Source organism: Serinus canaria, chromosome 15, assembly GCF_022539315.1.
Source record: "Serinus canaria isolate serCan28SL12 chromosome 15, serCan2020, whole genome shotgun sequence".
In the NCBI taxonomy this organism is placed as follows: Eukaryota; Metazoa; Chordata; class Aves; order Passeriformes; family Fringillidae; genus Serinus; species Serinus canaria.
Window position 1 is genome coordinate 3548026 of NC_066329.1, and position 563221 is coordinate 4111246.

General features: G+C 46.0%; 21 protein-coding genes, 3 long non-coding RNA genes and 1 other non-coding gene across 38 annotated transcripts; 12 read left to right on the top strand and 13 right to left on the bottom strand.

The window, feature by feature from the left end:
• Positions 1 to 14601: 14601 nt before the first annotated feature.
• POP5 (POP5 homolog, ribonuclease P/MRP subunit) lies at positions 14602 to 16153 on the top strand. The gene is made up of 5 exons (XM_009092287.4): positions 14602 to 14684; positions 14757 to 14899; positions 14974 to 15123; positions 15611 to 15694; positions 15873 to 16153. Exons 1-5 carry the CDS (start codon positions 14665 to 14667, stop codon positions 15974 to 15976), a joined length of 501 nt encoding a protein of 166 aa, XP_009090535.1. The 5' UTR covers positions 14602 to 14664; the 3' UTR covers positions 15977 to 16153.
• Positions 16154 to 16458: 305 nt separating this feature from the next.
• On the bottom strand, positions 16459 to 37131 carry RNF10 (ring finger protein 10). The gene is made up of 17 exons (XM_018916481.3): positions 36972 to 37131; positions 31078 to 31280; positions 28450 to 28649; positions 27343 to 27433; positions 26134 to 26318; positions 25920 to 26056; positions 24336 to 24496; positions 23877 to 24005; positions 23464 to 23722; positions 22696 to 22829; positions 22072 to 22189; positions 21715 to 21816; positions 21101 to 21235; positions 20181 to 20278; positions 19891 to 19951; positions 19581 to 19739; positions 16459 to 18682 (listed from the first exon to the last, which is right to left on the bottom strand). The coding sequence occupies exons 1-17, from the start codon at positions 37129 to 37131 to the stop codon at positions 18606 to 18608; spliced, it is 2409 nt and encodes an 802-aa protein (XP_018772026.3). The 3' UTR covers positions 16459 to 18605.
• A 3309-nt stretch (positions 37132 to 40440) lies between these two features.
• Positions 40441 to 43635, bottom strand: LOC103818037 (dynein light chain 1, cytoplasmic). Its single transcript, XM_009092288.4, has 3 exons — positions 43468 to 43635; positions 42814 to 42951; positions 40441 to 41050 (listed from the first exon to the last, which is right to left on the bottom strand). The coding sequence occupies exons 2-3, from the start codon at positions 42943 to 42945 to the stop codon at positions 40913 to 40915; spliced, it is 270 nt and encodes an 89-aa protein (XP_009090536.1). The 5' UTR covers positions 42946 to 42951; positions 43468 to 43635; the 3' UTR covers positions 40441 to 40912.
• Positions 43636 to 45642: 2007 nt separating this feature from the next.
• Positions 45643 to 50580, top strand: COQ5 (coenzyme Q5, methyltransferase). The gene is made up of 7 exons (XM_009092553.4): positions 45643 to 45805; positions 46188 to 46337; positions 46826 to 47050; positions 47762 to 47868; positions 49461 to 49549; positions 49752 to 49863; positions 49980 to 50580. The coding sequence occupies exons 1-7, from the start codon at positions 45658 to 45660 to the stop codon at positions 50079 to 50081; spliced, it is 933 nt and encodes a 310-aa protein (XP_009090801.1). The 5' UTR covers positions 45643 to 45657; the 3' UTR covers positions 50082 to 50580.
• Positions 50581 to 50707: 127 nt separating this feature from the next.
• Positions 50708 to 53046, bottom strand: LOC103818038 (dynein light chain 1, cytoplasmic). Its single transcript, XM_009092292.4, is given in 4 exon segments — positions 50708 to 51087; positions 52219 to 52356; positions 52863 to 52887; positions 52889 to 53046. Coding segments are annotated over 4 exon segments (444 nt in total). The 5' UTR covers positions 53032 to 53046; the 3' UTR covers positions 50708 to 50949.
• A 3169-nt stretch (positions 53047 to 56215) lies between these two features.
• Positions 56216 to 58743, bottom strand: GATC (glutamyl-tRNA amidotransferase subunit C). 2 transcript variants are annotated; one of them, XM_030233252.2, is made up of 4 exons: positions 58578 to 58743; positions 57543 to 57709; positions 57058 to 57161; positions 56216 to 56680 (listed from the first exon to the last, which is right to left on the bottom strand). In XM_030233252.2, the coding sequence occupies exons 1-4, from the start codon at positions 58692 to 58694 to the stop codon at positions 56622 to 56624; spliced, it is 447 nt and encodes a 148-aa protein (XP_030089112.2). In that variant the 5' UTR covers positions 58695 to 58743; the 3' UTR covers positions 56216 to 56621. The 2 variants fall into 2 exon arrangements, with proteins under 2 accessions (XP_030089112.2, XP_050836357.1); XM_050980400.1 differs by having other exon boundaries at positions 57543 to 57706; positions 58578 to 58737.
• Positions 58744 to 58752: 9 nt separating this feature from the next.
• TRIAP1 (TP53 regulated inhibitor of apoptosis 1) lies at positions 58753 to 60296 on the top strand. Its single transcript, XM_009092295.4, has 2 exons — positions 58753 to 58959; positions 59658 to 60296. Exons 1-2 carry the CDS (start codon positions 58813 to 58815, stop codon positions 59739 to 59741), a joined length of 231 nt encoding a protein of 76 aa, XP_009090543.1. The 5' UTR covers positions 58753 to 58812; the 3' UTR covers positions 59742 to 60296.
• A 1675-nt stretch (positions 60297 to 61971) lies between these two features.
• On the bottom strand, positions 61972 to 63629 carry LOC103818040 (cytochrome c oxidase subunit 6A1, mitochondrial). The gene is made up of 3 exons (XM_030233828.2): positions 63462 to 63629; positions 63062 to 63201; positions 61972 to 62242 (listed from the first exon to the last, which is right to left on the bottom strand). The coding sequence occupies exons 1-3, from the start codon at positions 63565 to 63567 to the stop codon at positions 62162 to 62164; spliced, it is 327 nt and encodes a 108-aa protein (XP_030089688.1). The 5' UTR covers positions 63568 to 63629; the 3' UTR covers positions 61972 to 62161.
• A 3283-nt stretch (positions 63630 to 66912) lies between these two features.
• On the top strand, positions 66913 to 71540 carry LOC127060211 (uncharacterized). Its single transcript, XR_007778949.1, has 3 exons — positions 66913 to 67049; positions 70936 to 71055; positions 71437 to 71540. It is a non-coding gene; the product is annotated as an uncharacterized LOC127060211 (long non-coding RNA).
• A 36525-nt stretch (positions 71541 to 108065) lies between these two features.
• Positions 108066 to 138333, top strand: MSI1 (musashi RNA binding protein 1). Of its 2 annotated transcripts, none has more exons than XM_050980507.1 (15): positions 108066 to 108278; positions 108539 to 108579; positions 108705 to 108786; positions 108900 to 108984; positions 113701 to 113742; positions 115408 to 115500; positions 125600 to 125648; positions 127645 to 127727; positions 128375 to 128492; positions 130062 to 130142; positions 131387 to 131443; positions 134237 to 134305; positions 134410 to 134582; positions 135054 to 135119; positions 136060 to 138333. In XM_050980507.1, exons 1-14 carry the CDS (start codon positions 108220 to 108222, stop codon positions 135093 to 135095), a joined length of 1074 nt encoding a protein of 357 aa, XP_050836464.1. In that variant the 5' UTR covers positions 108066 to 108219; the 3' UTR covers positions 135096 to 135119; positions 136060 to 138333. The 2 variants fall into 2 exon arrangements, with proteins under 2 accessions (XP_050836464.1, XP_050836465.1); XM_050980508.1 differs by having other exon boundaries at positions 108067 to 108278; positions 134428 to 134582.
• A 53-nt stretch (positions 138334 to 138386) lies between these two features.
• On the top strand, positions 138387 to 142746 carry PLA2G1B (phospholipase A2 group IB). Of its 2 annotated transcripts, XM_009092300.4 has the most exons (5): positions 138387 to 139110; positions 140424 to 140638; positions 140714 to 140876; positions 141827 to 141954; positions 142567 to 142746. In XM_009092300.4, exons 2-5 carry the CDS (start codon positions 140605 to 140607, stop codon positions 142686 to 142688), a joined length of 447 nt encoding a protein of 148 aa, XP_009090548.1. In that variant the 5' UTR covers positions 138387 to 139110; positions 140424 to 140604; the 3' UTR covers positions 142689 to 142746. The 2 variants fall into 2 exon arrangements, with proteins under 2 accessions (XP_009090548.1, XP_030088199.2); XM_030232339.2 differs by having other exon boundaries at positions 141827 to 142678.
• Positions 142747 to 147362: 4616 nt separating this feature from the next.
• Positions 147363 to 153471, bottom strand: SIRT4 (sirtuin 4). The gene is made up of 5 exons (XM_018916486.3): positions 153410 to 153471; positions 150724 to 151229; positions 149805 to 150099; positions 148545 to 148748; positions 147363 to 148113 (listed from the first exon to the last, which is right to left on the bottom strand). The coding sequence occupies exons 2-4, from the start codon at positions 151221 to 151223 to the stop codon at positions 148596 to 148598; spliced, it is 948 nt and encodes a 315-aa protein (XP_018772031.1). The 5' UTR covers positions 151224 to 151229; positions 153410 to 153471; the 3' UTR covers positions 147363 to 148113; positions 148545 to 148595.
• A 1325-nt stretch (positions 153472 to 154796) lies between these two features.
• Positions 154797 to 154937, top strand: LOC115484680 (U4 spliceosomal RNA). Its single transcript, XR_003945387.2, has one exon. It is a non-coding gene; the product is annotated as a U4 spliceosomal RNA (small nuclear RNA).
• Positions 154938 to 159167: 4230 nt separating this feature from the next.
• On the top strand, positions 159168 to 204234 carry PXN (paxillin). Its single transcript, XM_030231928.2, has 11 exons — positions 159168 to 159281; positions 183215 to 183441; positions 183899 to 184014; positions 185877 to 186016; positions 186399 to 186600; positions 187072 to 187207; positions 197141 to 197311; positions 197657 to 197830; positions 198366 to 198447; positions 198777 to 198925; positions 200876 to 204234. The coding sequence occupies exons 1-11, from the start codon at positions 159269 to 159271 to the stop codon at positions 201140 to 201142; spliced, it is 1677 nt and encodes a 558-aa protein (XP_030087788.1). The 5' UTR covers positions 159168 to 159268; the 3' UTR covers positions 201143 to 204234.
• A 220-nt stretch (positions 204235 to 204454) lies between these two features.
• On the top strand, positions 204455 to 207962 carry RPLP0 (ribosomal protein lateral stalk subunit P0). Its single transcript, XM_009092303.4, has 8 exons — positions 204455 to 204572; positions 204760 to 204863; positions 205249 to 205424; positions 205522 to 205609; positions 205842 to 205988; positions 206385 to 206570; positions 207221 to 207361; positions 207729 to 207962. The coding sequence occupies exons 1-8, from the start codon at positions 204524 to 204526 to the stop codon at positions 207891 to 207893; spliced, it is 1056 nt and encodes a 351-aa protein (XP_009090551.2). The 5' UTR covers positions 204455 to 204523; the 3' UTR covers positions 207894 to 207962.
• A 322-nt stretch (positions 207963 to 208284) lies between these two features.
• Positions 208285 to 246803, top strand: GCN1 (GCN1 activator of EIF2AK4). 2 transcript variants are annotated; one of them, XM_030230799.2, is made up of 58 exons: positions 208285 to 208353; positions 210025 to 210127; positions 210745 to 210808; positions 211775 to 211906; positions 212464 to 212572; positions 213211 to 213309; positions 213389 to 213523; positions 214072 to 214140; positions 214222 to 214330; positions 214732 to 214806; positions 215069 to 215197; positions 215421 to 215471; positions 215876 to 215974; positions 216245 to 216418; positions 217318 to 217470; positions 218228 to 218320; positions 218949 to 219024; positions 219185 to 219344; positions 219978 to 220167; positions 220283 to 220407; positions 220712 to 220890; positions 221063 to 221156; positions 221626 to 221739; positions 221922 to 222120; positions 222596 to 222751; positions 225222 to 225403; positions 225669 to 225749; positions 226221 to 226364; positions 227002 to 227129; positions 227309 to 227498; positions 227914 to 227984; positions 228702 to 228867; positions 229805 to 229999; positions 230184 to 230430; positions 230893 to 231014; positions 231324 to 231438; positions 231884 to 232063; positions 232395 to 232615; positions 233299 to 233367; positions 233496 to 233634; positions 233743 to 233939; positions 234295 to 234437; positions 235202 to 235319; positions 235481 to 235696; positions 236030 to 236194; positions 236598 to 236759; positions 237211 to 237303; positions 237546 to 237689; positions 238649 to 238918; positions 239031 to 239144; positions 239660 to 239890; positions 240491 to 240684; positions 241259 to 241373; positions 242394 to 242490; positions 243339 to 243487; positions 243943 to 244047; positions 245318 to 245536; positions 246094 to 246803. In XM_030230799.2, the coding sequence occupies exons 1-58, from the start codon at positions 208336 to 208338 to the stop codon at positions 246217 to 246219; spliced, it is 8013 nt and encodes a 2670-aa protein (XP_030086659.1). In that variant the 5' UTR covers positions 208285 to 208335; the 3' UTR covers positions 246220 to 246803. The 2 variants fall into 2 exon arrangements, with proteins under 2 accessions (XP_030086659.1, XP_030086660.1); XM_030230800.2 differs by having other exon boundaries at positions 243342 to 243487.
• Positions 211917 to 250872, bottom strand: LOC108962378 (uncharacterized). 2 transcript variants are annotated; one of them, XR_007778899.1, is made up of 3 exons: positions 250573 to 250872; positions 247920 to 248043; positions 211917 to 212061 (listed from the first exon to the last, which is right to left on the bottom strand). It is a non-coding gene; the product is annotated as an uncharacterized LOC108962378 (long non-coding RNA). The 2 variants fall into 2 exon arrangements; XR_003945098.2 differs by lacking the exon at positions 211917 to 212061 and adding an exon at positions 240584 to 240720.
• Positions 250873 to 251079: 207 nt separating this feature from the next.
• Positions 251080 to 265817, top strand: RAB35 (RAB35, member RAS oncogene family). The gene is made up of 6 exons (XM_030230861.2): positions 251080 to 251183; positions 254839 to 254889; positions 255641 to 255764; positions 262356 to 262480; positions 262568 to 262692; positions 263218 to 265817. Exons 1-6 carry the CDS (start codon positions 251132 to 251134, stop codon positions 263344 to 263346), a joined length of 606 nt encoding a protein of 201 aa, XP_030086721.1. The 5' UTR covers positions 251080 to 251131; the 3' UTR covers positions 263347 to 265817.
• BICDL1 (BICD family like cargo adaptor 1) lies at positions 255771 to 315502 on the bottom strand. 2 transcript variants are annotated; one of them, XM_050980438.1, is made up of 10 exons: positions 315167 to 315487; positions 310340 to 310555; positions 285126 to 285242; positions 282966 to 283112; positions 281828 to 282007; positions 281335 to 281553; positions 280083 to 280226; positions 276865 to 276995; positions 274193 to 274313; positions 255771 to 262101 (listed from the first exon to the last, which is right to left on the bottom strand). In XM_050980438.1, exons 1-10 carry the CDS (start codon positions 315485 to 315487, stop codon positions 262012 to 262014), a joined length of 1686 nt encoding a protein of 561 aa, XP_050836395.1. In that variant the 3' UTR covers positions 255771 to 262011. The 2 variants fall into 2 exon arrangements, with proteins under 2 accessions (XP_050836395.1, XP_050836396.1); XM_050980439.1 differs by lacking the exon at positions 255771 to 262101 and adding an exon at positions 266659 to 270814 and having other exon boundaries at positions 315167 to 315502.
• An 18152-nt stretch (positions 315503 to 333654) lies between these two features.
• On the top strand, positions 333655 to 402988 carry CIT (citron rho-interacting serine/threonine kinase). Of its 7 annotated transcripts, none has more exons than XM_030231048.2 (48): positions 333655 to 333706; positions 334344 to 334469; positions 335241 to 335382; positions 336650 to 336825; positions 337709 to 337810; positions 337999 to 338141; positions 339001 to 339094; positions 340454 to 340657; positions 341195 to 341348; positions 348656 to 348836; positions 355802 to 355907; positions 356781 to 356924; positions 358246 to 358365; positions 361797 to 361967; positions 362207 to 362266; positions 362815 to 362868; positions 364026 to 364166; positions 364508 to 364633; positions 367566 to 367661; positions 369373 to 369489; positions 369926 to 370035; positions 372590 to 372764; positions 373985 to 374182; positions 376392 to 376445; positions 383809 to 384006; positions 384460 to 384653; positions 385150 to 385285; positions 385685 to 385789; positions 387014 to 387154; positions 387323 to 387430; positions 388139 to 388301; positions 388546 to 388710; positions 388807 to 388944; positions 389194 to 389374; positions 389605 to 389696; positions 389988 to 390092; positions 390947 to 391116; positions 392075 to 392155; positions 392347 to 392482; positions 393672 to 393811; positions 394668 to 394760; positions 396022 to 396130; positions 396253 to 396381; positions 397039 to 397119; positions 397735 to 397813; positions 397928 to 398122; positions 398984 to 399287; positions 399759 to 402987. In XM_030231048.2, exons 2-48 carry the CDS (start codon positions 334374 to 334376, stop codon positions 399780 to 399782), a joined length of 6231 nt encoding a protein of 2076 aa, XP_030086908.1. In that variant the 5' UTR covers positions 333655 to 333706; positions 334344 to 334373; the 3' UTR covers positions 399783 to 402987. The 7 variants fall into 7 exon arrangements, with proteins under 7 accessions (XP_030086908.1, XP_050836489.1, XP_018772037.1 ...); XM_050980532.1 differs by lacking the exon at positions 333655 to 333706 and adding an exon at positions 333944 to 334162 and having other exon boundaries at positions 362213 to 362266; positions 398987 to 399287; positions 399759 to 402988; XM_018916492.3 differs by lacking the exon at positions 333655 to 333706 and adding an exon at positions 333945 to 334162.
• Positions 402989 to 404128: 1140 nt separating this feature from the next.
• PRKAB1 (protein kinase AMP-activated non-catalytic subunit beta 1) lies at positions 404129 to 411007 on the bottom strand. Of its 2 annotated transcripts, none has more exons than XM_030233058.2 (8): positions 410955 to 411007; positions 409944 to 410118; positions 409370 to 409536; positions 408364 to 408457; positions 407549 to 407663; positions 406237 to 406370; positions 405684 to 405752; positions 404129 to 405599 (listed from the first exon to the last, which is right to left on the bottom strand). In XM_030233058.2, exons 2-8 carry the CDS (start codon positions 410106 to 410108, stop codon positions 405522 to 405524), a joined length of 822 nt encoding a protein of 273 aa, XP_030088918.1. In that variant the 5' UTR covers positions 410109 to 410118; positions 410955 to 411007; the 3' UTR covers positions 404129 to 405521. The 2 variants fall into 2 exon arrangements, with proteins under 2 accessions (XP_030088918.1, XP_018772046.2); XM_018916501.3 differs by lacking the exon at positions 410955 to 411007 and adding an exon at positions 410691 to 410943.
• Positions 411008 to 416446: 5439 nt separating this feature from the next.
• Positions 416447 to 431883, bottom strand: TMEM233 (transmembrane protein 233). Its single transcript, XM_050980500.1, has 3 exons — positions 431684 to 431883; positions 423919 to 424053; positions 416447 to 418284 (listed from the first exon to the last, which is right to left on the bottom strand). The coding sequence occupies exons 1-3, from the start codon at positions 431870 to 431872 to the stop codon at positions 418273 to 418275; spliced, it is 336 nt and encodes a 111-aa protein (XP_050836457.1). The 5' UTR covers positions 431873 to 431883; the 3' UTR covers positions 416447 to 418272.
• A 2251-nt stretch (positions 431884 to 434134) lies between these two features.
• On the bottom strand, positions 434135 to 440061 carry LOC127060204 (uncharacterized). Its single transcript, XR_007778937.1, has 3 exons — positions 439644 to 440061; positions 434815 to 434894; positions 434135 to 434246 (listed from the first exon to the last, which is right to left on the bottom strand). It is a non-coding gene; the product is annotated as an uncharacterized LOC127060204 (long non-coding RNA).
• Positions 440062 to 504624: 64563 nt separating this feature from the next.
• On the bottom strand, positions 504625 to 508190 carry HSPB8 (heat shock protein family B (small) member 8). Its single transcript, XM_050980544.1, has 3 exons — positions 507358 to 508190; positions 506262 to 506325; positions 504625 to 505352 (listed from the first exon to the last, which is right to left on the bottom strand). Exons 1-3 carry the CDS (start codon positions 507734 to 507736, stop codon positions 505193 to 505195), a joined length of 603 nt encoding a protein of 200 aa, XP_050836501.1. The 5' UTR covers positions 507737 to 508190; the 3' UTR covers positions 504625 to 505192.
• Positions 508191 to 512914: 4724 nt separating this feature from the next.
• Positions 512915 to 556918, bottom strand: SRRM4 (serine/arginine repetitive matrix 4). The gene is made up of 13 exons (XM_018916506.3): positions 556788 to 556918; positions 538206 to 538349; positions 535919 to 535999; positions 534873 to 534944; positions 533248 to 533274; positions 532741 to 532791; positions 530016 to 530108; positions 528870 to 529032; positions 520246 to 520583; positions 518467 to 518679; positions 518122 to 518232; positions 516936 to 517082; positions 512915 to 516344 (listed from the first exon to the last, which is right to left on the bottom strand). The coding sequence occupies exons 1-13, from the start codon at positions 556916 to 556918 to the stop codon at positions 516104 to 516106; spliced, it is 1812 nt and encodes a 603-aa protein (XP_018772051.2). The 3' UTR covers positions 512915 to 516103.
• Positions 556919 to 563221: the final 6303 nt, after the last annotated feature.

Here is a 563221-nt window from a genome sequence, read left to right on the forward strand (position 1 = left end):
CTTGTCCCCATCCTGCTGAAGATGCTGCTGCACTGAACCTGAAAGGTCTGGTTATAAATAACTTTTCCCTGCAGCTCCTCAATGAGCCACTGAGGCGGAATGAGTCATCTTTGCCAGCTCCGTGGCCCCCCCAAAATGTCTGCGTCAGGTTGGGAGCGTGGCTGCCAAACACAGTGGCACACACTGTTCTCTCTCAAAGGGCAGTGGCCTTGGGGGACAGGGACACTAAACAATCCAGATCTACTCATTACTCATAAGCACCCAAAAGCCAGTGGCTTTGTGAATAATGTAACATCCATCAAGAGGGCTTAGAAGTGCACACTGGCACTTCAACCCCCTTTGTCCACACCATGATCCACATCACCCTGGTCTTCACAACTGGAGCTTCTAAGCCATTAATTGGTTTGTTATGGGAATGATTGAGCAGATCTCTGAGTGTAAATCTCCCATGCTGCTTACAAAGAACTTTCTTCTGACCAAGGTTTGGTGACATTGTTCAGCAATTGGGCTCAGCAACAAGCAAGTGAGCTGACAAACTCTCACCTCTAGGTGAGGTGTGCTATTAGGTGCATCTCAGTATTCCCTATGATAAAATAACATGAGGATTTTAACAAGAAAAGTCAGATTTGCTTATTCCATTGTGAGACAAATTAACCCAGCTGACAAACAGCTGTATCTCTTCTAGTTCCATTGCAGGAAAACAGAGTGTGATTGGTGAGATTTCCTGACCTTGCATAGGACACCAGGTGCCCAGAGTAAAGAAATTCTAATGATTATTTGTCTGTTCATGTTGACTTTATTCAGAGACAGATGGAGCCCTCCTGAAACACGTCCTTTCTCAAACCCAAGACAGTAAAGATAGATGTTTCATGAATTTTAGGATAAACACCTATGTAAGTACGTAAGTAAAGCACAAGTCCTAGCCAAGAAAGTCACACTAATTTACTGTGCTGATCAGGGACTCAAGGGGTTGGGCATGAATACTTAACAGTGGGGGAAATAACTTAAACAAATACTGGTTAAAAGGAAGGAAAAGAATATCAGGAAAAGAACACAAGGAGGGTCCTGAAGCCAGTATTACTGTTCTTAAAAAAAAAAAACAAAAAAAAAAAACAAAAACACCAAACCAAAACCAAAACCACCAGAAAGCAAGATTTGGAGACAACATGAGGAAATCTGCTACATTTCTTTCACGTGGAGAGTTTATGACAGTGTGATCAAAATGATTCCTGTATGCTTTCAATAAACTAAGTTTAATGGCTGTATCCTGTTGCTCACTCAAGCATCGTGTGAGAAAGCAAGCTCTGGACAACAGCACACACAATCAACGTAATTGAAAAGCTCAGTTAAAGTCAAACCTTTGCAAGCAGAATCTTGAAAAATAAAATTCACAAATAGCTGTTATTTGAACTGAAAATAAGTAAGGGTGATGAAAATCCACACAAACAGAATAAACAGAGCAATGTATTTCAGTTCTCTCCGTTTGCCAGTGTTCAGTGGTCCTGTCAAGAGCAATATTCCCCAGCCCTGTGGCCCCTGGCAGTGGTGCCCAGCACTGCACTGGTGGTGCCAGGAGGTAAGTCTGCTTTCAGGTCATGCTGTGATGCAAACAATGACAGAGCTTGGCAGACTTTTTGCTACCAGCTGAGTTATACAGTGTTGTCTGAACAGAGGCAGAGGATGATGCAGGTTTACATGAGCTGCCTCTTCATTTTCCCTCCAGTTTATAATTCATCATCAAAGCAACAAGGTATATTCTATTAAAAGTTAATGACTTTGTCCTGATAGAGTTTTAAAACAGACCTACTCTGGAATTTTATAGGTTCATCATGTGCAGCTTCATAATTTTCATATTCATGTCAGGGAATATTTTATCTTCCATGATTTTTTTTCCTAAACAGAAGTGATTCTTCTCTATAGAAGAATCTAAACCTTGAAAAGATTCTAGTTCTGCCTTCTACCACCTTCTTAGCACTTAAAAGTTATTTACTGGTACCTGGCTCTCATAAAAGGACAATTCTCCTTCCTGCTACTTCCTCTAACCTGTCTTCCCTTTCCTCATTATTACCTTTTCCCCGTGTCCTAACAAGGATAAGGAGAATGATACCTGTTTTCTCTTGCAATGTTCCCATATCAGTGAGCAATAACACAAGAGCCTCACTTTCCTACTTGCAGAAACTTAATGCTTTGGTCCTTTCCTGTATTGGAATCTCAGAGCAAGGTATTTTATCTACAGCTGTAGTCCTGTTTCTTGCCACTTGGATGCAGAGAAAGCAGCCAGTACAAGATACAGGACATATCTCAATACATTTTGCTCATTTGCAAAGTACAATTCCAATTACTTCCAGAGGTATGACTAGTATAGCCAGAGGGAGCATCTGTCCTAACAATCCCTGGGAATGCCAATGGCAAAGGCTAAAGTGACAGTTCTATAGCTAAGGGAATGGTAATTCTGATACTAGAGAAGTACAATATATAGTTTTATTAATGAGAAAAAAAAACAATTAATAAAAAGAAAACTAGGAACATGGGAGGCAAGAACCTTGGTAGGGATACAGTTTCTTGCTTTAAATATTTGTGAAGACCAACACATCCCAAAATACCCTGTAGGACATGAAAAAAATCCCAACAAAATAATTCCACCAACACGTGTCCTATTAGCCCCAGGACTCTGAGCCATTCTCTTGTCTTACACAGCAAACTTGGAAATTAAAGGTATGAAACCAACGGGAGTGAAATAGCTACTGCTAGAGAAGGATGAGAATTGTGATAGAGCAGCTGAGCAATCCAGCTGCTGCTGCCTGCAAGGGGCTGCCACTTGCAACCATCAGACAAGAAACAGAGTTCCTTCAGCTGAACTGGTGCTTGCAGGATCCTCTCTATATTTTTTCTTACCTGAGCCCAGGTACCTCTCTAATCTCCAAGTCTGTTGCATCCTCATAGATGTCATTCTTTGGCTACTCTGAACAAGGGGAATTCCAACTCCTAAAGACAAAAAGTGAACAAGCAATTAGCTCAAATCTATCAGTGGGTTCTCTGTCTTTTAGACTAGGATTGTTCAAAGTTTTACAGCCTTTTCCAAGAAAAGCAAGACTTTTTATGTCTTAGAGGCTGTCTGCTAATCTCACCAGAAATTTATACAGACCTTCCTAAACACCCCATGGGAGGATGTTTTCTGTAATGTCTCAGCTTGTGCAGTTTCCCACAAAGAGCAAGGTGAACAGAGATAACCAGGAGTTTTCATAAGCAATGCTCCCTTGCAATAGACAAAAATCCATGCTCATCAAGTTCCAAATTGAACACTACACTTGAAAACTGACCAAGAAAATATTTAAACTGAAAATTTCAAGGAACAGGGAAGCAGTTAAAAAATTCCAACTCAGCCCACAGCAGGTTCAGGTAACAGTAATGCAGGACCCATAATTCAATTCTAATTTCATTCCTGCATTCTTTCACCTCCTAATTTTTTCTCCTTTCTGATCCTCTGAATTCACTTTGCTTTCCCCTCTGCCTATTTTGCTGCATTGAGCAGAGATGTAGTAATTATGCAACAAGATTTTTCTTAAATTGCAAGGTGGAGTGATAAAAATGGGTGTATGAACAGAAGAAAAATGCTCCTGATGGAACTAAAAAGTTAAGCACAGGTAAAAAAGGTGCTGATGCCCAATGTAAATTCAGTTGCTTGGCCATAGTGTACAGGAAATGCCACAGTTGAAGTGCACTCTCATCCAACTCAGCTATAGCAGGACTTCAAATAATGACCAGGACACAGCATTTATATTTGCTGTCATTGTTGTTTAACAGAAAAGTATATTCCTTTTAGCCTGTCTGGACATTTTGGTTTCTCTTAGGATGCCATTTAGAAAAGAAAAAAAAAAAGGTGGAAGAAACTAATTATTCTGCTGTGGGTAGGAATATGGAGGAGGTCACCGTATGTGTAGGATAAATATCCTCCTATTGCAAACTTGTATCAGTCAGTCACCATCATCTGCTCTGTGGGATAAAAATGCCTCAGACACTGTGCACTCAAACATCAGAATTGCCCATCTAATTTACAGTGCTTATTGCTGTTCAGAAGGATCAGCATGAAGCTTAAGGTGATTTCTTGCTCTTTTGCCAATTGCCCTTTCCTTACCTTTATTTTTCTTTTTTTTTTTTTTCTTTTTTTTTTTTTAATAATTGAATGTTCACTGCCTCCCTATCCCCAGTGTTAAAACTCTGAAGAGACACCAACAGAGTCATGGGATTCACAAAGGAACTGATTATGCTTGGGTTAGGAAATCAGATGGCTCTGCAGAATTTTCAGCAGAAGCTCTCCAATACTGCTTTTATACCCATCTTTCATTGACTTTGTTATACAGTATCAAAAGGGCACTGTAGGCCCCCATCTGAACCTAGTGCCAATGCAATGAACAAAAAGTCACTCTGTCCCAAGGGAGAAGAGAAGGAATGGGTAAAGAGGAACAATGTGAGAAAGAGAAAGAAGCACAGGGAAGAAAAGAGGACCAATAAATAGCTGAAGGGGGGAGAATCTTTCTTCTTGCTCTGTGTACCTTCTGTTGTTTCCTTCCCACACTTGAGTCCACCTTGTCTTCTCACCTGAGTAGTGGGTTAAGCTGGTCTGCAGTATGATGGCTTTAAACTGAAACCCAGTCCAAACCTGACTTTTCAATTTCTAAAGCTCTGGAAGGGAACAGGCAGGAGGTAAGAGCATCCCAGAGGAAGCAAGGCTTCTCTGGCAGAGCTGCTGCAGCAGCAAAGCTATTAATAAATGTTTGCAATCTTTTAATCGCTCTTCTAAATTGCCATCGTGTTCTTGCAAACCCCATAGTGTGTCAGTGCAGCTGCCTCCTCCCGCCTGCCTCCCCGTGTTTGTGCATGTGAGTGAGGGGGAACATCAGGAACATGCTCAGATCCAAGGGCTGCTGCAGCATTAGAGAAAATGATTTTGACAAGTGCCTATTTAAATCTTCCCTATTCCAAAGGAACCAGCCCTATTAGTTACATCTGTGAACCATATTTGCACCTGGTTTTCCTTCTCCAGCAAGTCCCACCTCCTCGATTAAGACACTAAACTATTTTTATTAATATATCACATCTGATCAGTCAGGCTTGGGACCTGCCACCCAAGATGCCACATCTTGTGATGTGATAGCACTGCAGTCTCAGTCACCAAGTAATCACTCTGGCTTAAGCCAAGATATTCTTGGCCACCGAATATTTTTGCACACTTTATAAGACCCACTATGGAGCCGATAGTCACCAGGTACAACACAAACATATTGCTCTTCAGGCTTTTCTACAGGGTCAATTAGTCTGAATGTAAGTGGACTGGAGAGCTGTGATCCTATTTGTGGTAAGAGATAACATTTCAGGATGAAAAGGATTAATACTTTTAAATAAATTGTCTATTTGCCTCTTCATGTTTCTAAAGCATATCCATTATTGTCAAAACTAGGATATAGCAGACAAAGCTACCTTCTAACGTCATGGTGGAGATCAGCTTAATCCTTTCCCTGTTCCCTCCCCCAGCTCAAACTCTCATCTTCATCCTAATTATAATAGCATTTGAAATTATCATGGTTTAAAAAAAGATGCCAGCTTATATAATATTCTTATTGCTTATTAATGATTTCAGAAGGGAGAGCAAGTTGCCTTGCATTCTGGGAATTATGCAAACCAAGGCTCAGCCATACCTTGTTGGACTCCACCAGCTTCTTATTTGGAAGCCTGATGCATGAGGATTACCATGTAATAACAGATGTTAAGGCTTTCAGTGAATGACAGGCCTGCTGCACATACTTGAACAAGAAGACATGACAGGCGTCACATTTCACAGTGATTAGCCTTGGGCACTTTTCAAAGGCAGAAGACTCGAGGCAAAGTGACTTTAACCGCCCTGCGAGTGTGACAATCCCCTGAGCACAGCCTGAGGAGTTTGATTGCTGTTCGGCATGGCAGCTTATGAATAATGATCCAGAGAACAGCAGACTGCAACAGTGACACGGTTACTCGGCACTGGCAGCCACAAAGACGGTCTGCTTGCAAATGGAGTTCTTAAGTCCATTACTTAATCTAAAGTTACTTATACCCTGTCCTCAAAACATCACCTCCTCTATAAAGCTGCAATGTGTGAAAGGCATGAAGGAACTGAACTAGAGATTTAGTACCTGTCCTTCAATTTCCTGTCTTTGTCACTGTGGCAGCTTTCTGTTGGAGAATATGGGGTGGAGTAGGAGGGAACATTAACAGGAGCAGGAGCTCTGTATCCATGTTATAAATTGCTGCAATTTTATTTAAAAACAAGCTTCAATATAAGATGACACCATCCGTCTCTGATACTAAGAGACTATTAAAAGACTAATGAAGTTGCTTGCCCCCACACTTACAGAGAAAGACCTGCAACCTGCAAGTCCCAAAAATAAAAGAGCTTTGTATGTATAATTTAAGTAAATTAATTAAATAAAATAATTCTAAAATGATTTTGTTACTGTCTGTGATCTGACTCACAGGTGCTGATCTTACAATTCTGGGTAACATTATAATAATAGAGAAACAACAGAGAGTATATACTCTTTTCCAAGCAATAGGTTTATCAATGTAGCAATATATATAAAAATGTTGAGAGCTGAAGTTGAACATATATTTTATGGGAATCTAACAAATACTCAAAGTCATCATTGTATATTTTTTAAAAATCCTACATCTTATAAAACAAGAACTTAATACGTATTGATTCAATAGCTGTCCCTCTGTGTGCCACAAACAAAGCTAAGAAAATTTTTGGTTTGGCCAAGTGGTTGGGGTGGGAACAGTAAAGTAGAAGAGATACAATGAGTTAAAAGAACCAATGCATCTTCTGGAGACAAACTGTCACATCTAGAAAATTTCCCATGCCAGCATCTTCAGAAATAAATGGGGATGTCCTGCAGACAGTGCTGGACATTAAATTGCATTGCTGTGAGTGTGGTGCTATTGCATCAGCAGGGTCCCTCCCTGGCACTTACCCTGAAAATGGTGTCCCTACAGTGCCAGTTTTGCTCTTGGCAAAGAGAAGCCACACTGCAAAACCACTGGCTTCTACAGGACAAGTCTTCCTACTTCTACACATCCTACACAGAGGGAAAAAGCCCCACACTTAACTGGTTCCAGCTTAGCTTCTTGACCTGTAACCAGGTTCTGGTTTTAAGCTGCACACAGTCCACAAGAATTCCTGATGTGTCTCACATTCTGTCTCTACACCACCTTGTGCCTTGCTGGCTGAAAAGAGAGGTACTTGGCTTGGCATGGACATGTGGGCAGCCCAGGGTGCTGACATACATCAAGCATATGCTGAAATGCAGGGGAAAGTGAGCTCCCTTAGGAAAGATGGAAAATGAAACCAGATGCCACCAATACTGAGAGAGAGAAGAAACCAGATATGATCCTTTAGATGACTTGATGGAAGCTGCTCATGTTCAGAGAGAGTAGGACCAAATTCAGCTCTAATTAAGTCACTAATGTTAGAGGGGGATAAACATAATCTTTTATGCATCACAGGTATGAAACAGGAACACAGAAGGTCACATAGAAACAACTCCTTGAGTTCCAGATGAACACTGTGGAATTTTACTGAGGAGGCCTAAGAGATGTGCCCACAGTCAATTCCCCCCAGTCATCTCACTGTGGCGAAGGCTACCAAGCACTGGGAAAAGGTTCTTATGTGCATCACCAGGAGCTCCAGCTTGGAACCTACCAGCAACAGACAGAAGGCATCTGAAATGTGGCTCAAACCCCTGTGCCCTCAAGGCAACTGGTGGCAACAGCTTTGAAAATCCAGCAAGATTTTTTTTTTGTTTGCTTTTGTCTTCATGGTGCGTATAGATAAAAAAGTGGAAATATTGACACTCTGACTCAGATGCAAGCACATCTTTGGAAAAAAAATGAAGAAAAAAAAAAAATTAAAGCTTCCCAAAGCAAGCTTCCCAAAATAGACCAGATGCTCCCAGTGCTTTTTGTCTTCTCTGATCTGTAACAGCCATTGCTTCTGGAAATCTGTTTGCATTTACTGGTCTTTGTGAGCACCCCCAGTCAGCACAGCAGAAGCAAAATCACTCTTGATTGTCCCCACCAAATCACATCACACACTACACCCTCCTCTGCTTTTGAGGGGCTTTCACGTTCTGTGCTGGGCTCTGGGACACTGCAGCTAAAATTGGATCTAGGCAAGAACAGACGGGTGGGGAGGTCTCTGTCAGAGTGGGTCAGGCAAAGAGCTGAGACCTGTGTGGCCCAGCTAGGCAGTGACTGACACACTCCTTGCACCGAGCTGACACCAGCACAAGCTGAGACCCTGCAGCTGGCAAGGGGTGCCCTGGCTGTACCCCAGCAAGCAGCTCCAGCACAGCTTCCCTTCCCCCCTGCACGTGCTGCTGCTGCCCAGCCAGAGCCAGGAAGCAGGCAGGCGTTATATAAGGTTGCTCCAGGATGCCTGTCCTGTTGCCTCAGCACTGAGTGATGGATACACTGCAAATGTTTTTCATTTGCAGTGCTCTGCGGAAGGCTCTGATCCTACACTGCTCCTAGGCTGCTGGAGTTAAACACAAAGCCACGTAAAGAAAGGATTATTCAATATGCAGCAACATAAGCAGTTACATCTTACTGTAAAATAGGGCCTTGGCTTAATCTGCTCATGGGAATTCAGGGGGAAGGAGAAGCAGAGAGCAAAGATCTGCAAGACGACAGCAGCACCAGACACATGGTTTTTGTTTCAGAGTGGCCCCTACACCAAGGTTACTCAGGGTAGGCCATGTTTATTCCATACGAGTTGCTGTTATCTCATTTATTATATTGCCTAAGTGCATAATAACTCAATAATTTATTTGTAGCAATCCTTGAAGTAGATAAATGTAATTTTCCTCATTTTGCCAATGTGAAACTCAGGCCTGGAGAGCTTAAAGGCCCGATTTTTATGCATAGGAAGGTGCCCAGCTCCTACTGTAATTAAAGGAAGTTATATACCTACATATTTTGACAACAGAAATCAGTGGGGCTGTTAGGAATTTCAGGTTGCACGCAAACCTATCCACTAATTTGATGTAATTGAAAATGCTTTGCTCTTGGAAAAATTCTAGTTTTCCTTTTATTTTTCAGCTAAATTCAAATATCTCAACACAGTCTCCACTCTGTCAGACACCTCTGATGTCTAAGATGTACTGGTTACTAAAGAGTCATGGGTGGTGATTTTTCTTTTTTTCATAAGCTTCCTTCCCAGATAAGCAATGTCTCCCTTTGTTGGGGTTGTTTATTGTTTTCTAATACTTTCCCTTTGGTGGTTATTCCACAGATTTCTGGAAATTTACAGAGGAAAAGTCTTACAGCATCCTCAATAACAACCACCCCTTCAAATTGCACCTCCTGTTTCAGTGCATTCAGCACAGAACAAAACACGAGTCCTGCCTCGCAGGCTGCTCTGAGATCTGCTATGTCTGAAAATCCTGGTTTCAGGTGTGGGCCGCAAAGTGAGTAAGACTCGCTGAGACCGTTCTTAAGTTTATGGCAGTCTTTGCCATAACATTATGGAATGTTGTAAGACTCCCTATAGGCAGCAATAAGTTAAAATCCTGCTAATGCCACTAGATTCTTTGTGAAGTAGCAATTTTTCAATTACACATAATTAATAGTAATTACCCTTTATCTTCAGAGACCAGAACAAAGAATAATTAATCCATCTTAACATCCCTGTTAAGGAGGTATTAAATATGGGGGTTTTACACAGCAGATCACATAGTAAGTTATCTGGTTTACAGCTGAGTCTGTGTTCCCTAATATGGAAAGGAAAGAGAAGAGAATCCTAAACTACCTGAACTAATATTCTAGTTCTTGATTAATTTAATTAACTAGTTTGGAAGCAGCTGTCAGCTTCTTGCAGCAGCTTGCTGCAAATGAAGTGTGCTGCCTACAGATCTCTCCTATAGAGCAGCAGTTTTACTATATGTGATAAATAGTAACATTCAAGTGGACAGTTTACTTTTCTTAAGATGTATCTATGAATAAGGTATTTGCAATTATCCCCATTGCAGAGTTGGAGAAAATGAAACCCAGAATTCTAGGCCCAGCTTCTCACTTGGCACATCACCTTTTTGTACTGCTCTTCTCTCACACAGGTTTTTGCTGCACAAGGACTCTCCTGATTCTGTGTTCATGCCAGACAGCACATGCCAAACTCACAGCCACTTAATGCCCTTTATCAGATCTTAATATTTGATTTCAGTCTTCCAATGTGGCTTCCAATTTCCAATATCTTAATGGAAGCTCACCTTATAAACATGTGGGATGTCTCTCAGAGCCCATCCTGTTCTTGCCTATTAAGAAAAAATCAAAGAAAAGTGAATTTACTATTTTGAACTTAAGCAAGTAGTCCAAGATTGCACTGCCAGCACTGAAAGAGGCTGCAAAGAATTTGCTTCAAACACATGGTTTTGCAAGACAATTACTCCACGTGGCAGGATGACAGCAAAGATGAGGGCAGTGCTGCAGGCAGCACACAGGGCAGCTTATGTGGCAGCTCTGACAGACCAGCAGTCTCTGACCCATGACAGCTTGGGTGCACAGAAAGCTTATGATTAATGATTACATGTTAGGGTGATAAAAAAGGGATAGCTTTTAGCCTTATGTGTATTGATCTGAGGGAACCTGAACTCCAAAGAGAGGAGTAGAGAGACAGAGAAAATGAGGGAGAGCACAAAGGAAGAGACCTAAGGGAGAAGGAGAATGTCCCAAATGTTAAATGAAAGCATCTGCATGAAAAGCTCCAGGCCAGCATGCTCAGAGAATGCACTCTTCTGTCTCAGTGACCTTGTGAAGATAAACTGAACAAAAAGCTTCAGGCAACATCAGACAGGATTTAAGAAGCAGTTTTAATTTTAGCCAGATTGTTTTGTATTTTCAGCACTGAGGTTATCTGGGGATGCAATGTGCACACAGTGGAACAAAATGTAGATGTCTCCCCCTACTCTGCTACCACACCTGATGGCAAATTCTGTTCTGTGCTTCCAGTGAGAAGCAGAAAGCATTATTTTGGCTACACAGGGAAGATATAATTGTGGTATCACAAGGACAGAGTATCACAATGCACTCTAATTTTACTCCAGAATGTAATTACTTGGCTACTTCATGCACAAGCAACACACCAGACCTATACTCCAACACAGTGTGTGCTGATATGCCAGTTCTTTCTACTCACTTTACGTCCTTGATCTCTATCTCCAGACTGGCAGCTATTTGCAATGGAGAACCTGTTTACTCCCACTGTACCTTAGCTTCCTCATCTATAAAATGGATGCATTCTACCTAAAAAGAGTGAAAGGATTCACTAAAATATGTGTGTGTGTTATTGAATACATTTACTAGTAATTTTAATTACAGCAAATACATACAAACCCTAGGAGCTAGCAGCACACAAGAAAACATGCATTCATCACAGTCTATTGCAGATTATTAGCACAATTAATTCCATACAAATGTATTCTGACCTGCAACCTGGAGATACAGATGGTGTGTAAAACCAAAGTGAGGGTCTAGCCCTTCAAGCCTGTAGTAAAATGTCATATAATGAATAAAATGGTAATAAAACCAACCCAGACTGATTGGTACCAGCTCCTCTACAGGCACACTACCACAAATAAGAAACAGCAGTTGAGAACAGGAGACCTCAGTATTCCCACTGCACCTCCCTAGCACCACCACTTTATTGGACGATCACTGATGAAAACTCACCCTGATGGAGAATCCTCTAACAAAGGTTCTTAAACTGCTTTACAAATGGTCTCTAATGTGTATAGACAGTGCATGTTATTTCCCCTGTCCTTGCATGCTCTGTCCTCCATAACCTCTATTTGGTAAGATATCCCAAGGCCATTTTCTCTCCCAGTCTGCAGGAGAGACATCCAGCCTCTCTCTTGGCAGGTCTCTTGACCCATTCTTCCATTTAAATAGCATTTTCTTATTTTTTTCTCACTCAGATCTTTTCTTAGGAGACAGTTCTTTCCCGCCTTGAGTGTATAACTCACCATCACTTGCAATAGTTTCTCAAATCCCTGACACTGGAATCCACACAGCAGAGCTGGCAGAGGATGAGAGTGAGGAGATGGGAAAACAAACGTGAAGATGTTGTAACCTTGTAGTCCTGTGCTGTCAGCTCAGCACACCAGGATGCCTGACTGGACTTGCACATCTTGTACTAACACAGACAGTGACTCTGCAGGGAGCTGTGCAGGTCTGCTCTGGGCATCCTCCAAACCAACATCAGGGAGCTAAGGCAATACCCTAGGTGAAACAAGCAGCACGGGGCTATCTCACAACACTGCTCTCTGCACCATGTCTCTCCTAATCAGCCTTCTGGACCGAAAGCAGAGGCCTGTGCTGTACACAGGGCCCAGCCCATAGTATGCACAGTGCACATGTCCTATTGGATTACAGGGCAGAGTGCACTCACATGCTCTGCTTGTCAGAGCCCAGCAGGCCTCTGCAAGAAGGAGATAAAGGAGGGGATGGATAAAAGCAACCTGAGCAGCACAGGGCAACCCGAGCCCTGTCGGAAGGCAGGATGGGGGATGCCACCATAAACACAGGAGCAGCAGGGAAACATACCTGGTAGGCAAACTGTAAGCCTAAACTGGAACCTCACTCCGCAAAGTAAATCAATGGGAATCTTCATGGACTTTAATATTGTTCAAAAATGTGAGATTAGCTTATCACCTAGGAGCTCATTGTATTGACAAGTGGAACAGATTACAGTTAGATCCCCATTTGGATACTAAAACACAGAGCAATATGGCAAAGATCAATGCAATGCAGCCCACTCATCGAGAAAATGCTTCTATCTGCATTAGCTTCAAAACTGCCCCCAGTCCCTTTGATCATGGCCCAAGAGAAAAGGTCTTTTAGAAGTCCATGCTGGGCTTTGAGCTTTTTTTCTCCCCAGGCAACTCAAATTTTGCAGTTCTTAGAAAAAAACATGACCCGAAAATGTGATCATAGGTGAAGGAGAGAGTTAATAGCCAAGGGGAGAGAGCAGCAGAACAGGCATCTGTTTCAGAGGGCAGAAGTTTATCACCCAGGACAGGATTTCCACTGGGTTTATCATTGTTTTCTGTGTCTAGAATGAAGGTCATTAAAGATGTTTCCACTCTGAATTAGCAATGAGTTCCCACTTAATCTATACTGTCTCAGCACTTCTATGTGACTTGGCTCCAAGAACCTCGGCGAAACTCTTTCTCCCATCTCACATTCAGATATCTACCTGACATATTTTCCCTTATTCTTCTCATTCCCTTCTCCTCAGTTAATTCTCCGACCAGATCTTTTCAAAGAGCCCTCACTGCTTCCTCCAGTGTCACACATCACAGTTTGGGACACCACTACAGAAATAATTATAGAAAGCAGCTCTGTTCCACAATTTCCTTAGCCGTTGTCATTAATTAGCATATCTCCCCAAACCCCCAATACCTGGAGCATGAGGAGCTACGAATACTGGAGCAGTTTTCTGGGGTGGCAAAGACAGAGCCCTTCCAGGAGCACCGCGGAGGCCCTGGACGCTCAGCTGAGGCCTTCGAAGGGCCGGTACTCGCCCGCCTCCTCCGGACCTCCCGCGGCTCCCATCATACGGAGACGTCCCGTCTCCCTCGTTTAGACTTTCTAGGCACAAGACAAGGGGGGCTTAGCCAGGGCGGGTCGGTGCAGCGCAGCGAAAGGGACTAAAGGCGAAGCATCGGACCTTCGGCAGCCCCCGCGCTCCCGCCGCCCCCTCAGCCTCCCCCTCAGGCCGGCCCGCGCGCCGCGCGCGCCCCCTGGCGGAGGGCGGGAGCAGGCGGGGGCGGCGCGCGGGCCCCGGAGCGAAGAGCGCGGCCAGAGGGAACCGGCGTGTGCCGGCAATGGTGCGGGCAGCGGGACCGGGGAACATCGTCCCCCCGGACTCGGCACTGCTGAGACCGCGCCTCAAGGGCTCTGTCCAGTTCTGGGCGCCTCAGTTCAGGAAGGATATTGAGGTGTAATATTCCCCAGCCAGAACGTGCCAGGATTTCCTCCACTAACAGTGCAGTGGGTCCAGAGGAGGGCTGCGGAGCTGGGAAAGGGTCTGGAGCGTATGTGTTTGAGAAGAGCGGCTGAGGGAGTTTGGGGTGTTTAGCCTGGCGGAGGCTCAGGACGGACCTCATCGCTCTCTACAAGTACCTGAAGGGAACCGGAGTCACGTAGAGATCGGGCTTTTCCCCCAGGCAACAAGCGACAGGACAAGAGGACACAGTGTTAAGCTACGCCAAGGGAATTTTAGGTTGGTCATGAGGAGGAACTTCTTCACAATAAGGGTGATCCGACACTGGAATGGGCTACCCAGGGTGATGGAGGTGTTTAAGGAAAGACCGGACGTGGTCTGGCTAACATGGTGGTGACTGGTTATAGCATGGGCCCGATGACCTCAGGTCTTTTCCCCCCTAAGCGGTTCTGGCTCCCTGACCAGCTGGCGGCTCGCGGCAGCACCGCGCACGCGCGGCCCAAGGAGGTAGGGGGGCCGCGCTGTCCTCCCCTTGTCCCCGCCCCTGCACGCCGCCCATTGGCTACAGCGCGCGGAGGCGCCTCCCCATTGGCCGGGACTGCCGTCCGTCCGCGCTGCGCGCCGCCGCCGCCATGGTGCGCTTCAAGAACAGGTGAGGCTGGCGGGAGGCGCCGCCGTCGTGTCCGGGCCGGTGCCGCGCCGCTCACGCCGCGCTGTCCCGCAGGTATGTGCTCTGCGAGGTGGTCTCGGAGGACCCGCGGTGCCGCCAGTGCATCGAGGACCGCGTGCTGGGCCTCGCCGTCAGAGACGCCATCGCACGGGTGCACGGGGACTACGGCCTGGCGTGCTGCTCCATCTCCTTCACAGGTGCGGGCGAGACGGGCGGCCCCGGGGGTGCGGGGTCCCTCCGGGTCCGCTCACCGTGCGTGTGTGTCCCGCAGTGAAGTACCTGAACGCCTACACCGGGACGGTGCTGCTGCGGTGCCGCAAGGACTCGTACCGGCTGCTGTGCTCCGCGCTGCCCTTCGTGCGGTACCTGGAGAGCCGCGGGCAGCGCTACCCCTGCTTCCTCAACACCCTGCACGTCGGAGGTCAGGAGCCCGGGGGGAGGACGGAGCTTTAATCATACCTGCCACGGCGCCGTGGTGCTGCTCTGGGTGCGACAGACATTCCTCGTGTGTTACTAACAGCAACTGCTTTCAGCAGAGCTAAATAAGAAACAGGCACCAGCAATTCTTTTTTTGAAAGCTTCGTTAATTTTGCTTGAAGCTTCATTACATTTATCTCAGAACCAGAACAGCAAATACAACGTTACATTACTTTAAAATATATTTTCAAAATATAGTATCTTCTGTATTGTGAAAATTAACCCCCAGGGGAAGTAACAGGCACTGCACGTTTGGAATTATTACTCCACCACTCAGCAGTGCAGAAGTCTCCAACCCCTTTGTAGCATTTACATTAACAACCTTGTTTCCTGGGGCATTTGTCACTTGATACAATGCTCTTTAGGAAATAGGCAGTTCTGAAGCATTTGGTTGTGTAGATTGTTACATGCTGTTCTTGTAACTTCTACAGGTACCATAAGAACATGTCAGAAATTCCTGATTCAGTATAACAGAACACAGCTGCTGAGGTTGTTGCAAAACTGTACAAATGAAGGTGAGTTTCTCCAGCCACTTTCCTAAAATGTAGCCTCAGTTCCTGGGGTTGTTGTAGGATATGCTGGGCTACTTCTGAATTCTTGGCCTGAGAAATGCTTCTGTCTTTAGAAATGGAGGACAGTCCAGTGTATGTGAAGAGATCAAGTAATAACCCTCTGTTGCTTTCTTTATTGCAGAGGAAAGACAGTGTATACAGAAGTCCTTGTTGAGCTGTTCCCTTACAGAAGAGCAGTCTGAAAGTGGAGATGAGGAGGATGATGATGGCACAGAGACAGACTGAATGTCACTTGTTACTGTTCACCTCTGTTCTGTACTTGCTTACTTAAGATATGACTGGTTATCTTCAGTGTTAAGCAGTGCAGGGGACTGGAAAAGTATTTGTTCGTATTTAGACTTCATTCCCCATTCCAAATGTTTTTAAACAAATTTAAAAAAAATAAAACATTATTTCACTTAAGTAGGCTACTTGCCTATTTCACTCCAGGAGTCAAAACCACTTGCACTCTTCAGGAGTGCAGCAGCTCAACCTGTTCTTCATGCTGAGGTAGAAGGGAGCTTTAGGCAGTTGGCACAGACAAGGAATGTAGTTCTCCTTCAGCATACAAAAAGCATTAACATCTGCACTGTTAGCCACAGGGCTATCCACTGTTCTGAGTGAGAAAAGCACCAGTTGTGTACACAGGAGCAGTGAATACACAGAATGTATGGCAGAGCTGCAAGGCTCCACTCCATCCCCCCCATTATAAAACTCCAAGGTACAAGTACTGCTTAGATATTTATTAAGTTTACACCAATCAGTTACAGGAAAGTAGCATTGCTGGTATTATCTCGAATCCATAGGAAAACAAGATCCAATTGAAGATGCTGCCCCTGTGGAGACAGCCCTGCAGCAGGGACAGCCTGCCTTGCCCACATCACTTCCCTTATCCTAGTGCCTGTGACATGTGGAGGTGAGTTACACCAGCTCCAGCTATTCTCTCTTCCCAATGCAAAGGAAAGTTGACTATAAATGTGCAGAGATAACAGAACACAGCAGATACTGGTTAGACACTTAAGTAGTTACTCCTGTTCCTTAGCTTAAAATGACTTGCTGTGACCACAGTTCACTGCATATTTGAATCTCTCTTAGCTGCTTTCTCTGCCCTCACCAACTGTTTTCCCATATGCATTTACAGTTGACAGCAAGACATGTTACCCCTGTAAGGTAGCCTCTCTTAGTTTCTTTGCAGTCCCCTGACAAGCTGTTCTGTCTTTCATTGAGTGGGGTTAGTTGTGACCAAGCGTGAAGCCAAGCTGCTTTCAAAGAAGGTCTTGCAGGTGTTTCCTCTATCCTCCTACAGCAGTTGAAAGTGTTCTTTACCTCCCCCCTCTCCTGTTCTTTCTGGTTGACAGTCACATGTGATGGACTCTTAGGTACCAGCTTCCCATGAGGCACACGTGGAGCCAGCTGCTCTGAAATCAAGCACCCATGTACTGACATCAGCTTTTTAAACAGAGACAGAGCCACTGAGTGCCAGTGGTGTTGGAATACCTGACTCCATGTGCCTCAGACACACTTCCTGCTCAGATCAGTGTCAGAGGGACAGAGCACACTGAAGCTGGTGCCACTGGGGCTGAAGACAAGAGAAGACAATGTCAGTCTCCCTCCCTAAGTTCAGTGGTACTTTTTACCAGCACCCTGCAATTAACTCTGCCAGCAGGAAGGTAAAATGTGACCCTGTGCAATGTTCCAGGGTTCCACTCTGCTGTGACAGCCCAGCTGCAGCACTGTAAGCATGTGTGCGTTTGATTTATTGCAACTGTTGGCCTTGACTGGTATGTTACACCTAAAACTCATTTTATTCAACAAAATCCACACCACTTAACTCAGTAGCTCAAATCAAAGCACAAGCAGTGCAGAATGTGACCACCCAAAGACAGAGCGGGGAGGGGTCCAGAGAAGACATGTTCATAGCACAGATCGACTTAAATCCCAGAACCAAGCACATACAGGCCCTTATCCCAGTACAAGAGAACCCCAGCTTCTTGCTGGGGTGTAAAAGTCATCTACAGACTTCAGCTATCAGTTGTTCTTCCAACTCAAGAGCAGCCAGTGTCAAACCATCATTCAAAAGGTTATCAGAAGCCCTAAAGGGGAGTGTTTACTCTAGAGATCAGGTTAAAAAGAATGAGTAGCCCATGGTTGGCAAAAAAACAAAAAGTAGCAGCCTCACTCACCTACAACTGAACAACTGAGAGAAGTCAGGAGGTTCCTTCTACCACTAGTGCCATTTTGAAATACAAAAATCATCAAGCCACTTTAAAACCAAGTAGCCAAGTTCTGCTTTACACTCACCTCAGCTTTTTATCTTTCCAAGCCAGGAGAACAGGAGGAATTCTTGCTCTTTAGAAAAAGAACAGATATAGCAGCTAACACTCTAAAGCCAATAAGCTGTTTTGCCTGTATCCAGTGCAGCCAAAACCAGTTTCTCAAGAGAGCAGTTTGACAGCTTTACTGCAACAGCACTACTGTCAGTCAGCTGGACTTCTGCCCATGAATAATTACAGGAAAATAAAGGCTCCCTGCCTTTTCTCTTGAGTAATATTGCAGTACTTTGGCAGTGCTACACACCTGTAAGGACTTTCACACTGCTTATCAGGCCCAAAGGACTGACTCAGCAACTAGAAGCCTTGGCAGATTTGTCTCTGGGTTGTAACTTCCAAAACTCTGTTTTAGTATAAATTCATTAAGCAGTTGGAATCAAAAACATGTTACTTCAACATATACTATCATGGTTTCCTCCTGAAGCCCCTAGAAGTCCTGGAAAAACAAGTTTAGGCTGTTCAAATTTAAATACTTAAACTATAGCAGCAAAACAAAGCAAAAATAAAAGAAAACCAGGAGAGGAAACTTCTCTTGAATAGCAGAATCACTTCGTGTGAACAACAGAGGTGCTGAACAATAACTTCTGCTTCTGTTTCTTTCTTTTCTTGCCTCCCTTTTCATCTGTGAAGAATTAAAATAATACTGTCATTCTTATTATGGAACAGGAACATCACACAGAAATGATAAATTGTTTCCCTGGCTTAAGTGGCTTCTACAGATCCACAACACTTACTATCAATTTACTGAACACCAGGTAGTTTAACAAAAACTTTACTGCAGATGAACTAAAGGAGATTCCATCACACCTGAAACACAATTATAAACATGCCCTAATGATTGTAAAATTGCTGTTGCAACAGCAGATCCTAGGACAGCAGATCCTAGGACTGCAATGTGCAGCAGTTTGCCTTTCCAACAAGGATCACTTTGATACATGTCCAGAAAAACCACAAGTGGAGCAGACACTCCACTGAAACTCCCAGGCCCTCCCATCCAACTCTCTCCATCATCCAGTGCAGTCTCCAGACAGAAGCCAAAGCTAAACATCAGAACTGAGCATTAAAAATAAGTTTCACCAGGTTTAAGTTCACCTCAATTTGTTTTACATTCCCTAATTTGAAATTTCAGCTAACAGTTACCTTGACATTTTGGTCAAACTGAAGTGGTAGTTCAGCAGCTCAGGTATTTCAGTTTAGAAATGTATAACCTGAACTTCCTTAAGATAAAGCTTAATTTAGGTTCCAGTAGAGACATGGCCAACACAATTGTCAAAAGCCATCTTTGTCCTAACAGAATTCTTTGCTAGTTGGAGATCTCAGCTCCTACTAAGAGGCTGCTTTAAGCTGACAGAAGCCCTAGTCAAGCTGTTCAGAAACCACAACCTAACAATTTTCAGAACTGTTCTCTGGCCAATTTTTGGTCCCCAAAATTGCTGCTTTGACTTCTCCCAGAGGAAGAAGGGGAAACACTCAATTTTTTCACTTCAGAAAGCTTTCCTGCCCTTCCCCCTGCCTTTTACCTGATAAATGATCAGCTGTGGATGGTTTGTCCAGTTTCAGGAGGGCTGCCTCAATAGCTTGGCTGAAGGAATTCTGGAAGCTGGGCACAGGTATCCGGTCAGAGCTGTCACTTTCTCCATCACTCTCTCCAGGCACAGGGAGTGCCAGAGTGTTCTCATCTGAAAGAGGGAAGGAGGTGCAGAAGGCTGTATAAAACTTTCACCACACAAATGCCCCTCCACACTCCAGGTCCTTCTTTTGAAGTTACAAGATTTCTCACATTTATGTGCAGGGTAAAGAACCTGAAGTTCTACTGCCAAATTTTCTTACCTCTTGTCTTTGGAGCAGGTTTAGGCCACGTTTCTGGTTTTGCCTTTCCAACTCTCAACATCTATCAAAACAGTTGTAGGATATGATTAAATTCCACATACTTGAACAATGCTGCAGACCCCCCTAAGTGGCAAGAAAATCTAGAAACCCCTTCAAGCACTCAAACCTTACAACATCTCCCTAAGATTTATCCCAGATTGTTTTTGTAGGGGAAGCAATTACAGTCTCAGCCTAATCCCCAACTAAGACACAGGTAATTCTGACAAGATTCACTCTGCTCCATGGTTTACCTGGGCAAAGGAAGGGAAGGGAGACTCTTCTTCCAAGCTTCCACAGAGCAATGGGCTGACCTGGCTGGCAGCAGGTGACAGTGGAGTTGGAATAGACTCTACAGAGAAAGGAACTGGGAATTAAAGCCAGTTAACACTTGGCCAAGGCAGTCATTGTGCTGCTTATCAGGATGTAACAGAAATAAAGTTTTATTATCCTATGTAATTACTCATTTTGATCTCATGGGTTCTATCCATCAGTCACACAGTGGGATCTCTCAAATTTCCTCAGTCTTTTTATTTAAGGAAAATTTAAGTTTGCCCGTGGTTTTCTTTCAGGTTTTTGTTTGCTTGAGGGGTTTTGTTTACTTATTTTGGAGAGCTGGTGGTGGTGGGGCTTTTTGTTAGGTTTATTTTAGTATAATGTGTTGAGAAGATGGAGATGGATAGAAAGAAAAAATACCAGTAGTGTTTTCCTGGCAAACACAATTTTCTTCCCTTTTTGGGTCAACTGTTTCCTTTCTTCTGCCTCATGTAAAAAATGAGGTTAACTACAGTGCAGATCTCATATTGTCAAGGTAGAGGCAGCAAAAAGCAGACAAAGGAACAGAATGTTTCTTAACCATGTCTGCCTTTTGTTTATTAACTCACAGGCAGCTTAGGAAAGAATTACAGAATCACAGAATGGTTTGGGTTGGAAAGGATTTGAAGACCATCTCAATCTACCCCCCTGCCATGGGCAGACACACATTTCACTACACCAGGTTGCTCCAAGCCCCATCCAACTTTGCCTTGAACACTTTCAGGGATGGAGCAGCTGAGCTCCTCAGAAAAGAAGCTGTCTTTGATCAATATTGAGAAAGTTTAGCATGATGACCTGAGCAATAGATCCTAAAAGAAGGATCAAGAGCTAGATGTGATGTGTTTTTCCAGATGCTCACCTGTCTGAAATACAGGGCTTCTGCCAAGAGGAGACTGACAGAAGCCGTGATGATCAACGCTGGTAGTTTCTCCAGGGCAGGAGGTAAAAGCAGGGAACTGCTGCAGATTCTCCAGAGCAATATGGACCTCTGGATCTAGAAAGAGATTTTAAATTAAAGCACTACACAATGTGGGGGAGGACTGTCAATATGCAAGTCATTTCAGGAGTCTAGGAGGTGCCAACTCATTTCTTTCCACCCTCTATTTGGAGACCAGTACAAGTCCTGCTGCTGGATGGAAGCGGTTTCTAGGCCTTTTTTTGCTTCCTTCACTTTTCACTTTACATCATGATTACTATAAAAACAGAGAGCTATGTACACCATGGAGATAACTGTGCCCTTGAATGCCCTCCATCTCTCCCAAAATGCACAAGAATGCAGCAATTGCATAACATCACTTAACATCCTGACTAAAACAGCTTATGTTTTTCATTACACAGACGTTGTTCCTAATACTTTGTAATCTTGTTCTAAGTAGACACTACAAACTACAGGCCTCAGAATTCATCCTATAGCTCAAGAAATCAGCTCAAATATGACTAAAAATCCACCAGTTATGTGCCATCACCACTTACATTTGCCCTGTTTCTTGTTCTCTTCCATCTCAATCCTGCGTTCACGCCGCCGTTCATCGCGAGCTTTCTTCTGCCGCAGGCGTTTCCTCTTCTCAAGGTCATCTAGGAGCAATGCACAATGCTGGATATCAAAACCCACACCAATACTCTGGCAAGGTCTCCTCCACTCTGAGAAAAGCCTTATAACACATTAGTAACAAAACATGCTTACATTCAACATACGCTCTTGCAAGCAGTTGGGATTTTTTATTCTGGGGCTGTTCTGTCTAGCAGCCACCAGACAGGTGGTACAAGAGGAGCAAAGCTCTAATGTATGTTCTTTTTGCTACCATTAAAGGGATAAGAACAACTACAAACCTGAGAACAACTCTAAAGTCTCCTTAGAGATGACAGGTGGCTTCAGAGCCAGTTCACAAATGCTGAACTCACAGGTGAGGGGCAAGTGACAGAGGTAGCGATGACGCTGTCTTATATCCTGATAAAGAGAGAGTGATATATCACCACTAGGACTAGAGGCAGCCATGGTGATGAACAGAAATAGAATGCACAATAGTCATCAAATCAAATGGAAAAAAATAGCACCAGTGACACAATAGTTACTTTAAAAACTACAAACACATGACGGATGCCCTGAGTCAGAATCAAATGTTCCAAGATCTCCACCAGCTACATCATAATCAGACCTAGATGCATTACTCCAGCTTGCTTACTGATTTTCACTCACATCACTGAAATAAAACTCTGCAATACCAGACTTCTAACACAATTATTTTTGTACTGGACCTTCTAGGAAAAAAAATCTATACTGCAGCCTACTTATCAAAAGCAACATAAGGCCCAGCACCTTCCACAGATGCCCTTCATAGATCAGCATCTCTACCATACTTATTGTTTCTTACTACTGAAGCGAATCAAGTCTCCTCTACAATGACCAACCTGCTAAAATAAGGCCCTTAATTAATAAGAAGATAAAATAACTACCTCTGTCATGGAGTAGCCAGTTATCTCCACTACAGCTGCAGTTATCTTCTCTGGACTCTTCTCCAAGCTGCCATATTCACGCACAAGGCATCGAACGTTCACGGGGTGAAGGTACATGCACTGCCCATCCTCCGCTGAAAGGCAACACATCTGTCACATTCATGTTTTCTGAAAAATCCCTCTGCCCAGGATTTTTCTCCTGGGAAGCTGAGAAGCCTCAGAGAAAAACGGAAAACAACAATTATCTCATTTGCTTCTCCTGTGTTTTGCTGCTTTGGAATGTGTTTGGAGATTGTTTCATTGGATTCTGCTGTGAATTATTTTGACTCATTGGCCAACCAGTACCAAGCTGTGTCAGGACTCTGGAGAGAGTCACCAGTTTTCATTATTATCTTTTAGCCTTCTGTAAGTATCCTTTCTGTATTTTTTAGAATAGTTTAGTATAGCATTCTTTAATATAATATAGTACCAAAAATAATAAATGAGCCTTCTGAGAACATGGATTCAGATTTATCATTCCTTCCTGCCACGAGGGCACCCCACAATACAATACACACCACCATCACTCCTTCCTTGCCCGTTCATTTTCAGTACCCTTATCCCCCCCTCAGGACATCCTCCACTAAGAAAATTAAAGCTCCTTTCTGAGTTCCTGTAGGACTTTTATTTCAGAGGGTTTAGCTGCATCTAATGAACTGACACATTCCTCAAGGAGAGCCCAAAGGAGGCATCTCTGCCCCTATGATTCCAGGATTTCATTGCACTGACCTTGATAAAAATAGTAAAAAGGAGAGTTGCCAAGATGTCCACTGCTAACTGTATCTTTAGATTCTTGGCAGCTTGTTTCAGCTGGATTTGGCTCCTCTCCAGTGCTCATAACAGGTTCTCCTACAGTGTCCACCTCAGGTACTTCCTCCTCATCCAGCACTGCCTCTTCTACTTCCACAGGAGGCGAAAAGGAACTTGCCAGGTCAGAGGAAGGCTCCACAAGCTCCTCATCAAATGCAGAGAGATATTCCACATCACACTACCACAGCAGAGAGGACAGAGTTAGTACCATACCACCTACTTCAAAGATTATCATCTCTGCAAAATCTTTGGCACGAGCTCCCCACACACTGCAGTGTGAGGTGGCAGAATTAAGTGTTAATGGGATGTGCCAGAACAGATTTGTCACCCACCTTTTTCTCTTGGGAAACAGCAGGCTCCACAGCTTTGGAGCTTTCTAGGACCAATTCTTCCACAGCTGCACTGATTCCAGCAATGCCATTGTTTTTATCCTGGTCAGCAGACAGTGCTGTCTCTCGCTCCTGGAGATCATCCAAAGGGATCAAGTTTCAATTTGCCCTTTAAGCCAGGAGACCACCCCTATAGTTATTTTTAGCCTTGTCCTGGCATTCCTTTACTGGAATACCATCCCATATAAACCATTCTGCTGTGTTATCCTGAACACCACCATCAGATACCTGGGGGCCAAAGGCTACAGTCTCCTCCAAGGTGTAAAATGCTACCCCAGCAGCAAACAACAGCAATTTGCTAGAGACCAGAATAATCACCCACCACCATCCATGCAGCAGAACAAGGATGCTCAGCACACTCTTAAAAATAAAGCTACTAGAAGGTTCCCAAGAGGTTGTTACCTTCAGCTCCTGGATAGCTGCCTCAATGAAACAGGCTTCTGGGGTGTGTTTTTCTTCCTCATACTGTTTCAGTAATGCTGCTTTCTCCTCCAGGATCACCAGCTGCAAGACCTGCTCCCTGGATGCCAGAAGCAGCTTTGAATACTGACTGTGCTGGTCATCTGCACAGAAGGAGCACCAAATCATTAGTATCTGCATGTGGAGCCACCAGTCTGGAGCACTGCCTCTTCTGAAGGTGTGTTACTGCTCACTTTTGGGAGTTAATCCCTCAGGGCAGACAACACTCCGCAAGAGTTTGATACAGACTCCACAAATTACCATTGTATCACAAGCTGGTGTCACATAGCTGCTCTGACACCTCCCCCACACAGCAGTTCATCTGCCATTTCACCACTGAGTTGCTACACATCAGTAGAAAGGAAGCCTAAACTTCCACACTGTAGCAGCATCACCTTTGAGAAGCCTTGAGGGCGTCAAAGCTTCCTGAAACAATGCAGTCTGCAGCTTCTTCCTGCTGCTGGAAATTTCTGCAAAACTACCCTGGCTTGGCTCAAACTAGTTCATAAACCCATACACATTAAAAAACCCCACAAAACATTATTACAAGGTTTTTACAAGAAGCACAGCAAAAATAGTAAACTAAAGAATTGCTGTTACTTTATAGCAACCACAGCATCCCATATTAACACAATCCCTATATTCACTGCTCCCCAAGAGTCCAACCTTATCTACAGACACCAAATTAATGGTGAATTTCCTGGCTTTAGAGTGTTCTCAAATCCTGTGTTTGTTCTTCTGTTTGTTTTGTGAAAAGACTTAAAGTCCTCTAGTTGCAAATACTGGGAAACACGTGAGACCACAGCCTGCATGCTGGATATCCATCACACATTAGAAGACTCAACTTTTTTCCAGAGAGTTTAAATGCATGCAGCCTTTCCCTAAATGTGACTGCAAAATGAAGTGAGCCAAGACAGCCCACAAAGCAGCAATGTTCAGTAAAATTATTTCTTTAGTCACAAAATTTTTGCGATACTAACAGATAAGATGATGATGAGTTAGTCACACTCTTGACTGGAGAAAACTGAAGATGTCAGGCAACAGATGTTTGGAATAAGGTTTGCAATAATTTTGATTATTTCCCCATAGCATTCACTGACTTCAGTTGATAAGTGAAGATGATGAAAACCTTGTTGAAGATTACAGCCTTGAAATGGTTTAGACACAGAGAGAGTTATTTTTGTGAAGCTGTATAATGAGTCAGGAGGAAAAATGTTAAGGACACTGAAGAGCCAATAAAAGCAGCAAGAGTCACACCAATGACTGCAGGACACAAAGGACACATCAAACTATAAGCAGTGGCTGTGAAGGCAGGAGTCTGCAGTTCAGTCACTTGAAGGGACACAGCACACAAGTTAAAGCCTTTACAGAAAAACTGTGAGTAGAAAGTTTACTGTTAATATGTGGTCATCAAGCTTTCCTGCTGCTAAGCCCCATGTTTTGCAGCCAGGGTCAACTGTCTCAACACAAATCCTGGTCACAGGCAGGAGAACAGGATTCCAACCACCAGGACTGAGACACACTCACCTCTGATGTAAACAGGCTGAACCACATTCATCCACTGGGATTTGGGCAGTGCTACCAGAACACCTTTCTCTCTTCTCATGAGTTGCATTGTAATGGTGTCACCAATTGCATACTGACGCGTTTCCATAGCAACAACACTGCAACGAACGGGGGAGGTTAGCAGTGTAAAAATAACATTGCAAACAGATGCATGATTCCATTAATATCATCTCACCTCTTGAGATCCTTCTTATGAACAGAGCCATAACAAATAGGACACTTACTCCAGGTCTTCTCACTCAAGGAGAGATAGTGAAGGATACATGCCCAGCAGAAGATGTGCCCACAGCGGGTGATCTTGGCAGCAGTTGGTGGGTACAGACAAATGGGGCAAGAGGGCACTTCATGGCTACAGATTCGCTGAAATGGCACATGAGAAGAACAGTACAAGACTCAAAAATCAGTTCCTGGGATCCAGAATAAGCCACCTGTAAGATCTACTCTAATATATTATCTTCCAGCTCCTTAGGCTCTGTTTATTTCCCAAGAAATCATTGCACTGTGAACTAACACCTTCAGACTGCACACAGAATAACCTTCTAAGCAACCCATCTTATTTCTTACATCTTATTTCTACTCTAATGACATTAAAAAGCGAGTCTCCTCATGTTTCCCCTCAGGTATTCATCATCTCTAAGAGTTAGCAGCATCCTCATCATGTGAATGCAGACAGTGGGAAGGCAAGTGAGCTCTGTGGCCTCTCCCACAAGCAGACTTGTGCAGCCCTGTGTAACTGTGAGACTGAACTTACCCACTTCCATGAACATGCTAGGTCTAGTCAGACACTTTGGTAGCTTCTCTGTGTGGCAGAGACATAACTGCCAAGCAAGCACCTCGATTTTTCAGCTCTCTTGTAGTGACAGGTAACAGTAAGCCTACCTCCTCTCCACCTACACCATGCACCAGACTGTCTTGGCAGATATAAATTGCTGCTTGAGGCAACCCAAAACTTCTGACCACAATTCTCAAGAGATTTTCCATTTTGTTGCTAGGCAAGATAGGCCACCTATGCACAGAATAATTCTTCAAAATTCTACACTCTAGTCCTCTTCTGTGGACTCATGCCCAAGTTTTCTGTTAATATCTCGATCACAAGGACTCTGTCTACAGAATGTCAGATACTATTTTTGATGAGCTCCCATCTGCGAAAGCAAGAAGAAGCTGCTAATTTTCCTAATAGATTTTAGCACTTCTCTTTTCCTGTCATGAAAGTATTTCATAATATATTCCATGACAGATCTTTCCCAGTATTGTGGGAGTGACAGAAAAGGCCTCAACTCAAAAACAGATGAGTTTTATGTAACATCACAGAGGGAAAGAGGTAGTTAAAGACAGGTTGAGGTTCTTAAGAAGGAAAAAAAAAATCTAGCCCATCACAACTGACCACTTGCTCCACAAAGTCCCAGTTGACCAAGGTATCTGGATCAGCAAAGTGGACTGTGTAGTCCTGTTCTTCAGAGACAACAAACTGGCAGCTGGGGAAAGGCAAAGAGACAGATGATCCACTCAGTTGTTTCTAAAAACTTTTTGAGAACCATCCTATAGGATTTTCTCAGCTTCTTCTTTGTCCAGCAGCAAACTGCTGGATGCAGTCAGTAACTTCTATCAACAAGAAATCAAGAGTTCAGTTCACAACCAGATTTTTCAGGATACAGGTGTGTCTTATTTCAGTTAGACACAACATCACACAGTAAGGACAGAATGAGCCAGGCAGACTGGTTTTCCAGAAACGTGTAGGAAACAGTCAGCTGCAATGGGGATCTCTTAAAAAACAGGGAATCCACAAGGGGAAAAATCTTGTCACAAAAACTACAGCTATTGGGGTTCCTGCAAATAGACTTCACTACAATATGCCACAAAACATTATGGAGAAATCAGAAGCATCCATGCTGAAAATACTTTTTATCTTTAATATTATCAGAGATAGGATGTCCTGAACACACTTCAAATTCTGGAGAAATTTCCAGTCAAAAAGGAATTCTGCTGATAGGTTACTTTATTGATCATCATTTGGGTTATACTACGTACCCTGGGGCCCACAAAATAATTTGCATTTTAAGAACTAAGACCCATATAAGTAATTACCTTTAGGACTTAAAAATTCAGATTAGCTTTCATCTAGCAACTGCTATCCCTTCTATCTCAACAAACCAACTTCTGGAAAAAACAACCATCAACAACCATCTTCTATAAGGAACTATACAGATATTCCCAAATAGGAGTGTCATGTACCAAAGCTGTGCTTGAAAATTTGAGCAGAGGATTTTTGTTCATATCTAAAGGACTCACTCCAATAGATACCTTTGCAAATAGGTGAAAACAACATCCCTTTAAAATATAGTTATTATCACTAAAAACACTACAGAAAGGCAATTTCATCCTGGAAAAGACAAGACAATTAGTCAAGCCCAAACAGAATTCCCTGGCTTGTCACCCCTTACAGCTCCATGTCTCTGCAGAAGTCTAAGAGCCCTGTGGATCTCCCACTCACTTGGCCTGCAGGAAGAGCTCCTTGTTGAATGGTTTATGTCCCCACTTGTTCCTTTTCCCCCAGTTGCCATGTCCATTCCCATCAAAATGTCCTGCTTGGCCACGGGGTTCAAAGGTGAAGTTCAGTAAGTGGTTCAGATTAATCTTCTTGGGACCAGAGAACTGGGCAGGGCTGAACTCTGCCCGTTGAGCCTCTGCTACCTAAGAGAGAACAGCACTGGTCAGAAATTGCTGGAGTTTACAGCAAAGGTGGACATCCAGGCCCCATCAGTGACAGCACTCAGCACATGCAGCATCTACTCACTCACCTTCTCCCATCCCTGTTCTGCAAATCAAGTAGTGCAGTGTTAGAAATGCATGAGAACCTGAAAGTCAGAACTCAGTGCTCTTACCCCACACTGAGCAAAAGGAGGAGAGAGTTAAAACAACCACAAAGACATATAAAAGCTGGCAAAACACAGTCAAGAAGAAGTTGTTCAAATCCTGACAATACTTTTTTATTAGACAGTAATACAAGCCTGATTACTGTCTGTACAGGCTGTACTTGTTTTGGTTGGTTTTCATGTAATGAAGCAACAAATCAAAATTCAGCAGAGGCAGCAGCTGAATTTTCAGCCAGTGATCTGGGTGAGAAGTGCTGCTCATCCACCAACACTGAAAAACCAGAGTATCAGTTAAAGCCCACAAACACTCTACAGTACATAGCATAAAAGCCTCAATCTGGTTTTACCTTGCTATCAGCAAAGGCAATACAATTACTTTTGCAATGCCATTATCACCTGTAAATTTGTGCCCCTGAGTTGGTTGGACACAATCAATCTCCAGAGGACAAACTTTAGCCTGTTTAGAAGATTGGTTGGCAGAGTCCCTTGGAAGGCAGGGCTGAAGGGCAAAAGAATCCAAAAGACTGGACATACTTCAAGAAATCTTAAAGGCACAGGAACATGCTGTCCTCTTGTACCAAAAAACGAGGGAAGACCAGCCTGGCTCAACAGAGAGTTTTAAATGGAACTCGGGGAAAAAAAGGAATTTATGACCTGAGGAAGAAGGGATGGGAACTCAACAGGACTACAAGGATGTCATGAGGTTGAGCAGGGAAAGAAGTGAAGGGCCACAGCCCGACTAGAACTGCTGTAAAAGACAAAAAGATGCTTCCATAAATACACCAGCTACAAAAAGAGAGCTAAAGAATTTACTGAATGCAGAAGGAAACAGTGGCAAAGGGTAAGGAAAGGCTGAAGTACTTAATGCTTTCTTTCCCTCTGCCTTTAATAGTAAGGCCAGGGTACCCAGCCCCCTGAGCTGGAAGACCAGGACAAGGAGCTGAATGGAGCCCCACACTCCAGAGAAAGTCAGTGCCCTGCTGTGCCACTCAGACACCCCCAAGCCCATGGGGCTGGATGGGATCCACCCACGGGAAGGGAGGGAGCTGGCAGCAGTGATCATCATTTACCAGCAGCCCTGGCAGACTGGGAGGTCCCAGCTGAGCGGGAGTCACCAAAGGTGACACACACCTACAAGAAGGTGTGGAAGGAGGATGTGGGGAATTACAGGCCTGCCAATCTGACCTCTGTAATGGGCAAGGTCATGGAGGAGATTATTCTTCAAGCCATCACACACAGTGTACAGGACAACCAGGGGATCAGGCCAAACCAACATGGATTTATGAAAGGCAGGTTCTGCCTGACTAACCTGATCTCCTCCTATGACAAGGTGACACAGTGCATGAGGGAAAAGCTGTAGATGTTGCCTGCCTGGACCTCAGAAAAGCCTTTGGCACAGTTTCTCAGAGCATTCTCCTGAAGAACCTGGCTGCCCATGCCTTGGATAAGCAAACCACTGCAAGTAAAAAGCCTGTCTGAAAGTCTGGGTCCAGGGAGCAGAGGGACAGGGGGTGACATCCAGCTGGGCCCCCATGAGTGGGGTTCCCCAGAGCTCAGTATTTGGGCCAGTCTTGTTTAATGTCTTTATAAATGATCTGGACAATGGGATTGAGGGCACTCTGTGCACGTTCACAGATGACACCACGCTGGGTGGAAATGTAGATCTGCTGGAGGACAGGAAGGCTCTGCAGAGGGATCTGGACAGGCTGCACTGATGGGTCAAGGCCAATGGTGTGAGGTTCAACAACACCAAGTGCCAGGTCCTACATTTGGGTCACAACAGCCCCTTGGAATGCTCCAGGCCTGGGAAAGAGCAGCTGGAAAAGACCATCAGGAAAAGACCTGGGGGTGCTGTTAAACAGCACAAACCAGGTGCACCCAGGTGGGCAAGGCAGCCAGTGGCACCTGGGCTGTACTAAAAACAGTGTGGCCAGCAGGAAGAGGGCAGTGAAACTGTGTCACTGTATATTTTCACAAAGGACCTGTATCATGTGTACATGGCCTGTCTTGGCACCCATTCCTCAGATGGCATTTTCTCTTGGAGCAGAGCAAAGAGCACTCCTCTTCTGTAATTGCCAAGCTGCTCTGCTCACACTCCCTCTGGCATCTCAACAATGTTAGCACCTCTTATCACTCTCTCCCTCCCCAACCCAGGAACTGAACACAGCAGACCTAGCTAGGCAGGTCAGGGTGATCCTCTCATCCCAAGAAAGGAGGCCTGGGAGTCATGGAATTACACTTCTCACCTCATCTCGTCTTCCACCATTAGAAGAGCTAAAAGTTTTGCCACTTCCGCCGCTGCCTCCCCTTTGAGGGGGCATCTTGTTAAAAGCTTTGCTTTTCTGTGAACTGGAGCGACGGGACTGACTGGAAAAGTTCTCATTTTTGGAATATGAAGTTTCTCTTTTACGATTATAACGTTGTTTGGATCCACTGGCATTCTTTCCATCTGAAAGGAAAACAAAAGAAGAATCAGATCAGCAGCTGCAGAGCTGGCCCCATGCACTGCACCTCAGTTAAATTCACCTCAGAGATGAGCTCACCTCAGTCACTATTCTAAGAGTAGTGTTTATCAGGACATTAAATCCCCCAGCAACCCAAACCACTTCATTCCTATCACTGTCCAAAGAGTTGGTCAAAGAGTTTAAAAGAAAGTATTTGCTATGCTCTGCCTTTTATAAAAAAAAAGTTGAATTTCTTTTTTCCAGATTTGGAATTGCCACCACCAAATATTAGTGTGTGACCTGGTACGTTAAGTTATAAACACTAACATCGCACGCCACATCTTCATACCCCATTACAAGAACTGACAACAACTAGTTCTTTTTTTTTTCATTTAATTTGCCTAAAACACACCATTTATCATATTTATCACATATAAAATACACTGTATAAATACACTGCTGTGTTTTTCTTAAAGGCTTCCATTGCCTGTTTTCAATCACTTCTGCACTTTTTGATTAAAAGATCCCAGCAGATCTAATTCTGTTTTAAAAATACTTTTATGTCATCAGGGCAACAAATGCTAATTGATCTTGAATGACAAACCAAACACTTTGTGGCCTTGCAGGGCACACACCTAAGATCTAAGATCTAAGTCCACCAACCATGCAACAACAACTGTCTGCCAAAAACTGTACTCAGCACACCACTGACCCCAACACAGGACACAGTGGTGAAGCACAAAGCAAAAAACTGCAGGAACAAAGAGCAGAAAAATCAATCCAGCGCTTCAGAGGGGTGTTCTGTGCCTCAACAGCTGCTAAATCAAACTGCTAGAACAGAGTTAATACTCCGAAGGTATTTCCAGTAGTCTTAACACAAGATCAGAGCTGCCCAAGCACAGAACAAGCTGCAGGATGGGTGCTTAACCCAGCACTTCCACCACCTGCTCCAAGTTTTATTTGTAGCAGAGGTATGGTGATAAGCTCAGAAACAAAACTCTTCAGGGCCCACAAGATATCTACCCACAGCAGCCAGCCCCAAAGTCATTCTGGATACTCAGTAAACATTACACAAACAGCAACACCTCACACACAATATCTCGTTGCACTTCATAAAAGCCCATTAGTTTCCTTTTTCCCACTTTGCAGTCTTCCTCCCCACCCCTTAACATAAATCTTACACAGCAGGCAAACACATCACTGTGATTCAGGATCATGTTTCTCATATGGGCAGTTTCATTGCCAGTGCTCCCAGTTTTTCCCTTTCCCAGCGCCACTTCCCATCTACCCAAGCATTTAAAAAAGCTGGAATGGCATCATCCACATAGAGTATATTTTGTTGTTGATGTTATTTTAAGTTTTTTCTTCCACCTGCATCCCCCAGAAAAGGTGAGCTGAGAACAGGATGGTTTGTGTGTTATTGCATATCACTGAGGATTCAACTTCTAAAGAATAAATTGAGCAATAAAAGTGGCTGGACCAGGTTCTGTGCTGGTCTGCTGTTTCTTGCACTTGTCAGACTTAAAACAGGACACTATCACTACTTTCACACGATGTGACAGGCCCATATTGCAAACAAACTTCATCATCAGAATTGGTAATTTACTCTGCTATTCAAAAGGTTGATCCTTTAATTCAGAATTAAACCAACTCTGACAGAACCACAGCTGTGTAACTCAAGCATATGCCTGCAGAGCTGGCAGTGCTTTAATGCATATCAGGCTAAAAGGACACGGCTTGAGTGTTATCAGGAAAAAACATACCAGAAGCTGCCAAGTACTGAGGGTGTGACCAGGGTCTGGCTGAATGATTACAGACCTTTTTTGAGAATGTTTGTAGGGAAGAAGGAATAACTAACACCTCAGAGTCTCTGGTAAAAAATTAAGTAGTTTTGAAGCAGTTTAGACTACTCCTTAAGTTACTCAGGAGCAGAACTTGTCAGCTCAGCCACCCTCTTTATCTGTAATTTCAGCAGATGCACTAGAGGGACACATGCCTGTTGTGCCTGTACCATTCTGCAGTTTCTCTGCCATCTTCAAATGGGGAAAAAAACAACTCAAAAAAGTCAGTCTAAAGTGGGTGTTTACAAGTCCCTGAACAAGGAACACCTCTCCTCTGGAGCTGACATAACAATCTCCTGTCACTTAAAACTTTAACTGAGTTACTCACCACCAGCTTTGTCAGTCAGATGGTTTGCACACATTCCTGTCATACCATGGGTCCTTTTAAGGCACCTCCTCGAGCCTTTGGGAGTCACTTCAGTGCCTCTCACACTTCATAGGGAAGAACTCTCCACTTGTGCCTTTATAAAAGGACCCTACAGCAGTCTAACAATGCTCCACACCTGATTTTACAGATAGGTAGTTTCACCCCCCACCACAAGAATAACTGACCTCAGCAGAAGCCTGGTCCATCAGAGCAGTAATGAAATTGGTCAGCAGACAACCAGGAGCTTGGAGAATGCATCTGTAAATTGGAACAGCTTTTCCCTACCCTGAATCTAAGCAATGCTGTCCCTTGCAACCTTTCCAACATGGCACACGTCAGGGAGCTCTCTGCTTTCTATCATCCATCCCAGCACTTCCACAAAGGGCAGGGCAGGAGAGGCTGCACTCTGGCACAGAGGAAAAAGGAAGATTCTCACTGCCATCCTCTCTTGTGCAATCCCAGTTTTAAGCAGGGTAAGTTTGGATTTGGTAGTTTCTCTTTTACTTCTTTTCTTGGCCAATGAGAAGTTAACAACAGCCAGTGTGCTGGTGAGGTACTTAACTCTTCACTCAGGTCCTCAATTACTCCTTTTGCTGTTTTCATGGCATCTAACCTACATATATTTATATATATACACACATACACAGATTATGAGGATTTATCTACCCATTCATACTCAAAAAATCTTATAAAAAATACTGTCTGTATAATTTAAAAACACTAACAATAAAACTGTTCCTTTTGGAGCAAGCCCTGAGATTTGTGGTTTCTCCTGCTGTTAGAGGACCTGTATCTCCAAAGATCCAGAGAGGGGAGATGAAGCTCACAGCATTAGAAGCAGCTGTAGGTGACTACCTGGGCACTGGAGCTGCAATACTGGCTTGCTGTTGGGGTGAGAACTGCTGTTTCCTTCCACCTTTTTCCCCCTTTTCTGCTGAGCTGTGCTGAAGCCAGCAGCATTGCATAAGGGGTCTGGATCACACTAAAGCCACAGGGTGGTTTCATGAAAACACACTGGGGCCACTGCTGCTGCCAAGGCAAACATCCCAGAGAGCAGGAAGTGACTGAACTCTCACAGCCCAGCCAAGCAGGCTCACACTGGGTGTGATAAGGCCCAGGAAGATTTGTGACAGCTAACACTGTCCATCAGCTCCACAGGACTGCAGAGAACCCCAACAAACCTATTTTGCCTTAGCTACTTCATTCCACTCTAATGGGATATGATTTCTGTTGGCACATTAATACAACACAAAGAAACTTTTCTGTTAGAAACTTTCAGTTTGATTTAGTCTCTGAGGCCAAATCTGAAAGACAGGAGGAACCAAACTTCCACAAATACATGGGAATACAGTACTCTATTTAGCCAATTTCCAGCTGCACTGCAAGAGAAAGAGAAGCTACCATAAGGATTCAGGAATATGCATTCCTTCACTTCCTCAGCTGGACAGCTACAGCAGGTAACTTTGGAAAGTATCAAATGGCAAGTGCTTGACTGGATTTAACCCACTGACCATCTGAGGAAGGTCTGTGCTGCATAGGATTACCTTCCATTTCAGAGGAGATGATTCAGAAGATTTCCAGAACACATCCTATACATATATATATATAAAATAGATATTCCTATTATATATAGCCTATATATATACACCACATCAGCTACAAGGACAGTGATAAGGAACTCCAGAAAAAGATTCCATATGGTGACATGCCAGCATCCTACACCCAAACAGCTATGAAAACATAGCCACAGTTTTACCCAGCTGCATCCTGTGTAGTTGTTTGCCCTAATTTCATCAAGGGAATCTTTTAGTTTCAGTTTTCAGTACCCTCCAGTTAAAATATTCCTAAATAAACAGCTAGTCCTATGAAAAGAGATTCTTATTTTTCCAGCTCTCTTTGATGCCCTGTAAAGGAAGCAACTCATCCCTCTGCCAAACTACTGTAGTTTGGATACAGGTATCACTGAAGTGGAACTGTGCTATGACAAAATTTTCCTCTGTTTTAATAAAAAAAAAGAGGTCTTGAAAAGTTTTGGTAAGTATTTAAATCAAAGTTTTGGAGTAGAAGAGAACAGTCATCAGGATTCCTCTCCCCACTGCTCCTGTGCTACCAGGGCCATTATTTCAAACCTGTGAAAGGTGACATTCCACAAAAATCCCTTAACAATTTTATTCTGGGCTAGAACAATAGCCCTTTTATATCCTTCCTCAGTCCAGATATTGTGTCTTCTACACAAAGGTATACCAGTCACAGCACAAATCATCTTAACCCCTTCCTGAAGGATGTTTGTATTCTGTGAACAATCCCCCACAGAGCATCACACACTGCTACACAAGAAGCAGGAGTGAGGAGGTGTCTCTTGGCAAGACAGGGACAGAAAAAGTTCTTAAAAAGACTTCCAAGTGTTTGAATTATAAGTTAAAATTTCATTGTAATTGCAGTTACACCACAACCTGGGGAGCTGTGGGTGAGTCACCTCCAATGTCCCACTTCTGTCAATCCCGGGGAAGGCCAATTAATACAGGTGAAGAGCAGGTAATACTTGCTTACCCAGGACCTGACCATGCTTAGAAGGTCCAAAAAGGAGTCAACAAACACCCCCAAGATATGTATTTTGTTAACCCTCTGGGGTGCACTGCTGCCTTCTCAGAGGCCTCAAGTAATACAGCTGAAAAAAACCACTGAGGAGGAAGGAAATTAGTACAGCAATGGTGGTGGTAGCAACCTGTTGACACTCTCTCATATACTACCACGACTAAAATCACCAATTTGAATCACTACTGCCCCATTTCTAGGTTTTAGGAGGGGAAAAAAAAAAAAAAAAAAAAAAAAAAAAGGTTGCCAGGAACACTCACACATTCACTCTCTTCCTAAACAAGTTTAGAGAGCTATGGGGGCTTAGGTATTACCTTGAAACTATGACAGGAACCACACTGGCTTCTGACAAACTGCTCTGTCAGCAGAACCAGCTGTTTGCAATCCCAGGTGAGACACTTTGGGTTGAAGGCCAGATGAGTAAACAACAGCCAGCTAACCCTGAGCTCCCCCAAAGCAGGTCACTGAAACACGGGGGCAAGGGGAACGCTGTGTACAGACACCAGACCCCCTCGGTGAGGTGTAATACCACAGGTTCCAGGTAAAGTTAAGGGCTCTATTCACAGGCACTGTGAGTGTATGTTCTTACTTGAGGGCTTTAGCTCTCAAGCTGCTTACTCCAATGCTAATGAAGATAAAGCATTAATCCTTAAAGGAAGAGGAGAGAAGGAATCCCAGCTCGCCAAACAGCGAGCAGAGCCGGAAGAGGAAGGAAAAAGAAACAAAAAACAGGCAGTGACCTGAAACGCCGCCTATTAACCGCGGCTGAGACACAAACAACCCAGCAAGGCGAAGTTCGGCTTCACCGCAGCCCGAGGGGGGCACAAGGCCACCTGTCCCCGCAGCCCCAGCTCACCCCCTCCCTCCCCGCCGAGCTCCCTCCCAGCTCTCACCGCCTTTGGGCTTAGACTCCCCCGCGGCGGGCCCGGCCGAGGCGGAGCGCGGCTGCTGCCCTTTGCTGCCGGCCGAGGATCCGGGCGCACCGGAGCCGCAGGGGCTGCTCTTGTCCATGGCGGGGGCTGTGGGGGTCGCGCCGGGCGGGCTCTGCAGCATCAACGGGCGCCCCGGGCGAGCGGCGGCCCTGGGCGGGGGGGCACGACGGGCGCTGGCGGAGCCGGCGGGGGCCCAGGCTCATGGCCCGCGGGGGCGACCGGCGGGGGCGGCGCAGCGCGGACTCGGCCTCCTTCATGGCGACATCTTCTCGCTGCTCTGCTCGAACCGGGGAAGGCCGCGGGAGGCCGGGCCGGGCCTGCGGGGCTCCGGGCGCGGGGGAGAGAAGAGCTGCTCACGGAGCCCCGCGGGGCCCGGCGCTGCTGCCGCCCGAGGGGTCGGCACCACCCCGGCACCCACCGGCTGCTCGGCGCCGCACCGGCCCCGGCTCGGCCGCCGCTGCCCCGTAATGGCGACGAGTCGCCCGCAGCAGTGGCCGGACCCGGATGCAGCCGGTCCGGGTGGGCCCGCGGGCATGACGGGACTTGTAGTCCTGGGCCGCGCGGGGAGCGCCGGGAGCCGGGGCCGGGCCCAGCCCTGAGCCCGGAGCCCGCCCCTTGCTCCCCGCCCGGCACCGACCGGGATGGAAAATCATTTGGAATAACATCCTTGCCATCGGTTTGTAGCAAATAACCGTAAATTAAAAAAAAAAACCAACCAACCAAACAAACAAACAAACCAAACACTACCTCATAGGCCTACATGAAGTGATGTTTTTTAACTTTTCCCTCAAAGGGAAAAAAACCCACAAGGGCAACTCGGATCCTAAAGACATTTCTTTTAACCCTCGTTGATTTTTGTGAAATGTCACCTTTCACAGGTTTAAAATGCATTCTTGAGTACATCTCCAGATGCCTTTTCCATTATTTTAGGCATGAGAGCTTCAAGTTCTGTGGGAGTGCACTTCCCAGCTTCTTTAAAAAAAGTTCGGGTGGAGCATGTAAGGGCATCTTTACCCCCATAATTCATACCATGATCTGAATGTACAGCCCCCCCAAGCAAAAGCTTCACTGCTAGTTTTATATGCACAGGCCACATGCTCTGTAACACCAGCATGATCAACAAATCCAGGAATATGTGTTTTACACATTTCAAACAAATCCTCTATAAATATTATTTTAAGAAAAGCCTCATAAAGCCTTATTTTAACACCTGATTGTTCCCTATTTAGGTCTATAATTCTTGGACTTAATGACCAAACTGTGAGTGTCGTTAGCACAGAGTTTAGATCTTCTGGATTGGAGGGGGAAAAAACCCTCAAGTTTCTAATGAAGTTGCTCCTCCACATTTGAAAATAAATAAGAAATAGCACATGCAGTACCAGAAAGAGAGTAGAGAGACACAAAACTTTAAAAAGAAAACACAACATTTTTATTAGCAAACCAGCTTGCTGTGGAAAGAAAATAAACACAAGGAAGTCTCCCCCCAATAAAAACAACCACGTAGTTCAAACAGTGCTCAATAGGAAGGTATTAGTAACAAACACTCGCCCTCGTTACATGGGCTGCAGTGCCACACTCAACACTGCAGAGCCCGACTGGCCCCCGGAGAGCTCCATATCCCGTGTCACAACGGTCAGATCACACATAATAAATAGGGCACCTATAATAAAAAAGCATTCAAAGTTGGAGGAGCAGCCCAAGAACCACCCGCCAAGCAGCCCCACAGGTATTGCCACTGCCAGCGCGCTCTCGGGCGCCGCTCCGCGCCACCGCCGTGGCCGGGCAGCGCTGGCCAGTGTGCCGGGCACGGGAAGGGCGAAGGCAGCGCCGGCCGGTGTGCCGGGCACGGGAAGGGCGAAGGCAGCGCCGGCCGGTGTGCCCGGCACGGGAAGGGCGAAGGCAGCGCTGGCCGGTGTGCCGGGCAGGGGAACGCCCCCCGCGCCCCTCACGGCCCAGCCCCGCTCCGCCATCCCCGCCCGGCGGCTCCGCCTCTGCCGCCATTGCCCCGGAGAGCCCCGGCCATGCCCCCTGCGCGCCAGCCATTGGTAACCGCCAGGAGCTTCCCAGGAGCTCATTGGTCAGACGAGGGACAATGGGCGGGGCGTTCCCCAGCCCGGCGTGCCGCGCGCCCGCTGCCATTCCCATGGCGACGGAAACGCCGCCGGTTCCGCGGCCGCTGCGGCCCCGGTAACCAGGGACACCAGGGAGAGCGGCTGCCTAAAACAATTGTAATGCTGTGGACGCTGTCATGAACAGGGAGGGGATCGACTTAATGCCTCCCGCTGCTCCTGAAAGCACCGTTTTCTGTGCAAGAGCCTGGGTCGTTCTATTGGCCTGGCTGGCCATTACCTCTAGTTGCTCAAGGTGCTTTGAGCCCACACTGGGAAGAGTTTCGGAGTTTTTTCTCAGTACGATAGCAGCTATCAGCAGTCTGGGGTTACTGGAAAAACACAGAGGACACCGGGCTTATCTTCAAGGCTCCACATATTTTCCTTCCCTGCAACACATCACCAGGAGTAAGACATGGGACAGACAGATGGTCTTCGACCCAGGCCAAGGGCTACTGTAGCTTCTGCTTGTCCCTGCCAGAGCACAGGCCTGTCGAACCACAGTGCTCCTTGGTGACTTATGTACTTAGCTCAGCTTTCAGGTATTCTGGATTTTGGAAGAGATATCTCTGGAGATTTCTCTGAGGTGACACCAGGCCCCAGGAAAAGTCCAAAGTATCACATGATCACAGTATTTCACTTTTCCAGCTGTTCCCCCTTGATGTCTGGTGTGGATAGTGTTTAATGAAAGTCTATTGCAATCAATCATTTATCCTCTTTGCAATGACTGTGATCTCTTTCAACTTCCCATTTCTCCACAGCCCAAATGGACCCTGCAGAAGCTGCTGCATTTCTTTATCCTGTACCACAGCTGCCTGCTCGTACATGGGTGTTTGTACCAACCAGTGAAGAGGGTCTAGCTGCAGGAGGAACCCCCTGCCAGACCCACCTGCCAGGATTGTCATTCCCAGCGTGCCCTTAGTGCCACCGCTGTCACTGGGCAGCATCAGCCAGGTGTGCCAAGCAGGGGCACAGCTCGAGCAGCAGCTGCTCAAACAGGGGCTCACGTTAAGCAGCATTCTCTGGCTGGGAGCCAGGCCCTGCCACCCACACGGACACAAGCACCGCCCTGGGGCTCCCACTCCCCCTGAGTGCAGCTGTTGTCCTTTGTTGCCAGGCCCGCAGGGGTGGCTCCACTCCATGCCCGGGATCACCCACAGCCCAGGCTGATCCAGATGGAGCCCAGGCCTGTGGGCTGCAATGGGAACACTGCAGCCCCACACAGAGCCCCACACACCCCCTCAGGCACCCCCATGGCCTGCCCAGACCCAGTCATCCACCGTCACCACAACATACAAATCAGCCAGAAATAACAACCTGGCTGGGGTAGAACTTGGCTTTTATTCTCCAGTACACTTCTCCAGAGACAGCAGAAAAAAGAAACAGTTTAGGTTTTCAGACAGCACGTCCAGCAAAACAAGAGGGGGAAAATTATTTTATAAAAGTAAAATCAAAAGAATAAGAGAAGTTTGGAACATAAAGAGCTAAACACTGTCAGTACTTGCATAGCACTAGCAGTAATCAGGAAATACAGTAGATGGCTATAAAACTTGCAAAAGCAAAACTGCTCCAACAGCTCTAGTAGCAAAGGAGGAGCCTTCTAGAAAAAAAAAATAAATACAAGGAAGACTTTTTTGGTACTTTTCCTTTTTATATCCACGATGTAATGTCATCTGTTACAACATAATCCCTGCCATTGCCCTGGAAGATCAAGGCCTGTGTCCTCAGGAAGGCTGCAGTAACTAGTCAGAGAGTCCTGTAACTGGATGCAAGTTTCAGTAACAGTCCATGGTTCTAGCCAGACTTGAAAAGAAGAATAGCAACTTGGCCGAGGTAGAAGTAGATGAAGTGCTTGGTCTCATGAGTCACATAGCTGCCAAAATTCCTTCCCACGATGCAGTGCCAAGTGGGATTGTATTTCTTGTCAAACTCCTGCAAAACAGATCACTACAAATTAAGAACTCTTCTAATAGGTATGTACCTTCTGAGCAAGGCAATTAGAGGAAGAACAGATGCTCTTTAAGTACTAGGATTATTTTATTTACATCTTATTGTTCACCTGCTGCTTAGTCAGACACACAAAAACCCCACAGTGCTTCCTAACTGAGCAGTATTAAGTTTAAAATATTACTTTTGTTGAAGGAAAGTAGTCTTCTATTCCCCCACAATTCATAACATGATTGAATCTAATATTCTCAAGTAAAAGATTCACCATTAGTTTTGTACCCAGAGAAACAAAGCCATAATTTAGACTTCATTTTTATCAGCAGCACAGCTACTAAACAGAAAATTCTCTGCCACCTGCTCTGTAACAACAGTATGATCAATAAATCTAAGCAGTTGTGCTTTACATATTCTCAAACAAATCCTGTATTAATTCCCACTAGTTGCAACAAAGGATATCTGAAAAGTCCTAAACTCTCTTTTCAACTTTCACCGGTACCTTATGGGTCTGGAGAAAAAAAGCCCTTTAGTATTCTGGTCATAGCACACCAGTATTTCTTCAGCAGAAACAATCGTTCTGCATGGATTAATTACTTCTCATGTCAGAGGAGCTTCTCCACCCAAGTATCCCAAATTTTAAAGTCACCTCTACCCCAGGTATCCTGGAGCAGAGTCCCAGGCTTCGAGTGGCACAGCAGCAGAACAGCTCCAGCTGGGTGCCTTCAGAAAGACCCTGAACAAAGAAACTGCCAGGCAATTTCGCCCTCCCAGTTGCAGTTCCCCACCCTTCACAGTTCTGACTAATAACATTAGGGTCTGGGGACTTCTTGTTCTTTATTGGGTTTTTCATGGTCTCTGGACATGTTTTTTTATCCCTCACATTGTGATTTCTGCTGACAGTTATAACTTCATAATTCTCCAGCTTGAAACAGCTCTTGAGGCCCTTTTACACAGTGTTAAGTAAAAGTTAACAAATCTATTTGAAAATTCACAGCTTGCGGCCTAAACCTTTATCAAACTTAGCTCCTCGTGCCAAGCAGTTAACTCCAGACAGTTTCAGTCCAATCGGCCTCAACATGTCAACAGCTCTTCCTCTCAGATCACTTTAACTTCTACTGACGCACTTTCATTTCTCCGTTCCCCTGAGCTGACGAAGCAGGAAATACAATCTGAACTAGATCTTTCTCATGTATTGTTAATCCTACATAAAGGATGACACAGATGTTTCAAACAACAGATAAGCAGTGCCACCAGGATTTTTTTTCTTTTCTGCTTATATCACTACATAAGGAGGGGTGTGATTACAGAGAATTGCAGAAAACCACTTTTCCCCTGCTATTTTTGATCCAGCTGGCAAGAATTGTAAAGAGATCCTTAAGATTAAGTTAAATACAAACGAAACCAAGAAAAACAAGCTATCTCTCAAAGGAAAACCACAGGAGAGCTCAATAGAGTCCCTGTGTTTTGCACCAGCTCATCAGTCAGAGGGACAGTCAGGTGCCACTCTATCCTCACGTGGACAACAGACAGCGGCAAAAAAGGCCGTAAGCAGAAAGCACTGCAAGAAAGAAGCAGCACCTCGAAAGAGCCCGTAAAGGAACACATGGACATCAGCCTAAAGAGAAAGTCTAACTTGATTATCTAGCGTCTCTAGGACTTGTTTTTCTAGCACTACTTGCTTAGCAGCATTCTCCCAATTGATTTTTCATGTGCATAGAGATATCATGAACACATTACAAGCCAACATCTACCTTCTTTATGTGAGCAGCGATGTCCTTCTCGATGTTGTATTTCTCCAAGGCTTGAGTTGCACATTCCACAGCATCTTGCTGCATCTCCTCTGACATGTCCGCATTTTTGATCACTGCCTTTCGATCACTCATGATTGCCTGCTTGGAAGAAAAAAGAAGGAAATTCAAAGTTGCAGGAGCACCTGCCAGAACCACCTGCTGCCAAGCACCCCCACAGGTATCGCCATTCCCAGCGCGCTCCCGGGCGCCGCGCGGTGCCCCCGCCCTGGCCGGGCGTGCCGGACACGGGCACGGCCCGAGCAGCGGCGGCTCAAACACCGGCTCACGTTCGGCACCCGCTCTCCGGCCGGAGCCGCACAAGCACCGCCGCCCTCCCGGCCCTCCCCAGCGCGGCGCTGCTCCGGGATCTCCACGAGTCCAGCCCGATGCCCTTCCCTCCCCCGGAGAGCCCGGCACGCGCGGCCAAGGGGTCGGAGCCCCGCGTGGCTGCCGGGTGCCGCCGGCAGCTGCCGAGGATGCGGCTAAACCGGGTGCAGTCCCGGAGAAGAGCCCAGGCGCGGGAGGCTGCCCAGTCCCAGACTTCCCGAGCCGGACCCGATCCCTCTCGGCAGCTGCCCCTGCCCAATGCTCAAGTCGGCAACGCCTTGCCCTCACCGTCGAGCGGGCGCCGCGGTATCGGCGCGGTGCGGATGCAGAGCTGGTGACGGTGCTGGACGGCGCGGAGCGATACACGCACTCGGCTCCGCCGCCGCGGCTGTTTAACCGACCCGCGCGCGCCGCCGGCGCCTCCGAGCGCCCCCAGCCCCGCCCCCTCAGCACCGGCCATCAGCCATTGGTCACCGCCACAATCACCCCGAGATCTTATTGGCTCCGCTGCAGCGCTCTTGCAGGGTTTTGCCGCAGCAATTTCTTTCATCCCGGCATGCCTTGCGGCCGTTCCCATGGCGACCGGCGGCCGCGGCGATGCGCGGCGGCCGCGGCTTAGGGGCGGCCCCGGGCCCCGCCGGCCCAGCGCGGGACAGGCCGTGACTGGCGGCTCTCAGGCCGTGCGCAGCCCTTCCCCGTCGCTTTGTTTTTTTCTTCACGGCTGAGCTGCTTGAACGCAGGAAGGAAGAAGGGGAAGGAGTAATCCCGAGCACTGGTACAGGTTGGACGCTGACTGGCTGGAAAGCGGCTCTGCAGAGATGGAGCTTGGTGTCGTCGTGGACAACAAACTGTCCCTGAGCCAGCACTGTACCTTGGGGGCCAAGAAAGCCAGTGAAATCCTGGGGAGCATTAGGAAGAGCATTGCCAACAGGTCAGGGAGGTGCTGAGCACACCCTCTGCTCAGCACATCTGGAGTGCTGTGACCAGCTCTGTGCTGCTCAGAACAAGAGAGACACGGAGCTCCTGGAGCAGGTCCAGTGGAGGGCAGCATGGATCATTAAGAGATCAGAGTATCTTTCCTGTGAGGGAAGGCTGAGGAAGCCGGGCCTGTTCAGCCTCAAGAAAAGACAGCTGATAGAGGTCCTCATTAATGTGTACAAATATCTAAAGGCTGGGTGTCAGAGAATGGACCAGGGTCTTCTCAGTGGTGCTGAGAAATACGATAAGAGGCAGACAACAGGCAGAAACCGATGCACAGGAAGTCCCACCTGAGGAAGAAGAATTTCTTCACTGTGCAGGTGACTGTGCACTGGAACAGGTTACCCAGAGAGGTTGTGGAGTCTCCCTCAGTGGAGCTATTCCAGAACCATTTGGACACAATCCTGTGCCATGTGCTCTGGGATGACCCTCCTGGAGCAGGAAGGTTGGACAATATGACCCAAGCTTGACCCATTCTGTGGCTTTGTGAAAGCAGCTGGTCACTGGTGTCCATGCAGTGTCTATGACTACAGCATGGGAGGGACTCTCCCAGTCACTACTCTGGTAGGCAAAGATCATCTGGCACTATAACTCAGGCTGAGAAAAATACCCAACAAAACCAAATATGATGCTTTGGAGGGCATCCTACTGCAAAGATCAGAGTTTAAAAATATTATATGAGGAAAATAGGAGAAAATCGTGGTGTGGTCTGATGATGGTGCTAAAAGTCTCAATATGGCAGGAAGGTCCTGGGTGAGGGAGCCCAGCTCATGCCCTGGGAATGCAGTCCCTGGACTGATTTTAATAGCATGAAGTCATCTCTCCTGAGAATGGGTTAAGTAACTTCTTTGTATCTACAAAGCTGGCAGAACTCCTGGATGATTCAAGTAGTGTGATAAGCAGGGCAGGTTTTGGGAAAGAAGAAAAGGAAAGGAAAAGAAAAAGAAAAGTTAAGTTTCTAATGTGTCGTAATGCTCCTAACCAGAATCAAGGCATCTTTCACTCCTCCTTGCAATCCACCAGAACCCACAAACCCTCCCTCCCGTTCCCCACGAGGCTTCACTAACTTAAGAAAACTGCAAAATTAGAAACCTAAAGAAAAGCTAAATAAAATAAAGTTGAACTATTTGCGAAATTACTCAAGTACACCGTGAGGGTTGCGTTGGGTTTGGGTTTTTTTTTTTTTTTTTTTTTTTTCCCCCCGTCACGTTTGTCCTCACAGCACAGATTACGTCGCAGCAGCGACGGAGCAGCGGTGGCACCGGCGCCGGGGGGTTCGGTGACCGCGTCCGGCGGCGGAGCGCTCTCCCGGGTCGGTCCCGGTAGCAGCGGGCACGGGCGGAGCGCTCTCCCCGGTCGGTCCCGGTAGCAGCGGGCACGGGCGGAGCGCTCTCCCGGGTCTGTCCCCGGTGGGAGCGGGCACGGGCGGAGCGCTGTCCCGGGTCGGTCCCGGTGGCAGCGAGCACGGGCGGAGCGCCGCCCCCGCCCCTGGTGCCGAAGATGGCGGCGGTGCGGCTGTGCCGGTGCCGCTGCCGGGCGCTGCTGTCCCGGTCCGCCGGAGCTCTGCGGGCGCGCCGCGGCCTGGCCGCGGGGCCGGAGATGCATTTCGGCTTCCAGACCGTGACGGAGGAGGAGAGGAGGGAGAAAAGTGAGGGCGGCGGCGGCGGCGGGAGAGGGCGGGCCGGGCCCGGAGCCGAGCTGGGCTCCCGGGCGGCCGGTGGTCGTTGTCCTCAATGCTGGGCAGTGTTTGGGGCTGGGCCCTTGTTTGAGGCGTTACCGGGGGTCATAATATCACTACTATTTCCCTCAGCTCGGGAAGGCTGTGTTTCTCCAGACACCTTTGTCAGGCAGCAGGCTCAGTCGATTCAATCTTTTTTTTTCTTTTTTTTTTTTTTGTAATGAGATTTCTTGTGGTATTTTTCAGCTCCACATAGTGGAGAGACCTCCACAGGGCAATAAAGGACAAGTTTTACTTAGACATAAGCATTTCTAAGTAAATTGCATCTCATTCCCATGTCCTTTCTTTGCAGTTTATCAGGTCTTTGAAAATGTGGCCAAGAAATACGATGTAATGAATGATTCAATGACTCTAGGAATTCATCGGGTGTGGAAGGATATCTTCGTGCATAAAATGAACCCTTGCCCAGGAACACTCCTCCTTGATGTTGCTGGGGGAACAGGTAAATAATTTTGGTGAGTTCCTCATGACAATGCCACAGACTTTTTCAGCTGTTTGAGTCTGTTCAGAATTACGTTTCTTGCTTTTTTTTTTTTCCTCACCCCTAGCTCCCTGTCTTTAAGTCTAGTGAAGCATCTACTTGACTTTCCCAGAGAAGGGTTGGGAGCTGATATCTTTGTGTTTTGTAATACCTTGCTTTAAGGGTCTGAAAGTGTTATAGTCCTGCCATGATTTGTTATGGCAAACTGTGTGAATTTGTAGAATGTCATGGACTCTTTGATTTTAATAAGTTCCCTTTCTGTCTATATACATGTACACACACACTCTCTCTTTCTGTGTCTATTACAGTGTGTCTGAGGGGGTGTTTTTATAAATATATATGACTAAAAAGAACTAGTAAGTCAGTTGGATGTTCAAAGCCTTATGTTTCAACTTCCTGGAGTCAGAAAACATTCCAAAATGTGTGTCTTTCCTTTGAAACAACTGCAGGTGACATTGCCTTTCGATTCATTAATTATGTTCACTCTGTACGACAACGCCAGCTCCAGAGGAAGCTCAAGCACCATCAGAATTTGTCATGGCAGGAAATTTTTGAGAGTTACCAGAAAGACAAATTTAACTCACTAGGGGATTCCCAAGTGGTGGTCTGTGACATCAACAGAGAAATGTTAAAAGTTGGGAAGCAGAAAGCACAGCATCTTGGCTACTCTGAAGGTAAATAATGCATTGTACTGTGGCTGTAATGTTCCTGATAGCAAGAAACTGTAAGGGACAGAGGTTTTTTTGCTGTTTCCCTGTGTACATTCAGGAAGAGTGGGAGCTGTGCATGGGGAAAAGGAGCATGAGTTGCACAGTCACTGATTGTGCATTTTGTCTGCTTGCCAATAGCCTGGACATCCATGTTCCACAGATAGACATGATCCCGATCCTTTGGGGGTCTAGGAAGCAACACAGCTGCAACTGCATCACAAACTGATAGTCCTGACGGAGGGAGTGTGGCTTTTCATGTTCCTCAGCCTGTGGGAGCTTTCTAGCAAAATATGTTAAGTGTTTTGGCCATTGTTGCATGGCAAGATGTTAGTAATTGTCCATAGCTACACTTTGAGCAGAGATTCTCTTTTTACAGCTTTGCCACAAACAAATGGCAGCCAACAGTGCTTTCCACTATGATGCAAGTTTTGGGTATAATCTTTGTGGCACATACACACTGTGTGTATGTGCAGAATGGTGTTTTGGCTGATCTGCAAAATCAACTACTCTGTCTTGAAAGATTTGTGAGTAGAGGCCATTCCTCTAACAAAACTGCAAAATGGAAACATTTGTTTTCAATATCACTTTAAAATAATCAATTCCTTCCAGAATGGATAAGTTCTAGCCTTTCTGGAGCAGTCTGAGCTCAGTTCTATGACTTGTCTTTCACTCCAGGCTTGTCCTGGGTACTTGGGAATGCTGAAGAGTTGCCCTTTGATGATGATAAGTTTGATGTTTACACAATTGCCTTTGGAATCCGAAACGTAACTCGTATTGATCTGGTAAGTTACTATAGTGTATTCTGACATGGGGTCCTTATGATTTTTTATTCTACAAAGGAAACAAAGTAGGAAGATCCTAATCTACTCCTGAAACATTTAAAGTAAGTGACATGTAGTGTGCAACTTGTGTGAATAGAAAATGCAATTAAGTGCCCCACCTTTGTCATAAAAAGATAGATTTATACCAGTTGCACCCAATCCTTCCAGCTTGGCAAGCCACCAGTCTCAGGTTCCTAAGGCAACGGGCTGAATGTTACAGTCATTCCCCACCTTCTCCTGACCTATGGCATGGATGGATCTACACATGCACAGGGCAGTCAGGCTGCATATCTCAAATCTTCCTGCAGCACCTGATCTATATCCATCAGCAGTGGGTCCAGTGCTTCCTGTCCCCTTCTGTTTCCCTGCCTGAGCCAACACAGCTGCCAGAGCAGAGTGGGAAGGAAGCTGCTGCCCCCACTGCTGTTGAACCAGCCTGTTCAGCCCAGTGCTGCTGAGTGTCTTTACACTGGTTTGTGGCAGAGCTCCCTATAAAGAACAAGTATGATTTTAATTAGGATAAGTAGTGCTCTTTGTTCTGAGCTATCTCTGTCCTTTGAGAAGTACTGGCTGTTGTGGGGGTGACACCTGTCTGGAGGCACTCATTGTCTGTTTTGGAGGAGTGTGTTACAACCTTGGCAGAGCTCCTGTGGAAGGTGAAACATGTGGATCTAAACCACCTTGAACCATATTCCTTTGAACTTACTGTGCATGTGGCTTTTCCTGGTGCTTTGTCTGCACCCTTCCAAAGCACAGGCTCTTTGCCTTCATGCATACAGCAGTCTGGTAGCAGAGCTCCCTGGAGACCTGATACAAAACACACCCAAGCTGCCAACTCTTTTGCAGACCTCCTGTGTAGTGTTGATATTTTATCCCATAGGAGCAGGAGAGTTGAAGTCAAGAAAGTGTACAGCCTTCAGAGGTTCTGGAATACAACTCTGCTCTTGTATGTAAAAACATACAGTTTTAAACAGGATTTTGTCTAGATTCTTGTTAGGTATTCTATTTTGATGCAGGATGGAATTTTCAAAGTAGCCAAAGATTTTCTTCTTTCTCTTTCCTTCCTGTTCTTACACATTGCTCATCCAAAACCCAGTATCATTCCTTCTTTGAACCTTTGGGTGTGCCTCACAGTAAAATCTTTTGATTGAAAAAAAATTATCATGCCTGTTTTTGATTTTCAGTTTCTTGTAGCTGAGTCACCTTCTCCCTTTTGTGTTTGGTCTGTAATTATAAGAGCTCTGCCAACAAACTTTCATCAACTGTGTGTAGGGAAAGAAAATTGCAAACCCGACATCACAGTTTTGACACAAAGCCTTGTGAAAATCTATTTATGTAAGAGCAAGAGTATTTGTGCTTTGGGTTTGTGGCATATTTGGGGCTTTTTTTATACTTGTCTTGGGATGCTTCTCTACAATAAATATTGCAGATTGCCAGTCAGGATACTCTTCATTCCCCTCAATTCATCAGAGTTGCATGATAATATCACATGGCATGATAATAGGCAGGTGCTGTTCTACAGAAGCAAACTTATCACACCTGCTTTGTCTCAGGCACTTCAAGAGGCCTATCGTGTGCTGAAACCAGGAGGAAGATTTCTCTGCCTTGAATTTAGTCATGTCAGCAACCCTCTTCTTTCCAGGTAGGAACATAGTGATGCTTTATGCCAGGTCACAAGGCTCTCTTGTTTGTACTCAGAATAAGAGGTGGAGACACTGAGACCACATCTTGGTGCACTTTTAGTCAGCTACAGACTGCACAGCCTAGTGGCACAGAGACCAGCTCGTGTTGGAGAGGGTTTAAATTTGTTTCTGTTAATCTGTATTTACCATCTCTCTGTGCAGGCTCTATGATCTCTACAGTTTCCAGGTTATCCCTGTTCTGGGTGAGGTTATTGCTGGTGACTGGAAGTCTTATCAGTATCTTGTGGAGAGCATCCGACAGTTCCCCCCTCAGGTAAGGCAGGATTTCCCCAAATTCACTAACACACAAAACACAATTCCAGCATAATCTTGTGGCCAGCTGGTTTGTGGGCCTTCAGGTTCTTAATACTTATGGCACTTATTTTTCAGGAGGAACTGAAGGCAATGATAGAAGATGCAGGCTTTTTCAAAGTGGATTATGAGAATTTGAACTTTGGCATTGTTGCCATTCACTCAGGCTTCAAACTGTAAGTCTGGGTACCAAAACACCAAAAGTATAATTTTCATGAAGGATATGAAAGCTGTGGAATTTTAATGGGATCAAAAGGAGTTCTAAGAAGTTGTGCAGCAGATACTTGCTCAGCAGCTGGGCTCAGAAGAAAACAAGTTACCTGTCCCCACCAAGAAACCTGTGGAGTGACTCCAGTGATGTTTCTTACACTTGCATTTCCCTTCAAGTGCAATGTAAAGGATGTGGCCAAAACTGAGCAATGCTGACAAGTGAAGCAAGTTGGCAGTGGGTGTGGATAAAGACACAGACTGATTAGTCTCCAAATAAGATGCCTTTCTTTTTACTAAGCTTTAAAGGAGGATATTATACTTCTGAGAAGCAGCTTGGATTTATGAAGTAGCTATGGACTTTCACGAAGCTGTTATTATCTTTGTCATGTGGAATTTAAGGATTTTTTCCCATGACTCCTTCTTTCAAAGCCAAATGGAAGGATTATGAAATAAAAGGGCTCTGCATCAACTTTTTTCCACTTAAATCAGTCTTGTAAGAAGGTTTCCTAAGAAAGGATGGATTTGGGGTGTGGGAATTGAGGTGGGGATGTTCATCCTTCATTCACATGGCAATAAAGAGGGTAATTCAAGAGGGCAAAGGGATAAACGGTTTTATTAGCAAAGAAGCCATCTTTTGAAAGAAAATAAATACAAGGAAGACATTTTTGCTTTTCTATATAGCCACAATGAAAATACCAGCTGCTAGAGCAAAATCCCTGACCATCAACAATACAATACAAGACCTGAAGATCAAGATGTGTTTCCCCAGGAAGGCTGAAGGTGGGAATCACTGTGCAGTCCTGTGCCCAGGTGCAAGTTTCAGTAACAGTCCATGGTTCTAGCCAGACTTGAAAAGAAGAATAGCAACTTGGCCGAGGTAGAAGTAGATGAAGTGCTTGGTCTCATGAGTCACGTAGCTGCCAAAGTTCCTGCCCACGATGCAGTGCCACGTGGGATTGTATTTCTTGTCAAATTCCTACGGAACAGAGAATTAGAAAATCAGCATTTTCATGGTAATTATAATAATATTGTCTAACAGTTGGGGAGGGTTTTTTGGCAATGATTTGTCACTTGATAACAAGTATCACTTTTGGAAGAAGGCAATTAAGGAGCAGCATATGCTCTTAAGCACAAGGATCATCTGTCACTTTATAACTCATCTGCTGCTTAGTCATACCAAAAAAAAAAAACCAACCAAAAAGCTTCCAAGAAGAGCAGGAATAAGGTTAAAACATATGTTTGGGGAGGTAACTTTTCCCCTACAGTCATGCCATGATCTCAAACCATAACTTCTAAGAATTTGTCTGCTTGTTCTGAATCTCCAATGAAACTGGTATTTTTCTATATTAGCTTCTATTTCTGAAGCTAATGGGATTCATTAGCTTTTTTTTTGCAGTAAGGATGCTGAAAGAACACTTGATGGAAAATTCTTTGCCATATCTCTGACACCTGGTCATGAGATGATGATGTGACACGCTGCTGTCAGGAGCCTGCTACTAATAAACCCCTGTGTACAGGTCTACAGTGAGCAAACCCATGCTCAAATCCAGTCAGTGGATTTATACTGCAGAACATAACAGCTGTCCACTGAAGAGATTTTTGTGAGGACATGGAAGTTTCTGTTCTGCTCAACCAAACCCTTCAGCTCCTTGCAGCTCAGTCAGGTTCCCAGTAGGAGTCAAGAGAGAAAATGTGACAAACTGTAAGCTATGAACCATCTGTTCAGCATTAGCATGAACAGCTTGTCTTACATGTGGTGGGAAAGGCAAAAAACCAAACCCACATATTACATGGTCGGTAAAGCACCACTCTTTAAATAGGCTGCAGAGAGCCCGTGTCTTGTACCAGCTCATCAGTCACAGGGACAGTCAGGTGCCACTCTATCCTCACGTGGACAATGGGACAGTGGCAGAAATGGTGTAATGCATTACAAGAGAAAAGCAGAAGGACCTAGAAAGGTCCACATAAAGGGTGGGGAACAGAACAGAAAGAGAGAAAGTCTAACTTGATTATCTGGTGCCTCTAGAACTCGTTTCTCTAGAGCTACTTGCCCAGCAGCGTTCTCCCCAATTGATTTTTCATGAGCACATTACAAGCCAACATCTACCTTCTTTATGTGAGCAGCGATGTCCTTCTCGATGTTGTATTTCTCCAAGGCTTGAGTTGCACATTCCACCGAGTCTTGCTGCATCTCCTCTGACATGTCCGCATTTTTGATCACTGCCTTTCGATCACTCATGATTGCCTGCTTGGAGGAAAAAAGAAGGAAATTCAAAGTTGCAGGAGCACCTGCCAGAACCACCTGCTGCCAAGTACCCCCACAGGTATCGCCATGCGGTGCCCCCGCCCTGGCCGGGCGTGCCAGGCACGGCCCCGGGGCAGAGCCTGAGCAGCGGCGGCTCAAACGCCGGCTTACGTTCGGCACCCGCTCTCCGGCCGGAGCCGCACAAGCACCGCCGCCCTCCCGGCCCTCCCCAGCCCCGCTCCAGCCCGGCAGCTCCGCGAGAGAGCGCGGCCGCTCCATCGCCCGGCCCGACGCCCTTCCCTCCCCCCAGGGAGGCGAGGAGAGCCCAGCACGCACGGCCAAGGGCTCGGAGCCCCGCGGGGTGCCGCCGGCAGCTGCCGGGGATGCGGGAAAACCGGAGGCGGCGGCCGGGGAAGAGCCCAGGCACGGTGGCGCCGCCGGGACACGCGGGGTCCCCGGTACCGGGATGACGGAGTCTCTGGAGCCGCCCGCGCCCCGTCCCTCACCGTGCGGGCGCTGCGGGACCGGCGCTGCGGAGCGGACGGCGCTGCGCTCTGGTCCGTGCGCGCCTCGCAGCGCCTCTGACCCGCCCCCTGCGCGCCGACCGCCCCCATTGGCCACCGGCCCGCCTCCTGGGCGACGATTGGTCAGCGCTGCCGGCCCCTGAACGCCCATTGGCTGAGGCGCGGCGTCCGGCCGGGTTTTACTGCGGCATTGTCTTGCGGCCCGGGATGCCCCGCGCCGCGTCCGTTCCCATGGCAACCGGCGGGATGCGGGGAGGCAACGGGAGAACGGGGCGCATGTTTTTGGATGGTCACGTGGATTTGGGCTGTGTATGGAAAACTTCCAGTCCTGACTCCCGTGCTACTGATCTGCTGTGCCAGGGGAGGTTTAGGTTGGATATTAGGAGGAATTTCTTCGCAAAACTGGTGATTAGACATTGGAAGGGGCTGCCCAAGGGAGGTTGTGGTGTCACTGTCCCTGGAGGTGTTTAAGGAAAGACAGGACATGACACTGAGAGCCGTGGTCTGGTTGGCATGGTGGTGTTCAGTCACCAATAGGACTTGATGATCTCAGAGGTCATTTCTAATCTAATTCTGTGATTCTGTGCGGCATCATCAGATCCTGGGTAAAAAACTTGTTCCTTAAAGTATGCTCAGTCTCCGAGCATTGGTAATGTGTCCATCAGCTTCTGTAAAACACCTTTCCATAGGTGATATGTAGACCCCAAAAGACATTTTATTACTTGCTATAGTTAAACCAATAACAGACTTTGTTTCTCTTTGCAACAAGCTCTTGTTGGGAGTATCCCTTTTAACAGCATGTGGTATTACTGAAAGAATACTGGGATTACCTGGGGTAGCTGTTTTAGTAATATGGCCTTCACTGGCAGTGAAGCCCACCCACGTCAAAGGAAGGAGATCCTTCCTCATAGCTTGTGAATGGCTCTTGATCACCTGTCCTGTTCGCTTGTCTGTTTTCAGTTGTGTCTTTTCAAGTCACACTAAGTGACCTCTGATAGAAATCTCTAACCCATGTTTACTGGGTATGATCAAGTCAGCTCCAAACTTTGTTACTTTAGTGAACCAAATCAGACTTTTATGCCATTTTTTTCAGACCTATTTCTGCAACTCTTGCATTTTTTTGTTTGTGTTTGGTTTGGGGGTTATTTTGGTGGTTGATTGTGTTGTTTTGGGGTTTTTTTGTGGTTTTTGTTTTTTTTTTTTGTTGTTGTTTAAATGAAGCAAGATGTTTTGGTAGAACCTTGGTGCTCTGTTTTCTTAGTTTCACTCTCCCTGGGGCACTTTCTGCTTACACTCTTGTCAGCAGATAGAACATTGCTGTTGAGTCTTCCACAGCTGATCTGTTAATAACAGGACTCTGAACCACTCTACAGCAAACAGCACAGGATGATTTAAAAGAGGTTGTTAAATACTGGTTGGTAGGACTCCCATTTCCTTGTAGAAATGTTTAAAAAACCCACCTCAAGAGCAGTCATTCACCTCACTTGCCATGTAAATGTTTTGCATATTCATACGTGTAGTTACCTGCTCAGTGTCATTCAGAGCAAAAGCAGCATAACTGCAAGCAACTCTGCTTTTGCAAACACCTCAGAAGAATACACTACCCCAGAAATACTGAAACTGCATCATGTAATACTTTTGTCACTCTAGAATATCTCAGAAATAACTCCTGACTTAGAGGTTTTAACATTCCAAACAGAGATAGAGTTCACAACTTTGCTTGTGTGCTAGAAACATGAAGAAGTTTTGAGTGGTCTTGGGGCCACAGTAAGTAATTAATTTGCAGAACCGTGTTCAGTATCTGCAGCACTTGCAGTAGTTCTTTGAGTTCTGGACAGTTTTGTGCTGACAGAATGGAACCATTTAACAATCTTCCAAGTTCAGCTCCCACTGAACTTCAGAAACACCCATGAATCTCTGAGGAGGTGGTTGTGTTTGGTAGCTGCAGGCACATTTCTCTGCATTTATTAAGAAATGGTTTGCTGAGGGAACAATTGTGATGACGACTGCAGGAAATGGCAGTGTGGGTGAGATACACGTCGGTAATGAGAAACATTAAAGCCTGGGATACATCAGAGCCCTACTTGATAATCAAGAGTATAAAAGTAGAGTTTCCCTCGGGACAGAGCTGCAGGGAAAGGCAGAACAAATAAACACAGGAGATGATAGCTGGGGTAGAGGAGGTGCTGAAGAAATCTGGGTAATGGATAAGGGATCTCATGAGATTGCTCTCCCTGTTTGGGCTGTAAGCACTTTTCATGAGGTGGTTTTTCACTCTGTGTTGCACAACCTATCACTGTACTAACAGAGCTTCTTCCTGGGGCTCCGAGTTAATACCAAAACATAAAATAATAATTATTAGCAATAAAACAACTTCCATCTTCTTTTTCTTTCCACAAAGGCAAAGAAATCTCCACATTGAAATTTTTTTTGTAAACCTGGGATTTATATGCAAGAGCTTCCAATCTAATTTTATATCTACAGTTTTGTGGTGGTGGAAAAATGTCAGCAGCTCTAAGTGAGGTTATCTCCATGGTCTCCAGAGAAACTGGATCCATTTACTGAGTGCTGCAGTGAATGCAGGGGAACCAGCACATGAGGGGTGTCTCTCCCTCTCTCAAAGTGCAGCCAGGGCCCAGTGGGGCTCAGCACCACCAGTGTTAGACCCACTGAGGCACTGACATGCCCTGCCCCACAGGCACTTCTCTTTTTGGTGGTTGCAGGTGTCTGAGTCAAGGTTGTAATCCCCTTATTTCTGGTGAAGTTGCATCAAACCCCTTCATTAGGGAGATGTGTGTTTTCCACTTTAAATGCAGTTTGGGCTGCAGGGAACAAGCATCAGGCAGTCTGTTCTCTCCCTGGAGTGTGTGGGAGCAGCACTGAACTGGCAGTTTTAAGTTTAGCCTGTGCTGCATTGGCAATGTGGGATCATCTTGTCCAAATTGTTGGTTTAGCTGTTGCCTTTAAATAGTTACTTGATGCTATTTTGGGTTAAAAGCTCCTGCAGCCAGTCAGTTCCCTCTCAAATTCCTCTTCCTTTTTCTGTGTAAATAAAATTGTCCCCATTCTCTCTGATGGTCAGAGGAAGAGGCCAAAATGGACAGATCAAGGGGGTACTTCTCAAAGTGGGAATTACCTGATACTATGATTGTGGTATTAATCATATTGATTGATAAATATTTGAAGTCTTTCCTTGTTATGATTTCTATGCACATCTTAAATTACTTACAGGCTGAGCTTGTATATTTGTAAAACTTCAGCTTTGCAGGGTCTGAATCTTGACAAGTCTGAGACTAAAGCAATAATACAGTGTTATAGCTTTGCAGAGGATGGGGTTAGTGGTGTTAAAGACAGGCTTTATTTCAATACCCTTGAAAGAATTCAAGATCATAGTAATTACATGTTTTATATATCTAGGTGAGTATATTATGGATGCTTAAACAAATAATGAGGTAATTGCACAATTAAGAGTGGGACAAGGGTTTGCTCTCACCTCCAGACAGCAAATTCACTTTGCCAAATAAAGAGAATAAAGATGACTCAGGTCATCTGCCATGCTGCTGTCCAGCTTCAGAGACACTGAATATTTCAGCAGCACTACTAAACTTTTACATTTCTTTCTTCTGTCTTGCAAGTGCTTTTCTTCTGACCAAAATACATGCCAGGGTGTTTCAGCTGTGACCGCACAAAACTTCATTTTCCCCAAATAAAATTCTGAAAGGGCATTTGGGCTCTGGGCTGTCACTGAGAGCCCTGCAGAAAAGTCTCTCGTTCTTCCAGCTTTGGTAAAGGGATGTTACCTGAGAGAAAACAAAAAACAGGTTGTGTGAGACCAGCTGTAAGTTACCTTGAGGGCAGGACACCCTGGCATGGAAGTGTTTCTGCAGTTTACTCCATGTACAGGCTGCCTAAATATCCTGAGAAAGTCAGGAAAGTAAGTCCTGCCTGACCTCCTGTAAGGAATTTCTCAAGTGTGCAGTAACTTGAGAATCAGGTCAGCCTCTGTGCTGCTTCTGGACCCTAAATTGCACATTGTTTTACACAGATGGCTACAGTCATTTCTTTTAGTGCTCCCTATTATTGACTAGTATTTCCAAAAGTAAATGCAGCTATGGCAGGTTGTTTTCTTCAGGTTAATTCTAGCAAGATTAAGAGATTTTTGTAAGCAAGTCAATACCTGGTGGAGCCACAAAATACTCCTCTACTTTCTCTCTGGCATTTTCCAGCAGTTCTTTGGTGCAGTTACCTTCTGTCACATCATCTTCTCTGAGATACAGACACCTGAAGGACAAAGGTTACTGGTTGTCTTCAAGCTGTTCTGTGAATATGAGGTAGGAAGGGTGGCTTATCTCTAAATGTGTTGTTGGTCTCTTAAACAAACATTGAAACAAGTACTGGAACATTTGAAGCACCTAAAAATGGCACTGGCAGGCACTGGGGGTGCAGTGTGACAATTAAGACAGATTAAAGAACTGAAGTTCACCTTTGCTTTGCTCACACATAAAAATTACACAGCCAATGACAACTTTCTTCCTCACAGAACCACAGGAAGACATTTTGAGCAAAGGGGCCACATGTATGGTGATTCCCAGGGAAAAAAGGTGCCAGAAGCAAGCAGTTTGATGCATGAACAGATAAAAGGAGGCTGCTGTGACTCATCACCTGTCCTCCAGCACTGAATCCATGGGTTCCACGCCGTTGGTGTTCACCTCATGAAGCTGATCAGCAAACTGGATCGCTTTCTGCAGCCGCTCCACGCCCTCTGCATCCCGGAAATCCACCAGGGCCAGGTGCTCCAGGTGGTCCAGCACTTCCACCGACACTTTCTGCTGTACAAAAGCATCAATACAGACAAAAAAGTCAAAAATTAGCAAGTTTAATTGTGCTACTTTCTTTTAATTAGATACTTGTTGTGGGGGTAACAGTTGTGGGTTTCTCTGGGTCTGGATTGAAGGCACTTGAGAGGGCAGTTCATGTTTGGACTCAGGTGTTTGTTGTTTCTTATCAGTAACACAGTCTCACTGCTGTGAGTTCAGCACCTTTTCATTAGAAGGCACAAAATGGTCAACAATCTCTTGTTACAAGGTCTTTTAAGACTAAACTATCCAATTAAGACATCTAGATTATTTCCCCTTTTAACCCAATAACTGATCCCAAAGAGCTGCAATGCAGACTTGTCTGCCCAATTACAAAATGCCACCCAAACCCAAGAAGGAAGAAGCAGCCTGAAGAAGAAACCCAGGACAACACCCTGTGCCCTCCACCTTGCTTCCATCCACAACACACTAAAAATCCCAAAACCTCAATTTCTCACCAAGTGACACACCGACACTGCTCTCTATAATCTATTTCACACTTTTGTGGGTTCCAGTCTATCTTGAAGTCTGGGAAACTTTCTCCATGAATGAGGGTCAAAGTCAGTGCTGCCCTGGGGGTCAGGGCACCCCAGAGCAGACTGAGAAATATTCCCAGTGCCCTGGGTTTCCACATTTGTTACACGTCAAAAACGGAGTTCACAAAGAATCCTAAAATCGTTAAGGCTGGAAAAGACCTTTAAGGTCACCAACTCCAGGCCACCGGTAGGACCCGCACACTGCTGTCCCTCTCTGGGGAGATTAACGGGTGTTGTATCCCGAGCCCGCTGCCCGCCTCGCGGGGGGCGGAGCGGCGGTGCCCGAGCGGTGTCTGCAGCGTTACCCGGAGCGGTCCCTGCGGCCGGTGCCCGCCGTGCCCCCGGTGCCGGTGGCCGCTCCCCGGTGCCCGCGGGAGGCCCCGCGCGGCGCGGAGCCACGGCCCGAGGAGCAGCGCGCGCATGGCCGCCGCCTCACGGCCCGCGCGTGACGCCCGCGGCGCCCCGGATGTGCGTCAGTGAGCGGCGCGCCCGGCCCGGCCCGGCCCGGCCCGGCCCGGCCCGTCCGGCGCGGCCGCCGCGATGAACAGCGTGGGCGAGGCGTGCACCGAGCTGAAGCGCGAGTACGACCAGTGCTTCAACCGCTGGTTCGCCGAGAAGTTCCTCAAGGGCGACAGCGCCGGCGACCCCTGCGGGCAGCTCTTCAAGCGCTACCAGCTCTGCGTGCAGGTGCGTCCGCCCCGGGCCCCTCCGCTCCCTGCCCCGAGCGTCCTTCCCCGCTCTGACCCTTCCCACCGCCGGCCCGGTACCCCCGGCAGCCTCGGGCCTCAGCAGAGACCCCACATACAGCGCTGGGTTTGTCTCGCCCCGTGTCTGTCGGTCATGACACGGAGTATTTTACAGGCGTCTCCTATTTTTATTGCACACGACTCTTAAGGCGGATCTGTAGAGGCTGCAGCACGTTCCTGTTAGACCGACTGTAGTTCAGTGAGTTCTCCGTACATCCTTCAGCAGCTCTAACATTGAAACTTTATTCAAACCTGCCTCTAAGACTACTTTTTCCAGATCACTTGTGTTTTTAGGTGATTTCTATTCTGGCAACAAGCAAGAGGACAAGAGGTTACAGGCTAAAGCTGCACCTGGGAGGTTTAGGTTGGACATAAGGAGGAGTTTTTTCACAGAAAGGGTGATCAGACATTGGATTGGGTTGCCCAGGGAGGTGTAGTCAGTGTTTAAGGAGAGCCTGGGCATGGCCTTGGTCTGGTTGACGTGGTGCTATCACTCATGGGCCATAGGTTGGACTGGATGATCTCAGAGGTGTTTAACAGCCTCACTGATTCTGTGGTTCCGTGTTTTATACCAAAGATAGCATCATGAAGCCCTATTAAGAAGTGGTGAATTTAATTATTTGGTTTTCTTCTTTCCAGAAAGCAATCAAGGAAAAGGACATACCCATTGAAGGCCTGGAGTTCATGGGCCCAAGTAAAGGAAAAACTGAGAACTCCTCTTGATGTTGGCAGTATGGGTGGAGTCACTAACAGGAGCCTTGGGACTAAGCACCATCACCAGGTGTGCCAAAGGTGCCACCTGGAGAAGACCTTTGTTAACTGCTTTCTAGGAAGTGACAAATGTTCTCTGCTTTTGAAAACAAACAGCTAAAAGAAAAGAAAAAAAAAAAGGACTGGATCATGTGGTAACTGCTGCCTCCTTGCCAGTGAAACTTGGTGGTGGTTCAGCATGACAGCTTAAAAATCCATGTGAACTTCCTTCTGAATGTACTCTGCAATGGGGAATGCTGGCTGGAGTGGGCTGGGATGGGTTCTTTGTGACTGATTTCTCTTGCTTATTTATATAACACTTGAAAGTGTTTAAAAAGAATATGAAGGGGGTTGATGTACTTGCTATCATCTCTATGCTGCTGAATTTTGGTGATGAAATTAGTTTCATGTAATCCTGAAGGGCTTAAGCACTGTTTTGTGTCATCTGCAGAGATGGTGTAAGAGCTCTAGTGGACCTGCAACAGCTTGGCTAAAATAAATACAACCAGGTTACATTTTCTTCAAGTAGGTAACTGTGCAGTAGAGTCTGATTCTGCCCCTAGGAGGGATGGAAGAGCCTGCTCAGCAGCTAAAGAGAAGATTTTTAATACAGAGGTTGCTTCAGCCTTTTCTGAGGTACTGACACATCCATGAACTTGGAATTCTCTCTCCTTTTAGCATTACATATTTCTGTGGTTTGATCCTCACACAGGGATGGAGCAAAGCTTGCCCCTCTCCTTACACCAGCACAGGGGAAAAAGATATTATGGCCTGGGGACAAAAGATAACTTCATAATTCTAGAATTACAGTGAGGAAAAAAGAAAGCTTCATTCTCTGCTTTTAATTAGTACTAATAATTTAAAAGCTTTACTTTTAGAAAAAACCCAGCCAAACTAAAAAGGTGTAGTTCTCCAATGTTATAGCTGGTCTGCACCATAGCCCCCCAGAGCCCAGACCCTGAGTCCTGTGGGCCTTGTGCAGAGGAGCAGGAGCTGCTGCAGCCTGAGGTTGTTGTTCCTGTGCCACTCAGAGCCAGGTGAGCCACACTCCAGTTCTCAGGTGCAGAGAGCTCCTCCAGTGTCAGCACAGGGCTTAAATATAGCACTGAAAAAACAGGCTGTTGGCAAAGGGCAGCAGCTCTAAGGGAAGGATCTATAAATAGCTTTTTGGAGACAGTTGACTCTGTAGCTTTTCTTTTTTAAGGAATAACACACAAACTGTTGTGTTTGCTTTTCTATTATCTTCATGTAGGGCTAAATGTAATGTGACTTTGTCAGCTCTAAAACAACTGTGCCCTTCAGTGCCTTGTACTTTCAACACAGGAAAACCTCTTCCAGCAATCATTTACTGGTAAGCAGACAAAAAAAAATCACATGGAAACACGGGGAAGGGCATCCTGCAGTGCCACTGTGAGATTCTCCCTTGCCATCCATCACTCCTTTCCACAGCAAGGTGCCAAAGCAGCTGCTGTGTTCTGCCTTTTGGGAAGAAGCACATTAATTACACCTGAGATAGAGCTCACACTGTGCAAAAAATACAGAAGTTATAGTAAGAACTGGAAAATGGTTGAGTTGCAGTGAGCAAAACCTTGAAAATCAAAGTTGTACTGGCACAGGCTCAGGCTGCTGGCTCACTAATCCCTTCTGCATGACACAGTACATGTTATACAGACATAAGCAGTAGAACCAAAATTGCGTTTCCTTCTGCAAAACCTGTGTGAGAGACTTTGTACAGGCTGCAGCTTTATGGAAAGCAGAGTGGTGAGCAAGATAAGTGCTGATGTACCTGAAAATTTGAGAGCTGAGGTGAACAGTGTGAAGGCAGAGCTTAGCTCAGCATCTTTGCTGCCACTCCCTGTGCCAGAAGGGACCAAGAAAAAATCACCTTTGTGACTGTTAATAAATACTGCAAGAGCTGATAATGGAGAATGTGCTTCAGTATATATTGAATATTAATCTATGTATCCGTTGTTCTGGCTGTGAGTTTAGAGTGATCAGTCAGTTAAACCAGGCATGAAGAAAATGACATTGTTTCCTGTCCTGTGCATTCCTGTGGTGGTACCAGACACAGGAACGTGAGTTACCATTGAAGCAGTCAAATCCCTTTGCTCCAGCACTCTGTTCTGGGGGAAAGCTTCATGCTTTATGCAAACACTGAACTGAAAAACTCCTAAGGAGTCAGATAAACAAGTCAAATCCCAAATTCACGTTCAGAGTTGTTTATTTAAAGGGCCCCATCACAAGCACACAGGGGGGCCACAACACCACTCAACTTCATTACAGAAGAAACACTGAGTTTCTGAAACTATGACCCCAGAAATGATGGCTCCCACTCAGCATTCTGGTTCAGGATGGGGAGAGCCAAAGTTCTGGCTGTTGGCAGGATCTTGGTTTTAATCTTCATAACCAGTTGGGAGAGGGTTAACGTGGGGGTTGTGAAACAGAGTTTTATTCCCATCACCCCAGGGGAAACGCTGTTGAAAGAAGAAAGAAAATAAGCCAGTGGCAGCTCCTGAACAATCCCTACAAGCACCTGAAACCAAGAACAGTACAGACTCAAACATCAATTCTCCCAGGCAATTAGTGACAGGACAGGAGGAAATAGCCTCAATCTGTGCCAAAAAAGGTTCAGGACAGACTCAGGAGTAATTTCTTCACAAAAAGGGTTGCTAAACATTGGGACAAACTTCCCAGGCTGCTGGGGTCACAATCCCTGGAGGTGTTTAGGTAAAGACTGGATGTAGCACTTGGTGCCTTCATAGGGTTGAGAGGGTGGAGATCAGTCAAATGCTGGTCTCCATCTCAGAAGACTTTGCCAACCTAAATGATTCTATGATCACAGAGCTTGACAGACTGGTGAATTAGGAAGCTGATTCCCAGGATGTAGGAAGCAAGAGCTGGAAAACTCTTGTCTCTCTTAACTGGAAGCCACAGTCTCTAAACAGCACAATCGTTGCTCTCAAACATTGTGATGTATTATGAGGACCCCAGTTTTGAGTATTTGGCATCTCCACTGCTACCTTTTAGATCTGTATTACTTTAGGTACAGCAGCTCTAGGACTGAAACATTTTTGAGCAAGCCATTAGAATCACTCTGGGGTGGGAGAGCCTGTGAATGTCATGGGTACTTCATCAGAGCTGTGACAAACTCTCACTGCCTCAGAAACAGCCGTGAGTTGGTATCACAGCCATCTCAAGTAGCAGTCGAGAGAGGAAAAGGTGCTGTGGCAGTCTCAGAGGAAGCTCTGCAGCCGTGCAGGGGAAGAGGGCTGTAACCCCGCGGGCCTTGGTACCTTGGTCCTGATGCGGAGGTGCGCGTAGGGCACGAACTCGGGCCGCTCGTGCTCGTGCTGCGCCTTCAGGTAGCAGTTCAGCATGCACACGGCCACGCCGGGCAGCGCCACCACGAACGTCAGCGTCTTCCACATGCGGGCTGGGGGACAGCGATCACAACAAGCACGGCTCTCATTAGCGATGCTCACCCGACATGCGTTACCGCAATTAGCGCGTTAACGAGGCGCTAATGAACCCTGCGTCCCACGCCCGAACGCGGGTGCCCTCCCCGTGTGTAACAGGGCCCCATCGAGCGCCTGCCGTGCCCCATTCCCGCAGCGAAGGGCACCGGCTGTCAAGGGCAGCGCCGCGCCGGCCGCGGGCCCCGGCTCCGCCCTCGCCCCGCAGGGACCCCGTTACCTCCGCCCTCCTCGTGTGCCGCGGCCGCCGCCAAGCCGCGCGCCGGCAGGGAGCGCGGGGCGGCGGGGCCGAGCAGCAGGCGGGAAACCCGTCCGAGCGCCGCCATGTCCTCCTGTCCGCACAGCGGGACCGGAACCGGAACCGCGCCGGGCGGAACCGGCGGCGGCAGCGGCCGCGCTGACCTTGAACGGGGCCGCCCGCGCGCACGCGCCGCCCTGCGCCGGAGGGGCGGGGCGGTGACGTCATCGCGGTGCGGGCTGAGGGGCGGCCCGGCGCCATCTTGGTGCTGAGGGCGGAGCGGGCCCGGGGGAGGTCGGTGGGGGGGCGGTGACAGAGACGTGGGGTGACAGGGACGCGGCGTGACAGAGACAGACTCGCTTAGCTCAGAGGTGACCTCGGAGAGCATCGAGTCTGTCCTATGACCGAATGTTACCGTGTCAGCCCGACCATGGCACTCAGTGCCGTGCCCAGTCTTCACTTAAACACCTCCAGGCACGGTGATTGCACCACCTCCCTGAGCAGCCCATTCCAATGTCTGATCACACTTTCTGTGGAGAAATTACTCTTGATGTCCATCCTTAACCTCCCCTGGTGCAGCTGGAGGCCGTTTTCTCCCGTCCTGTTGCTATTGCCTGGGAGAAGAGGCCGATCCTCACCTGCCTACATCCTCCGGTCAGGTAGAGAGTGATAAACAGTTCAGAGAGTGAAAAGTCCTCGGGCCGTGGGGTCAGGGAGAGTGCTGGGGAGGTCCCAGGCATGAGGGGATCAAAGGGCTCCTCAAATGCTGCAGCTCTGTTACCACCAATGTGGTTTTAATTACATGGATTCCTGGCATGATTCTACTGAAATAATAACATAACTTGAATGAACACAAGATCTCCAGGAAAAAAAAAAAATACAAATATCTAGGTTCTCTTTTATTCTCTATTGGGGCCTGGTGGTTGGCTGTTTGACTTTTGGTGTACATGGACAGTACATTTTCCAGCACTTAAAAACCCACAGCAAAATGAGAGGATTCCCATGGTGCATATAGAAACTGTAATAGTAAAAAAACCAAAGAAATTGAGCTTTTGGGAAGGACAACGGTAGGGGCTGGTTTGAGAGGAGTGACATGGAGGAATTGTGTTTTACTCCAAACAAGGTTGCTGTTGGAAGGAGGAGGTTGTTTGGTCATGTGCACACCTCGGTCCCACGGAATTGGTAATTTCTCTGTTGCCAAGAGCAAGGAATGCAGCCTGGTCTGGCTGTAAGATGGTGGGGAGATGTGTTTGCTGCTGGGGAACAGGATTTCTTTACCCATTTTCACTTGGAGCAAGGCTTGTGTCCAATTTACTGTTTGAATGTAAGATGGCTAGGACCTTGGAAATGTGTTGTGAAACACACCTTGGCATAAAAATATTGCTCAGTTATTTGCTTTATCTGAGTACTGTAAACTGTTAAAAGTGCTTTGGTTTCTTTGTTCTTCTCTTTTAAATTACAATTACCTCTTCCAGTACTTTGCTTTTGTATGATTTTATTTAATAAATAGTTTTAAGGACCACTTTGTTTCCATACTGAAAGAAGTTATTCCCAGGTACTGTGTGTACCTGCACAAGTGTTCTGTCATCATGGACAGGATGCATTTTGTACAAAACAGTCCTCAAACCACTGGGGCTTGCCATGTGCACACACACCTCCCCTGCTAAATCCACATTGGAGGGAGATTTTGCCTTTCCACACCTTCATCCTTTGGATTCAGGCTTATGAGATGTCTAACATATTGGACTTTTAATATAAAAAGAATTTGCATGTGGAGTTTTGGGGGAAACAGAAGATCTGAGAATTATTTGGTACAATATTTCAGTGATGAAACTAAGACTAAGTTCTGTATCCTAAAGCAAATTTGTAGCAGGAGCTATATAAACAAAACTACTCTTGTTTGTAGCAAAAAAATCTTTAGGCAAGCAACAGACACTAATGTTTATGAACAAGAGAAAACAAAGAATCAGCAAAATAAGCAAACATCTGTTTTGGATGAGGAAAAATTCTCTCGAAAATAAAACAGGTTTGTGAGCTGTGCTGCTGCTGCAACAGCCTCAAAACACAACCTGCAAGTGTTAAGCAGGAGGTGAGAGCAGCCAAGGTTTGCTTCTCCCAAGTTCTCTCCTTCTCTACCTTTACTCCTCTGACAGTCTGGAAAATGCCCTTTGGAGAAGGCAGTAGTGGCACCTCTTAGCACAGCTGCCCCAGGAGCTCCCCCATGTAGCTCTAAGGGGCTGGTGCAGAGCACCTGGAAATGGGGATGAAGTCTGTCCTGAACCCGAGTTTGGTAGCAGGTTCATTACAGTCTGAGTTACACTGCTTTAAAATGGGTCTGCCTTAGTCTTCATCATCCCAACAGCTGTGATTAATCTCTGTATGAGGTGTATCAGGAGTCTGGTGGGTCTGATTCACATCTTTAAATGTAAATTAGGAGTGACTGCTGGGAGACACAAAAGATTCCACAAGAATAATTTATTTTAGCTGAGGGAAGACAGGCAGGTATTGAAAGAAACCTAGATATTTTAAGAGTATTGTGAATAATGTTTTGATGTAGTTGTATGAAATGTGTTTAACTCTACAATATGTGATAGTTGTTATCACTGTGATGATTGCAGTCCTCCTGACAGCACGTGTTTTTACAAAGCTGTGTGGAAAATGAGGGAACAGTCAGCTCTGGCTCTGCAGCTCTGTCTGAATTATTGACCCATGGCATGGGAAACCCTTTTGTACTCACTACTCTGCCTCGCAGAAAGGGTTCCAGGTGGGGTTTTCCTCCAGCTGATCTATCTGAGGGCCAAGAGATTGATTTAGAAAATAGCTTATCACCTTTAAAAATGGCCTATATCCCATGTTTAGAGAAATTTTAGTCAGGTACATTTTTACAAAAGATCCAGCATCCCAGGAACTTTTTGAGGGTAGAAATGCTACAGAGCTCTGAAAAGGGAGGGGAAGAATATATTTAATATATGTCTGTCTGTCTGTCTGTCTATAAAGTGGCAGTAGCCAGTCACAGAGAGAAGGCTGTTTCAGAGTAGTGGTGGTTCAGGTGGAGGTCAGGCCAGGACTCCTGGAAGCTCACTTGGCTGCCGGGTACCAGTCTCGTGCTGGGTGTGCAGCAGTGACGTGACACTTTGGATCGTGTCACTGTTCTGTTTAGCACAATTTGAACGACTGCAGTGAGCTGGTGGAGGTGGAGTTCAGTAGAGTTGGCACACTACAGTGAAAAGGAATGTTCGTAGTGCAAAAGCAAGCTCGGGTTTACATTTCTGTCCACAGAAATGTTGTGGGAGCGGAAAGCTTTGGCTTTCAGGCAACGGCCCGAAATTTACAGAGTTTAGTGGAAATCCATTCCATTCTGATACCGAATCAAAGGCCACTTGCCAAAGACTCAGACTTTCACCTTCCTTTTCGTTACTTTTCCCAGCTGCAGCGGTTGGTGACAGAGGGGACAGGATCCGGCGTGGGTGAGGATGAGCTGGGAGGGAGCTGCCGCCGGCGCCCGGAGCAATGCCGGCCCAGCCCGCCTGGTGGCAAACTGCTTTCGCTGGAACTGCCTCCGTTCGTCAGGTCTGGGAACAAAAAATGCGCTCTCTGGGACCGCAGGCTGTAATCTCATCCCCGTGCATTTTCGCGTTTTCAGGGCCCTGCTCATCCCTCTCGAATAGCAATATTGCTTCCATCAGATACTGTCCTAACAAACGCAGAGTCCGTGCTGCAGAGATAGCGTCTGTGTCTCAAACTCCGCAGAGTTTCTGTGGGCAAAAGTTTTCTTCTTCTTCTCCCTGTACTTCTGGAACGGCAGAAATCAATATTCTGACATCTGTAAATCCTTTGTTCCCCTTTTCACCAAGGCTTTATCAGCTTTGGGAGGAGGGATGGGGGGGTGTTGAGAAAGCCATTGTCCCTTCTCTCGGGAATGATCTGGAACTACTATGCAAATCTTCATTTGAAGACCCTGGGAACTGGGGGAGGGCTTTAGCTGCGAGCTCAGTGGGAGAGGAGCTCTGAATCCCTGCTCACATACTCCTGCCTAGTGCAAGGAGCTGGGAAGAGTCTTTTGAGCGAGCAGAAGAGACATTTTGTGCTTTGTGCGCTCCTGTGAGGCTTTGCACTCTTTATGTCTCCTGTTTTGTGCCTTTTTTTTCTGGCTACTTCTTCTAAATGTTTGCATAAGAATTGGGGGCGGGGGGGGGGGGTGGTGGGGAGAGATCCAAGCGCTGCGATTAGCAGTGATGAAGTCAGAGGGGTGCAGCACCACTCCTGCATCCCTCTCACACCCTGGGGTCTCCCACCAAGCAGTGGAGCAGCTGCAGTGGTTCTAACACACCTACATCCCGATTGCTGGCATTAGCATATGGCACAGGCACGGATTCAGTAAAGCAAATGATTCAGCTGGTCAGGAGTAGTGGAGTAGAATAATTTGCAGTTCTGAAATTATTGCATAGCAGCCAGGTCTTGTTTTACAGGGGCAAAGACCCACAGAGCAGAACCTGCTTTGTGAAACCCTGTGGGCTGTCCTGGCTTGGCTCCGAGCTCCGTGTCACCTGTTTTGTATTAGGGCAGGGTCACACAAACTGCTAAGTTTCCTGGAAGTTTAGGCCTCATGGAAGGGGAGATATCCTGGCCTGACTTCGGAGCCACATGGATGGACAGGAGAGTGGGGGAGGGACAATTCAGATGCATATCTAGGCATTTTTGTGTTTATAACTACTGTAAAGGTAGTCATAGTCCTTTTGATTTCCTGATCTTCATTTTCAGGTCATCTGTCTCATCGTTATGTTTTCAAACTTTGAGGGGTTTAATGCTCCAGAAAACTAAAGTTTACTTTTGAACAATGACAGCCCTGGAAAATGTTCCACTACTCACTCTCTCCAGGACAGCTGAGACGTGACCACCTAAAAATCTTCCTTTCTGTCAAAACTGTAGGAACACACGGCCTGAGCCCTGTGTTACCTCCCACGTGAAAGCCAAATCAGTGTAAACCACCGGTGTTTGTCCTACAAGTGCTTTACTGCTTTGTGGAGGGAAAGTGCTCCACAAGTTTGGTCTGATGTGCACAGCTGGGTCTGAATCTGCTCTCGTTTTCCGTGTGTAACTCTAGCATGACTCAGCTGACTGGGGTGAACCCCGGGAATTGTGCTAGCTGGAAGCCAGCCTGCACATGCCCTCTGGCTCCTGTAAGTGCCCCCAGCACCTGTGCACGCTCCGTACCCATGCAGATGCTTTTCTGAGTACACTTGTTTGCATGAGGGCTGGTGTGTGAATGCACATTCTTCTCACCCACGCCTCACATACGCATGCAAACACACATCCTCGAGTGCACACAGCCATTCGCTTTCTCTCATACAAGTTTGTGCACATACACAGACCTTTTTGAAAGCTCCTGTTTTCAGAAAGGTTTTATTTATAGGTCCTGCCTGGTTGTGAATGTGAAAGAGAGAAAGCCCCTCAGAGGGTTCCTTTCATGTGTAAATCAGCCTAGGCTGAGAGCATTGGGGTCACTGAGAGGAGGATTTCACTCTTAATTACTCAGAGAGAAGGCAGGCAGGGGACTTTCTCAAACTAATAGGGTTGTTCTCTGCTGGGGAAATCAGCTTGAGACGCCCAAATTTCTCTTGCATCAGACTTCGGGCTGTGATTCACAGGCCTCTTCTGCCAGTAGCAAGAGCTGTCTGTGTGGCACTCGGAACAAACAGTTCAGCTTCCAAAAGAGCTTACTTATTAAAGATGGTTATGCTCATTCTACTAATTGGGTGTTCTTTGGAGACCAATGGAAGAGCTGACCTAGCTTGCTTTGGTTTTATGCTACTTTTATTGACAAAGATATTAGTCTGTGATACATGTATCTGTGACTCCATCCTCAGTATTCTTTCAGACCTGAAAACTCACACTTTTTTGCCAAGTAGAAAAATGCTGTCCAGATTAGTCCAGTGAGCAGGACTCTGAATTTGAACTAGAATGCAGCACTGAATTCCCAGTTCAGCCACTGAATGCCTTTGTATCCTTAGCTGTGGAATGGAGTAATCTCTCTGGAACGGGGCTGTTAAGAACAAAAGTCAATATGTATTGTGATACTCTTGGTAATAAGGCTGTGAATGCCAAGGTAAATAGGTGTGTCTGAAGAGATGTGTCTTTTTCCTGGGATGCAATACAAGCACGGGGATTCCTCTGCTGAAGTAGAATTGTCACCTTTCATCTCTGGTCATAAAACTAAGTCTGGAAATCTCCTGCAGAGGTGAGAACTCCCAGTCACAAGACACTGAGTTGTCTAGAGGGACTTCAGGACCTACTTGGACAACCACACACCAACAGAAAGTGTAGCTGTCAGCAGCTGCAGGGAGGAAAGCTGTGCTGTCAAGTGCATACTCATACAAGCATGTGAGTGTGCACTTATATGTTTTAACTTCACTTGACAAAATTTACACCTTCTCATCTGTACCTCCTTTTCATATATGGCCTCAGCTTTTCTGAGCAGGAAATTAATGCATTGAGGGCTGAACATTCCCAGCCCATGCACAAATAGCCTCCTGGGAGCCTTGATTCAGGATTCTTGGAGCTGTTTTAGTTCAGCTTGCCCTGGAAGGTGGAGGGGTTTGTCTGGGAGCACCTGTTGGAAGATGCTGGCTCATAGTGGTGGGAGCCATGGGCAGATGAGGTCAGCAGTCTGAAGTATCTGCAGAGGTCAGAGGGAAATGAATGGGTCATTTCTCTTGCAAATGAAGAGCTGCAGCCTGGAGCAGCCTTAGCAGAGCTCAGCATGTGGGTCCAGGCTGTTCCTTTTATGACCTGATGGAAATGGGGCCCAAAAGGACTTCCCTGATGGAGTTCTGTCTCCATTAAACAGCCTTTGTTATCTTTCCCTCCTGCAGCATGCACTGGGTATAGAACATGGATTGGGGGTCATCCTGGCTACCAACACACTCAAGAGGATGAAGGTTTTATGGCTGCATAGAAAACCTTGGGCTGCAGGGTATCCTTATTGCCTTTCCAGGAGGAAAGTCTTAATTTAAGATGTAGAACACATGCATATTTCTGCTTTAATGCTCCTTTTTAACCAACCTACACTAAAATTAGTAAATCCAAGGGCTGCTTTGAAATAATGCACATAACTGACTAATGGATTAAAAAGCCTGGATTGTGTTCTTCATTCTGGTGGTAAATTTTCAGTTACTCTGCAAAGCCCTATGAATGCCTATGCCTCACTTTTTCTGCAAAACACTGAAGAGAGATAGTGTTGTTTTTTGGGGTTTTTTTTGTAACATCTTGGGGATTTGGGGTACAGGATGCTTTATATATACAAAATATCACTGTTAGCACTGTCTGTCAGTGAAATCTCTTTTAGTCTACTTTTATGCAATGTTACTTTCTCTGGCTTGTTAATTTAGAATTATTTTTAATGTTATATAAACAATGTCAGTTCTCTCTTGCCATTTGCTATTTTGCTTCTTTGCAGACCACCGGGGAACTCCTTTAGCTGTGACATTGTAATGGGAGGTGGAGACACCTCGAGGAGAAGGTCGAGACAGACAACAGCAATTACAGTCAATAGCATCCTGACTTGCCTCGATTACAGGTTTGTGTGTGATCTGTGCATATCATCTTTCCTATGTACAGGTATTTACAATGAGGCAGGACATGAAAATAACTGTCTCCTTTGTAGGAGCTCGAGGAGCAACTTCCTATTATTATCATTGTCTTTTCACAGCTTCAAATAGAGTAGGGCAAGGTGAGTGTTTTAAGGGAAGGCAACTAAGGTTGGAGTCAGTGTACTCAGGGTTTTCCCCTCACTGCTGTCATGTTACAGCCATGACAAGCAGCTAGAAGTTAGAACAGTCCCAGGACTGCCAGAACTTACAATAAAGGGAAACGTGAACTTATGTTTAAATTTTACTTCTCAAACTCTTCTGAGTGTGAAGGGTTGTTTTTTATGGCTTTCATCTCTATTTTCCTTTAGAAACCTCAGAAGAACTATACACCCTTAAAATCTGTGTTGATGTGTTTTAAATGAATGATATGGAGCACATCCACTCTCAGCAGGTTGCAGGAAGGGGCCATAAAATCATAACACATCTTTGGAGGGGTAAGCTTGTTCTTTATTTCCTAGAACCATCAGCCGGGTTTACACCACTTTATGTAGGAAGAGCTGCAGGACAAGATGAATGTTCCTGAGGTCTCAAAGACAATTTCATGTTTGGGGTAAAGCTGAGGTTAGCTGTGGAGCCTGTGTCCAGGCAGTAATTTGACAGCAGATATGGGCACATGGTAGTGCAGGCTCTGAAAATCACAGAAGCCTGCTGAGTTATTGTGAGCTGGAGGAGCTTTTCTGTTTGTGGGCACATGGGTCTGCCTGCCTCACATTGTGCAGACATAACTGAGACATAAAGGAGGCTGGCAAATTGCAGAACAGAGATGGAAGGGGAACAGGGGGCTGAAGAAGAAAAGTTAAGGGTTGGTAGACAAAGGGCTCAAACTTAGTTGTGAATTCCTAGCAGGTTCTTGGTCTTTAAATGAAAACGTTTGTCAAGTAACATACTGATTTAATGTGGGAATTGGATAGATATCTGCAAAGCTTTTGTGGTTTTTTTATGTGATTACAAGAGATTTAACAGAGAAAGCAGTTTTACTTTATCCCAAGGTATGTATTTGTTCATGTACCAAAACTATATAGGGCAGGCAGTATAGATGACAGCACACAAAGTGAGGCACAGATGATACATATAATGTTTTTTCAGATTTGGACTGATTGCAAATAAGGCATGTAATGTGATTTCCTTCTGGTAGTGTCTGACCATACCATCAACAGCCTTGATGCATTATCCAGGGCCTTGCATCAGCTGCGCTTTGCTACACCTGGCTGCTGGTCTGCATCCCCTGTGCCACAGACCCATTCCTCTTTTACCTGGGCAATGCACCTGGCATTTCCATTCTGAGCAGCACCTTTCTTGGACCCTTCATTATGTCCTGTCACTGCACTGGACCTCAGTGTCATCATGTACTTGGCTGTGCTCAGCAGTGGCTGTGATCAGGCTGCGTGTCTGTGCTGGGCCTGTCACCGAACTGCTGGGACAGATGCATTACACAGAGCACAGCCAGCAGCTCTGTCTGTGCTCTGTGTAACCCCTTTTTTGGTGCCTGTCAGGAATGGTAGGCAGTCTCACTACCACACCTCTAGCTGATGCAGAGGCTTGTAGTATTTTTAGATTGGACCCTCATTTCAAATTTGGTTGTGGTTATTTGTTTTGGTTTTTTAACTTTCAAAAACTTTTTCTTGGACCCTGAACCATTCCTATGCTGGTGCCTTGTGAGTTAGTAAGGACTCACAAGTTTTTGATAGATGTGTGCAGAAAGTAGCCACAGGGTTGGTCATTCCTATAAATCATGGGACTCTTCATAAATTTAATTTTGGGCTTTTCCCTAAAAGCCCTTTCCCAAACTGGACACAAGACAATGGACACCAGCAGGCACAGCTCCCAGTGACTAGGATATTGTCACATATCCAAAAGCCTGGTGGGAGGAGCAGACATTAGGTCTGAATTCATCCTGGCAGGGAGGTTTGGCTGAGAGTGAAGGAAAAGAAGGTCAAAGGCAGCTCCAAGGAAACGGCTTTGGTTTAAAATGTTTCATTAGAGTTTTCACGCTGGAAATATAAAGTATGAGAATACAATTACTTGGCAGAGAAGCCACATTTAGTAACAGTCCTGTATACTTTCAGTGCTCTATACGGAAGGACGCACAATATATCCCTGGCCACCTCAGCAAATTTATGGGTTTCTCTTCATAAATGTGGGTTTTTTCCAAAATATTTTACATAATTTGGAAGGTTTTTTAATCAATATTGATAAAATGTGTTCTTTTTTCAGTAGATCATTGCTCTCTACTGTATCCATGTAAACTTTGCAGGGCAGACTGCAGTGTATCAGTGTCAGTGCAGCTGGGAACACTTTTGGGATGCTCACCTCACGATTTTTCCCTTCTTTGATTTTGAGTGTAACTCAATAAGATAATCACTGACACTCTTTTCCAAAGGGTTAATCTTTCCTTATTGATTCAAGAAGTTGTCTTTTTAAAGACAATTGTTATCTGCCACTTGGGTTTTGTTGCCTCAGGAAGTTTCACCTCTCCCTGCAGTCAGGGTTGGGAGTTAGGGCTGATGTAGATACCTACAAGACCTGCCAGTGCAGGGCAGGAGAGGAGGTAGGAAGTGGGGTAGCAGTATGTCTTGTCTGTGTTCTTCTTTTGGGACACAGTTTCACCAAAGAGCTGAGCAACTGAAATGTCACAGAGGAATATATGGTGTGAGTGACTTTTTTTTTACAGGAAGCCAGGATTAGTTTACATTTGTATTTTTTCTGGTTTAAGTTATAAGGTAAAAATGTGGAAAGGCTTACATCTCAGTGGCAGTTTTCTTTATTTTGGTCTAGAAAGAGGATTTCCCAACAGACTGGCAAAACACAAGCACACATGCAGTGCCCTGCAAAGGTAATTCCTTACCAGACCCTGAAACAGTTGAAGTACAGATTGTTTGTCTTGCACAATGCTAACCTCTGTTGCATATTTGTACCTAGGTTCCTTTGTCAGCACCTGGAATAATTTTTATGTTCTTCCCTGGCTGTGCTGGGCAGTGTGCTGACAGGGCCCTGAGTGCACCAGCTGATTCTGCAACCTCCTACCCCTGTCCTACAGGTTTGGCTGCCTGTGTTTGAGGTCTGTCATGATACAGTGGAATGTAATCTGGGATCAGAGTGCTGTGAGAGGAGCTGTCTGCCAAAGAGCTGGGAGAAGCCAGCTGGGGCCTCCCCAGTTCCACTGGGAGCCATGGCACAGAGCTGCCCTTGTGCTCAGTCCTCATTTGGGGTGGGCTGTAAGGCTCTTTGTGCCTGACTGTGGACCTGGCTGTGGCTGATCCTGACTTGACTTCCTGGCTTTGCTTCAGACCTGGCACATCCCTGTGGGCTCATTGATCTCCTGGCAGTATGTGGTCACTGTCACCAGACCTGATCTGCTCTTCTTGCTTGGTCACTGTGTCTGTGTGCCTCTTTACCCAAGTTCCCTCCTGTCCTCACTGCCAGCCCTGCTCACCTTTGCTCCTCAGGCTCCCCAAACTCCTCTGCAGCTGCTGCTCTGCCCAGCTGCTGGCATGGACCACAGCACTTCCGTGTGCCTGAGACTCCTGGAGGGGACGGGCACTGACATGAGAGACATTATTGCTATGACAATAAGGTACGTGTGGCATTAGCTTTGCCTCCCTTCAGCTACCAAAGTGAAATTCCAAAGTGAAAAGCCAAAGTGAAATTCAGGTCTATCAGCACGAGCCCGGATGCCGGGAGAGCAGCCGGCAGGAGGAGCTCGTGGACACGCCGCTGGATCGTTCCCAGGCAGCCACAGACGCGTTTCAAGGGCATCGCTTTTTTCTTGGGACTTTTTTGCAGACAAGCCACCAACAGCAGAAAGCAGAGGAAACTTCGTGCCATTGCAACCGAGCAGCCGCAGTGATTTATACTGAACGTGTTTTAGACTTCTCTCAGCTTGTTTCTCCCACCATCATGCTTTTACCTGTCCTTGTTTTAGATACTTAAGGTGTTCAGGAAGATCCTGAGGATGCCTTTTAGTCTCTAGAAGTGGCCAAGTGTTTCATTTTCCAAGAAAGCTAGTGTAAGATTTCTTGGACAGCATTTTAACCACGGAGTAAAGAATTCAAAAACAATTTTTCTCTTAGCATAGGAAGATATCCTCCTGGAGTCCTCATGACCTCTGAGGGGACCTGCCAGCAAAAAGCTCTGAAATGTATCTGTACCACTCTGATTATTGGCTTGACAAAGTTATTCAAGCAGTTCTGCCTCCTTGTATACAGTTCACCTTTGTCTTCTGTGAGAAGTGGGCACAGAGGACAGTAGTAGCTCTTTTGCACAGCAGTGTTCTCATTAGTTAGGTGCAAAGTGTCACTCTGCTTCTTAGGGCCAGTCCTGCAGCCCTAAATTTCATAACCCCCGTGGTTGTGCCTCTGCACCACCTTTAAAAATAATTAAGATTTTTTTTTTAAGTTGGTGAGTTATTTGCTTTTGTAAGTCTGTCCCTCATTTAGTTACTAAATGGGAGCTGGGTGCCTTCTGGTCCTGAATGTTGCTGTAATAATTATTTTGATTCTGAATGTGCCAGAAACTATTCTAATGCATATCAGTGTAAATTAAGTCAATAGAGATTCTTCAAATTTATCCTGGTGTTCAAGAGAATGGAATTCATGCACTTCAATTTACAGCTTATTAAGTGATCAGAATTAATGAACTCGCAATGACCTTTTTTGTTCTTGTTTACACGTTTTCTTCCTATTCACTCATAATGTACATGATTTAGAAAAGGCAGAGAGTTGAAAAGGCAGCGTGTGGGTCAGATATGTCCCATGGAGCACAGCATTGTGCTTCAGGCTTTAATCATATTTTCAAAGCTGCACTGTAGAAATGGCACCTCTGTTGATGCTCAGAAACCCAGCTTGATTTTTAGAACCTTCTCTTCATTCTGAAAGCGAGAAAAACATTTGTACTAAGGAACAGGGAAGGTGTTCTTCAGAGTCACTGGAGTTTAATAGATGCTGAACAATTCCTTTTTTTTTTTTTTTTTTTTTTTGAGAATTATTTTTCAGTGTAGTACCATATTTCAGCCTGGAGGTTGGGAATAATACAAACCATTGGATCCATCTTTCCTTTTATTCTGAGATTTGGAAATCACTTGGGATTTCACCAAGAAAACCTCATATAAACCCTCTGTTTCCAAGACCAACTGAACGTTATTGCATTGTGATTCAGCTCAGTGTTTGAATGATGAAAATTTCCCTTTGATTTTCATTATGTCTAAGGCTAAACTTGTGAGGCTGTGTGCTCATCTGGTCATTGTTTCTCTCTGCCTTCATGGTATAAGATAACTTCTAAATGCTTCATCTGATCAACTACTAAAATTTCAGTGACTTTTTTTCATTACTGTGAGAGAGAACACCGCTAATTTGTGGAAATACTAGGAAATCAAAAAGGGAGAATTGTGAAGCAGCAGTGATTTAGGTACCACTGCACTTGAAGGTGTGAAGCAACTGGGTGATAGTTCTTGCATACCAATACCTTTATCTCATCTCTCTCTATTGTTCTAGAAAAGATATGTGAGCAGACAGAAAGATCTATCACCAGATAAATACAGGGCTTGTACCCGAAGTTAGAAAGAAAAAGAAGTCCTGATGTGAGGGAGTCAAGGATGCTCTGCTAGAGGAGTAATGTGAACATGCACAGGAACACTGACAGTGACGTTTAGAGAACCCATTTACTCAGGGAGCGGAGGTAGATGGGGCATTAAAATGCTATTGTAAGAGAGAATAAGGGATTCCTGAAGAGGAAAACGCTGCTATCGCAGCAACGCACACAGCCTGCTCGAGGGCATGCACGTGCCCCAGACATTGCCAGGGGAGCTGAGGAGCTTGGCAAGGTGGCATATGAGGCACATGTACAGGGGGGGTGTGAGGCTTATGGAATAAATCCCTGTATGGGAGAGCAAAATCTTCAAGGGAACGACTGTGAATAATAAACTGCCCACAAGAAATGAGAAATAGAGGGCAGGCAGCCATCTCACCCTGAGCAACTCTGCTAATGGCTGTGGATAGTGAGGAGGACCATGGCAGAGGATGGGAAAGAGGTTTGAAGCCATTGCGAGCTGGTTGTGGCCATGTATGACTTGCTGGAAACCAGATAAACTGGTTAGTAACTCAAACAGGCCAACGTGGAGGCCTGGGCTGGACAGAGCTCCGAGGAGACCCACACAAGTCATCCTGAACACGGTCCCTGCAGGGAGCTGGTGCTGCTCCCCTCTGTGCTGGTGCAGACGTGGTGCATCTCAGGGGCTACCGGGCACTGCCAGCCCTGAGGGTACCATGCAGAGACAGGTAGCCCTGGAAGTTGATGTATTTCTAATTCTTTACCTCTTTTGGCTTATGTACTTGCATACCAATGTTAAAAAATGAGAGAGACCCTCAAAGGCAAGCATAGAGAAGTGGCAGGGTACTCACTGAGGATTTGTAAAAACGGCAGGAGGAGACCCCATCGTTGCATCCAAGGAAGGCAGGGCATGCTGGATTTACAGGACTCAGCTTTAGGTACAACTGACATAAAATTCCAATTGAAACACAAATGTGTCTTTACACGAGTTTCAAGTACTGCTCTTCTTTCTGAATTTGTTAGCTTTTTTCTTCTTCCCTTCTTAGTGCTGAATATTCAAGCCCTCAAGACAATAACGTGATAACAGTGAGTATTTCCAAGTCCTGTTTCTTTAAAAAGTTCATAAAACTTGTCACAGTACCCCAGTAAAGCTCTTTTTGCTATGCTATCTAATCCAAAGTAGTTTGTATCAGATTTATGTTCTGGCAGCTCTGTGATAAATTTGGACTCTACCACACTGCAAACACAAAAGATTACTTAAACTTGTTGTTATTGAATTTGAAGGACTCTTTTGTTTCATGGATCCACACCCTCATACCAAGCCTGTGGCCCCCAATGGCTCTGTTCCTTATACATTTACAAACTTAGGCAAACTGGAATGAAGACATTTCCACCACGGACAATTTATTATTTTGGTAGATTTAGCCTGTTCTTTTTGTTAAAGTTGTGCATGTAAAAAAACACCGAAGGAGATATAAAGTATTGGAGAATTTGGTGAGGTCAGGTATTCTGACCAAAGGGTCCTTGAGATGTGAAACTCAGGTTTTCCCTTTCTGACTTAAGTCTCCTTAAAGCTGATGTCTCAATTCATAAGGCTGCCCTGAAACTTTGGATCAACCTGATCAACCTGACTCTTGATTCCCCTGGTGTGAGGCCTTGCAAACTTGAGCCTGAAAACATAAAAGACTGAAACTGATGTCAGTCACACCCTCAACACAAAGATTATAGGTGTAACCAGAGGAGAAATTCATCACAAAATCTCTCTGATCTGAAGTCAAGCAGAGCTCTGGAAACAGCTGCCAAATACCCAAGGGCCTCTCATCCCAGGGCCAGTTCATCACCTGTGTTATCCGGGGCCCAAAACTTGTTCTATCCCTAGTTTGTGGAAGGAGGAAAGCTTACTGACATCCTTTGCAAAAAATTTGAATGTTTTATTTGTGCATTGTGTTTGGTGGGTTTTTGGGGTTTGGTTTTGGTTTGTTGTTGTTTTTTTTAATGTTAAAATGAGTCAACATTTGGCTGTAGGAATAGTAATTTTTTTACTATGACTCCAGGAGAAAAAGGTATTTACTCTCTCCCCACTTCCAAGTGAGAAATTCACCTTATAACAGCAGATGTACCTTGGGAATGCAACTAACAGTGATTAGCATCTCTAATAGTACAATGGTCTGTACTGTCTGACTGCCCCTGGAGCAAAAAATCAGTTCAATCATTTATAATTCATTTGTAAATTACTTGTCTTGAAAAGGCTGTATGTTACTGGTGTACAACTGTGCAATCTGGTGTCTTGTTTCTCTACTCATCACCATCACTATTTTACTTGTTTGTTGCCTGATTGCACTGACATTTGTAAGACATTAATGAAATTTGGGGGTTTTCTTCTAATGTTATGTCCCAAACTGTACATGACTAGCTCAGTGGGACTCTGGTTGAGGGTCACTCTGCATTACTCTGAGACCTGCTGGAGGCCCAGGTGTGCACAGGCAGCAGGGACAGGCAGAGAACAGGGTAAACTTCTCTGCTGGGTTTTGGTTTCAAGCCCCGTGCTCTGTGCTGTTGTGTTGTGCTGTGAGAATCCTTCAGTTCCTCTTCCCTTTGGGTCTTTAATGCTAGCAGATGGAAATCCAGCTCAACTTTCAAAAACTCTGAATAATTTATTAAGAACAAAATTGTTGGGTCTGAGAGCTGGTTCCTTTCTCTTTTTCTTTCTCCTTTTCTCTCTGAAACTGCCTTTCAAAACCAAAGTTTCTAATTACAGGTCAGGGAGGCAGGTTTAATCACACAGCAGAGCTCTTGATGCAGCATTAGAGAGTGTTATTTATACACCTGAATTAATAGGGATGCAGCATTTCAGTTGAGAAGAATAAGGTGGTTTTCAATTTCACTCTTTTTATGTGAAACAAACCACATCAGATTCACTGAGCTTTTTGACCTAAATTATTGGGATTCTGAGTAACTAGCAAGTAGCTGCTGTGCAGAGCTAGGGAAAAAAAAAAGCAAGAATAGACAGAGAACTGCTTACATGGCAGAGGAACAACAGAAGCAGGATGTATTGGAAAAAGCTGTATTGGCATTGGGAAAACTGAAAGGGTAGAAATGCACATATGCAATTGTCTGTACCAAGGAAAACTTTTGGAGAGCGGTGGCATCCACAGAAACTGAAGGCCAATGTCAGTCTCTTGGCACTCACTTAGATACCTCAGAACATTATGGTACTTTTAGGGCCAAGAATAGAAGAGATGGAGGTGAAGCATGTGAGGGGTCCCTGTTGCAGGGAATGGGATCCCTACCCCCTCACCTCACTTACAGTCCCCATCAGCTTTTGCAAGAGGTATTTGTTCTGTAGTGCTGGAAAGAAGTGGGGAATCCCAAACAGAATTGTTCATACTGTGCTGGGAGCTCCAATGTGACTGTTTTACAGCACAGAGATCCATTTTCCCTGCTGGTTTGGATATGGAACTCACATTCACTGTGGACTTTGATCCAGCTTTATCCCTGTGTCTAACTTGTATATATTGGCTTCCTGCTTGGTTTCTGCTTAGAAAGTCCACAAAAATTTGTAGTGGCTTTCTGGACAATGTTTTCAGGGCAAAAAGTTGGGCTCCTGTGCCTATACATCTGATTCTTTCAGCTGTGGAATACACTGAGATCCTGATTGGCATTGTTTGGGCTCTGAGATAGGTTTGTATCTCCCACTTGGCAGCTGTGTTGGGCCACATGATGGGCAAGGGGGTCCCCAACACCAGGCTTTTCCCTCTGGCAGCAGTTTTCATTGAGGTTCACCTGTGGTGCCTGTGGAACACCTCTCCCACAGCATGCCCTGCGATACAAAAATATCTTCCACATAAAAATCCCGAAGTGACAGAGAGGGAGGGTTGCTATGCTTCGAAATAGCTCAAATGCAGGTTCTGTGGGTATGGAGCTGAGAACAGCAGGAGGATACCAGATCTTATGCTCAGTATGTGAGACTTGGCATGGCCTTGAACTCCTAGAAGCTGCATTTTGCTGTGAGTGGTAGATTCCTAGAAACTGTACCCAGCAGCCTCTAAGCTTAGCTAAGAGACAGATGTATGCAACACAGTCAGTACCTATATGATATATTACTTCAGGAAAAAAAGGTTATCTACTTATGTAAATTTACATTCACTCACAAGATAATTTTTTGTTTGGTATACTTAGACTGTGAACCCTGTCCTCATATAGGTCTGCAAATCATTACCACAGTGCTGGATCAGTGTGTGTAGGGAATAGGAACTGATTCACCAGGTCCAGAGCATCACAGTGCCCTGGCCACTGAATCTCTCAGATTATGTCTCCAGCAGTGTGTCAGGATCCAAAAGTGGGCTGCAGGCTGGGTGGAAACTCAGTTGCAGAAAAGAGGTCAGAAGCCTGAGAGAACAGGCAAAAGGGAAGTGTTCAGCAGAGAAAGATGAAAACACTGTTCCCCTGGACACAGTGGGAGCAGCCAGCTATGCTTCCCAGGCTTTGCATTGCCAACAGGAGGTTTTCTACCAGGCTGCCAGGAGGAAGATGTGAGGTCTGTGTGTGCTCTCCCTGTGGCATCCCTGTTATTACTGTCACTTGCAGGTGGCTGACACCTGCCATGACAGAGGCAACCAAGGGTTTGTTGTGCTGTACACCAAAGACAACTTGTCTCCTGCGACAGTCAGGCTGCCCTGCCTGTGGGAGGAGATTTAGAGAGCACTGCTGCTTTTTGGTATGTATGTGGGTTTTCTTCCCCAAAAATAGCTACCTGTTGAAGTGGGAGTATTTCAGAAGGGGAGAGGATTAACAGTGCTGACATAGATGGTCATATTTCAGGGCAAACACCTGTAAATCAGTCTGAGCCTGTAAGAAGCAACCTATTAAACTGAGTTCACCTCAGCAGCACTCACGCTGTGTCTGCTTGAGAAGCTGGATCCAGTTACCCAGCCCACAGAGTACAGCTGCTGCTCCAAGCTCAGCCTTTCCCCATCTTCTGTACCACTGCAAGTGGAGCAGCTAAGGACGTTAACAGCTGACAAGACAAAACACATTAAAGAGGTGATTACATCTTTTTAATACATCATCTGTATTTCTACTTATCTCTTATCCCATTTCTGGCCCCTCTTGGAGCTCTGAAATGCTTTTCCTTCTTGTTTTGTTTTTATGGGCTTTTTAGTAGAGAAATTCTGTTAACACTAGAGATGTTAGATCAAGTCTTCCTGTGCTGTCCCTTCTGTTCTGCAGAAAAGCTGCCAGCAGGGATGTGTTGCCTGGTTCGCTAGAGGGGAAGCACACAGCTGTTGTATTATCCCACGCCCTTTCCAACCTGCAGGTGTGCAATGAGAAATCAGAATACTAATTTGAATCCTCTGTTATTGCCACTGGTTTCTGGGTTTTCAAAAAGGACTTGACCACGTGGAATTTCTGAATGAACTGCTGCAAACTCCCTTCTAATTAACTGTGCATACCAAAGTGCTAGGAACACTTTTCCTATAGTTATATGGCTTAACCACAAAGTATTGAAAGCTACTTTGTAAACAAACATTCTGTACCTGTAACCTGGAAGTGAAAATGTTACAGGGTCATAGAGCTCAATCCAGTTCTCTCAGCAACTTCCAGAGTGGTTTCTGACATTACAGTATTTTGTTCTTAGGTTCCTCTGGTCCATTATCTTAGAAAATAACAACCACCTCACCAAGGCTCTGAAGACATGTGAGATCTTTGTCTAGTTTGTGTGTGCAACTGAGATTGCATAAGGAAAGTATCCTTGTTTTTTCTGATATTTAAATATTCTGTTAGTCACTCTTCTTTTTGTATCTTATGTGTATGTGTGTGTGTGTGTGTGTATATATATATATATAGATGCACTTTTATATAATTTACTTTATATAACTTATAATCAATGATGAACCTACAAAGTTCTTAGGAGTCACTACTCCTTCAGGTCAGTTGCATCCACCCTTCTCCTAAGAAAATTTAAAATCATTCAAAAAATGTGCATCCAATAATTCAAAGTGAATATCATCTCTTGTTTACAGATTCAGAAAGTAGAATTTCAGTAGGGATTTATATATATGAGAGAAATATAGGAGTCAAATGTCAAATAAGGATGTTTCTGTAAGTATGTGTCCTGTGTTTTCAGTAAGTGTTCAGAGATCCTTCTGGCTTTGGAGTTTGGGAATTACTGAGAACAATTGGTGTGCCTCTGAGATGCTGCATTCATCCCTTCAGGACTGTGCTGATTGTCACTTTCCTTGCTGAAACACCTTGCCCTAGTTTCCTTCCAAGAACAAAGAGTGTTAATTTCTTAAGAAACTTCTGCTAATTTTAACGTAAGCAGTCTGGGGAGAGGGGTAGACTCAGCTGTATCAGAAAGAAGATTCAGTTCTGCTTGTACAGAATAATGAAGATTTGGCTGTGTCAAAACCCTGTTCCCAAATTTTCTCTGGTGTTTTTGGGAAAGACTGCATTGCTGTGGGAAGCACTGTTGGCCTGGGTGAGTTGCTGGCATAAAGCTGTTGATAAAAAATGCACTCAGTGCCATTGCCTGGGTAAAGAACATTTCATTTTCTAGTGGGCATGAGGAGTTGTCAGTGTCATTGAAATTTTGTAGCTCTGAATAGTTGCTGTAAATTTCATCTGGGCAATATCCCCAATTGTGTTAGATATAATTACATTCAAAGTTCTTTTTAATCATTTATTTGGAACATGTCCCAAGATTCAGCAGTTTTGGACTGGGACAGAAATTGAATTATTTATTATCAATTAGAGGTTGTCAGAGCCTTTGACACCACGTTGAGCTGGCATTGTTTGGTATCTGTATTAATGATCGTATAGATAAAAGCATGAAATTACTGGTTGGAAAGCTTTTATTCTAGGCTGAGAAGGCTAGTTTGCATACTTGGCTGGATGCTTCCTTACACTCACTGTCATTATGGCTCTGTTTAATCAAGTCAACGTTGCCTGTGGAATTGCTTGCCCATAAATTGATGAATTGAGTGTAAGAATAATTCCCCCTAGATTGAACCCAGTTGTGACTTCCCTTGCCATCCCAGCCCAGCACATTTCGACTCTTCTGCTTTGGCTGTGGTCTGCTACAGACCTTGGAACAATCTTTGTCACATCTGTTCTTTTCTTAGAAGAGCAATTTATTGATGGCTGCTGGTGCTATGGCAATGCTGGGTGCAGAGCCTTTGTTCCCCCAGGTGAGGGGATGGAGCCCACAACCTCACAGGTGTTCCTGGGCTCTCTCCCAGCCCTCTTGTGCAGCCTTCTCTCATCCATGTCTGTCTTAACAATAATTTTTCTTATTGTGCTTTGGCACTTTGCAAGGAACCTCAGCTTAAGAGGGAGATCACATTACAGAGGAGCATAGTGTGCTCCCAGAAACATCACTACAGAAAGGGAAACTGTCAGAGGAAAGGAGCCTGGAGAAGATGCCGCTTGTCTCCTTGAGTGGCTAAGGCGAGAGGATGCTCATGTGAAATTGTCTCATCCCCATATCTTCTCAATTTTGTTTCCAAGGTTAGTATAGCCTTAGTGGGAAAAAGAAGGGGGGGAAACCCCTTCTGAGGTCATGCTTGTACTATTTTTTGTAGCAAATAAGTTTTTTTTCTGCCTGCACTCTGAGCTGCTGGAAGCTGTGTGCATTAGCCCTGTAGAGAGACTGATCCAGCATATTACAGGATGTGATTTGAGCAAGGTTATAAGAAGTTACATGCTAGATCTGCAGAGAGAGTGGGAACTTTTCATATGATAACAACAAAAATTCATAATTCCCTTACCGGTTCTACTCCCATTGGAGTCAGTTTCCAGTGTCTTCTGAGAATTCCAGTTTCTTGAAATTTATGTAAATTTCTCAGTGGGATCACTGATCTGGGGTTTTTCTTCTTCTGATTTTCTTTTTCCTGCTTCACAACACACTTATCAAAAGCAGGGTTGTCCTACTGTCACAGGGAAATTTTTGCATACACAACTTTTTCACTTATTTCATTGCATTAAAGGAAAATGGGACTAGAGAAGGAGAGGAGTTCTCATTTTACTGGGAAATTTTGAGATTTCAAAACCATTCCAGAGTCTATCACATTTTAGATCAAGCTTTCTTACAAAATTAAACTCTGAAAATGTTGTCTTTTTTAAATCAGAGCAGTTCCTCTGATTTCAGTGTCTTTAAACTGAAAAAAATAGTTATTTTATATAGCTTCATCTAACTTTTTATATAATTGAATTTTTTTGTTGTTGCTTTGGAAAGCTTTCCTCAACTATGTGCAGTACGTCAAAAATGCCAAAACAGGCCTTTTTGACATTATTTCAATACCACATTAATTTTGTAAACAGAGAAATCATATAATTTTGTTAAACAGAGAAATCATAAAGTTTTTCAAAACAGTTCTGCTTCAACAAACAAATTTTTTCCTTTAACATTCATCCACGCACAAACACTCATTATCTAGACAAATATTTTAATACTATGTAACTCTCATTCTTTTCAAATTGGTGACTGTGTGTTAAGAAGTTCCTCTTCCAGTGACCTCACTTGGAAAAGCAGAGAGGCTGCGTGTATCCAACCTCTCAGGTCAGTACTGACTTCCACAAAGGAAAGTATGCAACTGGAATTCCTGGAACAGACCTCTCTTGCAATATGTGCTTTGTATCAAAGACGCTATTGCTCAAGGAAAAAAGAAACCCATACAAAACCCAAGCCAACCAAAGCCCAGCCCATAACAACAAATCAACAAAAGTAAAGCCACTTTTGTTATAAATCAGTTTTTGTCTTGACTTGTAGACGGTGCAATGGCCCCTTCATCTGCTCAAATCCTTCTACTTAGAAAAAAAAAGTGGAAATGGAGAATGTGGCCTGTCCAGCTGTGGTATAATGCGCCTCACACGCTACGAGCAACCTTTCTTTCACAATCTGGTAGTGATGTTTCTGTCTCCCCGCCTCCCTCTCCAGAAGCTGACAAGCAGCAGCAACTCTCAACTGAGGCAGACTTGGGAAATGACTAATTAAACAATGATTGCAGGATTGCTTCCTGCCCTGGGTATCAGACCACAAGGGTGAAGCTTCATAAAGATGGAGTGACTGCAGGAAGCGATGCTGTGCATACTTCCACAATGGGGGCATTATGGAGACATGCCCCGGAGGCTGCCGGAGACCTAGCTGAATGGATCCTGATACCATCGGGGAATGGAGTACCTGCTAGTTCAAAGCGAGCCTGAATGCAGGTTTTAATCCTTTCTGACAATTGTTGAGAGGAAATGGCCTTTCCTCTGACCTTATCGTTGTAAACAACAACTAGTCATCAGGTTTGTCCTGCCGAGGGAATAGTCAAGGTCTATGCAAGGATTTGACTTCATATTTTTTTCTTCTCTCATTACAATGGTTTAATTCTCTAGACCTGAAATGCATTCTCACCCCTTAATATACTGACTTCATGTACATTCTTTCTTAATTATTGAGTCCATACAGCTTGGCCTGGTTCAAATTAGCTAGTTGGAGCTGTGGGCAGACATCCCATGGCCAGTTTCGGTACTCAGCCCTGTGGTTGTTTTTATGATGGGCTGTTGAGAGATGCCTTTTCCATACACCAGTATCCCCAGAACTGGGTGTGAGACAAGCTGACAAACTCCTCTAGCATGACAGAGTTATTTTCTCATTGGCCAAGAGGCAGGATGGGGAATTGCTGCTGGGCACCATTAGTGTGGCAGTTTTAGTATGATAGAGGGATGCAAACACTTCTGGAATTGCAGAGGTGGGTGGATTTGTCTCTGTGGGTTCACATGGCTTTTAGAGCTAAGACAATGCAGATGACAGAGGAAATGAGACAGTGGCTTTTCTGCTCCTGGTGTTCAAGCCAACTGTCTGTAAACAGCTGGACAGAGCGACAATGCAGAAGAGGGCTGACCTGCTGCACTGACAGTTTCAGAGTGATGAAATCCACTTCCCCCCCAAAGTCCTGGGCAGGACTTTGCCTCTGGCAGGGCCCCAGTATTGAGATGCACATCACACATCACGGTGGCCTGTAAGCATCCCCTTCAGGGTTGCTGCTCATCAGGTGCTAAGTGCTGTAACAGATCAGCTGTCAGAGCCTTTCTGAAAGGGAATTTGCAGAGCCATTAGCAAGGTGCTTTCTGTGCCTGGTCATAGACCTTGGCAGGGTATAGGAGGGTACTGATGGCTTTGTATGAATGACTTTTTCATTTCAGTGGAGTTTATGGATAGCACTCACATGTCTGCTCTTTGGTCACCTGTTCTCAGACAGAGAGCAAACCAGAAGAGATTCCTCCCTTGCACTGCATAGCCTGGCTGATCACTGCAAAATGAGGGATAGGCTACATAAGTCAGTGTGCCTAAACTCTCTGCAACTCTCAGTTTTTTTTACTGGAACTAGGGAGCATTCCTTCCCTAGGTAAAGAGGATGAATTGTAATCTTCTTGTTGTCCTGGCTGACCCAGCTTAATATCTGCTCCTCCAGCTTGTAAGGATTCTTGCTACATGTTTGACAACAGAAATGTTGTGTATTTGCAGCAGGCTGGAAGTCACTGTGTGTAGGTACAGATTTCTAGTGAAAATCTTGTAAGAGTCTGCAAATGAGAATAGGTTAAAAGCCACTTTCCTTGGGTTTGTAGGAATGTCTGAGCAGGCTGTGGTAGGCTAAAGGGAAACTGGTGGATTTTCATAGAGAGGATGTTTGGTTTTCACAACTATGAAAACCTGTGGTAACTTTAGGCTGTGTTTTGTGTAATATATTTGTGAGCAAAGAGAAAAGCCTGAACACTGCAAAGAGCAACCTCTGAACTCCAGCGACGTCCTCTGCCAAGTGAATGATCAAGGTCAGGGTCTCAAGTGGTGAAGTAAACAGGGCTGGATCTGCCCTGTGCTTTGTCTCTGGCACCCACATGTGCTGTGGCCAAGAACAGGCTGTACCCAAGACATGGGTTTCTCTGATTTTCAGCAGGATGTGGGGCTGTGGGTGGAAGAGGGTGTTATAGTAAACATTTGCAGTTTGTCCTGTAGCCACGTAAAGTTGTTTTTCTTGCTCCATACCAAAATGAGTTGGAATAATTTTGCTTCCAGTTTTGTTCAGAAAACAACTTTGCAAGGCTGTGGCACATGTGTGCCAGTGGGACTGAGACTTAAATAAATGAGAAGGATCTCAAAAAGATCTGATGTGATATGCCCAAAGGAATTTCCTTTCCCAGGGTTTCACCCCCAGGCAGGGTTGTGTACTTAGTCTGCTGGGAGATCTGGTCACTGGGTATGATGTGTACTCAATAACCTGCCAGAGGCCAGCAGGTTGGTGGGGCAAAAAACACCACCATCACAGGTGTCTTGTGTGTGCTCTCTCCATCACTTGTGCACTGTCTGCATCAGGGTCACATTGTCACAAAACTGAAAGAAAGGCTATTAGAGGAAGTATTCCCCTTTCAGTTGGGATGAGCACAATATTTTCTGAGAGAAATGCTCTCTGTCCATCCTACTCCTTCTCCCCTCTGAGATTTGCTTGTTTATGTGGTTGCAGGAGGTAACTCTTTGCCTTGTTGTGGTATTACCTGTGCTAAGGAGGATCATAAAAAGCTCAAGCACTTATTGATTCAGTAGTGGGAGCTGTGTCAACAGTGATAACATGGAATACCTGTCAGGTTTTCTCTTTCCACCCTGAGGTTCCCTTTAAGACTTTTTGAATTATTTCCTCCGCTTTATAGAGCTGTAACAAAGGATGAGTGGCTGGATCACTGTGCCAGCTTTACCTGAGTAAAAGGGGCCACAGACAGGCTGAAAGGGCTCCTGTCAGCAGGCTACTAATTGCATGTGTCCATCAGCAGGTTGTCCTTCTATCAAAGAATGTTATCTTGAGATGAATCCATAGGCAATACAGAAGGATCTTGTTGAGAGAGGCAGAGCAGGGAGCTGTAGAGTGCTGCTACTTATTGGGATGGTGTCTTCACAGCAGGTGCAGGAGTGAAAGAGCAGCACCAGCTCTGCAAGACCTGCTCTGCCTTGCAGTGATCATGTTAAGAGGGAGTACACTTTGCTTTTCTTCCTCACAAGGGACCACTTGCATTGTGTTTTGCACTGTTTTGCAATATTTCTGGAAGTCTGCAGTAACTGCTTGGAATTCTGTGGGGAATGAATGCTGCTTTTCCTTCTTGTTTTGTTCATGCATGTTACACTGTGCACTGTGTGTAAAGAAGAGCAATCTCTGTTTTGGAACTTAATGAATGCTGTAATGGACTGTCTTGGCAGTTTGCATACCTAAAGATTTTTTTTTTTTTTTAATTGCATAGTAGCAGCCCAATTTGCTGTTGTGCACAATCCCAGTTATGGACTTGTCTAAGTTTTCTTGTACAGTTCAAATGTTACCTGTGGCCTGTCTTGAAAGCCTCTCACTGAGGCCAGGGAAAAGGGCAATCACTTAAAAATAGTTGCACATGGTTCGACTTTTTTTCTGATCTACTGAGAAATAATCACAATCACTTCCAGATTCTTTGACTCGAGGAAGGTGTCACCAGAGCTGACAAGGTCTCATTCTCAATATGTTATATATTGTAATTAGGATGTATATTGCCATCAGCACCCTGAGACCACAGGAGAACATGAGCTGAGGATTTTGCTTGTCTGCCCTTACTGAATGCATGTGATTCTCATGAATATTTTTGAAGAAGGTCAAATACTTGCCATTGCAAATCTACAGAGGCCGTAATGAAAGCAATCCTTTGAGCAGAAGTGAAGGTGAATTTCTCCTTCCTTACAAAAATGCTCAAGGAACACCAGAATAAGTTTGAAGAGGTAGGTGTTTTCTGTGGAGTTAGTTTTTTTCCCTGAAGTTGTGGAGGGGAGGCTCCTATTCATTCATCTGCAGATTGGCACTTAGCGCATGTCTGGGGGCAGTGGAAGAGCCAGGCAGGACTGGGACAACAATGATAAAGTCACTATGGAAATTGAGACGAGACGCTTCCCAAAAGCAAGTTTGCTGATTATATGGCAACAAGCAACTTGGTGTTAAAGGGTAGGGTAGAATCCTCTTTTTAAGTAATTGTAATTATTATTATTTAGAGGCAATTACATTGTTAAATGAACCCACAAACATTATTAGCCATCAAAGCATTACATGTGATGCTGTGGGAAGGTGGGCAAAACAGTGAAAATGAGGCATGATATCCCCTTGATACCTCCACAATGAGGCAGAAGAAACCCCACCACTGCTGAAATTCAGCTTTTGTGAAAATGTTTTGTGGGATTCTCTTTAACCTGCCTACATGGATGTGCCTGAACCCCCAAAGGAGAGGGCTGGGTAGAGAAGCATGGTGTGAGATGCAATTCAGATGGAGTGATGATGGAAGCAGATAAGGCTACACATCCTATACTTATCACTTCAGATCTTGCCTGCCAAAATATCTGGTCCAATACTGGTCCCACTGATTGACTGAGACACAAGACTACTAAAGACTCGAGAGGTCCTGAGCTCAGTGTAAATCCTGGGAATATAAAAAGGTGTTGACAGAAGAACTTGCTGGAACATCTGCCCATGAGGACTGAGAAGCCTGTATTTAGCTATTTGTGTCTTTGGATGTTGAAAGTGGGCAGGAATTTTCCTGTGCTGTTGAACCAAGGCTACATCCATGATTAGGACCAAGGTTCATTCTATTTCCTTGAGCTCATGCTGCCATTCACTGGCTTATACTGCTGGAGCTCATTTTCATGGTTTCATTGCATGGTTTGGTTGCAGCTTGATGCTAACTCTGAGCAAAAGCCTGGTGAGATCCCAGATGTTGCCATGATCATTAAAGAAATTCCCTCCTCCTACGACACATGCAGGATCACTAGTCCTTTTCCTGTACTCAGGGGGCTGGAGCTGAGCTGCTGCAGCCCTGTCTGCTTGGGGATGGAGTTGTTTACAGGAGGGGGAAGCCTGTGTTTTTGTGAAGGTGTGGAGGAGGCAGATTTTCTGCCTCCTGTTCCTCAGCAACCAGGAGGTTTCTCTGTTCTTCAGGGCTACATACATTCAGCTAGACATCTTTTTAAAAAAGAGACCTAATAACCTCTCCTCTGGCCTTGATGGAGGAAAACTTACTCCCAAACTCTCTCTCCTGCTACTTTGCTTGGCGATCCCTTCGAGCCAGGGAGGACCTTTCCTGTAAACTCCTGCACAAGAGGAGGCCTGTTGCTGTGAACTCTTGCATAGTAATTAGAGGAAACAACTTTGGGCTCCCAACGCTGGTTATGCAACAGGACTGGATTGTTTGTCACCACAAAACCCAGCACCAACACGCTGGTGCTTCTGTTCTGACACCCCTCGTTTGCCTCCATCCGTTCTCTAAGCATCTGCTTTGCAGATTGCGGGAGTTTCTGTCCCACAGTCAGCTCCCAGGTAAATCCTGTCTGGGACATTTCGAGGGAAATTGTAGCTCCGCAGCAGAAGTGGCCCCAGTTTCCAAGGCAACTGTCCCCTCACCCTGTTTTGAACTGCCTCGTTCCCATAGAAAGTTGCCCGTTCGTCTGGTCAGCAGCTGCTGCAGGAGCACGCCACCTCCAGAGGAGTTGTCCTTGGCTGGACTCTTTATTCCCGTAATGAGCAGGCAGGGGGCCACGGGTGGCCTGTGCTGCAGCTCCCGAGCGGGGCCCTGGCGGCGCTTGGGCAGGGCAGTGCTACGGAGCTGCTCTTGAGTGGGTGAGGGGGTGCTTGTGCCTTTCTACCTTCCCAGGGAGAAAGTGGTGCTTGGGGCTCCTGGGAGGTGCATTGAGCTGGAGGCTGAGGTACTGATGGGGCTGCTCTTGGGGGTTTTTTGGCAAGTGGGAAGGTGACAAGTGAATAAGAGGGACACGGCATTTTATTTAATTAGAAAAACCAAACTCCCTAAAACTAGCCTCCGAAGGGCCTCCGTTGTCATCAGCCGCACAAAGAGCTGTGACAAATGAAAGGAACTGAGCAGAGAAAAGGCTGCTTTCTCTTTGTGTCTCTTTCCCAGCTTCTGTTTGCTTTGCTGTCTCCCTTGCTCCCATTGATCAGGCATGTGGAAACATTCCTCCTCCTGCACTCCCATTGTGGCCGCCCGGTTGCCAGGCTGCCGTTGGCTTGAATAACTTCACTAAGCCAGGCCTCTCCAAAACCATGCCATCCGGCGTGCTGGATGCGGAGCCAGACACTGCCCTCCCATCTTCCTCCCCTCCCTCCCCCCTCCCCAGCAGCGCAGGGGTGCAGTGAGAAAATGTGCCAAAGAACAAGGGAGGTAACGCGGAGCCCCAGCTGTCCCGATGCGGGGGAGAAGCACAAGCTTGCCCTAAGAAAATAAGGGCACAAGGAGGGGACAATGGCCAGCCTCGGTTGCTGCCTTAAAAAGAAGGTGGGTGGTGGTGGTGAGGGCTGTTAGCCCAAAGTTTCTGAGCAGAGAGGAGACAAAATGGTACGTTTCCCAGGGATACAAGCTAGTAAAGTGCAGTGAGGTAAACCCTCCCCATGGAGAGGTGGAGAGGACAAAACAGAAGGCAGCAGGCAGCCGGCTGGGAGCAATTCATGGCCAACTCTCACTGGCTGTGCCACAAACATGTCCTTACAGCACATGGGGCACCTTGGGCCAAGCTTGCCACTGCTGCTGGGTTGTGCAGCACCTCTTGTTGAGGTGACACGACTGTCTGGTGCAGGTGACAGCTCTAGCACAGAGTGTGGCTGCATTCCCGGAGAGAGTTCAGGGACAGGCTGGGGGCTGTACCCCCAGGACTTGCTCCAGGGATTAGCTTGGGGTTGTTCTGGTGCCAAAGACACTGGACTGGAGCACCTAGCCAGTGGCCCAGGGACCTGGGGGGCTTGTGCTGTTGTTGCAGAGGGGCTGACACCTGCCTGCAGTCCTGCTGCCTACAGCCATTATGCCAAATACAAATCTGGCCTATTGTTCTTAAGGCTATTTTTCATCGGTGAAGTAGCAATAAGCAATCTGTGCTTTCAGACATGCTTTTGACTCAGCATGGCTGGGTTGGATCCTCCGATGGTGTAAAGCAGCCCTGGCCCATCAGCTCACAGCATCACCTGTGACCCCTGTTTAATGGTCCCACTGCTGGCAGTTATGTCCCGGTGCTCTGGGTCAGAGGAACTGTATGACCACGGGCTGAGGCTGTGGCCAGGCAGAGGATCCTCTCCAGGTGCCACCAGGCCTGTCCACAGGGGTGGCCCCTGCATCCCAGGAGTTGGAGGGAGATGTTCTGGGGCAGCTGAAGCCTGAGCCAGGCTGGCTTTGCTTTGCAGAGAGGTCCTGGGTTTGCACCGGGTTTGTGCTTGTTTGAAGGGCAGGGACTGCTGAGCTCAGGTGATTAACATAACAATCCCGGAGCTCTGCCTTCATCCTGCGGCTAAAGCCTGGTTTGCTCAATCCAATTTCCAGCCTCTGCCCTTTCTTTAGCTGGCTAATTACAGCGGCAGGACAGTGGAAATGACCTTCTTAAAGTCACAGTGTCCCTCGTCTACTTACCTGTCAAAACACAGGAGACAGAGCAGTGGTATCATTCAGAGAAATAACGTGTTTAGATACAGTGAGTGAATGTACCAAAGTGCAGAGCTCTTCCCTGAAGCTCCCAGTGGAAACTTGTGTGTTGTCACCAGTAGTGATGTGCATTTGTAAAGCTCTTTCTAAGCAAGGTCCACTGACCACCAGAGCAATGGAGGTGCAGGTTTCTTCAAATTTAAAGAAGAGTAAATGTGCACTATTACACTGATAAATGTGCAAATGCTATCATCTCACACAGAAACCTGTGAGGGCACTGGGCTGGAAAGCTTCTGCAGTGCTGGCTTCTCTCATTAGTCATCCTAGCCTCATTCTGTCTGTAACACAGAGTGCCTGGCTCCAGTGCAGCTCTGGCTTCCTCCTGCACAAACTTGGATGTAGCCTGTGGGTCCAAAGAAGCTGTGAGTGCTCTGGTGGTTGGTCCTGCAGGTACTACAGCCCTGGCATGGGCTGGAGCAGGAGCCTGTGTATGGATCCTGCCTGGGGACTGGAGTTTCAAATGAAGCAGCATGAGAAACTGCAATCTGCAGGAAATCCTTGGGCTCAGCATGATGCTGATGTGGCCCTTGACAGAGCAAAGGATGGGCGCTCCCAGCATCCTTCCAAGGGCTTGTCCATTGGAGCAGAAACAAGTGGTTTTCAAGGATGGCAGGGCTTGTTTTTGTTCGAACATTCTGAGTAGCTTTGTAAAGACCTGTGCTGTATGTGGCCTTCTTATTCTTGAAACTGTCAGCAGCCACAGAAATTGGCTGAGGATATTCACAGAGGATAACAGAAAGTAAAAGTTTGTGCCTGACCAGTAGCTTGGCACGGGATATTTCTGTTGTGGTCCTGTTGAAATTGTCAGTAATACCTTGTTAAAGCAAAGTTTTGCTTAGGATTGGTCTCATTTTGTGGTTTTAGTTTTTGAAAAGAAAGAGGCAATCTCCTGGTTGCAGGAGGACCTGAGAGGTGAAGCCAGTCTAATCGGCAGAGCAGCCGTAGCTAAACTGCTTCTGGAGCTGAAAGGATGGTTTTGCTATCTCTCCTGCCTGGAAAGGAGGAAATATGGTGAGCATCGTGAGGCTTAATGTAATGAAACAGGCCAGGAATAAAATTAACGGGGTAGCTGATACAGGTGTGTCAGTCACACTTTGCCCCAAAGCCACTACTGATTGCTGAGATACCTGTCCCACCAGGCGCTGAGAAGAGGTAGCAAAAAAATTTTCAATTCATGGCAGTCTTGGAGACCTGCTGCACACAGCAAATTCGATGCTGTGATAACTGACACTGTTTGTGACAGACAAATCTGTGGCTTGTGTAGTGAAGCAGTTCAGAAGTGCCTGCTGTCGCATACCAAGAGGTTGTGGAAATGGTACTTGCTAGGAAATATGTTGCAAGAGGATCCCAACTACCAAAGGCATCTACTGAAAACCATAGGAGAGCAATGAGATATTTGAGAGTACTGGGAGATTTTTTTTTCCCCTGTTATTTTTCTTACCAAAGGCATAAATGGTCTGATTCTATTGAGAGCTACAAAATAGGGGATTCTTGAGAAACAAGGTGAAATAATGAAAACTAATACTCCAGAACTGAACTATAAACTAAACATATCTGAAAGAGAAGAAAACAATTATAGGAAAGGCTGTTACTAGCAAACTGCTGGGAGGAGGGCAAATGCTTCCAGGGCAACAAGTCTAGGATAAATATAAAGAACAGTCTTGGAGGCATGACCTTGCCCATCCTTATACAACAGCCTTTTCCTACATTTTGCTGCTGAAAAGATAGTAACAGAAATTGTTCTATCTCTAGTGTGGAATGCAGGGCTGTAGGAAAACAATACAATTGCTCAGTCCTGTGTAGAGTGATGTGGCTTTCCAACAGGGCAGGGATGGTGTTTAGAATTATGCACAATGAGATGGACTCACCCATGTTACTGGGGTTGATGGGGAACAGCTGGTTGCTTCAAGTGAGCCAGATATAATTTGAAATTATGTCTGGAATTATATGAAGTATTTAAAACCCCTAAGAGAAAAACTGAATTAAATCTGTTACCCATAGTGCAGGTGTACTCTGAGAAGAGACAAGCTGAAGCACACAGGAAACATTTATTGAAAAGGGAAAATAATGTCTCTGTAATAGGATTTTTTTGTTGTTGTTTATATTTTCCTATGAGAGCTGTCCAAAGGAGACTTCCTTGTTGGAGGAAAGCCCTGCTGCTGCTGAAGGGCAGGGCTCTCGTGGGTTGTCACTGGTCAAGTGGTGACAGTAGGCAGCTTGGCAGAGTCTGCATGTAGACTTTGGAGTCCTAAAAATCAAGGCAAGTGCTGTTAGCTCTTCTCCACGTGTGGTTAAATGCTTTCTCTGTAGCTGGTGCCAGGCACTGTCGCGGCCCACTGCTCACAAATGCCTTTGCCAGGTGGAGACCACGTCTGCTTTTAGTTGGAGTTAAGGACCAAATGCGACTTTGTTTTCTGTGTCACTTCTAAATGATACTCAGGCTCCTCTTTCAGGTAGGAGGTTTAGAAAATTGAATCCTATGACACTTTCAATGGGGGAATTCACCAATCTCTCTTTTTTCCCCTGTGCTCTGAAATACATGAATAGCCTAAGTGTATGAGAGCTACCCTGTAGCACAGCTATGTCAGTGGAGGATCTTGTGTTTCCATCAGATTTCACAACACAGTAAGTTACTTGGATCAGACAGTCTCTCAGAGAGAAGCCACCATGGGAATGCTGTTTTCAGCATCCCACACCATCCTCGAACAGAAGTCAGAGACCTCCTATTTGAGTTTGTATAGTAATTAGTTACAGTGCCACTGTTTTAGTGCCATGCTGTCTACAAGCAGAGATCGTGCAGTCTAATTTTGTAATGAAGAATTATAATAAAACAGTAGGCAGTGCTCCCTGCAAAAAATATCTCCTGCGTGTGGCTTTTTACAGGATAAACTGTCTGGCTTAAATATAGAAGCAGTGTTCTTCTGTCAGGAACTCTAAAAGAAAATGCATTTGAGTTGGTGTTTGCTGGCAGTGCATTTGGTATGTCATTCACTTACCTATCTAAATTCCAAGTGTAGTAGTTAAATCAACATTAATTCATTTTCCTATGATGTACTGGACTGATGGAAATCATTACACATTTGGGAGATGTGTGTTCCACATCACAACATAGCAGTTGTCTGTCAGGGTCTGGCTCACAGGTTCCCAGGGTCCCTTCTGTACACTAGGCAGAGTCCTGAGCCTCCTGCAGTGTTGGCTGTGCAATCTCCTCAGCTCCTGATTACTCTCTTTTTTTCACTCACAAGGACCTTGAGTCAGCTACATCTGTGGCAGGCTCTTAGTAACAAAACCTGGGTTTGAAAAGTGCTATGTCTGGCCAAACAAGCAGAAGCTCTTGTGAGGTCTTTCCAAGCAGGTTTCTCTCACTGCTGTCATTCCCCTTGCACATGCACCATGCTCCCCATACCCATCCCAGGATTTGCTTGCTTCCTTCTGGTGATTGACTCTGTTATTTTGAAGCACAGGCTTACAGAGCCAGGATAGAGGATCTCCAAGGGAAGTTTTAAGTGTTCAATAAAAGAAGGAATGCAGGGAGAAAAGAAAGCCCTGACTGGAATGGCATCATTCTCTTTCCCTGCATCCCTTTGAGGTTCTCCTGTCTTCCCTGCCTGCCTGTGACCTCCCTCCTCTTCCAACCAGGCTCTTTCTTTTTTCAGTCTTCCTCCTGCCCCTCACCCTCCTCATTCATTGATCTCCCTTTAGGCTTTATTAGTGACTCTCCCTCCCACCCTTTCTCTCCCTCAGTTTTTCTGATTCTCTAACATGAGACAATTGAATGAGGCCAGACTCCTAAGCCGAAGCTGGGGGTGAGAGGGAAGATTTAATGATATTGCCTCTTTAAGGAATCCCTAATTCCTAACATCCATCTCCTCCCCCACCTGAGAACCAATTAAAACTCAATGAATTCAAGTGGAGGCTTTTGTGCATCACATGTGCTTGACTAACAAAGCCTTCTCCATGCTGGAATAAAAGCTTCTATTCAGCAGCCAGTTTGTTCTAATTCAAATCACTTCCACTCCAGCATCCTCTCCTTCCTTGCTGCTCCTGAGTTCCCAGGCCGGGCTGCCACCCGCACAGCCCTGCCCAGAGCTTCATGCTTCACCTTGCGGAGTCCTTCGGTGGCAGTGAAGCAGAGGATGGGAGATGGCCTCCATATGGTTAACTGGGCAGTCCATGCTCATTGTGCCCCTGTTCCCAGGAGCCTCCTAGGCTGGGGATGAGCCCACGTGGTGCCCTGCAGGAGCTCCAGCCCTGGGAGCTGTCTGGAAAGGATCTCTTGCTGTGCCCTTGGGAAACAGCTCCTATGTGCAGAGGCCTCTGTGTGTAGACAGAAAATTTCCTTGTCTATGGTCAGAGCTCAGCCTTCCTTGAAATAAGTGAAAACCCTCTCTTTTTTTCTGTCTCTGTGGGGGTCATGCCAATGTAGTGACACCTGAAATAGCAAGGAAGTCCAAAAGCACACAAAGTCTATCTGAGTCCAAGTAGTTTGTACTTTCATCTTCCTCAGGGTATAAATTGCACTACCTGGGAACCTGAGGTTAACTTCTATCCTTTATTGTGCCCTGAAAATGAGCTTGGATAAGGTCATCTGGGGGATGGAATACATTTCATGCTATTCGGTTTCCAAATTTAAAAAATCTCACATGAAAGCTTTGCAGCTGCAGATCTGGAGCTTGGGTGGCTTTAAGTAGGGAAGTAATTCTCTGTCCAGATGTTAGCCAGGTAATCTTCCAGGTGTAAAACAGGCTCTGCTCAGAGCTTCTGCCTGTCCTTTACTGATCAGGGTTGCCTGAGCTGGTAGCAAAGCTGTGTGCATGACATTAACTGGGTTATCTTTTCTCTGTTCCTGCAGCCTCCTATTTGTAGAGATACTTTTGGATTTTTTTTTGCTCTTGTGAGAAATCTCTGGTAGAAGCAGGTTGAGCGCTTTGCTGTGATTGCAATGAGGTTTTTACTCCCTCTAATCTCTCCTGGGAGTGAGCTCCTACACTGCAGGCCAGCTGCCAAGGAAGCTATCTGCTCTGCTCCAGAGCCTTGTTCTGGTGGATGGCAGTTCCATTGCTCCTGAAACACGTGGTTTTCTCAGGGAGCCAGGAAGGAGATAGCCAGCTCTTGGGTAGCTGAGACCTGTCCCACAAAGAGCTCTGGCAACTGAGATGAGCTCTTGGAAGCTGGTTTCATATTTCTAGAGGCACCAATGCTTAGAGGAGTGGTTTGGGTGTACAGGCAGTTAGGGAACTGTGATGCCTGACAAGAGAAATATTGCATTTTGAACTCATCTGTAGTTTGTGGTGCTGGTAATTCTTCCTGCCACACTGCTTTCAGCTGTCCAGCATGGCAGGGAACAAGTGTTAATGTACCTCAGGGTGTGTTGCAGTCTTCTAGTCAACTTTTATGCAAGAAAGATTTGAATACCCCTTAGAAGTCCTGTTCCTTGCAATAGCTGTGGTCTCTCACATTTACCAACAACCCCAACTCTGGCCATCAACTAGAGCTGAATATATTTTACTGTTTTCAAAAAGTATGTTTGGGTCTATACTTATCTGTCTCACTCATGTGTTATAGATTTGGACATGGAACCTTCTTTTGATGTCAAAAACCTCTTACTATTTTGTAAATTGGCACCAGTTTTTCATCCAGATTTTTTTCCTTTAAGTTGACCTCTTGTTGCAGTGATGTGCAGAGTTATAAGTAAAGAAAATGTGCTGTGGATGGATTATTCCTTTGCAAACCCAGCCCTATGTCTACATAAAAGCAAAAGAACAATGTCTGACAATATGCAAAATGCTTGAGGTGCTCAGACTAAGACATAAATTGTAAAGAACTGTTCAATAAATGACAAGTTAATTTCAGGTAATGCCATGTGGTGTCATGACAGTAGAATCTCTCCATCAGTATGGTGAAGGGGAAGAAGATCAGAATCAAAATCTGGTTTTCTGTTGAAAAAATACTACTTTCCCTTGAGTTAGAGAGGGCTGACTATTTGGAGAAGATAAAAAGTATTTCCCTTTACAGCTTTGAGTTATTTTCTGCAGCATGTTTTCTCTGAAGATCTTGAAACTTTTTTTTTTTCTTGAGGTAGGAAGAAACCCCCTTGGTTTTCAAGTAGTAAAAGAGAATTTTCTTGGCCCAAATCACCTGGCCAATTTGTGAGAAAGAGGTAGGAGCAGCACAAACAACTTATGACTTCACTGAAGAGCTCGTTCCTCTGGAGCCTCCTGTGAAATGGAGCAGCCCTGCAGCAGTGAGCAGTGGTCTGAGGTGGGGCCTGACACTGCTGTTGCCTGCTCAGGGCCTGGCACAGCTTGTTTGGTCCCTAGGCCTGTCTGTAATAAACTCACTTAATTGAAGAGAGCAGGAGATCTGAGCTCCTGTGGTTGTGAGGCTCAGTGGGCAGAACAGCCCCTGCCTTCATGATGCAGCTGAACTCTCCCTGTGTCAAACACTGACCTTCATCTCAGGGGCCCTGCACTTTGTTCCTGTTTCTTGTTAGTGAAATGAGTTTGATGGTCTCAGACTTACTAGTAAATGGTCTCTACTTCAAAACAAAGTGCAGTTGGTTTGGCAGGAGAGTCCCAGGTCTGACCTGAAACTAAATTACAGCTGACCCTGAGACAGTGAGGCCCCTCCAGGTCAGGGACAAGGGCATTGTCAGGACACTTGGAGCTTGCACTGTAATTAGCAGCAAAGGTATCAAATACCTCTGTTTCCAGCATTCCTATTCTTAAAGCAACACAGGCATAAAATCTTAAAATTTTTCCTACTGCAGTCTCACTAAAAACAAACCAAAGGGGAAGTAAGGCTCAACTTATGATTTGCTTTTTCTCTGTAAATCCCTCCCCATTTTACACTGTCTCCCACAATCCCTTGTTCTCCCAGCATCTGGGAGTGACAGACACTGCTTTGCTTTCAAGGCTCCAGAATGACCAACACACTTGAGTGTGCTTTGCCTGACAGCAGGAGTGTGTAAGAGCACCTTTCCTACTTCAAAAACTTGTTTTACTGCAGAGCTGCTCTGCTAGCAGCTGCCTGTTCTATTCCCAGATTTCTTCAAACACCAGAGAGGCCCTTTTAGATTCACCCTTGAAAATGTGATTTAAATACACTTTCTGTTACAGGAACATTGTAGCATTTGAGAGAACAAAACACTCCTACTGGTTTCCTGGGTGTCCAGCCGAGTGCCAGTAAATAGAGGCCAGGATGCATGGCAGTTAAAACCATAGAGAAGGTGTAAATTACTGAGCCTTATGCTTTTGACCTGGTCACCTGTGCCACTAACAATCCCAGACCTGTGTGTGCACCATGAGCTTGTTTTGCAGAAAATGCTGTGGGCTGAGAGCTTTCCCAGGCCTTCCTTGGAAGAGGAATGTTTACTCTTTCCCAGCTTCTTTCAAACATTTAAAATCAGTGGGAAGTTTTGGAAGACGCCTCACTATTTCCATCCATCACAAGTGGGCAGGTTCCAAACCCCAGGGGTGTCTGTGAAGCAGTACACGTGGTTACCTCCAGAAGGGAAAGGCTAGAGCAGGGCAGGACATACTGCACAGGGATTCCAAAACCACCCATATAATCAGATTACAAGTCCAGTGAGTCAAGATGTCTTAAACCAGAGTATGATCCCTCTATTTCACGTGTAACTCATGAGAGTCCTTTCTTCTGATGTCTCTGAAAAGGCACTGATCATTCCTGCAAAAAGGAGTGCAGAATTGCTCATTGAATAATTGGGAATATGGCATGGAGATTGAACTAAAATCTTAAACACATTTTTGTCTGAGCCTTAAGCATTTTTTAATGTTACTATACTAATATTACTTAAATGTTTAATGTTACTATTCTCCATTTTGATTAATGTATCTGACAGAAACTTTGAATTGTAGAGGTTACTGTTTCATTCATACTTTTACTGAAGGGATGGTTTCAGTATAGATTTCACACCTCCACTGTGAGAGAGGTTTCCTGCTGCTCCTCTGTGTCCCTGCTTTTGAAGGAATATCTCCATGTTGTCTTAGTCTTGTGCTAAAAATGCCTTGGCCAGCTACTTGGGAGGGGGCTGGTCCTTAGCACAGTTGCACTGCCTTGGCCACCAGCCAGCTGGGAGCTCTGAGGAATACAGTTTGTGAATCACTGCTTACTCCTGGTGGGAAAAGGGTCAGTGACTCAGTTTACTTCAGCTCATGGAACTGCAGGGGCATGAGGTAGGTGGGGAAATTTCTGCCTGGAACCAAAAAAACCCCAACAAACCAAAAACCCAAAAAAACTCCAAATATCCCCCCCCTCTACCCCCCAAAAAAAACCAACAAACTGCCCCCCTCCCCCCAAAAAAAACAAAACCAAACCAAAAAAACACAGATAAAAAAATGGCATAAGGACCCTAAGGTAGCAAAATCAGCCTTGAGGGAAATCCACAGCAGGCAAAGGCGTGAAAAGATAAATGCTTTAAGGCTGTGAAAAGTGAGAAAAAGATGGGCAAGGATGGACAAGTAGCAGCATGAGCAAAGTATTTCCCACTAGACTTTGAGCAGAGCAGAATGAGAGCTTCTCTTCAGTTAGAGGTCAGCTCACAGGGTGTGTGGGCAGGGGAATCACTGTGTCTTAGGACCAAAGAACAGATTTTGAGCCTTTTCTAGTTCCAAACACATTTAAAAGCTGGTGAAGGTTGCTGAAACTTGAGTATTTAGTAACAGCCATCTCATTTCACATTCCCTGGCCTGGAAGGATTTGGAGCCTGTAAGCCTGAGTAAAGATGTGCCCTGGGGTGAGGGAAGCCCTTCCTCTCTGGGGGACACCACTCCTGCTCCAGAGTATCTGTGCTGGGTGCACTGGTGTAGAAAACCAGTTCTGAGTATAACACACACTGGGTGAGTATGTGCCTGTTCTACAGCAAACAGGAGAATGAGCAGAGATGACTGACCACAAGTGCACCTGGACCCTGGCAGCCTCTCGCCTCCTTTCCCCTTCAGCAGAGAGGAGGCTCAGGGAGCAGTGACGTGTACAGAGCAGCTAAGCCTCTCCTGCAATCTGAGGATGGGAGCTTTGCCTGGGAAGACACTGGTGTCCGTCTTGATTAGGATGTGATGCCTGCTGTAAGTCATGTGACAAGTACAAACAAAATACCTTGGCAAAACCTTGAGGAACCAGGACAGGCTGAGCTGCTTAGGAAGATTTACAGTGTGTATTTCTGTCCTGTATACTTGCCTTGGTCTGAACCTTTCTCATCTCAGGAGCTCCAGCATGCACCCTGGATTTTAAAGATTCTCTTTTCTGTTCTTTCCTCCAAATAATCTGCCAATCTTCTCAATGTTGTGCTGTTAAGTTTAACAGTTACTCAGCCCCAGTTACTTTACACCATCATAGTACCTGGATGCTATAATGTTGTCCTCTGAGAAGTGCCATTGGGATTTGTGGAGCAGAGGTCCCATCATCTTAGATTAGAAAATAAGTCTTGAAGAAACAGGAGAGTTAAAAGCCAGTGTGAGTGCTATAGCAGAGTAGGAAATCGATTATATCCTGAAAGAGAGGGGATGAAGAAACAGCTTCTGCTTGCTCAGCTCCTGTTCATGTGTTGAGCCAAAAGTTCTCTGTTTGCTCCTCTGAGTGCTTCCTTCTGGTGCTGCTCTGGGACAGTGCCAGGACCCAGATTTCTGCCTCCTGCAAGCATCTCAGCAGGGAATCCAGCCCTTCCCTTGAGTCCTGTTCTCCCCTTGTTCCTCTACTCTCTTGGACTCGACCTTCTTTAAGGCAGATTTTAGAGGTCCTTGACATGGTGCTGACTGCAGATCCCCAGATTAATAATTCACACATGCGTCAGACCTGCAGAGAATGTGCAGGTGCAGGATAGTGCAGCATCACTGCCTGAGGAACTGCTGCTGGAGGCCCAGCACACCAGGCAGCCGGGCACCAGCCCTGTCCCTGCAAGGAGACATTGCAAACATGTGCTGGCTGTGGTGGTGTTTGGGGCTCACCCTGCCCCTCTTCCACTTGGATACAGGAATTTATTTTGAATTCAGAACTTTAATACTTTGTTAAAATGTTAATACAGAAATCCCTTTTGTATAAGGTGTCTGGCAGCTCTCAAACCTGACTCAGAACTTTTTCTGTCACTCCTCTTCACCCAGCTTTTTCCCAAATGTCTTCTCAGTCTGGTGGTATTTGGTTAGCCTGGGCCCATGCTGCACTGTGACTTGCCCTGATATGAACCCATGGACCAAAGCCCTTAAATTTCTCTGTTATTCCTCTTCTCTAGGCTCCATCTTGCATGCAATATGCAAGAACAAAACAGGATATAATCACCAAACTGACCTTTATTTAATTTATTCTTCAAAGTTTTAATGAATGGGAATTCTTGGCTTTCCTCTCCCATCTTTAGCCATCCTTATAGTTGCTAGTTTCTCCTGATATCTAACATTTATCTCTTTCTGTGTCAACTAAACCTATTGCCTTACCTTCACTGAGCATTAGAAACAATTTAATCAATCTTCTTTAAAAGAGCCCAGCACATCTGGTGGATTTTGCTTGCACCCATTCACATCTCTTTTCTAATGGTGGGGAAATGAATCCCTGTGTATCCCACCATGGGAAGCTCTGAGCTTCCAGGTGAGGAGGGGAAGAATGGGAAGCAATGTTCTGCTTCTCAGCTGGGGAAGAGCTTCCTAACAGTGGATGCTTTAAGATAGGTCCCTTTTCCATTGGATGTGAAGACTGGGAAGGGGTTAGGTAGGAGAAAGGACACAGCAGAAAGCAGTGCCTGATGGAAGGCTGGGACAAACTCTAAGAGGTTAGAGGGAAGGTGGAGCTCAGGGCACTTTCAAGGAGAGAGGTCTCATTTTTCAAATCTGTTGTTGCTTTCTGTCACTTTAAATGCAGTCTTTGGAGTGTTTAAAATAACAAATGAATGGGAAATGAAAATGTTTCCATCTGCTCCTTGGGGAGGGGGTCCTTTGCAGGCTGCTGCAGAGAGGTGGCACCTGGCTGCTGTGGTGCTGGGCACACTCCATGCATGGAACAGCTCCTGTGTTAAAGCTCAGCAGCCAGAGCTTCCTCCCTCATTTGCTGGACTGATTTAGATAGGATCATGGAGACTAGACGCCACGTAGTAGTTTTTAGTTTGTAGAGAGGGAGAAGAGCAGGCAGGGCTCTCTGATTTTTCCCTTAGCCATCATTTCCAGGACAGCGGGTGGAAGCCTGCAATCTCCTACTGTCCTTCAGAGACCTCTCTGGGTTTGCTATTTTATGCTGAATCCCTACACTGAATTTACTACTCTGCAAGTTCTCTTGATGCTTTATTTTTCATCCCTTGCAGACTTCTTTCCCTTTTTTTCCCCATGAGGCTCCAATTCCTTGCTGCTTTGTAGTAATTGGGGTGGTCTCCTCCTTCCTTCCTCACTCCTTTTCCAGTTATCCCAGTTGTCTCTATTTACTCTTGCTATCCCCTTTATCCTGTTCTTTATTAACACCTATGTTTCTCTTGCATGCCACCCTGTTCCTCTTCTGCATTCCCACCCATCCTGTTCTTCAGTGCTCTGTACCATGTAAACCCCCATGAATCTTGCTCCCTGAGGTTTCTTATATGAATTAAAGAAGTCCTTGGTGCATTTGCAGGTCATTTGTCTCTTCCTTGCTGACTCTGTCCCTCCCCCCACCTGAGTGGAACCTAAATAACTTAATTTCCCTAAATAGCTCCTCTCTGCCTGTGTGCCTGACTCTTGCCCTAAGCCAGCTCCTGCCAGGCAGGTGGTTGCTGGAGCAGTGGGTTCCCTTCGAGGCAGACACCCCTGGCTGCCTCATGCATGGGCTAGCAGGGTTTTGCCATCAGCCTTTCCACAGGGTCAGCATCCTTCCTAAAGCAGGCGTGGGAACCACCAGAAGCCACTGCCAGAGCCAGGCAATGCCCCCAGGCTGCCTATGGAGCCACAGTTAATACCTTCCAGGTTTGCATCTTCAGCACTGTAATGCAAGTGTTACAAAAATCATTTTCAATTCCAGTTCAAATTTGTTTATTACCTGTCCAAAGTAAATGAAAAGCGAAACTTTTCATGGTTCCTGACTGCCAAAACCTCCCAACAAGAGACAGGTTTCCAAGACTATCTCTCCCTAAGCTTTATATGATGAGGGAGGAAAAGAGGCGGCTGCTCTCCCTGACCCTCCCCTAACCTCCACTTTTTGGAACCTCCCTCTCACCATGAATAACTCCAGTGTCTGCCACTGGTGCTGGGCAGAGCTTTGCCAATCATCCTCCTCAGCAGGAAGTGGACATGATTTTGATAGTGTCACTCTACCACACATGAGACACTGAATAGCAGCAAGAAAACTGAGCAGTTTTGTTAATCTCGCTGGTGTTTGGCAACCTCTCAGCAGCAGCCACAGAGGCACTACAGCTGTCTGTCTGCAGCCCCAGGAATACAATGCTGCATTATTTTATATTCCACAGATCATCTTTCCAATCATAAGGTCTGGAATGTTTTATATGTTTACTTCCCTGTGAGGAAAGCTTCCTACTGTCACTAATCAGCAGATTTTTCAAGACCCACTGTCCTGTGCATTACAGAGATAAATGAATTGATACTTACAAAGCGCTTGGGGGTCCTAAGGTGGAAATACAAAATATCATGTGTATATTTTGGAAACAACCTTGGAATAAGTTACATGGTATGTTACTGTGTCATTGCCAGTGATGCAAGTCCAACCACATCCTCCATCCAAATCTTCCCGAAGGCTCATTTTTTTTCCTTTGGTCTTCACAGATGTTAAGTCACATTGATCCTGTTCTCCCCTCTCCAATATTATTTTGGTGGAGAAAAAGTAAATAAAATAATAAACGTTAAAAAAAGACAATGAAGCATTTTAACAGTGTCCCTCAGAGTGTTCAACTTGTACTGTCTTAAAAATAACACATTTAAAATCATAGTAATGCACTGGTAGCAAACTAAGAGATGTTATCTTCTAGCAAGTCCAACACTGAGCTCTTGTTTCTTTTTTTTTTTTCCTCTTGTTCTTAATTAGCATTAGTAGTGTGCCTAGGTTGGGCAATAATGGAATGTAAATCCTGTGCCAGGTGACTTGAAATTTTTAGTTAGTTCCCCCTTTAAAGTAATTGCCCTCCAAATGGGAGAGAGCAGGTGCTGGGAAGGAGCAAAACATCACTGAGTTTGGGCAGCATGGCAGGCAGCTGTGGTGGCTCTGGTAGCCCAGCTTGTCCAGGTTTCTCAGGAAGTGCAAGGGGAGATGGCTGGGGTGCTGCCCCAGCACCGCTGCTTCCACTGGCTCTGCACTCCTGCCTGTCACTGCCAGCTGCAGTACCACCTCTGCATGTCATTATTTATATTTCCCTGCTGCACCAGCCCTGCTGCCTCTCAGGGCACCTCCACCCAAAGTGATTACTTCAGCCCTGTGGAATGAAGAATGGGTTATTCTGGAGAAGCAGCTCAGCCTGGACCAGTGGCAGCAGGAGCTGGGATGCTGCATAGCTCAGTTCCCAGGGGCAGCTACCAAGTCTCTGGTGTTGAGTGTGTTGCTGTGCCCAGACACAGGGCCAGGACTCAGGATAGGATCCTGAACCAGCTCAGGAAATGGGATGGGTGAATGGTGGTTTGGCAGAGCTAATAGGCACGGAGGATGAATTTAACTCAGAGTTGCAGCCCATGTAACAAAAGATACTGTTGCAAAGTATTGTTATAACAAAGGTGTAGTGGTTCCCCTCCAGGAAGGAGAGGATATGTATTGGGACATGGAAGAACAGTCATGAGAGAAGGGGAAGAAAGGTCAAATGAGGATGGCACTGGCCTGAGCTGTCAATACCACGCTTTAGGCAGTGAGAGGGTACAGGGGGACCCATACTGGAAGGAGCAGAGCCAGGGATGCCTGTGGGAAGTATTTGGCATCACAGTAGCACATGCCTGGAATCCAGTGATACCCTCTTGACAGGAGAAGGGGTCACAGCTCAAACCTCTGTGACCAGAGGTTTTGAGCACTGCTCTGTTCTGATATGCCACAGATGCAAACAAGTGCCTTCTCCCAGAGAGATGCTTGGTACAGTCAGACAAAGTTTCAGCTCTCCTCTTGATTCCAACTTTACAGGTATTTCATTTGTTCCTTGCTGAGCTTCTCCAGCCACCCAGGCTAGGTTGCCAAAAGCAGAGGCAGAGTGCACAGACCTGCTCGAGAAGCAGCATGTGAATGAACTTGTGTGGCAGTGGAACTCGAATGAAGCTCGGCACGAGTCTGTCAGCCTGAATGAGTAAGAAACTGCGCGGTGCCTTGGGGACCAGCCTACCCCCTTCCCAGTGAGCCGCGGGCAGAGAAGAGCGGCCGGGCTGTGCATACCTGGTGCTGCGGGGCTCTACGGGGCTCCGCGGTGCCCGGCAGCAGCTCTGCCCCGGATCCTGCAGCCGGCGCACAGCCGTGCGGGGCAGCAAGCGGCGAGGCCGGGAAGCCCCTGACCTCTGCAGGGTCCCCGTGGGCTGCCAGGGAACACGGAGGCACCAGGGCTCCGAGAAGGCGCCTCGACTCCCCGCTGGCCGGTTGGGATCCCGGGGTGAGCAGGGCAATCCCGACCTGGAAGCGCCCTCGGCGGCGGCGAAACACCGGGAGGAACAGGGCCGGGGTCTCCGGGGTCCGCCGCAACGAGCCCGAGCGCACCGGGCCGGGCCTGGCTCCATCGCCCTTTGTCCACCGCCCCGGGGCAGGTGCGGGCAGCGCGGCCAGGGACAAAGAGGCTACGAGCTCCGGGGCTGCTCCTGCCGCCGCCGAGCCCGGAGTCGGGCGCTCTCCCCCAGCGCGGTGCGGGCACGGCTCCCGGCACTCGGCCCCGGTGCCGCCGGCGGGTTTTATGCGCAGGGCGGCCGGCGGGCCGGCGGGGGTGGGAGGAGCCGGGCAGGTTGTGCCCGCCGGGCCCTCCTCCCTCGCTCCCTCCCCGCCCGGCGGAGAGGGGTCGGGGGAGGGGGCAGCATGGCCTGTCCGTCCGGCCCCTTTTCCAGCGCTCATCTGCCCCGGGAGTGCGGCGCCGCTCCTCGCAGGGAGAAGAGGTCCGAATGGAGACAGACGGCAGCCAGCCCGGCCTCGCCTCCCCGGACTCCCCGCACGACCCCTGGTACCTCCGCAGCGGCCGCCACCGGCCACCCCCACCACCCCCCCCGGTCCGGCCACGGCCGCCCCCTCCCCCGGCCCCGGCCGCCCGGCCCGGGCAGGCGCGGCGGCGGCGGAGGCAGCAGCGGCGGCGGTGCCGCTGCCAACATGGCCGATCCGCGCCCTCCCCTCCCCGCGCGGCCCCGCCGCCGCTGCCGCCACCCCCGCGGGGTGCCGCGGCCCCCCGGCGCGGCCCCGCTCACGGCTCTCCCCTTCCTCCCGCAGCAAAATGTTCATCGGGGGATTGAGCTGGCAGACCACGCAAGGTGAGCGTCGCGGGGCCCCGCACCTGCCGCCGCGGCCGGGGGTGGCGGAGCTGGGGCTGAGCCCGGGGGGGGTGCGGCGAGGCCGGGACGGGACGGGACACCCACGGTGGGTGCTGTACTTGCAGAGGGCTTGCGGGAGTACTTCAGCCAGTTCGGCGAGGTGAAGGAGTGCCTGGTGATGCGGGACCCACTGACAAAGAGATCCAGGTGAGAGGCCGGGCCCGCGCCTCCCTTCGCCCCCGCCGCGGCCCGACCGCCACTTTAACCAACTTTCTCTCTTCTCTCCGCATCCCCTCTTCTACCCGGGCTGCGGGGCTCAGGGGCTTCGGGTTCGTCACGTTCATGGACCAGGCTGGCGTCGACAAGGTCCTGGCCCAATCCAGACATGAACTGGACTCCAAGACGGTGAGATGACTTCTCTCATCTCAGGGGTGCATTTACCGGCGGAACGGCTGTGCTCGGAGCAGCCGTCGATTGTAGTGTTTGATTTCCAGTTAGAGGTTGTAAACTATTGATTCCTGATACGGATCGATCGTTCCCTTCTCTGTCTCACTTGCCGGCGGGTAGCCTAGCTGCCGCCCAAACACAGGGCTCACTGTGTGCCGATTCCTGGTGTGGGTCTGTGGATCCTGGTGATGGTTTTCTTCTCGCGTGTTGGTTGTAAGGCCCATCCCAAGGCCTATCCCGGCAGTGACTGTAGCCCTCTCAAAACTGGGACACCTGAACACGTTTGGGATGAGGATTTGCCCCGGGAAATAAGACGTGTCTGCGTTCCGCGAGAGGGAAGCTGCACTGATCCCTCCTCAGGGGTGCTGTTCTCCAGTACTCAGGCCCTGCTTCCCTGGCCGTGGTGGCCTGTGCATCCCCCCTTCCTGACAGAGAGTCCTCATTCTGTGCACCCAGAGACTCTTGTGGTTTCCCCAGGTGAAGTTTTTGAAATGGTCATGGAGGTTCAGGACTTTATTGTCTTCAACTGTGGCCAGTGTCTGCCTGTGTGGGCTACCACCAGCTTCTTGGAGTGACTGCGGCTACAGCCCTCACTTTGCAAGTTTGGGTGATGAGGACCCCCAAGTGGGCCAGCTGAAAGATTTGGTGGCTCACTGGACTAGTGGCATAAGGTGGCAGGTACTGCCTTGTGAATCTGTGGTGCTCAGGAGATGTGCCGACTGTTTTGAGGGGTGGGGGTGAGATGTCTGAGTGGGAGGTCCCTTCTCTTTAGTTTCAGTGACTTGCCTTCCCCTGAATTCCTTTTCCTTATTGCTGCCCTGGGGTGAAGGTGAGGGTAGGGACGGGGGAGTGGCGGGGGGGCTGCAAGGTGATGGCATGGTGAGGGGGCATATTCTGGCTCTAGGCAAGGGCTGCTGAGGAGTCCAACTGTAGAGTTTTATTTCTTGCAGTGCGTGGCCCAGGCATCCTAGTCTTTATCTTGGCAGAAGGAGAGGGCGGGAGAGCGAGACCCTCTTTCTTAGGGTTTACAGCATGAGTTGCAGCAAGATTTATGTCTGTTCCTGTTTAACTGCCTGGATCGCTCCCTTTGATGTGCACAGGTCCTTCCTCCCCACGGGAGCTCCTGGTTAAACCCACCCCAGCCTTCCTGGCTGTGAGGCTTGGTCCCCAGGACTCCTGGCCCTCCTCCTTCCAGGAGTGATGTGAAGATGTGAAGTGAATTTTGCTGGGGGGGGGGGGTTACAGTAATGTCTTTTGAGGAGGGCCCAGGGTTTTCTTTTTCCCCCTTTTTTTTTTTTTTTTTTTTTCCACTAGCCTGTGTAAACACAGTGTCTGATCAGCTAGTCCTGTCATGAGTCTGTGGGCTGGCATAGACCCCTCTTGAAAAGGCAAATGATGGATGTTGGTTGTAGCACTAATCCTGGAAGTGTTTCAGGGCTGGGTGTGAGCTGAAATCCACACTGTCCATTCTCCTCCCCAAGCCGCTGCCGCCGGCTGTGCGAAGGCGCTGCGAGCCCAGGGTGCAGCCCACGCGGGCAGGGAGGGACGGTGGGCGCTGCAGGAGAACAGAAGGGCCTCGTGGCGCGGGGACCGGCCCGCCATTGAAATTCCCTGCTGCATCTGCTCCCACCGGCACTGCACAGAGAATGGGGACAGTTTTGCCAGGCCTTCTTTGTTAGGAACTTTGGTTCTCTTCCCCCTTCGTTCCTGTTTTTTGTTTGGTGCAGTTTTTAGCTGGGTCAGATGTTTTGGGGTGTTTTGCCTCGTGAGAGGCTGATCTTATGGGAGCACATGGGGCCTCCATATGCCTTTTCCCTGCTGAGGTGAAAGGCTTTGCTGTGAGTCATGGGTTAAATGACACAAACTCATCTAAATCTTAATTTAGAGTTTTATGAAACTTAGCAGGAAAAGGCCTGGTGTCCTGTAAGGACAGCCTTCTCATGGGGCTTGGTGTCTCCTGGCAAACAGTATTTGATAGACAGTGTCTGCTCAACTTGTTGCTTCATTGTCTTTTGATTCTTCCTACCCTAATGAAGGCGGTTGGCCCAATTCTTCGAGGCAGCCTTGTTCTTTTCAGACTCCTCTTTGTTTGTAAGCTAGATAGCAGACTACAGGTTTATTTTTGAAAATACTTGATATGAGAATTGGCTTTACAGTCTCAAGGTAAAAGATTTGCGTGACTATGTAAAGCTGCAGCTGGCCGCTGCCTTGAGCTGCTTCTTTCCGCGCTCTGGGAAGAGCACTTGGCAGTGCTGGGTCATCCCGTCGTTTCTTTGTTGCCGTTGTTGAGTTTTTGCTGGGTTTGTCTTTTGTGGTGGAGGGAGTGATCTGCAGCTCCCCTGCAGTGCAGACCAGCAGGGCAGAGGTAGTGACAGAGGTACAATGAGAGAACAAACCCGGACCTGACGTCTGGCAGGTCCTTCCCAGCCTTCCCTGTGCTTTGGGACACTGATACTAGCTAGGCTAACACAGCAGTTACGAGATCTGAGCTATGAAATGGGGCTGTAGGTGGCCTGAAGAGCATTACTAAGGACCTGGCTGGCCTGTTGGTACACTTGCAACTTTAGTGGGATTCCTTATTACCAAAGTCTTGTGGGGTGAACTGGAAGCAGTTTGAGCTCAGGTGACTTCCATTCACTGCAGCCTGATCTGGGGTTTTGTTTTTTGGATACAATCTGAGCAGTTCTGAATGCTCTTAGCAGATTTCTATCTGGGTTTGTAAAAAGGATCCATTACGTCAGTGGGTGACACTGAAACACAACTCCTCCAGGGCTATTTGTTTTAACACCAGAAATGAGGGAATAAGGTACCAGTGCCTTTGCTTTAATTAGGAAAGACTCCAGCAGCCAAGTAGCAGTCCAGTTTGGGTAACTTGAGTCCGGCACCGAACTCGCTCCCCTCTGCGTGTTCCCAGGGCTGTGCCTGCAATCAGTCACTCCAGCCTCCCTCTACCTGCAACAATAGCTGGTTGTGCAGAAGAATTTGTGAAATGACTGCCTGCTCTCTCCAGCCAGGAGGACACGTTATCTCTGCCCAGTTGATCACACTCAGGGTAATGAGAAAATGAGGCTGAGCTTAGCATTGCTGAGTATGAAAGCATCTTATTGGCAGGAGCTGAATGACACTGGCTGAGAAGTAAAAGACAGTAGATTATTGTTTTTGCTTATTATCTGCCATCAACCTCCTGGTCTCCTGCCGTCCCCTGTCCTCAGAATTCGCTGTGGGTGTCTGTACTAGCCAGGAAGCAGTGGGGAGGGGGGGGTGTGCCTGAGGAGAGGAGGGCCTGGATGGTTCCGATGCCCCAGGGAGGCACTGGAGGGTATGCTAATCTGCTGGTGCTTGGAGCTTGGGGAATGAGGTTTATTTTTGAATTTATTTGTACTCTTCAGTTTTGCCTGTGTTTACCTACGTGCTGAGTTTATTTATGTTGTAAGCTGTGAGTCAGGATGGAGGTGGGGAAGGCAGTGAGAGGAGCTGGTGGAAGGGCACAGGGGGGCCAAGCTCCAGGGCTGTGAGACAAGTAAAAGGATGCGGGACGGGAGGGCAGCCAGGCTGGAAAGCTGAACAAAGCAGTGAGAGGAGCTGGAGAAACACAGCTTCCTTTTGGGCTGTTGGAGCTGCTGGGCTGATGGGGCAATGCTCCAGGCTGCCCTTCCAGCTGCAGCCTGTCCAAGCGTGGGGATGAGCCAAACCTGCCTTTACCACAGGTCTTTGTAAGCTGATTTGTAGGTCTGGATCATCCCTGATGTGATGTAACTTTACAGGAGTTACTGTAAAAATAGGCTATAAAGAAAGAAGTGGTGACTGAGGAGGAGAGAAGGCTTTGTGGGTGTTTGGCTTGCAGCTGCATTAGTGTTGTCCCCGCTTTTGTGGTGGTGCTGGTGGTGGTGCGAGGCCGATGTGGGCACGCGCTCATCCATGCTGAGCCCGGCAGAACACGCGGCACCTGGATGGCGGCGCGGGGCCGGCTGCTCCGGGCAGCAGCAGGTTTATAGGGAAGCTGAACAGGCACAATGGAGGCTCAGCCCGCGGAGGGAGGGAGGGGAGGGAGGCATCACGGCTTTGTGTGCAGCGCGGCCTGGGGAGAGGGGCAGAACGATCCCTGTGGCCGCAGCCTCTGCAGCCGCCTGGCCTGGGCTCCTCGGGTTAATTTGTGCCATCCTGTCTGCTCTTTTATTGCTTCTTTTTGTCTGGTCTTCGGTCTGTGTTTGAAGGGATGAAATGTTTGGGGGTTTGTGCACTGCTTCTTTTCTGTCCTTTTACTACCCAGATGAACTCTTGTAGTTGTAGGAAGAGTGAAGGGTGAGAGCAAAAAAGGCAAAAGAAATCACTTTTAGTTTGAGGCTGGTGATGCAAGGCACCCAGGGGCTGGCCAAGCGGGAGGGTGCAGCCCAGCCTGTTAATCCCAGCATGTGATGGGCTCTCAGTGCATCTGCCCAGTGCTCAGCTGGAAATGGACCACGGCATGCTGGGACTTGTAGTCTCCCTGGGTTACACCTTACCAAGAAGGAAAGATGTCTGCAGCCAGCTTCATTTTATGAACCTTAAGTAGATTTTTTGGGTTTTTACCAAGGTGCCACATGAGCAGAGACAGCTGTACACATGGAGGAAACCGTGTGTCTGTAAATAGGCAGGAAAAGTGTGTTCACCTGTTCTTCCCTACATCTCTTTCAGATTGACCCGAAGGTAGCGTTCCCTCGCCGAGCACAGCCCAAGGTAAGCACTGTGGGCAGCCCTTGTGCCACAAGGGGCAAAATTTGTGGTGGTGAACCTTTTCCTTCTGTGCAAGGTGGCAATGCATGTAACGGAGTTGCTCACTGGGGTTTGCTCAGGACTCACCTGGAGTGCAGTGCTGGGAGTTTGCATGGCACTGAAGGAACCAGGAGGCCCCTTGGTTGTACTTCAGGAAGCACTAGACAGAGATGGTGGATTAAATGCCGCCCAGGATGACCTTAGTCCTTCTGAGGTTGCAGACAATGGTTAGAAGTTCCAGGTCCTTGGAGCTATGGAACAGCTCCATGCTGTGATGTGACTCAGGTGGAAGAGTGTTGTGTGTGTGCACCTGTGTGTGATGAATAGGTGTATGGCAGGGAAGGGGAGAAGGATTTCACTTTGAGAAATGCCCATGTGTGCTTCAGCACTGGAAAAGGCAAAAGGAGTTTGGTGTTGGATTTTACCTACAAGAGGCTCTGGCATTAAAATGCACAGTGGCAGGAACTTTTTCCAGGTGTGCAGCTAGAAACTTTTAGCTGAGGAGCCAGCAGCATGCTGGAGATTGCCTTTAGACTTTGGGTCTTTCTTTAACTTGGCTCTTGGATGCGAGTTTTAAAGTTTAGAGTTTGTATTCCAAGTGCTGTTAGGGGTGAAAGAGCTGGGGAGAAGCTGTGTTGAGAAGCAGAGAGGAAAGAGGAGACTGGTGCTGGGAGGGAAGTAAGGGGTTCAGGCACTGAGAACAATTGGTGAGCAGGTATCCCAAGTAACTGGAGCCAGGAAGCACATGGTAGGAATTGGGTTAATTCCATTAAGCAGTTTGGTGACAGAAGGTGCTTTAGTGTTAGAACGGGCTGCTCTCCAAGCCAGGGAATTGCTGCGGATTAGCCCTATGCTCCTTGGGGTAATTAGGACCATGTGTTCCTCTGAGAGCAGGGGTGTAGCCAAGCAGCTAAGGGGAGGATGCAGCTGGAGAGCTGGTTCAAAGGATGTCGGTGTGCCTCAGCCTGGCAGCCATGGCCCCTCTCAGGGTAGTTAGTTTTCTTCCTTGTCCCAGCTGTATCAGTGACAAGTGGCAGAGGGATCTTGTCTTTACTTTCTTGCAGAGGCAAAAGCAATTTACCTGGGTGTTGACTGGGCTCCGTTTAAGTGCCTGGAGAACGGTAGTGAAATGAAGCTTACTCCATTTCAGACTGGAAGGCTGTGCAATTTGTGGGGTGGTAGGGCAAAGCCTGAGGAACCTGCCTGTGATGGCAGGCTTTCTGCCACCCTGGGAGCAGAGCAGGTACCTCTGGGGTTGCCTGGAAGAGGCTAGCTGTGCAAAGTGGCAGGGCTGGGGAAGGGACAGCTGTGCCCCACACATTTGGGGTGGTGTCACAGTGCCAAGGGAGTGGTGGCAGGTTGGTGAGGGAAGAGGCTGGTAATTGTCTGACAGGAGGTGGTGGCCGGGTGCTGGCACGTGTGGTGGGCTCTGTGAAGACAAGAGCATGAATCTGGTGTGGGACAGATCTGTCAGCTGTGTTTCTCCAGAGGGCTTCAAGAAGTTGGAAGCTGAGCTGCAGTGAAGGGAAAAGCTCTTCCCAGCAGCAGAGGGGAGTTAGTTGCCTTTTGAGTCTTGTTCTCTGCTCACTCTGGGTTTATTTGGTGAATTCCTGTCCTTCCCTTTTCCAGATGGTGACCCGAACGAAGAAGATATTTGTGGGTGGTCTGTCTGTGAACACTACTGTGGAGGATGTGAAACAATATTTCGAGCAGTTTGGGAAGGTAAGTCTCTGGAGTGATGTTGGATCAAAGCTGTTGCTTCTGGGGCAAAAGGAGTTTTCTGAACTTTTCTGGGGGTGGGATTAGAAGCTTGAGCCTTTTGCAAGGGTTAAGTAGATTAAAGGTCAGTTACAGATGCTGGCTGGCTGTAATGTCCTTGTAGGGGCTACAGCCAGTGACTCCTGCCCTGTTGTGATTTGAAACAGAGTTTATCCTTGTTCCCAGAGTTGCTAGGACCTCAGCTATGGGAAATTTTTCCCTATCCAGAAGCCTCTTGTGGCTCACAGATTTGCAGTTTGTTCAAATGCTGGAGGAAGGTTTGTAGACACTCCTAACAGTGGCTGCTTTATCAAGCCTCTGATTTTGGCCTGTTTCTAACTCAGAACCTTGTGATTTATTTTTCAATAATCCTTTATTAAAAATAAGTCTTTTGGTCCTGAAACTTCTGCTGAGTCTTGGGCAAGTGGTGGTGTAAGTTTTGTATAGTTGAAGAAAGTTTGGCACTAAGGCTGTCCCTTGTGTTGGTCTGGCTCTTCTGTGGCTGGTGGTGGCTCGGGAAAGGGTTGGCTGCTGTGGCTGGAAGTCGCTCGTGCTATGGTCCATGACAGCCAGGTGTGTGAATTGTGAGACTGGACTGAATCTGAGGATTGAAGGGAGCTCAGTGGTGACCTTTCAGCTGAGGAGGTTGTCACCATCTCTAGGAGTGATATCAGCAGGATTACATTGAAGGATCCCAAGATTTTTAATGGGATTAGGAACTGAAGGGAATCATCATACCCAAGTGCCGGGTGTGGTCACCTCTATGGGCAGGACATTGTGACTGTTTCACTGTTCAGTGGAGTTGTGCATAGGTTTGCTCTTTGGGGCAGGAAGTGTTGGATTCTGCAGCTCTTGGAATCTTCCTGCCCAGTTAGGAGGGAAGAACATGGTTTGGTCGGTGGTCACCCAGCCAGAACGTTGCTGATGGAATCATGGTCTTGGAGGGAAGTACCATGGAAGCCGCAGTGTGGGGATGAAGGCTTGGTATTAATTTTCTTTTGAAATTTCCTGCAAAAGGGTGATGTCATGTTAAGGCACACTAATTAGTGAAAGGAAAGGGAGTTTTGTAACCAGATTTGCAATATTGCTGAAAATTTTGGGCAGAAAGTTTGAGACAAGTTTCAGAAGCTGAACGAAAACCAAATTTGCATGTCCTGGTGTGCAAAGTGGGACTCTGTTCACTTCTAAGAGAAAGTGATCAGATATCCTCATGTTTGCCACTTGGTAGCTCTGTGTGGTTTCATTTTCTATAAGAAATAGGCAAACTCTGTTGTGTCTCCAAGAGCTTTTGCATGGTATCCTCAAGGGTGCCACCACTAAAGGTGATGGTGTTCATGTGTCTGTGCAGTCTGAAGGCTGTTTGATTTGCAAGTTGTCCTGTGCTGCTGATGGATGTGTTTGATAGGAAAACAAATTGTCTTTGGCATAATCCCCTTTTAACCTTGACTGTATCCCTGCTAATTCAAAGAAGCCTGTCACAGGGCACTCAGTTTACAGGCAGTTACAGTTGCTCTAGTCTGAGCAGTCCTTTCCAGCTCTTTTGGGGTGCTGTTATGTTTCTTTTGTTAAATGGTTGTGTGCTGTGAGGTGTTCTGACATCAGGTAACTGGCAAGGAGTGGTTGTGTGAGACTGTTCTCTGGAGTGGGCAGGAGGGAGAGTCCTGCACAGCTATTTATTTCTGAAGAACCAGTGTCCTGGGACAACATCCAGAGCTTCAAGTCTGTGTGAGGCTGGAGCAGTTGTCCCCTTGGCTCTGGGGAGGTTCCATGGGGAGACGTTAGGGCTGGTCAGATTGACTTGCTATTTTCAGAGCAATTTTCTGACTCATCTGTTCACTTCAGCTGAGAGACTCTTCAGAGCTCTTGTGTAAAGCATCGTTCCTGGCCTGTAACCATCTTCCAGACTGAGCCTCAAATAATTCACCCATGGCCAGGAGAATTGTTTCCTGAGAGATTCTCTATAGTAGAGAGCTTGGTATGGCTGATGGGCAGGATCAATGGGAAAGTGCATTTCAGAGAAAAGCCTTGTGGCCTTCACCTCTGGAGTTCTGAACTCTGAATGTGCTGTTGTACAGGTTGTAGGGCTAAGCCTGTTGCCTTCAGTTTCAGCTGTGACTCATGGAAAACATGATTTTGATGCACAATCTCTTTTGGTGACTTTTTCTAATGTTCTGGGGCCTCCCAGATTCCAGAGGTATCCTTGAATCCTGTCTTTACGGGTGTCCCAGACACCATGAGTGGTCTTCATCTCTTTGATTTATGGCATCTTTAAGTGAGAGATGCTGAAGCTCCAGTCATGGTATCTTCATCTCAGAAAATGTTTTTTCATTAAGACTTTCCAAGTAATTTGTGTCCAGGACAGCTTCTGGAATTGTATCAGGACTGTGTGAAAGGAACTGTTGAGGATGCTCTTTGAAAACATTTCTTTAGAGAACTTACCCTATTAGAGCATTGTAACTATTCCCTTCTCTTTGAAGTGGCCCCACAGTTACCTAGGACATGGCAGGACAAAAAATTGCTCCTCTTTTCTCCTGCCTGTCCAGGAAAGGCACAGGAACACTTAGGATCTAGAGAGGAGCAAGCCAAGACCCCCAGGTCATCCTGTCTTGATTTCCTCAAGCTCAAGGTGCCAGGGTCCCAGGGGTGATTTTTTAGTCAATTGTTGAGAATGCAGTGGCAAGCTCAGTTTGGCTGTTGGCTTCAGGGGGAGATCATGCTCTGCTTCTCAGGACAGGGGAGTCCAGGCTGCTGGATGGCTTTTGCATGAAGGTTTGTATGTCACCCTGAGGCCACAAGCCTGAGTGTGTCTCAGATTTGCCACCACTTAAGGTCTTTAAATTAGGATAGATGCATTTGAAAAATACATTTTAGCCCAGACACAAAGCATGTACATGCTGAAGGAATTACAAGAGGAAGTGCTATGGCCTGCAGAACAGATGAGGTCAAATTAGATTATCATAATGTTCTCTCCAGTTCAAATCCATGAACTGCAGCTCACAAGCCGACCAAGGTGGTTGGTGTCAGTGCATCTCAGGTCAGAAGCAGCACACCTCCTACATCCATTAGCAGGAAAAAAAATGGAAGTTTAGTTGGGCTGAAAAGGAAATGGTTTTCTATTTCATTAGACAAAAGTCCCAGATGTGATTTTTCCATTTTGGCATTTCTTCTTATTCTCTTATTTTTGTTTTGTTTTGTTTTCTTTCCTTGCTGTGTCCAAAACCTTCTCTCACCTTTGTAAAATGGAACTGGCAAAAAAAAAAGTGAAAATGTGTGAAAAGGAAATCTGTGAGTATTACTTAGTGATAAAGCAAGAGAGGGAGAGGCTGGCACCCCAGTTCTTCATATCAAAATACTTGGTTTTAACAGGCACAAAAGGTGAAGCTTCAAAGAGGATCCCAAATACAGTGTGTTTCTGCTTCAAAGAGGAATCACTTTGGGGTTTTTTCCCTTCCAAAACTCTGACTAAAATATATGGGCTGCTGTTTTCCTGAGAAAGAAAATACAATGGTGTTAAGTTTTTTTTTTTTTAATATGGAGAAGAGACTGAAAAGTGATCTCAAGCTGGCTGTGGTTTGTCAGCTGCAGCTGTGAGGGCTTTGAGCATAGCAGGATCTCTAGGAAACACCTCTCTGGTTCCAAAACTTGAATCTCTCTGAGATCCAAGCTCAGGCCATGCACATGCTTTCTAAAGAGATTATTATTTCACCTGTAGGACAGAAGTCCTGGTAAGACTTTCATTCACAGTCTGTGTAGCCAAGTACTTTGGCTTAAGTTGGATGGTGTTGAAGATCTTTAGACAGCAAAAGGAATTATTTCAACAGCTTCTCTAGATTCAGGCTACCACCCTCACTGAAACCTTCAACAGAAAGAGAGGAGGAAGGTGTCTTGCAGCTACCACCTCAGGCACAGCTAGTCTTCTGTCTAGTTCAACATGTATGAGAATGCCAGAGGAGCTCAAGTTGCAGCTTCCTCCTTTGCTACCTCGACCTGTGGGAACATGTTGTTCTGTATTATTTTTGGGGAGGAAAAGGAGTTGTCCATCAGAGTAATTTCTTTGGACTGTTTGGTCTCTGATCTTGTAAGCAAGGTTATTTGTTTAAATCAAAACTGAAAAAACTCAGATCATCTTTCTAATGCAAGAGTTGGTCTGATAAAGTTTTGTGGTAGAGAAAGTCATAAAAATTGCAAGATAGGAGGAGGCTTAGAACAAATAAAGTCATTTTATCATGGAGCATATCTAAACTGGGAAATCTCTGCCGCAGGATGTTATTGCTAAAATTTACTTAGGCTCCAAAAGGATTGGGCAAATTCATGGAAGGTCTTTAACATACACAGACACAGAAAATCTCCAAATCTCAAATAGCTTGGATGGGGATGTGGTGTTCTGGGCTCTGTGGTAATATCCTTGCCTTACTCTTATGTACTTCCAAAGTTGTCTGTTGGTTGGTATCTTGGGAGGTTTTGGGCAAGGCAGAGCTCTGCTCTAACTTGATGCAGCTGGTCTTTTGTTTGTCATCAGAAGAGAAGCTGATCTGAACAGAAACTGGAAGTGCAGAGGTCCTGGGAGAAATGGGGGCCTGCACCCAAATCAGGTTTTGGAACTCATGGTTTTGTTGTGTGCTTTTACATTTGGTGAAGCAGCAGTGCAGGAAATACATTCACAGTGACGTCTTTGCATGACTCACTAATCAGTTGCAGCACCAAGGGTGCTTAAAACCAGTCTGCATCTCTCACTGGGCCTGAGGTAATTGTGTGTGGATGAGTCGGTCATGAAAGCTCAGCCTCTCTGTGAGGCAGCTCTTGCCCAGAGAGAGAGAGATCTCCTCTCTAAAAATACCCTGGAAGCAAACAAGAAAAAAGATCTGGTGTCTGAGGATTCTGACCTTTAGGCTGCCATCTAATACTCCATCCAAATTCTGGACCTGAGAGGTCCTGAGGTCTCACTGGGGTGATGGCTGTTACTGTTGCCATGAGGGAAAATCACAGTATCTGAGGTGCTGGATCAGATGAGGGTCTGTAGGTCTGTCACAAATGCCTATTCGTGTACTCCTGACAGAAGAATTGGGTGGTTGACTTAGGTGTATGAAATGAGTTTTCCCTGCTGACTAATGGGAAAACCTTCAGATACTGATGGCAAATGTCTTTAAGGAAGACTTGTTTCTGTGCTTATAGTGGCCATGATTTTCCTCACTTTGGATTGGGAGAATGTTAATTAATTAATCCTTAATCTGCTGCTCTCTGGAAATTTCAGGGATCAAAGCTACTTGTCAACCTGCTGTGGATTTCCAAACTGGATTTTGGATTTTCTTCCACAGATCAGAGGGCAATTTATGTAAATTCTCACACATAACATGGTTGCCATGAACAGATGGGGAGGGGAGGAGAAGGGGAATCTGATCACCTCTCTTGTGGCAGTAGGCAGTTTGGCCTGTGGTAACAATGCCTCTGGAACAAAGGGTTCTCTGTGCTCTGCATCTGGTAGGCACACAGCCAAAACCACTCTAGCAGTAATGGTCATTCAGGTCCTCTGGGGTTCACCTGATATTTGCCAGGTGCCTGTGTGAGTGCGGGCAAGGACACCTGGACAGGCTGTTCTGCTCTCCTGTGGCATGGAGCAGGCTCTGTCCCCTTGGCCAAGTCTCATTCCCAGAGTTCTGCCAGTGGGTCTGCAGAGTGGGGTAAGAAGGGTCTGAATGGCACAGCACACTTGCTCCCTGGAGCCAGCCTCTCTGTCCATGCATCCTCCTTCCTGGAATTGGCCTGTCCTGTGTGTGCAGCTGGGAGAACCTCACAGGGCTGTTCATGCTGTCTGTTTCTTGACAGGATGGCCGAGTGCTTTCTAGATAGTTTGGTTTCTGTTTTCCATATGGAAGCTGTCTCAACAGTTACTATTTTTCTGCCTAACTTTACTACAAATGTGTTGCTGTGATTCCTTCTAGGACCAGCTCAGACATTTTTATTTCCACATCAGGTGGAAGATGTCCATTTCCACAAACCCTCTGCTTGAATATTAACAACTTACAAAATCTACCTTTGAGAAAGTGCATCCAACATTTCCTATCAAACTGGTATTGGAAATTACTATTTTATTAAATCTGCATGAGGATGTCATTGGCTTCCCCATAGCAGATAACTAAGAAACACAAAAATTGAAAGATATTAGAGTGAAATTAGACCTCTGAAAACCCCCAGGTATTTTGGCCAAGGCTGGATGGATCATTTGTGATTATGGCACCATTAAATGAGAGGTGCTGAAGCTTCAGTCATGGTATCCTCAACTGAGAAAATGTTCTTTTCAGGCAGAATTTCTCCTGTAATTTGGGTCTAGTACTACTTCTGGAAATGCATTGGGACTGTGTGAAAAGGAACTGTTTAGGATGCCCTTTTAAATTATTTCTTTAGGGGACTTACCCTCTGAGGAAAGGGCTTTCTCTGAGTGAACTCTGTTCACTCTTCTTCCAAGTGTCCTCTCAGTTTATTAGCACCTGGCAGGACAAAAAATTTTTCCTCTTTTCTCCTGCCTGTCCAGATAAGGCACAGGAACACTTAGGATCTAGAGAGGAGAGAGCTGAGAGCACCAGGTCATCCTGTCTTGATTTCCTCAAGCTCAAGGTGCCAGGGTCCCAGGGGTGATTTTTAGTCAATTGTTGAGAATGCAGTGGCAAGCTCAGTTTGGCTGTTGGCTTCAGGGGGAGATCATGCTCTGCTTCTCAGGACAGGGGAGTCCAGGCTGCTGGATGGCTTTTGCATGAAGGTTTGTATGTCACCCTGAGGCCCCAAGCCTGAGTGTGTCTCAGTTTTGTCTGTCACTTAAATCTCAGTCTTAGACTTGCCACCACTTAAGGTCTTTAAATTAGGATAGATGCATTCGAAAAATACGTTTTAGCCCAGACAGAAAGCATGCAAAAAAATCACTCCTCTTTTTTCCCCTTCTTATTTAGGGAAGGCATAAGAACATCTAGGACCTAGAAAGCAGGGAGCACCAAATCATCCTGTCTTGATTCCTCTAGCTCAAGGCACCAGGTTCCTGGGGGTGATCATTTACAAGAGCATGTTGTGACATGGCAAGGGGGAATGGCTTCAAACCGAAAGAGAGAGAGAGAGTAGGTTTAGATTGGCTCTTAGGAAGAAGTTCCTCCCTGTGAGCCTGGCGAGGCCGTGGCACGGGCTGCCCAGAGAGCTGTGGCTGCCCCACCTAGGGGCAGGTTCAAGGCCAGGAGGGGCTTGCAGCAGCCTGGTGGAAGGTGTCCCTGCACAGAGCCGCGGGGTTGGAACAAGGTGATGAATCCCTGAGGAATGCCGATTGGCCTGTGCTGGGGTGCCGGAGGCCCCCGTTGGGTGCCCTCCCGAAGCCCATCACAGGCCGCGGGCACGGAGCGCTGCGGGGCGGCTTTGTGAGCCGCTAATCCGGGCCCCAGCTGCCATGGCGGCCGCGTTGCCATCGCGACGGCCCCGCCGGCGGCCGCCTTTGTTGGGGCCCGGCGCGGCCCAGCCGGGAAAGGCCCAACGCGGGAGGGGAGAGCGGGGGTGGGGGGACTGCGGTGCTTCACCACCACAATAGCTGCCCACTTAGGGCGGGTGGTAGTTGTAGATCGGTGCAGGCAGAGCTTTGGTGGGTGCTGGATGTGGTCCCTCAGAGTGAGGGTCTGCCCAAGTTATCCACGGTGGGAGACAGATGTATCCCCAGGGTTAGGGGGGATCTGGGCCCTGCTTTACCTCACAGGTGTGTGCTGAGACCACCCAACTCAGCCCACAGGCTGCCTTGAAAGGAGACATAAAGATGGTCATGCATAGGTTTTAATGGCAATAAAATATATCAGTTACAGCCATACACAGAGTTGAAGCCCTGGAGTTGTGTGCATACACATGCACATATATATACACATATGTACTGTGTAAATTTAGTTTCTAGCAGGAAACAGCTTTCAAATAGAGTACATGTGTTACAATAAAATGTCTGTGAGGCAAGTACATTTTGGAGTGCTGGGTACACCTCAAAGCAGAGCCATGTGAAAGAGCACAGAAGGAGGAAGGCAGCAGCCCTCTTCACAGCATACAGCGTGATTTGGGATGAAGTGGTTGCACATCTTCTTTCTCTGAGTGCTTGAGCGCTATGGCAGTGCCCAGCCATTGCCTGAGATGTTGCTGTGCCAGGAGTTTGTGTGGAAGTGCAGTGGGCTCTGCCACTTGCAGTTGCTCTTGCTTCCCAGGCTCTGCAGAGAGGAGTGCTGGTCAGGCAGAGTAAGTCAGCAGTGGGCCTGTGCTCATTGACACTAGTTTGTTTTTTCCTCATGCCCATCTCTCATTGTGATGGGTTTGTGGTCTCCAGCTACCTGAGCTAGGAGTGGCGCTGCCTCAGAGTGCCTTTGACACAGCTTTCTCCCAGTGTTTACTGGAGACGACAACAGCTATTTCTCCAGCCTTTTTGTGAGCTGGATGGGGGAATGGATATAAATTTTAAAATGAGGAAAACCAGACAATAAAACCTGTTGAACTTTTTTTAAGCCACGTCTGGTTTGTCTCCAGCACATCACAGTTGCGCTGTGCCATCAAGGGAAATGCTGCAGATGTGGGAGCAAGTGGCAATGGGGAATGACAGTGTGAGGAGCTGCCCTCAACGCCCATTTCCCTAACTGTGTGTCCTGGGAAGCTGCTGAGGTGTTGCTTCAGGTCTGTGTCAAGGCTTATGTCCCCTGTGGCTCCAGGCTGGATGCTTGGCATGTTTCTCAGGTGTTTGTTTACTTGGCTGAAGGAGGCTGAGCCAGGATGGTTAGTGTGTGAGATGAGAGGAGCCAGGTTGTCTGTTGTCACCTAGAGTGGATGTGTTAGACAATGCCAAGGGCATCAAATATGATCCCTGTCTGCTTATGATGGTACTGGAATTATCAGTAAGGGCTCCTTCCATCCACCTGGCCCTGAGGTGGAGCTGGGTGTCCTGGGGGCCTGAGAGCAGGAGCCTCTCCCTTCCTGACTGGGGCTGTGGGGTCTCCATGAGCAAAGCCCGTGGCTGCCTGTGCCAGGCATGGACAGCACTCTGCCCTGTCCAGTGACCGTTCAGGAGGAGGCAGCAATGCAGATTCTTCCCAGGGTGAGGCAAGGGAGTAATCCTGTAGAGTTGGGGGGCGTGCAGGACTTGCTGCTCAGGGAGGGGCTGTCTCACAAGGAGAAGGAGGAGGGCCAGGGCAGCTGCTGGCCGGAGACTGCTGCCACCTCCCCTGAGCACTTGCACGTCCAGTTTCATAATCGGATTAAGGCAGTGGTATTAGAAGAGGGATGGGTCAGTGGGACAGGTTTACACTGGGGCTTACATGGAGGGGATTGAAGAGTATTTTTTTAACCCTGCTCGGGCTGACCTGAGGAGTGGATGTGGCTCCGCAAGGCAGCACCCGCAGGAAGATGGGGGGAAAAGTGGCACCAGGCAGGGATGTACCGGGGAGGAGAGCAGCCCCAGGCCGGCTGGGGGATGGGATCCGGCTGCCCCTCCCCCCCGGGAAGGCAGCCCTGCTCAGGCCTTGCAGTAAATTTGCTCTAATTACAGCCTCCAGCAGTGGGAAACCTCACTTAGAGGAAAGGCTCCTCATGGGATGGGGGTGGGGGCGCTTCCCAGCTTTCCCAGGCAGGCTCTGTTGTCTGAGGCCTCCGCTTCCCCCCACCGCTGGGAGGCCCCTTATTCCTCTCCCCTCTCCAGCTTTGCTTCTCTGCCCCCCTTTGATTCTCCTCTCCTTTGAGGCCGGGATTTGGGAACAATGCCCTCCCTGCTCCTTGGCCCCTGGCTGGAGCTGCAGGCAAACAATCGGGGTCGCTTGCTGCCAGGGGCTGGGCCGAAAGGGCTCAGCCCAGCAGCACCTGCCCCAGGCTGGTGGGGGGACCAGGACCATGCTGGTTGTGGCTTGAGGAAGTGCCTGGTGTGATAGCTTATGTGTACTGCATATGTGTGCACACCCTGTTTCCTTCTTGGGGACAGGATGTCTCATCTTGATCCCCTCAGGTTTGGGAAAGCCAGGGAAGCTCTGAACAATTGTGTTGCAGCAGTAATAATCTGACTGCAGCCATTCCTTTGCAGGTGGATGATGCGATGCTGATGTTTGACAAGACAACCAACCGACACCGAGGTGAGAGCTGTCTTCTGGCCCTAGGAGAGGTTACTGCAGAGGATTTGCCTCTTGCCTTGCCTAGGGAGGGGTCGGTATCACAGCAGCAGGGGATGCAGGTCGCAGCTGCTATCTTGCCTCCAGTCACCCCATTCTTTTGCATCTGCATCTTTTACCAGTGGCCCTCGCAGCACAGAGAGCTTTTGTCCAGTGCGTTTCCTGTGCTGTAAACTCGTCGAGTTGCAGATATGTGAGAGGAGACGGCCCCCTCCTCTGCATGCTCACCTCCGTGGCTCCAGCCTGCAGTGTGTGTCTTACCTTGTCCCGAGTAATCTGAGCTCTGGGAAAGCTGACACGAGAGCCTGAAGAGTGCCTGCTTCTTGCCCCTTCCTCGGCCTGGAGCCCACTTGTGCTCCCAGGTCACCTTTTCTTACCCGAGTCCTGCTGGTGGAGTCTGGTTACAGGATGGGAGCAAGGCTGTACTATTTGTGCTACATGGACCCAGCGCATCCATGGGCGTCCCTGCCTTCCTGGTCAGTCCTCAGACCAACTACCTGGTGGTGTGGCAGGGCTTGACACTTGCATCCAACTCAGAGATTTAACGGCAACAGCTTGACCTGCAAACTTAGCTTCAGCCTCTTCCCAGTCAGGGTCAGTAACAGCCCTATGCTGGCTGCTTTCCTGTGTGTTGTTTGAAGCACTTCCAAGCACTCCTGCCCCCAGAGCAACGAGGGAACTCTCCATTCTTCTCTTGCTACTCTCTGTGCCCTTCAGATTTTTACTTTTTTCTAAAGCCATTAAATCTACTCTTACTGCCAGGCCTCAGCAGTCCTAGGATGTTGTTCCAGCTTCATCTTGAAAAGGAAGAAGCATTAACCCCTGTTCCTCCATGGGTGCCTGCCAGTCACTGGTCCAATTAGAGCTGTTGGGCATTTTGGGAGGCAGCAGGGAGAGCTGCCAGCCACTGTGTCAACAGTGAGGGGCTCAGCCCAGGGCATAGCAGGCCTGGTGGGAGTCTGATGGGGCTCAGGACTGCTTTTGACATTTTTCTGCTGAATTCCTAAGCTCCTCTGCTTATGGGTGTTGAGGTGAGTGGTTCTAATCTACCTGGGCACAGACAGATGGAGGGGTTTATAGCGAGGTGTTTCTGGCAGTGTGGAGAAAAGGTGGGGTTCTGGGCAGTGGATTCCCATCTGCTTTTGAATGTTATTTTACAGCGCCATGGAATTGGCCAGCTCAGGAAAGCGGAAAGTTCTGCTTAATCCCAGCTTGCTTGCACAGCAAGCTCTAAGACATCCTCCCACCTGCCTCAGTTCTCCGGAAACGGTTGCAGTCAGCTTAGAGGAGTTCAGTCTGCCCACCCGAGCTGGGCTTTGCCAGAACTGTCAGCAAAGGGGTTGGTGAGAGAAAGGAGGTGCGAGCGTGGGCCAGGGGCCAGGAACACGCTGTCCTGTCTTACCCCAGATACAAACCTTACTTTGGTGAAACTTTGCAAATCACTGTGCCTGTATCTGCCTCACTGTGTGCAGCTGCACTGCTGATCTGTGCCTGCTCACACGAGGCTTTATGGCCAGTGCCTGCGAGGGAGCTGCAGGGTGTTCCTGCTGGTGGGGTGCATTTAGTGAGGGTGGTGATGTCCTGGCAAGCAGCTGTTGGTTTCCCCACCGATTCTTTGTGTGAGCATCTGCCCAGATCCTCCCCAGTGTTACCAGCCATGTGATTTGCCTTGCAAATAGCAAAGTTTAAAAAACCCAAAAAACAACAAACCTGGGTTTGAGATCAGCTGGGTTCAGAGTGGGTGGGAAGTACAGGATGAGTAGGAGAGGAGAATCTGTAAGAGGACAGTCCTGTTCTTGTGCATAAAAGTAGAATTTGCTGGAGAGGGAAGATGAGTGACAGCTGTTTTCGAAAGGGCTGATTGTACTCCCCTTTTTTGCCTGCCAATTGAAAGGCTGTGAGTAGAGGGTTCAAACTGTGAGAGGTCTGACCTGATACGGGAGTTTTGCTTTTTCTTCAGGATTTGGGTTTGTCACATTTGAAAGTGAAGACATTGTGGAAAAAGTATGTGAAATCCACTTCCATGAGATCAACAACAAAATGGTGAGTGTCTGGGGCAGAACCTGGGGGACCAGTGACAGAGGTGTGGGAGAGAGCAGGGCAGTGGCACAGAGGCAGGGTGCGAGGCACTTGGGTCCTGATGCATCTTCTCTACAGTGGGGAATCAGATTGAGTCTTTTCCCAAAAATCACAGCATTCAGTCTGGGGAAGAAACTCACTGTATGGGGGTAAGCAAGCATAATACTGAGTTCTCAAGGAGGAGAGCTAAACTAAACAAGGAATTGTGCTGTGCTTGGAGTTTTTGGAGTTTTTGAAGTTAAACAAAACCTTGTAGTGGCCTGGGAGGGGACAGGTTTTACCTTTATTCAGAAATGAGGAAGATTAAGCTTTGAGGCTCTGGTGCTGGGTCAGGTAGAACATCAAGGGGAAGGCCACGAAGAGAAGAGCAGTGTTGGAGCACCCATTGCCTGTGGTGGCTGCAGAGTGAGAGGGAAGGCTGGCACCATGTGGGCTGGGGACAGTGATGCCAGAGAAGGGCAGCGGAGCAGGCTGACAGTGGTGGCTGGGGCTGGGACGTGCTGTCATGCAGGCAGCCCTGACTGACCTGCCTGTGCTCTGTGGCTGTGTCCTGTGACAGTCTGTGATCCAGCCTGTGACAGGCGAGCCTGATCCTTACTTTCCTGTGGCAGGTGGAGTGTAAAAAAGCTCAGCCGAAGGAGGTGATGTCCCCAACGGGCTCTGCACGAGGGCGGTCCCGAGTCATGCCTTACGGGATGGATGCCTTCATGCTGGGGATCGGCATGCTGGGTAAGCCCCCGGTCAGCTCTGCCGCGCTCCCCCCGCTCCCGGCCGTGCCAGGCAGCAGCTTAGAGGTTTATTCCGGGAGCGGCGGGGCGGCCAAGGGCAGCGCTCCGCGTGTGGGGCCGCCGGGACCTGTTCGCGATCGCAACTTGCCCTCTGGTGGCACTTGGAGAAACTGCAGATGCGCCACCGCCGCCCTGCGACAGCCGGGCCGGTCCTGTGACAGCCGGGCCGGCTGGGCTCAGCCCCTGCGGGGCGGCTCTGCCCCATGGCATCTCCTCCACGGTCCCGCAGGGCCGTGGCATGTGGACAGCAATCCCTTCATGTGGAATAGGATGTAACTGCAGAGCTGAGTGTGGAGTAATCTGTACCCAGGCCTCTTCATCCCATACTTGTACAGGCTTTCTGATGAATTAGTTGATTAAAGAGCCTCTAAGCTTCCACTTGAAGCAGTGGTCTGTGTAAATGTCCCCACTGCCATTTAAAGACTGTTAAAATGTCCTTAAAGTTCTAGTTGAGTGTTGTCTCTGTTTCCTCCCTCTCAGGTACAGTAAATACCTGGTATTGCAGGGAAAGTTATACATTTATCATGGGGCTGTCTTGTAAGGAGAAGTTGGTGACAAGCAGGCTGGGTTTCACGTCGACCAACGCTCCCAAGACAAAAGCATTCAGATAAAAATTTAAAAATTAAAAACAAAAGTCATTTGTAGCCCTATCTTTTGTAGGACCACAAAACCTCATGCCTGGATCTGAGAGTCAGCATCATCCTTCCACTGTGGGTGCTGGTACTGGCTTCTCTCTCTTTCATTGGAGCCAGGACTGAGCTGACCTAAGAGCACTGTTTGCTCAGGATCATTGCTGGTGTTGCTGGGCAGGATGTACTCAGCCTGGCTCTCAGTGCTATGCCTGCTGAGTAGCAGTTAGTCACTGAACAAAACCCCCAAAAGGGCATTTTCCACCAATATTTTCACTTGACTTATTGAAAGAAAATAAATCTCCAGCCTGTGGTTTTGGGTTTTGCCTTTTCTAAGCCATATGAATTTTAAAGCAGCAAGATTCAGACTGAGTCACTGGGAAATCCATGGACTCTTGTCTTGGGAGATCTCAAATTAAATATTCATCTGTGAGTCAATGCCCTGCATTCTCACAGGCTTGTTCCTATAGGTGGTCAGCTTCCTGGGGAAGAGCAGGACTTGTGCTCCCACCCACCTGCGCCACGAAGAAATGTTCTTTGTACCTGCATTCACCAACCCTTCTAGTGCAAAAGTGATTCAGCCATTCAAATGCCTCCTCCTCCCTGATCTCCTGTTTGTAAATCCAGCTGATGCATCAGAATGCCTTAGTCTGCAGAGCTGTGAGTCTGAGAAGGAAATCTCCATGTCCTTACATGTTTGGAGGAAGGAAAAATTAAATGGGCCTGCTAAAACTCCTCTGCAGGCTTGCACGTGTTGTGTGCTCTCCTGGGGCTTCTGCTGTTACCCCTCTCTGCTGTCTGATACCAAAGGATGCTCCTGCTGCTCCTGAGCAGCCAGACCTTGCTAGCTTGCAGTAACTGAGTCCTGTTCTCTTCCCCAGGTTATCCAGGCTTCCAAGCTGCCACCTACGCGAGTCGAAGTTACACTGGCATTGCACCTGGTTACACTTACCAGTTCCCTGGTGAGTGGAGCTCCCTGCTCTGTTCTTTGGTCTGCCTTCAGGTGATGGGAGCCCCTGGCATGATCTATAACCCAGGCTCTGCCCCTTTCACCCTTTTCCCTGTTTAGTCTTTATTTATATTGGATATGGATGTGGAAGGGGGATTGGAGAAGCCCTGGAATAGGTGGGAACAGCTTGTCCTTCATTAGGATTATCCTCACACTGCAGTGGCAGGAAAAGCCCAAGGCTGCTCCCATGTCCTTTCTGCTGGCCTCCTCCGCAGGGCTGCTGCTGTGACACAGAAGGGCCCCTCAGCTCTGCCTGTCTCACCACCTTTGTGTGTGTCTGTCTCTCTTTACCAGAGTTGCCACCACTCTGAAAGTAGCACAGAGTGTTAAACCCCATGTGCCAGGGATCTCCTGGGCACACAAAAGGCAGGTGCCTGCAGCACTGCAGTTGTGTTCTGAACAGTGCCTGGACCACTCAAAGCCTTCACAAAGCATCTGCTGGGCCAGGGGGCTGCAGATCCCCTGCAAACTAGGTGGTTTTTAACACTGCCATGTGCTGAGAACATGGATTCAGCGACCAATGGCTGGAACCTGCTGTGCCGCAGCTGCTCAGGGCTGTGGGGCCTCCCCTCCTGTTCTCTGCCAGGCTGGGGAATGAGACAGAGCACACTTAAGGGACACACTGTACTATTGCTATTTTCTAGAGTTGTGGCAACTCTGAGCATCCCTTCCTTACTCCATCCCTCAGTGTGATGGTTGATATATGAAGTTTTGATATTAAGGTCTGGGAATGGGAAGTTTCCTCTTTGTCTGAGGAGAGCCCAGGCTAACTGGCTGAAAGTTGCTGTTGCCTCCTGGCTGTCTGGAAGCTCTCCATGAATCTAGCTGTAGTGGCTTCAAGTCCCTCACTGTAAACCTGTGCCAGGCTGAGCATGGCACATTCTGAGCACCCTCTGGCCTTGCCGCTGGGTGGTCATTGCAGAGCGGTGCTCCAGGGCAGACCTGAGGCTACACAGTGACGCTTGAACTCGCCCTGCCATGGCCGCATTTATTCCAAGGATAAATGGATCCTTTCAGCCTTCAGGGCAGGAGTCCAGCACCTTTCAGCACCAGTTATAAATCAGTTTAAAGAAGACACTGGCCTGGTTGCAGTCTGGTTGCAGACTGCTCCCCCAGCAGACCCCGGCTGCTGTGTCTCTGGGGGTCTCCCTCGGGGCGTTTGATGAGTTCCTAAGCTGTCTTGCATTTCGTTTTTAGAGTTCCGTGTAGAGCGGACCCCTCTCCCGAGTGCCCCCGTCCTCCCTGAGCTCACAGGTCAGTCCCACTCATTTCCTAAACTCACAAGCTGGAAGGGGAGAAGGGGGCTTTGTGCTGTTTCAGTGGTATTGCTGCTCCACAGCCTGGCGCAGTTAGACTGGAAATGTGCCTTGTTTCCTCTTTCATCTGGATAAGCTCCATCCAAAGCTGGGGATGGAAAGATGGAGAGGCAATCAGAGCCATGTGTACTGCCTCTGAAGAGGGCCATGCAGGTCCTTTCCTGCTGCTTGCCTCATTTTTAGCTCCTTGCCTCAGGCTGTATGTAAACCGGATATGGAAGCTGCAGAGAGCAGGGTGACTTCAACAGATTTACGAATGGCTTTAACCTGAGCTGTTGCAAAGATGAAATTTGGAGTGCTGGGAGGAGGGAGAGGATGTGGATGCACTCCTGGTTACTAATCCTATTTCCGTGGGAAGGAGGGGCTGCAGGGAATGCTTTCCCTGCTCTGAGTGGTGCAGTTCCCCGGCTATTCCCACACAGGCTTCCCAGGTAGGAGTGAGTGTGGTGGGACCTTGCAAAGCCCTGCAGTGCTTGTAGGGAGCTGTGGAACAAAATGGAAGCAGAGGATTGTTCTCAGTGTCCTTCCTCAAAGTGCAGATGCCCTCTGGATCCTCAGTCCCTGGGTTGTGTGCAGTGTGTTCTCCCTACGTGATGTTCCTTCTGTCTACTTTCCCTTCCATGGCCATGTTTTCCCCAGCTCTGTCCTGTCCATGGCTTCTGTCATAGAAAAGCAGCTTTGTGTAGCACTCTGCTCCCCATGTGCCATTTCATTTCCATAGTGTTCCTCCTTCCCAGTGCTTCCTTAACCCCACCTGTTTCAGGGTTTGAATCTGTCTGCAAAGGGGTATGGAAAACCTTCCTAGGAAGCCCTTCTGGAATTAGCAGTACAAACAGGCTTGAAAGGGAGTTTATGTGGCACAAAACTATGTTAATCCTCAGGGACTCTCTGTGAGGATGCTGATGTTGGCAGCCCCCAATGAACAAATTTCCCTGAGGGAGGTAGGGGAAAACTAAATCCCATTTCCCTCATAACAAAACCCTTCCCTGATACCATATATGCAACTGCATAAGCACCTTTGAGCCTTCTGCTTGGAAAGCAAAGCAGATGTGTGTCCAGTTGTTTATTTACATGTGTATTTTTCTGCAAAACCCATCACATTTGTAGAGGAACGTTGGTGACTTGGTAGCAGAGTTTCTCCCTTCATGTCCACCCCTGGCTCTCCTGTGCCTTTTCCTAGCAGAGGTGACTCACCCAGGGCCTGGCTGTCACTGGTGGCCGGGGTGCACCAGAGCTCTGCACAAACAGAAGTTATTAATGCTGCTGTCCTGGCTGGGTGCCACATTAGCTTACAGTCCTGAGTGTCTCGCTGAAGTACCAGCTGGGGATCGTGGCATTCTTCCCTCCCCATACGCTTCCCTCCTGTTAAGCAGGCACTGCTAAGCCTTGGCTGGGCCGCGGCTGCGGTTCCGTGTAGGGGCTGCAGTTGGCCCTGCGAGGGCAGAGCCGTGTGCTCGAGGGCCCTTGTGCCTTCGAGTGGCTGCAGCACACATGGGCTGTGCTTCATGGCTCTGGGAGGGGAGCCAAGAGGAGGGGATGGCACAGGCAGGGATGTACACACAGGTGCTTTGTCACCGCAGCACAAACCTGGTGTCTCAGCAGATAAGACTGCAAAGGCAAGAAAGATTTTTCTTTGAAAAAGAGCTGGAGCTTTTGAGATGACCTTGCCTCCTTTCTTAGTAAAACCACATTCGCTCATGTGTTAGGGACTTGCAGCAGGGATGGGGCAGGAGGGTGGCTGCCAGCAGCCTTTCTTTCCCAGAACAGCATCTTTGGGGGTGATGTGAAGCAGGAACATGCCTGCATTGGCCCAGGGCCTGTAATGAGCGGCTAACCCAGATAGAAGCCTCGTATGACGTTTGCTTGAAACAGGCTGGTGCCTGCTACTAAATATTCCCTCCTAAGCTAGTCTGGGTTTCAGCCTTTACGCAATTGATTTGTTCTGACCTCTTTTTATGGTGCTCTAAACAGAATCACAGTGAATTTCACATTCAAGCATGAAATGCTGACCCAGTCATTTTAAGGGCAAAGAGAAACATACTGGCTAGATGCCTCCTGCCCCGAGGGCTGAATGCCTGTGGCTGTAGAGTTGGGAATTAGAACTGCTACATATAAATTAAGACTTACTGCTTTAATTAAGCCATTTCTAGTTCCTGCTCCCTAGATATATGTTTCCTGCTTTTCACAATGAACAATAAGGTTTTGAGCAATCAGGAGCAAAACTCAGTGTGGGGAGAATGGTATGTCTTGAGCAAAGAAATAGGGAGAAAGAGCCTATTAAACTGTTATTCAAGAATATTAACAAGAGACAGAGGAGGGGCTGAGCCTCAGGATGTTAAGCTTCAGCTGCTGTCCCTGAGCTATTGCCATTCTCCACATTTACTGCCAAAATCTGGATCTGTAGCTTCAGATTAACTGCATCTTGCAAGCTTAGTAGTGACAGGGTACATCTGAAATTGCCCACTTCTCATTCAGCTCTTCCACACCATGCCTTTGGCTGCTCTGGGATGTGGGCTTGACAGAGCATGGCTCGTGTATTCCCCTGGTAAAAGAACACTGATAAATTCAGGGCTATTCACTTCCCTGTTGTCATCCTTTAATGTCCTCTGTGGTGCACTAAGCCAATACATATGTGTGAGCCAAGTATTTTGCAGTAGGAAATGCAGGCTCCCTTTGAGGAGTTTCCCATGTAGCCACAGTGCTCCTGAGATGCCTGTTCCTTCTTTTCCAGCGATCCCCCTCACCGCGTATGGACCGATGGCAGCAGCAGCGGCTGCAGCGGCCGTGGTGCGAGGGACAGGTAACTCTGCTTTCCTCCCCAGCACGGGTCCTGTAGGAGGTTTGCCAAGGGGCTGCGGGAGGGGGGTGGGACGGGGTTGCATTTTTGGGATCTTCACTATGTAGTTCTGCTGCCTGCTGTAGGTTCCACCCCCAGTCGCACCGGAGGCTTTCTGGGCACCACCAGTCCCGGGCCGATGGCAGAGCTTTACGGAGCGGCCAACCAGGACTCAGGGGTCAGCAGTTACATCAGCGCTGCCAGTCCAGCCCCGAGCACCGGCTTTGGACACAGCCTAGGGGTGAGTGCTCCCCGTGCCCTCTGTGGAGGGAGGGAGTTGGGGACTGGGCTGTGTCTCCGTGTGGTGAGGGAGGTGAGCAGCAACAGGCAGCCCCCTCAGCCCACAGTCTCTTTCCTGGTGATGAATATCATCTTTCCTGATGATACCACCCACTGCAGCATTGGCTGTGCCACTGCTGAGCCCCAGACCAAGATGGACAGGGCAGAGCCCACATGCTTGGTTTCTGTTGGCTCTCTCTGATCACCACTCAAGGTCCTGATATCCAGTCCTTTCCCTCATCTAGCTTAGGCTTTCCAAGAGCCCATCTTGGCCCTGACACAGCATTCTTCAGGGTGATGTGATCTTTAGACCTGGCTCCTCCAACTGAAAACATTTACTCTGTCATCTGGGCCATGACTGAATTTGTTGTGTTAGCAATTCTTCTTCACTGTTCTTTTGTTTAATAGTGGGTTTTTAACTCTTTCTTCACAGGGTCCCTTGATTGCAACAGCTTTTACCAATGGGTATCACTGAAGCTGGGGACCAAGGAGGCAGGAGGTAAGACAGCTTTGAACAGGAGCAGGTAATGAGAGTGAGGAGTGAGGTTCTGAGCTGGTCCCTTTGCTTGGGCTCTCAGCTGAAGCTGTGGATGTTGCTGTGAGGCTCAATGGCCTGGCCCAGCCTGTGGGAGGAGTCCTGTGGCCAGCCTGGGCTCTCTCCTGAACCAGGAGGCTTGGCAGGTTGGGTTCCTACTGAACGCTCCCCAGGCTGGGAGTGGAGAGTGTCTTAGTGTCTGGCACAAAGAGGAAGAAAATGAAGCACTGACAAAAAAAGAAAACATCTGCAGGGTTGGCCAGAGTCACAACCCAGTGGTGATCTGAGAGACAAGCTTGGCTCTTCTGCAGGGCTGGGGAAGCCTCCACCATACATCTGGTTGCTCCCACTGCTGCTGAGACCAGTCTCTGGGCAGTGAAGTTTATCATCTCCTGCCTGGGAGAAGGGCAGAAGGACAATCTGATCAGTTCTGGTATTGGTCCTTGGATGGGCTAAGAGGGAACTGGTGAATAGTTTTTGTTTGCTTTGCAAATGTGGCTGAAGTTAGCTGGCTTAAAATTTAAAATTAAAAAAAGTAAACAACCAGATTTTGAAAAGGGAGGGCAAAAACTGGAGGGAGCAGTGTCCACAGACAGGAGCCCATGGCAGCCTGGCAGGGCTGGACTGAGTGCTGGGGAAATGGCTGGACCCTGCTATGTCCCAGCCCTCACAGGGACCAGGCCATGTGGTGTGTGGGACCTTGTTCCCCAGGCACATTGCCATTGAAGATGGAAACATCTCTGCTGTGCCCTGTCCCTGTGCCAGCCATGTGCAGAGCGAGACTGTGTTGGGGCAAAGTTTGAGTATTGAGTGTTTCTGTCAGATCACACCAGAAGAAAACCCCAGGAGGAAAGCTGTGACTGTTCTAGACCCTGTCCCTTCCCTCCCCTGCCGTTTCCCGCAGATTCCCCAGTGACCTAACCGAGGACAGCGCGTGGCTGGAAGATCTGGTGAGCCTCGGGGGATGAGCCAAGGTTTCTTTTCTCTTGAATCAAACTGCACACTGCCGGCTGGCTGCCAGGCTCCTGCCGCCCTGCCCGATCTCTCCCTTTGACCAGACCACACTGGACTGAACCCGAGGAGATCATCTCGCTTTCCTACTAACCACCGACGGTTTACGCTTCCCCCTCCCTGCCCCCAGCCCACTGATTCTTCTTTTATTTATTTTATTAGCTGTTAGTTTTATTTTTTTATTTTATTTTTTTATCTTTTTTGGGGGCTGCCCCTTCTTTTTGTTGTTTGCTCTTTCCCGAGCTAGTAGACATATTTTATGAATTGGCTTTGTGATTGTGTTAGGTAGTTTTCATTGAGGAGTATTTTTATTTGGCTTTGAAACTGTTTTGAATATTTTCAACTCTGTTGTTTGTTGTCGTCAGTGTTTTTAAAGCACGGTATGTAACAAGAATGCAGTTCTGAAGGGAAGAAAGAGACAGAGAGAGCAAAGGCTGAGAGGAACTGCTGTATTTCTATTTTTTTTAAAGAAACTGTTTTTAATTGTTTCTGTTTTGTAAATGTGAGGCTTTGAAAAGTGTGAAACTCCAAGGATCCGAAAATGTTGGACATCGCTATGGAACAAAACAAATGTATATTTTGCTAAGTGAAAAACACTATCCTTACAGCTGAAAGATTTTTTTTTTCCTAGGTTTAGTTTTATGTGGGGTTTTCTTTTTCCTCCTGTATAATATGTAAATATCGTGAGCTGAACCTGGCTGCTGCCTGCAGCCTGGCTCCAAGGAGCAGCTCCAGGTCCTGGACTTGGTGCCGCAACGTGAGCAATACTCTCCAGCAGAATCCTGACAGGACTTCGTTCTTTTTTTGTACACCTTTTACTGTAAGATTTTAAGACCTCTGATGAGATGAGATGAAAAGGGGGCGGGGGGGCGGGCGGGGTGAATCGTACCAGCCATCGGCTGTTTTGCTGAGCGGGTTAAAGCTGCTTCCAATTGCTTGATGTACAGACTCCATCCCTGGGCTCCGTAGCACCGGCTCTGGGCTGGCTTAGGGAAAGGGCTTTGCTGCCGTTGCTTGTCTTGGTTACTTTGAAAGGAATTCACTCTCCAAACTTTATCGCTTGCGTCAAGATTTCCTGGGAAAGGGGATCCTCCTCTGGAGGAGAGGGTATCGGAAGGGGTGTCAGCCAGGGGGAGATTTGGGTAGTCGTTCTCCGAAGGGCAGGGCTCTGGGATGGGGATTCATTAACAGGGGAGAAAAGCATTAGGGTGGTGATTTGGGGGCGGGTTAAGGGCTTCTCAGGGATTATAAGAATTCTAGAATTGCAGCTTCCCGTTTGCTTTACTCTGTGTTCTGAAGACTGTGGGAATTAGTCCATTGTCCTGTGTGGGGTGATCTGGTCCCTTCTCCAGAACCTGCTGGGGCTTCCCCTGTTATGGTCCAGGCCTCTGCCAGCCAGCACTCTGCCAGGGGAGACCTCCAGCAGGAATACATGGGGCAGGTTTGGGTCTGGATTTCAGTGAACCAAAGACCTTGTTAAGGGGGGTGATTAAGCCTTTTATTAAGATGCAGCCAAACTCTTTTCCCAGGGAAATAAAAGCTTCATCTTAAGTTTTAAAAATCATTCCCTCTCTTCCCCCAAACTGAGCCCCTGTAAAGGAGATGGGCATTTAGAAAAGGACTGGGAGGGCCACAGTGCCCACAGGGCCCTTTTTCTCTTCTATCTCTCCCCCGTCTGCTGGAACTTGTCCTGACCTGGGCGATGCGTTTGGAGAGTTCTGTTTAGGTAAGAAGGTACTTAACAGATCAGTACTGAAAACACAAAGCAATAATTTTTGTTACTGAGACAAGAGTCTGTATGTCTGTTTTTTTAAATATTTCCTAATTAAAGAAGAGCTGCATTTTATTGGGTTTATTTTTATTCTATATACTTCAAATTTGGGTCTGCGGACAGCGCTTTCCTCCCTCTTGGTGTATGCGCTGAGCTGCTTCTGTGCCCCCTCCAGACATCCCGGGCCAGCTGTGCTGCTGCTGGGCTGTGAGTCACTCTCTGGCCACTGCCTGGAGGCTGGGGCTCTGGTTTCAGGGTGGGCATTTTTTTTAAAAGAAATAAAGCTGTGTTTTTAAGCCAGTAAGTTATTACACTCCAGTGTTTGTTCTCTCCACACCTGTAACCCTTTTTCCAGATTTCAGTTTTAAATTCCTAATAAATTATTTGAAAACTGTCCTTCTCTGTCATTATTTGGGGGTGCAAGGTTTTCCAGTGGGGGAGATTTCAGGACCTGGCAGGAGTTGCATCCTGCCTTGAGGATAAAAGCCCCAGGCAGGTCTCTGACTTCTTGTTCTGCTCCCACACTATGGCAGTGGCCAGTTTATAACGTGAGGCAGATCTGGTTTTAGTAGAGATTGTGTCTCTTTACATTACAGAGGTTTTGTGTAAGTATTTGTAGGTTCAGAAAAGGAGATAATGTGGTGCTTACAGGTTTAGCACATACCCTAGATTCAATTGACTGTGGTGGACCAAGGAAGGTAGATGCAAGGAAGTAAAATGTGGAGATGGGAAGTAAAGTCCTTAACAGACAAAAGAGAGAAAGGAGAATTTTAACAGTGTGAAATAGTAGGGAATTCTGCAATAGGGCTTATAAAAAAGTCTTAAAAATAATTTAAGGCTTAAGCTTATAAATTGGAACCAGTTATAGGTTGAAATGTGCTCACAAGTGTACCAAGGGACCAGTGGCTTTGTAAACAGCACGGGTTGGGGGAAACCAAAAATAGCATTGGTGGATAAATCTTTACTCTGCTGGGATTGTTCTCATGAGGCACTCTTGTAACACTCGTGGTGGTTTTCCCACGCTTGGTGATCTTTTCATTGAACTAAAAACGTAGGAAATTGTTGACTTCTGATTTTAAAAAGGCCAGTTGACTGGAAACTTGTAGGAAACATCAATAATACATCAGATACTGGCGACAGAGGAAAAAGGAACCAAACTCCTAAGTCTCATAGGTAAGAAAACATTTTTTTTTTAATGTTAAAAGCAGAGCAGATAGAGATCTCTTAAGTGGATATTGAAGGGAAAGTTGGCAGATTGATCTATGGACAAAAGACAAAATTATTTTTTCTGAACTAACTGTGATACAGATTGTACTTTACATCAGCCTTTAATGTTTGTTCAATACTTGGTTAGAACACTGAGAACCTTAATTCAGCCCAGCATCTGTTCAGCTGTAGGTAACCCATGAGTGGAGAGCCCCAGAATGGGAGCACTTGAAGCGATCACAAAAGTTGGAACGGATCTGGTTGTTCAGCACCATGTCTAACTTTCCTTAGATGTCCTATGGATATGTCAACATGCAGTGGGTACTGTGGGTGCTCTGGTGTAGTTTCAGACCCTATGAGGAGGAAAGTGTCCTCATCAACCCTTTGGAACCTACTGGTGGGATGTGAGCCCTGAGTTTCCTGCATGAGCACCCTGGTGTACTGGGCTGTTGCAGAAAGGTGGCCTTTGTGTTTCTTTGCTGCTTTGTTTGGTGCTTTGTTTATCAGTGCAGACTTGTCAACCATGTCTAGGAACTGTATCTTGAGTATGTAAAAATGCCAGACCTGTAGCCCTGAAAATGCCAGAGCCTCTGGGATCTAAATATGAGCACACTGTTTTACTTACCCCTGACTGATTCCAGGAAGATTTTTCTTACCCATTTTTTAAACTTTTTTCAAGGTTCCCAACTCTCCTCATCCTATGGCATAGAAAACCAAAGGTTCTTAACTGGGTTCTGCATTGGTGTTGGAGAAAGAGAAATTGCTCTAAGTCACTGAAGTCTGCTATGCATGTTGAAACTTCTAAGCCTGGTTCATTTCCAATGTAGATTGCTTAAGGCCACATAAAACCAGATACTCCTTGTTTAAGCCACCTAAAGGTTTTCCAGGTCACTTGGCTCCTATTTCTTGTCTAGTAGTACCTCCTTCTCCTCTGTGGTTTTAAAGTAAAGAATAGCTTGATTCCTTTTTTCAGCTGAGCTCATGCCAAATGGTCATTTGATGTGAGTGGACAAACCTGTATCTTATTCTCTGAATTATGGCAGGAAAACCCATGGAGAGATACAGGATTAATGAAATGTGGGATACCATAAAAGGAGGATGCAAGTATTAGAGGCAGGTGGTCATTAGTATGCCAGAAACCTCCAACTTAACTACCATACTGCTATTATTTTTTAGTAGAGAGCCCTTAAAAATATCCAGATCTTTCAGGCTGACTTCTAATAGCAATGCTATAAGAATTTAATAGTAAAATTCTAGAAAACAAATATTTGCTTTTCCAGCTTTTATGGATTTAACTCCATTGGCCTTCAACTGGTCACGCCACAACCTCTGATGGAAGAAGTCTGCATTTAGTAACATAAATACTGGCTGTTTTATCTCGTACCCATGAGATAAAAGGTGAGCCTGCTATATAAAGACTCATTTCCCTTAGCATCAGTCTTCGTGTCAAGAGCTGTGAGAATGAAGTTCCTGGCCCTGCTTTTCCTGCTGTCGGGTATGTAGGTGCCCTCACCCTGGTGCAGGTAACCCCAAACCTGAGTCTGATCACTCTCTGTGTGTCTGTCTGCAGTGGGCACAGCCAGTGCCGAGGAGGTCTCGTCCCGGGCCGTGTGGCTGTTCCGTGAGATGATCAAGTGCACCCTGCCCAACAGCCACCCACTGCTGCAATTCAACGGCTACGGCTGCTACTGCGGCTTGGGGGGCGGTGGCACTCCAGTGGACGAGCTTGACAGGTTTACAACTCTGCTTTTACAAACCTCTCTCCTTGTGCTTTCCTGCTTCAGCTTCGGCTCAGCTGGTCCTGCCTGTGAACGTTTACAAAACTCCCTGGCTGTTGTGAAGGAAGCTTTCTTTCACAGATGGATTCAGGGAAAAAAGGATGTGCTCTATCACACCTTGATGCCTTATTACTAAGATAAAATATAATTACAGTTTCTCTTCTCTTCTCTTCTCTTCTCTTCTCTTCTCTTCTCTTCTTCTCTTCTCTTCTCTTCTCTTCTCTTCTCTTCTCTTCCTTCTCTTCTCTTCTCTTCTCTTCTCTTCTCTTCTCTTCTCTTCTCTTCCCTTCCCCTTCCCCTTCCCCTTCCCCTTCCCCTTCCCCTTCCCCTTCCCCTTCCCCTTCCCCTTCCCCTTCCCCTTCCCCTTCCCCTTCCCCTTCCCCTCCCCTCATGCTCATTCCAGCATTTTTTCTTTGCAGCAGTGCTGGGTCAGCAGCCTGGACACAGCTCTGCACACTCTGCCTGGTGCTTGAACATCAACATGTACAGGCTGGGCTGTGAAATGCTAGGAAATGGCATGGGCAATTTAGAGACACACAAATCTGGCAGCCAAGTCTTGGATTGCGTTGGCTGAGAGCTTGCCAGCTACCTGAAGGGAACTGTAGGGCAAACACTGGCTTTGGCTTTCCCTGTGCCCAATAGAAAACTGTGAAGATGCTCCCAATTAGTACTGGTTTTAGTAGAACATTAGTAGTATTTACCAGATACCTCTTGGACCATGAGCTGGCACAACTCTATCCCTTTGAGTTCTTTGTGTCTGCCCTCTTGTTGCTGGGTATCTTTTTTTTTTTTTTTTTTTTTGGTCAAGAGCCCTGTCAAAGCAAATCTAACGTATTTGTGTGTCTTACAGGTCAGTTGAGCCTGTGATTCTGGTATTTTCTAACCTTTTTCTCCTTGTTTCCTAGGTGCTGCCAAGCACATGATAACTGCTACTCAAAGGCACTGAAAATGGAATCCTGCAAATTCCTCCTGGACAACCCCTACACTAAGCTGTACCACTACAGCTGCTCTAATGAGCAGGTCACATGTAGCAGTACGTCCATTTCCACTTCACTCCAGATGTTCTCCAGCCCCTCAGGAAAGAGCAGGGCTGTTTACACTCACACCTCTGTGGCAGGAAGGCACAGTGCAAGTTCTTGCCAGGGGACCTGGTCGTTAGGAAAGAGGGCACCTCAAAGAGGCACTGGAATGAGTATTCTCTATATAGCCCACAATTCAAAGTTTGTGAAGACAAATGGTACAGCAGAAGATAGAGAGGCCTGTCTAGTCTTCAGGGGATTGAGTACTTTTCTGGGAGGCCTTCTAATGGCAGTATGCAAGAGATCAGCATGCTAACTCAGCATTGTTATACATTTTCTGCCAGACACCTCTGATGACCAGTGGAGATTTTAAAGGCCTCTGGAATGTAGGTAAAGAGCAGAGAGGCTGGCAAATTAGGCTGCAGGGAAGAAGGGGCAAGGAGAGAGATGGCTTGGCTGGAACACACACCTTTCGGGGCACTGGGCTAGTGGGCAGAAGCCTGTTTCCCCCTAGAACGATGGCAGCAGTGAAGGGGGTACACCGCGACAGCAGAAATGCCAACCCGAGCCACGGCAGCGCCTGGCGAAGGAGCCGCGGGCTCTGACCGCTCCTCTCTCTCCTCCAGGAGAGAACAAGGACTGCGCCGCGTTCATCTGCAACTGCGACCGCACCGCTGCCATGTGCTTCGCCAGGGCACCCTACAACCCCGAGAACAAGAACCTGGACACCGACAAATACTGCAAATAGCCGCTGTCGTGTGGCTCAGGGCGGCCGAAGGCCAAAATAAACAAATAAATAGCCTAAACCGATACACCGTGCCACCGCTCACTTCCGCGCTGAGGGGACGGGACGGCGAGGGGGGTGTGAGAGGGAAGGAAGCCCCGCCCCCGCCCTTCTGCCCACGGCCCAGTGCGGCGCGTGAGGCGCCCCCGCGTTCTCTGATTGGCCCTTAGAGGCGGCGGGGGCGGGGCGCACCTGCTCGCGGCCTCGCGTGCCCGCCCCCACCCCGCCCCTCAGGTACCCGCGGGCTGGGACTGCTGAGGGTGCGGCTGCGGCTTCCCGCCTCATCCTCCCTCGGGGCGAGCGCCCCTGCCTGCCCTCACCCTCCCCGTGCCCCTCGGAGCGACCGTCCGTGCCTGCCCTTACCTTCCTGGGGCCCTTGGGGACGAGCGCTTCTGCCTGCCTTCACTCTCCCGGGGCTCCTCAGGGCGCCCTTCTCCCTCACCCTCACGGCCGCCCTCACTCTCCCGGGACTCCGGAGGGTGCCCTTCAAGCCTTCCCTCAGTCACCCTCGCCTCGGGCCGCTCACGCTTTAGCCGCAGCGCAGCTGTCCCTCTTCCCCGGGGCATCGCTGCGTGAGGGTCTTGAGCCTTTTGGTGCTCCTTTCTCCTGAGGGTCTCCTCTGTGCTTACCCTGGGGATCCCTTTTCCTGCCCTGTTCGCAGTCAGGAGCTGCAGAGACGGAGGTAATGTCAGCCTGGAAAGCAGGCAGCCCCTCTGAGGGACAGTATCTGCCCCACTTTGGCAGCCCTGCCAAGGTCCTGTGCCAAAGCTGCCCCTCACCCTTGGTACGGGTTTTGCTGACAGGTATTTTTGGAGGGGTGGGTGAACTCTTGGGGCAGGGTCTACACACACCCCCTGCTTGCTGGCAGGGCGTGAGGAGGGCCCTGGTTCATCATCAGAATGAACTGTACCCAAACATGGAGCAGACCCCAAGGATCTGAGAGTGCTCTGGGAAATGAGAAACAAATGGAGAAGGAAGAAGCTGGCTTGGTATGTTATTGGAAGGTACTTGCAATGCCTTCTTTCTGAAAGTAAATGTATCTTTGAGGGCATTAGAATGATGTTGTGAAAGGATAGTGAATTGCATTTAGTTCTTTTCCTTGAAAAGGGGAAGGGATTGTGTCACAGCCAGGCATTCCATTTTATGGTAGATTTAGTCCTGGTTTTGTACCAGTTTTTGTTGCTTATTTTTCCTCAGGTGTTTGTGTATGTGAATTTTCTGGAAACATTGAGTGCTCGGAGTCCTCTACAGAAATCATGAGGATCCTGGATGCAATCCTGTCATTTGGCCAAAATGAATCATTGTTAGGGCTGCAAGAGCAAGATGAGGTCTCTTGTACACACTCCCTAGCTTAGATTCTCTGAAATTATTGTTTGTAGAACAGTAAAGCTCCTAAGTAAATGTTACTAAAATCCCCTTTATGATAAACCTCATTGTAGAGAAAAAAAAGTAAAATATCATCACTATCTGGAAGGAAAACTGCACTTTCAAGCTGTATTATCACAAGTAGGGAAGATTGCTGGGGTGCATTGGAAGCATTTCAGAAACTTAGTATGAATTTATGAATTTTGCCTGTAACAGGAACTCTAGATTTGAGGTGAGCAAGATATCTACTCCTGTCATTCAGCATTTGGAGCATGTTAGCATTCTGTAGATAAACCCCACAGACAGATCAAGGTTCAAATTGATTCCGTATCTGTCTTACTCTGTACAGATTTTATAAGCCTGCACTTATGTTTTGTGCCTTGATAACACTTCTCATTTCCATGCTGCTCTGGTGGTGTGAAAGACCCACCACTAAACCCAAACATTCCCCATCCATAGGGAGTCTTCCCACATAATGCAGTGTCAGGCCCTAATGAACAGCACAGGTGGGGAGGCTGAAGGGGTGTGCAAAGCTGCTCATTAAGGCTTTGAGGCACATTGTGGGAAGAGTAAGAGCAGGGCTGGTGACTGCTTGAACTGCCAGCCTAGGGGAGTACAAGGCGTGTGTGAAGATCTACCATGCTGTACCTCTGTTCCAAAGCAGAAAGGGATTGCCTGGAATGCAATGTATCCCTGTGCTCAGCAAGGGGGAGCTCTGAGACCCTACGCAGCTGGTGCATGGGATGCTGGAGAGAGAGCAGCTCTGTGGGCTCACTGCAGAAGTGAAGTCTCAGTCTCTTATCTTTTCTCTATTGTTGTTTTCTATGCTGAGATTTTTCACTCTCTGCAGGAAGAGCTGAATTACTCTTAACTACATGGGCATTGCACAGATAAAAGAGTGCTCCAGCTGAGGTGAAACATGCAGAGAGCAAACAGTTCTGCTAATGGTAAAGATCCTGTGCCAGTTTCTGTTTGGGCCTGGAGACCAGTTTGAGACACTTGCACTGTTGCTTGTCCTCTTCAGGCTCAGCTTCTCTTTTTCTCTGCCATTGTGTAGTTAGTGGTGTAGAAGGGAAGAAGTGCACTGGGGTACCTTTCCTTGGTGGGAAGGGAGATGACAGGGAGCTGCACACAGAATTGCAGGAACAGTCTGGAACAGTGGTTTTAAAGCCCATCTGGCTTGACTCTGCTGTTTCCCTGCCTACTGCAAAGGCTAGGAAAGGGTGACATCCAAGGCAGTCACAGGGGGAAAAGCACACTCTAGATGGTAGATTTAGTCACCTTCACTCCACTGAACCTCCCAAGTTTTGCATGCCCAGGGTTTTGGGTCATTTTCCAGAAGTAATGAACAAGCAGGTGTATCAATGGGAGCAATCTGACTGTAAGATGTGTGAGGCTGCACTTACACCACGGGCACTAAACCCTTTGGGCCATTTGCATTCTGTACTGCCCTCACTGGAGCTCAGTATGTGAAATACCTTCCTTAGGCTGCTGGACTCAATTACAGATGGCTCTGAGAATTTGTCCAGGAACAAAGACACATTTGCTAAATAGAAAATAACTTTTATTTGCTTTGGGTAACTCTAACCCCATTTTCAGAAGAGCAGAAGAAAAATCCATTATAAGCTACTCTCAGCTCAGCTATCCAAGCTTCAGGAGGAAGCTGTAAGAAAAAGAGAAGAGCAAAAGCTGTTGATTCAGCTAATTTCATGTCATGGCTTTTGGTGTAGGAATTTTAGGCTCTCTCAGGCATTTCTCATGTGAGCAAACTTAATGGTATCTTGGGGAATATGTTAAGAAGTGAAGTGCTCTGATCCTGTTCTAAAAGAGGTCAATTTTAGTAGTGCTGGATCAGCTTGAGAAAAAAGAAGGAACTTCTTCATCTCAGCCTCATACAGTTGTTGTAGATATGCTCATTACCATACAGTAATAAACCATGCAGAGGAAATTTACTGTTATTTTAATTTATTCTGAGTCATTGTCCTGTTGGCTTAAAAGTACAGGTGGGGTAATGACTCATCTGAGAGTGATGCTGAAGGGACACCCTGCCTCCTCTCCCACAGGCTCAGCTGCAGAACTGGAGAGAAGGCAGGGGCAGATGTGGGAGCTGTAGTTACCTGTCACAGAACTCATTCCAAGACTTGTTTTAGACTGTTTGGCAATGCTCCCACACCTTCTCAAAATGCTGGCTCTACTGGCACTGAACCTGCAGCCTCTGGTTTTGACACACCAATGTTGTGTAAGGTTCATGAAGGGGGAGAAGATGATGTGGATAGTGAGAAACTCAGCCCCAGCTCCTTTGCTAAGGAAGCATCACCATCTCTTCTTACAGGGAAAGCCCCTACATGAAAATATGGTGTATGTGGAGACTCTGCTGTGCTTTAGACATGATTTCTGCAACAGCTTTGGTTGGTGGGACAGCTGTACTGTGACAGGACTGCTAAGGATGGAGAGAGATCTGTGAGCTTTGCTCACTGCCAAGCAGCAGAAACCCGAGTCATTGGAAACTCAACACAAGCAGAATGCAGGTGGGAGTCCTGAACTGTTCTTACTTGGCTTCAAAGTGAAGCTGTCTCTCCTCTAACCCAATACAGCCAAATCTTGAAATGCGTTAGGCATCTTAATGCCTCCTGCCTTCTGCAGAAATTGGATGCCTTATGTATCCCTTAGATTGTCTGCTTTATTTGCTCTCTCCTGGCATGGATTTGAATCAACAACAAAGCAAAAATGAACTTTGTATCCTGTGGTCAGTCGTCCTTGCTTTGCTACTTGACCTTTTAGCAGATGACTCTGGCATCCTTGTTTCCAACTGCTTGTTCTTGTAAAAATATTAGTCCAGGGCATATTACTTGGAGTAGGAGGGGGGCACTTGGAAAACCCCAACAATTAAATCCCTCAAAGCTAGGAGAGGGGAGTGGTGTTTGATGAAGAAGGTCAGGTCAAAAAGTTAGTGTTCTATTTTGTGCCAGGTTCTGTATTTTACTCTGTGGGTAGTTTGATAGAGCTTACAATACCATCCTGAGGATCAACAAAAAATCACTACCCAGGAGTGATGGATCTCCTGTTAGGAGTGTGGAAATTGCACCTTTTAACAAAGATTACCTCCTGAGGGAGACCTATTGTACAGATTTAATTGTATTTCTCTCTTAATTCATCAGCTGCTAGTAATTACAACCTGCATTTTTGCAGTGGAAAAAAAAAAATCTAAACTGGCTATGGAAAATGTACTTAAATAAATAATAGGAGGGAGAGAAAATTACAATGCAAATAGTCTCAATCTTCTAAACAATTTTAATTGATTCCTTAGCTATTTATTAATGAAATAACATCTTCAGAAATGCATTCTGGAAAATGTAGTGGCCTCACTGAAAGTAGTGCTGGTCAGATTAGCTCCTCTGGCATCTCAACAATATTTAATTTTTAAAGGGGTTGGATAGGAAGCAGTTTAGCTTGTCATCTGACAGTTAAGAGAAATGCTGACTTCTCCTCCTTGCTGGAAGACATCAGCCCTATAGTTTGTGCTTCCAAATAATCTGTTACAAGAGCAGTGTTCTTGTTCAGCTTCTACTTTGAACCTTTTTTCTTTAAAGTGACCATTGCAGTTCCTCTTGCCTCCTTTTCCTCTTTGCACACTCCACAGTATCCCACCGGTGACACTGGATCCTCCAGCAGGGTCCCACATCGCCCTCCTGTGCTACAGCCTCAAATTACCTGGTCAAAATCCCTGACACCCCCTTCTCCTCTGGGGACAATTAAAAGAAAGGTATTTTGTCCTCAGAGGTGGTAGTCCATTTATCCTGTCCCAGTGAATGCAAGGCACTGTTTAACGGCAAGGTAAGGTAGAAAAGTTCATTTTTTTTCATCCTCATTCTGTTTCCTGCTACGTGGAGATGGTTTCAGTGGAGAGAACTGGTGAGGCTGACTCGTGTGAGGCTTGCTGCCCTCTCCTGGTGCCCTTAGCGGCTGTACACCGCATCTCACAGCTGCCTCTTGGATTGAAGTTTTCCCCTTTCTGAGATAAGTCCTGCACGAGAAGAAGAAAGAAGCTGCTTTATCGGCTGAATTGATTATTTTAAACAGCAGTGTTTGATTAGGATTAGCTGGACCAATTCAATCAGGAACAGCTTTTGAATTGTCAGTTGCAAAGGCAACAGCTGTGATCAGGTTCTGTGGAACTACAGGTGATCCCCTGTAGTTTCCTGATAGTAACAAATGGATTGGAATTCTACACTAAACCCAATTCTCTGGGAGTGCTAGCACTTAGTATGTTTTTTGTTTATGATCATGGGAAACAGTATCATGGTCCATCAGAGAAGACCAATAACAGATTAAAATTTACAGCCACCTTTTGGTGCAGTGAGGGAACATTTTGGCAGCCAGCACATCTCAGTCTCAGCATTTGCCAGGAACCCATAGTCTTACCCTGAAAGGTAACTGACTGGGGAAGGTACTCACCTTGTAAAAATAACTTTAATCCTGATAGCTGCTGAAGCTCAGCTGGTTGGGTCATGTGCAAACAATCAAAGGCAGCAGCTCCCCACAGCGGGAATTCAGCTTCAAGGATGCAAAGTGATCTAACCTGGTGGGCCCAATGTTAAGGACTGCAATTGGCAGCTTCTTCTCCCGGGCAGCAAGAGCAAACCTGTAACCAGAGTACACCTGCAGGAGTACCAGAAAACAAAATTACAGTCAGCTTAGGCAAAAGAAGAATTACAGAAAGGAATAATGGGCAATGGGAAAAGGGCTGTGTTAGGCAGCTGCACTGAGCTCAGGTAGGAAATGTCTTCATTCAGGAGTGCACAGAATAAAACAGCTTTTAACCTCTGTCAGTGAAGGATTTGCAGTTTCATAGAAACTGAAACTTCAGAGAAATATCCTTGTCTTTTAGTAAATCACTGCAGCGGTTTTTATTAGTTATCACAGGTACTTAAACGTTGCACTTTGATGGTTCCTGCATGGCCCAGCTAAGGTAGTACAAGAACACTAAACCTAAGGCATTTCAATCATTCCTGTACAGAGGATTATAAGCTTAAGAAGTGCAAGCTTAAGGAATTTGTATCCAGTATTCTGAAGCCAAGAGAATCACAATCAGGCAGCCTTGGTTTTATCTCCTTCTGGAAGGTGTAAGAGTAAGGGGGTTTTTTTAAGTAATAGAAAAAAATTATCTTACATAAACACCATTACAAAAGCTTCTATGGGTTTAGAAACTGCTGTTGTTTAGCTACCTTACCTTACAGATAAGAGGCTAGTGGAGAAAACACATTGTGATACAAAGGACAATCCCAAGTGGCAGAGATAGTTCAGCTCTCTTATATTGAGAATTTAATAAAGAATGAGATGTCCTAAAGCCTGGTATTTTACAGTGTGCCATGAGGCCTAAAAAGCTACCAAAGGCTAAAAATTTCAGGTAAAAAAAATGTGAGTAATTAATTGTATCAGGTATCTTGCCTTTATGGACAATTGTGACCTGATGGAGGAGGCAGCAGAGAGAGGTCTGAATGGAAGTATTTACAGCAACATGAAGCAGACTGGCAAAGAGTGACAGGTCACCCATAAAGCCAGATTCCAACCACAGTAAAAATAAAATACAAAGAAGCTCTGCAAATGGTGGTCTGATCCACAAGCCATTTGTAGTCCTAAGCTGTGGGACCAAGGATCACTGCAGGCAGAGTAGCAGAGAAGTAGGAATGCAGTTTGGGAGGCAGACCTACTTACCTGCATAGAGGATCCTGCTATCAGCATGGAGTCTGATTCTGCCAGGCGCTGGTGGACAAAACTGACTTTTTCCTGGCTCACTGTGTCTCCAAAGAAGGTCACATCAGGCTTCAGGATCCCACCACACTTACGGCAGGCTGGGACTCGGAAATTGCGCACCTGCTCGTCCGTCAGGAAGACATCCCCATCCGGAGCCACCCCAAACGCTTCAGCTTTCCAAGTAGGATTCAGAGCTTCAAAGTGCTCCTGGAGCTCAGAACGCAAGATTCGGTCTCCACAGGCCAAGCAGAAAACCCTGAAATTCAGAGCAAAGTCTTAATGGAAAGTTTCATGTCAGCCACAGATCTGGAGACTCCAACTTGTTCCTTAGGAGGCCTCTCACATATATTTACCAAATAGTACAGTTAAGGAGATGTCTTTCTACTTTCTACTCTGTTGCTTTGTAGGAATGCTCTATAGGAAGTGCTTTCAACCCTGCCATGCATCCTCTCTCTCAGTTCATGCTGTGCTTTTCCATCTAGAAATTTTAGTGATCCCAGACAGGCTGTGATGGCCCTTCTCCCAGTATATATATCCTACACAATTCTGGCCCTATCCACCCTGCTTAATGTGGATAATCCTTGTATCCTCATGATCCCCTTGTTCTCTTTAGTAAAGAGGACATTTGCTGTACCAAGGAAAGGGGAAATGGATGCAGGTTTCAAGGAAGTGATCCAAATAATGGTTCAAAAAACCGGAGGGGTGGTCATGTTTCTTAAATACCGTGCTGTGAACAGCACTGGGTTGTGATCTTTTTGTCCACCTTTGTGTCTGTCATCTCCAGGAATGCAGCACAGAGGTTTTGCCTCCTTTCTCAGCAGCTGACACTGCAGCTGCATGTCAGTCACCACTGACAGCCCCCCTGTGCCAGCAGCTGTACCTGTGAATGCAGCCGTGCAGCTCTGTCATGCGCTGGCTCCCGGCTTTGGCGTGAAGGGCATCCACGTTCTGGGTCACCAGCCAGTGCAGCTTGCCCAGCTTCTCCCAGTCTCTCAGCACCAGGTGTGCCTTGTTTGGCTGGTGGGAGGAGAACTGGGGCCAGCCCACGAAATTCCTTGCCCAGTAGCGCTGCCGGGCACTGGCGCTGCGGACAAACTCAGCGTGCTGGATGGGCCGTCTGTCTGTCCTGGCGTAGAGCCCCACGCCCTCAGAGCGGTAGTCGGGGATCCCTGACTCAGTGGAGATTCCAGCTCCAGTCATTACAAACAGCCTCTTGGAGTTAGAAACAAAGCGCTGCAGCTCCTCCACTTCTGCAGGATCTGGGGGAAGACAGGCTGGCACGAAAGTCAGGTTTGGAGAGGCTCTGGATACAGAACGGGATTTGCAATGAGGCAGTCTGACAGCTCTGAAAATGCCAGACCCATTCCTGGCAGAGAACATGTTCAGCTAAAAGGCAAGAACAGAACACATGGCAGGTAACAGAAACCAAAAGCATGTCCTTAATGCCATTTGATTGTGATTCTCTGGGAAATTAAGCTGCAAAGTATTCTTTGCTCTCTTTTTAGTAAAGAAACAAATTATTTTGGAAACATGAACTAAAGCCCACCATCCAAGTATGTTCTTTTGGAAGAGGAGAACACTGAGCACAAAGTTAACAACTCTGACTTTCAGGGTGCCTGCTGTTCTACCCTGGTGGGAAGGATGGCTGCCTAAGAGGACTTGTAAAGAGCCCAGAAAGACCTGTGCATGTGAAGTCTTTCCCAGGTATGTGCAGCAGGCCAGAGAGGAAACGGCAGGAAGACCAAGCACCTCACCGCAGAGGCACTGGCTGGTTCCTCCCCAGAAGAGCCCCTTGTTCTGCACTTTTAACATTCTGCATGCTCCAAATCAGTCTTTTATATTTACCTCATCCTTAACACATGTTGTAGGAAGGGAGAGAAAAACACCATCAAAATGGTTTTTTTGTCCCTAACAAAGGCCTTGACAGGAGTTACTCCTGTGTGGCATGTTTTGGTTATTTTTTTGTTTTTGTTTTTCACAAAGGCCTGGTGCAGAACAGGCCTTGAAATGGGACTGAAGATGATTAGGGAACTGTCTAAATGCCTCTGGCACCTCCTCTTCTGTGGGTGCCACCTCCCCAGAGTCAGTGGGCAGATGGATGGACACTGCTTTGCTTCTCCAGCAGACACAGGGGCTTTCTGTGAGAGAAGGGATCCTCCAGTGTTTGGGGCAGAAGGAACTGCCTGGCAGGTAGGAATGGGAGGGAGACCCTGCTTTAAGGGAGGAATGACATGCCCTGCTGGGGGACAGGCAGGATGGACGGTGTTGCTGACTGAGTAGCCTGGAATTGTGTGCAGGACCTGTCGAGACACGAGTGGTGGGTTTGGACTTTGATTTTGCTTAGGCTTTCCAACAGTCTGCAGTTCTTTCTCCATTTCACTGTTTTAAAGCTATTTTTTCTGAGCCTCGCTATGGTTTTGCAAACAGTGTGCAAAAAGCTTTGAAAGCAACAGTCCTGAGAATTGACTGTCTGGTATTTCTGCCTCCTTAAATCTCCCTAAGCAGGGGGGGTTGTACAAGATGTGGAAGACAGAGGAAGAACTTTATTTACTGCTAAAAGGGGATGATCTCCTGAACACCTAAACTTCAGACGTATTTAAATATTTCTCCATTTACTGTAAGACCTAGTACTGGTGGGTAACTGAGGGCTTACATACAGCTGAAGTTGAGGTGTTCAGCTCCAAGCACTGATACTAAATTGTTGCTAGTGGCAAAGGGTAGATTTGGCTCAGTTAGTCTTCAGTTCTCAAGGCTTTTTGTCATCATCAGCTGAAATGCAGGGAAGATTGGACAGACTCCATAGTCTGAATTGCTTTTTGCATCTAAGCAGTGATTCTATTTGCAATGATTTTTGCTTTGTTTTGCTGTTTAGCAGGAGTCGTGTTGGGCATTCCCTCTAAAGAGGTTTAATTTCCCATATGAATTCATTAGAAGGGACAAAGTCTCCCAATAAACTAATTTGCTTTGAGAGTAACTTGTGTCATGATGCTCCCCAAAGGCTGTTAAGCCAGCTTGATGGTAATTAAATTGCTTTAACTGATGAAAACTCTTTATTCCTGCCCCTTATCATCAAAAGATCTTTCAGAAGGAAATGAAATAGAAATATAATAGGGGTTAGCCCACAAGAGAGAGAAAGCAAAAATTACAGAGACATTTAGATACATTTGAAAGCTGCTGTGGACCAGGTAAGGGCTATGGAAGAGAAAATATTAAAGGATGGAATATTTCTTGTCAAATACAAAGCTGCTTTTAAAATGAAAGTGCTGAGATTAAAAAACAAAACAAAACCAAAAAAACCCCAAAACTACTTTACGTAACAAGTGAAACTCCTTAAACGTACCTACAGAGCACACCCAAGATGCTCCGCAGGAAAAGATCAGGCAAGGTTAAGGTAGGAGAAAGGGGATCCTACAAACGGCTACAGGCCACAAATCCAAAGGGACCCCCGCGCCATAGGGACCCCCAGGAGTCTCTGGTGCTGTGCTACCGGCGGGGACAGGCTGACAGCCGAACCGAAGGCGGCTAATGAAAGCAGAGCGATGAGGTGAAGAACGCCGCAAACTCACCTTTCATGGTGCTGCCGCCGGCCGCGGAAGAACGGGGCTGGCTACCGGAAGGGGAGCCCTCTGGGAAATGTAGTTCACGGGAAAAAATAACCCCTAAGCACAGAGACTACAACTCCCATGCGTCAAAAGGAGGGCGAAAGGTGATTCCAACATCCCAACACCTGAGACAGTTTGAGAACGCTGAGAACTTCATAGCAGCCCCAGGGAAACGTGTGAGGTTGAAATCTGAATTCATTTGATACAAATGCATGTGATAGCTTTCTAAAATGCATTGTAGATGCTTGTCATTATAAAGGATATGTTTTCTTCTAACCAATACTTTAACGTGTTTTAGAGTTAAAATGTGACTAAATAAATTACTGAAGAAAAGTCCACTGAGGGCTGTTAAAGATATGTCTAGCTTGGAAATTAGCCAACCTGTCTGCTGTTGACTCTGTGCACCTTGGCAGGAACCCATTTTTTGCATCCCTCCTTGGTGCAGGTTTCAGTCTCAATAATCCCCTGATAATTTGTTTAGTTTGCCTGGCAATAAAGAGTTGGCATTCGATTTTTTTTCCCTTCTTTTTTGTTTTGTTTTGGTTTTGTGTTTTGCTTTTTCTTCAAATGAGGCTTATTTTTCTGAGGAACAAATAATATGAGGAAGGCCAGACTGCTGTATGGTAGCAACCTGGTGCACTGGATGCCCAGCACTCTTACAGACAATGGGCTCTTTCTAAAGATTTGGACTGCTTTTCAAATGCATTCACCAAGAGCTCTTGCTAAACAGTTCAAAACATTGCAGAAAGTTTTAATTTTTTTTTTTTTATCTCTTACAGTTATTTAATAAACCAGGTGAGCCCGAGTGTCTGTGTAGCAGTGTGTAATTTCGTGATGACAAGAAAGAAGAGCACCCTGCAGTGCCTCCCTGCCTGTCCCTCTGCCCCTGGGCTTAGCTGTGGAGTACAGCCTTGTTTTTGGCAGTGCCGTGAGTCTAAACGACTTTCAGTGATTTATACTTTAGGAGTTTAAATGTGTTTTAAACTGTTGGGTGATGACTTTGCTTAGTGGCACCGGACAGATGCCGTTTCTCCCCGGAGCTCCTCTAGAGTGCCCCCGCCCCATTCCGTGCGCTCCCTCCCGGGATGGAAAACGTCGACTTTTGGCCAATGCCCCCGGCTCGAGCAGCGCTCATTACCATAGTGCCCTCCCAGCAACCTCCGCGGGTCCCTGCGGTGCCACCGGCCCCCGGTGCATCCCTCCGTGGCCTCCCGGTCCATCCCCGGCCGCCGCAGCGCGGCGCGGGCTGCGGGCGGGAGCGGAGGGCGGGGGGCAGCGGGACCGTCCGCACCCGCTCTGAGCGCGGCGGGGGCGCGGCGGCCCCGGGCACGGGAGGGCTCGGAGCAATGGCAGCCTTGCGCAGTGGCAGTATCGTAGCCGATGAGGGTAATCCGAGGCGCGATTATTGCTAATTGAAAACTTTTCCCAATACCCCGCCATGACGACTTGAAATATAGTCGGCATTGGCAATTTTTGACAGTCTCTACGGAGACTGAATCTCCTGGTGAAAAACAGATCGAAAGCATTCTAAGTAATTAATACGAGGTGTGCATGCTAGGTGGTTGTTTAGCTCGCGACTGCAGAGGTCTTTATAGAAGATCACACGGCTGTTGTTCTTACAGCGCTGCCAGGGTTTACTGCCGCTAAAACCGCGGTTTAATAAAACGAGGGCGCTGTTACATGAAAAGCTCGTTTCTTTTTCTCTCAAAATTACTGAAAAATGAATCGGTCAGCGAAAACGGAAGTGGAGGGGCTTAGGTGCTGGAGAAAGGTTTCTGGAATAGCTCTTGTTGAGCAGGATCCTTAGAAGAGCTCAGCGTCTCAGCAGGCACGGAGGAATCTAGGGGGAGTGAAAGTCTGAATCGTGCTTCCCCAGCTGCACAAGTCCTCTAAAACCCATTAGGGAACACTTACTGTAAACTCCATGTTGTGATTTTGTGTGCAGCTCTTTATTGACATCACTTGCTTTAAGAAAAAAAAAATAGGAAAAGGCTCCTTATTGTCAAAGAAATCACAAAACTTTACTCTGGAAAAAGCAGCTGCTGGTGCCAACTCCTATTATATAAAGTATATATATATATATATATATATATATATATATATATATATAAATATATATATATATATATAAATAATAGGATACATATATATGTATATACTGCACACCAGCTCCACTGGGGCTCCACAGCAGCTGCCCTCCATCACTCTGTGAGAGTGAAATGAACCTTCTGCTGCTGCCAGCTTGCCTCTGACGTGCTCTGTACAGGCAGAGAATCAGATCCATGTGTGCCATCTGGATGCTCCTGCCCAGCTCGTTAGACCCTGAGCTGGGCAGCTACTTGAAACTTTGGCAGAGTAGAAAACTTAGTAGTGAACATCAGTGTTTCCTCTTAAAAATTACTATTTTTTTTTAAAATAACATCCAGTCATGCTGGGGTATTCTACACAACAGTGACCAAGGGTGACAGTGAAACCTCATGGATTGCCTTTGTCCCCCCCCATTTGTTCCTATTGCCAGCAATATCAATTGAAATCAAACCCTGAAGCACAGGGATGCCATTCCCTTTGGCAGAATAAGCCAAAATAAATAGCAAAGACATATGTAATTTGCAGTGAGTCATACACTTCAGGTAATTTCTTTCTTATAAACTGTGTTGATAAGTATCGGATTTATCATTTGATTGTTTCTCATCTTTGCTGCCAGAATTGTCTGTGATAATGCCTTGGTGTGGTGCTTTCAATCTGCATTGCAAAGTCATGTCCTACATCTTATACCAGAAACCAAGTTTGTTAATTTTGCTGTAATCGATCCTTTCAATAAGTGTGAAGCTGGACCTCAAATGTGAATTGCATGTTGTGATTTACTGCTATTGCCTGAAGCCTAAAGCTCTGACTGAATTTTTTTCCTTGCATTGACCTGAAGAAAGAGCAAAATCCTCTTGCATGATGTTTATGTGGCACAGCACAGAGGGCACACGCTGCAATGAAGATGCTGTCATTGCTCTGCAGTTTCAAGTCTCTCTCTGGAAAGTGCACAGGTAAGTTCTAAACATGCCTCACAGTGTAGCTTCATTTCTCTTCTCTGACACAGATCACAAATAATGCTGCTTTTCTTTGGTGGTATTATGAAATGAGCTTGGATCACTCCTCTGTTTTCCAGCCAGTCTGAAATGACAGGGCACAGGTGGACAGCTAATCCATCAACTCTGAGGGTCTTGTGTGTGGTCAGTGGGTTAAGCTGCCCTTTGAGGGACTTGGTCTGTAACTGGTAAATAAATGACTCTTCAGCAAGAGGGAAAGATGCCTTGAGCAAGTACTCTGGCTACAGATTGTGTGGAGTCAGGAATACTCTGAACACGGATTGTGTGGAGACAGGAAGCCCTAAAGTTCAACATTTCGTTAATGTTAACTCACTGTCTAACTTAATTTCCAGTTCCCAGCCCTGTTTCCCATCTGCAAATTGGGGTAGTAACTTCTCGTTACACCGTCTGTGAAAGACAAGGGTAAATCAAAATGTCTCAGCCACAGGGCACAGCCTGTGTATTTCTAGCAGCAAACAGGTGTTTGTCAGTCAGGGGGAGCCTGAGGCAAAGGGCAGGTAGATGATGAGGAAACAGGAGTTCAAGGCATTGAGAAGGACAGGACTTGAGCCCATACCACTGAGAAGTTGCCTTGGCAGCTGGGGTTTTAACCTGCCCCTACTCCTTCAGCTCTCATGGGAGGGCTAGGGACTGGCAATTTTAAGTAAGAAATGTCAATGTGTGAAGAATTCAGTTATGAACAGCACCTGGCTGTGAGCAGGTTGGTTTTAAAAACAGTATGCCTAGAGGATAGTGTCACTCATGGAACAGCCCTGCCTCCCACCCCACCAGCCCTTTCAATGCAGTGCTGAAGCCATAGGCAAAGCTTTAGAAACAATGACTTTATTTTTTGTTTTTAACACTGAGCATCTTGGACACAATCCATCTTGTGGGTGCAACCCTAACTGGTTCTATGACAGCCTAATTTCAGCCCTGAGACACAATAGAAACTGCTTTCTTGATTTACATTCACTTCCAGACTCCCAAAGGACGCCATAGGAAGCTGAAAATAAAAACTGCATACCAGGCTACAATATGAACAGAGCACACTAGGCACTTTATTTATGCAGAGGTAAAAATACAACCCGAGTTGAGGCACATGCTTGTCACATGTTGGTGGAGGAAACATACAGACCCCAGGAAAGGACACGTTTCTAATGACTTTTAGGTCTGCTCTGTGACCAGTCAGTGCTAGTGGTTTATGCTGCTCCACCTGGGGGACATGCAGTCTGAAGTTGTCATTGTACACCCAGTGATGGATATTGAGAAAATTTAACAGTCCCTCCAAATTTTGTTTTACATTTTGCGGAGGGAGACCAGCAAGGGGGATGTCAGGTGAGATCTTTGGCATGGATGGTGAAGCATGCAATGAAAGTATTTAGTTACATTTGTGTTGTACTTAGAGCTCAGTAAGGATACTATTTTCTGACAACTCCTGTATTTGGAGTAAAAGCTGGAATGAATTTCTTGGAGGTTTTTGACTATTCGTAAGCAATGGCTGGGATGAGGGAGTAGATATGGAGATATTTCCCTGCCCCCCTAGCGATAATTCCCATTAAAGCATGACTTAACGCAGGAAATAGTGATGTCTGACTTGTGCTAGCAGGGGAAACTGGGCATGTTTGTGCCTAGAGAGTGAAAAATACAGCACTGGAGATTGCTCACAGCTGACCTCACGGTCTCTGTTTAATGGAAATACAATTCCGTAATCTCAGCTCAACAACAGGACATGTGCTGTTCAGTTCTGGGAACATTCTCTGACTTGGTAGTAATTTTGTAAGGAAACGAGCTGCAAGAGTCATGTTTCCTGGATCCTCGGCAGTTCCCACACTGATATTTTTTGGTGTATCTCTCATCAGATTAAGTGAACATTTGGGCTGAGCAACTGCCTTTACTGCCATGTCAGCTTGGCTGGAGCACAGTGGGAAGCAGTAGCTCTGATGAGGGTTGAGCTGTGCTGTGGCTCAAAGAGAGGACTTTGGTACCTTGGAGTGTTGTTTTATAGAGGTTTGAAAGGAAAAGCATATGGGAAATTATGGTTCAAGATAATCACATGAGAAATCCAGGTGGGCTGTTACAGTCTTTAAACACAGCAAAGGAGAAGTAACTTGTGACTTTCCTTTATGGTGGCCAAGGAAAATTGCTCAGGAAAGGTTTCTGCTGGGTTTCATCCCAGCTTCCCTGGGATGGGGTAAATCAGCTGAGGTCTGAAATGTTTGTTTGAAGGTTTAGGGGCACAGCCCTACCGCAGCACCCAAAAAGCCCAGTGCGGCTGCATCAGTGCCCGGGAGGACAATTCCTCTGGGAAAGGCTCCTGCTCCTGCAGGGAACAGTGCGGGGCTCGTGTCGCGTTCCCGCTCAGTCTCGGACGCGCGAGGGGCCGCGGGCGAGCGGGACGGCTCCTGTGCGGCAGGACAAGCTTCGCTCCGGACAGAGCCCGCGGGTGACGGCTCTGGGCGCTGCCGCCTCGCCCGGCACGTCCCGGGGCCCTTTCCCAGCCCGGGGCTGCGCGGCGGGGCCGGAACGGGGCCGGGCCCCGACCCCGCTGCCCTCCTCGCGCCGGGCTGGCGCTCCCGCGGCGGCCGGCAGGGGGCGGCGCGGGGCGCGCGCGGCGGGGGCGCGCGGGCGGGCGGGCGCGCGCGGGGGCGGGCTGGGAAAGTTGCGGGCGCTGGGGCGGCGGCGGTACCGGCGGGGCGAGAGCGGCTCTGGGCGCGGCGGCACCGGCACCAAGCACGGCGGCACCATGGACGACTTGGGTGAGTTCCGAGCTCCGCGGGCTTCCCGCGGCGGGGGCCGCCTCCCCGCCGCGCCCCGGGCGGCGGCGGCCGCGGCCCGGCCGGCCACGCTGCGCCCCTCGGCGCCGCGGGGCTCGGGCCGCGCCTGTCGGCTCCGGGGACGTGTCGCTCCCCGCGCACCGCGCCGGCCAGCCCGGCTCCCTGCCCAGCCCGCGGCCGGGCCCCCGCGGCTGGGCTGTCCCGGGGCCGCCGCCGCCCGTCCGCAGCCAGGGTGCGGACAGCGGTGGCTGTCCCGGCCGGGAAGGGCGCCCTGCGCTCCTGTGCCCGCAGCAGCGTGGAGCGTACTCGGGTTTCAGCAAACATCTCCTCCCCTGCCCCGCCGCAGCCTCTCCAGTCTGTTCTTGGGCGAGATCTGAACTTTGCGCGGGTATGGAGTGGGGAGCCCTTGGGGGGATAAGCGGAGCCCAGCCGGGCTCGGAGCTCATCCTTGTCCTTCCTCTGCTTCTCCCAGGTGTGCTGCATTATACGGTTTCCCGAAACCGTGTAATGGAGAAATGTCAGGCCACTGGTCTCAAGGGAAAGATCTAGAGAATTTGAGTTCCTTTGCTACCAAGCCGGAAAGGGTGTGGATCTGCCAAAATCCCTTGTGCTCTGGGAGGCATTAGGACGACTGAGTTCCGCTTATGAAACTGATTAAATCAGACACCGGGGAGGGGCTGTGATCCGTTACTTCCATTCTACCTTTAATAGAAACCAGACGTTCTGTTGACATATAGTCCGAGAAAATTGCAGGTTTATTTCTGGACCTGGAAGCTCGCATTGCGGTGCTGGCATAAAGTTGGTGGACACACCTTCAAAAAACAGACTTTGAATTGGGCTAATGATAAAACTTACAGGGCATGGAGTCCATCTGCTGTGTGGCTTTCTGGTGGAAGGTGTGCCCATGGAGGATTCATCCTTGGGGAGTGAAACCCTCTGCTTTAGTGAAGTAGCTGTTGGTGGAAACAGAAGTAATTTCTGCTGCAGCTTCTTCTGATGGTTATTGCTCCTTTAAGTGGAGACAGCTCTGTTTACCTTTTCTCATATCCCTCATTCTGGTTATCTCTTGGAGATTTGGTGCGAGTTCTTAGGGTGTTCAGGAATGCATTGCTAGTCAGAACAGGATTCACCCCGTCTGTGTATTGACTTGATGAGTGGCCCTTCGAGGTGAGCATACAGGTCTGTGTAGGACCAGTTTAGTGTCTCAGCAGCATGCTCTTCAGTAAACTGTGGGAGCCTCACTGTGCCCACTGCAAGAGCTGCATTCCTGAACAGTGGTAGTGTGACTTCCCACTTGTTGGAACAGGCTGCTGCAGTCCCTTAACGTTTTTTCTTTCCTCTGTAGGAGAATTAGAGATGAAGTGCAAAGAAATTTTGAAAAGGTCTGAAATTGTGCCTGGCTTGTTTTTCTGAGCTCTGAAGTATATTGGGACAAGCAAAAGTTAGAACTTTTAGTCTGAGCAATTTGATTTCATCAAGTCTTAATTACACTGAGTCTGTCTCAATTTTTGTGCAGCCTTTCAGACTGGACACGATCTAATTAACAGTAGGCAGCTGAACAAAAAAAAAGTGTGACCCTTTCTCTCTGTAAGCTTTTCTGTGGTGTACAGAATTCACCACGGAAAAGCACACCAGCTGTTTTCCCTCTGTGAATCATTGTTAGCCCAAAATGGCTCACTTGCTGCTCTAAAGCCATTCACCTTGGGATGCACACATAATGGAACTGTGCTGCGCTGATACAACTCCCCTGAAATAAGTCAGGCTTTCGGACTCAAGTGAGAGTTGTTTGTTTTTCTTTCCTCATTATCTATGGGTGGATTATCTGAGTTGTGGATTAACTGTGCCATGGATACAGATGTCTGCACTGGCTCTGTCCAGAGTCAAGCTGGTTAGGCAGGACTTGTTGGTTCAGGCACAGTGCCATGTGGACAAAGCTGCTCTGCTTCCAGGGACAGTTTTGGCCCAAAAGGAGTTTGGTATTTGAGCTGGGACTTGTAGGTTCAGAGTTGATGTCAAGTAAAATCAGCTCAGATACTTCCACACCTTGCTTCTCAATCTGTGTGGGGCAGAAACAAGCAGTGAGTGAAGGGCCTTGCTGGGCATGAGTGAACCCCTCACAGAGGCCACTGGTGTGTCAGTTCTTAACTCCCTGCCTTTATCAAAAGTCTCCTCCCTCTTCCTAGAGTTGGAGGACTTGATCAGTGTGCACGTGTCCACTGTAAAATGGAGGTCCAGGAGTATCTCAGTTTGGTTCTTGGACTGGAGAGTTTATTAAACATATGAGAATGGATTTATCTTCCTTTGAGGATTCATTTGGAGTTGAAAAAAATCTTCGTTCCCTTTTCCCCCCTCCCCCAGTGTTGAAGAAACTCCCACAGGAAACTTTCTGCAGGCTGGAGCTGTGCACCCTGTTGTTCTGGAGAGCCTCCGTGGCACAGGACACGCAGTGCTGGGGCTGGATGGAAACTGGAGCAGCCCGTGGTGGGAAGGGGGAGGAGAGCAGCTGGCCGGGCTTGTCTCCCTCCAGATTGTCTCCCTGCAGTCTCTCTGAGGAAGCGCATTTTGCGGATGTGCTTGGAGTTTGACAGGAAGTTTGCTGAATGAATTTGCTGTCCTGCAGTGCTGTAAATTGGCACAGAGAGCACAGCTTTGTCCTCAAGAGTGAGAATCCAGATTTGGGGCTCTTGCCCCTTTCGGGGGATTGCCAAAACACAGCCTGTGCTTCCAGCACACAAGTGGCCATCCACACATACTTGCTTCAGACAATCTGAGACCCTGAATGAGATGTTACTGGTTCTGTGGTGCTTCCTTATCTAAGTAGTATGAGGGAACAGATCCGTTAGGATCTGCTTGTTGCAGAGGAAGAAACCTAATTTGTGGAACCTGTCATGTATTTATGGTGAGAGGAGTAGGACAAGAAAAACTTTACATTTGCTTTAGTCAGAATACTGTTTTGATTTTGACACCAAAAGTTTTTAATAGCCTTTTTCTGGAAGGGTTATTTGCAAATACTACTGGGAAACCTTTTGGTAACTCCAGACAGAAATTGTGTGGCTTTTGGAAGCTTTCATTTGATGAAATTCTCACTTCTCTAATGCTATGTAAAAAAAAAAAAAAAAATTGTTTTCAAAGGCTTCACATATTTTTAAACTGGATCTTGCAATCAAGAACAAAACAGCATTCACTGGAGCTTGTAAAAGGTGTTTTACAAAGAAGTTATATCTGTTTAATGGGGATGTATTTATGGCAGTGTTTTGGCTGTCCCCGTCACCTACATTTTTAGGTGTACTTTCTCACTTCTAGAAGGATTTTTCTTTTGCATAAAGTTTTTCTAGCAATTTGACTTCAGAATTCTGGGTGCATAGTTCAAGGGCACAAGAGATTTTGCTTTATTAGTTGTTTTCCTCTGTTTTGGGAACTCTAATCCACCCCCTCTTCAGTGCTTAATCCTCTCAAGATTGACTTTAAAGGGAGCAATCTTGCCATTGATTTTCATGGGAGTGTGGAGGGAGGTGCATGTGTTTCCATCTGTCATCTGTCCTAACTTTTGGAAGATTGCTGTGCTCTGCAGGGCGGTGCTGTCTGTCCCTCTCCAGAGGGGGTTGCTTGCCTGTTTCTGACTCAGTTCCTTTAGTTTGGGAGTCATATGCTGTGGGTTTGGGGCTCACTTGACTAAAAGTTTGCTGTGAAATTGCTTATGGTCAGCTACGCCCAGGAAATGGTATTGGGGGGAAGCATTGGTAAAGTAATTTGGTGCCTTGGCTTTCTACTGGCTCAGATTTCTGAGTCCTTCCTGCTGCTGGGCGAGAAGGCTGTAAACAGAACTAATGCTCTGCACAATGAGGTTCTGACTTGTTTCAGCTCCTTAGCTGTTGTGACCCCTCTTAAAACAGGGACTTCATTGTCCTGAGCAACTCAGACAGGGAGTCCTCTGCCTCAAGCAGTGTGTGATGCAGAGAGAGGCTTCTTTTCCTGTTGCTCTATTTCCACAGAAAGGCTGGACTCTGTGCTGTCTTTAGCTCCTTTGTCCCTCTCTGGGAGAGGTCAACTTATCCTAAGTGTTCAACTGCCCTCCTGGTTAAAACTGATCCTCCAACACCATCTCTGCCACTAGAGAAACAAATGGGAAACTTCTCATACATCTTCATCTCTCTCTCCCTCTCTCTCTCTCTCTCTCTCTCTCTCTCTCTCTCTCTCTCCCCCCCTCCCCCTCTCTCCTCCCCCCCACCCCTTTTTCTTTCTGCCCTAGGGATCACAATACTTCAGCTTTCTGGACCCCCTTTTCCTCACCTCTTGCCCTTTGAAGTCAATCTGTTATATGAAACAAGTAGTGAAACTGTAGAAATGACAGCTAAAATTTTAGTCTGGCAGCAGAACAAGGACTAATAATGCACTTCTGTTCAGATGAGAGTTGGTTTTCTGATCTGCTGCTCAGATGGATAAATCTCTTGTATTAGAACTCTGTAACTGGGTGGGGGGGGAGGGGGGGGAGGAGGCCTGTCCATGGCCACAAAACAAATCTGTTTGAATCAAACTAATGTGTTAGTTGTGGTACCCAGAATCTGATGCAGCTTTGGAGACAGCCAGAGCAGATTCTGAATGCAGTTGTGTGTGGTAGTGGAAAATCAGTGTGAGTGAATAGGATCTCTGGTCCCAGTTTCCTGCTCTGGTCTCAGCCTTGGTTCCCTCTTTGTGTACTGATCCTGTGTGTCCCTTTTTGTCTGATGCGGAAGCTGTTAATGAAGATGCTCTTCTATTCCAGCTGCCTGAAAGTGAGACATTGTCTGTGGGAAGCTTTCTCACACTGTCATAAGATGATGAGGTTTAGGGAATGAGTTCCTTGCTCACTTCAGGTCTGTCCTAACTGAGGTTTAGTAACAAACCCTGGGAGTACAGGTTATCATGGCTGTTAGGATATTGCATTGTAAAATTAATTAGGGAACTGTCTCATCTGTGGCAGGATTACTACATCCAGTAGTGCAGAGTAGAAGCAAGAAGTGGCACCATTGCTTTCCATTTTGGCTGCAGTTGAATGGGTTAGAGAATAAGTTGTGATCTCAAATTGGTTTTACTTGATTTAAGCTGGCTGCTGAGGTGTTCCCTGTGGCCGTCTCCCTTACTTGTGTCCACAGTAACTGTTGGACAGTTAACTGCATCAGCAAGCTGATTCTTCTCAAAGTCATTTCTTACATGGACAGTGGACTGGGAAGTGAGATTACCTCCTTCAGCTGTGGGTTATGTTTAATATAACATAAGGTAACTATTTCTCCACAGCCTCAAAAATGTACCCTAACTTAAGGCATGTTGTTTCTCTGTCGGTGAAACAGGGGTAATTACTCCTTACCTGCAAAGTGTGGTTATGTTGGTTAAGATCTTTGTGTTTCTGAAATAGCTTCCAGCTGAAAAGCTTCTTTCAAGCTTTTTCTGGTCACCATTGCTGGAAAAGTTTACGGTGGCAAGTTTAAATTAGATTCACAAGTTTTTATTCCTTTCTCAGCCCTGTTGAATATTCCCTCTGTGCCTTTCTGATTGCTCATCCTTTCTTCACCCCCCATTATGACAGGCTGTAAGAAGGGAAAAAGATTTTCTTTCCCTTCCAAGTTCCCTGCAGTAGCTCTGCCCTTGTCTTTCCCTTTACCACAGAGCGTCATGAAGTCATTCAAGGAATGTTGTGTGCTAAAGATATACTGTAAAAATAGGAGGTGGGTGATGACTTCCTCATATCAGTTTTAGCTGTTTTTCCCATTCATGCTCATTCTCTTTGCAAATGGCCCCAGAGCAGCAGCAACCAGCTAGGTGTTAAAATCCATGCTTTCTCTTCTGTGCATGTGTGTTTTTAAATCCCAATGAAATAAACGAGTTGAAATGACAGCTGGAGTGCTGTGGAACAAGTTTGGTGTTGGTGTTTCAGTTACAGGAACTGAGTCCCTGAGGTTTTGTGTTTGTGCTGTTTTGGAGTCTGGTAGACTTTTTCTGTTCCCACAAATGCAGCTTTTTCTTTTAGCAGACATTAACTATTCTGAATTTACATGGGAAATTTATCTAAGCAGTTTGAGACAACTGTAAACTGAGGAGCCAAGAGAACTTATGGCAGGCCACAGGAGGAGGCAGCCTGCATTGTTAGTGCTTGGCTCCTTTTTCCCTGTGCTGGACTGTCTCTATTCTGTAAAGAAGTTCAGTTCAAGTTATTTAAATGATGATGAGATAGTCTGAAGTTGTCCAGTGCAGCTTGTCGTGCCACTTCTCACAGTGTTTTTATTACCATGTGCACATCTGCGTGGATGGCTCTGCTGGGTGATGTCCTGAGTGCCTGGCTGGCAGCATGCAGCGGAGTGTAGCTTGGTTTCTTGTGGTTTTTTACTGTTTATTGCACATGTTTAAACCTCTAACATTCTGCAAATCATTTGAAGAACATAAAAAAAAGAAGTAAATGGCACTCTAGGGAATAAACCTATTGAATGACACTCTGCATGGGGAATTGTGCTTTAAATGGCTCAGCTATAAATCAGACTGTATGGGGGCTCCAGGAATAAACCAGTCCCGTGTTTTTGTCACAGAACTGAGCTGGCAGACAGAATTAATCCTGTGTCTGTCTAGATGCCTCACAGGATCTTGCTTTATTTCCATTGCTGAAGAGGAAGGTGAACAGAGAATTTCACTTTGTGCTATGGGGAAGTTTGTGGTGGTTCAGGGACTGTGGTTAGGCTGAGTTTTAGTAAGAGCAGGAGATGGTAAAAGAAGCCAGAGGTAGAAAAGGTCATAGGCAAGAGGGCTGTAAATAATTTGCCGTGGATTAGGGGCTTAGTATTCCCTTGTTTTATCCTCTTTCATGGTCCTAAACCAGTTCAGGGCTTCTCTGTGAAAAGGTTTCTTTTGGGTTGAAGCTACTAATTTCAGCTGGGTCAGACAAAAAAGCCTAGGGCTAACTGCATGTCGCTTGAGGTTACTGGTGCCCCATGAGCTGGAATAAGATGATGGCTTGGCTGGTCTCTGTTGCTCATCTTGTTTTACCATTAGTTGCATCTGTTGCTCCCTGTTTCTCAGCACCAGCAGCTACTTTGGGGCTAGGTTTGGGTTGGTTTGCCTTTTTTTTTTTTTTTTTTTTTCCTAGCAAATGACCCCTTTTGGGCAGAGATGATCCCCAAGAGGAAGGTGCCTAGAGTAGTACTTTGATTTGAAGCTCCTGTTCATTATGGTTTTATATGGGAGACATTTTTTGGGTTGTGTAGGCCTGGTCAGGCAGTGTGACACACAGCTGGAACTATTCTGTCTGGCTGTGAGCAGCTCCAGCAGTTAGACAGGATCCCTGCAGAGAGCTGGAGCGCTGGGGGAGGGAAAGAAATGCCATTTTATCCACGTCATGAAATCTCTTATCAGTGGCCAGCTCAGTGTTGTGAGTGGGTGAGCTGCATTGGCCTGAAGAAGCTGCCTTTTATTTCTGTGAAAGATGAGGAGCTCAGCACTGTCAGTCAGGCTGAGAGCTGTGGAGTGGCTGTGTGGAGTTTAAGATGAATTTGTCAGTCAGGTTCTTATAACCCTAAGCTTGTAGTTTTCAATCTATCCTGCTTGTGCTTAATCTGAGATTTGCTGCTTGGCTGTCCTGAGCAGTTTGCTTGGGCAGTGCCTCACAGCTGCTCTGGCATGCTGCTCCTGTACTTCTTAACTGTTTAAATCCAGTGCCTCCAGCACCTTCTGTCTTGGGGTCATGCTTAAAAGCCTTGGTGTAAGTTTGAGAGAAAATCTGTTAGGTTATCATTCATTTTTCTAGCAGGGTTGGTTAAGGGCTTCATTTGTTGGATGCTACTTTCCCATCAAATGCGAGGGAGAAATCTGCTTGAAACAGATCACTGTGGTGATGTGAAACTCTGAGAGCTTCTGGGCTGGCTGGATCTGCTGGAGCCCCCTGACTGTGTTGCTTGGGTCTGGAAAATGCTATGTGTGAGGTAGGAGAGCCAGTGGGCTGTGAGCCGTTTGAGCAGTGTCTCTGTGGTCTTTGCAGGGTTGGGAGGCTTTTTGCTGGGGAGGAGGGGTTCAAGGAAGGGGCTGGGGGTGGTGCAGGGAGGAAGCTTTATGTAATTCTTGGCTGGCTTTTGAATAATTGTTTTAATGAAATGGAATGCAGTATATTCAGTACTTGCTTGGCAGAAACAGCTTTCTTTCTTTCTTTTTTTTTTTTTTTGTTTTCTATCTTGGAGGGGGGAAAGGAGTTGGAGTTGCTCTATTTTCCAGCTGCTTTAAACACTCTAGGCTTGGATTTGTCACAAAGATAGAAGGGCAATATTGTTCTTGCTGAGGGGGCAGTTGCAGTGCTGTGCATGTGTAGGACGTTGTCTTTGTACGTTGGGAGTGTAAGTGGCAGTGCCTGGTCCCTGGGTTTCTCTGAGGGCTGGGGATGCCAGTGTGGTTTGAGGAGGAGCAGGTTAATTTTAAAGTACCCAACAGTAATGGGATGTAAGTACACATCCATATAAAATATGTGTGCATCCAGGTACTTGGTAAGAAAATTCATCTCTTCCTCTGTGCCCTAGTTCAGGACGTAGCAGGGAAGAACATGATGAGCTGAGACAAAGAAGTCAACTTAATTTTCAGTGAAGCAAATATGTAGGCACTGGGAATCTTGACTTCTCTAGACTTGTGCAAAACAGCCTCTCCAGTTATCTCAGAGGTTTGGTGACTTTTATCATAGGATTGGTGGAGGGACAGTCAGAGATCATGCTGAAAACCCTTTTTTAGAAAGCAATTTGAAGAAGGATTTATTTCATGTACCTCTGAAAGGGAAGTTTATTCTCATGCTGCTTCTATTTCAGTATTGCTGCCATTTCCATTTTTGGTCAGTGCTGGAGATCGGGCTCTCTTACTCATCTCTACCTCTCAAAAATCTACTTTCTTTTTAGTCTTGGTAATTTTTTTCTCAGTTGTTCTTTTCTGCAGTCAAGGGTTCTCTTGTAACAGCCTTTGGTTGATGGAATAAAATTTTTCTTTATCAAATAACAACAACAACTTGTGTTCATGGCACTGAGATGAAGAAGCTGTCATGCATTTAATTGCTTTACTAATACTGCTCTTGGTAAAATATCCTCACTATTTCTCTTGCTGCTGCTAAAACAAGCAAGAGACTTGTGACTGGTGCTGTGTTGTGATACCAGATGACAGGTACAATGATGGGTCATCTACCTTCTCATGTGGGAAGAGATTAGAAAACCTTAAACATTCTCTAGCTCTTCTCCATCCACTGGCTCCAGTATAATCCAGTTCTAAAAATGTTACTTTTCTAGCTAGATTTAACAATTTTCTTTCTTGCAGTGGGCCACTGTCATGACATTGTGAAACTCTTGAGCCATATTATTCTGCCAATGCTAAAAAAAACCAAAAACCACCCCTAAGTCAGGGCTCTGCAGCTACAGAGCCATCAGCAGTCTCCACTGAATTGCCACCCACATCTCCCAGAGTGGACTGGGGGACCAGTTCCCACGCTAATTTCTGAAACACTGTCCTCCTTTCATTCCCAGAAGCTGTTTATAAAGTGGAAAGAAGCTGCTTTAACCAGATTTTTAACCATGTGCTTCTTGGCCCCTTGTACTCTGTTGTCTTTCAGAGCTGTTGCTTGCCCGCTATCTGCAATAGCTTGGGTTATTTTTAAGTTACAGTGCAGTGCTCATCAGACTGAGAGCTTCATTTTCAAACTTTCTACCTATTATAGTTATAAGTAGTACCATGATCCACACGACTGAAAAATGTGAAATATTTTGTTGTCATTTCCCCCTGCCCTGTTCTGTGAGTTTACATTGTGCTTTTGGCAGTGCTTTGTGTAAAGTCAGTTTTTGATGATGACTTACATTTTTTGGCTTACAAAGATTTTGGTGTTGTTTCCAAGTCTGCTCCCACCCTGTTGCAGAGAACCTTTGCAGAAATGAAAACTTCTTAAAGGAAACATCCACCATTTTGAAAGTACTTCCTTCATAATTAGATTTTTAACAAGCCAGTCAAACCACATTTGAACAAGTTCCCATTTTAAAAAAAGGGAAACAACCCACTTCAGAGTGGTTGGCAGGTCAAGCCAACAAGTCTTTATTTATATCTCAATATACTAACTTTTTATCTGGGTGAGATTTGCTGGGACTCTGTATCTCCTTATTGACACAGGCTTTTAAATCTTGAGATACTTTGTTTTTTTAAGGGTAGATTTGCATTTGTTGAATATTCTTTGCATTGATGCTTTTAGGAGCTATGCTTGTTACTTACTGAATGGGAAGCTGCTGAAGCTACTGAAAAGTATGTGTTTCAAGGTCCAAAATCTGTCAAGTCTGCATTCTGATACCCCATTTAAGAGCCTTCAAAATGGGAATGCCTCAATAAGACTGTACTAAATATGGGTATGATTACAGAGTCTCGTTAGTGTCCCCATTCTTTATTACTGAAGTCTTCCTTCTGCTGGTAGCCAGGGCACTCTACATCTTAATGGCAGAATTGGTTCTTCTAATGCTTTTAATGAATTCAGAATTCTTTTAATGAATTCAGAATTTACACTAGTATTTCAGTCCGTTATTTCATCATCTTTATGTGTGTCTCAAATTTTGTAACTGGCACTTTGCCTAGATGGGTCTATATTCAGATCTGTTTATGCTGCTTGGATAGGATTTCCACAGCTTAAAAGATGCTGTTTTTTTCCCCTCAAGTTTCATGTCCATTGTTGCATAACCATGCAAATCCTACTCTTCCCTTTATTGGTAATAGGGTCCACATGCTTTCCTGTTTCTGTTACTTTTAAAAAGGCAGATAATTAACTTGGAATGTGCCAGCTCTGTCAGTATTTTGTCTGTGACTGTGTCCAAACCCATTTTTACATAAGCAGACGGAGAGGATCACAGGGGTCCTTAGCAGTATTGTTTCTGGCTGTGTGGTTACCTGTGTGCTGCTGGGGTGTCTGAGGTGGTGTGCCTGCTGCTGCTGAAGGGGGAGATGGCTTTACTTTTATCCTTTCTCCTTCTGTGTTGTCTGACTGTTTGACATAGCCCTTCCTGCTGACTGCTGTGCTCATCTCTTCCCTGACCCAAAAGAAGACAGTCAGCTTTTTTCCACTGGGTGTATATCCTGTTGGACTGGTTCACAGAGGGGTCTTGTGAGAGCCAGAGCCTGCACAAGTAAGTGGCAGCAGCACATGTCTGGAAGAGGGACTAAAACCTCTCCATTTTTGGCAGTGGTGAGCTGTTAATTTGCATTTCTGCATCTTATGAAACTGTATCCTTCACTCCAGAGTGCTCCCTGTCCAGTGGAGCTCCTGTGCTCCTGTAAACCCTGATGTAACATGTTTTCCTTCCCTAGATGAGTTAGAATCAGCACTTTCCAAATTATGATCTCCAAGCTGACAAGTGCTTCACAGCTGTTGTGAGGGGTCCCCTTGAGAGGTCAAATCCACGCCCTTCTCATTTCCACCTGAGGGCTCAGGAGCACAAGCACACCAGGATTGCTGCTGCCCAGAGATTTGGAGACCACTGCTGTGTGTTCACGATGTTGTGATTTGCCACTGTTGATTTCACACTAAGCTACTGCTTAGAAGTTGCTTGGAAGAGTGATCCAGTCCCGGATCAGCATGTGTTGTAACCTCAGTGCTTTTTATGACAACTTTCAGTTGTACAAATTTCAACCAATTATCAATGCAGGGCTTAAAAATGCCCTTGTCTACCCTCTCTGCCGTGGGCTTGTTGTAGCTGGGTGCTGCACACTCTGCATTCAAGCCTTGGGCTTTTGTTACCAGAACTGTGGTTTAAAATCCAGTGTCTTGTTTCCTGCTGGTTCTATTCCCATCCTTGGACTCTTCTGTCTAGTGGAGATCTCCTTTGGACCAGATTTGTCAGATGTTTGTAGAAAGGCAGTGCTGTGTTTTGACCTAGTGCTTGTGGAGTAGCTGCACGCTGGTGTAGCAGGAAGGGTCTGGTTCCTCAGATAGCTGGCTTGGCTGAGCCCCTCTTCCTGTAGGAATACAAGGCAGTTGGTATTTTGTCCAGAGGCCTTGGCCCTGGAAATTTTCCTACTGAGGGATCAGTTCAGTGGCTGCTTGTTTGGTGTTCTTGAATATTTTTGTTTTGTTTTGTTTTGGCAGAGGAGGGCAGATCCTATTGGACTTCTAGAAGCTTTGAGGGAAGCCATCAGCAAATGAAAATTCTTGTGACGTGCACGGGAAGGGTTAACTTAATATTTTGCATGTGTAAGGATAAATAAAGGACTAAAAAAGACAGTATATTGGTTACTAGTGCTTTTGGGTTTATTAAGGTTTTTTCACATCTAGAATGTTGGCTAAAATCCAGCCCAGGTCAGTAGTGAGGTGTTAACTGCTTAGTTGTTTGTGTAAAATGTTTACACTCCCTCCAGTCTGTTCCTCCCACCAAACTGGCCAGGATGCCGTTTCATTCCTGTTTGTACAGAGCAATGTCCCTGGCTTTAGTCTGAGCCAGCTCACCTCCCTCCCAGAGACAGTTGGGTCAGCATTGGCCATTTGCTACTGCCTTTGTCTGGGACTTCCTGGAAATGCCTGAGGATGTGTTTGCTGTCAGGCAGATCAGAAATAGATCTTGCATAAGAAGAGCCACTCCAGGAGAAGACTGTGAGAGGCTGTACTTACCCTCCTTGGAGTCCAAAGCTGTTTCCAATTTCTCAGCTGACACACAGGGAGAGAAATGGAGACTCCCTAGTTTGTGAAGATAGTTGTTCCTTGTGATCTTATGCAGGGCTAGGTGTAACTGCCTGTTGAACACCAGTCAGTTTGCTTCCAAAAGGAGAGTATTCTGACAAAAGACTTGGTGGCAGGTGGAGCTCATAGCAGACTGCAGATTCAGGCCGAGAAATTCCAACTTAAATATTTTTAGTACAGGCCTGAGACACAGATTTGCTTTCTGTTCTGATATAATATGGACTTGCTGTCTTATGTTGGGCTGTTCAGGGCTGAATCTCAATTCTCCATTTCTGAAAGGTACATTTCTTTTGTGCTGTCAAGGAAGTGTGAATGTTAGGGTGAGGATTCTGATTTGTGAGCCTTGTTGGGATTCAGGTGCAGTGTCTGCAGACTTCGGTGCCTGCAGTTGCTGCAGGCCACAGCCAGTTCTATCAATACAAAATGGAATATGTGGAGATTTAGGTTTAGGGTGTGGAACTGTGACAGCTGTGACTGAAAAGCTTCCATATGATAAGTGCTGTAACTTGTGGGTGGGAACATACTCTGAGGACAGTGGTACTGAAATCATAGCAGTCTGAATCCCTGGAGGTCAGGAGCTGGAGTACTGGGGGAGGCTGGTTACATTTTACATGTCACCTTATGATCCTCCTCTTGTGCAATCTCCAACTTCTCTGTCCAGTGAAGCAGAGCCCAGCTTTGCTCTCAGTATTGTGCAAACGTTGAGGTCAGATCAGCTTTTGCACATGCTGTGTCACAGGATGTGCCACAGCTGTTGTGTACAAACCCCTGACAAACTTTTCCTCATTCTCCTGAAGATTGTTCATGGAGTAGTGGAAGAATTTTTTTGTGCTTATGCAGCTCTGGAAATGGTTTCCTGTTATTCAGGACTCTGACAGCCCAGTGAATCTAGGTAGAAAGGAACCACACAAAGGATTATTTTCTATTTTAGCTTCACACAACCATGAATCTCCAGAGGCATTCAGGGCTTCTGTAGCTGGATCTGGCATTCTCAGGAGCCTTTTGTAGCTGTGAAACTGAAAATATTTGTTTGTTTGGTAAGGAACGTAGAACATGCATTTGGTTTTCAGCAGCCAGTCTTAGCATAAGGCGTTTTTTCTTGGCATGAGCTGTTTGCTGCTCACCACTATAAACACAGGGAAGTAAATATGTCTCTTTTCACTTCAGGTGTGGAGAAAACCATGCTATAAAAACAATGCTATATGTGGCAGGAAATAACCCTTCCCTCCCTTCCCACCCCCTGATCTAGCACTTCTGGAAATGAGAAATAAATGGGAGGACACACCTTGGGAGGGAGCAGCTTCTGAAAGTAGCTGTCCTCTCTGCTGTCCTTAGATCTTCAGTACCGCTGAGAGTTTGTTCTTCCTGGTTTTTCTGTTGCCATCTTTTGAATGTGATAGGCAAGGCAGTGGAGTGGACAGCTGAGGTTAATGTGAAGAACTTCAAAAGGCTACACTTGGATTTAGCAGCTTTTTGTCCAAAAACTGAAAAAAAGCCATATTCAAACCATATTTTGTTTCTCTGGAGCATTTTCCCTTCTGATAGGAGAAGGGACTTGAAGTACAAATCACTTTCAGTGTGAGGATGTTTAACACACTTGTGACATACTGAGGAATATTTATCTCTGACCATAAAAGCAGTTGTGTACCTTGTGGGACTTCCATTATCTCAGCCATCTAATGAACTGTTCTGAGACAGTGGGAAGGGGATGGAAGTTTTGATCAGGAAGCTGGAGAAAGGCAGAATAACTATGTGTATCTCTTTTGTAAGTGGTGGTTCATTTCTCTCACTTAGTTTAAGCTGGAGTCTAGTTTAGTATTCAGAGAGCCAAGTGGAAAAATTCTGATCCTCTGGGAAAATCATTTGTGGTTCCTTCACACAGCTTGGACTGTAGGCCAGGGAGTGCTGTGGATTTGTATTGTTTCATCCAGGAAACTGTGCTGACTCAATCTTTAAGCACTTGTGGTGTCTCTCAGCCAGCATGCTGAGTTGGTGATCCCATGCCCTGTGGAACTAGTTAAGATTAGGTTACCTCCCTGCCAGCTTGGTGATGTGAACAGAGCCAGCAGCCAAAGGATTTCCCAGCCTGTTGCATCCAAGATGTCAAGAGGTGAATCTGAGGTGCTGTGACTCCCAGGGACTGCTGGTGTCAAGCTGGAAACTGGTCAGCTGGTTCTCCTACAGTGTCCTTGTGCCCTTGAGAGCCCTGCAGCTGCTGGGCTACATAGGAACCTGCTGACTCCATGTGATGCTGCCCAGTGCTCCAGCACCCTCACCCTGCAGACAGACAGACAGACAGACAGACCACTGCAGGTCTGGGTGTCACAGAAATGCGTTCGTTTGCAAGAACGTGGTGTGTGGGCAGGAAGGTGATGATGTTAATGGTGGTGATGTTAATGGTTTTTCAGTAGACCCACACACAAATAGCCCTCCTGCCAGCCTGAGGGATCTAATGGAAGGTGTGAGCACACATGATGGCTTCTGTTGGGATTTTGTAGCATACAGAATTGGCTTATCTTCACTTTCATGGTCAGGAGTCTGTCAAAAGCTCACTCTTCAGCTCAGCAGCACAAATGAGGCATCAGTGGGTGCACAGCATGTGTAGCCCTGGGGACTGAGCCATGTCACAATCCTGGGGCTGAAAAGCCAAAATAAAATGTCAGTGTAGGCTTGGGTGAAAGCAGCAGGTAATGGTGGGAGATGTCTCCAGAATAAGGAGTGTTTCAGTTGGAGCTGTCTGGCTGCATCTTTTCAGGCTGCCTTTTCTTCTGGTTTGCATCTGAACTGCAGATGAGTTACGGGAATCTAAAAGGAGGGTAGGTGATTTCTTTCAGCTGATGGCAAGATGGGCTGGATTTATGATTTGTGTTCTGGCCTAAGTTTTGAAGGTGAAAGTAGAACATTTCCATTTAAAGCAGAAATTTTATTCATTTACTTGAAGACCTCAATTCTGCCATTGGTCATTTGAATATATTTTTTAAAAGCTACTTAAGTCATAGAGTGATTGGAACTGTGCTTCCAAGAAACCTAACGAGTTTATCTAAAAAAACTGAAACCAACACATCAGCAGACTTTTATTGGATTAGTAAGCTGAATTAGTTTAGAAAATGTCTGGTGATCCACAGGGCAAGTTCCAGGAACAGCCTGGGTTTGCATGCTGGGGAAGGGAGGATCCCTGGCCTTTCCCTTACACTGGCAGTGTGTGATGGTGTCAGTTCTACAGCCAGAGCACTCCAGGGTTTGCAGTTCATCCCCAAAAATGCAATGAGTGGTTACTGATAAGCAGTTCCTGAAATTGCACCACACAGGCTGTATTTGCACACCCTTTTACAACCCCAGGCTTAGGGTGGTAGTAGTGCATGTTAGTTGTGACCAGCTAGTTGGCCACAAGCTCTGGAATAAACTCTCCAGCTTGGGTCTCAGTGGTTGGGAAAGGAAGCCACAGTCATTGCTGCAGCTGTTCATGCAGACCACATCTCACACTGCAGTGTCTTGTCTTTGTTTAGACATTTGCTGATAGTGGTCAGAGCTGGGTGCATGTGCTGCTGTACTGGGCAGGGCTCACTGGTTTGGCTGTCAGTACTCCACTTCTGGCACAGAAAGGATTCAGGGTGGCTGCCATCACCTGATTCCAGCAGCAGTTCTGGCTGTCACAGGATGAATCCTTGCTCAGTTTGTCTCTGCAGCCTGGGCTAGCCAGGCATAACTGCAGCTGGGAGGTTGCCTTTGCTTTTTGGGAGCACCCACACAAGTTTGGGAATCAGTGCTACAAATGAAAGTTTTGCTAATTTTAAGGGGCAATTTTGGTCTGAAAGCAGGGAGAAGCTTCAAAATTTTAATGTCTGTTGTCTTTACCATAATTTACCATGCCACATATTGATATTAGTTTGGACATTTGTTTTGTTAAGCAGTGTCACAAGATATGACTTGCTTGATAGTGAGAGAGCAAGAGGCTTTAAACATTAGTACTTTAAAGAGAGAGCTGAGTGATTTTACTGACCACGCAATCTGAACTTTCCCTAGGCAGGTCTGGGCAATGTGAAGTAAAAATCCCAGTGGCTGATACTCCAGCAGTTGTTAGGTCTGGAAAATGACTTAACCTTTTGTGGCTTGAATTTTTGTGTATCTTAAATAACAATCTGCCCCCGCTTCACAAGAAAGCTGAGCACTTTTATGTGTCCTGTGTTCCAACTACCTTCTTGACATATTGATTAAATTTTGGAAAACTTTTAGATGTCATCTCAAAATGTCTTAGACAGTAAGCCAAACTATTTTACATGCTTTCTATGTATGTGAGCTGGAGAATTTGAGGATTTTAAGAGCATATAGTTGCACTTTGGGTTTTTAAGGTCACATTTTGAATGTTGTCTTTGTATTTTATTGCTTTTGTAGTTTCTGATATTTTTACATTTAAAAGCATTGATTGGAGCTTGTTAATAAATGTCTTTTACGTGGAAGTCAATGTCTGCCTTTACCTGTTCATGATTTTCCTATTTCTGATAAGGCTCTTCCATTTCCCTGCGAAAAATCAAGATGGAAATTCCTGTCATCAGTGTTTGGGGCTTCCCACACCTTCTGCAGTCAAACTCCAGGGCAGTGAGAAGTCCTAGCAAGGCTCCAACAAGTCTTCTTGATGCAGATCTTGTAGAGCACTACAAATATTTCCTTTGAAAGGCTATTTAATAGGATAAATATACCCAGGCTCCCCATTCCTCTGCAGTTACTCATAACATAAAACTGTCATGCCAGGGATTGTGTTGCTGCCTTGAGCTGTCTCCCTCTATGTGAGCTGGAGCTGCACTTACTCCTGGAGGTGGTGGGGAGAAGACTTATTTGAACCTAATGAGATTTTTAAGGTTTGCATTCAGGGGTTTTTCAAAGAGGTGTCTCAGATGAGACTGCAAGCTCAAACTGCAGTTCTGGAGATGCAATTCCCTTCCCCTCACTCTCTCAGGGGACAGCAAAAATCAAGGATTTGAATTCATCTTGCAGGTATTAAGAAAAAAGGGCTGGAGGATGGTGTGTGATTCTGCCAGTGAGAGGTCTGCAGTTTGTCTGATGCCAAGTGAGACATGATTAGCATATAAAGTCCATCTCTCATCTCATTGAGAGCTCCCCTTAGGGGCATCTTCATTTTTATTTCTATTTGCCAGTCCTCCAGGAATCTTCTGCTGCCTAAACCAGGAAAACTTGCATCACTTCTACTTATTTGGGTAAATAGAGGCAGGGGGTAAAATAGGGGAGGTGCAGAAACCTGTTGTGTGCAGCTGCAGCAGAGGAATTTCTGTAGTTGGTGCTCAGACATCTCATCCTGATTTTCCCCGTGTGCTGTGTCTGGGCTGTCAGGGACATGTGGCACCAGAGATGCTGGGGGAGACGGGACTCTGTGGCTGAAAGCATTTGCTGTGTGCTGGCTGGGTGAGGAATCCTGTCTCCAGTGCTACTCACTTTCCAGATGTCTCATGCAAGAAGCAGAGCTACAGGCAGTGTGTGGTTTGATATATGTGCAGATGTGGCTTTCAGCTGTTGAAAATGAAAGGCTGATATCTGAGGCATTTGAAGTGTCTTGCTTCAGTTATGCTTCCATTTCCTCCCCAGCAGTAGATGAGATGTGGAAGAAAATTGACCACCATCCTTTTGATCTACTCACTGTCTTGATAATGCTGTGATTTGCTGTGTCAGCATGGTTTAATAATCCTCAGTTGTTGAGAGAGATGAACTGCATATGGAAATCCTTTCTTCAGAGGAAAGCAAATTTAGATTTCTCTAAATTGCCTCACTTAAAAAAAAAAAGAAAAAAATAAATTATAAACTGCTTATGAATAGTAGGAAATAATTTACTGCTTGAGGAAGAATTAGCATTGAAAAGCTGCTTAATGTCAGTTGGCAAATGTGAATTTGTCAATGCCTTGTCGTGTAGGTTTTTTCAGAATTAGTCCATGATGTGTTCTGCTTCACTGTGTCACCTTAATCCAAGAGCATTTTCGAGATGCACAGGAAAGGGGAAGTGCACAAAGAATGCTTTGATATGCATGTGAAGATACATCTAAATATATAAAAATATATATTTATCTTTTTAGTAACTTCAGTTTACCTATTTAAAGGGGCTGAGTCCAGCTCAAATTCCTAGAAAGGGGTGTTGATGTGTGCGTCAGTACAAAGGGGCCCCGGTGTGACCCATTGCTGTTGCAGACTGTAGAGCAGTGCTGTGCTCCCTGGGCTGGTGTTACTGCTCTGTGTCAGACAGACCTGGGCTGTGGGAAGCTGAAGAATGTGCCCCTGGCTGCTCAGAGGCTGGTGTGCTGCAGGATGCTGCATCTGCAGGCCAGCGAGTGCTGACATGCAGCGATGCCGAAGGAGCCTGCCCTGGAGCCCCTGGAATGCCTGAGCTCTTCTGGGCCCACGGAGCTGTGGGCTCAGGAGATAGCACAGGAATGTGCACTGTAGAACTTGATCTTTTCAGTGCAGCTTGACCTGGTAAATGGGGCTCAGCCTAAGGATTTGTCCTTCTCTTCTACCTTGCTGCTTTGGTGGTAGAAGGGATGTTTTGTGAGTGGTTCAATGCACTGGACATCAGCGTGAGAGTTCTTGTCCTGAGCTGTTGAAATGACCAGCAGAGCTTTGCTTTTGCTGGGAACTGCCTTGAAGCAAAGCAGTTGGTATTAAAGGGCGGCTTGTACATAACTAACTGATGTGCAGAGAGGTGTGGGGGATTTGTAGACCAGAATACCAGGGACCTCTTAATAATGATCTTGGCAAAAGTGAGGAAAGGGAGTGAGGACCAAACTAATGTCCCTGGACCTCCAGGTGTCTTATAGTGCTTTTTAGTGGTAAAAGTGTCCACTGTGGCATCATTCTTTAACTGTCCCTCCTCCACAGGAAAATCTTTGTAGAAAACCCACCTGAATTCAAACAGCAGTCCTCCCATAGTAGGGAGGATGTGGTTTGAGTAGCGCTCAGGGCTAAATGTGATTTCAATTGATTGTGTAATTTTTGGGTTGTCCAGTGGAGGGGAGGAAGTCTCTGTCTTCTGTTTCATGTTTTTACACAGCTTTACCTGGTGGTTGGCCAGGTTACCTGAGCCTGTGGAGGACCAGCTGTGCTCATGCTGAGGTGCTCTGTGCTGCTGTGCACAGGGAGTTAGGGTTTTCTTGGCTGTGTAACTTCTCCAGAGTAGCCATGATAAGCAGGAGTGTCCAGGTTGGTGGTGTTCCAGCAGGTGTCCCTTTTGCACTCTCCTGAGAAGCACTCTGTGAATGGAGTGGAAAATACAGATTCCTGTATGCACAGCCCATAGATAGCTGACCCCTATGGAGTTTTTGGAAACTGGAATGATTCTGCTCCGTGCACATGTCTCTGAGTTGACATTTCGTCTGTAGTCATGAGAGTGGAGAGAGGGGTGATCCTGGGGAGGAGCAATGGTTTGAAGGTCCGTTTTATTTCTGGTTTACTTTACTACTACAAAATGGTTAAATGTGTTCTCTTGAGATAACTAAATGTATGGTCTTCATCCTTGGGAGGTTCTGCCTCCTAGAGCTGTGTCTGTGGTGTTCCAGAGAGTATTTGGAGCAGCGGTGAGGCTGTGGTGAGGTCAGTGCGTGTGGTTGTTTCCGGAGCACTGGGCGGTAGCTGCTCTGGAGATGCGCGTCTCTGTGGGGAGGTGCGGCACACGTGGCACCGCCGGGAGTCTGTGTGTGCCTGAAACAGGGACAGGCTCCCGGCTCTGGCGGGGCTGAAAGGTGAGGTGAAGGCACTGCCAGGCTGGGCACTGCCGTGCGTTTCGTCGCTGTCTCTGTGAGGGTGTTGGTGGTGCCCTCTGATGGATGGTGCCGGTGGGCACTGGTCCGAGTCACTGCCTTGCGCTGTCCCAGTCAGCTGCTTCCTACAGACTGTGGGGGCCAACCGGCTGATTCACAGGTCCTGCAGCACTGTCCCTCCGGAGTCACCTTGGGCAAGAACACTTCATTACCCAGTAAATCGATCGAGACTTTAATATTTCTATTTAAGCATTTAATATTCCATTTAAGGAGCAGTCACTTGTGAACTCAGTGCTGTGACAAGAGGGGCAGCACAAGGCACAGCATCCCTGTCACAGTTCATCAGGTTGCAGATGCTGGTCCCTTTTGCAAAAGAGAGAGTGATGCATCTTTTTCTATAAATAAATCTCCATTCTTTCCCCTCATCTCTTATCGTCTTCTGGTAGTTGTACAAATCCTAAATGAAAGCACGGTGCTTTGGGACCTCTTGGGATGAGGTGCTTAATGGAAAACAAAATTATAATCCCTTTGGTTAATTTTTTGGTTGGGTTTTGAATAATAGCCTCAAGTCACGCTCTGGAACTCCTTGGGCTGACCTCCAGGGGAGCGACCTGCAGCCCGTGCCAGTGGGCTGGGGAGTCGCTTCCCTCTGGCAGGGTGATGTCCGTAGGGTGGGACGGTGCCACTGCCCCTCTCACCCTGCCCTCGCCGGGGAGGTTCTGCTGCTGCTGCTGGGCCCTTTAAACGGGCGCAATTTCCCATTTCAGCAGAGTTTCAGGGAGCTGTGGTTGCAGATGAGATTGAATCCAGGAACAGCGACGGGGAGGGACGCGAATGGGGAAGACCTTCCCTCTGTCACGGCTGTGAGCTTGGGGCGCTGGGGCGCAGTGGAGGGAGGACAGGGCATTGCAAGACTTGGGGGCGAGCAAGCACTGGGAGAAGTCCTTTTGCATCGGGAAACCGGCCTGTGAGCACCTTTCGTGTCCCCCCGGCTTGGGGTGGTGCCTTCGTGCAGCAGCTTCGGTATCGATATCGGTTGTAAAGTTGGAGTTTAGTTTGAGTAACCGAGTAATTCCTCTCCGGCCTTTTCTCCTCCCTCCGCTTTCCGTTCCTCGGCTTTGCCTTGTTTGCTCAAGTCAGGAAAGGGGAGGGCATGGGGGCGGTTAATCATTAATCTTAACTCCTTCACAGCCGTGGGGCTCAGTGCCCCTGGTAATTCCAGAGCTCCCTTCTTCCGCAGACCTGTGAAAGTAAACGGGTGCGTGTAGCCGAGCTCACTGTGTGCCATCAGCAAAAGGCAGTGGGTGTCTGTCCTGTGGGTCATCAGCGCTGAGAGGAGCCGAGCCGGGGAGTGTCTGTGGCGAGATGGTTACGGCTGCCGGTCCTGCGCTGAGGGCTGGAGGTGGAGGGTGGAAAAATGGTTTGCGTCCCCTCTGCAGGGCCGGAGGAGCCCAACACCCTCACGGGATTTTCACTTCCTGGTGGAGTTTGAATTGCCTTTGTCATTGGAGGGGAGAAGCAAAAACCACTCCTTCTCGGCAAGCCCTTCTCTGGGAGGTAGTGTGCCTGAAACCTCCAGTCATAGGACCTGCCTGACTGTAGGAATTGCGGTTCGTCGGCAGTTCCCTTGAGGTATGTGCCTTTCACTCTGCAATCCACCAGCTGTTCTTTTGCTGGAAAAGAAAATTCAGTTCATTTTTCCCCAGCTGCGGAATACTTGTCTCCCTTCAGAGAATCTGCTTCTGGGATATTTTGGTCCCTTTAGGAAGATAGATCCTGTAACTTTAATGGTTCAGAGCATCTTTTTAACTAAATGAAAGGTTTATAGAAATAATTTAACACAGCATTTAATTTGCTAATGGCTGTTTTCTGCTCTCTGAGTGCAGGACTGCTTATATTTTCTTTTGTGATGCTTTGGTTTTTTGAAAAGAGTGAATGTAAAAGCAGCACCTTCCTCATCTTGTAATGCAATGATACTGTCCTCTTCCATTACATTTTCCTGAAGGCTTGCTAAGTGCATTGGCTGCTGTGGAGTGCTGTGCTCAGGAAGTGGCTCAGGGCTGGCAGGTGCTGCCCGGGGAGCTGTGGGCAGCCATTAGTGTGAGCAGTTGCTCGGTTCTATTCTGGTGCCACCAGCTCCTTGTGACCTGGTGGAGGACACTGCAGGGTGGCCACACTCGGGCTGAGCCCCTGTGCCCCAAATCTGAGTGTCAAGTACCTGCTGTGTGCAGGAGAAGGGGTCTGCTGAGTCTCTCTGAGGACAGCTGGGTCTGTGCAGGGGGAAGGGAGATCCAGGGGGGTTCACAGAGTGTCCCCTCCCAGTTCTGCTGAAGTGCCTTCCTGTTTTCTGGCTGAATTCCACATCTCCAAAGTGTCCTGGTGCTGTTACATGGAGAGTGCTGATGTCTCCAGTGAACTGACTCCTCTCTAACAGCCTTGCAGAGGTGTGCACTGGTGCTGCTGCCCCAGTGGAAAGCTGGGCATGTGGCCAGGGAGGCTTTCTTTGGAAAGTGAGCGCAGCACAGACCTGCAGGCGCTCACTGGAGTTTCCCCCACAGGAACTGCAATGGGCTCTGCAGGGTGGGCATACGGCCTGGAAGGTCCAGCAGGTCAGGATTTGCCTTTGAGTCACCCCAGAGGAGTGCAGGGTTGGGGATGGGCAGAGGATACATTTGCAGAGAGAAATCCAGAAGGCTGGGAATGCCATGTTATGCCTGATCTCTGGTGGGACTGTGAGATTTTTGAGTAGTGCTGTGTGATGTGAGTCCTCTGCCTGGCATGAGTGACTGTTTCTACCTGGTGGAGGTTTTCCTTCTCTTGAGGAATTTGTGAGCAGTCTCCACCCATCTAGTTAAGAATTGTTTCCAGAAGAAATGGCGTTTACCTGGCAGCCTCTGGAAACTTGTTAACTGTTTGTATGATGTACTGAGAGGATTTTTGTCAGGAGAACTAAAATACATCCTTCTGCTACCCTGATGGACTGCATTTCATGCTTCTTCCACTACCTTTGACTCTGGAGAAAACACCTCCTGAGATCTTGTTTCCTGCAGAAAGCAGTGCCTGCGGCCACAGTAAATGGCTCTGTGATGATGTGGGGCCTGTAATTAGTCTGTGTCAATATCCTGTTGGAGTAGATCTCTGGACAGGCTTGCCTAGGTTGCATTTCTGCAGGGTACAGTGAGACTATGGGCTCCTGTTGTTGGGTGTTTTTCCAGTTAAGGCAAAAATCTGAGACTGACACAGCTTTTCTGGCTGCTTTGCTACATCTTGGTGTTTTCTTTGTAGTAGAAGTTTGATTAACTAGTTCATTCCTGAGCAGCAGTAGTGTTTTTCAAGACATTTGGTAGATTACCTAAGATGAAAAGTCCTCCCAAAAAACTTCTGACACAGATACATTAAATGAGAAGAAAGAGGCAAAGCTCTAGTCCAGGCTTTTACCATTTTGTTGGGTTTTTTTTACTTTCCTGCAGACGCCTTACTGGCAGACCTGGAATCAACCACCTCACATATCTCCAAGCGACCAGTATTTCTCACGGAGGAAACTCCTTACTCCTACCCAACTGGAAACCACACGTACCAGGAGATTGCTGTGCCCCCGCCGGTGCCCCCGCCGCCTTCCAACGATGCCCTCAATGGCACCGTGATCGACCCCTTAGAGCAGTGGCAGCCCAGCACACCCAGATACGGCCACCAGCAGGTGAGTGGGTGTGTGCTTGTTTGTAAGGGCAGGAGCTCTCAGCAAAGTAAGGAGGAGGAAATAGGGAGCAGTGAAGATGAATTTGGCTATGGAGCAGGGAAAGGGGGGGAGCTGGGAGTTTTTATTAGAATTAACTGGTTGGAGCAAATGGCAGAAAAGAATTTGAAAGCCATCGTCATTGTGCTGACAAAATGGTGGTGTGATGAGATTAGTGTTAGTCATCTGTCTTGAGCCTGTGGAAGGCAGACTGGGGGTTTCCAGCCCAAAGCTGTGACTCATAGGCAGGTCTGAAGTAAGGACAAAACTGTTCCTGGGGTAGCTCATCTGATCGAGACTGGCTTGACTGAAGAGCAGATAATTTTTTTTGTTCTGCCTTGTCAATGCACGGGTTTGTAATGCAGCAGTGTACATATTTGTTTTGTATTCTCTGTTTCCAATGCAAATCTTGTTTCCACAGCCTCAGTCCCAGTCTCCTATATACAGCTCTAGTGCCAAAAGCTCCAGTGTCTCTGTTCCTAGAGACGGGCTCAACTCTCCTACTCCCCGTGCCAGTGAAGAGGAGCACGTCTACAGGTATCCTGTCCCTTTGAAGAGATAAGCCTGACTCACAACTTGAGCTTGCTGAGGGTCAAGCTGCCTTTTATACAAACACTGCACTGTGTGTGTGTTACATTGCTTTGATTGCCTCTTTTGTAACATGCCACTGTAACTTTCATACTCACTTCAAACTTTGACCTGACCCGTGGGCTTGCTCAGCTGCAGGAGGTTAAGGATCCATCAGACACAGCAGGATCTGGATTGTGTTGTGAAGGATATGATCCAGACACAAGTGACAAATCCACCCCCCTGCTAAGGAGCACAAAAGTTCTTAAGGAGGTGGATGGCCTTAGGGTTATTTTTCTCTGGGACCTCAGTACTTGTGGCCTGGAGTGTTGTGTAGGGACTTGAGTTTTCAGGAAAATTTAAGCTTCTTGAAACTTCCATCTCAGTAGGTGATTGATCGATAACAAGTTCACACTTGCAAAGGCAGCTGCTCTCACTCTGAGAGGTTGGAGGAGCAACCTGCACAGTAGGACAGACCTTTCTGCTGACATAGGGATGAGTGATGCAGAGGCTGTCGGAAATTTGTCCTAGACACCTTTTTACACTTCGGAGACTGATATTTCTTTGGAGTCATAATCTAACCATGCCAGCTCTTTCTGCTGAGCAGGAAGTTCCTTCCAACCAGAACTAATTCTGGTTAGAGCTCTGCTCCTCTCTGGGCAGCCTAGCCAGAGGTGGTCCAGTGGAAACAGTAATTGCAATTTTTTCAGATGACTGCATGCAATTAGTATTAAATTAAGGTAATTAGAGCCTTAAGTCCTCTTGAATAAGGCTCTGCCATGGCTTGGTTCTGGTGTGAGTAGTAGCTGGTGTGTTGGTTAGGCATGAAGTATGTTCTCCTCAGATTGCAGTTGTGGATCTTGTTTTTCAACCCGAAAATAAGGATGACTGCCCTTAGGGAATTCATAATTGTCACTGGTGTTACAGGTGTCAGAGTCCTTAACCTGCTAGATACGAACTTTTTGAGCATCATGTGGTCCTGTGCACAAGGCAGAAGTTCCCATTTTGGATTTGGAAAATATCTTTTTGATAAAATAAGAACCTCTAGAGCATTAAAAGTTATTTCTTCATTTGTAAAAGCAGGAGAAGGAAATGTTCCTGCCATTGACAATGGAAAGACTGTTACTGCAGTGTAACCACTATAAAAATCACTGCATTGAGGTGAAGTTTTGCTTCGGAACAGTTCTGTGTGGTGAATGATATCACCCATATAAGACTAGCAGTAATTACAGCCAGTGGTTTATACATGCATGTATGTTTAACACAGTAGAAAATAATACCAAGTTACTTTCTTATGAATTGATTAGAGTTCCCCAAATTAAAGGTGTGAGGACCTGGGGAGACCTTGAGTGTTGGAAGAGGCTATAACATATCCTACTGCTTCTCAGTTTCTGCTTCTAACCTGAGGCTTGTGCTTTGCCTCTGCCTCCAGTCTGTGCTAGCCCTGCATTCCCTCGCTCAGGGAGGAGGATGTTGCTGCTTGGTGTGGTGTCAGCAGAAACAAGTCATTTTCCCGTACGTGAGCTAATGGTTCTGCTGCTATTCTGTGCATTTTGGATCTACAGACAGTTAACTCTTTCCTGCAGGGCTGGGCAGCACATAGTCCTAAAATCAGAGGCCCTGGCCATCAATGCTATTTTTGTAATTTACAAGAATAGCAGTGGCTGTGTTTAGTCGTGTCACAAAGCATGTGTCTTCTGTACCCCCAGAGCTAAAAGCATCAGCCTGAAAAGACCACAGCACATGTGTAAACTTTGGGAACCTAATGAGTTTCTCTCCATCCTTCTGCTGTATCTTGATGCAGAAGTTTCACATTTCCCCTTTATCTTCAGTTTCCCAAACAAGCAGAAGTCTGCGGAACCATCTCCCACAATGACCAGCTCCTCTCTGGGCAGCAACCTCTCAGAACTGGACAGACTCCTTCTGGAACTGAATGCTGTTCAACATACCCCTGCCAGTGGCTTCACAGCAGGTAAGGAATGGGAAGATACTTGGTGTGAGTGGATAATTAGATTCTCAGAATAGTAGCTTGCTTTTTCTTTCCAACATCCTTAGTGAGGATGTTGGAAAGAACATCCAGCCCTTAATCAAAGATTCATATAGTGAGGGTGGGATCTCCTGAGGTCTGAGCTGCAGCACCCTGCTCAAAGCAAGGCCACCTTCAAAACTGCCTCTAACTAAAGTTTTGAAGTTAGTTTAGGTTGCTCAGGCCCTTGCACTGTTGAGATTTTAATGTCCTCGAAGATGGATGTTCCACAAGATTTCTAACAATGTTTTGTACTTGCCTGCGATTAGCAGATGTGTGTGTGTGGAATGGGGCTCTGAATGGCTCTTTTCTGCTCCCCTTTCTTCAGATGAGGCTGGCAGAAGCCCATCACTGCCCAACGTGGCTGGCCCTCACTATGTGGTCCCAGAGAACAGCAGCTCAGGGGGAGGGAAGGCTGCACCCCCTACAAAAGAAAAGCCAAAGCGAAATGGTGCACGTGGGATTGAAGATGTGCGTCCCAGTGTGGAGAGCCTGCTGGATGAGCTGGAGAGCTCTGTGCCAAGTCCAGTGTGAGTAATGTTGTGCTGGTTGCAGGCTTGGGTGGGGGTGAGATGGGCTCCTGGGGGAATGGTGACTGTAGTGTAGGGGCAGCTGCTGCAGGAGAGTGATGGGTGGAAGATGGGCTTTGTCTAAAGGGTCAGAAGTCAGGTGGGTACTGGTGCTTTGTAATCTACTTCTGGATGGAAAAATGCATAAGTCATCCATTAGAGGTAGACTGTTCAAGCTCAGATTTACAGCTGACCACAAATACAAAATGAATGTTCAGGCATCATCTGTTTCTTAGTGGATGGGATGGATGTGAGTGCACACGTGAGGCAGGGTCTGCAGTGCTTGGGAAGCTGGGCCAGGTTGGGCTGTGCTGCTGAAGCTTCTCATGCTCTGCTTACTTGGGGGAACAGTGGGACTTCAGTCTAGGAATGCCCTCCCATGTTTAAACACACTCTTCTTAAAATTTCCTTTTAATTTTTCCCCCTGGCCAGGCCTGCAATCACTGTGAGCCAGGGCGAGGTGAGCAGCCCCCAGCGTGTCACTGCCAGTCAGCAGCAGACCCGAATTTCTGCTTCTTCAGCTACACGAGAACTGGATGAGCTGATGGCATCTCTCTCTGACTTCAAGGTACCCTGTCATGGCAGCTTAATGCTTCATCTTGGTGCTCTCTACCCACCCCAGTCTCTCTTGCCTGTTAACCACATTTGCTGACCTTGGTTGGTCTCCAGAATGCCTCCTTTACCTCTCACATTTGCTCTGATAAACTTCCTGTGGTATATTTGTGCTTTCTGAGGGGGGCTGTAGGTGTCCTTGACTGCTATAAATTATCATCACTGGCAGGGTAAGGCAGTTCTGGGATCTGTTTTTCCTTCAGTTCTGCAGTTTGTCTGTTTGCCAAAGATAATGAGCTTTGTTACTGCTTGGTAGAGTGAATTATTTTGCTGTGCTGCAACTTAATGAGAAGGAGAGAGGCATGGGACATCACTCTGCTTTCTGACAGAGACCAGGCCCTTCTGTTCTGTGGGATGACTCCTCTCTGGAGTGTGTTTTTTCCCTGATGTGCTTTTCCTGAGGAGAATGGATATTCCAGGCTTTTGGTGTGAGCACTGAAGCATTTACATCAGACAAAAGGAGATTTCAAAGGTTTTATCTTAAAACAAAATCTCTTATTCACCTCAACATGAGATTAAAGTTTCAGTTTCTTGTGGGGGCAAAGGACAGCAAGTACTATTCAGTGTCAGCATATGTACTTGAATAACTTTTTCTTTATTCATGTAGGTGTGTTACCACCCCTGCCCTAGATGGTGAACTGTGGAGGTTGTTCTCATGGGATTTCATTTACCCATACTCATGGCAAAATGAAAAATACTTTCTACTTTCAGCTGCTTTGCTTATAGTTTTACTGAATTATTGACTTGGATTTCTTCTGAGAGCTGGAGAAAGCAAATATACTGGATAATCTCTTTGTTAGGTTTGCCTTTTTGACATACCTATCTGCTTTCTAATCCTAAATCAGTTCCTAACTCTGTTTTATTCCTGTATGGAAGATTCTGCTGGATGCCTGAGATTTCTTGTCTGTGCTGAACTCCATCCCCTCCTAGATGACATTAGGTAGGGCAGCCAGAGCTGAGCAATGTTTTGTGAGGGGAGGTACAGAACATGTAGTGACAGCTTTTGCTGTTTGCTGTTCTTTCTGTGCTTGGTGGGTCCCATGGAGATCAGTACAATACCCAGAGTTGTTACAAGTGTGTGAGTTCAGAACCTAGCACTGGGCACACGTGTTCTGAGAAGCTTCACTTGCCTCGTCCTTGCTGGAATAGAATTCTCTCTGCCATTCCTGGCACATGCACCTAAATCAGTGAGAATCTGTGAGTTCCTCAGTGTTTTCTCTAGACTTACTGTAGCGTGTGCTTAGTCAGTTGCAAATATTGACACCTTAGTGTTGCCTTTTTTCTCCTTCTGAGGTCCTAAGGTGTGGTGCAGGATAGCCACAAGCTCTGTTCAGCCTGGTTGAACCACTGCAGTGTTGTGAAGCTGGAGAGAGTTCCCACTTGTGCTTCTGGCATTCTGTGCCCTGCTCTTTCCATGTGCTGGGGGAGCTGAGCACATGGCCTTGTGCCCCTGCTGCTTTTATCAGAAACTAGCTCAGGGAGTGGCCCAGCCTTTGCTCCCAGGTGAGCTCTTGGCAGCTGAGAATAACCTTGCCCAGCACAGGTTTCTTTGGTGAGATACAGGGAGTGGACATTTTTAAGTGTGGGTGTTCAGTACTTTGCACTCTTGAGAAGATTCTAAAGCTCCAATGTCCACTAAAACCTGGGTGACAGAGAAGAGCTGCTGTGACTAACACCACCTGCCTTCCTGGCTTGGTTTTCAGTTGACCTCGGAGACCAAATTGAAATGCAACAAGATATTAAGATCTGGGCTTTATTAAGCACAGCATTGGTATTTTTGTGAAGCACTGAGCTCGTCTGTGCCTAAACATTCTTTCTGGAGTATGGCTTCTGTGATCATTTCCCTTTTGTTAATGATGTCATTGACTGTTTTTGCGTTACTTTCCTTTTCTCCTGTTGTCCAGGTTGCTTCATTTTCCCTTCAGTCTTTTTTTTTTTTTGGTTGTACCTCTTCTATTTGTGCCAGCTGGGTGTGTTAACTTGGCTGTAAAAATGTATTCTAGTCTGTACCAGTGACAGAATATAAGGGAGACAAGGGGAGTCCTTGTGAAGGTGGAATATGAAAGGCTGCTGTTTGAGTATCAGACCTGTGTGTGACTGTAGGATATAGGATAAAAAACCCAAATATGATGTGTAATTAGTTGGAATTGATAGAAGTTGCAATAGATGAGGATGGGAGGAGTGGAGGGCACTGGTGCTTGATTTACCTTGTACCCCTCAGTTAAAGGTGATGGTACATTACCCTTTTATTATATTTTGCTCACCCTAATTTGTTGCCCCTTGTTTTTGCTTACAGTATCCATTTGATTTTGGTTATCTGGTTAATCGGTCATCAGGCACTGAGATTAATTAATGCACTTGTTTTTTTACCCTCTGCCATTCCTGTGTAATGTGATGCCTGCTTACTGCATAGCTGGATACTCGTAGTTAACTGTTCTGTTACTGTTGAGTGCTCACCCATTGCTTTTATTTTGGATATAGTATGGTTTCAGTATGTTGAAAATACTGTTTGAGCAAAACGTTACTCTTGCCTTGAAAGTGACTGACTTCATTTTAGGAAGTCTGGAAATCAAATGTGAAGCACAGCATAAAACCAGGTTACTTTTACAGGTGTACCCAGCTTAGGCAAAATTCAGGGAGAGGGCATATTGGGATATTCCCTCATTTTAATATACTGGCTAGTCATGAAATTTGGTCTCTTATTGCTCTTTTCTTCCTGAGAACAGTCTCCTTGTAGCACTACTGGTGTGACTTTGCAAGCGTGTGCATGTGTGCCAGCTCCTGGCCCCTCAGCATTGCAGGAGCTCAGGTCAGCTGAAGGTTATTATTCTTCCATTTACTGACAGGTTTTGTGCATGATCTGGTTTTTATTTTAATTATGTAGTTTTTTTCATGATAAGTATCTCAGAAAGGTAAATGGAGACTGAGGTAGCATACTTAGGGCTTAGGAAGTTATGTGTCCTTCCACCTCAGAGCATAAGCATCTGACCTCTTTAGGCTTCTCTGGAAAATATGACGAAGAGTCAGAGCAGGTCTTGATAGCTCTTGGATTTGGAAATCCTTTGTGGGCACATTTTTAAAACTGAGAAGGCACAGTCTTGGTCTTAGGTTGACCTGCTGTGTGAGCTTGTCCAAATCGCTGTTCTGAGTCTCCCTTTCTAAGAAAAAGGAGTAGTAATACTTTGTCTCCTAGAGTTTAGTCAGGAACCACTGGAAGTGGGGAAAGAAGGACCTGTGATCTTTTGTTTTCAAAAGATCCTGTAAGTAAAGGAAAACCAAAACATATGTATTAATTGCTCTTCTTAGAATTTTTTTGGATCAAAATTAATACTGATTTTATTACAATGTCAATGTGGAGTCTTTGGCCTAAGGGGAAGAGGCTAATCTGCCACCTAAGCAATGCTCACTAGGGCGTGGAATGACTGACAGGCTTGTATAGATTCAGTGTGTGTCACTTCCAAGGTGAGATTAGTGATGTGAATAGAACAAAGCCCATGTCATCTGCTCTTGCTGTGAATGCCTGAAGCTTTGTTTTCATTGCCATGAACTCAGCCAACTGGAGCATTTTATTAAGTGTATCAAGAAGAAAATGTCATGCTTTGTTCTATTCATTGATTGAATTTTTTACAGCTTTGGAAAACAAAATTTACATGTCTGACTGTGAGTAAGTTTACGTGACCTTTATTCACAGTTGAGACAATCCTGGGTTTGGAGCTGGCTTCCCAGCAGTGGCAGTGGCCATGCCATGGCCCCATCACAGCTGCAGGTGAACATTGAGCTGTCACTGAGGAGGAGGGCCCAGGAAAAGGATCCCAGTGGCTGTAGAACTTGTGAAGATTGGTACAATGTCATACTGATTCTGCCCTTTGGTGTCTCATTTTTCTTCCTTACTCTTGGAAGTAAGGATTTGGGTCAAGATGGCTTTTTGATTTGGGGGTCATGATTCTTATGCCTAATTCTGTGCCTTTTTTTCCTTCTCCTTATCTCTGTCATTATCTTTTTCTCTCCTTATTCCTTCTATCTCTTCTTTTGCAGACTAGTTCCACTATGTCTCTGATTTCTGAATCTTCCCTAGAACCAGCTCCCAGTTCAGCAAGTGCAGACTCCAGCAACACTCCTCACAGTTTAACAGTGCTGTCCCATTCCAAACACCCTTCTGCAAGTCACAGTGGGGACTCAACAGTGCCAACATCTGTCCCCTCAGCAGACACCTGCCTTGAGGAAGGCAGTGACACTGCGGTTCTGCCTTTGTCAGGGCACCCTGCTGCCCTTCCACCTGTGCTCCATTTAGCACAAACGGTCCCTGTGCCCCCACCACGGAGCTCCTCTGGTTATGCTACTCGTGGGGAGCAAGTGGCCTCTGCCAGCTTAGCTCAGCTGAACAGAAAGCCTGACTCTTCCAGAAATACTTCCCAGGCTGTGCCAGCTTCCAGTGTGGAGCTTCTCTGTAGGTCTGCTAATGTGGAGGCACAGGGCTTAGGGTATGATGTGGCAAAAGAGACTGAGAAGAAGGAGCAGAGAACTGACCCCAAAATCTCAAGTGTACCCATTTCAAGGAAGGGGCAGATAGCCAAGGACCTGCATCAGCAGGGAGCACTCAGGGAGAACTCAGCTCTTTCCTCCCAGGGCAGCAGTGTGGAAACAGCGTTAGATGAGCTGTGGCCCCTGGAGCTGCCTGCACATGTGCCAGAGGTGCATGCAAAGAATGACAATGTTTTGGATTCTGTTAATGAACCTTCTGTTTTTGCCCTGGATCGGTGGGATGTCTTCCCAGACACTAAAAACCAGTTGGGCTTTGTAGTGAAGCAAGAACAGGAGCTAAAAGCTGAAGTGCCACATGAAACCAAGGTATACCACTGTCCTGATCTGGGCAACAAGAGGCAGGGCAGAGACAGAACACTTAGGAAGGCAGGTACTGCTAACACGAACAAGGCCAGAGGAGACCAGGAAAAGGAGCAATTCAGAAGCTCTGCAGTCACTCCGGAATCTCCTGAAACCTTTGGGAAGGCTGAATGGGATCTGCCATGTGTCTCCAAACCACCCATTGAGAGGATTTCTGCGTCAGGCCAGGCAGGCACTGAGTGAACGTAGGAGGAGGGCGAGTCCTAGCCAGGACTGTTCTGCCAGCACACTAACAGTGTGTGCCTGCAGTGAGTGTGCCCGGGCTCACCCCACTAACAGCACGAGCTCTGAGCGGTGTCACTGACAGCTGCATCTCACAGGGCTTCACAACCCCCAGCTTTATCTTTATCTCTTCTGCATGTGGTTCAGCAGCACAGAACATGGCAGTTTGTAGGGACTTCCTTGTGAAATGGACTTCTGTTACCTAACTGGGGTAAGGCTCAGTCCACAGAGACCTCCAAAAAGCTGAAAGGGCTGTTTCATGCTACTGATTGGGATGGCAGCTCCTCTGCTCTGTCTACCATTTTAAGTCTCATTACTGAAGCTATCAGTGTTCCTTTCCATGCTGGAAGTACACTTTGTGCATCAGACATCTCTGACCAAGAGCCTTGTGCCTGTCAAGGGCAAACACAGAGGCGCAGCTCTGTGCCCTTGTGATGCTGAGGTTTCTGTAATGCTCAGTGGAGTGCTCATGCTGCACCTCCTGTCTTGGCTTCCCACTGGTTAATCTTTCCCTTCCTTTTCTAGACAGTTATTTTTGGCCGCTGTGATTATCCTTACAGGGTTTTTCCTTGCACTGAGTCACTGTTCTGGGCTGTGCCAAGAGGAATTTTGGCATTGTGGAATAAATGCCATCACTCTTCCTGCTCACAATTGTCACTAATGTCTTTGAGTTTGTGCTGTTGCATCTTGGGGCTTGCTCTGACTTTGCTCTTCTCTGCTGATACTATTGCCTTTGTCATTTAGATAAAATCTTTAATCAAGAGGACAAAAGAGACTGCGAACGTGCATCCAATGTCTCGGGACCTCTCTCCAAGGCGTAAACTAGGTCCTGCCATATTCCACAAGACTGAGTCCCAAGATCGCATGATTGAGGAGCTTCAGGACAGACTGGGCATCGATAACCAGGAGCAGGAAGAGTGGCAAAGCCAGGATGCCTGGCTGACAGAGGGGGTCATTGTCACTGCCAGGCCCCGGGGGGAAGAGCAGAGTGGTGAACAGCAAGTAGAGAAGGTAGAAAGCAGGGTCACGCACTGGGAAATTCCAGCATGTCCCTCTGTCCAGATCGCATTGTGTGGAGGTGCAGATTGAGTTTCTGAGCATCCTAAACAATACAAAATGAAGAAGTAACTATTCACCCATATCTGGCTTGAGAGGGAAAGCAGGGTCCTAGTTCTGGATGTTTAAGAACTGGAGTGGGATCGGAGGGAGCTGCTTATGCTATCTGTTGATGCAGTCTGCTGCTATTACATCTCAAATGTCCATGTGAGGATTATTTTTAAAACCCCACTGGAAAACCTGATACACAGGCATGCTTTGTTTTGTCCAGTGCTGTACCTGTGCAGGCCTTTCTGGGGATGAGTAAAATGGTGCTCTTTCCTTAAGCTACAAAGAGCAGCACCTTTTGTAGCTCCCTTCTCCTTCTTGCTGCTTTTCCCCCTTAGATAAACATACTGGTAGCAGCCAGCCTTCCTGTTAAAGGAAGTGCTTGTTGGTTCCTCTTTGGATTTATTCACCTTTCTTCTTCCTCTGTGTCTTTCTAGGTGGTTTTTCCTCCAGAATCCCCGCTCCTCTCCAGGAGGACAATCTCTGTTCCAGTCTCTTCCCAGCTCCAGCCTTCCAAAGAACCTGCAAAGATAGTCCCTGCTAATGCTTCTCCTTCTCCTGCCTCTGGCCCTGCACCTCTTCTCTCACTCCCACCTCAGCCTTCCCATGTGTCATCTACCCCAGCTCCTAGTTCAGTCTCTTCCTCTTCCTTCAGCTTGGCTCCCCAGCCTCTCTTCCAGTGGGAAGCTTCTGATAATGATTATCATGAGGTTTCTGTTGTGGGCACCCCTCCTAATGAAGATCCCAAACATTCCTGTTCTCTCCAGACCTGGACTCCTAGCACCAAGGCAGTTGTCTCTGTTGGCTGTCAGACTGAAGATGAAGTTTTCTTCCCAGAAACGCAGGCAGGCTTCTCTATTCTGATTTGTGTTTTTAGCAGTATTTTCCAATCCAACTACTGCTTGTAATTTGACAGCTCAGTAGATAGAGTGTTCAGGTAAAGGCTGGTATGAACTGCTGGATAGGAGGGAGGACTCATGGACAATATCTAATCCCAGCTGTAGTACTGCACAGTACATGTCTGTGCAATAACTTGGGAAATGTGGGTCCTGTGTGTCCTGACAGGCACTTCATGCAACAGGGATTCTCATTTCCCTCTGAGATTAAGAAGGTAACTCTGAAACACAGCCTGGAGCTCTCCCTGCCACAATCTCTCTGAAGTGGGGGGAGTAAAAGATGGCAGAACATGCATACTGGAAGGAGCAACTCAGCAGTCCTTCCTCTGTTTGCCCTTTTAGGCAGGTGTCCACTGCGTGAGTGGATTTAGGGGAGGAGATGGCATGGTCATGACCTGGATTCTGCATCTCCTGCCAGGGAAGGGCGGTAGCTCCAGGGTGGTGGGGAGTCTTAACATATATGTGCAGTGCAGTGTTAGTGTACAGGCAGCTCTAAAACAGTGAGCAAGAAACATCTCTGCATCTTGACCTGTTGTACTTTCTAGGTGACCTCTGCTCCTCCCCTAGTCCGCAGTGCCAGTCTGTTGGCTGCTCCTGCACCCCAGGGCCTCACAGCCCATGACAAGGCAGGATCCCCTTTCTGTTTCCTCAGCATGGTGTATGCTTTTCTGGCTGATGAGTGTGCTGGGATCTGCTCCTGCAGCTCTCAGCACTGTTAATGTGGATAATATCCTATATTGCATGGTTTGCTACTCATAGAGCTCCGCTCTGAACTTGAGTGATGCCAGATCTCGGAGTGAAGGGTGGGAGTTTGAGGGGCCTTTGCATGAGGATGATGTGCTGAGTGCCCCCTACAAACAGCATGCATTATGTACAGGAGGTGGAAACAGACCTCTTTCAGGTGGGGGCTCATTTGTGAGCTGTCAAGAGGGCTGGATGGGCAGGCCAGCTAGAAATGGAGGTGTGCACAGGTGTTTGTACCTGCTCTGGGGTCAGCTGTGACTGGCAGGACTGTGTGGTCCCTCCAGGTCACTACAAGGGTGAAGTCCTCTGTTGCTACATGTTGAATTCATCTCATCTCCTTTCTCCCTGGATGGTATTTATCACTTGTGTGTGGCATCTGTGCCTGCCCTGCATGGCCATAGCCCATGGCTAGAGCAAGAGAAGCTGTGATTCTTTCCACACAGAGCAGCCCTTTTCTTCCTGCTGCACCATGCAGGAAGCCTGGGCTTTATCCTGGGGCTCTGGACAGGCTTTGTCTCCAAACACCTGCTGTGTCTCTCTGTGAGAGTATCCTTGCATTTGTGTGTGTGCTTTGGAGGCAGTCACTGTAACAGTTTTGGTAGCAAATGTGTGTTGTGTGGTGAAGGGTTTGTTTTAGGCTGAGGATGCTGGGGTGTGATGGGGCTGCTCTGTGCTGCTGGACTAGGAGAGGTGAGTTGAGAGTGGAGGGGAAAAGCTGTGTGTTAGGATCCACTGGGAGTAATGCTGCGTGTGAGACAAGGCTGGGGAGTGTGTGGATGTGTGTGTAAAAGCAGCTCAATTCATGTATGTCGTGAGAATGTTTATACGAACGAGCAGAAACCAGGATTTGTCATTGAATAAACTGGTCAGCTGCAAGGACAAGCAGCTGCAGGACAGGGAATAGAGCTCCTCCTGTGGCTGGAGGGGCAGAGTCTGCCAAGGCTTGGAACAATTCAGCATGTTCCTGCTCCTTTGGCTATGCTGGCAGCAGGTTGGTGGGTTGTTGATAGACATAGATTTTGTGTCTTTTAATTTACACTCTTAGTAAAAGCAAATGTGCTCTAAACCCAACTTCTTTGTGTGTCCCTTAGCCTGACAGTAGCTATGGCAGTGCCAAGTCAGCTAAAATAATCTCTTATTTGCTTGCTGGGATTTGTCTGTAAAGGGGGCTGTGGTGGCCAAGGAGAACATAACACTTTGTTTATAAAGTTATGAACCTCAGTAAAACATTTCTCCCCTCCTCTGGAAGGCTTTCCAAGCCGTGTGTGCTGCGGTGGTGTGAGTTTAGAAACGGCCTCTGAGACAAGCATCCAAATCCCCTTCCCCCCACTGGTGCATTTCCAACTACAATACACTTAGCAGCCCAGTCTGCTGGGGATGCACTGCCCTCTCTGTAGGTAAACAGCAGCCAGCTGGGAGGGAGTTGCTTCCTTCCTGCTTCCAGTTGCTTAGGTCAGGCATGGGTTGAGAACCACCTGAGAGTGAGAGAGAGACTTGGCAAACAGATGTGCAGATGGTGGTGCAAAGGGAGAAAAATTGAGAAAAATTCCTAGCTGAAAGGAAGATGAGATGAGGGAGAGAAGAGCATCTCTATCAGAGGGGAGAGACAACTGAGAGCAAGAGCATAGGAATGGAGAGAGGTCAAGGAGAAGGGGCCCTCTGGATGGTGTCTGCTTTTTGTCAGCTGGCCAGGAACTGATGAGGTAAAGGGAGATTTTTGGCAGAGGCTTAGAGAGCAGTGTACTGAGTGCCTGGGATGTGCTGGTGACTTGCTGTATGTGCAGTGAAAGAAAATCAAATTCTCAGTTCACAACTCTGCTGTTACATATCTCAGTTCTCTGCTTGTCTCTGCATGGTCAGAATACATGTATGTACTTGTTCCTGGCTCTCACCAGCTTCTTCAGAGAGCATAGCTGACTCCTGTCTGTCTCTGCAGAGGAGTCACTGGCAGCAACAGCAGGCATTTATCTGATAAGCATAGCACCATTCACCTTACAGTATTTGTTTTGTCTTACCTGCAGTTCATGGCGCAGGGAAAAGCTGGGAGCAGCTCCCCTCCATCCACAGCCTCCAAGCCTGGCAGTCAGCTGGATACCATGCTGGGAAGTCTTCAGTCTGACCTGAATAAACTGGGTGTAGCTACAGTTGCCAAAGGTGTCTGTGGAGCCTGCAAGAAGCCTATTGCTGGGCAGGTGAGTTGAAGGTGCTGCCTTATTGCTGAACCTTGGGCTGCAGCTGGGAGTAACGGGGAGGGCTGTTTCGTGAGGCTGGAGAGACTGGAGATGCTGGAGAAACTGAAGTACTCTATTTATCCACTGGCTAGGTACGCTGTAAGCTCCTCCAGTGACCTCTACCCTGCCCCTGAGGGACTGCCCTCTCCTGAGATGATAGGTAATTCAGTTTTCATGCTACCCCAGTCCAGGGCTCACTTGAGTAGTAGAACTTGTCATTCTTGCTGACCTCCAGCTGGTATCTTGTCATGTGGTCTAGGGGGAGGGAGAGATAGAGTTGTTCTCCAAAATCTGTTTTCCCAACAGGTAGTTACAGCCATGGGGAAAACCTGGCACCCTGAGCACTTCGTCTGCACCCACTGCCAGGAGGAGATCGGCTCTCGGAACTTCTTTGAGCGGGATGGGCAGCCCTACTGCGAGAAGGACTATCACAACCTCTTCTCTCCTCGCTGCTACTACTGCAACGGGCCCATCCTTGATGTGAGTTCCTTGGGGGAGTCACGGTGCTGGCAAGTTGCTGCAGGCCTAGGTGTTAAAATTCCACTTCACCCATGTATCCTGGGTGGAAGGTTTTGTTCTGGGATTTCTGTAGTTGTTCTGCCCTTCCTTTGAAAGGGAAACAACTTGGCAGAGTCAAATTCTTACACTAGTGAGTGGAGTTGGTCCCTCTTACCTTTGCTGGAGTTCCTTCAGAACCCCACATTGCTCCATCATTGCTCAGCTTTTGTTGTTGGTAGCCTGTGGTAACAGGCACCAGTGCTGGTTCTTAGGATTGGATGGGGCCCTGTGTAAGGGAGGAAGCAGTGCCTAAGATCCTTTTAGGGTAAAAAAAAGTGTGCAGTGGGAAAGTCTGAGTGAGCCAGAGGCAGGGGCAAATTGACTCTGCTCTCTAAAGGACAGTCTATTTTAATGCTTGCTCTTGTCAGCCCCAACATTCGTGTGTCCTCTCTCTAGCCCCCCTTACTCACCTCCAAGTCATTTACACGACCTGCACTTTGTGTTTTCTTCTCAACAGAAAGTGGTGACGGCTTTGGACAGAACATGGCACCCTGAACACTTTTTCTGTGCTCAGTGTGGAGCTTTCTTTGGACCTGAAGGTATTGCTGGTTTATGCAAGGGGAAAGCCATCTCCCCTCTGAACTGCAGATGAGGGAGTGAGGCAGAGCTGCTTCACAGGGGAGCTACTGGAGTTCCAAGGGAGCTGTTTATGGGGGAAGGATGATACCAGTAATAATGGCTTCTCCCTGGGGAGGAAGAACATGCCTCTGCTGGGATGGGAAGGGAACAGAACAAGAAACAGCTCTAGCTGCTCTATGTGTTAGCAGGAGGAAGGATGATCCTACCCACATGGGTTACCCTGCACAGGTTGTGTGACCACAGGTGAGGATGAGGAGCTGATCCCTTTGCCTCTCCTCTCTTCTGGCAGGATTTCATGAGAAGGATGGCAAAGCCTATTGCCGCAAGGACTACTTTGATATGTTTGCTCCCAAGTGTGGAGGCTGTGCCCGGGCTATCCTGGAAAACTACATCTCTGCCTTGAACACCCTGTGGCACCCTGAGTGCTTTGTCTGTCGGGTAAGAAACCCAAGGTCCTTTGCTGCTGCTGTATGACCCCTCTTGTTTCCACCCTGAGGCATCTGTCCCATATTGGGGTAAGGTGTCTGTGGGGTAGTGAAGGGCAGCCAGCCCCACAACATAAAAACATGCCAGCAACAAAACATCTTCTTGTTCTCTTTCTGTTTATATTAAACTTTGGAGTTGCTTTGCTCTTTCTGTTCCCAGCCTTAACTATGGGCTTCTGCAGCAGCTTACAGATAGAGATATTTTCTGTGACCTTTAAATAATTAAAAGCTAAGTTTCTCTCTGAGCACTTGCCTCAGCAATCAGATTTTGAGGATATTCCTCCCATGCTCCATCTGAAAATGTAAACTAATGAGAGTGACCTTGTTCAGACAAACATGCAAGTCAATGAAATAGTGGCAGGCTCCACACAACAGGCATAATAAACAGGAGTACTGCAGATTAAATGCTTGGCACTCTTTCAGAGAGCATTGCAAATATTAACTCTTACCATCCCCAAGAGATGAGCCAAATCAGCCACCGTTTCCTAGAGTGGGAGAGAAGGCAGAAACCAGATCAAGCAGCCGGAACCACAAGCTGCTGATTCCTGTTGTGATGCTCAGAGCAGACAGTCACCAACCCCTTGGGACTGTCTGTGGCTCCTGCAGTGGTGTGCACAGTGAGGCAGAAGCTGTGCCTGAATGGGGCTGGTTAGGGCCATGTCTTCTTATGCAGAGATTGAGACTTTATCAAGCAGTTCTGTTTTCCTTTCCCCCTGCTGAGGCCTGAATTAGTGAGGCCAGAACAGATTTCTTCCAGGCCACAAGATGTGATTCTCTTCCTGTTTCTGCAAAAGCAGAGCAAACTTTTCAGCTGTTCTGCTGACTGAAGGAAGAGACTGTCCACTGAAGTAACTGTCAGCATTGGTAAAGTCTTGGACTTGCTGTAGACAAGCTGCATTCTCCTGGTACTGCCCATGGCTCTGCATGCTGTTTGCTGGACTCTTGTCCACACGCTGGGAGCCAGCTGTGTGTGATACTCAGTGTGCTCCCTGGGGAAGAGGACAGCAAAACCAGGGTTCAGGAAACTGGCTCCTCTGGGTCTTGCTGCTGATATATTTGGTAAATCTGGCAGTGTCCTAAACTCCCTCCCATACTCTGCTGTCTCAGTTTCCCACTTTTACAAGTAGAGGAGTCTCCCCAGTCTGGTGGGGACAGTGGGTGCTTCTGTTGTGAGTTCTGCAGTGAAGTGTCCTCAGCTGCCTGATGCTGAGGGGAGGGAGCAGCTCTGAACATTTATTAGGACATAGCTGGTGTATCCTCCTCTGCTTATCTATTCAACATCATTAGCACTACAGAACAAACAGTTTCTCCCAGCAGTGACCCATGTGTAACTGGAAATATTTCAGGCTGGACAATCTTTTGCAGAGTGTACCTGCCTAATGCCAGCCATTCTGGGGAGGTCACTCATAAAGATTAATTGTGCCTGATTTTCTCAGCTGGAACCAGTCCCATGCTCATCAGGATTCTGCTGCATGAAAGTCTGTTGGTCCTGTTTTCTGCTTGCCCTTGTGGGGAAGCTGGAGTGAAGGGAAAAAAAAAGCCACGGAATGGTGCTGCAGTGTTTCCCATCTCAGGGCAGGAATATTCTCCTTTTTCCTGGCTGGATACTTCTGATAACTCATCCATAGTATTTTCTTTGTAGAAGTGAAGCCAGCTGGGTGAAGGAGCTGATTAATTCCCTTGCCTGTGTCTGTATCTGTCCATTTCTTAGGGTTTATTTTGGAAGCTGTTCCTGATGGACAGAGTTTGGCTCTGGATAACTGGGCGGTGCTGAAAGGCAGCAGTTCACCTGCCCACAGCACAGCTGGGCTGTGCCATAGAGCAGAGGATGCTTGTAGAGCTGCCCCTCCCCACCACCCCAGCTTCTCATACAACCTGTCCCCTTTGCTTTGTCCTGCTGCAGGAATGTTTCACCCCGTTTGTCAATGGCAGCTTCTTCGAGCACGACGGGCAGCCCTACTGCGAGGTGCATTACCACGAGCGCCGCGGCTCGCTCTGCTCCGGCTGCCAGAAGCCCATCACAGGACGCTGCATCACTGCTATGGGCAAGAAATTCCACCCAGAACACTTTGTCTGTGCCTTCTGCCTCAAGCAGCTCAACAAAGGAACCTTCAAGGAGCAGAACGACAAGCCCTACTGCCAGAACTGCTTCCTCAAGCTCTTCTGTTAGAGGCACTATAGATGGGCCCTCAAGCATCTTTCTGCCACCCCCTTGGCAGTTCTGTCTCTCTGAACATTACTGTGACTTAGGAACCTTACCAGGCAGGGGAGGAGGGGGGTGGGGGGTGGGAAGTGCTGCTATGGAGAGGCAGTAGATCCAGAGATGAGATGGACCATTAAACTGGAAACACCCTTGCTGTGTCTCAGAAGAGAGAGGCTGAGATCCCTCATTATGGTGTGTGTGTCTGTGTGTGTGACTGACAGCTGAGCTTAGCTCGAGGGCTCTAACAGGGAGATTTTCCCAGCCCCCTCCTGGCAGCAGGAGGCTTTGCCAGTACATTTCAGCCTGTGTCAGCTCTCTGAGCAAATGGTGACACTTGCAGACAACACAACCCTCTGCTTTGACACCTCATTCTCAGGCTTTTGCCTGCTCGTGTGCAGGGTGAGTGACAGCACAGGGCGGCCACCCTGTGACCTCAGTGCCACCCTGGCTCTCCTCACAGAGTTACATGGTGTGTGTGACTTGCTGAGCAGGCAGCCAAGACCCTGCAAGGGTCTCTCCAGTTCCATTACACTGAAAGGAGATAATACCACTTACTCTTTTTTTAATTAAGAGGAATCAAGATGTTACTGTGTGGGGTGGTTTTCCTTTTTTTCCCTAGTTTGTTACTCCCTTTCTCAATGCCTTTTCTCAGCACACTGGAGCAGGAGGTGGGGTAAGCCCCAACCATCCCTCAGCACTGTTGTGCTCTCCTGTGGGGACGTGCAGCTCCATAGGCACCCAGGCCAGCTCAGGGAATCTGCTCCCCTCACCTGCTGCTCCTGGGAGAGGAAGAGGCATCACCCCTTCTTTAAACACAGGTGCAGAGAGGTTAGAGCAGCCTTTTTCATCCAGCCCTGTCATGAGCGAGTGTGACGTTTGTGTGTTTATCTGGCCTGGAACTCTCCCATCTATCAGGGCCTGAATCTGTCACAAGAATGGCTGAAAGGAAGGGTTTAAGAAGCCAGGAAAAAAAAAAAAGTCATAAATTTATATCCTTTCTTCTTCCAGTTTGCTAAGAATACCTATCAGCCCTTTGGTGTTTCCCTTTTCTGTGCTCTTGTTAAATATGTTCTACTGAGAGATGCTACAGCAATAACCTTTTATATTGACTGTTACTGGTATAACGAGTCCTGGGGGTCAGGTGTGCATGACACACTTGGAGTTTTACTATCAAAGTGAATACTGTATCCTGTCTTTGATAAGAACTGTAGATTTCTACACTGATTTTGAATTCATATCTAATTTACTTTTAATCCTCTTATACAGAAATTGGTTTTGAAGTGATTTTAAGAAAGCAACTTTTATATCAAGCTGTGCTGTTCTAGGCAGTGTGCCAGTTGGGCTGGTTTACTGCATCTGTAATCTCAATGCTTTATTAAGCCTAACTAACATTCAATATTTCCTTTTTTTTGCGGGTTGGGAGGGGCTGGAATCTATGGGCAAGGGAACATGACTTGTATTTTTTTTTCTAGCACAGGCAGGTGAACTGTGAATAGATTTGGGGTGTTTTTTTCCTCCTCTGGGTCACCTAAAGGTATAATTTTGGTTTTTATTGTAATCTGTAAACTGCTGTATTTGAATCACCTGCCGTTCTCCCAAAGCCCAGCTTCCAGGATGTTAAAAGTGAGTCTTAATAGGGGGGGAAAGAGTTCAGATCTTTTACCTTGGTTTCCTTCTTCAGCTGCCTGAAACTAGAACAGGGTTAACTGGGGAAGGGGCTCCTTTCTTTCTGTGAGAGAAAAGTCTTGTGACTGAGGAGAAAAAAACTGGGAGACACAGTCTGTTCCTGACTAACTGTGCAGCTTTGGGCCAGTCACTAAGTTTTACTGTGCCTCAGTTTCCCCATCTGTAAAATGGGGGCAGTTTAGCCTGGATTTGTGAGGTTATTGTGAGACCTAGTTCATGTTTGGTAAAGCACTCTTAGGTCTCTGGCTGGAGGGTGCTGTGGAGAGGGAAGCACTGTGCTGAAATTCGCAGGGGCATTCTGTGGTACCAGCCCTGGGAGCAGTGTTTGGAATTCCTGCTCCAGAGAGCTGCAGCTCTGTCACCGTTGGCATCTGGCTGTGTTTGCAGCTCAGCAGGTGCATTATAGGGCTCCAGGGATGGCTGTGTCAGGAACCAGCCCTGAAACCCATGGGTCACTGTCCCATGTAACCTTGTCACGGTGCTGTGCTGCCCTGCTCAGGTCACTGAAACTGCCCCACGAATTTTCCCCAACAAACCAACCTCCGTGTGTGGGTGTGAGGCCAGAGGGAGCTGTGGGAGCACTGGAGCTGTGTCAGCTGGGCTGAGCACAGCTCTGGGAAATTCTTGAGGCAAGAGGCCTTGTGCATTTGCCTTTTCATCTTCTAAGTCTATTTGACTTAATATGGATGTTCCTAAGCTGCCTGTGTTTATCTCTGGAATGATCAACTTCCTTGGTGTGCTGAGGGGACACACAGCTGTTGTGTGCAGATGCTGGAGAGGGGTGAGATGTTTCTGGCACTCCCACTTTGTGTGACACCTACAAACTGTAATCCGGTGCCTCAGTCTCCCTGTCTGGGGAGTCTTTAACCTACCTCACTGCTAGCTGAGGCTTTGTCAGTGACACTTGTGGCACCCCTGGGTGCAGGGTGCTGTGTGGGGTGTGTGGTGCTGAGAGGAGGCTCCTCTGGCCTTAGTGCTTAACCGAGATGATGTCACACTTACCTTCTGCCTTCATCTGGTGTCTGATATGCTGGCATGCCACACCGATGCTACTCTGCCAAATAATGCCTGGTGGTGGATGCGGCTGCTGAGGGTGTCCAAAATGCCTGTTCTTCAGTCCAGGTGCGGTTTTAGGGTAGCACGGCCGCTGTTGGGCTGGGGGTGCTCCGGCAGGGTGTGTGTGTGCACCCCCGGGCCAGGCGCTACCCCTGGGGAAGGCCTTTCCCATCATGTACTGGGCTGGGTTGGGGGAAGCTCCGCTGGGTCGACAATTATTTGATTCTTTCCTCCCTTGTAAACTTCTAACTCCGCTTTTTTTTTCTCTCTCCATTTAAAATTCTTGCAGTTAAGCCAATAAAATTTTTACCATTATATTCACGCCTGTGTCGCGGTTGTTTTCCGCCCCCGAGCTTGTGAGGGTCAGGAGCCCGGGCGGGCCCCTCAGGGCTGAGGGAGGGAGAGAGGGAGGGAGGGGCAGTGCGCTCCTCCGGCCACCAGGGGGCGACGCGCGCCCAGTCGTGCGCTCTCCTGCGCCGTTCGCGCCTTCCGCTGGCGTCACGCGCTTCCCACAGAGCGGCAGATGATTGACGCGGCGGGCAGCCAATGAGCTGAGGGCAGGCAGCACCGCGGCGCTCTGCGATTGGTCGTGAGTCGCGGTATAAAATGAGACAAGCCCACCCTGCGGCCTTTCTTTCCCGGAGCCCTCGTGGAGGTGCGGGCGCAGCCCGGCGGCTCCGGGGTCTGGGTGGGGCTGAGGGGCCGCTGAGGGGAGCGGACCGGGACCAGGAGCAGGAGCGGGATCTTGGCCGCGGCTGGACTATGGGGTTGGGAGCGCTGGGCCCCAGGGCAGATAGAAGGGATGGGTGGGGACCCACCTGAGCCGCTCTTCTTCCTGGCAGGTCCCAGCTCGTCTTTAAACCCACCGGGCGATCCTTGGAGCACCGCCGAGATGCCCAGGGAAGACAGGGCTACGTGGAAGTCCAACTATTTTATGAAAATCATCGTGAGTGTCGGCTCGGAGCCCTCGTGGGGCGCTGCCGGGGCAGGCTCGGGGAAGCGGGAACCGGGCGGGTCGGGCTGTGGGAGCTTTTAAAAGAAATAGGTGAGTGCTGTGGGGTGTCTGAACTAGTTCCCGGCATGAGGAAGAAATATGAGATAGGCCAGATCAGGCCTCCTGAGAATTTACCGTGGCGCTTGAAGCTTGTTCAGGGATGTGACTCCATAGCTGAGTGAAAGATGCGGCCTATGGCACACCCAGCCTCATTTGGAGCTCATCATTCTCCAACTTCTTACAGCCTTTTTTTACGTTTTAATGTGTTGTGGTTTTAATGCTGCTCTGCACTGCTCCGATTTTTTTTTGTATAGTCACAGTGTTTGTTTTGCTCTAGCAACTCCTGGATGATTACCCAAAATGTTTCATTGTGGGAGCAGACAACGTGGGATCCAAGCAGATGCAGCAGATCCGTATGTCCCTGCGTGGAAAAGCTGTTGTGCTGATGGGGAAGAATACAATGATGCGCAAAGCTATTCGTGGTCATCTGGAGAATAACCCTGCTCTAGAAAAGTGGGTAATGCTGTCTGAGGGCACTTCTGGGTCCTCTGTCTGGGAGGAGGGGAGGTTGTCTAAGGAGTAAAACTAAAGGCTGTCATCTTTTCTTCAGGCTGCTGCCTCACATCCGTGGGAATGTGGGCTTTGTCTTCACTAAGGAGGATCTGACTGAGATCCGGGACATGCTGCTGGCTAACAAGGTAAAGGATATAGTCCTCACTGCATGCTTACGCTGAGATGGAACACCAGATAAAACTGAGTCTTCATGGTGGACAGGAAGTCCTCAAGGGTTGGGCATTGGCCCTTGCAGTCTTAGCCAAACTGCTTAAGTTCAGCTGCCTCACTTGTGTGTGCCTGGGTGCTGTCTCTCCTGGAGAAGCATGTCAGAGAGGACGTGAGCATTCTTGCAGCTTCTCGTCTCCCCCCTCTCAGGTGCCAGCTGCTGCCCGTGCTGGTGCCATCGCTCCTTGTGATGTGACTGTGCCAGCCCAGAACACGGGCCTTGGACCCGAGAAGACCTCCTTTTTCCAGGCCTTGGGCATCACCACAAAGATTTCCAGAGGAACCATTGAAATTCTGGTCAGTGAGCTGTAGTTAAGTTTTTCCTTAACTGGGGGACCCTGATTGTGGCAGCTGAGGGAGCTGTGAAGGCCAAAGCTCTCATTAGTGCCAAGATACTGTATGAGCAGTGTGATTATTGCACTTTGGGATCTGGAGGAGGGTGTCTGGTTTGGTTTGCAGTGTGGGAGGATTGAAGTTCTCCATCAGATTTCCCAGGGTGGGGTCTGGTAGAGGAATGTGCAGGTGAGCTACTTGTAGGTAATGCAGGAAAGGTGCTGCCTTTCTCCTGGCTGACATGGACTTGTTTACGTGGTCTCTGGCTTTCTTGGACTGTGGAGCTGAGTGTGGAGTGTGTTGGTTGTGCTCATTGGAATTTCTTGGTGTGTATTCACTCCTTTTCTCTGATCTCCTCAGAGCGATGTGCAGCTTATCAAGACTGGAGACAAAGTGGGTGCCAGCGAAGCCACCCTGCTCAACATGCTGAACATCTCCCCGTTCTCCTTCGGGTTGGTGATCCAGCAGGTCTTTGATAATGGCAGCATTTACAACCCTGAAGTGCTGGACATCACTGAGGAGACCTTGCACAAGCGCTTTCTGGAGGTGAGTGCCACAGCCCTGTCCCTCGCTGCTCTGGGAGCCAGCACTGCCAGAACAAAGTGTCCTGTCTGGTGTTTTCCATGAGGTCCTGCAGAGCCAGGAGCTCTCCCTGGTTCCCTAGAGAAACTGTGTGTCAGGGAGTACCTTCCTATAGGATTCTTCACCTGAATCTGCTTCAGAAGTCATTTGAGGCCAGTTAAAATCATGGAATATCCTGAATTGGAAGGGCCCCATAAGGATCATCAAGTCCAACTTCTGGCCCTGCACAGGACATCCCAGCAATCCTACCCTGTGCCCGAGAGCATTCTCCAAATGCTTCTTGAGCTCTGGCAGCCTTGGGGCCGTGAGCATTCTTTGGGGGGAGCCTGTTCAGTGCCCTACCACCCTTAGGGGAAATAACTGTTTCTTATTATTCCACTTAAAACTCCCTTGACACAGCTTTTTATGCTGTTCTCTTGGGTCCTGTCAGTGGTTACCATAGAGCAGAGATCAGTGACATTTAAATATTGATGCCTTGATTTCACTGGAGCTGTTACCTTCGTGCATTGCATGCTTTCCTTTCTGGCAGTGTAAAAGCTGTCATCTGGCCATCCTCTGCTGTGATTCCTAGGTTATTTCTCAGACCACAGAAACACAAGTCTGTCTCTTCACAGGGTGTTCGTAATGTTGCCAGCATCTGTCTGCAAATTGGGTACCCGACCATCGCATCCGTGCCCCACTCCATCATCAATGGGTACAAGCGTGTCCTGGCCGTGGCTGTGGAGACTGACTACACCTTCCCGCTGGCTGAAAAGGTAACGGCTGGCTCTGAGCTCTGCAGAGAGCCTCTTACTCTGTTAGAAGTGCCAGGCATATTCACAGCATGTCACCTGGTTTAAAAGGACTGGGGCACACCTGTGTGTGGGATGTGTCTGGAGAAGCGGCACTTGCTTCCTTCCATATCTTGTGTACAAGTGGCAGGAGAAAGCTGATTTATCTGGATTCCTTCTTTGAGGCTGAAAGCTTAGCTGAAATGTCTTTGGTTCTTCATATCTGCTACTGATAAGTGGACCTGTTTGGATTCTGGCAAGCTGCAAGTGCTGCCTTTATCATTGCAAAGGTTCAGTCCTGCAAAATGTTTCATTCCCTGTGAGTTTACACTTTTTTCCTCCACATTTACAGGTGAAGGCCTTCCTGGCAGACCCCTCAGCTTTTGTGGCAGCTATGCCTGTGGTGGCTGAAACAGCTGCACCTGCTGCTGCAGCTGCTGCTGCTCCAGCGAAGGAGGCAGCAAAGGAGGAGTCGGAGGAGTCTGATGAGGACATGGGATTTGGTCTCTTTGACTAACAGCAGCCACCCTCTGCCTCTGTCAGAGTTGGCCCGATGGGAGAAATAAAAAGCTATTTTACACTTTCATGTGTGCCTGCATCGATGGTGTAGTCTCCGTATCAGCTGGGGTTTGGGAAGGGTGTAACCCGAGGGGCCCTGCGCTCCAGGGCGAGGGTTGTTCTCGGCCCGGGGCACGGCAGGGGAGCGGTTGTGCCCCGGCCGCGGGTGCTGCAGGGGAGCAGTTGTGCTCGGGGTCGCGGCGCAGATCTCCCCGGCCGGGCCGAGCACCGGCCTTGCCCGCAGCCCGTTTGGGCGGTGCAGCCGCCGTCCGTCCGTCCCGTCCCGTTCTTTTCCGATTCGCGGCGCGGCCGGGGCTCCCGGGCCGGGCGGGCAGCGCCCATCGCCGTGGCGTCGGGCCCGCCCCGGAAGCCGCTACCGGTTCCGGGGTCGCGGCGGAGCGATGGCGGCCGACACGCAGGTGAGTGCCGGACGGGCCGCTCAGGGTCCGGCCCGGACAGGGGAGAGCGGTCGGGGCTGAGCCCGGGGCCGTGCCTCGTTCCGCTCGCGCCCCGCCGCGCCCTCGGCCCGGCTGCGGGGCCCGGCCCCGCGCCCGAAGCCGCCCGGGGACGTGGCAGCCGGGGCGGGCCCCGTCGAGCCGCCCGCACCGCGCCGTGCCCGGCCCGCGGGAAGGGGCCGCCGCCGGGGAGCCCGGGCGGAGCGGGGCCGACCGGGCCCGGCCCGACGGAGGCCCGGCACGAATCGCGTCCCGCCCGGCTGCGGCGCCGTGTGCGGCTATTCCCGGTTCGCACCGCCCGGCCGCGGTGTGACCGCTCCCTGTGCCCCGGCTGTGGGACCGCCGGCTTCATCCTGAGGGGCTTGGGATGTTCCCAGAGCAAATCCCAGTCTGCTCAACATCAGGTCCTTACTTCTACAAATACTGCCTTTGTCCTCTGTATTTGTTTGAAGAAGTATTGCTGGTATGCAGCCTGTGTAATGTGTACATAAGTATCCTAAAAAAATAAAAATAGAAAGCAAACTGTCCCAGTGGCTTTTCCATAGAGACTCGATGAGTAGTCAAGTTTTGCAGTTTGTGTAAGTCACTGAGATGCTGGTGAGATCCTGTGGTGTTGTACATAATTTATATTTTTAATTTCTAGACTTAAGGTAACTTTAACACGTTTTTCATGTCTGCACATTCCCCTGCTTGTCATTAAGGAGCGTGAGTAAGTGCAGCTTGATTTGAGTTTGCATATGATGAACTCCTGTAGTTGAAAGCTTTGAGAGAAGAGCAGGTCCATAAGAGGAGCTGGTTTGTTTGGTTCTGGTGTCAGTGACGTTGCTGGTCATCCTTTGCAGCTCAACCCAGCCTTACTGTTCAGAGGTGCAGCACTGCTTCCAGCCAGCTTTTAAGGGTACCTGGGCGTGTGAAATGGTGCCAGTCTCAGGAAGGTGTGGATAGACTTGAAAGGCCAGGAAGCCACTGTGCAGGATCAGTCTTCCAGAGTTAGGCAAAAAGCACTAAAAAAAAAAAAAAACACTTCACTAAAAGCAGCTCTGATGAGCTCTTTGAAAAAGATTTAAATGAGAAGGAACAGTTTTCTCTGAGTTTCTGAAGACACGCTCTGCCTTTTGGAAAGATGATTTAAAGTTGCTCAGTGTAAGAGCTGGATTTCAAAAGCCTTTCCTGGATAGCTGTGCTTTGCTTTATGTAAATGCAGAAAACCTGGGTGTGTAGGTCTCCCTGGGTTGTCTGCAGTTTGAGTGCCCCTTCAAGACTACCTGGACTTCATGAGATAACATACAGGGAGAAGCTCCTTTGAATTCTGGAAGTTACTGGTTTTTGCTTTGAAAGGTCCTGTACTCCAGATTATGGGTCCCAGTTCTTACTCCGTGTTACTTTTCGAGGGTTGTCTCTTATAGAGCATGAGAGCAGAGATAATTGGAGAGCAGTCATCCCTCAACCCTGGGGAAGGAGTTTCACAGTGTGTGAAGCACAGTGACCCCTCCTTGGTGGATGAGATGGTGGATGCTCACATTTGGGCACTAAGAGGTCATGTGGCAGCAAGTGGCATGTTCTGTTTGCCCTGGTTTATGTTCTGTGGGTTGATGTCAAAGGCAGTCTGGTGTTTTTTGTGCTTTGTGGTTTTAGATTTCTGACACACTGAAGCGGTTTGCAGTGAAAGTAACTACAGCCAGCGTGAAGGAACGGAGAGAGATCCTCAGTGAGCTGGGAAAATGCATTTCTGGGAAAGGTAAAAGCTTGGGAACACTGTTCTGCTTCCTTGGGTTGAGGAGAATGTTAAAGTGTTTTGTTTCAAAAGGCTCTGTGAGGGGTATTTGTTTAGGGAGAGGCTGGCAGTGTTTTGAGCCAGTGCTCAATCACAGGGTTAATTCCAAGTGAGGGATTTGTGGATAGCACAGAACCCCAGCTTTTGGCACATCTCGTTTTTTCCAGTCAGTGCTTGTAGCATTGTGTATGGTATTTCTTCATATAGTGTATCACTTGAGTTTCTTTCATGACTCTTGGCTTGTTCTTTTAGTACACATGGAATATTTGGATACACACATGTATAGAGATGGGGAGTGTGGAAGATTACAGATGGTCTTAATAAAACAGCTGAAGCAAATTTTTCAAACTTAATTCTCTCATTTTCTGAAAATAACCGTGTTTCACGTGTTCCAGTTATACCATTATTTGTAAAAATACACATAAAATGTATAGAAAGAGCAAACTTTTACTGTGATTCTTGCAAGCAATTTCATAGATGCAAGCATTTTATTGATTTCAGTCATAAAGTGAATCATGTTTGTGTGAAAGATCAAGAGCACAGTGATTTATGAAGAAGTATTTTGAAATGCATTGTTACAGATCTCCCAGAAGGTGCAGTGAAAGGCCTTTGCAAACTCTTCTGCCTTACTCTGCATCGATACCGGTGAGTAAATGTGGTGGTGTTCACAGGGGAGTCAGGACAAGGGAAGAGACAAGGATCTGACTCCATGCTTCAGAAGGCTGATTTATTATTTTATTATATGTATTATATTAAAAGTAAATGATATATTAAAACTATACTAAAAGAATAGAGAAAGGATTCATCAGAAGGCTAGCAAGGAAAGGAAAGGATGGAATGATAGCAAAAGCTTGTGACTTTCAGAGATTCCAAGCCTGCTGACTGTGATTGGCCATTAATTAGAAATAACCAACATGGACCAATCAAAGATCCACCTGTTGCATTCCACAGCAGCAGAGAATTATTGTTTTTCTTTTCCTCTGAGGCTTTTCAGCTTCTCAGGAGAAAAAATCCTAGCAAAAGGATTTTTCATAAAATATCATGGCTACAAGTACATTGATGTGGAAAGGCTGTATTATGTAATCTGTCAGTATTTAGTAGTTAAATTGGTCTGGAGCATCTGGAAGGGTTAGCATGCAGTGTCAAGAAATGTATGTGACATCAGAAAATGACATCTTGTAATGACATTCTCAGGGAAGGATTGACATTAAAAAGTTCTACAATATTTGCCTTGCATTTCATCTTTAATTTTGAAATTAAAACTTTAATCCTGCGGTTCAGTTTGCAAGAATGAGCACCCATGTCCTTGTGAAGCAAGACTGAGCTGTCTTTTAGATGCCTCTTAGAAAATTTTAGATGGGATTAAATCATGGTCTATTGTAGAACCCATTTTTTTCTACAATCTGCTGGAGGGCCTCCACATAACTGCCGTCACTTGATGAAGGGAATGGAGGTCTATGATAAAAACTTCTCCACTGTGCAGAGCAGCAAGGATAGAATGGTTATTAGGCTGACTGCTGAAGTGAGAAAGCAGAGCCCTCGGTGCGGTGCAGGGGTGGCAGCGGTGTGGTGTGGCAGGTTTGGGACGTTCCTGACCCGTTTTTGTCACAGGGATGCGGCGTCCCGCAGGGCCCTGCAGCTGGCCCTGCAGCAGCTCGCAGAGTCCCAGCCCGAGGCCACGGCCAGAAACCTGCTGCACTCGCTGCAGTCCTCAGGGATCGGCGGCAGGGCTGCAGTGCCCAGGTGAGTCGCCTTGTGTGGAAGCACTTCTGAGTTGCTGGCAGTTTCTCCTGTTCAGAATGAGGCTTCTGCTGCTGCTTGGCAGAGGTGTTAAAAGCCTTTAGAGACAAAGCTCTTCATGCTGTTCAGATGTTCCTCTCTTACCTCTTCCATGTCATCTGGGAAAGCAGAGGGAATATCCTGGTGTAACTGCTGGTGGATTGGGGCTGGGTTACAGTTTAGCCTTTGTTAAATTTCAGGTCTGGGGAGATGAGGAACAAACTTTCAAGAAACAATCTCCAAAATTACTAGGAAAGGGAATTTCATCACCTGTCAAATGTTCAGCTGCCTCGTGTGCCATTTGGAAGCTTTGAGTGTGAAACCAGAGCCGAAACAATCACCTTCTGAGGGCTGATTATTTTCTATAAAAACTAAGGCTTTAGCTGCATTTTTGTGTGATAAAATTGCTTGTCAGTCAGGTGCTGTTCTAATTTGGGCAAAACAGGTCTGTAAGGGTCTAATAGGTGTAAGTTATGTCCTGGGAAGTGTAGATTTACCTCCCTCTCATGTTTGTATGACAGTAAGAGCAGTGGATCTGCAGCTCTGCTGGCACTCTCCTGGACATGCCTGCTTGTACGCACAGTCTTTCCAACACCTGACAAGAGACAGGGAGAAACATGGAAAAAACTGGTAGGTTCTTTAAGGTTTGCAGAAATATCCCATCACAGATATAGACTTAAATATTTCTGATGTGTTTAAGTTGCTGCAATGTTGCAAACAATTCTGAATTTAACTGAAAACACCAAGTTAGAATCCAGGTTTAAGGGAGGTTTGGTGTATTGTGACCTCTCTCCTGTTCCCCAGAAAAAGCAGAAGGTGTATAAAGCATGAGTGGGGCAGTCTTGCACCTGTGCAGTTGCTCTGCATACACAGATGGCTACTGGTGCCTCTGAGGGGCATCTGCAGTGTGACATGAAGTCCTTGTGCCTCCCTTGAAATATCTTGGTATGATACTGTTATAAAGCTTTTGCTTTCCTTTCGCTTCCTTTACACAAACACGTGACTGTGCTCACAGCACAGTGGGATATAGCTGGAACAGATTTTGAGAAGACATGTAATATGTTTTCAGTGTTTCCAGAACTGTTAGGCATGGTTCTGCTCGAGGTGTGGGATGAAAGCAAAGGCAGCTTGGAAGAACTTAGATGATCTAAAGATTTAAGCAGATTCAGCTAATCATTGACAATCATTGACATTTGGCATGTCTTGTTTGATACGAGCTCTCTGGGAAGCAGGTGCACAAAGGTTTTTTTGGCTGTTGCCTTTGGCAGGTGGAGGTTCAGTGTTTGCTCGTTTTGGAAGTCCTGGGAGGCTCTCACAAGCAGGCGGTGGATGGGGCTGTGAAGAAATTGAACAGGCTGTGGAAAGAGGTGATGTTTACATTATGTGCCATATTCTGCAGCTGTTCTGTTCTGCAGTGTTAACATGCCTTGCTTTTGTCCTTTTAAGAACCAGGATCTGGTGGATCAGTACCTATCTGTCATTCTTGGGCTTGAACCAAACCAGAGCTATGCTGCAATGCTGGGACTTGTGGTGCAGTTTTGCACAGCCCAGAAGGAGATGGATATCATTAAACGATACAAGGTAAGTCTGTTGTACAGCTTTTTTGGGGGGGAATAACAAGCATCATTTGTTATCATGAAGAAGGAACGGAATAAGCTGGTACTTTGCATCTGCCCTGGTTTCACTATCTGTCAATTCAGTAGTCTTGCACTTCTGACTGAAACAGCTGGGGAGTGTTTAGAGAGGAGGTGCCAGATATGTGGCTGTTTGGTGTTGCCTGTGCATTTCTGTGGGTGTCCAATATTCAGCTTCCTGCCTTGTTCCCTGTTGTGGGAATGAAAGGCAGCATGTAGCTCTCAGTGTGGTTTGAGTGTTGGGCTCAGGGTAGAGCCCTGATGTTACCTGCTTTCTGTTTTCTGTTCTGTGCTTTCCGCAATTCTGAACTGATGTGAGCTCTGTCCAGTCAAGCACTGGTCTCTGCTTGACTGGATCATGTGAGGGTGCAAGGAAAGCTTTCAGAGGAGGAGGAGGAGGAGGAGATGGGGTGTCCAACTTGGCACCTGGATGGTGTGCTGGGAGCTAAGTAGAGGTTGAGATGTGGCTGTAATCTGGTGTTTCTGCTTGTTCAGAGTGCTCTCCTGGATTTCTACTTGAAGACCATCCTTATGAGCAAGACAAAGCCTCAGAAGCATGTGCTGGTGAGACAGTGTTTAGAGCTGCTTGTGATGTTGTCCCACAGGCAGCACTGCCCTGTGCTGAGTGCCCTGTCCCCTTTGCAGGACAGCTGTTCTCCGCTGCTTCGCTACATGTCCCACGCCGAATTCAAGGACTCTGTTTTGCCAACTCTGCAGAAGTCGCTGCTGCGGAGCCCTGAGAACGTAACTGAAAGTGAGTCTGTCACCTCTGCATTGCTCTGTCAAAGAGCCTAAATCCTTGGTGCTTGAGCTGTTGGGACAGTGTCACTCTGGGTTATGCTTTTGGTCCCCAAGTGCAGGCAGGATTGTCTGGCATCAAGGGTTAGATGTGGAGAAGCAGCATTTGTGGTGTGATCCCAAGTGTCAGGGTATGTGATAGCTACTGTTTGCACCGAGGACAGGATTTCACAGCTGAGTGCTAAGAATAATTCTGAATTATTCTGTTCATTAGGCACCAATTTCAGTAGGGGTTTTTTATTCCTACTCCTTACTAACCTGTCTGCTCTTGATGTGAACTGTGGGGAAGAGTGTATTAAAATGCTAATGGCATATCACATTTTGTTAAGTAACTGTTTTTATCTCTTATGTTGTCAGCGATCTCTTGCTTGCTCGTATCTGTGAACCTGGATCTTAGCCAGTATGCTCTAGACATCGTGAAAGGACTGGCCAGTAAGTACTCTCTCCCACTTCTGGAGGGAATTAGTAATTCAGAATAAAGCTTTTTGCAGCTTTCTGGCTATACCTACAACAGCTTGATTGCTGGTGAAAAGGTTGTTTTAGGTGGGAAGGAGGATGATGCTGTAAATTTGGACTGGAATAGTTCACATGATTGTTCCAGAAGCTGCATTAAGCCACATGTAAAGATAATCCTTTCTTGCTGGTTTTATGCAGTTTGTCCTAAGGATCTCTTGGCTCATGTGTTATTGTCTAGGTCATCTGAAATCCAACAGTGTGCAGCTTATGGATGAAGCAGTTGTGGCATTAAAGAACTTGGCTCGGCAGTGCAGCGATCCTTCGGCTGTGGAGTCGCTGGGGAGGCACCTTTTTGCCATCTTAGGGGGTGAGTAAATTGTAGGATAAGCAGTGGGGATGAATCAAGGTTTGACAGCCTCAAGGATTTTTTTGTATTGTATTTTCTGTTCTCTTTACTGCCTGTATGGAAGGGGTGGCTCAGCCTGGATCAGGGATAATGGGGGAAGCTTTTGAGTTTTGGAGGAGATTCTTGATGTAACACAGAGTGGTTGCCTGTAATCAAATGTCATCTTTGTGTTTCTTGTTGGCAGGCTCAGAGGGGAAGCTGACAGTTGTTGCTCAGAAGATGAGTGTCCTTTCAGGTGAGGGTCCTGGAAGAAAGCTTCTCTGGTGGAAGAAATTGAGCAGAAGGCTGAATGGAAGGGCTCTGTACCTCAGCCGTTAGGATTTTCAGCCTGTCACTCTAAATTGGGCGTAATGGAAGCCATAGAGGGTACTGGATACCACATACCAGTTCCTGACTTTCCATTCAAAGAAAATAATTGGCTGGTGGATCAAAAATTTTCTTCAAAGAAGATAACTTGCACCCAGAGTGAAAATGAGGACAGAGATCTGGCAGTGTGGTACATGGTGGATGTGATATCCAGATGTAGTGACCAGAAAAAGAGATGTCTGTGCAGGGATTGAAGTGTGAAGGTTGTTCTTGCTTGGTTTTAGATGTTGTGCTGGTAGTTTGGAAATTACTGAGAGAATTCCGTCCTTTCAGGGATTGGCAGCCTTAGTCACCATGTGGTTTCTGGACCCTCCAGCCAAGCTCTGAGTGCCACTGTGGCTGAGCTTTTCATCCCTTTCCTGCAACAAGAAGGTGAGAGCTCTTGCCTTTGTTCTGGGTTTGCTAAGCTGTGTTCACCTTGAGCAGAGTTTTCACATGGTTATTCAAGATTAATCTGGATTCTTGCCTGCTGTGTAACAGAATCTGTTGTCCTGTTTTGATGAGCAACCCCAGGGAGACTGCGCTGTGCCTGTTAGGAACACGTGTTCTTTCCCTGCATCCTGATGCTGTTACCTGCTTTCTGTTTTCTGTTCTGTGCTTTCTGCAATTGCTGAACTGATGTGTTTCTGTGTTTCTCCCCAGTCCATGAAGGCACATTGGTTCATGCAGTCTCTGTCCTGGCTCTGTGGTGTGTTCGGTTCACCACAGAAGTTCCTAAAAAGCTGGTGGAATGGCTAAAGAAAGCCTTCAGCCTTAAAACCTCGACTTCAGCAGTGAGACATGCCTACCTGCAGTGCATGCTGGCCTCCTTCAAAGGTAAAACTGGGCAGCTGTTAATAATCCTTGGTTGTGGGGCTTAGGAGGAAAGTTAGCAACCTTTGTACTTCCTGATACAGAGAGCTGTGCAGATTAGGAAAGATTTTGTAAGGCAATTCTTTTTACTGATCTCCTTCACATTTCTCCTTAAACTCTTTTGCCTTCAAGTTTACAAAGATGGTTTGTTTCGTTGTATAACTAAAATCACTGTCCATTATGCTGTCTTTCACATATCTCAAAGTAATTTTTGATTGCTTTATTTTTGTCTTACAACTGAATTCTAGCTCAGGGGGCATACTTCTGTTTTATATAGCACCCAGCACAGTTGGATCTTTGTCTCTGGCTTTGACTCTTGGAAAGTCTAAAAAAAAAATTTCTGTGTTTGAAATGAAGAACTCAAGAAATTACTCTCTTTTGGTGATCCTCTCAGGATTGACATCTTGGTCCTGCCCTCTTTGACTACAGCATTTCATCCACATTTGTAGGCCTCTGGGATTCCTTAACTTCTGAATGTTTGAAGTGAAACAGATGGTCATGGCTTGCCAAGAATTTGCTTTTCCTCTCTCAGGGAAACATTAATCTTTGAAGTCAGACTTCCTGTGATTTGAAGTGATTCCTTTAATGTAACTGAATTAGCATTTTCTTTTGCATCCCATGAACAGAAACGTAATCTATTGAGCTGGGACTGTTCTGTCTGTGAGAAAAGGACTGAAGTGGTTGCTTGAGCTTTTCATAGTTGCAATTTAGTGATAGTGATTGGCAAATACTTTGGGAGATTCAGTGTTCCCAGTGTGTGTGTGATTCCTCTCCTTGTCTCCTGGCAGCAGAAAAACCATTGATACTTGGGTTGTAAAGTGAGGCCCATGCTGTTTTGTAATGTGTCTCTTTTGTCCCCTCAGGTGACACATTATTGCAGGGAATGGACTTGCTGCCGATGCTGATCCAGACAGTAGAAAAAGCAGCATCTCAAAGTACTCAGGTTCCCATGGTAACTGAAGGAGTTGCTGCAGCTTTGTTGATCTGCAGGATGTCTGTAATTGAGGGACAAACTGGTAAGGTCACAAAACAGCTGGCAGAATCCAATATAAACAGGTTCTGAGGGTTAACACTTCTTGACAGTGTGCAGGAGATACTATTTCTTAATCTGTGTATAGTTTCTACATAGAGCATCACTGATCTTCTATAAACCAGAGAAAGATTAATTCCCATTTCTCTCATTCATGTCAGTGAAGAGTTCTTACTCTTCCATGGCTTTACAAATTCCAGCTTCCATTCCCATAGGGAAATAATCCTCTTTATTCTGACAGGAGATGTTCACCCTGACCTTACGTGGTCAGATTTGACTGATGCATTGGAAGTATTTGATTGTTATTTGGGTAGTGTTTTTACCTTTGGAAAGCCTAGGGACTGGAATTCTGTCTCCCATTAGAGGATATTAGAAGAGTTGTCTGAGTTCATACATCTGCCAGGACATAAATCAGGCGTGTTCTACTAAAAGCAACACACCACTTCCCTCCTCTTCTCTACTTCTAGGAAGGTTTGCCCTAAGAAAGATTAAAGTAAGTTAGACTTTACATTTCACACAAATAGGTCAGAGAAAAGTATTTTTATCAGCTGGTCAGCTGGTATTTTTTGAGTGTGTTTGTAGTCTGAATGAGAGAAATGAGAGGCTTAAGAATTGAAGACCAGTAAAGCTAGAAGTAACTTGAGGGATTTCAGGAGAGAGAATTCTTCTGTATTTGATGTACACTGATGAGTTCTGACTTATTTTGAAACATCCTTGATGGACATCTGCTCTTTTCTTGTCAGAGTCTAAGCTGAGTGGTTTCTGGCAGCTGATTTTGGATGAGAAAAAGCAAATTTTTACATCTGAGAAGTTTTTGCAGTCTGCATCAGAGGAAGGTAAATTGGCAGTTACTGTATAGGCAGTTGCTATTTAACTATGTTTCTTAGTATTTGACAACTAATGTTGTTAGCCCTGTTCCATGTCCTTGGAGAATAAAGCTTCAGATTAAAAGGAGCTGTGTACTCTTCAGAGTACATCTACAGTAGCTGTAGTCTAAGCTTGAAAATGAATTAATTTATTTCTTTATGAACTTGAGTTATCACTCATTTATCATTCCAAATGATAAAGAAATGGAAGGGCCTTGTGACAGCTGACACTCAGTACCCATTTCATTGCTACTGAAGGCATTTTGGCAGGGCCCAGAAATTATCAGAACAGAAGCACTGAGCATGGTGTTTATAATTTGCTTCACTCTGTCAACTTAGACCAAAATAGGTCACACACAATGGTCAGGAAAATTGTCCTGGGATCCAGCTAACAACATTTCAATGAAATCATGGTTCAGTTCCCAGTGTTGGCAGATCTGAGTTGGATTTGTCTTAGCTTCAATGAGAAGATTATGTAGAGGCTCAGCTTGGGGAGCTATTTTAATGTATCCTGTTTGCTGTTCGTTTGTTTTCAGGTAAAAAAATCTGTTTCCTTACAAAGTCTCCTACTGTTTTAAATATTTGTCTTTTCCCCCAGCCATGTGCACAGTGCTGCAGCTGACAGAGCGCCTGCTCTTGGATCATGCACAGCGGCTGCCTGAAAGCAAAGTTCAGTACGTACAGTGTCCTTGCTGTCCCCGATCCCTGTGTGACCCCAGAGTGCTGCTCTGGGCACTGGGGGGGTGGGCCTGGGAATGCTGAACTCGTGGTGCCTTTGTGTCTCCTTGGCTGCAGAGCTGGCTCCCTGGCTAACCCCTGTGTCTGTGTTTGCAGGCAGTACCACCGTGCCCTGGTGGCTGTGCTGCTGAGCCGCACCTGGCACGTCCGCAGGCAGGCCCACCAAACAGTGAAGAAGCTCCTGTCCTCTCTGGGAGGGTACAAGCTGGCCTATGGGCTCTTGGAGGAACTCAAAGTGGTTCTCAGTTCTCATAAGGTGAGTAGCCAGCAAGATGTCTGAGTGGTGCCAGTCACCTTCCTGCCCTAGGTTTGCTGTTAGCATTGACATACAGCCTGACGTGAACAGGATTCAGCTCCAGATGATCTCCTGGAATGCCACTTTTTACTGGATTACTGCATTTTACAGTATCAATGTCTGGGGTATGCCTAGTCTTCCCTACATACATAGAAAAGACATACCCAAAATATTCTGGGGAGTAAGCTGTAGTTTTCCGTGTATTTTTATTATTTTAATGCAGATTTAATATCTGCTGAAAGACCAAGAGCTTCATTCCTTTTTTTGTATCTTGGTTCTTTATAAGCCCTAAATTATAGACTGCAGAAGTTGAGCATAATGTTCCCAGCCAGCTGGCTCAACCTTTTCCAGAGTCTTTGCCAGAAGTGATAATTTTAGTTTTATTTTACCCCAGCTTGCCAAATCCAGTATAGTCCTCCATTCCTAATCTTCTGTCACTGTCATCCCTGTGCTTTGGCTTTGCTGTTATCCTTATCCCCTTCTTTCCTTCGAAAACTTCAGGTTTTAGGTATTGACAGGGAGATGGCATTCAGCCTGGTGTTACTGTGGGGAGGTGTGTTCAGGTCTCAGGGAGGTTTGGTGTTGTCCATTCAGATTCTGCCTCACGAGGTGCTGGTGACAGAGGCGGGAGAGCTGTCGGAGCTGGGAAGGACATACATTCCCCCTCGTGTGCTGCACGAGGCCCTCTGTGTCATCTCCAGTGTGGCAGGGCTTGATGTGGACTCCTTTGAGCCAGAGAAGCTGGCCTTGGAGATGCTGCTGGTGAGCCATCATCCATCTGTAGGTAAGTGCAAGGATAATACTCTCATGGTCAATGTATGAGTTTTTATTGTACTTTTTGTTTTGTTGTACCAACAACCTTCTTAATGTTTATTATCCTCATTTATTCTTCTTGCTAGTGGCAGTGCAGCCAGGACTTTGGCCAGCCCTCCTCATCAAGATGAAGATAGATCCTAAAGACTTCATTACCAAACATCTGAATGACATTTTACCCAGGATCACCACCTACACTCTGGAGAACCAGGTGCTAACTGCTTTCCTTATGTCATTTTTGGGAGATATCTTGGAGGAGTTCAGTACTAACTGGTCTATAAGGAAGGAGAGTTGTCTAAAAGGTGTGGAAGAGGGAGGTTAAAAGAGAATGCCTCTGGTGAAAAGGAGTTGGGATTTTAAGAGGGGAAGAATGTACCAGCAACTGAGAAGAATTTTAGATAACATTGAAATACCCACTGAACAACGAATTGGGGATTGGAATGTAATGGGGTTGTACTTCTTGGAGACAATTTTAAACAAGACTGATTATGTTTTTTCCTCCATTTTCCTGACAGTCATCTATGAATGCAGTGGGGTCTCTCTCCCTGCTTTTACCTGGCAGAGTGCTCCCACAGCTCATCAGCACTATCTCAGCATCAATGGAGAATCCAGCTCTGTGCCAGGTTACTCGAGAGGAATTTGCCATTATGAAGACACCAGAGGGAGAACTGTATGACAAATCCATAATACAGAGGTAAGTCTTCATAATTTCTGTGTGCATCTGGGGATTGATCACCGCTGATATTCTTACCAGTGGGTGACTGGTGGTTGTGTCAGATGCTCTTTCTGCATAGAAGTTCCTGGATTTTTATGCCTGGCCCTTAGTCCAGAGCAGTGCCAATTCTTTCTCTACTTGTCCTTCTCAGTGCTCAACAGGATAGTATGAAAAAGACTAACATGAAGAGGGAGAACAAAGCTTATTCCTTCAAGGAGCAAATCATTGAGTTGGAGCTGAAGGAGGTGAGTTGATTGAGAAAGGAATGCCAGGCTGGTCAGAATCTTCACTGCAAGTTGTGTGTTGTTCCATGGCTTCTGGCATATGTCTGTGTGCTGGTGGGAAAGATTCTCTGAACTACTTGAAATACTTCTATCTGTATGTATTCCATTTTTTTAAACAAAGGTTGACTTCTCTTAGCTCTGGGGAGGGTGACATCCCCTGTAAATAAACTGGACAGCACTTTTTAATGATACCAAATAATTTGTGTCAAATGCAGAGTAACTTATGTTATGCTGAGGGACACTTAAATGTTGTTAACCTGCTGAATTCCATTTTGTGTCTTTACTCAAGAGGGATATACTTGGAAGGATATTTTGATACTGTTTTAAAAATACATTACAAAAAACCCTGTTTCCAACTTGCTTCTCTGACTAATTGAAGGGATGGTGTTTGTAGCTCCCAGATAACTATGACCATGGCTCTCTGTTGCAGGAGATAAAGAGGAAGAAGGGAATAAAGGATGAGGTGCAGCTGACAAGCAAGCAGAAGGAGCTGATGCATGCACAGCTGGAAAGGGAGGCTCAGATAAGGAAACGGCTGAAGGAGGTGAGTTTTGGTTGTATTTTTTTGTCACCTCTGAAGCCAACATGACCCCAGTCACTTCGATGGAGAGAAAATGGTGTAGCAGTCACCTCTTTGTTTATGTTATTAGAAATGAGACTGAATTGATTTTTTTTCTCAGTGGAGCTTTTTTTTTATGGTAATCTCTTGAATTGGTTTTCTTACAGCTTGATAATGAGCTGGAAACAGCTCTAGGTCTCCTGGACACTGTTATAAAGAAAAAGCCTCCCGGTCTCACTCAGTACATCCCTGGTCTCATCAGTTCCTTCTTGCCACTTTTTCGATCTCCTTTGGCTGCTCCAAGGATCAAGAAGCCTTTTCTTTCCTTAGCTTCCTGTGTCATGCCTGCTCGACTGAAAACCTTTGGTGAGTATTTGCAATTGCTCTTTAAGGGCAGGGTGTGTCATTTTGAAGGTGGTGAAAATTCTTGCTCTTACAGACTGTGGGTCATGACCACGTACCACAGGAAGCCAAGAGGAAAATCCATCTGGAACAGTGCTTAAGTAGATGACTGTGATTTCTCAGAGTTCCTACTGCTGGGTAGGACTGGGACCAAAGACAAGGACTTGTCTAGTCAGTGACCAGCTCTGAGGAGCATCTGGTCACTGTGGGACCATCTTCCCTGTGCAGAGTTAGGATGGTGTTAGTGTAACTCACACATGTTGTGAAGAAATCTGTCCTCTCACAGCCCTGGGCTGGGCTTCCTGCTCTGAGCCTCTTTGCAGTCTGGGCTCTTGCCCAGAGCTTTGTTACAATTCTTGGGTCTGTGTTCCTGAGGCTTCTTCTCTCGAGAAATCTTTTGGTTTAGCCTTTTCATGGATTCTTTACTCTTCCATCCCAGGTACTCTGGTAAGCCATGTGACCTTGCGCCTGATGAAACCAGAGTGTGAGTTGGATGAATCCTGGTGTCAGGAAGAGCTGCCCACTGCTCTGAACAGAGTGGTCAGTTTGCTGCATGCCCACGCCATTCCCAGCCGAACCAGCAAGGGAGAGCCAGGTATGAACTAGGGTGGATATGGTACATCCTGCTGACACTGCCCCCACCTTCAATAACTATGGACTGGTTTAGTTTTCAGAGTTTGTATTATATTTTTCAAGCAAAAGTTCACTTTTTCTTTTTTAATTGGATAGCTGTTCATAGATATGAAAAACCTTAAGGGTTTTTTTCTATTGGTAGCAGAAGTGATGTTGCAACTATAGTTAAGTGTAGAAATGAAGTAACAGTCTTTTTTCTTAAAATGGTTCATACAGAAGTAACAGCAGTGAAATTAAGGTTCATCTTTGCCAAGGACAGCTTCTGCCTTTCAGCACCACTTAGCATAAGGGATTCACTAAGACTAAGTGGAGAGACAAAATAATTGCTTGTTATCTGTGATCACAGCAGTGAAGTGTCCATGGCCTCTGCTTGTTTGCTGTGTGGTGCTGCAGTTCATGAATATTTTATACTGGCATGATAGTAGAAAAAGTAGTTCTTTCCACTCTGTAACATGATGGCAAGCACCAATATTTTTATAATGCAAGGTAATGATTTGAGTTAAAGTAAACATTTTTTCTTGATTTTTAAAAATAATTATTTTCTGGAGTTAGTTTTGATTTAGGTTGCTTCCAGAATGTTCTTCACAGTGGAGTGCACAAGTATTTGTGCCACTCCACTGAAGATGACAGTTCAGAAGAGGAGGGTTGGTGTGTGTCCTTTGGGGGCTGGGATGGCTTTGGCTGTCTCAGGATGTACTCCAGGGAGAGAGGTGGGTCACTTCTCCCAGGATTTGGAGCTGTTCATCAGACAACCCAGTCAAGAGCTGCTGTGGTAGATGGTGTATATTTTTAAGGAAATGTGGAATTCTGTTTGGTCCCTTAGCCCCTAGTTCAGTTCTCTTGCTGTTCAGTGGTGTGCCTGGTGTCACTGTCACAGGTGACCAGTGGCCATTGCCCACACTGATCACCACTTCAGTGCTGAACATGTCAGTGATAATTTGGTGTTGCCACTGTGCAATTTATTGCTGTAGTAAGTGCACATTCATTAACAATTGAATCCTTTTTCAGGCTTATTTCTAGAAAATAAGAAAATAGTGGAAGTATTTTCAGTCCTTCAAGATTTCCTATATAGTTTAATTATATTAATATTTAAATTTTTTTCCACTTTTGCAAGAGAAGGGCAGTAGTTTCCACAGCACTTTGTTGGACAAATCATACTATATTCTCAAAGGATTTTTCCTTGTTTTCAAAGTTCTTTGGAATGTACTTGTGTGATATTATTTAGTAGAGATTAATTTCTTAGGTTACTATGAGACCTAAGATTCACCATACCTCCTTGTAACGTGGATGACAGAATTTATCATTCATTGCTGAAATGTCAAGATACATCCTATAGTCTTTCTTGTGTTGGTCAATACCAGCTACTGTGTAATTAGAACATTTTTCTCCTCCAGTAAAGCTTTCTTCCTCCTGCTGTGTATAGAGGGACAGTGGTTTAAGGCTAAAAGTATCCAGCCAATAATTAAAAAAGAAAAGTGTAAAAGCAAACAGATACTGAGCAAACAGAGAGAAAAATCCCACATGAGAATTAGAGAGGGTTTTACTGAAGCTGTTCATGTTAAATAGGAGCTCAGAACGTGTTGGGGATTTAATAGTTCTCCCTTGAACTACTTTTGCAGTATTTTTGCCCTACATAAGCTGACTAATACTGCAGTATTGTATCTGCAATGCTCTTCATCTGCATTTAGAAATTTAAACCTGGGCTTTCTCTGTCAGCACAGATAGGATATAGGAAGGAAATGTTTTCTGTAGACACCTGATACTTGAATATTAACTGGACTAATGAAAGACTGGAAGGAGCATTTGTTATATGCTATAGCCAAGGCCCTGTAGAAAGGAAGGAGCAAAATCTTTTAACAATGGGAATCCAAAAGCTTTATTTTTTTCAAGGAGGGGAGGGGAGTTGAATCTTGCACCAGAATTATAAGGACTTAATTCTCAAGGATCCAGCTGAAGGCTGGAATGACAGGGTAGCTAGGTTGGTAGGAAGTGTTAAAGGGAAATGCAGCTGATAAACAGAGTCTTGCTTTGGGACAAATGAATTTTATAAGTGACTGTCTAATTAATGGAATTGTTTCAATTCCATTTACAGTATGTATTTCTGTACTCTTGGTAGTAATTTGGAATCCTAATGTGACTTTAATTGACGCCAGGTAGAATCACAAAATCACTTAGGCTGGAAAAGACCATTAAGATCATCAACTCCTATCCTTAACCTAGGACTGAAATGCCAAAAGTCACTGTTGGAGCTACACTGTTGCTGCTGTTAAGTGGCAAATACTTAGGTTTACTCAGCATCTTTGTGCATGAGGCTGAAGCTTGGCCATATCTATTATGAGCTACTCAAGTGTACATTTTATACCAGTCAGTATTATGAACCAAGTCACAGGAGGATCAGCTGTGTTCACAGGATGGTTTTTTCCTTTTCACAGGTGCTGCCCCATTATCAGCTCCAGCGTTTTCCTTAGTCTTTCCTCTCCTGAAGACAGTTATGACTGAGACACCCCATAACAGTGAAGACAAGGAAGAGTTCCTGGTCAAGATTCTGCAGATTCTTACAGTCCATGCTCAGCTGAGATCATCAGGAAATGGCCAGTCTTTGTTGGTGGATGAGGTGAGAGCTGTGGGGTCAGATTATCTCCTTCAGATGAGCCATGGGATAAAACAGCTGATGGGTAAACTGGACAAAGCAGATGAATTGTCCAGGTTAGAGTTACCTGTATGGGATTGTTTTCTGCCATGGGTTTTGGTACCTGTCCAGCCCGAGGTTTTGACTGGGCTGTTTTAAGGAGTGTCATACACAGGCAAGGCACTTTGAAATCACAAGATAAAAGCCTCTTTCCTTCTTCCCCCACCCTTTTCTCCCCTCAACCTTTCAGAATGGCCCAGAGTTGCTGCCCCGCAGGGACATGCTGGTTCTGCTGACCCGGGTGATAGGAACGGGTTCTCCACGGTTACAGGTGAGTGCTCAGCTTCATAACCACAGCCAGGATTCTCCCTAAGTTTCATCAGCATCTAAATGAGGGAAGTGTACCCACTGGTTTAAATCTCTGATGCTGCTGGTTGATACATTCCCAGTTTTCTTCAGTGTTTATGGTATTCTTGGATTAAAACGTCTGCATCTTTTTTTTATTGCACCAAATATATTCTTCAGTCTTCCAGAGGTGACATTTTTTCTTTCTCTAAGGCCTTGCTCTGCCAGATAAGCTCAGTAGTCTCTCCTCTGAGTGTGTTGTAAGGGATGAGATGGCAGAAAGGTCAATAATAAAAAGCAAAGAGTCGGGCTGAACTTGTCACGTCTTGTCAGTGTCCTTTGGGAACTGGGTTTTGTCACTGTTCTTTGGGAATTTCTGCTGTGGCAGCACTCAGTGCTGCTCTGACAGCAGTTCAGGGCGTAGTGGAGTCTGTGCCACGTGCTGGTGCTGTTGTAGGTGCTGGCCTCGGAGGCGCTGACGGCGCTGTGCGCGAGCAGCAGCGGGGAGGACGGCTGTGCCTATGCCGAGCAGGAGGAGATCGATGTGCTCCTGCAGGCCCTGCAGTCTCCCTGCATGAATGTTCGAGATGCAGCTCTCAGGGTAGGTGGAATCACTCAGGGTCACACCAAGTTTTTGGAAGGTGAATCTTCTCTAACACTGATGCAGAGAGGCGTCAGCTGAGATGCCATGCCTGTGTCAGAGGCAGGCTGAACAATAATGCTCTAAGTCATGTTCTTTGTGCTAAATTTATCCGCAAAAAGGAGTACTCTGGGTTTATCCACACCTTTATTTCCTTAAAAGAGGTATACTTAGGACTACTTAACACCTTCTGTTTACAATTGGCTAGAGCTTAGTCTTAAAGAGAGAAGCTGTCAAAAAATTCCTGCCTGTACTAGGCCTTGTTATTGGAAAGCTTCAGGCTTAGTCACTTCTGAGAACACAACAAATTCCATTTTAGCCCACCTGAGCTGTTTTGTCTGTACTTAGAAGCAGAACAGTCTGTAGTCATCAGAGACTCTCTGCAACCTGCCTGTGGAGCACTGTTCTTGAGTCTCACCATCTCACCTACTAGCAATAGGAAGTCCTTGACCACCATGGGCAGTGTAAGGCACAAGCAAACATGAATTTTGACACTTCCAACCACTGAGAGCTTGACTTGCCAAAAGTTTTAAGTGTTTTAAAGCATCTGTTTCTAAAAATCAGATCCTTGCACTGTTTTTCTTGTTAACTAATTCAGGGACTGATGGAGCTACAAATGGTTCTACCAACCCCAGACAGTGATGAGAAGAATGGACTGAACCTGCTGCGTCGCCTCTGGGTAGTAAAGTTTGATGTTGAAGATGAGATTCAGAAGCTGGCAGAGAGGTAAGGGTTCTTCTTTGTTAATTGGGTTTTAGAGGGACCTCTTCTCTGCCTACGGCATGGAGCTACACTCAGGGGCTTTGCCCCATAGCTGGAGGGCAGCTGTAGGTCTCTCCAGCTGTACATGTGGCAGTGGCTTCTTTGCTGAAGGGTGACCCATCACCTCTGTGTGTGTGCTGCAGGCTGTGGGAGTCCATGGGTCTGGAGCTGCAGCCTGACCTGTGTTCCCTGCTGATCAAAGATGTCATCTACCACGAAGAGGCAGTGCGACAGGCAGGGGCTGAGGCTCTTTCCAGAGCTGTAGCTCAGTACCGAAAGCAAGCAGCAGAGGTCATGAGCAAGCTCACAGAGATCTACCAGGAGAAGCTCTATGTAAGTACTTTTACCCTAAGGGGTTGACAGGCATGAGCTGGTGCTTTATTTTCTGTTAGTCACTTTTCCTTTTGTCTGTCCTGAAGATGTGCATTGAATCTACTGTTGTCCTGTTTGAGCTTAACACAGACTTCAGTGTCTTGAACTTCATGTTGTCAGCCACTAATGGCACCATTGGACAGCAGGTGGGAGAGGTGCCTTAGATAATACAGAAAGGCTGTGGTAGGGCAGTGTCAGTTGAAGTAATTTTGACTTCAGACTTGCTTTCTGCTTCTTTTTTTTTTACCTTGCTCTTCTGCTAGTGATATCATAACTCTGTGCACTACTATCAAATGGCATTGCAGGTATGGTTAACAAATTCTCTGCATGACTGTCCTTGGAAAAGGCATTTTAATGAAATCTTTCCTCCTTCCAGAGGCCACCTCCAGTTTTGGATGCTTTGGGACGAGTGATATCTGAATCACCGCCTGACCAGTGGGAAGCAAGGTACAGTCGTATTCAGACTGATCTCATCACTTCCTGGGCATGCAAATAAAATGTTTTTGTTGTTTATTTAGAAGAACAAATTACATGCAGTTGTATTAACTTGCTCTTTTCATGTGCCCTTCAGGCGAACTGGGGGCAGGTAGAACTACGATAAATATTGGGTGCTGTCATCTCAATGTCCTGTAAAAACAGTCTTTCCTTCTCAGACTGTCTGATTTTTGTCTTCGCTTACCATGGTTCTGTATGGGCCATTGATTGTTTCAAAAGCAGCAGGGCAAGCCTTAATGAACTGGCCAAATTCCAGGTTGGATAATTACTTTCTGTTTACTTGTATGTTCTGTACAGGTTTAATTGGAGATCATCTTGTTTGCTACTTGTGTTGAGCTAATCTATCCTTTAATGCTGATGTACCTTGTTGTAAAGCTGCTGCATTTCAGCAGTAGTTCAAGTGATCCTGATGTCTAAGTTCGCTCAAGTATCCCTAAAGCCTAATTGATATAAAAGCTATTATATGGCTGAGGGATTGTTGTCCTTGTGGGAGACTGCAGCATGGAGTTATGTAATGAAATGCAAAGAGGTTGGACACTCTGAGGCATTTTGTTTCCGTAATGGTTCTCGCTCTCAGTTTCTGTAATTGCTGCCGATAGAAAATGTGATTGTGAGCTCTCAATTCTGTGAGAAGTCAGTAAGCTGACAGGCTCATCACCTTCTTCACAGGTGTGGCATAGCACTGGCCCTTAACAAGCTCTCAGAGCATCTGGACAGTTCTCAGGTGAAGCCCCTCTTTCAGTTTTTTGTCCCGGATGCGCTGAATGATCGCAGTCCTGAGGTCAGGAAGTGCATGTTGGATGCAGCTCTTTCAACACTCAACACTCATGGCAAAGTAAGTCTGAATGTATCTGTCTCTGTCAGGGGAAAAAAGATGTGATGGATATGTAGGTACTGCATTGGAGCCTGTAGATTTTTTAAAAAATTTTATAAATTTCTTAGAGGTTGCTGTTACTTTTAACAGTTGAAAAATTCCATTTGGAATTTTCGTGTTTAGAGTTTTTCTGTTAGTGTCTAGTGTTGACTAAGTGTCGTTCATCCCTGTCATTGCTATAAAATGTAATATCCCTGGATCAAATGGAGTTAAAATGGTATAAAACTAGAGTAATAAAAGTAAAATCAGACCACAGATCTTTTAATCCTGTGAAGATGAGAATTCCTTTTCATGCAAAGCAAAACACGAAACCTAGCTGATTGTTGGCTTAATTAAACTTAAAACATCGAGGACCTGAGGACCATCCTTCTCCCTGCCATCCTTCTCCCCCAGCAGTGTCAGATGAAGAAGGTGTGCAGGGTGTGAATTGCTCAGCTTCTGATTTCCTCATATGTACCAGTCACCTCTGGACAGATGCCTGTATTTTTAGTTTAGCCCATGACAATTGGGGTATTTTCATATTATTCATTCTTTCATTGTATTTCTTAGAAAAACAATGTGAAGTTTGTATGATGTTTCTGCTCTCCCTTGGCAAATGGGGCAAGCAGAGGAGCAGGCACTGATATTCAGGCCTGGGAGCTTGTGTTGCTTCTGGCAGAACATCATGCTGGCAGGCTTGGGGATTCTAATTTTGAAGAACTAATTTCTCTCTAGCAGGAAATATTTGTTGCCTGTCGGGATGGTACAAGGTCTTATGTGATGTGACACATGAAATGAACTGTAAATACAGTGTGATTGTTCAGTTGTTGGCTCAGAGAAGAACAAACAAGTCCACTGAGCATAGCAAATCTCATTCTGAGTGGACTCTAGTGGCAAGTTCTGTGGTTTTGTTTTTCAGGACAATGTTAACTCTCTCTTGCCAGTGTTTGAAGAATTCCTGAAAAATGCTCCTAATGATGCCAGTTATGATGCTGTCAGGCAAAGCGTGGTCATTCTGATGGGGTCACTGGCAAAACATCTGGACAAGAGTGACCCTAAAGTGAAACCAATTGTTGGCAAACTGATAGCAGCCTTGTCCACCCCATCTCAACAGGTAGGTGCCTTTGGGAGGAGTTGTCAGGTTCTACACAGAGGCAGGTTAACACCAGGATACTGCTAGGGATGGCAGAGAGATGAAAAATGGTTGACAGAAGGGTTTCACTTGGGGTGCATTCTAAGGGGAATTTATGATGGTAATGACTGTTTTGTGATCTGGTGGCTGGTGGATTGTTTTATAGGTTCAAGAGTCAGTGGCAAGCTGTTTACCACCTCTGGTGCCTGCAATTAAGGAAGATGCAGGAGGAATGATCCAGAAGCTGATGCAGTTGCTGTTGGAGTCTGATAAATATGCTGAGCGCAAAGGTGCAGCCTATGGTCTGGCAGGCCTGGTGAAAGGCCTGGGCATCCTCTCTCTCAAGCAGCAGGAGATGATGACCACGCTGACCGATGCCATCCAGGACAAGAAGAACTTCCGCCGGCGGGAGGGTAAGGGCCAAGAGCTTTTCCCTCCACATACTCATCATTTCTCTTGTACCTGCTACCACTGTGGGCAGGTGAAGTTCCTGCACCCCTGTGTTTGGTGTAGCTACATTTATTTTACTAAAGTTTGGCAAGAAAGAAATGGGAAGTATCTCTTGTGAGGCCGTTGGTTGTGTATAGTGTCACAAAATTGCTCGATTCACATTGTGGTGGAAGGATTTCTAGTCCTAGACTATATGGATGTGCCCCCCTCTCCTGTTTCCAAAGGCAGGTGTTGCTGGGGGAGAGCTCCTTTTGTGAGGCCACAGATCCCTATTACAGCACAAGCCACAAGGGCAAGAAAGCAAGAGACATTCAGCTGTGAGATTTCAGTGCTTTTGGAACAATATTTGGCAAATTGTATCTTCTTTTCCCATCCTCCTTAAATGAAGTTGTATTTTCCTCTGACTGTCCTTTTTGGGTTTTTAGGGGCTCTGTTTGCCTTCGAGATGCTCTGCAGCATGCTTGGGAAGCTGTTTGAGCCCTATGTGGTTCATGTGCTGCCTCACCTGCTGCTTTGTTTTGGAGATGGGAACCAGTATGTGCGAGAGGTAAGGTGCTTGAAATTTCTGCTATCACAGAGTGCTAAAAAACCCAGATGGAATGGATATGGATGCAAATCCTGTTTGTAACAAGGCAAATAGAGAAAGTGACCTATCCCTTGAGATATCACTAATAACAATTTGATCTTCTTAGTAACTGAAAGCATCTGATTTCATTGGCCATTAATTGGGAGCTACTTAGCCAGCTGCATCATTGTAGTGAGACACTATTTATATGAAGGCTTTGTTCCCAGAGAGTCTCAGAGGAAGGAAAACAGTGTTGTGTCACAGTTTGTAAGTGTTCTCTTCTCCTTGGAGGCTGCAGATGACTGTGCCAAAGCTGTAATGAGCAATCTGAGTACTCATGGAGTGAAGCTGGTTTTGCCATCACTTCTTGCGGCACTAGAAGAGGAATCTTGGAGAACTAAAGCTGGTATGGACCAATATGCACCTGACATGACTGAGAGTGACCCTCAGTTCCCTTTGCTGTCATCCCCCTTGTGTATTCCTTCATCCCTACACATGTCTTATGAGGGACTGTGGAACTTCTCCAGCTTTTTACAACTGAGTTCCCTGACACATCTGAGTAACCTTTTTCCTCCTGGCATATTCAAGGGACAGTTTGTATCCTGTGTCTATAGTTATACTTCAGAACTTGGAATTTCCTTAACATATTCCTTCTCCCTTGTACAAAAGAAAAGTAATTTTGGTGTCTTTAGGTGGCATAGAGGGACTTAATACATTTTAGCCTTTCTTTGTGTTCTCTGACTGGTAGATTTGAGTTTGAAGTAAATGTGATCATCATCTCATGCCAGTTCTTAATACTGTGTTTTGTCTTTTCTTTTGTCTTTTTTTTCCTTGGTGTACTTTCTTCACAGGCTCAGTGGAATTGCTGGGGGCCATGGCATACTGTGCTCCCAAACAGCTCTCCTCCTGCTTACCCAACATTGTGCCCAAACTCACTGAAGTGCTGACAGATTCCCATGTGAAGGTGCAGAATGCAGGGCAGCAGGCTCTTAGGCAGATTGGGTCTGTCATCAGGAATCCAGAGATCCTGGGTAAGACCTGTCTGTGCATCTCCAATGTCCTGATGTGACTGTGATTTATAATAGCAAGGTTTAGGTTCACGATACTTAGGATTAAATGCAAATTCGTATAGAAATGAAACTAATCCTGCAGAAGTAAAACATGAAAGCTTAACAGCAGCTGTCTGCTTCCAGGCTTTTTAAATATTCCTGTCCATTTTTTCATCTGATCTTAATAGAGTTTCTCTTGTCCTTGTGCTGCTTGTTGCCTAGAACACCCCATGAGAGCACACCAGCTCATCCTGACACGTTTTTGGTTTATGTACAAATAAAGTCTTTTTCTCTCCTTTTCGAAAACATTCAGCAATTGCTCCAGTTCTGTTGGATGCTCTTACTGACCCCTCCAGGAAGACTCAGAAGTGTTTGCAGACTCTACTGGATACCAAATTTGTCCATTTCATTGATGCTCCATCCTTAGCCCTGATCATGCCAATTGTTCAGAGAGCTTTTCAGGATCGTTCCACAGACACCAGGAAAATGGCTGCCCAGATCATTGGGAACATGTACTCCCTGACTGACCAGAAGGTACAGTGCTAAAAAAGCCCTCTAACTAAATTCTAACTGTTCACTGTGACAAGCACTAGAGACAATTTATTTGGCTTGGAGATTTTGCTGTTAAGATAGAAAATGCTAGCAGGTATGCAGCTTCTTAATTAAATGTATGTAAATGAGCAGATGACTATGAGGATAGTGATAGTTCTGAGGTCCTTAAGACTGTCAGCTTTGGTCATCTAGTTATTACCATTTATCTCTGCAAAAAGGTCTTGTAATTTTTACCATATAAGAAATGCCTTAACAAACAAACAAGTGAAACACAGATCAGCTGCTAACAAATGGATCCAGGGTTCGTTTGGGAAGTATTTTTAGGACCTGACTGTAGGCTAAAGATCCGTGTTTAATTTTTGTGCTGATAATCTCTGCATTTAAACCTTGTGTAAATGTTAAGTGTTGGATTTTCCTAAGACACAAACTGCTGGGTTGTGTGTGAGCATTAAAAAGGTTTTGAGTGATCTGCACAGAACTGGTGTTCCTTGGACTTGCAGAATAATTCACTATGCTTGTCTGCAGTATTGTGAGAGCAGCTAATTAAACCATCAGGATGTTAAGGATGTTTGCTGATTGTAAAGGGTGAATGTCCTTTACATGAAGGTGACTATGTTTGCTCTCATTTTGAATCTGGTGCTGACTTTTCGGCCTCTTTGTTTTAGGATCTGGCTCCGTACCTACCCAGTGTGACCCCTGGACTGAAGGCCTCTCTGTTGGATCCTGTACCTGAAGTAAGTCTTTTGTACAAACACAGTTTGTCTTTCTGTGCATTAGGTTAAATATTGTCCTAATCAGTCTGGCACATCTGTAGCACCTTTGACTGGACATTTTGCAGATCTCCGTTTCTCTTGTCTGTTAGGTACGCACAGTGTCTGCAAAGGCCCTGGGGGCCATGGTGAAGGGTATGGGAGAGTCGTGCTTTGAGGATTTGTTGCCGTGGCTGATGGAGACACTGACATATGAGCAGAGCTCAGTGGATCGTTCTGGTGCTGCTCAAGGTGGGGACAGCTGTGTGTGAGCGTTGAGCTCAGGTCTTCTCAAGTTAAGTCAGATTAGCTGCTTGTTTCTTGTGTGTATCAGCTCTGTTCCCTGCTTTTTTCCCCCAGGTCTGGCTGAGGTTATGGCTGGTTTGGGGGTAGAAAAGCTGGAGAAACTTATGCCAGAGATTGTAGCAACTGCCAGTAAAGTAGATATTGCTCCACATGTACGAGATGGTTATATCATGATGTTCAACTACCTGCCAATTACCTTTGGAGACAAGTTCACTCCCTATGTTGGTCCCATCATTCCTTGTATCCTTAAGGTATGTAGCAAAACTGAAGAATTTTATTTATCACAGAATCAAAATAAGCCTCCAGAATTTTTTCAGTAAAATTTTAGATAATTGTGGGATGTGTAGAGACTTGTCCAGCTTGGCTGGACTACTAGAAAAAAAGGGAATTTAAATTATAAATTATTTCTCCTAAGTTACTAGCTTGCTGTCTCTTACTTGTGGTCAGTAGTCATTTTTTGGAAGTCATCTTTGTGCGTTCACAACTCCATAGTTCATTCGGTTTTCATGGTGGAGAGAGAAAACATTGGTTTGTTTTCCTCCTGTTGCTTTTGTGTATTGTGCTGAAAGGCTGAGTTTTCCGAGCCCCTTTTGTGCCTGTGTGCAGGCCCTGGCAGATGAGAACGAGTTTGTGCGGGACACGGCGCTGCGCGCGGGGCAGCGAATCATCAGCATGTACGCCGAGACTGCCATTGCTCTGCTCCTGCCACAGCTCGAGGATGGGCTCTTTGATGACTTGTGGAGGATAAGGTAAGGCAGAACCAGCTTAAGCACAAACATTTCCCTTCCATGCTTGAAAAACTGGTGTGATAGGCTCTGTGTTTCTCCTCAGAAAAATGCAGAGACTTCCTGTGAAGCAAAAACAAGTGTCTCTTTTTGCTTGTTGATTTGATTAGGATGCCTTACAACACTTGAGTCTGCAAAGCCCTGACAGGCTGGATCAGGTTTCCTACTACCTGCAGAGCATTCGTGCTGGATTATAAATTCTGGCAGTGACTCTGAAATGCACTTCCAAGGCAGTTGATGTGGCAATATTTAGCCCTTGTGTACTGTTTTTCATTTCTCCAAATGCTGAGCAAGTTATTGTTCTCCTGTGTATGGAGATATGCGGTGGAGCACTCACAGGCAATAGCAGTTACTCAAAAATTAGCTGCACTAAACGATATGTGCCAGCTGAGTGCTGCTAAGCACTCTTGCCCCAGGTGAATGTCGTTTGGGTTAGACACATGCAGGCAATGTCTTGTTCCTTTTTAGAGTCACGGCTATTCTTGGATTCATTGCTTTGACTGGAAAATTCTCTCAGCCCTCCCAGTTTGGAATTCATTCCTTCCCTTTATCATGCTGCTTTCAGCCATGTGGGCAGACTGATGTGACACATCAGCCCATGCAGCATTTCAGTGCAGACCCAGCTGTGCTTCACATTTGGCGCCAGTCTGTAGCTGACATCCTGTCAGAATTGGACAGGTACTGCCTGAGCACCCTGTTTGTAACACTTGACTTGCTCCTGTTGCCAGGTTTAGCTCAGTTCAGCTCCTTGGAGATCTTCTATTCCATATCTCAGGAGTCACTGGAAAAATGACCACAGAAACTGCCTCAGAGGATGACAACTTTGGAACAGCCCAATCAAACAAGGTAAAGCCATTCTTGCCTGTTGTGCCTTTCTTTTTTTCAAATTCTCCTGTTTTGAGTCAGCATGGACACCTTGCTGGAAAGACATGTTGAATAATCATGTATTCTGTTCTTTTTATAGATTTCAGGGGCAGATAATACAATTCTGTGCTATTTCTTTCCAGGCTATCATTAATGCTCTGGGAGTGGAGAGGAGGAACAGGGTGCTGGCAGGGCTGTACATGGGCCGCTCGGACACACAGCTGGTGGTGCGCCAGGCCTCCTTACATGTCTGGAAAATCGTTGTCTCAAACACTCCTCGCACGCTGCGGGAAATCCTGCCAACACTCTTCGGGCTTCTGCTGAAATTCCTGGCCAGTACTTGTGCAGATAAACGAACGGTGAGGAATTAAGTTGTGCCTTGCTGATGCTGCAGGTGATTGTAGAAAATAACTCCTAAGGAACAGAGCATAATTCTTCTCTATAAGTAACTCCAAAGCTGCCATCAGTTTAACTGTTCTGAGCATGAGCAGGTGTGAGTTCTCTGCTGAAGGCATCTGAGATTGTGATGACACTAAAACTATTTTTCAATGGTTATTTGTAATACTGTTTCTATTCCTGTGCTCTGTCTGCACTATGAACAGTAGCTTATGGTCAAAAGTGAACATTTGCTCAGAGTTCACCTTTGAAAGTTTTATAAAAAAGGAAAATAATTAATACATTTTTGGAGACAGGTTGCAGCACGGACATTAGGAGACCTTGTCCGAAAGTTAGGTGAGAAGATCCTCCCTGAAATCATTCCTATCCTGGAAGATGGACTGAGATCAGACAAGAGTGATGAGAGGCAAGGAGTCTGCATTGGTTTGAGTGAGATCATGAAATCAACCAGCAGGGATGCGGTGAGTCATGTGTGCCAGGTGAAATTCCCATTTTCCCAGGTATTGATGTTATGGTGCAGGTATTGCACTTGAGACAGAAAAATACAGCTAGTGCTGGACTTGTTCTGTGGTCTGGAGTTAGGGCTTGTAAGTAACACTGAGTTGCTGCTCAGGCAAATTGTATGAATTTGTATCAGTCAGTAAATTTAAACATTGCCATTTATGAGATATAATACTAGAAATCTTCCACTAGGTAGCCTTAGAGCACTGCAGTTGTGTGTGATGATGGTTCCTGCTTTTCTTCCAATATTATTCCAAGCAAGCTGCAGTTTAGTTTCAGTTGTATAAATTCTGCATTCTTCCCTACTTTACTGAGCATCTGTTGTGCTTTAGATATTCTGTAATTTTATCTCTTCATCCACAGGTGCTGCTTTTCTCAGAGTCCCTGGTTCCTACAGTGAGAAAAGCACTGTGTGACCCTCTGGAAGAAGTTCGAGAGGCTGCAGCCAAAACATTTGAACAGCTGCACTCAACAATTGGCCATCAGGCTCTTGAAGACATCCTGCCCTTCTTGCTGAAGCAGCTGGTGAGCATTGCTCAGCATTAGTCAACAGCCTGATTAATGATGTTGTGGGACAAGTTTTGAATAATTAACTTAAAGGAGGATTGTAGTGGCAGACCTACCAGGGAATGGCAGCAGTATTTTTTCTCCTCCTGGAGTCATCCTAGGCAGTGGTAGGGAAGATGTTAGGGCTTAAGCCTAGGCCTAAAAATTGCTACACTTGCTCTGCGATGGAATTGCCACTGTCATCCAATGAAGTTTCTTGGCCACCATGCCTGAAATGGAAAATCTTTCTGATGTGACAGAAGGGCTGGGTTTGGGTTTTGCTAGGTATTATGAGAATGTGAGAACATTTTTTAATAGAAGGACATGGTTTTGTTTTTATGATCACGTGGAAAATTGTCTCTTGAAACAGGGCTTAGCTTAGTGTGTCACAGATCATTTCTCAGGTTTGTCTCTTTCTCTTTCCCTGTAGGATAATGAAGAGACAGCTGACTTTGCTGTGGATGGTCTTAAACAAGTTATGGCTGTCAAGAGCCGTGTGGTGCTGCCTTACTTGGTGCCAAAGGTACAATGGGAAACAAATTTTAAACTTGATTATCTCTGCTGTTTCCTCTGCCTGCTGCCAGTTTTCTTTGGACCACTATAGTAAAAGAGAGAGCATAGTCTGAAATTTTCTTCTAATTTTGTGCTCAAAACATTGTTATTTGGCTTGTGATGCATAAATATTTCTTGTAGAGAAAGTGAGACTCCTCCTGAAAAAAACTTTCTGCTTGTCTCAATTTTTGGTGTTATTTTTTATTTTTGTAGCTGACTACCCCTCCAGTGAACACCCGGGTGCTGGCTTTCCTCTCCTCAGTGGCAGGGGACGCTCTGACACGGCATTTGAGTGTCATCCTGCCTGCCATGATGTCTGCACTCAAAGAGAAGCTGGGCACCAGTGAAGAGCAATTGGCAAGTAGCACAGCTCAGCTCTTTGTTGTGACAGGTTGCCTGAAGATAGTGCACCAGGTTTACTTCCCATCCCAGAATCTGTGTTCTCTAGATTCACAGATTGCATGTTTAATTCAGTCCATTAGCTTCTCCAGGATGAGTCTTTTTGCCTGGTGGCATATTGTGAGTCAAAAAACGTATGCTTTCCAAATCTATTTGTATCCATTTAAAAGTCTCCTTGGCCCGCTACAAGATAAATTCTCAGTTTGCTTATTCCTGGAGAGCTGCCAGAAAGTCTAGTTAACTTTGTATTTATTCTTGGTGTAGAAGACTGAGAGATTAAAGGGCTGCAGGGAGGAAATCTCCTATTTTGCATGCCGCACTCCTCATGTACTGCTTTCCAAAACATCTGGTGTTTGGACTCCAGAGAACATCCTGGAGTTGTGACTGTGGACAGACATTTTCATAATCAGTTGGTGAATTAGGAATGAGTGACAGAGTCCTGTTGTCTTTCTGCTGTGGATACCCATTAGATCAGCTTCTAGCCCCAAGTCTGCCTGGAGATCTCTAATGTACCCACAGACGTGCTTGTAATTAGGGCTGTGACGCACAGCATTAAACTACCTAAATCAGAAGAATGTTATCTGACAAGACTCAGTCTCTCATGGGTAAGTAAGATGGGGAGACTGAGCTACTCTAATTTTTGTAAATTAGCCCTCCTGCAGCTGCTCGAGCAATCAGTTCAGCAGAGTTTGGTCACTTGTTAAATTTTAAGAATTGGTCATAACTGTGTCTGCACCAGGACTGAGTCAAGCCTTTAATGGTGATGTGACCAGCTCTTTAATGAGAAACAGTTAGCAAGTGGGGTGTGTTGTAGGATTTATTTAGAGACAGTGCTGGGGATAACATGGAGAAACCTGGGGCTAAATTTGGCTTTGTTCTGTTTGAGAACTAATGTAAAGTTAATTTGGACTCTTCAGGAGATGGCAAACTGCCAGTCTGTGATCCTGTCTGTGGAAGATGACGTTGGACAAAGAATTATAACTGAAGATCTGCTAGAAGCTACCCGCAGCCCTGAGCTGGGCATGAGACAGGCAGCAGCTGTCATGTTGAACATCTACTGCTCCAAGACAAAAGCAGACTACACTGGGCATCTCAGGAGCTTGGTTTCAGGCTTGATTCGCCTGTTTAATGACACCAACCCTGTAGTTCTGAATGAAAGCTGGGATGCGCTTAATTCCATCACCAAGGTGAGAGGCAGCTTAAAAAGGTTACAGGAGTAATGCCTGGCCTGAGAAGACTTCACAAAAGATATCTGGATGTCATGTTGCCTGATCTTTGTTTTACCCCTCTCTCCTGCAGAAATTAGATGCTGGGAACCAGCTTGCTCTCATTGAGGACCTGCACAGGGATATCCGGATTGTAGGGAATGAGGCCAAGGGCGAGCATGTGCCAGGATTCTGTATTCCTAAGAAGGTAAAGGATCAGAATGAGTGCAGATTCATCACAGCCACAATTCCTCACCTTAGGAGAGAGCTGATTGATATTATTGCTGTTAGAAGTAGTGACTATTTAGGCGTTCCAAACCTGTATATTGGAGGACTTTTTGTAGGTTAGAGCTCTTGAGTAACCCTACAGAAGACCCCTCTTGCAATGAGGTCTCTGACAGTTCTGTTATGCACGTAAGTTATGGTTACTGGCTGCTTTTTGTGGGGGAGTAACACTGGACTTCTGTGCCAAATTTCTCTGGTTTAAAAATTCCCTGAGCCGCCACCACTTTTCTCATAGCAACTGGCTTAGTAAGGCAGAGAGGCATGAAATCAAACCAAATAAAAGTAGCTCTGTCAATGTGGAATCAGGCAGCTGAAGGTCAACAGGAAATTGAGAGAAACTCTCCAAGTTTGTGCATCTGGTGTATAATAGCAGCAAAAATAAGATACATATTTCTTGCATCTTAGCTTCTAAGCTTTCTTATCTGATTTTCGTGACAGGGAGTGACTTCCATACTTGTGGTGCTGAGGGAAGGTGTTTTAACTGGTAATCCAGAACAGAAGGAGGAGGCAGCAAAGGCCTTAGGGCTGATTATAAAGCTGACTTCTGCTGAAGCTCTCAAACCATCTGTGGTGAGCATCACTGGGCCACTCATTCGAATCTTGGGAGATCGGTTCAGCTGGAATGTCAAGGTGGCTCTGCTTGAAACATTAAGCCTTCTTTTAGCTAAGGTAAGATTCAAAGTATTGGTCTGTGGTTTGTGAACATTTTCCATGGCAACCTTCAGAAGTACCTGTTGCTGTTCATGTAAATACAGCTGGGATGCCTGCTGCTGTGGATTTGATATGTAGGAATAGCACTGTAACTGGACTGCATTCTTTCAGCAGCTTCTGGCCTACAAAGAAAGCCCCCAGTGCTGAAACACCAGGCTTCTTAGAAATATTGATAAATGCTGATCCCACTTTCAAGTGATTAAAACCCACCGTGAAATTAATCTCTCCTGAATCCACCATTTAATGTATCATTAAGTGCAAAGATCTTATGTATCTTTGAACAGAGCTGAGCTTTTATTCAGTGCTCTGAGTACATGACAGTGTAAAATTCTCAGTGCTACCCTTGTATTTCAGTGTGAAGAAAAGATTATTAAATTGGAAAAGGTCAAAGGTTTTGTGATAAATTGTTGTTTCATGTTTTTCCTACTTTAGTAGCTCATTAGATTTAATGAGGGTTCTCTGATAACAGACTGCTGTAGAAGAGGTTTTCAGGCTTTGATCTCTAGCTGCTCTTTAATACTTGACCCCACCTCTTTCCATTCTTCCACTCTGGAATAGGTTGAGATTGCTCTGAAACCGTTTTTGCCCCAGTTGCAAACAACGTTCACCAAAGCTCTGCAAGACTCAAACCGTGCTGTTCGCCTTAAAGCTGCCGATGCTCTTGGGAAGCTCATTGTCATCCACGTCAAAGTGGATCCTCTCTTCACAGAGCTCCTGAATGGAATTCGTTCCAGCGATGACTCTGCCATCAGGTGAGCTGCAGCTGACAGCTCAGACCTTCCTGCTTACTGAGGATGAAAGAAAGAGTTGGGACGAATGAACAAAACCCCTATTAGAGTAAGATGCATGTATTAATGAAAGCAGTGGACTGTAAACCAGGAATGGGGCTGGTGGGGCCTTCCTGTGTCAGAAGGTGAGCTGTGAGAGTATTTAGGAGAAAGAGTGCTTAGAGTCTGCCCAGTTTCCTCCTGCACATCCCCAAGCAGCCCACTTTCAGATAAAAGGCAGTATTGACTGTCAGCCTGACCTGAAGTAAAGCAGCTGTTCTTGTATCCTGCGGGCACAGATCCCTAAGATAGGGACTTCCTGACATGATAATTTTTTTAATGTTTGAACAAACAAAAAATATCAGTGTTGTGTTAGACAGAAACATGGAAGTACTGTCTAGGATGGAGTCTCCAGCAGTACAGAGAGGGGATCACTCTCCCAAACTGTAAGGCTTCTCAGTGTAATTGCTATGCAAGGATCTACAGGTATCCAGAGCCAAACTTCTCTTGGAGGGTGGGGGAGAGGCAGTGTCTGACTGTAGAATGTGATCTCTTCCAGGGACACGATGCTGCAAGCGCTGCGGTTTGTCACACGAGGAGCTGGTGCTAAAGTGGATGCTGCAATTAGGAAGAATATTAGCACAGTGCTGCTGGGGATGCTGGGACATGATGAGGTACTGCTTCTGCCACCTGCAAAGGTCCCCTGCTGCAGTCTTGTTCTTACATTTAAAATCTGAACTTTCTAACAGAATTACTATCTAAAATAACTTCTGGGAAAATTACTAATCATGTAGTCACAGTCAAGAATTGGAGATTCCTGACCAGTCCCTGGTAACTTTGAAAAGCCTCCAGTTTAATGTCTCCTTGGCAACTGCATCTGTGGGTTTGACCTGCAGCTCCTCACTAACAGGTTTCAGGTAGCTCTGCAGTCAGGATTTGCTTTTTATCTTGGAGAAAGCCTACAGTGCCTTCACTATATGCATGGATGTGTTTGTAGTCTCTCAGGTGAGGTTTATCATTCCATGTCATAAATTTTTCAGTTAATGACAGATTTTTCTCCAGTGGGAGAAGCTCTCCAAGTTTAATATAGGGTCTTCTGTATATAGCAGATAGCAATGGTAACATGAGGGAGATTAATCATCTAATAATTTATTTTTTATGGCAGTCTCTGCAACAGACATGATACTGTTGACATGCTAGAAACAGAAATAGAAATAAATTTGGGGGAAAAGTGGACAGTAATGGGATGGTCACATAAGGAAGCCAAAACAGCAAAAGCTTGGAAGTCTTAAATGAAGAGTAGTAAGAGTTTATCACAGAGACCAGCTCATGCTGAGATGGCTAGAAATAACACATACAGTAAGTGAATCTAAAATAAGCTCTTGTGAACTGATCTTTTAAAACATTGAATTTAATCTTTATGACTTTTCCATTTAACAAATCAGAACTTAAGATAAAATCTGTAATTCTTCAGTCTCTGCTGGCTTTTTTGACCTTAGATTTGGTTTTAAGTTCCGTTACATTCAAGAAACAATGTGAACTGAAAGAAATCCTCAGGAGTATGAGTGAAATACTGCTATTTATTTTCTCCTCCTCTTTATTTCCTGTCATCTTCTGACACTTGTTTTTCTTGCTGCCTGTCTCTGGGGTGTGTTATCTCAAGGCATGTTCTGTGTTCTCCCATCCCCTGTCAGGATGCCACCCGCATGGCCTCGGCCGGCTGCCTGGCAGAGCTGTGCGCCTTTCTGTCCGACGACGAGCTCAGCACTGTTCTCTACCAGCACTTACTGGGTAGGTGAAGCTCTTTACAGGACTGGAACAGATGCTGAAAGCAGGGAAGATTCCTTCTCAGCCATTGATTCAGGCTACTTTTGTGACTGAATCTCTGCTCTGTATTTTCTTGTGCTTTTCTTTACTCATGGCTCTTAACTCGTGCACTCTGGTACACAGGGAGCACAGGTAACTGGTTTTCATTTGGGGTTGCCCAGACGTTTTTCCCTGCATTTGTTATCTGATGGCTTGATAAAAGTACTAGCATGGCTGAGTAATTGCTGTTGCCAACACAAGGACACTTGGACATGACAGGGATGTTCAGGTGGGTGGACAGGAGGGCCATCCCACATTCTGGGAGAGCACTATGATCTTAGGTTGGCTGATGTTAATTGCAGGCCACATCTGATGGCTTCACATGCTTTTGGAAAAGTAACTAATTTGCCTCCAAGTTAGAAAAAACCTTGAGTTTTAAAGGACCCCAGTGTTTGAGAGTGTTATGGATTACTCTCTCCTGTGGGCTTAGAGAGGAAGTCTGTTGGCTGATCAAATTATAGATGACTTTTACAAATTTATTAGAGAGTCAAAGCTTGTCTAATGTTGAACCATCAGAAGTATCTGAGTTGAGCAAGAGAGTCCCTTGTTTGTGTCTGCCTCCCTGCCTGCTCAGGTGGTGTTCTTGCCTGGAAAAGGTGATGCATTTTATCTCTGTGTGTCTTTTTGGGAGAAATGGAGGAAGCAGGGCATTGCTTTTGATGCTGCTCGTTTTTTCATTTTATGGCAGAGAATAGACAAACTGCCAAAAGCCTCTCAGATGAAGAGGAGTAGATGGCAGGAGCCTTGCCATTGTTCTGTTCTTTCCTCTGCAGCAGATGTCTCTGGCATTGACTGGATGGTGAGGCACGGCCGGAGCCTGGCTCTCTCCGTGGCTGTGAACGTGGCTCCTGGCAAGCTGTGCTCCCCAAAATACTACAGCAGTGTCCAGGAGATGATCATCAGCAATGCCACAGCTGACAGGGTGAGTCTTTATGGTGAAATTACACAACTGTTCTGGTTCTTTGAGTTCTGATCTCCGGGGAGATGAAGATTATTTAATCTTTAACTGCAGAGTAGCTTTCATTTGGAGTAAATTACACTCCTGTTTCCCTAGAGAGTTCTCATTCACAGACCAAGTTTGCAAGAAGTGGAAATTACTCATTTAGGAGGGAGAGTTTAAATCTGGTGAATGAGTAGTTTGGGGTAGGAAATTTGTGGGCTTGGTGAGGCCTGCTGCCTTATTTCTCTTGGTTCAGGGTTGCATTGGAATTTTTTTCATTTTTTACCCAATACCATTAACCCAATGTTTTTTGATGCTGCTATTTTTTTCTAAGATGGGTTTAGCCTTCCACAGGAACTGACAGACCATGAGTTTGGTTTGAAAGGCTGTTTTTGAACTATGCTGTAGTAATACCAATTCTTGTCTTTATGGTGAAGATCCCTATTGCAGTTAGTGGCATCAGAGGGATGGGTTTTCTCATGAAATACCACATGGAAGAGGGAGGCAGCCTGCCTCCCAAACTTTCCAGCCTCTTTATTAAGGTAAGAATTTTCATGTTAGTTACCTGCTGGTGTTCTTGTGTGATCTGAATCTCTGTTTGACCTAACTCATGGGTGGGTCTATCAAGTCCCTGAAAATCTAGAAATTTCTTTTTGAGGCAGAGTGCAGATAGAATCACTGTATCAGCCTGCTTTGAAGCTGTGAATACAACACTGCCATCCCTGCTCTAACATGGAAATTTGCTTTTGAGCCTTCTGTGCTGAATCCCAAGTCTGAGTCTTATGAATGCATTTTTCCTTCACAGTAGCAAACAGCTGGCAGAGAGGCAGAGAAGAGTGTGAGGAAGCTGTCAGATTTTTAACATTGCTAAAGGTCAAACAGCCTTTGCTAGAAATGTATGAAATAGCACAACTCACCTGACCTGAGAACATCAAAGTTATCATATTTTTTCAGTTCATTTTTATTTAAATATTTTTCTTCAAAATTCCTTTATTGGTTGTTTGTTTCTTTTGGTGTGTGGCTGGGGTTTTTTGATTTCTTTAGCTGTTTATCCTCCCCAAAACCCACCATACACTTGAGTATCCCTCTTGGTAGACTAGGATAGATAAGAGGGGTGATGCTGTAGCATGTTACATTTTCAGGTTTTACATTTCTTTGCAATTTACTTGAAAAACTGCTAAATATACCAAGTTGACTTGATACAGCCAACACTCTTCAAAGCAGACTTTTTGTTTCAAGTCCAGCTTTTCTATGTTAATATAATAGTATTATGTTAAAATATAAAATACCACAGTTGCCACAAAACCTTTATCACCACATTAATAATGCACCTGACATTCAGACATTAGCTTTCATGTTTTATATGGGTTAAGGGTAAAATAAAAACTCTCATTCTTTGAATTTTGAAATGAAATCCACTGTTAAAATGCACCCAGTATTCCAACCAGAGACTGGCTTGGCTGTTGTTGCTGAGTGAGTGTGTTGTAGAGGTGCTGACACTATCAGCTTTTCTGCACTTAGTGGTCAATGTCGTTTCCTGAGACAGTTGAGATGAACATGTGATACTGTCATCAACTACATATTTAGTAATTTTCTATTGAAAAGTTGTCATGTTTTCAAGGTTTGACCTTCTCTTACACAACTTAGTTGGACTTAATTTGTAACAAGTGTGTATCTTGTGTACTTGTGAGTTGAAAACTGTTTGCTTTTCTTAGCAGTTTTAAATACTTAAATTAGGAAAAAAAATTAACAACTGCTTTAAATATATGTTCTTGGAATATCTGAATGTAAGTGTATCTTTGTCTCCTTCAGTGTCTTCAGAACTCATCCAGTGACATAAAGTTAGTTGCAGAAAAGATGATTTGGTGGGCAAATAAAAGCCATCTTCCCCCACTGGATACTCAGACAATTAAACCAATTCTCAAAGCACTTCTGGACAACACAAAAGACAAAAACACCAGTGTAAGAGCCTACAGTGACCAGGCTATTGTCAATCTCCTGAAGATGAGAGCGGGTGAAGAAGTGCTTGAGGTATGAGACATATAAAAACCCCATAATTGTTGGTAGTAGGGCTGAGTCACCTCATTCTGCATTTGTCTGTGAGGTGCCTGCAACCTCAGAATGTGCTGGAAGTCTCTCATGAAATAGATGAAGTGGGACATGGCCATTTTCCTTTAGATCTTTAGAAGCATTCTCATGCTAAGCTCTGAAGAAATCAGCAGCACCTGTTCTGTACAACCTTACAGTGCAGCATTAACAGAATTGAGGCATTTAACACACCCCCTCAACCCTTGCCTCTGCTAAGTTCCCTCAGCTGGCACTGATAATTCATTGCTTTGATCACCTGGATGATGACAGTGGTGTTAGAAGTATTTAGGATAGACCACTTTATGCATCCATTTCCAGACCTGTTTTTTAATTCTGACCTGCCTTTGGATAGTTCCCACATCTGGAATTGTAAAACCAGGTGGAGATTTTTCGGACGTTTGAAAGATTTTAGTTGATAGCATGTGAGGCACTTACCCTCACTCTGATTTTGAATGGTGTGTTGTAAGGAGTTGGTAACTGTTGCTGTCTCCCTTCCACAGTCAGTTTCCAAGATTCTGGATGCTGCCAGCTTGGAGCTTCTCAATGAAAGCTGCAGGAGGTCCCTGCGGAAGCTGGCTGGGCAGGCTGACTCTGAGGAACAGATTGATGACACTATCCTGACGTGATAAAGCTCCCGAAGACCAGGAAACACTGAACCAACCGCTGCATCAGCAATTCAACTCCAACACCTATTATAAATGTTTTCATTTTTGAAAATGTTAATTCTGATGGGATTTCATGAAAAGGACTCCCAGAGAGTATTTTAGTATCAAATATACCAGAATAGCCTTAATTAGACCCACACTAGATGAAAATTAAAAATTTGGTCCCCTTTTTGAAACAGGTAATGCGCAAGAGACAGACATACTAACCAATACTGGTCAGCTGTGGCCAATTGTGAGACGTGGCTAGAGCACATCAGGCTTAATCTCTGGTGACAACTATTTCCTTTTCAGGGTCTGTGCAAAAACTCCACTACTGGAGGTATTGTTGGTTTTTGCACACACCCTGGGAGGCAAGAATAGAACTCAGTGAAAGTTCAGTTGTATTGTTTCTGTGTACTGCTAACTTGCTGCTTGTGACGGTTCTGAAGACTGAAAATCCCTGTAAAACGAAGTATTTAAAATAGCCTTAGAAATCACAGATGCGAAAGGGGGATTAAATGCAGTCTGTTTAGAGAAGGAACATTTAATAAAGGCTCTGACTTTGATCCTTCTGATGTAAACTGTTCTTTTTACAAATTCATTTGTCAACAAACTGTGATTTACTTTTCAGACCTGTTTGTTCTAGGGCATCCATTTTGTAGAGTGGACAGTTGTGATCTGTGAAAACCTTTTGCAGAACTGAGGCAAGACAGGGTTTAAAGTCAAGCCAGAACTGACATTTAATGAAAATTTTAAGTAATTACTCCTGTTTATTTCCAAAGTATTTTTGACTACAGACAGCTTTTTAGTTACCCGACTCACAAAAGTCCTTTGTATTTACATCTTCAAAGGCTTCACAAAAACTTGGCTTTAGGTCTTTTGGTCAATGAGTTGTGCTGCTTCAAGAAAGTCCTTTATTTTACCTGGCCACATATATCTCTCTTGGGAAAAAAATCCATTTACTAGTAGATTTGATGACACTTGATAGAAATACTGAAAATCTTGTTGCAGAATACAAACTTTTAGAAGGCTAAATGTGCTTTACGTTTCATGTAGGGCAATAGTTACATGAGCCTTACCTGTTTTATGAAACTCACAGAAGCTGGTTGCACCTGAGAAGACAGAGCACTAAGATTTGTTATTTCATGTGGGTGGTGTGTGTGTGTGTGTGTAATCTTCCTTGCTTCTAACTCTGGATGGCTCAAACCATGATGATGGGAGAACACAATACACATAAAAATTTGAGAGCTGAAGTGGAACCCCATAGGAACACACATTCTGCTAGAAGCAATTTTCTGATTGTTATGGCAGTAGCAGCAAACACAAGAACATTTGTATCACATTCGTGCCTCAGACAGCAAGATACAATAGTGAGCAGGGATTTGGGAGTGCTGTGGTTTGTTCTGGTCAGAAGTACAAAAATCTGAGAAAAGGTTCTTGGTGCTGTGTCAGTTCCCAGCCTGTGGTGTAGCATCCTGATACCAGATTTGCTGTAGGAGTTAGTGCAAGGAACTTGGGAAATCAGCAATTTTACCCTGTACCTAAGATAGGCTCAGCTCCCACTGAGCCATTCCTAGCTGACTGCCACACAATTGTTTATACAGCATTATAGGATGGAGATTCCATAACCTCTCTATGCCATCTATTTTGTTACATGAACTTATCAGACTGTCAGAACTTACCTCATGTCTGAAGAAAAAGTTTTCCTTGCTGCTACTTGAGTCCATTGCTGCTTGTCCTGTTCCCACAGACATTGAAAACAGTTCATTTTTGAGCAACTGCATCATCACTTCAGTGTCCTCATCCCTGAATGAAATAAATTTAGATTTTCTATGTATTTCTTTAGAGATTCCCATGTTTTCTAAACTTACACTGCTGCCCCTCATGTTGGTTTGTTTCATTCTGACTCCTCCTTGCCTCGAGGTGGCCACTGCTGGCCCAGGTCTCCTGGGGAGTTGTTTTGCAAGCTCCACTTAACAAACTCAGTTGTCTACCCCAACACAAGGTCTGGGTGCTCCTTTGTTGCAACACCACCATGTTGTAGACACCTTTACTTTGTGATCAGCTATGAAGCCAAGCTACAAAATAGCTCTTTAGTTAATTACCCTAATCTTGCATTTATCACATTGGACATATTTCTACAAAACTGCAGCACTTCCCAGCTGGTCTGAGGGAAATTGCGTTCTCTTTCATCATATTTAGCTGCATTTTGAAGGTGGGTTTTAATTCAAATTTTTGCCTTTCAAAATACTCATGAATCTGAAATAATCTAAAACTACATATTTTGCACTGAGTTGGTAATACTCAAGAGTGAAAACTCAGGTAAATGCTCTTAAAGATTTGTCAGCTTGGGGCACTGGAATGAGTTTCAGCTGTGATGAATTAGCTGTGCTTTGGGATCCCAGGAACAGCAGTTAAAACCATGCAATGCAAAAACCTCTGCCCTAAAACATGCACAAAATTTGATACCACTCAAAACCCAGTAAGTAGGTGTCAAAAATCTCAGTGATTGTACTAGAATCACTCACTCCACCACTGCAGCCAGGAAGGAATGAAAAAACGGCAAGTTTTGGTGAAGAATGGCTGTTTGAGCTCTTGATCATGGGCACCTTGGCTTATTCTGATTCCAACTGATGCTCCACATAAACATGGGAAAGAAAATTACAGGTAAATGAAGCCTTTTTTATAAACTTGTTCATTTCAGTCAATAAGATATTCTATTATTTTGATGACTTGTATTTCCAGCTTAGGTAGCAGCAAGTGGAAAAACTCATTCATTTTCCCAAACAGCACCTGAATTTCTGCACTGAACTTAGTTGTTCCTGAGAGGGAGGAGTAAAAGGTAGGAGCTCACTTGCACTTGTGGAGAATATGCTGATTTTTCAGTCACAGTGAAACACTCAATTTGGATTTTGATAGCTACTTTTGCTAAACTATTTATACACTGCAGTATTAATATATCAGAGATAAAACACCCATAATTTTTGCCACAACATGAGATCTGATAAATTGATTGTGCCAATTTGGAGACTAAAGAATTAATTTTTTTCTCATTTCAAATGTCTTAAAAATACCAGTTGTCAGTAAAAGATAATTTTTCCCTACAACTGGTGGTAATAACATCTTTGAACTGTCAAGCAGATGTCTCTGAGTGACAGCTGAACTGTGTGTATTTCAAGAAGATCAAAAAATAATTTATGAGAGAGGTTTAAACTTACAAGGTACTAAAAACTACAGTGGAAGAGAGACAAATGTAAAAGCATAAAATATTCAAATATTTTGATTTTTTTTTTGATTAGTCACAGTTCTTACTGTCCATTTTATTTGGTAACATCATGACACTTCATGCTTTTCACATGATGAGGTTTCAAGAGCTTAAAAATAGAAGTAATGGGAGTCACTGTCATTTTGGGTTTGAGCTGGTGGTTTGTGTGCTGGATTCAAGGGATTTCCCTGCAGCTACAGTGTCCTCAGTTGCTCTGGTGGTGCTGGATTGCCCCAGTGCTTGTCTGGGTGACTGACATCTTTATCTATCTACCTACGGTGTTTAAAATGCATCAGTTGCAGAGTGAATGTGAGCTGAAGGTCACATGGGTGGATTCCAGGATGTGAGGACCTTGATGGGGTGAACTTTGAAAACCATAATGTGTTTTTCAAGGTTAAGATTAAGAAAGGTTTATAATTAAGTGAAACATGACCCACTGGACCAGGTTGCCCCAGTCTCCACCCAGCCTGGCCTTGGACACATCCAGGGATGGGGCAGCCACAGCTTCTCTGGGCAACCTGTGCCAGGACCTCACCACCCTCACAGGGAACAATTTATTCCTAATACAGTCTCATTTATAATCTGTAACAATCCAAGTTATTTAGTGCTAAAATACCTCTTCCCATCTGGATGACAATGCATGTTAGTAACAGGTTTCATTAAATAATTCAAACTTGATTTCAGGAGGTCAAGTACCATTGAGGATGGTTTTTTAAGAAAAATTATCAGAGCAAAACCCAGCACTTTTCTTGTGCCATGTCTCCACTTACAAGTGGCAATCACCTAAAAAGTGACCATAGTCTTGCAGAATTTGTGTAGTCAATGTCTGTGCAACTGATAACAAAATCACTCAGGATACCAGATGACTGGGAGTGCTTTTGAACGGCAGATGAGGGCTGGGGACGGTGCAAGCACAGCTACAGATGGGCGTGAGGTCAGGCCCTTCCTGAACCACACACAGGCACATCTCTGGATTAAAAACCCCAGGCATTTAATTTCAGACTGGCCTGACTTGCCAGGCCTGTGACACACACCTGTGCACTTTGTATCACTGCTGTGGGGCTCCTCACCTGCGGCTTGGGCTGCGCTGGGAACTGTTCTTGTACCTACACAAATGTCTCCTTTGGAGCAGAGCTGGGACTGCTGGGGCTCCCTGACGCCTCTGACATTTCCCTGGGGGCAGCGTCGCTTTCTGCCGCGTTCTCACACGAGCATCTACGGGAACTGAGGGGAAGCACGCGCCCGACGGCGGTGTGTCGGCGGCTGGGCAGGGGGGGAGAACAAGATTCCCGTAGAGGGGCGGCGGGAGGCGGCGGGAGGCGGCCGGTCCCTCACGCTCCTGCCATGGCCGCTGGCGCGCGCCGCCCGCCTCAACCGCCACCCCCTCACGCGCAGGCGCGGGCGCGCGAGGGCGCGGCCGTTTTCCCGCGCAGCCGCGGCGCGAGGTGGGGCGGGGCTAGCGCAGGCGCGGCAGTGCAGCTGGCGGCCCGTGGCTGCGGCCTGGCGCATGCGCGGCGGCGGCCCCGCTGTCAGTTCCGGCTGTTTGTCCGGGAAGTGGCTCCGGCCGGAGCCGCCGCCGCCCCCCGCCCCCCCCCCGCCCGCTCCGCCGCCCGCGGCCGCGCCCCGGCCATGGCCCGGGACTACGACCACCTCTTCAAGCTGCTCATCATCGGCGACAGCGGTGAGCGCGGGCGGCACGGCCCGGGGGCGTGGGTAGGCCGCTGGCGGGGTGGCCGCCCCTCGGGCCGTGAGGGGCCGGAGTGCTGCGGCGGGGCCGGGGCCGGGGCGGGCGGCGCGGGGGAGTCGGGGAGGGGCGGCCTCCTCCGCCCGGGGCAGCCGCGGCGGTGTGCCGCCGGTGCCGCGACGCGGGGCTGAGCCGGGACCCCGCGCCGTGTGTGAATGGCGGGGCGCGTTCGCTCGGGCTCCGGGAGGTTTTATCTGATAAACCTGCGGAACTGGCTACCGCAGGATATTATGGTAAATAGCTTGGCTGGGTTTGAGAAAAGGCAGATTAGACACGTAGATGCCAGGACAGCACCGGCAGTGCTGCCGGCATCAACCTTGGCGAGCGCATGTTTTGACGGCGCCCACTAATCTGTTGCTGGGATGGGCAGGGAATTCCCTTCCCCTGTGACAGGCAGTTTAGGGATCAATGGGAAGGGCTGGCTGCCCTAAGGACTGTTGTTTCCAGTGTGGCAGCTAGTACGTTTTAACAGTCATTATTATCTTAATTATTCCTTAAGACTTTTCTTGTGCTTCAGCCTGAAGTCTCAGTTTTAGAGTTCCTTATTTTTTTTAATGAATTCTAGAGCTGGTAGCTTTGTGTGCTTCTTGTTATAGCATAGGATGCAAATAACTAAGAAGAGGAGATAAAGGCGTAGTTTAAGGTTCTTTTTTTTTTTTTTTTGAAAATGGACCTTTAAATACTTCAGCAACCTCAGAAACTTCTGGAGGGCTGAGCGTGTGTACTGTGCCAGTGTCTGGTGCTTTGGTCTGGGTGCACAGGAATTGGGACTGGGAGGATTGCTGCCGTCGGGGCAGCTCGGTGTTGGTAGCACTCCAGCAGCTTACAGCTGAATTTCCATAAACTGGAGAAGGGTGCATCCACCCTCTTCTTTTAACAGAGGTGTGGTCCTTGGGGCGGCAGGTCCCGGCATGCAGCGAGGCACAGCTCTTGATGAAAGGGTAATGTTGCACGATCTTGGCAGTTGTCACCTTTAGAAGCCTTAGCTTCATGTAAAAAAATGGTTTTTTCTACACTAAACTGTGTCTGCCTGAAGGGATCTAAGGAGGGAGACAGGACAACAGCTTCAGAGCAGCTTAAACCCCAGGCAGTTCTGGGAGCCTTGGATTATTACAACCAAATGCTGCATTCTGAGTAGAGCAGTGGCTCTTTTGGTTGCTGATGAGTTCCAAAACTGTTCAGGCAAGATAAACAGGATGGTGAAAACTCTGAGGAAGACTTCTCATTTTAAACAATTAAATAAATTTTGTCAGCTCAGTCTTCTTGTGCAAAATCCCCGTAGTGTATCCGGTGAAAGGAGTGTTGTGAGAATTGTCAGGCTGTCTGTGGTTTTCTGCTGTAATTAAATCTTACTATGTAGTTTGACTATTGATTTTTCTTTGGTTTTGTTTTTGCTAACCCCAACAGGATGGCTTTGTCCCTGCTTGCACGGAGCAGTTTGCTTGCCTTGTTTATTGACATTTATTCCCTGCAATAGGAAGTGGACTGTTACTGGATAGGATAATTCTGTCTCATCTGCTTTCCCCTGTATGCTAATCTGTCAGAGGGGTAGTAGGTTTGTGTGTTTTTAGAACAGGTCATGAAAAGCTGCTGGTGATTTCAGCCGTGCCAGATATTTAAAAATAATACAGATGATCTGTGCTTTGCTTCTGCTTCTTTAATTCACTCTACTGTTCAGTAAGATATGGGTCTTAGAATCTTGTCTGACACTGAAGTATACTTTTAATTTTAATTGTGCAAAGTCAGTAGGCCTTTTTTTTTTGTTTGTTTTGTTTCGTTTTGATGTCTTCAAGAAGCTGAGGGCCCTGCAAGCCTTCTCTTCAGATCTTCAAACAGCTCTGTGTGGGATGTGTGGGGTCACCAAGAGTGTGGTTTCTCTCTGTGTGAACAGTGTGGGTCAGAGGCAGGGTTTGTTTAGTGAGATCGTTGTCACTGGGAGCATGCAGAACTTCCTGAGTTCGGGAGCTTTCTTCTCTCTGGAAGCTGCCAGCCTGCTGGGAGCTGTGCAGCTTGTGCAGTGGAGGGCAGTGTGACAGAGCAGTGTCATGTGCAGCTCTGCAGCATCGCCCAGGGCCGGCTGAGCTCGGACATGGTGCTGTGGTCTGACAGGTCTGTGGGTTCTGGCACCTTCTTGCCTTTCACTGAGCTGAAGGCCAAGGCTGCCTGCTCAAGAAGCACAGCACTTGCTGCTGAAACATCCTTGTTTTCTCTTCATTTCTTATTTTTTCTTAATTGACTGGTATTTGCAGAGCTTTAATTCTTGCTAAATAACCAGTCCTCTGAAGTACAGGAGCTGCTCTGCTACCTTTTTTGAGCTCAGATGTATTGATTATATGCATGCTGTAGCTTCGTATTTTTTAGTCCCTTTCCTGTTTTTCTCCTTAGCTTGGTAGCAGTGAGGAACGAGCATGGCTTCTCCAGATGGCTGGTGATTTGAAGTCTCTGCAAATGAAACCTGGCTTACTGTAATCATGCAGATTTTTAGCCTGGTTTTTATTTTTTGTTGGTAGCTGTTGTCACGTGCCAGCAGCTGAGAACTACTGGACTTCTGCATAGCCTTTGCATAGGTCTTCTATTGAGAAGAACTTGCAAGTTACATATCATCAAAATAATTACCCTGGATAACTTCTACCTGAAAAGATTTAATAGATAATTACCTCAGTGAAGTTGAATTTCCTATTCATGCCATAGCAGATTTATTTTGGGTAGGAAGGGTCATTAACAGCAGAGATGTTATGCAGAGATAACAACATGGAGGCATTTAGATACCCAGATTCCCTTGGGTGGGTGTGCAGGAATGAGTTTCTTACAGTTCTTGTCTGAAGCACTGTGAAAAATGCTTCCCTGCAACAGGGTGTGATCAGGGTGCAAACAATCAGATATGGAGAACCTGGATGAAGAGCTACTCAAAGCATTTAGAGGAATGTTTCATGGAACATTTTGGCAACAGGGACAGCTTCAGAAAGGTGTGTGTCCTTCCTGTGAGATGTGGAGCAAGGCTGTTTTGGATGGCAGTACAGGACAGTGATTCCTAATTCCTGTTTGGTTTAGGCTTCTGTTCAACTGTGGCCAAGCTAATGTGAGCTTTGTAGTACCGACACCTTGTGTGATTGTCAGAGCAGTCCAAATTCCACACAGAATGGGAGGTGGGCAGTGCTGTTACTGACGTCACACATGATGTGCAAGTGCAATTCAATAGTGCTGAATTCAGAGCATGCTCTGAGCACTTGTTAATTCACAGGACATGCTCAGCTTTGGCTCTTTCCCTACTGCTTGTGAACTTGCTTTTAGTTATTATTCTTCTCTGACCTCTTGAACTGACCACAGTTCAGAAGCTGCTGTTGGAGGGTTTGCTGAGGGCTGGAGGAGGGAGGGCACAAGTCCCCCCTCCCTGCACTGCTGCCAGGAACATCCTGAGTCTTGGGGTGACTGTGCTTGGTCAAATCTCCAAGGAGAGTGTGGAGATGAATAGTTAAGTTGGATGGTATTAAATGATGTGCGTATTTTTATGCAGTGGATGGTTAAAATACTGTTATGTCCCTGACCCCCAGGATGACTGTATTGAAAGATTTGCTGTGTTTGTTTGTTGTAGGTGTGGGCAAGAGCAGTTTGCTGTTGCGTTTTGCAGATAACACCTTCTCAGGTGAGTGGTTTGTTTTCTTCAGTAAGTGAAATGCTCTAGGTTTGCTGCTGGTTGTAAGGAATCTGTGTTTGCCCACTGACAGCTGTGCTGGGAATACATCATGCTTTTAAACTTTGCATCCCTTGGTATAAGCCTGTGCAGGCCATCCTGCCTGATCTTCACTTGCAGCTGGAAGTCCCTGAGTATTGAAATACTGAGGTGGTTCCAGAAACAGTTTGGGTGGTTTAGGTTATGCTATACTCTGCAGACTTCCTATTAGACATTTGGGATTTAGATTGATTGAGTATTGTGGTAAACCACTTACATTTGTGATATAACCAATTTATTGAGGAAACTCCTAGAATGGACTGTATTCAAAAGAAGTGTTTCCACAAGTATTTAAAGCAAAGTGTTGTCTCAAAATTTTCACAAGTGAAATGCTCTCATAGTTACTGTCTATTTCTTGAGATATTTGGGTGCATACTCGATCAATGGGATAGAAAAATAATAATTTTGTTTTGTAACACTGAGCTTTTAATCTTAAATGTGGCATGGGAGAAGTGGTTTTATGGCTAGGAAGAGAAGCTCTTACGTACAGATAAAAATATGTAGATCAGCATGATATAAGGCATTTTAAACAATAAGCAGATATGGGGAACCTTGTTCTCCTGTCCAGTCTGAGAGCTGCTGCCAAGTGTGTTCAAGAAGTGTGCTTTGGGACATCCAAAATAAACAAGACTTAGGTTCTCACTCACCCACGCTTTCCCTCCAGGCAGCTACATTACCACCATTGGAGTGGATTTTAAAATCCGGACAGTTGAGATCAATGGTGAGAAGGTGAAACTCCAGATCTGGGACACAGCTGGCCAAGAACGCTTCCGGACCATTACATCAACGTGAGTAACGCCAGCCTTGGTGCTGTGCAGCTCTGGCTCTGGATCTCATAGTCCAGAGTTGGGGTTTAACTGTTTAAGTGTTGCAGTTGATTAACTAATGATAGCTGTGTGGTCTGTACAGTGAAACTTCTCTCAGCTGTGTCAGAACTGACTGTGGTGGTGATATTCTGGCAAGGTTTGGAACTGGCATTTCAGAGTTCCTCCCCCTTCTGTGTGTTTCTGTGGTGGCTTTGTCTTAGTCCTCTGCTGTTGGTTTCCAAATGGTAGAACTGGAGTTATTAGACTGCATGGAGTAGACAGCTTGTCTCAGTGCCTGTGCAAGTTTGTCCTCTGATTGACTGCATGGCAGAAGCACAGAGTGCAAACTCTCTGTCAGTGTCATATAACTCATGAACAGCTTGAAGATTGAAGAGTAGGATTTCTCCTGGTTTTCCTTTAGGACAAATGCTTTAGGAGCTATCTTTATGTGGAGTTCTGCTGAAGCAGACGCCCACATGATATTAACCTTTTCCTTGGTTGGAATTCAGATTCGAACTCATTGTCCTTTTGAACAGCATGTGCAGAGCTTTTCCTGTTCCTGAAGAAACCACACCTAGAGCTGCGGTGGTGGGAACTAAGAATAAAATGTGTTTGTAAACTGATTGCAGTAAAAGTGGACTGCTCACGGGGGGAAGGGGGAAAAGTGCACTTGGAAATGGAACTTTTGTTCCTTGGGTTTTAACCAAAATAATTCTTGAAAGATACATGTGTTTCACTTGGTCTTTCATGATTCTCTTCTCCTTTGGCTCTTATTTGAGAGGAGGATAATTTTCAGCTGATGAATTGATTAATTTGCTCAGACCTGACAATAATGAGTTTGGTTACGTCTGTGTTATGTCTAGAAATGGCAAAGTTGAAGATGATGTGTGCGCCGCCCCTTTCCTCTGCACTCCTATACGGATATTACTGGGTGACTTCCATTGTTTCTTAAGTGCTTAGCTTGAAAAAAACTCGGTTGCCTCTTGTAGGGTTCCTGTGTGTGACATCACTTCTTGTTGGAGCGCTGCAGGCAGTTTTGGGAAGGAAGTGGTGAGGGGGAGGCAGCCGTGCAGCGCTGCAGCCCTGTCAGCTGTGACAGGCGAGTCAGAGGGCCCCGATTACTGCTGAGTCAGCAAATGGCCTTCCTGTTTGCAGATTCCCCGGCGCGACTCGGGCTCGGGAGCCAGCGTTGGCTCGTGGGGCTGATGCCAGCTAGCTTAGAAACCATGGTGTATCCAGCAGTGAGCAGGGATACCAGCAAAGGAGTCCTCAGTCAACGGGAATAGCTGCGGATCGGACCTTGCGCGGTGTTTTATGTAAATTCTTTTCTTGATTCGCATTTCAAATAGATAAACTGAAATGGTTGGAAGCATTTGTGCCGTGACCTCTTGGAACTCTGCTGCTACTTCCTTTTGCATTGCTTTTTACCCCAAGTGAGGCATATTTTACTTTGGGGGGCATCTAACGTTTTGGGGTTTCTGCCTTAGCACTCTGGTAGTTACTGAATGGTAACTCCATGGTCAGGGAAAAAGATCTGCATTTTTTGCAGTTCTGTGCAAAGAAGTTCACGTGTCCAAGTGCATTTGAAGTGTCGAAGAAAACGCTTTGGGAATGCTGATTATAGTGGGGTGTGGGCTCCTCTTGCTATGTTGATTGGCTGTGTCTGTGTAGTGTTCCTAATCATATCACCTATAAAACCAGGCAATAACAAAAGTTAAATTTTAGAAATGGTTCTGGCTGGCTTGTTTTGGTTTTTTTTTTTTTTTTCATTTATTGGCAAAGTAGTACTGTAACTGATTTATTTATCCTAAACTGACTGACAAATCAAGTAACCTTGCTTGTTCTTATAAAAGGGCTTGGCTATCAAATCATGGGTGGAGTGTGAGTGCCCTGTTAGAGTGTAGTAGTCTGCCTAGTCTTTGACTAGACTGAGGTTTACACTGAAGTTAAGAATATAAAAGGTGTTCCTTCAGTATTACAGTAGGTCAGGGAGTCCCTTTACAGTGAAAGGCAGAGTTCAGATTGATGTTGAGCCAAGCCTGGCAAGCAAGTCTGAAATTAGAGCCCATCTGGTAATTACAGTAATAGATTGGTAGTGCTGCTGTGTGGACTTAGAACTGCAAAATGGTAGAGGTGGTAGGAAGTTAATAGTGGAAAATTGGGAAACATTAAAAGGTTGTAGTAGTTTGATTTCACGTGACTGTAGCTACAGTCAAAAGCTGAAAAGCAGAATAAAACTTAAGGAACAGAAATCAAGTTGGTCTGGAGTATTCTACAGAAGCTCAAGAAAATTTCAGACTAGGAAATATAAAGGCAGCTGGTTTTATTGTCTGTTAAATGTGGAAATACTAGGATAGCTGGTGCCTTCTGGGAGGAGAGGCTGATCTGTGTGAATTTGGTTGCCATGGAATGTCATCCAAATTAAATTTGATTTAAATTCGCCAGGGATTTAGCATGCCAGGATGCAGCTGTATTAGCAGGAATACTTAAAATGCACGAACAGCCAGTCCCTGTACTTGATTTCCTCTTGTAGACAGGACTACTTTGTCCTGATTCAGGACTGTGGGTTTAGGATTCAAGCTTTACATAATGGCTGTCAGATGCCAGCTCAGGATGAATAGTGATAGCAGAGGGACCTTCTGCCATGGTTTCCTGTGGAATGGCATGTTTGAGAGAGGGATAAGATCTTTGAGATGATGGAATTGCTGTGTCTAGTAAAGCAGATATTACTTAAAGACTAGTAGTTAAAAGACTGGTCTGACTGACAATAGATGATGCTTCCAAGAACTTGAAAGAAAGATGAGTATGAAACCAGATTATTAGAAGTCTCTGGAAATGGTTAGAATTATAGATGATTGAAAAAGTGAAGGAAATGTGTGCTACAAAGTAGTGAAATATGAACAAAGAAGCTGGATTAAACCAGTGCCCTGTCTTTCACATTTGGCAGTTAAATGTTTTCCTGAAAAAAAAACAACATATGGATCCTACTGGCCCAACATAGTGTCTCTTTTAAATTTGACTTATCTGCTGCTGTGGTCCATGAAGCTGGTTGTTATAACTCCAGATGTTAATATTGGGAAGCAGTTGCTAGAGGGAATCTGAGAGCTTTCTCACTGGTTTCTTGCAGCAGTGAATGCCCCGATGAGTGGCAAATGTTCCCTCGTGTTCAGGGATGTGAGGAGGGGATGCAGGTGGCTGAAGGACATGTTGAGTTGGGGTAACCCCCAGTTTAATTCTAGTGGTAGAAGAAGCAATAAGGTGTTTATTTCAATTAAATGTTGGCTTTCTTAAGCCTTTTCCACACCTAAGCTAAATGTAAAGCCTCTAGGTCTAGGGACTTCCAACTATGTGGGAGATTGTTGGCTACTGCCAAGCATCCAGGGGTGTACACAGGTGAGGTTGGTTGTCTTTCACCTCAGGATGATACTTCCATGGATACTCTTAACATGAATAACTGGTCTAGAACATTTTTTTCTGTACTTCACGAAGGTGTTTCCACCAGCAGATGCTGGCTTTGGGGGTTTGCAGAGTACATGGCAGAGCACTCCCACCACACAGAGGACAGCCAGCATCAGTCTGTGACTGAGAGGCTCAGATTGAGGACTTCAGGTCTCTTTTGCTTTCATTTCTGTGATCTCCATTTCCCCAAAAATGTGGATGGGAAGGCGATAAGACATTCTTTCCCTTGTGTCAAAGTCTCAACTACCTCTTGGTTGCCAAAAGCACAAAATTTACACCTACTCCTCCCTGAATGCCAAAAGCCCCATCTGTTCTCTACTCGCCAAAGCCCACAACCTGTTATAAAAGCAATTCTGCACTGCATCATTCTGGAAGTTGAAGTATGGGATAGGATAAATCAGATTTTGTTTTCTAATACTGTCCTGCATTTGGGGTTGGAGAAGCTTCTCTGTACTTGTTAAGCCTTAAATGTTATCTAGGATGCAGAGCATCTAACAACTGATGGAAAATAGCATGACCAGCTTTTTGAGAAAAAATGTGTGCTATGGGACTTAAGAGTTAGAGAATAACAGGTAGTCATGGTCTTATCTCTCAGGTTTATCTCTCTTGGTAATGACAGCCAATAGAGAAAATGACATTTTAGTGTAGATGAGGGGTTGGCAACCTTTCTAGAACGATGTGCCAGACAATTTTCCGTTCCAAAAATAGCAGCAGCGTATGCTGGTAGGCACTCAGCAGGAGTCAGGGGTTGCTGTCTTGCACAAAAGAAGCTATTTCTGATGAGGTGGTTGGCAATATCAGTGGCAGGAGCTCCAAGCCCCTGCAGGGTTCCCAGTGCCGTGGTGGTGTCTGCTGCAGGGTCCAGCCCACAGCCCCCATCCCAGGAGCAACAGGAGGCAGCGCTGACGGGGTGTCAGGAGTGGGATCCGTGCGTGCAGGCTGCCCCTTCTCCACTCCTGACATCATCTGCTTTGCTCAGAAGAAAATGTAGGTGCGTGGGCAAGGTAGGAGCAGCAGGATGCTCTGCTGGGCCCTGGCTGGGCTGACAGGGATGCCAGGCTGGGCTCGGTGTGCGCAGCAGAGTGAAGCAGCTCTGCGTAGGTGCAGCTGAACCACTGCGCTTCTCCAAGGGCTGAGTGTTGTCTTGGCAAATGCAATGCTCAGTGCTGGGGGGGATGTGGTAGGTCAGCCCGGGGGCTGCTGAACTAAAAGATTATTAGGTGATGATATGGGAAAGCTTGAAGATAATTGGTTTATTGTTCAGCTGTGGAGAAATGCACTGTGTTGGTGGGATTGGGGATCTTTCCCTTTCTGATGATGTCACACAAAACAGGATTCATCAAAACCAGCATCAGGAGAGGATGGGTTATTTTTGCAACATGTGGATTCAGGCCATGAAGTACTTTTCCCTCCAAAGGATCCAAGTTATGAATAAAGTTGTGTTGTAATCAAGTAAAGCACAAATGCAGTACTGTAGCAAGTTTTGAAGTTGTTGAAAGAACTGAGTGAATGGACTAGAACATTTGAAAGTGCAGGATTTCTTATGGGCTGGAAATAAGTAATTCTTACCTGAGTTAGTTCTTGCCAAGGGAAGCAAATGCACAGCATAAATCACTGGTAAAACATGGCATGGGAGAAGTATTTGAGTGTCTTCTGCAAGTGCCCAGTAGGAGCAGACTGTTCTACTGTTGCAGAGCATCCTGGAGAGCACTGGTACCCAGGGGCTGTACTGCAGGGGATCAGGAGAGGAAGGTGTGTGACTCTGGGGGTGATCTGTGCCTCTCTGCACGTCTGTCTGATGGTGCATAAAGGCAGGAGGCTTCTCTTGTAGAAGGATGATGAGGCTGGAGGTGGGAAGAGACAGTGACTTGCTTAAGCACTTCAGTAACAAAGTGAGCTGAAGCTTTGAGATCTTCTCAAAGGTGTGTTTGGGCTAGATTCAAAGCTTTGAAGTTCAAAGGTGTGTTTGCTGAGTCGGAAAAATCAAAGAGGAGCAGAATGGTCTCAGTGGACATCTCTGAAGTGCAGTGGATGTACTGCAAGAAGTGCTTGTGATAAGACAGCAAGGTCTAGGAATGCTACCACAATTTGAAGGAAAATCCTTAATTTTGTATGCTGGTTTCTTGAATTTGTTTTATTAAAAATTTTAGTATTGCTCAGAAGAAAGAGAAGAGGATGAAAGGAAAAGAATAAAGCTACACATAATACAAAAAATGGATCCTGATGAAGACCTCACTGTTAACTGTTACCTGTTGAAATTACTTTTTATTTTTTGGTCACAGCTGCCTAAATTGCCATAGGGAATGTGGTTGGTAGCCTTGTGATTGTGGCTGAAAACTGAGAAGGCAGAGCTTGCTGGCTTTCTGTTTAGGATTTTCATGGTGCACCCACAGTCTTTGGTAGCTTCATGCAGGTGATATTGTTGGAACCTGAATTCAGGTATTTTTCCTGCATATCAGACTTGTGCATCATCTTTTAAAGGTGCCAGTTGCCCAAGACTAATGGGAATAAACTGCAATAAAGCTTATTTTAATGGCTAAAGGTAGCAGAGTGTATTGAATGCACATATGGAGTCGATCTGTTGAGTAGGAAGGTGTGATCAGAACACAGTCGCTCAACAAGACAGAAATTTTTGAGAGCTCAAGAGAACTGTGACTGAAGGCTGAGTATATTTGGAGATCTGCTGAAATTTTAGTCCGTAAGTGATCGTTCACAGATAACAAAATTGCTGCAAAAACTTGATGTGGCTTATACAGCCCCAAGGATCACATCACAGCCAGTTCTGAGGATGTGCTGGCGGTACCATTGCCTTTGGTCCTGTAGCTGGAAGACAGCATTCATCTTTGAAGGTCTTGACAACCTGAAGAAGGAAGATTTTTGAAGACTTTAGACTTGGAAATGTGTTTGTGTAGAGGGAATGAGCAGGGAGCTCTGTAGCTTTGGAGGAATAGCCTGGGATCAAGCTGTTATAAAAGAGCCCCATGAGTCTCAATGGAGAGAAAATGAGGGCACTTGATTACCATAGCTTGAGGATTTGTTGTGAATCCTGTAGAAGCTCAGTGGAAGAGAAGGTGATGGCCTGAGTTAACATTTGGTGTCCTTTGCACCCCACAGGTATTACAGAGGAACTCACGGGGTCATTGTTGTCTACGACGTAACGAGCGCAGAATCTTTTGTGAATGTAAAACGGTGGTTGCATGAAATTAATCAAAACTGTGATGATGTCTGCAGGATACTAGGTAGGTAATCAGGGAGTTACAGCATCTTATTTAGTGGGCTGGCCTGCTGGAATACCAAACTGACATTCATTCTCTTTCCTTTTTTAGTGGGCAATAAGAATGATGACCCAGACCGAAAAGTGGTAGAAACAGAAGATGCCTATAAATTTGCTGGGCAGATGGAGATCCAATTGTTTGAGACCAGCGCCAAAGAAAATATTAATGTGGAAGAGGTAATATAATATTCAGAAAAGTAGGAGATATAGTGATTTAGGGATAATGGTGTGGGAAGAAATAAAAATTCTATTCTTCCCATTGAGAAAGAAGAAGTGCTTGTATGAGTTGGAAGTAGTAGGTAAAATGTCAAAAAGAGACATTCAGCTGTTTTGGAAGAGTTGGGGAAGCAAAAGGAAGGAGCCCACACTGCATTTTCAGTAGCTTTGCAGTGCTCATGTATTAGGCAGGAAAGACTTGAGAATGCTTGTAAGGTAAGACTGCCCAGGCTTCACTCCTGGTCACAGTTGCCAAACTGCTCTGGTTTTATTTACTGGTTTGGAAAAAGGCATAGAGGTACTGTTTAACTTGGGAGTGGGTTGGGGAAAGGTATTGGATTTCCACTTGGGCCACAGTGGGTTGGGGAAGGTCTCTGAAGCATTATTGAAACATACAGAAAAGGGGAAGGTGCTTCCAAGGAGCAGCACCCCAGAGGAGCCAGCCCGAGTTCTGGGGTGGTCTGAGTGTGCTTGTTTCTCTTGCAGATGTTTAATTGCATTACAGAGCTTGTCCTGCGAGCAAAGAAAGAAAACTTAGCAAAGCAGCAACAGCAGCAACAGAACGATGTGGTGAAGCTAACGAAGAACAGTAAAAGGAAGAAGCGGTGCTGCTAATGCCCCTTCCCTGCTGCAGAGACTCTGCTCTCAGACAGATCAGCCCCTCCAGCTAGACTCGGGCAATTCCACTGGGGCAGCTTTGGGAGGACTTTCTCAGTTTTGTGCCGTTATTTAAAGATTATTTTTTCTCCCATGTTTTCTATCAAGAGGCGCTGGCACCTTCCCACTGCAGTGCCAAGAAGGTATCGGATGGAATCTTGCCCCCCTCTCCTCCCCTGCTCATTCCAGTGCGCCTTGTAGACGAGAAGGACGTTGCCTACCAAGTGGACTAATTAACCCAAGAGTTTGTATATAATGTATATTGCTTTAACCAGCCTCGCCTCTCTGTTGTCGCTTTGGCTTCTGCCTTCTTAATGTCAACCAATCATGGACTGCAGAGTTCATCTTTTTAAAGAAAAAGTTTAAAAGTTCTTAATTTGAGTTGGCCCCGGGCTGGCAGCGACTGCTTCCTGGGGCCTCCAGCTGCATTTCTGTTGGGCTCCAGGCTGGCATCTGGTGCCCCTGGGGCCCTTGGCTTCTCCTGGAGTCCCTGGCTTTTCCTGGGGCTCGGGCTGTGTTTTTCTAGGTACCAGGATTGCAGGTGTTGCTGCTGGAGCCTGGGGTTTCATTTCACCAGCCCCTGGGCTGGCAGCTGGAGCTGCTGCTGGGGCCTGGAATTTCAGCTTGCCATCCTCCAGATTTGTGGCTGGATCCTTGGGTTTCACCTCCTTGTGCTGCAGCCCAGCTGTACCTGTGCTCTCCTGTAGTTTGTATCAAGATACTGGAAAACAAACTGACCTGCAGAAGTGGGATTTGTTTGGATAAAACCTTTTTTTTTTTTAAAGCAAAGTTTAACAACTTTGACCTCTGCTTCTGGTTCTGCCAGTGTTCTAAGTGAGGGTCCATTTCTTTTGAGAAGAACAAAAATCATGTGATTCTGCCAAAAACCCCAAACTTCTCCTTGTTGCCCTGTCCACAAATAGGCAATCTGAACTTGAATGTGAATTTTGGTGGCAAAGCTTTTGTTTTTGAGAGAGAAAAGGCATGAAAAAAAATCCAGCTCTTCTTATTGATGTCTGAATATGAAAGCTGCAGGATCATTCCCAGGATTCTTCAGTTAGGAAGGAGGACTGCTGTTTAATGCAAAGAAATGGAAAGCTTGCTTGCTTGGGTTATGTGGTGGTGGAGGATCACACTTGGAATAAACTGGGCTTGCTGTGCTCAGCAACATTTTCCTGGCCCTCGTCAGCCTTTCTGGGAAAACAAGGGCTCACTTCCTCAGCCTGAATAGATGTAGTTCAAGGTGGAGAGTGTATGTGTGTGTAACTAAAATATCAAATGTCTGGGCTGAAAGGACATGCTCAGCACCTGAATTATTGCCTAAATAATATTAAAAAATAATTTTACCTTAAAAGGCATGGAGGGTATGACTTCCTTTAAGGCCTTGAAGGTGGACATACTCCATGTGCCAGTAAGTGGCCCTGTGGAATTGCTGGCCTTCGTTTGGTAGGATGTGATTCACCCAGGTCCATGAGCTTGGAATCAGCCCACTTCTCTCCCTTCCTCACCCTTTCTCCAGGAGAGGCTAAATTTTAGTCACTTATTTTGCCTGCATTTTTTTAGATTTTTCAGGTTGTGGTAAGAGCCCTGATGATACAATCACATCACAGTCAATCACTTTAAAGACTTTTTCCGAAGTGCAAACGATGAATGTGCAACACGTGGGTTTTTCATGGGTTCAGGTGCTGGGATATGGATCCAGCTGCCTTCACCCACCTCTTTTCTTCACATATCCTGCATTGGTAGCCCAAGAACTGGAGTGAGCTGGGATGATGCTGCTGGGGTGAGCTCTGACCAATGGTGAGAGGCTGTGCAAAGTGGTGGCTTTGGTCACACCAGTCCATCCTGCCTGCTCTCCAGTGTGGAATGTGGTGTGTGCTGGGAGGAGCTGGGCCAGTCTCTGGAGCTGTCCTGTGGGGATTCCCCCTGCAGACTGAGGGGCCCAGCCGTGTTACTTTGGGAATCTTGTTGGTAGCTGTGTGCAGATCTAGGAGGGAGTAACTTCATATAGGCAGAAGTAAAGAACATGTCTGAATTTACTGGAAATGATGCAATAAAATGAGGAAATGGTGCACCCAAGCCTGGAGTGTTCTCTTATATGGAAAAATTGGTCCTCTTTGAGTCCAGGTTTTTGTGGCTGTGGTTGGATTTCTGTCAATCCAGGTCCAGCTTCCTGGCTTAAAGTGGGAATTTTTTTTTTTTCTTTCCCCAGAGCTGGCTGTAGAGGAGCAGTTACCTCTGCTCTTGCCATCACTGTTCAATTGGAAGGGGTGGGGACCGTGTCTCTAGTGGTGCTGATGTGAAGTTTCCTAAATGTTGAGCAATGGAATGTCTAACTGGTTTGCTAGGATTATTTCTGTAATGAAAGTTTCTAATTATGCTTTTTAAATAATTTTAAAAAACTAAAAATAAAGGTTACAAGCTGCCAACTCTTTTTTTGAGGCTCTGTTTCCTCTGCTGTCCAGCACCTGGAGGTGGAGGGTGGTAAGCCAGGGGTGAGCTCTGCTGCTGATTGTAAAGGGTTATTTCCTCAAAGGGGATATTAAAAAAACACATAATTGATGCTTTCAAATGTTTAGTTGCTATTTTAGTTTTCATGAAAGAGGAAGATGGAATGGGTCACTTATTTCAGAGTGAAGTGAGATGCCTGTGATTGTGCTGTAATCTCCTGTCTTTCTGCTCAACAAAAAATACTGAGTGAGCTTTGAAAGCTCCTTCTCCCAAGGTGAGTAAAAAGCACTCGGAGTCTCTCCTCACTTTCCCAGGAAATTACTGTGTGTTTAATGAATCTGTGCAGGAACTGCAGCCGTGGCTGTGCCCTCAGCATCCCCTGGCCCTGCCCAGGCTGCTCCTGGGGCAGAGATGGAAAGCTGCTCTGGAAGGGAAGGTGCCTTTGCTGCGGCTGCGCCCCGCGGCAGGAGCAGCTGGAGGGGACGCCTGGGGACGTGTGGATGGCCTGAGCTGCAGCTGCTGCCAGCTGTGGGGTGTCACTGTCTGTGTCTGCTGGCTAAACTCCTTCCAGTTGGAGTCTGCCTCCATCCCAGGGCCAGTGAAGGACACCAATGGCTGGAAGGTGGATGATTTACCCACCTTTAGGAGCTCATGTGCGCCAAGAGATGCAAATGTTGCAAATGTTTCTGCCCTGGCCTCTTCTCCCCTAAGCACACACAGGGGCTTTACCTGGCTGAATTTCATGGGATGATGCAGCGCCAAAGATGCAATGAGCTTGTTTTCCAGCTGGGCACAGTAAAGTGGTGAGAGCTGAGACAGTATTGTATAAATGATGTTTTATTCTGAAGAGAACTATTTACAAAAGAAGTAGAGCATTGTTTTTACTAAAAATATGCCTTTATAGATTTTTATAATATGTATCTTATAAAAACCATACATTTATTTACATGACTGCTACATACAAAAATTACAGCACTGTGGTATATGTACATATCTATAGGTACATTCTTTCTGCTTGTCCCTGCTGTGTGCTTTTTCCCCTCTTAATCCAAGGGAATCATTGCTGCAGCACCCAGACACTTCCTTTCTTGGCTTTTTGGTTCAAACAATCTTGCTTTTTATAGCCGAGTGGGGAGTAGAGATTTTGCCTGATGGAGAGGCATATCTGGAATCTACCATTCTAAGTAGGACAAGTGCATGTGGCCCTGCCTGCAGCCTCACTTCCTGCTCTCTCTGCAAAATGACTCTGTTGTCAGTAACTTTTTGATTTACTGTTCATCTCCATGGCAAGTTGCTGATCTAAGTTTCTATGAAGATAAAGTGCTAGTGACTTGCCTTCCATTTACATTTGTTCCTTGTTTACTGTTGCTTCCCTTGCAGAGTTTAGGAAGGGGAGACTGATCCCTTTTCCCTCAGGCTGGCATAACAAACATTTGCCCAAACAGTCACCTGCTACCTGTGGGAAAGTCCTTTCTAACCTTAATCTCAGCAGGCATCTCTTCTCTGTGCAATATTTGAACAGTGACTGTGCAGCACTACTGTTTTATTTACCATTATCTCAAAAGCAAGGCTGAGGGTTGTGTTTAGAGCTGCTGATCCCACTCATTAAATCTCCTTTGAGATCCTGAGTACCTGCTGGATTAATGTGCTTCCTCCATCTCATCTCCTGGAGCTGATGTGTCCTTTACACCGTGGATGTGTCCTGGAAGAGTCAAGTGCCACAAGTGAAGTGTCTTCCAGCCAGCACTGCAAGGCTGATTCCAGGCTGTGACAGGATGGAGGTGAGTGTGTTAATGACAGCACAGAGTGAAGCAGTGGGGACCTTGTTAAAACACAACATGACAAACACGGGTGGGGTTTTTCAAGACAGAAGACAAAACCTAGCTGCTGTGTTAAGGCAGTTTCTGTTCCTGTGGAGTAGCAGCTCAGCACAAGGAGGTCTCCTTTGGTGTGTTGTCCAGTTCATTACACCCAGTTCTCTTGTATCTCTGGGTTTAGTAGTGCAACTAAGTCTTTAGGGTGAAGGGGCTTGTTTGAAGAAACCATACCCAACTGGCACCTTAGACCATGCAGACTTCCCTCTTGCAATCTCTTCTGTCACTCTTGTTAAATAAATAAAATTGCAATGGGATTAAGGATTCTCATGGAATGAAGAGATGGGCTGTGCCTACCCCTGCAACTGATTGAGTCACTTTCCTCAGCAAAGTAGCAGAAGGCACCTTTCTTCATCTTGTTACTGCATCTTCGTGGGGTAACTTAAGGCTCTTGCCTTAGGATTGCATCCATCCATCCATTCATCCATTCATCCTCACTGGGGCAGAGTTCCACACAACTGCTGGGCATGTGGCTTGAAGAGGGTTGGGTCTGGGAAATGACAACTGACAGCAGAAGAAAGGTCCCTGAGGACCGAGATGTTCACGGGGCTCTCTTGTGGTAGAGCATCATTTTCACTGTGTCACTGTGTCACTGTGTCATGGGTGTCACTGGCATCCATGCAGCCACGCCTCATTTTGCAGGGATCCAAGGCTGGGGTAATGCATGTGGGTGTGACTGAGTCCTGGCAGCAGGAGATGCTGAGCATGTGCCTCGTGTCCCTGCCCTATCCAGAGTCACAGTGGAGGCAGGATGGGAGGATGAGCACTGACAGCATGTGGCACTGCCCTGCAGCCCTTCCCCTTGCTTGCACAAGTGGCTACAAGCAGATACTCAACAGCTGAGCATTGCCTAGAAAGGAGAGGCCAAGGTTCAGTTTCCTTCCCTGCCTGTGAGGCTCCTGATGCCTTTCCCCAAAAGCATCAAGCTGTATTGGTGGGGCTTTGCCCAAGCATTTCCTGAAGCAAGCTCTGCAATCCAGGGTTCATTGCTTTCATGCAGATGGGTTTCACCACTCTCATTGCCAATCTCAGAGCACTCTGCTCCTTGCAGCCCAGAGCTGCCTTAGTGCAAGACTGGTCTCGTACCAATGTGGTGGTTTCATGTAACAAGGAAATACAGGAATGCTGAAATCTTCATAGGCAGAAAGGATATTTGTACTGAGGTATTATGGATGTTCTATCCCACAGAGAAGCTGAATAATACTAAAACCCAGGCCACCAGCCTCTTACCTGCTACTTAGAAGGTGTTTGGTACCTATTTTAGCAGGAAGCTTGTTCCTGTGAGTAGAGATAGCAGCTCCCTGTGGGATGGTGTGTTAGCACCGAAGTTGCTGAGCAGGGCAGAGCTGAAGGTGCAGCCAGCTCTGTCTGCTGTGGGACAGTGTAGGTGGTGGCCTATTGAAAGCAGCAGGAAACAAACTGGGGCCTGCCCGTGGGTTTTATGAGCTGCTAGAATGTGTGAAAATTGCATGACAGCAGCAGGACCTCTCTGAACTGAGCCTGGTGCTCCTCACTGGCTTATGATGGTAGACTGATAAAAGAGAAGAGCTGTGAAGTGCCCATCCAGTGCAGAGGGCAGGTCCCTGCTTGAGTATTGCAGGATTTCCAGCACTGCTGTGTGCTGGAACACACCAAAAAAGCCACGTTCCTTCTTGTTGATCAAGTTGTGCAAAGCAGGCTCTGATCATCTTTGATCCAAAGGACCTTTGGCTCACTAAAGGGCTGAGTGGCAACTGACCCACAGGCAGGGACAAATACTCCTTTCTGTCAGGCCACAGCCAGTGTTACTGCATAGGGCAGAGTTACCTGCAGGCTTTCCAGAGCTTTGTAGACACCCTGACAGCCTTTGGCTTCAGTGAAGGCAGATGCCAGTGTGCTTTCTGAGGATCGAGTCTGCCAACTCAGTGTTAAAGACTGACTGACATCATTGGGAGTAGGCTTCCAGTGAATTATTAGTTAGGCTTTTGGGGGCCTATCCAGTTAAAATGACAGTTTTCTTACTCTGTCTGGGAGATGTGTATGGCTTTGGGGAAAGGTGTGTGACTTGCTGAAGCTCCCAAACTACTTTTGGCCATTGGAGGAACAGCAGGTGCCCCAGGACTGAACATGCACAACTTTTATCCAGTCTGTGATCTGTTGTAGCTGGTCAGTCTCCTAGGGAGAAATCTGTGTAGCTACAGCCTGCAACTCTTACCTCTAACAGGAGGGAGCTGGAGAAGACAGTGACCTATCTGTCCCCTGCCTTGAGCTGTGAGGAGCCTGGATCCCAGCAAGGGTGAACGGCCACACAGAGCTCCAGGGGAGATGGTGCCCAGGCAGGAGCTACAGTGAGGGCTCAGCTTCCACCACGGAGAAAGCTACATTTGTCAAAACATGGTATTGCTGGGGCAGGAATGACTCCAGTCTCAGTGGGATGGATGAAGGATGTCACAGCTGCCAGGGTGATACAAGTGGCTCCCTTCTGTCCCCTTGCATTCAGCTCTCTTCTTCCCCTTCTGCTCGCTGTGACAGAAGTTCTCAATCCCCTGCACCGCTCTGTCTTGGGGCTGCTTATTTCCTTCTCCAGCATAAGAATGCTTTTAAGACAATCAGAGAATCCTTCACAGCAGAAACTGGACTGAGTCAAAGCGCCTAAAATATACCCTGAAGTTTATCACTTCACGTATAGAATAAGAAAAGTTTCTCTCTACTAGAAGAATCACATTGTCAATTTGCAAATCTCCAATTCATGTAAACATTTGGTTCAGACCAGGTGCGGTGTAAATAGTGCAGAGTCTCAAGGGTTAACTCCTTTGCCCCCTTCTTTTCTACTCAGTGAATCAGACTCGAGTCCATCAGCAAGCTGGACAGCTGCCCCACTCCCCATCTTGAAGCAGGAATTGTTGGAGAGTTTTCTCTTTTTCAAATTAATTTTTCTTGAAAAAGGAGAAGAGACGGTTTCCTTCGGCCCCGACGGGCTCGTCCCCCTGCTGCTCCGGCCTGGCCGCGGGGGAGGGCCTGGCACTCCGCCTGGGGCCACTGGAGAAGGAATAAGCAAGCTGGCTCCATTCCTTCGGGTGTTTGTCCATCAGCTGCTGGTCAATGACCCTGTGCATGTCATCCTGCAGCAGAGGGACAGGACAGGGCCGTTAGTGGCAGCTGATGCCCAAGGGGAGCTGGCGCGGGGCGGCTGAAATGGGAATGGAACGTGCAGCGATGAGATGGAGCAGGGGTGAGGGAGCGGGGACAGATCGGTGTCCCCACCCCACAGCAGGCTCAGCTGTGCCTGCTGCCATGAGGCAGGGAGTGAGGAATCACTCAGGATCCAACACACAGTTCTGAGGGATAAGTTGCTCAGGTGGTCTCTTACAAGAGCTCTGTGCCTGCTTGGGACTCTGTGCCACCCCTAAGCTGCGTTTCTCTGCTGTCTGCAGCCTGCAGATGTCCCCTTTGGGGAGAAATAAATAAGAAGAACAAATGCAGCTGAAAGCAGAGGCCAGAAGAAGGAAAGAGGTCTGTGCTGAGCAGGTCTGTGTGCACAGCAAGTGACAGGCAGGGGTGGCAGAGCTGCTGCATGGCCACTGTCACTGGGGCTTCTTTGGGGAAGGTGCCGAGGGGCTGGGGCAGGTGTGGGCCCACCAGATCCCTCCTGGGCTTTGCACCAGACTCACCAAACAGAACTGAGCTCGTCCCTTAGACCCCCTCCTTCCCTTAGAGCCAGCACAGCAGTGGGAGCTCTGACTGACAGCTCAACGTGAACTGTGGCTTTTCAGATGTACCAGGAATGCTCTGATTTCATCCATGTTTGCAGCACAGTGAAGCTCCTTTATACAAAATAATTACCCAGTTCTGTTGCCACTAATGATGTCCTAACATGTTCCTTTAAAACCTGGCTATAAATTTTACAGATTTTAAACTTTCAGATGCATTGCTTCTCCTATAATTGCATATTTAGGCTACAGCTTAGTGAAAATCTGCGTACACAAACTAGCCCCACAGGAGGAATCAGCTCCTCTCCAGCAGTTTGGTCCCTGACTGGGGCTGAGGACACTGTCAGGTGAGAACAAGGATACTCTGGATGGGTGGAAGTGCTGTTCATTCAGCACCTGGTGAGGGCAGCCTGTCAGGGCAGTCCCAGACTGAAGGGAAGGTGCTGCCCTTGCCCAGCAGGTGCCCCAGCTGCTCTGGATTGGAATCAAATCAGCCAGCTGGGACTGGAAACTTAATAATGGCTGATCTCTTGTTGCAGCATTTTCTGCAGGGAAGAGGATTGATAGCCATGACCTGGGCCTGAATTTAGTATGGGGGCTTCCCCTGTGGGAGCAGGAGGGTGCAGAGCTACACAGACTGGGGAAGCTTTAGGTCTTTTTAGAGCAGGGCTGGAGAGAGGAAAGGCAGAGGGAGAGTTGAAGAGGTTGAGGTGAACATCAGGATGAAATATCAGTGAGACAGGTTTCCAGAGCTGAAGCTGCCATCTGAAAATGTACAGCACTTGGGATTTTGAAGGCACCTCTTCTGCTAAATGAAATAGGTACCCAGGCTCCTGCATGGCAGATCTGTGTCCTTGACTGACCATACAACAAGGGATGAGAAGGATTTATATGTATATTTATATATATATATCTACACACAAAAATATCATATATATATATAAAAATACAGTATGCACTATTGAGAGGGCACTGCATTGGATCCCTGTCTGTCAGATGTGTGAGTCAGAGAGAAAAGCACTTGGATGGGGTGGATTTTTTGCTTGAATCCTATTTTACAGGCTGTATGATTATGTCCTTAGAGAACACTGTCATCTTGTTGACAGCCCTTGGTGAAATGCAGACTAGAAGTGTGCAAAAGCAAAATGTTACCAGATTAAAGCATCCAATTATGCCCAGCTAAAGCTGAGACTTTTATCCTATTTTATCAGAAACTTTTCTCAAACTCCTTTGCAAAACAGTCCCCAAAATACATAAATCACCCCACTTGTTTTGTGCCTCTGTGGCTGAGCTGCTGTTGATGGGACATGAGGTGTCTGGAAACTTTTTTGCTTTTGTGTTGGAGACAACTTACTGCCATGAAGTGGGCCTGAGCCTCAGCTCAGAGAGCTGATGGGAGCAGGTCTGGGGTTGCTGTGTTACTGCAACATGACCTGTTCTTAACCCCTAAGCTGGGTTTATTCTCCACTAAGTAGGCCTAACTTTATAGCACCCATCCAGACTGAACTTGGATCCAGACAGCTCCTGTGCAGAGCAGAGTGTCACTTAATGGACAATGAGGCTGAGAAGTAAAATCCCAGTCTGTCTTTCAAGAAGCTTTCCAGATACTAAAGATGTGGATGGAGAGGGTTAATAAAATGTGCACCTCAGCCTGGCTTTGCCTGTGGTGCCCTGGTAAATCCTCACCACGGGGTGCAGGGTGCTTACCCTGGCTGCTGCTGGGATGGGGGGTGTGGGCAGAATTCTGGTGGGTGATGGAGACCCCCACTGGCCCCTCTTGCCAGATGATGGTGAGGGCAGAGAAGGATGTGGGTGATGGTGGCAGCAGATGGAGAGGGGATGGTGGGTGTGGGGAGCTCACCTCAAAGGCAGGAGGGGTGTACGACTAAAGCTGTTGGTACAGGAACTGAGAAAGGCCACTAGATCAGAAACCAAAGGAGCCAGATAGTAAAAAGCCCTGAGGAAGCAAACTGTAAGCAGGAAAAAGAAAAGAAAGAAGAAAAGAAAAGGGAAAAAAAAAAAAAAAAGAGAGAGAGAGAGAAACGAAAACACAGTGGAGTTGAAACAGGAGCGAGGTTGTACGGGAAAGGTTTCTACTGGTCAGGCTGGTTTTTAGCAGAGCAGGGGGCTTGCATGATCTGCAACAAATCACTATAAATGGCACAGACCTTTTCTCTTGAGTCTGCTCTATTTTCTGTTGAAGTAGCCCTCCCTTGGTGCTGGTTTTGGGAGGAGGCAGCTTTGTCTGCTCACAAGAGTTTTCCCCACTGACCCCAAGCAGAGCATCTCCAGAGCAGCTGTGGAGCTGTCATGACTTTGTTTTTTCACCTTGGTGAAGAACTGGAATTTTACCTTCTCCTTCTTGATGGATCTTCAGAGTTTATGCAAACAGTGCAGCAACAATTAGCACAACCTTGTTCTCCCACCTTTCTGCTCCATGATGGAAATGCACAGACTTGCTGTGCCCACATGTACCAGGGTGTGCCTGCCTGGGGACACCTCCTGCATGGACCCCTCCCCACCCCAGGGCAGAGCAACATGCACATTTCCCATGTGAGGCACAGTCTGCTTCTCCATTTTAAATGAGTTTAGAGCTGTAGAATTAATTGCTCACAGCCAGAAGGGTCAGAGCAGGGAGGGGCAGCTCCCCCCACACCTCATGAGCATCGCTGGCTCCTGCAGGGCCAAAACCCAGCACCCCTAAACACCCAATGCATGGCTGCTCAGACAGAGAACACCCACAGGAGGGGGAGACAGTCCCCTGCAGGTGGCCCTGGGGTCATGTCTCACCTGCCAGGCCTCCAGCTGCTGCGAGAGGTTCACCTTCTGCTGGATGGCATCCAGGAGTTGGCTGTTGAGGGACATCATGTCGATCTTGCACTTGGTCAGCTCCACCTCCACCGCGTTCTTCCTGCGGGCACAGAAATCCAGACATGGCACCTCTTTCTTCCTAAACAAAGAGTCAGGCATATCTAAACAAATCTACCATTTATGTCTTTCACTGGCAAGTCTCCACATCCTAAAGTGTTCATCTCTGTTGTATTCTGAACAATCTATTAATCTGAAGAGTGAGACAGAACTTTTGACATCTTTATCTTAAAACCAGCAGATTTCTGATAAGCACACTGTGAAGAACACTGAAAAAAAATCAGGTACACTGCTGTGCAAGGCAATAGTGTGCCTGAATAATGTGCCAGATCTGCCAGCAAAATGGAGATCTAGAACAAGGTAGAATCTATATTCAAATGTTTTCTCATTTTCTTCTGTTTACATGCAAAGAAAACAAATAATACGTGCTAAAAATCAAATGACTTGTGTCTGATTGCTCAATCAATAAATTGCAATATAAAACAAACATAAAAATCTCTCAAAGAGTACAATTCTGCTTTCCCTCTGGACTTGATTGAAGGAAGGATCGAAGGAAGAAATTAAAGAAGAGAGCTTATTACAGCTTATATATTTTTTAAGAACTGTCAAAATTATTTGAATTAAATGTTAGGCTTTAAGGAAAGCTCCCGGTTTCAGTGTTGTCCCAGCCCTTGGGAACAGCTCTGCTGCATTTCTTCCCAGACATCTGGTGGCCATTGAGCATGCCATGCCATGGACAAGGTTACCCAAAGAGCTCCAAATGCTCAGTGGCTGAGATGTTCCAGCTGCTCCTTGCTTGTGGAAAGGAATTGTCCTTCAGGATGGAGCAATTGCCTAAGCTGCCCAAGCTGGGAAATGTTGCTTATCATGCTGGGAGCACACAGGTGAGCACAAAGCTTAAGTTTTCAATTAACTGCTGTGTGATAGGAAAGTGTAACATGACTTGCTGGGAACCATCTTTCCTTGCAAGCATTTTGGAGAGAAATAATTGCATCTTATTAACTGTAGCTCATTCCTTGTCTCGTAAAAGCTCCCTTGTGCTCCCCTGCAGAAGAGCAATTTGGGAATTTGTGTTTATATTCCAGGTACTAGAATATAAACACAAATATTCCAAGGTACTGGTTGCTTAACACTTCCAGGTGTTACATTCCTGGTACTGATTGCTCAACACTTCCTCTGAAAGGATCCTATTTTCCTATTGCTTCCCATGTTGCCAAACTTCAGCTTCAAGCAAAAATTTTCCACACCAGATGTCTGCCTCGGGCAGTGATTTTATTTCTGTTCAGAGTTAGGGATTTTTGGGGGGATGGGTTGAACAAAAGCAACTTAACCCTTGGGCTGTGAGGTGGGAAGAAAATCACGAGCCTCCTCAGGCAGCAACCAGCCCACTCAGTCTGGGAGGGATGTTTTCACTTCAGTGACAAGATGCTCTTGTCTGTTTTCCCTTGCTGCCACTCTCTGCTCCTTAATCCCCCTCACTCGTGCCCCATTCCCGCGGCTCCTGCACTGCAGGACAGCCAGCCCCAAATACTGGTGCTTTGTCCAGCAGGGTGACAGTGAACTGGAGAAGCTGTGCCCTTCCACCGCGGGCTGTGCTCTGAGCACCTGAAGCAGCCTTTTGTTCTCTTCCCCGCTGCCGGGTGGATGTTTCCAGGATTGATGGCAGCGGCAGTGTTGCCATAGCCACGGCACAGCCAGCAACCCACAGGCACCGGAACGTCACGGCACACAGCTGGGATGCTCCTGCTCCCTGCCAACAGATGGAGGTGTTACAGAGGACAGCCGTGGCAGCTCGGTAGCCAGCCAGCCCAGCAGGGGCAGCACGGCCCATCGAGACACTGATAAAAAGGGATGGTGCGGGTTGATTTAGCTCCTGCACCCTCAGAGCTGCAACCCTCTCCTGCTCCTCCTCTTGTCCAGGGCTTTTCCCCTAAAAAGCTGCACTGGTGGTGTCCTGGCCCACCTGCTTGTTGAAGGGATTATCAGATGAATCTTTTCTAGCAGAGCACAAAGGGGTAAAGGTGTCTGTCCCTCTCTTCAGGGCATTTTGGCAAGCCCAAGGACAGAGCTGAGGAAAGGGGATTTGGGGTATGGTGAGCAGAACTGCACAGGTCTCTAAGGAGGATGGGCAAAATAAAGAGCAAAATCGGTGGGAGAATCTCAAAAGGAGAACCAGAGAATTACAGGACTAGAGATGCAAAAAAGACTTTGGAACAGGAATGGCTTAGGGAAGAAGCCCAGGCAGGCTGTAATGGGGATGGTCAGGAAAGCAGGGCTGTTTCTCTGGAATAGCAAAGGAAGAAAAATGTGACAAACAGGGTAGACCCGGTGTTTCCATCTGGCTCCCTGAAGTCCTCTCCTCCTCACTGTGACTCACACCAGTACTAGGGATGGCACAAACGTGATTCACAGAATGCTCCTAAATGCCCCCAGTCCAGCTGTGGGACAGCTCTGCCTTTAGCATCTCCAGGCTCCTGACAGCATTTCCCAATGCCAGCTGCTGTGGAGAGCAGGAGAAAGCCATTCCAGACGCATCTCCTGCCATGGCACTCCTCGAGCGCCGCCCCGCTGGCTCTGGCCCTGGTGGCACTCACTTGGCGATGGCCTCGTCGCGGTCCCTGATGGCCTGCAGGAGCCGTTCGCTCGCCTCCTTGTCCTCGGCAGCGCCGCGCAGCCGGTCCCGCTCCTCCTTCAGCGTCGTCATCTCCACACTCAGCAGCGTCACCTGTGGGCAGAGGGAGGCTGTGAAACCCAGGGCTGCTCGGGAAAACGCACACGTGTGTAGGGGAAAAGCAACACGGGCCAACCTGCAGGCTGAGAGATCCCCTGGCCATAGAAAGAGCTGTGTTTGCTGAGTGGGGCTGTTAGTGCTGGTGCCACCCTCGATGCAAGGTGCTGAGTGACTCTGGGATGCTGACCTGGGCAAGATGTGTCACCAGGATAGCCTCAGTAACATGGAGAAACAGCATGAAAACTGTGCAGGGCAGGACCCACCCGTGACTTTGCTGACTGCTAAAATGCTGTCCTTCTCCAAAGCACACATCCTTTGAGTCTGCTTGTTATAATTCTGATCTTTCCGGGGTTAAATTATTGCTAACATAATTTACCAGCAAATAATATTTTTTGAAGGAACCCTTACATCTTCTTAAGTAATATGAAGCTGTAGACAAAGGATGTGAAAATTCTCTTTCATGCCATGGAAGGTGTTACTGGCACATCTTACAATTTTAATTAGACTTTAAAATATGTCTGGAGTCTTTAATAGTCTGAGAAATGATCTATCGTTTTGGTCCTGTGCAGAGTGAGTTAATAGGGTGTGAAATCATGCAAGGATTGCATTAGCACAGCTTCACAATATTTCATACACATTTAATTTCTTTGTCTAGGGCACACACATGCTCTGTTACACTACTCCATCACCTGGAAACCCTTCCAGCACTTGACCCACCTCCTGCCTCTAAATGCAGCTCAGTAGTGCTTGAATCTTCAAAGAAATCTTTAAATAGAGGGCAGACAGTCAAAAAGGACTGATCACATCCAGGGCGTGGGAGGATCTGCCGTTAGTGAGGCACGGCTGGGCTGGGGGGAGGAGGGTGAGAATGCACCCTGTCTGTGCAGAGACTCCCCACGGGACTGGGGGGCTGTGCTGGGGCTGCCAGGGAACCAGGGAGCTATGCCAGGGCTGCCAGGGGACTGGGAGCTGTGCCCTCCCTCAGCCCTACATGGGGAGCACCTCAGAGCAATGATGTGACAGAGAGCAGTGGTGATGGGGTGATGTAAAAGGTGCTGAGCACTTCTACAGAAATCCCAGGGGACAGAGGATCCAGAGGCCCAAAACATGGTGTTTGGGGATAGGTTTGGGATTTTAATTGTTTCTGCCTGGGCTTCAGGTAACAAAGAGAGGAAACAAACAGGCAGAAGGTCTGAAATAGCTTCTGAGTGTAGACAGAGAAGGGGATGGCTCCTGTCTCCACCTGTTCCCTGTGCTCTTGGGCAGGAGCAATGAATGTGAGTGATGCCACAAGATCCTAAAAGCCATTTAGAAGCAGCTCCCCTTCGTATCAATACCAGTGCCAGAACAGAGGGATGAGGAGGCAGCAGAGCACTGCTTCCCCCGGGTGGACCAGATTTCCACATGCATCAATTTTCTGTAGCACTGAACAGAAGACGATGTTGCCTCTTAAATAGGTGGTGAGAGTAATTATTAACCTGCAGCAAGTGTGAGGCTGGATAACAGGCAAAAGCTGTGGGAGACATGTACTTGCTGTGGGAAGCTGGAGTTCCTCTCTGAGAGCTGCTTTTGTAGCTATGCCCCATCTTTCTTCACATCACACAGAGGTGTGAGAAGAAAACAGAACTGCAGACCTGCCTTTGCTTACTAAATATTCAGAGCTTTGGTAGCTGGGGACCCCTAAAAGCAAACCCAGGGTTCCAGACTTGCAATCCAGGGCTGGTCTTCTGGTCTCTCCTGGCTGGAGAGTTTGGGGAGATCAGACAAGCCTAAAATCTGGGAATAAGTCTCTAAAGGTCTCTGTCAGCAGCGCCAGGTTGTAGAGGTCAAGCCCTTGTCTCCATCTCAGGTGTGTTTAAGGGCAAGGGAAGCTTGTGTGTGGTGCACAGGACTGCAGCAGCACAGCCAGGGCAGTGTCTGGCTCATGTCTCACTGGGGGCAGAAGGCTGGACCTTCAAAAGTGTCTTTTGTGGTGGCACAATGCTGAGAGGAGCAGTTCTAGGGGCAGGATGGGCTCCAGGACTGCTTTCCTCCCACACTCTGCCCCGATCAGCTGCTGTGGAAGCAGGACATTTCCTACCCTTGCACACATGCAGCCACCATTGCCAGGGTATTTAATGATGCTCTCCCTCTTTTCCCTTTGGTCCCATGGTGGGAGCTCCCACAGCCCTACACAAGGCTGTCAGGCCCCAGGTTGTGCTGACTTTCTGAACAGGAGTGTGTTTTCCTATTTATTCTCCAAAGGGTGATACAGCACTGCTGGGAAGACCAGCCAAGAACATTAATCCCATTCCCTGCTCTAGTGCAGTTGCTGCTGCTTCTGATGCAGCCTCCAGATCCCTTCCAGCATCTGGAGTCTTGTTCCACAGAGACAAGGACTGCCAAGCACCTCTTTGGATGCGTGTGTCCATTTCCTGCTCTTGGCATAGGGCCTCAGACACAGATGATGCTGGGAGGGGGTGCAATGGGATTCTGTGCTTTGGGTGTGAAGTTGGTGTTGGGGTGGACCATTCCTTGCTGCTGAGGTTGCCTCAGCTGGTCCCTAGGGTGCTGCCTGGTGCCAGCTTGGCCACAATTAGGATTCTCTGGGAGTGCTTTTCTGAGGGTTTGTGATGCTGCTGTGGAAGAGGTCAAGCCCTGCTCCATGCACAGCAGAGCAGCACCTTTATATCCATGGAATGGTGCACATACCCCTCACAAGGGCTCAGTGCAGCAATTCAGGTCAGCCTTGATACCTTCAGGTTTCCAGTACTCCATATCAAGAAGCCTCATACTTTGAGGTCGTCTGCTGAGAAGAGTTTAAGTAACAGAGACTGGCTACAAAGTGGACTGGGAAAAAGGCCTAAAGGAAGTTTGGCTGCTTGAGATCATGCCTCAGATGGGCTCCAGACAATTTGTCAGAAACTTTAATCCTAAATGCTTTAATCCTCTACATTTGGTTTAACAAATCTTCCTCATCCAACCACTCTGGCCAAAATCCTCCTGGGTTATTTCTCGTGTTGGTCTCTTTGATGGAAGGCATGTCTTGGAGGATGAACACTGCTGTTCCAAGACCACATGTAAAGTGTGGGAGTTGCTAACCTGGCTGTGCAGTCGCTGCAGCTCCTCCAAACTCTGCCTCAGTTTCCCCCGTTCTCCCTCCATTAATTCCCTCAGGGCTCGTGAATCCTCACTGGTTCTCCTGATCTGTTCCTCTAAGGTGTCGTCGTCGCTTCGCCGAGAGCTCTGAGAGCGGGAGAGAAATCTCTAGCTCAGATTTCACTTTAAAAAAGGCAATTGTATTAATCTGGCACCAGTTTGGGATGAGGGTGCTAAACAATGAAAAAGAAAATGTGAATGTGACTTTGGTAGAGTTTTTTGTTGCCATATACCTCCACAACCAAGGGTGCTCAACCAAGGGTAGTGCTTCCACACACGATGCAAAGAGCATGCAGAGCTTAAACCAAATTTACAGAGCCCTACTGCCCATTTGGTAGCCCATGTGGCTACAGTGTCTCTTTGTGGACCTTTTATAGGATCTATACAATTTATTTATCAAATACAACTTCATCTCTCTACTCAGCCTATGGGTACTTAAATGAGGAGGGTGAGTACTCCCTCACAGCCCCCTGCAGGGGCTACACTGTTTTCCTCACCACAACACCCCAAATAAGCCCCAATGGCAATGCAGCCAGCTTGCAGGGAATGGGACCAGGCCTGATTTGAGCCACAACAAGAAGTGAGGTGTTGTAACTCTGCACTTCTGTGGATGCTTAGTGGTCCCTCCATGCCACCCCCTTTGCCCAGCAGCCTTGGGACCTCATCCTACAGACATCATCTTGTGCCAGCAAAACCCTTATCTTGCCACAAATTTGAGTTTGGCAGCTCCAGCCAAGACATTTCTACCAATGACAATGCACAGGGACAGAACCTCCTGACACAGGGGTTATGATGTTTTTGTGGTACTATTGCTAATAAAGCAAGGTTAGGAAAATCCCAAAGGAAATAACCAAACCATGATGTATAAGGCAATCTGCAATATTTCCACACTGAAACTCTAACTTAATGAAAATCTCCAAGTAAGCCTACTTTTATTAATTTTCCAGAACGACTCCCAGGCCAATGACAGTTGTATGAGCTTGAAACTTGAGGTGGTCTGAACACTTCGGGCTGAAACCCCACGTGCCTGGCTCTTGGCTGACCATTTGAGACACAGAGTGGGCTGTGCTCTGTGACTGCCCATCTCTGTGAGCCACAGAGAGAGACCAGGGCCTTCAGGATCCAGCAGCACCTGCAGCAAGCTCTGGACCAGGAGATGTGCCCAAGGCAAGGCCTCTCTGTGCCACCAGCTTACCGTGGAGTCTGCCCCGTCCAGCACGTTCTGTATCAGTCTCTTGAGCTCGCTGAGCGCGGCGCGCAGGCTCCCGGCGGGCACGTCTTTGGCTGAGGAGGTTTCTGAGGACTCGTCCATGGAGGAGTCGGTGGACACGGCGGAGTCGGCGCTGTCGTTGCCCCGCAGGTGGGAGCAGAGGTACCTCACCTGGCAGTACGCCTCCCAGAGCTGCAGCCTCAGCTGCAACAACAGAGCCTGATGTTAGCCTGGGCTGGCAGGGCCATGGAGAGCCTCCCTCCATGGCCATGTGAAGCGTGGGATTGCCAGCCCTCACAAATATTTGCCAGTTGATTTGGAAATGGATGCAGAGGTTTACTTTCACATGGTCAAAAGGGTGTTGATGCCACAACCCAATCCCAATTTCCAGCTCCAAATCCAGATCAAACGCATTCAACTCCCTTTTGCTCAGGTCAAAGAGGCCCGTGGGCTTTCCCAGAGGCTGGAGGGCAAATACCTGTTCTCGTTCTTGCTCCAGCTCCTCTGCCTCCATGCTCTGCTCTATCTCAGAGAGCAGGGATGTGCTGGTTGTGTTGAGGTTTTGGAGACTTTTCTCCTCGCTGAGCTCCTCCACCTTGCCCTGCAGCTGCCGGTAGGACAGCCTCACCTCCTGGAGCTCCAGCTGGCTTTGGTGCAGCTTGGGAAGAAAATCAAGGAAACAGAGAAATATTAATGGAGGCAATATGGACTGGATCAATCTCTTGGTTTGTGAGGGAGCTGGGAGGGTGGGATGAGTGACACAAAACAGGATTTCCAGCCAGGAGGAAAGTACTCTTGGCTGGTATTGCTGTTTATTGGAGCTTAATAATCTCCAAGTGTCATTAGACACTGTTTAGAATACAGAATATCCAGAAAGATAAAAATAGCAGATAAATCAGCACTAAAATGGAGAACATTGTGAAGAAGTTGGGACTCAGGTAAAGAAATTTGCTGAAAACAACACAGCAGGAAGTAGATCCAAAGAGAAAGTGCTATCTACATGTTTTTTAAAAATATATACAAATATATATTTCAAAAAGGAAGAATTACTCAGGCTTGTTTTACAGAGCTGAGGATTCAGTGCTTGGTAACCCACAGAAGTGAAATGGAAAAACCTTGCTCTGCTCTAAGCCTCAGAGGTGCCAAGTTCGTTTTCTGGGGAGTGACATTTGGTGATTCAGGGCTGTGAACACCATGGAAATTGTTGGGAAACCACCTGAGCACTGGGATCTAAGAGGACAGTGAGTGCCCTCTGGAACAGCAGGATCTAGAGAAGCCCCTTTCGAAGCCAATTCTACTCTTTAAAAATTAAATAAAATGAACTGTAACCAGAGTCCTCTGATTCTTTTTGCATTCACCTCATTTCCCCAGTACCCTGCCCCACTTCCTTGCTCAGATCTCCCTCCTAAACTGTTTTTTGCTGTCAAGATGCCTCATTGATGCTCCTGCTATCTGTCTTCATGGGGAACACCCAGGACCTTGCTTGCTGCCATTCCTGCATGAACCATTTCATTCCTCTAGCTGTTCTGTCTCCCAGCTTGTGGCCAATTCTACCCCAAATCATGACTTTTACTGCATCTCCCCATCCCCTCCCTGTCTCACTGCTGCCTCCTCACCTGCAGGTCCTTGTCATGGCTTTGTCTCTCCAGGATGAGGACTCGGTCCTGCAGCTCCTCCACAGTTCCCTGGAGCAGGTCATTCTCCTCCATCATGGCACTGAGGCGATGCTCCAGCTCCCGCTTCCTGTCCGTCAGCATTTTGATCTGCAGGGCAAAGAGAGGCCCTGTCAGACTTTGCAGGGACCAGAGAGGAGAGACACCACGTTCCCAGGAGAGAAATGAAACAGCAAGAAGCAGAAGGATGTACACAAATGTTCTCTACCTCTGTGTGTGGTTTAAAGCTTAGGAAAGCTCTGAAAGGAACCAACTCCTTCCCCAGGCTGCAGGGCCTGCTCCAAAGGGGCTGGGTGTGCACTGGCAGGTCAGGGAGCAGGCAGGAATATGCAAGGATATTCCTTGAAATCAATATTAAGTGAAGACCACCCCTGCCCACGCCTTGAACCTTAACATTTGAAAGACTGGGAAGAACTGGTTACTTTTCCTGGCTGGTCCTGATGGTGGCATTTTCTCCTCTATGGGTGCTGGAGATCACAGGGTGAGACAGCATGATCCAGAGTGAACCTGTGGGATCCCTACCCACTGCTGTTCTTAATTGGTGTGTGTTCATCAGGTCCTCACCAGGGATTTTTCTGTCTTTTCAATTGTGTAGATTCCTTTCTGTGCTGTGCTTATTTTTAGCCTCCCAGTGATCGGTTTCCTTTAAAATTGGTTCATTTCTTTTAATTGTCAAGGGCAGTGATTTCAGGCAAGGGACAGTTTGCCAAACAAACCCTCCGTGACTCAGTTAGCTGGGAACAGTGCAAGGGATGAATCAGCACTAGCCAAGGTCACTTCTTGTTTAACCAAGAAGAAGGAGCTTTTTCCCACATTAGTACACACAGGATCTCTGGGGTCTGGTATGCCAGCCATCCACCAGTCCAATATAACCCTAAATATTCACTATGGCCTCCTTTCAGTTCATGGAGCCTAGACAAATTCAGCAAATTCCCACTGTTTTCTTGGCCTCTTTGGGACCTTGTCTTTTTGCTGCTTTCCAGGTTGCTGGAAAGATTTGGCTGCACAAAGGAATATCAGCCAAGTATGTGGACTTGCTATTTCTGCAGAGTAAAGGCTGTTTGAGGTATTGGAAAGATGCTCTGAGGTGACTAATGGTTTCTGAGATGTCTCTGCCCACCATCATCATGATTTGCATGGGTTGGAGAAAGAAAAATAAGAGGTTTAATGGAGAGATTGTATCAAGATATCATATTTGGTAGGCAGAGTAATGAACATGCTGTAAATAATGGTACAAGATAAAAACCACCACTCTGCCATGAGCCCTGGACCATGGGAAAGGCACAGGGGGAAAGGGTTTGGAAAGCAAGAGACAGGAAGGAGGTGAGGAGACAAGGTGTGGCATGCATGGTGACAGGCATGCATGGTAACAGCAATGTATGTGCAGGCAAACCCTTTCCAAGCCTCCATACTCACTTCAAGGACTTGCTGCTCCACACCAAGGGGAGGGGAAGAAAAGGCGAGGGACCAGCAAGGAGCAGGTGGGAGCAGGAGAAAAGAAATCGAGAGATTTTAGGAAAAGCTTTTCCAGACAGCTTTTAAATAAAGAAAGTGGTTGGGTAGTAGAGCTGGACATCTTCTACCCATCTAGTTCCTGCCTATGTGATCCCCAGAGACCCAGTCAGGGAAGGAGAAAGGAAGGAAGTTGTCTCATTGCTGCAAATGTACCTGAGTTAAAGCAGGCAGGGGCTCCTTGCTTTCCCAAGTGCATGGCTCAGAGGCAAGAGAGGATTTCTGCTTTCTTTGCAAGAATGAGGAACAGAGGAAATAAACCCTTGCAGACCTTCCCACCATTCCTACCAGAGTTTAATCTGTACTGGGCAGCAGCCCTGCAGGAGCACAGCCATGGTTTGGCTCCTGGAAGATCCTTCTCATCCACTCATTTTGCAGCAATGCTGAGGCAAAGGCAGCACTGGAAGGTGCCATGAGCCAGCCCAGCCAGAACACCAAGGAGCAATCCTTGCTGGGGGAGTCCTTTGCCCCAGTGCTGCCACCCCTCTGCTGGCTCCACTGGCTGACTGTGTTTGCTCAGCTCAGACAGGGTCTTTACACAAGCTCCAAGAGGCCTGGCTGCTTTCTGCAGGAGGGAGGCAGGGGACTCACCTCGGCCTGGAGGCTCTCCAGCCGCACGATGTGTTGGCTGCTGGAGGAATTCTTCTCCCGAAAGTCCTCGCGGAGGGTGTGGACCTGCAGGGAGAGCTGCCGCTCCACCTCCGACGCCTGCAAGGAGACACCAGCTGGAGTTACACCATGGTTCCAAAGCAGCCCTCTCCTCCTGCCCAAGGAAACCCACCCAGATACAACCTCTGCACAAGCCCAGTTTCAGCAGAAACTCTGAATTCTGCAGAGTTTGGGTGAGTGAAAATCTCATCCTGGACAGACACTGGGGAGGAGCTGTCATTTAAACCATGTTGATTTTTCCCTTGGGGCAGCCAAGAGGACACAGCCCATAATTTTTTTCCACTGCAAAAAAACCATGATGACTCCTGGGTCCTAAAGGAATTCACTTTGCCTTAAAAATTGCAGCCTAGCTGGGGTTGAGGAGAAGACCAGGAAACATTCCTATTAGATTTACACTCTCTTAACCTCTGAACATCTTTGGTACAGCTCTAATATAACAAGTACTCTTTGCCTTTGATTCCCAGCTCCTGTCAAGGCCAGATGGAGAAACATCCACTGCACGTGTCTGTCAGTGAAGGATCCCTGGGCTTGTCCCTCTTTCCCATTTTGAAGCAGGGATGCCCCACTTATGCAGGGTGGTTTGAGGACAGCAGAAAGGTCATTCTTACCTGCAGGATCCATGCTTGAGGCAGCCCTTACAAATGACAGCTTAGACATATTAAGGTCTCTCCAGGCAGCTTTGTGGCTGATTTTTACAAGCGAACACACTTGTTTAGGCTTGTAAGACACCATAAGGTTTTTATGACTAAACCCTGAAGAGACAGCAAAATGGAGAGTTTTCTTTTTAATTAGCTTCCATCAGGTTCCATTACACTTAGGCACAGAGCTCCAACTCTGCCACATGGGCAGGGATTGAGCTGATTCCCCTCAAGAGGTGGCATTGCTGTCCTGCTTGGGGTGTGGCCAGTGGCAAAAGCCACAGTGCTTTAGACAGGGAGGTGAGATGGGAGGAGGGATTGGAGTCAGCAGCTGTGGGCAGGTTGGGGAATGCATCTTTAGGTCTGGCAAATGTGGGTCTGGATTTTCTCCAGGTGCTCTGACAGTGCCCAAGGCAGAGCTTCACCAAAGGGTGCAATGACTCTGCTCTAGCAGCTTGACTGGAGCAATGAACACACAGACCAGAAAGCTGAACTGCCCACAAAGGCAACACTGCTCCCTTTTAAAAATGGTCCCTTATTTTGCACAGTCTGCAGCAAAATATTCCAAACCAGAAGCATGAAGTAAAAGGCTGTTCCAGCTCCATCAAGTGGAGGAAACTGGTGGCCTCAGCATGGTTTGCTTGGAGGGGCAGCAGCAGACTGAAGTGTGGCCACCAAATCAGGCTCTGACCAGTGGCTTCTAAAAAGAGAAATGGGTCCCAATAAAAAGAAATAATCTTGTCTACCAATTGGTTTTTAGTTCCCTTCTTATACTGTTTTTTCACTCTTCTTTAAAGCCCCATATCAGAACCCTTTGCATATTGCCAAATGGATTTAATAAACTTTCCTTGTTTGGGCAGGATAAACAGAATATAATGACAGCACAGCACTATAGGAAGGGGGTGGTGATTTTTCTTCCCTTAAGCAACTATAGGTTGCAAAGCATCCTGAGTAGCTATTAATTGGTGACACTAAAGAAGATGGATGGATTGTGCTTTTTCTGAATGATTCACTTGCTTTTGCAATGACTGCTGAAACATCTTCATGCTGAAACACTCTGCAGGAGCTATCAAGGATGAAAAAGCACCAGATGAAAGGCACTGAAGGATTTTGCCTGCAAGATGCTGACCACACTCCCAAGGAGCACAAGTGGCCCCAAAGGAGATGACACACCAGTATTTGATAGTTCCCTGTGTAACATAATTTATATGCTTGAAGAATTCTACATACAGAGAGTATATAAATGTACAACAGAGCGGTAAGGAAACAAGGCAGTATTAATGGCATTGTAAAAATCCCTGGTAAGAGAATATATAGCTGCTCTGGCTCGTTCTGCTCCCCATGCCCAGACAGGAGCAGGTGAAGGGATGAGCTGCAAGGATGATTCAGATTGTGGAAAGTCTGTTATATGAAAGGAGTCTAAAAAAAGGATGGCTTGTTTTATCTCATGCAGTGAATGCTGAGAGAGGACTCCCTATAAATACATCATGGATGAGCACACAGAAGGGAGAAGCACTATTTAAGCAGAAGCACAATTCTGGCAGAAAAGGAAGATGTGAATAAACCGGATAAGAGTATATTAAGGCTGGCAATAGGAAGATTTCTACATTTCCAAGGACCTGCTGTAGGATTCCTCTTCCTGCACCATTACAGTAGTAGAAATGGTGGCAAAAAAATTAACTTTGTAATGGAGCTGGGTTACTTTATCATGCAGCTTCTTTCAGAGGGCTGCCTGTGACAGAAGGGAAATGAATTGACCTCAAAGGTCCTCTCCAGTACCAGGCTGCTTGCAGGCCTATAAGACTTGTATTAAATCATCATCTGGAATTGATCTATGTGCTGACCAGCTCACAGATCTTATTCCCACAATTATAACCCATATGGAGGGAAAAAAGGACTCAGTTACTGTTAGTATTTAGAGCCCTAAAGGCAGACAGGATGTCACAGTGTCACCTCAGTGAACACTGCTTGCATCCTACCTCATGCAATAGAGAAAAGTAAAAACAACACTTGCTTTAGGCTCACACAGTGCAGAAAATAATCTCTGACCAGCTGTTTAGCAGAAGTACACAGAAATGACTGTATTTTGTGTTTCCCTCCACAGGCTAACTAGGAAGAGTCTTCATCTAGCTTTTCTAGAGGTGAAACAAAGTCTTCTGAGCTGAGCTCTGGTCATGGAATCTTCCTTGTCATGCTACATTTGTTTCAGAGCTTATTAATCCTGCTGCCAAACTACCCTTTCTAATTGATTGTAAAATAGAGATTTTAACATCAGCTTGCATTAATTTATGAAAGCCACCTTGACAGTGTCCAGTATTTCTCAGGCTTTATGGTGTACATTCAGACAGTGTCTGCTTCAGTTCTCTGGTGGTGTGCACCTGTACATGTGTGTTTTAAACCATGAGCTCCCCACTGATTACTTCTAACATGCTCGTTTTATTTAGTGGCATCAGTGAAGATGTAACCTTCCATCTCCATTTCCTCTTTAATGTTCAATATGGCTTTTGCTGAATGGAAGTGAGTTGGCTCTGCCTCAGCCAGCCTGTAGGGGTTTCTCTTCTCCATCAGTGTTTCCTAAACATTAAAATCTAAATCTTTTGTGGTTCTGTCAGTCAGTTAGCAATGCACTGATTTTGCTAGAGACAAGTAATATTCTTTGCAGAAAGGGAGACATGTATTGCCCAACATCACAGCTTTGCCCTGTAGTTAAAAATGAATTAATTTCCTCAGTATGGGGAAATTGGCCAATGCAGCCGCCAGGCAAGATTTGAAACATATCTGCAAAAGCATAGACATCAATTCACAATTAGATATATCCAATCAACTGTGAGATTTGTTTTCTGGTCTTCAGGCAAGGTTTCGATGAGATTTGGGCAGTGCAAGAAGAGCAGGAGGACACTTTGGCTTCTGCTCTAATTAAGGGCTTTTCATCATTGCAAACTTGATTAAGTTTCTCTTGTGATTAATTCCCAAGTGTTAAAATACACAAAGATCTACATGTGTATATCTCTGGCAGAAAGAGATGCTTGCCAGTTACAAGAACTCCATGAGGTTTAACATCTGGAATGTATGAGCAATAAATACATAAAACAAGTATAAATAAATTGCACCACTGATGTTCCTGTGAAGGGGGGATCTTTGAGAAGTTAGGGATGGACTGTGACAAATTAATGGCCTGCAGGTTAGTCTTAGTCAAAGAAAACCTTCCTCTGGGGTAAGAGTTGATAAATAAAGCTACTGATTACAAAATATCTAGCTATAAGTCATGTCACAAAGAAAAGGAGAATGGAAAAAATTTAATAGACTGTAGCTGGGTGAAGAAACAAATGTTTCCATATGATTTACTTCTACAAACAAGATGATTAAGATTTAACAAAGGATATTGAAGATTTTCTTGCCTAAAATAGCTAAGAAGAGAAGTCCTAATTAGTGCTAAATTTGTAACACTCAGGAGAGCATGTTACCCCTTTTATTAATTTGCTAATAGCTGAGTTCAAGGGACTTCCAGTTCCCACTGTGGTCCCATTAACACTTCAAACCACTAATTGCTGCCTCCCCTGGATGCAGGATCCTGGATTCCCAGCTCTTCTCTGGAAGGAAAATATATTTGGCTACTAAAACATAACCAGAGCAGGAAACAACAACAACAACAAATTGCTTTAGATTAATAATCTAGAAAAAAATTGGTAATCTGGTTTCTGAGGAAGTGCCAGAGGATTAGGATTGCTGTCTTGCCACTGCAGCCAGCATACTGGTGCTGGAAGAAGCCTGGTTTTCTGGGATGCTTGATCCAGGCCAATAAATTGGCTGTTTCCCAGCCCTTGGCACATTGGCACCATAAGCCACCATCAATATTTTGCACAGCTGGAAGTTGCTCAGTTTGGGAATCTTTGACAGATTTTTAGCAATGCTTTGAATGCAGGTCAACTTCAAATTGTTATTTGAAACATTAGCCTATCCAGGAAAGTTCTCACATAATAGAGGTGCTTGCATTCACCACCTCTTGGGGCTTTCAGCTTGTGTTTGCTGATTGATGTGCCCAGAGGGATTCCCTGTAGAATTCTCTGTGGAGAAGAGCAGTGGCACCCTGGTGGGCTGGCCAGACACCCACCCAGCTGCTCTCAACCCCCCCCTCTACTTCTCAACAATGGGGGAGAAAATAAGATTTAAAAGCTTGTGGGTTGAGACAAATACAGGGAGATTACACACTATTAGGGGAATTTGAAGTGACCAATAAAGTAAAAGGCAAAGCTCAGCCCAGCCACTGCCTGGGACTGGATTAGCAATGGGGATTTCTGTGCTGAGGGAGAGGATGGAACTGTACTGAGGGTGGATATTGCCCACCCTGGTGGGGTTTGTGATGGTGCTGTTTCCTTTGTGGTGTGAGGAGGTTTTTTTGGGGCTGATGTCATCAGTGGAGCTGTGCAGGGTGTGTGGCAAGTGAGTATTTTAATGACCATTATGAAATTAGCATTTTGCTGAGGCAAGGGGTGGAATTTATTTGCTGCAGGTGCCCAGGCACTGCTGGGGGGCTGAGAGACGCTCTGGGGTGAGGCTGGGGCTCACCAGGGTGGACATGGTGAGCTCCACCCAGCCCCTCTGCAGGCAGGGCTGAGCCTGCCATTCACACCTCTGGAAAAATGCACTCAGGAAAGGACAGACACCTTCTGCCAGTGCCAGCTGAGGTGAAAGGTGTGTGAAACAGCAAAAGACTCATGGCTGAAGGAGGAGTAGGAGGGGATATGGCTAGGCTTTTTCCAGAGACCTCTTCCTGCTTGTCCCCAGTGCAGCACAGGACACTGGAGCTGGGAAGTGCCCCCATCCCTGCCAAATGGGGATTGGGGCTGAATCCTCCTCTTGTCTCATCCTTCTCTCTGCTACTGCCCAGCTGTGGGGGATTTCAGGCTGATGAGCTTCCCTCTGGCAGGAAACAGGCTGCCACAGGCCAGCTCCATTGGGTGGGGGGCCCTATAGTGACAACAAGGGCAGGGGGACAAAACAGTAAACAAAAGAGCATTATTTTTGCACAAAATCAATTTATCCAGAAAAAAGGAAAGCAGAGATCTTGGTCCAAAGGACTGCCAAAGCAAGAGGACTCAGTAATGGAGCAAAGGCACAATTATGACTCTCTTATAAGCATCAGGCTGGGGACACATTAGTGATGGGAAAAACCTCATGGCTGCAGCACTAAACCTATTCTGAGAGGATTCTGTGAGACAAAGGGCAGCAATGGCAGCTTATGCCAAGCTCTGCACAACTTCCACAGCTTTGACATTTTGAAAATACAAGAATACAAGCTTTCATTGCTTGCATGAAAGTGAGAAAATTTTGCTGCAGATTTGTTCCCTTTCCCTTCTGTAGGACAAGTGGGAAATGCATAGTGTGTCCTTTGACCTCACTCCTATTTACCTGAGTTTTACCATAAAAAACCCCAAGAATGTGTTTCTTCTCAACAAGCCCTAGTTGTGCAGTGGGTGCCAAGGGGTTAATGCCAATCAACTCTTGAGGCCTCACACCTGAGAGACAGAGGCCCAACTGGCTGAAAGAGAGGGCAGGAAGCACCCTTGTATTTTGGGGTGGGGTGGCCTGGCACCTGCTTCTTGAGGTGGAGTTAAGAATGGAGATATTTAATTCCTTGGTGGAAACATCTGCAAACCTTGGCTCTTCCCAGACTGAAGCTGGATTTCTTGTTTTTGGAAGGAAAAGTGTTTGTATTGGATGACTGGTTGCTTCTTACATTTCTGGTGACTGGAGAACTGTAAGTGTGGCTAGAGATGGATAAAAGCTACTGATGCTTTTTTTTATTTTCAAGTGTCCTTGAAAAGTCCTTTCATCAAAGATGGTTGACTTTTGCTGCATCACTAAGCAAAGTGTGAAAAGCTAGATGGGGTTTTCCTGGCAATGTTCTTTTTTTCCCTTCCTGTAAGGTTAGGTGATATATCAGTGTGCAAGGCAAGCATCTGAATGCTTTGGGAAAGAGCTTAGGGGGATGAATGCAAAATGGTGGCTTTCCTCTTGTCTTTTAGTAAGTGTTCAGATACCTGTGTGATTGAGGCCAAAAACCATCAGCTTGGGCTAAATCAATTTACAGGATTAGGAACTGCAAGGGCAGTTGGGTGCCATATGGGGGTAACTCTACCCGGGTGTAACACTTCCAGGTCTGTTCTTTGAATGAAAGAAAGAGTTTCACAAGTGGCTGTGGGCTGTTTTAGGAGGTGCTTAAACACGAGCCTCCCTCTTTTTGTGGTTTATTCTTGACCTAAACATTTGGCTCTTGTGGAGAAGAAAATAGAGTGTGTGGAAAAATGAGTCAGCCAGCTTCCTGTGGGAGGGACTGCAGGAGGCACGATGCTTTGAATGCTGCAATAAATTAGCACTGGAGATAATTCAGAGGACAAAGTGTGCCTGGAGGACACACCATGCTAAGTAGTGCACGAAGTGGCTCCTGCTCTGTGTGCAAATCCTGCTTTGCAGAAGAAGTGTGGGAGCTGAGACAGCTCTGCCCTGTGCCTGTTGTGGGGCTCTGCACAGAGAGCTGCACATGGACTCCTGGATGGTGAGAGGATTAGGATAATAACATGTGACACCAGCAGGCTCCTCTGGTTCTGTGGGGATGCTGCACATCACCTGGAGTGAAGCATTTGTTACCTACTGCACATGGAAGCAGAAAGGCTGCAATAATCAAGTCTGGTGGAGCTGAGAGGAGCCACCACATTAATTCACTGCAGCACAGCCTGGCCCTTGTTGCAAGGGGGTCTGGGACCTTCAGGTTAAAAAGTTTGCCGTTCCCCTTGTGCCTGTGAAAGAGTGCAGTGCCTGAAGCTTTGTACTGGACTAGCAGAGGGAATGGCACAGTTTGGAAGCTGGACAATTCATGTTTTGCAGCAGTAAGCTCTGTGGTCTGCTATCCAAGATAACTTCTAATGCATTTCTAATATTTAATTTCTACTAATAAGTTTTTTTTTTCCCCCAAAAAAGGCATATTTTATCTTGATAGACCATTTTGGCTATTACCTTTGATGTGGGTTTTTAATCCAGATTTGCTGGAGCTCAGTCTGTCTTTGCTACATGAGCTAAAGGCTGAAAAATATTTCTTCCAGTGACTTCCTAGTGAGCCAAAAGTGTGGGTCAGATGAGAGGACAATGAAATACAAAATGCCTCACCAGTTTGGAAATAACTGAACTGGAAACACAAATACTTAACCTGGTCATTAAAACCTTTTGAAAAATTAAGAAGGTTACAACAATGGAGACAAAGAAATGTAACATTCCCTCCTGCCTGAGAGGCTTTGCTGTCTTTCCATGGTAGCCTGAAGTCAGGACAGCCAATCTCCATCCTTGAATTAATTTTTTTACAAAATCATTTTAGTCTTAAGACCTTAAACCTGGAGGTGTTCAAACCCAAATGGTTGTGCCTGGAAGAAAGAGACAATAATTAAGCTTCTTACAGTCTCTTGCTCTGGCTTTAAGCACTCTCTCCCCTTTATTTCAAGGTAAATTTACTGAGTTCTGTTGGGTATATCTAATACATGGTGGCAAACTAGCAGCTCTGTCTGCTCTTCTTCATGTCTACACCATGTTAAGCTCACAATATATTGTTTTAGGATTTATTAGTAGTAAATACAAGCCAGAAGTCTTCCAGTGTGTGTAGACTTGATGCTCAAACCTGCAGTTACAAACATGTCTGAATGCATGAAAATAGGGGTGACCATTCCCATATATGTGAAATGAGTTAGTGCCAAAAAAGATGGGACAAAATTCAAGGAGTTGGTTTAAAATATATTAAATTCTCCCAGGAAGTCTTCAGACAGGAAGAGAGAAAACATTTTCTCAAATGTATTTTTAAATTGTATGGTAGATTGACCTGGACATGTTTGATTAGCTTTTAAATCCCTGCAAAGTTTGATTTCAAATAACTTCTGTCAGGCTGTGCTCATGTGTGTTTGCTCATTTCCTTTAAAACTTGATAACCTTATTTCAAAAGTGAGAGGAAGAAGAGCTAGGAAGTTGTTTTTGGAGCTTGGCTAGGCTAAAGCAGGATATGCAAGTGTTTAGTGCAGAAGGCTGATTTCTCATAGCCAATACAGTAAAACTTGTGGCTGCTTTCTGTGGAAAAATAAGGAAACCCAAACTTTGTAGTGAATATTGGCCAGGATGAAAGCTACAGCTTCAAACTATTCCAATAAAGTTTCCTCTTCACTAAGTGTTTTAACCACAGATAGGTGCAATAGGGTCACACGTGGAAAGTGAATGCCATAAAAATGAGCAAGTCCATCATAAAGATTTGGAAACTTTGTGATGGACTTGAAACCATAAAACTCATATGGCAGCATGTCACATTGCAGCACTCAAATAAAAAGGTACAAATCTGAGTTCTTAAAGGATTGTTCTGGAGCTGTTAAATAACATTTTACTTGAAAATATTTCTTGGTCAGCTAGTACTTGATCTGTCCTTCTAAACACAAAAGAACTGTGCTGAATACCTGCAGACAAAAAGCTTCTAGAGAGATACCATTTAACTTAGCAGCGCTTCCTCCTGTACTTTGGCAGCCTCCAGCTATATCTGAATTGTTCTCCCTCTTGACAGCATGAAAAGATCTGCTCAGAGCATAAGGTCTTTGGAGCAGACTTTGAGCACAAGGCAGACCTTGCTCTTGGTGATTGCTGACAAAAGATAATTACAATGTGTTAGTAATAACATCTGAGCACTTTGATCTGCTGAAGCTGAAGCTATACTTAGTGCATTAACATGGGTAATAAGTACAGGAATTCTGTCTCCTTTTAGCCCAGCTTTGCTCTGTTTCCACCCAGGTTGAGCCTGTGGATGCAGGTGCAGCAGATGCTGGAACACAGCATGTTTACCTTCTGTGCAGGGCACAGATGTAAACACTGAGGGGATTAGGTCTTTAATTCCCAGATCCTCAGGGGCAGGGCTTGGCCTTCAGAGCAGTCTGCACCTCCCCAGCTGTACATGGGGGCAAATATACAATAGTAATTTCTAGTGTGAGCCAGAGCCTAAATTCACAGCAGGTGTATTCAAAGCTGAAGATAAATTTTCCAAACCACACCTGTAACCCAGCTTTTGGGAAGATTCTCAGTACTTCTGCAAGTGGCCAGATCTTATTCATGTGATAAGGATCTTATGCATGTCTCTCTTTCTGGAGAGACTGCATGGCTGTAGCTGTGGCCAGTGTCTGGATGAGGGGAGGGTCTGGAAATAAGGATCTCTCTTTGCAGCTTTGTCCTCCTACAATCTTGCTTTTAAAAAGCTGTTGCATGAATTTTATTGACATAACAGCTTTTGGCAAACTTGCTGGCATTTTGGTACTTTAAGTCCTACAACAGGCTGTGCTTGGAAATAAAAAATAAAGCAAGTAGATGTGGAGAGGAAACATAGCTGAAAAACGAGGTGGGTGCAGCACATGCTGTGGGGTGGCATATAAAGGATACTATACTCTGCCAAACCATACACAGGCAGGGGAATCATTATCAGGGGCTGGAAAGAGCCCCTCTCTGTATGAGTTTCAGGGTTTAGTGTATCTGAGTATCACTAAAGGTCAAGTATGGATGGTCCTGTATGGGGGAAGATGCCTCAGTCACCAACCCTTCATGTATTCAACTATTTTTCTGATTGAAAAGAAGTGCAGTGTTATTGGAGAAAGTAAAACTGCTGCAGCAACATCCCAGCAGCTCTGTTAAGAGTAACTGCCTGGGAGAGAGTCCACTGAAAGTGTTACAAAAGCTGTGCTGGGCTGTGGGCAGCCAGTTTGGCACAAACATATTAGACTCAGACTTGTACCTGTAGCCAAGGTTTTGCAAATCCAGGTCAGGTGTCATTCAAGTGAAAGCCCTTTCCCCCACTGTCTAAGATGCTGCTTAGAGGGATAAGAGTCACTGAAGCTGTGGTTTTTTGGCACAGAAGCTGTTGCTTTTTAACAGCTGACTCCATGCAGACACAGCCAGCTCTCAGCAAGCCTGGGATGAGCTGGAGCAGGTGCCAGGCAGGTCTGGGACTGACCCACAGCCCTGGCCTGGGGCTGCCTGCAAACCTGTAAGCACTGCTCAAGGTCTCAGACTGGGAAACACTGCACAGACTGAATTAGCAGCCTGTCCTGTGTTTGATGCTGAGAAAAGATCTCTTCTCTCTGTGAAGGTTTCAGAGCTGAGGCTTCGGCTGGTAAGAAGCATGCTTCCCTCCTTCACCAAAGCTCCCTGTTCACCCTCAGTGATTTGTCTTGGAGGGGCAGAGTTTGTAAAGAAGGTGAGTTTCTCTACAGCTGCCCTTTAGGGAAAATATTGTTGCTTTTGGCTTTGGTGCTTTTAAGCAGAAGTCAGTACCAATGACATGTACCCTGTGCATGTGCCTTTTGACCCTACCTAGGGCCAAAAAAGGGAATGGAGACCAGCTGTAAAGTGCAACAAAAAAACCCAACAAAAGTGGTGTGGCAGTGGCTGTTCTTCAGCTTCAGTGACTCCCTGACAAGTTACTGCTGGGAATGTGCTTCATTTTCAAAGCCCTGTTTGAGCATGCTCATACTTTACCTGTGGCAACCTTAGTTGCTTTCCAGGTATGTTCATTTATCACTTTATCTTCAGCAGAGAGGGCTGCCTAGCTGAGTGTGTGTGGATTCTCCTGCACTTAATCGTGGGCCGATCTACTCCATCTCTTCTGCTACTACAGTAAGATTTTAAACTGGGATCTTCCCTAGCTTTGCTGCACATAAATGATTAACTTTCTCTTCCTCTTGCTGCCTGAAATCAAGAGTAATGTGACCAGTGACAGAGGAGACTGTGGTATTCAGCTCTCAGCAGTTTTTATTACTCCTGCTGCTGTAGCTGACTTTCTCTATGTGCACAAGCCAGTGGTAGCAGTACTAAATCTCCTGAGCCCCTGCTGTGTGCTGGAGTGTCTAAAATGGTGCTGCTTAGAGCTTCTGCCAGTACCTAGACATGTGAGTGAGCTAGGAGGGCTTTCATCCTATCAGTGCTAAAAATCACCTGCCTTAAGCCACTGATCCCTTTCCCCCCTCCTTGCAAGTCTTGCATGCAGTGAGGTGTGTGCTGGAGCTGGCAGATGGCTGGGGAGCAAACAGGTCCACACAAGCATGCAAAAAAATCAGGCTGCATCACTGCTAACCAGCCTGTGCCAGGACTTGAGTTTTCTTCTGCCTGTCACTGCCCTGCCTGCACTGGCTTCCCCATCACCCTCTGGCTTGGCTGTTTGGTGACCTACCTCCTGGAAAGTTTTCACCCCTCCTCTCTCAGCTCTCTCTACTTGATTACTCTAAAAGCTATCAGCCATGGCACATTGTTGAATTCATTTTTAGACACAATGCTGTGCCAGAGATTTGTTTGCTTAATTACAGAAATACTATTATTTCCGCTGCAGTATGTCTGGATTTGGTTTTGTTCCTGAGGCTGGTGCTGATTTCAGCCTTCTTTCCTTGGCTCTGCTTAATGATATTTTTTGTTGTCCTGTTGAATTACAGCAGATATCCCCAGTTTGGAAAGTTATAAAGAACTGAGTGGACTGAAGAAGGAAAAAGCTGGCTTTGGGTGCCCAGAATGCCACATGAGACAAGGAACTTCTTCCTCAGCAGAACCACATACCATGTAGAGTAGAGACAAGCTTCATGCAAGTGGAGCATGTGTTGAAGCTCCTTGACTTGATGCTTTGGTCACTGCTCTGAGCAGTGGGGCATGAGGGTGCAACCCAGAGCTGCTTGCTCAGAGGCAGAAAGTCTCAGTACAACCCATGTCAGACTGTGCACACCAAGTGATGACCTGAACCCTGGATAATTTTCAGAATTTAACAGGTTAAAGTGAAACATAATTTTGTTCAGCTCTTGCAGGGATTTGGAATTTCCCAGTGTGATCCCACTGACAACAAGGGACGAAGAAGATAAAGATATTAGAGCCAAGTTTTCAGCACAAGCCTTCTCTTGAGTACTGATTCAAAATACAGCTTTACATGTCAAGCTGTGAAACACCAAGTATATCCATGTCTCAAAATTATTTATTTAGAGGACAAGACAAATACTACCAGTTAAAAAGCTTTCTATTGATTTTCACCCTTACTCAGGTTTGCTGAAAGGGTCTAGGATTTAATATTGTTTATAGCAACAATTAAACATTACCAGGAAAGGAGTGTTTTGGCCAGGTCCTTTCACAGAGTCTGAATCTACACGAGGGTTATGAGGCTCATTGGGGCTAATCCCTGCTAGCATTATACATCATCTGACAGTTGCCAAGGAGACAAGGATAATCTGAGTGAAACAAGATATGTGAGAAGGGTATTTATGGACATTTGCCTAACGATGCTGGTGGAATGTACCAAGAAGTGATTATCTGAGTGCCTTTGAAGTACTACCTCTTCTGTGATGAATATGGAGGACTGGTACACATGCAAAAAATGTCCCTGTGAAATTAAAGCAGCAGCAGCTTGGCCTTGTTTTTTTCCTTTTATCCTATGGTGGCCTCATCCAGTGCTGTGGGTGATGCCTTAAGATTTTAGCCTTTATATTTTTCAAATCCTGTACTGCATTAGTGCAGTAACCCTAAACTCCATATAAAGTATTTACTGTCTTCACATTTTGGTCAGGCAAAGCAATTCCTCTAAGCCTAAAACACAAGGATACCCTACAGCCTCAGGCCCTGAAAAGTATAAACAAAAGTGAATTGGGAGGGAGCAAACTGGGGGTAGATTCATTACCTGAAGCTGAACCCTGATATGCAAATGGATCAAACTTTGTGTGAAAAACTTGTGACCATCATCCACCTTGGGTGTAGCCTCTGGGAGGCTTCTGATTGCCCCAGGTGTACCTATTGAAGGCCTTTAACAAATACCTGCTGCTATTCTTGTATTCTTGTCCAGCCTCTGTTCTGAGGCAGTCACTCCAAGGCTTCGTGGGGAGGGGCAGACAAGGCTTTTGCAGTGCTGTGAGTTCCCTGTCCAGCCACCTGCACTCTGTGGCATCAGCAGAGCATACACAAGGATAAAAAGTGTAAAAGCCATTTTAGTCTGACAGAGGCTTAATGAGAACTGTCCATTCCACATGCTTGAAATACTCACAGGTGCCTTAGGCCAAGTGGTGTGAGGGAAGAGTGGAGGTGGTGGTGTGCAGGTACTCACAGGCATGGAAGTGTGTAGGCTTTGTTGATGGCTTTACAGGCAGCCAGCTCACTCCTCCTCCCTGCAGGATCACCCCAGCTGCACCACAGACACCTGGCTCTGGGTCCTTGTGTCACATTCACTGAACTGTGGGCAGGGTCAGCATCATGGCCTACTTGGTATGTGGGTCTAGACAGGCATTTTGGGCAATTATGCCACTTTCCCTGACCTGGGGTGTCTTATAGCTCTGCTTAGGGAGATTAAATAAACCAGAGAGTTAATACCTTCATTTGAACAAGTTCATGCTTGGAAAGGCTTCTGCACTGTTGGTTTCACACAGCAAAATATTTCCTTGGCAGAGTGCTCCATGGCCATGAAAAGGGTCAGAGATTGTTGGAGGAGGCCCATGTCAGGGACCAGGAGCACTAAAATTGTGTGATCTGGAGCTTTCCCACATTGGGCAAATCTTCCCTTCCTGTGCAGTGAGGGAGAAAACTGCCTGTCTCCTTCCCTCTCCCCCATTTTGACCTTCTTAATCTCTGATACTGTCTCTTGATGGAGGATTAAGAAGGATGGGAAGACAGAAGGAATTTCCCAAGTTTTGAATGCCTGATGCAAAGAACTCCTTTGAAAGGAGGGAGATGCTGAGAGCCAGCCTGCAGCTGATGGGCTGTGTCTCGTGATGCCAGAGTTAATCTGGGTAAGCAGAGATTAACTGAGCTGCTGGATTGGATAATGCCTGAACTGGTTTATTGCAGCTTCTGCTGATAAAGCAGCCCAAGCCTCAGAGACCCCTCCTTGTCTGCAGCTCTGCAGGGTGAGGGCCTGCACCCATGGCAGCAGTGCCTCAGGAACAGGAAAGCCCCAGGAAGAGGTGGCATTAATGAAATCATCAATTTCATAAACATTTGCCTGTCACCGACATGAAACCATGTAACATTTGCCTGTACCCCTTAAAGCTTTAAATAGTTATGAATTAGACTTCAGTAAGAGTCTGGTTCCTTGTGCTAAGGTGGAGAGTGAAATAAAGGCTAAGCAGCACAACATTTAGGGAGAATTTGTGTGAAAAGTGAGGTACAACATCCAATAAAGCCTAGGAAAATAAATCTCTCTGGAACAGAGGCAAACCTACAGGAATAGTTTGAGTTGGCAAATCCCTGTGCAACTTCATAGCTGATCAATAGATGTTATTTAGACAAATATCACACTGCTACGTTCTACCAACGATCTCTTTTAAACAAACGTGGCCATTCCAGGCTTTCTCATTTGGCTTCTAAACATAAATCTGTTGAAAGTATGACTCCCACAAAATCTGAGTCTATTCAAGCATTTTGAATAATGACCACTTTACATTTCTTTTTACTCTTTCATTACTTTATGTCCACATAGAGTTAAAATGCAAGTCAGTTCCAAAGCCTTTGAGATCACACCTTTCTGTGAGTATTCCCTCAGGTTTCTCTGTCTCATTCTTTAGTATTCAGGAATAGCAAGAAAACATGACCTGATGTTAGTCAAACTCTTGCATGCATAAAAGGGAAACCTCAGAAGGTCTCTTTCAGACTTAACTTTGCCTGGTTCTTCTCATATCAGTGCAGAAATTGGCCAGCCCTCCCTGACTGGTGTCTGCTTGGCCACTTCCCAAAAGTTGCCTTTGATGGAGACCTTGTAGAGTTTCTGGGCCATCTCTTCTACTGAGCCAAACTTACAGCTGTTTTGGGTTTTTTTTTTAATATCAGTCTAATTTTTATTCTGCAATTTATACACATGGCCATTCATGTAAGGGACATGGAGAATAAAGAATGCTTATACTTGGTCAAGGAGTAATGTCTGAGCACTAGCTTTACCCTGTCATGCTGTCAGTGTGGGACACAGAGCACTAAATTCCTATTCCACATCTTAAAAACAAAGAACAAGCCCCACCCCAGTTCATCCCCATTCTCTAAGATCAAGAGAAAAGCTCAAACTCTTGAGTTCTCTCTCTGAGTGGAGAAGAGATTTTTCATTCATCTTTGTTTATTGGTTTACATTGAAAAGTCTGTCAGTGCCTCAGTTTCCTGGTGTTTCAATAAAGTTTATGCCAATCACTTGCTAACCAAGAAAAGAAACAATGGAGAGCTCTTTAGGTACTTCTCCAAAAGGTATTTCTCTTGAAATGTGAGGGTGTTTTTGTCCTGAAACACTTAATCTGTAAAAGCAATTAGGACTATGGATCTCTTCTATAAATATAGACCCTTCCCTCCAGCAAGTCTTGAGATTTGTACCTGTCTAATGGTCCTGGTGTGAGTGACAAATCTGCTGCTCTACACCTGAATTGTAGAAGACTTCCATTTTCCTGGATTTGAGTTTGTAGGCAGCCAAGTACAATGGTGCTTTGTTCAACTAGTAACCAGGAACAGCTCAGGCTAAATAGTTGCCAAATGGAACAGCTTTCTAAGAGCACCCCTGTCACTCCAAAACTGTGCCAAGTCTGGAAGTGGATTTAGGAACAGACTTTAAAGGATGTAGAGAACAAAGCAATCACAAGGTTAAATTTTGTTATCTCGGTGCACTGAAGTGGAAAGGACCTGAAGAATTCCATTTAAAGGGCAAATCCAGGGAGCTGGATGCTTTAGTTACCCAAACATCAGCAGGTCATGTACCTGCTCTGTGAAAGCTCTGCATCTATGACACATCTGCATTACTGTGCTAACCTTGGTAGAGTCATAACCCAACTGAAACTATCCAAGCAATCCTTCCTTTCAAAAATGTTCTTTCCATGCTTCAACATTAGAACCTTCCAGGCAAGAATAGCTAGGAGAGGGAGAGAACAGTTAATGGAATTGTTCCCAACACTTCTGACCTCAGCAGTCCCCCCTCAAACACTGACAGGAATCCCATCCGTGACAGAAATCTGCTGCACCTCTTGGCACCTACAGAACTGAGCCTCTGCAGAAGGATAACTTCTGAGGTTGTGAGGCCAGCCTGTATCTCCTCCAAATTAAATGCTTCCTTGGCCTGCTTATAAGCAGCCTTTTACTCCAGCTGCTCTGACATGCAGGTCCCTTGACATATGTCAGTTGTTTTCTGTTGTACTCTTGCCCCTGGATACTGTTGTGTCCCTGTCTGAGGTGGCATTTCCCATCCCTGTGGTGGTGCTGCCAAGCATGAGCCAGCCCTGTATTGCATTGTGGCCACCAGAAGTCAACAAGAGTGTCTTGCTGATCCTGTATCTCTGCTCAAAATAAACTGGGTTGTGCTAAATGCCATTCTAAACAAAATGTTGGTTAAGCTCTTGGCTGTTTTGCAAGAGGCCTCTGATTTCATGGGTACTCAATACAGCTGGCAAAACCCTCTCAGTGTAGAAGAGACTTCCCTCTTGAGCTATTGTCTACTAAATTGCATTTAGAAATAGCAAGCCTGCTTGAAAAAAGAAGACTTTCATCATAAGATGCGCAAACTTTATAACCCTGAATGGGTCTTTAAAGATCAAATGCTTTTAATTGGTTTTTTCTTATGTAGCTATTTGCAAAGCTTTCAATCATGTTTGTCTCTGGTTCTAGCTAGTAATGCAGTGGCTGGATACATACACCTTCTGTGTCCTACTTTCTAGAATCTCCTGGAAGAAGTGTTTACAGCAAGTGTGAATAAGCAGAAATATTTTGAAAAAAATTTTTCTGCCCATGTGTTCCAACCTCTGAGCTACTGCATAATAAAACAATTCCAATAAACAACCTGGATGTAAACAGAAGAGCCACTCAAAATTTTTAGTGCAGTGCAAGAGGGCAGGAAAGGACTCATTCAGAATTTTATCTTCTTACTCCAGGACAAGTTCAGCTTCACTTTTATGTTGGATTCTGGCTTTCAGATGTTCACAGATTAGTGCTGCTGCTGATGTCTCAAGACAGAAGCCTTGCATGAACTTTTGAAATCTCTTCTGGGACCACTTGCCAGAGGAGAAAGCTGGGCTATGAGCTGGGCTCAGCTGAAGTGCAGGGAAGAACAGTGTGTGGCTGACTACCAGGGGCTTTACACCTACATGTATTACACTCATTCCTGCAGATGTGCTGCCCAGTGAAAGGGGGGGTGGTGGGACAGGAGGTGATGTCTCCTGGGGCAGCCTCTGCTGCCTCATCCAGGCACAACTGATCGGAGGGTTGGAGATGACCGGTGAACAGCCTGCAGGCTCAGTGGCTGGGGCAGACAATAATTTTTCTGGTGCCACATCCCGAGCTGGACTCCCGGGAGATGCTCTGGGCCAAGCCCCGGCAGGGTCACTGTGTGGACTCACTGATCTGCTCTCCAGGGACTCTTTCACTATTTTCACCCAGCATATAAAATGTTAGCCTGTCCCAGCAGGCTCGGGAGCTCATCGTGGGTGGTATAGACAACAGGCTGCTTCTGGCTGGTACAGCTCCAGCGCGTTTTTGGGGGGAAAACTGCCGTGAGCAGAGGAGAAAAGGTGGGGAGGGGCCCGCGGGGGATGCAGAGGCGACGCGGGAACACGTCCCAGCAGCGAGCCGAGCCCACGGGGGTGGCAGACAGGCCGCGGCCACCGCCCGCCCGCCTCGGACGTCACAAGTGCGTCTCCCTGCGTGTCCCTGACTGTCGTGGCATTACAGGCAGAGAAATCACACACGGTTGCCACGGCAACATCACCAGCCGGGACACACCGTGCTGTCATCCAGCAACCAGCAAGGGGTCCCCGGGGACGGAGGGGATGCTCTGCTGCCCCAGAGGAGGATGAGGGTCCCCGGGGACGGAGGGGATGCTCTGCTGCCCCAGAGGAGGATGAGGGTCCCCGGGGACGGAGGGGATGCTCTGCTGCCCCAGAGGAGGATGAGGGTCCCCGGGGACAGAGGGGATGCTCTGCTGCCCCAGAGGAGGATGAGGGTCCTCGGGGACAAAGGGGATGCTCTGCTGCCCCAGAGGAGGATGAGGGTCCCACCCAGCCCCTGGGACCCAGGGATGCCATCCTTTTGCCCAAGAGCTGCGATTTGTGTAGTTCCACTGCCTCAGCAATAACATTTTTTTTCTTTTCTAAATATAATTTAGTCCTTTTCCTAGGGAGGGCTTTGCTATTCATGAGCCCCTGATTTATTCCATGCACAGCTTTCATAGAAGGATGAAATGTTAAGGGATTGAAATGGACCTTACAGATCATCTAGTCCCAATTCCCTCTGCCACAGGCAGGGAATTTTCCCACTAGACCAGGCTGTTCCAAGCCCTGTCCAACCTGGTTTTGAACATTGCCAGGGTTGGGACAGCCACAACCACCCCGGGCAACCTGCTCCAGTGTCTCAGCACCCTCACAGGAGAGAATTTCTTTCTAATACTTAACCTAAATTTCCCTTCTTTTAATTTGTCCCCATTCCCCTTGTCCTATCACTACAGCCCATTCTCTTTCTGCCCATTCTGTAAGTGCTCATCGGCCAAAGGACTCAAGGGTAAAAATCTTCCATGAAATTAGTGTGTGCAAAATCCTTGAGCAAATTCTGTAGGGGTGCTCCCCCTCATGTTTGCTGAAATTACTCTGCCACTTCCTGTATTTATTCCTTGATGTCTGGACGGCCCTGTTCCTGTTGGGTCCCAAAGCTCTGTGTGTCCTAAAATGGGGTTAATGGTGCTGCAGGCTTGGACTGACTCTCAGCAGAGGGCTGAGCCTCTCTCCTTGCTCTCCCAGAAGGATAAGTGCCACTCAGCAGTGACCTCAAGGTGTTTCTCCATTACCTTCTAGGGCACTGAATCATTTCATTGAAGGACTCTGCAGGTGAAAACACGCAGCTGCAGTCACGTCCTCTGTTCACAGCTTCAGCATGGAAAGCCTCAGCACTCCAGGCCTGATGTGGCATGAAGCTGAATTATTAACAAGTGCTCTCTGCTAGAGGAGAAGCAACTGGAGAGAAGGAGCCTTTCTCATTAGTATTCCCTGGGTGATCAGGGATCTGGCTATGTGGCGTAAGGATCTGCTGATGCTCCAGGGGGGAAGGGAGCTGGGGAATGAGGTTACTGGGAGCTTCACTGGAATCACTGTTTGGCTCTGTCTGGTGCTGGTGTCTGTTTCCTCTCACCTCAGCAGGTGTGACACAAGTGCTCAAGGGCTGTCTGCCTTCCCTCAAGGAATGAGCAGCCCCACCAAAGCTGCCATGACAAGTAGGTCCTTCAGCCTCTTCAACAGGAAGCAGTGCTGCCTTTTCTCCTGCAATCTCCCCTTCCATTGAATTTGGACTGCTCAGTGGTGATCCAGGTGAAGATCTGCTACTCAGGACTCTGTGCTTGAGGAGTTCCTTCTAATAAGCTACTCACTAAATAGGTTCAGTAAACACTTTGAAAAGCAAAAACTGGAGAGCTTTTATGAAAAAGAATTCAGTGTAGTGGTTGATCTGTACCTTGAAATGTAGGGATAGTAAAAGCAACTCTTCTTTAGCCCAGGTTCACTCAGGATCTTTGTCAGGTTAAAAATAAACCCCCTGAAGCAAGACTTAAATTCAGCCTTACTTGCCTCTGGGCTAAGGATGGAGCTCTCATTAGACCCTGCTGGGCTATTGGAGACAACTTAATAAACAAGACATAAGGAGGCTTTGCATTAAGCACCTGTATAGATAAAATAAGGAATTAAAGACATAATTCATAGTACAATTGCTACAAATGTCTGGCATGGCAAAAGCAGTGCATCTTGCCCAGCACACTTCTTCCAATAACTTTCCTTTTCAGTGAATAATCTGAATTTCTTAAAACTAACATTCCTCCTATGCTGACAGACCCAGCAACCAACCATTCAGAAAAATTTCTTCAAATAAATAACTGACAACAGACCTGCCTCTCCCGTGTGTTCTTGACTATAAAAGGATGTATTTAAAATACAAGTAATTTGGAAAGGAGAATACATTATGGTTAGCCTGTTCTTAAATAAAAACCTGTTTCTTTCAAAGCAAAGCTAGGCAGTGCCTGCCAGTTCTCTAACATCCTGCATGTTAGAGCATGAAGTGAGAAACTTCAACTGAAATATTACTGAAAGGAGGGTTTTGTGGTTAGTAAATAATACCTCCTTTGGAGAATTGTGGGCTGGCTGCTCCTGTTCTTGCTGTAGCAGAGGGATTGACTGAAACACCTCATTCTTTATAGCAGCATTCTTTGCTGGCTCTAGATGCTGAGTGAATCTAAGGAGTTGGTGATTGAGGGCCCCTCTGAGGGATGCCACAGCAGCCCAGCGTTCCCCTCTAAACACAAGGAGCTGTTTCAGCAGTGCAAGATGACACTCTGCCACTGCCCCGGGAAACAGATTTGCATTGCAAAAACTACCTGAGCCTGACATTGTGAAATCGCTCCCCGGTGCTCCATGAGCCATAAAAGAAGCCCAGCCGAACTGGGCAGGATGAGCCTCGCCCAAGCTACACGCAGCAAACAGCTCCAGGAGCCAGAGCTGGGGAGCAGGAAATGTGTGGGAAGCCATCTGGTGAAGGCACTCAGAAACAGCGTGGAAGTCTTTTTTCATTCACTTCCTGACAAAGTAGTAATATGTTACCTCATTATAGGAAGATGACTGCTTGTTATTATTATTTGTATTAGTAAATCCTAGAAGCCCAAAGGTGGGGACAGGACTCTTGCTGTGCTACCTGCTATGGGCACATGTAAAAGGAGACCTTTCCCTATATACACTCCTCCATAAAAGGACAGAAGGCATAGGACTGTGGTTTCTGTGTTTTTCTTTTTTCTTTTTCTTTTTTTATCCTTGTGGGGAACTGAAACAGATGGGAGAGACTGAAGGAGCTGGAAACAGAACATGTAATAATTCCCAAGCCTCGACTTTCTCAGCAGAACTGTTCTTTGCCTCATACTTTAGCTCTGAGCAGTTCTGGTGAGTGGTTTGTACCCTGGCACACTGCTCATGAGGAGCTCCACAGCTCTCCTTGGTAAACTTGGCATTTAGCTTGGTGTGGACACACTGCTGAGAGCTCCTGCACCCTTTGCTGTGCTGAGGCAGGGGGAGGGAAATCAAAGCAATGTGCAGAAGGGATTTTCATCATCATGTAGCAAATTAAAAAATACTGTTAGGTCTTAAACTTGCTCTTTGGCATTTCAATCATGTCTTTCATTATGTGCTTGCAATCCAGCCAACCAAATTTTCCCCATGGTTTAATGCTGCTTTAACCTCAGGCAGTAACTTTGTTCTGCTAAAAGCAGAGAACCAAAGGCTGTATTTCAAGAGAAGGCAAAGTTCCTTATAGCCTACTTACTATTATTAGATATTTAAAGTTCTCCTATATCACCACCTCATTGGAAGACCTCAAACCTTTTTAAGGACCTTATTTTAGCCTTTTGGTGACTGAGGCAAGGGGCTAATTTTTAGATACTGGAACAGACTTAAAATTCCTATCCTTGAGTTTTCCTTATCAGTCTTTGCTAGAACTGATGATGAATTTTTTCAGTCCCAGGCATTAATTGCAAGGCAGAGCTTGCAATTCCAGGTCCCCTTGCTGTCCTTGTGTGGGTGTGTGTGCTTGGTTGGTTGGCATTAGTGCCAGGTTTAGACAAAGTGAGTATGTGTTGGCTTTTCATCTCTGGGGAAGGCAGAGTTTAAAAAATGTCCTAAGGACTAATTAGTTGGTGAAAGTATGGCAGCAGCAGGAAGGAGGAGGGGCAGGATGGAGGAGATGGTGGCTGCTGCCCTGCTTTGAGATAAAAGAGGCTGAAGCCCAGGGAATCCAGAAGAAACAAGCAGGACCATGTGGGCTGGCAGCTCCTGAGGCTGACTGTCATTCAACACACAAAGCCTAGCACCAAGGGGACACCTTCTCCAGGAGTGAGATGATCAAGTGTTGTTAAGTGGGGCCACGAGGTGTTAATTGCTAAAAACTTTAGAAATTCAAATTTGAGGAGCTTCTAGTGTAGAATGACTCTACCAGAAAGAAGCCTGTCTTTGTGTCCTGTGAGTGAAGCAGGATATAGAGTGTTGGATGGGGCAGACTTGAGGCTCTGAATAAGACTTTCATCACCTTATCCCAGACTTCTCATAACCCTCTGCTCCCAAACAACCCATGGTGACACAAATGCAGAACCAGGAACACAAGGAGGAAACCAGCAACACCTTAAACGTCACAGAAGCTGTTACAGCACTTCTTTGTGGGGCTTTTCCTCCCCAGTGCTCAGTTCATGATCCCAGGAGAGACTCCAGCCTATGGCAAGCACATCCATGCAACTCTTATTTGTCCTTTTTATTAATTGGAAGCCTAAGTGGTAACAGGAGCCAGAACTGCATGGGTGCAGGGTTCAGGCAGTGCCACTGCCTCAGGGACTACATGTGTAACCTCTTCAGAATAAGAGACCAGACACATGAGACTGCAAATACACTATGGAGCAGCAAATATGGAATATTAAGCAGCCAGGAATCAAGTGCTAATATAATGCTGAGATTTTAAAAAGCATCAGCTAAAGCCCTGAGAATGCCAACACATTGTTCCCTACTCTCTTTCCATTTGTCCAGGTTTTCCTGACTGTGGGAAGACTGTTTACACCCTTGCTATACCCACTGCTGTATTTGAGTCACTGGCAAGTTTTGGCCAGGTGACAAACTCAATGAGCACTGAATCGTGCCTCGGCAAACATCAGCTCTGCTCTATCAGAGCTTATCTGCATTGGAGAAAAACTGTCCTCCAAGCTGGGAGCAGGGCTGGGCTGGAATGGGAAGGGCAGCAGCAATGCTCAGCATTTTTGAATGTGGCAGTTCTGAAGTGGGTCAATGAAGACCATTTCTGGCACTAATAGGGAGTTAAGGGAATAAAACCCATGCTTGGACACCACATGCTGGTAAACTTGGTGGTTCCTCTGACAAGGCTTTGTGGAGTGGCTCTCTGAGAGACAGTGACTGTGAGAGACTCCTGTAGCACAAGTATCATGTGAGGATAATCCCATCTGGTTTAAAAGCCCCAAAAAAGCTGGTTTGTCTCTCCTACCTTCTAGTCTGTTCTTCCAGTTTATGCTTATGCTGGGACAATAACAAATCTTACACTCCCCAGCCAGTGACAGAAATCATACATAAACAGAAGGAGCCAAGTTCTTAGCCCTGTATAACACAGGGTTTGTGCAATCTTGGATGGAAACCCTCATCCATGGTATATGTGGAATACGCTCTGTCCAGAGAAAAGGCAGAAGAACTGAAGCTCACTTGGGACATACTGCTTTAAAAACATGGAGAAACTTAGCAGCATTCCTGAGCTAAGGAAGATCAGGTCTTTTTGGAGCTTTTTTTTCTTTTTTTTTTAAGTTAGTTAACCAAATTAGAATAAGTGACTTTTTTAAACCTTGACAAGAAAATCTACAGTGGAATGAGGAATGATTTCCTCAAGTGTCAGTACAGAACGTCATACCCAACACTACCTCCTTTCACCTCCAGAGGCACAGGACAACTGCATACACAGCTTGAGTGAAGACCTGTGGCCCTCTTCAGAGCCCCCTATCCTAGTGTTGTGGTCAAGGTGTCCATCCTCCCATAGGCAAAATCCCTGTGTCAGCCCCAGAGACTCAGCTCTGACAGAATTTAGTCTGAGAGATGTTCTTAGAGCATGAGGTGGGCCTCTTCAGCTTGAATCTCTGTGTGTGTTTTTGTCCTATGCTATTTCGGGAATAAGCAACTGATAACAAGCAAATGCTTTCATCTGCTGGAGTAAATGTGTTCTCAAGCATTAAAATTGTGGTTTGTACTAACTTTCCAGTGGGGAGGAAAAAAATCAAGGCTGTTAATTCCAGAAGACAGGTTAACTTCTGTGGGAAGGAGGCAGAAACTGCTAAGTCTTTTGCTGTCAGACAGAAACTCATGCTGCAAGTATTCAGTCAATTAGGCTGATTTGTAGCAGCCTCACTATAAATCCTCTTTCATTCAGAGGCAAGTTAAGCTCTTTGATGAAACATGGCATTCCAAGGAATTTCAGTAGGTTCTCACACATCTAACCATGGCAAAGTTATCTGTAGTGACACACCATCTGAGAATGACATGGTATGTTCAATTCTACAACATTAGGGCCAATGTATCTCAAAAAAGGGAGGCCTGCAAAAAGCCTTTCACCCCACTGTTGCAGATTAGCCTTCTTCTTGCATGCTACATTTGTTCAGCCTATTAGTAAATTAGAAACAGATTTTCTAAATCAGTTCTAGATACAAAAACAGTTGAGAGAGACAACTATGCAGTAAATGACCACTCAACCCAGAAACACAACTATTTTGCCAAAGAAATGCATCACTCCTTACAGGTGTAAAATCACTTTAAAGGCAGCATATCTTATCTGTGTAACACCAGAGGCAGAACCCTTTGTTTCCCTGGAAGCTGAAGCTTTCCCAGTCCTTTGCCCCAGAGGGGGATGACAGCAGAGCTGTGACCCTGTCCCATGCCCAGCTGTGCCACCCAGCTGACTCACCCTGCTGAGCTGGTCCAGGAGTCTTTGGTTCTGCTCGGAGAGTTCCTGGACAGCGCGTGTCTTCTCGCGGTCAGCCTCGCGCAGGTGGACCTGCTGCTTCTCCAGCTCGTCCTGCAGCTGCTTCACGTCGCTCTCCAGCTCCGACACCCTTCCTTCCCACTCTCCCTCCTTGTTCTCAAATCGCCGCCGCAGCTCGTGCTTCTCTTGCTCCAAGTGCTACACGATGGGGGAGAAGAGGTTAGGAAGGGAGGGACAAAAGGTCAATGTCTCCTTTTCCTGCTCTATGCTAGGGCTAAAACCTCGTGCAGGAAAGAGGATGGTGCTAGAGCGTGACAGCGCCATGGAGATGACAATTCCACATCAGGGCAGGTCACTGGCACTAAAGGCATTTTCCATTTCCAGCAATTGGCCTGTCCTTGGCCACTGGAGTTCAGCACATTGAATTTTTACTGAAATAACTGCCAAAAGAGTGAAGTAGGTTGCATGTCAATAGGCGAGATATATAGGTCAGACAGAGCAATTGATTTAGCAGAGCCCAGCTTAACTCCGAAGCAGTATTTCAGTGGTCAGTGGTATAATTTTTTTAAAATTTCAAAATACACAAATTGTATACCCTTACTGCTGGTGAGAAACGTAGATGAGGCATCCTTGTTGTCATATGGGTCTCATGAACAACAGTTGAATCATCTATCCACTTGCTCCTTCTATTCCTGACCTAATTAGTTGTCTGAGAGTTTGATAGAGCACAGTAACTCCATTGTTTGATGCAGCCTGCTCTGGAATGGCAATGGATGCAATGAACTGGTTGCTATAGACATTATGTACGTCCATGTTCTGGGTTCAGGTTTCTTAGAAACCACACTCAGTTCTGGAGACTCTGCTCTGCCTTGGATTGGCTGGAAAATGAGGGACAGCACAAATCTGGTGAAACTTTTGCATGTTTTATAGGCACAGTTAAATGAGGGCTTGATTGAAACAGAGCTGCAAATCAGGTCAAAGCAGATTTATGTTGTGCCCATTTGAAAGAATCCCTGCTCCAAAACCCTGAGCTTGAATTTCCCTTGGTGGCTGAAGACACACATTTACTTTCAGAACAGTCATAGATTGGGGACATGGGCACGTCCCAGGATTAGCAGGGAAACCTGAAAAATGGGAGTCCTCTCCTTGCTGGTTGTCCTCTGATCCCCAGAATAATCTCCTGCCACTCTCTATCAGATTCCCCAGTCTTTAAGGAACATGTCTTAGAAAAGAACAGAAACCCACTGGGCCAAACACTGGTAGCACCCGCCTATTTCTCCCAGGTGAATTGTTCCCTAGTGAACAATTCCCATGGCACTTCTGATAGGAGGGAAAAATAAACCCGCTAGGTGGAAAAGAAAATTGCACTGCATTTATGTGAAGTGGCTTTTTATTGCTTGTTAGAAACACAGGCTGTGAGGGGGCTGTTTCCCCTGGGTGCCTATTGCTGATGACACACAGCCTCCCTGGCAGGGTCCCTGTCACCTTCCCGAGCAGGTCTGAATGTCAAAACCCTCCAGTACCTCTGCAGCTTCTGGCCTGTGTATTGCTAATCTTCCACCTTTTTTTGCTCTGCCACACAGATGGCCATGTTTTCTCTTTCTTCACCTGATGCCCAAATCCTTTCCTATGCTCCTTCCAGCTCAGTGTAGCAGCATGTTGCTTGTGCCCTTCAAATCCTTCTGCAAATTCCAGTCTTTCATGAAAAACCCTTAAATATGAGGGAAAGTTGATTAAAAACAATGGCCCATAGTAGGGGATTTCCCCATGTTTCAGACACTAAAAGAATGAGCATCTTTGCAAATGAGAGCTAAGCAGTAATAGAAATATTAGTGCAATGGTAGGCATGAGATCCCAGCACCTGGCCCACGACAACCATTGCAAAGAAATCTTGTTTGTAGTCCAAGTGTGGCTGGAGCAGCCTCAATTTCACTTTCAGCGGCACACTGAAAATTCTCTTTTATAGCTCTGCCTCTTTCACTGCTAGGCAACGTTTAGAAAGATCCAGGGCCTTCTCTAAATGGAAAGTGGAACTTCAGCCTGCTGAGAAGCAGCACTGCAGCTGAAGTGCCCCAGACACCCAAATGTGATTTAGAAGCCACTGATAAGCCTTGTCAATCATTTAAAAAGCACTTCAGTTTTACACTGCAAAAGAAAATTGCCACTACACAGAGCCCCAATAAATGGCTATCACAAAGACTGGCGTTAGAAGAAGGTGAAGAATATGAAGTTTATTCTGTTGTGACAGAGAAACCAGAACAGAGCAGTGGGGCACAGAGAGCTGTTGCAAAGAGGAGGAGAACCCAGATGAGATGTATTGACTGGTCCCTCCTGCTTCTGTCAGCAGCCATCTCTCCTGGCCTGCCCTCACCCCAGCACCTGCAGGGCTGCAGGTCTGGAGAAGGGATTTCTGCACATAGTGCTGATAGGGCAAACTGCAGGCCTCAGTAGGGGAGTTTCTTGTTTCCTGAGTGTCTCTCCATCGAGAGACAGCTGCTCATTGATTTTTAAACAGAACTGCTTTCTAGAAGATGTTTTCTTCTGAAAACAGCTTCTCTTCAACTTAACTGAGCTGGGCTGGTCCTCATCTGAAGAGATGAAAGCAAAGGGGAGTTTCCCAGCTGATAAAGAGTGTTCATACTGTAAAATGCTTGGACACAGCAGGCTCCTCTGTGTCAGAGGAACAGCATTATTAACTGTTTTAATCCCTTAGAGAGGATAAAACTGTCAAGGATCACATATCAGAATTTATTACAGAACTTCAATTTCCTGATTAGAAATTAATTTAAATTCAGGCTGTGAAGTGAAAGGTTTGCCAGAGTAGGTGTATGGCAGGAATGCTGTACCTCAGCCATGAACCCACAAAACTAGAACATATTTAATCTTGAGACAAAGCACCCAAGGAGCAGACCAGAATCTTGGCTATTGTGAAATGGAGAGGCTTCACTGAGCTCTTGTAACCAATTCTGAACTGTGAACTGGGACAAAATATCTCCTTTTAAGTGCTAAACATCATTATATCAGGTTGTCAGCAAGGATCTCATCTGAGACTTTGCTTTGTGTCACCATCGGAAAGTTCTCAGCATAGGGAAGGAGGGAACAGCTGTGGGTCCTTCCTCTCTGCTCCTCTGAAATAAAAAAGCTTACTGTGAAATTTCATTCACTTCAGTGGCAACAAGAGGAGGCCGAGATTTAATCTGCAGAGGGTGGGATTATCAAGCTTGTGTTTTAGAAGATTAATGTTGAAATTTGATTTTTTTTGTGTGAAGAAGCACTGGGTTAAATTTGCCAAACCCAGTGGAAAAAAAATTACCCTAAAGTAGATACCACTAACTCCTCTCAAATGGGTAGCCTGGGAAATAGCCATCTGTTATTCCACTGGGACGTTAGGGTGATAGTAATTGGATGAAAATATGTAAACAGTCGGATGTGTTTACAATCTCTTCATTTACCTTCTGAATGGGCCTGTGAGAGCAGAGGTAAATATCTGTGGGATTTTATTTAAAGTACTTTGAAGTCGTAGTTTCTACCCTCTCCTTTTCACCTCTACATTTTGCAAGCAGTGAGTGGTTTTTGAGGCTCCTGAACTCCCTAAAAGGCAGCTCGCCGGGTACCTAAACTTGTGCATGTTTTCTTTAATGGTAGGAAAGGTTCTACTCCAACTCCTATGTCTGTTCTTACTTAAAGATCAACCTGGAAACATTCACTCTGGCAAATTTTAATACTCTGGGAAATTCTCATCTGATAAACAGAGACACTAAGCAACAATTTGAGCAAATGTCACCTTCACTATTTTTTTATTAAAATAGCAAAGGAAGAGACATTCCCTTGCAAAAAGGAAAGGATCAGCTGGGGTAAATGACAAGCTTAATAAGAGAGAGGAATTTTTGTCAGGAGAACAAAGGGCATACAGTAATTTCACAAATCCTCTTGAACTTGAGAAATGTTAAGTCTGTGAGGAAGGAATACAGGAATATGCAGGACTGTGCTGAAAGAACTGGTCTAGGCTGACTTGAAATGTGAATGTTAATCCAGCACTGTTCAAACTCTCTCCAGAAAGGTGGGAGAGGCTTTCCTCAGCCTTCAAAGCAGTATTGGAAGAAATACAATTTCAAGAATACCTATGAGGAAGAGTGAATAATAGTGGTTCTCTCACAATTGAGCTAGAGTCCTTCCAAAAAAACCCAAAAAAAAACAACCTGCCTGCACAAGTCCTTTTCGTTGTAATAGCTCTATTTTATCTTAAAAAAACATCAATAAATAGCTCAATCCCCCGAGTTCCTGGCAAACAGCTCTCTCCAGATACCTGTAGGCATTTTTTAGAGCAAACAGCTAACAGCGATGTATCATTAGGGCTTATCTCCTGCCATGCCTAAAACCTTAGCTGCAACAGCTTAAGCATAAGGGTCACATATGCTCTGTAGCTCAGTACCTGCTGTGCAAATTTAACTTCCGAGGTATTTCTGTGACGTGATGAGCCGCGCACATCTCTCCCAGGTGGTCCTGGGGCAGAACAGACCCCCAGGAGCCTCCGGAGCGCGGTGCTGCAGCCCGGCCCCGGCCCCGGCCCCACACGCCAGCTCTCGGCCGGGGGGACTGGGGGAGAACGGCAGCCTTGCCTCCCCCAGGCCTCGCAGGCATTGCTCAGACCCTTTCTTCCCCGTCACGGCCACAGCGAGTCCCGTGGGCTGCTCGGCCGGGCCCGCGCCCGCCGCCCGCCCCCGGCGCTCGCCGGGGAAGGGGCCGCGTTGCGTGGGGAGAACCCGGGGCCCGGAGCCCGGGGCCGGGCGGAGCGCGGCGGGGCCTCACCTCCAGCTTGTCGGTGAGCTCCTTGTGCATCCTCTCGTACTGCCGGCTCATGTCCTGGTTGCGCTCTAGCAGCGCCTTGCCCAGCCGCGCCGCCAGCACCAGGTCCTTCTCTTTCTGCCGGATCAGCGAGAGCAGCTCGGGGTCGCGGGCGGCGGCGGCGGGCGGCGGCTCCGGCGGCTCCCCGGCGGCGGCCAGCAGCGCCAGCTCCTCCTCCAGGGCCAGCTCCAGGGCGGCGGCCCCGGGCGGCTCCATGCCGCCGGCGCTGTCCGCCTCCGCCGGTGCTGACCCGGCGGCGGGCAGGCGCAGGCACGGCGCCGACATGGCCCTGCGCGCCGCCGCCGCTCCGCTGCGCCCCCCGCGCCCGGCCCGCGGCTGCGGCGGCTGGGCGGGGAGCGCCGCCGCCCCCAGCCCCCGCCCCCCGGCGCCGGGCCCCGGCAGCGCATCGCCACCGCCACGGCCACCGCCAATGCCGCCGGCGCGGCCCCCGCCAGCGGCACCGGGCCCGCGTGGCGCGGGGGAAACCGGGTCCTGCTGGCCCCGGCTGCCGCGGGCAGGTCTCGCCCCTTCTGCCGCAGGCCCAGGCCAAAAATCCCCCCAAAACATCGGGGAAGTCCCAGGAGAGAACTTGGCACCCCCGAGGGGCACAGCGCGTTCTCGTTGCTCGCCGCTCGGTCCGCCAGAGCTCTAGCGGGGCTCTTTCGGTTGCCAGAGCAGCTCTCGGGATCTTTGTGTTCAGTAGTTCACCTCGGAGAGCTGACTACAGCTTCCAACAGCCACCGGGGCTTGCTTTCAATTTCAGATTGTTTGGCATGTTCTCGGGTAACACTTGTCCTAAAGGTACCCTCAGTGAACGTTGGGAGTTGTAGTCAGTTCAGCTCCTAGTACTATTCCCTCTATTAGGGGCAGCACTGGTTGGGGTTTCAGTTATCGTTTTGTTGATTTTTTATCTCCTTAGAATCCCAGTGCAGGAGGGAGACTGAGGCAGAATACAGCAGCATATACCTGTATATTGTCACATTTGTTCAGACCCCATTCCCTCAATTTGTGATTATACTCTAATTTCAAGCAAGGCTTTAACAGTGATGGCACAAAAATATTTTAAAAGGAACTTGTGCTTTTGATTCCTAGATTCTGCAGATGGGAATTATGAGCTTTTTTTGGGCTTTCTTTGGGCTTGATTTCCTTTCCTTTACTTAGACCATTTTCATCTGTATGCAACAGCCCCAACACATCAGTCCAAGGGTGTTTTTGGCTGGGACAGTTGGTGACTGATGCAGTTTTCAAGCAGGACTGGCTTCTGCCTGACATCAGACCCAGGGCCCTGGACAGCTGCTGATTATTCGTAACAGTTAGAACATGAATTGTGGGGATGCAAACTTCCCTCTGGCCATCTGCCACTGGGACTTGGCCTTTCGTGGGGATACACCCCAACAGCCCAGCTTGGGGGACCCATTGATCCTTGGCCTTTTTCTTGGCAGCATCAGTTAACAGCAGTGCTGCTTTTTGATATGTGAGCACCTACTCTCCAAGGACCTGGCAGACTGGTGCCTCGTGCTACCAGCACCTGTCCCAGCACAGTAACTGTTGGCCCTTATGACCATTGTGATTTCCTTTGCACTGGTGACCCAGAGGTGACACCTCCTTTATCTCACAGCAATTCCCCCAGGCACTGACTTTTGTCAGTCCTTTTTTCCTTGCAGTTCCACAGACGCTCACATTGCTGGTAAGAGGGATTGACCATAAGGTGAGATGGTTTGGACAATATTGGCCCTTTTAAAAGAACCCCTGTCCCAAGAGGAGCTGTGATTGCACAGATTTGATCATCTCTATTTAAACACAGGAGGGCGTTTAATATTTAAACTGATTGTGAGCACCTTCTGCTGGAAGTGCGTACTACAGCAGACCAAGCCTCCTGGTGTGATTAATGAAATCCATTGTGGCATCAATTTTCATCTCTAATGCTTCCTTCAGTGTATAAAACAAAAAGAGATTATACTGAGATGGTTTTAATCTCCCAAACAAAGCCTGAAACAAACCCCATTGCTGCATCTGTTAGGAGAGGGATGAAGAAAATCTATTGCTTGAATGGAGAGGGAAAAACACATATAAATCAGTGAAATGTATTGTAAATATGCCACCATCTTAGTCAGGCCTCTCTACAAGCTTAATGTTCTTTTGGGGACTATTGACTGCAAAACATAACTGTGTTATCTGGAGCAACCCTGGATTAAAGCTTTGTTTATAGCACATATTATTGACTTCCAGTTAAAAAAATTTAAAAATCCATTGTCCTGTGAATTTAATTATTGGTTTGGCTTTTTAGAAATATGGTATGTTACTGCTTCTAAAACTCCTTTGTATGCTACTTTATCAGTATTTTATTTTGTATGTGTCATCCCAATCAAATACCTATGAAAAACTGTTAGGAAAATAACAATGCAGTTTCTTTACAATGAAATGGTGGCATTATCTATTAGGATCCTAAAATGCATTTCAGCTGAGAGCTGTGACAGTTGCTGCCTGTAAGTGGACACACAACTCCCATTTCTGCTTTTCTTGCCCTGATTCAACTTGGTTATATCCTTGGAGAGCCTCAATTCAGAAAATGGAAGAACCAGTTATTGGAAACAAGTCAAACATGAGGTTGTTTTGTTTTAATTGCACTGCTGAATGCTGATGTGACACTTCACTCCTCAGGTACTGCAATAGTGAGTAGCTCTTGTGGAGATTTAGATCAGGCATTTCAAGAGCTGAGGCTGTTGCAACACAGAAGGTTCCTGTGTGTACAGAACAAGTGATATTTCAGCCTGGAAATCACTCCAGGGATGGCCCTTTCTGAAAATGCAAAAAGGCCAGACTGACTCAAGCACACAGAGAGTCAAGAGCAAGTGACTGATGCCAGTGATGTCATCAGAGCACAGAAATGTCACTTTGCCCAGGACACATTGCCTTCTTTGTGATATTAGCAAACAAGGGTGAAAATAAAACATAGGTGTAAGAGAGTGGTGTAAGAGTCTTTGTAAGAGGGTCAATCATTCTTTCCTTGCTCAGATCAAAATCTTGCAGATCTGTATAAACTAGAAAGCAAAAGGTTCTATTCTTAATGGATCAAAAGGGTGGCACTGACCTTGCCTCTAAGCAATTTTTTTTTCCTTCTTGCTTTTCCCCATTCCACAAGTACTGAATCCAGTAAACAAGCCATGGGGAGGGTTGGAGAACTTGATTCAGTCAGCCATCCAGGGCAACATGCCAGTGCAAATTCCTCCTGCTAAACAGGTTCCTAAAAGAGCAAGATACTGAAACAGGCAATCCAGCTTAAGCTGTGGATACAGCAGTGGGTATTGTCCTTCCCAGAGGGTCAAGGGGAGGTGAACTCTAAGCTGTGCAGGCTCTTCAAGCCCAGTGTCAAGTATATTGTTAAATCTGATGCTTTGAAATCTGTATTCTGCCTTGCAGGGATTTCACTGGTTGGATTGTTCACAAAGGAAGTGTGGCAGAGGGTCTGGACCTTTGGTGGTTACACCAACAAATGCTGGAGAATGTAGGACTGTATGACTTGAGCAGGACAAAGCATTTTTCACACATCAGAAAAGCTGCAAATCCAATAAATGTCCAAGTGCTTCAATCAATACCTTCACCTCAGCTGTAAGGGCAGCACTCAGATAACAGGCACAGCAAGGGATCATCCTTTTTTGTTTAGAGTAAGGGGAGAAAAAGATGTGTTGTGGGAAAGCCACAGCCAGACCTGTAAAAGTAGGTTATTGTCCTGTGCTTTTAAAGCCGACTGTGGTGAGAAAGGAATTCCTATCAACATCCTTAATCTTCCTGCCAGTGGGCTGACAGACTTCCAGGGGAGGCAACACAAGCTATCAGGTTTCTTTTGCCATTCTTTCTCCCTCCCTGCCCCACTCCCCCCTTTCTGAATGATGAATTACTTTATTTTTCTCTCTGTTTTTCTGCACTTAATTTCTGACAAATATCTTACTTTTTCTGGTTGTTTGTGTACCTCTGTGCCGAGGTGTTACAGCCACAGCCTCCTCTGCTGAAAGAGGTGCAGGCAGCCTCAGAGAGTTTGCAGTTACCGAAATGAATAATTAAAGGACATCTGTGTCTTGCTTGCAAAACAGGCCAGAACTGTAAAGCCAGAGATAAGACTCATGTGTGACCTTTCTTTCTTTTTGCTTCTGTAATGTCCAAAGCTATCCACTATGTGTGTGCCCAACTTTTCCCTGATGCTGAGTAGAGGAAATACAGGATGGGAAGGTGTATTTGCAGAGCTTGGTAAGGGTGAAAAAAACAGAGATTTATTGTTAAACTTTGGAAAAGTTTTAAGAAGGGAAAGAAAGTTGTTATGAGTGTTAGCCTAGCGAGATGTAGTAAAATAAAAAAACATCCTGATTTTTCTCAAGGCTTAGTATTCTCCACACAGTTTCTGACAAGTTTGTTTTCTCCCAGGGTTATCAATATCACATCAAGTAGAACAGAAAGACCACTCATCCACCATGGTGACTCATGGCATTGAAGTCAGGGGAAACATCCCTTGACTGCTAAGGGGGTAAAGCATGGATGACTCAGGAGTGCCCAAGGACAGAACCAACACCATGCTGTGCTCACCCTGCCTCTGTGTAAGGGGTGCACAGGGAAAAGAACAGGGGAATAGTTTGACTTGTAATATGGAACATAGGAGTTAGAGATGTAACTATTTTGTACTATAGGTGTTAGTCTCTGTGAATTGTGAAGTTTGGAAGCATTCTGTAACAGTCTCTCCAAAACAAAGCTGACAGTGCTGGGAACAAGCAGAACTACTCTAGACCTGGAGGAGTTGCATGGCCAATACTTCAGGCCAGCTTGATCTGTTTGGGGTACCCCACCAACAATTTGGCTTTGGTTCACAGCTGGCCCTGATCTGACACACATGCTGCCTTGCACCTGAGGCTCCTTCTTGGCTTACCATGATCCAGGGAGAGTCTGGACACAGGATCCAGGTTGATTCCTTCTTAGTGGGAAGACCTTCCAACACTTATGCCAAGAGGGCTCCGCTCCCATCCTCACACCCTTGTGCCAGCTGCTGGGATTGCAGTGTGCCTTTGGCAGCATGTGACACACTGCTGGAGCTACTCAGAGCTGCTGGAGAAGCTGCAGAGAAACAGAAAATATCTCAGGCATGGTGAGCACAACAGGGTGCAGAGGAGAGCTGGGCTGGGGATGTACAGGGTGGCATTGAACACTCATGTGAGAGGTGTTGGGTCTGAGTGCTCCCACACAAATCCAGCTATGGGCTGGTTACTTCTGCAGCCCACAGGAAGAGTAAAGATGTAATGGTTCCATGGGAGATGTACATCTACATCTAGACTGGTGCTGTGTTTTTTTAATGAACTAGGTGTTTTCAGCAGTTGGTGTGAGTTCTCCTTCTTGAATCTTACCCCATGACAATGTTTGCCAAGCCTTTGTGGAACAAACACTCCTATTAAGAACTAAAAAGTAGCCTTTGCCTATATTAAGGCACAAACTGAGAGAGCTGTTATTGCTTGTATGTCTTTACAGCAAACCCTTAGGTCCTAAAATTACCTGTCATGGTGTGGGCCATGGAGTTCTGCAACCATTAAATGATTGGACTTGACTTTGTGCTTTGTTGTCGGGAAAAATACTTGTTCACTATGCTCTCACTCTGCTTCTTAGGGATATGCTGTGATTTGTAATGACTTGTTTTAGGAATGCTGGTCTTTGATCTGGCATTACTGGATTGTAATTGGCCATGTTGACACAAAGCAATGGTGGGATTTAATGCAGCCTCTTTCACTCACTGTTGTGGTCAATTATTTCACAATAATGGCAACTCTGCCAGGTATTTTTGCTTCATTGAGCAATTATGTTGTTATGGAAACTGATATTCTATAAATTATCTGAAGAGAGGCCTGATTCACTTCTTGGGAACAAGAAATTTTAAAGTAAAAAGTACAGGATAACAGGGGTTTTCATTAGCTGTATACTTATTTGTGTAATTACTAATCCTTAGTGCTGTTAACTCCTTGGTGCAAATATCAGCACCTTCATGTCCCTGCAGGATCTGCTCTGTTGTCACATCATTAGGAGCCAGACCATCCTGCCCAGGGGGAGGCATCCTGGGTATGTGCAGCACAGAAGCTTTCAGAGGAGCTCTTGCAGCACCCATTACCAGTGAGAGTAATCCCCTTTCATGCCCAGAGCTGTTTCCTCAGCACTTTCCAAGAGCACGAACTAGATAAACATGTGGGTGGAAAACCATTGAACAGAAGTAATTAAGTTGCTCCTGGTGAGCTAAAGCTTATTCTACATGGATGAGGAATCCTGCATTAGCTTGAGGTAGTCAGTGCTATTCCCCAGCATCTTTCTCTTTTTTCATGCTTTCAAACTGAGTTTTCTTCTGGTTCTTTTTAACAGCTGAGTTACTAAAAAGAACATTGTCACCTTTTATATGTTCAGCTCACAGGACAGGGGGCACACAGTCTCCCTGGGCCCCAGGAGTGCTCTGCACTGTCAGGGCAATAACATCTCCTCCTCTTAGCTGTGGAGGCACCAGGAAATCTGTCTTTGCTGTGTCAGCCTGGCCATGGGGAGATCTGCAAGTACCAGTCTCCAGATGATAATATGTTTCCCTGAGTAGCGGGGTTTAATCTGGGAGGCAGTAAACCTTGCTATAAAAATAGCCAAGTCTTGATTTCTCCAGAAAAATGAAAATCCTGTGTCTTCTCATGCTAGTTGCTGGTTTCTAAATCCCCTTCAGTTTTGTCAGCATCCTTCTGTTTCATAGAATGGCGAGTTGCCAGACTGGTGTATCATCTTCCTGGGGTCTGCTGCCCACGTAGCAGGTATTCAGATTCAAAACAGCAGACTTTGTAAGAGTGCAGGACAGCTTCAACTGGCAGGAAAAGATTTGGGTTCCTTACAAATGTGGTTACATATTGGTGTATGAGAACAATTCACAATGAAATGAAACCTGCTATGAGTGATTTCCATTTTAAGCTCACCTTATGTATAGGAGTTTTCAAGAGAAAAAGAATTGCCAAATAACAGCTAAGACATACTGTTGAATTATGGGTATTGCTTTCTGCTGTTTAATTACTTGCAGACTGCACTACTCTATTGGAAAGGCAATGGCAGAACAGTTTTCATCTGGCAAAACTATTTCTGTAGGATTAGAAAGTAGATTATTTTCCATCACTTGCTCTGCTCAGAAAACCAATGTATCTTTTTTGCCCCATTTGGGGACTTGAATCACAAACAAAAGCAGGACGTCAAAAGCTTCTTTAGTTTCTTGTTTTACTGCAAACATAACAACTCTGTACAGCACTGTGCAAAGATCCCTGGATGTGGCACATGGCACCTGCTTTTGGAGGGGAAGCAAAACCAGACCTTTCCCCTACCTACACACCACCCCTCCCTGTACTGTCTGCTTTCCAAGGAGTTCAAAGCTCTCCACAGAAACCATAATGAGGCAACTCTTGGGGTGACATTATCCTGTAATCCTAATCCCTGTTTCCCTTTCACAGAAGGATGAGTAGAAGCCAAGGCAGTAACTTGCCAACAGTCCCCAACGCCAAGGCATGCAAATCTCATGATCAAGTTGAGACCTACAGCTGTAACCTTTAGATCACAGTTTCTCTTCAAGAGCCAAGTCACAAAAGGAAAACAAGAGTTCCTGTCAATATCTCTTTGCAATGGCTACACTGCTTTGGTTTTTGAGTCAAACTCCCAAGGATCAAGGAAGGAGCTGCTGTAGGACAGCAGAATTCACAGATAAATAACAATGATAGGATAAAACAGCTGAATAGAACAAGAGCAAGAGAGAAGGTTGAAGCTCTAGAGGGCTTGAGATCAAAACATAAGGAACATGGAAAACATGAAAGAGATTAAATACTAGAAAGGACCAATGGAGAGAATGAATCCATATTACAGTAATTTTACTGGTCCACTTTACAGTAATTTTTTAAAAATTTTAAATAGTGAGATAAATTATTCTTGTAATTTTAAAAAATTTTTCTTTATTCCTGCTGGGAGGACCTAGTTGACATCAGTTGTAAATGTGTTAGGACAGAAAAATCAAAGTGTTTAACTGCTGTGAGGCACTCTCATCATATCATAATGCCTTTTGAAGCTGTAATTCAGTGATTGATCAGAGGAGATCTAATTAACTGACTACATTATATGAAAAAAACAACCATGGAGAAAGCTGTGATACTCTGGGTATCACATTCATCAGAATCTTTGCTCTGCTGCAGGGGTGTGGGTGTTCTAAGGAAAAGCCAAACCTTCATTCAATAGATCACCTAAAAATAAACCTTAAGATTAAAAGTTTCCTTTCTCTTTCTATCCTGCCTTTCCCATATTATTGCTTTGCATACTTCTAGACATTTTAGGAAGTGCACAGACCATATTTGTCACTAAAATATTCAGCATTAAGCTAACTGCTTAAATCTAATATTCACCCACACATTATCTAAATGGGGGTGAAATTTAGATCTGAACATTACCTTAATAAAGTGCCTTCTATTCTTGTTTCCCATTTTTGCTTTTTGCTGTACAGCATTCCATGCCTGTAGGGGCAGGGTGAGCTCAGTTGCATTGGGAATGACATTTATGAACATTTAGTGCAGCCTTGGTGTGAGTTCACAGCCAATGTCTCCCATGGGGTATGTGAAGGCAGTGATGTGACAAAAAGGAAGCCAGATACTCTTAATTGGGATCAATGAATATGCTGACATGCTGTTGTCAAAAGATATGAAGATTGGGTGCATATTTTTCTTACTCAATAGCCTTTCATCCTGGATGTAGAGACTGATAAAATCCACAGCAATCCAGGCTCTGGGTTTGGCTGAATGCCCCTTGGTCTGTGATTCTCCTCTCTCTTGGAGATCAGGTTATTTTATAAAGCTCCACACTTTTGCCTGCCTAGAATGACATGATATCAGCTTTGTTGAGCAGGAAGGGAAAAGTAATCAAAAATCATATTTTCTGCATTATTTCAGTGCTGTGGGCTAGCTTGCCACTTATTTGGATATCTGGTTTCTTTCAGCAACACTTTGATATCAAAAGTATATCTTAGTTTAAATAAACATGGTTTTGCCTATTTTAGTAATCCTCTTTAAGGTCAGTGTCAGATGTAGCCTTATGTGAAGAATTTAGGTTTTATTTTCCCTCACTGTTTTCATATAAAGCCATCTTATAGATAGATGAGTTTTGCTTCCCCAAATTTACACTTACATTTCAGTGAAGGCATTTCAGCGAAGGCCAAAAAACAAAGGCAGCAACTACCTTCCAAACATTCCATTATTGAATATCCTTGCAGAAGGGCCTGCATGGCTTCCCATTCCACAGTCTGCCTCATAATCCTTGCTACTCCCTGGGTCAGTTTTGTGCTACTCAGTATAAAATACACACTGTGTCAGTTTTACTCCAGTTATTTAACTCCAAACCTATACACAACTAGCTGAAACATTTATGGGTTTGCCCTTCAAGTGTTTTTGTTTTTTGAGTGTTTCAGAACTTACTTAGTGGGGAAAAGGAGATGCTTGCACATAACATGATATGGCTGCAGAGTTCAGAAAATATTGTCTCACTTTTTGAAGCACACCAACATTGCTGTCCAATGCAGAAGCCTCCTGGGAACTTGCTGTGTGCATGAAAGGTAAGAGCTTACTGTTATTTTTAGTGTGTCTGCACATGCGTCACCCTTGGTTGCTTCTCTTTCTCTCCTGATGACTTTTCAGCTCAATAAGTTGTAGCATAAATAACCTGCAGTGCTATAGCCACCAGAAATTGGAAAATCATTCAGCAGCACAGCCTAAAGAGCCACCTCCAGCCAATGGGGGAAAGGACTGTGGGTCAGGGAGGTGATTTAGGGGAATCATCTCTCAACTGCTATAGAATTAGCACCTAGAGTTGGAAAAAGAATCTGGAATAAAAGAATCTACTTCTATTGAAAAGTGCCTCTGCTCTTCAAATGTTTTATTTTAAAAGCTGGAGTTCTATTTATAGAAATTAAAAGAGGGTTCCCCTGTGCTGGCCTTTTGTATCTATTATTCTAACATGCTTCTATTGAACTTCTCTGGACTTCTCCTACCATTAATTGTATCTATTAGTTGTTGGTCTGTTGAACGCTTCCTCTATCTCAGTTTTTGAAGAATAAGAGCATTTTGAGTAATTGGAGAATGCTGCTTAGGCCACTGATTGTGTTTATAAAACAGAAACATTATGTTCCTCTTTATTTACAGTCATTGTAAATGGAAAATGCATCTATTGTTTGTGTTGGTCTGAAATTATGTATTGCTCTTTCAGACACCTGAGGACCCATTATCACCTCCTGAATTTTTGTGTTTGTCTGTGAGAGAAAATGCCCTTTATTGTCCTATCTCAGAAACACCATCTCATCAACTGGGAACCAATTTAGAATTCTTTTAATTCAGCAGATCATTAGAATATATATGACACTTCCAGGGACAATTAAACCATGTGGAAGCAATAAAAGACTGGCAGTTATGTCTGATCAACAGTAATAGTCCAGCATCTTGGGAGAAAAGAATGAATTTTAATTCAGAAGCCTATCAACATTTAACAAAGCTGAATTTTGTATTTTTAGCCCATTACAAAATTACCAGTATTCGGAAATCAGTTTTGTATTGGTTTTTGTGCATTTTGTTTTTGTTGTTTTGTGGGTTTTCTTTGTTTTGTTTTGTATTTTTTTTGGTGGGAATAAGGGAAAAGAGTGAGAAGACAGACAGCTGCAAGGACTTGCAGCACATTCTAATTCCTTATTTTGTTTGACCTGATTTAACAAGCTTCCTCTGTTGAAATATCATCATCTATGTCGGGAATTATGTCAGGAAGCACAATATGTGCAGTGTGGGTGAGTGAGCTTGCAAAAACTGTCAATGAAGATCAATTACAGGAATTTTTGAATTACACATTAGATAAGAAGCAGATGACTTCTTTTCCCTTGCAACTGCGCTGTTCACTATTTTTGTCTAAATTCAGATACAGCCGTAGAGGCAGTGCAAATCTGTCACAGAGCGTCACAGAGCTGCCCAGGCTTATTGATCATTCTCTTCTTTATGGCTGAGGTCCTGCAGAGCCCTGGTTTTGGCACAGAGCTCTGTGCAGAGAAGCCAGAGAGCAGCAATCCACTAACAACCTAGGATTTATATGCAGCTTGGGCAGAAATGGCCCTTTACAAATGACTTGGTAGGCATGAAAAGAAAAATGCTATTTAGGAGTTGCCATTTTCTGATGTGTTGGTACTGCTGAATGATGCAGTGGGGGCTGTGTGTCCTTCTCTCACACCACAGCTGGGCAGGCAATGACAGGGGGAGGCAGTCTTGCTCCTGCACCTTCACTGTTTATAATTACCTTGGATCAGCCTCTTCATTGGATATTTCTGAATGTGGAATAGCATTTTTTTGCCCCTAGAGGCTACATATAAGGGGGGAAGACTTTTGCAGACTCTACACAGCTGTTGAACACCACTGCCAGCATTTCCTGGCTGTGCCTCTGGCTCAGTTTGGAGCTGAATTCCAAAAAACAAGTAGGATTTAAAGAACCCTCTTCAAGAGAGAAGTAGCAGTTCTTATTCACAGGAACTAGATGATCCATTATCTTTTGAGGCTGGGGTACTGAAAGGCATCAGAATGAAAGCCAGGGGAACGTAGAGAAGAAAGAGGTGCAACAAACTATGCAGCCTGTGTGCAAATCTCTTTTATTCCAGCATCTTGTATTCTAAATAATCTTTATTTTGTAGTATTTGTTCATGGAGGAATAGGTTGATGCAGAATCCAGACTCCTCCACTGATTTAAATGCTGTTTTCTGGAGGATTTTAAGTGGTAGCTGGTTGTTAACAAATAACAATTACTTAAGATAAATTTAAAAAATATTTATTTTAGTTATTGTTGTTTTTTGTCATTTTGGGGTTGGCTGTTAGTCTTTTATTGATAGCCCTTTGATATGAAAAGCTGACTACTTTCTGCTTCATGCTTAAAAGCTTTAAGATGTGGGGTGTGCCAAGTCTGCACCTTCCCCTCATTTCCAAGGGACTAATTGATACTAATTGTTCTCATCCACTAGCAGAACTCATTAATGCTGCATCTGATCCATTTCACATTTCAGAGAAGCAATGCACAAGATCCATTGCTCTGAGGAAAACCGGAGGGCTAAGTGGTCAGAAGAATAGAAAGAAGAAAATATTCTACCTTAATACCTCTATAATTCAAAGGAATTTGAAATAGTAGCATAAACCCACCTTTCATTTAAAAGTTATTTTCAAAACAAAAGTTGACCTGCAGTACTTTAAAAACACAGGGGGAAAAAGAAGCCTAAAGCCATTTTTTATTCAGGAAATGTTTATTCCACAGAAAGTCTTTCACATGGAATTTCCATTCCTCTTTCAAGATTTGTATTTTTGTATCCAGCCTTTGGCTAAAAATGGCAAAATGCAATTCCTTGGCAGACCATAAGCATTGCACCATTGCAACAACTTCCCACCTTCTCAATTTTTTTTTTTTTTTTTTTTGGAGGAAGAATATACTGGGTTTTGGAGCCTTTTCTTTCCAGGTAGTAAAGGAAATTTAAAAGTGTGAAAAAACAATGTGAGCCAGGCCAATCACCATGAGAAATGGTGAAGAGCACTCCAAAAAAAGCATTCACCATGCAGTGACCTCCAAAGCAGCCAGAAATTGTCATTCACTTCCTTTATGAACCTTAAATTACTTCATTGTTTGTCAGTGTTATTTCTTAATCACGTATTCATCACAATTCTTAACATGGAAAAGCTGTTTAAAAATGAGAATCCCACCATACTCACTGTAAAATATCTCCTGGCCTCCAAGCAAACATTATAGAACTAATTCTAGAAGAATTAAATAAAGTAACATGTAGGCTGTCATTGCCGAGCTCCTCGGGACAGGAACGAACACACCCACTCAGAGCAAGAACATCTAAAATCCATAAGGTACCAAAATCGTGATTCCAGATTAAAAAATAGGCAGGCAATCAAATCCAAATTTCTTTTAGTCTCACCTGGAAGAGTCCTTTGACATTAAAACTGTCATTGCCTCATCTGCTGCTTTTATTTATACCCTGCACAAAGTGCTACTATTGTGCTTTTTTACCCTATTCACACTGCCCACCATGCTGTAGGGCTGCAGAGCACAGATTATTGGTAACTGCAATTTTTGGAATAAATCTTCAAAGGAAAAAGAGTTTATTTCAAGTTCAATTACACAAAGAATCCAAGTCTACCTCTGTATCTTAAATCATCAGAATTATTTAAGACTGGGTTTGTTTTCTTTTAAAAAGCTGGCATCATTTTACAGACATATTTTGTTTAATCTATTTTCATACTTAATTTTGATACTTCAATCTAATGGTATATGTTTTTGTAACAAAATACCTGTGCACTGATGCCCAATCCCATAAACAAGCAAATTATTGCTGTAGTTGAGGAAAGGATTTGTCTTTTCTGTGGATTTGTTGATTTAAGGCAAAGAAAAGAATCCTGCTGTGAACATCTAGAATTAATTCACCCTAAGACTAACACATGATTAAATTTTAATAATAAGTTTAGTTGTGCTCTCAAAAGAATTCTGTCTCTTCACCATAAAGGTATTGCTGTTCTTTTTTCTTTTGGAATCTGAATAAAATATAACTGGATATGGCCCTTTTTACATGATTATTCTATCTAAATTCCAGAGTAATTGAGTGTTATGTTAGATGCAGTTGCCATCTGATAAGCAGCACCTGTCCTGTTCTAGGTTTTATCTTGTAAACCAGAGTTGCCTTCCCTTCCCATCAATGAAAACATGCAAGTGGTTCTTTAGGACATTTAAAACAAAAGATTTTTTTATAATGACTCAGATACTTTATCAGTTTTGCTTTAATTAAGCTCCTGTCACCTGTTGCTGTGCAACATGTAATTCCCATTAAGTCATGACAAATGTAGTTTTCAGCAGCTCCAGGAGATGTTAATGTGAACACATCAATATTCATGTCTCTTGACAGATTGTGAGGTTTAATATATTGCTTTCTATAAAATAATTTTTGTGGAATCAGGGATGTTCCTCTGATAGCACAAAGGAAGCCTGAAGCTGAGATATCTAAAATATCATTTGCTTTTCACTGCATCTGCAAGTTAATAAATTATTTCTCTGGAAAGTAATGAGGGATTTGTTTTAGGCTAAACATAAAAAAAAAAAAAAAGTAGAAGACAATTAGCTTTAAAAAAAGCACTTCAATTTCATGAGGTTAAATGCTCAGTTTGCACATAAAGAAAGATTCTTAGTGACCCAATTCTGTTACTATTTCATTTTGGTCACACCAGAAATTTATCATGATTATGTTTTGGCTTACAGGGAAATTCAACATATGGCTGTGTTAGGAGAGTGTGGTCACAACTGAGCAGTGTGTGCTGGAATGAGGAACCCTCAGAACTGGGATTTGGTCTGAAGAGCATCATCACATATGTCTGTTTGCATTTTTATGAATAAATCAAAAAAGAGATGACAACTATATATCTAATAGGAAGGCCCTGTGTTTTAAAAACTGTTTTAATGGATTTTACTACTGTAAATATAAAGAAAATAGAAGCAAGACATAAAAAACCCCAGTGAACATTAGCACTTATATAATACAATTTTTAGCATATTACTAATACAAACAAAAAAGACCTCTAATATGTTAGTCAAAAAACCTTGAAGAATATTATCTCTGTGCCTACCTTCTAGTGAAAGTCTATGGAAGAAACACCAAACAGCCTTTCAGGTCTTTTGAAGTTTCATTTCCTCTCTGCTTATCCCAGGAGGATGACAGCAGAGTGGTCTTTTTCCAAAAATTCTCAGGAGGAAATTAAAAATACTGCAGAAGGAAAGACAAAGTAATTGTTTTCCTGGTGATTATTTCTCTTTGCCTTCATATATTTGATAAGGAATTTACTTACATAACTCTCCTTCCCAAATCTGCATTTTGAAAATATTTCTATCCTCTGTAGTGTGCATGACTATTATATCAGGTTGGATACTTTGTGATAGTTTGGGAAAAGAAAGTGGAACAAAATGTGTCAGGAAAGGAAGGATTATTTAGGTCCCATTAAGCAGTGGGGAGAGCTCCACTTAGCAGGGTTTATGACAGCATTGGAGTCAGCCAAGTTAAACCCTTTATTCTGAAACAGGAAGTGGTAACCCAGGTGTGATCTGGGTTAGGGCTGAAGAAAGAGCTTGGTTTATTAAAACCTCTTTTAAATATTAGTGAGTTAGAGGAAGGGATACAACTGATAAAGGCAAATTCATATTTTGTTTTCATATAGAATTATAGATTGACATATAGATTAGCTATGGTAAAGGCCTTGCTGAAGAGCATGATTTATTTCTGGCATCCACATCCCCTGGGAGCCTTGGCTGCAGACCCGTCTGCATGTGCAGCATCACAATTTGGAAAGAACAGAGCTGGAAAGATTTGCAAGGTAGGACAAAACCCCAGGTTTTTGGTCATACTCAGCTCTTAGCATTGTTTATTGCTTTTTGAGCATATATAAATTCATTAGCACCTTGGGAACAGCCACGAGTGCTCAGTGCTCCACAGATGAAGAGATTTCCAAGTAATGCTGCTGTAAATACAGAAGTTCACAGCCAGATGGTGTTGGGGGGGACTTGGCAGCTCTCTGCCCATTAAAATATGGTGAGGTTAGTTAGGATGAGGATCTGAGCACCAGGCTCTTGGCAAAAACCTGGAGTACCTGCCTGCCTGGTCGTTTACTTCTACATTTACAGGGTATCTTAGACCTGAGGCAAGCCTGAAGGGTGTTACTGTGACAAGCAATCCTGGGAACAGTCACCTTGGAGCACAATGCAGCAGCATGAGGGAGGAGAATTTGGGCCAAGGAAACAAAGGGAAACCCCATCTCTTATAATAAAATAATGTCAAACAGATGGTAACCAATTCAATGCATGGTGAGATGTCAAAACATGTTGAGCACCATATTGGGACCTGCTTAGGGAAAATCACAGTGCTATTTATTCTGTTGCACTTTTGAACAACCTATTAATTTAATAGTAGGAAGAAGTCCTTGCTTTGTACACTTGCAAGTCTGCTGCTGCTCCTTCCAGTTAAGTGAGGTTGTACCCAGGAGCAGCTGTCAAGTTCAAGGAGTGATACATAATTTGGCTGTTACAAAGGACTGGTGCACTGATTCCTCTTGATAAAAATATCAAGGATAGGAAGGAATCATCAGATCTGAAGACTTCAGATCACCAACTTAAACAAAATATATGTGTTCTTCTGAATAGGTATGTATTTTGTTTTTTTACCTGAGACAGGAGAAATGTGTACTGAGGTGTTAGCACTGAAACTGCAGTTTTTCTCTCTCTCCTCTCCTCCCCTCATCTGCCACTTCAGTTGTTTTCTTAGCATTTGATAACAGTTCTAGTGCAACTGCATTTTTATGCTACTATTTCATTTTGCTGCTAGACTTTCCTGTTTACCTAAGTCTGTTACAGAGCAACAAAGAAGGAAAAATCCAGTACGTGATCTTGAATCACATGGCTGCTTCTAGCAAAATATGCATTTAAAGGCCTTCTTAAAGGGAACTAATCTGACTTGAGTCTTCACCTAAATGGTGAGGAAAACTGTACCTGTCCCAAAGGGTTCTAAGAGCCAGCTTCTTTGCTTGCAAACAGTCAAAAAAAAAATCTTTATTTGGAAAAATTATTTATAAATTAATTTACTGTAAATCAGTAAAGTGATGCCATTGCTGAACCTGTTGGGCCCATGGTCCAGCCAAGCAGCTCATCTGGCTGGTTAAGTCTAGGATATTGTGTGGGATACCAGAGCCAGTGTTCATGTTCTGAAGGGAAAGGGGAGCATTCATGTACATGAGATGAGACCCTCAATGAGCCACCTTCTTTCCCAGGGTGTGGATCAGCTGTTCCACAGCACCCTGCAGAGAGGAGGGAAGGAGAATCAGCCACACCTTGTGATTGGAACACAATAGAGAACTGAGCTGCTCAGGAGAACCCAGGTCTTCTGCTGCCCCCATTTTCTAAATCCAAACTGATGTGCAGATATGGTGATATCCCCAGTGGAATTAGAAACAGTGGGGATATTTAACAGTAATTCTGGCAGTTAAAACAGAGGGGATTAATGATATTTGCTAAGGAGATGGGCTGGACAGAGGAGCCTGAAGTTCTCTTATTTGGATGGCAGACTTGTTCAAAATCTAGGGCAGAGCACCTTTAGACATGGTAGGGCTCCAGTACCAGGGGAGGATGTGGCATTTTTCTGAAATGCACTACCATGGCAATTGCCCAGTTCATGCACAGGAAGCTCTTTACTGCATTTCTATTTAAGAGCTGATCTCCCTGGGAAATGCGGATGTGGGTGAGACACAGCCAGTCACGGTGTCCTGAGTGGAGTCCAAAACCAAATTGGCAGTGCAGGTAGTGGACAATAAATTAGATTTTAAAAACTCTTTCAGGCTTTGTAACTTGAAATGAACCCAACTACGTAAGTTTCAGATGAGAAATACACTACAAATATGTCAGCGTTCCAGGGGTGGACTGGGGGAGGTGAAAGGAAGCACAAATCTGTAAAATGATTTGTATGAAGTCAAATGTAATAAATCCATCAGTGCATTACTTGATCAGCAAGATGCCAAACCAGTATTAGCATCATTAAAATGAATGTAAGAGAGCAAACTATCTTATATCACTCACAGCAACACGATTATTTTTAAGGGCCACGTCATGGAGATTTCTGTTACCAGATGAAATTTGCCCAGACACTGTCTAACAAGGGGCTGTGTTTTGCATCCCTGTGATGTCTGCAGGTCACAGCAGTGCTCCCTGCCGATGTCCTCCACGGATATCTCCGCACGGATCCATCGGATCCCTCCTCACACAAGGTCATCCTGCATCCCGCTGCACCTTCTGGTGACGCGTCAGTGACACAGGGTTGCCGAGCTGGAGGTCTTTCACCAGTGCCTCACTTTAATCACTCTGCATCTGAATAAAAGGGCCGTACAGAAAGGGTCATAAAGGTCAGGCAAGCATTTTACAGAAGGAAATTTAAAGCTTCTGAAAACCTTTCCATTTCCCCTCTGGCTGCCCTACCTGGCAGCAGCAGCTGCCAACTATGACGTCTAGGGTAGGACTGAGCCAGCTCCACTCAGAACCACCGGGAATGAGTCATTTTTCCCTTTTAAGATTTGGCACAGGAAGATAAACAAACAAACAAACAAACAAAAGACATGAAATACACGACAGGCGAGAGCACACCCGTGAGGGCAGAGCGACACCAGCGATATCCGAAGGCCCTCGTGTGCGCCCTCCGGAGCTGGCGAAGCCCCGCAGCACCGAGGTCCCCTCAGAGTCCCCTCAGAGTCCGCGGCCGCTCCCGCCCTCACGGGGCCGCCGACACACCCAGGCAGGGCTTCCGGCCCAGCCGGCCCGCGATTGGCTTGCGCCGCCGTACCAGACGTGACGTCATGAGGCCCCGCCCACCGCGCCGTTCAAACGCTGGCGGCGGTAAAAGCGGGGCGCGCGCGGGGATTGAGGGGACCTGGGGGGTTCCGGGAATGGGGCGACCCTGAGGGGGGGGGAAAACGGCTTGGAACAGGGTGGCGCTGAGGGGGGAACGGAGCTTGGGATGGGGCAGCTCTGAGAAGGGCCCGGGGCTTGGGATGGGGCAGCTCTGAGGGGGAGCCGGGGCTTGGGATGGGGCAGCTCTGAGGGGGAGCCGGGGCTTGGGATGGGGCAGCTCTGAGGGGGAGCCGGGGCTTGAGATGGGGCAGCTCTGAGGGGGACTCGGGTCCGCCCGCTGTAACCTCCGGAGTCTGGGGGGCTCCGCGCCCTCCCAGCGAGGTGGTGGGGTCACCGTCCCTGGAGGTGTTTAGGCAAAGGCTGGCCGAGGCGCTGAGTGCCACGGGGAAGGCGGCACCGTGGGGTTCGCTCAGTGGATGGTCTCCGAAGGTCTTCTTCAATGTAATTGCTTCTGTGCTTCTCCCCATTTTGATTGCTGGGGCACTCCAAGCGCGTTTAAACTTATAAATTTTGTACCCGAGGAAAAGTAGATGTCACTTAAATTACATCTCCTCTCATCCATGTTTTTTGCTTAGAGTCAGCTAGTCAAGTGCTTCCTGAATGTCCCTGTTCCCTTTTTCAGGTGCTCGTTTCTATGAGATAAGCTGTAAAGATGTTGAAGTTTAAATGTGGAGCCCGAAATTTGGTCGAGGCTGGACCGATGGAGCCCATCACCAGCCGACTGTCTAGGCTAAATCTGCTCTTTCAGGTGAAGGTGACATCTGGCTTGGGGGCAGCTGATCTCAGTTTTTTCCTTGTCCTGATCCCCAGTATCTCATAATACAGCTTTGCTTTGTTGGGTGCTGAAACCATGCCTGTGTCATTCTTTGGGGTAAAAGAAAGGGGTAACTAGGTGAGGTTCAAAGTGTACCTGCTTTGCACAAAATTCAGTGGATAGTAACTGGTCTTATGTTTTGGGCATCTGCTGATTTTTTAGCCCGATAGATTTTTCCACTTAAAGATGGAATATTGCTTTCTGTGCCCTGTAATCTTCAGGTTTTTCATGAGTGAAGGAGCTGTGGGTTTGTCCCAAGATGACTTTACCTAAGGGGCTGCTTTTTCATCATATGAGGTCCAACAGCTTTTCCTTCCAGAGCTACTGTTGATGCTGATTTCTTCAGTTGTTTGAACCATGAAAAGACCTGCATGATGCAGTGTCAAGGAAAAGGCCAGTCAGATCAGAGTCATCAGGAGGATATAGATTGTTAAAATTTGAATCACAGCTTTCTTGAGACTGGTAGTTTAGTTGCTTGTAACATTAAAGGATTGCTTTGTCTACAAGAAAAATACCTGTAACAGCTATTACAGATAGACATAGTGAGTTGATATATTTACCTCACACTTCTGTATCATTTGCCTAATTTCTGAAGTAGTGATTTTAAAATGGATATATATTATCTGCTCTATACATCTGTTATTGATTTGAGGCTTTTCATTGTTGTCTGAGACTCCATCTGCTGTTGCTGCTTTTTTTTTCCAGGGGAAGCCACTCTTTGTGACTCAACAGCAGATGTCTCCTCTCTCCCGGGAAGGCATCCTTGATTCATTATTTGTTCTTTTTGAAGAATGCAGAAACCCTGCTTTAATGAAAATTAAACATGTTGGCAACTTTGTCAAGAAGTGTAAGTTTGTTTAGACTAATTTTCAGGTGTCACCTTATAAAACAGTTCTTAAGAATCTGGATGTTAGTGTATGCTTTAGTTGCTTTGATTGTAACCCAGGACTTTGAGCATCTGATTTTTTGTTGGCAGACTCAACTCTGCAAAGGGGATCTTGGCAATCTTGGTAAGGATTTGTTCAGGTCCAAGAAGATCAAATGCAAGTGGCTTTTGAAGTGCTGTGACTCAAATGTGCCTCCTTCTTAGTCTGTACTGTATTTATATTTGAGAGGTACTTTCTTGGAAAGTGAGTAGTAGCTACAGCTAAGGTCTGAGTGTGCACCACAGAAGGATGTCAGACATTGAGAGCAGGATAGTGACTATGAGAAAAAAAGATTTGAGAGAGAAACTTGGTAATCCCTGGGTCTTTCAAAATACCCTTTGGATTCCATGTGTTACCCAAGTTCTGCATGCATAACTTGTAAAGAGAATTTCTGTGCTTCAGAAGTACAGGTCCTAAAGGAGTAAATATTTTATTGATAATGTGCCCAGAATCCTTTTGGGGAAGAGCAAAGAAATTTTCCATCAATTTTTCCATTAGGATGTAGCAGAAAGACATTTGATTTCAAGTAACATGTTGTGCCCCCTGTTTTAATTCCACCCAATGGTTTGTAGGTATTATTAGCAGACAGTAATTTCCTGCTAGTTTGAAGAATTTTAGACCAATCTCCTGTGAGTGACTGATAATCACAGTGCATGCTGGCTGGAACTAGTCAGTGGAAAACTTGAGCTGAATATCTGCAGTAAATGCCTCTGGTTGGTTGTTAGACAATAGACTGGTGCCTCCCTCAGGCAGAGGAGCAAACCCTGCCCCTGGACTAGAACTTGCTGGGTAAAGCCTTCATGCTTAGAGAATATACTTTGTATTGATAAAGGATGGCTGGAAAGAAATTAGAAACCAAAGAGGTTCTCAGCCTCTGATGTTATGAATGGGACAGAATTATGGTTGCCATGGGAACTGTCTTAGCATTTCCTGATCCTTTTGTATGTACCATATTTCAGACTTAACTCTGCATTGATACAGTCTTTTTCTAGTTCTGATGCATGCTGTTATTTTTAAGAAGCATATTCTGGAAAGATTTAACATTTCTTGAGAATCTGGAACTGAATGTTGGGATTTTTTTGGTGTCGGTTTGCTGGAGCTTTTTTAATTTTATTCCCCACTTTCGATGTTGTCTCTTTTATAAAATGCCAGTTGCCAAATGTAAAAATAAGTATTTTATTTTTGTAGATGCAGAGGCTATCGCTGAACTAAAGGAACTGCAACCCAGTGTGAAGGACTTTGAAGTAAAGAGTGTGGTTGGCTGTGGTCACTTTGCAGATGTCAAAGTAGTGAGAGAGAAAGTCACTGGTGATGTCTATGCCATGAAGGTGATGAGCAAGGAGTCCTTGCTGGCACAGGAGCACGTATGTATCTTTTTCTGTTATGAGACTAGGAGGATAAATTGCAATTTGTTGAACACTTCCTTTCTGTCACTATTATTAGAACTGAGTTAAAAATATATCTTGAGAAAGTTCATCCTACATTTGAGTGAAGCAATAAGTTTGTGTTGTAGTTTTGCTGTGTTTAAAAGCCACTGTCACAGTCTATGGGTCTGTTGGGTGAGGTGCCATCCTCAGGTACCAAAACATGGCCCTTGGTGTAAAGAGCTTCCCTTCTAATTATAAGAAAAGAAAAACAGATGATGAAAACACTGAATCAGTATTAATCTTGTTGAAGATGGTTTGAATTTTCAGACAATCTATTCATTAAGTTTTTTTAAATTTTATTTTAAAGAGCGAAGTAGAATGTCAGGAGTGGGTGTGAAGGCAAACTGTGGTGACTGGATTTTTATGGAGAGCCTCTCGCTAGCTTGAGAAATGTGTTACTTGGAAACTTAAAAAAGGGATAATGGAGGTTGTTCTCATAGTTTGGTGAGAAACAGAAGTTAATCTTTGCTGACATGAGATGACAAGTGGGACAGAGGTACTCTATGAGAGACCTCAGAATTTATACAATATCTGCATCAGTTGTTCCCAATACATGGTGCACTAAGGTTGCTCCTGATATCCCTCAGCATTGTTTGTAGCTAGGAGAAATGGAGCCCAACTAAAATTACCCTTTCTAGGACCCAGATTGACAAGAAAGCAAAGTATGGTGCTACCCTCACATGGCACTTGCTCAGGAAACAGCATTTAATAATTTCTGTGTAATTTTTTTGTGATGTGTGCCAAGTTTTTCTAAAACTAGGGAATTCTAATGTATTCTCACTCCTTCTCATCATGATGTAACTGAACACTTTTTTGGTAGGTGTCATTTTTTGAGGAAGAACGCAGCATATTAGCTCAGAGCACCAGTCCATGGATTCCACAATTACAGTATGCATTTCAAGACAAGAAAAATCTCTACTTGGTAATGCCTAGTTTTTGATTTTCGCCTCTATTGAACACCATTGTTGTTGGTTTATTAAAGAATAATGTGATGGTTGGAATGTGCTTGTTTTCTGTAAATTTTACTGCACTGTTTGATATATGCCCAGTGTCATACTGGGGAATTGAATGGAATATCTTGTATATCTGTTCCTTTAAAATTATATGTAGGTTATGGAGTATCAGCCTGGAGGGGACTTGCTGTCACTCTTAAACAGATATGAGGACCAGCTGGATGAGAATATGGTGCAGTTTTACCTTGCAGAGTTGGTTTTGGCCATTCACAGTGTCCATCAGATGGGTTATGTCCACCGGTATGTCAAGGTTCCTTTGGGTGCTTCTATATTCTGTCCTCTGTCAGTATTTCACATGCTGTGTCAGAGGACAAAATTAGAAAATTAATCAGACTCCCAACTGTAATTGTAGCTCAGGGCATTAACTTTGATGTGAAGTTCAGACCAATATCAAGAAAGGATTGTTACATATATTTTTCTGGAGGCTCAGTAAAAAGAAGCCTTAATGTTGCACTATAAAAAACTTAAATATTTTCCATGGATTGCTGCTTTTGGCACCAAATACTATGGGGAATTAATGTAATTGTTAAAAATGGTTGTGTGCTGATTGGTGAACAGGGCAGTATAGGATGTTGGAGTAGTTGAATATCACAGAGTTTTCTCTCAGGGCTTGGAGACTGTTACTGTGTGCATTTTCCAATCATACTGGTATTTAAAAAAACTATTCCATTCTGAGGGTGTGGAAATGTTAGGAAGTATATTATATTCCAAGAGCTTGTAGTGGCTGCACTTAGAGCATGGGCTGTGGCTTTCTAGTGCAAGGTCACTGGCTGAATTTGGAAGATGTACAGAATAAGTTGTGAGGGAGTTTAGGAAGAAAACTACAAAATACTGGACTGTGAGTCAGTTACGATGTGGTCAAGGTGCAAAATCACCTTCCCTTTTCATCTGCTGTCAATAATTATTAACCTTCCATGAAATAAGGAGAGCTGTAATACTTCCATATTTGCTTGGAAACTGAGCAATTTTTGGAAAAAGACTCCCCCTTGAAAGGCTTTATGCATGTGGTTGAGTATAGTTGAATAGGATATCCTGTTATCTGGTTGTGCCAGTAGGGAATGATCTGGAAAAGTTCTGATTGCTTTCTTCTGGCCTACAGGGATATCAAACCAGAGAATGTTCTTATTGACAGAACAGGACACATTAAACTGGTGGACTTTGGGTCAGCTGCCAAAATGACAGTAAACAAAACGGTAATGATGTGGATTTAAACTTTGTCTGGGGCTTGTTTGCATAGTCCAGTTGAAAAAGGAAAACTAACTTGGTATCTGTTCTTTGATTACACCTTGCTCTTCTCTCTTCTGCCTTTCTTGTCCACTATGGAATCTATTCATAGCTGTGTTTTTCCATTTGTGAATGGCTTTTCAAGCATGAACTCAAGTATCTTTTGCAGCCCTCAGCAGACACATATTTCCTTATTAAAATATTAATACACAAGAAAGGTAAAGGTAAGTCTGCTTTCTCATGATGCTGCACTGATACAAAATCATACTCCTACAGGTTCTTAGAGCTGTTCAATGCTGTGTTTAAAAGGGACATGGATTTATAGTTGGAATGAAAATCATGCCTTTGTAGCTAAGTTCACATAACTTTGAACATTGGGGAGCTCTCAATCAAAATGAGTTGCATTTAAATATTCTGGGCTTCACTCACCACAAAGTACTGCATCAAATCTAAATCAGTGCAGTGTTTTAAAAGTTGCTTGTAAGTTTTGGTAACTGCACACAGCTTCCAGTGAAAATTTTTAAAATTTAAATGTGTCTAAGTGAGAACATGAAGTTCTGTACCATATTTCTGTCTTGTTTTACAGTTTTTATTTTTCCATAACATTTTCTTTGTAATGTGATTCTTAATATCCTGTTTTTCCCTACTCTTACATTTTCAGTGCTTCTCTGCATTGCGTTTTCCTTTGAAATTTTTTCTCCACACTATCTCTTCAGTCACTCATAGGTTTTTTTTGTTAGCCTGCCTGCTGTTTTGTTTCATTCTTTAAGCCACTCAGTACAAAAATGATTGTAGCATTGGCTCCTGAATTACCTTTTCTAAGCAGTCCAGAAATTCAGATATTAGTACTTTGCTGATCATGAACACTAGGTGAAAAGGATGACAGGGAATGTAATGAGGGCAGGAAATAATTCTGTCTGAATTTGACCATTTTTGAAATTTCAGCTATGATGTCCCTGTTAATACCAGTTGAAGCAGAGTATGTTTGCTGTTTAAAACAAACATCAGTTTAGTATTTCTGTGCTTTTTGGGATGCTACTTTTCTACTTTAGCAGTTTGTACTTTGTAGTAGCAATTAGCTCTGATAATTTGACTCTTTTATATCAAACAAATCCCTTTGTTTATCAGCAGTTTCCTTAACCTGGTGCTTATTTGCTAAACAGCTTTGGTTAAAATTACTTTCTCAAAATTCACATGGAGGCCTGAAAATTATGTCTTTTTAAAAAAATAAAAAAAGACTGGGGGGGAAAATAAAACCTTTATTTTATTAGCAAGATGCCATTGAACAGAGAGTGTTGTAATTTCACTTGGTTTATCTTTGCTCCCAGGTAAATGCCAGGCTCCCTGTGGGCACACCTGACTACATGGCACCAGAGATGCTGACAGGGTTGGGAGGGGATGGCAAAGCCTCCTATGGCCCTGAGTGTGACTGGTGGTCCCTTGGAGTCATTGCCTATGAAATGATCTATGGAAGGTCTCCCTTCACTGAAGGCACTTCTGCAAAAACTTTCAATAACATCATGAACTTCCAGGTAGAGAGATCTTCCTCCCTGTTCTCAAGTAAAAAGGCTGCAACTAAAGGCTGTTTTTCTCAGCTTTACATAAAAGTTTGTGGATGTCTCTTACTTTGTCATGTTCATAAAATATTTGGAATCCATGCACTGTGTTGTATTTATACAGGTATTATAGGTATCAAGTTATTTTTTGTGACAGGTGTCATCATCCCCAATTCAAAAAATGCTATGACCCACCCTTTGGAAGTTTGTGAGAATTTTCTGGGGAAATGTCTTGTTTTACTCTTCCATTTGTGTGTGCCATTGGCCATTGTTCAGCATAAGATGCTGACCTGGGACACCATTAGCCTGGGTGGGAATGGTTGTTCCTGTGTTCTTATCTTTACTGCAGTCAATGCATATAAAAGCCTACTTGGATAAAATGCACCATGCTTTTATTTGTGTGCTATAAATATTCATCCTTTGTACCTGACATATCTCAGAATAATGAAACTTAATCTTCCTGTTCTGAGCCTGTTTTCCTACTGAGCAGAAATCCATTTCTTTCTAATGCAGAGATTTCTGAAGTTCCCAGAGGATGTAAAAGTTAGCAGTGACTTTCTTGACCTGATCCAGAGCCTGCTCTGTGGGCAGAAGGAAAGGCTGGGTTATGAGGACCTTTGCTGCCATCCATTTTTTTCTAAAATTGACTGGAACAATATCCGTAATTGTAAGTAGAATAAAATTGTATTTATTAACAATTTCTGGGGTTTTTTTTGGTGCTTAGAAAATTTGCACAAGGAGTATTAAGGTGTGTTTGATCTGAATTATTCCTAATGAAACGGGACTGGTTCCTGGAGCAGGTGTTTTTAACAAAACAGCTCATTTTGGTTTTTGCAAAGGCTATGTTATCATCTCAGGTAAAAATTGTAAGGTAGGAGGATGTTTAATAAAACTCCATATGAATTTCTGATGCAATTGCCATATTACTGCAGGCACTAGACTGGAAAATCAAAATGGTCCTTTCCATGTCAGTCTTCAGATTAAAAGGCATCAGTATGCTTTTTCAGGCCTTTCCCACTTCAATTTGCTAAATTTTGGCTTCATCTTTTCTTGTTGTTGTTGTATCTTCAGATTTCTCTTTTGTTGCTTGTGGACCACCTTACTTAAGGTTGGTTTATTTTTTGTCCTTCCAGTAGGTGATGAAATGTCTGTGGCCATAGGGGCCATTGGAGCTTTCTGTCAAAGTCAATGGGGATAATGTATTACTGGTTTTTTTTTTTTTTGGTCAAAAATCTGTTCATTCAACCAGGGATAGAATAAAACCAGTGAACCAGATAATTCTCTATGCAGAAAACTGTTTATAATACTATGCAAGCAATGGAATTTGGTGTTTGGAAGTACTGAGGCACCAGCTCCATGGCAAAAGCAAATACTTCACAGTCCATCAGTGATCTCTGTATGGGGATCTGATTGTGTTGGAGAGTATTTTAAATTATTTGGACTGTAAGATTATCTGGGCAAACAACATGTCTGCCTTATGTTTTTTGTCAAATATGCTGTAAGGGAATGATTCTGCTCCATTTTCCATGATAAATTGCTAAGCCAGTGCTTCTACTTTTGATGACTATCTCAGCACTTCAGCTGTCAGCTCCACAGACTGTTTGCTCACTTTTCTGTCGATTCATTAATTTTGAACTTGTGGAGCTGCTGTTCTGTTAAATTGCATTGTTTCTGCCCTTTGAGAGCCATTGAGCCTCGAGCCCTTTTCATCACTTTAGCATACATTTCCCAGTGCTCTCTGCCTTCTCTCCCTAGAGCCCTGCCTAAGCCACCAGTTACTGTTCCTGAATTTTGTGTTGCATTTATATCATGTTACCTTAGATATAAAGAGGAGAATGACATGTGAGCATATGTTCTGGTGTTTCCTTGGCAATTGCCTGTCTAGTATTCACACAGCTGCAGGAGTTAATGGAGCATTTTGCCAATTCATGTGACAGCAGTGATGCTGATGGACAAGCCACTAGGCAGCCCTGGTGTGGTTATAATGTAGGAATAATCATTTGGGATTTAAAAAATCCCATTTCTGTCTGCAGCTGGCCAGCAGATTGCATCATTCCCTGTAATATCCACACCTACCTACTGTGAGGTTTCATGCAGTTTTGACCCCTCATTTTGTTGTTATGCCTCATACTTGATAAACCCCCGCTGTAACTAGCACAAAACACAGCAGTCTCTGTGCTTCAAGCAGTAGATTCAATGTATCACCTATTGCTTTGCTCTCAGTAGTGGTTCTCCCTGTGCTGATTTTTCTGAGCAATCTTGCTGTCATTCTGTTCAAAACCTGGGTGAGGTTTGACCTGGGCTATCTAAAAGCTAAAGGCTTCTTTCTAATCTTGACCTCTGCTGATAGTGGTGTTTAGCTGGAGAAATGGCAGCTTGAGAAGATGGGTGATGGAAGAGGTCATAGGATTTAGATTTACATTAAAGAATCTCACTACCCCAAGTTAATCTGGTCAAAGACTTTAAGGTTATGGAGTGTTGGGCCTGGGTGATCCTAAAACCAACTGAAGTGACTCTGATCCACAATTGTTGACAAATTCTGTGTCAGTATAGCCAGACTTTCCTGTAGTCTACAAGGGCAGTGATGTAATTTCTATTTCAGGCTGAATAAGGTAGGGAAAAAAATTGGTACCTTTGCCTTGCAGGTATTTAATTATCATGCTGAGAGCTCCAGGATAGCCATTCTTAATACACCGATTTTGGTTAAGAATGTGTCATTAAGGGGCTTTTCAGTGTTACACTTTGTTGTTATGGCAACCTATGAAACACTTGACTTTTTAGTAAACCTCTTTCCAAAAGATCATTGCCTCTAAAAAAAGCTCCCAACTTCCCTGGGTCCAAGTAATGTGTCTGTAGAAGCAGCTCTTAAGTTACAGAAACAGAATCAAACAATTAAACCTAAAGTCAGGTTTATTTGATTTTGTCCCAACAGGTGATTTTTCTTCTTTGTTGAAGTATTGTACTGAAACACACTTATATATTCTGCTCTCTGTTGCTCTCTTTTTTCTGCTATTTAATGACTTCTAAAGGTTATTAAAAAAACCCCACCTGCCAACAGATACTACCACACTTCCTCCCCAAAAATAAAATAAACCAAAACTTTCAAAAGTTTGTGTTCACTTACTGAAGAATTTTCTGAAAGTATTTTGGAAATTATTTACCTGAAATAAGCATATTTCCATCTGTGTTTCAGCTAAATGATCAGGTATTTCACTGGAAAGTTGATAACAGAACCATTTGAGTATCTAAGAAGTATCTAAAATCAGAGGTGGGGAATGACATACTTGAGTTATCAGCAACAAGGCTGCATTCTGGATAATTTCAAGATTTTGTTGGTATTTGATATCCATAAACTGCATCAGCTTTTTAATTTGGAATCAAAAATCTGCTTGCTGAAGTCTAGCTGGGAGATGGTCAGAAAACTTTCATTTGAAGATGCATAAAGAGCCTTTCATTTTAAGAATTGCTTTGTAATTATAATCCAAGAGGTCTTGAAAATGGAATGGCATATTTGGACTTGCACATGGAAACAACAGAAATGAAAAGACAAGAGTTAATGTTTTGTGCAAACAGAAGAACTTGAGAAAGTATTAAAGACTGATTTTTAAACTGTTTACTGCTATTAAAGAGGCAGAACCCAAATCTCATTATTCTTAAGTCCAAGACACTTCTCCTTATGAACACCATGTTGTCATTCAGGATGTTAACAGTTACACATTGAAGTGTTTCATTTAAATTCTTGTGTTCAGAAAAATGTGTTGACTTGTTTCTTGAAGTGGAGATCACTTGCACTGCCGGTTGGAAATCACTTTTATTAATAGAAAAGTATGTGTTGGATCATTGTCTTGACAAAACACTAAAGGTGTTAAGATAATATTGTAATGATAGGTTAGAACTAGCACAGTGCCTTTTTTATAAGTGGTCTTAGCAAAAATTTCCTTTAGTTTCATCACTGGGATTGTCTATTTTTCTTTCATAACACTTTCTCAAATAGTTCTGTTAGAGCCTGAGGAAGAGGAATGCCTAACCTATTGAAAAAGGCTGTGAGGATGCTTTTCCTCAGAAAGCATTTATAGATCACCTTGTAGATCAAGAAGAGACACATTTTTATCCTTAAGAAACATTCTGTATTGCCTTTAAGTTTCCTATTTCAGTTGAGTCTTTCACTGTCCCAGGGGAAATGCAGTCTCTCTTTTCTGAATTTGCATGAAAATATTTTGAAAGGATGGAAAGACCTGGTTAAGGCAATGTTCTTTGTACCAGTCATAAATACACACACTGAGGCAGAGTTAAAAAAAAAAAAAAAAAGGCTTTTTTCCATAATAGACACTATCAAATCTTAATTATAAACTGATTAAAGTACTGGAGTATGTGTGGTGGTTTGAGGTTTTTCCTTTTTTCCTTTTTCCTTTTTTCCTTCTTTTTTTTTTTTTTCCTTAAACTTAGCAACCTACAACACCCCCTTTTCCTCTGAAAGTCATTCTTTGGAACAGATGGAAGAGGGTTACATCCTTCCACAAGTGGGGATGTATCTAGGCAAGGAATTGGCTTTTTTAAAACATGCAGTTCTCCACAAGATACTTTAAATGGTAAACAGAACATGTACATTCCTTGTAACGTGTTGGGGACAAAAGGAGCTCTTTGTACCCAGCCAGTTTGTGTGAGTAGAAGCACTGGGTTTACTGTCTTTTGAGTAATACTTTTGGGTGAGCCTGAGAAAAGTGCAAATTTGTCACCTTGTCAGATGTGATGGCACGGTGCTCACATTTATTTCTCAGAGGCTTATCTTGACCTCTGCTGAAGGATCCTTCCCTTTAAAGAAGCAACTGATAAGCACATCATTGTATTTGCATTTACCACTCTTCATCTTGCTCTGAAAATGCCATTTTTGTGTGACAGCGTTCTGATTTTAAGCAAAAATAATAACTTAACTAGAGATTATGCCAGGGTGTGACCCACACTTGAGAACAAAATTGCTTGTCTGTTTTAGCTTGGTTTTACAAGACTACTCAGTTTATTCTGTGGGTGTTTTGGACATCAGATAAAGGACTCTTAGTCTGAAGAATAAAAATCTATGAGGAAGCTACCAAATAATTAGCAACATCAGACAGAGTGGAGCTAGCTTTTTTTTTTTAAGTTATTCCCTCTTACCCTTAAGTGATATTTTTCTCCAACAGCTGAAACTCCTTCAGAAGTTCTGCTTCTCATTTTCAGCCACTGTTGACAAGTTCAGAACTACTTGACATCTAGAGGTGTTTTTGTGGAATGACTGTTCCAAGTGTTCTCTTTAGTTGCTACTACTTCTTGATACAAATACTGTATCTGCAGAGTTGCAGAGATTTTGGACTGTTAGTCATGGATTTTAGTGAATGCAAAATAGAGGGCAAAGGATTTTTTCATTATTTTTTAATCTAGTATTCACAATTTCTCTTCTTTGTTCTCATATTTTATTAAACATCAGAGGAAGCTGTAGTGTAAAACCTTGTGCTCTCTAAACTATTTTCTCACCAGCCCCAAAGGTTTGCTCTGTCTTACATTCAGTTTTATCTTTGTGTATCCATTGTTCCCCCACTGAGTGCTTTTTCATCTTTTTATGTGCATGCATAGTTAAATGATATTTTCTTTTATGCATGTGGTTTGAGTAGCAATTCTTATTGTTGGTAAGAGGAACAACTTTCTTTTTAATTACAAGGCCTTGAAGATGACTCTTAAGATCTTCTTTGCTAATTTCTGTTGGGAAGTAAGTCTTTAGATGTCTCTTTCAGAGATGAAGTTATATCTGTCAGGCTCTGGGGAGTCCAGAACAGGGTGCTTGTACCCTAATAAAAAGGCAGCTAAGTTGGTTTCTGCTACCTCTTTAAAAACATTCTAAACTTTTGCAAATGAAGTGAAGAGTTTTCTGTTTTCTCTATTATTTTACCTCATAGACAGTATCTGCCTTCAAAAATAGTGTTAAAAATCCCACAGCAATCCCTCTCTGTGAGAGAAAGCACAGAGTTCTTTCAGCAAAGGTCCTGAAATGAAAAAATACTAATCCTGAAGTGATCCTCCTCTGCTGTGAATTAACTACAACATTGGGCTTGTATTTGCATTTCAGATAAGCTTACAAATTGTTTTCTGTTACTTCTCTGTTTTTAATAATTAAGAACATATGTAAGAGTAGCTGGACATTATCCTGACATTAAGTAATTTTTTTAAAAGGAAATACATATTCCAATCAACAGTCTCTATTTCAAAATTATGTTTGTGTTGCATAAGTATCAGCATTATGTTATATTTTTTATTATAATCAATTAAATAGAAGAAATTAATAGATCTGTGATCGTGACATACATTTTAAATGTTCTGGAGCTGGTAAGTTCCAGTAGGCTGAAACTACTTACTACAGAACCTATTTAATTAGTGTATTTTCCCCATTTATCTCATTCTAATGCACTTGGAACTACAGTACACGAGCAGCATCTGCTTCATGGAATTTCTTCTCACTTCCCTGCTTGGGAGCAGAGTCAGGATGGCTCTTCAGGGAGCTGCTACCAAAGCCTGTGCGTGGAGTTAGAGACAGATTTTTTTTTTTTTTTTTTTAATTTTTTTTGTCTATTAATGCTGGTCTGGTGGGTAGTTCCAGCGAGGGAATGGAGAGTTAAAGGCGGGCAGTGGAAGGCTTTGGCAGCCTAGAGGGAGCCAGAGCCTCCAGCCGTGACTCGCTGTGCCCCTGCCACTCACGGGCAGCAGCGTCTGTCACGCCGCAGGCAGGTAGGGTTAACGCCGGCATGCGGGGACTCGGGAGCAGGGAGCCTGCACTGCAGGGGTTGGAATGTTTGTTCCCAGTCCTTCAATCCTCATCAGCCCTTCAGCTACAGGAGATCCATACTGGATCCATGGTAACGGTTTTAGCACACTCCACTTCCATCAGCTGGTGACAATGGGCTGTTCTAGCTGCTGGCTGAGGAGCTGTCTCCCCTCTGCTGATCTCAGAGTTGCAGTGAGTGGGGACCCGAGTGATGAAATTAAATAAATAAATGTTAGGAAATGTGATTTAATGAGGTAGGGATTGCACAGCAGGGCTTCTGCATTCATTCCTTTCCCACACGTAGCCAAGCCAGCAGGTAGCTCGGGTGCTGCACAGCACCGAGAAGAACTTGTCCTTTTGTTCCTAGGTTAATTAAACTGAAGCAAGCACGAGAAAATCATCTGAAATTAAACAACTGCTTAGCAAGTTAAGTGGTACCAATTTAGAAATTATAGTAAGAAATACATTGTAATTCCTGCTATTTATACCTCTCTTCAGAGCTGATTGTATCAGAGCCAGACTGCAGTGGTGTCCCGGCAAGAGTTCCAGATCTTAAGCAAGCTCTTTTAGAGAAATAAAATCAATCTTCTTTTCCTAAAGACCACTGAGCTTTTAGTAGCTATAGTTTATTAGAACCTTCCAGGAGAAAGACCAGTTTGCTGTTGATTAGAAACCCATGCTGGGAAGATTCTTGTTAGTGTTAAAGGTTAAGATATATCCCTTAGCTGACTAGCATAGGATCAGGCTTCTTTCTCAGGTAGTGTCACTAATTGGACAGGTTGGAGACATTTTCCTTTTCAAGATGAATCAGAATTGACAGACTTCTGGCTATATTACAGTAATGATTTTCTTAGCCTGGTGCTTTGATTTTATTATTTATGTGTTAAAAACCCCAACATCTTCACCTGAAAATAGCCCAATTGCCAGAATCTCCAATGCCCAAGCTAAATCCCAGTTTGATCAGTGTGGGAGATGCTGTGCCTGCAGAGTGGTAGCCATGTTGGCAGCTCAGGGGTTAATCTCTTGTTGCTGTAATACGCTTTGAGAGCAGCAGCTCAGTCTGCTTGTGTTAGCAAGATTAAAAGCAGGAGCTGCAGTGCCATTGCAAGCACTGAATGAGTGGGACTGTTGCAGAGTGAACTGTAGCTGAATTTTATCTTTTCTTCTTGCTTTTTTTCCACCAGCTCCTCCCCCCTTCGTTCCTACTCTCAAGTCTGATGATGACACCTCAAATTTTGATGAACCAGAGAAGAATTCGCGGGTTTTATCCTCTACGCGCCAGTTGAACCCAGCAGGATTCTCGGGGGAAGATTTGCCATTTGTGGGGTTTTCATTCATCAAGGCTTTGGGGATACTCAGATCAGAGTAAGTAGAAATTATTGCTCAGGTGGATAGGACTGCTGGAAAAAGGGGTAGGTTTGTTGCAGAGAGGATGGTGTGTGTGAGAGGAAAAGCTGTTTTAACTGACCTGTACTCTGCTGTAAGGAAGCTGCCAGATTCAGGCTTTAGCTGTTGCTGGTGTGTCTTGTGCATGTCCTACTGTTCTCTGAATATTTCTGGGATAAGGGGGAGGAAATGGGATGGAAAGATTCATTATAAACCAGTTATTATTAAAATTGTAGTTCAAATAGTTTGAATTAGTTGTTGCTGTTAAGCAGGGAGCAGTAGGTGATTGCATTTCTGATACTGCAGATCCCTGCAAGGAGGAGAATACTGAGGAGTTGAGAGATGGAAAAAGGGGATGGTGTTATTTTATTGGGTCACAGAGTGGGCACCAAGTGCTGGGAATGTGTAAGGCTGAATCAGTGATCCATAGAAAAGGAGCTCCACTAACCTGGGAATGTGCAGTGGTGGGTCAGTGAGCAAGGGAAGGAGCTGCATGGCAGTTGGCTCTGTGCTCCTGGGTCAAGTTAAATAGGAGGACTGGACATTGCTGTGGTGTGTGTTCAGAGACTGGAGATTCAGATCAAATATGCAGTGGCCATGTGTGTGGAGGGATGTAAAGACCTCAGAGAAATGGTTTTCAATGGAAAGAAAACATGATTTCCAAGAGAATGGAGTCAGAGAAAAAGAAGAATATAAGTAGTGTGATATAAACCATTTGATGTGGTGGGTGGTTGGTTTTTGATGACAGAGCTATTGAAAAAGTATTAGTGCAGTGTGTTAAGTTGGGAAGTCCTTAGCTCAGGACCAGGAGGCCTCTGAGGAACGCAGTGGCTTTGGCTGGGTTAGTGACTCAATGCTCTGTGTTTTCATGTCAATCCTCATTCCCTGCTGCTGGTTTGCTCCCTTCTGGGACTTCATCGTCAATCTGTCTTAACTGAGTTTCATTTCATGTCATAGTGGTGATAGTTGCTCTGCAGTAGGCTTGTCACTGAATTTGGTGATACTGTTGACATCTTTGATCTTGCTCACGCCGTGAATCAAGGTTATATGATGGTTATGCCAGAAATAAAAAGGGAATCTTTGCCTTCCCCTCCTCAGCAGAGTTTCTTTTATGGCAAAAGAGGAAGGAAGGGAGAGGATATAAAACCCCAGAAAGTGTTCTTTTGGTGAAATGAACTAATATTGTCAGCAGGATGGAATGTTAGATCTGTAGATACCTGGGGTTAAAAATCTGTCTTAATTTAGGAGTGAGATAACTTAGGCTGTTCTCTTGTTTGCCTGGAGGACTGCAATCCGTGTACCAGGTCTATGTGGCCATTCAGGTGACAGTCAGAAAAGCCTCAACAGTGACCATATATTGGTGGTAAAAACATGTATGTAATTGGGCCCAGGACTGGAACTGAAGAGGAACATGGGGTGAAGTCTCAGAACAGTGGTGTAACTGGGCTGGAGGCTGAGAGAGCTGTAGCAGATGGACTGAGGTGCTTTCTCTGTGGAGCTGGTACCAAAAATGCGTATGGAAGTTACATTTGAATTTTGGGAATAGGTACAGCAAATGAGTATAGAGATTAATGTCCTCTGCAGAAATTTTGACAAATAAAATTTGTTTGGTGTGGCCTGTTTTATCTTAAACTGGAGCAGAAAGTCATATTTAATTTTCTCCTAAATAACAATGGTTTCTTTTTCTTGAGTGAGATCTCGATAAATGCACTTATTTTTAGCAGTAAATACTTGCCTTTTGTTCTAAGAAGGTGATTTAAGTATGGCAAAGCCCTTATGGAGACTTGAAAATACCTGTATTTAAATAATGCAGTGATTTGTTTATCCTCAATACCACTGCAAATGGGTCACAAAATAACTTCTTACTTATAAAATATTGTCTGATGTGTGTTTTACTTGAGGAAATAGAGTACTGTTTGTCTGCAAAGCCTTGAAAATCAAATTCTTAGATGAAGAACAATAAAGAGTGGAGAGGGTTTATCTGCTGTGAATCTTGGGATGCCTTCTCTGGGAGGTCCTAAGTCATGAAGTTTATCAGTCCAGAATTTTTTGAAAAAAAAAACCTTTTCCTGTGAAAGTCTATCCTTGTGGTTGCTAAGTGATGCAGATCTATTTTCCTGTCTGCAGCACGAACCCTCTAGTGCTGCTCACTGTAAGGCCAGGCAACTGCAGAGTGCCGGTGACGAGGTCCTTGAAACTTTCAGCACTTGGAATCTGGGGGCTGGCAAACTCTGAAGGTCAGGGTTATGTTCTTGCCCTTGTCCACTGGACAGTAAGAAGCTGGGTATTTGGGTATTTCAAATACCTCAGAGGAAAGGCAGCTAAAAAAAGGACAGAAGACATATAACAGAAGTTCTCTTTTCCACTCTCCCAATGACTTTGGGCTAGAAGGGTTTTCCTTCTTTAAGCCACTTAGACCTGTTGCCAGAAATTACATGGCTGGTGTGTAGTTTAGAAGGGTCCATTGGATTACAGCACTCTGTCTGCTGCCCCATACCATGAGATTTGAGAAGAATTTGTGTCCCTCTAACAAATGTGACATTCATCAAAAATGCAAAAGACACAGCAATTATGTGTCATAGGAAGCAATCAGGAGAAATCAAGGGCATTGTTTAAGTTGTGGGCTCCTGTACTAGCAAAGTGTTTCAGTTAAATCTGCTCTTAGGAGGGCTGGGCTGAGGCTGCAGAGAAGGACCAGCTAACTCTTTCTCTCATCATGGCCTCTGAATTCTGGATGTGGGGGAGAAAATCCTGTCTGGCTGAAAATCTGGCTGCTGGTTTGGCTGCAAGCGTGTGACTGTGACAAGATAAGAGGCAACCAAGAGTTTAATTCCATTAAAAGCTAGCCCCACCTTACTTCCTGTCCCCAACCATGGCTGATCTCCAGTGCTTAAAACAAGTGACAGAAACCCTGCTGCCAAAAATATGCATCAAGTGGTGGAAGAAAATTGGTCTTGTCTTTTGCAGGTAACTAGCAGAAAATATAAGATAAATATGTTATAAATCCAGGGCTAACCAAATATACCAAACTGCCTAATAAAAATAAATACCTAATAAAATTAGTGCCTAATAAAAAAAACCCCAAATAAAATATATCAAAATACCTAATAAAAAATAAGTGCCTAATTAAAAATAGTTTTATTATGCAAAATTTTGCCTGCCTGTGTTTTCTCTCTAAGCTCCTAAGAAATGGTGTTTCTCAACATTTCTGGGGTTTTGTTTTCTGAGTTTTTTTGGGTTTTTTGGTTGAGGTTTTTTAAATTTAAAAATTTGGTATGGATTCGTGACTGTCATTATAAAATACTGAGTTAAAATGGGCCATTCCTCCAAAAAGAAGGATTTCTACTGATTTCTTCCAACAGTTTGTTGGGTTCTGGTAAACTCTTTCACCAAAGATAGATGAAAGAGGAAGCACAGGATGAGCATACCAAAAATATGCTTTGCTTCAGCAAGCTCTATTCACAGATTGATGGTATCACTGTTTGTTTTTGGTTGGTTTTTTTTAGGCCTGAGCAAGCATTTACGAGGGGGTGGAAGGTACAGATGAGTATAATGCTAAAAAGAATAGAGCATGAGGGATGGGGGATGAGATTATCAGCATGTTGTGTGGGGGCCAGGATTAGGACAGATGGTGCCAATCCTTGTGAGAAGGAAGCACAGGTGAGTTGGGGGTTTAGGACAGTGGCACAAAAGGACACAGGAAGTTACAAGGTGTGATGGGATGCACAAGGTACAAGTTGGATACCAAGACTCATCTTGGAGCTTTTCCCATGCCAATGCTTTTTTCTTCTTCATCTCAGCCACGTTAGGACTGGAGGAGCTTTTACACAAGCAGCCCCATTTCTGCTCATTCTGCTGGTTGAGGCTGCTGCTGATCTGGCTGTGAAATCACTAGTCAGCTCTAAGTTAACTTGGCTTTTAGTCATGCAGGCACTGCTTCTCTGGAAAGTAAATTGGCACAGCCAGTGCTAGGAGAGCTTGGTACTCTAGACTTGGATTTGGGTTTTTTTTTAATTTTTATTGCAATTTTTTTGTTGATGGAGCTGGTTACCTGTTGTTAATCATTTTTTTTCACACTTGAGAGGAAACAGCAGAAACTGCTCTGTTGTGCTAAGAGAATTGATCCAGATGTAGCAGTTAATTAAATGAAATACTCTGAGATGGTCCCAGCCTGAATGATAGCTTTGCATCCTGGCTTTTGATGTTGGATTGTATGTGTTTAATTTCTGCAATGATGCTGACAGAGGAAGAATCTAAGTGCCCCAGAAATGTGGGTATTTTCCACCTTGTCATGCTCTGTTCAGAGCTTCTATCACCATGACAAGGCTTATTAGATTATCCAGTATTCCATTTCTCTTGATTTCCTCTGTCTGCCCCTTTCTGATACTTTGAAGGTTGTATGGATGTTCAGGAAGTTGTTCTAATACAATTTGTACACAGGAAAGAATTACTGGGGAGAGCATGTCTCCTAAAAACTGTGTGTCCAGTGCTAACAGAGATCAGCTTCCCTTGGGGATAAGATGTACTGTTTCCATGGCAGGAAAATCACTGTGTCACCAGCACATATATTTTTAAGGAATTTCTTCCTCACTTTGGACAAGGATGGGGAAGAAAGATTTTAGTTGTGTCTGCAGCCTTCTCTCCTCTTACAAAGCCAACAGCAGCCCTGAGGAGCAGCTCCCTCTGCAGTCACCTCATGAAATCCAAGCTTGGGCAGTCTCCTGTGCCCTGTCCTATCCCATCCCACCTGGCTGAACCTTTTGCAGAGCTCTACATTTCCTTTCCTGAATCTCTCCTGTTCCTGCCTGCCTTGCAGTGCCTGGGGATGCTTTCAGCTGGCTCACCATGAGAAGTTTTTGAAATGCAAAATGGTGCCTGTAATATTAGGCTCTGATTCTTTTAATAGCAAATAAAATAAACAAGCAAAAATGACAAATAAAGTTAGCTTCTTTGGGGAGGTGGAATGGAAGACACAAATAAAACCAGCTCTGTGAGAACTGACTAGAGTTTTCTTAGGTAGTGCCTCAGATCTGAAAAAAATGGAAGTAAAAAAGTGATAGTTAAGGTTGAAACTATATTTAAAAGAAAAAGATTGCTTTAGCCAATACAGTTCAGACCTGTAAAACGAAATTTTTATTAAAAGAAGATTTTCAGATTTGTCTCAGTACATATTTGCAGCTATTTACATATATTTGATTAACATTTGAAAGCGGATTCCTTAGTGTCTTTTTTAGTTAATGTGAGCTTTAATTTGTATTTTTAGACTGCTTTTCTCAACTATTCATTTTTAGCCTTGTTTGTACACCCAGCTGTTATGGGATTTAATATGCATCTTTCTCAGATGGTTGCTTTTTCTCTGTAGGAGTATAGACACGCTTTATAAATTGATTTTTAAATATGGTAATTTGACGGATCAGATTGATTGGACCAGGGCTAAAGGAATGCTGTATAAAAGCATTAATTTAAAACTTTTTTTAAATAAGTCCTGATCATATCTTTATCATTGACATGAAGGATTCTTTCTTCTAAGTTTTTCCATATCAGGTTTCTGAAGAGATTTATTAATACCTGACCTTTCAAGGCAGCATTGGTGGATTTTGCTGTGTTTGTTTGCTGATATTAAAACAGTCTTTCCTAATCACTGCTCGAGGTGGTGGTGCTGAAGGTCTGTTTGATCCAGAAATGTTGCTGCATTTTTGTAAAAATCCATGTATATCTTTCTGTGCCTCTGCTGCATATCCAGTTGGATTAAGGAGTTGATTTTTCTCAGAAAATGGTGGTGATGGAATGAAACTTTCCTTGGTGTTGAGAGGAGCCTGTGCTGCTGTGTGTGGGTGTCTGGCTCTATGCAGAGAGCTGCTCAAAGCTCCTTTCTCTCCGTGGGGATAACTGGCTGCACACCAAACTGTGGCCAGGAGAAGCAGAAAGCAACGTGTGGGCAGCTTGTGTGATCTTTTATTAGCACCTTCATTGTACTGCTGCTTTATCATCTATCAGTTAACTCTGCTTCCATCATTAACTGCTCGAGTCTCTAGTCTGAATCATTTTATGCAAGGGAGACTGTGATTTTAAAAATTGTGTTTTGATGTGTGTACTTAATTTTTTGGTTGCAGATTGCATATTTAAGACTTTGCAAAGCACTAAAAATATGCTCCTAAACATCAGGTGGCTTCCTATCCTTTTCTAAAATAAATTTAAACTAACAGGAATGGTAAACTACTTAAATGCTGAGTCCCAATTAGACAGAAAGCTTAAGAACAAGTAAATATTTTCCCTGGCTTCTGGAGTCAAATTGTTTTGAACAGTACAGTTGTGTCTCAGGAAAAAAAATTACTTGTAAGTGGAAATCTGAAGTTCTGCAGTGTGACTAATCATATTGATATTGATTGGGTTTGTAGGGATCATATGAATTGGGTTAGGGAAGTTTCAATTTTGATTCACAGAATGTACCTAAGGATATTAAATTCTTCTTCCTGTGGTGCAAATTATGACATGTTGAAGTTTGTAGGGCTTTTATACTTTGAGGATAATTTAAAAACCTGTTTAAAAATAAAGTACCAAATAAAAAGCATTTCTCTGAAAATTTGTTATCTTTCCAAATGGTTATGTTGACTTTATGCTCTGTTTTCCTTGCACCTATAAATCCCTACAGATCTTGCAAAACTGAGGCTGTGATTTATTGTTTTGCACCCTGACACAGCCACAGATGGAAAATATTAATATTGTAACTAGAAGTACACGTGGATTATTTAATAATTATGTACTGTCATTAGCTTTTATGGTACGTTTGATCTGCAGTGATGGCTCTTAAGCTGTGATTGCTGCACAATCACATTTCTTTTACCCTGGAATAAGTAAGTACCCAATGACTTACAGAGGCTGCATAAATCAGATTTCTGTACCTTTTGCCCATATTCATGTGCTGTTTGGCTTTGCTCTTTTAGATCTGTTTTTTCAAGTGTGGATTCCCCAGCCAAGGTCAGCTCCATGGAAAAGACACTTCTTCTCAAGAGCAAAGAGCTCCAAGACGCCCAGGACAAGTGTCACAAGGTATTTATTCATGCGATTGGCCACACCCATTGCTCCAGGAATCTGCAACCACTGTATGTCCAGGGATCTGTCAGATGCTGCTGATCATCCAGACTCGTGGTGGGCAAAGTGCTTTTCCTTCAGAGAGGTGGCTTCCTGTCCAGTACAAAGGGAGATGAATTTAGGCCATGCTGTTGCTGTAGATACTTTTAACTTAACAAGAAGCGGCTCTGGATTTTAAACAGTGCTTTTCTCAGCGTGCCACAGACGACTGCTGCTTCCTGCAGGCCCTGCCTCTTCATCAGACACACATTACAGCAGTACTGTTCTGAGGGCTCTTCCTCACTCATCAGCTCCTGCTTATATAACTGTTGTCACGTCACTGCTTTATGGTGAACGTCTTGTAACAGTTGCTGTGCTCCAATAAAGGGAACCTGGTGGAGTCTTTTAACACTTACTGCTTGTTTTGAGACTTTTATGAGAGTTCCATTACTTTTCTCCCTGCTCGGTTCTGGATTTGACCATTTGCTCCTGACAAGGAGATGGGGGGAAACCATCTTCTGGTCCAGCATGGATTTGGGATAAGGTTAAAGTGACCCATCTCTGCAAGTCAGGTGAAAAATGATTGTGTCTTCTTTGCTAACTGGGGTTCGAAGAATGACTGAATATGAACAAGCAGCTTGAATGAATGGGGTGACTTAGACTTACTACTTTGTCCTTAAGAAGAACTGTGCATTCCTGGAGCAGAGACAATGGTATCGGAATTTAAACACCATTTGGAGAAACATAGCTAGAAGTCTCTTGGAGACAAATTCCTTACAAAGAGAGCTCTGAAAGTAGCAGTTAACAAAGCTTTTGAAGCCCCCCTTTATAACCTCTTGATATTTATTGCAGATGGAGCAGGAAATGACGCGGTTGCACCGGAGAGTGTCAGAGGTGGAGGCTGTACTTAGCCAAAAGGAGGTGGAACTGAAAGCCTCTGAGACCCAGCGATCCCTCCTGGAGCAGGACCTGGCCACCTATATCACAGAATGCAGTGTGAGCCCTTACACCAGTCCTTTCAGTTCTGAAGGCCTGAAATCTGGTGGTCTTTGTCTTTCTCTTCCATCATGCTTTCAGTGGGGTACTTGATGGAGAGAAAATACTATGTGAGAGGATATCTGTTGAACATGGAGCCCTGAAGTGTTTGCACAAGCTTGATTGGTAGTTTTATTCAGATGTTGTTTCATGGTCATGTGCTTAGATCATGCAGGAGTGACTACTGTCCTGGTCTTGCTGAAACTCTCTGTGATGTTTGTCTTACTGGCTGTGCTAGAACATGCCTGGGTTGTGCTTCTTGAAGGTTTCTTAGCCGGAAGAGAATGGGGCCTAATCAGTGCCTAGACAGAAATCTTCAAGAACAAATAGGATTAGGAAGCAGTGTTGCCTCCATCTGTGGTGTCCTGAGTTCAGACCCATCCCATTCCCCAGCACAGTGTCAGGAAAGATCTAGGGCAGGTGCTATTTTGCAGGTAGAACATAAAAACGAGGCTGTAAAGATGTGTCTTCAGAGATCATTTTTCATGAGAGCTGGAATGCCTGCCCAGTTGTCACTGGCAATATTCCAGTGAGGATATTTTCGTTCTAGTTGATAGTCTCTGTATTTTCAGTTAGATACACAATTATGTTTCCTCTCTTGTACCAAGAGCAAAAATGCAGCTAATACTCTGTTCCAGAGAATTGAAAACCATTTCTGATGTCTTGGTTTGTTGGGAAGGACATCTTAAAATGGGGCCAAGTGATTTTCCTGTACTGAATGCTACTAGGCAAAGAAAGAAAATTCAGTTTGTATCTTCCTGTTGATGAATAACACTCAGTTAATAGGAGCACCACTCCACTGGTGACTCCAAATTCGGAGGTAAGGCACGTGGTGAGATACAGACTCAGCTCTTCTGTTCCTTACAGAAATTTAACAATGATTAAAGCATTTGACTCACTTAACAGCAACAAGAAAAATGTAAGTAACATGAAGATGAAGGATTGTATCTAGGTTGTGAATTAATAGTGCTGGATAAAATATAGATAAATGCTGTCAATAATGGATGCTTTTTGTGATCTGTGTTTGGTTTTTGTCTCTAAACCTGATGTGAGGAAGTGAAGATTTGAACTAAGATTTGAGTAAACAGTGTTTGTAAAATGGGCTGCTTCTGTTCAGATAGGAGCAGCACTGGCCATGAATTTCATTAGGATTCCATCATTGGTGCCTCCATTTTTCTGATGCCTCACTGCAGTCAAGGAGGCATTTGTGTAACTAAAGATCTTCATTATACAACCATTTGAGAAACCAAAGCCTATGTATTGAACATTTTGCTTTCTGCAGAGCTTAAAGCGCAGCCTGGAGCAGGCACGGATGGAGGTGTCTCAGGAAGATGATAAGGCACTGCAGCTACTTCATGATATCAGAGAGCAAAGCCGAAAACTGCAAGAGATCAAAGAACAGGTATTCCTGCTTCTTTGGGGAGCAGAGTGGCTGCCCACAAATAGGCATTCTTGGCACGTTCTAGCTCTGGTGCCAGGATTACGCTCGGTGTTGATAGGCTGTGATAACTCCCAAGCTGTGTGATTTCACAGGGGTTCCTGAACAATACAGGAAGCTACAAAATCCCACTTGTGTATTTTGCAAGTAAGCACAAACTCCAAACTTCACCTTTTTCTTTTCCTAGTTCTGAAAGTACTTCATCTATACAATCAGTTTAGGAGAAAGTTCCAATGTTTTAGTAACATGCTGCACTAGAAATGACCTATCCATTTTAAATGGTTAAGGTATGGAAATGTCACAAGTTAATGAATCCTCACCTGGGAGAGAGCTGAGCTAACCTGAATTTTGTGTTGGTCTTTTTTTAAATTTTTCTTCTTTATCTTACTCTTTAAAATGCTTAATTGCATTTCAAAATGGAATGTGTATTGCCTGTTTTTTTCCTGATTTGATCTGTTTGCAAAGTAGAAATGAATAATTTTGTTTTCCACCCAAGGAATGCTGAAAGTTCACTAATTCACATAGTTGCTCCTAAGGAAAAAAAAGGTCAAAATTAAATGAAAACATTGTGACAAATGTGGTCATTGCAAGGGAGAACCCATTCAGTTTTATGAATTAATAGCAACATACTGCATTGAGAAAAAGAAACTGAAATTTACTATAGCATTCAAACAATTCTTTGTAATTATCTGTTGGTTTTCATCTTCAAAGCTTTACAAACATTAACTGACTCATTTCAAAGTCTGAGACAAGGAAGCTCTGAAACCTTGGTAATAATTCTCCAGACATGAGTAGCTCTTATGTAAAAAGTAATGAAATGCAAACCCAACCCTCTGGATGTAGCTGGCCTCTACAGACTTCCCCAGCATTCTTCTGGGTGGTTGTTTTATGTAATACAAGGGATCTAAAGCTCCCTGCTCTCTCTTCTGGTGCTTTTCTAGCAAAGTTGCTTTAAATGCTGAAATGGGGAACATTTTTGATGATTTTAAATATCCGCAGATTCTTAGGCAGTACAGACAAATGTAACAGAGGAAACATAATACAAGTAATTTTTAATCAAACACTTTGTCCCAGAATCTCTTAATTTGGCTTGTGAAGATTCATGTGTGCAAGAACCTTGTAACCAACAATGCTGAGAGATTTGTGCTGACTCATGTGAGCAGGTGGATCTTGGCCATTAAAGATTTGGACCATGACTTTTAAGTCAGAGGGAACTGGAAGTTGGAAGAGACCCTTAGAGTTTTGCTGTTGGAAACCTGAGGCTTGAGAGAGAATGAGTCAAATCAACAGCAAACAGGTTTTGAAGATTCAAAACCCAAAAATTAGGCATTTGATATTTTCAGGGCAAGGCTGTAGGTTCAATTTAACCTCAGGTACTTGGATAGAAGAGCATGATGGGTTTGTGGGGTTTTTTGTTTGCTTGGGGTGTGTGTTTGGTTTTTGTTTTGTTTTGTTTTTTTGTTTTAACTAAACCTGTGCTCTGGTCGTTATTTGATGAAGAACTGTACTAACAGACAAACTTGCAAAAAATCAGAATCTGTATTTTTTTGAAAGCCCCACTCATGTCTGTGTAGTTCCCTGATGTGATTTGCTTCAGGTACATGCCCTGAACTTGTCGAGTAATCTGTGCTTAAATACCTCCTGGTATTTTAGAACTCTGAGCAATGCATATCCCAAAGGTTTGTTCTGTGTTGCCTTGAATGGTGTGGCCTGTTCCTCTGAACTATCTCGGGACTTATTCAAAGACAATCTTGCAAATGTGATGAAACAAGAAAACCTGAAATATTACTAATTATCTCCTCTTCTTTCTTCCTTTCTCCCTCCCCATTTTCCTCCCTTCCCAAATGCTCATTGTAACAGTGGCAACTATTGTCATACTTTTAATTCTTTGGTAAAGTGTTCGCTGATATAAAAGCCCAGTATTTTAGAAAGTCTAAACAAATTATGATTTCTGAGAGAACATTTATTCCTTCAAACCATTCTGCCTTTTTTGCTTACATATGTATTTGTATAAAAAGAATACTTGAGTTAATACATGCTTAGTTATTAGAAAAAAAGCTCTAATTTTTTTCCAGCAAGAAAATAAGATTATCCTTGCATAGGAGACAAACTGGAAAGTGTAGGTCCCTGTCTGGCTTACAAAGTGGAGAATCACTTCTGGGATGACAAGCCAAGGAGCCATTCTTTGCTCCCTGTAAGGGACAGTAAAGCAATCTGCTAAAGGTCTGGCTTCTTTCAATATCTGCATAAGCTCTCCATGCTGGAGAATGAGGGGTGGCCATCAGGGTCTGTGCTCAGCAGTCACCGTCGAGCTGGAGGCACTGCCTGTCTGGAGGGAGCGATGACAAACCTGATTCTGTCACGAGACAGTTACTCTTCTGAATATGGGGGTAGGCATACTGTAAGATATTAAAATGGAAAGAAAGATAGACTCCCCCACTGTCAGTCCTTCACAATCTTTGTTCCTAACTCTTGATATGCATGTTTTCTACTTGTTCTCAGCTTTGTAAAAAACATTTTGATTTTGGAGAGGGCTTTTTGGTGGTTGGTTTTTTTTTGTTTTTTTTTTTCTTTTCTTTAGAGGAATTTTATGAAATGCATACTTGCAGGACTTAGTAAATGCTAAACATAATTAAATTCTTTTCTTCTGGTGAAAATATATGAAGTAATCTCTTGAGCTAGTCTAAGTTTGAGTTCCCAGTCTCATTGAGATAGTCAATTCAAATGTTCTTTTCTTCTCCCACCTTCCCCTTCCAAATGCCCTGTCTTGTAGTCTCCTACATGGGGAATCTTTATTTCTGCCTGTATAGGCAAATATCTTCTATGAGCAATTTGAGTTTTAGATAGTTTTTCTAAGATAATATTTAATTTTAGATTGTCTCCCATACTGAGCAATGTGATCCTTTTTAACTCTGTCAAGAGAAATCTGATGGCTGCAAGCCACAGTGTGCTACCCCTCTGCTTCTCCTTCTTTCCTTTTACCCAAGCTGTGCAGATCTGTGATAACTGTCATGTTATCAGCCTGAGAAAATAGATCTTGAGGGAGCATCTGGGCATTTAGTAGAGACATCAACTCAAAGGCACATTTCTGTTTCAGAAATTAGAAATGTAAGTAATTTTTATCATTTGTATGTAGATGTATGTATGTGTTCCTGCACTCTCAAAAAGTCAATGCTTTGATTTTGAGGTATTGAGTTGAAAGTGGCAAGACTCAAACTAGAACACCATGGATAATTTTAGTTAGTTTTTACTGTTTTATTTTGTACTTTACCTTTCTTCTACATGCTCTTAAGTGCATCTCTTGCCTGCAGTATTCTGGAATCTGCTGCTCCAAGCATTTCCCCTGTTACCTCTAAACTGTAATCCCTTCTCCTTCCCTTGCACCCCAACCACAGGAATACCAAGCTCAAGTAGAAGAGATGAGGCTGATGATGAATCAGCTGGAAGAGGATCTGATCTCAGCTCGCAGGCGCAGCGATCTCTACGAGTCGGAGTTGAGGGAGTCCCGCCTGGCAGCCGAGGAATTCAAACGTAAAGCTGCCGAGTGCCACAACAAACTGCAAAAGGTAGTTTAGGCTCCATGGGAGAGGGGGCTGAGGCTTGCTGGAATATCTAGTGCTGCTTGACACGTGCACACACAAGTTGTGGGTGTGCCCTTCAAAGATTAGCGTGGTTCCTACAACTAACACATGTTTTTCATGATGTGATTTCTACTTTGTGTAACTGCTGGTGTTTAAATTGCATGAGATGATGACTGGATAGAAGCTTAGCTTCTCCTGAGATTTTCATGTATTTTATATTTAAGTTACAGGTTAAAGATCAAGGAAAAAATGAGGCAGGAGAGTTGTATTCCAAACTGGAAAAGGTATGTTACTTCAGTGTTCTAGATTTTGCTTCCTGGGTCTTTAATTTTTTTGCACAGAAACCAAACTAGTGGCTAGTCAGTGGCATGCATGGCCTCACAGCCCCCACCCCCTTTCATTTTATGTTTTAAGACATCTTGGTGTGATTCACTGTTCTCTCTTATTTGATCTAAAGCTGTCTTTGGATAACCTGTTCTCAATGGGTTGTGTTGAAAAGCCAAGCAAAGACACAGTTATGTGTCATCTGAGTTTGGTGTCAGGCTGGGGGTACATCAGAGTTTTCTTTACTCAGAAAGAACAGCAAGTGAAAAGCAAAAAGAATTCTGAGTGTTCTCACACTGGACAATCTTCTTGGTAACTAAAATATTAAATCAACTGGAAGTTAGCAAAATGGGAATGGATTTGCCAAGGAGTGTTTTGGTTTGTTGGGATTACAGGAGGAACCAAGATTTTTGTGAAGTGACTTGAAACAAATATGGTATCATAAGCAAAGAGCATTTTCTCCTCTTTGGTTTTGACTCTTTCCTTCCATCTTTTTATCTAACTATAGATCAATACAGAGCAGCAAGCCAAAATCCAGGAGCTGCAGGAAAAGCTGACAAAGGTAACGACTGGGTGGTGAAAGTGAGTTTTTCACAAGATTTCCCAGTGAAACCTTAATGAAGAGGAGGGATGCACTTTGTTTTACCCTCAAAAATAGAATTAGTCATAGCATGGGGGATGATAAGGAAAAGGGGGTGGGAACTGGTATCTGAAATCACTGGTGCTCTCAATATGCTTTTGGCTCTTGAGACATGTCAACAGTGTTTATTTTTACAAATGAAGCTGAGTCAGAACTGGAGTAGTGTAGAGAAATTCTCATTTAGAGGCCTGTTTGGGTATGCTCTGGACACTGCACTTGTCCCTTGCTTCTGAAGAAGGGCTCAGCTTGTTTTAGCTCACTAGTAAAACACATGCTGGACTTGCTTTAGTCTCCCAGTATAATCTGCTTTAGTCACTTGACAGTTCAGTTCTTCACAGGATCTTCACAGCAAAAATGTTGAATGATAAGGATTCACAACAGAATTAAAATACCTTATCAGTGTCTGCTGATAGTGGTGCAGAATATCTAAGATTTGCTGTCATGGTCAGTCTGGCACTTAAGGTGTCACTGTAAGAACAGTCAGGGAACTTCTCTTATTGGAATCCTTCAGCAGGAAAGAAAGGGCTTGTCATAATAATCCCCTGATTGAGCTTTTCAAAGTTGGCACCTGCTGAGAGAGGGCTATTTCAAGGGTTAATGATCATGAATATGGAGGCCACAACTACATAGAAATAGTACTTCCAATATTTCAAAACAATCATGTTTTAATCCCCTGTCTCTTTTTCTACCTGCATAATGCCAAGGCATTATCTGTAGGCCAACAGGTTATTCTCCTTGTCCTTCAGTAAGAGTATTTTCTGAGTTCTTTTAAAGAATTTGGGATAGACTGAACTTTCAGTATGTAGAGTCAAGTAACTTGCAATATAGCACAACAAACATGTGTATCCTAGATTTTAATTTCTTTGGTGAATTAGAAGTCAAAATTATTATTATTATTATTTACACCACTCGAAAACTTTGGTTTAACAGTTTAAATTAACATGTGCATGAGTCCAAATTTTAACTTCCAAAACATAATTGAGAATGTTGACCATCTTGATGTTCTGGACCTTTCATACACCAAATTTTTGCATGTGTTTTTCATATATTACCTTTTTTCCTTATCTCTTGACCTTCAGGCTGTGAAAGCCAGCTCAGAGGCAACTGAGCTCCTGCAGAATATCCGTCAGGCAAAGGAGAGAGCTGAGAAGGAGTTGGAGAAACTGCAGAACCGGGAAGATTCTAATGAAAGCATGAAGAAAAAGTTGCTTGAAGCAGAGGTGAGTGCAGAGTAAATCATATTGAGATGTGTCTTAGTTTAGGAACCCTCACCTGGGTGGCTCTGAACAGCATTCCTGTAGGAATTCTTCAGGGCTGCTGGACATTAGTCCATTTTTGATTAAGAAACATTTATTGGAGGAAAACTGAGGAGTTTTATTTTCAGTGAGGAGTGGATAAGGACATGTGGTTAGCCTGGGGGATTTAGGGTGTGATGAGGATTCAAAATATGAAAGCCAGCCTTATATTGACTGCTTCAGCCTGTTTTCTCTAGAAACTGCTCCTTGCTTTGTGCTAGTGCAGAGTTGGGTGGCCTAACCAGCAGCTCACGATTGCTCTGCAGGAACGGCGCCATTCTCTGGAGAATCAGGTGAAGAGATTGGAGACTGTGGAACGAAGAGAAAACCGCCTCAAAGAAGATATTCAAACTAAATCTCAACAGATTCAACAGATGGCAGAAAAAATTCTGGTGAGCAGAGGTGATAAATGAAACCTAGAGGGTAAGAGTTTGTAAGAAAGGGGTAGGGAAGAATCAGAAGATGTAGAATTGCATTGAATGAGGTGGAAATTTGGGATTTGTTTCCTGTACCAGCAGAAAGCTTAAGTACTCAAACACTATTTGCACCCCTAGCTACAAACTCTCTGCTGTGCCTTTAGTCTTAATAGTGCTTCAAAGCTGGAGTCATCTCAGTGGGAAAACTTTTCAGTCAACACGGTAATATTTAAATTATTTACCTCATGATTGTTTCAGAGGTAAAACATTCTGAGGGCGGGTTATGGCAACAGCAAAAACATCTCTCTTTTTAAGTAAATTGCAGAGGAATTTAGAGGTCAGATCTATTAGAAGTGCTTACATTTTGAAGCAGAGAGAAATTTGTCATCCAAACTGTTCCTCTCCAAAGATATTTGTTAAGAAGCCATTTGCACCCACATAACTTCTCTGTTGGCAATTTCTTGTTTCTTTCCTGGTTAAAACTATTAAGGCAAGTTAGTATGTCAGTCTCTAGTGAATCAAGCAGAGGGTGTTTCTAATAATTTTGCTTCCCTGGGACAGAAAGCATAATTTAATACTGAAATAATTAAATTTATTTTGCCTTCCTCGTGAATTTTCTCTGTGCGTTGCCAATATGACAAGGGAAAAAAGGATTACATTTTACTGATAGTAATCCCAAGCTGAGACAGACCTGAGGAAGGCCAAATAAAAATGTAAAATTAAACATATTTGGAGTCAACAGATGACCCAGGCTTGTTCTGGGTGTATAGACTTCAGCATCAGTATGCTGAGCACTGTCAAGAAAAGGTAGAATCAGTTCTTTGGTAGTGCTGTTCCTTTCAAATTGTTTTGATAGCAGGAGTGCATGGTAAGTGGGAGACTATGGTTGTGCTGGGCAGAGAGCCAACTTTATGTTTAGAAATAGTGTAAAACTTTGAATTGTTTCATAAGCCTCTTGTGTATATTTGGGGATTGTTCCTTGGTTTTGATTAAGTTCTCTGTGGAGGAGAAAGTGGAAGGGAAGGCAGAAATATCAACTAATTGTTTTACACCATGGGATATGCTTAGCTCTTCTTATAGATAGTTTCCATGGAGTCCTGACAGAATGTTGGAGAGGTATTTTATAGAAAAAGTCAAACAGGCATTGAAGAAGTAATCCTGTAGAGTCTTTCCTAGTCCCTTGAAACTGATCTGGGAGCACAGGGTACTGATACTCTTTTTTCCTCCACTCCTACCCTGTACCTTCCCTCAAGTTGTCTTTTCAAACATTTTTGACTTTTCCTGGTATAGAGAGGTAAGAGGGGAGTTGAAGATACAGGATTGCATAGAATAAGGTGGAAATGATTGAACAGAGGCATGATTTTCATGTACACTCATGTGGCAGTACCTGAGAAGTACCTGCTCGTCTGCTCATCTTACTTCTTCATTAGTTCTGTAAGGAACTAATGAAGAAGTAAGAAACAAGTTAAAAAAGGTAATTCTGCCTGCCTGGAAGTGCAGATCATTGCTGTGATGCCAATAACAAAGTCAGTGCTACATAGAGAATACTGAGTGAGAGCAGGAATGGTGAGAGATTACCTTTTTAAGCCCACACTGGCTGTTAAGTGCCACTGCAGGAACTGGTGAAGCTCCTGCTACAATATGAGCAGTCTGATGCTGGGAGCTTTGAAGCTGCTGCTGATCTGGTTGTCTGATTCTCTGCCAGGACCTGAAACGTGTGGGTTTCTGGGGGAGGTGAGTTGTCCCTCTTGTTGCTGGGAGACATATTTCAATTGCAAAAAGCAGCAATCTCCATTCCATGCAGGAGTGTCAGGGACTAGGCACTGTTGATGACCTACTTTTGGTGAACCTCCTCTTTGATTCTCACTTCTGGAAAAGGAGGTCTATTGCAATTACTGGAGCAAAAAGCCTACAAGATGAGGAAGATCAGGAAAAAGCATATCAAAATACTATGTAAAGTACTAAACCACACACAGATATTGGGAAATTTTCCTGTTCTGTGCAGTAATGAGGGCAGACAGAAGATCCAGATGTTCCTCAGTGCCTGAACATGTCTATGCAAGAGTCAACCCAGTGGTAGTGAATGACAGACCTGGACCTGCTCCTGTTCTAAGGAAATTGTTGGAATGACAAACATGACAATAAATGAGCATAAAGTTGTAAGCTTGGCTCTTGAGAAGTGTCCTGTTGAAAGGTGATTATAGATAAACCCCAAATAATATAGTCAGACTGCAGAAATAGCTGATTTTTGAAATACAAATTATTTAAGTACTTACTGTGCATGGCTGAAACTCTGATTTGAAATAAAGAGGCTAGAAAGATTCTGGGATGTTCCATCACATATATTGCATCCTGCACTTTTCATTTTTGAAGCCATTTATAAATAGCATTTCTGACAACATTTGTCCAAGGAATAGAGCAAAGTAAATGCTATTCCCCCTCTGAATGCAGAATGAAAAGCACAGACAGCAGTACCCCGTTATTGAGGTCTGCTGTAAGAAAACAAGTGAGACCTTGTTAAAAATAGATCTGAACTTCCTGTGATGCCACTGCAGCTATAAAATGTTTATAACTATGTGTTTTCACCAAATGTCCTTGGCCTATCTTTGGGTATATTTTACTTGGAAATGGAGATTCTTACCATGGAAGTAGAAATCCTTGTCCTTAGCAGTGTTCCCAATCTGCAGTGGATGGGTCAGCAGCAATATGGAAACTAAAAATTGATAATGTCCATAATGCCTTTTTTTTTTTTTTTGTTTTTTTACCATGAGAGCCCTGGACTTGGGATTTTTATAGTGTGAAGCCTTAAAAATAGAGAATGAATGTTTGGTAACATTACCTGTGTAACACATATTCACAGCAGCTACCATTTCCTTGTGTCTGAATATGATTTTTTTGCTGCTTTTAGGAGCTGGAGGAGAAGCACCGTGAGGCTCAGATTGCAGCACAACATCTGGAGTTGCAGCTGAAACAGAAGGAACAATTCTATGAGGAGAAACTCAAAGTAAAAATATCTTATCTTCCTACAAGCTTTTGTGGGTAGAATGAGTTCAGGGAAAAACAGTTGCTTTTAGGCTCTGATTGCTTTGTCTTGTGAGTTGCCTTCTTGTTGCCATTGCTGCAATTTTCAGGGAGCTTGTGGAACATAAATCAGTTTCCTCCTATTTTTTCTGCCATTGTACCTTATCTGTCTGTGGCACTGGATTAGGAGAGGTAGCATTTGAAGCCAGGACTACAGGAAGGCATTTGTTGGTTTTAATTTGACTTTTGATGACTAAATAATACTTAGTTAATGCTGTTGGATCTCACACCCTGAAGAAGCTTTCAGTTCCCACTGATTTTCTATGAGTGTTCACTCAGCCTACCTGCAAGTTTTAAATGCAACAAATAGTAGACCATTTCTGAAATTCCATCTTGGAGCTGGAACATCTGCCAAAAAGCCACAGAAACCACCCACTTTGTTTTTGTCTTTTCCAGAGTAGCATTAACAAACAGTTAGAAATAGACACCATCTAAAATTAGGGAAAACAAGCTGGCAAATAGGAGTATGTGCACTGGCTAAGGATTTTTCTAAAGAGCTTGCAATATAACAGCCAGTAAATGCATTTTTTAAGAATCTTTCATAAGAACAAATTATTCTCAGTAGGAACAGTCTTCATCTTGTACATTTATCTAATACTTTAATTCCACATTTTTGCTGAAATGTGAGAGGATGTGGTATTTAAGAGGAGAGAAGAAATTTCTGTGGGAGAAATATGAAGAAAAAAACAAGTAAGATTTGCTGGCAGATCAGAGCATGTGGTTATCAGTAATGAGAGGAGAGTGATAGAAAGCAGGAAGATCAGATGTAGATGTTGAAAAATAAGTGGTGATATAAAATCTGGAAAAGAGGATAAGCATTGGAAAAAATAAAAATAAAAAGAGAACTGGTGTATTATGGGCCCCAATGATGTAGGGTTTAATAGGAGAAATCAGGAAGCCAGGTATAAGAGGTTCAAAGGAATAACAGGACATGGAGTTTTTGTAACTGGAAAAGTAACAACTATCCTGTGGTGTCCAGAATTTGTGCCTTTGATCAACTTTTTATTGAAGGAAGAGACCTTCAGTTTCACAACTGATTTATAACTCTGGTCATACATACACAACATGCATGTCTAGAAAAATGTAGCAGTTCATTACTTCAGTCCAGTTCCCAATGGCAACTATTTGTGCCACAAAAAGAAGTTTTTTACTTTGCTGTTAGATTTTTGTGTCTGACTGGAAGAATTCATGTGGTCTCAGTTGCCTTCTCATCCCTACCTATGGAACTCCCAAATTACTTGTGAGCCATGTTGGTAGGGCAGCCAAAGGACGGGCACTTTCCTATTTCTTCAGCTGCACATATTGGGGTAGAGAGGCTTTTCTGTGTCCCTGTTGCATTAGGCTGGAACAATTATTGAACACAGTTTATATGACTCAATAAATAAAATGCCTAGAGTATCTTCATATCTCTATAAAATCTTATTGTTAAATTCAGTCTTCAGAGATAACTGAGAGAGTGCTCTTTTTGGAGTTTGCTCTTCCATGGATTTCATGCAATTGCATCATGGATTGAATTTTGCTTGAGATATGACCAATTGCTTACTAAAAAAAATCTATATTGATGATTTTCTTTCTGCTTGCCCTTTGCCCAGTGAAACAGATATAATTTAGACAAAAGAAATGTCTTCATTTAGGTGTTGGAAAATCAGATGAAGAAGGATCTTGCAGATAAGGAGGCACTTGAGAATATGCTCAGAAGACATGAAGAAGAAGCACGTGAGAAATGCAAAGTTCTGGCTGAACAGAAGGCGGTATGTGGTGTTGAGCTGGAAATCAAAGCTGGTTGAAGAGTAGCTTTCTAAAGCTGATTTCAAGCTAGATAATCTTGTTTGAGGTTCTGTAGTGCTGCTGAGCTGCTTTGAAGGAAGTTAATTGATTAATATGAATGTTAAGAGACATTTTTAAAAAAATTCAGAGTGTCTTCATGAATATTTCCTTTAAAAAAGCCATGCAGCTTTGTGTACCCCTCATTTTGGGCCTTGAATGGTTGCTTTTTCTTAACATTAAAGCAGTAGCAAGAAGCTGCAAATAGCTTCAGTAATTGCATTTGTGTTGCTCATTTTGGCCATTTGATCAGTTTTCTTTTAATTCTTTTTTGTTTCTGGAAAATGTTCAGATTTTTTTATAAATTTTATTTTTGTGACTGGTCGCATTGTGCAGTCTCAAAGGCTCACTGCTGTGTTTCAGATGATCAATGCAATGGATTCCAAGATCAGGTCACTGGAGCAGAGAATTGTGGAATTGTCTGAGGCCAACAAACTGGCAGCAAACAGCAGCCTCTTTACCCAGAGGAACATGTAAGTGTGGCAGCTCTGTCACTGCTGAACAGGTCTCAGGAAGATGACCTTAAAGCCTTTTCCAATTGAAGTGATTCTCTGATTCACCATATAAAAGTAGCTCTTTTTTGCAGGCCTGCTCTGCTCCCTGCTTGTTTTTCACTGATAGCCTTTCAAAAATATGCTCCCTTCTTCAAATAGTTGGGGCTCACTGTATTTTGTGTTTTCTCAAACATGTCTGGGAAAATTGGTTTGTATTACAGTGTTTACTTTGGAGCATTTCCTAAGGCAGGTGATTTGTGTAGGTTTGCCAGATATATTAAATGAATACTAATAATTTTATGTCTAAAATACCCCTGGAGAAGCATACATTCCTCCTTTAAACATAAACATTGCTAATAGATTTATATTTTACTCAGTTCCCCTGACACATGATTTTGAAATTGAAAACATTAAACACTCTTCACTCACAAACATTCCATCATGCCTTGATGGGTGAGAAGACGAGGAAGAACACTAGATATTTAAGCCAAGAATTTCTCTGCATGCTTTTGAATTCTTCTGTTTCTTATCCTTTTGTCTGCCCAGACTTTATTTTTCTTTGGATTTTAGCTGAGATTCCTTATCCTTACAAGGTTGTTTTTCCTTCATAAATGACTTGGAGGTGTTCTACTTCAAGTGTAGCAAAAGCCTGGGTTGTTTGATACCTCCTGCAGGGCAGGGCTAAGACAGTATTTGCCCTTACTGGGTTCAGAGATTCACCAGCTTGGTTTGCACAAAGGGGTTACAGTGTCCATCAGCTGCTGGATCCAACATCAGGCAGTGCCTTTGTGGGAAGCACTTGGATAGATTCACCTCTAATATTGAATAGAATCAGACAAGGATGAGTTTTGGCAAAGACTTGCTTTGGTTTCAGTCCCTTTTTGTGGTCATTATGCCTCCAGATATGTAATGGCTCCAATTTTCATTGCATTTCAAATATCTTGCAATTTATTTCAGCTTTAGCAACCAAAAATATTCACAGAAATAACTGAGGAACTTAATCATGTTGCTTAATGCTCCAGATGACCTCCAGTTAATCACCCAGGGAGTTTGTTGAGGCAGCAAAAGCCATAACTTACCTTTAGTCTAAAATAAAACAGAAATGTCTCGAGGTGGAGCTCTTTAGTGTATGGAAGGTTGAATGTCTCAGTCATGGGTGCTGAATTGAGTTTAAGGAATTAAAGCATCCTCTGGGAGCCATATCCTTGACTGGAGAGCCACAGGAAACAAGAAAAACATATAATAAAGTTTTAACATACAATTTAAACTAGATTATTGAGAGACATACTGTCAAATGCTGAACTTTGCAGGATTGGTAGGAGACAGTACAGAATTAGCAACATTTTGAGAGAAAATTGCTTAATTATGCATGCAGTTAGTTAATGAATTTGTGCTTATTTTGTGAATTGGGCTGTTGAAAATGTATAAATTGTTGTTGGACTGCATTTTGAACCCACAAAAGCTGCAGCTAATCTGAGCATGCATCAAGAGGAGAGCTAGTGATTAAACTCTTCAGAGGAGAGGGGAGCTCTGCAAGCTTTTGTTCCAGCAGTATCTGAGGAAACCAATGATTATCAGGTTCCTGAGAAGATAGCCCAGTAAACAGCAGGAAATGAAATAACACCATTTGGCAGTTCTGGCTGACAATAATCTGTAGAGGTAAATTAAAAAAAACAGAGAGGGCAAAGGGTGGTTTTGCTTGCAATGCACAGAAATGTGAGTCAGAAGACTTAAGTCCTATTTTTAGTTTTGTTAAGTCTTCCTATTTGATCTTGGGCAACCCACATAATTTCTCTGGGGTAGGATTAATAACAGCTTATCTCACAGTGAACTTCTTAAAATATTAATTCATTAATATATGTAGAGCTTTGTGAGGCTTCTAAGTAGAAAGCACTCTATGAGGCAGAATTTTCCAATGCATGATAATTCCAGGAACTGTAAATAATGCAGAAAGACCTTTTATTTTTTTTTTTTGAGTGTCTATTTCACATGATAACAATTAATAATTGCCAGCTCTCCAAATTCTTATGAGAACAAGTAATTATTTTTGTTCAGTTTGTGGATTAAGACTTTGAGACAGCAAAAGCTTCACTTCAGTGTAAGTCAAGTTCTATGCCCATTACAACTTTCAAAAGCCCCCAACACACTACTCCCAATCCTAAAGCATGGGGTTCCTCTTGTCTCATGGAAATACACTCTGAGAAAGCAACTCTCAGAATTTATTCTTCCCCTATAGAAAAACATGTGACAAGGAACTGATGAAATGAGTAGAGTTAATTGTACCTTAAATAGCATTATAGATTACCCTCCACAAGATTCTTTTGTGCAACTGGCAAATATGGAATTTTAGTGCTCTGGGCATATGTTGATGAATACATTAGAATTTTTTCTTTTTAGCTGGGATGTAGAATTTAAGCCATGAACTTTAACTGTTCTACTTCCCAGCAAACTTCTGTTGTCTTTACTTGACCCCAGTGGAAGGACACATGTTAAGGGCATTTCGGGTTTGTGACTTGTGCATTTCTCCTATCAGGAAAGCCCAAGAGGAGATGATTTCAGAGCTGAGGCAACAGAAGTTCTACTTGGAAACACAAGCTGGAAAGTTGGAGGCCCAGAATCGAAAATTAGAAGAACAATTGGAAAAGATGAGTCACCAAGATCACACTGACAAGAACCGCCTGCTGGAGTTGGAGACACGGCTGAGAGAGGTGAAAACATGGCTCTAATCCCTCTCAACAAACTTTCCTAAATGTACCCCATTTTGTCAATACAGTGAGAACTAGAATTAACTTGTTGTAGTGGTATTTGAGAGTGTTTTAGTTAATAAAGAAAATTAAAAGCTCATTAAAAGGAGATAAATGGAAGTATTAAGGACTTGTCATGCTGAATCTGAGCTTTTAGATCATCTTGCCATTTCAGAATTCCATTTCTGTGTTTGTTTGTACAATACCCTTATAATATTGTCTGGGTAGAGAATAATAGCTCAGCAATGTACAATGACCAGGCAGATAACCTGTAGCCTTAGAGCCTACAGCTTAGAAAGCAAAGGACACAGCAGAATTGCTGTAAGAAAAAAGGAACTGCTGCTTCATGCACCATTTTCAGAGTTTTCTGAAAAGAAAACCTAACAGTTATATGGAAATATACTCTTAAAAGATCTGTGAGCTGTGCTTCAGTTTTAATGTTGTATTAACTAGTTTGGTTCTACAAATTCTTCTCCAGTCTCAGTCCGCTAATTTGCAGCTAAGGCTGAAATCTTTCCATCAGCTAAGGTTGTTGAACAACCAACCTGTCCTACTTTGGCCAGAAGCTGACTGAGACCAGTGTAAGGTTTCTGACAGCCTTGTCACACATCTCAGGCACAACACAGATTCCCTTGGGATAGCAGGCAGCCTGAAGAAGGTGCTAAGGTTTGGAATTGATTCTGAACACTGAGATCTGTTTTGGTTGTTTATTTCGTATCCCTGGAGTGACATGTTTATCCCTGTGTGCTGCAAGGAAACCTTCATCAGAAGCTGTTCAGGTAAACCCAGAGCCAGATGAGCTGGTGGATTTCTGTAAAAGGAATCTGAAGGGAAGATGAAACATGGAAGTCAATTGCAAAATGTATGTAATGTATGCCCAGAGATTCCCAAATAAAGATCCTTAGAGACTCTTAGCTTCATGAAGGAAGTTCATCACAAACTACTTCAACATTTTATATCAGTGTTTGATATGTTTGAGTTTCAGCTGGAACTATTCTTGTGTGTAGATTTTAGGGAGTAAACAAAGCTGTGCCCTTGATTTCTCAGTGCCTTAAGCAGTCTGTCAGGTTGTGATTTTGGGAACAGATGTGGCAATGGCATCTTAAAGCGGGCTCTGAAACAAGACTCCATTGCCTGTCGTGTCTTTGTTAGTAACATTTGGGTACTACTGTGACTTTCTTCAGGTTAGCCTAGAGCACGAAGAACAAAAGCTGGAGCTGAAGAGGCAGCTGACCGAGCTGCAGCTGACCCTGCAGGAGAGGGAATCCCAGATCACTGGGCTGCAGGCTGCACGGACAGCCCTGGAGAACCAGCTCCGCGAGGCCAAGACCGAGCTGGAGGAGACCACGGCCGAGGCAGAGGAGGAGATCCAAGCCCTCACGGTGAGCCCTGGAACTTGTCCTGTGACCTCAGATACACACTAGAGTTATGTAGCTGCATGTTTCATAAAGAGGTTAAAAATAAATAAATATGTGATCTAATTTTTAATTTTCAGAAATGGGTATGAATTGTGCCTTGTGTTGATAGAGGCATGAATGGCTAAAATGTCAAATTTTACCTTTAACCATTTGAATACTTCTGAGTAATGGTTCATTGCTGCCTAAACTGACAGATGGCTTGTAGGAGCATCATTACTTTTGTTTTGAGGTGAAAGTTGCATCTGAAATTGTTATTGTTAGGAGTTTAACTCTGTGATTTACTTATTTAAATAATAGCTCATGAGTTTGGAAGTACTTGATGGTCATAAATGTTTTGATGATTTTTTTTTTTTTTCCTATCAGTTACCCTGCTTTGAGGATACTTATTCGGGGGTATATATATATATATAAAATTCAGGGGTATATATACCATAATTCTCCCACCAAATTCCTAGGGAGAGTCTTCTAACACAGAATTTTATTCCAAAGCTACTTTCAAGAAAAATTGTCATGTGTGTCTGGTGAGGTGTGTGAGTGATAGAAAGGAAAACGAAGTTCAAGTCCTGCCACCCTCTTCCACCCCAACCCCTGTAAATGGAGTTCTAGATTATATGCTGCTGGTTGCTGTCTCTTGAGCACAAAGGATGCTTTCAAACTGTTTGATTCTAAGAAATATTTCCTCCACAAAAGATTCCCAGGGTTGTGGGTAGAGAGTTTGACCTGCTACCAGCTAACCCCCCTTTGAGCAGCAGCCTGTAATGACCTTCAAATCCTGTCATTTGGAAGTGTTGGAAATGTACATTCTTGTGCTCCAGTGGCATTTAATCAAAGAACTGTTTGAATCTTGCTGCCATTGCTGGTTTTTGGGAGGGGAGGGGGGCTCAGCTGGCACGGGGGCAGGTATTATGCTGATGCTTTGGGTAGATGAATGGCAGAACCATTCTCTCAGTTCTAAAGTGGGCACAGGCTGGGCAAGTGCAGCAACAGCATCGAGGCCTAAGAATAACTGAATAGAAATGGCATTGGGTTCTTGTTGCTCAGAACTGAGGCAGTCCCTTCCCAGCTGAGAGCTTTGCATAACAGCCACTGTCACTGCCAGGGGGCTGGCAATGCACTTGGGATCCTGTCCCAGCAGTGAAACAGATGAATATTCATGACCTGTGTTCACTCAGTTATTGCTCCAGTTAATGGGGCAAACTGGTAGTGCTGGACCAGCTGCTGTCAGACAGCCCAGCCAAGCAGGCTTGGGGCTATTCCTGTCATGGAGTTTTTTACATACTTTTATTTCTCACATTACCTGTCATGGTAAGATAGCTTTCAAGCTCTCATATTTGACTTCTGCTGAACATTTTTTTTTTTTCCTGTTTAGTCTCTTGGCTCTAAGGAAAATATTCTGAATGAAGAAAGGTGGCTGGATGTGCTTGAGCAGTAACCTTTCCTTTGTTAAGTTTTCAGATAGCACATGACAGTAGACACTTGTTAAATCACTTTGAATTTTGAGAGAGGCCACGAGGCTGAAACAAGAACTTTTTGCTTTGTCATGCTTTGCTTGTAAATTAGGGGATAAAAATGGTGCATGCAATACTGCATTCTTTAATATGAGTGTATGAACTTTTCTGTACTTTAGATGCTGTCCTCCAAAGAATTGATTATTATGTTTTATCACTGGTTTTTAGAGAGGCTCGGGCTTAAATGTGACTTTATGGTAGGATTCAGGTAGATTGGCAGAGCTGTTTGGGGTAGCTTGCATTATACATCACTGTAGTTTTTCTTTGCAAGCATTAAATTGTGTGCAGTGTTTATTTTCTATGAAACACCAATCGGGATACAGAAACGAAACCAACTCAAATTAAAATGTCAAGAATGTAAAAACTTAACATGGGATCAACAAGTCTTCTGGTGCCCATTTCAGATGGAACCTGGTACATAATTCCATTCTTGAGCTTGTACATTTTCCTAAAGCACTTCAGAGTTGGGAGCAGAGGTGTATTTTGATTAAATAGGATGGGACTTTTGCTAATCAGTCCTTTGCCACTACAAAGTGCTTTCATAGCCTGCAGCATCTGCCTTCCAAACTTTGCTTGCTGGTAGACTGTTCTGCAGTTTGTTTAGCAACAGCATTCTCGAATTCTAATGTATGAAAAATTGATGATGAACTTCTTACCTCCTTTAGGCACATAGAGATGAAATCCAGCGTAAATTTGAAGCCCTTCGTAATAGCTGCACAGTGAGTATTAAATACAGATCATTGAATTATTTTGAAATTAAGGATAATGAAACAAACAATTTCCTCATTTGATCCTTGATGACACTAGTTCCTAATGTGGACTTCTGGCTTCAAGGTGCTAGTAGGAGCTGGATGGATTGGATTGGATTTCTTTTAGGTTTCAGGTAAACCTCAATTTTGAGGTTTTAGTCTGATCATGAAATTGTCATGTTCTTCTTTTTGGAGAAGAAAGTAAATTAAAATAGCTCATTGCAGTGCAGCTAATAAGAATGGTGCAGCAGCTGCAAAAAATGACCATAGATGAAGGTCCTTTCTGCTCACAAGAAGAAAAGATCTACCTGTTCAGATTCTGAGCTGCATTGTAGATCTAGGCCTGAGTGGGTTTTAAGGAGGATTTTAACGCTGTTTGAAGAAACAAGAAGTGTTAAGGTTCCAAATAATACATTGACATGTAGCAGAGAGAACTCCAGGATCTGAATATTCACCTTCTGTTGCTTGAGATCTTTGACATGTTTTCAGATTCATTTCATCAGTCCAGGACAGATCTCCAAGGGCTTTGTCTATCCACAGGGATTCTTGCAGTTTAACACTATCTTCACACTTGTTCATGGCAGTTGATGGAGAGTATCTGCCTTCCAGTGACATGAATTACACAAGTGTTGGATAAGGACCACAGTCCTCTGGGTCAGCAGTGACTGTAAATTATTCTGGGCTTTTTCTCTCTACCCCACTCTGTAAGCAGGGCTTAATTGCTGGGACTTTTTATCTTGATTGTTTCCCTGCTTCCAGTGATTTCCTCAAATGTAATTTTTCATGCTGTAGGAGTAAGTCTCTAATGTATAAGTTTTCATCTTTTAAAATATCTTTTCAGCATGAGAGTCATTCTGTTTTCCTTACTTGCTCTTTAGCACTAAGCAAGGGGTTCTTCAGGACATGGAATAACCAGATAGGAAGAAGTTCAGCTTTTCAAAGTGCTCTAACCTCTGTCTAAAAGAAATCCTACACAAGAAACTTCACTTTCTGTTCCCTTCCTCATTTTTTTAGGCTGACTGTCTAGCTCCCTATGTGTCATCATAGATCTTACATCCAGAGCTGTCTTCTGTTGCTCTGGATCTTGCCTTTCATACAGAGGGACAGCTTTCTCTGAAAACACTTTTGTGATCTCCATGCAGGGAAAAACCAGGTGTGGAAACTCTGTGGCTCCTGTTCACTGCAGGGTCAGCTGCCTTGCAGAGCTGTAACTCATTATCCAGTGACACTTCAGCTCTGAGTGTGGGGAACAAGCTCCAGCAGTGAAGGAATGACCCATAACATTTCCAGAATGCCAAGAGCTTCAAAGGACTTGTAAAAGTGTTGTGCATTGTAAGGCCCTCCAGTGGGATAAGTGGGATCAGACATCCTCATCAATAAGAAATTAATGAAATAGTTCCTAAATGAATAATACATGCCCATGGTACATTCTCTTTGCAGCCCAGGAGAATGCATGGATAATTTAATTGACTGTGGACAGATAATTTCATGTTGTGTGCTATGACTGCTCCTGGCTGTCCATCCTGCCTGAGGAATGAGGAAATCAGGGCAAATCTTCTGTTGCCAGTGAGGGTCAAGAAATGCTAATTACACTGCTTTCACTAGGTGTTCCAAACTCCTTTTTATCTGATGGTACCAGTATGATGCAGGCTGTGCTTTTTGGTGACCAGGTGACTCCACTTGAAGGTGATTAGAATTTATACTCCTTTTAAAATCCAACAACACTTCAAGGCAATAATTGTAATATGCTGCTACTTATACAGCCTGATAAAGGATGGATTTATTCTTTCAGGAAGTTCTCAAGAGAGATCATTTTTAAGCTGACACAAACTCCTTGAACTAGTCTGGCAAACTTTGGTAGGGAATTTTTATTTGATCTTATTGAGAAGCTCTAAACAGCATAAGAATTACAAAAATAAGATTAGACAGGAAAAAATATTAAAAAATTGAATTACTTCAGTACTTTTGCTTTCTTCAAAAGATAAATAAAAATACTTAATCTACTTTCTTTGGTGTAGTTCCTGTTTTTGTAACTTCACAACTGTCACAGCTTCTGGTTGTAGAGAAGGCTGTGTCTGCTTTCCTTGTGTCCTCATTGCATACTTGGTCTTCCTTTTGCTGAATTTCTGACCAAGGAGGCATTTTCAGGTTCCCCTTTTTCATGCTTTCTGTCACTGAGTTGAGCAAGAAATAATTGGATACATAATTACAACAAAAATTGTAACTTTTGCTAAATGCTGAACACACACATGTGCTTGTGGGCACTCACAGTGCCATATCTTACCACAACCTTCTCACAATGATAGCTCATCCAGCAAATCTCTTGAGGGAGGACTAGTTCCCTACATTTATTCTATGAAATAAATGGCCCATTTGAGTGTTAAAAGTATTTTCCAGGCAATCAAAGCAAGATCTAGAAATAAAAGGCATTCTTAAATAGGAAAATTTACACATTTGTCAGTTGTTTCCAGATACCTCCAAATTATGGCTTGTTCTGAGATCACCAGCATGTTTAAACTTAAAAATACAACTAAATTATCTAAATAATAATAGAATTGTTTCCAAAAGGAAACTTCCATTAAGTAGGAATTAAAGTCTTTAAATATTTAGCAGGAAATAGTCCTATAAAAGCCTTGCAATCAGCTTAATAAAATACTAGAGAACCACCATCTGAATCACTTGGGTTTTTCAGGTACAAGCTTTTACCCTAGCAATGAGTGGCATTTCTTATTCCTAATTCGATATTGCATTTCCATTTGTTCAAGTTTTCCCCAATAAAACAAAGTTTATCTGCTCTTCTTGAGTTTCTTTTGTCATTATCTTGTATTCCAGTCTTAAGCATTAACAGGCTCGATCTGCACTTGTGCAAGAGATTGGATACTGAGGCATTAAATCTGGGAGACCATCAGACTGGTATAATTTTAGTTATGTGTGAATTCCTGCTGAATTCAGTCTAAGATCCTGATTCCACATTTCCTCCATAAGTTGACATAAGTTGTATTCTTGTGAGCTTCCAAAATAATACTCAAAGATGTTACTTTGATGCTAAGCTGTGTTTTAGAGTAAAGGAATCTTGCCTGCTGTGACAAGGCTAATACCCAGGCAAAAACTTTTATATGACTTTGTTAAATTTTTTTTAAAAAGAAAAATTCCCTTTTGGGTGGAAGGGGTTATCCTTGATTCCCATTTCACAGAAAAGATGATGGCAGATACCAGTTACAGGCAGAAATTAAGTTTTGTATTTTTTGTAGCCTGACAAAGAAATCAGAGACTTCTAAGGCATTGCTGTGAGAGGTTAATGAGACCTTCACTGTGGATAACATCATCATCATTGGAGGAAGAGGCTCCTGTTTGGGAGAGGCAGCTCATCCTCTGGGACCTAGGACAGGAACACAGGGACTGGTGTTTTAACCCTGGCTTGCTGTGGGGAGGAGAGGAATGCAGTCTGGGCAGTGTCCAGTGGGCAGTGTCCCTCAAGATAAACCATCAAGAGTTTTTGGAGACTGAGATCCATGTCTAAGGTGTGTTCCAAGGCACAGATGTTGTCTGACTATGGAGAGGGGAGGAAAGTGAGGGATTGATGGAGGTGGAGACCCAATCTGTCTGCAGCCCTGTCTGAGAGCCTGAGCCTCCCAGTGCTGGGATTTCTCTGCCTGAAAAGCTTTGTCTCAGACAGTAGGTAAAGACAAAAGGAGTCTGATCTCTGCTCTCACTTCCTCCTCACAATAATTTGGGGCTGAGAGACAGCTTTTTCTTGTTTCCTATTTAACTTCTGACAGGTAGCTTTCTGGTGAAGATTGGTGGGGATGGGGAGGAGTGAAAATGGATAGAGCAACACTATTAGTCTGGAATTCCATTAAACTCCAAATAAGACACTTCTGACAGCATCCCCAAACAGTTCCCCTTGCTGTGTCCTAGCATTTTTCTGCATGTTTGTTGATGGCATCTGAGAACTGAGACACCTTTATGAAGGAATAGGGTATGGGGAAGTTTGCAAGCTCAGTTATATAAATAAAACTCCTTATTTTTCTCCTTTTCCTCATTATTGTGCCTGTGGTTTTGGTATGAGGAGCATATGGATTAAATTTAGTACATTTTATCTGGTGGGCAAGCCAAATCATCATGGCCCTGACTGTTTGTTGCTCTGATATTTGATTTAATCCATGGCTGGAGAGGTTTGTAGGACCAGGGGTAACAGCTGTGACTCTGCTCAGCCTCACTAGAGGAATACTTTGCTTTCCTCAGATTATTCAGTGGGGAGGGAATTATGCTGGATATGGCCCCTTCTGCTGAGGAGCTGCTGTGCTTGGGTTGCTCTGCAATATTTAAAAATGAGATACAGTCCTCTGCATCAGGATAAAGATAAGCTGTGTGCTTAGATGTGGTGTGCAGTGAACAATCTGTGTAGTTAGATGATATCTCTGGTTTATGGATTAGTTGTAATGAAGATGTGCATAAATAGAGGAGAAAATTCCAGTTGCTCTGAGTGGTGATGCAGTGGCACAGATACAGTGGCTGTCTGGATTGTCTAGAATTGCTTTGCCAAGGTTTCAAGTGTTTGGGTAATTTATAAACTTAAAATGTGAAGATTTTTCTAATTATATTATGGGTTTCTAAAGGATATAGTAGCATTTTCTTACTGACTTTCCTTTAATATACTTCACATTTACCTGAGAATAGCTCAGAATTGGTTGGCTTGTTTGGGGTTTTTTGGGGCTTTTTTTTTTTTGCCTGGGGATTTCCTTAACTGAAAAGAAAAATATCTAAAGTTATCAACTCTTTCCAGGTACAGGATTATAGTATAGGTTGTATGTATGTCCAAGACAATATTTCCAATTAAATCTGGGTGGTTTTTTTGATCTGTGGGGCTTTTTTGGGTTTTTTTTTTGGTTTTGTTTTTTTTTTTGGTTGATTCCCAGGACAAGCATTTATATCCAACTACATCCCATTTTCCTGTGTCAGCATTACCCATTACTCCTTAGGCTTTATAATGTTAATAAACTCTCTAATCCTGTTGGGTTATACATAGCTGTAGACAGCTATTGGATGTGCTAAAAAACATCCCCCTTCCCCATGAAAAAAGAGGAATAAATTTTCTCCTGTTAAAAAAAATGATATCTACCTAGATTACATTATCTAGGTTTTAATATAGTTGGAATTTAAGCCAAGGTATTTTGGAATTGTCAGTAAATACACTGTTAGAAGAAGGAAAGAAATCATGTCACATCTTCTGGAACCCTTCTTTGTTAACTGCTTTGTTATTTGTCTGAAGTTTTCCAGAAATATCCTACTAGATAAAATATAGCAGTGAAATATAATATGATCTGGTTTAATTTTAGTTGCATTCAGGGAAAGAAGTCAAAATCTCAGAACCTAGAAGAAAAGAAAATGAGAGCTCAACTTCCAGCCCTTAAGGAATAAAATCAACTTGAATTACAGCCAGTTTTAATAATTAATTAAGTAGTTGGACATATTAACTCTGCATATTACTTTATCCATTTTGTGTTTCCCTCATCTCAGTTTTCTTGTATTTCAAAACTAGCTTAATATTTTTTTAATAGGAATTACTTGTAGTAGTATATAAAATAGATGTGGAAGAAACCATGAATGTATAAAATATCTCTTGAATATCTGCCTAGATTCATGGTGTGGTTAAACATAAAATTAAAAGAAATGGAAAAAAAGGGAGTTTCTGATCTGACAGTTAGTGGAGCTCTCAGCTGTTGTAAGAGCAGTAGGTAAAACACTGTGAAAGCAAATGTCCCTTTGCTCCTTTTTGTTTGTATAAACAAATCTAAGTTCTTATTTCTGTAGCACCATAGGCACTAACGTGTCCTTACAACCCAGGCTGCTCCCTCTGAAAGCTTGGTGCAAACAATGCAGGGGAAAATGTGTATTTTGAATAGGGCAGGGAGAGTGCTCAGAAACAAGCACATGATCAGATTTCTTCAGAAATGTTGTGTTTTGAAGCGTGAATCATCTTGATTTGACCCTGAACATATGGGTGGTAGGAACTCCCCTTCACCCAGCAGGGAGTAATGGCTGTTGGACTTTTTCTGCTCACAGTTTAAAAACCAAATACTGTTAATTTAGGTCTAGGAGAGGCATGGTAAAAGGCTGCCAAAATATTCATTACAGATTCTTCAAAAAGAAGTGGTTGTCATCTTTCCAGAGAGCTGAGAAGAGCTGTGTGCTCTATCCTCTACTGCTTTAGATATTTAAGTCCTTGGCTTGTGTAGGAAATTGGAACATTTACATTTGAATGTGTGGCCAACTGTGCTCTGAGATTTTATTTTTTCCCATTTAATGAAGTATCTTATTCACTTTTCTTTGACATCCAGGCAAAAGAGCTTCTAGAACATATTTTTAAGAGTTGAATGTGAATTGTATAGAGTTTACCAGTTTCTGAAATTCTTTTTATTAAGCTGATTTCAAGATTACTGAGGTTTCTTTCTCTTCTGTTGTGGTGACCTTGGTTTTGAGTTAGGACGAGGTACAAATTCATCCACCCAGTGTTCAGGCCTTTCATTCATAAAACCAACTGTGAAAATGGCCCACTGTTGTTTATATTTGTCTTTCAGTTGGAGGAGACTGTGGTTGAAAGCTTCTAGTTAGTGCTGACTGAACAAATGGATGCTCCCACTTTGGCAAAGGCCTTGTTGAGTTTTTGCTTTTCACTGATTTTCCATATTGTGTTACCACACTAGTTTCTTCCCTCCTGTGTACCCAGCTGCCATCCATAATGCTGTTACTTTCATAGAATGTATTTCTTAACATTTTTCTGCCTTTCCTGGTTATACCCAGGAACAATAATAAAAATAATAATAGAAGCAATTCCCAGGGATATCCATCAGGTTGCACTGCCTCCACTGCACCTCTTGGTCTGTTTTCTTCAGTACCACACTTGGAAAGCCTTTCTGAGAGTGATTAGCCTCATTGCACTTAGGGGAGATTGAGGCAAAAAAAGGTCACTGTAAGTCAGCAGCAGAGCTGAGAATCCAGCCAGAACTCCTGGCTCCCAATCCAGTGCTTTAACTGTGGCAGGTCTCTCAAATAATAAATTACATTGCAGCATATTTATGCTCTGAACCAGATTTTTTTTTTAAAAAAAAGCTATTTTCTCTAAGACACAAAAGTCTACTCCTAATCCAAGAACATTACTATGCAAAAATATCTACCACTAATGCTGCCCTTTTTTTGAATTAGAAAAAATGTAAAAGCTTGGCAATAAATAATTCCATGTGAATTAAATAATCTCCCCAGTTACATAGAAGAAGGATGCATGATTTTAAAAACCTGTGCTTACTCACATGTAATGCATTTTTCTTTCTAGGTGATTTCAGATTTGGAAGAGCAGCTGAACCAGCTCACTGAAGACAATGCAGAGCTGAACAACCAGAATTTCTTCCTGTCCAAACAACTGGACGAGGCCTCGGGGGCCAACGACGAGGTTGTGCAGCTGCGGAGCGAAGTCGATCATCTCCGCCGGGAGATCACCGAGAGGGAGATGCAGCTGACCAGCCAGAAACAAGTAAGGCTCTCTAGATCTGATCAGCAGCTCTTGGTGGGAGCTGGCAAAAACTCCTTTTACATCTGGAAACCTATAAGAAGCCATGATGCTTCCAGGGGCAGTGGTATTTAAGCCTTCTTTCCCTGGCAGTTGAGTGAATGGAAATTTTTGGTGTTTCCCATCGTGTTTTTACACAATTTTATCTAGCAACCCTGCACTCTGAAGGCATTGTCATTTAGAATTACTCATTTTAATTTTGTGGCCCTGGAAATCTCAAAATGTTCATAATGAGATCGACCTGACATTATGAGGGATCACAAGTGAATGTACAGGAGCCTTGAAATAAATGGGCTGTGATTTCCCAGCTCCTGCTGGCTGCAGATTTGCATGTACTGTAATCGAAATGCTACGGCTGAAGCTGAGAGTGCACGCTTGATGTGGGATGTGAGAATTGATAGGAGGATTTATTTTTAGACTATGGAGGCCTTGAAGACAACATGTACAATGCTGGAAGAGCAAGTAATGGACTTGGAGGCCCTGAATGATGAACTCCTGGAGAAAGAGCGCCAGTGGGAAGCGTGGAGAAATGTTCTAGGGGATGAGAAGTCCCAGTTTGAATGTCGAGTTAGAGAGCTGCAGAGGATGCTGGATACTGAGAAACAGAGCAGGTCTCTCTCTCTTCCTTCCCTTTTATTAACTTTGATGAAAATTCTCTATAGAAGCTAGTACAAAGATTATATTTAGCATAGGATATGGGAGTTGGAGCTAAATATAAAATCTTGTGAGGTAGTTCTAAAAATGGTTTATTAGTTAATAGTCATCTCTGATATTGTTCCTTTTGTTTCTTTGCAAGTGAGCGATTCAAGGGGAGTGGTATTTATCATTGTAATTTATAAAATGTCTTGATTTATTATCTTCTATTTTATTTTATAGAAAAAATAGTCTTTGCTCCTGACTGTTCCTGTGGGGTCTTGAAATTTTTAAGGCTGTAGTTCTAGCAGGGGCAGGAACAGGATTATATAATATAAAAGTGTTGCAGCAAACAGTCTGGCTTTCTAATGTTACATCTTGAATTTGAGGCAACCTCTGAAAGAGTTATTGATGCCACTGCCTGCTAGGGAGAGGTCAAGGAGTTAGGTAACATTATTTTCCATTTTAATGCAGAGTGAGAGCAGATCAGCGTATTACTGAGTCTCGCCAGGTGGTAGAACTGGCTGTCAAGGAACACAAGGCAGAGATTCTGGCCCTGCAGCAAGCACTCAAGGAACAAAAACTCAAAGCAGAGAGCCTTTCTGATAAGGTAGGTAACTTTCAATCCCAGACTTTCATAATTAGATGAAATACTTTTACACTGATATTACTTTTAGAAATGTGGCCTTGAGCAGCTTTTTTCAAGATGTTATAGAGACAAATTAAAAAGACTGGAGGGCATAGAATAGAATTCTATCTTCAAACCAAAGACCTCAAATTTTCTTTGAAAAAGACTAAAGCAGACAGCAGCCTATGATGCCTGGAATGAAGTCCTTCAATAACTTGCTATCTGCATTTGAACAAGCCAAAATGTCTTTTGCCTGGCTTTTCCCCAGCAACCAAGGGCTAACTGTATCATTTTTCTTCAGCTTGTGCTTGGTGAAGTTGGATTTCAGACTGTAGAACTATATTTATTAGTGTTCCATGTTATTCTGACCCCCTTTCCCAGCTCAATGACCTGGAGAAGAAGCATGCCATGCTGGAGATGAACGCCCGCAGTTTACAGCAGAAGCTTGAGACAGAAAGGGAGCTCAAGCAGAGGCTTCTGGAGGAGGTAACCTTGGAGATTCATGTTAGAACTTCAGAACATTCCACATCATGAGGAGGGGAGGTTGTGTGAATAAGAGTTACACATCCATCCTTCTATATAACTGGAGAGATTAATCAAGTTGGGGGAGTTGTTTTCACTTAAAAGTTTGCAGAATTTGTGGCCATGTCAGGGAGCAGTACAAGTGAGCTGCTCCTCAGGGGCAGGGGAGCTGGCAGCCAAGGGGCACAGCATGCCAGGCAAGGACAGGACCTTGCAGCCTGCAGGCTCAAACCCCCATCACCTGAACAAGAGGACCAGGGCAGATCTGCTGAAGGTACCAGTGATCATTATAGAAGCCTCTAGTCACAAGGCAGCTTCTAGGTCAGGCCTGCAAGGCCAGGTCTGTGCCCAGGCACAGCTCTCTGACCAGGCCAAGGGCAAGGACCAGAGCTTAAAACCAGCTCTGGAGCCAACATGCTGAGGGTGCACACCTGGAGGCCACAGGTGAGGTTTCTCTCACACCTCTTTTCATCATTAATTTGGGTCACAGGATTTGGATCCAAGGTCACACACCTGCACCATGTCAGAGAGAAATTGGATGCAGGCAACCAGTTGTGGGTGGTGGGGGAGGAGGCTCCAGAGGAGTATCTCAGGGGTGGTTATGGACAATTAGAGCCATCTGGTATTCTTGGGTTACTGACAGGTTGCCTACTCCCTAATGCATCACCAGGAAAGATTTCTGGCTCTTGCTTTGTAACATAGGTTACATTCATGGTTTTCCTAGTCAGGGACCTTCTTGTCAATAAAGTGTAAATCCTAAAGGAAGTAGGAGTATTTTGTCATGTGCTCTCCTTTGGTGTTAACTGGAGACAAAGATGTAAACACCTGGCCCTTATTTTCCTTATCTCATGTGACTATGACTGTCCTGGTTTATAGTAAAGATGATTGTTTTAATTTATTTTGACACAGTACTGAGGTGGCTTCTGGTGGTTGTACAGAGAGCTTGAGAAAATGGTGTTGCTAGAGATAATATAAATACACAGAAATGCTTGTTTAGTCACAATGCATTCTGAAAGGAAAGGAATCTTCCAGAGTATTGTAATTTTCCAGCTTTTGAAGAATTATGTCTTTATTTATAAGTTCTGCAATGATGATTATTTTACAAGGAGCAACAACATTTAATAGCTTTTTCTTACAAACAAGAAGACAACAAACCCAAACCCCTGGCCTTTGTTTTCCTTTCAACAGCAGGCAAAGCTGCAGCAGCAAATGGATCTGCAGAAGAATCACATCTTCCGCCTGACTCAAGGTCTGCAAGAGGCTCTGGACCGAGCAGATCTTCTGAAGACTGAGAGAAGTGACCTGGAATATCAGCTGGAAAACATTCAGGTGAGGGTGAGGAAGCAGGGCAGTGTTCTGCCTCATTCCCTGTGAGACTGTAGGATGTGATTTACAGTTTGTGTGTGACACTTTCTTCATAGCTCTGTTTTGCTGTCGAGTTGTTTGTTTGTTTCTTCTGTTAAGATGAAATTTCTTGTATCTGTGTGTGATTCACAGGTTCTCTATTCCCATGAAAAAGTGAAAATGGAGGGCACTATTTCTCAGCAAACTAAACTCATTGATTTCCTGCAGGCAAAGATGGACCAACCAGCAAAAAAGAAAAAGGTGGGTGAAGAAGGTTTGAGAGGCATGGAATTAAATGGTTTTGTAATTAGTTATGTGCTGTGTATTCTTAATATTATTTTATCTTTCTTTGTGTAACAAAATGTTGTCCTCATTTAAGACCATTCTGAGTTGGGGAACACAAACTTTACTAGGCAGAATGTGTTCTTTGTGGCTTTTCTGGTATTTTGTTATTCCTACAACATTTAAGTTACAATCCAGTAGCTACACCTCAGTGAGTCTGCAGGAATACAGAATTTTAAGCATGTTTTTTTTAATGCTAAGTATGTATATGTGTACAAACTTATTGTGTATCAAGAGTGCTTGTCCTGTAGTCACAGCATAGGACGGAGCAGTCAGGCAATGACTCGTGTCACATCTTTGTGACTCGTGTCACATCTTTGTCATAAGCTGCTCTGTCACTTTGAATTAAGCAATTTAATTTTAACCACGTATTTTGAGATCCTCTGTTTAGATGCTTTCAGAGACTCCAGGTGTGAGTACTAACAGGTAACGTATGTCCCTCTTTAAATTAATCCATATCTTGACATTTTTCTCTCCAGTGCCAATATGAACTAAAAATCCATCCTTGCACATAACAGAATTGCCATTAGGCCCTCTGGCCGGACTGCCACTAGCTAGTGTCACTTTGCCTAGGTAAAGCCATCTCTTGCTAGGAGTTAGGAGTTGTCTGTGTGTTTCTGTTGCTAGGGCCTGTTTAGTCGGCGGAAAGAGGACCCTTCTTTACCCACACAGGTTCCCCTGCAATACAATGAGCTGAAAGTGGCACTGGAGAAGGAGAAGGCTCGTTCTGCTGAGCTGGAGGAGGCTCTACAGAAAACACGCATTGAACTCAGATCTGCTCGTGAAGAAGGTAGGGGTTAACAGAAAAGGTGAATCTGGAAGGAGGCACACGTTCATGGTCTGAAAATGTGCCTTTAATTGTGTGCCACTCTAGCAATAACATATGTTGTTTAATTATTACCACTGCTGTGATGTTACAATAAAGCTACACTCGATTCTGTGGGCTGTAACCGCAGACTGGTCACACAGAGCCCTGCTAGGAACCAGAGTTCCACGTTGGTCACATTAACCAGGGACATTTGTCTTGTCTGTAGCTGCTCATCGGAAAATATCCGACCACCCTCATCCCTCCACACCGGCCACAGCCAGGCAGCAGATCATCATGTCTGCCATAGTGCGCTCCCCAGAGCACCAGCCCACGCCCATCAGCCTGCTGGCTCCACCCTCCAGCCGCCGGAAGGAATCCTCCACACCTGAGGGTAGGCTCCTGCTCAGCTCCTCTTCTTCTCCCTCTGGCCATGCCAACTCTTTACTGATTTGGTTTTCACCCTGCTGATGAGTTCTGTCCCTTGCAGAGTACAGCCGGCGCCTGAAGGAGCGGATGCACCACAACATCCCCCATCGCTTCAACGTGGGGCTCAACATGAGGGCCACCAAGTGCGCCGTGTGCCTGGACACCGTGCACTTCGGCAGGCAGGCCTCCAAGTGTCTGGGTAAGGGCACAGCACAGCCCAGCTCGGGGGGAGGAAAGGCATCACCCATCTAGAGCAGGGAGAGAAATGACAGCGTGATGACTCTGGAGCTACTTGGTGCAAACATTGAGAAAACATCATGGTTTGGACCGGAAAGGGAACCTTGGAGAAGCTGGGATTTGTGTGTTAGAAGTTGAGGCAGCTGTGTCATGATTGTTTTTTTTTTTTTTTTTGTCATTTAACAGAAGTTTTTCCCTGTCCTCTTGTCAGAATGCCAGGTGATGTGTCACCCAAAATGCTCAACTTGCTTGCCAGCTACTTGTGGGCTGCCAGCAGAATATGCCACACACTTCTCGGAAGCGTTCTGCCGGGATAAGATGAATTCCCCTGGCCTGCAGCTGAAGGAGCCAAGCACCAGTCTGCGTCTTGAAGGGTGGATGAAAGTGCCAAGGTATAAACAGGACTCTTGGTGCCATGTCAGGTGCTGAAATATTTGGCCTGATATTGCCCTGGCTCTTACAATGAGATAATTGGTAAAGGCCCATTACATGGGCATTGCAATTACCACTGCTATAATTACAATTGCTACTGCTGAAATTTCTCTTTTATAGGAGTTGCATGCTTGCTTTATATAGAATCCAAGCAGAAAGTCCAACATGGCTTTGTGCTTATTTTCCTCAGGAATAATAAACGTGGGCAACAGGGCTGGGACAGGAAGTATATTGTCCTGGAAGGAACCAAAGTGCTCATTTATGATGCAGAAGCAAGAGAAGGTAACTTAGAATTTCTAGCAAGAACATATATTTTAATCTTCAGATATTGTTGGTGGGTTGAGAGGCTTAAAGATTATTACTGTTTCCTATGGCTGTACCAAATTTAGCTAAATCTTCAGTGATAAGGCAACATTTTTTTTCTAGACTCTTTTCTAGCCATTTTATTGGCTGACATGTCATAATAATCTAACTGTGAAAACATTCAGTGTGCATCCACTTCCTTTTGCTGTCACAGTTATTTCCTTGCTACCTGTTTGTCTGTTCCTAATCTGCCTCCCCATTCTCCTGCAGCTGGACAGAGGCCTCTGGAGGAATTTGAGCTCTGCCTTCCTGATGGTGATGTAACTGTTCATGGAGCTGTAGGAGCTACTGAACTTACCAATACAGCAAAGACAGGTGAGAATCTTACATAGATGAGGTCAAATGGATTTCATCTGGCTTGCCATCAGTTAGCCTTGTTCGGCCGAACAGAATTTTCTCCCTCAAGCTCTCATTGTGTAATGCTGTAATTTACCTCCATCTGAATTAGGGGAGTAGCTCAGCACTCCAGATCTAGTTACACCCAGGCTGTTGCTTCTGTCGTGGTAGAACTGTGGTTAATATAGTCATCAACCCAAATGGAAGTAAATCTTAAGAGATTTGTAGCATAAGCACTCGCTTTATTTAAATTTCTCTATTAACTGTGATGTATCATAACCTCTGCCACCATTGTGCTCTGACCACAAAGCCGTTAACTTAGAAATGCTGTGGGGTGTATACAGTCTCTTATTATGAAAAACTGTTGATGTGTTGATTTGTATGTACTGAATAGAACTGATGGATAAGATTCTGTATGTCTTGACTGTTACATTAAAGGATACAGACTGTTAAAAACAAAGGTTTCCATAACCAGTTTTTACAGATTTTTCTTAATCAGTACAGGGAAAACTTTAGTCAAGTGGCTGCTTTTGTTTTGGTTTTGGTTTTTCCCACAATGGAATTTCTTTCTCTTTTGAATAAAAGGCAAGAAATTATTTTTGTTGAGTTAAAGACAGCCTTGTATGTATGGATTGCATACATCCAGCTAATATTTAGGTGTAAGTAGCTAGCCTGTGCAGGACCTGTAAAGGAGAAACCAATGTGTAAATTGCCATGGTACGTCATGATAAATACAACTTCTCTCCAATGAGGCTGAAAGGTGTTGATTTTAAGTCCACTGACAATATTCCAAAAACTAATCTAAGTCTTATTCTATCTATATAACATCTCAGATGTGCCATATATCCTAAAATTGGAGTCTCATCCACACACCACTTGCTGGCCTGGTAGAACACTCTACCTGTTAGCACCCAGCTTCCCTGACAAACAGCGCTGGGTCACAGCACTGGAATCAATAGTGGCAGGTGGGAGAGTTTCCAGAGAAAAAGCTGAGGCTGATGCTGTGAGTATAAAAGTTTCATTTAATAATAAAATATTCTGGGAGGGAGCAGAGTTTTGAAAAATATTTTTTCGATATTTGACATACTGAGGTTTAACTGAAGGTAAGTTATTGCTTCTGCCTTATGATTTGAGCACCAGGAGCCAGTTCACTGTGAGACTGATGCTGTGTGTTACAATACCCTTCTTTAGACTAGGGGAGTGTAGTAGGAAAATCCCAAAATATCTCTAATTCCAGCAGAGGAAGGAAGAGCAGTTAGGACATGGTTTAAATCCAGTCTCATAAGGTACCACATGGAACAAGCAAACCTTCAAAGAAGCAAAAACTCCTTCCACCACTCCCATTCTTAGAGAGTCAGAGGTTTTATGTTTTTTGCTGGGGGGAGGCATGTGTGGGTGTGTACTTTTTAGTTTAAGTTTTATTCCTAATAAGAGGTTAAACAGATTTGTTTAGGTTTTGGATAGCCTTTCTTACACTGTTACACTGATAACTCTATTTTCTGGCAAAGGGAGGTTGGATTCTGTGGCATTGCATGAGAGAATTAGCTCTGGAGGTAGGGAATATCTGACTGCAGGAAATACTCTTCCTCAGGCTCACATTTCTTTTGTATCTGAGAAAATAACATGCTCCCACCAACATTTATACTTTTCTTTAATCCTTCCCCTTGGAAAATTCCACTGCTCTGTTGTAGGAGGTTGGGGAAAATGGAAAGGATAGAGACAACAATAGGATCTGCCTGAATTTAGGATAATTCTGATCAGTTTGCCTTACTGTGTCTAAGGTAGATAAAAGTTTACTAATTCTTTTGTAGGAGGCATCCCTGCAACTTTTAGCTTTCTGAGAAAAAGAAATCTGTGCCAATCTCTTTGCCTGTCTGAAATGATGACCTTTGTTAAAATACTCACAGATAAAGAGATGAAGATTAACTCAACAAGAAAAACAATATTTTTGTCATTTACAGAAACTGCTGGGGAACTCTCTGCTGAAGCTGGAGGGTGAAGATCGTTTGGATATCAATTGCACAATGCCCTTCAGTGACCAGGTAATGGTCATGTGCACTTTCTCAGTAGTGGGTAATTGATTCAGGGAAATGGTGTCTTGATTGCAATATGTGTAATGATGCACTTGTTTGTGGGTTTGATTTTTCTCTTCATTGCTGAAGAGTGTCACCCAAGCTGCTGTTGGAGCATTCCCTGTTCTCCTTATGTAGAGCTATTTTTTCCCCTATTGTAGGTAGTGCTGGTGGGTGCAGAAGAAGGTCTCTATGCCCTGAATGTACTGAAGAATTCCTTAACACACATCCCAGGAATGGGAGCTGTCTTCCAAATTCACCTCATCAAGGATCTGGAGAAGCTACTCATGATAGCAGGTACAGGGCTGTGTGTCCCCTCTGGCCCTGCAGTGGCTCTGTGCTGCCAGGTCCTGCTTGCCTTAGGGTTTGTTCCAGGCTTTTATCTGGTTTTGTAATCAGCAAATTGGCAGGAATGCCTTGCTGTGGTTAACACAGTCCTGTCTGAGGCTGGCTGGTAGGGGATGATGTGAATGAGCACTCAGTTACACCTTCACAAGAAACTGATTTCAGAACTGAGGGAGGGAACAACTAGAGACAAAACATTTCCAGGTTAGAGGTCAGTTGTTATTTTAAGTTCAGTTTAAAAAGTGTTGAGCTAATCAGTGAACATCCCTTCCTAATTATTGTACAACATTTTTAATGTCATTAACTATTTGAGGACCACTATGTGATCACTGGGGCATAGGGCCAACTCTTACCCTCTCTTGCCCTGTAACCAAGCTGGGACTTCTGTCATGATTTAAGATTTCTTTATGAAAGGAACACCAGCTTTAATCTCCCCATCTGTGGTTTTCCAGAGATAATCCTTCCCACACGGATGTAGGCATGCTGAACATTAGGCTGTATCTTCATCTGAAAGCCCAAATTGTCAAGTGTCTATATGACATTTGCAGGGAATGAAAAACAAATTCTTTCCTCTTCTTCTAGTTCTGTGGTTTTTTCCTGGTAAGGGTTTAAGATGTCCATGGTTTATTTGTGCCAGGGTGGTAGAGAACAAAGCAAATCTCACACATAATGAGAAAGCTGTGTTAGTCTGTCACTGGGCTTCTGAGAGGAACTGGCCTTGGGCTGTAATGCAATTCATCGGGGCAGTTCTTGGAAATCCCTTGCCAGTTCTGTTGGCACAGAGTGATTAAAACATCTTGTACTTGAAGAAGTTCTGAAGGGCAAAATAAAACTTCCTGGCTAATTTTGAATAATGTCTTAATGAGGCCACAATTCCTGTGTTCTGCTAGACTTCAGCAACACTAATAATCCACGCAGGGAATGGTTGTTCTCCTGGTGGATTTACTGCCTGTTGTAGGGTTGGGATTTTGTAAGTTTTCTGTTTCAGTTTGAATAAGAATAATATGGAATGAATTCTGCATGGTATCTTGTGACTGTCTCCACAGTAACAGCCTGTAACAATGAGCTGCTGCTTAGGTAAGACTTTTGTAGTGAATAGGGAGTTCTCCCTTGATGAAATGCACCCTTTTTTGGTTTCCAGGAGAAGAAAGGGCTCTGTGTCTTGTTGATGTAAAGAAAGTGAAGCAGTCCCTAGCCCAGTCTCACCTCCCAGCCCAGCCTGATGTCTCACCAAATGTCTTTGAGGCTGTCAAAGGATGTCACCTTTTTGCTGCTGGCAAAGTAAGTCACAGCTCCCTCATGCCCCCAGACCACCCCTTAGACTGCTCGGAGTTTAATATTAACAAATCAGCATCTTTACTCCACTGGCAACACATCCAAGGTCTAAATTCTTGCTCTGAATATTTTTCTTCAAATAAGAAGAATGTATGGGCTGAAGAGAGGCTGAGCTGGAGACAGAATGGGGGATTTGCTGCTAATGTGGATCAATTCAGTCGGGATGGCATGGTGGTATAGCTTAAACTGCTAGATAGGAAGAAATCCAGCATAGCATGGTACTACTGCCTCCTCATTATTGATTACAATTTTGAGGTTTTTAATCAGTCAATTCTGTCCAGTCTTTGTTCTTGAATGTCATGATTCCAGGCTAGAAAATTTCCTTAGGTGTTTGTGTCACTTTAATTTTGGACATTTACACAAATTACTGGTTTTAGTATGGAGCATTTAACCACAGCAAAGATTTCTCATTAACAGTAACTTCTCTGGACTACTTTGGTAACAAACTGAGCACCACTCATTTCAAAGTGATGCTGAAGATAAGTTTCAGGGGTTAAAATGTAGACCTAACCTATTTCAATTTGTCAATCCCTTTTCTGTGCAAAACCTTCTCATATTTTATTAACGCCCTTCAAGCATAAAAGAAATCATAGAAGCCATTTAAATTCACGTTCTTTTTTGAGAATGTGAAGAGGCTTTTCATTATTTCATGAATTCACAATAATTACCCTATTAATAAATGTACTTGCTTATCTCTGCAAAGTTCTTTTTGAGGCAAGAGGTTCCCAGATCCGTTTCACACGCTCAGCAATAGAATTTATTTTATTGCTGTCTTGAACTATGCTTTTTATCTTCCTTACAGGTTGAGAACAGCCTTTGTATCTGCGCAGCCATGCCCAATAAAGTGGTGGTTCTGAGATACAACGAGAGCTTGAGCAAGTTCTGTATCAGAAAGGTGAGTTTAGTAACTCCCTGCTGGAGTTGAGGTTAATTCACATAGTGCTCTAAGCCTTTGCTTTGGAACAAACATCTAAAACCTTTCTGTGAGCATGAGAAAATTTGTTTGCCAGCTAAAATGATAACAAATTGCACTGTGCACTGACTCAAAGCGGAGTAGGCAGCAATTTCCTTTAATAAGAGTTGGCATTTTTGGAGAGATGCAGAACAGAACTGTGATTTTTTTGAGATATGGGGCTGAGCTGTAATCATACCCTCAGAGCTCTCTCCTCAGGACAAAAAGTTTAAACACTAGCTGCCTTAAAACATCTGGCACCCAGAAACTCATGTTCTCTCCTATGCACAAATTAAAGGATGTTGCAGTCAAACTACCCCTCCCTGGGAGGTTTTGCAGGTGACTTTGAAGGCACCAGTTCATTTTCCAGTGAGACCGAGGCTGCTGGAGGGAAGCAGTGGGCACAGCCATGCAGATCTGGCCTCCTCAGGAGGAAAGGCATGACTGAAGGAGATCTGGGCACAGATGGATGCCAGCACACCTGGAATGTCTACAAGCACTGCAGCTGATATCAACTCCTGCTCACAGCAGGGAACACTGAGGGTCTGCAGCCCTTCCTCTGACAAGGGCTTACATGCACAACATGTAAAGTCATGTTTTAGAGGGCAGGTTTTCCTTATCTCCACTAATCTAGACAACTGAATTTAGATCCTAACAAGATGGCAGCAAGCCCAGAATATGCTTTTCTTTTCTGCCAACAAAATTTCCAGATAAAGTAGGATTTATGTAAGGAATCTTGTCCTCAGAAGATCTGGGAATCTGAGCATTGTGTCAGGCTAACCTGCAGATTATCCCAGCTCCTGGGTCACAAGGCAGGTCTTGGTGGACAACATCTCTCTCTCATGTGCAAAGAAGGAAGGAAGATTGGCTGTGACCTACAAGGGAGCTGCTCACTGCTGCTCCAGAAAACTGAGCTGCAGAGCAGAATATCTTCCAGAACAGTATATTCTTCCAAAAGGAAGATGATCTCTCCCAAGGCGAGTTTATATGCAAGTCTATATTCAAGCATCACTTCCAACACAACAAAACTTTCTTCTGGCAAGAGTTTTTGTTCACATGCTTTTAAGAGACTGCTAGGATCTTTAAGGTTGCTACCTCTCCCTTTTGTAAAGATAAATGTAGCAATATACAACTTGCCAGACTCAGTGTTACCTGTAAGCTGGTACAGGGGACTAATATCTGTCCATGCTGTCCTTTGTTCCAGGAGATTGAAACCTCTGAGCCTTGCAGCTGCATCCATTTGACCACTTACAGCATCATCATTGGAACCAACAAATTCTATGAAATTGAGATGAAGCAGTACACGCTGGAGGGTAGGACATAATTCCTGAGAAATTCTCCAAGTGGCTCCACAGGTTCTTTTGTACAGCTTTTTGAAAGCAGTTTTGAAAAAAGTTGATGTAAATCAAAGTGTTTTTCTCCATTCCCTTTGCAGAATTTTTGGATAAAAATGACCACACTTTGGCCTCTGCTGTGTTTGCTGCTTCCACCAACAGTTTCCCAGTCAGTATCATCCAAGTGAACCCAGCAGGGCAGAGGGAGGAGTATCTGCTGTGTTTCCATGGTAGGTGGTGGATGCTTTTGCAGGTCTTGCACTACTCCTGTTCTCTGAGCTGCAGAAGGTACCCAAATGCTGATGAATTTTGGACAATCTGCTTTAGCTTAAAAGTTCTCCATGCCTGGTGGATCAGTTTTTGCTCAAGAGTTCTGTGCCTGAGAGAAGGACTGCAGGCAGTGTGTTAAGTGCTTGATTACCCTGATAAGATGTTCAGGGCCTCTCAGACTTGGGCTTTGTCTGGTTTCTGTGCAGACAGATGAGACTTTTTAACCTTCTGGTGATTAAATAAGAGAGGGTGTTATTTTTTTGTATAAGTGCTTTTGTTGCCCTCTTGTACATTGTCATGAGAATGCACAAACCTTCTGAAGCCCTCTAGCAGTAATTTTGGGTGAGTAATGGTAGGAATGTCATCACCTGCCCAGCTGTAGATTAAATAATGACCTTAGTTTAGCTGGAACAAAGAGATATGGAATCACAGCACCTTTTGGCCTGGCAGTATTCCTACATCCAACCAGTTCCATGGCATTTAGAGCACTTCATGGCAATCTGGGATTTGTAAGATGTCCCTGATAAAAAGCCTGGGAACAACTGCCTCTGTCCCTTCAGAAATAAATGAATAAAACTGAGCAGATGCTCATGACCTGATGTGCCTTCTCTTGGCAGAGTTTGGTGTCTTTGTGGATTCCTATGGAAGACGCAGTAGGACAGATGACCTGAAATGGAACCGCTTGCCCTTAGCTTTTGGTAGGTGTTGAGGGAAAACCCCTCGGAGTGTGGAGATTATTGAAACCAGGAAACATCCTTGTGGAATGGGTTCTCTGCACTCAGCCCTTCTGTCTCCTTTTCCCTTTCCAATTCTTCCAGAAACTATGGAGCTTTTTCCCACAATTTAAGCTTATTGTAAATCCAGATGGCAAACCCTCTGAAATGTAAGCAATTTAAGGAAAACTAAACTGAATTCCATTTCCTTTACGTTCCTGGTCTGACACTGGTTGAACTGGCTAGTGGAATTTCTAACAATGCTCTAAGTTTCTGAAATACTGAAGAATATATGAGGGCAGCATGGCTCCCTCAGGCCTTTTGCACTGTTTAATGGGATTTTGTTCAGTTAATAGTCTGGCTTTAATGCCTTTTTCATGATACTTTGGTTACTAAAGTCCTTGAGATACAGTTTCAAAGCAACAATTCTTTAAACTTGCATCTCCCCCTATACTGATGGTGTCTGTGTCATTACATAAAATGTATTCCTTAGTTTTCCCACAGGGCTGTCAGCCTCTCTTGTGCTTGCTGTTGTGTTTTAGAAGTTTTTAACAGAGAATGTATTTTGTGTTTTTTCCTGCTTTTGCACTGCTCCTCCAGCCTACAGGGAGCCCTATCTGTTCGTGACCCACTTCAATTCCCTTGAAGTGATCGAGATTCAGGCACGAGCTTCTCTAGGGTAAGTGGTTCTCTTTCCATCTCTTTGAACAGCCTGTTTTGCAGGAATCTATGGACTAGCCAGGAAAAGGTCTGTGCTGCCACTGCAAAGACTTTTTCCTGCAATTTTCCCCAGAACTCCGGCACGAGCCCACTTGGAGATCCCGAACCCGCGGTACCTGGGGCCGGCCATCTCCTCGGGAGCCATCTACTTGGCCTCCTCCTACCAAGACAAGCTGAGGGTGATCTGCTGTAAGGGCAACCTGGTGAAGGAGACCAACAACGAGCAGCAGCAGCCGCAGCACCACAGAGGCTCCTCTGCCACGCGCAGGTACGGGGACATCGGGTGTCACGGTGACGATGTCGGGGTGTTTCAGTCCCTGGCTGCCTCAGGAGCAAACTTCCCTCCTGCTGCCTTTTCCCCTGGTGTGGTGGGATGCCCTTGTTGTGTTCTTAGAGCCTGGTGACAGTCAGTTACTGTAATGCTGGAATAGAGTCACTAATGGTTTAACATCCACAAGGAAACAAACATCAGCCCTAGGAAGATGGGGATAATCTCCACAAATGCTTTGTGACCTTGTGCTGGTTTGCTTTGATGTTGTGATAGAGCTCTGGCTTCAAAGCTTTTTGAGCTCAGATACCATTGATGTGACACTAAATACGGCTTGGCTGTAACAAGATGTAAAGCAAGAGCTCCTTTCTATCAAATAATGGGTCTGCCTTAGGGAGATTAGTGCTGGGAAGTTGTGATGTGATATACAGGTAATTAAATACTGGGGTTGATGGTGCCACTGTGTGCACAGGAAACAGAAATCGAGGCTTGTAGTTAATCCCAGCCTAGCCTGAACATCCCTGAGCTACAGAAAATTATGTGAAAACGCATACATCAAATTTTAGTGTATTTTTGTATGGAAAAGCATATGGCTGGAGTGCATGAAAAGGTGTTGTGTACAGAACAGGCCAGAGAACATGACTTACGCTGGCAATTCATTAAGGCACTTCGCTGGTGTGGCTGGTGTGATGGATACTCCAGCTGCCAAAATACCTCTGCATTTTCCATCTTGCCTCAGGGAGGGGCTGATGCTTCTCACCCGAAGGGCGCCGGGGGAAAAGTTACATTTTTGCTAAAAGAAAATGTAACGGGAGGTTTTTGTCACTCAGCGGTTCTCGTCAATTATTTTTTGAATGACAGCAGCCCGAACAAGAGAGGCCCTCCCACGTACAACGAGCACATCACCAAGCGGGTGGCCTCCAGCCCAGGGCCCCCCGAAGGGCCCAGCCACCCCCGGGAGCCCAGCACCCCGCACCGGTACCGCGAGGGCCGCACGGAGCTGCGCAGGGACAAGTCCCCGGGGAGGCCCCTGGAGAGGGAGAAGTCGCCGGGGCGGCTGCTGAGCACCCGCAGGGAGCGCTCCCCGGGCCGGCTCTTCGAGGACAGCGGCCGAGGGAGGGTGCCTGTGAGCGGGGCCAGAACTCCTCTTGCTCAAGTCAATAAGGTAAGTCAGGAGCCTGCAGGAAGTGTCTGTTCTCAGGGAAGGGCTTGTAGGTACTGCAGAAGGGCTGGTGGCACTGGGAAGCACAAGAGCAGGTCAAATCTCACACCCCTGCTCCTCAGAAATCTGTTGGAGCAGAGCCCACGTGGTGTCATGCACTGGCCCTGTCACCACCAGTCCTGGGCTGGTTCTGGCACTGCAAAAGCTGCTTGACCCTAGAATGGGCTGAAAGCAAAGGTGCATTTGGTAGCAAGTGATAGAGGATTTGAAGGGGAATAATGTCTGGAGCAGGGAATGTGGGAGCCTGCTGTGCTCAGAGTGGTGCTGGCAGTGCCTGCCTTTGTCAGTGTTTGTGGATGACAGGAGCCCTGGCTCTGTGGCAGCAGCAGGTGATGGATGTACTGCTCCCACCACCTCCTGCCTGGAAGAGAAGCACCTGTGACTTGTAACTTGTCCTTTTTATTTCCCTGCCAGGTCTGGGACCAGTCTTCAGTGTAAGTCTCAGCTAGACAAAGTTACTCGTCTTGACCTGCAGGAAAAAAAGGAAATATACTGAGTATATGCACTCCATCTGTCTGCAGCCCAGCTCCCAAACAGCATTCCTGGGCCAAAGCTCGCTCCAAAAGCAGCTGGAGCCGTGACGCTTTCCAAGACCGTTCGCAGCTCAGTTAATTTCTCTGCACTTTCCTGCACTCCTGTTTTTGCACTTTGTACTACTGTTACTCTTTCAAGCAGTTCATGAACTTTTTGTATCCACTTTAGTCCCTAGTAGTTCATCCAGGAAATGGGACTCATGTCCTACCCCAGGTCATCACTGTGGTTAGCACCCCTCAACAGAGAGTTGGTCAAAGTTCTGAGATGTGCTGGGAGCCCCTGATGGCCTGGAAACAGAAGGGCCAAGGTGAGTGAGTCTTTCAATAGGAGCTGTGGTTGGATGTTCTCCATAGAACACACGAAAAATTTCTTCTGATTAGCCTGTTCACCTGCCACTTCTGAAAGTTATTTTGTTCTCACTAAAATCACTTTAGAGCAGCTCTGATGGGGAGGGAAGAACCCTGCTTTAACCAAGCCCCCTGCCCGGCCCTGAGACAAAGTGCATTACCTATAAGCTACTGGGTTGTAAGACTTTATCCAGGTCTTCTGCATGACAGTTCACTGCATGCTGCTGCACCATCACTGGCTCTCTCCTTTTAGGTTGCTTTGCTGAGTAGTGTATTGTACCTCACTTGTAAATTAACTGAAACCTTTAGATCACGCTGCAAAATAGCCGTTAAATACTCTGGAAATTTGGCACCGAAGAGTTAACAAGCCTTATTCTCTGACAAGAATTACAGTCACACTTGTGTTCTCCTCTCAGCACTGGACATGGTCTCTTCAGCAATGAGTCCTGCCAGCCTCAGCTCCCCAGGGGGAGCAGCCCGGGCTGGCTCCTCCCGTGAGCTGTAGCTTGTGGTGCAATCAGATCCGGTGTCTTGGCACAGGACACCCACAGGGAGCAGCTTTGGCAGTTGCTGACACACCTTTGCTTCCCGTGTCTGACCTCGAGCCTTTTATTGCTTCCTATTCTCTTTTGCTGTGAACATGAAGCAGAGAGCAAATGATTTTCAAAGCAGGTTTTGACCATTCACTCTGCAATAGCAACGTTCTAAGTGAACAACCACGTTCTTTACAACTGGAAAGAGCAAAACTGCATCCAATCTTCCCTTGGTGCCACACTTAAACTTCTGCTAGTCCCTTGCAAGCCTGTGCTAACCTGTTCTAGAAACCCATCAAAATTCCAATGCCTTGTCAGTGTCCTTTGGCGAGTTTCATGAATATTGTATTCTGTTCTCTTGTCTGTTGGGTTATTTTCAGTCAGATGATTTGGCAGGAAATTTGCTGAAAGTTTTTGTCTCCTGGTCTGAATATTTTGAAAGGTCACTGAGATCAGTCTTTAAATCTTTGCATCTCATGGAAGATCTTCAAGACCTCAGAAATGGGCTTGTTGAGTCCTGAAAGTGTATATCTTGTGTCTTGTTCGTGAAATGCTTCCTGCTATAGAAATAGCTCAAAGGACTGTACATATTTACAAGAAACTTTATATTCGTAACAAAAGGGAATTTAATTGGTTTCTACTTTTTTATTGTAAACTGTGCGTTTTTCAACACTGGCTTTTTGTTTTACTGGTGGTTGTGGACAGCCATCCTCAGACACTGGAGGGGCCTCGCCTCAGTCCTCCTCGCTCCCATGAAGAAATATTGTAACATAAAATTGCAACTGAAGCTTGTTAGCATAAATGAGGTTTTAGGTCTCTAAAAGTACAGGATTTTTCTTCATTACCTTTTTATTATCGACAAGGGAGGGAACCAGAGGGACAGTTCAAAGCTCCACCGGGAAAGTATTGAACTTTGTTGTTGAACAATAACCAAATAAAACAAATAACTATCTTGACTGGCATGGTGAAATGACGGATTCCTTCTCTCTGGAGTGCCCCTGCCCCTCCTGACCCTCACCTGGCTCTGGGGCTGGGGAATCCTGGGTGTCACAGCTGACCCCAGAGCAAACCCTGGCAATATTCAGCATTTAATACTCTTCATTCCCTGAACAGTAGCATAAGTGGCTTCACAAAGCCCAGGCACGTTCACATGCACGAAGCCAGGTGGATTTATGCAGGTGCTTCACTAGAGCAGCAGTCAGCTGCAAGCACCCACAGCTCAGTCCTGCCTCACCCCTGAGAGGGGCAGAGGTGAAGCACCTCTGGGAAAAGTCTTGCCGTGGTAAGTGACCCCACACAGCCTGAGCTGGAAAAAAGGCATCTTAATTAACAATAGTGTGATCTAATGACAGGTTTGGGACTTATCCCAGCAGTGTCCTGGGAGCAAAGTGGAGGGAGGCAGTTCCTCATCCCACTGCTGTAAAATGCTGGTGCTTTAAGGCCTAATAGCTGCAACTTTAAAAAAAGACCATTCACAAATCCAGTCAGATTGAGTACAACCTGCAGTTACTGTACAGCTCAACTTACACCTGCTGGGAAAACTTGCTAGATCAGACTTAAATGTAAATACATCTATTTTTAACTGAACTAGTTTTTACAGGGTCTGAAGTATTCTTTCACAGGAAGAGGTTTTTAATATTCACACTGCTGCCTACAGTAACTTAATTTGTCCTCCTACTGTTCAGTGTTTTTGGTTCTGTGCACATACCCACCCCCTCAGCCCTGAGAAGGGGCTGGTTGGAGGCTCTGGGGGTGGGTAACCAATGGCTCCTCTTACAATTTGGTCTACATGACATTCTCCATGAAAATGCTCTCCATCAACCCTGAGCTGCTTGATTTATCTATTGTGCCTACTATGATGTATATGATGAAATGCTGACTGTTCAATGTTCCTTTATTTCTTTTACTGTGCACAAACAATACTTATTTAAAGCTCATTGTTGCAGTCCTATGATGCATGATCCGAATTGTAACAAAACTAAATTAATCCAGAAACTGGTGGAGTAAAAAAAAATTATTTACTGAGCTTTCTGATTCCCAAGAACCCTACACAAATCCATGTCAGCTTGACCCCCACATGCTGTGCTGAAATTCAGGGGGGTGGGGAGGGCAGGGATCTCTTGTTATTCCTGTACTGGTTTACTCCAGGGTCCCCAAAAGTGACTGTAACAAAAGTGTCTGCATCTACCTTTAAAAAAATGTGCTCTCCTAGCAACAGCCAAGAATAAACATAACAGCACAGACTGTGAGCTGTGGGTGGGGAATGTAAGTGAGCTAATAAATCCATCTCTTGATCCAGCTTTTGCCTTTGGAGGGATTTGATTCATCCCATTGGAACACAGTGATTAATTCATTCACCTGTCAAGCAGAAAATGACCTAGCAAAAAAACCCAATGTAACACCCCAAAACCTATCCCCCAGCAAAAACCAAAACACTCAGCTTACCTCTTCTTCATCCTGATGGAGAGAAAGGGCTGTGGGGGCTGAGGGTGGCAGTGGCTTACCTGAGGAAATTTGTGGCTCCTGGGACTGTCACTGAGGCCCCAGGTGCCAGGGACCAGCTCCCCTCCATCACTGCTGCTCGAGGCTGGGGAGGCCAGGGGGCAGCTGGGCTTGGTCACCCGTGGGCAGGGAAGGGTGGAGCAGAGGGAAGGTCCCTCCTGCAGGCCCTCACACAGCCTGGGGCCCCACCCTGGGCTCCTCCCCAGCCCTCACAACGTTTTGGGGCTGTAAAAGCTGATGGTGCAGTGGCAGCTGCAGTCCCTCTACTGAGCTGACACAGGGCCAGGGGCTACAAACAAAAAATAAAATCCTCAAGCTTTCTACACAACAACTGTTCCTGTCCTGGGTTCCACCATCCCTGATGCACTGCTGAAGAACGTGGAGTGCTCTGCAGCACTGACCACACACCCCACAGCCTTGGCATTCCCTGGACACTGCAGGGACACAGACTGTCACAGACTGTCCCCTCACACAGCTGGCCCTCCGTGAGCCTTGGACCCCAGAGTCACCCTGGTGAGGACAAAGACTTGGGGAAAAAGGTCTGCTTGAAGCGGCTGCTGGAACAAAGAGAAGCTGACAGGAGGCTTAAGGCCCATCCCAGGCTTTCCAGCTCTGTTGCTGGAGCTTTTAAATAACGGGACTCTTGTCCTTCCTCTAAACTTTACATCACAAATAAGCATGAACACCTCGGTCTTGTTCACTGAGCGCAAGAGGAGAAAGTGTTTCAATCTGCACCCTTTAATGAAAAACCTATACAACCCACCAAGGCCTAAAACTGCAATCAGGAAATCACATGAAATAACAAAATAACTCACTGAGGGGAAATTACCACAGGTGGGAACAGCAGTAACAAGACAAGTCACCCACATCTCTTGAAAATGTTTTATTTGTTTCTAAAGAGGTTGAAAACAAGCAATTCTGTAGTTCAGAATACTAAATACTATCCATAGCACAGAATGAAGAAGGAGTTTTCAGAGAAAACCATTGCACTAGACCCAGATCTACTCAGCTACTGAAGATACTGCAACAAGGCCGGTGAACAGACCCCAGGATGGCAAGGCACCTCCCACTGTGGCTCACCCCAGGCTGGCTGCTGCAGCCCTGTCCCCACCCAGAGTCCCCACAGACTTGTGCAAAGTGCTTTCCCCCACAGTGGGAGGGGCTGCTTATCATTGGCACGGTCACGGTGCCCCAGGCACCAAAACAAGCACACTGGCAGCAGGTTTGCATTAATGTTGCATTTGTTTTGGGATAAAACAGGCTGTCAGCACCAAGGACAGGCAGCCTGGCATTACTAGAATCACTGAGAATACAGAAACAGAATAAAAAGTTGCCCGGCTCCAGCCCTGGGCACAGAGGGTGCTGTATCCAGCACTCTGCTGACACTGAGGGGTGAATTTGGCCACTGGACACAGGAGACTGACAGTCACCCTCAGGCTGTCACTGAGGAACTCATCCCTAAACTGAATCCATCCATCTCCTTCCTCTCTCAGCTTAAGGAAGTCCTCATCAGTGACAGCAAGAGAAACCAAAAGCAGATTGCTGCAAGACACAATTATGATTTACAGAAAAATCCAGCCATTAAAAACAGTTGTCTTTACCAGAAATTCCACAGGGGAAAAGATGTATTTCAGTTCTCATGAAGAGAAAAAACTACAGAGCTATTCACAGTAGAAACAGTGCACCCCACTCTACCGTAAAATAATAACGAGCTTGTAGTGATTGTTATGTTGCTGATTTTGCCCAGGAAAGGCTGCTACAAAATAATCATCAACATTCACACTTACTTCAGCCAGGCAAGTTTGGAACTTGCTACTGAAAGAGTGTTTGCTGAGCAATGGAAACAGTAATGAGCTTGCTTTTACTGAGTGTTATGCTCAAATCAGATTCCCCAAGAATCCTGAACTTTCCAGACTTTGGGCTGGCAGACTCCCAGTCTGCCTCGCTGCTAAAGCTCTTGGATCTGTTGCTGCCCTGACATTATTCAGCCTAATTAAATTGGTGTTTTTTTAACTCAGCTGACAAGGGGCACTGACACCTTTGCCACCTGTCTGGTTGCTGTGAAGCTGCCATTTCCAAGAACTTCCACGGCGGGGCTAACAAAATAAGGCAAATACAGGAGAACCTGGAAGTCTCAGGAAAAATATGAAATCAGAGTTTGTTTGCTACAGCACAGAGCAGAAGTACATTTGGTTAAGTGAAGCATTTTTTTTCTGAGACTGCACTGGCCCAGAACAATTGGTCACAAATGACTGTGATGCTCATATTGGCTTGTACAGCAAAGTGGTCACGTATTTCTTCTTGTAACGGTGTGTAGCACTGAGCACCATCACTCCATCCTACAGGGGAGGGAAAACAAGTGAGCACGTGCCATGGTCAGACACCCAGGCTGCCCCTGGGCACGACAGGCCCTGGCCTCTCACCTTGATGGAAAGTGCATACAGGTGGTTCAGCATGACATGGTTGGGCTCAGGGAGCAGAGCGGGGTCGCACTGCAGAGAAAAGGGACAGTGTGACAGCAACAGAAGTCACAGTTCACTCCTCACAGCTGAGGGGTGACAAACAGCATCTGTGACCAGCCACACCCTCATACATCACTGCTGCTCCTGCTGAGTCCATCACAAACACAGTCACCATTTCAGAACAACCCCAAATCCCTCTGGGTAAAACCCTCTGCATCCTCCCCAGGACCATGAATCAGACTGTGATTATCCCTTATGTGCTTCTGGTGTCTTAACAGTTAACAAGATTACGCTTTTGAGAGGAAAACAGCATTCTAGTTTTCCATTTTAAAGACAACTAGAAAAATAGATTTACTTCAGATGAATCCATCTGGACATACATAACAAGGAATTCACCAGCACAGTAACTTACCCTAAGGTTTTCCTTAAGCTGTCCCTTGCCCATATTCAGATTTTTCCCCATCTGTTCCCACCCTCAAGGGCATTATTTAGCAAACCAAAGTGATGTACTCACAGAAATGCCTGTGTCCTTGTTCAGGATGACCTGCAACAGGTGAGGGGGGAGAATGGGTGGGGATTTAAAGCGCTCCTCTGCCTTGCAGACATAGGGCTCCTGGTGGTACGGTCCTGGGGGGGAACTGGACAGCTCTGCCAGAGAGATGGTAAATATTTCATCCTGAATACTTTGTAAGAACATCTGCTCTTTATAGGTACCAGCAGCCTAAAGGAATCAATGGCACTTAAGTACAACTGCAGCAGCTGGTGCAATGCCAGAGGATCAGTCACTGCCCAAGAGGGGATTTAAGGTGCCCAAAGTCTGACTTGGAGGAGCTGTGAGGTTCTGGGCAGCAGAGTTCTGAGGGCACAACTGCACTTCAGAACTTCTCTGTCAGCTCTGCCCAGCACTTCTCCTGCTAACACTCCAGTGCAGGCTGCCCTACAAGGGCAAGAACATGGGATGCAACTGTGAAAGGCAACTGCTCCCCCCTGCAGACTGGGCTGTGGCAAGAGCCCTTCCAAGTCTGATCAAGAAAAGGAAACACTGCTACAGCCTGTGGGGGAAGGCATCTGCTAGAATCTCCTCCTGGCCTACCCAGAGTCACAACACTTTCTCCAAAAAGGCTTTGTCCAGGGCAAAGTCAGAGCAAAACACACCCAAACACACCTCCTGCCTCAGGCTCAAAGGTCTGCTGAAGGAGGGTGGAAGGTGCTGCTTCAGTCATGGGCTCCATCCCTAGAGAGCTCAGCAACCAACAGGGCAAGGCTGACCTAAGACACAGCTCAAGCTAAACCCCACCTTTCCCCTGTTACACTGGAATATGAAACTAAAGGCAAGAATTGCATTTTTGCATTATTCTTTGGCGGATAATTTATACTACACTGTGAGGATGGTCCTGAACCTGTGTTATGACTGAGATGCACCTATTTCTCCTGCTAAAGTGCAACTCCTGGCCCCTCAGCCACCTCCTTAGCAGAAGAAGACTGAATTAGGAGCAGCGCAGGCTGTCAACGTTGGTTTGATGTGGTAAAGCAGAGACTGATCCACCAGTGACTGCACTAAACCCAGGAACTGCACACAGCAGGGACAAACAAAGTCATTGAGCACCCAGGACTTCCTCCTCATCAGAGCTGCGTGCTTTGTCACAGGCTTCCTCCTCTGTGCATTCCACTTTCTTCCTCTGGGCATTTGTGATTCCTGCACACATCACAGGGCCTGACACAAGTGGGGATTAATCTCTGCTGGAGCTTTAACTCAGATAAAAAGGGAAAATGAAGTTTTGAACAGCTCTTAAAAGTGTGACATAAAGTTACCAGTGAGCTCATACCAGACATGTCTGAACATTTTTGGGAGTCCACCATCAAAGCATCGAACACTTCAAAGTCAGTTTTCTTCACCTGGATGATGTTGTTGACAGTACCCAGCTGGCTGGTTACTACTGGCTGGCAAAAGACAAGACAGAAAAACCAGAATAAAAAAAGCCTGTGGGACTATATAGATTGTCAGAACTGCACAATCAGCATTACCAAGAATGAGGTACAATTACATTTGAAATATGACAGAACCAGAAGTGAGAAGAGCTCAGTGAGTGTTAGGCTAAGAGGAAGGGCAGGATTTTAAGGGCTGGGAGGGGAAATGTCAGCTGAACCTGCCAAGCCCACAGGGCTCCAGACAAGGCAGGGGTCAGTCTGGGTTGGAGTTAACTGTGACACCAGCTCTGGACACTGCATCCTTGAGCACGTGGGGAACTGCTGGGCAGGCAGGGGTTAAAGCTCATTTTATAGCAGAGGAGGAAAAACAGGCCTGGTAGATTTTGGCACAATTACTGGACTGTGAGAAGATCTAGAGCAGCAATAGCAATATGCTGGCACAGAGAGCCAGGAAGGCACAGCCAGCTCTGGGCTGCCAGCAGTGCTGCAATGCTCTAAAAGGCAGTTTGGCACTGGACAAGAAAAGCTTGGCATCATTTATAAACCAATGGCCAAGAGATCCTGTCCCTCACTGCATCTCCTGCCCTCTGAGCTCAGGCTGATGCTGCCACCCAGGCCAGCAGCCATCAGAAACTCTCTCTCCAGCCTGAACAGCCCCTTTCTCCTCTTCAGATGCCTCAATCAATAAACAGTGACTCAAAGCAAACATTACCTCTGCAGGATCATGTGTCCACTGCCCATCCACGAGGAACTTGTACTGGTGCTCTCCTTCTGGCAGGTCCAGGATTGCCACAAAGTTATTGTGACTGGAATTAAAGGCAAGCAATCAGCCCTGCAAAATTCTGAAAAGTGCCTTGGTCTCTAAGCTGTGACACACACTGTGACACAGAGCACAAGCCTCCTCAACGTGCGAAACCTTAAACAGGCAAGGAATCTCTGATGCAATCCAAAGGTAAGGAATCAAACTATGATTAATGCTCAGGATAATTTCCTCTGTGACAGTGAGTGCCCCCACACTCCTGACATCTCATAACTGGCACTGAGCTTTTGTAAAGTCACTCTGACATCTTCATGTTACTTGTTAGCACAGGAGACCTCATTTATCTGCTGATGGAACAAGATCAGCTTTCTCATATTTCCTTGCCTTTCAGTATTTGCCATCATAAATTGCATTTCCCAAATGCCCATGAAATAAATGAACAATGAGCAGATAAAAGCAGCAACTTGATACTCCTGGGTTACTTTGGGTCTGAAGAGCTGCTGCTTGGCAATTTCCAAACTCTTTGGGCTGTGAACTCCCTGATTCCTCAGAAGGCTTTAGCAGCATCTCAAAAAAGCTGAGAAACAGTTGATGCAGCTCCAACAGGCCTCTGGGCCCTGGGAGCTGGGCAAAAGCCACTGACACGGCAAGGATGTGTCAGAGAGACACTGCTGGAACCAGCTCTCCTTTCCACTGCCCAGCCCTGCTGCAGGCACAGCCTCACAGCAGGGACTGTTTGGGGTTATCTGTGTGCTGTGCCCAGGGAACTGACACACAGCTCACCTTCCACCCTTCACCTGCCACCCAAGAATGGAGAAGCCAGACTGTCATCAAGGGTGTGAGGAGAGAGGCAGGACAGTGGTGAATCAAGCCCAATCCCTTCTCTGAGCTGACCACCTCCCTCATGGCACTGAGCACTGCCAGTCCATGGGGACACACTGCAGCAGCACTTCCTTACCTCCTTGTCAGAGGAATTTTACCCCAGTTGTTGAAGGACCCTGACAAATAAACCTCTTTCCCTCCTCCAGTCCAGCGGAAGACTGTTGGCCGAGCTTGAGTGGGGGTTTTGTCATTCACCTCCAGGTCCTGCTGCCAAGCCAGAAATTCTTCTTTCTCCAATGGAGCCTACAAGCACAATGTCTCAATCAAAAACTGTTCTTTCCTGGCAGACTCAGACAAGCTGTACTGAACACTTTTTTTGCCCTCAGGCACCATTCTCTAAGTCTCCTACAAGCAGGTTTTGTCAGATGCAGAACACAAAATGCATTTCTAGATACTGTTCACAAGTTCATTTGCACAAATTCTGCAAAGGTGTTAAAGCCTTCCAAATCTGCAGGAAGAGTGGAAGGCAAATAATGCTCCTCCCTCCAGCCCCAATTATACCTGCTTAAACAGCAATTCACTCTCTCCTTGGCATGGGAAGGAAGGGGGATGGACAGCTTTGTGTAAACTCAATGAAAAAATCCCTGCAGGTTGCAAACAGCCCCAGAGCATTCCAAGCAAGCAATGCTGGGAGAACAAACCAGCAATACCTTCATTTCCTCTGGATGGAACAGGTCTGCATCTTCAGGACTGTCCATGAGGATTTTGGGTCTGTCCCCCTCCTTGGTACTGATGGCTCCCCCTGAGCAGTCCCCTCGGGTGGCTTTGTGCCCATGGCGCTCCAGCCCCGCTCGCTCGCTGCTGGTGTTCCCCATTTCTGTGGGTCTAAAAGAGCAGGGAAAGCCAGATTGGCACATGCACTCCTACAGCTGGAACACCAGCAGGCAGGAAAGGACACTCATCAGTAGCCTTGGGCTGTGCTTTTGAGGTGAAGAGCCTCAGAAACGCGACTAACCCATTGTAAAGGGACACCACACTCTGAACAAAGGCACTGAGTGACAGTTTTTAGCTGCTGCTGCTGATGTGCTACAGTTCCATACACGAGCACCTCTACCAGAGCCAGCCAGGCAGGGAGCTGACCAAGCAGGTCCCTGGCACCAGCACAGAGCTGTTGTGTGCCCCCAGGCCAAGGGCTCGATCTTTGCTCCTGCCCCCCCCGTGCACACAGCGCTGCACCTCGCCAGCTGCAACACCAGGGGAACTTTCTGTCGGAAGGCTCCAAAAGCAGCCTGCCTGAAATGTGACCGCACTAGAATAAGTTATGTCACCCTGCTGAGGATGCTGAGAGCAGCTGAAGGAGCTCTAAACAAAGAACCACAGAATGTCCCGTGCTGGAGGGCCCCACAGGGACCACCCGGGCCAGCTCCTGGCCCTGCGCAGACACCCAATGCTCCCACCCAGTGCCTGAGAGCGGTGTCCCAATGCTCCTGGAACTCTGGCAGCCTCGGGGCTGTGACCGCTCCCTGGGAACAGCTCAGTCCCGCTGCCGCTCCCTCTGTCTCCGCTCTCCTCCGGGGGCGGCAGCGCCTGCAGAGACCCAGCCCCGAGCGCGCACCGGGACCTCCGCGAGGTACTGGGAGCACAGCCCGGCCTGGCAGCCCCGGGACCGCGACCCCGGGAGCCGCCCCTGCCCTGCCCTGCCCTGCCGGGCCCGCACCCACCGCCCGCCGCGCTCCCGCCGCCGCCGCGCTTCCGCTTCCGCCGCGCCGGGCCCGCGCCCGCCGGGGGGAACCGAGCCCGGCACGGCCGTTCCGGGCTGCCCGGAGCTCCACGGCGAGCTCCACGGCGGGTTCCACAGCGGGTTCCATGGCGAGCCCCACGGCGGGCTCCCCCCGCGCCTCCTCAGCACCCACTGCTGCCGGACACGGCTCCGTGCCCGCCCCGGGAGCCGCCGTGCCCCGGGCAGCGCCTGAGGGCGGTGTTGGAGCCACGGGCAATGGCGCGTCCCTCAGCGCCGTCAGAGCGTGCAGGAGCCGTCAGCTCTGGCGTCTGGAGGGGGGCACAGACGCAAGGCCAAGTCCTTAAATGATAAATGTTTCCCAGCTGAAATTACACTGATACATTTCTCAAAGCATTCCAACTCGCACTATCTGGTTTTACCCTGGGCTCTCCCCCACCTGTTGCTGGTTTTTTATTCCTCTTTCCTCACAGCCCCAGAGCTGAGGCCTGCAGGTGTGTCACCGTTCTCTTTACAGAGAAACTGCTTTTTTGTCATTACTAATAGATGCAACCTGCACAGAGACAGAAGGATTCCCACCAAATGGAGGCATCCACACGCTGTAGCGTTGTGGTCCGAGCTGTGCCGGGCAGGCTGTGCCGGGCACCGCCGGCTCCCGCTGCCTGTGGGGAGCAGCCGCTCCCTGTTTGCCCCTGGGGGCCGAGCCCCCTGCCCGGGACAGCTGCCGAGGCTGCCGGGGCCGTGTGGGCAGGCACTCCTCCCAGCCCTGCACACAGCCCCTGCTAGAAAATGCAGCTGCTGTTATTTTGGCATTTCACACAGCTTAGTGCTCCTAAAAGCCCTGTCTCCAACCCTGCTTGTTTTGTTCTCCCCACTTTTCTTGGCCAGCACTGTTTGCAGTACAGGGTACCGTGTTTCGCCCATCACTTGCCCATCCAGGACCACTGTGATGATCTGCACAACAGCCACATGGACCCACTACAGGCCACGGTACCTCCATCTGGGGTCTGGCTTTTGCAATGTTTTTTGTTCTTCTAGGAACCACAGAGTGGTAACAAACTGCAGGGTAAGGGCTCCTAGCAGATCATGAGACTGTGGTAAGCAGTCTGTGGTAGGTAAAAGCATTCATTTTAAAGTCTGGTGTTAAAACCTGGTGGTTCCTCCTTCCATGGTGATGAACCATCCTTGGCATGTGCTCCATGCCAAAACCTCTGGGAGCTGCTGGCCTGTGGACAGGACAGAGGCCATGGAGAGGGCATCTCAGCCTCGCTGTTGCTGCCCTCTGCTCCCTGTTTTCCCTGTGTCTGCTCCCCTTCCAGGACTGGTTCTTGTCTCCCCTGGCCCTGACAGGTGGGTGTAGCACAGTCCTGGAGCAATCAGCTGTAACTTGCTTTGTCAGGAGCTGCTCCCTGAGAGGGCTGGATGACATCACACCACGAACACCTAAATCATCCCCCACCTCCTCACACACGTCTGTGTGCACGGTCCTTGCGTTCACTGCAGTGTTGTTTTCTCCCCTCAGCCTGAGTGGGAGCCCCATTCCCTCACAGCTGTTGGTGCAGGAGATGTGGGAAGTGAGGGATTAGCTAAAGACAAGCCACAGGGCCTGGCAGAGCTTAGCCTCCCACTGATTCTCTGGAACTCTGGAGTTCTGCTCCCCCCTTTAACAGCATCTGTGACTTTTTGCCTTCTTTTATGCTCTGCAGCCTGAAGGGCATAAAAACTCCCCCTCTTCCACCCCATCTGAACCAGCCTCCACATTCCAAAGGAAGACTACAAAATACCTTTTCTACCTCTGCCCCTGTTGGGGAAAAAGGACCAGGGGAAAACACAAATGACTAATTCTGAATAAGAAATTCCCTTAAAAAAAAATTCACTTTCAGACTGTTCACAGCCCATAAAACAAGATAAAAGTAATTGATTAAATGCTTCATCCGGTGTCATGACTGTGCCACACCACCTGCTAGGACAATGTGAGGTTTTAAAAGCAGAGGCTTGTAAAAGACCTGCAGGACATGAAGAACTGTGTGGTCTCTGTTTGTTGCCATGTCAGTAGCCACAAGCAAAGCTCAGCTCCTTTTTCCTTCCCTCACACCTACCTTTTTTAGTAAACATGAGCTAGACCTGGCCTGACTATTAAATCTTCTTAGTCAGAAGTTAATTTTAAGGCAGTTTGGTTCTTGGCTCTTAAAATGATGAGACTCAGCAGAGTTAGTCAAAGTTCTGGGAATCATTACAGAGCACTTTGGGTGCTGTACAGGCTGAGGGGTCAAGTGAAGTGACATCTTTGCTACTGAGTCACTCTACCCCCTTGGAGATATCACTTACCGTCCCTCTCTATCAGCTGACTCACTTTAAGAGAGAGTAAGGACCAAACAGGACAGGTCTGAGGTCAGGACAGACCTGTGTCAGGGGAATGCATGTCTTGGATTAGATGGGCTAAAGAGGGACCTTACAAGCTTTTCAGGCACAAAAGTCAGGGATGACACTCACCAAACACCATGCTCTAGGCCAGAATCTCTCCTTTTCACTATTTGGATTATATCTCTTGTTATTTGATTAAAATCAAAAGGCAATTAAGCCCCCACTGAATACTGGCTGAAGAGTGAACACGAGGCTGCCACGGCTCACCATGACCACTCAGCCTGCTTTGGTCTGGATACTTCCCTTCCAGTGGTGTTTCCCCTTCTCTTACCTCAGAGTAGGTGTCAAAAAGAAATGCCTTCAGCCTCAGGCTGTGCAGTTCAGAGTCCTGAAGAATCCATTGAGATCTGGCAAAGTTCTTTTCCCTTGACATGATGCAAGCTTATTTAGCCAAAGAGAAGTCATTGCAAGTGGTGTGGAAGCTGACTCAGCCCTACAGCGAGAGATGACAAACCCAGAGGAGCCATCCTCAGTCGTGAGCTGGGAGATCAGATTCACACATGCCATAAATCACATTATAAAGGACACATGAGCAAGTGCTTCTTGCAGCTTGAGTGCTGTGGAGAGTGAGCTGTGTGGGAGCAGAACAGAACTTACCCCAGACTTCAAGACAGAGTTAATTTCTTACCATGCCTTGGGGTCCCAAATTTGTTCCTCCATCTTTGCAGAGGCTGATTGATGTTTCCAGGCCCCCTTGTGGGTTTAGCCCCCTTTGTCAGGCTGGCAGGGAGTGCAGCACAGGAGGTTGGGCAGCCTCCTCAGAGGCTCAGTCCCATCTCTGGGACATGTGTCCTGCTGTGAGTGCAGAACGTGCCGTTGTGCTTGGGAAACAGAAAGTTGGGAGTGCACTGAAGGAATCCCTCACACACCACTGCATCCCTTCTCTGCTCCAACACTGCACACCTGCTAATTCAAAATGAGGTGGGAGGATTGTAAGAGGAAACCGACATTCAGGTAGTTTTTGAGCCTGAAGGTGCTGCCTGTGGAGGCTGAGGGCTGTCTCAGAAAGGTGGGGGTCAGGCAGCAGCCCTGCAGAACCCTGAGGGCTCCAGCCTTGCCTGGAGCTATCTCCTACAAAGCCAGGGTAGGTTCTACAGCTGTTCAAGGTTTGGTGATATGGGCTCCACCTTCCACAAAGGCTCCTGAACAGCTGTCAGGTTACCAGGATGTTTCTAACCAGCTTGGCCCCATCAATCCAGTGACTTTCCTTGTATTTAGATCTTATTTGCCTTTGGGAATTCAACCCTTCAACTCTTCTTGCACGTGCACACACAAACACACAAAGTAAAAACTAATGGGGGAGATGCCTCCATCTTCTCCCTTCTGAGGCAATCAGAAATAAATAACTGGCAGACCAAGTTAGGGTGCAGGGGAGGAAATGGGCCTAGAGAGAGATGTTTGCACACTTTCAGCAGAGGCACCTGAACAGATGCTGAGAGTGAGGGACACTGTGGCAGCAACCAGATACAACCTATTTCCAGGTTGAGAGGCAGAACACACTGTGAGCACATATCCAAAGATAGAGGTCCAAAAGCTACAACTTCTGGAGTGTCACCACTCATGGATCCTGGCTGCAACCACATAAATTGAAGAGCCAGTGCTGATCTTCAGGGGAAAGCTGTAAACCCCCGGGTGTGCCTGCAGGGAGGCACCCCAAGAATTTAATTTCATATTATCCCCGAGATTTTTTTTTTTTTTTGGTGTGTGCAATCTGATGAAACTTACACCACGTTTTGAGTGTCTGGCTGACCCCCTTCAAACAGCAGCAAAGAACCCCCACTTATATTTAGAAGCCTCTTCTAGGATTACATATCAAGATACGTGCACTGGGCTGTTTTGCAGAATGCAGCTGCCTTGTAAGAAGCCAAAGGTGCCAACATGATCCAGGAGCTGAGGCCAGCAATTTCAAGTTGCCATCTGTCTCTGCCTGTAATATGTGCAGGAAAGAAAAGGGAGCTGGACTTGAGGCATTAGTTGGTGCCTTCAGTGTGTGAGGACACTGTGTCCAAAAAAATGGAAGCCTGATGCAGCTTTGCAGAAGGAAGACTCTGTTCATGCACCCAGAACACAGATGTTGAGTTGAAATACATCTTACTGCTTCCCACCTCCCTCTGTATCATCAAATAACATCATTCAGCACATATATCATATAACAGGGGTGTTTTCCTACAAAAAAGGTAGCTCCAATGCAGAATAATGGACCACATCCAAATCTAGATGTGTGACAATGAAGAACAGGTAATTTCCAGAGCTGTCAGAGATAATGGAACTTGTATACATGTCCCTCTAAATATGGAGCAGGCACAAATTCCCCAGTCAGACACCTGCATTCTGCTTTCCACACCCACTGCTGGCACTAGGGCCTTGCTGATTTGGCCACTAAAATGTCATTTATGCTCTCTGTGTTTGCTGCCTGCTCTGGGATGTCTCTGTCACACATCAGAACAATGTTGTTGTACAAGGACCATACCTCTTTCCAGCACAAGCTGCACTTCCCAAACATGGTTGAAAATTTATGTAAACATAAATAAATGAAGAGAACCAATACCAATACATTAGTAAAGCAAAAATAAGATTACCTATGACACAGAAGCACTAAGGACATTAGAGGAATTGCTGCATTCTCTCCTCTCTGTCACATTAAGTGGTTTAATATAAAGCCTTTATTTTTATACCAATCAATAGCACTGTATGGTACCAACATTTATCTTCAGAAGGTACAATGGCTCAATTCTCAATTATATTAAGAGTGAGACTTCAAAGATATTTATGAGGAACAAGATGCAAGCTAGATTTCCAGTATGGTTTTCAAAAGCTTCTGAACAAGTCGGGTGTCTAGCTCCTATTGATCTCAACCCTTGTCAGGCAGTTAAAAAAATACTTCAAGTTGCCTCTCCCTATTCTCTGGTGCCCACATAGCTTTGGAAACCTCCTTTTGCTGTGATTCCCTTCATTCTGAAACTGTCCAAGGGGTTAGAAAAAGGGATATTACTCTTTCCAGTAGAAAAAGGCAACAAAACTTAGGAAAGACACTTCCCACATACCAGAATAGACATGAATTAAAAGTAATTTTATTCCACTTGTCAATGACATTTCTACCATATCTGATAATAAGGCAAGCTACTAAAAGTCCCACAAGACATATCAGACCATTAAAATAGTATTCAAAAACCAAAGAGGAGTTCACAGAACAGCCAATTCTTGGGATCATCAAAATCAGTGGCATGATTCCCATGTGGACAAATCTGATCAGTGTAAATGGTTAATAAAACAGCTGACTTCACCAGTGTTTGTGAAGTTTAATACTGCAGTAATTAAGGAGAGGTAATGCTTCACTGACTTCAATGAAAAACAGAATTTGGCAGGAAGGAAAGCGAAAAAGCACATTTAAAATATAATACCAAGGCACAAAAAATACATGCTACTTCCAGGCATATGCTTTAACAGGTAAAGGTTTCTGGGAGGATTTCTTTTTTTTGTTTTTAATGGGCTGTTGAAATCCTGACAGATGATTCTGCTCTCACCTGCACCTGCAGAACTCCCTGGATTTCTGGGCAGTCGCTCCAGGTTGATGCTGGTGCAGGGAGAGGGAGTGGAAGTTGGCACAGCTTGCTTGAAGGTGTGGTAATAGAGCAGAGCAGCAACTGCTGAGGGTGCAGCCACATCTGAATGCTCACCAGAGCTCACTCCTTTTAATATGGAACATTTGTGTGACAAAATAATTGTAATCTGTGAAATAGCTAATGAAAACAGCTGTCCCATGCTAGATTTTCACAAGGTATCAAGAAAGTGCAGTAATTTAGAGGCCATCAGTTGTGGAACCTGAGGCTGCTCGCTGAGTGGTGTCTAAGGATCAGGAAGTGTGTCTGTAACTAGGCAGAGGTGCAGAAGTCTGTCCATCTCTAACTGCAGTGACACACAGACCAGTCATAGAGATGAGAGGATGAGCTAAACAAAACCCACATGAACAAAGCAGAACACAATGAAACTATGTGCCTTGCTAGAAGCACAACAACAAAGGGATGAAGGACATCTTCTTTAAAAAGAAGATCTTTTGTCAGATAAAAAAATAGGAACTTTTTACATATGTGAGGTTTAAAGAGGAAAATATGATCAGTGCAAATTTAATGCAAGACAGGAGCTAAGTCAAGGGAGTGCAACAATGAAAGACAACAAAACAAAAATAAATCATTAAGAAAACATGGATGTTATGGAAGAAGAGTCTCTCTTAATAATCAAGTGATTGAAATCGGTCCCAGGTGTTTAAAAATCCAAGGTAAAGTTCTAAAAGCTGAGGATGACAAAAGAAAGCAGCTGCTGAGTCAGAGTGCGCCCACGGCATTATAAAATCACAAAGCAGGATAAAATCATAAACCCTTGGGTACAGTTGTGTCATGTTGAGACTGTTTTAAAGTAATGAGAAAATCCTTAATGGCCTGATCCAAAATCTGCCAGAAGTAACAGGAGTTCTCCTACTAGCTTCAGTGGGCTGTGCATCAGATCTTACGCTGTGCACCATAAACAGTCTGGATATGTTGGCTTTGTCTGGCTGGGGTCAGCCAGGGAACATCACAGATCCAGCATACATTCCATGGAAAAGAGAAAGAAAAGGGATTTTTTTTAGGGCAAGATCTCATTATACATTAGGGTAAAAGAGAAAATGCTGCTTTATACTGAGATGTCTTATAAATAAATAATTTTGAAAACCTGGTCACGGCATGCTGATTAACTAACTGGGCTATCAGTTCATTCACCAGCAACATGCCTCTGCTGTAGACTTGTAGGGTCAGAGCTAACAGCCTGGAATGGTTTCCATCTCTTCTTTTTCCCTCTCCAGAGGTTTACATGTTGATATCATCCAAGTGCAGTCCTGGTCTTCAGATAGCATGCTGCAAGGACACAGAAATATGTGTGTTTAAAGAAGGAGAAGACAGAGTTTGCCCCGTGAGTTTAAATTATTAATTCTACAGATCTAATGGATACATTATGCCACATTAGTGGTACTTGTTCTCTTAACAAACATCCCTCTAGACTAGCAGCTCAATACAGTTCTGAGTCAAGGAGCTGAGTTTCTAATGGCATTGGTCATCTGTCAATCAGAACTGAATTTTTAAACTGGGTTACCTGAATCAATGCAAATCAGGGCCTTTCATTCCAGGAAATGGGCTCTTACTTGACAAAGATTCATGAGGTCAACAGCATCTCTGCTTCCTTGGAGAGGTACATAAAGCAGTCAGACAAGAACAACCCTCTAGCAGTGGAGAACTTGGTAAATCCCACAGTAACACACAAAACGTGCTTTAAAAGGATTGGGAAACCTGTCCTGTGCATCTGCATTAGGAGAGGAAGGATCTGAGGAGTTCCCTCAAATTCTTGTGTAGGGGAAAGCTCTCAGATAATACCCATGGATGCCCTGAGATATCCCTGGATTCTGGGTTCTGCTGCAGCTTGAGGGATCTCCTCCATCAGGCAGATACATTCTAGCAGCTCCTTAAGGAGGATTTGGGACCCAAGGCACTGCCCAGTAAATATATCCTGCAGACAGCATTAATAACTTTGCTGTCTCTTGGATGCTACTCATGGGTAGAATCCATTGTGGGAACATCTCCTCTGTGCACAGATGAAACAGCCCTTTCTGCACCAGGATTTTTCATGTGGTTTGCTAAGAACTCAGGCTGATGTAACCACATTGTCTGTGCACCTGCACACTGTGCCACTGCTCAGCCTCCCAGCTGAGGGAATACTTTGAGACAAGTAGAGGACTTCAGACTCCTATATTTTCACAAATCCAGTAAAACAAGGTAAGGATCAAGGAAATAATCTGTATGTACCCTTACAATAGAAAAGCAGCAGTATGAGCTCCCTGGGTGGACCCCAAGAATTAAAGAACAGAAAGGCCCTGACTTCAGGCTTGGAGCTCTCTGTCCCTTACTGGCAGGCCAGTCTCTGCAGCACAAGACCCTGACTTGTTTATTTTTATGGTAATGTGCAGAGGACAGGATGGCCAGTGTAAAGATCTGGAGGCTGGCTGAGTAATCCCTGTCCTCGTGCTGGTCTTCAGCTTGTTCTGTCTCTAAAAGACAGGCAGTCACTGAGTGGAATGTCTGCAAAGGCTTCTGACAGCTTCAGGAACAGGACAGCAGAGATATTAAAAATAATCTTGCACTCCTTTTCCTCCTGAAGAATCATTTCTAAGGGAGTGAGAAAACTATATGTGTAACTGTATGTGTACATCTGTCCCTGGTGCACAATCTAAACACTTACTCCTTTTCCTTCTACCTGGCATTACCAATGCTGCATTACTGCACATGTGCTCGATTTAAAACCCTTCTGATTCTGAGCAGTCAGTGCAAGCTGGTGTTTCCCTCACAGCCTGGCTGGCTTTGTGTTCCTTGGAAGCCATGCTGACAGGTGGCATTTCTGTGGCTTCCCTGGGGCAAAGTTCTAAATCAAGTGAGATTAAGGAAGGGGTCAGAAGTTCAGGCTCCTCTATGAAAGCATTAAAATATCATAATGGTTTGCATAGAATTCCAAAGTCACAGCATTTTTGCTTCCTTCCTCAGAGCAAAACTGTTGCTGTCTCGGTAGTAGATTTAGAGAAGTTTTTACTTCTCTCTAACACCTCTCACTCATCCTCCACATTTCTGCCTGGCTCACTCCTACTTGTCCAGACTGCATAAGTCCACAAGAGAGGAGCATAGAAGACGTGGGCTGTATTTGAAATGCTTTGTGGCTCAGCTGGGTGGCAAAACTCATGTGAGCTCTAGTTCAGCCCTGAGCAGCACTGCAAAGTGTCTCTCAGACACTAGAGGTGGTCTACAAGTATGTGCGATGAGGAGCTGACTATTGTTCTGAACTACTCACATGAGAGCATGAAGTAGAATATGACATGTTTAGATCCAGTTAAGAATAGGGTTTGGGATACCTAGGATTCCTTCACTTAATAAGGAGGATCCAGTTCAGGCTTTTGTTTCCCTAAACCCTGCCAGCAGAACTCAAATGAAATCCAAGGTTGTCTCATGTCAGCAAAACCCAAAACAAAACAGAACTTGGAATCTGCTTCAAAAACGTTGAGGCTGCTCTGAAACCACAGATTGTCAATGACTTGAGAGCCCTCACTGACTGACAAAATCACCACCTTTTGCTGCAAAAAATGCCTGGAGGTTGGAAGGCTGACTGCAGGCCTGTGCAAGTCTGGGGAAAGGTTTCTGAGAGGAGCATGATGAGAAGAGAGGCACTGGGTGGGAGCAAGCAGGGTATGGCACACACAGGCTGTGGCACACAGCCCTGCCCTGCTCCAGGTCACGCTGGTGTCCCCTCAGGGAAGGCAAATCCATCCCATGTCTCACTGCAGTTCTTGATGGACAACATGCCTGAGGCCAGACTGTGGTGACACAAATACCAGCTAAAGTTACATCTGAGCAAGCCCTGGAAATGTAGCTCAGCACTCGGGACTGGCAAGGCAGGGGCACAGGGGAAACTGACAGGGGAGGCTAAAAGCAAATGGGGAAGAGTAAGAATAAATTTGGCCCAGTGTGGAATGAGGCACAGCCCTGATCTCACACACACCACAGCTCTGCACTCAGAGGATGAGGGACACACCACTTCACACTGATCAGGACACACAAGTTTTATTGGTGGGCTGTCAGCTCCAGTGATGCAAGTGATGGCTTCCCCTTGCCTACATTTAGGGGCATGGCTGCAGATCATAGATGGTTCCCAAGTGTTGGGTGGGCCCTGTTCCAGGATATAAATATGTCTCACTACATATCTTAATATATGTTAGCTAAAGATAACATGCCAGTGTTTGAGACAAATGAGGCTCTCCAAGGCAGCAGGAGAAGCCCCAAGCTGACTTAGCTCTGAGTAAATCTTCAAAAGGAGAAGTCAAGGCTGTTTCTTCCCTGCAGACGTAGGTGTTGGCTGCTGTTATTCCTGTGCTGCTGCTGCTCTGTGACTGAACAAACCAAGGAAGGCACTTGAGGACACTTAGAATAGGGGTTTGCTGAAAAGTGAAAGGGTCTTCCTCTTCCCAAGTCTGCCACTATTATTGGGGGTACATTTGGGAGTATTATTGGTGGTATAAAATCATTGTTTGCTCAAAGCAGGAATTTCCTGCTCTTCCTCTCTCTGCAACTTCTACCATTTCTACCCTCAACACACCTGACTCGATATTTTTCTCTTGGCTTAGGCATGTGGAGTTGTTTTGAAGGAGGCTTCAGAGCCAGCTGGGCCTGACTCAAGTTCCTGTACCTATAAGAAAAGTTGTGTAACAATTGATAGAGATTCCTCCCTGACAACCTGACTTGGATGTCTCACTTTTGTTGCTTCTCAGAGGCTTCATGTTGTGGAAGAGAACTTGAGTTCTCAGTACACTTTGCATCTTTGATACTGGCAGCAGTATCTCCCCAGTGTAACTTGCAGTGAGATTTGTTATCCCTTGAAGACCAAAAGAAGCCACAAGGAATGTCAGCAGGAAGAACTGGGTACTGTGGTATCTGATTAATTTCAAGTGGATAAAGTATAGGAATCAATCTTGGAAGGGTCAAGCTTTTCATACATACTGCTAAAGTCTAACTTCCAGGAAAAATGCATGTGTAGGTCATGGAAACATTAAATCTGTGCTTAATGGTGATCAAATTAATCTGCCATATTATTGTATAAAGGCTATTTTGTGCCACCTTACTAATTTTAAAACATATATTAAAGTTAGCATAGAATTAATTTACAATCTCTTCAGCAAAGTGGCTGTCAGTAAATAATCATGAGAAAGGCACAAATGGCTGTGAGGTCACTGAATGGAGTGTGCAAAGCCATTCACAGCAGTGGAACATCAGACTAAGACAATTTAGTATAAAGGAAAAACATCCAAGAGTCAGGCAACAGAGGGGACCCAGGTAAGCATGGAGAGTGGAAAGACCAGCTGGTGCTTCTGTTCACTCATTTTCACATCAAAAGACTGTTGTTGCCATCAAATCCTTTCCTAGAAGCAAAGGCTCTTTGGAGGGTGACAAGTGAGAGGGAGAAGGGGAACAGTGAAGAGGCTGGAAGGGCACAGAGAAGAGTGAATGCAGTAAACCCTGACTCCTCCCAAAAGTCATGGTACCATTTGGCCAAGAAAGCTCTGTGGAAACTATGCACAGAAATTAATATCCCAGCAGTGTTCTGAGGGTTCCCAAGCACCTGGCTGCTTCCACCCAACAGAGAGTTTTCTCTTTAAAAAAAAAAACCCAGAACCAAATTCAAATTAAAAAGTCTTCAAACAAAGTTGTATTTTCCTGGTTTACTGTTGCCTGGTCACTGTGAATGCTTCAGGCCAGGGCTGTCTGCCACTCCTCACACTGCCCTTCCCTCCCCTTCTTTGAAAAAATAACTGAGCTGCTCTCCTTGCCTGAGAAATGATGAGTAAGGTGGAGGAATTTACTGCTGCTGTCAATAACAAAACTTGGCACCCCCAGCCTGAAGGGCCCTGGGTTTATATCTGCCAGCACTGAATGAGCTGAACACAAGCTGAACCAAGACTCTTGCTTGCAAAATGCACAGAAAATTAATGAATGCACAGAACACTGAGAGTCTGTAGCACCATCTAATAATATCCCACAGAGCTGCACCCCCTGTCCAGTAACTTCCCTGCAGCTCAATATGTTCTGCTTCAATTTTTGTATGAAAATGCTCTACACATTTAACCAGTTACTCCATTCCACTCCCCAGAGGTGTCTTCATTTCAGTGGTAAATGGGGTGTTCTCTGTTTATAGCTTGTGCATAAGTTTGTACAGTGCACTGAAATGCCCTCCAACCAAACCAGCCAATAATAAATTCATTTAAATTGGTTATTTTAATGGGAAGTGCACAGTACCGTGGAGAAAAGAACATATTGTTGCACAACCTTAAGAAAGATTATCAATACCCTCAATTGCTTTTGTTCTCTTTTCCAGTAATCCAGCTGGGTAACCCCAGAGATTCATTTGTTGAGCTTTGTTTCTATTATTGCAGGTGTGGGAGGACAATAACATAGCATGGGGAGTGAAGGGCCTTACCCTACAGAGACACAAGTCACAATGACATTTTTGGTCACTTTTGATATAGTTCTGGTCATCTGTTTTACTGTCAAACAATAGAGGAGTAACTGACTGTTGTCTCCTCCTTGCAGAGTTAAAAGATCTGTTGGCCAGACCTTGAGACTGAAAATCAGCACCTGGGGGACTCTGTTGCCTGAAATTTAAAGATCTCAGGTCACTTGCTATGAAAGATGGTGAAGCTGAGGAGGAGAAAAACCAAAAAGCAACTGACAAAAATTGGAAAAACTTATTGGAGCTGCAAGAGTTTCTAGAAAACCATCTGCTGCTGAGGCAGAGTCGCTTGTTTAACCACAGACAACAGAATTTTCTAACATGTAAAATATGATCAAATCCTTTTGGAAAGCATCCATGCATCCCTTGATAGATAAAGAGAGGTGGCTGTGGCAGTCCTGAGTGCCTTGCTCTGGAGGCCTGCAGGGAGGGCTGTGAGGGCCCTTGCTCACCGTTGTGAAGTGAACCACGCAGTAGATGCCGATGATGACGAGGCCGATGATGATGGAAGCCACGGCCACCCAGAGCGCGTTGCGACCCAGCCGCTTGGAGCCTTCTATGTCCCCTTGGTTGTAACTGTTCAGAGCCTGCAGAGGGCAAACAGGGGATCACAGCTGCAGAGGGCAAACAGGGGATCACAGCTCTGCCTGTGATTCCCTGTTTGTGATCACACAAACCTGTTGGCAAAGCAGCATGGCAGCTCTGAACCAACAGAACAAATCAATGTCTGCTGCCAAGCTAAGCAGGGAGTCCAATTTTCTGTTCCACTCATTTTCTGTTGGAATGTTGGGGGACACAAGACAGATCATGGACTTTGGACCTGCTTAACATAAGAGATTTGATAACAGGATACCTTGGCAAAAGCAAATGGAACTTTGAAAATTAGACCTGGACTGCAAGAAGATTAAATTAAATGGGTTTACCAGAAAAAGAAAATCCCATTAAACTCTGCAAGCAAGAGATGTTTTTATATGCATAACTTTGTGTATGTGATTTTAACCTAATCATTGCAGTACACTTTACCAGTCTCCCTGAAATAGTATAGAAGCGTTTGTATCCCACAATAAAATTGGATTCTGATCACCAAGTCAGTCTCCCCATCTCTCTCCATCACTGACAATTTTCAATACCTTTCATTGAAGCTACAGCTCTTTTTTTTTGTTCAGTGGTGGGGCTTTTTTTATATGATACACACCATCATATTTTCTGAAAAATTCCCTTGCCCAGGATTCTTCTCCTGGGAAGCTGAGAAGCCTCAGAGAAAAAAGAAAACAGTATTTACTCATTTGCTTCTCCTGTGTTTTCCTGCTTTGGAATGTGGTTTGGAGATTGTTTATCCAACATGTGAATTGTTTTAACTTAATGGCCAATCACAGTCAGCTGTTTCAAGGCTCTGGAGAGAGTCTCGAGTTTTTCATTAGTATCTTCTAACCTTCTGTAAGTATCCTCTCTCTATTCTTTAGTATCATATCATATCATATCATATCATATCATATCATATCATATCATATCATATCATATCATATCATATCATATCATATCATATCATATCATATCATATCATATCATCAGCCTTCTAAGAACATGGAATCAGAGTCATCTTTCCTCCCAACTACAGGGGACCCCAAAAATACCACACACACCAGCATAAAACCTGTCAAACCACCATCAACCCACTTGCATAAACCAGTAGCTTTTATCTTTGGAAATAGTTTTGTAGTATATGGGAATTATTAGTTGGCCACTTCACTAGTAGTGAGATAAATTCTTATTCTGTACAAGACTATAAGCATAAAAAAGAGCATAAATAGGCTGCATTTTAAAAGAAAGTCTCAGCAAGACTTTAAAAAGCTTACTAATTACCTAGTTTCCCAATATTTTACTCTTCCAAAGTTTGAAGAATTAATAGGTAGTTTTCTAGTGGTGGTAAAAATACAAACCAAAGAAATCTAGGTCACCTGTACAAAACATCTTAGTGCCATCCTCATGGGCTAGAAGTTGTGTTCCTTTGCATTTCTGGAAGACACTTATAATTATTATCATATCCATCCTGAGGTGTGCATCAGATATCCCCATGAGTTTCTCTCTAACCACCCCTGACTTAGCAGATGCTTTACATTCATTACATGCTCAGACTGCAATGTGTGATGGGACCAGTCTGACCCTCAAGGCTTTTGTGAGACAGACTGTAGGATTTTCTGAATTAATTTTTGGTTGAACCAAACTGTTTTAAAGGAAAAGATTCAGTGAACCACACGAAGTACTGTAGTACATGAGTCTAAACACAGTCTGTAGAATTTTTTTCCCAAGAATGAGATGCTATCAAAGCATTAGACAAGACATTATTCCTAAGAATAATGTCCTGTCTAATTTGTAAAATCATGAGAGTTTGAGTTCATAAGCCATAACACTGAGTCCAGATTTCTAGATCAGATTTCACTATTGAACTCAGCATACTTCCTCAGGGAATCAGATTAGTCACAACATGGTTTTTAGTATCTTGTATATATTTCAGGAGGTATCAGAGAAATGGGAAGAGTAGAGGGAGAGATATGGGGACCTGATCAAATGAACTGCTCTCTGGATTAGAGAATTCAGATTGTCTCTAGAAAATGACTGTGTGAGGTATCACCAAGTGCTATAATGGAAGTGCTTCGGCTATAAATCACTTTTTGCATCAAACAGAACAACAGAGTGAAGAGCTGGGACTGTGGAGGGCAGGAAAGGGATGAAGTTCAGAGCTGTAGAGCCATTTCTCCCAAGCAGGAAAGCAATGAGGGGCATGATGTGTGTGCTGTGTCAATTAGTGAGCACACAGAGCTAATGGACTGGGTGCACTCATGGTGTCAGCACTGCAGGAGCATCAGCCCAGCCCAGACAGTCCCAAAGCAACACAGCCTGCATTCCTAGAACTGCATCTCAAGGATAAGTGCAGGTACTTATTCTCTGAAGTCTATGAAAGGCTGAGATGTTGATGCACTCATGTCCTTAAAGAGAGAACTGATACATTTCTTCCCTTCCTGGAAGCCCACATGCCTAAACATTTCTCTGGTTTGTGCCTCCAAAGAATATCACTAAAACCTCTGCTCTGCTGTCAGAATTCATTGAGGTTGGAAAGCACATAATGGGGGAAGAGGGCAGAGATGGAAATGAGAGATGGACACGAGCACACGGTCAAACAGGACAGTGCCAGGCCTGATCCTGCTACAAAGGGACTGGCACAGCCCTCTCACCTAAGCCACTCCACTGTCCCCAGCAGGCCTGGCTTCAGAAGAGCTTTCTCAAAGTACATTTGGAAAGGTCTTTAAAAGGGATAGGAGGAGAAACACAGCTCAGCTTGGCCTTGAGCAGACTGACCTCCTCCTGTGTCTGCCAACAGGCACCAATGCCACTGTGGCTCCCCTTGCATGGCATCTGCAGAGGGGTTCTGCAGACACCATCCACTCAGTGCCCCAGGCTTGTGGTCTCAAAAGTGAGACAGAGTTGTAAGCAAGACCTGACAGCATCAGCTTGCAGTTCTGGGCCATTTTACTAATGTATTTAGGAAGTCTGGAAAATGTCCATGTGATTTCTGCAGGTACTGCATAAATAATTCACCATGCAAACTTTAATAAATAATGGCATTTTAATATAAATCCACGATGAAGAGTAGGAAAACAACATTAATGATAAGGAATAGGATTTGGGAGAGTCCGGAAGGAGACTAAAGTTTCTCTATGAAGAGGTTTAAATTAAATGAAATAACTTAGAAAGCATTCAATAAAAAAAAAAGAGGTTTGAGGGAGTGGTTGGGGTCTGATGCAAACCTCTCTGAAATTCATTACTTCCATCTGCTTCAAAGGGCTCCTGGTCAAGCTTCCAGTTTTCAACATTAGAGATAACATCAACTGTTAAAGCTTTAACTGTTACATCTGTTTATTTCCAAGGGCTGGGCAATATATTGAGAGCACAGCATCTGTATGAGGCATTTGGTCTGTCCAACTTTTAAAACAAATTTCAGCTCTTTTCAGCCTAACACCACATGATTTCTCAGGTTTCTTCTACCTCACTGGTTATGAAGTCATAATGTAAATTAAAGCCACAGTTCTGCAGCTGTTTATTTACTTGAGTAATCTCAGTGACTTCACCAGGTTCACCCACATCTATTTATAAAACATTCTCAGTTCAACAATAAAGTGACTTGACCTCATGTGAACAGAAATGTGAACAGAAATGTGCTGAATTAGCTATAAAATATTAATCCCTTTTTAGGTGTATTTTCTGTTCCACACTCCCAGAGCACTGATCATGGCAAAACCATGAAGGAACACTGAGTTACTTCAGAAATCTTCCTCTACATTTCTTACAGATCTGGGCAGACCAGACTGAGGTTCTCTGATCAGCATTTTCTAGGCTCTATAAGCCAGGCTGGGTGAACTTTAATTGGCTGTGCCTGGAAAGGAGACACTCTCTAGTTCAGACCTGAGGAAGAACCAGACCTGCTGACTCAGGGTGACTCCTCACGGTAGGAACAGCTCACAGGGAAGCACAAAGGAGAGGGGGGACTTGGGGAGCAATTCAAAACAGGCAGTTGCTGAGCAGGACCCAGAAAGGGAGTTGGCTCTGCAGGGTGCTGCTGAGGAAAAACAAAAACCTACCAATTTGCAAAGGCAAGGGCCTGGCAAAAATGCCTTAACAGCAGCTGCTAAGCCCTGTTGTTAAATATTCCTGAATATTAAATATGCTGTTTAATATTCCTGAAGTGAGTACAGGCTGTCCCATATAGTGTTAGATATCCAGGTACCTACAAGCTACCTAACAAGGGATGTATAAATAATAAACTCTGCAAGTAAACTTTCTAAATACAGAAACATTGGTCACTCTGCTGGTCACTGAGCTGGCCACAGCCAACACACTGCACATGGCTCATTAGGATCCCAATCAGAAGAGGATTGGGATCCTCTTTCCCTGAGAAAGCAAAGTCCATCCTTTCCTGTCCCCAAGGCTTCCACCACTCTCTGATTTGTTGTCTCTGCTTAGGGAAACCCATGTAAAGAGAAGGCATCTGAGTCCAATAGCAGCAAATGCAGACAAAGAACTTGTTACTATCAGAGGCAGATGAGCCAAGATTGTCACAGCTTGACCACATATGTTGTTTGACGCATGGAAATGATTAAACAAAAATGTGTCAACAGCAAGAGGGAGTTTGGAGCAAAAATCAGTGAGAAATAGCTTTGGAGAGACTGTTTGGAGGTTGTTACAAATGTAAGGCCCTATGGAATTACAGAACTAGTCTGACATAGCGATCTTTGAAATGAAGACAGCTGAAGGGGGGTACTGAGAAAGGCCAACAAAACGTGTTCAATTGTCAGACCTCAGAGCTGGCATTGAAAATATCCAGTTCATTTCCCAGAGTTATTCCACAGCCTCCCTCTAGCTCTGGTCCCATGAGCCAAACACAGCCAGTCCACCCCAGCCAGGTGTCAGGCACAGCTGGTAGCTCACTGAGAGCTCTTTGGGTTCACCACTGCAGAGAAGGAGCCAAAGAGCTCAGTGACACAGTGCCCACCCCCAGCCCCACCAGAGAAATCTCCTGTGCCACAGAAGCCTCCTGACCTGCTACCTGCCCCCAAACTCTTGCCTGTGGTTACATCTGCATGGGAAAGAAGAGGGCAGAGCTGAGGGGGTGTCCCTGGGGCTGCCTGAGCCAGCTGATGGCACAGAAATGTGACACGGCTGCTCACAGTGACCCAGCAGCTGGAAGCAACAAGGAGCAGAACTGATGGCATCTGTCTGGGGCTGCAGAAGGGCATTGAGAGCAGTGATCCTACAGCCAGGAGTCCTGGGGAAAACAGAAATCCATTTGCCAAAAATGCCAAGCAGTGCTCACCCTGCAAGTGGCCAGTGGCTCATTGGAGCTCCTGTAATGCCAATATGGCAACACAGTGATGCCAATAATGCCCTTTCTACCTGCTCTCGTCTGACCCCTGCCATGAGAAACACACAGGTAAGGAGCAAGGAAAGTTATTATTGCAATAAGGAGAACTTGCAAAAGGTTTATTCTAAAAATAAAGTAAAGGAGGTAAGATCTGTAACGGTGAGGTCTGAGCCTCCAAAGGTGAGAAAGGAGTGAGGAAACCAGTGCTGGAGTTGTAAATGGGGCAGCAGAAGACACAGAAGCGACTGAAGACAAATCTGTCACTTATTTTGGGGGTGTGTTAGAGCCCAGACTCTACTTTTAGAGTGAAAACATTGAATTTAGAACAGCTAAGGAGGACATGACACAGGTACACAGGGCGCTGAACCATGCCCCCTCTAGAAGCCAGTAGAACTTTTCCTTTTAGGTCCATTTTATGAAGTGGAAATTTGTAGAAAATCCACTTGTGAGGGTCTTTAAATCTGACCCAAGGTCTCAGGTGAGCTCTACAGTCTGTAAAAGTGTCTTCTGTACGAAAAGAAAATAATCCACTCTTGTATCTTAGTGTTAACCCTTAGCAACTCCAGCTGAGAAAGGGAGGGAGGGTGCAGATCCCAGCAGAAGTGGAAATAAAACCAGCACAGGCTAAAATGCAGAACCTGCAGCTGAGGATAATGCAGCAGTTACAGGTTGCAGCTTGGAAAGGCAGGGGGGTCAGGCTCTGGAAAAGAAGTTGGACATGCTATTTTTATAGAAAAGGAGAGCTTTTAGGTAGGATGTGTTGAAACAGAAGCTATTCCCAGCCAGGGGAGGCCATTGGTCTGGTTTTTGTTTCCCCTTGTAAGGGAGTGGGCAGCTGAGACCTGCACAGGCTGTTCAGCATTCAGGAAGTGCTCTTCCCACCCTGGTTCCTTCACATCCCCTGGTAACAGTTACTGATGCCTGACTCCAGAAGCCTGCATGAACTTCAACCAGGCTGTGGGTGGAGATTTCTCCATATGGGGTGCAAAAATCTTTAGAGGCCAAATTCTGTCCTTGACAGTTAACTTCTGTACAGCCCCAGCACCTTGATGAAAGCAGTGTCACAGGGAACAGACGCTCCCAGCCCCAGATCATCAGCTCTCATTACTTTATATAGCACCCTCAGTGTCCATGGACAGAAAGGATGCTGAGTACCAGCAGGACCAAACCATCCCAAAATAAGGAAAAAAGCATATTGTATAGTTAAGGTAACAACAAAGAAAATAAACACAGAGGGAAGAAAAAAAAAAAAAAAAAAAAAAAAAAAGAAGAAGAAGGCAACTAATACTTAACTACAAAAAAAAAAAAAAAAAAAACAAAAAACCAAAACAAACAAACAAAAAAAACCCACAAAAAACCAAACAAACAAAACAAAAAACCCAAAAACCCCAAGATTTGAACAATGGCTTTGGAATAGTAGTTTTCAAACTTCAGCAAAGTGATTTCTCATCAATCTTTACTCATCACACTTTACCAAAATATGTTTTGGGATATTTTAGACACAGGTAGCTATTCTAATACTTAATTGCAAGAAGAAATAACTATATTTTTACTTACCTTCTCAGCTTGGCTGTCAGAGAAAAGGATGAAAATACACAACATGTTTTAAACCTTTTTCAGCTCCTAAACAACAGAAATACATTGCAGTGTTACTGAAAACACTGATCCATGTATATGACTAAAAAACGATCTGACTCTGCAACTTTTAACTCAGAGAAGGAGATTCTGTTCCAACAATCTTTTGGAAGTTAAGGGGATTGCTGGGTTATTAAGGACAATGTGTATTAATTCCGGGTTGTAGGAGTAAGGCTGTTCTCTCAGTGTGTTTGATACTCAATTTACACGGGCAATTGCCAACAACCTGCAATCATTATCATCATCTGTATTACTCTAACAAATAGTATCAAAGAGCCTGTTTACTGGAAAAAAGGCACTCCTATTATATTTGATTAGCTAAAGCAGAAATCAAATCTGATTTCGTTCTCCAGCTGACACTTTCATACAGATACTCTGTCCAGTTCAGCGTGCGCCTTAGTTGATGTAACAAACCCCATTAACTGGAATATACCTGCCACCCGACAGCGAAAACTTGTTGGAAACTGCCTTTCACTCCACGTTTTCCATCGCTGCTGGGATAGCTCAGCGGTCCCCCTGCCCGCGCCTGCTGATGCTCCCAGGCTCGCTGCCTCACCCGGTGTCCGCAGGCGCCCGGGACGAGCGGCTCCAAGGCGGCTGGATGCCCCTTTCCCTGCCGGGGCCGCCGGCGGCCGCTCGGAGCCCAAGCCGGAGGTGCTACTCACCATGACGGCGAACACGAAGGCGACGATGTTGACGGGATAGGCGGGACAGAAGCAGGCGAGGATGCTGAGAAGCAGGTAGTTCTTGGGCCGCGGCTGCGGCGGCCCGTCGGGCAGCTCATCCTCGATGTTGGTCTCGGGGCTGTTCTCCAGAGCCCGCTTGATGTCGGCGCCGGCGGGGAGCGCGGACATGGGGCTGCGGTGCGGCGGGCGGGCGGCGCGGAAAGCCCAGCGCTCCGGGCAGGCGGGACCGAGCGGCGCCGAGCCAAGGGAGCCGCCCCGGGACGGGGCCGGGCGGGGCGGGGGGGCTGCCGCGGGTCTCAGCGCGGGGCTGTGATCACGGGGAGCGATGGGAAGGAAGAACAGCGAGCCCGACGCCGCCCGCAGAGGTTCCCAGCGCCCCGTCCCCGCGGGGTCCCCGCGCTGCTCCCGCCCGGCCCCGGGAGCGCCCCCGGCGCTGCCGCAGCGCGGCCGGGGCGCAAAACCTGCGGCTGGTCCGGCCTTTAGGGAACTTCTGCCCTGCAGTTAAAGGACTTGAGCCGAGTTTGCACAAGCCCCGGGAGAACTGCGCTTTGCGTTCTGAAACTCGCGTTTCCAAGTGTCCCAGCCGCTTCAGCAAGCGGGGTAAAGCCCGCAAAGACTTTTCCTGACACCTGGACTGAAATTGCCATCTCCTAACCCCAGCTTCTTGCTAAACTTAGCAAAAACATTGGAGAGCAGCAGAAACTGACGAACTTAAAGCATTATGGTGAATTTTTTAGCAAATGATTCAGTTCTTACTGAATATGACATCTGTAAGATGAAACCCACTGTGGGGGATGCACGAAAGGGAGCAAGGAAATCAATATTATCTCTAAAACCTAACATATGGGGGAAAAAAACCCAAACAACCACAAGTAAATAAAGATCTATTTCCATAATGGTTTTCAAGTTGGTGAGGAATGACATGGCAGCCTACACTGAGAAAGGAACAGGCTGTTTCTGCTATGTGGTCCTAGAAAAACCTTCACACCTGTATCAGCAAAATAGAGACTTTTGGTCAGATGAAGGCTGAAGTTGAGTTTTTGTTCTCACTGGCTCGTCCTGAGAGCATTTCATTAATTAAAGTTAAAAAAAATAGTAAGGTGTGCTTACAGCTTTATGAATGAGAGACTTTTATCCCCGGGAGTTTTGCAATAGACTTGAATGGAGCCACCGTTTCCCTGTTCTGGATGTTATCCTACAAGATGAGACACAGTAAAGACTTTTATAAGGAATAAAGGTGCAGTGTTTTCACTTTCATAGACATTAATCGTCTCTCAGCTGCATGTCTGGAATATAACACAGAGTGAGAATCTGCTGCTCTATCAAAATGTCAAGAGAAAAGATGGTACATCTTTAGGAAAGAGTAAGAAAGACCAGCTCCCATCTGCTTGCCAATGTAGCCATTAATGTTCAGGCACAAGCTCTGTGCAGCTGTGAAATCTCTGATCTGTTTGTTCTCAGGGGACTTTAAACACAGTCACCAGACAAGTGCAGAAGAAACAGTTCACATCACGCCACACAATTACTGTTTTCAGTAGGGCTGATTTCAGTAGGGATGGAGTCCATATCCTCTGCCAGGGATCTTCAGCATCTTCCAGGGCCCCTCAAGCCTTTAATCCATGAGCACACTTTCAGGACCCATTGTAATGGTTTAGAGTGGTTTGAGTTTGAGTTTTCTTGCTGGTGGTTGAAACAAAGTTAAATGAGAATTTGTTATCTCATGACTGTGAAAATCCAGCTGCTTAGGGCAGTGTGAGCCATCCAAGATGGACATAAACAAGGACAGCAAAAAGCTGTGGCAAATCAGCTCTGAGGAGAAGGCAAAGTTGTGTGCAGAGATCAGCCAGAGAAACGTGACCCTGGGCTGAGAGGAAAGGATGTAGATTCTTCCTGTTTAACATCAGACATTGAGTTTTAGTGCTTTTCCAGGGGACCTCCAAGAGAGTGATCCAGAGACTGGCAGAGTCACCAGTGACATCAAAAACTTCTGTTAAATCTTCCTCTGAGGACAATGAAGTGCAGGTAGAATTTCAGCTCTGTCAAGCTGGACCGTGTGAATCCCTTCCCAGGTCTCTCAAAGACCCAGATCTCACAGTAGAACCTGGTGTTTCTGGTGTGTTTCTAGAAACCGTAAAGTTTAATTGTTCAAACGAGGCTGCTAACAGATGCTAATGGATTGCAGAGAAAGCAGGAGATAGGAAGTGGTGAGATATTCAGGGCCAATTTGTGCTAATGAGAGCTCATTAAGAGGTTCTTGAGATAAAGGTTCTGTCAGGAGGCAGTTAGTGTGGCTGAATTTAGTGGTTTGTGTAGAAGATGGTTAAAATCCAAGAACTATGTCCTGTTAGGACGAGACTGATTAAATTTTAAACGGCACTGACTTGTAGCCACTTACCGAGGCGAGGAAAAGGGGAAGGAGGTCCTCAGCCAACATTTTGGGTTCGCAGGCTGCAGAGAGAGAGGGCAGTTCCAGCCCCGAGAGCCTCGGAGAGGCTGTAACCTCCAGGGGAGAACCGCTGCGCTGGGAGGGCTCGGCAGAAAGCTGTGAAAGTGATTTAAGAACGTGACCTGAAAGTTTTAAGATATAGTTCCATGAACAATCATAAAAATAGCCTTCCAAGGGAATGAGTCAGAGTACCCAATATTGCTGCTTACAGCCTTGCACTTCATGCTGAAACTTGAAAGAGAAACTGATCACTCTGCACAGAGCAGCAATTTTTCCAGGGATATGAGTAAGGCAAGATCATGGATAAATTGCTTATCACGATGGGCAAAGCAGATGGGCCAGACACATGACAGTTGCAAAATGTTTTTTTTTTTGGAAAGGTCTCCTGATTTCAGATGCTAGCAGGATTCCTTGTACAGTGGAATATGGTTTTGGTCTCTCCACCACATTTTGCTGTATTCCTGGCTGGTAGGACCCTCCTCAAAGGCTTGTTCACAGCTCATAGTAGCTCTGCAAAGAAGTTCCACTGTCTGTACACAAGTCCACATAAAGACCAAAAATAGCAGTTTGAAGCCCAGAGGATTTCTGGGGCTAACATGTGTGGCCAGACATGAAACAGTAACAGCCAAAGGGCACATCAGGCTCCAAGCTAAGTTCTACTTACCTGAAAAAAAAAGTACTCTCACCATCTTCCACCATTTAGCCATGCTTTGTCTTTCCTGAGAGGACACAGAACCTCCCTACCTTCAAAGGGAAGAAAGAAAACATAAACTGGAAATGAAGTAACTCAGTGCCTAAAATTCTCATACTTCATCCATTGCACAGTAATTTAAAGTTCTTATATACTTCATCACAATACCTCATGATAATAAAACCCATCCCTGTTCTGGAGGAAAGCCCATAGGGTTTGAATTATGCATACACAGCAGGGCTGTTTCTCCTGTCACATAGCTCAATATAACTTCCCCCTTACCAAAAGGGGGATCACCTGGAGATGGGACACAAGAGGCTGGATGGAGGCCTCCCATATTCCAAAAAGTAGTATTTGGGCTTGGTTTAATAAATCCTTCTACAGAAATATTCTGCAGGGAGCAGGGGAAAACTAACCCACCCTTCTCTTTTCAAAGACAATTCTGTATCTGTCCATTCTGGTCTTGCCAAGCATGTGGGAACCTCCCTTCTCTGCTGGCTGCCCATCCTCAGGACTGCCAGGCCCCTCAGCAGCACTTCCCAAACTCAGGGGCTGTGGCTATGAAGAGGCACAGTCAGAGCTGCAATATTGGTTCTTGGTGCTGTGAAGTTGGAGGGAAATCTGTGCCACTCCAGCAGCCACTGGAGAGAAATGGCTCCCTGTCTGTTCCCAGTGTCTCCAGCTTTTCCTCTTTGCAGGTCTCCTGCTAAATCAGTTCTTTCCTTGGTACATTTTGGTGTCCAAATCTGCTTTGCACTGATAGGTCTTTGCTTGGAAGCCTCTATTTATAGTGAGCTGAGGTGAACTGTCTTTTTAACTTCTGCCTTAACTTCAGCTGCAGAAAACATTCCATCCCACCTTCCTTTTTTCCCCCTGAGGTATTAAACATAAATACCTTCACAATTTGGTTTGTTAAAGTTCTGTTTACTGACAGGCTTTGGAAAATAACCTTTATGCTTTTGGTTTTAGGTGTTTTAGTATCTTTTAGCTGCTCATCAGGTGATGATATTGTTGTAAAGTGAAGCTTGTAGATAGAAGCAATTTGTTCAGACATGTTGAGAGCACTAAACTGAAGCATGAGGAGAAATGAAAAGGGAAAGGTTTGGGAGGCTGCTTAAACTACTTCTCATTTGGTAATTCCAAATAAATATATGAATCAAATTACTTGTCAACACTATGCAAAGGAAACAGCTCCTTGTTCCTGCTTTTGAAGTGGACAGAGTTTAATATGTGGCATATTAGACAGTGGAAACTGTAATGACTGGAAGGATGCACATTCCCTTCCTTGAAGATTACAGATCAGGACTGGTTTTGCTGTTGTATTTCTGATACTGACTCAGCAGTGGCTGTGGGGCTCTACTCTGTACACTGATGCTCTAACAGGTATTATGAGAGAAATGCTTTTCTTAGTTTAAACCAAACTTTGCCATTTTATCCTTGCAGCTGCAGATTCCCATTTTTCATTGTGGGCCACATCTGAGGGCTGTGGCTTTGGAAACACCAAAGATTTGTGATGAGCTGTTAACTATGCTAAATTATTCATGGCAAATAAATATGTGACCAGTGAAATGTTGAGATAAAAATGAAAGTTACCATCACAAGCTGAGATTGCTTTTTCATTCAGTGGAATGCTATCACAATTTGAAGTCAATAAAAAGTTTACTGTGAGAGCTCAAACACATGTGAAAATGTCTTTGAGTGTTTTCCATGATTTGTCCTTTTCCATGCTGTCTCCTGAAGTCAGATATCAACATTAGAGGATCTGTTCCAGCAGCTCAGACAGTGCTGGGCATCTGCTCAATGCTCTGGGTGACCTGTGCTGTGCTGGGAGGAGCCCTGGTTTCCTCTCAGTGCTCCACTTCCCTGCAAACCAGTTCATATTCTTGAAAGTTTTTCTCCTTGTGACTGCCAAGACAGTCTGTTGTAGTACTGAAAGGGCAGGAGTTTATCTTACCTCACTTTAATGCTCTGAAAATAGAGCATCAAAGCTCAGCTCAGTCAATTTCCTTCAGAATCCATGTGGAGAGTTACTAAAAGAGAGTTTAATAGCAGATACCTTCTAATTTATATGATCTTTTTAAACTGCACACCTAATTTTTCAGATTTCCTGCTATGAGGATTCCTTTCAGATGTGGCTGTGCAATGCAGTGCTGTGAATTCAGCCTTTTGGAAATATTACTGACCATTAATTGTCTATGAGTTCATGAAAACCATTTATAACAAACTTATTAGTTTAAGAATTTGAACAATTTTGCCAACTAGAGTGGTATTTCTATCATTAAAGAAACTACAAACTGATTTGTAGAGGTAAATATTGGAACATTCCTCTTTTGAATGTTTTTCACGAATTCAAGTTTTTATGGAAATATTTTGGCATTGTTTAATATTATTTCATATTCCATTAGTAAAGGTATTTGACACAGACAATTCATTTAATTAGTTCCCACTCCACAGTCAGCCTGGAATCTTTTCATGGACTTCTCTGGGTCAGCTCCAGCTTCACACAACACAAGCAACAGGAAAACACAGGCAGGGCTGTGCACAGTTAAGTCTTGAACAAAAGGCTAAATACACCCATTAGGGAAAGTTTGGATCTGGACTCACATCTGAACTTGTGGGAGGAGCTGAATACTAATTGTTCTATAAATATTTAATATACCTAGCACTTTCCCATTGTGGAGCATCCCAAAGGAGGCATCTTTCCTTCTCTCACACATAAACACCCGTGCTCTTCTTTCATTAAGGTATCCCAAATACAGTAATTAGAGCAGTCATCAAATTTGCATCTGGCTGATCAGTGCCACTCCAGCTCTATTCCAATGTAATTGCAGTGGCCTCGGGTGCTCTGGTGAACATGGCCCAGGGCTCAGGTAATTATTGTGTCAGAGATCATTTAATGAGGAAAAAGCAAGTGAGACACTTTGTATGATAGGAACCCACCAGGAAATAACCTGCTTCTAAACATAACAGGACCTTGTTGTTTTTCCCAATTTATACATTACATTTATCACAATTTTAAAAAGCTCAAATGCATGAATTTAATGTGTCTGTCCTCTGATACCAAGACAAGCCATGGTACAGACACCAGCACATCAGATTGATAAATAATATCCCAAAATATTCTGGTTTGGGACAGAATTGCCATGCTGTGCTGCATGACTGTCAAAAATCCAGGTGCAGTTGTCAGAGGGCAAAAGCTCCTTGGAGGGCTACTTGTAGGGTTTCTGTGAGGGTGAGGGGCTTTTGCTCCCCTTTAAATATAGAAACTGCAATTACAGAGGAAAATGAACAGCTTGCCCATGACTGAGGAGTCTGACTGCCCACTGCTCATCCCCACAGAGCTTCCATGCTAAATGTGTTTAATAATTTCTGCATTTTCCTTTGACTCTTAACATGTGAGAAAATCTGGTAACTCTCTCGTGGAATCTGTAGAGGGCTTCCCAAAAAGTTGAACAACTTTCAGCCCTTGCTCATGCCATGGATTCTTTTTAGAAGCCTGCAGTAATCAAGTCTGGTTTTTTACAGGAGCAAAAGCTTTGTTTTCTGCCATTTTTCTCTTAGCCACTTAGATTTTGTGTGTCACAGTTCTTCCTCTTTTCCTACAAGAAATGGGAACAGCTGGACATTGTTTAAATGTAAAGTTTTCATTACAAAATATGTGTATTTCCCTTAGCTTCAACCTGCCCTCCTCTGTAAGCATGGTTTGAAGGGCCACAAGTAAGGAAGAGCAGCCTTTGAAAGGCAAGGATTTGCTGGAATATTCTGAGAAATGTCCCAATGAATTCTCTGTGTTCAATATTTTGATGACTGTTACAGTAACCTGGTCCTAGAAATAAATTAAATGCTGGAGTGGTAAACCAAGACAAGCTCTTTTAAAAATCTGCTACAATTTATGGCACAATGACAAATCAATCATGCAATGGTTGGGTGTAATTTACAATGTAATGTATTAAAATGCAGCCACCCTAAGAACAAGCCATATAATTTACATGGGAAGGAAACAACCATTTGCCAGGGAAAAAAAAAATAAAGATGTCAACCAAGAGAAAAGGATTTCTTTTCAGCCTTCCCCTACTTCAGGTCTAATCCTGCTCCTGTGAAGTGCACTGCAGAAATCTGGATCAACAATGGAAAATCAGACTCTTGAAAATGGGCATTGTTAATCAGGACTGACACCACTAAAAATAATGTTGTAGTGTGGGACTGATGCAGCCATCAGCCCAAAGCCTGCAGGAGGTTTGTGTAGCTGGAGCATTCCAGCTCCTTGGGGAGGCACGTTCTGAGGGGAAAGTTTCAAAGTTGCTGTATTTTGTGCAAAAGTGACTTTTTCCCTTCTGGTGGAATACACCCTTTATTTCCCTTTTTGACTACAGAAAAATCAAGGATCTGACTTATACTACATCAGGTAGATGAAAATGCATCTACAGCCCCTTTTTGATGTTCAGATGATTAAGAAGAGCACAAAACCAGGGCAATTTCAGAGTATTTCAGGCCCTGGCACCTCCTCCCAGCTTCTCATGATCAGTTGTTATTGATTCAAAATCAAGAAAATTTAGATTGGGGCACCTGAGAATTCTTCACAGCTGCATTTGGTCCCATCTTTGTCTGTCTTTGATCATTTTCTTGCTGTAGTGGGTCAGTTTCCCTACTGGGAAATGTGTTCTGTGTGTAGGATTGTGCCCACACAGACCCAGTTCCCAGATCAAACTGTTGGTTACAGGATCAGCCATGGCACTTGTGATAATAATCTGATTTTATAGTCATCAACTCTCATCAGGGTAAACAAGAATCTTTGCACTGACCTTAACAGGAGCTGGAGCTGATCCCAGATATCCTGGAGTTTGTAAGCCTGAACTTTCATCTTCTGCAGTGATACAACAGTGATATTTATTCAAACTTAGCAGAAAGAATTGCTGTTATTAGAATGCAGGCTAAATATAATTCCATCTTTTTAACGTGTTGGTGTGGTTAACATTCATTTACCAGACAGCAGAACAGAAGGGTGATATATAAATCTGAAATTCTGATTAGAAAGATGCACCCCAGTTTGTGAATACCCCTCCAGTGACATTTCTTTCCAATAAAACAGCCTGTCTCCAAGACAGAGATGTTGCTTTTATAATCCCTTTTTATAAGATGCTGCTTTTCATGTCCAGTATAAAACACAGAGGGACTATTGTTGATAAAATAGGATGGCTGGCTTCTTTTCTACCATGGTGAAATCTTTCCTAGGAAAAGAGAACAGAGATGACAATTTCAGAACCCTTGTGAAGAGAAGGGAAAGGTGAGTGCTGAAAGAAGCATTATTTACTCTTTTAGTTGATGAGTTTTCCTGTAGCACTTGCCAGCCCAAACCCCAGGAAATTCTCATGGAACCAGAGCTTTCTGCCCAGTGACACCCAGGCAAATCTTATTTCAGTGTCACAGGTGGAACCTGAGGAGGCAGGGGTATGGGTGACACTGGGAGAGGACAGCAGGAAACAGGTCATTGTCTGAATGTCCTTCAAGCAAGTGACCAATCCAAGTTTTCATGGCTTGTTTTGGCTAATGGAATTTGTTAGTGACTGCTCCATCAGCTGAAATTGTAGAGGGTCAGAACAGGATGGGACAGAACTCTGATCTGAGCAGCTCCACCACACACTCTGGTGACCTTTAGCAGGCTGCTTGGACTCTTGGTGCATCTCCAGGTGTTAAATGGGTTACTTTGAAACTCCCTTGCAAGGGGCTGCTGAAATTGAGAGTCTAAGACTGTGAGATTGTTCATGGAAGCATTTGGGAGAATCCAAGATATCTGCAGGGAAAAGCCCTCCAAAGTTTAAAAAGCTCAGATCCTCTTTTATCTGGGTATGGCCCTCTCAGTGTTTTGTTTCAGTCCTTTAAATTGGCAGATGAAGAATTCAGTAGAGCTGAGGCTCTTGCCTGAGGAAATTAGGCTTTTCAGGAAGCAGGAAAAGGAAAGCTGTTTTTTTGCTCCAGAGGAGTTCTTTGCCACCTCAGAGTGAAAGAAGCAGAAATTTTTTCATTATGATGATGCTGGGGAAGCAAAAAAAGACAATCTGCTTTCTTTTTAGAGAGAAACATGGTGGCAATAAGAGAGAGAAGAGCCATCATCAAACAAAACCATACATAAGAGACAAAACCATTAGAGACTCCTAACATTGACACTGGCATCCTGCTCTGGGAGCTCACAGAGCTGCTCAGACATTAGCTAATTACATTTGGCACAATCCTCTCATCTTACAGCAGGAAGACACATTAGGTTGCCTCCTTAGCTGGTATAAAGTTTGGATTTTGGCAGTGTGGCTTGTGTCTTCTAGCTGAGGACAAGCCCCTTTGTTTCCATTCTTTTTTTAATATGTGATATATAAATAAGTTTCATTTATTAATGAAATTTCACAAACACTGCCTGCAGTTCCATACAGTGAGGAAGGACTGAGATGAAGGTTCCACCCTCTGTAACCACAGTTTAACCTGGAGCTTCCAAGCTGCTAAATTAAGATTTCTTTTTGTTGGCCACAGGGTAACACAACAGCCCTGTCCATAAAACTTGACCCAGATCATGGTGAAACAATCCCAGAAGAACAGCAGGACTGGGGGCTCTCAAAATCTGTTGAGGGCTGCAAGGAAGTTTAAAGAAATAGAAACAAATGCTGGAATTGAGGTTTCAGGGATCAGGAGACCTGGTCATGCTTATCTGCCAGAGTCACTGCAATTGATTTCTCTGAGCACCAGATCAAGCCCACAGAGTTTGTGGAGGGAAGTTTTTCCACTGGATTTTGAGATGGAGGAAAAGAAAAGCATGGACAGGGGAAAATATGATTTCTTTACCTGTACAAGTGCTAATTTATCACTGCCACATATAGAAAGAGAAAATCAGGAGCTCTACAGAACTTTAAGCTTATCTTTAATGTCTGTAGGTCAAAGAAATCTGTGCTCTTGGTTCTTTTCCCTGAGAAACAATTACCTCTTGATAATGAGGAGGGACAAAATAAATTTAATTTAATCAGTAAAATATTACACATCAGTGGTCATTGTGCTCACCTGGCCTTGTTTCCCCTTATTGTGGCTGAAGGACAAACAGCATTTCTTCCCAGAGTGCCCTCAGGAAGCTTTGACAGGCAGGGAAGCAGTTCATTAAAATAATCAGCTAAGAAAATCACTAGGTCACCAATTCCATCATCCAGCAACTGTGACCCATTAGGAAATACACATTTGAGCCCAGACAGGTTCATAAATATCACATATTTATCACTGTCTAGTTCAGGGGTGTCATTCTACTATCTTTCCCTGCAAAGTGATGGCAAACATATGCTGAGGTAATCAGGGGAAAATGTAAAATGTACCTTCAGCTGGAAACCTGGGAGATGCATCTAATGATGCTTGGTGTTTCAATACTGAGGTTAGTAATGCAAGAATTAATCCATAATCAGGAAATAACTCCAGAATAAACTCAATGTCAACTGTTCCCTCACCCCATGTGAATAACAAAAATAAAATAATTAATGCAAAAAAAATTGTCTTAACTCTTACAACTACCCTGTGTTTGTATAAAGGAGAGCAAAACTGAAGAGCAGATAGAGTCAATGCTGTTTAGAGGTGGAAATCAGGATCTCTGTACTGAGTAGATGTCTCCTATACTGTAGGTATTGTTACAGGAACATTATAAAACATCAAGACAATAAAGAGAGTCTGATCTGGACGTGTTGGGTGCTAAAAGTTTGCCTTTGTAAGGCACGATAACACTTGGTACGTGTAAAATACAGAATAAACTGCTGCCGGTGAGAGATTTCTCTCGATCCCGCAGTCCGGGGAACAACTGTGATGAGAGCACCAAACACGAGGTGGCATCGTTGCCATTTTGGTCAGAGGTGCCAGGGTACACAACGCTGTCAGTGCGCTCCCCTCCCTTCCTTCTGTCCTTCCTCGCCGGCCAATGACTTCCAGAACAAGAGCTGAGCCCAACTTAAGATCTTGAGAAGGAGATTTTTTTTTTTTTTTCAGTGTTGCTGAAGCAAAAGGTGTCTGGAGTATTTCCAGGGTCTGTGAGAATTTACAAAACCTGAATAGCTCAAGGACTGGGAGCAACCCCCCTTCTCAGAGCTCAAGTTAATGTTTCTCCTCGAGTGTCCTAACAGTTTGTGACAGATGTCAGTTACACTGAGGTGGTAAATAAACCAACAATGACATAATAATAAAATTATACTGATTAATAAGGCAATGGTTGTCATAACATCTTTCCCCTGAAGAGTTCAAAATGTACTGTAAAAATGAATCTTCATTTAATGAGATCCTAAATGATTTAATCTGGAAACTTTTCAGTTACCAGGGATTTCACCCACAGGTGCCTGCTCTCCCTGCCCTCATCCCACAGGGAATCCAGAACTGGACTCCTCTCACCTCCACAGCTGCAGGAGATCTGGAGAACACACCTGCAGAGCAGCCAGAACCTTTAAAAAGGTGTCTGGGTGAATTTTCAATTCAGGATTCTTCCATATTTTTCCAGTTTTTCTGTACATATTTGCCACCCTTCACACACTCTGGGAGTCAGGCAAGCAACACAGGAAACCTTTAGCAGAAAGAACAGCCATAAAAGAGAAGCTTTGGGGAACAAATGCATGTCTGATTAATAACTCAGAGTTTGCCTGGCATTTCTGCCACTTCACAGCCTCCATAAGTTCCACAGAAAAAATGGCTCTTTGGGGAATGCAGCACTCAGTGTAATTCTGAATGAACCACAGAATGTTTTGGGTTGGAAGGCACCTTTAAAGAGAATAATGCCAAAGAGCTTTACTTTATTGGACTTGAGCACCAATTCCCTTTGCTGAGCATTGAAATCAGGGCTTCTTCATTGTTCATCAAATTCTGGATGACAAACTTGGGTATGAAAGGAAATAATAAAATCCCAACAAATGCTTTACATTTTACTACAGATTTGTCCTCTTCATTTTTCTCTATTTATTTTTTTGGCCTCTATGGATTTTCCAAGGCAATCAGTGCCTGTTCTGCCACACTTTCTGATTGTCTTTACTATCCCTTTTCCCTGTGCTATCATCATTCTCCTCTCTCCATGTGCTGAGATAAATCTCACTGATGTAAGGGCTCTGCAACACGCAGCCTTTACATTTCCCTCTGAATGCAGAGATACAGGAGGAGAATTACAGCTTACAATAAAAATAAAACTCTTGTGAAAAGACTGCCATTTTTAAATGTTCTGTCTAAATTCTGCAGTGCTGCTTTGACAGTCCTGAAGTCTGATCTAAACCTTTCTAGTCTGTGCATGACTGGGCTGTGGCGTCCATTGCACAGGCAGAGGATTTGGCAGCACATCATGAGGAAGAGCTGCCTCCCACCAGTTTAGCATACATGGCACTGGGATAGGAGGAAAGGGGTGAGAAATGTCCTCATTAAAGCAGTAGAAAAGGAAACTCATGGTTCTCAGCTTCAGCAGGGCCAGTTCTACACTCAGTAGTGTCCTGCTGGTGTGGATGTACAGTCAAATCCTTATTATCCCTGGTTGGAATATCCAGGTAACTGGAATCATGTCACACACAGCCCTTTTATAGCCCCTCCATGCACTATTTTGAGAAGGGAAGTTCTGCTCTGTGCATTCTTACACTACACTGCTCATATTTGTTTGTTTTTCTCACTTCATGAGAGAGCCAAGACAAGCAGCACGCAGCAGTCAAGTGTTCCTCTGTGATTCAGCTTCCTTGGCAGGCAGAGCATGGAAAAACCAGCCCCATTGAAAATGAGACAAGTGCCTGGGGAAAGCAACGCCTCTGTCATGGCTTTGTGTCTCCACGAGAGGGGTGACCAGCCTTGTCGGAGCAGGAACAGAGATTTCAGTCCTCACAGGCAGCCCTTGGCAGGGCAGGGCTGGCACAGGGAGCTGAACACATCTGTTCTGGGCTGGCAAAGTCAAAGCTACCCAGGGGTTCTGTGCCTCCTTATCAGTTTTGTCCATCTTCATCACCTTCTCTTTCAGTTCTCATGCCCAGCTGTCTTAATCTTTCCATCTCACTTCCAAAATACTTCATTTGTTTCAGAGCCTTTTATTCCTGACAATACCACCCTTCCTGCCTGCTGCAAAAAACCGAAGCGGCCCAGCCAACCAAAAACAATCAGTGTTTTAAACATGCTCATATTTCTGCAGAGTTAACTGGGAAGACACTAAGGAAGGCAGAAAACAATGGATGTGAATAATATAATTTATGTTCTGCCTGTGGGCATTACTACCACCTTTTGCAGTATCCTTATACTTCCCTCCTTTACAAATATATTCAAAGTGTTTACATTTTATATCAACTTTAGGCTGTAGCTAAGAAAATCTTCAGAGTCAAACTGCAGACTGTGTGTGGGCTGAATTTATTATTCAGTTTTTGTGTGAAAAGGATTACAATGTCCAGAGCAAATATATCCACTGTATATGCCCAGAACAGTAATTCAAAATAACCTCAAAACATTGCTGTAAATAGTTAACCTGTAATGTATTTTTGCACACAGGCATAGAACTGTTCATTATCATTCCTGTATTTTTATTTTAATGTCAAATCACATAACTTTATCTTTAAAAGGCCTGGAAACAAAATCTGGCCAAAAGGAAGCTGAGTTACAAGAATTACAAAAAACAATCTCTTCCTACCTCTCAAGGCTCACTGGGGTGTCATGTAAGGATCAGGCTGCTCCTTCATGATCTTCTGCCTCGTATTGGCAATGAGATGGATTTGCTTTTAATGGAAGAGCTTTCAGGGCAGCTAAAGCAAGAAACTGACATCCTGTAGTAACAATTTTGTGGCAAGAACCAGTGTTGCTCAGAACATACAGCAAGACCTCTTATTCTCACTAAAAATTGAAATTTAATATAATGTACAGGCAGGGTTTTTAAACTCAAATGTATGAAATAATTTGATGTATTTAAAAATGGTAAATGATATTGAATTTGGATTGTTATCATTTCTCACTCCAGTCACATCCTGGCAGGGAAGTGCCCTCACATTGCATTGGGATGTACTAAAAGTGCTGCAAGGTTTCTGTGGCCTGTTCTGCTCTCGTGTCAGAAAATGCTCCCTGACATTTGCATGCCAAGCGCTTTGCATGGAGAGGGCTGAGTTTGTAGAGCACATGATGTGCTTCAGAACCAGTCTGTGTCCTCACCCTGCCTTCTGGGCCTCTGCTCCCTTGGTGCTACACTCTCATAGTCCTTAATGAATGGCAAGTTCACCCTGTAGTTCTTCTGGCAGCAAACCCTGGGACATAACCACCTTTAAATAATGCACACTGTGCCTTCTCCAGGTTGTGAGACATTCTACAGGTGCTGATAAAACCCTCTTAATATTGCACACTTGATGGGGCTGTTCAGGTATAAAACTTATTTCTCTTGACCTCAAAGGGAAATAAAAACCCTTCAGCAAAGTCTGTTTGTAAGAATGGTTTGTCATGTTGATCTTATAGCTGTGGAAACCACCACAGAGCTGAGTGATGAGGGAACACACCTCATGTTAGCTGGAAATGTCATAGAGAGACTACAGAAAAAAGCACTGGTGGAAATAGAAACAATTCTTCAGGAATAAGATAGAACATTGCTTTTCCTACAAAGCTGCTGGAGCACAGGATTTCTTCCATTTGCAAAGGCAAGATTTATGGAGTATTTTCCAGAAAGTACATACTGCTTGCACAGCAGCAAAATGGTTATTCTGCCACCCATGCAAAAAAAAGAGCACATACTACCTGAATTTACTGAATGCTGAATTAAATTGTTTGGGGGGAAAAAATGAATAAAAAGAAAGAAAGAAAAAGGCATAAACTCTGTTCTGATGAGTTGCTTTCCCTTGTCATTCAGAAACCCATCAGGTAACATACCTGCAGTCCAACCTTCTTAACCACCTTTTTGTTTATGGACACCTTTTGACACCTCTTCGTGTTTTACCTGTAGGGATGACAAAAACTATTCTGTAAAATCTTGCCAACTCAGTAGTGATTACTCTCTTCCTTTCAGAGGGGATGCCACTTATGCTGCCCTGAATGAGACCTCCTAAAGAAACCTGCTACTCAGTATTCCTGAAAATTAAAGTTCCTTCAAAGAAAAGCAGATTTTTAGAGAGGCTTTGAGATAGGTACCCAAATACAAATGTACCCAATTCATTAATCACTGTTGAAAAGATAAGCTTTGTTCTTTCAGGTGTGAAAAACCCAGCCATTAAGTAGAAGACACTAAGTATTTTTTACATTAGATACTTATAAAAATAGTGCATTAGAAAGCAAGGTAGATTTGAACAAACTATGAAGAAAGTCTTGTTTTCAGTGCCATGCTGTGCTAGTGGCATAACTGTCAAGCCTAATGAATTCCTAAACCTCCTGTATCACTTTGCCATTCTTCTTTTAAATGTCATGTGGAATTTAATGCATTTAACACCATCAGGTATCTAATTACATCTCTGTGTCTCCTTATCAGCATCCACCACCACTCCAGACACCCTCAAGCAGCCCTTCACTGGCTGCAGTTTCCAGACTCCCCTTCTTTGAGCAGATCTCTCTCCAAAAATACCCTTCACTGTTTCTGCCTCCCACTGTAAGGTGAATGCTGTTCTTCTCCATCCCTGGAACACTTGCAAAGTCAATTTAACTCACTGTTTTCCTTCAAATTAACATCTTTGTTGTCCTTCCCATTGCTGTTTCATTCCTGCTTTGGTGCCAATCCCCTGGAGAGACAGACACACCCATTTTCTCTGTCTTATTCCCTCCAATCACTCATGCAGTAAAACACCTGTCAGGCTCCTTGGCAGAAATCCCAGTGTTAGCTGTCAAATCCTAAATCATCCTCCGAGGTGCTCGGTGGGTCCCACATGGTAATAAGTGACATTTCCCTGAGCACACAACACCTTGAAGTTGTAATCCCCAAATTCAAAAGGTCCTTTTTCTCTCTTTTTGGGAAGCACTGCATGCAGAAGAGGAATGGGGCTGTGTTAAATAGCAGCCCAAGCTATTTCTGACATGGTAAAAGTCAGAACCCTGCTTGGAAGAGCCCAGTCCCTTCATTCATCTCCACCTGGAGAAACTGAAGACAAATAATCAAGCTTGTCTGTATTAATAATAATATTTTTGAAATATTAACTTCCATAGCTGTGAGCTAGTCAGACAATAATTAGAAAAGAGAAAAAAGCAAAGAAGGATTCAGTAATTCCACCTGACTTTGATTTCTATGCCTTAGTTAATCATCTGTGAAATAGGGTACTATATTTACCTGTTCTGCAGAGATCTAACAGTGATAAATCAGTTGAAGAGGCATTGTTCAACCTCAAAGAAAAACCCCAAATTCAGGAATAAGTTTTATAAGGAAGATTCTTTGCACAAATACTTATAACCTCTTTTAAAAAATACATTTATTATGGAGAAGTCAAAGCTAAACTGCAGTCTGGAAAGCTTTGGGGAAAAAAATATCCAGCTAGTGTTTAATCTCTCCTACAAGTCCTAATTTTCCTTTGCATTGTGAAGCAAATGTGTGTCATATGAACTGGTCTGCACACACACACGTTGCTCGTTACACAGGAGCCATGAAAAATTAGGCTTGCATTTTGTACATGTGGATCACATACTCCCTGTCTGTGGAAACTGAGATTTTTAATTTTTCTTAAAATGGGATGAAGAAAGCAAGCTTAGAACTCCAATCTGCTCTGTAAAACCTTTGACTGATTTGGTGGGGGCTGAGTGATAAATGATACTTCCCCAGCAGTGACCTGTTGTTCTACCACAGCTGCCACCACTGCAGCTTCAACATTTACCTCTGTCAGCATGATGTAACATTTTAACCTTTGCACTAATGCAGCTCCTCACTCAGCCACCAAGCACTGAAAAATCCAATTTGTATAAGCAAAAGTACCACTGGACAAAAGGCTTTGTATTGAGTTATGAATTCTTAAAAGAAATCTTTCTGTCAGAGTCACGCTCAACTGTATCTACAGATTATCTGCCTGCTACAGAATCTCTTTCCCAGCTTTGAAATATAAATATGTGCCCATGTGGGTTAGGCTTGTGTGTGCTCTCAAAATTATGCCTGCATGAGCTACATGAAGATCTGTGAATTTGGGGTGTGAGGCTACAAGGCAACTGTATTGTAATCCATTAATTGTTTTGCCTTCTATTCTGTTAAATTGTGTTTGCACTTGAATATACTTCCAGCAATATATTGGAGCAATGAGTTCCTAAATTTAATCATGCTTGAAAACACTTCCCATTGCTTTAAATTTTCTGCCAGATAATTTAATTTGGTGTGCAATAAATCTGGTGTCAGGGGAACTTGTGAATAACCACCTAATCACTTTTTTTCCATGCACTCCATGACATTAGAGAGATCTGTCACAACCTTGTCTCCAGCCATTTCTCTCCTGCCCTGAAGAGCCTCAGTCTGTTTAACTGGTTCTCATGTGGAAGTCATTTCAGATCTGTACCACATCTCACCACTTTTTTTTCAATCAAACTTTACTGCTTGTGAAACCAGCCTGGGTGAATGGGAAGGAGAGGAATTGATAAAGCACTCAAAAATATTTATATTTTTACCATAAATACTTTCTTTTTAGCCTACTCTTCATTCTTAGGGTTCTTCTTGCCTTTTTGACAGCTCCTGAACAGTCCCAGAACTCTCCCTAAATGGCTCCAAGAGCTCCTTCCTGAGTGGTAATTTAGAGTGTAGCAGAGCATGTTGTCAGCCTAATAATGATAATATAAATATCAATTAAAAAGTAATTAGTAGCACTAAATGGTAAACGTGCCTTTCTGGTCCAGTTCGACTTGGAAGGAAACAAAAAGATTTAAGATTACCTAGTTTTGTACTGAACTGCATTGAGAGCCACCAGACTCTGTCAGGTCTCTCAAGTGGTCAGAAGCAAAAGGAAGTTTGCAACCAGGAGCTGCAGAACTGGAAAACCTGGGGAAAATCCAAGGCTCTGTGCATTTATACCCTGCTGCCAGCCTGTACCTGGGAGTCTTGCTGACAAACTCTGCATTATCCCAGTCTATTGGTTGGTCCCCATATGCAAAGGGCTCAAAAAGCCATTCACCACACACACCAGGAGTGCTTCTGTCCTCCAATTTATCAGGCTAATTCTACATAATTCTACTCTTATGCCTCTGTTATACACAGACACATTTTGTCTTGGCTGAGAACACAGACAGAAAACACAACAGCTTTGGAGAGCTTTACCCTGCAAGTCAGAGCATAAACTGTTCACTGTTCTTACCAACCACTCATGAATAATTTAAATACAGGTTATGTCAACATTATTGTATTGACTAAAAAAATGTTGAAAATCTAAATTACTATTTACTTTTGGCAGTCTAAAAGTTCAGAAGCAAGAGATCTTTTACAAAATACCCATCACTGTCATACATAATTGATAGAATAAAATCAGCTACTAAATATCACTTAATAGCTGGCTTTGTTCTGTAATGATAATGTATATGGAATTCCTGTTGAGTTCAGTGGGATAACCCTTCAAGGGAAGGCTGTGGGAATATACATACATCTATTGCTAAATGCATTTAATTTGCATATTTATTAGCCAAAAGAGAAAAAGGGAAGAAAACACAGATTTGGCTGGGATCTCAGTATTTTCTCCTGGTTGTGCAAGCTGCAATAAGAGAGGAGGATGCTGTGCTGCAGGTCTGACTGTACCACTCCCTGCTGACTGCACAGGGACAAAGCCAACCCAGGATTTGTTTATGGTGCATGGCACCAAATTAATAACATTCCACTGAACTGGTTATTATTTCTTGAAACAAGAGAAACAACAACATGCAAAGGACAAAAGATCCCCAGCACCTCACTCCTTCCCCTTGGATTCCAGCAGGTCAGCATGGAATGGGTTAAACTGTTGGATTTGAGAGCCAAAGCTTCTAAAAGCCAGTGTGTGGCACAGAGCTGTTGGAAAAGGTGTTCAGTGGAAAGAGGAGAAACTAACATGTTACATTCTAGTCAGGGAAAAAGCCCAGCTGGCACCATGTGGGCTCAAACAGACACATCCAATTATTTCTGTAGCAGGAGCTTTTAATTGTCCCAGTGGGTTCTAGGCACCTCTCAAGGTTTTTCTAGTATTGATACATAACTCTGTGTCCTCAAAGAATATTTCTGGATGTGAAATTTCCAATGGGCTTATCTTGATGACATGCCCAGTGCTTTCAAACTTAGGAGAATTCTGACATTTATCCCATTATGTTGTGGATTCTTGGGGGTTTGGATTCTACAGGAGCTTCTAAGTTTTGCATTTAAGAAAAACCAGCAAATTTAAAACATTGAGCTCATCTTTTTCCAAACCAAGATTATCTTTGGCATTCAGCTTGTTCCATGTAAATATATAAAGACATATCTGCTGAGTAATTGGGTTAATGAACTTAAAAAAGACCAGACTGAATGTTAGTGACTAATCCAAAGTACAGAGAAACAAACATGGTACAAGCACTGCCTTCTCTCTCTCCTTCATAGGCCCACTTTTACCTTGGCTGATTGAATTTTAATTTTCACAGCCTTTCCTTAAAATGAGCCCAATCCTGAAAGCTACACCACATAAAACATTTTATGCAGTTTAGAACTTGCTGAGTGAATGGCAGCAAGGCAAATGACATGTGATTGTGCTTCTGCACATGTGCACACACAAGGTGCTCTTCAGGATTCAATCATTTCATGTTAAAACTTGACAGCTGCTGTCAGTAAAGACAGTTTGTATCACCACCAAGTCCTGAAATTCTCAGAATACAATTTCAGCAGCTAAGCAGCAGCTCTGGGTGTACCTGTGATGGGTCTGTGTCACTGTGGGTTTCACTCATGTCCTACCATGGAGAGCAGGACATGAATCTTCCTTTACACTTAACTTTTTGCTCCAGGGTGATTTGGAATCCAGACACTGGCATAAAGAGTAATAAACCACTGTAAGGTTTTTTTTTTTCTTCTTTCCTGACTTCCTCATGTGGTTGTCTCCTGTGGGAAAGAAGAAAGACTGAAGTTTAAAAAGCAGTATGTGAAATGAAGGCAGAGCCAATAAAACTGTGTATTGTTTTCCTTCCTCCCCCTCTTAGCTTTTCAAAGAATACTTAGATGCATTTCTAAATTGTTAATGACTGCACTTATTAGCATTTATTAACATTGAGAGTTGGATAGTTCTATGTTTATCAGGATATATAATTTTCATTCATTTCTAATATGCTTACAGTACTTTATAAATTATAATACAGTATTATTTGTATCCACAAATTTATACTACTGCTTATTATTTGCAATTAAGCATTTATGTGAAATCAGATTTGGAGGCAGAGGAAATAAAGTGACTGATTTGTTTGAGAACAGATGCTGACACAGTGCTGGCATTCCATTCTTGTTTTCACTTGTTTTCTGTTGGAATCATGCCACTGGAGGTGTAGGATTATATACCTGAGGCCAGAGTTAAAGATGTGCTTCAAATTCTGTTCAGTTTTTCCTGGGTTACCATATTGTCAGCACAGAAATAGTAAATATTGAGTTGAAAAGATTCACCCCAGTGAGAAGAGTCTTGGCCAAAGCAGTGTAACAGAAAGCTGAGCTTTTTACAGGCTGTGGGGGCTGCTCATTCACTGCATGAGTCTCTTTGGCCTGTTTTCTCCTTCCATCACACTGGCTCTCAGGCATACTTTGTTCCTTTCCCCACCTTTTCTAACTCAATTAGGGGCCATTTAGAATGCTGGATACTCAGTGTCACTCTTGTAAATATGATACTTTTCTGCTGAGAATTACTCAGCCTGTCTGTAGTACTTGATTGGATTTTTTGATCTGGTTTGTTTTTTTTTTTTTGTACTCTCAGGAGAGATTTTATTTCTTATTTTTTATTAATGGCTACATATTGTCTCAGTTCATGACTAGAGCACAATGGCATCTCTGATGACTGTGGAGAGTGAGTTTTCCAAGTTGAGAGTCAGTTCAGGAGAGGAAGGTGGTACTTGGGAGTGACAAAAGCCACAACAAGGTGATGAGAAAAGACTTCTGGAGATGGATGAGCTTTTGAGGCACCAAAGCTCCAAAGGTCTCTAATCTCCAGAAGAATCCCCCTGTCCTGCTGAGCAAGGATTTAATCATCACCCAGTGTGGGCTGGCAGGTGGAGGACAGCTCCAGTGTTACAAAGGGCATTAGAGGTGCAATGAGAGCCAAAAGACTGAAGACAATTCAGTGATCAAATGGAGAGCAAACCTGAAGAAGGTTGTAAGTAATAGGTGTGGAGTCATGAAGAAACCCAGCTACTTCTGCTGAGTGTAATTTTATTTTATTCTTAGTGCTGTGGGGTCCCACACTGGGGAAACAAAAGGATGGCACAAGCTCACCAGGTTTTTCTTCATTTCTGAGGTAGCTATGAAAGCTCTCCAGAGTTCACTCACCTTCCTCCTGCCTTCTAAAGGTCCTCTTTTTAAAACCACTTCAAGCACTTTTCCCCCCACGCTTGCCAAGTTTACAGCTGCTCACTTTAAGCATTGTGCCTTTCAAGTCCATCCAGGGGAACTGCCTCAATAGCAAGGAATGACAGAAACTGGAAACTGTTGCTTTTTAAAATCACTGCCCTCAGATCACCCAAAGGCCTTTGAGCTGACTTACATGTTTATTTGTTCCTTTGACTCCCCCACATCAGAGGAATATTTGGGTGGCTGGAACTCAGTTCTTTCTCATGTGCCCCAAGCCTGCTGGGCTGCTTTCTGTGTGCTCTTCTTCCTCAGTGATTCCTGACCAAGAATATAAAAGTATTCTCCCCCTTGCTTCACAGAACTGAGGTGGTGCCTGCCAAAATTCATCACAACTTGGGCAGTGTTCTGATCTCACACTGTTAAATTGATTGATTTCTCTGTTGCCACCAACTTAATTTTTTAAGGTGATTTCACATTCTGCTATATTCAAGAATTCAACATTAGTATCTCCCTCTGCACTATGATAACAAAGGACAACAATGCCCCGGATGAACTGGGAGAACTTTCCCTTATCTCTTTCAGCATCACACAGGAGAACTATTGGATGTCTTGAGCTTGGCATCACTTTGTCCAGTCCTTGGTTCAAATCCACCCTGTCTAATTCTAATTTCTAGCAGTACTGGCCTCACTGTGTGGGCTCAGCTGTCACTGCCCTGCTGCTGCTTGCACTGCTGAATTCCACATGCTCTTGGAAGGCTGCACTGTTGAGGAAAAGGGAAGGTGCCAGTGCAGCCTGTCAGTGAGCTGGAGGGAACAGGCAGGGTATTCCTGCTGGAGAAGGAAATAAAGAAATGACCATGCTGTGCTGCCTGTGGGATAACAACACAGATTAAAAAATAATAGAAGTAGAACAAGCAAAGATGATGGCAGTGGAAGGGATTTGGCACACAGGTACTCTGCAGCCTCAGAGTAAAATGGTCGTAAGGATGTAGCAGCAGATCCAAGTCCAAGGAGAGCACCTTACCTCACACTGCAGGACACATCTCTGCCAGTGAATGTGCTGCTGACTTTTGACTCAGATGTCATCAAAATGTATTGATTCTTTTAAACACAATCCAGGCTTGAAAGCTGGGCCTCATTGGTTTTACTGACAAGTAATAACTCTCATTTCTTACCAGAGGAGTTAAAGCACCCATGGCCACAAGGTGCTCATCACTCTTGGGCACAGGATATGATGATGGTCTGTTGCTGGTGGTCCTGTGAAGGGCCAGGAGTTGGACTCTGATCCCTGTGGGTCCCTTCCAACTCAGCACATTCTGTGATTCTGTAATTTCAGGCACCAAATTCCCCAGTTCTCAAAGAGAGCAGTTTACTCCCTCCTTCCTTCTCAACTATAGCAAAAGAAATAAAAAGCAGAACATTTAACAGCAACGGAGACTATAAAAGAGCTGTAATAACCATCTGGATTAAATACACCAAAATACCTACTCATAATTTCATTTCTTGGGGTATTTATGAATGATCCTAAAGGTTCATGGGCTGTTTAAAAACCCCCAGTAAAATAAACTCAAAATTAAAATACAGAGATAACCAATGCACTCTTCTACACTGTAGATTTACCACATATTACTAAAATGTGACATCAAATATTTCTCTATTTAAATTCAGGCATCACAATACCCTGTTTGTACAATAACTTAATAAATTTAGCTGGGCTGCCTATTTGACAAGTAGGTGAGAATCCTTCATTAAAATGCAAATGTAATCAAGGTGAGATTTGGAATACATTTATTAAAGTAATTGAGCTTCAGTCAACTGTAGTCACAACACAGATTTTCAAGTGCCGTTCAGACAAAAGGATATGTCTAATTCTTCCACATTAATATCTTTATCAGCATGAACATTAAAAGAGTTTTCTGAGCAGTAATAATGTACTGTGGAATAATTCCAGTTTTCTCTGCAGGAATATATTATTACAGATAAGGGTCAAAGACATGCACAAAGGAGTGACCCAGCAGTGTACTGCACAGACAGAAAATTGGTTGCAAGTGTATTTTCAGAGCCTGGTGTAACTATGCACTTCCTAAATTACTCTGTAAATCCTTTAGAGACTCAAGGTCATCAGTTAATTGACCATTAAAGTGTTGGGGAATTGAACTTTTACTGCTAAGATTTGGGATTCTTGGTGCCTTTGATTAAGAAATTACTCATAAAAATAAAAGGAAATACTAAATTTGTCTTAGTTGTCATTTAAGTCCTAATAAAATATTAGGAAGCTGTGATAGCAATGTCAGAAACTTTTTCACCAGGGTAAGGACAAGCTAGATATTTACCTTTTTTTTTTTTTTTTACATAGTTTCTACTTGTTTAAGTACCCTGGGTCATCTTCAGTGCCTTCAAAGGAATCACAGCAAGGTTGTATTTGTTGCAGAAGATCAAATTTTATAGCTGATAATGTCAGATCTACAATGTGCAAAAACAAACTCAGGGGAGAGATGGTTATTAAAGGACTGATGTGATGCCAACCCCTTGCTCAGCTCAGCTGGTTTGGCTCCAGCCTGAACAGATTAGCCTGGAAAATGGGAAGAAAATTGCAAAGCCCTTGGCTGCTCCACTGTTTGATGTAATCCTGATGTCACCAGGTGCTTCAGCCTCTCATTCTCCCTGCTCATCTCCCTCTGCCCCATTCCCTGAGGCTGCAGTTGCAGACAATTGGTACCAGCTGGATTCTCTCTCTAAGGCTGAAGATTCCTGGTGAACAAATATTTTAAGCAGTAAATAAAGTAATTAGGTAGCTATCAAGCAATATATACCTAGGTATTTCTCTGATCATGGAAATTTTTAGTCACTATTTCATAAGATGGATTATTCAGTTTTCTTACTTTACTGGAATCAGCCTTTATATCAACAAAGCTATTGACAGAACATCTCCTGCTGCAGACACTGTTAGAAAGAATCCAGCCTTTTCCAGAGGCTTAAAGCCAATTGTAAATATAAATGAAACCTGTGTGTCACTGCTCTGAAAGCCACTGGGAGCACAGGCTAAGGCCATTTCCTTTATTTTCCTAAAAGCATTTCAGTGTGCATCTGCAGCAATTCCCTGCCTGAGCCATAAAAGCTCCTCTTTGGGCACCAGACCAGGCCCTGCTGAGGGGGTTGGGAGGTACCTGCTGGGCACTGCCTGACTTGCTGCAGGACTGGCAAACTGGAGAGGAGCTAAGGCTTCCCAGGTGAAAAACAAGCACAATTTAATTCACACTGCAACTTCAACCATTGCCAGCAAGTATTTTCTGTGGCAGAAAATGTAGTACAACAATCCATTTTGTTATAAACCAGAAAGGGCAGGAGGCAACAACTTTGAAAGTACAGCAAATGCAGCTGAACTGTTTCCTGGGCAGACTAAAACTGTATTAAAACCCACTACAAATCTTCTAAATGAGCACTTTGCATCATTTGTAGCCGTGCCATCATGAGCTGTGATCCCATCACAAATCTCAAATGAGGACAGTGAGCATCTGGACCCTGAAGGTTTCAAAGCAATATCCAGTGAAGGAAGCAGGGAGAGCAGGAAGCTGACTTCATTTGGATTAAACTTGAAATCTACACCCTTTTTGGGGGGCGCCATGGTACTGGAGGGTCTGGGTTTTTTTGAACACATAGTAAAATGGAAGTTCTGACAAGCTGAAGGATTCTGGATGTTTTGGCAATTCTCTGCAGGAGCACAAGTGTTAACACTGCATTAATCAGATTTCAATTGATTACACACCACTGCTCTCACTGCTGTTTCACTTTTAATAGGACACTTTTTAAAAAAATCCTTTCAGTCCCCAAAATAGATGTTGAATGTATCTGCTTTAGAACACATCAGACTCCAGTGGAGCTGTTGGTGCATTCTAATGGCTAAAAAAATTCTTCTATGTCCCTTAACTTTCTGACAAGGTGCTGTAATAGCTAAATAGCAAATAATTATGAAACTGCAGGAATTGCCAAGGTAAAAGAAAATCCATATGTACACAGTGCTTTTCTTATTTACAGAGCACACACAGAACAATGGGAGAGCAAACCCTGCATTTCTTGTAAACTGTCAGCAGTGACACTGATTTACACCAGTTCCATTCTCTTATCAGCAGATACTGGAGCTGCTGACCATTTCACTCAGTACTGCAGGGCCTTACATTCAGCACTGTAATTTATATCCATGTCAATATGCCCCAAATTTATTTATATTAGGACTGTTCTATCACCTTTCCTGAGCAGTGTAAGGCAGTCTCATTGTAAAGGAGAATTAGGGCATTGCTCACTTTAAAATTATTCAGTGAGTTATTACAGGGCACACACATTATCCTGAAATTTATTTCTGAAATTACCAAAAGCCCTGAAGTTGAATTTACGTGGCAGTGAGCCTGAGCCAGCAAGTCCTGCTACTGAGCTCTGCATTTGGGTTATGCTCTAAAGCTCAGCATGTGGACAGAAAAAGCTTGCAACTACTCACAGTTCAAATGTAGATACTAAGGCAAATTAATTTAAAATTCTGGTTTGGTAGTGTTCACAGCCAAGTTAGAGATGCCCATACAAGGAATCAGGAACACAGTGGTGACTGCTCCCATTCAATGCTTGAAGAATTACACACTAAGAACCAAATGGGTAAACATTCATCCACCCACTTTTCTTTAATTCAGTGAAGACCAGATGATAATGACATTAAAAATCTATTAAATGCAGGTACCAATCCCCAGACACTCAGACATCTGTGATCATTTACCAGGCTGAACCATTGATGATTCTGCCAAGGAACTCAAGTAGCAGCACATCAACATCTGTGTGGAGCAGTTGAAGACAGACAAACAATCTGGAATACCCACATTGTTTCAGATGTTGAGTGCCATTTTATTCTCCTGCAGATAAGTACAATATTCTGTATTCAAGTGTCTGTTTAAAAAACAAAACCAGGATTTGCATAATGGGAAAGATGCACATTATCCATGGAAATCTGACTGGGAAATAAGTCAAGAAACAAGTTCAAATAAGATATGAGCAAATTTGTGGTACAGTCACAGAAGGTTGTGTGGCAGGAAATAAAGATCCTCGATAGTCAAAACACCACCCACACTGTGACAGGAGATGTCACAGGTAGATGCATTCACATAGTGCTGCATATTTAAAGTGTCTCAGAGTGGTTTTCAATTACCCATGAAGATGTTAAAACACAGATGCTGCTTCCATTGTGAAATGAGACAGAACATCACACTGGAAAACGAGGAGGTTCTCTAACACTGAGAAGCTCAAACACATTTGGCTTCTAGGAGTTACAAAAACCCTGTCTCAGGAGGAGTACATAAACAAAGGTGAGTGGGTGAAGTACTTCCAGAGCAGCACCAAAAAGTCAGTTTTGTATTGATGAAGGGCAGAAAAATAGACCTGTGAGATTTCAGAGCTTTGCTTTAAATTTTTCTCCAAAAAGCTGTGGGTAAGCTATTACCAAAACTTCAAAAGAAAAAAAAAATCACATGGAGAATTCTGGGTTTCCCCTTTTCTAGATGTAATAATGTGCAATACTGACCTTAAGTTCATATTACCAATAAAAACTCACTGCTTGTTAAGCGGAATTTCAGTGAGGACCCTGATCCTCCACAAGGAAATAATGCTGCTTCAAGACTTTCATGTGAAAATAGAAAACAATTCTCATGACTTAATGTCTTGCTTTACTACATTAAGGTATTTACAGAGCAATGACATTTTACTGCTAAATAATGGAAACCTCATTTTACATGTCAGCATTGTTCTAGCATCCAGTGACAATGTGTCATTGGGGTACCAGAAATGTGGAATTACACTGTTGTGTTTAGATAAGTAGTGAAATCTAATAAGGATGAACTATTTCCACTCAAGAAATCTCAAACATAAACAAGTATTTTTGCCTAAAAGGAAAGGAATTGAGACTCAAAGGAACAGCCTCTGGAAAGGCAGAAATGCTGATAGGAATAGCAGTCTTTCCCAGTGATTGATGATAGAGATAATGGTTCATACATCCACACACTTAAATGGCTGTCTTTCCCCATGACTGCTGTCTAATTAATGTGAGCCATCATTCATGTAAAAGAAAAATTTTGCTTCTGGAGAAAAAAAAATGCTGCAAACTGCTAGCAGTGACAGTGCTAGAAACATGCCAATTAGAGTGATTTCTGCCAAGCAGCAAAAGGGCACAAAACACTGGTTTCCAAGCAACTGACATTATAAAGTATTAAATACACTGGAAACTAAAATTGGCAGATAAACACTTCACCTTCTCAGCACTGCCTTGCTCTCCCTTTTGCTTTCCTGCCTGCTCCTATAGACTCCAGTGTACCTTCCAGTAAATATATGTACTAAGGGATGCCAGCTTATCACACTCCTAAACATTAAACATTCTCCGTCTGCATATATTAGAGTAGCACTGGGACAGATTCACAGGTAAGGACAGACAAGGTCGTAACTAGAACTCCAAAAATAACACATTAAAGTCTGTCAGTACAGGCTGCCATTTCAATCCCATTGAAATGGTTTTGGACTAAAGGGAGATCCACAGCCACTATCAGGAAAAGAAATAGGAGAAGCCTCTCTTCAGGTTACAGTCAGTCTGTTGTTCTAGGCAGAAAGGATGGATTAGGAGAGGCTGGGCTTTCTGCATGCAGAGTGACTTTTAGAGATCTGCCTTCAGGAAACTTAAACCATTGTAAAGAGCAATCCAGTTCCTAAATTAAACCAGAAAAAGCAGCCGGTTGAACACTGTTGAACTTCCAGCAGTTTGACATTTCACTTTATCTAACCAGCACAGCCCAGGGAAACAGGAGCACGGGAGGCATTTCCCTGACTCTGGCTAATTCCATGCAGAGGTTCCGTGTGCCCTTTGCAGGGCTTGGCTGGATCATTGAATAGCACAGACACTTTCCCTTTGGGCTTGCAGCTCAAAGGGGTCAATTCTTAGACACTGAGGATGACCACTTGTCATTTTTACATGGCACCTGTGCTTAGATGACTGTCCTTGCAAAGTTTCCAGTTTCTCTCATTTTTCATACCTCCTTTTTACACGCACAAAAAAGGTGTTTTCAGCCAGTCTCGTTTGAATCAATATGCTTCATTTTATATACTATTTTTTGTGAACAGGAGTATGTCCAATACACTTGCATGGTCTCAGTGGGCTGAGTTGGTCTCAGAAATGGTTTATGGCAACCTGCTTTTATTTATGGATTAAACACTACAAGTTTCCAATAGTTTTGCAGTCTCTCTTGCTGTGTAGCAGTTCTTAATGCTTTTGCAATTTGTTAATTACAAAGACTTCTACTTTCTTGGTTCTCATACAGTACATCCTCATGCAAGCAGGGATTACTTAACATTATTTCTGGATCCATTTACAGGTGTCACTGGAACAAAGCAATAAGACAGTATCTCCCTCAGAGCTCAATGGCATTTTGAAGGGGCTGTGCTGTTTGAGTTTATTCAGTTCTAATAAAAATAGCAATAGAAATGAAAACATAATTCTTAGCTCAAAGCCACAGATATTTGAATGCTCAAGGACAAAGGTGGTGTCTTTTCTGCCACACTGTACTCAACCCACTGAATACAACACTAGGAAGTAGTAAGCAAATTCCTTCCCATATTTCCATGCTCTGTGGGGGTAGAAGGATATCCAGGAGGGAACAGGGGTCTCCTGGAGTGACTGTGCCCATCATCAGGGAACACTTCATACCTGGGAATAGTGACTGATAGTTTTGAAAGATGAGTAGTTTGCATCCTGACTCATCATCCTCTTTTACATCATCATGAGGACTCAAGAAAATGTAAGAGAATATTACTGACAGGAGGTATGAGGTCATAATTATAAGGTTTATCTTTAGTTTAATTATATTTTTAATGTGTAAGGCAGAATATTAAAGCTGTGTGAATGCAGCTAAGTCTGTTCCGGTAATGACTCCTCAAACATTTCTGAGATAATTTTAAAATTCCTGCTACTCTGCTATGTCACTGTGATCATTAAAAAAACTTCCTCACACTTCGTTCCATTATAGTCTTTCATACAAACAAGCTGCAAGATCACAGACTCTACTTCCTGTGAATATGTATCAATTAACATCCAATTAAGACAACTGCTGGGTGTCCTTTTCAATCAGGAGGAAAAGCAGCAAAACCCAAATCCACAAAGGTCATTTGTATTCACTGACTCTCTGCACTAAGTATTAGCATGCTGCTCTGCTAGCCTGACTGCTTTAATTGAGATTAAAAGTTGCTGCCCTGGAGAAGAAAACTCCAGTTTTCTTCTTTATTTCTTGCACTCTCCATTCTCCTTTTTTAATGTCTGAAATTATTACAGGAAGCATTGCTGACATGGCCTTTGATCCAAACCAGCAGCATAGTCATTCTCATTTGAAATAATCTTCTCCTGCAACTTCCTATTTCAATATTTGGTTAAAACGTCTGTGGGGTTTGATTTCTTTGCCATTCTTACTGTTTCTTTTTCTCTAGATTTACCCAAAGTAACAAACCCTTAAGATGAATGGCTAACACGATTTCATTGTGAAAATGTTTCCACCCAGGCATTTGAACTTAGTTTTGAATGTAGCTGCGAGTTCCATTTGTGGGACTAGAAGATGGCCACGGGATGTTTAACAGGTTGGGGGTTTCTTACTTACCAGCCCTTCAAACTCTGCTTGGGATGTTAAAATTAAATTGGGCTCTTTCCATCTTCTGCATCAGGAATAAAAGGGATTCTGCAACCCAAATTTTATAGCCAAGAACAGTTTCACAAAAAACATGATCTTCTGTGGGTTGGAGGACAGATCTGGTCTGAACAGACAATTCTGCTGATAATGTACATAAAGGACCACAGTCCTTTAAATACGTCCTAAAATATAACATCAAAACACATTAAGATCAAATCTATTCACATCATTAAAAAAGATATATTTAACATAATTTTGCAGATTGCATTACCATTAAAAATTCAGTGGAAGGCATTTATCATAATGTGGCCCAGGAAACAAATGTCCTCAGTAAAACCAGGCTAAACAGTCCAGCTGTTACAGAGAACAACTGCACTCCCCCAGAGTAATGGGCTGCAGCTCACAAAAAGTCTTTCCCTGGAGATTCTAATTTAGAAGGTCAACTTTGAAATTAGAAATAAAATCAGAGAAGCAGAGGCAGTACTGAAGTCTAGAAGAATTAGTAAGGTGAGCTGGGTATTTACTTCCCCAAGACACCCAAATTTCAAGCTGTAAAAGTGACAATCTCACATCGCCAATTTGACTTCCATAATTTAGCCCTGAGAGTAATAATATTTATTCACCTAATACCTATAAGTGCTGCAGAGGTGAACAGGACAATGCCTGCACATACTTGAGTATTAGGCATTATAAGATTTATCAGATTAGCATTCATAAAGGTTTAAGAGAGTGTCAATACGATTTAAAAAAGAGAAATAGTTCAATTAAAATAGTAAGAACAAATATTACCTATGTGTAAAAATCCTGTACCTTGCATTGAAATGAGTGGTCCATCTTGCTTCATCTAAATGCCTACAAATCAATGAGTTACTATTTAAGCTGAACAAGTCTTTTAATACCAATTAAATGAGGTGAATTTGCATCCTACAGAATACTTACAGCTATTTGTATTCCTACTAATTTGAAAATAAAGAATGCAAAGCAACCAAAAGCAAGCTCCAAGCACCTGCAACTCGTAGATCAAGAAGTAAAGTGATCTTTGGCAAGTTATCATCAAAAGAACTTTAACTCGTCCTCAAGGAGACAATCCCTCTGAGACTTAGCAGAGAATAATGACTGAAGGCAAACATAACTAACAGTGCATTTATGGCAAAACCAAGTCATGCTTTACTAAAATGGCTTATCCAGCCTTCAAAATACATAGGATTTATTATTTTGTTTACAGTTTATTACTATTTTCAGTTAGGTTTATCAAGGGAAAATCCACTAAAACTGATTCAGTTGACTAAGTGAATAATAAAAATAATTGGGGGCAGAGAAGGATAAAAAGGGAAGTATGTGAAATCGAATGTTACCACAAGTAGACAGTATGAAATTTAGAAATTGCTCTCACACAAAAATTTGTGAACATTTAAACCACTTAAATTTCACCTTATTGTGAAATGTTTAGCTCTGGTTTCTCTACAGCAGTGCATACAAAGAAACTGGTTTAACTTCCTTGACTTCCATGCAGTTAATCTCAAACAATGCAAGAGCTTAATTTTTCTCCAACTTATTCTGCTACAATATCCCACATTGTCTCGACTGCCACATTTGCTTAGATTTAACCTAATTATTAAGCCTTTATATAGATGTCTGTCTTATTGCTGCTTGCTTTAATTCAACTTTTTTCCCCCTAGTGAATGCTCTTCAAAGACTTTAAGTCTCAGAAGCTTGTAAACACTCGTGTAATTTGTACCCTGCTGGGGCTGGCAGGGGTAATTTGTCAGTTTTATTTGCAGCAGGCTGTAACTAAACCCTGCCAGATGTAAATCATCTTTTTGTACTCTTTGCTGTTCAATTGCAAATGAATCTCTTTCCTTAGACTAACACTCCCATCAACGAAATCAGAAGTTTCCAGAAAATTTTAGAAAACCCTGGAGTCACCTACTCCTAGGCTTATTATGCAGTTTAGCAAGTGTTTAAGGTAATTCTGAGAAAACAGAGTGAGTGGTCTCTGTAGGCAGGTTTGGAGTGCAAGCAGAGCTTGTGAGTGCCACAGAACAGCAGAATGGAGCCTCAGGGCTGTCAGCTTAAGCACCACCTGCAGTGGCAAAGGTGACACCTGGGTGACAACACACTTCTACATATTAAGAGTACCAGTGCCTAAATGGGAGTTTACTCTGCCAAAGCCTCTCTCCACAGACCCCCTTCGTGTGGGTGCTTTGTTTTGTTTGCTTGGTTTCTTATGTTTATTTATTTATTGAAATGAGACCACAAGAAATGTCCTGGACCAGAAGTTTCTTGAGTCTAGTGGCAATAGAAGATGGTTTCTAGGGAAAGAATCTACAGCCCTGTACAGCTCTGGCTGACTAAAGTTTCTGTGTGCTTTGGGTTCCTTCCCTTGACTCATATCCATTCCCAGCTCTCTGAAGGGGAAGAGCATCTTCCCTGGTTCCTGTGGATCAGACTAAAAGTCACCAAACTGAAAATAAACATTACAGCATTAATTAAGGACAGCTCAGCACAGAGAAGGTATGTGCAGGCTCAGGGTTCCAAATATTTTCTGAGCTGGTCATCACCTGTGACAGCATTGTGTCATCTCACCAGCATGGAAACAAGTCTGAGTTCAAGTTTGACAGAGACCTTGCAGGAAGTTGAGCAACCATGACCTTCATTAAAATGCCAGGCAGGGAGAAGAGCTTGTTCAATGGACTAGACTTAAAGAATGGCCACTCTGAGTGCCCAGGGATTAACAATCTACAAAAGTTACACATAATTTTCAAAACCAAGTGGTGCAAATAGATTTTTCTACTGAGATGCAAACTAGAGCAAAAGTGTCTCCACCACTCTGGTGTAGAAAAACTCTGTATGCCAGGAAGTGCACAAATAGAATCAGATAGGAAGTACCTGTGCAAAATGCATGTACGCTTTATAAATTGTTATGCTTAAATGCTTAAGAAATGTAACTTTTCTCTTGGGAGTCTATTATATAGACTACTGTGTCTGACATAAAAAGAATATCCAATTTCCAAACCTGGGAATAGAAAATTACTTACTTGTAGCTGCTTTTCCCTGAAGGTATACTCTGTCATAAACCTCTATTCTGGGTCTGTGCTTTCACCCCCAAGGAAGGCACAGACCCATAAAAAGCCCTCAAGTCAGACACAAGCACAATTTTGGAACTCCCTCAACCATCATTTTCTTCAAGTGGGAAAAAAAAGACACATTCCTGCCTATTAAAAAAAATTATATAGGTAGATTAATAAAAAAAGACTTCAGATCTCTCAGCTGTGTCTGGAGTTCAGGCTAAAAAGACCATGACAATAGTAATTCCTTCCTGCACTAGTTTTAGATCAAAGAGCTCATTCACTGATTTGAAGCAATCCAAAGCTCCAGGCCCCCAGAATTTGTGTCCATGTACTCGAGGTAGAGCAAATGCACAAAAAAGGGGCCCAGCAGACTCAGAGCTGTGGCTGGAACACTTGCTCTGATGTGCAGCTTTTGCACAACAGAGCAAAACCTGAGAACATTCAGGTACTTTAAAGAAAAAAAAAAAAAAAAAAGGAGGAGAACATTTTGCTTTTCAGAATCTTGACTTAAGAAGGCATAAAACTTTAAAAGTTTGTGTTCCTATCTAAGATTTCAGCAGAACAAAGGTTCAAAATGTAAGGAGCAGTGAGCTGGGCACTCAGCCTTCAATTGCTGGAAATGCCAATCAGAGATTACTGGACACATTCAGCATGTCTCTTACACTGAATTGTAAGGAAAATAAAAATTAAGTATTTGTCATTACATAATTTTAATAATCACAATTTGACTTTCCCCTCCCCCCCCCAGGGATCAAAGTTATTTATTGTAACATTTTGTAATAAAAAGGAGCTTTAGAATATTAAATCTTACTCTGTGGAAATAGGCTTTCAAAGTAGACTGGATTTTAGAAGTGACTTACTAGACAAAACACTTTAAAAAAAATTATTTCCAGAATAAAAACATACATGTTTGTGATCTACCCATAAATAATGCTAAAACACAATTAATTATTTCCTTTGATAAACCCTTCTAAATTTCACAGTAGTTTTGAAGGTAGAAAGGTGCCAGATGGATGGAACAGATTTTGCAGGTGGAACATCTTCAGAGAAGTTGCTTCAGAAGCAAATTGGTTTTAAAAACTGAAGTTTTCATATTTTGAGTAATATTCAACTTGTATCAGGGGACATGGCTTTTGAGAGTTCAGTCGAAAATCGAATAAATTCTAAGTATTTGAACACCCTTTGATCTTTTTTCTCCTTTTCAGTTACCATTTCCTTAAGGCTGCCTTCCCTGGCACGTCCATAATCCAGAACAGCACCTCCTCAGCCCCATCCCACAGCACAAAATGTAAAAACAGCCCCAAAATCCATGAACTCGTGACAGCTTTCTCATCACCTCTGCTCCAGGAACAGCATGGAACAGAGTGACACTCACAGGACTGCTTATTTTGTTGTGGTTTTTTTTTTTTTTTTTTTTTTAACTACACACCTTGTATTTAAAGAAAATATTAAAAGAAACCCGACTCGGATACTCAGGAGCAGGGAATTTTCAGTCTGCTCTGTTAATGACACCTACTTGGTTTTGGTTTTTCCCCCCCATTTTTCTGTTTTGTTTTCCAGAAGCAGCTAAGTGTCGCCAGCAGCCAGGTGCCATTAGTTCTCCCTGATGACACAATTAATAAAAATTAAGAGTCTGTCAGGCTCGCTCCCCACTGAGGGGCAGGAGGGCGGGCGGCAACGGAGCCCTCAGGTTTCAGTGGCGGGAAAGCACCGGCGCCGTGACCACGGGCACGGGCTGGTTAAATAACCGCAGTTATTTAAAGTGTTTAACGCCACGGAGATCGAAAAGTTGTTCTCTCAGAGGCAATATTTCCTTTTCTCCTGTCTCTGGCCAGCGAGATCTGCCAGGCCCTGGGGAAGGGGGAAGAGCTGCGAGCGCCGCGGCCTCCCTCAGGGAGGGTCTCTCGCTCCACGCCCGCCCCTGAGGCGCTGAGGCGGTGATTCCATCGCCTTCCTCTCGGCAAACAGAAGGGAAAAACTTCTTTTCCTCAATAATGTCTGTCATTACAGCGGCATGAATTGGAAAGGTGCAATCCGAGTTTAAAACGGGACGTAATTATAGAACAGTAGAACTCTCTCTTTTTAATTTGCCGCGCAGTGATAAAGCCAGAGAACACTGCTGGAGCGTCTCGTTTGTTAAACTCAACAATACATTATTGTGACAACCTGAACAGTCTTTGCAGCTTGGGTGTTGGAGTTCTTTTTTTTTTTTTTAGCGTTTTCAACTTAAGAAGACTTTCATTATAGCTCATCTAATTTCCTTCAAGCCTGTTGCAGTGATCATTTCCTGACGTTAAAAAAAAAAAAAAAAAAAAAAGGCGTTGTACAGCTCCATATGTGAGAAGCAATAAATTAAAAAAAAAAAAAAAATTATATCTATATCTATAGGAAGGCGGCCGGGCTGCGGTGCGGCTGCAGCAGGTGGAGCTCCGCGCCCTCCCAGGGCCAGGACCCCGCTGCCAAGGAGCTGCGGGCACCAGAGCTCACGGGAACCCCCGGCATTCCTGCTCCCTGCCCCAAACAGCTCCTCCGTCATCTCCTCACCTCTGGAAAGAACATTGCAGGCTCCTGAAGCATTTTTGGATCAAAAAAAGAGATTTCTTTCAGTCAAAGCCCTATTCTGTAGACTCTAGATTTCATCCTAACAACTCCCAAATGTTTCCACTTTCTCTTTTAGGTAATTCTGGAGGTTAAAAATTGCTCAATTCTGACAAATCCATCCTTTTGTTAACATTATCCCCGTGTCACACACCTGTCGTTTTTTCAGATGTCATTCTGTAAGGTTTAAGATTTTTCTGGTATTTTTTGATTGTTTGTTTAAGCTGGTGAAAGAAGCTCTTTCCTCTGAATTAATGATGTTTTTTCATTCTGGGTAACTCATTAAGTTTATATGTCGTGTCAAAACTAGCAGATTGACACACCTATTGCACTCTTCTTCCTGACAATATATCACTCAACCAGGAGTATTATGATAACATTTGCAAACTGAATGTGTTTTGCTGAAAATAAATCAGCACAGCCTCATCACGAGACAACATTTAGTCACCCAAATGCAAGATTGACCTCAAAAAATGTGGTTTTTTATTTTATGAAAATGTTTAGACAGCTTTTGTAAAGCACCACATACAGAGATGGCTGCTGTAGTTCTGCAGGCAGGATTCTAAGTGTTGAATTTTAAAGACAGTGTTCTAGCCAAGCACTCAGGATTTTTTTTCCCTATTTCCTCGTTTATTGCTCCTGCTCAATACTGACCCATCCTGCCCTCTCACTAGAAAGTGGGAACACAGAACAGACATCAGGACCAAAAGAGAATTTTCAATTAAACACAAGAGGCTCCAAGACAAAGGACGTGACAGGGAATAGACTGCAGAAAATTTAGATTTCTTTCAGAGCAACACTATTTTAGTGCTTAGGAAAAAAGGGAAAAAGCCACAACTAAATCTGCACAAAGACAAGACACCTGATTTGTTAAGTCTGTGCTGTGCCATATCAATAATGCAAAGCACTTGCAGTTGAGGATCTCAGTTGCCAAGGGGAGCACTTGGTAAGAGCTGCTGCAGCAGCTCCCACGCCGCTGCTCTGGTCGGAATGGTGCCAGCACCCACAGAAAGGGGCCCCATCCCCCTGTTTTTCCATGGCAGTTTTAATGAGCAAAGCAGTTCCAGTCCTGTTGGGTGTCCCTCTGCACTCCAATGAACATGTCACTGTCAGTGGAGACACATCAGCCAAATGGAAGGAGACAGCTCAGAAGTCAGACAAAGGTTGCCTGCTAGTGAGAGCATGAGGAGGAAACTCGGAATAAATAGATTCAATTTCATCTCTGTCAGGAATTTCCTCTGACACCCTAAATAAAACATTTAGCACCTTATCCCAGCTAGCAGAGGCCTTTTCTTGACTGTGATGAATTCCACAGCTTGTCATGCCTCCACTTCCTGTGCCTGGAATGGGAATTGAAACACTTCTCTTCCATCCACAAAGGATTCTGATATTATGGATATCAAAAAAAGCATTCAAATATTATGGATATCATGGAAAGCACCTGTACAGAAAAACCCCTGTTTTCAAAACAAAACCATCTTGAATAGCTTGGTATTGTTTATTCCATCCATTTGCTTCCATTTCTCATACTCCTGTGAGAAATCTTTTTATTTTCTTGTCTCCAAGGATTATTTGCTAGTTCTGGCAAGGTTGGTAAGTTTTGTAAAATAACTGGATCAAATTAATCACAGTTGCAATATTATTGCTATCAGTGCATTTACCCTACAGTAGCTTTGAACCCTTTAAGCAACTACATAATTTGATCTGCCATCTTTATTGTCTTTGTAAACTCTTTTCATTCAGATGATTTAAAAATTTTAAAATGTGTCCTTGGAAGTCAATACAAATAAGGAAGGGAAAAAAAGTGTCCCCTTAGTTATGACATCTCTCTATACCACCTATCTTTTTATTCTGTTTCTGTCCTTTTTGTGGTCTTTGGACACTGTGCCTGTAATTAGATATTTGCAACCCTCCCAAAGCCCTTTATACACGTTTTTGGTTGCTTACTGGCAATGACAATGTTGCTCAGCATTAGCTAATGTTTTCTAGATATTTTCTCCCCAGTTAAGTCAAAATTACAAATGTTCTTGCCAGATCTCCCAGAATACCAAATGTCCCAAAGCCATTTTCCATTGCCAAAAATCCATTCTACTAAAAATTAATGCAATCACTGTTAAACAGAAAAGAAGAAAACCTCATCTGCACCACAATACTGCTCACTTCCCCCTTACTATTAGAGTTCAAAATAGATTAGAAAAGTGCTGAAAAGAACCCTTCAGGCACAAAGGACGCTCAGAAAGCAGAAACATCCATAAACATCTTTTTGAAAAAATTGGTTTCTTACTTCTGCTAGTCTAACACAGGATTTCTTATTGCAATGTTATGCTAAAACATGAGAGTTCATGAACCAAGGCAGGAGTACCTAATAAAATTATCAGATCGATATCTGCTGCAGCACAGACTCTCTATTCAATCCAAAAGCAGCAAACAGAAAAAGAACATGTTATTCTGTTTTATTTCAGAGTGAGAGCAAAGTTAATTTGAAAAAGAATTGGGGGAAGACACAGCTGGAGAGCAGAGTTTCCAGCCTCAGGAAATTCAAGGAAATGTAATTGAGAACAAATTATCTCTTTAATTACTTTTGACCGAATCAATAAGAAGTATGGAATAAAGAGCATGATGGCTGCCACCTGGTAGAGGACTAAGAACACCAAAGTTGAAAAGTAACACAAAACTAAAACACACCTGTGGTAGGGACAATCAAGAGCACTTCTTTTACCAAATTAAAAAGAAAAAAAAAAAAAAAGAAAAAAGGGAAAGAAGAGTGTGAAGGGTATTAGCTCAATAAACAAACAGTGTGTGCAGAATTTAATGGTTGTTTTTGGCCACTTTTCACTGTTCTCAGCTGTGAAGACTGTTAACGCTTCAGTATTTTGTCCACTCCCAAAATATCCCATCATGACTCAGGGATCAGAAAGAATCCCCAAGACCTCTCGTTTCCTCCTGAATCTCCACTGCTTCTCCCATGTTGGCTTTTATTTACCAAACACCAATGTAGGAATTCTTTACTGTTTGAGTTCAAGACAAGCACTTATTCTTGTCAGTGTGTTAATAAACCAGAGCAAGATCTTACCTCTCGCTTGGCTTGGTTCCCAGGCCCGAGCAGGAATACTCACACCCAGAGTTCATGTGTGTGTAGCTAAGCAGGGCTGGATGGGACAGAGCCCTCTGGCAAGGCAGAGATGGAGGGGCTGCACTGGCATCCAGCAGCCGTGAAGACTCCCAGCCTATCTTTAATAATTAATTAATAATACATGGTCCCCATTCCCACAGTAGTTCAGCACCTTTAATACATTAATCCTCACAGCAGCAGAAGTGTGGCATTTCCCTCTGACTCACTGAAAAATGAGGGTGGAACAGGACAAGTGCCTTGTCCTGGCTATTCCAAGCAGGGCAGTGAACCCAAAACCTCCATCTCGGCATGGAAGCCCCGGATCCCCTCACACAGCCTGGCTGAATGTTCCAGCATTTGTCACTGTCACTGAGGAATGTGCGAGGAGGCAAATTGCTGAACCTCCTCTCTCCTCAACCATGCTTTAGTTTAACATTCACAACTGTTCTTCATGTGGCTGCTGGGCACTGGGGTTAAAGCAGATTTCAGATGTGCTGTCGACACCTTGCCCTCTGCCTTTTTCTCTTTCTTATCACAACTCCTTGGGGACCCTAAGATCTTCAGTGTTTCAAACAGTTTCTTTAAAAGTCTTGGCACCTATATGTGAGCAGGAAAATGTGTTCATTTTATAGGCTGAGTAAATGAAATTTCACTCTGATGTGACCTTTGCTTGGATTTTTTTTTCCTGAAGGGAAGCAGAGTGGTCATTTTCCATCTCCAGAATCCTGCATCTACATTCACAGCACACATGCTGGGATGGCTGGCTCAGCTGATCTGTTCACCAGCTCCTCACAAGGTGTCTGACAGTGATCATCTGCTTTATCCTCTTCACAGTATAGCTGTGAGATGAAACTCTAGCAGAAACTAAATTTTACAGCACCATAAGCTGGCCTGTAACTGAGCACCAACTTTTATAGGTCCTTCACACAGGCATCAAACCTGCAAATGGAGCATCTTTGTTGTCCAAAACCATAATCACAGTAGCCAAAATTCTAAAATAATTGAAAATTTGATATTACAAGACAATTTTCACCCCTAGGAGTTTTTGCATAGGTCTTACTAAAGTGCAGACATGCCTGAAACATTATTAATTTTTCAGTGAAACAGAGCTGACTTCTACTACAAGTACCATTCTTGGCCCAGAAAAAAAAACCCTCAGAAAGATGAACTACTTCCTATTTCACTGTCAGACATATAATGGGGGAAAAAAAAAAAAAACCAAGTGCCAACACAATGCAGACAATGCAGTGAGACTTGCTATGTAGCCTGAGGTGAAAGGAAGGAGCTTTGGAGTCCTTTTTCCTGTAAGCTGCTGCATCCCACTTAGCGAGTAAATGGATTTCTGGCCAAAGCCATTGTCATCACTGAGCCCATTCCCACAGAAAAGCATTCCCTGAGAGGTCTTGGGAGCAACCATGAACCACCCCACTGGTTTTGTCCATAAATAGAAAAACTCATTCTGCAAACAGAAATGAACATTTTTCAGAAGAACTAAAAATCATTTTAAGCCCCAACAACAAAGAAAAACATTAAAAAGATACAATGACAGGCTTCCTGGAATAACTGTCTCAAACAACAGCTGGTCAAATATGACAGATTCACAGAGAAGGAAGATCTGGCTGTGCTTTGTAACAGACATTATTTCAAACCCAGATCTCAGAACTCCCTTGATCCAAAGAAAAGTTCTTTCAGTTGGCTTAGGGGCAGAAAAGCTATTGGTAGAATGAACAACTAACTATGGTTAAATTCACCTCTGGAAGGAAATGGGGGTGCAAAACCAGCCCTGTAAGCAGAACACACATCCCTTTAAAAGGATGCAGTTTTCTCATCACATCTAGAGAGACAATATCCTAATACACAAATTACAGATTCTCTCCTTGAAGAGCACAGGCAGATGAATCAGAATCTCTCAGCAGATTGGCAAATACAAAATTGGTTTGGTGTTACTCCGCATGCAGTGCTATACCTAAGGTCAGACTGCAAGCCTCCATATGGAGGAATTAGACAACAGGAATAAACTTCCATAGGATCATTATGGAATTTATCATATTATGTTTTGTCTATCAAAACTTCAACTTCTACATTTATTTTTCATACTGTCTAATCTTTTTAAGATTCTAAACCTATTTCAAAAACACAGATGGATGAGTTTGTGTAATGAGAAATTTAATGACCTGTAAAGTGAGTGCATCTGCCAGCCCTAAAAAAGTCATCTTTTCACCACGTGCACATCCCAATATGGGTCTGATGGTTCCACTGTTACTTTTCCAGGCATCCACTCTTGCTGCCTCCTTAAAACAAATGTACATTTTGGGAGGTAAGTTGAAGACTAAGAATATTAAAATGCTTAAATATTTCTTACAATATTTTTCCAATAACACTTTGTAGAGAAACATTCACATTCTCTAAGTAAACTGAAAATAGAGAGTTTGCAAACAAAAAGATAAGCAAATTCTGAGCCACTGTTTAGTTTCACTCAAGCGTATTTTTGTCAAAGGGTCAAGTTCTGTGCTGGAATGAAAATCCTGATTGAATATGTATTTTGACAGGGATGAATATGATCCATATTGCAACAGCAGAATGAGTGTGTATCCAAAGACTGGCTGGCACCAGCTCCATCCACAGTAAACATGAAACAGATGAACATGTCAAGAAAAAGATCTTAGTGGCTACATTTTATGCAAGATTACAGAGCATCCTTTAATCCTGATACAAACTCCAAACCACCCTTTACAGCTATGCATACAGAATGTGCTTTAAGTGCAACACACAGAACACAATTTAAATGTAACATATGGAACTCTAAATGACCTCTCTTTATTATGTATTTTTTTTATTATGTATTTGTAATTTACATTAAAACTAGCATTCAGGCACACACATCCAGGCTGGACATTGGTTTATATTTGTTAACATTCTGGCCTAGATTTGTTTGCTTTACTGCAAACAAAGCCCTACCTGTGACTTTAAAAAAATATTAGTATTTAGGTTGTGCCCTACACTCCTCACAAAGTGACACTCAGTCCAAACTGCTAAAGGTCTGACATGTAAATAAGGGAATAAGCCCCAGTCAAGCTTGCCTTTCTGAAGGACAGCTATTTTGAGCAGCAGTTTGTGATGGCCCTGCCAGCTGCACACACAGCCTGCCTTGCATCTGTGGCCCATTCTCTGTGAGCATTGCCTTTGTTTTGATTTCCTAGTTTGTGTCCCATTAGTTTTAAGGCTGGATGTCACAGTGCCGTTAAATCACTGGTTTTGAGCAGCGGTGTCTCCAGCTGACCTCAGAGCAAAGGCACAAAGATTTGATTTCTCTCCACTTTCACTGACAAGCCAGGGGTGCTGAGAGCCTCCAGCTCACACAGCAAACATGCTCTGACTCACCACACACCAACCCAGATCTCACACAGATAATCAAAACGAACATTAATTTACGAGAACAGCTCAAAGTGGAAATACCTGAAGGGAAAAAATTACATACACAGTATTTCACTGAGAGCAGCTTCTCAAAAGGGAAGGATTTGAACATTACTGATGAGCTCATGGAAACAGCAAAGTGACTGACTGGAAAAGGTTTTTAGGGGGTTGGTTTGGGGGGTTTTTTAAAATGTTTTCATCTGCTTTCCCTAAGAGATGAAGCAAGCTCTCTTATCAGCAAGAGTGATTTCTGACTGTCAGACAACAAAGCTAAACGAATTTTGTGCTTCTGAGCTTTTAGAAAAAGTCAGAAAAAAAAAAAAATAAAACTAGAACTTTCATCTGATGAACCTGGACAGGAATCACTAGGATCCTGCCAAGGTTTAATTTCTCATTTTTCATGGATTAACATCATTGTTTATGTAGTTCAGGCTGTTGCATAGTGACACAGGCTCTAAACAGGGTGACAAGAAACAAACCCAACCAAACAAATAACAATCCCAAGATGCAGCAATGTCTCTGATGGGTGTTTAGAATGAGCTTATTTTACAGAAATCCACCTATGAGCTTCCCCAGCACTGGCAGCAGTTGTGGAGCAGAACTTGGGGGGGATGAGGAGCCTCCAGTAATGTACAGCTGCCTGCACAGAGGAGTCAGCTCCCTGAACTGTGATGAGCAATTTGTCTCACGGCTTTGATCCACTGTCACTTTAGCTGACACTGACTCCAGGAATTAATTTCTAACATTTCAGGGTAACCTAGTAAAAAAAATAATAAATTGAAGCAGTGCGTGGTAGATATCTGTAGATAACCTATCACCTGCTGCAGGTGTTGACAGCAAAGTTAAATAGCTCCTGTTACAGCACAAAAGCTCTCAATTTCTTGAGCACATAAACACATAACCCTACCCAAGGCAAAGTATCAACAAAGTAAAGCAGCATAAAGGACAAAATTTTTTAGCCATATGCTCTAAGAAAATACTGTGTTGGTCCTATGTGTGTGAGAGGCTTCCTGAGTGGAAGAACAGATCCTTTATTTCAACTCTCTGCTCACTGGAAAAGGACATCAGTTCCATCACAATGGAATCGGACTAGAATATGTTTGGGGTTTAATTACAAGACAGTTGCTGTAGAGCTTTAATTATCTTGCTAATGTGATAAGTGCACTCCATGAAAGCCATAAATATTTCTCACTCTGGCTGAACTGATCAACACCAAATAGAGCAGCAAATAGTGGCTTTGGAAGTCATTTAGGAAAGGAATATAAACCCTCGTTAATTCAGCCCTACTGTTATGCTGTCATTATGCTGCAGATGGATCACAAACCCTCGATTTCAGCATGTTTTGGGCAAAAATATTTGTCATTAGCAAACTGGCACTGAGCTGTGGCTTCAGGTTGTCATGCTTGGCCATCATGAACCAAAGGCAGTCACACCATTCTTCACCAGCCCGTGAACCTGCCGAGGTCGTGACACCTGCACAAGGTACTGATCCTAAAAGCTCTCAGTGAGCAACCTCTGGTCCTTTCCTGGTTCCTGTTCCCCTGTATCCAGGCAGGAGGTGACAGGAGAGGAAGACTGCTGGCCCACAAACACGCAAGTTAAATTTGTCCACAATTCAACCAACAATAACAGGTAAAAGTCTTATTCTGACAGTGTCAGACAGGACAGGTTTGACTTCCTGCCATTAACTCCCCCAGCACAAAGCTAAAAGTTTGTTCTTTAGTTTTAGGCCCTAGTTGTGAGATAACTTCATTTATTCTGAAATGAAATAGCTCCCCAAAAAGCGAAGCAAACAATGAGGATCAATTGTTACCTAATAAAGCTGTAAGTCTTCCTCTGTCTGAACTGGGAACTATCAGGTTCAAGGGGTACAAGCACTATCAACTGAGAGCAGAAGTCAAAACCAGCGGATTCCTGAAGCACTGGGAAGGAAATGTTGACAAACACTGGGACTGAATGATGTCACCTGGACAGATGAGAATCCTCAGCATGGCAGACAAATGAGGCTCTCTGATCACTGTTGTACCTGCAGAGGAGAAATGAACCACCAAGGCCAAAACTGTTGAAGTAAATACACTCCAGACTGAAGGACTGCAGTCCAAGGGCTGCTCTAACAGATGAAGAATGATATGATTTCACCCTCCCAGCAGCACCACAGGCCTTAGCTCAAGGCCAAAGGCACAGCAGAGAGCACACAGTGACCAGCATTGGCTTCAGTGGGTTCTGGAACCTACTGCAACCTGACTTTAATTGCAGGAGAGAAAATATTACAAATAACCCTAACAGCCTTGTAATCTTATTTCAAACACATGGGTTGTTATCTGCAGCCTGATGTAACACAGCTAGAATGTGCCTTTTGTGAGTAAGGAAACTTAGGGAAAAGTCAGAGTCATCCTTCAAAAGGGGAGATTTGTAATGGATGCAGTGTATGAATGAGCCAGTATGAATTTACATATGTCAATATCAGCTTTATGAAGCATCTTTTAACCCTTAAATGAAATTGAGTAGGTGTTAATGAAGTGAAATGCTCACAGACCAAAATCTAGCAGTGTTTCTATTGGAAAACTGTGCCTTACTCCACAATTACTGCTCTGAGGTTGATAGGCACATAAAATATCTCGGTCCTCCATGCCAAGAAGGATTGTGGAATCTGTCCTTTCTGCCCATTAGATTAGCAGAGAGGATGCCTAAACCTTTTAGCAGCAAGTCATTGAGGAATTAAAGTTAAAACCTTCCTCTTAATACACTGGAAAAAACAGGTCCAGGCTACAGTACTTGGAACAACGTCACAGCCCAGATTTCACAGGCAACACAAAGCAGCTCCTTCAAAACGGATGGAATGCACAGCAATGTTAAACCCCCACTCCCCATACCCTGCTTTTGAACTCCTAATGTACAGAGTAAGTTACAGCTGCCTAATTAACTTGACTATTGCCCCTAAAAATACTTTCTATCTTAGCTCTCCTTCTGTGCAAACAGCATAATGTTAATTTAATGGAAAGGTCACATTATACTACAAGGAAGGGAGTGACATTCCATTGTGTCCTTCTCTCCCTGCTCACAATCCTCCCCCTGCTGCTGCTGTGCATGCAAGGCATTTCCTATAAACATTTCATGAATAATGAGAACCCATCTATCCAGGGAAAGTGCTGCCTTCCACCACTTGCTGTTGTGCATCACTCTGCAGTCTCAAGGAAACCAAAACACCACCCACTTGATTGTACACAAATGTTTTTTTCTCTGCAAGTCAAACTCAAGAGTTAATTATTATGCTTTCCCTGTCATTCCTGAATGCCTTCATTCAATTTGGCCACACAAGGCAATATTCCAATCCAGGAACAGGTTTCAAAGTTCTTGAATGTGGAGAAAGTTACCCTGAAACTAATTTTCTTTATGAGGGGACTGATTCCTTGTCTGCCATGCAGTGTTTGGGGGAAATTAGCAAGGTGTCCTGGCTGAACTTCAGCTTGCTTCAGCTCCTGTCTGCTCACTGAATCTTACATCTCCTTTTCAGCTGGATCCATCATTCTTCATCATTTTCTACCCTGCTCTCTCAGGTAGCTTTGCTCTGCTCTGTTGGCCACAGTTAACCAGGGATGGCTCATGTGACCTCTACATCCAGCCTGCAAGGTCCTTTTGGCATCATTTGGGGCAAAACTGATCTATGAATATATGATTCTTCCTAGAAACTATCACAAACCAGCCTCTATCTACAAATCTAGTCCTGCATTTCTCTATCAGTTCTGATTGTTTTTCTTGGAATATAAAACTCTCCACATTGATCATGCTCCCCTGCCCCTAATTAAACAATTATCATTTCCTGTTAGTGTCACAGAGCAGTTTCCAAGTTCCACGTATGCAAAAGAGCTCAGCTTTCCCTCCTGAAACATTTTCTTAACATTTCAGCTATGCACACATTCATTCCAGACATAATTCCACTGAACACGACACTAGAGAAATCCACCAGTGTCTAGTAAGATCAGCATTAACATTCCTTTGTGCTGAGTGACACAAAGGAACCAGAAGCTCATCCATAAATTACCAAGTGTTAACCTTGCTGTCCAGTACAAGCTCTAAACTGAGCCTCCCCAGAAACAGGAACTACCAATTATTTCTTACATTGAACTTCTGGTCAAATATGAAAGGGTTTTTTTCTCCATTCTCACCCAAAAATAGCCATTCCATGCAGTGTTTACAGTTACCAAAAGGAATTTTTAGCTGCCACACTGCCCCTGGGGGGAGCAGCAGATTCTCCAAATACAGGAAATAGTTTATTGCCTTCATTATCTGAACTACAGAGTATTTGTATGCTCCATTTCAGAGAAAAAGGCACTAAACCTGTTAGAAATGCAGTATTTTGAATATTCACTGCTCAGTGTAACCTTTGCAGTGCACTTCCCTGCTGCCCCAGGCAGGATATTGCAGCTCAATTCCCAAAGCCAGGTGAGCTCTGAGGACAGCTCAGCTTTAATCACAGCAGTTAATGCACCATGACTGGACCAGCAGCCTGACATTTGGCAAGTTTACTGAAACCTTCATAACAATGCATTATTACATTTGATATGCCTCCCTTAATTCATTAGGGAAGCAGCCTTTAGGAACAGAAATTGAACTTTTGGAATTGATTAGACTGTTTTGAGCTTCAATAGCACAGAAATTGTGTGGTCCTTCCTGGGTAGCTGCTGTTTCACAGACATGTCAAACTAATTTGGTGATCATAAACCCTTTATTTTTGTAGAACGTAACATTTTCACCTCATTAGGCTCAGGTCAGGAGTGCCACCTTGCATTTTATATTCATGTTAGACAGTTAAACTAACACTTAACCAAATAAAAAAGGCCCATTCTTAAAACTATAGCTCCATAAGCATGAGCCCCATCTCGAGTCTGATTTTTATCTCCATTTTTCTTTCACACTCTAAAAGACAAAGCAAAACACTTGCAGAAAAAGCCAAGAGCTCAGGATCAGAAAGCTATTTGCTATAATACCAGTTTTTCCCTTTCCATATGCAATTACCAAAAGATAATTCACTTCTCTAAGTCATTTTGTGTGCAAGTACAAGAAAGTCAATGACTGTCAGTCTCACAAGGCCATGAAGAAAAAGGTTTCAACAAAACTCTCAGTACATGAGTGCTTAAATGTTATGGTTAACAGTAATAGAACCAACTACTTCAGCACTGAAGGAGTGCTGCTCTTCTAAAACAGTCAAGAATTTCTAATCCAGGCTGACTACAGTGGCAGAGTAGAGCACAGTTCAGAATAAAAGATAAAATTCAGAAATTCTGCACCACCAGCTTCACTATGCCTGCTCAGTAATCTCAGATACTTGGCTGTCAGTGTTGTTATTCTCTTGTTAGAATTACTGCAGTATGATGTCATATTTCCCCATTTTGTCCATGCACATGTGCAAATAAGAATTTTAGTTCCTCAGATACGGTGTCACTGACACTTTCCAACTTTTTATTAAAGCTTTTTGAAAATTAGGCCCAAGTTAGAAGAAATACATTTATGGTTCAGGTTATCAAATGAGCCTAATTACTAAAAGCAACATTAGCCAGTGTACAGTCTAACAGTCTAATGTGTTATTTGCTGAAAGAGACAGAAAGCTCTCTGCCATTTAATCTTAAACATGTATCCAAGTTTGGTGACATATATCTAAAACTGAACTTGTCTTCTTGCATCATTTGCTCTCTTCCAGTTCTATGACCACCTCACTTCACAGCTTCTGTTTATCCTTCATTCCACTCCTCCTTTTACCAACTCTCACAAACAGAACTGCTGCAGAGGCAACTGCTGTTCCCTCAGCTAAACACACAACCATTTCTTTTATTGCACAGCCCCATTTTCCACATCTGCTTGGTCACCACTTCCTCACACACCCTCACACCTCCTGCAGTTAGGTTTACTAACATTCAGTAAAAGAAACACAACAGCACTTCATGGTTACACTGCAAATGTCTGGTGGGTCAATGTCTCCTTGGATGGGGGAGAAGGAAGTCATGTAGGAGAGGGAGCCCAGGCCATAAGGCTGTTTATTTAAAAAAACCCAAACCCTCCTAGATCATCTTCTGCAACAAGAAACACATCTTGGGCTATTTCCAAAAAGGAGAAGTAATGTAGTGTTACCCTTGCTAATACAGTTAAAGGCAACAAGAGACAGTTAAAAATAACACTTGAGCAGCTCATTCTGTTTGCTGGAAACCACATTCCCCATCAAACATGTCCAGCCAGGGTTGCACTGGCTTGCTGAGAGCTGGAAGTGCACATCAGTTCCCATTGTGAGAAGTGGAGCAGAGACATCACCTCAAATGGAGATGGGGTGTGAATCCCATCCTGCCTGTGGTTACCAGCTGGCACACAAGTCATGGATGCAGCTCCTAGGAAAAGCCATTGGTGCAGCACCCACAGCTCATTCTGCCCACAAACACTGAGCAGAACAGCTGCTTCCCTCTCCCTTCACTCCAGAAAGGAAAAAAACCAAACAGTTCACAACTTGTTAACACCATAGAAAAAAAAACCAAACCCAAAAAAACAAACCACAAACAATAAGAAAAACCACAACATCTTTTGCCCCTTCTCAAAACAAAACCAAACAAAACAGAAAAGTGAACTAGAGAAGGTTAGGCAAAGAAAAACTATCTGCAAAATCCACCTATGGTAATGAGGGACCAGAAATCTCCATGGAAACCTAAGTCAGGCATACCTGTGTCCCCTCTGCAGGCAGAGCTTTCAGAGGGAGGCATCACACACCGTGACAAAGTCTTCCTGACATTCCAGGTCCCTCAGAGGCACCAACACTTGCACCCTTTCACTGCTGTACAAGCAGGGAGAGTCTTTCCTTCACTGTGACACCCCCATCTCTGAATTTGTAACCACACACAGTGCCAGTGTGCTCACAGCTGCTTTTTTTCTTTACATACTCCAAACTCACCATCACTAACAGGTTTAGGCAACAGCAAGGTGAGAAACTGCAGACAATTGACAAAGGGCAGTTTTCCAAATACTGACTTTTCTTGCACTCAGGAAATTTATTTTGTTCATGCTCTGCAAGATTGTGCAAGCCATGACACAACTGTGGGCTAAAATCAAACCTGTTTTGCAGATGGTTTTCATTTTCACACTGGTCCATGTGGAGGGCACATGCAGCAGTCAGAGCTTCAAAGAAAGAATAAAACAACCCACACAATTATGCTCAAGTTTTCTTTCTTCATTCCCAGTTCTTCATCAGAAATGCACAAGGACAAACAAGATAAGCTTGGATGGCTGGGGAAGCAGAAAGCATGACTCTCACTGCTACAATCTCTTCTGTACACTCCCTGTTTTGTCTTGTTCCCTTCATTGTGTCCAAAAAGACCAGCCCATACTAACACTGGAATTCTTGAGCTGACAGGTTGTCACATGAGGAGCCTGGCAAAAGAGTACAGCAGGAAAAAAAAAACCCAAACCAAACAGCCTTCAATAAAATATAAATTAACCCCTGCAAACAAAGCACATCTCAAAATTGTCACTTCCATGCTGCCAAAATGCATTTTTTTAATTGCTGAAAAGATACTTAAGTGTCACCAATGAAGACTTTGAAGCTACCTCTAGCAATCAGTGAAAAGATGTGGAAATTGTGCCCAGTTTTACCTGTCAGGAAGCTACCAAAACACCCCAAAGAGCTACTTGAAACTGATCATCTCACCATAATTGTATCTACTTCATACAGCTAACACAGAAAAATACTCTAGAAAGTATTTTGTGCCTTTTCTCTTCCAAGAATAGTTGAGTAGTTTATGGAAAGAAACACTGGGTTATCCTTTCTCAGAAGCATTTTGTTGCAATTTCCTGTTCTCTAAACTGGAAGTTTCAGGGTATGTCTGAAGCTGGGGTGGTTTTTATTTGTTTTTTAAAATCTCTTAGGCATTTATCAGATACAGGGAGGACACCTGTGCTGATCAGTGACCAGGTACTGGTTCTCAGTTCAGAAAGGATTAGGAATGTCGCCACACCAGTGTAGTCTGGCCAGACCAGTTTGTCCATTTTGGAGAACATAGGAAGCCCATCCACCACCAATGTTTTCCTGCTGCTCCCAGAGCAATAAGAAATTATGACTAACCTTCACATAAGAGAGATGGCAGGGAAAAAAAAGGTCTTTGCATTAAAAGTTCTGCCTTGAAATACGTGTTTTTAGTCCTCTAGAAAGCAAGGCTTTAAATTGGAAACACTGACAGATCTCTAACTGCAGCAATAACAAATAACATCAGTGTAATTTCTCTTGAAAGAAATTGCTCTGCTTTCTCATCCAGTTTCCAGCTTAAAACCTTTCATTGCTGAGGCTGTTGTCAATCTTATCTAGTGACCCATTTACCCAAAGCACAGAATTACAGAACAAAATATTATGACAAGTACACAGCTGGCTTTGACATTAATAACACTCAAGATTTTGTGGACTCGGATTGTTTTCAGTGCTTGGTCAGAAAGGCCACCTTCCTTCCAATGCAAAAAGTCAACAATCCACCTCAGAGGTTTTGCAAATGAATTTGTCATGGCAATTAAGGGGAAGAATTTATCTAGCCATGATAAAAGGTGACTGACAACACCGTGCACCGCTACATTACGGAATAAGAGAGAGACCTTTAACACATTGTTCTGAACACTTAGGAAATCAAAAATACAGTCTGGAGAGCTACATTCTGTGACTTCCAATGAATCAGTGGTGTCTGCAATGCTCACCTGACCTCTGAGGTAGAGGGGAGCAAACCTCAGCCTGAGCCAAGTAACTTCAGTCATCTGTAGCAGGGGCTGAAGGGCTCTGTCTCACGTGGACTGACATCAGCTGATTTTAACCCAACACAGAACAAGGAGTCCTCTCCCCAACAAGGTCTGGAGAATACAAGAACCCAAAATCCTCTTGGAAGATGTCTGGAGTATTCTGTTTAAAAACCATGGTCTGTCCCACTCCCCAGGATTCTCCTGGAGAACAGAGTGGCAGGAGCAGATAGAGAAGAGCCACCCCATGGGCAATCTAAAGCCACAAGGGTCACAAAATCCACATCATTGTGAAAAATGGCCACTCCATTCTGCCTGGATACTGCTGCACAGGGTGGCTAAAAGAGGTCTCCCTCTTGTGGGGTTGGAGGATTTATTTTTTTTTGTGGGTTTTGGGAAATGCTTTGTTGTTTGGTTTTACAAACACAACTCCTACACACCCTGAGCTTCCCCTGTCCTTCACTGGTACTGCCCAGTGGGCTGGACAGGGTTTATTTTGTTCCAGTGTGTTGCAGTGGAATGCAATTCTTCCACTGTGCTGGCCCAGCTTGGTGTTTTCCCTGCAAGAGCCACCACATTCCCAAGGGGCTACAAACCAACAGCTTCCAGTGAGAATATTCAAATATCAGCTCTGTGTTTCCTGACACCACATTTACTTAACAAAAATACAAAAAGCATCCATGAACATACAGCTTGTCTGAACATATTTGTTGCCATCAAGCATATGAAAAAAATGTCCTAAACATGCAATTATTCCATATAATGCCCTATGGCCATATTATTTTGTGAAACCCTCCACAGTCCCTCAAGTATTTTTAGCTCTAAAAATCTATTTTTTAAATAATACCAGTTTAGAAAGCAGAATTTGCCAGCAGATATTAACATACTCAAGCCCTGTTGAATTCACATTTTATCATCATCTTGTTGTTTACAAATTTTCCTGTCATTCATCATTGCAAATCATCAGCTGCACTTGTGGCTGAAGAAAACACTAACTCAGAAGGCAGAGATGAGTGCAAATGCATTAATCAGAGATCATGATTTTTCTACCAGGAATGTTATGCTCTCAGACACCTATAATTAGGCATATCCAGTACCTATAATCTTCTGAGATATTCAAAATATAATGGAGACTGCTCAGTGTGGGTAGGAATAAAGTGAATTGACAACATAAAGCAAAAATACAGGTGAAGCAAAGTATTTTTAGACTTGGGCTATAAAACAACATTTCTGTTCTAGAATTTCAAAAAACAACAAAACCTACAAACAAATATTTTTGCAGAGAACACTGACAGCCTAAATAGTGAGACCTGATGTGTGAGCAGCACAAAATCCCTGGGCCTTCCCTAGATTGGGGGGATAGAAGGAAGCAGAGGACAGATCTGATTGCCTTTTTTTTCCCCCCTTTTCTTTTTTTCTCCCAACTCAATAATCTTTTAGTAAAAGGGAAAAGAATCATCAGTCTGAGATTTCCAGCACTTTCAGCCATGCTCTGCACAAAAAGGAACAGCAGCCAAGACCATTCATCTCTGATTGCTTCATGAAGCTCAAGCAGCAGCCACAACTACACATTTAGTAACCTACATAGTTTATTTTCTAATTTTAATTGTGTACTTTTAATTTGGTCAAGTTAAACAACCAAGTTCCAACTGGGTTTCAGAGCACCCTTAAGGATCAAACCCTAACATCATTTTCCAATACCAAAACAACAATTATTACCTTGAATTAACCCATATTTTCAGGATTGCCAGAGTTTAAAAGGGCATATTTTCAGTTAAAAATTCTTGAAAACAACTTCTAATATTCAGCAGAAAATATGGTCTGGAATTTAAGGGGCAAGAACACTGGCAACACTTGCTGGATGAGCACAGGCAGGCAGATGCTGCTTCAGGTGGAATATAAAAATTTTGTGAATGCAGAATTTGTCTGGAGCTGGGCCTGATGGCACAGGGGGCTGCAGAGACTCCATTCTGCTTTTCCATGGAAAACTGCTCAGTACAAACCAGCCCAGGCACCTCAGAGTGATGCCTCAGGTTTAGCTTTTCTATTTTTCAGATTCTGTGCTGCTTTAGTGTGTAGTTCTGAGCTTCATATTATGGGATGCCGAGCTCTGTGCACAGAGCAGGGAGACAAAACAATTCCTTCTCCAGCTGGGGACCAAGGACAAATAATCCAAATCTCAGGCCCAAGAGTATAAACAGTGACAGAATGAAAAAAAAAAAAAACCAAGCAGGATGGGACTTCATAACCTAAAGCTGAAATTGGACAATTAACTCCAAGATGCAAATGGAGCAGAACTTGTAAAAGTGAGAGAGCCCGTGACCAGTTGTGCATTTTGGGACCATTCTGGGTTCACCTTGGTTTCACCTGGCTGGGCTCTTGTGCTGCCCAAGGTGGATCCATTGAGGCCTTCAATAAATCCCTACTTTATCCTTTAACTCTGTCCATCCTTCTCAAGGCATCAGGAGAGCTTTAGCTCTCCCTACAGGAGCCAAGAGCACAGAGGAAAAGAGAAGAAGCAGCAGAACATTGCAAGGCAGTGACACAGATCAGTGACACTGCTCTTGTCCCTGTGGTTTGGGGGTCAGACTTGACTTGGAAGTGACTTGAGACTCACAAAGTCAGTGACTATTGCAGGACTGAGGAGACCAGGAGATAATCAGTGTGTTGGTTGTGTGGGTTTCATCAGAGAGAGTCCTGGCTTACCCTCAACATCCAAACACAGAGGTGAAGTGAAATGTAAAACAGTTAATGCATCATCTCTGGAGCCATCCCTACTTATCATTGCTTATCATTGCAAAACCTTCACTTTTTATACCATTCTTCTGCTCACCCTTTGAGCTGTTTACCCATCCCTCATCTGTTAGCATTTATTTTTCTTGCTTCTCAATCCATTCTTTACCCTCAAACTCTCACTACAATCCTTTCCCTTCCATTTTCAAGACTTGCTACCTTTCCCTGAATATTTTCCCTTAAGTGCATCCTCATCTCACATTTTCCTTTTCACTCAGCCTGCTACTGTCCCTGCTCCATTTTAAGTGCTCTCATTAAGAGCTTCAAAGATCAGTTTCAAAAAGCCACAATGTACCCATCAAACCAGTCCTGCTTTACTCACAAACACTCTGTACCACCATCAGATATTGTAGCCTGTGATACATTTCTGTGATTATCCACAGGAAGGCATGGAAGAATGTTCCAAGCATTTATTTAAACAGAAATAATGATTTCTTTTCCCTGGAAACAAGAGTTTACTTCAAAGAAAAGTCTCACTTGCTTTAAAGAAGAACCAGGAAAACTTGGATCTCTGTGGAGAATCTCTCCCAGCTCCTGGTAAGGCTTCTCAAGTGGCTGAAGCACCTCTGAATGATTTATTTTTCCCCTCCTAATGATCATTTTCCCAGACCTTGCTGCCTTGGAAGTTTGCTGCTCCAGGCCAAGACCTTTCCTTCCTCCTGAGCAGAGCCAAGCAAACCCTAAATGGGCACAAAGTCCCAAGGATTCAGCACTTTAGTGGCTGCTGGCACCATTATTCTGCTGTTCCCAGGTGCTTCTGGGACCACAGGTGCCTCGAGTTTGCTGTTCCCACCTGCATTTGCTTTCTCAGGTCCCTTGAGTCTACAATTTTTAAATGCATCTGGTACTGGCATTGTTCCAGAACAGGAGCCTTGGTGGTTTTAATTCCCTAAGTTATTAAAGCCAGTTGTTCCTCAGTTATGAAAACACACACAGCTGCCCAAACTCTGAAGCAAGAGTTTTTAATTTTCTATAGGGTAGCCCAGCAGAAGGATCTGCAGCTAATGAACACTACATGAGGTCTCATTCCCCTCAGCAGCCCTTCAAAAATAGAAACAAATCCTGAGGGGCCAGGACACCTTACACCTAACCAGCCTCCTGGGGACCACCCAGAACTCCTCCTTTGTATTTCTGTGTCAAAAAAAACATATTTATATCTATTTCTAGCTGCAGCCCTCATGCCAAGGGCCTCCCACCACCCAAATTCCAGGGACTGGGATGAAGTTTCCTTATGGCCAAGGGGGCCATGCAGCAGCACAAGTGGTCACAGATTTGCCAAGGGTCTTTTGATGTTTGATAATTATATATTTTTAAGCCTAATCAACAAAAAGGAGCTAATAACCAAGCTCATGCATTAGAAAAAAATAACCAAATTTCCAGCTGGTGGAATTGCCTTGTTAAGTTTAGGGCTTGAAACAGGTTTTAGTGATCAGGGGGGAGATCAGCAAAGCTTGGGGAAAATGGATGCCCACTGATAGTGGACACCAAGAATGCAGAATTCATGGGTCATCTGGCAGAACTCCCAAGATGAGGAATAAACCAATAAACCCAACTCAGCAGCTGTGCTGGAACCAGCTCTGACATCTCCCTGTGCCCCACAGGGCAGAGCTGCCAGGGGGCTCCTCTTGCCAAACCCACACAGGGGGGACACCAGGAGGCAGCTGCTGGTTTCTCCAAGCATGAAGGTCACCTCTGGAGAAAGATTTTCTCACCTTTCCTTCAGCTGAGGGCCGAGCTGGGGTGTCCCCTCCCTCCACACCAGAGCTCTGGCCAAGGGACATGGCCATAAATGTGTTTTGCCTTTAGATCAAGAGAACTTCATCACTCCACAGCACTGATGGAGAGCCCAGCAGTTAAAGCACTGAGAAGAGAAGACCTGAATGTCATTATAACAGGGCAATATTAATCAGTATTTCAATAATTAAATATAATCCTTGGCTACTCTTCCATGGGGCAGCTTGGGGTACAGGACAGAGCAACCCCAGCCTCCCCAAGCCCTGGTGCTGCTCAGCCCTTGAGGAAACGCATCAAACCTCACTCCTCCCACACATGTTTTCAGTAAAAGCCTTTTAAATCCCACTCCAACCTTGTCAAACAGGCTGTAACTGGTGCAAATGAAAACTCAAGATGAATTTAATACTGCACCTATTCAGCCCTAAAATACAGGGCCGATCAGCAGCAATAGCACATTATTTGAGGTATATGATTTCCAGCAGATTGGGTTTTTAGCCTGTCAAGATCACTCTAACCATCTGAATCCTGTGAGTTCTCTAAAGGGACGAGGTATCTGAAAACATCTCCTCCCTCCTCCCTCCCTGGCTTTCCTCTCAGCTCTGTAAAAACACCCTTGCTATCATTTCCCTGCATTTTAATCTGTCCAACTCTTCTTTGCTATTATAACTTTTGATTTAGAGGGATGTGACCAGACAGGAGAAGCAGGGAGCCACAGTGGGGCTGTGGGGCTCCAGAGGCTGCAGGAGAAAGCAGGGGGCATTTGCAGCTGGGCAGGTTCCCCTCACCTCATTTTCTTCCCTGGCTTTGTATTTTCTAGAGGCTGATTTTGATCCTCAAACCTCATGCACTGCTCTGCTTTTCTTTTCAGGAAAAAATCCTCAGGCATGTGGTGGTCAAGGCCAGAGGTGCTCACCCACCGACCTGCTAAACTGAGGAGCTGGAAATGCAATTTCTGCTACTTTTCTCATTGGAAGCAGTCTAATCATAGATGTTTCCAGCTGAAAGGGAATATTCTGACACCCAGTGTTTGAGGCAGCCACAACTTGGTAACAACAAGCCTCTGAGCACCTGCTGGTGTTGGACATGGGCATACAGGAATGATTTCAACTGAAATAGTGGAGGAAGATCCTGTTTCAGTGAATTCCCTGCTACAAATGATGACATCTCATCTGGAACTGGGATTTCAGCTTGAACAACCTTTGTCTGCAGCAGGATGGAACCTGCTGGGGCTCTGGCTCCTGGAGAGGGGGAAGCCAGCTGAGACAATCACCCCTGCACCCTCTGGAGCTGTGAGTCCAGCAGGAGCTGCAGAGGAGCAGGTGGGCTCACAGGAGCCATCCCACAGCCCTGCCCTGCAGGCATCAACCCTGCCACCCTCTGGAACTGTGCCCAGAACTCACTCTGCTTCCCTGGCAGGTCTGTTTTAATGGCTCTGAAACAACCAAAGTGCCATTTGGCTTGGGATGTTCAGGAGCCTGGAAGGGCCCAGGGCGATGGAGGGATGTGCCCTCCTGAGGTTGGACACTCCCTGTCCCTCCTGCTCTCCCTTCTGCAGTTTGTGCCCTGTCCCAGTGGTGCCTGCACCCCAAGGGCAGCCTGCAAGCCCTGGGGGCAAGGCTCTTGCACAGATTGCTATGTCTGTCTCCAGGCTCTTTGCAATTCATTTCTCCCACAATTTTTCCATGGGGAGCCCACCTTGTAAATTCCTTCCTGGCAAGGAATTCCCTCTGGAGCTCAAAGAGGAGCACATGCCTGTGCCTGCCTCCTTAGTGCCACAGCCACAGAAAGGAGCTCCCTCCAAGACACAGGGGATGCATTACTCAGAAACAAACAAAAAATAATCCCAAAGATAGATAGATTGATAGGTTTATTGTTTTGGAGACACTTCCCCTGTTTTCCTCCCACAGCCCATAGAAGTTCACAGAGCTGGGATCTCCCAGCTCTTCCCTTCCTCAGCTCCATTTCTCCTCCACCCTGTTCATCTCTAGTCCCATTTTCAAGCAATACTACAATAACAACAGGTCTGCATTTGTTTCTTTTTTCCTTCTGTGTCATTTCTCCATCCAGCTAACAATTTTGGTGGCAATTTAACAGCCTTTACAAATTACATTCCTATCTTTTTCACTGTTATTGTTAGAGGAGAAAGTCCCATTTTTCACTGTGATCTTTCAGGTTTCTGCTGTCACTGTATTCAAGAACTTTTTTTTTTTTTTTTTTTTTTTTTTTTTGTCCTTAGCTTTTATTTTCTTATCCCTGAAGGGCAGTCTTGGAAATTCAAAGCTGTTCCCTGCCTATCAGTGGATCTAGTATTCTCTTTTGGCAGTTCCACAGTGACTGTCTCTCTTCCTTCCAACCTTCCACCTCAATGACACCTTTTCTCAATAAATTACCCTTTGTCTCTTTGAGCTGTGGTTCCATTTGTGACACTTTGGATGTGTAATAGCTGCATCCCAGTGGACACCTCCAGCACTGTCAACTAACAGGCCAATACAAACCCACTGGTGCAGAAAATAGAGATTTATGTATTTTGGGCTTTATTTCCTCCCTGGTAGTCGAGCTGTACTCTGCATTTTCAAAGTTTCAGTTTAAAGGTGTGGTTGCTCCTTGCCAAAAAAAAAAAAAAAACAAAAAAAAAAACTCTCCTGGATTGGAGGGGTGGCTGAATTCATGGCAGAATTCCCTTTTTTGCAACATGACATCCCTTGGGATCCCTGGAAAATGCCTTGGAGCAGCCAAACCCACCCAGCCATGCCTCTCCACACTGGTGCAGGGCTTCATGGATTGTTTATGCTACAGAGGAAACATTGATTTTTGCAAACATTTCCTAACAATAACAACAGGGATCGATTTGTGGTGCTGTTGCTCATGGTTTTGCTAATGGAGGAGGAATGTGTGGAGCAGCAGCTTTGAGGTGTCCCTGGGCTCCCTGTGGGAAAGGAGGGCTCCTGGGGGGGACACACTCAGAGCCAGCAGTGCTGGAGGAGGGATGCAGCAGATAAATCTTGAGAAATTTGGATGCTCACACCCTGCTCCCATCAGATAACAATAGAGATATTCAAGCTCACAGCTGGCAGCAGCACCATCCTCCCTGGCTCGTGCAAGCTGCCCAAAAGCAACAGATTGAACACTTTTATAGAAGTTGTCAAGATCCAGCCCTTGGCTTTAGCAGCCTGGGACTTTCTTCTCACAGCCCTGCACCTTCTGTCTCCTTTCCAAACACCAGACAAGCCAAACATTATTTTCCAATCCCAGCATCTGGCACAGAGCTCTGGGCAAGGCTCTCAGCCTGTCGCTGCTGAGATAAATGAGCCTGTTTCAGGGGCCGACTTCATAAAAGTATATGAAAAGTAGTTAACAAAAGGGTACTTCACAAAGAGGGGAATGCAAATGCAACCTCCTAGATAACTAATTAACTGAAGGAGGCAGACAAAGGGGAAGCAGCTTCCCATCTGTGGAAAGAGATGTCATTCTGTGGAGGCTTTAATTAGTTCTGCCCCGTCCCGCAGCCATTCAGTTGCGGCGCTCGCAGGCTGCTCCTGCTCTGCAGCTCCCTGGGCTCTCCAGGTACACAAGGGGAGAGCAAAGCTGGGGGAAAAGCTGCTTCACCTTGCTAAAGTCCCCACGAGGGATGTGTTTTCAGCAGGGGCCCAAGCAGCAAACAAAGCTGGGGTTGTCTGTGGGAGGTGGTCTGTGCAGCCATCCAGAGGTGCCACAAGGAGATCATGGAATCACAGAACAACTCAGGCTGGAAAAGACCTCAAACAGCATCGAGTACAACAATTAATCTAGCACTGCCAGGTCCACCACTAAGCCCAGCTCTTCCATGGAGAGGGGTTTCTTTCAGGGGGCTGTGGATGCCCCATCCCTGGAAGTGTCCCAAGGTTGGTTTGGGACAGAGCTTGAAGGAACCTGGTCTAGTCCTGCCCAAGATGCCCCTGCCCATGGAACTCAATAACCTTTATATTCCCTTCCAACCCAAACCATTGTCTGATTTCTCCCCCCTCAAAGCTTTCCAGCCACTTTTGGACACAAGCATTAGGTTTTGCTACCCCCCAAGCTTTGGGCTGTACCCCTGCTTTGGACTTGGGCACAGCTCACACAGAGGTGCTCTTCAGGGAATGTGGCACCTGGAGGGAGCACTCTGGGGTCCATCCCCACTGTGCCACTGCCCCTTTCAAGTTGTTCTCTTGCTTTTCTTTTGCTCCTCTTCCTGGGAGGGTCCCTTTTCACCCCCCAGGCTGCAGGAGCTCAGCAGGGTTAAGGCTGAGCAGGGCGTGCCATGGGAATTAGTCACCACCGGGACCTCAGTCAAGTGTTTCATTTAATGCCCTTTTCCAAAGACATTTGTACTTGAGAAAACCTGAAGAATTATGAGCTCCCTGCTAACAGACATGACTCAGAGCAGTGGTGGGCACATGGCACTTATGTGAGAAGTGTCTTCTGCAGTGTGGGTGAGGAGGAGAGAGGGGCTGCTGACAAAGTGGGTTTTGCAGGGAAAAACACCCAAATGGCTTCAGTTTGTGCTGCCAACAGCAGCAGTGACTCAGATACTGATGGGGAGAGCCCACCAGTGCAACTGCTCCCAGGGGCTTGGCCAAGGTCTGATGTGCCCTGGTCCCAAACACCAGAGCAGCTTTGGCATTCAGTGCATGGAGCAAACCCATGCCCAAAACACAGAGCAGGACAATGCCCTGCTACCAAAGGCCACCCTGTCCCTCACGGTGCTGTCCTACCTCTGTGAATGCCAGGAACTCGCTCAGCAGGAAGTTCATGGGACACTGCCAACACCCTGGAGCTGGCTTTGGACACCATGTGCCTTTGCCAGGCATTACCTGTGACCTGCCTGGTGCACAGGAGCACAGATATTTGGGGGATGCCCAAGTCCCTGTACCAACCATGGCAGGTCACCGTGGGGACATCGTGGGAGCTGGGAAATTGACAGGAAAAAAATGATAATTGAGTCATCCCTTCTCAAGACATCATTTCCCACCTGCATCACTGGAAATTACCAGGCTGGGCACTGTCAGCAGCCAGGAGATGCTGTGCAGGGTGAGGGGGACCAGAAATGAAGTTTATAGGGATACAGCCTTGAACTTTCTCCAGGCTGACTTCTAGTGCATTATTGGAATGGCAGGGATTGGCTGCCAAGCAGAGGCATTTGGAAATCCTCCCAGCTCTTTCCCAAAGTGGATGAGGAGGAGGAGTTGCCTGAGCTGATCTGGGTTCCTCCAACCCCTGTGAGGCCCCCGAGGGACTGGCTGGGAGAGGGGACCTGTGGGACCCGGATGGTTGGGACAGGAACAGTGACTTTGCACAACGCTGTGCCTCGGTGACTCGTGACACTGCAGCAGCTGGCAGAGGCTCTCTGGAGCTGGCTGCACCCGGGTATTATTAGACCTGATGGTTTTATTTCTGCTCCAGCCAAAGTTCAGCTGGTGCAGTTTGAGCTCTGATGGGCACTGGATGTATCCTGTCCCTCCAGAAACACTTGGTGCTGACAGTCACCATGTCTCCCACATGCCACCATCCAGCCATGCAGCTTCCTACAGCAGGGGATTTCCTAATCTTCCTTTTGTTATCACTAAAAAATAAGGAAAGCAATGACCATTAATGATACCAAGCCAGGGCACATGGGGCACAGCTCTGCCAGATGACATAACCCTCTCTACTTACATTGCCTAGGGAAATTTCCTCCCCACTTTGCAGAGCTTGAGCTCTCAGGAATCTCTTTGCTACTCTCCTGTGAGGGAGGCTGGGGGGAATGAAATAAGAGCCTAGAGATCATCTGTACAAGCTGCAGCACATCCCTGTACTCCTCTGGGGTCAAGCACCACCTCCCCCTGAGACTGGCCCAGCCCGGGCTTGCAGAGGAGGGGAGCAGGGAAAAAGCAGGGCCAGGAACTGGCAAGAGAAAGCAGCTGGGCAAAGTGGGCATTACTAGGAGTTCAGAGAGACAGGGATCCCTCTGTGCCATCCCAGAATCTGCTGGGATGGGGGGCATTTATCCGAGCCACTGAGCCCACTCCTCAGAGCTGCTCAAACTTCCCCCAGAGCAGCACTGAGCCTGGGCTGTGAGGAGACAGAAACAGAGAGGAACAGCCATGGAGAGCTCTTCCATTAACAGCACTCCTGCCAGGCCCAGGGAGGCTGGGCTTTTGTCAGATCATGTTGTCACCATGACTTTGCTGTTTCTGAACCTTGAAGAGATTCTTCCCAAAAGAGGAACCGCCCCCTCACCCACTTCCCTTTCAATCCCCAGCTATTTTTATTTCACTCCTTGAGATAAAGCTACATGTGTGGGGGAGGTATTTACACACACATGAGAAAGTACTGATGCACATAAAAATAACCTGATGATTTGAGAAAGACATTTCACTTCCACAGAGCTCTCTATTCCTTGTTCCATTAAAAACAGAAAAGGCAGGAGTTATTGAGGCTTGTGGGAGGTTCAGTATTGCTCTCAGTGTGGATGCAGAGAACATTCTCTCTGCTCATGCACAGGGTCTGCAGCTGGGGGAAACAGGCACTGGGTATGTGCTCAAGAGGAAAAAAAAGTGAGATTTTTATGTTCTTAGGAAGTTTATGGCTCGCTGTGAAGCAGATACAGCAGAGATGAATTCCTACAGAAACCCTCCCATATCCTTATTTCATTCATGACACATTTCCAATGTGGAAGTGCCTGACTTCACAATGCTTTCATGTTTGAAATACCTTTTATAAGGGAACAAGAGAGGAGAAAGGTAAGCACCCAGTGCCTCCAGCTACAAGCTGATGCTGCCTGCTCTCAGCTGAGCCCAGGTGTGGGGGCGATGAAGCATCTGCCCATCCCATGGGGTGTGCAGGGGGAGCAGCAGGGTGTGAGCCCCTGGGCTGCTCACCCCATGGGATGCATTTACCATCCACTGATCCCAAATTTGGGATCCATTGGGCAAGGCCACCCTCTGAGCAGCACATGGATTGAGGAGGGAACGAGCTCCTGCAGTGAGGCAGGCAGGCCCAGCCTGGCTCAGGGAAGCATCTCTGCCAAAACAAGTCACTCCTGAGCCCTGGGGCCATGCTCTCGGTGTCCCTACAAGCCAGGACATGGCTGCATTGGGGCTGCAGCAGCCAGGGAGCAGAGCTGAGCAGTACAGAACGTGCCTGTGCTCGGGCTGGTGCTGCCAGCCTTGTTGTGGCTCTCTTTTGAGCAAGCTGCCACACGCAGCATTCTCGGGGACAAGAGACAGCCTTGTTACATTAACAGCGCTCCACCACATGCTATCACTATTATTATCTGGGTTTGTGGGTATAATGGATAACACAGGAGCGCTCCCTCTCCAAAATAACCTGGTGTTGGGAGCGATTTGGAGCGAAGATTGGGATATTTGCTGAGCATCCCTTGCTGTGCTAAAGGAGGCAGCGCTGCGCCTGCACACCCTCGGCTGCGGGAGCAGAGCTGCGGGACGGCTCTCTCCAAATCACTCCGGAATTGCAGGCAGAGATAACAGCAAAAGGCAGAGCCTGCCCGGCCAAGGTTGTTTAAAAATACCCAGTCCCAGCCCCCGTGGTTTCTGCAGCTCTGCTGGGAGTCGGGAAGCCCACGCTGGTGATGAGCAGGTGCTCCTTGCAGGCTCAGCCTTTCAAAAAAGCTGCTGGGATCTTGCCCGGGGTCTCTTCTCCCAAAATCTAAGCCAGATCCCAGCTGGGAAGCGCTCTAAAAAACCACAACCACATGCCCTGGCAGTGACCTGCATTTGGTGATAAGCACAAAGCCACCTCATCCCCATGGGGAGCAGCACCCTGCCCGCTGCTGGACCCATCTGCTGGGATGAATCCCACAAGGCTGGAAAGAAGTTTAAAAGGAGTGTGTAAAAATAGCTTGTCCGGAGATGGGCTGGAGGCAAAACTGCCCCAGGGGACCAGCCCGGATGGGGCTGGAAGCAGCAGCTCCTGACCCAGCTGGGGGTGCAGGTCCTGCCCATCACCGAGGCTTCCCACGCCGCTGGTGCCCTCCAGCACAAGCAGGGCTGGACAGGGAAGAGGCTTCCCGGGAATGCCAGCACCCTCCCCTGCAGGAGCACAACCAAGGCTGGAATATTTGCTGCTCTTGCTCACGGTGTCCCCTGAGCCCATCCCCGGGAAGCGGGACCCGTCCGAGGGGACGAACCTGCCCGCACACGTTTCCAGGGCTGTGACTCACCCAGCCCAAGTAAACAGCCAGGTAAACAAGCTCGTTTTACTTTCAAAACAAACCGAGGAGCCGCGAAGCCCAGTTCCTCCTCCTTGAGTGAGCACGGTGTGTAATCCTTGGCATTTGTCCTCCGGGGGCTTCCGAGAGGTGCCAGCGCTTTAAAGCCTGGCAGCCGCTAGAGACAAAGTGACAAATTTAGCTCAGGAGTGAAAATGCTGCTCGTCTGCGAATGCCAAGGAGCAGGAAAACAAAAAGCACCTGCGAGGGAAATGCCTGCTGCTGGAGAGGCTCTGAAACCTCACCTGGAAGAGGCACGGAGAGCCTGTCCCTAAGGCAGAGCAGCTCTGGGCATGGCTGGAATTCGGGGGATTTACAGCCAGATGCTCCATTCGTGCATGTGAGGGTCTCTGCATCCTGCAGGAGGCGGCTTTCCAAGGAGAAATACAGCTCCAGACACGGCCTTGCACCCCCACTGCAACCCCCGGGGCTGAGCCCTGGCAGCTGAGGGTTGCTTATGGCTCTTTTGTTGGAAATGGCTTTGGGCAGCCCCTCCAGAAATTCCTGTCCCAAAAGGCACCTTCCCAGGGAGCCCTGACCCGACCCTGCTGGGTTTGGGATCTCTGGGTGTTCAGATGAAGCCATTTCCCAAGCCATGTGCTGTAAGGATCTCACTGTTTGATGGCTCCTCTTGTGTCATTTCAGTAGCAGGTGGTGGAAGTGGGGGGGGAGGAAAAACCTATAAAATCTTTAACATCCCTTTAGCTTCAATTTATCTGAAGAGAATTCAAACAGCACAATTTCCTCCCGCCATCTGGGTTCCACTTTAAAAGATGTTTTCTCATATCATTGCAATTTCAGAAAATCTTGTTGTACATCTATGGAAATGCAAGATGCTTCCCCTAAATTGTGCATCAGCGTGAAGCTTTTTAAACCTCAACAGCAGCTATGATATATTTTGACAGCTCCCAGACAGCTCCTGAGAGAATTTCCCTGTTCCAACACTACCCATGCAGGGGGGCCCAGCTTTGGGAGCTGCAGTTCCACAAGGCAAAGCTCTCTGCTTGGTTTTGTACCAATTTCTGCTTGGTTTTGTACCAATTTCTGCTTGGTTTTGTCTTGTTTTGCTTCAGCACTGGGAAGAAGTTTCCCTTGCCTGAACACTTGGAGCTGCAGGCACACGTGTTCATCATGTGTATTACCCACTCATGCACCCCAAAATAGCTTAGAAACACACTAACTGCTCCAAAACCTTAGAGTCATCTCAAAGGTCCTGATAAACATCCTGCAAGTGGGGAGTCTGGAGGAGGAGGAAGATTCCAGTGATGTCCCTGCTGCTCTCAGTCTTTCTTAGACACCCCAAACAACTGCAGGGAGAGCTGCTCTCAGCAGACAGCCCCAAAAATCCAGCTCCACAGGAGAGGGAAGGCATTTTCTTCAGCACCCCACTCTCAGCTCTTAGCTAGGTGGGAAAGACACCCCAGAACTCAGCTCTTAGCCTTGGCTTTGCTGAGCTCCCTGAGCCTCAGCCCTAGCAGCCACCTGGGAAAGCATCCAAACTCAAACACTGATTCCCAGCCAGAGGAAGTGCCCCAAGAATGGGTTAACACAGCTGAGCACAGGCCAGGGGTGTTGGGTGTCAGTCACCTTAGAGCTTAATAATCCCATAAACCCAGCAGAGTGCCTCTGGAGCAGCCAGGTCATCCAGGGGATGAGCTGTGCCTGGCAGAGCTGGGACAGGGGGTGGCTGCATGGGGAGAACCACAGGGCTCAGATCTGGGCTGAAACCAGAACAGGGGGGTCCAAGGAGCCCCCACCATGGAGCCCCCACAGCACTGCTCACCCCAACTCATCCCCACTGCTGCCTGTGTCCCACAGCCCCAGCTCAGCAGGGACAGCCCCAGGATGGAGGAGTCACTCCCTCCCACTGGGACACACATGGAAGGGACAGACAGGCATTTGAACAGCAGAGATTTTGGTCTAAAGCCAGGAGGTTTGCTTATTTTTGAGGATATCAGTGATTTTTCCCACATGGCTCCTGCATGGCAAAGAAGGGTCCCAGAAGAAGAGCTGGAGCTGAGGCTGAGCCACAGACAAGCAGAGTTTTTGTCATCAAAAACCCCCAGATTTTGGAGGGGTCTGGTAGCTCACTTAGGGCATGGACAGAACTTGGGTTTGGTAAAGCCAGGACCAGGTCTAAACCTGGCAAATCAAACCTGGATGGACCCAAACCATGACCCTGTCTAATCTCAGAGCAAGAAGCCCTGTCTTGAGCAATTTCTGCCTCACACAGGGAAATCAGGGACATTTCCAATGGAGAAAGGGGTTGTCCCTGTGGGACCAAAAAGCCCACATCACATCACAAGAGCCTCACTTTCCCCAACAACACCTTGAAACCAGGATGCATCTTTCAGGTTTGCCCCATCCCATCAGAAACCAGCTCTGGGGACTCAGGTATCCACCTGGTTCTGTGGAGCTCTTCCCAAATCTGCCTCCAGCAGGATGGAGCCCCTTGCAGCTTGCTGGGAGGAGTTGGAATGCTGAGCACGCCTTCCCGACGCTCCCCCTGATTTTCAGAAATTGCATTAAATCAGTATTGCTGCAAATTGCCCTCTTTTTTTGGCACCAGCTTGATGTAAAAAGGAAAACAAATGGAGTTTTAAAATGCAGCTAATCAAGGAGTTAAAGAGAGGTTAATCCTAATGGATTAATCAACTTGCAGGAGGATGGGAAGGAGGCTTAGGTGAGAAGGAGCAGAGAAGCAGCCAAATCTGCCAGAGGTGATGGAAAGGTTCAGGGGGAGCATGGAGACAGTGGTGATATTCCTTCCCATGCATCCAGCATGGGGACCACAGAGGAAGAATGTGTCCTGGACTTGGGGATATCTTCCCTGAGAAAGCAGAGTCCTCCCTGGATCTGTCATCATCCCCTGAGGAGAAGGGTGAGGAGTGTTTGCCATCACCACCCTCAGCTACAGAAACCAAGAGGCGACAAAACCCAGCATGTGGGGAGGCCCTGTCTGGTGCAGAACCCTGGATGGGATTGAGAAAGGGATTTTGAACAGAGCAAAGCCATCCCAAGGCTTTCAACCACTGTCTGCACCCACCAGGCCTGCCCTGACCCCCCTGCAGTGTCCAGCCACCAAATCAAACCATCCTCCTGCCCAAACCATCAGCATCCTCCTCCCAGCACAAAGCCTCTTTCTTGGCAGCTAATTGGGCTTAGGCTTAAGAAAGGTTTGAACATCATTAGTGGCAGCAAGCAAGGAGGTTTAAAGCAGGTTATTAATGATATACACACTGTATACAGCAGCATAATCGCCCCCCAAAAATATTAGATCCATTAAGTATCATTATCAAGGCCTGGAGCTAATCATTTAAGCTTAATGAAGCCAATACATTTCTGCAGCACTGGCAGCAGGGCTGATCCCTCAGAGGGAGGTGGCAGCCAGGGAAGGCTCGAGCAGTGCTGTCCCTGCAGCTTCACTGCCCTGCTGGCTCGGGCTCTATGTTGCCCAGAGCTGAGCCCCCTTCCAGGTGCTCTCAGAAGTGATTCATTCTCTTCAGCATCAACCTTTTGCTTGGGCAGCTGGAAGATCTTCTGCTCAATGACCACAGAATGGTTTGGAAGGGAAAGAACCTTGAAGACCTTCTGATTCCATGGGCAGGAACATCTTCCACCAGGCTGCTGAGAGCCCCATCCAGCCCGACCCTGGCAGGGCACTCATCCCACACCTCCCTCCTCTCCTTGTTTTGAGCAGTTTTCTCTTTGGAGGCCAGAGCAGAAATGATTTGGAGCCGAGGTGGCTGTGATGATCTCACTGCTAATTATGCAGAGAAGTCATTTTGCTGTGGCTGTGGTGATGAAGTGATAGGAGAGCAGCAGAACCCCACAGCCACTCTGTGCATTGCAAACTGAACAGAAATAAACCCCAAAGTGAGCAAACCCCACACCCTGACCTCTGTGAGCTGCTGTGGGGGCTGTGCTGCCCCCAAACCCACTGCAATTAGGGACAGGCAGCTCAGGCTGGGACTCAATTCAAAATGCCATCAGCTCCACTCTCCTCCTTGTCCATGTGTGTTTTCCAGCCTGGGCCAGCAGTGGGATCATTGCTGCAGCAGGACTCGCCATCATTTCAAAGGGGAGCTGGGGATTAGCAGCATCCTTATTAAAACCACTCACTCACACCTCATTTTACCTTCCCACTGGAGATGATTTAGCTTGATTTATTCTAATTAGTTGTAATTTATTGTTTTAATGAGCTCTTCTGCAGGCTTTTTGTGCTTCATAACCACCCTCCTTGGCTGCTACAATGCATTTCAAGGAGGTCTTTTAATAAGGAAAGGTTTCCAAGGCTGCCTCGGATAGGGAGGTTTTTGTTGGAGTATGAAAGAATCAAAATTAAGCCAGAATTTTCCTCTCCTCCAGGATGGGTTTGCTGGGGAGCATCTGGCTGGGAGCAGGAGGCTGCTCTTCAGCACTTCACCCAAATGGCATGAGTCTCCTTAATTATCAGCAGCATTTGCAACTGGGTTTAAAGATTGACTAAAGAAAACAAATAGGAGAAAACTCTCCTTCACCTGCCTGCAGCTCCTGAGCAGGGAATTTGGGCCTGGAAGGTGCTGCTGCCTAGAGGCAGCTGCAATTCCATGGATAGCTCAGGGATGCTCAACACCAGGGTGACCCACACTGCCCACCCAGGAGGGTCTGTGCTGCAGCACAGGGTCTGTCCTGGTCCAGGACACGATGTTTTATAATAATCAGCATTGCTTTACCCACAGAGATCTCTCCTCCCCTCCCCTCTGCTGGGATGGGTGAAGCTGCAGGAACTTCTTGATCTTCCCAGGGGTGGCTGGGCCATTTTGTGGCTTTCCAACCTTTAATTTGTAAGGAAGAGAAAGGCCATCTGCTCAGGTGGGTTATTTCTGTGACATTGGGTTCTTCCATTAGAAAGAAAATAAAGTTTTTGCTTCTCTGTCCCCACGGACATCACATGGCCAAGTTCCCTTTGGAGACATCCAAAATAAAGCAGATGAGATTTGCTTTGCAAGTAGAGAGAAAAACTTCATGAAAGCAAAACCTCCAAAGGAGGAGAAACTCCCAAAGAGAAACATGAAAACCCCCAAATGGCTTCAGCTACAGCAGAGAAACACCTGGGTGGTTACAGGATATTTTCTCAGAGAAAAGGGACTGGCTTGAACTGAAGCAGCTGAGATTTGTGTGAGAAATGGTGAGAAACCCTTGGGGAGCCAGGGATGCTCCAGAGGGCCCTGGGAAGGGAAAACTCCTGGAAGTGTTACAGCAAATCCCCTGTGCAAACCCAGATGGAGGAGCAGGAGCAGGAACAGCTGCCAAGAGAGAGCCTGGAGAGCTGCACGTGGCCTGGGGGGCCAGGGGAGCTCTGCAGCCCCAGGGACTGAGGAGGAGGATGCTGGAGGAAGTCAGGCTGGGCTCCTGCACGTGCAGAGGCTCCCAGAGGGGCTGGAAAGCACAAACAACCCCGTGAAACACAAAGGGTACCCCAGGGCACCCCAGGACCCCACAGGGAGCAATGAGAGACATCAAGGGCATCCCAGCCAGGGTGTCCATGGGCACCATGAGTTAGTGAGGGTGATGCCCCCTAGAGCAGGATGGACACAGCTCTGGGAGCTGCTGTGCTGGCCACAGCTCTGCCCAGCCACCTCCTGCTCCTGTCACAGGGGATGGGCAGCTGGAAAATCAGATGAACCCCGTTCTTCTAGGAGAAGGGATGGGGTCTCTGGAGGTGCCTGGTGGATCTGGACAGCTCTGGAGCTTCTTGTGGATTATTTACCCAGCTCCACATGCTGCCAAACAAAATAAATCAATTCAGCTTTTGCTTCCATTTTAGGAAAATAAATCCTCTGGGACATGCTGGGAACTGGTGCCCTGCTGGGAGCCACGTGCTCCCCAGCCCTGGTGGGATGGAAGCAGGACTCGGACCCCCTTGGGCCCACTGCCCCATGTCCCTGCCTTGCAGGGGGCAGGTGGAGCTCCACAGCTTCCCTGGCAGCTTGGGACAGAGAGCAGGACACAGGCAGGAGGTTTACTGAGCCTCCTGGCACCCAGCTGCCTGCAGAGCTCTCCCACGGCTTGGGTGACCTTATCCTTATCTCCTCACGTCCTTCAGCCCCTCACAGTTGGAGCAGCAGGGCCTCCAAGGGCAGTTTCCCATGATGGAGCCCCTTATCTCATGTGCTGAGCCCTCCCCACCAGCCCATTCCAGCCCTGTGTTGGCAGCCCTGGGAATCACCCACTTGTGCTGCGGGAGGGATCACCAAAAATTTAACCCAAACCTAAAAAAAGCTGCATGGACCACCCACATTTCCCTCCAGCTGCCCAGGAGAGCTTTGCTGGCACTCCTCAGAGGGAACCTTGCAAGCTCATGGTCCTGAGATGCATCAGGAACTGCTGGATTTCCTCCTGAGCCCCAACCCCAGAATGGCTCTCCTGGAACAGGCACTCTCCTTTCTCCTGCCCCACCAGGGCCAGGTACAAACTGCCCAGCATTCACCTACTTAATCCCACCAGCTCTGTCAGATGTGGTTGTGTATCTGATCAGAACTGGCTTCTTAGAAAATAAAATCTTCCAAGCACCTCCTGTCTCCTCCCCACCCGGGATGCTGTGCTGGCAGCAGCGTGTGGAAGGCCAGATTAGGATGGTTCCTCTGTCTCCTTCAGCAGTGAAAATCATTTGGTCTTTGATGATGTGGATGTTGGTGAGTCTAATGCTGCTCCAGGAGAAAGCAGGGAGCACTGTCCTCCTGGAAGGAGGGGGACAGGGCTGGCAGAGAGGTGCTGCTGTGGCTGGGCTGCCCCATGCAGTGGGAATTGCTGACAATCACAACCCTGCCCTTTCTCCCTGGAGTGAGAGAGGTCCCAAAATGCAAAGCCAGGATCTCAGCCCCTCCTGGGCTCCCTCAGGCAGCCCCAGGGTCAGATCCACCCTCAGGGTGCCCTCAGTCAGAGCCTGCACCATCCCTTAGATCTGTGCCAAGCCATGGACACACGTGACGTGGAACTGCCCAAACCACAGATGGGATGTCACTGCAGAGTGGCCTCCAGTGCTCTGTGCTGTGGGGCTGGAGCCTCCAAACCAACACTTCACACATGAGGGAGGGTGAGCAAACTGCTCCCAGTGCCCAGCAGCCCCAGCTCTGCTCCCCTGGGAGCCCAGAAATGCACAGATCCCACCCCCTCTCCTCAGACACGGAGGGGAGAGGCAGGTGCAGAAGTGCCCCAGCCTTTCCAAACCAATTTTTGCATTTGCAGAAACACCACCAGGGATTGCTTGTTTAAAACCTCCTTTGCAGGGATAATCAGATCATACTTGAGAAGAGCCTCGGGATCTCCAGTTACAATTATTTCATTAGGATGTGATGCTCCAGACCATCCAAGAGCTTGGGGAGCTGCTGTCTGCACAGGCCCAAGCACGCTGCCCATGGAAGAGGTCCTTAGTGCTAATTGCCAGTGCCAACCCCAGCCATTAGGAAATTATTGCTAATGCAGCTGACAACAGCTTTTATAAGACTCTATTAAGGAATTCATCAGAAAGCAGAACCAAATAAAGCAAAAAGCTATTAAAGAAAAACAAAACTCACCCCCAAACTGCAGGATCAGCAGGAACAAGAGCAGGAGCTGTTGTGTGAATGCAGCAGCCCCAGAGCAGAGCCTGGAGCTCCCTTTGTCCCAACGCTGGTGTTGCATCAGCCTGGGGCCCTCCCCAAATACCCTGGGATGGCAGAGTGGCTCACCTGTGGCTCATTCCCCCCTGGCAGCTCCCCATGGAGTCACAGCTGGTCCCCTGCACCTGCAGCCCTGCTCAGGGAACCATCCTGTGCCAGACAGGGGTGCAGGGCCAGGATATGGGGGCAGGGACATCCAGCCAGGGTGCTGGGCCTGAGTGTGTCCCCAGGAACCCCTGGGATCCTTCTGTGAAAGGGGAAAAAAAATGAGGTTGGGCCTGGGGATATTTCTTCTAAAGTCTGACAAAAATAACTCTCTGAAGGGGTGAGGAAGAGGAAGGACAGTTTGTGCTGGGGAGGTGTCACCCACAGGGCCTGACGGCTCCAAGTGGCACAAGGACACAGGGCTGGAGCTGTGACTCATGACTTTTTGGCGTTCCATGCCGGTGTGGGTATCACATTTCGGGGATTATATTTTATTCATAAAAATTGCTGTGCTCACAGCCCTGCCTGGCACAGCCAGAGAGGCTGAGCTTGGGGCTGGCTGTGCTCTGCACCATCCAGGCCGGGGTCCCAGCTCTGGAGCAGCTGCTGGAAGTGAAATATAATCTGCACAGCTGGGTGAGAGTGCCCAGGTTCCCCTGCACGACCTGGACCTGGTGGCACACAGTGCTGGGCCAGGGCTGGCAGCACGTGGTGGGTGTTGTTGGTAACCACCTCCCAAAGGAGCCAGAGTGAACATGTGAGGCTGTATTTTTAACTCTGAGGTCCTGGTGACATGGAAAACTGGGTGCCTGGCCCAGGTGCTGCACAGATTGATGGAAAATTTCCTCCCTCAGCAGCTGGGCTTTGCTAAGCCCAGGCCCTGCAGTGGGTTTGCAAATGGGGCTTTGCCCCCAGGAATGGTTTCAAGGCTGTGCCCAGAACCCAGCAGACACCATTTGCCATTCCTCTGGGAAGTGCTTCCCTGTGGAGCTGCAGGTGGGGAGCTGGCATGGTGGGATGGAGGTGGGATGGGGCAAACCCAACCTTCCCATCTCACAGCCTGGTTTAGCATTCCCAAGCAGGAGGAACATTTTCATCCCGCTGAGGGGCTGAGGCCGGGATGAGCCCATGGTCCTTGCCAGGCCTGATGCCTCCCCAGCTCAGTGTGAGCTGGAACTTGGAATTCCCCCATCAGTGCAGGCATCCCACACATCTCTCTCATCCTTGCCTTCATGGGGGTGACCTGTGCCAAGCTGGGAGGTGGCACACGGTGACATTCCCCTTGTCCCCACCACCCTCCCGCAGCCCTACGCCCGCCCCACCGGCTCAGCCGAGACAAGCAGAGGCTAAGAACATCAACTGGGTTTTATTCCTCAGGTCTGACAAGTAAAAGCACAAATTCTCTTTGGAAATAAGGAAAAAAAAAAAACCAACACCAAAACCCCAAACCAACGTTCAAAGCACGCAGACCGTGGATGGAGGCCACGCCGCCAGACGCGTGTCCTTCGCAGAGATGTAGTTTAAAAAAAAAAAAACAAACAACTCATGGAGGAGGAAAGACACAGAGCTACAGATTTCCATGTCAATTTTAAAGAAAAAAAACAGGCCCTTTTTTTGCTATCGTTATAAATATCCCATCCGAGCGACTCGGAACAAACAATACCCATAAGGAGGAGCATCCTTTCTGCTTGGCCCCGTGGGCACAAAATCTCTACCGGCACCTCAGAGCGCTAGGAGCCCTCAGGGGCGGTGGCCTGGCACCCGGTGTGTGCCCCGGCTCTCAGCTGGGGTGGCGGGTGCTGCCATCCCTGCGAGCGGCACCCGTCACCCTTGCCCGAGGCTGTCAGGACGCCGCGCCGCAGGGACCGGGGAGCGGGGGAAGGGGACAAGGGACGGGGGTGCCGCGGGTGGCTGCTCAGGTGCAGGTGGCCTCCTGGCTCTCGACGGGGATCTCGCTGCCGCTGCTGCCCTCGCCGTACTGCTGGTAGGGGGGGATCTGGGGCGCCTCGATGATCAGCAGCCCCTCCGGGGACAAGGAGGCGAACACCGTGATGGGATCCACCTCGTAGGGCAGCCTGCAGGGGGGCAGGAAAGACGCCGTGGGTTAGGATGCAGCATCCCGGGCGGATCCCCACCCTTGGACCCCCAGCGGTGCCGAGGCAGCAGTCCCGGCGCCCCGGCAAAGCCCCTGTTATTACTGGAGCGCCTGGGAATGTGCGGGGGATATTTCGAGCGGGCTCCTGGCCGGCCTGGCCCCCGCGGGAGCTCTGTTTAATCTCCGCGGCAGATGTGTTTGACGGGATGTCAGCGCCGCTTGTGCCGCGCGGGGCAGGAGTAAATCCCGGCCGGCGCAGCCCGCGTCAGCCGCCAGCCTTGCCCGTAAAAGGAGCCCGAGCGCCCAGCAGCAGCGAGCGGGGCTCGCCCCAGCGTTCCCGTGGGAGTTCGGGATGCACAGGGCTCCTCCAGGGTGGAAAAGCAAAGCCGAGCTGCTGCCAGCCGAGGAAACCCTTCCCATGCCCTGGGCTTTGATGCTTTTCCCTGTTAACCGTGCGAGCCCCGCGGGTGGGATCTGCCCCCCACATCGGTCGGGGCTCGCCTTTGCGGTTGTTGTTGCCAAAGCGAGCCGCGGGTGAGTCACCGCGATAGCGATCTCACTGACATCATGGAGATGCGGGGATATGCCGGGATGTGCTCCGGGGCCGGCGGTGGAGCCCGCCCGCCGTGCCCCGCTGCTCCCCGGGGACGCCTCCTCCCCGCTCCCCTCCTGTCCCCGGCCCCAGACGCAGCCCCGGGCATGAAGAAGACTGACTGAGCGCCTCAAAAAAGGCCTCGTCCTCCTTCCCTTCCCTTGGGAAATCACTCTGTGGCCCGGCCCGGCCGGGCAGGTGCTGCAGAAGGGCAGATTTTGGGGTAGAAACAGTCCCTGCGTGTGTGAGCTGGGGCACGGGGACTGGCAGAGCTCGGCCGGGCCGACCGGTACCTACTGGATTTTCTTGGTGAAGTTCTTGGAGACGATCCCTCCTTCCACCTGCTGCTCCTCGTGTTTGCCTGCAGGGAAGGCCAACACCCCACATCAGCATCTTACCATTATTTTTTCCCCAACAAACAACAACAACTAAACCAAACAGGAGTTTTCCGAGCAGCTGTTTCCCTGCCCCAGCAAAAACTCTTCCTCTGGGGAGGGCTCAGGAAGCCTCTCCATGTGGGGCAGGAGATGCTAGACACAGCACAGCCACATTTCCAGTGGAAAACTGGGGTCGCACAGGCTGCCAAGAGCTGGGGCTTAAGAAAATAAACAAATAATGAAACCATTGTAGGTGGCAGCATCCCCCTTGGCCTCGCTCCCAAGGATGGGCTCCTTTCCACCCCTCTGTCAGGCTGGGGGTCCCTGTACCTGGAGCATCAGGCAGAGGCTGCCTGGACCCCCCTGACCTGTGGCTTCCCCCTGTGCTGCAGTGAGCTCCAAACAAACACTCAGGGCTGTGTCAGGTGGCAGCCCCCAGCCCTCCCTGGTGATCCCAGCCCGGAGGACCCAGAGACAATGGGGAATGTCAGTGTCAGCCTGATGGGACACCGAGGGCAGTCATGGGCACCCCACAAGTGCTGGACCCCACACCCACTGTTCCCGACATTGACTTTTCAGGGACGCGTTTCTGGCCGACTCAGCCGGGCTGGGCTGGGGGCTGTGAGCAGCTGCTCCTTTCCTCCCAGCCTCTCCCTCGGCCCCTTTAAAGGGAATCTCCCTCCGAGCCGACCTCACCCTGGCTATAATTAACCGAGCAGAGCTGGGGCCCCTCTTGGCTGCTGGCTCAGGGTGCTGCCAGCCAGGGCAGAAAGCAGGGAGATTTACCCCAAAGGACACGTGTCCTTTCTCATTCTGGCAGCAAACCACCATGGCTTGTGAGCCAGATCCCCCCCGTGAACCCAAACTGCCTCTGGAGATGCCCCAAAGCCCTGCTGCAGCCCTCCCCTGCTCCCAAGCAGGGGGTTCTGCCGCCGCCTTAAAACAAAGGCGATTTTGGCATTTTGCAGCGATTCCTGGAGCTGGCAGTGCCACCTCCCCAGTGCCTTGGCTCTCACCTGACACCTCGACGTAGCCATCCTTGGTTTTGACCGTCAGCTCCTCGGGTTTGAAGCTGTGCACGTTGACACACACCTTCCAGGGCTCGCGGGGGAAGGGCGCGGGGCTGCGGCTCTCGGGGTACCCCCCGAAGTGGGTGCCGTAGGCGGGGGCCATGGGGGGCGTGCGGCCCAGGCCGGCGCGCAGGGGGCCCGGCCAGGTGGTGGTGAGCCGGGGCCGAGCCCAGTCGGGCCAGTCCGCCGTCAGATCCCCGGGGAAGGGCGACAAGCCGAAGTCATCGTCCAGCAGGCGCGAGGTCAGGCCGGGCTCCCGGAAAGGGTCGCGGAGGCTGCGCCTGCCGGGATAATGGCAGGAGAAGGGCATCTGGCTATCGGCCATGGCTTCTTTCGGAGGGCTCTGAGCGTCTCCCCGGGGCTCTCACACGGAGCCTCAGCCTCTGTGTGGCTGCTCCTGGCTGCAAACTTCCCCCGGGAGCCGGTCCCGGAGGAGACGCATCCACCCCGGGTGGGACGCGGGTGCGCGGGGACGGTCCCTCCTTCCCGGCACCAGGTGAAGGATGAGGAGAAAATCAATTCGGGCTGAATCACCGGGAGCTGGAGGAGCGCAGGAAGGACGGAGGGAGCTCTCTGGCCGCGAGAAAACGCTTCCTGTCTGGCTGCAATCCCAGGACTGGGGAGAGGAAAATAAAACTTCTTGTCAGGAGAGAGAAAAAAAAAAAATAAACCCAAATATCCTGAGATTAAAAAGCTTCTCTCTCACTTCTCACTCTCCAGCACTTTATGTGCAACTTTCCCTGCTGCTCCTGGGTGAGAGCTGCAATAAATGCCAGAGCCTGGAGCCCAGAAACTTCTCTAACCTTCCAGCCGTTGGGCGAGTACTATTTATACGGATTTCGGAGGAGGGGGGTGTGTGTTTTGCAAGTCCTGCCCTGTCAGCCGAGTATTTTGGAGAAGATGAAACAGCCGAGGAGAATTTGGGCAGTGGCAGCTGACCTCTCCTGCTGGCCCGAGGATCCCGGCTGCCACGGGGCCACGGCGCTTCGGCAGCTGCCCCAGCCCCTGCCGCCCCCTCCTGCTGCTCTGCCCGCCCAAAATAGCCCCAAGCTCACTCAGGGCCGGCTGCTTTCACCCCGCTGTCACCTGTTAAAAATACCGCGGTGGGGCTGAGCAAGCTGCTCCCCTCACTGTAAAGCCACGTGTCCCCACGGCACCGCTGTGCCGAGAAATGGGTCACTGCTGGCACCCCCGGCAGTGGGACCCCGCGGGTGGGTGTGCGGGGAGTGTTTGGGACAGGGGCACAGGCTGAGCCTCTCCAGCACTGCTTCTCTGGCCATCTTCACCAGCTGGGCCCGGAGAAGCATCCCCGAACTGCAGGAAGGAGACGGACCCCGGGCAGCAGCAGGGCGCTCACGGCGCTGCTCAGCACCTGCCTCCTCCTCCTCCTCCTCCTCCTGGCCCCGCCGCATGCCCCGGCCCTGCCGCAATCGCGGTGCGGGCAGGGCGAGGCGTTAATCACAGCCGCGGCCGGGCCGGTAATTACAGGGCAGCGGCGGGAGCGGGCTGCGAGCTGTGGGAAGGGGCGCGGCAGCAGCATTGGAGGGGGAGCTGCCAGCCAGCATCCGCCGGGAGACACGGCCCCGAGCCCGGCCACAGGCGGGGGAACGGCTGGCAGGGACGGGGTCCCCATGGAGGCCATCCGGGCACGGCTCCGGTGGGCAGCGGGCTGTGCTGGAGGATGGGATGTGATCAATGAGGGTGACGTTGGCGACGGAGCCACTTCCTCATGCCGCATCCTGGCTCTGCATCATGCTCCCTCTCTCCAGCATCTGCAATTTTTCTAATGGACTCTGTGGAAGTAATTGCAGCAGGAAGGCTTTAATGCAGCACAGGCCGCTCAGGGATGCAGCCGCTGGTCACTCCATGGCATTAATCATGCTGGGGATGGGGAGCTGCCCCCCGTGCATGGAGACCCCTGGACATCACAGGGGTCTCCTTGGGGTCCGAAGGGGTGTCTGCAGGTGCCCGAGGAGGTCACAGGTGCCAGCTGAGTACTCCTGGTGCGGGGAGGCAGCTGCTGGTGGAGGGACTGAGCATCCCCCTCCATTCCCTTGTCCTGCCCGGCTGCCTGTGCCTGCCTGAGGACTCCTGGTGTCAGTGGGTGATAGTACGGGGACAGTCCTGGGGGTCACTGTGACACACAGCCTGAGCTCAGCTGGGCACATCTCAGCTCGGCTGGGGAGCAGGATCGCCCCAGCCCCCAGCCCTGCCACCCCCTTGGGCAAACAGCAGCGCACGGGGTGAGAGGGACAAGCCCCGAGGTGGTTTCAGGCAGTCCCACGATCCTGCCGATCCTGCCGTGTTTCCAGGAGCCTCATAACATCCCCCATCCCACATTTCCCACATAGCTCCAGGCCATCCTCCCTCCCCGGCCAGGAATTCTTTATGTCGCCTTGTTCATCCCCATTAGTCACACGTCCCCTCCTCCCGCCTGCTCTCACCCTCTCTGGGCCATCCCAATTTAGCTCCTGTTGTCATTCCAATTCTCCCGGGCTGCCTCCCACTGCCCAGCCACCCCACGACATCAGCTCTGGGAAGCATGAAGTGCCCTTGCAGCCCCCCTTCTCCTCCGAGTGACCTGGGGATGCTGCCCCGTGTCCCCACGAGCAGCCTGTGCCATGGCCAGACCTTTCCTGTGTGCCCATCTGAGCCCTGTTGAGGAGCACAGGGATACGGCCCAGTGCTGCTGCTCCCCTGGGGGACTTCAGGGTGCTGGAGAGTCCCCACTGCCCCCAGCTCCTGCCCAGAAGGTGACAATGGCAGGACCCTGTGGCATGGGAACTCTGTGCAGGCCTTGGAGCAAGGGCTGTGCAGGAAGGGAAGGGCACAGCCCTGAGGAGAGCACCGGTGAGCCCAGTGTGACCTCCAGGGACAGATGGATGCATTTCTGGCTTGGACTCCCAGTGCCTGAACAGGGTGGGGGGATCCAAAGGGCCTGGCAGAGGGCAGCAGGAGCCTGGCCCAGCAGGGAAAGGAGACCTGCCAGAAATACTAGCCCACAACTTTTTTTTTGCTTCAGCCAGTGCCCTGAGGAGCCAGGCCTCAGCAGCTGGGAGTGGAGGCACATGTCCTTCCCTGCAGAGCAGCTGAAACAACCCGAAATATCCCACCGCACGCACTTGTATGCAAAAGGAACATGATGCAAAGGAAATACTGTCCAAACCTTTATTGGAACCTTTTTCTAACCAGGCTAACAACTCAAACACCCAGGAAGACTAAAGGATACAGAACACATGTGGATGGAGAGCAAGGGGAGCTTTACAGTGAACTCAAACAAAGAGATGTGCCGGTGTCATTGGGGGTGGAATCAACCAACAGGCAGAGAACAGAGACACCATTTCCCCTGTGGCTTTTCTCATGTCTGGGCTTTTGTTCTACATCTTCTGCTCATTCCCTGGGTTTTAAATGTGGAGAGCTGCCCTGGGCTGGTGAGGGTGTTGTTCTCTAGGCAATAACCCAAAAGCTGGGGTCCTTAACCATGACACTATTGTGTTGGAGACCCTCCCAGTCATGTGCAAACCGCCAGGTAGCAGCAAAGTGATGAGAATTATTTATTCTCTGGTGAAGAGGTAATAAAACCCCACTGGACACTAAGGAGCAAAGCTTTCCCTTGGCACCTGAACCTGCCCCTTTCTCAAATACCCCAAGAGCCTGAGGCTGAGCACCCAGCAGCTCTGGGCCAGCTCTGTGGGAACAGCCCAGCACTGGCACTCACTGGCTGACACTGGAGCTGTGTCCACACTGCAGCAGCACAGGCAGCTCTGCCCCAGGAGCACAAACACCTCCCCGGGTGAGCAGAGCAGTGGCTGCAGCCTTGGTGGGAGCGATGCTGGGGCAGGGTGGGATTTTTAGCACATCTCATGCTCTTCTCAAAGCTGGGGGAGGATGCCTGCAGCAAGCTCTGCTTGTGTTGGACACAGCAGGGGAAGCCTCTCAGCCCTGCTAGCTACTGAGCTCACACCAGGGAAAAGCTACTGGCACAAAGCCTGGGGAAGGGGGCAAAGCAGGACACAGCACGAGGGTCTCAGGATGGGGCAGGGTGGACATCCTTGCTTCCTGGTGGAGACCACGGCCAGTCACTTCCATCCTAGTCCCTTCCTCATCACTGATGCAAAGGGTGACAAGTGTCCCCAACCTCCAGAGGGAAGAGGGGACGAGCAGTGAGAGATCAGAGAACTCCAGGGATTTTTGGTGATGGCAGCCCTATGTCACATGGCAGAGGAAGAGCAGCAGGGTTATTCCTCCACCAGAGCTGGTCTGTCACCCCTGAATTCCCCACTCCTTTCCAGGGGGATGTCACTTGTCATCAGAAGCTGCTTCAAGGAAATGGAGAGTTTTCCCCTGCCTTGCCCATCTCCATCACAACGAGGTTCCTCTCTAAATACTGGTGGTGAGGTCCAAATGAGCCAAATCTGCCTTCCTATCTCCAACATATCTGGCAACACTTCAAAGGCTCCTGTCTTCGTGGACCCAACAGCACGACCCAAATAGCTTTTTTTAAAGTAATGCTCAATAAATAGAAGAAATAAATATTAAACAGAGGCCAAGTCCTCTCAGCCTGTTCAATATATGTACAATGCATAGCAAAATAACAGTGATTGGCTGTTGCAGACAAGTTTGGTACAAATTCAGTCCCCAAAACAACAGAAACATCGAGAAAATTGCAGTTAACATAAAGCAAAGCTCAGCCAAGTGCTGCAACCAATGAAGAAAGAACAGAACAGTGCTTTGAAACATCCCTTATCTTTGCTTCCCAGCAAACCTGCAGAAATGGTGTTGGATTTTCTGGAATATGGGGTTGGGACAGGTGGGACAAGCCTCCCAGAGGGGACAAACCCAGAGCCAGGGCAGGTCCAGTGAATGGGGAGAGTTGATGGCTCCAGGGTCAAGGAGACATTTGGGAGTGAGTGCTGTGACATGGGCCCTGCCAGGGAAAGGCAGCTGGGGTGCTTGTGGGATGATTCAAAATCATCTGGGAAAGAGCCTTTGAATGTGAGACAGGGCTCCCAAAAACCAGCCCAGATACTATCCTGATGTTGTGGCCAGCCCTGAACACCCCTTGTGTGTCTGACCACAGCAGCAATTCACCAACACCAAAATGACCAAGCTGCCTTTCCTCCAGGTGAATCTGCTCTTTGCAGACAGCACCTGCAGCAATCTGAGATGTTGGATGCAGAGCAAAAATCCATATAAGCAGTGAATGAGAGAAACACCTTAAAAAAATTTTAAAAAGCACTGGCAAAAGGCACAGAGACAGAAAAACTCACAGCTTCACACAAACCCACAGAAACCCCGTCTGTCCACTAACAGGAAGGGTGTACTAAAGCTTGTACTAAAAATATTAAATAAGTTAAAAAATAAATAACACCGAGGGAAACTCACATGTATATGCACATGTGCACATACACACACACGCAGCCTTGATCAGATCCGTCACCAGTGGCTGGATTTTGCAAGGACCTTCCGCAGGGATCGCTTTCTCACAGTCTCATCTCTTTTGTTTTCCCATGGGTGGGTCAGCGCGCAGGGATAAACACGGCAGGGGAGTCCTGGCGACGGCATCCTCCCAGGGAAAGCGGCGGTGGCTGCGCGGAGCAGGCGGGTTTCGGGCTGAGCGCAGGCGGCGGAGCCAAGGCAAACAGCGCGGGGCCAGCTGGCACCCGGCCGGCGCCCGCGCAGGCGACACTTCGCTGGTGGCACCACCAACACCCCGGCTCGGCCGGCCGGCAGACCCTCGCCGTCACCTCCGACACGTCCTAGACCCGTTTCTGTGGTCACACCCATCGCATTCCTGCACAAATCTAATGAGAAACCCGAGATTCCAACGTGAAAACACGCAGCTCTGCCCTGCGTTCCTTCGTCCGTCCCGTGAGAGCGCACAGGGACACGGTGGCAGCAGGAGTGACTGTCACTCCTCCGGCCACCTCACTGAGAGGGGCCACAGCTGTAAACCTTTACACGAGACCGGCGGCATGGATACATTTGAACAAACAAACAGATCCAAAAATAACTTAACGTTAGAAAAAAAAGATAAAATAGGATAAATAAATACTGGTCCATTCTGACATACAATTAAAAATAGAATAACAATAATATTAAATAAATAAATAAATAAATAAATAAATAAATTTGAGAGGTTTACTCCATTGCAAGTCTGCTTGGGAAACCCCAGGAGCATTTAGCTGCCACGGACTGTGCAGGCAGAGGCAGTCCTTGATGGAGGGATCAGCTGGATGAGTGCAGGAGCTGCCCCACACAACCCTTGGGATCATCTCCTGACCCACACGGGGTGGATGCTGCCAACCCTGGTGTGGTGCTTCCAAAATCTGTTCCCAGCCACAAGGATTCCAGTCAGTGTGAGTTTGGTATTTACACCAGTTGCCCCTCTTCTTTCCTTTCCTGGTTTTGGCTCTTTGGGCTCGCTGCAGCTCCGCGTGTGCGTTACGGGGTGCCAAGGGGCAGGAGGCTGCTCCTGAAACACTGGTAGAGCTGGGGAGGTCTGGGTTCCCATCACTGCCTTTGGATCTTCCCAGGGAGCAGAAGGATGGGGCATTTCAGCATCGAACTGGGAGAGACTCTTTGGGGAAGAAGCATGAGGTTTTCAGCCCTTTTGAGAGGGAGTTTGCTGCAGAAGGTGGCCAAGGGGCTGCTGCTGGGGCCAGCACAGGAGGGAAGGTAGTGGCATCCTGTCTTTGATCCCTGGAGCATTTGCTCAGCCCTACCAGGAGCACTTCTCTGTATCCTAGAAAAGTCTTTCCAGAGATGGACCCATTCCCACTAAGCCACCAACCACACCAATGCCCAGCTCTCTGCCTCATCCCCCTCATCCTCACATTGCCTGCAGTAAGCAAGGTGAGGGATGAGGGTCTGGGAAAAGGGGGAGCTTTGGCCATTGAAGGCACAGGACAAGGGGGACCAGCACCAGGAAAGCTCCTGGGAAAGAGTCCCTGACATAAAACTTCCTCCTGTACCACCCAGATTGAATCCCTGCCTGCGCTGCTGTACTTTCCTACAGATAACAGATTTATAGGCTTGCTGAGGCGATCATCCAGTTCCACCACAGCAGCTCCTGGCACTCAGCCTTCCTCCCCTTGCTGCTTTGTCCCTTTTCCAGCTGCCAGGGGCCTGTAGGTAATTCTGTAGATGGGGGCTGGGGGGTGGGTTGCATTCCCTTCTAGCCCCTCTCCTCCTGCAGATGGTGGCTGCACTCAGCCCTTTTCTGTAACACTTAAACAACACACACCTCCTTGACTCATTAAGCCCAAACTCGTTAATAATCATGCAGGATGGAAGGGGAGGGGATGGAAAAAGGGAGGGAGGGAAATCTTAAGCCCAAATTAGCGTCTCTAAGCACCCAGGTGTTGTAAGAGAAATAAACTCCTCAGCACCAGTTCAGCCTGTGCTGGGAGAAGCCTTTGTTACCCAGCAAAACACAGTAATTGCGCAGGCAGCTGGGCTGGCAGGGAGACAAAACCCCAGGGCCCAGGGCAGCCTGTGGCTCCCTGGCAAAACAGGCAATTAGTGGGGGGCCCTTCCTGTCCCCCTGCACTGCTCCAGCCTCCCAGTAACAAACTGGGGCACCAGTGCATCCTGCTGCAGCCCGGCACTGGCCCTGCAACTGTGCTGCTGACCCTGCCCCAGGGCAGCCAGAGGGGCTCAAGGAGGAATGATTGCCTGGAATCCTGCCTCAAACTGCTGCATGTTTTGAGGAAGGGGAATTGGGGTTCTCTGGCTCTTGCAATGCCCTTTTAACCCTGTGTGTTCTGACTGCACCCCACAACTGCACCTCCCTCTGGTCCCACCAGCAACACACTCCAAGGGCAATGCTCCCTGAAGATCCTAAACCCAACCTGTTCTCCATGAGGAGAAGCCCATGGCCCCTGTCTCTCCTGCATGGCCTGACCCTCAGTGCACAGCACAGCACCACCTCCCCTCTGCCTTGTACCCCACCAGCCCCAGGTCTGCTTCAGACCTCAGCAGGGGGTTTGTAAGCAATTCAGTGCTGGGGGGATAAAACAACACTGCTACCTGGTAGGAAAGGGCAGGAGAAAGAGCAAAGAGCCATTTTTTTCCCCAGGAAGTACATTGGGAGGGATTTCTAGCCTTCTATTTATAGCAGGGACTGGCTGACTGGCAAAAAATAAATATTTTCTTTGCAGAGTGGGCAGCAGCTCTGGAGGAGAGACCCAAAGGACCTGGTATTTGCCTTGGTGGAGACAGCCATCCCCCCACCTGTCACCGAAGCTTTCCAGCAAACTCCTCCCCAACTGGGTCTGTCTCTCCAGCAGAAGTTAAATTGTTGGTTCCTGGTTTGTCAGAAGAGCAAGGAGCAGAGTTCTTTCCTTTGGACCTGCTGGTAGTGCTTTGGAGAGCAGTAGCAATGGGGAGATGGGAGCATCGGGGAGGATGGAGCAGGTCTGTCGTGACAGACCCTTTCTAAAGCACCGACCCTTCTTCCAGCCTGGCCTGGGGAGCTGGGACTGACCCACCCGCTCCGCGCTGGGGCGGAGGGGCTGCACCAGGCGCTCCAGGGCTCTTACTCCGAACCGGGGAAGGGGGACCCGGCAATGCCACCGCGTCAGTATCGGGGATGATTGCTATCGATGGCCAGGTAGGTGGGAAGGAAGCGGAGAATGCCAGGAATGTGGCGGTGACGCCGGCACCCGGTGTCAGCCAGCAGTGGCACTCCCTAACGACGCAGGCTGTCGGAGCTGGCTCCTGAGTCATAGCTCCTGCTCCTGCTGCGGCTGCTCCTGAGGCCCGAGCTCCGGCTGCTGCTCCAGCTTCGGCTCCGGCTCGTCCGGTAGCTGGAGTAGCTGCGGCTGCGGCTCGGGGAGCGGCTGAAGCTGCTGTACCAGGAGGAATAGCTGCCGGCGCTGCTGGAGGAGGAGGGGCTGGGACGGTAGTAGGGGATGGGGCGTTTGCGGGCACTGTGGGGAGAGAGAGATGCGGGTTACCAGCAGCACAAGGGCAGACTTACTGCCAAAATCTCCAAAAAGCACTGTTCACTCTGGTCAATACTCCCAAAAATGTGATTCTGTTTGTTTAAAAGGAAAAAGAGATCAGGTAGCTGACAGGCCTTGGGATTCAAACCACCCACCCCCACAGCCCTGGGGAAATCTCAGTCTGCAGGGCTCTACTTGATGATGTTCCAAAGAGCCCTCTGCATGAAGGGTAGAGTCAATAGTTGACTCTCTCCATTGTGGGACATCTACCACAGGGCAGGGTGAAATAGGAAGCCTGTGAGGGAATGCTCTTGGCACCTGAGTCCCTGCTCTGACTTCATCTTCTTTTTTCCCTGCAGCTATTGTAAACTGAGACCCTCTCCATCCTCCCTCTGCCTCCAGCGGGAAATCCCCAAGCTCTAGAGGAGGGGTGGAAGGGCCTGCTGATCAGGCTCAGGGAACTCGGTCTCCTGGAGAAACCTCCTCTGGCAAGGGCTGGGACCCAAGGACAGCCCCCACCCCCCCGGGGAGTGCCAGCTGAGCCTGTCTCCAAAGGATGGGACAGCATCCCCTTGCCTTGTGATGCGCCGAGCTTCGAGGTGGCTGGGAGAGTCTCTCCGGCGTTTCCTCAGGGGGGAATAGGAGCGGCGCCGCCGCTGCCGCTGCCGGTCCCGGTGCGACTCCTTCTCGCTGGAGCTGTACTTGTGCTCCCGCTCGCGGTCCCTGCGGAGGCACAGCAGGGGGACTGTCACTGCAGGGGCTTGGGCATGGGTCAGGGATGGACAGACAACGACCTACGAAGGCACAGATGGGCAGAGGATGCTCAGCTCCAAAAGGGACAACTCTAAGCGCTCTGGTGGTGTCACCTCTGAGAGCTCACACAGCTGGACAAAGAGACTGGCACCACTAATTGTGTCCAGGGGTTCCAGTGGTTTTGCAGTGCCAAGCTAAGATGGCTTCCAGGGAGCTGTGTCGATGGGTGCAGTCTGTATTTAGCTCTTGCTGGCCGTGCTGATGGAGCTGGCAGGAACAGCCCTGCCAGCAGGCCCCACGTGAGCTGAGGGCCTGGTAGCCCTGCAGGGCTCCGCAAGCCTCGCCAGAAGGAGTGCCGGTGTTGCTATGGTTTTCTCTTTTGTTAAATTCCCATACACGTCAGCACAGGCCCTTCTGTGCAGCGTGGCTGATTTCATACACCCTGCTCACTCTGTGCCATCTGCAAAGCAACACGCTACAGGTCAAGGGCCTGCCTGATCCCTGCATGCAGGAAGTGTTCTCCTCACCAGCACAGGGATTGTCAAAGCCTGCAAGAATCGACCTTGGCAATGTACGATTTTGAGGCTGCAAAATGTTCATAGCAGCACAGGTGCTACCAGGAAAACCTGCCAAATGCATCTCTAGGGTTGAACTGTGAGACTGTTTCCTATGGTGTGTGGAGGGAGTAGAGGTGCCTGGACTGCCTTTCTCTCTGCCCTGCAAGGCTGTGAGTACCAGCCTCAGGGTATTCGGCATCTGCCCTCACAGCAGGGGCCCTTCCCCGGGCCTGACAACTCTTTCTAAGAGCTGTGACTTTCAAAAGTAGAGTGTCTTTCCCTGCTGCAACCAGATCCCTGTCTGACAGGGGCTGCAGCCCTGCTGCAGGGGCCAGCTGGAGCCTCGGGCTCTGCCCCCACTCACAGCAGCATGACAGTGATGGAGGCAGGGGAAAGTGTGGGGCAGCAGGTACCAATGAGTGGACAGCAGGTGCCACAAGTAGACACTGTACCTGCTACGGCTGTAGCGGGAGTAACTGGGGCTCCGGCGAGGCCTTGAACTTCTACTCCCAGGACTTTTTTTGCAGGATTTGGAGGAATAGCTGGGGGAACGTGAGGAAGACCTGAAGACAGGAAAGAAACATAAAAGCATTAAAGATGCTGGAGGGTGAGGCTGTACCAGACCACTCCAAATGACGAGGGGGAAGAGATGTTCCATTCTCCAGGGTCTCGGCCCAGCTCTGCGTGGCCATTTGTGGATCACAAACTCTTACACCTCCCCCTGCAAGGAGCCTGCCGGCTGGCAAGAACTAGCCACTGCCCCGGGTCACAGAGACAGCCGTTCCAGCTGGCCTTACCTCTTTCCCGAGGAGCAGGACCTGCTTCGGGAGGAGCTGGGAGAGGCCCTGTGGTGCGAGGAGCGGGAGCGGCTGGAGCCGGGGGAGGAGCGGCCCGTGCTGCTGCGGGAGGCGCTGCGGGAGCCAGGCCTGCGTGGGGAGCTGCGCGCTGCCGAGGGCTGCAAGGCTCGCTTCTTCTCCTCCGAGGAGCCCAGACATGAGGGTAGGCACGCTCTGTCAACAGACATTTGGATACTTCTTGAAGCAGTGGCTGAACCCCCTGGCTGAGGGGAGCAGCATGCTCCAGCAAATATTCCTATCATTCCATTCCCTATCTGGAGGTGAAAAGGACCTCTCAGCTTCCCAGGCTGCTGTTGCAGAAGACCCCATGTGAGTGTGTCAGAATCGAAGAGCTCACCCTCCAGGCTCTGCCAGGGAGGTGTGGAAGAGCACTGTGGCACAAGCAGCAGCTCATCTGCCCCATGCCCAACACGCCAGAGTTGTCAGGCTGGCAGAGCCTGGTCGGGCCAGCAAGCAGTGCTGCTCCTGGGCAGGGAGTGAAGTAAAGTTCTGGAGCCTGGAAAGGGCAGAGCATGGCAGGGCAAGGGCTGTGCTCCAGCCTGGCAGTGGAACAGCATCAGTGGGCACTGAGCAGGCCTGTCCTGTTGCCTTTGGACAGCTGAGTGAATTCCTCCTCTTCCAGAAGTGCTCTGGAGTGAACTGGGGTCAGAGCCCAGCAGCCAGGCAGCCTCCCAGCAGCCAGGGCCAGCTGCAATCCCAGCTCCACCCATGTGAAGGCAGAGTTACCCCACTGGAGTCACCACGTGAAAAGTACAGACAGACCTAAAATTTTACCCTCTGACTGAAAAATGAGGCTTGTTCTTACTAAAACCCATTTCCTTCACTGCCTCCTGTCACATTCAGTGCTCCAAACCATGTCCTGGCTCTAACTTCCAGCCTTTAGAACCCAAGGGCCTGAGCTGGAAGAGCTCCCTCCAACCAGTGCCTGAGCACAGGCCTGGGTACCAGCCACCAGGCTTCAGTGCCCCCATTCCCAACATCCCCTGGCAAAAACCCAGGAATGGGAGGCGGTGACGGAGGCTGGCAGCTACTTCCCTCTCCTGAAGATGACCTGTGGCACTGGGTGGCGGTTGGATGCCCTGTGGCCCCAGTGCAGAGCTGCTGTGTGTTATCCTGCAGCCAGCCAAGTGCTTGCCCCTCCCTGTGCTCCCCACAGGCAGGAGAGGCTCTCTTGACACTGTGGAGCTGTGCTGGACGACTGAGAAGAGGAAGGGACATGCTGGATTTGGCTCATTGGACAGGTGAAAGAACAGCCCATAATGATGTTAGTGGAAACAAGCCCCGCTTCCCTTCCCCACAGTAGGCAGAGAGGGAGAATTAGCATGGCAACCCCCAGATTCTCCTTTCAGATTGTGCCCAGAAGGGCCAGAGACTTTTTTTTGACATGGCCATGCCCAGGTGAGCAGGGATGTGCTGTGACCACAGCCTGACCCAGGCCCAAACCCTGCATGAGCCACAGCAATGCCAAAGCACTGACACAAGCAATGTCCAGGGATGTGATGGCTGGGTTTTATCTTCCTCCTCAGGCTACAGTACTGGTCCTTGCTGAGTTCTGGACTCCAGACTGGCAAGACCGTGGGTCTGGTTGGCACCTGCCTGCCTCCAGAGCACAGAAAGCTCCCTGCCAGCTCACCACGGCAACTGGCCAGCGGGCAGGAGACACAGAGCAACAACGTACCAGGCATAGGCTGCCTGCAGCAGCTACTGGTAATCACTGACCTTCGGTCTTGTCCCTGGGCATCTGGAGACAGATTTTCCAAAGCTGTTCCCTTGGTCTGGGAAAAGCAACTGGTGAAGGAATTTCCTGAATCAGAGCTGTTATCGCTGTTGGCCAGTTTGGGCTTCCCGGACGAGAAGGCATGGCCAAAGCCATCATGGACTAGACTTCTTTTCTCCTGGCTGTCCTTTGACCTGGATGAGCTCGTTTGAGTGGAGGGAGGGGAGGAAGTATCGTTTCCTGAGTCATATTCATGATACTCTCCATTCTGGCTGGCTAGGTTGCCAGGCGGGCTGTCTGTTTTGGTAAAGAGGTCAGCAGAAGACCCTGACTGAGAGATCTGAAAGCAAAAAAGCCATTTGGCATTGTTTGAATGGTTTTTGGGGGGTTGGTTTTGATTTTACTTTGCTTTTTTTTTTTTTTTTCCAAATAAACCCAGAAATTTTACCATCATGATGCACTGAAACAAAAGGAAAGGAAAGAAAAGAAACAAAGTAAGAAAGAAAGAAAAAAAAGAAGAAAGGAGAAGAAAACAAAAGCACATATCCCTAAAAGAAATCCACAGTAAGAAGAAATTTATTTTCCCCCTGCTATAATAATGGGAAGATTTAGAGATCATGCAAAGAGTATCAGCATGCGGTTCATGTTAAACAAAAGAGTTCAACAAAGTAAGTGGGCAACCAAAGAATTAAAATAACTAACTAAATTAAAAAATGTAACAGAGGACAAAGCCCTTATTTAACCTTAAAGAGGGAAGGAAAATAAAGGGGGTATATACATATAAAAAACCTACGTAATCCTTGCAAAGAAAACAAAAATAAAAAAAGAACTTAGATGAGTGAATTTTTTTAAGCTTCCTTAATAAAGTGGCTGAACCAATGTCACTAAAATAAGCAACAAAAAACCAAATCAAATCAAATTAAGGGCTTCTGTACAAAGCAAAAACTGGCAAATCAACAAGCTTATCACTTTGAAATTAAGAAAAAAAAAAAAAAAAAGAAAAAATAAAAAGAAAAAAGAGGGTGAGGGAAAAAAGAAAAATCCCTTTGGAAATAAAAGGTATACAGATACTTCTTTGTGTGCTTTTCACCCCCTGAAGAAGATATAGCTAATGCGCTCAAGTGACCTCTAATAAATTCCCTGGTGTCTTGCGGATAGCATCCACTTACCCATCAAGAACTCCTCCTTTAGTAGGTAAGGTGTAAGAAAAAAGGAAGAGCGGGCAACATAAGTCCATCATTAGAGTCTCAAATTACATGAAAAAAACATAAACCCTCTCTTCAATCCACACTGCCAACTGTTTGCTGCCTCCTCTATGCAAATGTCATGACTGCTTTTTGTCTGCTTGACTGTCTCCCTTATTATTCATTTTTGTTTCCTTCTGCTTTAAATTAGCCTGTCCAGCCTGTTCCTGGAGGCTGATGGCTTGTGCTGAGAGCTGCAGCTTGCACTGAATCCCCCTGAGTTGTATGGAAATGACAAAGGGAACTCAGTGAGGGAAGAAACAAAAGAATGGAGGAGGAAAAGTGTCCCCACTGTGTGTCAGAGACCTGTGGGGAAGGAGACAGCAGCTCTGCTCCTGCCAGCCTCTGCAAGGGGGTCCAGCCACACCCTGGCTCGGCTGCTGAGCACAACAAGGCAAGCAAGGACCCAAGCTCACACAGACTGACATGGTCAGGGCTATTCTCTGGGACCCTGAGCACCACCAAGGGGATTTACATAATTTCAGTGTTTTATAGTTCAGTTTTAACTGCACTGGCATTTACCTGAGCCAGCTCAGCAACGTGGCAGCACTGGGAGTGAGGCTGTGTTAGTGCTAACATCTGCCCTTGCAATGGGGTGAGAATTAGGGCCTAATGCACACGTCTGCACTCTCATGTGGCCTCCTCCTCTTTCACTCGGAGCCTCCACTCTCCTCAAACCCACCCATGAGGTTTGGTGCAGGGTTCTTAGAGTGTGGACACACAGGTTTGGCTCCCCCCCAGTCAGGACAGTCCTCCAAACACGTTCCCAGCAAGCCGTGCTCCCTCAAACACGTGCACATGCCCTCATGCTCTGGGGCACACAATGCCCCCATCTATGCCATGCTCTCCACACCAGGGACCTGGGCCATGCCCTCACCCATCTGGGGCCTTCTGAGCCAAAAAAACACACTGCAATGTTGGTACTATCTCAGGCAGCAGAGGAGACCTGGATCAGCTGTCACACAGCAGGCACAAGGCCAGTCCCTTTGGAAAGTTTAGTTCTGGATTGGATGACTTTTTCATCCTCAGAGGAGCTGCAGACTCAGCCTGTGTCATGTTTCACATGGATCTCCTTCATCCTATCAGATGGTGCCTCCATATCCACGCTCCTGCCTGTGGCATTCAATCTGTGTCCCCAGGGAGAGCTGCTCCCGACCCAGTTCAAGGTGCTAACTGGGACAGGGACAGCTGACTCGGACACAGGTGCTGAACCAGCAGTGACTGAAACCAGAGCAGAGCTACCAACACCCAGAGCAGCTCTCAGCACAGTCTGCACAAGGATGGCTGCCCACAACACTGCTGCTCTGAAAGCACCTGGAGCTGGAGGATCTCCAAGTACTTTCTGTGTTGCCAGGGAGAGAAGCTTTACTGCTTCTGCGTAAGGGACTGGTTCATCCCAGCAAATCCATAATGGAGTTCCCCATCTCCACCCCACACTAACTTCTAATTGATGCTCAGTCCCAGCTCAGAGGAATCAGAAGCCCTCGCAGCAAACATGGGAAGTTAAGTGAACCTTCTTCAATAGCCAACTTGCACCTTCAATGTAGAGGCCCTGGTCAAAGCAGAAACGTCTCCCAAATGCTCCCAGCTAGGGATGAGTGGAGACACACATTGCAAATCCTCATTTCAGCATCTGGAACTGCTCCTTGCTTCTTCTCTGCTCTAGCAATTCTCTACTGGTCCAGGCTTACTCCAGCAGAAACTGGAATGCCACAGGAGCCTAAGGGAGCCAAATAGCCACCTGCTTTTCACCAGTTCTTTCTGAAACTCTGATGCCACATCCAGAGCCCCAAGAGATCTGACATCTGTGCTATGGATCACTGCACTCTCCCCAGCCACATTCCAGAGGATACAGGATTGCACTTCCAAATAGGTTACCAGGTATTTTTCTTAAAAGATGGGTTTGCATTTAAGCTGAATCCTAACCCAGAGACGACCAGCTTTATATCACCTTTCACTTACAGACATAAAAACAGCCTGTGAGGTATTCCCTGGCTGCAGGGGTAGGATGAGCCTGGAGTAGGCACAGGGCTGCTCCCAGGGACACAACCTCAGCATCACACACAGAAATAACCTCCCTTCTGTTCCTTTCCAGTTTAAACTGAAAGACTATTACTGCTGCCAAGAAATACAGCAGTTTCTTGGCATTTCTAAACCAGCTTTTCAGACTGACTCCAGGACCTGGCATCCTTGTTTCTGCTCTGCCTTGGCTGACATCTACCTTCAAAGCAGCAACTGTTGTCAGCATATCACAAAATCTGTCAAATGTCCGGGAGGATCAACAAGCTCCTCTGTAGTTCAACATCTGTGGCAGCAACACTCTGGGAAGAGGCAGTGTGGGTACCAGTGAAATATGGAGCTGACAGTCTGGGTGAGGGCTGGAGGGTCTGCACGGGGCAAGGGAGGTGCCAGGGGGAACACAGCAGCTTCTCAGCCCCGCCATCCTGGGGCACCAGGGTGTAACCAGTGGCTTCCTGCAGGCTCTGGGGGAGGTTCTGCCCTGCAGCAAGAGCCAGGACAAGTGTCAGGGTGCTCAGCTTGCCTGCCTGCTCAGACCAATTCCCCATATTCCCCACTGGATGATCTTGGCTTTGCTCATGGTACCATTTTACTGTTTCTGAAAGTCTTGCCAGTCACCCAGGATGGAAACAGAGTACCACATCTAAAAACACTGCACGGAGCTCAATTGAATCACTGCATTCTGTGTGATTCTGAATTCTAATGGCTTTTTACTTTTCTAGGGTGGCTTAAAAGAGCCTGCTCTTTCACAAATCTAATTCTCTCTATGTGAACATTTGGATTTCCCCCCACACACAACCCCTAATAAGTAATCAAATAATCTCAGTGAACTTTGTTTCATCCAGCTTTCAGCAGGGAACATACTGCTGCCCTCAAGGGAACCCAGGATATGTATTTATTGGAGTTTTTTTTTTTTGTTTCAAATCATTATTTAATCAAGATGAGGGGGGAGCAGAAATGAGGCACTCACTCATATTCCAGACTGTAATTCCAAGTACAATTCCAGACCAAGAAACAGTGCAGTCTAATAGGTTACAAAAGTACAATCACTGCTCTTCTTCCAATTAAACTGAACAGCTCCATTTACTGTGCCACAAACAGCCCCGGGGTGAGAGATGACAATGCTCAAAGTTGTCTCAGCCATGCAGGGACAGCAGCGTGGCACAGCCTCACTCAGAGCTGCAGGATTTCATCCGTGGACCTTTTTTCTCTTGTTTTGCAACTCACTTCAAAGCAGAGTTAATTTCTCTTTCAGAGGGGCATGACGTCTGCTTTTCTCTCTTTTCTAGGCACGGTGCTAATGAAAGGAGTAAAACACTTGTGTCGGTGACCCCGGCGAGCCCCGGCCGACATCTGCCAGAGTTGCAGGCACAGGGCCAGCACCTGCTGGGGCTGCTGGGGCTCTGCGCCTGCCCTGGGGCTCCTCCACCTGCCAGAGCTCGGGGGAAACACCCTCACCTCTGCTGAGAGCCCACCCCAGCTGAAAAGCCAACTTCTGATTGAGTACAAAAACCAGAAGCTCTGTAGGAATTCAGTCTTTTTGCACAGTTATGAGTCCCTGACCCAAGGAGCACTGAGTGGGAAGATCCCCCTTTTTTTGGCTGGATGGGGGAGTTCAGGGTGAGGATTTCTGTACCACAAGGGCTGAGTCCCAGAGCAGGGAGGCAATGACACAGCTGTTCCTGCCAGCCCTGAACTTGGATTATCTGGGGCTGGATGGCAACACTGCTGAGCAGCCTGGCTCACCAACACTCTGCTGGGGTAAACTCCAGAGAATGCCAAGCAAAGGTTTGTTTCTTTTCAAGGATCTTTTTAGCCTGCTGGGGTGCTGGCATTGTATCCCCACCTCAGCCTGAGCCAGGCTAGCACTGCTTTGGAGCAAGGGTTTGTCTTCCACCACCTCTTTTTGGTACCTGGTGCACAGCCCAGCCCTTCAATGGATATGGGCAATGATCCTTTCCCCCCACCTGCTGCTCCCAGCACTGAGCTGTGGATTTGTCACTTAATAACCAGGGGTAACCTCAGTCCCCCAGCTGGGAGGGGAAAACAGGAAAAGAAAAAAAGAGTACAACTTCCACATTTATGGAAGGTTTTGCCTTTCTGCTCTTGAAAGGCCCTGTCTGCTGTCAAAAACATGCTGCCTAGCCCTAAAAAGAATAGTTTTCCCTATGTAAGCCAAACTCAGGCTAGAAAACAGCAGCAGCAAGCCAATATGCAGGTCTGCCATAAGGTTTCCTCAGCCTTCCAGCACACTCTGTCCCAGTCCCTGCACAGCATTTCCCCATTCTACCTTCCTGCAGACACAAGCACAAAGACAAACAGCATCATTTGGACCAGATGTACCCCACTGAGCTTCACTGGAAATCTGGCTCAAGCCTGTGATAATTTGTGGCATCACAAATGAGTTACAGTGAAAGCAAAGGAGCTGGCAAGGAAAGTGTATGCACGTTGCAGTTATCTTCATCAGCAACAAGAAAGGCAATTAGATCCATGCCCTGCAGGTATTTATATTGCACTGCTAAAGGAAAGCACAGTGGCACAGTCATCCATCTGTGTCGGTGTGGAATAAAGTGCCTGCAGCTGGGCAGGGGTATTCTGTACAGAAATAAATGCTGCACATTACCCACAGCTTCTCTGTGCCTGCTGAGGCACAGGCCCACAGTCCTGCTCTCCACAGGTGCCTCTTTCTGCTGCACGGGATTGAAGGAGAAGGAGAGGGAGAAGCTTGGAAATTCACTGCCATCAAGAAAAGTAGCAGGGAACTTTGAGGTGTTTCTGCATGTGTACGTGCATGTGTGGGTGCAGCAGCTTTTGCATAAAGAGGGAAAGAAGCAGCAAGGTAGATGCATAAGCAGGGCACTGTTTAATGTGCTTTATCCCCCATCAGTTCCAGGCAGACCTAGTTAGAAATTGTGGCTGTTTCATTACAAAGGAATGAAGACAAATAGGGTGGGGAGAATAGCAGAATTTACCACAAAGCACTTCAAATTTTCAGAAGTAAAACAATGTAGAATAAGAAACATCTTGAAAAGCAAAACCTTTCTTTTGGAAGTGCCATGGCATTATCTCATATTTCCCTGTATCTCTGTGTATTTTCCCCTGATCCTTCTTGGAGAGTCCCTTTTCTTTGGAGATATGACAGTGCATCTCCACAAGTAAGGATGGTTTGGATAGGGAGTGCAACATACTGACTCTCACAGAGGACTGAAACATGGAATTTTTGAATCCTAATTCTGAATTTTTTCACAAAATCTTTTATTCTCCAGCTTTTTTTTTTTTTTGTAATATGTGATCAACATATTCTGCAAGAGCACATTTTCATTTCAGGCTGCTCTCAAAGTCTGACAGAACGAAGCTTATTCATAGAGCAACCATTTAACTCATGGAAAGGAAAGGCTTCAAAGGGTTGTGTATAGTCATTAATAAATGAGACTAAAGGTTCCCATTCCATTTTTCCCTTGCCAGTTTTGAGTAGATGATATTTAATGACCTTATTCAGCAAAATTTCAGGGGCAGCTCTTAACCAGGGGCTTCAATTTGAACAAGTGCTTAAATGTGCTCTTGAATGGTGTCCCAAGAGAATGTACTTCTTTTGGGGACAGGAGGACAGTAGTGGCTTTCATGAGTCATTATGCCTTTTAGTCATTAAAATATTTGCCTAAGTTATTAACCCTTACTAGAAAGAACACAGGAGTATCCTGATGACTTTTACTTTGCATCCACCCCCTGCATCTGGAACTATCAAGCTCCTGCCTTTCCTTCCCTGCAGCTTTTCCATTTGCTTCACTCATTTACCTCGAGTGAAGCAAATGGAAAAACAAGTGCAGGATACTTGAGTTTGGCTCATTTTAAAGCTTTTAAAATTTTAAATCAGAGTTTACTCTTTCTCAGGAAACAGAACATCTGGCAGTTGGCCTCACAGGACTTAGGAAGCCTGGCTTCCGAGAGAGGAAACCTAGCACTAATTAAAAAACTAGGCTTAGGCTCAAAAGCATTTATGAAAAATACTCTGCTTGAACTCAACAACACCCTGGTGACACGATGCAGTCTTTGGCTGGCTGGTTCTTTTGAGGGGGGAGGAGCTCTGAACTCAGTAACACCCCCAGCTCATGACAATGAGCTTCATACCTTGTTTTTCTTCCTCTGCGTGTGCGTGCACACATCAGTGAGTGGTGTGAGGTTCTGCTCTCTAGGCTGCCTTATAAGGCTTTACAAGCAGTGACTCACATGGCCCCACACGCTCTATAACGAGAGCAAATATGCATATCTATAATGCTGAGAGACAGCCTGTGCCTGTCTGTACCCACGTACAATCCCTGGGTATTTTGATCGGCACGCTGTCTGTGTGGGTGAGTGGGTAGAGTCTCTCTTCTTGCTGGCACCATCTCTCTCCTATCTGATGTAGCTCCTGCGTGTGGCTGAGCTATTTCCAACTGATGACTGGGCCTAAAGGAGAAAACAACTTTGGGGCTTGGAGGACTCTGTAGTCAAAACACCTCCAGCATTACACATCCACACGTGTGGCTATCAGATCCTGCACTACCTCCAGTCCTATGTAGCCATTTCTCTCTCCAGAATGCCTATGTGATACCAACACCACAGTCAGGGCATCACACCTCTGCTTTACTGCTGCCAGGAACAAAGGGGAAGCATGCCACAGAAAAGGAAGACTGATACCAATCTCTATCTAATATTTCTCTCCATCTCTTGCTCCCTCAATTCGTGTATTATATCATCTCTTTCTGTGTATATGGAAAAACATCCCAAGGCCCTGAGCCTGATTTTACCCTCAGATGCACATACAGTTCCCATTAGCATCAATGAGGGCTGCTCATAACTTCCAAATTTGGCCCCTGGGCTTGTCAGTCCAGAGAAACAGTGATCCTAGAAGGATCCTGATAGTCAGAAAACATCCCATGCCAATAATCACCAGCTCATTAAATGTAAATGTTCCTTCTGTATATGTTTGATACCCTTTTCCAGCCTGAAGGACTAAACTTTTGGATGTAAAGACCAGTGAAAAAGTTCCCATCCAGCTGAGCAAAGACTGCATAACAAACTCTTCCCTTTAAAATATCGTTTCTGGAGGCTTTTTTTTTTTTTTTGTTAAATGTCCTCAATTCATTATTCATAGGCTAAAGGCTTTTCAAGTCTTCCCCCTCTCCAGCCCCACCCTTGGTGTGAAAGTGCTGAAGGAAGGAATGACTTTACATACATTGGAAAACAGCACCATGAATTAATAATACAGTTTAACCAAGTTCGTCTAACATCACTATAATTGAGTTATAAAAATTTCATATCAGAGTTCTTGCCCAGATTCCTCTGGCTAGTTCAAGCAAAGAAGGACAGTGTGTAATACTTACTACTTCCTTAGAAGACAGGAAGCTGTAGAGTGGGAGGGTTTGGCTGGCTTTTTGACTGGCCTGAACCTCTGCAGAGGAGCTTCTCTTTGCCGAGATCTTTGAATGGTGCCAGGAGTGTCTTCGCCGTGTTTTACGCCCTTCCTCCCGAGACCTGGCTCTGTGCCTCCAGGAGACAGGAACAGCCAAAATGTTATTCCTTAGGACTGCTGTAGTGCCCTTTCCCAACTCCACACCAACCCTTGGCAGGTCTGTGCTAGCATTCTGTGTATGGGAGAATGTCCTTCCACATGACTGCTCTGTGGAGTCATGAGGGAGAGAAAAGGGATGTTTTGCTTTTCTACTTTAAAAGAAAAATAATCATTTTGCATTCAGGCTTTGGACCTTAACCTCAAATTTCAGCTCCAACGCATGATTTTATGGTGGCTCGAGGCAAGCCATGACCTTCCTGCACCATAGAATGTTCCTATGGTGACACACCTCCAAGAGAACACACTCTGCTCTTGCATGAGCACCCCTCCAATCACTGATTGCATTCCTCCCCGCACTGATCCTCAGCTTTTCATAAGAAAATTCCCAGTACTTAGGAGGAGTGAAGTAGGAGAGTGGGGGTGGGCTGTTCAAATGCTGTCAGAGAACATGAAAAATGAAATTATTATGTGTATAAATGACTTGCTATTGCAGCAATGCTGGGTCTAGCACCAGCATCCACTTAGCCAGCCCCAGGACGCATCTGTCATCCAGAGGAGAGATTTTAATCAGGTCAAAGACAATGACTACAGATTGCCATGGGCAAATATATTTCCATTGCTAAGACCATGTTTAAGGGTTTCCTGGGACATCAGCAGTACAAAACCCTTGGGCTGGGGAAGGGACACTAGACTGGAATCAGCTGTCATGGGCTGAGCATCAGCCATGGGGATTAGAAGTGACTGTCAGATCAAAAAGCTGCAGCCACTGCTTCTTGAGGCAAAACCCTTCCATGGCTGAGACCACAAACAGCTCAGCCCCCAGTGTGTGACACTGGAGCTACCAGAATGGGAAGTGGCTGTGCACAGAGAGCCTGGGGGTCACACAGGCTGTGGCAGCCACATCCTTGAGCCCAGCAGGCAGTGCTGAGGACACTGAGCTTGGGAGCAGTGTTGTTACCTGCTCCGGCAGCTGGGGGAGTGGGAGTCGGAGCTCTCTGAGCGAGAGTGGCAGCGGCGATGCCGATGGGATTTCCGGCTGCGCCCACGAGAGCTTTAAGAAGCAGAAAGAAAACCAGCATTAGGTTAGCAAGTGGGGGGATGCAAGAACCAGCAGCTGAAGGCTGAGGTCGATAATGTTCAAATCAGAAAAGAGGTATGCCTTTTAAACCGAAGAGATTGCTGTATGAAACACGGCACAGAACATCAAGGCATGAGAAATTCTCTGTCCCTTCATCGCTGCAGTGACATCTTCCTGAGATCTCTGCTAGCATTTTACACACAAGCTATTAGGTTGGCTCTGTAGCATGCTGGGGGAAGATTTGTGGACAAGCATGTGGGAATGCAGCAGCCAGCACCAATCCTTTCAACACTTTAAAGAGCCATGTGCTTGCCTTTCATCCTGCAGCCTACCCTGTAACAGCCAGGCAACTGCCCAAAACCTTCCTGTTGCTGAGCCTTGAGGGAAGCACTTCTCTGTGTGCAACCCATGACAAACCTCCAGCCCTCTCCCTAGTCCTTGTTAAAAAGCAGGTGCAGAAGGACAAGCTCCAGGTGACAGAGTACACTCAGCAGCAGCCAGCCTTCCCCACCCTCTCCAGGTGGGAGCATTTAGCCAGTCCTGTGGGCAGCTCTCTTAAGCACAGCCTGCCTCCTGCACAGTTCCTGCTTGAGAGACAGGACCAAATCCCTGGCTTCTGACAGCTGCCCAGTCACTGGTGCTGCCTTTTCTGACAGGGCCTGAGGACAGTCCTCAGCAAACTGTGTGTAGGGGACAGAGGGCCAGTGCCCTGCTCCAGTTCCTTTGCACCACCAGGCTGTTTCTCATGGATCACCTGGCCCTGTTACCTAAGGGCTGTAGTTGTCCATGCCAACAGCTGAAGTCATGGGTGCACAGAGCAGGGTGACAGGCTAGCTGCCACCTTCTGTGTCCTGTCCCTCTCATCTTTGTTCACCACAGCAGTTAATTTAGGTCTGGAAGCATTTCCATCTGCTCAGACTGGCATGGCTGTGCCAGCAGGCAAAGCTAACTGTGGGGTGAGCTGGTGGGAACAGCCTGACTTCATGGCCACACTACACAGGCACTGACAGCTCAAATACAACCTGCTTGGACAGCATTTAGCAACTTGCTGGTATAAAAACTCAGCAAATAATTGCTTGAGAACAGCATCCCCTTTAAGACAAAAGGACAACCTCCAGGGCAATTCCTTCAACTCTGCTTGGCTGTTTTCTTTGATGCTTTTCACATCCAATGATTCTGTTTTTCTTAATCTTCCCATTTTGGGATCCTCCTTTCTTATCTCCATGCAGCTGAAATCAGCAGCACTGAACATCTTTCACTCATATGGTGGATTTGTGTGAAAATTCCTGTGTTTGCCCTTCACCCTCTGCATCAGTCCCTCCAATTTGTCTTCTCTTCCTGCAGAAAGGAAAGCTGGTCCTGTGTGATTTAGATAACCAGTTGCTCGATGCAAAGATAAGTCAAAGCAGTGTGATTATACAAAAATCCTCATGGGATCCATCTGATCCACGCCTGGGAGCAAAAGATTTGGAGAAACTGGGAGGGGCTGAGCTCTGATTTGCCAGCAGAAAAGTGAAGCAAAAATGCCTTGTCTGCTTTATTCCCCAAGTGCAATTCCAGCAGCTCTGTTTCCCTGAGGTCAGGGCACACCAGCAGGACATAGATCTCAGCTTTAACTGCACTGTTAGGGTACTGCTGTGTTAGGCTGGGGAGATGTCTCCTTTTACAGATAACCTAGGAAGCATCTCTTTTACCACCAAGGTTTCTAGATGCAGGGCAGCCCCCCAGTCTGAGGGGAAACTGAGCTGAAACTGTGCCACTTAATGTGCAGAAATCTTAGTGAAAAGGAGACTGGCTCTCTGCATGCAATGGAGATGGCCTGTGCAGGCAGTATCCCAAGGCCCAGCAAAGCTGACCAGGGGTTCAGTGTCAAGGTTCAGCCCCAGGACTGTTACCTTGCTCTGAAAGCAGGTCAGAAGTCACAAGTTGCAGTTCCCAGAAGAAAGAGAATGAAGGGAAAAACAGAGGCAGTTTGCAGTCCTGAGAAACAGTCCTTCCTTCCAGTCCTGAGGAACCCCATTTCATACCATGCCCCTCGATCATGTGCCCCAAAGGACAAGGACTGTGCTCTGCTAACACTCCAGGGCTGAACCTCAACAGCAGATTTTTGCAAACTCCATTCCCTCCAAGCAATCCCTTCTCTTCCCCTTGACCCCATTCAGATCCTTGGCTGTGTTGTACCTCATGGGTGGGTCCTAATGCAACCTCCTAGAGCAGCAAACCAGGAGTTGCTGAGGCCCTTCCCAGTAAGGGTGTGCCAGCCTGCCCTTTTGGCAGGACAGTGTTCAGCCTCTCATGCTGCCCCCATCAGAAAAGCTGGAGCCTTCTCTCTGGACTGTGTGGACAAGACTCTGCACATCCGTGCAAGATACACAAAGTACAGAAAGAGGTGTCACAAAAGAAAAAAGGCAGAGGAAAGCTCTCCAGCCTCTACAAGCCCTCTTCCATTCCAGCAAAACCAGAATTGCTAGTTTTAGCTTCAAAATACTCCTGAGAAATGTTCAGTTGTGCCGCAGGTGTTAGCTCCAGGGGCCCCACCACATCAAGCACTGCCTAGCCCCACACTGTGCAGGCAGGGCAGAGAACTCCATGAACCACTACTTACTGTTTTTTGTGTTTTCTTTCTTCCTTTCTCTTACTTTTGGGGCTTGAAGAACTAAATAAGAAATGGCTAATTAATTTGGAGATTTCTGTTCCGATAAAAAGCTGCACAATCACACACAATCAATGTTACAGCTCAGTTGCCCAAGAGCATGCAGTGGAAATGAAAGGGGTTCATGGTTGTCACAGCACAGGGGGTCTGAGTGCCTGCTGACAAATCTGCTTCATGGGCTCGGCCAAAACCCTCAAAGGGATCAGCCAACCTGGTGACTTTGCCTTTTTCCATAGAGAAAATGAGTACTTCTTGATAATGTATACACATGTACTAGAATCAGCTCTTCCAGTCCACACCTGGGGAGTCAGCAGACCCACATGGAATGGGGGGACCCAAGGGGATTTCACAAGGAAACACAGAAGAAATGTATTCTGCCCCCAATCAGTGAACATCAGCCTTGAACAGACCATTAAACTCTTATTTCTAAGGGACCACCCACACTTGCTCAACTCTTACCTGTGCCTTCTCTTTTTCGACGACAACCTGCAAGACACAAATATGTACGTTGAATACAGGGTCTCACAAAATTGGCAATTTGAGTCCAAGACAATGTGTTTAGGCTCAGACTGAGCACTGAGAAAAGACCTCATGCAGCAGAATGGTCCTGCCTCTCCTTTAGCCAGCTGGTGAGGGAGCAGCTGAGAAATGCTGGTGTGGCAGAAGGGACCAGCACACCCTACAAGTAACTGAGAACATGGTCCTCAGGAGAAGTCCTTAGAGAGATCAGATACATCCCCTATCTCTGGTGGGTCCTTTTTCTCTGCTACTGCCTCCAGTTTTGCATTGCATGTAGAGGTGGGTCCATTCCCTGGTTTTCTGTATGAAAGACCAAATAGCAGTCAAGGGAAAAATCCTCTCTGTGTAACTCCAGACCAGTCTCACAGCCAAACCAGCATTGTGGCCCTGTCTTACCTCCTGCAGCACCCCTGGGATGGCACAGGAGACACCTCTCTCATACAGAACACCCTGGTGGCATGGAGGACACATCCCTGCAGCAAGGCCTGGCCCCAGTGCACTGCACACCCCACTGTCTCTCCTCTCAGCCTGGAGCACAACATCCTGCAGAACACATGGCCTGAATTCCTGCCTGGAGGAGCTGTGAGTCTGGCAAAGCCACTTGGGCTGTGTAGCTGAAATGCTACCAGGAGTCTGGAAACAACCTCCACTGGTCACTAATCCTGAATGGTTCATATCATGCTGGGACCAGCTCCAGCTTATCCTTGGCTTGCAGGGGCATAAATGGCTACCAAAGGCTCTAAGTCAGAGTCTCTGACCCAGCACTTCCATCAGGAGATGGCATCCACAAAAGAGCAAAAGAATTCCTCCTTGGAAAGGAAGTATTTTAAAGAAGTTCCCATATCTTTGTTTCTCCTTCTCCCTTGCTCTTTGGAGATTCAAGCTCAACTTTTCACCTTTTCACCCTGTTATTCACTTTTGGTAGCTTCTCTCTTTGGTTCAATATATTATATATACATGAACCTTCTAAGGGAGATGGAATCCATTGTTCTCGTCAAATATTGGTTTAACAGCTGAGAGAAAACAGTGAAATATTTGCCATTTTAAAATTTAATCATGCTCTTTGAATTAAAAATGGACTTCAGAAGGGGAAGGTGGAAACAGTCACTGGGGCTGGGAGAAGAGATTGGGATGGGTGTGTGGAGTTGGTCTGAACCTTTTTCTGGTCCTGACACTCTCTGCAGGCTGGGGAGGAAGGGATGGGGACCAGCACAAGCCCTGGGCACTGATCCCACTGGCATTCCAGAGGATGGACACACGTGAATAGGGCAGCAAGGACAGCAGGCTGAGGCTTCACAGACCTCTCAGTGATTTGGTTTGTCCCCCTCTGTGTCCTCACACCCCAACAGTTCACGTTTCTCTGCTTGCACTGGTGGACACCCCATTCCATGCCCTCCCAGTCCAGAGGGACTCGGGCTATGGCTCTCCTTGGCGGTGCTCAGAGCCTCATACCTCTGAGCCCACTGGGACCAACAGCTGCCCAGGCAGCAGTGCCTTCCACCCCTTCTCCAAACCCCCAACAGCCACTGCCAGCCGGGAATTACATCTTCAAGGAAAAAAATTACCTGTTTCTTTTTCGTTTCTTGGAGCTTTTCTTCTTCTTCTTCTTCACAGGTGAAGGGCTGTAGGAGGGAGACCTGAGGGGGGCAGAGGGGCATTAGGGACCACAGGGCTGCTCACAGCCATGCTGGGCACCCCAACACTCACCCCACCACCAGTGGCATCTCCAGAGAGGAGCTGGGGCTCCTGGTAGGAGCAGGATGAGCCCAGGGATGGGCCTAGGGATAAGCCTCAACCCAGCTCCTGAGGGGAGGGCGAGAAGATGGGGGCACCTCCCAGGGCTGTGGGACCCCCAGGCCCCCACTCCTCCATCTACACTGACCCTTTTCCCTCACACCCAGCTGAGAGCTGCCATCCCCTCCTGCCTCACACACTGCCATGGCCACCCTCACATCCTTCACTGACCCTTTTCACCTCACACTGAGCCAAGGGCTGCCATGCTTGGCCTCTCACACCACCATGGCTCCCTCATGACCCTCTCCCGTCACACCCAGCCAAGGGCTGCCCTGACTGACCCCTCACACTGCCATTGCTCCCTCACACCCAGCCAAGGGCTGTCCCACCTATCCCCTCACAGCGCCATCGCTCCCTCATGACATTGTATCCTCACACCCAGCCAAGATCTGTCCCGCCCTTCCCCTGTCCTCCCACACCGCCATGGCTCCCTCATACCCAGCCAAGGGCTGCTCTGCCTGGCCCCTCACACCGCCATGGCTCCCTCATGACCCTCTCCTGTCACACACAGCCAGGGGTTGCCCTTTCAGTCCCCTCACACCGCCATGGCTCCCTCACGCCCCTCTCCCGTCACACGCAGCCAAGGGCTGTCCCACCTGTCCCCTCACGCTGCCATTGCTCCCTCGTGACATTGTTCCCTCACACCCAGCCAAGATCTGTCCTGCCTGTCCCGCACACCGCCATGGCTCCCTCACACCCAGACAAGGACTGCCCTGCCTGTCCCCTCACACCGCCATGGCTCCCTCATGCCTCTCTCCCCTCACACCCAGCCAAGGGCTGCCCTTCCTGTCCCCTCACACCACCATTGCTCCCTCACCTCCTTCTCTTCTTGCGGCCAGATTTCTTTTTCTTCTTCTTCCCCCGAGCCGGCAGTGGCCGCTCCCCATCGCACGAAGGGCTGAGGATGGGGGACAAGACCCAATAAACATTAAAAATAATAAAAACGAACCCTGAATGGGCTCATGTGGGACTCTCTGGCATCGCCACCTCAGGGACGTGGGGCAGCCAGGTCAGTGTTCATGGTGGGCCAAGGGTGAGCGTGTTGCCTCATTACCCTCTAACAAATTATTTAGTCACAGTTTAAATGAACTGTCTAATAGAGACATAACAAGACAGCTCCACCACAGCAATGCTGATTATTTAAAACATGTTTGCTGAGGTTAACAGCTCCAAAACAGATTTATATGTTTTGTTGCTCTTTGTAAATATGCTTTAAATAATTAATTGGCATTTAATTTGCATACAGTAATTATTGCAACCAGATGCATCTAACTATAATAAAGACTTGACATGTGTTAAGTAGCAATTGATTAGAAATATATATATATTTATTGAGACACTATGGTAATTGAAGGAGATATGCATCTCTTATACAGTTGTTAAACCTTGAAAATAAACCCTCCTGCAAATTAATTTCTTCTTTAAACATATGATGCTGAATCGTGTTATGTTTCAATGAAAATCAAATACCGTGGTTAATTAATTCAGAGCATTGGGCTGAAAAAAATGACAGATACTCTGTGGCTACTCATTAACTAAAGCAAATGCTTGTAAAGACAGAGGCAGCTGGTGGCATCCCTAAATCAGCCCAAATCAGCCCAAATCAGCCATGTGCATCTCCAAACAGATCCACAGGTCCCTCTGAATCCCCAAATGGATCCAGGACCAGGGTTTGTGGGGCACAGCACGCTCCCCAGGGCCTCTGAAAAATCACTGAGGGTGCTGGGTTTGTGCCTCAGTTTCCCCACTTCTCATCCTGCCCCTGGGAATAGCCAGGAGCAAGGAACGGGTGGAAGCAGCCCCATGGCTGGAGAATGCTGTGAGATCTTCACTACAAAGCAGGCTAAAAATTGAGCAGTTTTTTGCAGCAAGAACAAACATTATTGCTAATGAAAGTACTAATGCAGAGCAAACGACACTTTGGGGGGGGACACTCAGACTCCAGCACCCCTCAACACTTGATCATCCAGGGCTTGAATTACCACTGAAATTACACTATCATAAAAACTCAATTGCTTAGTGCTTTTCATACACTTTGGGGAAAAAAAAAAAAAAACAAAAGCTCTGCAAAATGAAACTGCAGGCTAATGCTTCAGTTGTGAGCTGTGAATAATGAGTGCTTCTGGTGCAGTAAATCCAGCGTGCAAGCACAGCATGGCCCCATGGAGCACCCACATCCTCCTCCTCACTGCTCCTCCCAAGGATCTCACGGATCAGCAGCAGCACCGTGAGAGGATGTGGCACACCTTGGTGGCCCTTCCACCTCAATGCAGGCAGAAATCATGCATTTTCCAGGATGCCTCATTGTCACTGAGCTCGGACACCTGCCCAAAGACACCCAGGGACACGGCTGGGCACTGCCACAGCCACGGGAGAGCAGGGAGCAACATCTGAGCCTGCAGCCCCAGGCGCTTTCTGCAGAGCCCTTCTCCCTCTCCCCAGATAAAGTCTTTTGTCTTTGATGTTCAGCTTTCTCCCATGCACTGATCTGACTTCAATTGTTCCTCCGTGATAATAATCAAAGTCTAATTAAAAGTGTGCTTTAGATTATTGTTCTGGTTGGCCTGAAATCTGAAGATATGAAATGTGCTTTCTTGCTCTTTCTTTCCAGCATCTCTAACTGAACGGAGAGGCTTTAATCCCAGAGACAGCTGAGCAGGCAGGGCTCAGAGACCCCAGCTGCTTCATTTACAACGTTTCATTCATTTTTCTCCTCTCAAGTGGTCAGGCACTAACGACAAGCTGATAACGAGGCCGTGTCCTAATGAAGGCAGCGCTGCTGAGCTGATCTAGCATGGGGAGAGGGGAATTGCTGAGGGCGATTCCCAGCAGACCTGGTAGGCAGAGGAGTGCTGGCAGGTCTTGGAAGGCTCTGAAGGAGGCTGTAGGAGCAAGCCCTGGACTAGAAACGAACTGCAGGTTTGTCCCTGCAAACTCACGCAGGGATTTCATGCGATTGCACACATTTTCTGTGCGCACGCACAGAGCCATTGCAGCCACCCCCAGCTCTCACAGACCACAGAGGGGCTGAGTGAACACCCACGGACATCTCCCCTGCCACCCCCGTGTCCCAGGGTGGCCCTGCTGACGGCCCTGGCCCGTACCTGCGTGACCTGCGGTGGGCATGGTCCCGTCTGTGCCTCCCCTTGGCACAGCCATTGGTGCTGGCGGGCTCCCTGACCACGCAGCTGCTCAGCTTCTCGGGCCGTCTGTCCTCCGCAGGGTACGGCAGGCAGCCGAGCGTCCCACTGCCGGGGCAAGAGGTGACAAAGAGCCATCAGGAGCTGTCCCTTCAGCTGGGGTCATTCCCCACGTGCTGGGGAATCTCCTTTCCCTTTTGCAGGCAGGAGCTGTGCAGCTGCGAAGGAGAGCTGCAGGCTGCTCTCAGTGCTCCCGCTGGGCTCTGGAATGCCCCGTTCCCAAGCCAAGCTGTACCCCAGCCCAGGCATGCTGTGCTCATTGTTCAGGCAGAGATGCCACGAACATCGTGCAGCCAAGGAGCAGCTGGACAGCACAGGGCCAGATCCAATCCAATGGAGCAAAAATCAGGAGCCAGTCAGGACAGCTTTGCCTTCATTGTGGGGTTTAGATCACCAACTCTGCAGAGACAGCACAGATTTTGCACTCTGATAGGAAAAAATCCCAAAACCCTTTCCCATTTGAAATGTAATTTTCCAAACCTGCTAATGCCTCAAAAACACCTTTCCTCTTATACTTAGCTGGCAGCAAACTTCCTACAAATAAGGTGCTGGGCTTGTGAACACACCTGGTCCTGCTGACAGCTCCACCTTGGGAACCTGGAACAGCGCAGCAGAGTTAAGGGGAACCACCTGGGCCAGGTCAGTGCCGGCAAGAGCCCTGGGAGCTGGCAAGGAGCAGAGCAAAGGCAGGGAAAGCATGGAGGGAGTGGTTTCTTAGAAATATTGGGGCTTGTGCAAGATGAAATGGAGAAAAGAAGCCTCTGAATGGAGAAAACAAACCCAAACAAGTCTGCATGCAGACACTCAGGAGGAAACTAAATAGGTTTCTAGGCCCTGCAGATATTTATTTCAAAGAACGAAAAGATTAATGAAAAGCCATAAACCATCCCCAGCAGGGGTGCTGAAAACGATGGGGTTTAGTGTCATCCAGAGCAGTATGGAACAGATAAAGCAAACGTGGGCATGTCCAGGCCCAGCCAGGCTGTGAGGTGATACCCAGGGTAGGCTGGGCTCAGCTGGCACTGAAAGTGTCCCCATTTCTTCCCATTAGCATTTTAAAGCCAATCCCAGGACTGGGCTGTGGGTGCCACTTTAGGGTGAGCTCTGCAAAGTCCCATGTCCATGGCTGTGTCTGTCACCAGGCCTACCTCCTCTCCTTGGAAAGCAACACCCTGGAGCCCTCAGACCATGGGGATCCCAGCAGAGCAGGGGAAGGCTGGGATGTCCCCCTGCCAGCCCTGCAGCCACAGTGAGAGATGCTTTAGCTGCAGAGGTCACCACAGCCACCACATGGGCTGTGGAGACAGAAACAAGGGCCAGGGCCAGGTGTGTGCTGCACATCTGGGCATTAAGTGGGGGCAAGAAGGTGGTTGAAGAACAATGGCACGTTAAAAAAGCTCCAGTCAGGCATGGCCAGAGCCTTGCATGCCCCAGGGAACATCCTGCTGCCTGTCTCAGCCATGAATAACATTCCTTGGGGTTGGAGTTGGCACAGGAGCACCTGCAAAAATGGTCACCCGTCTCTTCCCACCTGGGTTTTCTCTCTCTACGAGCATCCACTCTCTCTAATAGCCAGCTCCTCCTTGGAGCCCATTTTGTAATGCCTTAACATTTAAGGGTATGCACAAATAAATAAAAGGGAGAGGGATCAGTGGGGGGAAGCTGGGTGAAATGTTTCTGGCCCAGAACATGCAGGAGGTGAATAATCCCTCCTGCTTTAAAAGGTCTGTCATAAATTCCCCAGTCGCTTCCCAACATCTCCATTATTTTTAACCACCCAGGAAGCTACGTGGTAATCATTTTCTGTGTGCCAGCTAATTGGCTTGTGGCCTTTCCCAAACCCCTTTTAAGAACAGCCTTCTGAGGCTCAATCATTAGGATCCATTAAAAACGTCCCCAAATTAATGACCTGTGCAAAGTCTGAGCTGGATGCTCTCCAGCAGCAGAGGCAGGAGGGATCCTCCCTAGGCTGGCAGCAGGCTGGAACACCACTGCCAGGACCTGGGCACAGCAGGAAACATCCTTGTCACCCAGCCTCTAATGGGATTTCCAGGTCCTGGGGTCAAAACATATTGGCCTTGAGGCAATCAAGGACTCCTGTCCTGCAACATGCCAGGAGCCATTTCTTCTGGGCTTGGAAGTAATTATTGATGGAAATAATTATTCTCCAATTCCATCAAAGGCTGGCTTCCATTCAACCAAATGTTCTCCTCTGATGGATGCTGAGAGTCACTAATGCTTTATACTGGCTGATAATCCCCTGGCGTGGAGCTCCATAGACATTGATTGAATATATATATATATATATATATATATATATATATATATATATATATATATAGATATATATATATATATATATATATATATATATATATATATATATATATATATATATATACACACATTTTCTTTTCTTATTGTCTTTCATGTCTTTCATGACTGATATAAAAGTGATGCAGTTTGGTGTGAATGATCTTTGTGGCCTCAAAGGAGGGATTATCACACCTTCCCTGCTGTTTGTGCCTGCAGCAAAAAAGAAGAAGCCTCTGTGGGTGTTTTTGCTGGAGCTGGCCCAGGGAGAGCAGTGGGGATGCTCAGCAGGATGCTGCTGGGAGCATGGGACTCACTCAGCTCCAGGGGGTGAGCCAGAGGAGGCAGGAGGAAGAGGAGGCAGGAGGGGTGCCCTGCTGGGGGGCAGCACTGCTCCAGCACTCCTAGTGAGGCACACAGCCTCTCTCCCCACTGTGTTAGTCCCTAAGGATGCACTCACTCCTGGCCACAGGCAGTCAGACCAGGACAAGGCAGCTGTCCACCCATGCCACCTGCCCTCCAAGCTTCTCCATTTCCACTTGGCAATTCAATCACTTGCACTCATTTTTCTTTTCCCTTTCTTTCTCCTGTGCAGAAACCCAGCCTGTCCATCAGACCTGTCCAGAAGCAGCACAGCTGCTCCTGATGGGAGACCCCCCACAGCAGGGCACCTGTGGGCTGCCTGCCACCCACTCAGTGCAGAACATGCCCTGTGCACCCACCCACCACAGCTGGCTCATCCTGTCCCTTCCCATCCCAGCAGTCTCTGGTCCAGGAGGGGTCTTTTGGGTTCATGGCAAATTTTGCCAATGTTGAAGGGCTGGAAGAGAAGCAGCAGGCACACAGTGCCCTCAACTCTCCATCAGCACAAGCCTCTCACAGCCCAGCTTGCCCACCTCCACACTGTGGTGTCAGATTTGGGCTCTCACATGTATTCCCTCTCTAACAGAATGTGTTGGCAGCAGAGGATCATGATCTATTGCCTACCCCACTACAAGTGAGGCAGGAAAGGAACCCAAACATTCCTTATTTGAAGGTGGATGAAACCACCATAAACCACCATGGCCACAGGGAGGAGAAGGGATGGGTGTCTCTTTGCTGCTGGCAGTGCCCTGAGGCCAGCCCACTCTGCCACCCTTGCCTGGGGAAGGGATGTCAGTGTGTGGGGATACCATGGAGACCAGTTAATGACTGTCCTTGCCCACAGACAGATCCTGGCACTGTCCACAGAGGATGGGACAAAGGCACAAAGTATTTGCTGCCTCAGGGAGCAAACTCCCAAACCATGCCCATCCCTCCATCCTGGGCTGCCATGCTGCCTGCCACAGCCAGATGCCATCTCATCAGGCCATGACATGTGGCACTTGGTGACACACGCTGCTCGGGGAGCTGAGCCCAGTGACACCCATGCAGTGACAGCAGTCAGGGGGCTTTGCTGTGCACTTGACATTCCCTGGGTGCTGCCATCCCAGGCACTGCCCTCCCCTGCCCACAGGCTCCTGTGTCCCAGCCCAGCTCCCCTGGGCCTGCAGCAGTCTCCTGCCACAATGCTTCCATCAATCAGCCCTTCCCTGCAGTAACTCGTCTCAAGAGGAGACAAAAGCAGGAAATTTGTTTCCCTGTGACCTTTCAGCTGCCAGACCACAGCACCAGACCATCTCCCCACTCAAATGTGTAGTCCCTCACCTCCACGGGATGGACCCCAGCAGTTCCAGCCATTGGTGGCCTTGTGCAGCCCCTGTGTCCTTCCCAGCTGCCCTGCAAGCAGCAGTGTAAGCAAACTGGGGCTGGACCATGCTAACCAAGCAGTTTTTGGGAATATTTTTTTATCCTTTATTTTCCTTTGCACATGCAGCTGGGTTGGGTGCTGGATACACAAGCACTTCAGAGGCCCTGAGCACTGAGTGCACTTGGCAGAGCTGCACTGGCAGCACTTCCAAGGTCAGAGGATTTGGGATAGCCAACACAGAAACTTTACTACATTCCCTGCTTCAGCCCTAGCTGGCTTCATGTTCCCATCATCTCTACACCCCTCAGTGAAAAGGCAGCAGCAGCTTCAGGCAGCCAAACCCCCCAAAGAAAAAAGGCTAAAACATCTCTGATGAACCTAAAAGCTGTGAATGTTTCACTGGCATTGAATGATGAAGGATGGACACCTTGCCTGGAACTGGGAACATCAGGATATGGCATCAGGAGAAACTCCTGCAGCTGCTTGCACCAGGGATGTTCTTGCTACGTCTCCTGAGTAACAAGCAAAAAGTGCATGGACAGGTTACAGAATATCCCATCCTTCCTCTCCTTTCCTCACCTGGAGGTTCTGGCTGTGCAAGAGAGGCAGTGGTGGGTCAGGATCCCCGCTCTCCCACATCCCTGCACTGTCTGCCACAGCCACATCACGTGTGCTTCTGCCCTGGGCTCTAGTGAGGGCGATCTGAGCTGCTCAAAGTGTTTCTAAAATCCACCCTTTGGGCTGAGAAGCTTTTTGGCACCAGCAAAATGAGCCTGTGATTTTCTCTCTTGCTCTCTGGCTTTGCTTATCTGATTGAAAAAGAAAATGGTCCGACCATTCCCTTGTCCCCCGAGAGGGAGGGGACAGAAAAGACTGTTGTAAAGACATTTCCCAGCAAAAACTCCAGCAGATGTGTTTATGTAAAGCTCTTTGAAATAGGCACTAAAAATACCTCTTCAAAATTAGGAGATGGGGAATATTGTGAGTACTTCCCACAAGCACACACACACACACACAAACACCCAAGGCAGGTTCTTTGCCCACCTCATTCAACCCGTTATTATTAGCAGCAGGAGCCCTGCAGTTTGTTATTGAAAATTATAATAGCAAATCACCGAGATATTTTCCTTGATTACACAGACTCCAAGCCAGTTCAATTTTAATCTTCTCCCTGCTATTTTTTTCTGTGTATCAGCAGAGGCACCAGCTGCAGAAAGACACGTGGGTTTCTTGAGGCAGTTCAAATGCACAAGAGAAACACAATTCTGTACTATACATTTTTCATAAGATTTTTTGCCAGTTGTGACTCTCCTCCCCCTCCTGCTCCTGGGAACCCTGTGTCCTGGCACAAGCCTGGATGTGCCTCCTTTTCCTTCTTGCACTCCAGAAAGGTTTAACGACCGCTCTCAGCACATCCCGGGCCAAAAAAGCAGCTTGGCTCTTTCTTTTCCAGCAGTTGATTTACTATGCATGGTTGGATCAGAACAGAGGAGCTTCCCGGCTGGAGGAGGCCCCGCTGGCGGCGCAGGATCAGTGCCAGATGCTCCGGGGGATGCTGTAAGGTGGCAGCCCACGGGGAGGGCTGTGTCCCGGGCACCAGCTGGCAGCGGCGGCGGCTCCTGCTGTGCAGCAGGGGATGGACAATCCCTGCAGAGGAAAGCTCCACGGGGGAAAGCCGTGTCTCCGTGAATCGCCTTCTTAGGCAGGCTGAAGCACGAGGGTGAGCACAGCCTCTCCCTGCTCCCCACGGCTCGGTCCCCTCCTCCCCAGGGGCACCAGGAGCCCCATCCCCTGTGCCCTTTCCTTCCCGAGCACCTTGCAGGGCTCCGTGTCCCTTTCCCTCGCTGTCAGCCACCCGGGATGGCTCTGCTGACTGCCTGCCAGCGACAACAGCGAGAAACCTGAGGAATATGGCACATGGTCACATTGTTTCTAAAGAAAACCTGGACTGCTGCCCCATCTCGAACGGTTTCTGCGACATCTTGTGCCTCCCACGCTGCCGGCTCGGAGGTCCCTGCGGAGCTTCCTGCCCGTCAGCACCGGCACACTGCCGGGCCAGGCTCGCTCTCAGGGGGACAATCCTGTGCCTTTCCTGTCCTCAATTCCTCCTCCTTAGACAAACACCCAGCGGGTTCCCATGTCTGTACAGCAGCCAGTTTTCTCCTCCATCAGGAAATATGACGAGAGGAGCTTTGGTTGTTTCAGGTGCCCGCAAATGCAGACAGAAGTGCTGAAAGGCTGCTCCATGGCACAGCGATGTGGCATGTCCCTGATCCATTTTTGGGGGGACACCAGGCTCCAAAGTGACCCAGAGGCCTGGGGCTGAGAGCTTATGCTAAACCACACCATAACCCCACAGCCACTCTCCTCTCAGCTGGCCCCAAACAGCACTCCTGACTCCTTTCCTTGCCATCACCCCCAGGGAGCCTGCAGCAGGGGTGAGCCGACAGCCAGGCACGGGGGCAACCTGGAATAACCCTTGCAGAGCTTGGGATTAGGAAAAGTCTGGATCTGAGCTCACATTTCCCATGAAACACTTGCCCACAAGCAGCACAGGGCAAAACCAAGCTGGGCAAAGGTCAGGACCAAGGCACTGGGAGGGAGCCCAGAGGCTGTGGTTGGGCACTTCTCAACACAGCACGGAGAGCCAGAAGCTGAGGATGATGCTTAATGCTTTAGGAAGGGTTTAACAAAAAAAGAGAATTCATGGATGCCCTAGAAAAGAAGTGCTTTGGCACTACCTGCAATATGATCAGGCTGGAGAGCACCTTCACACCCAGAGGCTGCACAGTGCCAGCCTCTGCCCCTGGGACCATCAGATGTGCCTGCTCCCCCCATTGTCCAAACCCCATGCTATTTGGCACGGCAAACAGCAGTGAAATAGTGAATTTGCCAATAACAACTCGTTAAATTTTAATCAAATAGGGAATGGTAAGCACACAGTTACCCAAAGCTCCTGGGAGCACTGAGAGATCACTTTAAAATAAATTAGTAATTAGGCACTTTGGAAGCAGCAAGGAGGTGGCTGGAGAAGATCCACTTGGAGCAGCAATGATTTCTTTGCCACTCACATAAAGTTCTGGGCAGGGTCTGGTGAGGGGGGGGTTCCCTGGCCACCCTTCTCTTCGGGACTGGTCTCCTGAACATCCAGCCCCCTGTGGTGTACAGGGCTGCACTTCCAGGGCCACCCTGGGGCTGGGAGGGCTCCATGACACCGTGAAGAGCAGATGTCCCCACACAGAGAAGCGTGGGCAGAAATTACCTCCTGTGGAAAGGAATTAACCAACAGATTTCTGCTGCTGAGCAGCAAGCCTGCAAGGATCCCAGCCCAGCAGGGGATGTGGAAAGTGGACTTTAAACTCCCACCCTCACTTACTGACAGGGGTTTTTTATGGCCAAAAAGGGCCTTTGCTTCCATGTGTGTGCAGTGACAGCTGAGCTGGGAAGCTCCTGAACTGCAGCTTCATGGGTGGGAGTGTTTGGTTTGACTCCAATCCTCTTTCCCTGTAACACCCCCTGGTCCTGTGGGAAACACCTCAGTGGTCAGGCTGCCTGCCTAGGAAGGACTGGTGAGGAGGTTTTGAGTAAAGAAGAGTTTCTGGAAGGGAAGACAGGGCCTTTTCTCCTCCCACTGTGCTCCAAGGTAGAAAAGGCTGGTATAGCTGTGCCATCCCTGCCACACACAGGGCTGTGGGGTGCTCAGTGCTCTGTGGGAGTCAGAGCCAGAAAGAAACCTCCTGTCTGCTCTCAGGTCTCCAGCCATCCACACCACACTGCAACTCTGGCCACTGTTTTAAATCCCAAAAAAGAAAAAAAAATGGGATTTTTTTGGCTTGCTGCTTTCTAGGGGGAAGATTTGGAAGAGGCAGGTGAGTCCCTGTGGCAGACCCTGCCAGGACAGGCTGCAGAAAATCAGAATTTCAGTTTCCATCCCATCCATCTTTAATTGGGTGTAATAATAATTTTATTGCTCGCTGGGATTTGTGAGGCTGAACTAATATTTGTAAAATGCTTTGCTATCCTCAGCTGAAAGGCAATCTAGAGTGGCAAAGCCCTGGTGTTATTCACATTTGGATAATCCAGAATTATTCATAAACAAAATCAAGATTATGCAAATATATTCATTAGTTCTCAGAATACCTCCAGGAAAATAGGGGAATTAGTTTTGTTAACAATTATGTATTATGTAAGTGTGTGTCTAAGCACGCACAGCCCCAGTGCTGGGGCACATTCACCTGGGACTCATCCTGGGATCCCAGAGGGCTGGAGAACAAAGGTTTGGCCTGTACAAAGCTACCAGCTCAATTTTGGGATATCCTGATTCCCCACAGCAAATGCCAGCAAACAGCACAGAGCCCTGTGCCCTGCCAGGGTCCCCCTGGCTGCCCCACTGGCACCCCCAGTGTCCCCTCTGTACCCTCAGAGACAGCCCACGTGTGAGCACCATCACCTTACCCCCCAAACCAGCCTTCCCTACCCAAATGAAGGCTTCCACAGTACATGCAGGGCCAAGAGGCTGTGGATTTGGGATCTGAAGGCAGCCCCCTCACCCAGGGCCTGCTCTTTGTGCCCAGCACAAGCCCTCACATGATGCCAGCTTGTGCCCAGCCTGGCTTTCTGCAGTGTCTGACCGCGTGTTTGGGATGTGCTGGGAAATGGGAGATAAAGGTGCAGGGAAAATACTGCATGGTTTAATTAATGCCACATGCCTTTCACTCTATAGGTTGTGTGGATGGTTAATTATTTTTATAAAGAAAATAATTAGTCCCAATCAAGGCAGAAGCTCTCCAGAATTACAGCTCATTAACCGCTCTCACATTTTTCTGTTCTATAAAAAGTCATGTGGTGCTGATGAAGATTATAGACCCTTGGAATCAGCATTAAATACAAATTCAGACAGTGTTACCATCCTATTACCATCAACTGCATCGACTTGGCTTCAGTAATTGCAGCTGGAGATGAAGGGCAGGAATTTCTGCTCCACACAATCTCTGGAAACAAGCACCCTGCCCATCAGTTTGCCGCAAACAATGTGACACCAAGCCCTGACTGGGCTGAGTGCAGCCCTGAGGAGATGACAGCCACCAAGGAGACAGGGGAAAGCTTTGTTGGGCATGTGAAGAAGAGGAGTGCTCAGGGTTGCTTCAGCTCCTGTTTGCAGTGGGGCTGCTCCTGCAGACAGCAGGAGGCACCCTGAATCTGCCCTTTGGCAAAGCCACCAGTCCAGTGGATGCAAAGGGCCAGGAAATGCAGAGGGGACAAGGAGCAACCTTTAAGCACTGGGATTATCCTCATGGGACATGGGGAAAATAGGGCATGGGGGGATGCTCTTGCTGGGGGTGGGGAAGCATCTGCAAGCATCTCCCTCTGGCTGTGCTAGTCCAGGCACTGGTCCAGTTCTATTGAACGTGGCAGAGACCTCGCTCAAAGCCTAATTGAAAGAAATCACAGCACATTAAAGGGAGTTCAGGTCAAATCAATACCAAAGTGCTGGGGAGGGTGAGCAGGGGGAGCAGGGCACTGGCTGAGTCCCAGTGCCAGCTCTGCAGGCAGGGCACAGGCTGTGTGCCAGGGGCTCCACTGCCTGCTCTTCCATTATGGGCAGGCAAGATGACACTTCTGTCCTCTGCCCCATGCAGGACAAACCTGGCAGCAACACAGGCTGAGGGCTGGCTGTGGCAGCCAGCAGTGGGGAGGGGTGGGGGAGCCACAGGTCCTCAGGATCCTGCTTTTTAGTTTCCATTACTCAGGGATGGATGTGCCTTGGGTGGCATTCACAGCCCAGAGAGCAGGCAGCCAGCCCTTTGGACCACGAGCCTCCACTGCAAAGTTAACCCACCCATCCCCATGGCAGAGCTCCTGTGCACAGGGCCCTTGGGCATCTGAGCCCTCTTGGGGGGATGAGGAAATTGGGGCTCTGGATAGAAAAAAGCACTTGTGGTGAACTCCTGAGGCAATGGGGGAGTAACTACTGCCACAAGGCAGCACAGAGCAGGAGCTAAACCTTCCACTGGCATGTGCTGCCAGCGTTGTGCCTTTGGCTCTGGCCCTGCAGGTGCAGAGATGCTCCTCACTCACAGTGAGGGCAGGGATACAGACAGGGACCTTGGCAGCCTGGAATCACCAAAACATCCAAATCCCCTCCAAAAGACATGAAGAATATCCTTCACCTTCACTGGCTGCTGACCCACACGTGGGAAGTGTTTGGGAGAGCACAAGGACTGGTTCAAAACCACACCAACAACTCCTCCAGCCACTAGACAGAACTGAATCCCTTCATTTGGGGATGTCCAGGGATCCTAGGGGAGATGCACCCAACACATCCTGTGCCCTGCAGAGCTCAGCCCCACACAGGGACTCCCAGGGGCCAGAGGAGGTCACCAGGAGACCAAGATTAGGAGACACAGGGCACAGCCAGGCCCACAGCCCGTGGGTTCCACTGCTCCCCAGCAGGTCAGGCTGCAAACCTCCCCATTTCAGGGGTTACACCACAGCTCCCTTTGTTCCTCCTCCACTGGTGGTGCCCACCCAGACCCCCTGCACCTCCCTCTCCGTGGCATTATCCTCCTGCCCCTCTGCTCTGCTGCCCAGCACCATCACCCTCTAACCCTGCCAAGGCAAGGCTGATGGACAGACAAAAGCAGACATGGAGTAGAGGTGAGGGATAACCACAGAGGCTGTCCCACACACAGGGAAGGGCAGGTGACACATGACAAGATTTGTTGCTTTGGGGTTTTATTGTCTGCAAGTTGCCAGTCTTGGAATTTTCTGGAGAAAAAAAGCCCCATCCCTTCAAAGAAGTGCTGAAGCCAGTTGTCTTGCTTGTCCCAATCATAACAATTCTGACCAGGCTCTGATCAGAGCAGGGGGGTTTGAAGAGGGCAAATGCTTTATGGGAAATAAGTTCTCTGAGTTAAAGCACCAGCCTCAGGAGTAGATCTGCCCAAATCCCAAACTGCCTCCTGCACCCTCTGGGCCACAGCCATGTGCATGCCCTGGCAGAGCAGCGTTCCTCTGCTGGCTGCAGCTGATGGAGCTGTGGAGAATAAGTGCTGTTATATTTACATGCTCTTACAGACTGGTGTTACACTTGCACAGCTTTGGTGGGCAAGGGATTGTAGGGCAGCTCCAGCTGACCCACAGATTAATGCAGCAGGAGCTCTTTAACTGTGAAATCTCTCTTAATGCAAAAATATTTCTCTTGCTGGGCAGTAGCTAATTCTTCATCCTGACAGTAATGTAGCTGAAATCCCAGGCTCCTGCCCCACTCTGTTCCAGTCACCCTCCAACACACGTGGGCACAGAGATAAATCCAATACAACCAGCCCATTGCCAAAGTGCCATCAAGTTCCTGCTGGAATTTGATATTAGTGGCAGTGCAAACCCATTTTCTCATCGCTGCCTGTGGGTCTCAGAGCATTTCAGCCAACCTGTGGGCTGCGAGACGGGCACCTGACCCCAGGCCTGGAACCCAGCAGCAGAAAACCCCCACAGACCACACCAGCAAGTGACAGCCTCCCCTGCCCCAGGGAGGAGAGAGAAGAGCAGCCCCACAGGCAGCAGGACCCTGCCCACAGTGTCCCCTCTGCCCACCCAGGGGTGAACGAGGAGATGCCCCCAGGTGGGGCTGGGCAGCAGCTGCTTCTTCTTCCATTAATGACGAGACATAAATTAAACATGCAGAGTTAAACAGGTCATCAGTGGAGCCCCAGCCTCGCTGCCTCCAGACCAGAGACTCATTTCAGCCCGCCTCAAACACCAGCACAGTTTTTAATAGAGTTTATTTTGCCACTTGCATTATTTTTTGTAAGCCCTTCCTGCAGTCCCTGCTGCGTTGGCAGGGAAAGCGTTCCCGCCGCGTGCGAAAGAAATGGCTATTTTTAAACTGCCCGTGTTTGTCAGCGCTTTCAGCTCAAGTGCCTGGTGGAGGAGGCAGTTTTGCAGCACCCGGTGTCCCACAGAGGGTCCTGTGGCCTTTGCCAGGAGATGGTGGCACAGACGTGGGCACTGTGCCTGGCCACGCTGCCGGGAGCACGGTCCAGCCCGCTCACCCCCGGCGTGTGCCAGATCCACACCAAAGCCCTGTCCGGGATGCTGTGCTGCTGGGACCCACCACTGCCACCAGATTTCAGGCATCACAACCTCTGTGCCTTTGCAGACACGTAGGAAATCATCAAGCAAGGCTGCAAACACAAGCTGGCTCCCTTTCGCCATGCCCTTTGCTGGGAATGCCAATCCAGGCATCAAACCCAGGCCTGTGTTCCAGCTGATGGCACCACCAGGGATCTGGGGCCAGAGGAGGACCCAAGGGAGTGAGAGCTGTGTGTGGGTCACAGCAAACTCAGAACAGCAAAGAGCCTCTGGGGGCTCATGCCAGAGCAGGGGCTGTGGCAAAAGCCCTGGCACCCTCTGCAGCTGAAACACTGGTGGGATTTTCTGACCTGAGTCAGGCTTTGGAGTCATGAACAGGTTTCAGTGCCCATAGGTAGAAAATGAAAAACAAAAAAAAAAAAAAAGGGAAAAAAAAAGGAGAGAAAAGGAAAGGGTGGTCATGCATGAAATTATTTCATTTCAGTGACGCAGGGGGTGCATTTGATAAGTCCAGCTTATAGAGAAATGGAGGTATAGAAAGGTACAGCCACCAGCCATGTTGATGTGGGTAAGAATGGGGCTGAGCAGAGAAAAATCAGGCCAGGGAAATATCCCAAGTCCAGGGAGCCTGGTGAGAGAAGGGACCCCCGACAGACCACAGAGGCACTTTCTGGGGTCAAGCTGCAGCAGCACAGGCTGTCCCAGATGATGGGGCAGGACGGTGACAGCACGGAGACACGAGCAGCCACAGGACCTGGTGCTGGGCAGAAGCTCCTTAGCAATCCCTGTCATCAAGGTCATCACTGCTATTTATTATTTAGGGCCTCACAGCCCTAAATATTCATTAGCAGGGCTTTGTGGGAGGGGTGTGAACACGTGCATGGGGTTCAAGTGTCCTGCTCTCCTGCCTCTCCAGGGATGGGATGAAAGCAGGGATGGGGACTGGCTGGAGTTGGTGCTGCTACCTGAGCCAGGCAAGGATGAACTGCAGCCCTGCAAGACCCTAAACTGTCATATTTCACCCTGGCCTGGTTCTCTACACTCCATGAAACAGCCTCACATGAGTGCTGGGATGCTGCTGAGGCAGGGAGGGGACCCCATGGTCAGCACAGACCCCACAGTGCTACCCTCACAAACCCAGCACCGCCAACATCTGCAGACAGGGGCCTGCCTGGCAGCCAGGCCAATGTCTTCAGTGGATTTGATCAAGGGTGAAATAAAATATTTCTACAAAACCATCCTCCAGTCAGCCAGTGGAATTGTCCTCCCTTTTGCTTCCTTCCACCTGATTTCATCCCTCATCTAAAGAGATTGGATACGGTGCTTCCCTGGCACAGCGGGGACACCACAGGCTCCCCCTTGGCCAGAGCTGGGGCAGAAGCAAATCTCAGCTTTAGGGAGACCCTTGTCCTGTGTTTCCTCAGCAGCTGCTGTGGCCCTTCACTCTCAGCAGAAGGGCCACGTGGTGCCCATGATCTTTCTGGTGAGTGTGGGAGCTGGACCCATGGTTTGGGCCCCAAGCACAGCTCAGCAAAGCTCTCAAGTGGACTTTTACAGGTGAGAAATTACCTGTCTCCAAAATCACAGTATTTCCCAGCAGAGAGGCCAGCAGGGTCACGGTGCCCAGCACCAGTCCAGAGCAGAGGCAGATGGACAGGGCCGGGGGAAAGGAGGAGGATGAGGATGATGAAGGCTCTGCGAGCAGCAGGGAGTGGGTCCTGCGGCCGTTCCCAGCTCTTCCCCTCACTCAGCTGCCCCCAGCCCCCCGGCAGTTCCGAGCTGCCTAATTAGCTCTCCCTGCTCCCAGCGCAGTCCAGCTGGAGCCGGAGGGCAGGGGCAGACAAAAGCCTCGCTATTGACAGCCCCTCCGAGGAAGGGGCTTTTCTTCTCCCCCTCGCTTTTCTTTTCAAGCCCCTCTCCCCCCGCCTTGGGCCGGGGCCACGGGCTCATTAGCACCCGGGCTCGCTGGATGGAGGCAGCAGATGGCAGCCAGGCGGCTGGCGCGGCCGGCCCCGCCGCCGCCTCTTCCCGCGGAACAGATGCCCGGCCAGCGAGGGGGAGGATTAACGGGACTGGGGGGGCAGCGGCACGGCAGGGCTGCCAGCGGGGCTTCCTCCCGGCAGCACACCGCACATCCCTGCCGAGGGGCTGCCGGCCCGATGGGGACTCGCGGCCGCCAAAGGAAGCCAGAGGTTGGGATGGCCAAAAGTCGCTGCAAAGGCCACAGGAGAACCGCAGCTGCTTTGTGCGCTCGCTGGGGTACCGAGACCTCCGACACTGCCAAGCCGTGGCTGCTCCTGCCTTATCCCAGTGTAGCGGGGAGGACACGTCACTCTTGTCCAGGCACGTTGGCAGCAGCACCCAGACTCCTCTCCAGGATCACCCGTGATGGCAAACTACGGCTTAATCCCACTTCAGCAGCACATCCCTCCCCCTCCGTGCACGGTGCATCCCGGGGGATTAAGGGTTAAAGCACAAATCCCCAGCGCTGCCCTGATGTGACCCACTTAGACCATCTGGCAGGGAGGGATGCAGGAGCCGGCGCTCACTCGGCATCACCGGCTGCCCCAGGAGCTGACACCAGCAACCACAGGCCCAGCCCCGGAGTGCCCAAAAGTGGATTTTAGCTGAGTTTCTGGGGATGGGGCAGCTCATGCCAATAGTACTGTGGCTAGCGGTGTGGCAGCAGAGAACTAAACCAGCCCCAGAATCATCCCACAAGCCCCCATACTCCCACCAGCTCCAGGACACCCTGGAGCACCTCCTGCCTGGCTGTCCCCAGGTCCTGGCATGGGTGCTGATGGAATTCTCAGCAGTGCTGGGAGAAGTCGGGCTTCCAAGTGGGACAGGGCTCCCAGCCCCGCGCTGTGCCTGAGGGCACGGACAGGGAAGAGATGCAAACAAAAGCCCAGCCCAGAGGGAGGGAAGCGGATCCTGCTCTGGGGCTGGGGCCAGAGCACGGTGTTCATACTCATCCCCAGAGGCCGGTGGTGCCTTAACACAGCAGATTTTTAAAAGCATTTTCAGTTCACCAGAACCAAAGCCCCATCCTCATGGTCCAGCGAGAGAGACTGAGTGCCCCTGGTTTGGCAGAGGAGCTCAGGGCAGGGTAGGTGGTCCCTGTCCCTGACCACATCACTCCCCAGCACACTGGGCACAAAACACCCTCAAATCCCACACTGGGATTTTGCACATGCTGGAGCAATTCCCCTGCAAAGGCAAGCTCTGGGTCAGCTTCAGCCTCCCCTCACCACGCAGTCCCTCACCCCCAGCTGTACAGCAGAGTCCCACCAGGCCCTGTGTGGGCAAAGGTTAATTGGAAAAGCCCCTTTCCCCATCACCTCAGTTTTTCCTTTCACTCTGCAAACTGGTCAATAATCCATTTACTTTGGCAGAGCTCTGCTATGGGCACAAAGCTGTCTGGGGGGCTGGATTTCATGCCCCCCCCCCCAGCCCCAGCAGGAGGGAAGGTATTAATGTACTCTTTTGTTCCAGGATGAACCGTCGGTTTAGCAAAGCTTTAACCCTCCCAGCCTCCAAGACAGCTTGATGGGAATTCAGATGGAAGATGCTTTACCTGCAGAAGCAGCAGGGAGTGGTGAGGGATGGGGCAAGGAGAAAAAGCATCACTTTCTGTCCAGGTAACCCCACTGCTGCCCCACAAGGATGCAGGATTGGGCCCTTAGCCATTCTCAGAGCACCCTGCAGGATGCTTTGGGCTATGGACCCTGGGGGGGGGGGGGTCCCTGGCAGGACCCCCATGGTGCAGCTGAGCCCCTTGACATTCCACAAAGGGCACAGGTCCAGCCAGCAAAACTGATGGGAGGTGAGCAGTGCTGGCCTAGAAACCATGGCAGCATCTCCACTGCTGTGGGAAGCATGGGGCTGGATCCAGGGCAGGGTGTTTGCAGGGGACCAGCTGTCAAGTGTGGGAGAAAACAGGAATCCAGATGGTCATCTTAATATTTCATTTGGCTAACTGGTTTCCCCATCTCCTCTCTGGCACCACAGTCATTTGCTCTTAAATTAGTCGGGAGTATCGTCAGGGAAGAGAGGCTGGTCCAAGCAGTGGCGCAGCAAAACCTTCCGGAAAAACAAACCCAGAGCAGAGCCAGGCACAGAGACCACTACACGGGGAGCTGCTGCAAGCCTTGGGTCTGTTCTCTCCATGGATGGGGAGCAGGCTCTGGGTACTGCTGGACTACGAGCCTATGGCCAGCTTGGGGACATCACTGTGCAGCCCAGCAGAGACCCGCTGCAAAGCCCCCGGGGGTGTGAGATCTGGCATCTCAGAGGTGTGATCCTGCCCAGACGGCAGCTCGGGCTCCTGGCAGAGCCCCGTGGGACGCGAGCCGAGCCGGCAGCACCGATGAGAAGAGCTGGGAACCACAGCATCTCTGTCCCCACAGCCTTTGGTGGCTGCCCCTGGAGCAGCGGGGCCCCCTCCGTGCCTGGGACAGGGCGAGCCCAGCGAGTGCTCCGCGGAGCCCGGGGCGAGCCCCGTCGGGCTGGCCCCGCTCTGTGCCGCTGCCACACCGCAGGGAACATTCCCGGCCCCTGCAGGACACGCCGCCAGGGGACAAAAGGATCCGGGCTGCACCGACCCGGCAGCGGCGTGGCCGGAGCTGGCCGGAGCACAGCCCAGCGTGGGCACCTGGAGCAGCTGGTGCCCACCACAAACCACAGCAAAGCTGAGCTGGCGGGGCTCCTTTGCTCTGTGCCAAGAGCTCCTGCACTCTTTCACTTCCACCGGAGCTGTCACTACCAACAGCACGGAGAGGTGCACACGTTTGGGAACTTTTTAATGGATCTGCAAACACCCTGAGCTGCAGTGCTCAGCCCCACCAGGATGTCTGTGCCATCCAAACTGCTGGCTAGATAGAGTCAGGCATCATTCCTGGCACCCAGGCTGGCTGTATTTCCCCAAAGCCTGAATTTGTTGCCTTATTACACCTCCAACTGCAATATATTTAAGCTCACTCAGGAACCTCCAGGCAGGAGTGTGTGTGTGAGCCAGCCCTCAGCCCTTCAGGTGCCGGCCATACCAGATGCAGGGATGGAGAAAAACACAGAGGTTCCTCTCCGCCACAAAGGCTGAAGCCTTGCAAACACTCCCTGTGGAAACAAGAGTTGCTCTTCTCAGCTGGAGGCTGAACCCTTGCTTTTCCCATTTTCCTACCCAGATTAATGGAAATCAGAAAGATTGGGAAAATTCACCCTCAGCAGCTGGGCTGAAGAGGCAGAAGGGACCCCCATCCCCACTGCTGCTGTGGCTCATAGCCTCCACTGGCACGGGAGGCATCCGAAATGGCTCATTCCAAAGGATCTCTCTCCTCCCTAGTAGAGGCTGAGCCCCCAACACCCAGCCTCCTGCAGACTGAGCCCCTCTCCTCTACAGACACAGCACCTCCACAAACTTTGGCTGCCTCCCCACACCAGCTGGGCAGAACCCAGCAGAGGAAAAACAGAGCAAAGAGAGAGGAGAGCCAGCAAAAAAGTCCTTTGTTTATAAAAGCAGCACAACTAGGATATTATTAACAAATACTGAGACAATCAGCAAAATAAAGCTGGTCTAAATGAGAGTGTGCATGGCTGTGAGGAAGCCACACGGACCTTTGCCTGTGTGACAATCTGGCAGAGAGGTTCAAGGGGTACCTGCAGCCCCCTCACCTTTTTTCACAGGTTTCTCTTTTGCTCAGCCTCTGGCAAACATGGGGGCATCGACTTTCCTGGAGCAAGAGGACAGAACAGGTACTGGGCGAGCAAAGTCAAGATGGTGTCCCCCACATCCCAAGCTTGGCTGTGGGATGTGGGGGACACCATCCCAGAGCTGTCCCTGTCCATGGCAGTGACCAGGCTGCTTGAACTGTGTGTCCCTGAGGGGTACCAGCCTCCCCTCGGTGACAAGGCAGGGTCCAGCCCCAGTAGGCTGTTTCCTTCCCCAGGCTTCACCTTCCTAAGGATTGGAGGTGAAGGGCTGACACAGAGACAAGGCCAGCAGCAGGACACACAGCCTAGGGCTCTGCACAGTGAGGATGGAGCTGGTCACACTTTCCAGCTGATGCCCCCCACCACTGCCCCCTCTCTGTAGCCCAGCTAGAGCTTTGCAGACCCTCATCCTGCCCCCAGGCACCAAAGTTTCCCAAACCTGCTCAGCTCTGGAGCAGAGCACCTGCCCAGGGAGGGGGCTCAGCCAGCCTCAGGCATGGGGAGGGTGCCCCAGCTCCTCCAGCCACGAACTGCTGGTGGCGGGGGGACACACTCAGGACTCTCCTTATGGTGGGAAGGGGATTAGAGGTGGAAAAGGACGAGTGATCTCCCAGATCCCCCTCCCTTGCCCCGGTAGCCCTTACCTGGGCAGCGGCTTGCGGGCGGTGATGCTGGCCACGATGATGCTCTCGGGTCGCGGCGTGGCCACGGCTTTGAAGGTGCCTCTCCAGAACTTCTCGAAGAGCTGCTTCTCGCCCTGCTGCACGCCGGCCATGGCCCCGGGACCCACGGCCAGCCCCCGGCCGGACCCGCCGCTGTCCGCGGTGCTGAGCGCTACATCCCCCGCGCCGCTCGGCCCGGCCCGCAGCCCGGCCCGCTGCGGGGAGTGCGGCCCCGGCCGCCCCCGCCTCCCGTTTTGTGCCGGCGGGGCGGGCAGAGGGGCCGGACCCGCCGCCGTCCCCTCCCCGGTACCGCCCCCGCCGCAGCTGCGCCCGGAGCGGCGGAGCCCAGCCCGGGGAGGGGGCGGCTCCGGGGGACCCGCGACCCGCTCGGGTCGTGTCCGCTCCCCCGCACGCCGCTCACCCCGCCGGAGTGGCTCCCGGGGGGCTTCCACCTCCTCGCAGCACCCAGGACCGTCCGTGCACCATCCCCATCATTTCCTTCCCCAGCCGGGAGGCCGCTTCTAGCTCGCTGCGGGATCGCGGGCACCGCTGCACTTTGCCCTTCGCAGGGCACAGACCCTCCAGGGCACAGCGAGTCCCCGACCCCCGCAGAGGCTGCCAGTAGCCTCCGTGTTTGCCCAGGCCCGACCAGACACAAGTAAAGAAGGGAGAGCCTGGAGCCACAGCTGAGGGAGAAAGCAGCAGGAGACCGCAGAGACCGCTCTGTAACTCGTCCATACCGAGACCCATTTGGGACAGAGAATTCGAAATACAACCGCCCTTCCACCCCTCTTCACCTCCCTTCCCATTTAACTGGGAAGGGGCAGGGATGGAACATGCAGTTCCTCGGCTCCAGCGCAGTGGCAGGCTTGGAATCCCACAGTGGGGTCCCAACCAGCACAGAAAATAATTCCTCACCTTCCAGGCAGGATTTGACCCGCCAGGACTGGACGCGTGGGGAGGGAAGAGCTAGGGCGGTGCAAGTGCTGCGCTGCGATTTCCCTCAGCCACTGCGCTGAGTACAATTAAAAACGTCTTTAGGAGAAAACGCTTCTTCTACCACACGCTTTGAAGCGCAAGTAAGAGCTGGTGACCTTGGATGAATGAGACTGTCTCTATTGTGCTTCAGAAACCCGCACGATGCGCTTATGTAAGCGGCGGGGGGATAATGGAGCCGGGAACAATAGGCGGTGGGAGCTGAAGAAGAAGGAAAATCATGGGGAAACTTAATCGCTTCTTTGCGACAAATACAACACCAGCAGAAGGCTCGTTCTGGCGGCGTTGTTTGCCAACTCCTCCTTCCCTGCCCCGTCTGTGCCGCCGGTAGCCGGGGTCAGCAGCGGTGTCCCCGCAGCACCGGTGGCACACGCGGGCTGGGCTTTGTGCCGCGGGGCACGGGCGGCTGGGGAGGGACGCTGGGGAAGCGGCAGCAGCGAGAGCGGGCACGGATCCAGCAGGGCTTATAGAAACACTGCCAGCTCTGCCAAACAATGCCCAAAAAGCCGACAGGGAAGGACAGCGCTCATGCACGGCGCAGAGATGCTCTCTGGGAGGCTGCTCCCCCCGGGAAACCGCTCAAGGGAAAGGCCGGCTCGGAGCTGCTGCTCCAGCCCAGGGCACGCTGCACATGCCGTGGGCAGATGTCAGAGCGGGGATCCTCCAGGGACAGTCACAAGCAGGAAAGGGCAGAAGGAGCAGGAGGAAGGGTTTGGGAGGCTAGAGCTGCCGTGCCGTGAAAGCACGGCGGGGGAGGGCACACACAGCAGCCCCAGGACAGCCACCAGGGGCCCAGTGCTCTTCTTCTGCAGCTGGGCAGGGATGGGGACTCCCCACCTGACCAAATCCAAGCTTGGTTTTCCTCTGGCCCTGCCAGTCATTTCCATAGAGCACAGGCTGCTCATTAGGAACCTGTTTCCCCTTCAGAGCACATTAAACTCAATAAAAAGAGATCAGGTGTTAAGTACACACACTCCCCAATGTTGCTCTGATTTGTTGGTGCATGACCCACACGTGGGGTGAGGGTCAGGCAGGAGCCCCACTGGCACTGTCAGCCCCAACCCTCCCTGGTGCCTCATTAATCACACACCCTGCAAGGCATCACCATCCACTGGGCTTTGCAGGATGAGCCCAACCACCCCCAGCTGCACTCCGGGACATTTCACCCCCTTCCACCAGCCATCTCTCGAATCACCCTGACATTAAGTCCCAAATAAAAGGAATAATAAATGTTTGCACTATTAAACTAGCAGCACGGGTGGTGTGTGGGCAGGAGGAAGGCTGCCATCATTACAAGAGCCCCTCTCCTGGTGCACCTTGAGGAGACATCAGTGAGCCAATTAAGCAATTGGCTCGGTTAACGGAAGCTCCCAGGAATAGACTCCCCTGCTACAGAATAACAGTGCAGTAATAAATTGTCTCATAAATAAACAGCCTGAGAAAGCATTACAAGATACCTGGGAAAAGCACTATATCACAAGCAGAAAGGATGCTGTATGCATCTGGTGTGTCTGTTAACCCATGGTATTGCCAGCACTTCTCTGAACTGGGGCTGGTGTCCCTCTGGGGGCTGTGGGACTGGTCCCATGGGGGTGGACGTGGCCACAGCATCCCTGGAGCCCCCACAGGTGCTGCCTGCCCTGTGGGACCACTGTGTGCCAGCAGCACAGAGCCCTCACTTAGTCACCCATGGGAGTGCCATAAATGCCAGCCTGGGTTATTTACAGCAGTGATGTGGGGCTCTGCCAGGTTCAAATGTTTGCTATAAACTGTAGCAGAGAGAGTGAGTCCTGGGATGGGAACAGGGAAACTGGGACTTAAAGGATAATTGCACTTTTTCCTCTTAATCAGGACCTATTAATAAAATATAATAGTATAAAATAATATTAAATATAAAAACTGTCTTCCTTAAAGAGCTCCTCTCTCAGTATTTGGGGTTTTTTTGAGTGACATGAAGGGCTTCTCCCCTGTGCATGAGGTGCTGCAGACCAGGCTTTCCCCAAGGCTGCTGGTCCGCAGCCCTGCTTGCCACACCTGGCTCTGCAGCCCTACAACCCCCTGTACCCCACAGTTAAACACCCAGACCTCCCCTGTACCCCACAGTTAAACACCTCCTGACCTCCCAAACCTCCCCTCAGCATCCAAACCACTCTGGGAAATGTGAGAGGGACCCACCTGGCTCAGGGACAGAGGAACTCCAGCCATGTCTTCTCCTGCTTTTCCCTCTTCCACATTTAAAGGGCCCCATACCTTCATCCCCTCCCACACACAGGCTTTGATTTTGAGGGTATGGAGAGAAGAGAGGGGTCCCTGCTCTGGTGAACACCCATTGTGGGTGTTGGGCTGTTGCTGAGAAGGACAAGCCCAAGGGAAGCAGGGATCAGCAGGAAGAAGCTGTGTGTGTGCAGGAGGTACCCAAGGGAGGGAAAGGAAAAAATGTGTTTAGCAAGGATTATGTTTTAATCTTCTCCCCTAGTAGGGAGAAGAAAGCTGGGCTTGTCCTGGAGCTACATGAATATTTTTCTATAAATGTTGAGCTCTGTTTTGGTTTGGTTTTTCTTCTTATTTGGCTTGTACCCAGTGGGAAGAGCCAGAACCTGGTTGTGCTCAATCCAGCCCATTCCCACCTCCCCCTGCCATTGGCATGGTACCACTCCACCCATTCCCCAAACAAATTTACTGGGAGGGCAGAAAGTCAGTAATTATCTCTGGAAGTATTCATTACATCAAGAGTCAATAAACAAAAGCTGTGAGTGCCCTCTGCTCGTGGCAGAAGCACCTACCAATTATTCCCTTGGCTCTGCCCTGCCTGCAGGAGGGGGGTCCTGCAGCACACTGCCTGCTTTGGTCAGGCAGTAGCAGCAGGAGGAGGAGGAGGAGTGATGCTCTGCTTTGGAAGCTGTGGGAGATGTGGATGGACACTGAACTGGTTTGGCCATGGAGCCATCCAGAGGATGCTCAGTGGGGCTGGATCCAAGCTGGTTTTCCCAAGAAGGAGTGAGTGGGGAGTGACCTGCAGGGTGACGAAGTACCAGCAGCCACAGGACAATGTGCACTGTGTGCCAAGCTGGGAACAACCCTCAGATGGTGGCAGGATGCTGCTGCTGGAGCACCTTTAGCCTGGTAAATGCATTTTGCAGAATCAAACTGTTGCAAGAGGGAATTCACCACCTTTCTAGGGGTAAATGCCTGTTTTATGGCCTTTTACCCTGCAAGGTTCCTAGCAGACCCATCAGGGCAGAGCCCAGCACCCAAATGTCCCACTCTGGCTTGTCCCCATATCTAGGGGCATCCAAGGTCAAGGCACTTGCCAGAAGTGTTTTGGGTTTTTGTTTTTTTGTTTGTTTGGTTTTTTGGGGTTTTTTTGTTTTTTTGGTTTGTTTTGTTGGGGTTTTTTGCTTTTGTTTTTGGTTTTTTTTGGGTTTTTTTTTGGGGGGGGGTTGTCCACAGAAAAGTCATTTCTACCCACAGGAAACCCAGGAGTGCCCATGGCCCTAGGGCAGCTGCAAGGCTGTACTGGCCCCTTAGGCACGGAATGATGGCAGTGACCACCCTGTCCCCTCTCTCTATCACCCTGCCCAAGTTTCTCCAGGCAGTAAATAAGGGCAGTGGGAAGTGGAGCTGCAGCTTTCCCTGCAGAGTGCCAAGGTGTAGACAGTGATCTTGTCCCCAATGAGGAGCAGCTGGACCAGTTGCTGAAGATTGGAGGCAGGCCTGATCTTGACAGGCCACACCTGTAACCAACAAGCACTAGTGATATATAAGTAAGGAAAGAGGAGTGGGAGGAGTCAGATTACTACTTCAAGGACCTGGAACAGTCAGTGTGGAGAGGAGCTGCCTGTGAGGCACATCAAGAAGGTATGAAGCTCTGGCAATGCAAAAACCTTGTGCTATGATGGTGTTAGAACTCATGATATCTAAGACAACACCAAGGCTGTGGGGGTATCCACTGCCCACAAGGGCTATCCATCAGTGCCCAGCTCAGGAGCTTCAGGGTGCTGGATCCGGTGTGAGGGGTCTGCTGGGGCTTATATTGGGGTGAGGACTTGTGCTCCCCTTTTTGGGTCGATAAAGGATGGGGATGCCCACGTTCCCTCCATCAGCACTGGCCCCACTGTGCCTGGCAGGGAAGAGGGAAACCTGTGGGGTTTGAGTGTGAAAAATCACAATGGGAGTGGGACCAGTACAGGGTGGGACACCCCCAGCCAGCCCCTGGATCTCAGGATGCCTCTCCATCATCTCCAGATGGACACTGGATGCCTCTCCATCATCTCCAGATGGACATCAGGGACCCGCCAAGCCTCTGTCCCCCTCCCCAGGACCAGGTGTGTCCCACCCTGGCTTTCTGTGCTGGCCTCCGTGGAAACAGCCGGCTTCTCTGTGGGCAGGAGGGGGCTCTGCAGCTCACCTGCCCACGGGTCTGCTCCAACAAAAGCCTTTTCCCCTCCCTGCTTACCCAGCGAAGCCGCCCGGCCCGGATATTTCGGCAGAACGAGAAAAAAGGGCGCAGGGACAGGCGCTGTGAGAGCTCCCAGGCAAAGCCATTGGCAGCCGCCGGGAAGAGCAGAATGAAAGAGCAGGAGCAGAGGGAGGCAGGGAAGCGAGGCCACGTCCTTTTCTTCCCTGTGGCTCTGTAAAAGCTCCAGACTGGAAAGGGGGATGGAGGGTTGGAGCTGAAAATATGATTTTTCCCCTCTGAGTGGCAGTGGCCGCGGAGACGAGCCGGCCCCGTGGACCTCGCGGCAAAGCTGCGCAGCGCCGGTGCTCCCCGAGCGCCACCGCCGAAAGGTCACACAGGGCTGGCACAGGGGGACCGAGGGGACAGAGCCCGCAGCCACATGTGTCCCAGCAGAAGAGACAGGGCCCGGTTTGCAGAGCTCCTCGCTGGGCTGTGGGGGGCACAGGCAGCTCCTGAGCGCGGGCAGAGGGTCCTGGGGCCCCGAGGGTTCTCCCCAGAGCTGGGTAGAGCAGCGCAGCTCATCTCTCTCTGCCCTCCCCCCTGGCAATTAGCAGCCTCTAATCACACGGACAGCACCGCTGGATGTTGGAGGAATCACTGCCAGCTCGGCCGGGTCCCAGCCTCAGCTCGGGTCTGGCTGAAGGGGGTAGTTTGGGGATGCTCAGCACAAGCTCGGGCTGCAGAGCAGGAAGACACCGGGCTTTTGCCTCCGGCTTGGGAACGGTGGAAGGAGTCACTCAGGGTACACACCCTCCTCCAAGCCAGCACCGAGATGTTTCCATTCCTGGCTCAGCCCAGCTCCTGCTTCCCTTCTTCCAGCACCTCCCTGCACTGAACCAAATCAGGGGCAGGAGAAGCTCTGAATTCCCCAGACTGCTCGAAGTTATCCTTCACCCTTCCTTGGCCACTCCTTGCACAAAAGTCCATCTCCCTGGGGAAGCTGAGATCTGGGTAAGGTGGG

Bases quoted from the DNA above. Each gene is read 5' to 3' on its own strand.
- POP5 (XM_009092287.4), top strand. From the start codon at position 14,665: ATGGTGCGCTTCAAGAACAG. The intron at 14,685-14,756 runs GTGAGGCTGGCG...GCTGTCCCGCAG, and splicing joins ATGGTGCGCTTCAAGAACAG to GTATGTGCTCTGCGAGGTGG. The intron at 14,900-14,973 runs GTGCGGGCGAGA...TGTGTCCCGCAG, and splicing joins CTGCTCCATCTCCTTCACAG to TGAAGTACCTGAACGCCTAC.
- RNF10 (XM_018916481.3), bottom strand. From the start codon at position 37,131: ATGCTGCAGAGCCCGCCCGGCGCGACCCCCACAGCCCCCGCCATGGAC. The intron at 26,319-27,342 runs GTCAGTTGTGAT...GTGCCATTTCAG, and splicing joins GGGACTTTGTGGAGCAAGTG to CGAATCTGTAGCCATGAAGT. The intron at 19,740-19,890 runs GTAAGAAAATTT...TCCCTCTTTCAG, and splicing joins ACCTGCTCCAAAGACAAGAG to ATGAGAACACTCTGGCACTC.
- LOC103818037 (XM_009092288.4), bottom strand. From the start codon at position 42,945: ATGAGTGATCGAAAGGCAGTGATCAAAAATGCGGACATGTCAGAGGAG. The intron at 41,051-42,813 runs GTAGATGTTGGC...TCTGTTTTGCAG, and splicing joins TCGCTGCTCACATAAAGAAG to GAGTTTGACAAGAAATACAA.
- COQ5 (XM_009092553.4), top strand. From the start codon at position 45,658: ATGGCGGCGGTGCGGCTGTGCCGGTGCCGCTGCCGGGCGCTGCTGTCC. The intron at 45,806-46,187 runs GTGAGGGCGGCG...CTTTCTTTGCAG, and splicing joins GGAGGAGAGGAGGGAGAAAA to TTTATCAGGTCTTTGAAAAT. The intron at 49,550-49,751 runs GTAGGAACATAG...CTCTCTGTGCAG, and splicing joins AGCAACCCTCTTCTTTCCAG to GCTCTATGATCTCTACAGTT.
- GATC (XM_030233252.2), bottom strand. From the start codon at position 58,694: ATGCGCGCGCTGCTCCTCGGGCCGTGGCTCCGCGCCGCGCGGGGCCTC. The intron at 57,710-58,577 runs GTAACGCTGCAG...GCTTTTGTACAG, and splicing joins GGCCGCAGGGACCGCTCCGG to CAGAAAGTGTCGGTGGAAGT. The intron at 57,162-57,542 runs GTGATGAGTCAC...TTTGTCCTTCAG, and splicing joins GATTCAGTGCTGGAGGACAG to GTGTCTGTATCTCAGAGAAG.
- TRIAP1 (XM_009092295.4), top strand. From the start codon at position 58,813: ATGAACAGCGTGGGCGAGGCGTGCACCGAGCTGAAGCGCGAGTACGAC. The intron at 58,960-59,657 runs GTGCGTCCGCCC...TCTTCTTTCCAG, and splicing joins GCTACCAGCTCTGCGTGCAG to AAAGCAATCAAGGAAAAGGA.
- LOC103818040 (XM_030233828.2), bottom strand. From the start codon at position 63,567: ATGGCGGCGCTCGGACGGGTTTCCCGCCTGCTGCTCGGCCCCGCCGCC. The intron at 63,202-63,461 runs GTAACGGGGTCC...GCTGTCCCCCAG, and splicing joins GGCACACGAGGAGGGCGGAG to CCCGCATGTGGAAGACGCTG. The intron at 62,243-63,061 runs GTACCAAGGCCC...TTCTTTCAACAG, and splicing joins ACCTCCGCATCAGGACCAAG to CGTTTCCCCTGGGGTGATGG.
- MSI1 (XM_050980507.1), top strand. From the start codon at position 108,220: ATGGAGACAGACGGCAGCCAGCCCGGCCTCGCCTCCCCGGACTCCCCG. The intron at 108,580-108,704 runs GTGAGCGTCGCG...CTGTACTTGCAG, and splicing joins GAGCTGGCAGACCACGCAAG to AGGGCTTGCGGGAGTACTTC. The intron at 113,743-115,407 runs GTAAGCACTGTG...TCCCTTTTCCAG, and splicing joins CTCGCCGAGCACAGCCCAAG to ATGGTGACCCGAACGAAGAA.
- PLA2G1B (XM_030232339.2), top strand. From the start codon at position 140,605: ATGAAGTTCCTGGCCCTGCTTTTCCTGCTGTCGG. The intron at 140,639-140,713 runs GTATGTAGGTGC...GTCTGTCTGCAG, and splicing joins CCTGCTTTTCCTGCTGTCGG to TGGGCACAGCCAGTGCCGAG. The intron at 140,877-141,826 runs GTTTACAACTCT...CTTGTTTCCTAG, and splicing joins CCAGTGGACGAGCTTGACAG to GTGCTGCCAAGCACATGATA.
- SIRT4 (XM_018916486.3), bottom strand. From the start codon at position 151,223: ATGTTCTCTGCCAGGAATGGGTCTGGCATTTTCAGAGCTGTCAGACTG. The intron at 150,100-150,723 runs GTACAGCTGCTG...TCTGAATTTCAG, and splicing joins CTGCACGGCTGCATTCACAG to GGTTTTCTGCTTGGCCTGTG. The intron at 148,749-149,804 runs GTAAGTAGGTCT...GTACTCCTGCAG, and splicing joins TAGCAGGATCCTCTATGCAG to GTGTACTCTGGTTACAGGTT.
- PXN (XM_030231928.2), top strand. The intron at 186,017-186,398 runs GTAAGGAATGGG...CCCTTTCTTCAG, and splicing joins TGCCAGTGGCTTCACAGCAG to ATGAGGCTGGCAGAAGCCCA. The intron at 197,831-198,365 runs GTGAGTTCCTTG...TCTTCTCAACAG, and splicing joins GCAACGGGCCCATCCTTGAT to AAAGTGGTGACGGCTTTGGA.
- RPLP0 (XM_009092303.4), top strand. From the start codon at position 204,524: ATGAGACAAGCCCACCCTGCGGCCTTTCTTTCCCGGAGCCCTCGTGGA. The intron at 205,989-206,384 runs GTCAGTGAGCTG...TGATCTCCTCAG, and splicing joins GAGGAACCATTGAAATTCTG to AGCGATGTGCAGCTTATCAA. The intron at 207,362-207,728 runs GTAACGGCTGGC...CCACATTTACAG, and splicing joins CCTTCCCGCTGGCTGAAAAG to GTGAAGGCCTTCCTGGCAGA.
- GCN1 (XM_030230799.2), top strand. The intron at 221,157-221,625 runs GTGAGTTGATTG...TCTCTGTTGCAG, and splicing joins TTGAGTTGGAGCTGAAGGAG to GAGATAAAGAGGAAGAAGGG. The intron at 230,000-230,183 runs GTAGGTGCCTTT...ATTGTTTTATAG, and splicing joins TGTCCACCCCATCTCAACAG to GTTCAAGAGTCAGTGGCAAG.
- RAB35 (XM_030230861.2), top strand. From the start codon at position 251,132: ATGGCCCGGGACTACGACCACCTCTTCAAGCTGCTCATCATCGGCGAC. The intron at 255,765-262,355 runs GTGAGTAACGCC...TGCACCCCACAG, and splicing joins TTCCGGACCATTACATCAAC to GTATTACAGAGGAACTCACG. The intron at 262,481-262,567 runs GTAGGTAATCAG...TTCCTTTTTTAG, and splicing joins TGATGTCTGCAGGATACTAG to TGGGCAATAAGAATGATGAC.
- BICDL1 (XM_050980439.1), bottom strand. From the start codon at position 315,487: ATGTCGGCGCCGTGCCTGCGCCTGCCCGCCGCCGGGTCAGCACCGGCG. The intron at 280,227-281,334 runs GTAAGCTGGTGG...TCCCGCTCTCAG, and splicing joins TGGACGGGGCAGACTCCACG to AGCTCTCGGCGAAGCGACGA. The intron at 274,314-276,864 runs GTGAGTGCCACC...CTGTGCCCGCAG, and splicing joins CGCGACGAGGCCATCGCCAA to GAAGAACGCGGTGGAGGTGG.
- CIT (XM_030231048.2), top strand. From the start codon at position 334,374: ATGTTGAAGTTTAAATGTGGAGCCCGAAATTTGGTCGAGGCTGGACCG. The intron at 355,908-356,780 runs GTATTTATTCAT...TATTTATTGCAG, and splicing joins CCCAGGACAAGTGTCACAAG to ATGGAGCAGGAAATGACGCG. The intron at 372,765-373,984 runs GTGAAAACATGG...GACTTTCTTCAG, and splicing joins TGGAGACACGGCTGAGAGAG to GTTAGCCTAGAGCACGAAGA.
- PRKAB1 (XM_030233058.2), bottom strand. From the start codon at position 410,108: ATGGGGAACACCAGCAGCGAGCGAGCGGGGCTGGAGCGCCATGGGCAC. The intron at 406,371-407,548 runs GTATGAGCTCAC...TCTCTCTGGCAG, and splicing joins AAAATGTTCAGACATGTCTG to AGCTGTCCAGTTCCCCCCCA. The intron at 405,600-405,683 runs GTGAGAGGCCAG...CCTCCCCTGTAG, and splicing joins TGTATGCACTTTCCATCAAG to GATGGAGTGATGGTGCTCAG.
- TMEM233 (XM_050980500.1), bottom strand. From the start codon at position 431,872: ATGTCCGCGCTCCCCGCCGGCGCCGACATCAAGCGGGCTCTGGAGAAC. The intron at 424,054-431,683 runs GTGAGTAGCACC...TGCCCTCTGCAG, and splicing joins CCTTCGTGTTCGCCGTCATG to GCTCTGAACAGTTACAACCA.
- HSPB8 (XM_050980544.1), bottom strand. From the start codon at position 507,736: ATGGCCGATAGCCAGATGCCCTTCTCCTGCCATTATCCCGGCAGGCGC. The intron at 506,326-507,357 runs GTGAGAGCCAAG...CCTTCCCTGCAG, and splicing joins TGGCTACGTCGAGGTGTCAG to GCAAACACGAGGAGCAGCAG. The intron at 505,353-506,261 runs GTAGGTACCGGT...GCCCCCCTGCAG, and splicing joins AACTTCACCAAGAAAATCCA to GCTGCCCTACGAGGTGGATC.
- SRRM4 (XM_018916506.3), bottom strand. From the start codon at position 556,918: ATGGCCGGCGTGCAGCAGGGCGAGAAGCAGCTCTTCGAGAAGTTCTGG. The intron at 538,350-556,787 runs GTAAGGGCTACC...TTGCCCCGGCAG, and splicing joins GCCCGCAAGCCGCTGCCCAG to TGGGACGCTCGGCTGCCTGC. The intron at 517,083-518,121 runs GTACAGTGTCTA...GTGCCTCCGCAG, and splicing joins TCCCGCTACAGCCGTAGCAG to GGACCGCGAGCGGGAGCACA.